This window comes from Drosophila arizonae, chromosome 5, assembly GCF_054131065.1.
Source record: "Drosophila arizonae isolate 15081-1271.41 chromosome 5, UAZ_ARI_1.0, whole genome shotgun sequence".
NCBI lineage: Eukaryota > Metazoa > Arthropoda > Insecta > Diptera > Drosophilidae > Drosophila > Drosophila arizonae.
In genome coordinates, this window is record NC_142925.1 from 11,022,114 (window position 1) to 11,571,709 (window position 549,596).

Genomic DNA, 549,596 nt, shown 5'->3' on the forward strand with positions numbered 1-549,596 from the left:
CGACAGATCTGTGAAGGCTGCTTATTGAAAAGCTATTAAGTGCACGAAAACATTTTTACTATATTGAAATATATGTATGTATGTGTATCATCTGTGATCGGTCGTCAGCTTAATCATTCCAGTGATGTGGACAAAGTTCAAAAAGGCTATCATTTGTTTGGATGATTTTGTTATTCGATGGGTGGCAAATAAGTCAACTAGCCTGTCAGCCATTGCTGACAGTCAAATACCCTGTAAAAGCGAAGGACCCTAAGCTCAACTCTCAAGCAGAGCAACGCTGAAGGTTGTATTGGAAAAAGAGAATGACACAAAGATGGAGAGAGAGAGAGAAGGATAGATAAACAGAAGGTGAGTAACAAAGAAAGTCAAAGAGTAAACCATAAGAAAGTGAGTGAACGAGAGAGGGAGAGAGAGCAAGTTAGAGAGAGGGAGAGAGTGAAAAAAACAGGGAGATATAAGGAAATGTAGAAAGCAAGGCAGATATAAAAATCAACAAAGAAATATGAAGTTAATCACATATATTAAGAAAGAAAGAGCTTCATGTGATAAGTCCAATGTTATCAGTCAAGCTAAACAGGTGTTTGCCCAAGGCCTTCAAGTGTAAAAGCAAAAAACAAAGAAAAAGAGAGAGCTGTGATCCAATAATCAACTGATCAACTATTAACTAAGTTTTCAAATCTTAATTTAATATCTGCTACCAAAACACTTACTGGCGGAAATCAACAAGAGCAAGCGCTTTTATACCTCGTTAACGCATTGTATAGGGTATGATGATTGACAGAGCAAATAGCACGCTTAGCAAGCATCGCTGACTACGCAGGAGGTAAAACTCGGGCTTGGCGGGGTGAAATAAATACATGTATGAAAATACGCGTATTATAGCTGCGAGATTATTGTAAAGTAAACTCTTGACTAAACTGATAAATGCAGAATACACTTGAGTAGAGTTCAATAACTCGACTCGTAGTCGTCGTTTATCAGCTATTTACAGCTATACAATAAGTACATGCGAATTAATCTATACATATATACGCATCTCTTCTGCCTTGGGTAATGTGAACACGCGTGTGGAATACCTAAAAATATATACCTGAAAATATATATACATACACACATAAAAATAATATACCTCCCATTATTCATTTATCTGTGAAAACAAGTATGTGTCTATCATATCATAAGGAAGCTGAAAGACAAAGAGTGCGTGAACGAGAGGTTTTACATTATTTTTGTCAAGTGTACTGCACCTTTTAAGATATACAAAGAGAAATTCTGCCATTTCTCGACACTGAGAAACTGCTAATTGATAGAGAAAACGGCGAGACTTTTGTTGTTACAAAGCACTTATCTAGCTAGTAGGTGGCGGGCTGGGGGTTGGGGGTGAAGCAGCAACTGAGACGCAATTTCACTTTTAATAAGACCTAGCTGTTTTTACTTTAATAGCGCTAATTAGATTAGGTGAATGTCATTGCTATAAATAAATCCGAGTTCAATTATAAGAGTCAACCAGTTGTTAAACCTTAAAACACAATTGCGCAACTCCTAATGCAAGCGTATAAGACGAAATATAAGAGTGAAACAAGTATAATGATATGCAAACATGCAGCATTTAAGACGAAATATAAGAGTGAGCTAACACACAAATAGCTAAAAGTACACATTGATAACAATTATACATACCAACACCATAATGCCGTTCGTACAAAGATCAACTCCCTTCAAATCTGTTTGTCAGCTGCTTGCGAGAGAGAGAGAGAGCATGGCAGCGAGGAGAGGAGAGCGTATGACTCTTTCCAGCTGCAGCAATAATAAGCCTTGAAGCTTTCCAAAGCTTCACGCACAACGCAATTTGTTTCAGTGCACATCTTCGACTTCGACCGCCGCTATGGAAATGGAGCACACGCTAAAAGATAATAACGAAACAATCATTGAACAACAAGCCGAGCGCCGACCACCGAACGCCAAAGACGACGAGTGCCGAACGGCGAAGTGTAGTATCATGTCTAAACAGCAATGCTGGGGATGCTTTGCGCATACCTATAAACAAACATACATACATACATACACATGTACATGCCTATATACAACCAAAGATACTCGCTCGCTGTGTCGATTCTTTGTCTTGCGGTGATTAAGTTTGCACTTTGTGTCCGTCGTATGAATGTGTATGCTAATGTGTGATTGCTACGTCAAAAAATGATCCCGATACGTAAACAAGAACATCTTCTGCAGAGACAGAGGACAGACAGTCAACAATCAGTAATCATAGCTGCCAGCTGCGAACAGCGCGCTGCTCTTCCCGCTGTAAATGTCTTCGCTCGCTTATCAACACTCGCTCACAGTCGAATGCAGCGACGCAACGAAAGCAGCAGCAACGGCGCAGGCAGCGAATAGAGGACAGCAGCAAGCCAGGCCAGGCCAGTGAATGCGTTGCGCGCGTCGTAGTTATAACTTGTTTCGTGGGCAGGGCGCAACTCGCTGTGTGCTCGCAGTGTGTAACGGTACACCCCGAACTCAAAATAAGAAACATAGCAACAGCAGCCGAAGCAGTGGCAGAGGCTCAGGCAGCAGCAACGCAAATAATAATAACAATAACAAGCCAAATCTAATCTTGCGACGCAATTTTTATATTGATAGTGCGTGAAACGGGCCGGGCTAATCCGTCCAATGTGAAACGTGCAACGGAAAGGGTCTGACATTATAATTGTGTTGCCTCAATAATTCGCATTGCCAGGTTGGCAGATGAGTGGCCAATTAATTGCTGCCCACCTGTAGCTAATGGAAAAGTGAGTGCAATGAGAGAAATCTGAAACAAAGGCAATATCTCCAACGACAACAACAAAAGAAACTGCAGCGAATTTGTAACAAGTCATACGGAAAACCAGCTTGCCATATGAAAAAAAAAAAAAAAAAAAAAAAACAGCAATAATAATAATAATAATAATAACAAGAGCACAACAACAACAACAGTAAGCGATCGGTAGTCAGAACGAAATAGCGACAAAACAAAGAATCAAGTGGGTAACAAAGAACGCAAAACACAAGACAACAACACAGCCCGTAAAGACTGGAACGCCAGAAACAAGAACAGCAACAACATTACAACAACAATCAGTAACATTCAATCAGATTTCGACAGCAACAAGAGAGCTAGCGCTGCCTAGGCGTAGTGTGTCGCTGCGGCGAACTGGAATACACAACATTCAGCACAATAGCAACAGTAATAATACGAACAATAACAAGCTTTTAAAATTTTTGGCTTCGTATTTTGTGCGCAGTCAGCGCAAAAAGCGACAAATTATTAATTAAAACGCCAAATGTTTGGCAGGCGTCTTGGAAAGTGCATGTCTAAGCAAGAGCGCATACATACGGAGCACCGTTTGCAGTGAGTGCAAGCGAGAAACAACGCTAGACGAGAGAGTAGCGTTGAGTGAGAACAAGCGCGAGTGCAATTCCTGTGTGAGTTTGAGTGCGCGTGTTTCGTTTCCAAATTGTTGCGATCAGCTGGGCTGCGCGTACGTGTTTCTCTGTGTGCTTCGCTTACATCTCAACATTTTTCAAGTGCACACCAACAACGGTAGCTGCGTATTAGAGCTCTTGCGCGTTGCTCGTCTTTATGCCGGCGCTTGCTCTCCGCACAGGTGGACGCATCTTCCGTGGCCGTGCCATTGTGTTATCAGTCAATGGCACTGAGTGAACGACGCCGCAGCGTCAATTAAATTTCATAGCAGTGAGTTGAATAGCAGAAGCAACAACACAACAATAACAATAACAACAGGGCCAGTGCAACTTTCAAAGCTTTTAAACGCCCGCACAACGTCCAGCCTGCACATGTACGTATATTGTATGTATGTATGCATGTATGTATCTATGTCTGTTTGTGCTTGTGTGTGAATACTTATCAGCGACCGAGTGAGCAGAAATTAAATATATAAAAAAAAGAACATGTTTCGAGCTACTTCCAAATACTTGCCACATGCAGTTGTATTTATAAATACATAAGTGTGCGCGTGTGTGTGTATGTGTGTGTGTGTGTGAACTTGACAACAAATATGTAAATCATTGGAGAGTCCATCAACTTTTGATCCAGCTCAGTTCATTTATTTTGATAACCGCTACTTTTCATAGTTTTTATTATTGGAAATTTTTCATTTCAAATTGGCAATTATGACAAACAGCAGCGCAATTCTTATCAGAATGTTGTTGACCCCTTTTCCAGCTGACATTACCGCAGAGCTAGCAATAATATGAATATATAGACAAACATATATATGTATGTATATAACTTATATATTTAATAGAACTTTTGCTGATTAATTATGTATATACATATATATAATAAATCAGCAGAAAGTTCTATCAAAGATTAGAAATTTCTGTCATATATTATAGTTCATCGTTTCGTTTGCTCAATTTATATTTAAACCAAATCGGTATATTTAAATACTCTGGTACTCTTATAAGTCTTAATCAGTAAATCTCTAAAGCTATTATCGAATACAACTGCGACCACAAAAGCACTTAAAATTGTTGTTTATAAGAACTTTCCTGTACCTACCTAACTTACATTAGGGCATTAGCTTATCTCTCACTCATGTATTTTGAATTGGTTGCAATGTATTTCATTCAATTATATATAGAAACTAGAATAGTTTTTTGTTTTTGTTTTTTAGATAAGAACTAATAGAAATTCGTACTTCTTATAGATTTCGTACGATTGTTATTGTTTTCTTAGAACTATCATTATTATTATTGTTAATATTATTATCCCATTACTATTATTATTCTCATTGCCATCATTATCATTACTATTCATATGAGAATTATCCGAATACAAATGATTGGAAAAGATCCTAATGGAATCTTAACACTCTTATATGCTAATCCCATATACAAACAAGCATTTGTATACATATGTATATACACATAGGCATAAGTATATCTATATATTCATAGTTACCATGCTTAAGCCCCTAATATAAGACGTACCCCAACTAGTTCGCAATTTGGAGCATATTAAGGTACCCATACATACATACATACATACATATATATGTATGCTGATATGCCCATACACATATATTTGTGTCTATAGATTTGCTTTAATACACTCGTTGAATATTCTCTGTATGAATTGTGTTTGTAGCCTTCTCGCATTTACCAAGCAACACTGATAAGCGATGTGCCATTCTATATAGACCGATTAGTATAATATACATATATATATATATAGAATTGTTATTGTACTTTGATTTGAGAGTAGCACGCGTAGCTTGTGAAAAAACCAAAACCGAGATTAGTTAGTACACACGGTGTTCAACGATCGGCTGGTTAAGAGCTGCGACTCAAGCGCTAGATCATTTCGGAATTAAATTATACATATACTATATATATACTACATACATATATACAATCTATATAGAGCCCAGGTATCTGAGTCAGGTTAAGTTATGAATGGGCAAACCATTTCTATACTCGAAACATGCACTTGCAAGTTTTTGTTCGTTGGTTCAATGACCAGAGCGAAATACTAAAGCCCTAATGGCATGGCGAGTGATAAGGCAATGTGGCATATAACACGTGTCGCCATAGATCACTTGGGGTTATACATAACATGCATAACGCTAGACGTGGCTCTATACCAAGCCAACTAATAAACCAAACAATAAACAATGCTAATAGTAATACATAGTTCGTAATCATTATATATTTCACAGCAAATACTCCAGACATCATGTCGCATGCCACGCTGCACCATGATGTGGCACAGCCAACGCTGCCTGCCTCAGAGGATCTCACAGTACAAACAAACAAATCGAAAACGAACACCTTGAACTCCCTACGCAATGGCAATACCTCGAACTACTCCAGTCCCGGGCCCGAGAAGCTGACGGTGCTGGATATGATACTGGAATCGTTGGCCCTGCGCAATCTGACGTCCAAGGATATGGGCACACTGATAAGTAAGTCCATACTACAAGTATTTATACATGTGCGTCATCGCCCTCGGATTAACCCAATTTTATTGCGACCTTTTTACAGTGCTGGGCTCCATGTTTTTGCTGTTTGTGATAAGCGTGACCGGGTTCTTTGTGATGTGGTTTACCGAATACTACAATAATACAATGCTCGAGGTAATTGCCGATACGAATTGTTTATTTTCTCTCCATGTTCTCTTCCTTCTACATTCATTGCATTTCATTCTTCGTTCTTCCATCTTTACTTTTCGCTCTTAATCCCTTCATTCGTTACCTTTTGATTCCCTTATACCAGTTCACATTACAAACATACCCAGTATATATGTATATCCGATCACTCGCTAATTTGTACTTTCGTAACTTTCGCAGAATTTAATACTCGCCGAGCACTCGGATACGGCGAACAGTTGGCTCTCGCCGGATCCCAAGTATGATACGCTGCTAAAGGCGCACATCTTTAACTATACGAATATTGAGGACTACCTGGCTGGGCGGGCGGACAAGATACACGTCGAGGATCTGGGTCCGCTCACCTATCAGGAGCATACGATCAAGGATCAGGTGTCCTTCAATAAGAATCATACGGTTACATTTCGGGTAAGCCTCTCACAAATTTCCATTAATTAAACAAATATATTGATTTTTCCATCTGCTTGCAGGATAAAAAATCGTATAAGTTTCTGCCGGAAAAGTCGACGGTGCGGGAAGATGATATGATCCTGGTGCCCAATGTACCGCTGCTATCGGCGGCGGTGCATGTGAAGCGGATGGCCGCAATCAAGCGCCTCATTGTGACCGGCACCATCAAGCTCTTTGAGGAGCCGCTGTTCAAGCGACTCACTGCCCACGAGTACCTATGGGGCTATCGGGACAAGATCATCAGTCTGGAATCCCTGGGCGGCGGCAAGACGCACTTCGGTCTGCTGAGAACTGTGAGAACTAAAGAAACTTAGATTCAACTTAAGCCACATCAGCTAATCCCTGATCTCTGATCTCCATTTGCAGCGCAACGGAACGAGCGTGGACTCGGTGCAGCTGAACACGGGCGAGGACGACATCTCCAAGTTTAGCATCATCACCCAGTTCAATGGGAAGCCCCAGTTGGATTTCTGGCAGGGCGACGAGTGCAATCGCATCGATGGCAGCGAGCCGTCCATGTTCTCGCCCACCATGCTGCAGACTCGCAGCACGGTGAATGTCTTCCTGCAGGTGCTGTGCCGCAAGGTGCCGCTGCGCTTCGAGAAGGAGGAGACCATCTACAATGACATCGATGTGCTGCGCTATCGTACGCCCTTGGACGTCTTTGCCCATCCTTCCGAGAATCCGGCCAACGAATGTTATTGCCGCAATACTGATCTCTGTCTGCCGAGTGGCGTTATCAATGCGACCAGGTGCTACGATGATTCGCCAATCTTCCCATCGTTTCCGCATTTCTTCACCGGCGATCCGATACTGTACAAAGATTTTGAAGGCATCAATCCAGATGCCGAACTGCATCAGACTTATGCCGATATACATCCGCGCTTTGGCTTCCCCATCAGCGGCGCCTCCCGCATCCAGATCAACATCATGCTGGACAAGACGCCACTGCTGCGCAGTAAGTTAAATGACATTCGCTTATAGAGTCCATTCATCTAAATTCCCGTCTTTCAGATCAAGCCTGGCGCATGCAGAATGCCACCATCTTGCCCCTGATCTGGATTGAAATAACCGCTGGCGACTTTAATGAAGATGTCCTGCACACGCTCTATGTGAGCACCTTTGGCCTGGATGCCATTCAGCTGGCGCTCAAGTACGGCACCCTATTGGTCTCCGTGACCAGCTTCAGCCTAATCGTGGCCAGTGTTTATTATCTGAACAGCAAGCGTGAGGAGCAGCAGCAGCTGGAGAAGAGCAAATCCTCTGCGGAGCTGGAGGCCCTTGCTGGTCCAAGTGCTAGCAATGGTGGTGGCATTGTTGTTGTCCAGGTCCTGCCACATGGCGTCAGTCTGGCGCATTGCGCCAATTCGTAGTGCCATTAGCAATTAGTTAGGGGAGGGATTTGTGGGCGGGGCAGCACAAATGGGTTTTGTGCATGGGTAAGAGAGAGAGCCTTCTTGCGCTGGAGTGCCTTATTAATCAAGAGATTTTCGAATTTGTCACGACTTAGGATACGATGTAGTTAACAAATTGTATATATGTATCATATGTATAAAGAAATGAAACAAATGTTTAATAAATAGTAAGTATAAAAAGCAATAAATGGTATGGATTTGATTATGTATCATTAAATAACAAGTATCCTTCCTCGCCGTTATGAATTCAAGTTCAAAATTCAACTGCCCCAAAGTTTGGCGGTAAAATAACAGTTACTGTTGATTAACAGTGTACTTAACAGCGATTTACCAGAATTATGTTCGCTGACAGTGCACTGTTAGCACCATGTTCATTAACATTTTCAGCCCTGCTGCTGATTTCTGTTCGCCTGGTACTTCAGAAAACCTTCATACGAAAACTCTGCACTAAAACGGCTTTACCGGCAACCCCGTAACGGTATGCAACAATTTTTTACAGTGCAATTTTGTTGGATGACTGTTGATACTTGAATTGATTAGAAGAAAATTACATCAAATAAAAAGAAAAACGATTTTTTTATTTTTATTGAATTTAAAAGGTGCAAACTAAATAAATGAGTATCATAAGAATAATCAGTTCTTTGCTCTTTATTGCTCACAAACTCTATTGAAATTCCCTATGCGACCTTCTAGACTTTGCTCACTGACAAGAGCTAGTTGATATGCATGATTTTCGAGAATTTGTGCCCATGCTTGGCCACACTGCAAGAGTACTGCCAGCACAATTCGCATTCGACCCGCGCAAATTCAAACAGACATTTGAACCATTTATAATTGTTATAGCAAATATTTATTGTTTCTAAACAAAACGAAATTCGTATATTAGTTGCTTGTTCAACATTTGATTGTTTTATAAACCTTTAGTTATTAAATGCATGTGTATTGTATATGTATATTGCATGTTGAAGGGGGTTTAAGTAGGGGAGGAAGAAAGTTAATACGCGTATTGGTTGTAGTTTGTTTTTATGTTGTATAATTATTTTGTTTTGCGTTTGTTGTTGTCTTTAAGTTTTTAATTAAGAATAATAGTTTATATAAAAAATAACAGAGAAATTATATAAAAGAAACATTAAAATATAATCGTTTATTTCCTTTTTGTTGATTTTTTTGTTGTTTTTTTTAATTATTTTTTTATGTATTAATAATTAACGCGTCAATTGCCTGAATCCTCGCCATCTAATGATTCATCCTGCACCGATGAGCTGTCGTCGCCGCCGCCGCCCCCACCGCCGCCTCCGCGCTTGGACGATGGTGTGCCCGTGAGTCGGCTGGAGCTGAGGCCCATGCCGCCGGTGCGTCTACAAAAGGAGAAACAAAATACAAAATATAACAAATTATTTTTAAAAATAATTAAAGACAGAGGCTTATCGTGCAAAATAAAAACAAGAGGTTGTAAGGGTCAACGCAAACATATATATATATATATGTATGTAAAACAATATAACGAGAGTTGTAGGGAAGTGGAGACACGCTATGTACGATAAAATGCACTAAGTTCTAGTCCTGGGAAGGGATTCGTATCGAACATTGAACGCTATTCAAACGCACGATTTAATGTGTATGTGTGTAAGTGTGTGTGTGTGTGTCTAACATGCACTAAAATCTTGACATAGATCTGATTGGAATTGGTTCATTCTCTGTAGTTGGTTGGGTGTAGATGAAGATGTCGCCAGCACTTACAGCCTACCAAGAGGAAGCGAAGCGAAATGGAAACCTAATGCAGACCCTCACAATTCATAATGAGTGCAGCATCCTTTTTCGGCGAATATGCTTTGGCCTTTTCAGTCTCGGCCACCTGTATCGAACTATATATGCACATATAGTAACAACGTCGTCAAGACCAGAGAAAAATATAAATAAATAAACAGTACAAAAAACCAAAAAAAGAAATAATACCAAAAAGAAGCTGAGTTACAATCGGCCTGCCGATGTCAACGTACTCTTGCAGACAGATAGAGATTACAGATTCTATATATTAAATCTATATGACATGATTACAAAGAGATGTTATTCAATATATGTATATAAAGACACAATCAGACCGACTTCTATATAAGTAAAATCCATATTGACATAGTAAACAAACAGCTGAACAGACTGGTCATGGAATAGCTATACCTATCAGAAATCATAAGACTATATACTATACTATATATACTATTTGAAGTGCTCCCCTTTTAGGCTATACACTTTCTGCTTCATCTGCAAGAGTATAAACTTTCATTAGAGCGACAGCAGCTGCAGCCACTGCTGCTGCCTTCAGTTCATCCAGTTAATTCCCCGCTAGTCTCTGCCCTGCGCTTACCGCAATTTCGTTTTCAGTGAGTTAATCTCACGGTTCATGGCCTCCTGGGATTCGATCATGTCCTCGCATTCGCGCTGATATTTGCGCTTTTGCGTCTTCTCCTTCTGCAGCTCCTCCTCGGTCTCGTCCAGATTGCGCTTGAGCAGTTTAATGCGGCTATTCAGCTGTGATTGATACATAAAGAGAATTAGCATTATCCCAAATTCAATTACAAATTCCACTCACTTTATCCATTTGCTCCTTATGCTGGTCGACGTGTCTTCGCTCGTCCTCGATGTTCATGGTGAGCTCCTTGATCTTCTTGTCCATTTTGCGGTTGGCCTTCTGTTGCAGCAGTCGCTCCTTGCCCTCGTTCTCCAGCTGCTCCTCCAGATTGGCTATCTTCGCCTCGAGCGTGGCAATGGTGGCCTTCACCTTGGTGCGTTGCGCCGTCTCGATCTCGGCCAGCTTGGCCTTCAGCTCCTTGTTCTGGCGCTCGAGCAGCGCACGTCCGTTCTCGTTCTTCTGCGAGTTGGACTTCTCGTTGGCCAGCTCTGTGGTCAACTGTTCGATCTGTAGCTGCGCCTTGCGGCTGCGATCGAGCAGTACCTCTGAATTCGATTGCTCCTCCTCGAGCTCCTCCTCCAGGGTGGCAATGCGCGCCTCCAGCCGCCGCTTCTCATCAATCATGAGCGAGCCCTTGCTGGCATTGGTGGCGATCTCTTCGGCCAGTTCGTCGCGCTCAGTTTCTGCCGCTCGCCTGGCACGCTCCGAGCTGGCCAAATCCTCGGTCAGCTGTAATACTTCGGCCTCGAGTGCCTTCACCTTTCGTTCGGCTTCTTTGCTCAGCGCCTGCAGCTCCTCCTTGGCGGCCTTGGCCTCCTCGGCATCGCGCAGCGCATCCTTGACTTGTGCTTGTAATTTCTTGGCATGCTTGAGGGCATCCTCTTTCACCTTGTTATGCATCTCCATGGTGGTCTCAATCTCCTTGAGATCACCCTCCAGCTTCTTCTTGGCCGCCACCGCGGCCGTTCGCTGTTTGCGCTCCTCGTCCAGCTCGGCCTCCAGATCGCGCAGCTGCTTGACCAGGCCACGTCGCTTCTCCTCGGCGCCCTCCTCCTTGGCTAGCAGGTCCCGTTCGAATTGCGAGCGCAGCGCCTGCATGTTGACCTCCAGACGCAGTTTGGCATCCTCGGTCAGCTGCAGATCATCCTCGAGCTCCTCGTTTTGTGCTTTCAGCTCGGCCAGCTGCGATTCGAGCGCACGTTTCGCCTTCTCCAGCTCGTGAACGTTCTTGTCGGCCGTGCCCTGTGTGTTGGCCAGATCGTCGAGCTCGTTCTGCAGCTGCTTGCGTTTCGTTTCCAGATCCTCGATCTTGTCGTACGCCTCGTCCAATTCGCGGGATACTGACAGCACCTTGGTCTCCTTCTCACGGGCCTCACGCTCCGCCGTGTCGCGCTCCTGGGCGATCTGTTCTGATATGGCTTTCTCTTCGGCGAGTATCTTGTCGAAGTTCTTCTGCTTCTTCTCCAATTCGAGCACCTGATGAATGATATAAGGATGAGCAACTGGCTTATTTATTATACGTGTCTTTACTTACCTTCGTGCGTTGCGCCTCCAGCTCAATGGTAGCATCCTCGAGCTCCGACTGGATCTTCTTTTTGCTCTTGTCCAGGCGGTCGTTCTGTGCCATCAGCTCCTTGACCTGTCGCTCCAGCGCCTCGATGTCCTTGTTGAGGCGCTTCTTGCCTTCCTCGAGCTCCTTGGCCAGATCGGCATCCTCCTCGGCCTTCTTCTTGATCTCCTGCATTTGGGCTGTTACCTCGGCCAATTTACGTTCGAAGTTGCGTTTCGCCTCCTCATCCTCCTCGAGCTGCTCCTGCAGTGCCTCCTTCTCCGATTCGATTTGACGCAGCTTGGAACTGAGGGCGAGCTTCTGGCGGGTCTCCTCCTCTAGCAGCTGCTGTGCCTCTGTCAGCTGCGATTCCATATTGCTGGCTGACTTGACGGCTGCCGAGGCCTTCAGTTCGGCCTCCTCCAGCTGGTTGGTAATGTTCTCTGCCTCCTGCTGCAGCTTCGTGCACTTCTCCTGCAGTTCGGAACGCGCACGCTCAATCTCCGCCAGCTTCACCTGCAGCTCAGCGATCTGAGACTCCGCCTGCTTGCGTCGGCGGTCATTCTCCTGTCGCGAGCTGTTCACGCTTCGCAGCTCCGTGGCCAGATCCGCATTCTCCGCCTCGAGGGTGCCCTTGGCCTTTTCCAAGCCAGCCTTGGCCTTGCGCAGATTCTCCAGCTGATCGTTGATGCTGTTCAGCTCCTGGGCATGCTTGTGGCGCATTTCAGCGAGCACGCTCTCATGATTCACGCCCTCCTCCTCCAGAGACTTCTTCAGCATGGCCAGCTCCTGCTCGCGCTTGGAGCGCAGCTCCTGTTGGGCTGTAGCAGAGCAAGAAGAGAATTTGATATAGAAAGTATTACAGGAAAAGCACAAATCTTCGACTTACCGGCTGTGGTATCCAGTGAGTCGAGCAGCTCGTTCTTAAGCGCCTCCAATTCCTCGCTGAGATCGCGACGCAGTTTTTCGGCCTTGCTGCGCGCTGACTTTTCGGCCTCGAGATCCTCCTGGATCTCGGCCAGCTGGGATTCGAGTTCACGTTGCGCCTTCTGGGCGGCGGCCTTTGAGGCGGACTCCTCATCGATGCGCATCAGCGTTTGGGTGAGTTCCTCCTCGCGCTTGGCCAGCTGTGCTTGCATCTCCTCGACCTGGATGCGGCGCTCGTTCAGCTGCTCCTTCAGATCGGCCACCTCGGTTTCGATTTTGCGCTTGGTGCGGTCCGATTCCTGGCGCTGCTGTTGATCCTTGTGCATGCGTTCCTCCAACTCGGCAATGGTCGCCTCGTGCTTGGCTTTCAGTTTGGCCAGATGCTTGGCCTTCTCCTCCTCCTCAGCCAGCGTCTGGGACAGATCGTTGGCACGCTCCTCCAGCACTTTCTTCTCCTTCAGCAGCTTCTGGTTCTGATCTTCGGTGAGCGCCAGCTCCTCTTCATGCTTTTTGATCTTGGCATCCAGCTGCACCTTTTCGAGTTGGAGTTTCTGGCGTGCAGCCTCCTCCTCTTCGAGTTGCTCCTCCAAATCCTGAATATGCAATTCCAGTTTCTTCTTATCGCCGGCCAGCGACAGTACGCGCTCCTCTTCCTCCTCGATGCGCGTCTCCAACTCCTGCATCATATCCTCCAGCTCCTGTTTACGTGCCATCAGGCGTGAGCGCGACTCCTCCGCCTCGGCGCAGAGCTCAATCTCGGCCTGCAGCTGCTCGGCAAGCGTGGTCTTCTCACCCAGCGCCTGCTGGTACTTACGCTCATACTCCTGCGTATTCTTGGCCAGCGATTCGAGCTTCTCGCGCACCTGCTTCAGCTCATCCTCCTTCTGCACGAGCTTCTCCTCCTGTTTGGTCACCTCCAGCAGGGGCTTGACCTTGGTATACAGACGCCACCACTGCCAGTTGCGCAGCTTGAGATAGGCAGCACAATTGCGCTGGATGATGCGTATGGCGTTCAGCTGCTGGAGACGCTTCTGGTAGTTGCGGCGGGCGAGGAAGCCGCGACAGAATGCCTGGAAATTGACAATTAGATCGGAGATCTTGAAGTCGCGCTCCTCCTCCAGATGTGCCAGCACACCGGCGCGGAAGAAGATCTTCGATTGGCCAACACGATACAGATTGGAGTCGAGCTCCAAGGCCTGGATCATCTTCTCGCAGGCCTTCTTGCCGTCCATAAAGCCCTTCGGTATGACATTGGGCGTAAGCAGTTCGTAGCGCTGCCTGAACTCCTGGAAGGGTATGCGATTGGGGAAGCCCTGGCGACAGATGCGTATACCCTCGAGGACACCATTGCAGCGCAATTGGTCCAGCACCAGGGGCGCGTCGATCTTGCCAGCCCGCTTCTCGTGATTCGGTATGATACAGCGCACAAAATTTGGGTTCGTGTTGCGCAGCGTGTCCATCAGTTTGGCCAGCTGCTCCTTATACAAATGCGACACGGTGCGGAACATGCCCTTGCGCGTGCGCGCCCCAAATTGGGTATCAGTTAGCGCTTGCTGTGCCATGCCGACTATTTCCGCATCCTTCCAGATGTTCACGACAAACGGATCCTGCGATGCCTGCAACAGCGACACAATGTTCTCGTTCAACGGGTCCATGTTCTTCATCAACCATTTCGTGGCCGAGTAGTCCACCCGTCCGGCATAATGGACGATGGCAAAGTCGGCAACGCCACGGAAATCGGTCTTCATGAATTTCGGATGCATGGAGTGGGCGGAGACGAGCTTGTCGACAAACGTCTTGTCGGTGGCCTTGGGGAACCAGCACTCCTCATCCAGCAGAGCCATGATGCCACCAGGCTTATCGATCAGATCGATGGTGGGCTGCAGATCGAGTCCGAAATCAATGAACTTCCATTCGATGCCCTCGCGCTGATATTCCTCCTGCTCCAAGATGAACATGGTGTGGTTGAATAGCTGCTGCAGCTTCTCATTGGTATAGTTGATGCACAGCTGCTCGAACGAGTTCAGCTCGAAGATCTCGAAGCCAGCCATATCGAGAATGCCAATGAACGAGGCGCCCTGTCGCTTGGTGCGATCCAGCGATCGATTGATGCGATTCACCAGCCACTTGAACATGCGCTCATAGCACGCCTTGGCGATGGCCTCCACGGCGAATTCGACCTGCTCCTTGGTCTGTGCCTTGGTCACAAAATCGCGACCCACTTTGATGCGGGGCGTGAGAAAGGCGCGCGTCATATCCGTAACGCTCAAGCCAAGCAAATGGGCAATCTTCTGGGCGACCGTATTATCGGGCAGCGTTGCCTGATCGTTGTTGCGCTCCTGCCGGAACTTCATGCTGCCAAAGAGCAGCACGGCGCTAACGATCCGGAATATCGAATTGAAATCCTCCGAGGTCATGCCCATGATGTTCATCGATTTGACTGTCGCTTGGAATTCAGCAAAGTCATCGACCCCGGGCACGGGCAGCGTGCCGTTTGAGAGGAATGGATACGACTTAATGTCATCGAGTATGAATTTCTCGCGCTGCTCCGGCGTTGCGCCCGCCAGCAGCTGATAGAATATATGGAATGTACGTTCGTCCTTCGCTTGACGAATGGCACGCGACTTCTCCAACAGATAGGTCTCGATATTGGCGCCCGAAATGAAACCCGATGCATCAAAGTTAATGCGTATGAATTTACCCTGCACAAAGATTTACATTAATCAAACTGTCTTAATATTTCATTTGCTAATTTTTTGTACTTACGAAACGCGATGAGTTGTCGTTCTTGACCGTCTTGGCATTGCCAAATGCTTCCAGTATGGGATTCGCCTGCAGCAGCTGTTGCTCCAGCTCGCCCTGCGAAAATAGTCGTACATTAATATATATTACACAAGGGTTTCACATAAAGCTTTCTTTGGGTTAAACATTAAATGCATACAACATACGGTACATATATAATGACATAACTACACAGACAAACGCATACAACAAATTTACATGATTATTCAGATTAGTCAACAACGAGCAGAAGAACATGCACAAAAGCCAGAAGAAACAAACATAGTTCCTACACGTGAATGGACAGGTCACAATTTCCTAGGCTAATGCAGTGCGATCGCCTTGAAGATCCTGATCATTGAGAGTAAGACCAGTCAAAGAAAGTTTATATCATATAATGATGTTTAGGATCAGAGCTAGAATCAGTTGGAAAAACTATAGACTGAAAAGCTATTATAGACTGTCAGATTATGAATAAATTATAAGATAACACAAGAATCGATCTTCAAACGATCACTGAGTCTCTTCTGTATTTTAAATATTGTCAATCAACTCTTGATTTCAGCTTTTAAAAGAACTCTTAAATGAAAATATTTTAAGACAGTTGCCCTTAGCTTAACTTCTCATATAAATATGATTTATGCAAGCTGATCGTAAATACTCTTTGAGTAAATTTGTATAGCTTATCTTCTCTTGAGATAAAATTGCTTGAACTCCTGATGAGCGCAGCAAAGAATTTGTGATCTCTTAGGTAATGCGCGTAGCTGAGAAGCTTTTCTCTCTGCTTTCCCTTTCGTTCGATCGCACTGCACTCGACTCTAAAGCCATTCGGCTAGCTACACAATCCGCTCGCGGATTGCTTTTACCTCCACCTCGGGCATGGGCATATCAACTACGAGACAGTCACAATGCGTCGCAGCAGCTAACCGATCCACCACATGGCAGCTACTTAGCTGCATGATCGTCTTCGAACCGACACCGTTGTTGTTTGCTTCGATGATCTTCCTACTGTGCACCTTATTACCAAATATATTATTGACATTACATTTGACCTTAATGTATTTATTCGTGTTCACCGAAAAGTTCTGCAATAATGGGTATGTGGTTAGAGGCAAAGGTATTAAGTTGCTAAATGGGGTTTACGTAGATCAGCAATTGACTCTGTAATACTAGAGCTAGCACAGCATTGAATAGTACAAAAATAATAAATACAGCCAAGGCAAAACGAAATAGGTTTCTACATATAAAATATATAAGATATATGTATATGTATATATATTTATGTATATATTTATATAGTATGTTGATAGATTGAAAAGTTTTGCTTGGTTACTTGGAGCATACTTTACCGCAAATGTTTCTTGATGACTACTCTAAAATATGCGTAGCGTGAGATATATACGATGATGATATATATATGGATAGCATGAAGTGGGAATAGGAGTTAAGCACATGGCACAGTTGCGATTAGAAATCAATTATTGGAACTTGTTTTAATAATCTCTCACTCGAAATTTGAGTTTGTCAATGAATGAGCATGAAGCGATTGTACAGAAAAACAAAAGTTAATGATAATCAAAACAGACTATTCGTCATTGAATGAAAATGAGTTGAGGCAATGGAAAAATAATTGAAGTACGGCAAGCCGTAAATGTCATATTCTTGCAGAACTATTGAAAAGAAAAATATCTTGGGCTTTCATATTAAAAAGAAAAGGACTTTTACAATTTCTCATTTATTAGTTGAAGAATATTTCATTTAAGAAAGAAAATTCTATATATTGTTTATCGATTGTCATATTTTATGCCTATATGACTTGTTTATTTTCAGGTACAGACAAGTTTTTGTTAACTTTTGGGGCTTTAAAGAGTAATTTCAAATTTTTATTTAATTATTTTTCTTTAATATATATATATATTTTTTAATTGTTTATCTATACTTTTTCTTGTACTCTGGTCTTAAAACTTTTCAAAATATGTCTGCAAAAATATAAATAAAAAGACATTTTTAGGAACACAAATTCAAACGCTTCTTAACAGAATTTGTTGGTAAGAAAAATACAGAAAGAAAGACAACGAAAATTATGTTAAATTTGTTTAGAAATTAATTTTTAAAAAATAATAATAATAAAAAATATTTATATATGTATATAGAGTGTACTATTTCTAGACTTTTGCATACTTACAATGAGGACGGCAGGATTCGGCACCTGTTCATATTTTGGAGTTTGGGTTGATTTGTGGTTGTTGGTTGTGGATTTTTGGTTGGTTGTTTTTATTTCGATTTGAGTTGCGTGTGGTTTGGTTTCGTTTTTGTTTTTTATGTACAAATTAAATTAAATATAATAATTATGTTTTATACAAAATGTACAAATCGCATTAAAGAGTAAATAAAAAAGCAACAACCAGTCAATTGTACAACAACAACAGCGGCAAACAATAGTAGTAGTAGTAGTGGGTGTACGTGTACGTGTGTGTGTATACAGTTGTATATGTTGTGTGTATGTGTGTGGTAGAAGGTGTAACGTTTGCACATGAAATAAATAAATAAAATATAATTAATAAGTATAGAGCAGTTGAAAATAAGTCGAAAATAAAGAACGCCTTTAGCTAAGTTTAAACTTAGTTAAGCTTACAATTAAATTCATAATTTGTATAACTCTTAACAAATTTTTATATAAAACTATATTTTTATAAATAGTAAGAACAAGAGTAAATAGTTTGGAAAAATTCTTAAAATAAACAAATGCAAAGCTGTGCAAAGTTTTTTATTTGCCTGCAGAATTTTATTTTTATATTTGTATTTCTATTTAATATTTCTATATTGAAACTCCCTTATCCTCCTGATCTGCTTAGAGTTTAACGAATTTCATATAATAGTATATGTACATTATATATTCTTTATCTCTCTCTAAACGAACCTTCTTTCCTTCCCTGCCTCTCTCTTAGTTTTCTTCATCAAAATTAGGGATAGGGATTTTATATAACAAGTCCTATAAACACAATTAAGCTGACTTATAAGCTAAGGCATGTCCACTCGCCCTATCTCTCTCTCGCTCTCTCTCTCTCTCTCTCTCTCTCTCCCACTGATATTTATTTCCGCTCCACTCTTATCATAGCTGTTACAACTTACTACTATGATGAACTAATTTCTAATCAAGGTATGTGTGAGTGTGTGTGTTACACTTGTAGCACCTTCCCTTGAATTTGAGTTTGTTTTTCCTTCTTTTGTTCGCTCGAACAGTGAATGATTCAGTTGTTGAACATGCACGATATCATCGTCTATTTATGGCAAATATAATCATAATTAATAGCAAACTGGCAAACAGCTGAAATAACAACAACAACTATAACAACAACTGTTTGCACTTCAATTTCAATTTTGGTGTTGACTTTTTATGTTTTATTTGCAGCTTATCACCTGAAAAGCAACAACACGTTCTAGAATCACCCCTCATATAAGGCTGTAAAACAGAGAGCCCCACAACATCTCTCAAGAGCAGCAGCGTCTAAAAGGATTTTCGTTAGCAGCGAAGCTAAAGCCAATTATGGCAGCAACAGCTGCAAATTATGAAACAACAACGACAACAACAACAATGTGACACACATTTTTACGTCTAGATATGAACATCTCAAAAAAAACTTGGAAAAACTCACAAAAATTAACTAACAACAAAAAATTGATATGAAATGGAAAAACTTCAACTCGTTGGCCCTGACGCAATTTCAAGTGATTTCATTCTCAATTCTCTTCAATTTTCAATTGTCACCGCAAGGGAGGGCGTGGCAATTGCCTATTTCCCCCCTCTCACCCACTCCAGCACTCCTTTTTTTATTATTTTCTTTTATTGCTGTCCATTGACAAGCGCAATTAAATTTCATTTTGGGTGTTTGTTTTATGGTTGTAAATAAAATGAAAAACGTGCGCCAGTTGGACTTTGACGAACGGCGTATGCTCTACTTGAGTTGATTAGATCAACTCAATATGAATTTGTTTAATATGTTTAATATGTATAATATGAATTTGTAAACCAAAATTAAAGAAATTAGTTACTTATATTGAAGTACATATTTATTTATTATTATAATTAATCAATCCTATACAATTGTTGTTATATCTCCACATTTGTGCATTGACTTCTGATTCACAAAAACTATTCATATATGGCAAAAAATAAATCAAATTTTCAAATAAATATATCAACGCAGAAAATCTAAAGCCTTCCTTATTTGGCTTTCCAGTTAAAAATGAAATATTAAAAGTAGAAAAAAAGCCCCAAATTGCTTGCTTAATTTATTGTTATTTTCACATTATCTAAACTTTGGTGTTGAGCACACACACACATCACATCATATCTATGTCAGATGATGATAGTGCCCCGCGTTTCGGTGTAGGGCACAACAAATAAAGTCATTTGTCAGCAGCCATCAAATAACTTAGGGTAACTACAGCCACGCACACACGCACATACAGAGAGGGATATATACATATGTGTATTATCTGACTGATTAATGAAGTGTGTGTAGAAAGAGAGAGAGAGAGAGAGAGAGAGAGAGAGAGTATGAGATAGAGGCTTTGTTGTGCGGCTTCTAGTGTTTGGGGTCTGTGCCATATGCGCCACACTCAAATGCTGCATATATGGATAATGCCTGGCCTCATGGGGGCTACGTGATTTAATGTCATTACATCAATGCTAAGTGCAACATTTTGTTGTACATGTGTGTGTGTGTGTGAGTGTGCATTCTGTGTGCATGTGTGTGTGCGCGTGTGTGTGCATTTGCGGATCATAATTCGTAACTAGAGACGCACAAACAGCTGGGAAAACGTTTTAGCTGAATCAACAAAGTAAAAAGTGCTTGATGCATGGAAAAGACCTGCTCAACTAGGTAAATGCCCTGTGAAAAGCTTAGGCATAAAAACTATATATAGTGAATTATTCCACATATACATTTTTAAGATTCTATTTTCTTTACCTTTCAATCTAACTAAAGCTTAATTTTCACTTTAAAATTCTTACAATTTTTATTGAATTTTTATTCCATAATAAATATGCAAACTTGTCAGTCTCCAGCAACTCCTTCACTTGTACAGGGTATCTCATGACACCCACAACCCAGAGCCAGTTTGAGGGCGTATAAAAGCCAATTTGCCGACACATTCACAACGTGAATTGGTCTTTTTAATATCCATATGATTTTTACCATTTATCAACTGGTTAATTATGACCATAATGATAATCATAACAATGCCAATGACAATAATGAATAATTAAAGTAAGTATGTGTCAGAAGTCTTTTCATCTTTCAACTTTGTTAAGGCAATTTGAGCCCACGCACGGCTTTGCATTTGTGTATCGATAAATAGATAGTTTCTGTTTCTCTCAGTGTATTTAGGTGGGAGACACTTACCGCACCAGAGCCCTTGGGCTTAGAGGCAGCCACATAGGCCAGAAATTGTATGACCTTCTTGGTATTCTCCGTTTTGCCAGCACCCGATTCGCCAGTACACAAAATCGATTGGTCTTCACGATCTAGAAAGAGGAAGAAAATATGGAAATTTATAGAAATAGATCCGAAATGGAGAAATATTTATGTAATGATAATAATTATAATAGAGCAATGGTAGGAATAATGGGGATAGTATTGTATAAGGATAGAAAAGGATAATAGGTATAGTTTAGGATATAAAGGATAAAATGGGATCAGAATATATTAGAAACTGCTAATGAATATGCTATAACAAATAATGCCTAAACAATAATTTTAAGCATTAAAATAGTAGATATGGTAACTAATATTATTAATAAAATCACAATAATCATGAATGATTTCAATAATTATGTAGAAATGCCGAAATGGGTTAAGCACAACGACAAACAGATAAAACTTCGCCAACAACAACAACAAAAAATAGCTGACAATGTTTTTATTTCTGTTGTTTTTGCCTTTTTCTCAGTTTCTCTTTATTGTAATGTTTTTTTCCCCCATTTTTCTGTCTTTTTATTGTTTAAGCAAAGCTCAGCTTGAAATTTAAGTTGACCCAAATTCAAGTGCGCCAACAACAACAGAAAATAAAGACAAATAGGAATGAATGTATACCCTGTAAATAAGACGAATGGCATACAAGGTGGACATACAAAAAGGTGTGGGTAGATGGAAAGATGGAAAGATTGTTTTATAGTAACTTATAAAATAAATTTAGAAATCATATTGTTATAAAAGTAAAGTTAAATTAAAAAAAAAAAAATTAAAAAAAAATAAATAAAATTAAAAATATATATTGTATATTGATTTTTATATTTGAGAAAATTCATTAAATATTTTAGGAAAATAAATTATGTAGATGGCCAACTATAATGAATTAATATTTATCTTTTATAAAAAGCTATCATTGGTAAATAAATCATCTATAAAAATTTATTAAAACTAACATTAATTATTAATTAATAAACAAAATTCCCTTTTTCTAACAATTAATTAACTACAGGGTATGTGCGACATAATAGACAAGTAAAACAAACAAAAAATAAAATAAAATAAAATGAGGGTTCGCACACACACATTCAATTGAAAATCATTTAAAATTTGCGCGCATCTCATAAATACAAACAAACATACATCGATACATAGATACATACATGCATATACATGTGTATATAGTAAGTATATATATAGAAATTGGGCGCCACTTGCTGATCTGTTTGGCTAGCTAAATGCAGTTGGCTGATCTAGCTCCGACAGCTGTTGTTAGACGGTTAACTAAGTCGGGCAAGCACAGATTGCAGTTAGCCCAGATATTCGATACTCGATACACATAATCGATACACACACACATATACTGAGCTCTACCTAGCTATAGTTGTAACCACAAAAACACGACGCAACATATCCATTGGCACAGATTTCGGTTTACAAATAAAAAAAAAAGAAAAAAATAAGCAAAAAATAAAATACAAAATAAATAAAAATACAAAAATAAGAAAAAATAGATAACAAATTGGCACATAACGACCCCGTACTTATTACGGCCTGCGAGCTTTATAGCCATAGATGGACACTCTGTAGATCTCAGCTTGAGTTTCATTTAGACATCGTCAAGGCGCCGCCGTCACATTGCATAAGTTGTGCTGCTGCCCGCCTTGCCACCCCCCCCCCCCCCCTCCACCAGCACTGCTAAACCCCCCCTCGCAGCAAATGATCTTTTTCAAGCGTTAACGATAAAAGCAACAACAAAAGCTGAATAGAGCCATAAAAAAAAGCCAACAAACATCTCGATTGTAGCTTAAATATTGGCGCCACATTTGAGCAAGTTTTTTTTTTTTTTTTTTTTTTTTTTTTTTTTTTTTTTTTATTAGTTCTTAAATTGTCTTTTTCATTATTGTTATTATTTACTATTCTTGTATTATGGGCATTACTTTAACTGCTTCTTCTTCTTCTTTTTCATTTCTCGTAGCTCAATTAGAGCCCAGTTCTTGTTGTTCTTTGGAATTTGGAGCAAAAAATCATTGAAGCATTACGATCTCATCGAATTCAAAAATTATTATTATAGATCAGCCAGAATTACTTTGAAGTCTGATGGCTGATGCGTGTAAATATGCCATTTTGTATTAATTAAAAAACTATATTTGGCTTGGTCGCGCCACAGAGCAGAAGAAAATGTGTTTATTATCTATAGATGAAGGAAAGAGATTATTATGGAGCACATTTTGAGAGAGATCTATTGAACATGAGCTATTTAAAACCTAATGTTTCATTAATAAAGCAATCTATCAAATAATGCCTTTTATGGACTCTAATCTATGATCTATTATTGAGAAAAGTCTCTTAAAATAAATTATTTTGAGAATATTATTTTGTAGTATGTCCTTTCATATATGAAATAATATCTAATAATAAGAATTAAAGTTTTTAAAAAAAATCTAGCGTTATAGAAAGCTCGTTTCTTGGAGCTAGTGAACAAATTTGTATAGATATCCCTAATAACATTTATGCTAATATTAGCATATATGTATATAGTAGAATTCTTCATCGTTTATATTTCTAATATCCCCAATCTCTAGCCATATTTATGTTTAGAAATATTTAGATACTATTAGCATATATTTATTATATAATATATAGTACATTATTATCCAATTTCTCTTCCACAGATTTACATCAAATATAAAGTTGCCTTACTTAATCCAACTACTTAAAATTAGTGGTATTCCAGTTAATTTAGCTGGCACTCCTTAAGGCATCTGACATATGACTAAAAACAGACCCAAGAAGCATTTTTGCAGTTACAACAACAACAACAGCAATGAGCGCCTTGAGGGCGTGTCTGTTGGCTGTCATAAACAGCAAAACTTATGACATTGGAAGCATTATGAAGCGCTTGGCAGTCAAAATGGAATTCCAAAAAATAAAATACAGAAATGAAAAGAAAAATTAAAATTAAAATTGCAGTTGGCAGCAGAAACCGCAAAGGTGACCAACGGCCGGACCGAGTGGACGAGCGGACGACGGTCAAGTGGTGCGTGCTTGGGGCCAATGTAGCGAGAGAATGAGATACGGAGCAGAGATGGCTTGGGATGGGCTCAGCTGGGCTGGGCACGGGCACGGGCACGGGCACGGGCATGAGCCAAGAGACAAGAGCTTTGTATATAGATATATGTAGGCAGATTGTGGAGCAGCCACAAATAAATCAAAGCAGGCTGAAAGCCGCACCCGCTGCTGTTCAAGTTTTGTTTTAGTTTTTTTTTCGGTTCAAGTCAAAGTCCAAGTCGTGTTCACATTTTAATGCTCTACCAACCCCCCCCCCCCCCCCCCCCGCCACGCGCATTAAGAAAATTGTGCATAAACAGAAATTGATTAAGCGGCAAATATGGTGACAAAGTGCTTAAAACATTTCTTATTTTATTTTTCACCCTCTCCTTCTTCTTCGTCTTCGTCTTCTTCTTATTCATTTCATATATATTTTAACGATACAAAATTGCCAGACACAGCGTTTCGAGTTCTAGGCCCAAATATGGTAATGACACGTATAAACGCAATATCGAATGGTGACCAAGGGGGCTGGTGGGGTGGGGGAGTTTCGTGTGGGGCAGCAGCAGTTCAGCTAGCCAGAGAAGTTGTGCATATGTTTTGCAAGCTCCACAGCAGATGAGTCATTCGCACTAACAACACAAACAAAATCTACGTTACGCTTGAAATGCAGCCCAACTACTCTATAAAAAGAAAAAACAGGCAGCAAGCGAGAGTGTGCTCGACTAGCAAATACCCCAGACTACTTACTCTCTGTTTAGACTTGTATAGACTGCCTAGACTTCTTTATATGGCATCGTCTGCTCTTTATAGTAGAAACATATTCTGTCATATTTAATATACAATCTAACATAAAATTCCTATTTATGGGCATAAAATCAATATTTAGTTCGATGATACACATTTAGTATATAAATACTGCTCAAATATACTATTCATAAATTTCTCTTTTATCTTCATATATACATATATCTCAAATATATTTCGATATATATCACTTCAATTCCTGCACTAAGAATATACCCTCCTTTTCACCCATCTATCACTTTAGGGTATGCAAAATACCGTAGCCAAAATGAAAAAAAAAAAACTCAGTCGAAAAGGAAACCAGTTTTCTGTTTCAGATTAGGAATATGCAAAACAATCTTTTTATATATGCTTCAGCATATATAGCATATATACATATGTATATATACGTAGATACTATTTAAAACTTGGCTCGGCCATCTATTGTATAGAATGAATCACTATGTTTTACCGCTGCTATTGTAGGGGCGGGACGGTGCTGACGTCAAGGCCTAAAGTCGACCAACTTAAGAGAGTCTCTCATGGATTTCTGCAGTCGCGCTGTTCGCAGAAAGTTTCAACTCTTGGTCGGCTTTGCTGATATCTTATCAAGGTATTTCTGGGTACGTTCGTTTGTTTGCTTTCTTCTTCTTTGCATTTTTAATTTATTTTGTTTATTTGCTGTAGTCGGGAATTTTTATTTCGATAAAGCACAAAAATTGCGATATAAAAAAATCGCAAAACAAAAACAAAAAAACTGGGCAAATGTTTATGAAGCGCAGCAGATTATGCAGTTATAATATATATGTATATATAGCCTCTTATCTTAGTCACTTACCACCCAACATATTTCTATAGGCACTGTCCGTTATTGCAAATACATGCGGAGGCACTTCGTGTCGCTTTATGCCCTTATACCGCTCCATTATCTTTTCGGTATAGATTGGCAATTTCTTGTAGGGATTGACCACAACGCAGAAAAGACCGGAGTATGTCTAAAGAAGAATAAAAATAATAATGTATAAGTATTAATTGGGTTTAGTAAAAATACTAGATTCGGATCTTGAATAGTTGAAATTTTAATAGCGCAGTTATACCTCCCCAAGTATATCCATAATTTAAAAAACCTCATCTCAATATAAAAGCTAAGTCACATTTGTAAATTACATCGATAGAAAAACGTTGAACTATTTTGTTCTCATATGAAAATCGCATAGAAAGGCGATAACTTGATAACATTCTAATAACAGACATCAAAACCAAATTGATATGAAATATAACAAATGACTGAATTTATTTCATTAATCTATCATTTACATATCTGCGACATAATTTAGATATGTGACGACTTCTGTATGCATTAATATTTTAAAATATTTATGCCAGCTTTATAAATTCCTATTCTTAAATTTGAAGCATGCTACAAATTAGGCAACAACAACAACAACAACAACGACAACAGCTCGCTGGATGCTCAGTGGCCTAGTTAATGTTGCCCAAAGAAACACACACACGGCCACAGCGCAACCAACACACACACACACACACACACACACACACACACACACACACACACACACATTCACAGTCTTAAAAGTTGGATACTCCATAAAAAGCAAACGCATATATCTGTATCTAAGGTTATGTATCTGTATCTGTATCCGAAACTGTATCAGTATCTAGCTGGCGGCAAAGCCCACATAGCTATATACAGATATACATATATATACATAAATATATAGCCAATATATGTATGTACATAACTGGACTGCGTGGGCACTAAGTATGCGACTCTTGAATGATTTTTCAGTTATTAAACAAACATTAAACGCAAAAGCTGAATAGCCAAAAGCCCAAATTCGAATTCGAACTCAAATTCAAATTCAAATGCTGCCCACACACAAAACTAATCAAAAGAGAAATTGAAAGTTGTGAATTGTAAGATGTTTGGGTGCCAAAAAAAAAAAAAAAAATTAAATAAAAACTCGGCAAATTTTGATGAAATTGTTTAAAAAGTATCCAAATGACTCAGGGTGATGGGGGGAGAGAGGGAGAGAGGGAGGTAGGTAGGCAACAGCTTGTAACTTCATTTCGGCATATGGCAAGAAAATCACGTCTTGACAATCAACCAAAAGACAACACACAACCTTGCCGGAGACAACCAAAAATGGCAGCTCAAAAACTTTGCGTTGCTCATTTTTGGCAATCGTTTTAGAAGTGACGACCATGACGAGACCCGCTTCGCATCTGCGCAGCTCTGCTGATTCATTTGACAGACACACACACACAAAGAGACACACTTACATTCGAGTCATTGTCCTGGTTCGGCTTAGAGTTAAGCGAGCTGAATGATCTGCTTGACCCAGCTCCCTCTCTTCAATCCAATCAGTTAAGCAGCCGGCCGGCATTTAAACGCTTGCCCAAATATGGTCAAAAACTCGTTCGAGTGTGAAACGTGGCGACAACAAAATATAAATTTGCGCATAATAATAAGTCAATATTATTAAGTGCCATGCCTGATGAAATTTATGCAAATCCTCAAAACAACAACAACAACAAAGACAAATGCAATTAAATTAAAAAACATATATTTAACGACCTTTAAGCTATCCTGTAAAACTGTTATGCTAAGCTGATCTTTTATGATCAATTCAGCTCGCATGTGTTTGAGCATAAAACTTAATCGAATCAATCATTGATGTCTTTAAAACTATCAAACTACATTTGATTGGAATTCCCTGATTTGAATCACCTTCTCGTATTGAGTTGCAAATTCCAACTCAAATTCCAGTTTGAACTGCAATATTTATCCGAACGTGATTGCTAATGCTAATCGGAATATTAATCGTATGTACATTATTTCCAATTCTAATTTATATGTAATACGATATTAGGGCTGAAATTCAATTCCAATTAGTAACATTTTAAAATTGTATTTATACTGCTCCCATTTCTCTCTCTTGTATTTCAGTTTAACTTTAATTCCAATTAGCATTCAAATCAATCGTCAGTCCTAATTCCCATCCGTTCTATATTTCCAATTCAAACCCAAGTTCCAGTTCCAAATTGAATTCCAATAGCATCCCCAATTCAAACATAAGCTCCATGCTATAAAAGTCCTATACCAATTCCAATTCAAGTTCCAGTTCTTATTCCAATTTCCATTCCAACACCCACACATTCCCATTTCAAACAGAACTTGTTGCAAATTGAAGCCCAATTATTTCCACAGACCAACACACCCTTTAGCCACAAATTAACTATAGGGTATATATGTACACAAATCTTAGAACAATCGTAATTGATATGAGCGCCATCGCTGCTCCGCTGAATGAACGTGTCACGCTTTTCAATTAGGCCGCGCTTTTCGAGCTTTAAGCGCGAGCTTTTTATTTGCTGTTCATTGGAATTTGCGTGCGGTGCGGCTGAGAAAATACATATGTATGTAGATAAATCACAGTCAATTGACGTCCAGCGAAAATATTATTTATATTTCAGCTGCAATATGCAACGTGTTGCAAGCAATTACGTTAGCAAATGCTAAAAGCGAAATGTTAAATGCAAAATGTCGGCGCTTTTCATGTTAATTACGTGTTAATGCCCCGCTCCCCTCCCCGCCCACACACGAAGCAAACGGTACATGCAGCAAGCAAAGCTCTCGAGCTGCCAATAATTGTCAAGCAAAATGTTTATTATATATATGCATATAGTTATATATAGTATATGTGAAATAATTTATATGCCGCAACGTGGCCACAATTCGCATGCATCATAAATAAATAAATATGAATATATATATAGATACAGATATAGCCAAAGATCTGTCGGAATTTGTTGCACATGTAAATCTAGCCAAAAGCAAATTAAGTGTCATCAGGGCCACAAGAAGACAAGAGAGAGAGAGAGAAAGAGAGGTGGGGAGGAGAGGAATGCTCAATATGTGAATGGCTTAAATGCTTGCGACGGTCTGTTCGCTATGAAATTTCAATTAGTGCATAACTCAAAGATAGTTAAAGGCAAATACAGTTGTCGTTGTAGCTTAGCTTTTCAGATAGCTAGGAGGAGGGGGGATTGGGAGACACCCATGGGGGTCAATGAGACAACGTCAAGTTTATTTATATTTAGATGGCAACGCATCTGCTGACAGCTATACAAACATGAAATGTTCAATTTTTGTTTGTCGCAATTTGTTTATTCATTAATTCAGCTGGGTAAATTGCATGAAATTTGCTAAATGAAGAGATCAAATCGAAGTACGTCGCAGCCAATTGGATTTGCAAGCGGGCGCGTCCAATTGGACAGCCAGCGAGAGGGTTGAACGGTGCACTGGGCTGTGGACTGTGGGCTGTGGGCGGTGGGCGGCGGGTAGTGGGTTGTGCATTGCGTTACCCGACAACATTTTGACGCCCATTCGCTTGGACATTCATGTCAAACAAATTGCCAGTCGCCATATTTGTTGCTAGGTGTTGACATTACATTTGCATACACGTGAGTGTGAGTGTGTGTGTGTGAACGTGTCTCTTTCTCTCTCTGTGTGTACGCAGTTTTGTGACATTTATTAATTATCAACATGTAGCCAGCCAGGCAGCAGCTGCTACACAAATTAATTTAATTGCAATTTTAAAATCAAATTAAATGTCAACAAATTATAATAATTATGCCGTTAATAAAAATGAATACAAATAAAAGCTCACTCTAAGTAGTGCGCGCGTCAGCAACATATTCTGCTAAGCAACACGCAATTTATGTGAAACAGGTCAAAGTGGGTGAGAGACAGAGAGTGAGAGAGACCTAGAGAGAGAGTGCGGGAACAGTGTAAATAAAATGCGTGGTGCGCTTGTGTGAGTGTATAGCTGACAGCGCAGCAGCAGCAGCAGCAGCAACAATCTAAAACGCGTGCGTCGGCGTCGTGTGCGCTGAAGCGTGGCAGCACGGCAGCGCCAGCAGTAGCACCAGCACCAGCACCAACAGCAGCAGCGACAACAACAACGGCAATGTGTATAAACAAATTCAAAGCAGTGTACGCCCACATCAAAAACCCAACGTCGGCCGCATTTGAAAAGGCCGAAAACGGTTTGCGCATTTAATTAGACTCCACAACAACAACAACAACAGCAATCAAAAATGTAATGCTAAGCAGCAGGCACATAAAATGTTTATGTAAAAACAGCGCCGCATAATTTGTTAGCAGCAGCCAAAGAACAAAGTAAGAGAGTGAGAGAGATGGGAGAGAGCGTGCGCACCCATTATAAGCATAGCTTAAAAGCTCAACAGATGCTGGCAACATGTTGCCAGCTCTCTTAGATTGAAACTCAATTTGCAGTTGTTTATTTTATTGGGTTAATGAGACAGACTGCTGCTGTTTCTGTTTGTGCTGGAGCAGTTGGTTAATAAATTCCCAATTTGTTGCTCATTTCGTTTTCGTTTATTTATGTGTCAGCATCAATTTCTATTAATTGAAATTGTAATTGCAGCTGCAGCGGCAGACGCAACAGCTACCCACTGATTTATATTTAAGCCGAATTTATGGGCTGCAAGCGTGGAATTCGTTATCTTCGTTAAACAACAATTTAGATATGCACAAATGCGTACACATACATGTATATGTATATACATATATTTTTTTGTTTAAATTACTTAACGTTTTTGGCATAACAATTAGCGGCGGATGTGTTGGCTTTTTAAAAGGCATCACAGACATGTCAACTGCTGCTCCTTCTACTCCTTCTTCTTCTTTATCATTGTTTTTAGACATTGACAAATGCAGTGGAAACATCACAAACGGCAATTGATGATTCGATATTTGTTTACTCTTATACACACATATACATATGTATGATGTATGCGTATACTCGATAAGTAAATCTCTTTGCCTCTCTCTCTCTCTCTCTGTGTTTGTATGTGTGTGTGACAAATATTTGCCGCGCTTTTAAACAAATATGCAGAGAATGGAAACTCCACGGCTTGCGCAAAGGGTTTCAACTGTCAACATTTCCACAAAACTCTAAATCACCCGAAGCAGCTAGCGAGGGCGGCTTAAAGCTTACTAGAAGTAGCAGTCGTGCAAACAACTATAACATAACATAACATAGTAAAAGTGCCCTCGCCCACTCTCTTTCTCTCTCTCTGTCTGCTAATATAGATCTGCTGCTACTGTTAACTTATTTACTGCTAAAATTTTGGCATGGCATCAATTGCTGTCTCTCTCTCCCTTTTATTCTCTTTTCTATTTGAGCGTGCCAAAATAAACAATGCAGTCTCTTTATTCCATTTTCACAGTTACCCATTGATTAGTCATTTACTATTCGCGCAACCCACGCATCGAATGGATGAGAAAACAAAACTATTGCTCAATGTTTATCTAAAGTTCGCGTCATCATCCGTCACATTGCCAGCAGCTGTGGCAGCTTTCAAGCAATCCCCTCTCTAATGGCATCTATTTGCTTTGGGCATGGGTCTATACAAATGTCTGTATGTATTGGGTATGTAGCTGGGGCATATAGATACTTACATAGATCAAGCCAGAGTAATATCTGTCTTTGATGTTGTGCAACACGGACGCCTCATTGAGGCACGTCAGCTCGGCCATATCCTCGACTTTGTCGAACTTTGGCGGATTCATCTTCTGTATGTCATCGCGTAGGATCATGACACGCTTGCCGGTCTCGGCCAGTTCCACCTCCACCTCGTCGCCATGTTCGCGCTTAATACTGGCGGCAACGAAGCCCTGCAAAAATAAGAAAAGAAAAGAAACAGAAAAAGAAATCAGAAATTGAATTCAAATTCATTGCGAATTAGTCACTCACTGTGTGAGTGTGTGTGTGTGTGTATGTGAGTCACACGTGTGAGAGTCAATTAACCGTTATTTATTACATATACAATATCGAAAATATATTCCAGGAAATAATACAAATGCAAATTCAGCACAGATTTGTAATGAAAACAAAGCAGCAAATGCACAAGAAGAAGAAGAAGCAACAGCAATTACAGTTAAAGCTCCTGGCTGGGCTGTCTGCATATGTATATAAAAACAATGCACACGCCTTGTAACACTGCTGTTGCTCGTTCTTCTTCTTTCGTTTGCTTCTTATGCTTGTTTTTGTATTCTTTTGACTCTAATTGAGTGAACTTGCATGTGTGTGTGTGTGTGTAAGTGTGACTGTGAGTGCATCTCTTGACAGAGCGCTGCATGAGTCAAGCGCCAAGCGCATCAACAGCAGCAGCAGCAACAACAACAACAGTAGCAGCCACAACAGAAACAAAAAGGAAATGCAGACGATAAAACTGACGCCCGTTCAAGTGCCGTTGCAGACACAACAGCAGCGGCAGCAGCACCAGCAGAGACAAAACAGCCAACGGGGAGGCAGCGACAGCAGCTGCTACCGCTGCCAGCGCCTCAGCAGCAGCAGAAGGCAAACAGAAGCTGCGCCAACGACAGCAACAGCAACAGCAACAGCGACGCCTTTGTCTGCCCTTTTTCTGTTGTCTGTCTGTTGTCTAACTGTTGTCTGCCTATTGGCAAGTTCAAGGCTCTCGCCCTCTCTCTCTCTCTCTCACACACACACATCCTCTACACGAATAACATGAATATGTTATCTAGAGCTAAGTAGATTTTCTAATTTATAGTCTATTTAATTACGCATTTTAATTAGCACTAATTGAGCGTGTTGACAACTTATTCAATTTAGTGCGACTGTGGGCTGAGCGATATTAATCTATAAATGCGTTAACTAGAAAAATAACATTGAAAAATAGATTGATAAATGATCACTTTTATAGATAAGCTATAGAAAATAAAAATTGTATAAGAAAATATTGCATTTTAAATAATTACATATCAAAATTTTTGCATTGTAAATTCGAACGTGATTATTTTTCAAGCGGAAACGGATGTTGTTCATATATGTTATATTTTATAGCATTATATCATATCTGTTTACATTATTTATGAGGCTTATCCAGCGAATTTGCTGCAGTTTATCGCAAGCTATATAACTAACTCAACTGGAACCAAAAAATATATAAAATATATATGTATATATATCATGATATTCTCGCATCTTTAAGTATGAATTAATGTTGCAGAAATTAAGAGTTTTTCTTAGGAATACCATTAATAAAACGCAATGCTATTTTCCCAAATTAGAATTCAATGATGAATCACAAGAATGAAAACCAGAAGTAGAAAATTAAAACGTAAAACAAACAAATTCCACTTTGCGGCCATACGGAATAGCATAATTTATGATTCCTAATTCCAGTTCCAGAGGCTCATTAAAAGGGTGGAAGAAAAAACAGAAGTGCAATGAAATGCATTAACGACCAACAAGTCAAGCAACTGCAACTGCAACTGCAACAACAACAAACAGAGGCAGGTCTCTGATCGTTAAGTTAAATACGTGCAGCACGCCCCAACGATCCGAAATGTTCCACAATTCCACAGTTCTACATTTCCATTCTTGTCTTGCTTAGAGATAAACATGATCTGTGTATGCGTGCGTGCGTGTGTGTGTGGGTGTGTGTGTTTGTATCCATTATCTTTGCGCTTTTCCGGCACAAGCGATAAACAGAAATTGAATGAAAACAACAGAAATCATTGGGTGTTCCTCAAGAGAAATAAGTGCGTAATGTGTTTAAATATATTTTATATTAAATAACTCGTGTATCAAAAGGTAAGCAAAGGTGATTCAGTGTTGTATAATGTCATAAAAGAAATGAGCTATTTAATGAGCTGTGAAGTGCCCTGTTAACTCATGCAGTAAACACGCGCTAAGAACATCTTGGATGAACAATTTTCAGAGATAGACTGAAAATAAATTATAATTTTATTTAATAAACAAAATTAGTAAATTATCGTATTGGGTATGTATAACAATTTCAAATTTCCTGCTCTGGAGTCTTCACTGTACAGCAAACTTAAAAAAAACTATATATGGAAATATTTTTTTATTTTTATTTATTTTTTTTTTTTTTTTTTACTTAAAAACAAAAGAAATGATTTGCTGAAGTATGCGCAGGCCGCCAATGAGATCATCAATCAGCTGTGTCCCCTCTTTCTCTCCCACATACACACACACACACACACACACACACACACACACAAGCATAAACACTCCCTATCTCTCTCTCCCTCTTTGCTAGAAAGTTTGTAGATTGTTATCTACATACACGACACATTCCAAGCAATCAGCGAATCACAACGAAGTGCAAAGAAGACAACAACAAAAACAAATGCAAAGAAAACAAATCAGAGCCAAAGATACAAATTGTAAATGAATAAAAATGTATTTATTTATGTGCGAGAGTTTTGTAATTTAAAATATTGGAACTACAAACGATTTGGCAGCAAACAAAAATTAAATATGAACAAAATATCTGGGAAAAAACCTTGAACTTGAGATATTCTGACATAAGAGCAGAGTAAACAAATAATGAACTCAGTGATGCCCAAATATATGTACAGAAATATTTGCATAACCTATTGAATAATAAGAACTTTATTGTTTACTTCACTTTTTTTTTTTTTTTTTTTTTTTTTTGTGCGAGCTTTGCGAAGTATATATCATCGAATTTATGTTATCTTTGGCATAATAAAGAGTAAATACCCTTACAGAGTTGATAACATACTGATTACCCCAATTAATGAGGTAATATGAACAAATTGTGTGGGAATAACCAATAACCATTAATATACAACATAAATACCTTATTTCTTGCTCTCAAATGAGACTTCTAACAGTTATCGATATATAGATAAATATATACTAAAAGTCTATATATCTATATTTAGATATACTACAACTCTTTCCTAAACATATACAAAGATATGAATATTATTAACCATAAGATTCCAATATTCCCGCCCAAGTCGCTTTGTGTATTCAAAACGTTCCCATGCAGCAGCATTCCAATCATTCAATATAGTCTATGCACCTCTCGCTCGCACCCACAAGACGTTGCGGCTCACTGAACGCTGCTTACGAAGATCGTGGGCTCGAGTTCTCTCTATAGAGAAGCAGAGTTCACGCTGACCGGCCATAATAATTTGTTATTTGCCTCTCTTTCAGTATTTTCGTATTTTAAATTTGTTGTATTTCTTTTCTTTGCGTTTAATCGATCAACGCATATGCATGGCATATATACACACATACATACATACAGATAAACATAATACACACATATGTGTATGTGTGTGTGTGTGGAATTGAGAGAGATATGAGAGCCGCAGGTTCGTTGACCGTAAACCGGACGAGAGCCGAATCTTGAAAGCTTCGGCAACGTTTTGTCATTAGCGGTAAAGAAGAGACATTTGTAACATAAATATAAAGGGAAAAACAAAAACAAAAACCAAACTAAATGAAAATAAAGAAATAAAGAGAAAAACCCGACAACGTTTCTTGTGGCTTTTCAATTTTTTTGTAAACAACTCTTAAATACTTATCAACTAATGTGTGTGTGTGTGTGTGTGTGTGTGTGTGTGTGTGTGTGTGTGTACGTGTGTGGGTGTAATTGTAAATTCATGTGTGTGAGAGAGTGTCATGTTATTGAGCTTCTCTCTCTCTCACTCTGCTCAGCTACATAGCTTGTGTTGCGGTTTGAGATGTTAACAACAATTTGTGGTAGGAGCAACTGAAGCTCATTTCAAAGACCATCAATGCCCAAGTTTTTTTTGTTTAGTTATTAACTACAATAACTTGGTCGAACCTGAAATCGTTTGCTTAGTCTTTTAACTAGCAATAACTGTATATCTAGCGAATATAGTATGCAGAATATCGAATATTGAATACACTTGCAAATTTGATGAGTATAAGTGAATAATGTATGTATAAATATATCTAGCTATTAGATATACATATATATTGAAATAGATACATGTTTCTGCTTCGAGTAGAAATAACGATATATCTAGCGAATATTATATATATATCTGAAATATCGAATATTAAATACATTTCCAAATTATGATTAAATATGTCAACTATATATTTATCCATACCTATATAAAAGTTATTAGTCTCATGTCTTCTTCAGCTCTATGAGGTGTGTGTGACCTCATTAACTTCTTCAACAACTTGTGCACACGCACAATGCGGCCCATTGTTCAATTATTTACATAGAAACGCAAATACAAACACACACACATACACACATATGAGTATAAATATTTTAAAGATATTTAGTATTTTCTTTACATTGCGCAAAGTTTGCACAGTTGTTGGGCAGGCAAAAAACAGAAGAAAAAAAAAAAAGAAAATGAGTGCACAAAATGTGTTGACACAATTCCGAATACCCTTTGCCGTGGAACAAAAAAAAAAACTGTAACTGTATTTAGCAAAGCAGCTGTATTTGTATGTGTTGGGCATTCCAGCAGCGCAACAGTTTGTGCCATATGCAAATTTCTTACATTATCTGTCCAACTGTCTCGCCGTCTGTCTCCATCTCTGTCACTCTGCCTGACAGCTCGTCTGTTGCAAAGTCGTGCCGTTTTCTTCCACACTCCCTCCCGCAGTTCTACTCTTTACTCACTCTCTCTCTCTCTCTCTTACTTATATTTTCTTTTATTTTTGTTGCTGTCTGTTTTATGTCTTGCTTTATCTGTGTGTGCGCTTGAAATTCCTTTGGGCCAAAGCAAATGACTTTTTAAGTAAATGCGTAATTACAAAAAAATGCGACAAGTTGTTGCTTTTGCTATTATAATTATTATAATAATTAAATACCCTATAGCAGAGAGTTATAAAAAAATAACTAATATTTTAATATATCTGCTAATTTGTTCATAATCAAAATAAAATGTAGAGTACAATAATCAAAACATATTACATCAATTGCTAACTTTTACAGGGTATCTTCTAGCATTCTCTTAGCTTTTTTTTTTGGCACTTTCATAAGTGAGTAGCACCTTTGCTACTCAATTCCTCGTAAGTTATTTCAGTGCCCATTGTTAGGAACGACAGTTTTATCTCTAGGCACAAAGTCTGGGCCATTGTATACATCTATATAAACATATGCGAATATATAATATAATATATATTCTGTTAGGCAGCAGGTTGAATGACATCTGAATTTGGTTTAGTTATCTGTGAATGGGCCAACTTTGCTACCGACAATATTTTCCAAACATCAAGAAATGAAACATCGTTGCGTGTCATCGTTATCGTTATCGTTATCACAGACAAAAGTAAATGCTATAAATTATTGCATTCAATACATAATAAATTTTTTTTTTTTGTTATTTTGCTTTCGTTATCACGACTTTCTGCTTCCTCTTCCCATCTTCGCTCGGTCGCTCGCTCTGTCTATAGCTCGAATGACTCACGCAACGCTTGCAAATTGGAAATATTGACAAATTGGAAACTGAGCCACTAGTTGTTATATTAATACGGTCAACAGTCGCCATTTGCAAATTACCTCTCCGGGATGTCTATATCACAGTTTTTGTTGTTGTAGTGATTCAAACTGAGAAATACTCAAAATGAAAAACCCACAATCATATCTTTTGTGTGCGGATGTTTATTCAATTTTACGGACATCAAATTCAAAGAAGTTAACCCACTGCATGATTCATGCGACGATGAGTGTGCAGCCAAAAAGGCGATAACTGCACGAAAAGAGCGAGACGGCAGCATTCAGTTAGTCAGTCAGTGGAGTTGGGAGTTTAACATGATTTCCAGTTCCAGTTTCAGTTACAATTCCTATCGTCAGCTGTGGCCAGACGCATATTGGAATTGGAGTTGTAGATAGGCCTGGCCTGCTCCCCGCCCTTAATCGGCTTAAATATACTTTCAATAAAATATGAAGAAATTAAGAGAGAAAAAACCGACAAACATACCGCAACCGAAATACCCTTACATTAATGCTCAATATTAGCAGCTACACTAATTATAAGACACAACTAGAATGCAAGTATAAGAGTCCAATTTTCTGATTCTTCTTAATCTTCTTCGTTTTCATAAATTCACTTTGGCATTGCCAACTGCTTTGACAAAGTTCACAATAGCCTTTGCAAGTGTATTAAGATAACATTTACAAAGAACAGCAACAGCAACAGCAAGCAACAACAATAACAATAACAGAAAACTGGTCAAACTCGCGCCCAGCAACAAAGCCGAAGCAGCAGCAGAACAGAGCGCGGCCAACGCCTGCGCAACGCAACGAGGCGCTCTACAGGTTTTTCAGGTCGCTTGGCGACGCCAGCGACGACTTCTGCGCGGCCGGGTGAAAGCCCGAGACGGGAGAGTGCAAGGAGCATGACAGCACCCAAGAAATAGTAAAACAATATACAAAAACAACAGAATGCGAGTACGTAAACAAATGAGAAAATCGTGGAATGTGTTTCAGTGTTGGTAAATGAATGAATATAATAATCCTTTAAAAATTCAGAATTTCTGCTGCATTGCTTACCTGATTCTCGTGGGGCACCCAAACAAGACGTTTCTGTGTCCATTCGGCTTGTGTGGCCGGATCGTTGAATTGATTGCGCTCCACCGAGAGATATTTCAGCTCGGGGTCGTTGCGATCAACTTCTTCTGACATGTTTGTTTTCTTTTTTTTATTATACTTTCTGCGTTTTTATATTCGTTATTTATCGTTTTGTCGTTGATTCTATCTGGTTTGGTTTTGTATGCAGTTGCTGATTTTTAAATATTTTTCTGTTGATTTGGTGAAAAAGATTAAATGCACATTAATATTAAAATAACTTTTTAGCACATGTCACACATACAGACACAGACACAAACACACACACACACACAAACAAGCAAACCCACACGCATTGTAAACAAACATACACACTCAGCTAGATTCAAACGGCAAGATACAATTTTTGCGGCACATTTTTATCTGCAAGAAACGTTCGCTGTTTTTCTCTCTTTTTATCTAAGAAATGCGGCAACGAAAGGCAGACGGCGAGAACGGCAACAGCAGCAGCAGCCGCGGAACATAGTTTCAAAAGGGAACCGACAAGAAACAAATATGGCCATACATTTTCTTAAGCCAGCGGTTGCTCTCACTCTCACTCTGGCTCTCTCTCTATCTCTCAATGTTACTCTCAATCGCCGCAGCAGACATATTTAAACATCGTAGATGAGCAGCGCGGACAGCGTTCAGCGGAAAATAGCATTACGTAGCTGTGTGGCAATTAAAGTAACCAGTTTGCATTTTTGAAGCCGCAACATTTGCCTTGATTTTCGGTTATGGTTACTCTAATTGCGGAGCAGGTACGTCAGCAAAATGTGACTGCTACTGCTGCTGATGCCGCGGCCATCGTTCCTTCTTTTTGTGTTGCTTGTTCTGCACACACTCACGCATACTCATGCACTCTCTCATACACGCACACACGAAGCGCAGTTTTCATTTCGTTTTTTATTTTTATTCTCTTATGAATTGGTTAATATTTTTTTGCATATATATTTGTGATTCCGTTTCACTGTGTCAGCACTGCATTTGAACAAAATCAACGCAATTCGCACTCAATGCACATATTTCATTTCATTTGTTTCAACAAGCGGCTGCGACACCGACGACAGCAACGGCAGCAGCAGAGTTTGCGGCGTCAACGGCGTCTGCTGGCCGGCGACTTTTTGGGCGTTGAAATTATTTCACATGCATTATTTTTATAAATTTGCTTGGCTAGTCAGGCTTTACGTGCACTTCGATGTTGCTCGGTTGCAATTTGATTTCTTAATAAGCGCCGATTATACGGTTTTTATTTGTTTTAAGCGACAGCTGCACTTCTTAAATTTTAACACCAACACACACTCTTATACAAATCGTGAACGCACCCAAAACGCGTCTTTCTCGTTCGCTGCTACCAGCACGAATGTACGATGATTGGTAACAGAGACACGGCAGAGCTAAAGCTAAGCATTTCGATGGAATGTTATTAACAGTGTGTATACATTTTGTCCTGCAAATAATCTCTTTACCTGGTGAAATTAATTTGAAAATTTGTAATTACAATTCATTTTATGGAACAAGTTGAATGTTTGTGGAAACACACAATGTATAATAGAAAACTAATCTGAACGTCAGCATCATTGACAGCAAACGGCGACTGCATTTGAATTTAACAGCTGTTAACTGAGCTGAGAAATTGTTTACAGAGCAATTACATATTTAAAGTTACTTTATCGATAAGTGTGTGGGAAACTGTTTTAAGTTCTAATATTACCTGCTTAATTTTTTTTTTTAACCGCAACGAATTTCTTTGTGATTAAAACTAAAAAACTATGCAAAATAAAAACAAATATTCGATAAACATTTTGACTACTTATCGGCTGTCAACAGCCAATTGAACAACTTGGCTACAAATGTTGCTAAGCTAACTGTTATGTTAAACTCAAAAAGCACTGTAATTCCAATCTGAAGCAAACAAAAGCGATGTTAAGTATTCGTTACCGATAGAAATATATTATTTAAAGTTATATAGCTTTAATCTAGATATATATTAAGACAAATATCTACAGAACTATGTGGCATATTAATTTTTTTTAAACAAAGATCGATATCACGTTTTAGGGTGGCCCTAATTTGTAGCGTTGCCGCCACATCGGCAGTTCCCGTCGATTAATATTTACGGTGCAGTGTCATATGTTCATATCGATTGTGTTCATCGCGCGTCTGCAACTTGCTGGTCGCATCTCAGTAGTGCGACTAATTAAATTTAATACAAAGTCAACGAGATAAATTAGTGCCACACATTCCAGTGGGCAACACATATGGAGAGGAAGCCAGCACAATAAAGTAAATGAGCTAAATTTAAATTTATTGGCACCACAAAAACCAATACAAACACACAGTCACGCAGCTTTGCATGAGTGTGCGCGCGTGCGACTGTGTGCGTATGCCAGTGTATATACATGTGTACATAACATACATATGTGAAGTTTATAACGAAGCGTAGTTTAGTGTGGAGGCGCATTTTACGTGCAGGGCATACAAAAAGTTCGTAGGCGTTGGAGCTTCGTCAGCACCGGGAGCACATTAGCAGCAGCAACAGCGACTGCGGCAGCAGCAGCATAAAATCGATTCCCAGTGCATGCATTCAGTGCATGTGTTTGCGTGCGTGTGTGTATGTGTGTGCGTGAGTGCGTGTTGCAAAGCAGAGCCTCACGCGCCTTTCTCCCTTGCTGTAGCTAAACTAACAACAAAAGAAATATAAAAGAAAAAATTCCAACAAAAATCTTGGCAAAAATCTCGCGTACAATCTGTGAACGTGACCAGTTGCTACATCTAAAAGCGAGAGAGAGTGAAAAATACAAATTGACAGATTTCTTACCTTGTGGCATGTTTTGAGCCAACTTGAACCAGGTATGTGTGCAATCAAATATCTAATTTAAGCAGTGTTAATAATATGATGATGTTGCTGTATATAGAAAAAAAAATGCGCGCCCATTATTGCTATATACGTATGTATACACATACATATGCCTGCGTATATACATTTGTATGTACAAGAGAGTGTTGTGCTAAGTGTATGCTTGTGTGTGTGTGTGTGCCAGTAATTTGTACATAACCTCAATAGCTCAATTGATTACGCTCGGCGATAGCGTTTGGTAAAACAGGCGTCTCATAGCTAAATGAAATTCCCTACAAGTGTTATTCATTAATTATTATTTAATTAATTGTGCAAAGCAAAAGCAAAAAGGTGGTTGCCTTCGCCTTTGTACTATTTCCGCAATTCAACTGCATTTGTGTACCGAGTGTGTGTGTGTGTGTGTGTGTGTGTGTGTCTTTGAAAAATGTGAACGTAGACATTTTGCCTATAGAAATATTTGATAAAAATGTGTATATAAATATGTATATATATATATATTTATATATAAAATGCCATACAATAAATATTGCTGTAAATGGAAGGTATCAGGCAGAGCAACAACAATGACGCATATCGCTTATACAAACACACGGTTGCAATCGCACACCGATATATGAAAACGTTTACTTGTGGGCCTGTGTATGTGTGAGTGTTGTTTGAGAGAGCGAGTACTCTCCCGCCCTCTCTCTTTGATTAAATACAAGAACAACAAAATACAATGTTGTCAGCAGCTCAATTGCTCTCTATCTCTCTCAATGCCGCCCTCTCTGGCGCTCTCTGGCCCTATGTCTATTGCAAACTTCAGCTTGGCCAGAACAAAAACTTTGTTTTCAAATGTAAAACGTAGCGAATAAGTAATTTTAAATGTGTTTTATATATTTCAATCTGAAATGTTTGTGGTTTACCGGGAAGTACAAGAGCTTATAGATACATTTATAGCTTTTAGATATATTTTCTATCACAATTTTCACAATTCTGTTTGCATTTCTAGCATATTCCATGCGCTACCTCGCCCGTTCCTTTGCTTCTTTGCATTTTCTTGATAAGACCTAAATTTGTATTTGTATTTTATTTTTTTTACCAAGTCTGGTTTTTAGTTTGGGGTTTGCTGCGAAGCTTTTGGCTTTTTATTGCCTTCTCTTTTACTCTTCTGCTCATTTACCAAAAAGACGTGAAACTTGAAAAACGAGTTATAGTTACAAACGATCGCACTTTGTTCAAAATACTCTAGCATTGAGTTGTTCAGTTGTGGACAAATTTGCCCACAATTGTCAAATTATTTAATAATAATTTAATACAAAAAAGTGCATTAAATAAAGTTAAAGTTTTAAAAGGTCTAGTTTTCATACTTTTACCATTTTCGCATTCAAATATTAAAGTGTATTTAAAGTTAGTCTTTAGTCAAGTGAATCTAGTATTTAGTATTTGTTTTGTGTCACCTTTTATGTAAATAGAGAAGAAGTGTCTTGTTCCTTTGTTTGATTGTTTTTTTTTTATGTATATTTTGCCAAGGGCCAATGAACAAATGCTGAACCCTAATGCAAACATTTAGTGCGAAATTTTTGTATATATACAATTAATTTCAGATTTTAATTGTACAGTGTTTCAGCATGTTAAGCATGTATATAATATCATAAATAATTTCAGATATATGTGCTATTCATTTTAAAACAGAATGTGGTATAATCCCTTAATGGCATACAAAAATAGTATTGTTTTAAAATTATTTCCTTAAATGTCAAATACATTTTAAAGCAGATAGAATTGAATATATAATAATGTTTTCAGTCTTCTTGATTTACAAAAAAAGTATTTCAATATATTTTAGGTTTAGGTTGAGTTTAGCCTTTAGCAGATTTTAGGGTTTTCTTTGTATGCCTAATCTTTGTGGAACTTATACTATGTTCAGTCTTTAGCTATTATACATCTTTCATTTCTTTAACTACTAAAATAGTTTATTACTAATATGTGATTGTTTATATTTGATGAAAAAAAAGAGGCTGCGCCTTAATGTGCATATTAGTAATCATATTTATGACTAAATTTGTAGTAAGTGGAAAGTTTTTAGTTGATTTTAAAACATTTTCATTGAGCTTTGTGGTAGATTAACTTGGCTCTTAACGAATCAGTTTTACGTGCTATTATGCTTCTTGTACTATTCAAACTGCTGAAAGAAGAGTTGATAACTAATTTATTATCGGCAATAAAGAGCGCTGCGCCTTAAGAATATACAAATTTATAAAGATATTCATTAACAATCTTTGCGTCTTTAATGAATGGAAAGTTTTCAGCATTTTCATTGAGTTTAGCAGAAGATGATGTTGATTTTTAATCAATAATATATTAATCTGAAAGTTTTACGTGCTAATCTCAAAGAGCTTCCGCTCAAATTTTGCTTTGTTTTCTTTTATGGCTGCACTTTTTCTTATTGTTTCGATTTATGCAATATGAATTTGGGTTTCGCACATTTTTGCTGATTTTGCACGTAATTGTAAACTCTATTATCTGATACCGTGAATAATTCTTGTTACATTTAAATACAAATTGACAAGAGACGATGGCAAATTTGCAACACGGCATAAAATTACAGTTGCTATTGTTCTTCACGAATCGCAATTTGCATTATGTTGACGATTCTTTTGCTGCTTTTCTGCACATTTGTTGTGTATGCTCGATATATACATATATAAATATATATATTTTTGTAATATGATTGTTGCGCAATAGCAAATAACATCCGAGAGCATCTGAAATTATTTGTATACCAATTAGTTTATAAATTAAACCAGCTGAGAACACATACATACGTAAACAAGCAGCGGAAGTACCTGGAAAAAGGCAAACAAACTTCTGTGCCTGTGTGTGTACACTGGACTGCATATATTAAGAGTGCAGCACGCTCACACACACATGCACACATAGACACAATTCAAATGCACGCACACATGTGTGGTTGTCCCTTTTGCACTTGTCTTTCTTGTAGGTGCACGCTAAGGCTCTGCTACGCGCTGCTCTTGTAGGCGTTTGCAACTGCTTCTACTGCTGCTGCTGCTGCTGCTGCACAAGGCGCCTGCTCGTGAACTTTGAACTTTGGCAGCGCGTCATATGTGTGTCTAAAAATTCGTTCACTCGATTTGCATTGACTAACGCAATTGCAGTTGCAGTTGCATTTGTTGTGCAGCTAGCAGGTGACAGTGGCGCTCACTCTCATTCTGTCGAGTGCTCTCTCCACTTTTAAGTTGCTCTCTCGCCGCCCCCGCTGCGCAATGCAGCAGAAGCGAACGCATGAAAAAGAAATCGATAATTGCAAGGTTTCCATTTCCACCACCACCACCATGACGACGGCGACGACGTCGACGACAACGATGAGCGCACAATTCGCAAGTATACAGATTTTTATTGACGCTTCGCAGCCGCTAAGTTATTGAGTTGCTCTTTTCTCGCGGCCGATCAAATTCCAACATGTGTTTGACCATTGCAGAGAAAAAGAGATGGGAAGAGAGCGGCAGCACCAATGCTCTCCCTGCTGACCATTAAACGTATGTATGTACGATATGCATACACACCATTGTATGGTGAGACGACGGCGTTGGCATCGCCGCAACTTGCATCCACTTTTTTCTCCTTTTTTACCTTGTGCTCGAATTGTCTGGTTGCTTTCTATGCCCGCTGTGGTGTCTCTGTATTTGTGCTTCTTCTCGTTTCCGTTTTGACAGCAGCAAAAACTACAATTTCACCACCACTTGCAAAGAATATACACATACATATGTACATAACTGCATGCATGTGTGTGCGTGCGTGTGTTTGTATGCGTGAGCCAAGTGGATAGTGAGGTGAGGCAAGGTGTATGCCGCGTCGTCATCGTCGCCACCGCCGCAAACTGTAACCGTGGCAGTGTTGTAGCCAGCTACTCGTCTGTTTGGTTTCTGATTTTCAGTTTTGTCGATTTCATTATGTACTGCAATATCATCGCTATTGCTCCGCCGAACTCGTGAGCGAGTGGCCTCTATCTTTGTATGCCGTTTTCTCAGTGTGGGTGTTCTCATCTCTCACCAAAAGTGCGCTCTCACGACAGGGTGTCGCTACACTATATGCGCCTCATGACGAACGATAAAAACACCCTGTTGCCGTTCATTAGAGAGTCATGCTGACTCTGTCACACCGCATGTAACTGTCGTGCCTTTTGCACTTACGTAAGCTTTGCGTATTCAGGTTTATGAGCCATTTTTGCACTTTGCTTGATTTTTCGTAATTGTTTTAGATTACACATCGAAAACGTGAAGCTTCAACGAAAAATGACAATTTAACTCGTGATCTTGCCTAGCTGTCTATATTCTGTTCGAATTATGCTTCCTCTCTACTCCAACGTCGAACCATTCTGGTCAAAGAAGTTTGGAGTGATTTTTCGAATGAATACAGCGTGCTGTGCTCCGCACACATCCATTCGCTCGGTCGCTACCACGAAATGTTTTCTGCCACACAGATTGCCATTTGAACGCACGGCAACAAGACTTGTTACACGCCGTGAATACATTTGTGTGCTGAGCGTAGATTATATGTGCGACATATTATATACATAGCCACCATGTATTTACTTTAATACTCAAAGTAGCATTTTCCCCATTTTACTTTTTTCTTTTTATGCTCGAAGAGGCTCGCGATGTTGCTCTGCTGCGTTGCCTCCCTGTTTGATATGCTGCTAGTAGTCGTAGCCCGTTGCCACTGCAGTAATATAGCAACAACAGCTACTAAAATGAAAATGAAGAATTCCAAAGCAACACTGTGCGCGCGCATTTACTCTCCGTCTCATCCACCCGTTTTTGTTTCTTACGCTCTCTCCGTCTGTTCGCTGCCTGGCTCGCTGACTGGCTGCTTGGTTGGTTGGTTTGCTCTCTCCGCATTTCGCGCTCTTTTGTTTCTTTGCTCACACTGGCCGTCGTTTAATCGAAAATGTTTGCGGCGGCGTTAAGACGTACGAAAACGTTTCCTCGCCAAATTTTTGTGAATATCTGTAGAAATTCACTGGGAGGAAAATTGTTAAAAAGTGAATTTCAATTGAATAGTGTAAAAGTATTAAATCTACATCTGCTTACCGCGTAGCATTGTTTATAGGCTGAGGCAAATAAATAGATTGTGAAAAACTACTCCAATACATACATACAATACAATGCCCATGTACTGAAGAAAAAATAAATTAAAAAGGTGAAAAGTTGTACAGTGTGAAACAAATGCTAGTGCAAAATACTGCGTAAAACGTGAAAGTTTTGAATAACAAGCCAACGGTTTATAGTAAATACACTTCTATATGTATATGTGCATACATACTTACATATTTTTTTAATACATACATATGTACAGCGTTTCTGATGTAAGTTCCCTTTCGTGGGGTGAGGAATATATAAGAAAACAGAACTAATTTGTGCCCAAATGTATCAGAGCCGTTTAGTTATATGATAATTTATACCATCTGCGTACTTGTTCACAGCTAAAACTTGTGAAAAATACAACATTTTTAGGTTAGGTCAATTTCAATTGGTTTATATACGACGACGGCACACAAACACACACATACACACGCAAGCGACATGCACAAAAGACATGCATACACACACATATAAAACGCACAGACAAAAAGTCGTCGACGAGCTGCTCGCACTCAACACACACATTGACTTACTCGCGCACAGTCACAAACACGCGCATATATATATACACACACACAAAGGTTTTTAACATTGCTTTTGGCTTGCTTGTGAACTGACTGTATTTTTTCAACGTAGTGTCGTTTTATTTTCGTTCGTATGTTCGTCCGCCTGTTCTCAGTTCGTGCGCTTATCTCAACTTTTGCTTTGATGCGCCATTCGCATGTACGTCTGTATATATATTTTGTGCATATGTACGCGCATTTTAGAATGTGTGCGTGCGAGTATATGTATATATATTTATATATAAATGTATATATATAAATGGGCTCCCAACACAGAATAACTCACTGGTAGGCAGCTGGCTTGGCCAGCAGCTCCAAGAGCAATCGCCAACGTCTCTCTGCCTCTCTCGCTCTTCGTCACATTTTTTTTTTTTTTTTTTTTTTTTTTTTTTTTTTTATAAATATGTATGAATGTGTTTTAATGAGAGCATCTTCTTCGCTCACAACTATTCGGCTTGAATCTACTAGTCAGTCTACCTTCTAGATTGTTGTTCTTGTTTTGTATTTTTTTACTCAATATATTGTGTCTAAAAAATATATATATAAATATACATACAACTATAGGCAGATAATTCTCTACACATCCATATGTTTTATGTATTTTGCAAAATTTATTAATAGCTTTAAGAGTGTGTTACCTAGTGTATGCAAAAATCGAAATAAGAATGAAAGAGAACTATTAATATACGAATAATTAAAATATACCGTGCAAAATAATAAGAAGTTGCCGTCGAAACTAAATATTTTTGCATACCTGCCTACATTTGCGTTATTCCCTGCTGTGTATACATAACAAAACAGATAAGATAATAGACGTGTGCACGTAATACAGCTATACAGCTCTAGCTATGATGAATAAAAATAAAGAGAAAAAATGGAGGGAAAATTTGCCCACATGTCTCCCCTTCACATACACGCACACTCACACGCACATGAGCATGAACACGACAACTACATCGAACGCCCCAATTTTGCTCGATTGAGCTCCTCAACTGTGCTCACCGCGAGAGCAACAAATATATTCATATATGAGCAGATATGTGTATATGCATGTATACAAGTGTGTGTGTGTGTGCCTGCTAAGGCGGTCGCAGCGCTGCTCCAAAATACAGACAGCAGCAGTACACGCAGAGCAATAACAACAAAAGGCCACACACAGTTATTCAGACAGTGAGAGAGAGAGAGGGGCGAGAGAGAAATTAGGAGAGCTGTGCTGCTTCGTGTCGTGTGCCGCGCGACAAACGCTTTCAACTTGTTTTCGCATTTGGCCATAACACTTGAAGGATTATTTGCTGCGGGAAGCGCCACATACCATGACAAACAAACATACACATGCACACACGCTCTCTTGATAATCAAAAAGTGTGGGGGCCCCGGTACAGTTTTCAAATGCAAATTACTGTAATTTGTTGTTTACAAATGCACATATTTTAAGCGTTCGCATTGGACTCGACAATTATTTTGCTAGGCCGATTCGCAGAGGAGGTGGCCATAGAGTCATCCCATGGTATTTTTATTCCACTACCTCCCGCTAGCATATACATTGATACGCATAGTCACATACATATACATGTATGTATGTGTATACAGCCGCAGACATTCGCTTCTAAATTCAAGTTATATTTACACTTTTAACGACACGAAAACGCACACACTGGGGAGCACACAAATGGCTTGCTTCTCGTTTTTGGCTGTGTTGTAGTTGTAGTTGTAGTCGTTGCCACTACTCGGTAGAGAGCCCGCCAAATACTTGTTTATAGTTGTTGCTGTTGCTGTTGTTGAGCCAACGTTGAGAAAAGTCTTTGAAAATATCCAAACTGCGCCACAAAACAAATATTCAGCCCTCTTTCTCTTCTTCTCCTCTCACTACCTTGTTATATGCGCTTACTCTCTCGCTCTCCTGCATGTTGATGCAGCAGAATTGAAGGAAAGAAGAAAAGCAAAGAGAGTAACAGCCGCCTCAGTCACCACCACTACCAGTACCACTACCACCATACTATGTACTCATTCTTTTCTGTGGCGGCTGCTGAGCTGCCTGCCTCTTGTGAATTGTGTAGATACGGGTAAACATCCTGTACTCCCCCTTTGAGAGACCCCTTCTCTCTTTCTTTCGCTCTCACGTCACACACTCGCTATGTGGATTTTTTTGTATGCATGTTGACGTCGTCATCGTCGTACATGGTTCATAAAAAGCTCTCAGCAGTCTCTTGGCTGCTGCCCTCCCTTGCCAGTTCTTACTGTACCCGTTAAAAACAACAAAGCGCGCGCGCCCAATTCCGGTTGTGCTTGCTAACAGACACACACATATATATATACACGCACACAGGCAAGCAAAAATACAAGAACGTACCCAAGTGATGACTCTCTGATCTGATGTGCGCTCTGTTCTCAGCCCTCAGCTCGCTGCTGCTGCCACTGTTGCTGCTTTTATTGTAGTTGTATTGGCTGCGGGCTGCTCATACGTGAGCATGCATAGTTTAGTGTGTGTGTGTGTGTATAGATATAATGAGGAATTTAATGTAGAATAATTTTTAACTTTTGAGAAATCCAATAGAAGATTTTCTATTTATTAACCCACTCAAAAATGCACTAAAAATACACACAAAAAGTATTGATAATACTAAATACTTATCGTGAGTCGATATATGTTGCTTAAATTATCGATGCTTCGGATTTATCAGCTGATTCTAAACTTGAAATATATATGACTGATTGTTGTTGTTTCTTAGGAGTGTTGTGCTCTTTTTATATACCTTTCAAAAGTATGTCAACGGCGAGTGTTCAGTATATAATATAATAAGTGTTTGTGTGTATGTTTGTGGGTACATTGTACAACTAATTTCATGGTTATTTAATTTCTTGTATTTCCTTTCTGTTTTTGCAGTGATTGCCGTTTGCCGAACGGAACTGCGACTGCGACGTGGCAGCGCTAGAGGAGACAGCGCCGAGATCATAGCGTAAATCAATTCGAAGTGGGCAAAAGTTCCGAGTATTTTTGTGGCCTTCCGCTGAAGCGGACTGGCACGCGTCTATATCCAAATGCATAGACAACAACAACAACATCACCAAACAGAACAACATATGTTGGATACACGATCAGAACAAGCGCTGCACTCCGATTACAGTTATCAGCTTCGACCACGACCGTTTATTGCCTACTACATACGCTCGTAGACAGTCCAATCCGACATCCTACCCACCACCTAGGCGGTGAGAAGAAGCAGCCATCTAGTGCAACTCACAAAAATTTGGGAGGAGCAACAGTACACAAAAGAAACTCTCAGCAGCAGAAGCAGAAGCAGCAGCAGATCCAACAGTACTCAAAATTCCTATCAAGCATGATGAAACGCACGCGCATCGATGAAGTCCAATTTGGCACACGTTCCGGTCCAGGGCCGGGCGGTGGCGGTGGTGCGAACAGTGGCACCACCAGCGTGGGCGTTAATACAGCCGGCGGCGTTACCATTGGCACTGTGGTGCCAAATGCCCACAGCGCCACAATCAGCGGCATTGGCTCCATACACCATCGCATATTGACGCCGCAGCATGGAGGCGCACAGACCATAGCCTATCTGCCGTCCACGACGCCGACGGCAACGAATCTGAAAACAACGAGCAGCATTGTCGATAGCGCCAGCACCCAAACGAACGTGACGGGCGTCGGTGGCCCGGGCAGTGGAGGCGTTGTCGTCTCCACGGGCAGTGCGGGCACCCAAACCTTGCAGTATACCACATGTAAGTGCCGTCGCATACATTGATGTGATTTCACCAACTTATGCAAATTCCTTGTTTTATTCTTACTACAGCTTATAGCGTTGCCTCCATCCAAGCGGGCGGCACTATGAAGGCCAGCACAGGGGACGGCAACGCGGTGCAGATACATGTGACTGGCGGCGGTGCTGCAGTATCCGCAGCAGCTGGCGGAGCAGTTGGTGGTGGCTCTCAGACAGTATCCAGCAGCTGTCAAACGGGCAGCATTCGACAGCGCACAATAAGCGGAACTCAGACAAATTCCACAAGCAGCCTGACAACAACAGCGCAACAAACACAACCATCCGCACAGTTGTCCACACCGCCCAATGGACCGGGTGTGGCAGCTGGCGCAGGAGCGGTCTCTGTGGGTGCGGGAAACAGCACGCCGCCCCAGGGACAGGCAGCGGCAGCTGGTGGCGCCACCAGTGCTGCGCCGCGACTCAAGGTCGAGGATGCGCTGAGCTATCTGGATCAGGTTAAATACCAATATGCCGATCAGCCGCAGATCTACAACAATTTCCTGGACATTATGAAGGAGTTCAAATCGCATTGCATCGATACACCGGGTGTGATTGAGCGTGTCTCGACGCTCTTCAAGGGCCACACTGAGCTGATCTATGGCTTCAATATGTTCTTGCCGCCCGGCTATAAGATTGAAATCCATTCCGATGCACTTGGCTGCTCAGTTCCAGTTGTCTCGATGCCATCGCCACCTGGAGCACCCAGCAGCACGGGCACAGTTCATATGATTGCCGCAGCGGGCAACAGCCCGTTGGCGAGCAGCGTGAATGCGCATACAACACTGAAGCCGATTGCGCAAGCCCAGGGTCCAGGTGGTCCTGGTGCCGTCGGTGGTGCTGGCGCTGGCGGTGGTGGTGCAGCTACAGCAGCCGCTGCGACTGTAGCGCAGATCCAGACGCCTGTCAATTTGATGACGCATGGTGGCGCCTCACTCACCCAGACCACGATACATGCCCTGCAGCCGGCAGCAGCTGCAGCTCAGTCGCCCGGTGGGCATGTCCATGTGACCAGTAGCTCAGCGGTGCCACCGAGCGGCGTTGGTGTCAATGTGGGCGTCGGTGTGTCGCCCTATGTGCCACAAAACTATTCACGGGATCGGGCCGATCAACGTGCAACGATAACGCCCACGGGCCCTGGTCAGGTGCCGGCGGCCGTGTCATCAACGGCTGGCTCCAGCATTGCGGTCGGCCCGCCGACTCCCAATTCATTGAGTGAGCTAAGTCCACACGCCGGACCCGCTGCCCAGCACAATTTGCATCACATCCAGCAGGCGCATCAGTCCATTTTGCTGGGCGAGACGACGGGCCAGCAGAATCAGCCGGTGGAGTTCAATCACGCTATAACATATGTGAATAAGATTAAGGTGAGCTGGAGTTGATCTATATTAGAATGATTCCATGTATTAATTTGAAACTTTTGCTTTACTCAGAATCGATTCCAAAGCCAGCCGGCGAAGTATAAGAAATTCCTGGAAATCCTGCACGCCTATCAGAAGGAGCAGAAGGTGATGAAGGAGGGCAGCAGCGGCAGTGGCTTGAATCAGGGCAAAATGCTAACCGAACAGGAGGTCTACACGCAGGTCGCCAAACTCTTTGGCCAGGATGAGGATCTGTTACGTGAATTTGGCCAATTTCTGCCGGATGCCACAAATCATCAATCGTCCGCTGCCGCTGCCGCCGCTGCACAATACATGTCCAAGTCAGCGCTGCACAACGATCATCACAACAAGCAGCAGCAGCAGCGCACCACAACGACGGCTACATTGAGCGGTGGTGCGCACATCAGCATGTCCTCGGCGTCGCCGTCGGCGGTGCCTAACAGTGGTTCGCCCATGCATTTGAGCAGCGGTGCGACGCTCTCGCAGATCGACAGCAGCAGCGCGCACGCGCATGCCGCAGCCATTGGCAATCTGTCGGCTGTGAATACGAGCGTCAGCATCAAGTCCTGTGCCGTGCCACAGAATCATATAATCAGCGGCAGCATTTTCGAGAAGGACTATCATGGACTAGGACAACAGCAGCTGCAGCAGCCGCAACAGCAGCAACAACAGCAACAACCGCAGCGACATCCGAGCCTGCAGCCACCGCACATACTCTCCAGCACGCCGCCGAGTAGCCTGCGGGGCAGCACTGTGGGCGTGGGCGCCGTGCTGGACCAGCGCAACAATCATCATGCCCAGAAGTATGTGGCCCAGCACTCGAACATGTCGCAGAAGAAGTCGCCCAGCTATGGCGGGATAGCCAACATTCAGCATCTGCCGCATCTCAATGACAATTCGCTCGATCGCAACTCGCCGAACATTGCCAGCTATGTGACGCCCGCTCAGCAGCTGCCTGCACATCCGCATCCCCATCCGCACCACAATGCGCACAACTCGAGCAGCAGCAGCAGCAGCCGGCGGCAGGCGGTGGATGAGCTGGCGGCGGCCTCCGTTTCCAGTGGCTTTGGCACAACCGGAGGCAACGGACCACCGCCGGCGAAGCGGCCAAAGCCCTATTGTCGGGACGTCAGTTTCTCGGAAGCATCGCGTAAGTGTACCATCGCGGATGTGGCCTTCTTTGATAAGGTGCGTAAGGCGCTACGCAGTCCGCAGGTCTACGACAATTTCCTGCGCTGTCTGACGCTCTTTAATCAGGAGATTGTCTCGAAGACGGAACTGCTGGGCCTTGTCTCGCCGTTCCTCATGAAATTTCCGGATCTGTTGCGTTGGTTTACAGACTTTCTCGGCCCGCCGTCGTCCGGCCAGGTGGGCGGTGCAGCTGGCGCTGGCGGACTCATCGACGGTCTGCCTTTAGCGGCCACACAGCGTCAGGGCAGCAATAGCAGCTCCCATGATCGGGCGAGCAGTCATCAGAGCACGGACTATGTCCAGGATGTTGATCTGTCACTGTGCAAACGCCTGGGCGCCTCGTATTGCGCCCTACCCCAATCCACGGTGCCCAAGAAGTGCAGTGGACGCACCGCCCTCTGTCGCGAGGTGCTCAACGACAAGTGGGTCTCGTTTCCGACATGGGCCAGCGAGGACTCGACATTTGTCACCTCGCGGAAGACCCAGTTCGAGGAGACCATCTACAGGTGAGTGGTGTTAGCCAATAAGAATCAGTATATTCGATGCGTATATATAGCATATATATCCATCAATCCATTCTCGTCCACCCCTCCTCGTCTTTTCTTTCCTTCATTTTTCTTTCATTTTCATTTTCTGTTATTTGTCACTGCTCTTCTGTTACTGTTTCTGTTCTTTGGCTTTCGTTTATATTTTTATGAATTAACCAATCAACAAACGCTCTAAACAAAAGGAATATTCACAGAACGGAAGACGAGCGCTTCGAACTGGATCTGGTGATTGAGGTGAACAGCACCACGATTCGTGTCCTGGAGAATGTACAAAAGAAAATGTCTCGCATGTCGCCCGAGGAGTTGGCCAAATTTCATTTGGACGATCATCTCGGTGGCACCTCACAAACCATCCACCAGCGGGCCATACATCGCATTTATGGCGACAAGTCCGGCGAGATAATCCAAGGCTTGAAAAAGAATCCCTCAGTGGCTGTGCCCATTGTCCTCAAGCGACTTAAGGTCAAGGAGGAGGAATGGCGGGATGCACAAAAGGTTTGCCACATCATTAATAAAAAATCAATTTATAATATTGTTTTATATTAATAATAATCTTTGAATTATTGCAGAACTTCAATAAGCAATGGCGCGAACAGAATGAGAAATATTATTTGAAATCTCTGGATCATCAGGCAATCAATTTCAAGCCCAATGATATGAAGGCATTGCGCTCGAAGAGTCTCTTCAATGAGATTGAGACGCTGTACGATGAGCGCCACGACGCGGAAGACGATTCCATGGAAGCGGCGGGGCCGCATCTGGTGCTGCCGTACAAGGACAAGACCATACTGGACGATGCGGCCAATCTGCTGATACATCATGTCAAGCGTCAGACGGGCATCCAGAAGCAGGAGAAGCAGAAAATCAAACAGATCATACGACAATTTGTGCCTGACCTATTCTTTGCGCCACGACAGCCGCTGAGCGACGATGAACGCGATGACGGTAAGCAGAAAAGCCAAAACAAAATCTTATAACACCTTAGACTCAGAGACACAAAGCAAACATTGATTTAATTATGTTTATTAATTATGAATTATTAATTGCTAGTTGTTCAAAGACAATTTTTCGCATTGTATAGAGAAAACTGCATGAGAGAAACGAAGAGTTTGTTTTATAGTTACTTCAGATCAGTTCTTAAATAATTTATTAAAAATTGAACTAAACGGGAATATAGTCAAGTCAAGGTGTAGTTATAATATGATAATGTTTAAAAAAATATTGTCATAATTAAAAAGCTTGAAATTCAAACCAAGACAACAATTTTCAATATCTAATGTAGATATTAACTAACCAAATTTATAGTAAAATAATTAAATTTTTTTTTTATAAATAAAAAAATTGATAACTTTGCCTCAATCCATTAAAAATGGTTGATAAACAATAATTAAAGTATATATTAATATAGTCAAGTCAAGAATTAGCATCTGATAAAATAATTATCAAAACATTCAACTTAAGAAATAGTTAAAGCCATTAGTATATAGTCTAGATATCAACTTAGATATTTTAAGATTAAATTTATTATTCGTATAATCCTAAACATTCCACTGTTCTCATGCAGTGATGTAAGAAGAAAAGCTCATTAGAATTCTACCTTTTATTTGATAACTTAACTTAATTAGTTCAATTTTCATATATTGGCTACTAACAAGTTTTAGTTAATTTAGACCTAACTGTACATCATTTGAAAGCACCTTTAGTTTAAGTATTAATTAACAATGAAATTCCTAAACAAAATTAATCTAAAACCACCCAATCAATTTGTTAATTTAAAGTATTTTTAACTTAGAGAATGTTTTTTTCGTTTTCTTTTTCTTTTTTCTTCTATTTGAACTACGAAATTTGCAAAACATTTTTACAAATTGAATTTTCCAAAAATGATTTGTAATTTAACCAACTGTAATTTGAATTGCATAATTTTGACTAACAAAAACATAAATAATGGGCGAACCACCAATGAAAATATATAAAATAAAAAACCACCAACGAACCACGATCACCACACACAAACACACACACAAAAACATGTCGTTGTTGTTGTTGCACGCGAATATCTATATAGCATTTCCATTTTTGGTAGATGACACTAAAATGGAAGTCGACTCGCCTGTGAGTCGTGTTGCGCCCAAAGGTGGAGGAGCGGGCGGAGGTGGAGGCGGAGGTGGAGGCGGAGGCGGAGAGAGCGCCTCACCAGCTCGCAGTAATGTGAGCAGCAGCAGCAGCGTTCCCGGTGGAGCCAGTGGATCAGCGTCAGCTGCAGCAGGAGCAGCCGTAACAGCTGTGACAGCCATCAAAAAGGAGTCTGAGTCAGAGTCGTCGAGCAAAACGTCAACAGCAACAACAACGGCCGATGATGCAACGCCGTCGACTTCATCAGCTGCGGCGGCGGCAGCAGCAGTTGGCGACATTAAGGAAAAGTCTGAAGTAGATGCGGCGCAAAGAGCTGTCGGAGGAAGAGACGAGGAGACGGCAGCCAAGGCAGCTAATAATAATAGTAATAGCAGTCCCAGGCGAAGCGAAGAGGCAGCAGCGGCGGCGGCAGCGGGCGCCGATGTGAGCGTGAAGCTGGAGCAGAGCGATTGTGCGAATCCCACGATTCTGCCACCGCATGCGCAGGGTCAGCGAGAGGTGAGTGTGAAAATTCAATTGGAGTCCATTTTAACTTATGACTAATCCCCAATCCTTCCTTTGCAGGATGAGTCGTATTCCCTATTCTTTGCCAACAACAACTGGTACCTGTTCCTGCGACTGCACGCCATCCTCTGTGATCGACTGCACGTCATGTACGAGCGTGCGCGCCTGCTGGCCATTGAGGAGGAGCGCAGCCGTGTGAATCGAAGGGAGAGCACGGCGACAGCACTGAGATTGAAACCCAAGCCGGATGTGCAAGTGGAGGACTATTATCCCACGTTTCTGGATATGCTGAAGAATGTGCTCGATGGCAACATGGACTCGAATACCTTCGAAGATACCATGCGTGAAATGTTTGGCATCTATGCCTACATATCCTTTACGCTCGATAAGGTAGGCTTCAATGAAGATGGAATATTGTGTGTGGAATGTGAAAAATAATTCCTTTTCGTATTTTCCCGCCAGGTTGTTTCCAATGCTGTCCGACAGCTGCAATACTGCGTCACGGAGCGCGCCGCCTTGGACTGTGTGGAGCTCTATGCCAGCGAACAGAGGCGCAACAGCACCGGAGGCTACTGTCGCGATGCACACAAGAGCTACGAGCGAGAGATGAGCTACCAGCGCAAGGCGGAGAGCATACTCAACGAGGAGAACTGCTTCAAAGTGTTTATTGTATGTCTGAATAACTAATTCAATTCTTTGTAAATGAATTGTGAAATCTAACGATATTTCCTTTTGGTAATTACAGTACAAGATCGATTGTCGTGTGACCATTGAGCTGCTCGACTCGGAACCGGAGGAGGTGGAAAAGCCGGCTGTATTAAAGGCGCAAAAGTTTAGCAAATATGTGGAGCGTTTAGCAAATCCCGCTTTGGGCGCCGGCAGCGGCAACAACAATAACAACAGCAGCAGCAACAACAACAACAATAACAACAGCAATCAATCTGCAGGCAATGACAATCTGGTGGAAACGTCCGGCATCAAAACGGAGGAAGCAGAGGAGATCGCCGAGGTGAGTGAAGCAAAAAAATGAGAGAAAGATATAAGCAATGATGCGCTGGCATACAGAGCGTAGAGCTAAATCAGCTAGACCAGCAGCATCAGCCGCAGCTTTGTGTGTGTTTGACGAAAGGTTAAAACATGTTGTTTGTGTATTCTCTGTTGTGTTTATTTGTTTGTTTTGTTGTTGTTAAGTTTACGAATTCACCTTAATTACGACTTGAACTTTCAAAATTAATAAATTTTAATAGAACTGAATTAAATATAGACCCTATCAAAAATATTTGTATAACAGTGTGGGATAAATTATAGCAGACAAATCTTTCCTGTTCTACTGTATATATTTATATATATATAAATATATATGACTGTATGTATATATATTTGGGAATGCAATTCTATGTATTTCAAAAGCAGATATCCGCATTAGTATACTTTCAAAAATTAAGAAGCTTTGGGATTTTATAAATAATATTAGGAAATAAATTTCCTTGTTTAGCTTTCCATATGAGACTAACAGACAATTAACTTAAATATAATTGATTTTTGTAGAGTACAAATTGAATGTATTCCAATAAAAACAAACAAGACCTTCGATACTTTGGTCATTCCAGGAGCTTACAAAATTATCGAACTAGTTCCGAACCAGACAGTTATTAAAATTAAATTTTTGTTTTATGCATATGTACATATACATGCATATCGTATTGCTCTATTGTATTGCGTTTGTATATATGTTTATGTTTTCTCTCTTACTTCTCATCCACTTGCCTTAACAGTTCTCATATGCGATGACAGTTATGAACAAAGTTTCTTTTGCTTTGATTTTCTGTGATGAGCCTTTTAGTTTGCAAAAAAAAAAAAATTGCGTTTTCTCTCACATTTTCAACAACTTTCTTTTTATCGTTCTCTTTTCTTTCCGTTTCGTCTCATTTCAACATGCCGCCTACCAATCGCCCACATATCCGTATGCGAACCAAACTTAAAACAAAATGAAATAAAAAATAATATATAAAAAAAAAACTATCAGAAGAAAAAACGAAAAATGTTCACTAATTAATGCTTTTTTCTGCATTTTTTCTCTCATTTTTTCCACTTTATTTTTTGTACCAGGTCAATTCCAAGGCTTGAAATAACAAAATAGTTTTGATAATTTCATTGAATAAGAAGAAGAGAAAGTCGTATTGCAAAATGAAATAGTAATAAATGAATTTGTTTTTTGAGATTAACCAACCAAAAACCGCAATAACAACAACAACACATCGAAAACAGTTTTCATCCAGCCACCCACCAACACCACCACTATCAGCACCACATACATACACACACATTTATATATATACACTCCCACCCATTCGTCCATCCATCCATTCACAATAGAATATTTGAATGTAAAACGTTGAAAATCATTTAAACATAAACATACATACATATGTAAATTTAGTACATAGCCAAAATGAACACAAGAGTTATATGCATACATCTATAAATATGTTAAATAGTAGTTTCCAGCTAATATTCATAGGCACGCATTTATTGCAATTTATTTCTAATTTCGTTAATGTTTTGCGTTACGTTTCTCTTAAAACTCAAGCAAGAATTGCAATATACAAAAATGTCCATTATAAAAAGGACGAGGAACAAAGGGGTGAGGGAGAGAAGAATTATTGTGACGGGTGCAGAGTGTGAGTGCATTCTTGTGTGTTTGTCAGTGTGTGGCAAAAGGTGATCCATTGTCACATCGATATGTTATCGAATACTGTGTTGGTTCCAAGCCAAGATACTAGAGCAATGAAAACGTATAAATAAAAGTCAAAGCAAATGTAAATAATGTTTGTATGTATGTATTAACTATCGTTTAGTTTAAGTGTTCAGCGTAGCAAATTTTTGTAAAGGGACGATAGAGAGTGAGAGAGATTACTTTAAAAATGGCGCCAGCTCCTACAGCAGGCAAGCCGTAGTCGTGTTATATATATATACATCTTTATATATATATGTATCTGTATGTATATATATTTGACAATTTTTATAATTCTACACAATTACAAAGAAACAAAAATATCAATTGTAAAAACCAATTGAAAAATATATCTATATATTATAATTATAACAGCATTTAATGACTTTGAGGCTCTTTTCAAATTGGGGTTTTTGTGGTTATTGAAGATTGTTTTTCGTTTTGTTTGTTTTGTTATTGGGTTATCCTTTTTGGGCTTAGTGCAGCTGGTGTATCGCATACATACATACATTATGTACATACATATAATAGAGTGTGTTGTATACGCTTTTAAGTTTTACGCAAGGTAAGTTTTATGCCTTACAACGCATTATTATGCATAAAATTCATTTAAAATTAATTTAGCTATTTGTATGAAAAATGGTTTTGCCAGACACGCTTTAAATGTGACTTCTTTTTACTTTCTCTGTGTTTTTGGTGTATGTAAATGTTTTCATTTAGTCTGTTTTGTGTGTGTGTGTGAGTATATTATTTGGTATGTGTTTGTGCGAGAGAATGTATTATTTGTATGTGTGTGTGCTTTTGAGAGAGTATATTATTTGTCTGCGTACGTGTATGAGTGAGTGTTTGTGCGTGTGTCCAGTCTTGGCCTGGTACTCTCCACAGTTTGTGTCTCTCTTTTGATTTTCTTCTTACTCTAGCTAAATTTGTAACTCGTCTCGTAATAGTTTACATACTTAGTTACACACATACACATACAAACTCTCTTTTAGACACACACAAATACACAGACACGTATACCTTAGGCTTAAGTACTTTTACGTCTTTCGTCATTTGTTTATGTGAGAAAGCATGTTCGATTGCATTTTACAATTTGTTCAATTTGTCAGTTATAGCGCAAATGTATTTAACGGCATTTTTTCTCTCTTCTCGTCACTTTTGCAGCTGGTGCGCGGTTCACGCAAAGCACGTTTTCTGCTGCGGAACAAGCGACGCTCGCAGCTGCATGAGGAACAGGTGCGTCAACTCTTTGAACAGAAGCGCAGTTGCAGTGGACTCGAATCGAATGCTGTGCCCAGTGAAGCAACACCCAATGCCAACAACAACAACAACAATAACAACAATTGGAGCAAGCAACGGGCACCTGAACGCTTGGGTACGCCACAGGTGGGCCTGGCAGAGCAATATGCATTCAACGATCGCGACGAGATCAGCACAAATACGAGCAACGGCCGCTGCTTTGTGACCAGCAAGAATCTCAATTTACTCAAATACGATGCAGTGCGTCGTGCCAAGAAGGTAAGTCACATGAGAATATTCTTAATTGACCCTATTTAGTCTAACTGTTTGTTCCCATTTTCAGAGTCATTGCCGCGTCACACAAGCCAAGTACTCGCGTTTCCAGAGCTACGTCAATAGATGGCTGCAGCAGCATGTCAGCGAACAACTGCAGCAGCATTGCAATGACTGGCTGCTTGGCAAGACGCCCGAACAGATCAATGCCAGTGGCTGGGGTGCCACCAGCAAAACGAAGTCGCTGCAGCAAAAGGATACGACAAAGACGCCTTATCGCATCTATACGCGCTACAAGGTGTTGCAGCCCAGCAGCGGCGTGACAACAACTGTTGCTGCGGGACTAGCACCAGCGACAGCAATATCAACAGTTGCGGCGACAGCTCAAGCTGCCCCAACACCAGCAACAGTTGCCGCTGCTGTCACAGTTACACCGGCTGTTAACAATGCTAACGCCAGCAGCGGCAGTAGCAGCAGCAACATTTTGACCGTGAGCTTAACAAAAACATCGTCAACAGCAGCTGCAGCAACAACAACAACAGCTACTTCGCAACAACATTGCAACAGCGCCGCAGCAGCAGCAGCAGCCGCTGCCACAGCGGGCAATGCAGAGACAACACTGCAACAAGTTCGGCCAATGGAGAGCTAACCTCCAGTTGCAGTTGCAGTTGCACCTGTTGCCATCGCCAGCTGGCCAAATGCAGCCTACATGTGAAGTCGCTGCAGCTTTTATACCATAGGCTGGCTTCACTGTACGCCAGTGTTTGTTTAAACTAAACTGTGATAGCAGTTGCAGACGATGCTTGGCCGACACTAGAAATCCAACTAAAACCGAAACTGAATTGTATGAAAAAACCCAAAAAAAAAAAAAACAAAAAAACAAAAACAAAAACAAAGAAAATCGGCACACAAAGCTATTTTTCACTTTGTACAAAAAGTCATATAAAGTCTAGGCGTAGTATTGCTCCTAATAATAATCATAATAACAATAATAATTATATTTACTTTAATAAGCATACTACAACATCTTGAGTAGCGTTTAGTCTTAGTTTTACAATAATTATAACGGCAGCGTTTGTAGTTGATAAGCAATCTAAACTCACACAAGCCCGCTCGTCCGTATTATTGCGGCCGTTCTCTGAGAGCATGTTTAAAATTAAACCTTAAAATGCAATTTTTAATTGCTAAACGATTGTGGGGAAAAGTGACGTTTGTTCGTTAATTTTTAATTAAATTGATATCAACGTCTGTTTAGCTTTTAAGCAATTTTATGAAAACAAACAGAACTTTTAATTTTACACAAAAATCTAATGTATTTTTATACAAAACGAACCTTGTACAATTCCTTGTGAATACTATTGATTATACACCTAATTTTTAAGCATAACATAAGTTGTAAAAATCTGATGAGATAATTAAAAACAAAACAAAACAAAAATATACAAGAAGTGAAAAATTACATTAGCGAGTTGATCTGCAATGGGCGGCAATTAGTAAGAATCGATATATTTTTATCGAAAAGAGAGTGGGAGAGAGAGAGATTAGTGGAACTTGCTCTTCATGTGCTAAGCGAACATGCACACACACATATGTGCATATGAAAACTAAACTAACACAATAACATAATCTCGCTTTTACTCACGGTCATACAAGCACGCCTCCCTTAGCATTCGAATTGCACATACACATGTACAAGTAGACGCCCTCAATATTGGCGTGAAACACTTGCACTTGCAACTCACGCACACACACACTTATCAATAATAACACTATGGTTGGTGATAATACGTAATTATTTGAGCTGTGTGTCTTAATATCATTTTAAGACTATTAAATACATATAAAAGTTGATCAGTTACAAACATTTGTATAAAAAGTATCTAATTTTTACATAATTACACTTTTACACTTAACCAAATTCGTTACATATTAAAAAACTTGTGTGATGTACGCTTAAAAACGATAATGACTTATATCCCAGATCATTTATATATGAAATCACGACGCGTAATAATGCCTTCAATACGGTTCTCATTGTTGATCACTAGCAAATGGCGCAGACCCAAGGCCCGAAAGATATTGAATATCCTGGGCACCGAATCATACTGTAAATATAATAATATATTAAATTGAATAACTATATATAAGTTTATAGATCACTGGTACGGACCGTATTGACGCGCACGGGCGATGGATTCATAAACATGGACAGATCAACCGTATAATTAAATTTTCGATCCAAGGGTTTCACACTCTAAAAGATTGAAACACATTCAAAATTACTTTTAATAGGAGATCAATAGATAATATGTAGATAAATCTGCTTACTTGAATGGAAGGATATCGGGGATAAACATCTCGGAATGTTTGTATTGTGGTCTCCTGCTGCCAGAACCGTTGATTCTCCACGTAGAGCGACTTGAGCAAGATGACAATTAGTTGCGACCTCAAGATAATGCCACAGACACGTCCCTCAGAGCGACGATCCTGAAAGGCAGCAAAAATTGGATTTGATCTAAGATCTAACCATTGGGGTTAACAGTAGCTTACGCCCTCAACATCATCTACAACAGGAAATCCATTGTGATTGCATTTATGGAGCACTTCATAGATGTAATGTGCACGATCGCGCAATTTGATGCAGACTACCGGCTTGCTAAGGATCGCTTGGGCAGTTAGTCCCTTGTATTGGGGCAGTGGTTCCCAGGGAAGCATGGGCACATGATTCACCTCGATGACGGTGTCGTAGATGCCATCATTGAAGTAGTCGCCCACCCATTTGGCGCTAATTAGCGCTATGATCAGTGGAAAGAAGAAGGACGTCTCCACGCCTGTAGTTTCCATCAGAATAACGGACAGGCTGATGGTCATGCGTAGAACGCCACCCAAGTTAGCAGCGGCTCCAATGAGGGCGTATTTGCCGGGATGCAGAAATTGCTGCAGAATATTCAGATATAGATTCAGCATTTACATCAGGAAAAATATAACTTACTGCTTCAGGGAACATATAGAAGAGCAGCATGGCCACAAGCCGACCCCAAGCAGCGCCCACTAGAGCCGTGGGAATAAACACACCCAAGGACACATTCAGCCCAAATGTGGAGCACGATAATAAGTAATAGACAATTGTGAAAACAGCCAGTGTAAGGATTTTATGAGAGCCTGAAAGAAAACAAGAAAATTAGTTAAAGCGTTTGAAAGTCAATCGGAACAGCTCACCTGGTGGATCGTGGAAAAGCGCACGTACTGTAGCCTCTGGCGTTTGGAACCAGAGCGCCGCCACGGCATTATATTCGTTATCCTCGCAGAAGAGCTGCACAGGATGTATCGTGGGATCATTGCCCAGAGGGCGACAGTCATTGATGTAGTAAATCATGGCGCAGGCCAAGGTAACGCCCAATATAGCAACCAGCACAGCTTCACACACTTTACCAGCTCGCCAGGGCACAAAGCGGCTGCGAAATTTGTTGATTTGTGTATTCAAAAAGTTCCAGGCAGCTCCCATTAGACCGCCCATCACGCCCAGCAGCATGAACAGCGGCAGCTCGAAATACTCAAAGGTCAGCGGATGATCGAACTTGCCCAAATTGAAGAGACCCGTAAATGTCAAACCGCTTACACCATGATAAGCAGAGAGCACAATGTTTAGTGTGAACGAACTGATGATGGAGGCGATGAGCGTGCGCCAAATGAGATTCTGATTCCAGAAGCTGGCCGCCTCCTCCAACGAGAAGAGCATGCCGCCGATGGGCGCACCGAAAGCAGCCGAGACGCCCGCCGCAGCGCCGCCCAGCACAAAGTCTCGCTTCTCGTGGTCATCGCGAAAGGCCTTAAAGATGTGAAAGTCCTTGACAAATGTGGTGCTCTTGCCCTGGGATATGCCTGCGGCCACAACAGCGCCAGCATGTATCATCGGTCCCTCCTTGCCGCCAGCCAGACCGCCCACCACAGAAGTAATGACACCGATAGACTTCACGGCTAGCGTCTTCACTCGTACGATTCGGGGTATCTTCACACCATTCAAATAGCTCTTGACTTGGGGTATGCCACTGCCGGCGGTAATGGGTTCAATGTAGGTGACCATTCCGGCCCCAATGGCCACTGGCACGGCACTGAGCAGTAGCCACCATAAATAGGGTAGAGCCAGATCGCCTCCGCTTTTATTCACAGTTACATTATCGTCGACAGCTAAACGAGAATAGAGTGAGATGATTCAATATAACCGAGCGCTGTTCACATACATGACTTGAGGAAGTTGTACTTCAATTCCGAGAGCTCCTCGATGACAATATCAATGGTGCACGCAATTACAGCAGTTATAATGCCGATTAGTATAAATATGATCCACCGTATGATATGGGTGCGCAGCGAGAATCGATCCCTTAACCGGCTCAATTGCTCATCTTGAAAGAGCTTATTCTCACACACGTCATAGTCCAGGCTCTTTACGGAAATTTGTATGCAAATTTAGATTAGATTTATACTGATAAAATTAATAATTAATATATATTACCTCATATTGCGTTTGCTCTTGTTGCGAAACTCCAGCTAACGATGCTGCCGTACGCGAGCGTACATGAAAAATGGGCTCGGAATTTTCATTTCTATTTGCAATCCCATTAGCACTGATATGGCCCGCATCATAGTCAATGCTCTCCTTTAGAATATGTATACATTTTATTTATTATTGCATGAGTCACTCCATGGGGGTAACGCTATTTCAATCGCAATAGTTTATGCTTACAAATGTGGGCGGAGCTTCAGACTCATGCTCTGCGTCCATGGTTAATAAGGATGGGACGTCTTCCTTCTGTTGGGAATTCCCCGTTTCCCCAATTGGTTGACAGTAACTTGTAGAAGGCTCTTCTGTACTTTCTGGGCTCGTTGCTGTATCCAAAATCTTAATATTATCATCATCATCGTCGCTTGATAGATCATCATTCAGATCGATTAGTTTCTTTTTATCAGCCATATTAAATACTATTAAATCTAACACAAACACCTATAGCAAACAAAAAAACGAAGTCGTATCTAATGTTCAGAGACAATCTGTTTTATTGCCGCACACACAAATGTTTCGATTACTGCTAACAATCGAATACGTAACTAGTTCAATGTTCTTTGGAACAAAAATATACCAAAAGTATGTTATTTTATTTAGCATATGAATTACATGGAATGGCAAAATGTGCGCCGTTATTATTTTTACGAGGACGATTCGAAATTAAAATTAGGATGGAGAAACTGAAATTTAGCCACGTCGAACAATAAACGTTTACGCTCGATTTCATTTCGTGCCTGCAGCTCATCCTTAATATCGGCCAAAGTGTTGTCAATGCGCATCAAAATATCGCGTGGAGGTCCGTTAACGAATGGAGTTAATTCCTGTCCGCGCGATACGCCAATTTGTACATTCTGCACCTCCTGGGTGAAGCGTCCATGCTCCATGTCATCGCTTTGCATTGATGAACTTCTGCTGAGATCGATCGCCTCCGGCTGATCATATAGAGCCTGTGGCTGCTGCTCCGGCTTAATCGCATTGATAGCAAGCATGCGCGGTATACTGACCATGGCTGGAAAGTCGATAGCATGTCTGATCTGAGGACTCGGCACAAATGTGGGGCTTAACATTGTTGAACTTAAAGTTGATGGCTACAAAATAGCATAGTTGATAGTCAGTGTAGTGTAAATTTTTATAGTTTACTTACGCTTTGCACACCTTGAATATGATTATTATTGTGAATTGAATTATGATTATTATTATTAGGAGTTGAATTATTATTATTAGGCGTTGAATTATTATTATCTTGCGTTGAATTAATATTATTGTTATTATTATTGTCTTGATTTGAGGCCGTAACGGATAATTTTTCAGAACTTTGGCTATTGTCCGTCGACGAGTCGCTGATTGAGATTGACTTAAAAATGAGACAAATAGAGTGTAAAAATGCTATTTAGTATGTACATACACACATAATATATACATATATCCACGCACACATGCATACGGAATTACTACACTATTTCTCATTCAAGTATGTGCTTGTAACAGATACATACATACATATGTTTGTTTGGAGTGTGCGTTACACTCTATCTTTTCATTTACATATGTATTAATATAAATATATGTATAAGTGAATTTCTAACGGTACATGGCTGCACTAACACTGTGATCTCACTCGCTCTTCATATCGTTTACGCAGTTAAACAAAGACAAAACATTTTTTTTGTTAGGTTTTCTTACTGTTCGTATGGCCGCTGCTTCCTCCTGTTCGTGATGCTCTTGCTTATGTCGTTGAAATACCGTTTTAATTTTTAGCTCGTGTGTCTCTGTGCTGTTTGGCACTTCTATTGACGAGCCGTCGGTAATTGCAGCTAAAGCTGAAATAGCGACCGACGATGTGGATTTTTTGCGACATTTAGCAATGCGTCGGTTTTTCATAATGCGATCCCGCCGTTCTACCAATGCTGCAACCTTCATTTCATGCAATTTGCCCAGCAAAGATGCATGCCTCCGCTATTAAATATTTGCAATAAAATTTGTACACTTGTTTACTTAGCTTTGGTCTGCTCTTGTATCTCTCGGCCTACCTTGATATGCATGTGAAAATTTCCCGTAGAACGTACACTGCCCCGATATATTCGATCCGGCGGACAAGAACAACACTTGACGGTCACATTGTCCCCAATCTGACTTTCAATGCGATAAAGCTCACCGTTTAATATATAGGGTACATGCTGACGGCGTTCTGGATCTATTTTCACTTCGCTTAGATTTGAGCCTGGCTTCTCGGCTTCTTCAAGTTCCTCTGTTTTTGGCATTTCATATAAAAAATACCATCAAGCTAAGAAAAAAGCGATCCGCCGCCTACGAGCTACCGAATTAAATTGAACTTTTGCTATCCCAGTTCTGTAGATGTATGTGAGTGATGAAAAGGGAAAGAGAGCTCTCAGAAACTAGATACATACGCACATGCATCTGTGACTAATAAGTGCTGTTAAAGAGGAATTCAAAATAATGTCAGAAGTAGAGCAAAGCGCATACAAATACATAGCTTTGACAGGCAATGTCACTATTCAACTAGTAGTTAATTTAAATAAATTAGTAAGTTTAGTATTTATATGTGTTTTAAATAATTATAGTCATTTAACATCGAATTTGTTAACAACTTTGATTACAATCAGGTGCAAAAGGGTAAAAGCTCAAGTTCATTTTATTTGTAGCTCAAATGCTTACGATTTGCGCGCTGTATATTTATAATTTACTCGGTTTGTTATCGATAAGTTGGTATCGGTATGCTGCAGCCCTGGCTATCTCACGTTTTTAATTTTCTCATTTTTTTGTTGTAGCATAAACAATCAGAAATGACGGAAATAGGCAAGCCTAATATATTAATAACAGGTAATGACTATTGTTTAGCTACATAAAGTAAATAACACAAAGTTATTAATGCGCAGGCACACCCGGAGCCGGTAAATCATATTTGTGCCAACGTCTGGCCGAGCAATTGAAGTTTACTTGGTTGGATTGTTCGAAAATTGCAAAGGAAAAGAATTTCATTGAGGAATATGATGAAGAATACGACTGCCCCATACTTGATGAGGATAAGGTATATGCACATATAAATTAATAATTGTAGCTAATGCAGTTTTACTTCGTTGTAGCTCATGGACTATCTGGAGCCGCTGATGACAAAGGGCGGCAACATTGTCGAATATCATGGCTGTGATTTCTTTCCCGAGCGTTGGTTCCATGCCGTCTTCGTTGTTAGCTGTCCCAATAAAACGTTATACGACAGGCTCAAGGAGCGCAACTACAATGAGAAGAAGCTAACGTCCAATATACAATGTGAAATATTTGGCACAATCTTGGAAGAAGCGCGAGAATCGTACAAATCGGGCATTGTGTACGAGCTCAAGGGAGAAACCAAAGCAGATGGCGAGCGGAGCATAAAAACGGTTAGGAATTGGTATAACACGTGGAAGCGCAAGTAAATACGAGGTGTTAAATACTAAAAATCTATTCATAGTAAAAAAAATTCAAGAATTAATCACAGTTTAAACACATCAGTATGGATAGCAGGGCCTCTTTATTTTGACTCCCAAAAGGTATATATTTTACATATGAAAAAATCTTAAAGTACACAGATATAGAAAGGAGTAATAACAACAACTAGATACGCGTCATTTTGAAGCGCAGCGGACCATCCGGCGCATACATGAAGGTCACCGCATAGTCCAATGGCGCATGATTGTATTCTAGTTTGTAGTTGCGCAGAAGCTTGGCCAGCAATATTTGCATTTCCAAATCAGCGAAGCGACGGCCCAGACACATGCGTGCTCCATAGCCGTAGGGTAATGAGGCAAATGGATGGAGTTTGCCAGGAGTACCACCCTGATGCTCTTTCAGCCAGCGCTCGGGCCGGAACGTGGCTGCATCTGTGACATATTCCTCCATGTTGCCAGTGACAATTGTGGGGAATACGGCCTGGAATTCAAATGCTATATTTTGTAGAATATAAATTATATCGGATTAGACATACCTGTACGCCCTTGGGAACCTGGTAGCCGCATATAACGCTGTCCTCTTGCAGTGTGCGTCCATTCCCTATAACCGTGCTGTACATACGGAAGACCTCCTTGATGAATGCCTTTAGGTGGTGCATTTGGTCTAGCAGTGGAATCGTTAGTGGGGTCTTGGCATCCGGCAGCAGGCGCTTCAGCTCTTCGTGCACTTTCTGCTGCTCCATGGGCCGCGTGGCCAATTGGTATAGAATGGAGCACACGGCCATCGAAATCTGTGAGATGAAATACATTTTAGTTTGGCTGGATAGATAAGGATCTACTCCTCCACTTACTGTGTCAATGCCCACGAGTATCAGATCCAATGCCATAATAGTGGCTATCTTTTCATCCTTCTCCGACATAATGACCTTCTCCAGCAGCGACGGCTCGCCTGCTCGTTGACTGGGATCCTGTGTCTTCAAGCGCTCTGTTGCGCTTTGTATATACTTCATGCAAACGCTGCAGATGGATAAAAAGGATTAGCGTATTTTGAGCTTGCTTGGCCTGGATACTAACCCCACAAAGAAGTTCATGTTCTTCACATAACGCGTCCACAGTGGAGTGGGGAAGTAGCGCCAGTATGGCGCCTTCAGTTCCAGCGTGGCCACGTTCCGTAGAGCATATTTGGCTGCATCGATGATTTGCTGGGGCTCCGAATCTGGCGTCAGGTTATGCTCCAAGCAGCCTAGCCGCGTGTCTAGAGCCACACGACCAATGCCTGTGAAAGGTAGAAGTTGATGTCATCTGGGAGGGATCTTTTTATTCGGAGACACTCACACTCCAAGGACCATTTGTGGATTTCATTGTCAAAGTCAGCTGGCAGCTCCTCGTTACCATCCAACAGCTGTTCGCAACGTACCAAAAAGTCCTCCGTAATCACCTCCAGCGGCTGCAGATAGCGTCTAATGGTCGACAACTGCAGCACAGGCTTCTGCACACGCGATCGGAACTGACGCCATGGCTCGCCGTGACTATTTAAGATCAGGTTGGTATCACTATATATATACTTATATATATATATGTTTATAGGTATTCTTACACGCCCACAACGCCGCCAAGTTCGCCAAAGAAATCCTTGCGCACGACGCTTTTGTATTTGACCAGACTGGGCATCGAGGGCCGGAAAGGCGTGGGTCCTTCACTGCGGTAGCACTGCAATCATTTAATCTTTATTAATATTTACTCAGGCATTGAAGTTGTTGGCGGAAATTTGCTGCCCGTACGTCACAAATTATGCTGTACTTGAAGTCGCGCTGCTTTGTTGCCTCGGTGCCCAGTCGAGCGTGTAAGCAAGCTTAGTTTTGGTAGTGTGTGTCTACCTGTGCATACCTTTTCAATTTCATCAGCATCGTAGATGAAGAGCAGATCGGGCCTGCCTATAAGACCGGAGAAACGTACTATGCGTCCGTATCTGTCGTGCAGCAGCGAGGAGATTTTGGCCACATCCGATATGGTGTACTGGCCAATAATTGGCATAAGGCTGTCAAGGTGAAGAGTAGATAATTGAAATAACATACATATGTGTGTATTGTATACCGAAATTGCGTTTTAAATGTCAAAAGTGAATATACAGGTATCAAACCGGTAGCTTATATAATTTATTGTCGTTAGATTCTCATTTCTTAATTTGCGATATGTATATCTTTTGCATTAATTTGGCAAAAATCCTCAGGTTTAATTTATCTTAGTAAATTTAAATTGATGAGCAACAGGCTGTTAATTTACTCCTTTAAGCTATCGATAATCTGTTCGATAAATTTCAATTGAACACGAAATGGCGATTCCTAGCTCAATTACTCTCTTGACATCACCAAGTGCAGTTTTTTGCACACATTCACAAACACACTCACATTGGGTTTTCGCATAGCTGTATAAACAAATACACAAGTCACTACTGTTTGCTTATTATTTTCAGCTTGCAACGAAAGATTCAAACATTTTGTCGACCTTGAAAATTGCGCTAATTGAACGCTAATCAAGAAGAAGCAGTTAACAGCAGCGCCGTATGTCTGTTGCTGCTGCTAACCAAATGCCCTGTTATAGCACTTATTGAACAGTGATTGGTAAGTGGCTGTAAATTGCTAAAGAGAGAGGAAGAGTGGGAGATCGATGGCAGGGAAGTTGGATAAAAGCAGAAGAATTCGCAAAATGTTGGTGTTAGGTATTTGTGTGTGGCATAATGGCCGTTAGGGTGGGGAGCGAGGAAACCCGTTTGGTCATGGTCAGTGAAATGATGTATGCTTACAAGCAAAAATCAACACTTGAACACGATTATCATCATTGGCTACGCAGACACGCACAAGCATACACATACACACGTATTCACATATTCATTCATGATATTCATGATTCAACAGTAATTGGGTCAAGAGAAACAAGCGAAATACAAAACAAAAGAACTGCAAACTCTCTCTCATTCCATCTCCCCCTCTCTCTTTGGCTATCGCTTTGTATTTGTTGGAAGTGCATTGGTTTGATCGCATTGCAGGCTATTCATTGAAAGTGAAAGCAACTTGGTCGAAACTTTGTTTTTTTCATTTTGTTCATTATTACGAACCGCCAGGTGTTGCCCAGTATGGGTATTGGCTTTGGTCCTGGTATTTCATTGTAGGGCAATGCATTCTGCCACTCGGCTGTGGCATGAATTCGTGCTGCTGGCTCCTGCTCTAGACCCAAATGTGGACAGACTGCTGCAGGTCCAGCTGATGTTGCTGCTTCTGCGGCTGCTGCCGAGTTCTCGCGTTGTTGTTGCTGTCCATCCAGGCGACGCTGTCGTTGCTCTCCTTGCAGCAACGGTGCCTGAACGCCAGCAATTTTTGATGCAGTCCGTCTGAAAGCAGGCGTGGCACAGTTTGTCGCTTTGGCACGCCAAATACATTTGGGCAGTGAATTCATTGTTTGCGCTCACAAAAGCTTTGACGTATTTAAAATTCCAATCAGATTTCACTCGTTTGCCGTTGATTTCAAATTGCTTAATGTTTTCTTTGACGTTGTCACACACACACACACATACACACACGCACAAACGCAGCTATTTAAAGCTGTCCATGGGCAAGGCAAGAATAACAAGAATCGGTTCGCGTTTTGTCACGGTGACAACTTCAACTTCCGTCGGCCGTTGCACACTCGATGGCTGCCAGATATAAACTAGTTAAAAGCTAAGCTCGGCTCTTGGGCATCCGCCTGGACTGGGCTGGCAACATCGCTGCGTCGCGTCAGCTGCTTTCTAATGACTGCTGAAGTTAAAGCGCGTGTTCGCCAGCGCAAGCAGAAGCTTTGGCAGCATTGTATTGACTTGAAATGTTGCAGCAACATATAGGCAGATGCCATCTATAAACGAGAGAACTTGTTAGTCACTGTACTAATACGTGTTGTTTATCTTAAAGTCTAATTGGAACTAAATAATATGGCCTTTATTCCGATCAGTTGCGTATAATACAAATTATATTGCACATTGTATATATTTGGGTTTAATATATATTTTCTTTTCAATGTTAGCACATTAGGTATATAACAAATTACGCCGCTTTACTACAAATGCATATCATTACATGCACTCGCTCATTCGGAACTAAACATATTGTAATTAATTACAAATTCGTAGCATCAATTAAAATGAATTCACACAGAATGTGAAATATTTTCATATAAATTAGAACTATTCGTAGCCATAAGTTCGTTAAAAGCTTTCGTTGTTGTACGATTCCTCATTCGTGTTGCCAACAAGCCTGGCAACATTGTTGCGTGCAACATCTGCTTGAGAAGTGGTAATGTCAACACGCATGCGCAGTTTGTTCAAGGTTTTGCAACATTCTAGTTTTGGACTATGATGCAGAAACATTTTGGTAGTTGCTAATCAATTTGATATGTAAATAAATAATAATACAATATATTTATATGAACTTGGCTTATAGCAATAATAATAACCTTAATGATGTGGCCTTAATCTGGCATTAGCCTATAGAAGTAGTCTATGCTATAAATTAGCAACTTATAAAGAGTTCTCTTCTGTATACATCTATAATATTTCTATATCTTTAGTTTTTAATATATAGATGCTAATGTTAGGGAGGCTGTTTAAAATTACTTAAATTTTTGGAGGGATGCGTGTGCGTTGATCCGTTTTGCAGATAAGTTTAAATACAATATGTTATGTTAAATAAATCGCTATGCATGACTGCAGCATTTTGACTTGTTTTTATATATTATAAATATACAGTTCTGATATATAGATATATTCTGATATAATAAACAATTTTATGAGTCGCAACCGCCCATTCGGAACTAATGAACCGTCAACGGATAATAGATTATGATTTTAACTAAATATAAATTACGGATGGCTTCTGTTTCATTAGTAAACGAGTTATGAAGCCGATAACTGTGCCTTTGTTGTTCGCGGTGGTATTTGTGGTGCTCGCATCGATCGACTGCAAGCCTTGGAAATCCAAGTCTCGATTAACCAACCTCAAGTGCACCACTTATGATGAGAGTTTTGCCAAGTTCGAGAAGTGCAGGCTGAATGTCCTTGGCAGAGGCATTATTGCCGGCGATATATACATTACGTTGCTTAAATTGCCAATCAATAATATTCACGTGAGTTTCCAAATCAAAATAATGTTTGGGATTTGTTGGAGAGCATTTTTGTACAAAGATATGGTTGAAATAATGATAGGTAGGACATCAGATTGTCAATCGCGGATTGTTCTCATTTTGTGCTATTGACATTATGTAGATTTGGTATTTGCATTGCTATTACTAAATCATTGCAGATCAACTGGAGCATATGGCGTCGCTACAATACATACCAGCCCTTTCTGCATAATATCAGCTGCAATCTTTGCGAGCTTATAAGAAATGTAGAAAAAAAGGTTACGTTCGAGGTCTTGGTGCTGAAAGCCATACAGTTACACTCCAACTTGAACCACACGTGTCCATATAATGTGAGTAGAGTGTTGGGATATATGCACATAGAAGATATACAATTATACAATCCAAAAATTATTGATTCTAGCACGATATTATTGTGGACAAGTTGGTGTTCACGGACGAAATGCTGCATTCGTTGCCCCTGCCCCAAGGGGAGTACAAAATACAATTGCGGTTCATGGCTGCCAAAAAGTGGAAACTGATGGTCGAAGCGTTCATACTGCGAGATGAATAACGAATCGCAAAAAATAAATATAGTAACTGCATTATATTGCAAGACATTCACTAATAAAGGGTATAAAATGAATACATACATTTTGGAAATATTCATTGGAAATTATGATGCATATCAGCATGGCAACTACGATAAACTAGTTCATTTGCTTATCTATATTTATATCAGAACTTCTTAATTATAATAATAATACCATTGGCTGGTTATTCCCAAATTCTGATTCTAACTAAACAGTGTGACCTTCACCTAAAATCGTTTCCTTATCTTATTATAATCACACACATTGGCTTAAGAACGTTTTACCAATAGTTCTCATTAAAGAGTGGAAGCGAGAAAGAGTAAGATAGACAGTGAAAGAAAGAAAGGGAGAGCTGCAGTAATTGATTATAAATTTAGTGTATTTTCATAAGCTAGATTTAATGATAATTATTTTATTTTTTTCAACATTCATTCATTTAGTTCTCCAAGATCGACCATCCGGAACTAATTTATATATATTTTTTAGCATCGATCGACTCTAGTAATGTAGCCTCTATGTCATTAGTGATGAAGCTATGAAGCCGGCACCTGTGTCTTTGTCAATCGCGATAGTTCTTCTGATGCTCGCATCGGTAAACAGTCGAAGGTCCAGATTCACGAATCTCAAGTGCAGCAGTTTTGATCCCGAATTCGCGAAGTTTGAGAAGTGCAAACTGAAAGTCATTGGCAGAGGAGTTGTCTCTGCCAATGTATTTATATTAATGCTGAAGCTGCCGATTGATAATATATTCGTAAGTAATCCTTGGATTCTTCTGGCTATATAAGAATCTCTCTGTTTGCTATTAAATGTAATATAAAAATACGTGTACTTACTTTTATTTAGTTTTTATTCGTTATTTTATTGAATTTATTTTCTTTATATAGATCAACTGGAGCGGTTGGCGACGTTATAATAGCTTCCAGCCGTTTCTATACAATTCCACTTGCGATTTCTGTAATCTTTTAGCAGCTCGGAATAAAGTCTCATTCGAGTACATGGTGCTGGCAGCTATTCAATCGAGATCCAATGTTAATCATACTTGCCCCTACAATGTGAGTAGGGTATATAGTATACATCCTATTATATAGGAAGTAGATATCCTTTTTGAATATAGATCTCTGAATATCTCTCACAGCACAATATCATTGTGGATAACTTGGTGTTCGATGATGGGTTCCTGAAGACGCGAGATGAATAATGCCGATGATCGTAATTAATATGGCATTGGACCATTTTATACAATCTGTTCCATATTTATTACAAAAATTTGGTATCAAATAAAATGCAAACACAAATATCTGTGCATTTAAGTCGTGTTAAGATTTGAGATTATTGTGCATAGCAATTTGATGAAAATTTTAGATAAATTTCGTTCAACTGCCTTACAATAAATATGAAGATGCGGCAGACAAGTAGAATACAAACACTTTTAGGCATTGAATTTTGAACACATCAAAATACGATACAAAAGAGTCGGAATCCTTATATAGATATCATTACATATATATATGCGTACTCATATAGTTAGATAAATGCGTAAATGCTTGGCTGGCTTTACTAATGGATTACAGTCTAGAATGTATTATTTTAGCGGGCTTAAGCTAGGAGTTATAACAAATGAAAAGTGAAAGTAGGATAACGGAAAAATAAAATAATAAAATAAATGGCACGTCTCAAAGTTGAAAACTAAATGAATACAGAATGGACATAGGCTACATATACATATAAATCGAATGTCTTATGATTTCTTTTGATTTTAGATTATTTATAGATACTAGAAGAGACTTGGCTTAAACTATGCTTTCATTGTTGATGTCTTCATTAGTTTTTTGTTTTTATAGTTGTAGTTATGAATCAGTATATATGGAGTATATATATGTTTAAAAGTAGTTTCCATCAATAAATATTCCACTGGCTGTGCACAGCATTGGGAGGAGTTCCTTCACATGAATTGCTTTAAAATTAACTAGGCTATCATATACCTATGTATATATATATATATATATATATATATATATATATATATATATATATATATATATATATATATATATATATATATATATATATACCTATGTATATATATATATATATATATATATATATATATATATGTATGTATGTTCTGTATACGTATAATTATATGTGTATATGGCGTCGCTTGTATTTACAGTTCTATTCGTTCATATATCGCACATGCAACTAAAGGCTAAGCTAGAAACTAAAAAGAAACTATTTTAACTTAAAATCTGAAATTAAAAAACTAAAAGTCAACTAAAAACAAAACAATTAACATTCCGAATTGTTACTGCTGTTGTTGTTGTTCTTCTTCTTTTTGTTATCTAGAACCGAGCTAATACTTTTGGCCTTTTGGACTTCAGTGTTAACACTCGAACTCGTTGGCCGTAATGGCGCTCAGATCCTTCATTAGGCCCTCCAGATTGGCCATCTCTTGGTTCAGCTCCTCGGTGGATGTGCTGGGCGCCAGTCTTTGTATCTCATCGGTGGAATGCGCCACAGAGCCGCCGCTCTGCAATCGATTGGGCGTGGCTGCCGAAAATGAGGGCTTCTTGTATGGCGATTGATTCTGTGGACGTATTGTGACAGCAGGAGCTAGAGAGAGAGAGAGAGAGATGATGAATTAAAAGGAGTTAAGCGGGACTGATGCGCTACTTACTGTGCTTGGTAATGGGCGTGGCGCCGCCAGTGGGCGGCGGTCCCGGTACACTGAAACTCTTGAGCGGATGGCCACGCTTGGCGCTCTCGATGGTGGACACGCAGCCATTGCCAGCCGCGCCTGTGCCGCCCTGCGCCCCGCCCGTATAACCAGCATTGCCACTGCAGAGAAAGAAGCCAAATTCAATTAACCAATTTATACATTTGTTCTGTTTATCTGTTTATCTGTTTGTTTTTTTCTTTTTTTTTTTTTTTTATCAAGAGAGAAACATATCGAACGTATTACGCTGGGACATGAAAAACATTGGAACTATGGCTTCATGCGTCGTCGGCAATCTTTGCCCAAAAAGTGGAGGACGCGCGCCTGCTGTATCTGCTCCGCCTTGCGGGCCAGCTGAATGTACGGCATACGATCAGCCGTGGTCATGATGCGCCAGGCATGCGTTGCCACCTCGGTGACCGTTGCCGCGGTGCGCATTGTGTAGACGCCCTTCAGCTGATGGTTAATCAGAATCTCGTCCAGGCGAAACTTGTTCAGGAAATTGAGAAACGGCAAAGGCGATGCCATCAACAGCAGCTGCTGCTCCACATAGCCCGGCAACGTTCGATGGTCCAGCTGGAGCACACGATCAGTGGGGCCATGCACCAGATCGATCTGAACACTGGGATCGATGCGCCCCCAACGTGTTCGATTGCACATTCTTCTCTTCCTCAGCTTTTATTTGTGTATTTTTTTTTATAATTTTTTTCTTTTATTTTTTTTGGTTTATTTGTCTGCTTTTTAATTGCTTTTGGAGTTTTAAAGTCAACAGATCATAATGTGAAAGAATTTTTGGTATATAATTTACTAGAACAGATCGAAATATTAAAAAATCTAATCGTACAGCCTCCTACAGGTCCAAAAGGTTTGATAGAAATGATTAGATGTTTACGTAAATAAGAGAAGGAAAACAAAATGGAAGTTGATAGGAGACTGGAGCCTCCAAGCATAGATGGACTTGGGCTAACGAATACCTCTTTCAAGAAAATACTCTGCTTACAGAATTTCCTTATCGATACCAGAAAAACATATATTATCTTGGGCAGATCCTATTCCAGCACTTACCAGAAGTTGGCATCGTAGCCACCGTACGGATGCTCCGGCGTCTGGGCCAGCGAATTGTTCTGTGGCTGGGTGAGACTCTGCTGGGAGAGACCCGTGTCCATGGTCATGTGCGAGCGATTCTGATGATTGTATTGGGTGCGCGGATATTGAGGTCGCTCCATGGTTGAGTTCATTGAGGTGGCTGCTGGTTGGAAAACGAATGTGGCATGAGTATTGGGATGAAATGGGAGCTCCATTCGATTCGACTCACTCATGTAGCCGGCAACGTAGGATCGCTTGTCCAGGGAGTTGGTCACGTGCGGTGGCACCGGAGTGTCCACCTCGTATTCACTGTGCACCACAGAGCGGGGCAGGGTCAGGGCACCGCTGCTGGAGGCGTTGTCGCTGCAGACGGGCGTGGCAGAGTGCAGTCCCTTGTCAATGTTCTTCAGCTCCATTTGGTCATGATGTATCCATAGGTCTGGGGGCTTGGGCACGCCCACATTGTTCTTCTGATAGCTATTTAAGAAATCAATGGAATTAGTTAAGGCTGAGAGTTAGGTACAAAGCTGTCTTACCTCTTCTTGGTGTGCTCTGGCGAGGATTGCGGCTTGCGCCGGCAGAAGAGCAGTAGACCCAAGAGCAAGAGGACGAGCACCAGAATTGTGCTGCCAATGATGATGTAGAGCAGATTCTGATTATCGATGCCCTTGGCAATGGTGTCCGCCTCCTGCATGATGACCGCGGCGCTGGTGGTGAATGCCGTTAGGGCAGAGAAGGGCGCATTGTTGCCGCCCTTGGTGGTGCGTGCCTGCACCTTGAAGTAGTAGGTGGTGTAGGGCTTCAGGTTGGGCAGCATGAGCATCGTCTCATCGCCGGCGAACGCCTCGATTGCCCAATCCCGGTCCCGCTTCGTCGTGTCTGTCGTATAGTAGACATTGTAGCCAGTTATCTGGCCAACTGTGTGCTTGGGCGGCAGCCATTGTACGATCACATTGTGCGGATTCTGCTCGTCCAGGCGCACGCTGACCTCCCGCGGCGGCGTAACGGGCACATTCTGATAGGTGGTGTTCAGCACCGACATGGACCACGCCGACTCGCGGCGACCCTTCACCACCTTAACGGCGAATTCGTACTGCGTGTTCGGGCGCAGATCGTTGATCATGCAATTCAGATCGGTCGTGTTGTGGTAGCGATAGCGATTGGAGCCCGTGATGCCGTAGCTGACCGTGTAGTGCCGATTGTCGGTCACGTGCTGGTTCTTGTTCAGCATCGTGTCGATCCAGTAGACGACGATCGACGAGCTGGACATGGTAATGGCGCGCAGTCCAACTGGCACCTCCAGCGGCACTGGCACATCGAGCGGCTCCTCGTCGCGGGTCTTGATGTTGTCATAGATGGGCGGGCCGTCGCCCTTTATATTGCGTGCTCGCAACGATACCACATACTCCATGTTCGACTCGAGATTCTTGAGCACATGATAGCGTTCCGTTTCCTTCAGCTCAATGGTATTCTCATCGGGTATGCCACGGCCCCAGCCCAGCACATAGTTGCGTATTTTGATCTCCGGCTGCTGCGGCGGACCCCAGTGCAGTCCAATGTTATCAGCGCCTGGCTGTATATTGATCCAGACGGGCTTGCCCGGCACCTGTGTCTCATCCAGATCGTTCTCCAGCGTAGTCGCGCGATACCACTCTGTGAACGGACCAGACCCATTGACAGTCATGGCGGCAATCTTCACTTGGTACTCGGCATTGCGATCCAGCGAGTTCAGCTCGAAGTAGCGTATATTAGCGGGCGTGCTCTTCGCCTGGGGCGCATCCTTCAGCTTGCGATAGCGTATCTTATAGCCCGTTATTTGGCCATTGCAATCCTCCTCAGCGGGAGGCTCCCAATGCACTGTGATGGACTGTGAATGGCAAAGCGAGAAATTAGCCTTGGCTCTAATGGAGGAGTGCTTCAGTTACTTACGCTCGAGCTGGTCACCTCGAGGGTGACATTATTGGGCGGCTCCGAGGGCGTTGAGGAGAAGGTCTTCACCTTCAGCTCAGCGGAGGAGTCGCCCATGCCATTGCGATTGAAAGGCACCACGCTGATCACATAGTCCGTATACGGACGCAGATCGGTGAGCAGCAGCTCCAGCGACGTGCTGTCATTGTATCGATCTGCACCGCTGTCGTTCTGTGGAGGATGCGAATGGTGAGTAGCTGGTAGACAGATGGTTAAGGACTCTGAGTGCTTACCTCGGAGTAGTAAACACGATATTTGAGTATCTCGCCGTTGGTCACGGTGGGTGGTTGCCAGTGCACGTAGATCTCCTTGTGGCTGCGCGCATAGGCGTCCACGTTGCGTGGCGGTCCGGCGATGTTCACCTCGGGCAGGGTGCTCGCCTCGAGGGGCTGCGAAGATTCGCCGATGCCAAAGTTCGTGTTGGCCACAACTCGGAACTGATAGGTGCGACCTGGCAGCAGGGATTGTATGCTGACCTGCTGATCCTCGTGCGACTGGGTGACGATCTTCTGCTCACTGTGAAGGGAATGAGTCGATGAGGGAGTGATCTCATTTCTAATCCATGCCGACTTACCGTTCGCTGTTGCTCACGCGATAGAAGACCGTGTAGGAGACCACCTCGTTGGCGTTCTGCAGCGGCTCCTGCCAGCTGAGCGTCACGAAGCGGGGCTTCACAATCTGTGCCACCAGGTTGCGTGGCGCACTGGGTAGGCGGGCCACTAGACCGCTGCTCAGGGGCTTCACATCGCTTGGAATTTCCTCGCCTGCGCTTAAATCTGTTGAGGCAAAATTGGATGTGGGGGACATTTGTTGTTGTTGTGTTTGCTGTTGTTGTTGTTGCTGTTGGTTCTTGTTCTTATGCTGCCAGGAGGCCAGTATTTTATCAGCACTCGCATCGTCATACTCATCGTCAAGGTCGTCGTCCGAGTCCTCGTTCTGTCGGCGCAGCGCACTGATCTCGCCCGCCCCGTAGTTGCGATCGTTGAGCGGCTGCTCGATGGGACGCGCAAATTTGCGCAACGGAATCTCGGCGGATTTCTCATCCGCATAACTGTAATCGTCACTGTCCAAGTCTAAATAGCTGTTGCCACCTGCCTTGGTGCGCAGCTCAGCCGAGTTGAAGGGTCGTCGTCGTCTGTTGTTGTTGTTGTTATTGTAGTTGTTGTTGTTGTTGTCGGAACTGTGCAGGGATTTTGTTGTGTGGCCTTGATGTTTACGTTGTTTGATTTTGGCTTTGGATGGGCAGGAGTTTGGATGGGATAATGAGGGATTTGATAAACGGTTGGCGGAAATCATGATGTGGAGTGGAAAAAAAGCAAGTGAATAAACAATAAGTTAATAAATTAATTAATCAAATCATAGGGAAATTAATCAAATTCGCTTTTTGACTGCCCACGCGGGAGTTGGGATACGAAATATCAAATATTACTTAGAGGATGTTTAAAATATTATTCAAGGCATATTAAACAGGAGATATGGAAGAGATAGAATAGATAGCTTCATATATGTACAGAGTACCCAGTATCAAAAAAATATTTAAGATGGGAAGGAAGATATTAGATTCTGATATGAATATACATATATAGGTAGAATTTAAATTCTAATTGAACTGGTTATTTGAAAGAGTATGAAAAATATTGAGTAAAGAAGTTTAAATTTGAAGAAGTTTAAAATTGATACTATATAAAAATCGTTAATAATTATTATCTGAATCTCACATGAGAAAATTTAACTATATCACTTTATGTAGTTAAGATCTATTAAATAAACTTTAAGACTTTAATAAGTGTTGACTTCATTCAATTCTTTTTTATTCTTTACTTAATCTGAACAAGACTTGTATAATAATTCTGAGACAGCTTTTACAGAAAATTGAACTCAGAATGGGTTTACCGAATTATAGTCTCTAATGGTCTTAATATTTCAGAACTTCTTTTAATACCATCTCGTAAAGGATCAAACTATAGACCAACTATATACAAATAATTTTACAAGGTAGCTACAAAGCCTCAATCATCTACTTCCTAATTCTCTCTATAGGTTCTATTTCGGGGCAAAAGCGAATTAGTTGGTTAAATGAAGATAACTTATATTTAGAAACAATACAAAACACATAGATACAAATAGATACGCACACACACACATATATATATTTATATTTTATATTGCTTATATACAAAACATATGAAATTATTTTACAAGAGCTGAGGGAATTCGAGGGGTCGGGGAGCGGCGTTAATTTCGTTAAGTGTGTTTTATGATACAGTTAGAGGGCCGATTGCGTAAGCTGGAGCATAAAATACTGGACACCAAGCAAGTAGAGTCTACCACTACGTATATACAATGGGGCTGGCAAGTCTCTTACCTCCTGGCGGCACAACACGCAGTCGAGCCGACGCCTGAACGGTGCCAGCGGGATTGGTGCCGACGCACTGGAACATGCCCGCGTCGGAGTAGAGCAGTCCGCGAATGCGCAGATTGTGCCCGTTGACAAACTGCAGGTATTCGTTGGGCGTGATGACGTCGCCGTTCTTTAGCCAGCGAATGGTCGGCTTGGGCTTGCCGTGGATGGCGCACTCCAGGTTGAGCACCTCCTTCTCGGAGGCGGTCTTGTCGCGTGGCGCCTGTATAAATTTCGGTGGCACCTGCACTTGAACCGTCGCCTGGGCGTCCAGGGAGTCCACCGTGTTGCTGGCCCGGCATTGATAGTTGCCCGAATCGATGTCCTCGGCGCCGGATATCTGCAGCGAGCCGGTGCCGGTGATGGAGAAGCGTGAATCGAGATGATTGAGATCGAGCTCCTCGCCGTCGCGTAGCCACTTGATCTGCGGCTTGGGCACTCCATTGGCCACACAGTCCAACGTGACGGTTTCGCCCTCGCTGACCGTCTTGGGCGAGGGTCCCACTAGGAACGAAGGTGCTACCGCCTGCTCGGCACCGGCTTCCGCGGGCTTCTTGATGTTTAGGTTCATCTTGCTGCTCAGCTGGTAGGTACTGCCCGAGGTCACGTTGCACTGATAGGCGCCCCGATCGTTGGCATTCACCTCATCGATCTCCAGCGCTCCATTTGGCAGCACCACCATGCGCAGCTTGTCCAGCGGCAGCGGCATGTCGTCCTTGTACCACTGCACCGTATGCTTTACGCCCGGCTGCCAGACATGCTCGCCCACAATGCAACGGAAGTACGCCGTCTGGCCGGGCAGCAGATACGACTCGATGAATTCCTGATTCAGCTCCGGCTGCCGCGCTATGGCCACCAAGGCCGGACGGCTGAGGACGCTGCCAATGCCGTCGGCGCTCAGCAGGCACTGGTAGGCGCCCGTCAAGCCACGATTCTCCTCCACAGAGCTGATGTAGAGCGAGCCGTTCTTCAGCTGAGTGCGAAACGTGTCGCCCACAACGCCCAGATCCTGGCCATCAGGTCCGCGCCAGCGTATCGTCGTTGGCGTGGGCGTGGCCTTGCCCTTGCTAGCCGCCTTGCCGGCGCACTGCAGCAGCACTGAGTGGCCCTCGGGCACGACAGAGTCCTGCGGCTCCAGCGTGAATATGAGTGCTAAAAACAAAGAGAGAAAGAGGAAGAGAGAGAGAGAGAGAGAATAAGTGGATAAGTTGTTGTTTCTGTTCTTGCTGTATGCGAGTAAAAGTCACCACCATGTGACCTGGTTGGAGCACGCGCATCCACTTGACGCGGCGCAGTGGAGGGGGCGACACCAGCAGCTGCAATCTGTCAGCTTGAATAATTAAAGCGACAAAAGCCTTGCCAACCACCGCCCCCATGCCCCGCATGCCACCCACTCTTTGTTTTAGGCTCGCCCTGAGGCTAGACAAATATTTGCATTTCCACTTTGACCTCACTCTCGCTTTACCAGAGCGAGGGAGAGGGGCAGGAGCTGCTGCCAATGAATATCTAACATACTTTAATGGCAACAAGCGCCCGGATCGAATACCAAGCCTAAGCCCCAAGCATAGGTCGACTTGAGGACCGCCGCTAGGCTGTTGCCGCCAGCCCCAGTGGTGGCACTTCGGCTGCGCTACCATTGGGTCCAAGGAGATAAGCCCCAGGCATTGTTTCAAATGTCAAATTATGTGGAGCTTAAAGCCTGCTCAAGGACTGCTAATGAAGGCAGCCAAGGCGGAGTTTGCAGCTGAATTTATGTGAGAGTGTAAATTTAAAAAGAAGAGAATCAATATTCTCTTGAGCTCATTTGAGAAACTTATTTATGCATAGATGTATACAAAAAAGTCTCTTCTATGTTCTCTCCTTTGATTGAAAGAATTTCTGAAGCAATCGCCCCGCTTTTCGAGCTAGTTTCATTTCCCGTTTAGCCTTTTTCAAGCCAATTCGCGTTTGCCAGCTCCAGTTGCGTTGAGCCTTAGCTGTTATATTTAAGTAGCATTAATTAGGCATCAAGCAGTCGGCTGGGCAATGCGGCGTCTTTTATAATTTGCAAAAATTTATCCAGCTGTGCAAACGAGTGCCACAAACGCACATACTTCAGGCGCAGTTTGAAGCAGGAGCTGGAGTAGTTAGAGAGGGAGTGGGAGTAGGAGTACGAGCTGCTGCAGGTGCAACCGGGTGGGTTCATTTATTGCCGCACGCTGTGAGGCAGTGTGGCAGAGCCCTCTGCTGCTGCTGTTGCAAGTATGTTGACCGCACGTGAACTCCAACGGCACTCGCAACCTCTTGGACTTTTTTTTTAGTTTTTTTTTTTTTTTAGAATGTTCGCAATTTGCTCGCTTTGTTTTGCTTCCGCCTCGCTTCAGCTTCGGGTTCTGCGCTCTCGAAAGTTTTAAGCGACGAGTTTACGAGGCGTGTTGGCTCCTTGAGCTCATTGCTGGGGAATACCAAAATATGTATATGCCGCGACATAAACTGCAAAACAACTCAACTGTTTCCCTTCGTGCAGAACCTGAGAAGCTGCTTTTGCCCATTGCCCCCTGTCCATTGATTGTGCAATTTATTTTCCCGTTTCCTTTCAATTTCCAATTGGCATTTCTATTCCATTTGCGTCTGGATCATATGCTACTGCCACAGCTCTCGCTAGGAAGTCAAACATTTAAAGTTCCGACGTGCGGCTTTTATGGTTATTGCCCCGCGCTCTTGGCGACCCTCCCGAGCTCCGAGCACCGAACTCTGAGCTCACATTTTGCGGCTTTACGTGAGCGCCGCGACTCATTGGCTGCCTGTCACATTTCACTCGATCCACGTAATACAATTCGCAGACATACGGCCCCTCCAATGCTCCCTATGCGAAATACCCTTAGCCTGCTTCATGTTGATGTGCGGGGATATATAAACTGAGTGATAGAAGTTTGTATAAGTAGAGCAACTTTCTCTTTTGCTGTGGAGGGTGTTTGAGTTCCTAATGTAGAGATGATATAATATCAATAGAGATGTATGTTTATATCCTCAAAGCAAGAGCTTCTCGGATTTGCATATTTGAGTCCCAACCTCTTGGACCTAAATGGAGTACTTAAAGAGAGAGCCTTATATATTATCGATTATCGATAAATACACATGTAGATAAGCTTGATTATTTGAAGATCGTCTTAAATTTATATGATTACTGATATTATCGATAAATACATATGTAGATAAGCCTGTTTATTTGAAGATCGTCTTAAATTGAAATGATTACTGATATCACATTTAGACTGTGATGAAACACCCAAGGTTCTTTTCATTATTGACATCATCTTACATTATATTATATCATTCATGCATTATATTATATAATTTTTCCACAATTTCCACTTTCATCCATTTACAGGGTATACACACAGTCCGTCACTACTCGTGCCTCGTTGTAAGTAGGCTTTGTAGCAGTCTTTTAGGCGCTGCTGGCTCAAACTAAAGACTTTCAATGCTGCTGCGTTGCACAGAGAGCCAACATAACTGTGGTCTAACCCTTATAAGCCACTTTTGCTCTCGCTCTACAGACACGTCCGTCTCTCTTTCACTCTCCCCCCACCTCTCTCTCTCTCCCTGTTTATTTTGATTCTGTCTGCAGCTGCATTTTGATTGACATTGGCTGTGTGAAGAAGTCTTATGTTTCTGGTATTGGATTTCATATATGAGTTTGTGAGCTCAGTTTTATGTGCTACCTGCACTTTGTGGCACGTCTCAATTGTGCGTCCCAGCGGGCCACGCCCGCATATGCCGAGCGAGCATTTGTGGCATTCAAATTTGGAATTTTCAAAAAAATATGCCAATCTATAAAACATAATGGTGCTCTAAATCAAATAGAGACATTCACAATCAAAATTCGTATAACGGAACGAGCGAGCGCGAGCGCCGCGGGTCGCGCGTTCAATTAAAACCATTTTTATTGCTCGAATTGATTTTTATTGTCTTTCGCTTATGTATGAATGCATTTCACATTTCTCAGATACAGCGACAGACAGAGACAGGCACATTTCGAAAGGCGAATCGAGGTTATCGCGACTGCAGCTACCGAAATTGTGTCAATCGCTTGGGCTGCGTGAAAGGCTCTCTGTTATCAGAGTCGGGAATTTCGGGGGAAACTATAAAGCTCGCTATCGTAAAGGCAGCAGCTGCCACGCAACCACGCCCACTTGCACTGGAAATTAATTATCATGTTTCTCATTTGACAAAGTAAGCAAGAAAAATCAAAAAAACCCATTTAATTAAATGCTAATTGGATATATTTTTAAAACCAATAAACGATGAGAGTATAAGAGAGAGAGAGAAAGGGAGGGAGGGAGAGCCAAATGAAGTTGCAACCAGCTGAAAGTTCCACTCAGACTACGGGCACATCATAATCACATTTCGTAAATTTCGTAAAATTTTGTATCGCAGCCATTAACAGGGCCTTTCACTTAGTTTTCCCTTCAGCCTACCCCCTCTCTCTCTCTGTTTGTCTGTCTGGTCGGGAAACCGCAGTGGCGCCGTGGCATATGGAAACTTTGCCGGTTGTCGTTGGCAATTAAATGTGGCAAAAGCTGCTGCTGCTCTTGGCTAATGCCACACGCCCCATCATCCTGTTGCAACTGTTGAGCCGTCTGTCTGTCTGGCTTCCTGTGCGGCTCTGCGGCCCAAACTAAACTGGAGTTGCGTATAGAACTTCCTTGACAATGCCATTAGCTGTAATGCTTTAAGTTGACAGTTTTTATACGTCGCCTGTTGTTCCGCTTTGCATAAACTCTTGAAAGTCGCAAACTGCAAAGTTTCAGTTAACTTTGGATAGACTATTTGAAATTGTGGAGCATTAGCAAGGAATATTGCAGCAGCTCATTGGTAAGATTATTTAACTTAATGATATTTGCAAAAACTCAAAGTTCAATGCTAATTTCAACTTTAGACTAATTGTTATAAATTTGTTAATCTCTGTTTACTCTTATAATTATTACCTCCTGTCAATTTCTTATTATATTTGTAATTTGTAATTTTTTATATTTAAGAGTTCCTTTCTATATTATTTAATATTTAGTATAATATGTTATATAGAAATTTTAATAAATTTGTATATTTTTGATCTATTTCATATTAAAAACTTCCCTTGATCCTTTAACAAACTCACCCACTTGTGCTTTAAATACCGTTAATAATATTTTAATGCGCCTCAACTTGAAACTCCCTGGCATTTCCGCAGAAATTGCAAGTCGGAACAGACCTATTGAATTTCATGTACAATTTATGCATTTTACCAAACTGTGGTTGGCCTTTGTTTCAGCGGAAACAAAACGAAAACAATAACAGAACAAAACACACAAAAAAGGACGTACGTTGCATTACTTTTATTATGCGGCTACCCCCGCATCTCCATCCATCTCCTACAACGTTCACCCTCGGCAAATTCGCTCTAGCTACCAAGCTCCCTCCTTCATCCACTCTCTCTCTCTCTCCATTACAGACCAGAATTTTTACGCTTGAAAAGATTTTTTGTGCATTTGTCGAAATGGAGGAGTAGGCTGTAAAATATGTAAATGTATAATGCATAATGGACTGCCAGGCTTAACTCTACCCCAACCCCAAAAGGTTCTCCTTTCCTCGCCCTCTCCCTCTCTCTTTCAGTAAATAGAAATGTTCACCATGTAAATCCCCAAGTAACTTTTGTATGTAAAGTCTTTAACGGAAACAACTGCTCCCTAATCCCATGCAGAGCCTAGACCTTGGCAAACTCTCATATGACAAACATATTTCACATTTTACACATTTTTCCCCTTCACATTTGCCGCCGCAATTGGGCTGAAAAAATATTTATTTTAATTAAGGAAATAAAAGTCCAGAAATTATTTGAATGTGAAAAATTATGATAATATTATACAATAATACCCGTTTCTCTGGCTTAATTGAGTTGTCTTCTACAACATCAACAATTGGCCAAACCTCGCTCACTCCCTCTCGCTCTCCCCCCAAACTCCCCGCTCTGCCGACTTGAGTTTGCTTTAATTACGAGCTGTGCAGCCGTCCTCATTGAATCGAATTAAACAATTATAATTTAGACAGATTTGTGCGCTTATTTCCCTAGAAAAAACTTTAAATTGAAGCCAAAAGAAATTGAAAAGCAACGAGCGAAAAAGGGAAAAAATATATATAGAAATGCAAAGTAAAATATTTGATTAAATATGTGTGTGTGTCTTGACTTAATTGACTTTAATTGTTCGAATCGTCGCAGTTCAGGCAACTGCAATAACAACAACAACAACAACAACAACAAACACAAACACACAAAATGTGCGAGTCACGCACCACAGAAATTTACATAAGATTAAATAATTTTTGGATTCAGCGGGTCTCAGCAATGGAAATGCAAATGCAAGCCAAAGGAAAGGAAAGCACACACACACACACACACGCGCACACACGCACACGCGTCAAATGTCTCAGATGCTAGCCAGAGGCGAGGGCAGTTTAGAGACTATGTATTTTATTATAGTATATCATATATAGACCAGAGTATAGGATTTGTTTTTGCTAGAATAAGTCCACAAAGCTCTAAGCAACAAGGATTGCATTTGAGATAGAGAGAGAGAGAGAGACAGATAGCAAATGACAAGTGGCTAGGCTGATGGATAAATAGATAGGTAAAGAAAGAAAGATAGAGAGAGAGAGAGAGACAGAGAGAGAGACAGAGAGAGAGACAGAGAGAGAGACAGAGAGAGAAAGAGAGATGAAAAAGCAAAGACAGAGACGAAGTGGACTGCCGAAAGACAGATGGACCCGAAGTGAGATGAGCCAGGGAGAAAGACACGAAGTGACATGGGACAGTGAGACAGAGACAAAATGAGATGGGATGCCAAAGTGGGGAAAGAAATGAGAGGCATAGCAGCAAAAATGTGGGTGGAGGTGACACCTAGACTCTGCTTAGTGAATTCAACAGACAATAATTCGTTGCCAAATAAATATTTCGGAAGATTTTATAAACAATTTACATAAGTGTAAATAAATTACACATGTATTTTAACAATTGCTTTGAAAAAGAAAAATCGACTCGATTTTAAAGGATTTTAAATAAGCACCAAAGTCTTGATTTTTAAATATGATTTGGATTATCGACAGCTTCACGGGGTTACGTTTCACTAAAGCACAGACAGTTTAACAATCGGCCATCAATGTGTAGTATACACGCACACATCTACACATGCAAATGACCTCTCAGAGTCAGCGCCCCATGGCACTCCAGTCGGGAAAGCTAGCACATCAGCGCCAGTGATAGAGTCGAATAGTCAACTCTTGGCTCTGGTCTGGTTAAGGCCACTCCGTGAGTGCATTGATAGACCGAATAGTGTCCGCTGCATCCTAAACTCCTGTCGCCTCTTCTTCTTCTTCTTTTTGGTCTTCTTTTCTACTGTCGCAGCAGCATGAATATTTATGATTTTCCAATGAATTTGCATATTTTACGATTTTTCATTTGCAAGCGATAAAAATCAACAACAACAGCAGCAACAGCAGCAACAACAACAGCAGCGGCAAGTTGAGCAAATGTTGGACAGCTACAGCTCCATCCCATTGGCCATGTCCACAACCAGATCCACAGCTAACAAACTTCACTTCGGCAAACACAATATGCAAATGTTGATGTCAAGCAGCGACAGCAGTAGCAGCAACAACAACATAAAGTAAACGATAAAAAATTAGCAGTTCGTAAGAAAAACTGCTGTCAACTTTTTGTTGTTTTCTTTTCATATTTGTTTTTCTAGCCAAAAAATTGATGGCCTAAACGAGAAAATGGCCATCATTTCGTTTTTCCTTTTTTTGGCTACTGCAACTGGACGAGTTTGCCGTGCGCTTAAATCAATTGGCTAATTGCCAAGACTGTTAGCTTATTACTTTAGCTGACCAGCCACGCCCAGCACATGAGGGCAACAGCAGTAGCAGGGGGAGCAGAAAAAAATAAAACCAATCAAATTTACATTTGGCCAAAAAGAGAAAATGGTCAAAATACTTTGCATTTTCGCTTCACAAAACACGCAACGAGCAGCTCGCGCAATTAGCCAAAATTGTATGTATGTTGCAGCAGCAGCAACCACAACAACAACAACAATGGCAAATATTTAAAGAAGCAGCTTGACTAAAGCGCCTATCGCCTGGCAAACATCTCCAGCTGAGAGAGAAAAGGCCATTAGAGCGAGCTAATGGTAGCACCTTTTAAGGTTAAATTGGACAGGGAACAGCAGCAGAGGCAAGGTATATAGTTAGTAGGCTATATAGACAAAGTCCAGCTGGTAGGCCAGATCCCGCTTATCGCCAGCCAAATTTATGCGCAGCAGCCGGCACTAAGGGTTCGAAATGTGCCAATAAGCTGAGCAAAGAAAACAAAAGAAAACAAAAGAAATGCGGGCCAAATGCTTAAAGCCAAGTCTTGGCCAGAAAAAGGAAAAGAAATACAAAATCTACATAGTGCCTGGCCTGGCCTGGCCTGGCCCGGACTCAATTGCATTTGCATTTAGCCCGGTCGACGCTGTCTGGGCTCTATCGGGAAATGTGCATCGCACGCTCGCGCCAGAGTGCGACCCAAAGCCTCCGGCCCAAACACGGATATGGCCACAATGGCAGTTGCCACAGTTGCAGTTGTAGTTGCAGCAACAGCTTCGACTGCATCGATTTTCGCTGGGCTTGGGCTGATATTCCGTTTGGTTAGCCAAATGAAATGAGCTAAAGCTGGGCCAAACACCAGCCAAAAAAAAAAAAATAAAAAGACTGGCTGGCGGAAATGTCTGCCGACTGCATACGAAATAATCCACTCGACACCCCACACACCACACCCCACACCTCGACGCCTGCTCCTGCTCCATCCGCCATCCGCCACCCGCCACCCGCCACTTGCAACTTGCAGCTTGCTGCGTGTGAATTCGATTCGTTGACTACAAATGGTCAGCGACGTGTGAAACGCAGCCAAAGGCAGCTGCAATGCAAATTCAAACTCAAATTGTGCACTGCCAAGTGCACAGAGGAAGCCAATTTTGCAGCTCTTCTACTTATTTAATTAATGCGGGGCGAGGGAGAGCGACTAGCGTGTGTGTGTGTGTCTGTGATAGAGGGAGAGGTAATGTGTGTGTGTACGAGTGTGTCTAGCTCTGCGACTTCATTGAACTTCGAGTAATGTGTCTTGGCTAAACTGAACGTTTAATAAAATGGAAATGGAAATGAATTAAAAGTCTCTGCATTGCATTGCGATTATCAAAGACAGCATTTAATTAAAAAGTTTAGCCAAAGAACATTTAAGAATGTAGTGCAAAAATAGAAAATAGAAACTAGAATAAATTAATGTATTAGGGAATGGAATAGAATGGAATGTAAATGTGCAAGATGTGATTAAATGTATGGGATGCATAGAGAGAAAAAAAGTGTTTAGGAGTTGACAGGAATAAGAAAACTTAAGAAGTGAGAGAGAGAAAGATAGAGATAGAGAGACGAGCATATAAGATAACGAAACGGAGATATTTTATAGACAGATAAAATAAGTAAAACTTAGACACCAAGATTTCATCGATGAGTATCTAGAATTTAGTTCAATGAAAGAAATTCTCAAAAGAGGCAGATGATATTAGAAATGAATAAGCATGTTTATAGATTTGCTCAATTAACACACACATTATGTATTTCTATATTCATGGTATTACATACGTCTCATATATATAGACACCCATCATGGCTGTTGGCTGTTTATTTCTGTGCTAATAGCTGTCTGTCACCTTGCGCCGCTTGCTTTGATTAACACTCGGAGCGAACACTTTTGGCTTTAATGTGGCGCCTTGTTGAAGCCACAAAATGGCCAGAAGCAGAGAGTCAGAGTCTGAGTAAAAAATAAAGCCGGCTGAAATGGCTGCTGCCTCAGGCGACTAAAATAGCTAACAAACGACAGACGACAGAGGGGAGACGGGAGACGGGAGAGAGGAGAGGGAACAGAGCAGAGCAGAGCGGGACGCTTGGCTGGCTGGTTGGCTGGGACAAGCTGCGTTTGGAGATTTAAACTGAAAAGGCGACAGGATAAGCGAAGCCGCATGAGGCCACAATACAAGCGGCTAGGCAACATGCCCCACCCTGCACCACCTCAGCAACCCACCAATCCAAGCCACCCACCCATACATCCATCCATCCAGCCGCCTCTTCACTTGCGTCTGTCTGCGTTTGCCCTGGCGACACGAAATGCTGCACAAATATAATTATAAACGTCTGCCTACCATTAGATGGCCCAGACTCGGCTAGCTGCTCCGCACATTTTTTCATGCTCGCCCACTTTGCGCTCGGTGGTGCGCCATGGTCTGGATTGTCGCATCAAGTGAAAACATCAATGGACATGAAACAGGGAACAGAGAACAGAGAACAGGGAACAGGGAACACAGGGAACTGCCAACTGACCAAAGGGCAAATCAGCTTTGTCCGTTTATGCGCCCCTCTCTGCGCTTCTCAGTTGCCATGCCGTTGGCTGCACTTGGCATTTGGCATTTGGCATGTGGCATGTGGCATTTGCCAGCTTTAAAGTCCACTTTCAATTGATTTGATGGCATTTACCCCCTTCGCAACGGTAGCCAGTCCCAGTCCCTGCCCCTCTCCCTCTCCCTTTACCAGCAGCTGGTTTCAATCAGCATCCATTGCTTTTATTACATTTCAATTATGCTAATTACAAGCAGCCAACAAACACCTAATGGCTCTTGGCCAGGATTTATGTGTACAGCCCATGCCGCCAGTGCCCCGCCCACATCGACTTACCTCAGTTATCTCTCTCACTCTCTCTGACTCTGTCTATCTCGCTGCCATTTCATTTTGTCATTGAGCAATTGCGGTTTGCAGCTAATTTATGAGCTCAGTGACTCGTCTACCGAATTCCCCCTTTGCTGCCTTTGACTCGGCTCAACTGCTTCAAAGTGTTCGGTTCAGTGAACGGCGAATACACGGTGTTTGTATCCTGTCTACGCATAAATAAAGTTTTTACATATACAACCTATGAAAATGGCTAAACGTGCCATTGGCCTCAAAGGAAATGAACAACTATCGATTGCAACTTTACAATTTTATAGTAGTTTTCCATGGAAATTACCTTGAATTGTATAAATAGAAGAGACATAAGTTTGAACAGTCCATTGGGGAGTTAATCGTCTTAAGAATTCATGAGAATTGCATAGAAGGGCGTAATTGAATTTAAAGAGAAATTTGTGAACAAAAAAGTGGACTCATATGGATTGTTGAATAATATCTATAGGGTAACTAACTTCATAGCTAATCTATCAATTTGTCTTTTATATATATATATAAGAGAAGCTACCTATACATATAAATGTATAGACTTGCTTAAAAACTCAGCCAACAAACCTGATAAGAACTAAGAAGTATTTGCTGCTTGAGTTACTTCAACTACAACAAATTTCCCCCCGTTGTTTGGCAGTTGCAAAGGATAGCTATGAAGGCTTTTTGTATATATTGAGCTGGTCCTTGAAATTGAGGCAAATGGCGCAAATGAAGTGAGGCTCTGCAGCAGGAGCAGAGCAGTCAGTCGAAAGCCTTTGTCCTCGACTACGGACTACGGGCTGCGGACTCTGGCAATGACAATGCAAAGTAAGCTCAAATTACGCAGCCATAACGAACAAAAGAGATTGAGACGGAGCCTGGCGGGGTCGAGGGAGTAGCCGCATGAGTTGTAGTCGCAGTCGTAGTTGTACCCAGGCTGAAGTTGTTCTACGATAGTCATCTATGTATGGCACATAATTTGAGAGGTAACAAATTTTATTATGCACAGCGACAAGTTTATCGCCAAAAGATATGAGACTGCGGCTAGTGATGGTGTGTGAGAATGGAAACAGCAGTTGGAATAATGCGAGGACGAGGAGGATTGGCATTGGGACATAAACATAAAGACATGCAGATACATGGAACTGAACATAAAGCATGCACATACAATACAAAGACATATATACACATACATACATATTCACGTATATGTATATATATATATATATATGCGTCTACTTATCGTTCTGGGTCTGGGCGTAGCAGAGGTCTCGGGAAGCGCCACTCAGTCGTCTGTCGGCCACATAAATAAAGGTGGTTAAGACCGAGGCTGTTATCATGTGGCAACTGGGCCTGCATACAAATTGAATGGAACGAGCCAGCCATTCTTGCAACTTCCAAGAAATGCGCAAAGATGACACAAAGTGACAGCGAAGAGAGAGACAGAGCAAGAGAGAGAGGGGGAAGTGAAGAAGAAGCTGTTAATGCGGCAACAAAAGCTTTTCAATTGGACTGGCTGCCAGCGGATTGTCGTCTGTATTTGAGCCACTTAAATAGCTGCTGGCTGAGGTAATAAGAAGCGCAGCCAAAAGTGCAAGCAATAAACGCCCGCAACGCAATCAGCCAGCTGGCACTGAGTTGGCCAAGTTAGCAGCGACTTTTTGGCTAATTTAAAACATCAACTTTATATATAGCGAATGCGCAGCATTCACTCAGCGTATAATGATTAAAGTTTTATCAGGCTGCCCAGTAGCCAGGCAACTGCCTCTGCTGCCACGCCCCATTGCTGCATTGTGTCTGCTGCACGTTGCACGTTGCACATTCAAAGGGAGTCCGGCTATGCGGCAGGCAGCTGCAAGGCATTTGCTGCATAGAATGTATTATTCATCATGTTGTTAGCTTTTGTAGCCAAAGTTCTCAGAGAGTGAAAGAGAGAGGCAGTGTGGGCGAGAGAGAGAGGGAATTGCCTGGCATATCCGTTAATCATTGCCGCATTGTCATCATCATTCGCATTTCTCTGCTTCTCCGATTTGTATCAATAGACCCTGCAGCTTATTGGTTTTTCTTGTTGCTCGCTTGCGCCTTTGTTTTGCTTTGGCTCGAAAGAAAAACCCATTCATTGGTGTTAAGCCTTCAGTTTATGACGCGTCTGCTGCTGAGGAAATGCCATGAAAAACGAGAACTTCATACGTGCGTGCTGCCTGCCTTCCACATGATGACGATGATGATGAAGATGATGAAGGAGCTGCTGTTACTGATGCTCTGCGCAGATTGAATGGAAAATCGCCTAAAGAAATATTCCTAGCTCTCCATTATGCAGGAGACAAAAGCAGCTTTGCCGCCTGACAGCACTTTCAGATTACCTAAGCGGTATTTAAATACCCTTAACAGGTAAACTTCATGTATGATGGATAGCTGATGTGGGAACTGCATAGGGACTGTGTACAATCAAACATATTGAAGGGTAAATGTAATATACTTTTAATTGAAGCTGCATGGGATTGTATATAAGTTTGTATGTAAAATGTATTTACAGTTTTTAAAGCATGTGGGGATATATAGAAAAACTTTTTTCATTGAAAACTTCTCATATAAGCAAATCGATGCAGAAGAGATTTTCAATCATAGGATTCGCCAGGATAAGATAAAGTAAGATTATAATACATATAACATCTATACTGATTATATCGAAATTCCTACACTGAGCTGACCATAGATATTCTATATAACGACAGCTACTTCGTATAAAGTAATTCATATACACATAAAGAGCAAACATTCATCGACTTCACACTGATTGAATTTCCATCGATCGTCTCAGTTTTCAATTAAGCAGAGTTGCCAAGTTGACCGATTTACTCATTCATTTTCCGGCTGACTTATCAGCATCACAAGAGCCGCGTCGCTTGCATCTTACCTGCAATTGAGAAAGAGAGAAACGTAAGACAAAAGAGTTTTAGACATTTTGTAAAGTTGTCAGATAATATTTTGTAAAACATATAAGTTACTGCTCCCTCCCCACTCCCGCCTACCCACCATCTGGCTGCCCCAGATAAATCAGTTACATGGAAATCGAGGCAAGTTATCGATTACAAAAATTTGATAAGATATACGACCCATTCCCAATCATGGGCCGCCATGATAGTTAACTATGATAACATTATCGAAATGTGTCGAAAGCTGCTCCAAGGTATAAATCAATTCCATGGTAGACATTATTTTTTATGGATATATACATATGGATAGACTGTCACTGACCAAAGGGTCGGTCATTTGGTCAGGCTTAACGTAATTATGTGCAGATAGGGAAAACCTTGTGTGGAATTTTCAGCCCATGGGCACTTAAGCCGCTTTCGAGCGTTTATTAAATGTGTCTCTGTGTAAATGTGTGCATCTATGTGTGTGTGTGTGTGAGTGTGAGTGTGTGGCTGTGCGTGATGTATTAATTAACAATTAGAAAAGAATATAATATGGACTAGTCGAATGAGGAATACTCTTACGGCTGGTTGAATTTTGATTTGTGAGCTCTATATGGAGCGTAGTTATCTACTATCTACTATTTATCCAAAATATAATGTATAGTCCAACTAGTCTAAGGCTCAACTAATCATTCATGTTTATGTTTTGCTCTAGTGAATCATAAAATTTGGGATTTGAGTCTAAAGATAAGATATGACTAGATATCATAGGGGTTTTTAGATGATATTATTCATATATTCATTATATATTTTCGACACTTAAGATCAAATACTACAACTGAGTTCTGCCTGCAAGGGTAATCTATATTCGATTTAAGTTTTTTCAAACAACTTTCTGTTAATTTCACTGTGTAACAAATGCCATGAGCTGCCCGCTACTGCCCGTTTGGAGCTCCCTTGGGGAGGCTTAGGGTATAATCACGACGTCCATTGGCCGTGGCGGTGGCGGTGGCCAAAGTGCCAGCTGGTCAGTGTCGGCGTCAATGAGGCGCGCCGTGCCGCATATCGGACGATAGCATTAGGGGGAAGGGGTTAAATGGGCACGTGTGCCATGATGAGAGTGTGTGTGAGTGTGTGTGTGTGGCATTTAGTTTCTCGAGCATAAAGCGCTGTCAACGCCTCATGCTGTGCGGCATGCAATGCATTTCAGTGGATGGCAGCCTAGTTAGTTAGGTTAACTAACTAATCGATTAAACCGACTGACAGTCTAATGAGCCACTCGGCTGTGTGCGTGGGCGTGGCAGGCCTTTGAGTGTGATAGAGTGCAGCTCCCTCTCTCTCTCTCTATTCCAATTGGAATTCACTTTAACTTTAATTTGACACAATCCACTATGCACCTGCGGCTGCGACCACGCCCACGCCCACGCTCCTGGTTACTGGCGCCTGACAGAGTTCAATGTTTGCTTAACGTCTTTTTCTTCTATGAATATATACATATTTCTTTTTTTCCCTCTTAACTGTCCGCTGCAAATGACTTTGGCCACATGCTGCTGCTGCTGCTGCAAATGTTTTTCCGCTTTTCTGCTTCTGCCCGCTGTCTGCGCATTGTCCTTTTGGCATCCTGTGACGCCGCTTGTTGCACAGCGCAACTTTTACATTATGAAATTGTAAATGTTGCCATATACACTAAAAACTGGGGGAGCGTCTAGCTGCTACACTAGATAACAAAGCACAGTGTTGGAAAACTCTTAAAGTCCGCAGCAGCAGCTGCTGCTATCTTTATATATATACATATATTGCAAAGACTTTTCTGCACTCAGCTCTTGCTGCACAGTGTCTATTGTCATGCACTTGTCGCCTTGTGCGAGTCTGTAAAAACGGTTTTAGAGAACGCCTCACAGACGCCAACCAGCTAAACTTTTCATCCCCTCTCCCCCTGCATTCCACCCACACGAAAAGCCAGCCCCACATAAGGAAAAGCAATTTAACGCTCGACTTTCGTTTGGTTCGCTGTTTTCGTTTTGTTTTGTTTTCTGATTGCATTTCTCTGAGGGGCATGAGGAATTAATTCTCTTATCAACGCAGTTGACTTTTTCCTCTTCCACTGCTCTATTGCTTATTATTATTATTCAGCTTTGCTCTTCCAAGATTTTAGCAAACGCAGCAAAGCAAAAACTTTTTGTTCCCAACTGAAAGATTCCCATTTATATTAGCTGAAGCTCAAGCTCGAGGGCGTGGCCACAGTTCGATTATCTTGGCGATAATGCTGCGACGCTTTCAACTATCCGCCAATTATTTTGAATTTCCACAGCTTGCCCAATTAATTTTATGCGATTGAATTAAGATGGGATCTTTCAATGTAGCACAAGAGCTTGAAGGCAAAAGCAAAGTCCAAGTCGAACAAAAAGTTTTTCGTTCCATTTCTTTCGCTTGCTCTTGAAACATATCTACAAATATGTATACAATTTATTCTATTCTTTCATCAAAACACATTTCCAATTATTTCATCTTCACCTTTATCCAACTTTCCATATTCCGCAATGTTGCGGCAACAATGCCAAAGTAGATGAGGCAGGTAACTGCACAGTGGGCTGAAAGTAAATGCAATCGACACACGTAATGTTTGGCACATTGAGCCAAACGACATAGGTCAGTTTGAGGGGTGGTTCTACGTTCGGGTTTGGGGTTGTTTTCCTCGAATGTGAGAACCGAAATTGAGTTCTATTTATTTTATTGAGTTTGTGAATGATCTGATGAGATTTGAGCAGTCCAATCGAACAACCCCTCTGCTACCCGGACTCAGGTCAGGTGGTTGGCTACTGGGCCGCGTGTCAGTCCCGTGCATGGCATTAGAAATTTATGAATGGGGTGGTAAAGCATCGTAAGCATCCCCCTTTCTTTGTTTTCCGACTGCCGACTGCCAGAGTGAATTTCCTTCGTATGACACTCGGTAATCCCCGGCTGTAAAAATATAGATTTCCCGCTGCATTTGCTGGCTTTACGATACGCCTTAAAAAATCATATTTCTAGAACTAATGGCCAGTTGTTAAAGTTTCAAATTGATCTATGCATTTCACAGTTGGCTGCGACTGCACTTCGGCTCCTACGTTCCCCTCTCTGCCTCTCTCTCTCACTCTCTCTCACTGTATGCACGATCTATGCATTCGTTTGATGTTCAGTTATAGGTGCTCCCCCCCTCTCCCTCTCTCCATTCAGTCCGTTTGATATGCGGCCTTTGCCTATGTCAAAGAGCGCGCCGGAATATATAAATTTATGATTTATCGAAAGCATATGTGCCTCTTCAGCTTCAGAGTTGCTTCGCCCCATCCCGCTTCCTCTTCTAGCTTCGCTGGGGCCGTGCCCACAGGAAGTTGCCAGAGCTTACCACAGTCTCTAGTTTGGCTGCAATTATTATTGTTGTTGTTGCTGCTGTTGCTTTGCTACTTGTGTCGACTTCAATGTGGCATTCGCTCAATTTTCCATAGAATTGCGTTTCATAGTTTCCATTTTGATTGCCAATTGTGGCTTTATTACAAATAATCGTTTTCGATATGTCTGACTGGCACTTAAAAGAAGTGCAGACTAAGACTAAGTAATAATAAATATGCTTTCGAGACTTTTGACTATTTCAGAAGAAGTTTATGTTTATAGCTCTTCAATTTGTTCTTTGAATTAGAAAAATTAGAACATTTTTTTTGGAATTTTGATATAGAATTAATGTTTAATACTTTAAATCCAAATTTAATTTTATTGTTTTTTTAAGCTTCATAAAAGAAAATATTTATAGGAATTTTTTTAGTTTTCAGGCTGAGAGCATTTTAGGCCTAAAAATAATTTAATTTAAATTCCACACATATTTCAATGATTTATACAGTCTCATAATAAATGAATAAAACCCTATGTCTAAATATATATATTTTTGAAATATTTTTCTACTTCTCAGCCCAACAGTTATATCGAATTTCTATAGATTAACTGAATCGACAGCCTTTCAGAAATGGCTGCTGCTAATCCCACAATATCTACCTGCACGAATTGCTTTTAGGCATTGTCTACTGTAGACTTTGTTCCAAATTGTTTCTATCCGTAATGGCATATGACATTGAATACAAAAGCCGAGGCACACAGCACACAGAACACATAGAGCACATAACACACCCCCGACGAATCGGATCAGCTCGACAGATGTTTCATTCTTATTTTGCCCAGCTGTTTGCCATATTCCCTAATCAGTCCTTGGGGGCAGCTCCTAGGCATCAATTTCTCAAATCAAACCCAGAAGAGAAGAGAAGAGAAGACAAAAACAGACTTTGAATTTATGACCTTAAAGCGCATCAATTTCCGCACAGATGCATATGCAACATTCTGTGGCAAGTTGAAAAGTTGTCTATAACTCGATTAGTAACTATGTCAAACTGGGGCAACAACAACAGACAAAGACCATGCGAAGAAGACGCTCATCATAGTTGTATGCGAAGGCTAGAGAATGGGACAGAATCTACTTGAGAAGCACTCAAAATATTATCACAGCCAGAGCGCCACGGGTGCGTTATATATATGCGTCTGTATGTGTGCGTGTGTGTGTGTGTTTGTATCTATATATGGGAATTATAATTTAACAGCATTAAAACAAATTAAAGCGCCCAAGCGGAAGTTACAACAGCGAAAAGAACAAGAGCAACATTTGTGAAGAAGTCTTGAGTTTTTCTCGTTCTATAAATAGATGCAAAAATTTTTCGAAATGAAAAAAAAAAAAAAAATTGATGGCAACTTTCTCAGCTCGCAGTGAATTATTGTTAAGGTTAAGTGCCGCTGACAGATTTTGACACATGATGCGGCAGCAACTGAGAGAGATGGCAAGCAAGAGAGAGAGAGAGAGAGCGAGAGAGTATGTTGGATAGAGAAAGCAATGACAAGTGAAGCATACTCTAATGCAGGGCATTTGGATGCAATTATTAAATGTGGAGCATTAATGGAACGAAACAGAGAGAGAGAGAGAGAGAGAGAGAACGAAAGAGAAAGAGAGAGAGAGAAGTAGCAGAGAAAGAGAGGGAGTGAAGTTCCTGATAGAGAGAGCAATAGCAACTGTGGCTTATAAATTTAGGAAAATTCCAGTTAGAGAATTGAATATTCGTTGTTCTAGCTGACCCGGCCCATTCCCGTCTTTCAATCAGTTTTAGTTTCTGTGGCATCAATGTTGATTGATGTAATGTGAAATCGTGAAAGCAAAATTACTCTCGAATCAAATGAAGTTTTTAGTAAAGGACTAATGAACATGTCTTGTTGTTGTTGTTGTGATTGTTCTGCCAGTTTTTGTTATTTTAGAACTATTCTCGTTTAGTGCTTGGGCAACAACAGCTGCTGTCCATGCAAAGTTTTTCCCAGCATTGTTGCTGCAACTGGCTCGCTGAGTCTGCCCAACAAATTAATTACGTATTATGTCCATACTCCATTCCGCCCACACACTCTCACACCCTCACACTCTCGCACTCACACACCCAGCATAGAGCATGGCAGTTATCCATAGACAAATGGCTTTACTGTATTCCCTGGCTTTCAGTTCGGGTTACGTGTGGTGCGAGTTCTAAATGCCTCGATTGGAGTTGGGGCTCTAAAGGGGCTATTAAATACCGTATATTACAGTGTCTAACGAATACCGTGACTGTTTCCTTCTTCATTGTAATTCTTTCAATTGAAATTAATGTTTTATGGTTTCATGACGACGACCACACGCACACAAACACACACACACACATACATATAAATACACAGGCGGACAGAGCCGAACTTCTGTCAGCTGTTGAGCATTAACGTGCCGTTACTTTTAATTTAACTTCTATTCGGTATACCCTGTAACTATTCTCAGAGATTTAGGTGGTATGTATATAATTTTATAACGAACTTTGAAATAGTTTTCTTTTATTATAAATTTTTGACTTGGGGGAACAACAAGCCCTTAAGCAGAACTTTAGTTCCTGACACTAAATGCTTCCTCCTAATCAAAAACTTTTTATTACCTTTAATACTTTTGGGTATGTTCCCTTCGAGTCACACTAAAGGCTATCCCATTTTTTTTATGCATGCTGCTCCTTAAGTCATTTCTATTGCCAGTCTGGCCACAATGAAAATGAAAATGAAAACTGGAAAACTGTAAAAGTGTAACTGTAGCTGAATGGCTAGCAGGAAACGCGTTATTCAACTGACCCATCCTGTCTGTCCCTCTTGTCCCTTCCTGTCTATCCCTCTCACTCTTCGCCTCGTCTCGTCTCGTTCTCTGTCTTTGTTGTCGCTCGCAAATTGCGCATTCTTTAGCAAATTTCCTGTTTATGCTCCATAAAATCCATTGAAGCATTTAATATTGGCAACTTGTCGGACGTCTCCATTGGCTACGTGGCCAGCGTGTGAATTGGCGACAAGTGAACGCATCCTCTGTGGGTGGTTGCAGCACCACCTCCTGCCCCCCTCTTTGTGGCCCCTGCTGCTGACTCATGGGGCTCCTAGGCCCCATCGGTAAATCACTTTAATCGTCTCTGCAGACATTATAAATAAATGAGTAGACAAAAGTGCATCAGCATTTGTGAGCTCCGCCCAATCATCAGCTCCGATGTTGGCACAGTCTATCGAGTCTATCGAGTTTAATTGAATTTTCAAGTACGTAAATCAATTTGAATTCGAAGCACAAATGGTAACAGTTAATGATATATACATATATATAGATGATGGCATACATCAATTGAAATTGATAGCAGAATGTGTTAGCTCTTGTCAAAGTTAAGCCAAATAAGAGGTAGCTAACCTCTTGTCAAGGCTAGATTTCTAGCACTTGACAGCTACTGCCAGATCTGACTATTCGAGCAATATTTAGCAGCTGGTTAAGTTGCCTTGAAGCAAGTGTAAACAAGGGAATTGAATCAACATTGAGCTGTTGTCAAAGTGCTTGTCAAACTCCTCATAGAATTTCACTCTCATGTAACTCCTGTACTCATATTAAGAACCTATTGAAACTCAATTTCATATTGCATTTACTTTCTGTCTGCACGTAATTATGCAATTATTTGGAATTTGGCTAGACTTTGCTTTCGTTTTGCCTCCGTTTACCCTTAAGCCATCGACGTCATCATAATTTTTATCAGTTTTGTCGCAGACAGCGGCAAGTGGGCCACACCTCAGCCTCAGGTATCGGCTTAAGCCATAGCTGCGCTGGTGCCTGTCTGTCGGATTACGCAATAGAAGCCGATCTATGCCACACCACTTGGTGGCGCAGTGGCTGCTGCTGCTGCTGCTGTCAGTCGAGCATCCCACGCACCCAGCAGCGGCTCCTAGCTGCTCCTCTGGCTCTGGCTCTGGCGCCTGCCCACGTTGAATGCGATTAATTGAATTTAGCGCACAATAAAAATAAGACAGTAAAAAACAAAAATAAAAGACGGCCATGTCTATATGGACACCAGTTATGAGCGTAATCGGAGCTGCAATTGCTGCTGGCCGCAATGAAAACGAGTTTTCAGTTTTGTTTTTGGACTTTTTATCAAATTCGTGTCAATATTTTTGAGGCGCTTTCGAAAATGTGTTGATTGCACCTGACGTCAAATTTATGCGTGCATTATTAACATATCTGGAACAGCAGCAGCAGCAGCAGCAGCGGCAGCCAATGCCTGCTTATGACCGCATTAGTTAGCCTTAAGACAAAGTTCGACAAGTCACATTTAGATACCCTGTATTAAGAGGCATACTGCGTAAAGTTAAGTTGAAAGTTTTGAATTCGAAGTTGAAAGTAATAATAATATAATTTGTATAATGCGTATATAAGCTTAACAATATACCCTATATATATTTATTTTCTAGGGTACATCAGAGCCACTGTTGGGACAACTTCTTTGACATAGAGTCTTTCGTCTATGAACATCTATCATACAGTTATATATAATAATACCCTCTTTATATCAATTACAGGGTATTCAAAACAACGCAGTTTGGCTTAAATGATGCACTCACAGCGAAAAACAGTTAACAAAAATGATTGATAGTTGGTTATAATGCTTATAATGTCTGGCAGCTGATTTCGACAGGTTGAAAATTTGTTGAACATAAACCAAATATATTACACACATACATATGGCAATGAAAAACATTAACATTTGTGTTGCACACATACATATAAGTAAATAAAAACATTAAAGCAGGTATAGAAAATATAACGAGTGGAAACAATAAATCCAGTTATAAAAGGAAATGCATAATAAAAGAAAATATATTTGGAAAAGTATTACGATTTCAGTCCGCAAATATGGAATAGAAGCAGATTGAGCAGCAGATTTATGTATTATACATATATATATTCGGTAAACACAAATATTGGAAAAATATTCCTTTCTCTTTTCATATTCTTTGACTCTTTTTAAAAATTTGTGTGAGCTTCTTAAATTTTCGCTTATCTCATTGCTAGACACAGATATTTGACTTAACTTTTCATATACATATATTTTCTATTTTATTTCTATTTTCCATTTACTCACGGCACATCTTATCCCGTTACAAAACTTCCGATTAACCCTTTGACTTTTTTGTTGGCTCAATTTGGAATTTGTTATTGCTTTCTCGCTTACCTGCAAAGAAAAAGAAAATTTGTGTTAAAAACTTATTAAAATTTCAAATATTTAATGTGCATACATTTTTACAGCTTATGTGCGCTCATCTATGAAATCTCAAGCACACACACTCTCTCTATATCTCTCCTCTCTCTCTCTCTCTCTCATGCAAACTACAATTTAATTTAATGGCTGCGCGCTCAAATTTTGAACCATGAAAAAATGTTTTATTGATGCCGCCACGCCCACATTGAAGACGAATATTATGGTGATGCTGGGCTGCTAGCTGCTGGCTGCTGTTGGGGCTGCCACAGATAACACGTAAACTTTGTGCACGCCCGAATCGGGCAACAAATTATGGCCGTGCAAAGTGTCATCAAAGCCAAGTAAATCATCTGATTTTGTCGTGCATTATTATTTATGACCCAGGTTCAAAACACTCAAAGCCCATTAAAAACAAAAGGCTTCACTGTTAGGGTACAAACATGCGCCACAGGAGTTGCTGCTGCTGGTGCTACTCCTGCTCCTCCTGCTGCTACTCCTGCTGCTGCTGGTGCTCTTTGCACAGATAATAAAACTTGACAATCGAGCGAAAAGGAATTTTTTGTTATTTCTAAAGGCTATGCGAAACATTTCACTTTTTTTTCGCTTTTCTGAATCATCATCATCAGCAGCTGAAACTGAAAACATTTGCCATGACTTTTCTCGCTGCCAGCCACCCATTATATGTTCTTTTCCCCTGCTCCGCTCTTTATTTAATGGCCTGACCCGAACCCGTAGAGGCATCTGGGCTGTGCGTCAAAACATTTGTCGTGTTGGGGGCAACCGCAGCAACAGCAGCAAACACACACACACACACCCATACTCTCTCTCTCTCTCTATATATATATATATATATACATAATAAAGTGAAGCTGTTGAAAGGCGCTTAGCCGTAGAAGTTGAAGTTGGTGCTCTGCGCATTGTGAACTGCCAAACGTCTGTTGCAAATCGTTAAAATATTGCGAGACGTGGCTGGCTGAGGGCAGGCACAGCCCAAACAGCTGAGTCGCCGAGTCCTGCCCCCAGTTGGGGCAGCTACAAGTAAGGCATCAAAAAAATGGGTGTCTGTGACTAGACGACGATTCAATACTCTGATAGGTCGTGGATCTGGCATGATAAATTATTTAATTTATATTATATATTAGCCTATGTTAAATAGATATATAGATACGAGTATAGTGACAAGGTTGACTTGGAATAGAATTTTTCTTACAATATCTTTTATGTCGAAGAGACTTCTTTTATGAATATGATATAATGTTAAAATCAGACAGATTCTGGAAGAAGTACTAACTGTAATTGAAAGCAATGTATTGGGGCAACAATTAGAGAGTAAACCCTATATGCATCTATATGGTTGTATACAAATAAAGAATAATCTAAACTTAACTTCTTAGTGATTAATTACGTTACAAATTTCATGTCAAATTTCTATTGCCCGCTTCAAGTGTATAAAATTACAAAAAAAATCAATATTGCGTTTGAATGTATGAATTATGTGTCTGCCAAGCACACACACACTCTACACACAGTCTACACACACACACACACTTCACAAACAACACACACACATCATCCTCTTTAGTTTGTTTTAGCTGCGCTCAATGCAATTTGCTCTGAAGGCGACGCTAGCTTCCCGCATTTCCCTCCGTCTCTCTCCATATTTGACTTCCCCTCCCACACTCACCCTCTCACCCAGTCACTCTCTTTACATTCTTTTGGCATGTTTTACGAGCCGGCGTCAATTTTGTATTTAATTTGTGCTGTCGCATTAACAATTTGGCCAGCTCCACTTGGGCTTTTATTATTATTTTTTTATGGACTGCCCACACGCATTTGCCATCCTCACGTTGGCTGTTGCTGCCACACGGAGTCGCCGCACTGACCGCATTAGGTAGACGCAATACCGTTGCAGGCTCTGATGGAAATATGTTTGCGGCCTAGCAAATCACAACAACCGCAGCAACAACAACAACAACATCAACAGCAGTAGCAAGTGCAACATTGCTGCAAGTTGGTTAACCAAAAGCCAAACAATTTTGTTGCCAAATTCATGTAAATGCAAAACCACAAAAGCAAAACAACAACAACAACAACAACAAAAATAACTGTGAAATAAATGGTAAATTCCTATGAAATATGCACTGGAAGAGCCTAAATCTTTAATTGCATTTCAATAGCTGCAATTGTTGCTGCAAAATTTACATTACTGAGTGAATCAAGCTTAAGCAGGAGAAGAGATGAGACATTTTAGCTTGGAAATAACTGGAAACTTATATTCTTAAAGCATTTGTATTGTCATACATATGTACATATACATATACTTATGTATAGGTTTTAATGATTGTATAGGTTAAATTCTTACAGCTCTTGCTTGAAAAGAGAGTCTGGAGAAATCGAAGAGGTCCAATTGGGATTATTTTCTGGAGAGTATATTATGATTTCGATGCCATTTTATACATCTCCTCATACGCTTCATCATTATTCCTATCATTAGGAACTCAAATAGAAGTTAATTCATTATATATCTTTAATGATAAATAAATGCATTTAACACAGTTATTCACAGCTATTATATTATTGGAGATTGTAAATTGAAAGTATATAAAGTTCTTCGCGAAATCTTCTTTAGCTCATACATGCATTTTTCATTTTTCAATATTTATACAATAAATATATTAAAATTCTCTTCAACGGCCATCAGTAATCCGAAACAAAGGCGCATTGATTGCAGCTACCGAAAATGTTTTCAGTCGAAATGAAATTCGAATCAAGCTTGATCTAATAAGCAGTTGAGAGCCGTCGAGTGCTGAACTCTAACCCGACCAATTTACGGGGCAGCAACTTTCATAAATATAGAAAGCGTTGCCTTAATGCGTTGCTATGTGGATGTACCTACATAGTATATTGCCCGGTAGGCAATGCATGCGCACAGTCCACGGTCGCTGGCTCCACTCATAAATTGTAAGTGCATATAAGAGTATACTCAATTTTATTTATTACCCACTCTCTCACTCCACAACATACGCTCCCTCCTCCTCTCCGGGCATTGACGCGGTACGCACACCAAAAAATGAAAACAAATTTTCCTCCGAACCGAAAAAAGAAGGAAAGAAAACTATAAAATTGACCCACGACACAACATACCAAAAAAAAAAAAAAAAAAAAAGAAGCAAGAAGTTATCTTTAGATCGATTGTCGATGGCCAGAGCTGAGAAGTCGAGTCACGTTATCAGCTTTTGTATTTGTATGCTGATATGACTAAAAACATAAACTTTTAGATAAATGGGATTATGCTACGTGTGGATACCCTGTAATGAATGAGCCATAAAATCATAAAATAACTATGAGGGATATAAAGAATCGCTTCCAATATCGTTTACGATATACGATGAAGATCGTATAAGTTGCAGTTGTATCGATGAAGATCGTATATAGTTATCTGGCAGATGTTCGATGACTATAAACTTCTTATCGAGCTATGTATTTGTACATTGATAAGGGCAGAAAATATAAATAAAACATAAATAACAATTAAGAGTGATTAACTATGAGATACCCTAGACATAGTTTTTGAACTATGAATGCAAAAAATTGATCAAACTATTTATATTATAATATATAAAACTTAACTAGTAAAATATTTACCATAAACCATGCAAGAAAAGATTGCTCAACAACCAGATATCCTAGAAAACTCAGCGGAAAGTTCTGATAAAAGTCTTTAGCACACTTTAAAATAAATTACTATATTCTGTAGCATTCATAAATCGTATTTATAGAATACATTTCTCTATTGCTTGCGCACGCTCGACTTTACAAAACAATTTCAAAAGTCTTACAAGAAGCATCGGACCGAAATGCGTTCAGAAAAGCCTCAAGAATTGATAAGGCAATCAATAAAACAAATAGCGCAGTTTATTGAACCAGCAAAGGGTCAAAAACCATTCACCAGGCAATTAAGTGACTTCATTCGGTTTGAGTGAGATCCCAATATTAGAGCGCAACCAAGCCTATGTATATACATATATATATGTTTTCAAATGTCTATTTCTAGACTTAGTCAAAGATTAATGTTGGGTTAGCCAGAAAACAACTAAAACCGAGGGGAAAAACTCCTCCTGAATGGTAGTCCCCGATGCTAGTCGAGCCGCTAGTTAAGCGTATTATAGCCTTTGTTTGGGCTCTGTCACAAGATAATGCCGCAAATATTTACAAGCTAGTTTCGAGCGTTCCAAAGCGACTTTGGCTGTCAAGTAAAATATTTGATCTGCAATAATATTTACACAAGCCAAGAAAACCAAACGCTAGAAATATTTAAGGTGTGCAAGTGAGTGTGTGTGCATGTGTGTGTGTGTGTGTGAGAGAGAGAGGTGTGACACGTGTCTTGGCCCTGAACTTGTTGCCCCCAGGGCAAATGCAGTTTGCAATTTATGGTTTGACAGCAACTGCGGCAGCTACAAATGTTCAAAACATTCCCAATTTGCATATGCACACAGAGATATGATATATAGACGTTGATTTGTTGTTGTTGTTGCTGTTGCTGTTGCTGCTTATTTTTTCCCATTTTGCATAACCGATTTGCCGATCGGCGCAAAAGTTTTAATTAAATGCGAACCAGCTAGCTAGCAGCGGGCTGCTCGAAATGGCTTTTCCATTGGCTTGGCTTAACGACGACGCATCAATCACATTTTGGCAGCTGCTGCCCCGACTGCGTCCTGCGCTCCTGCACTCACTCTCTCAATCTCTCTCCCTCTCTCCCTCTCTCTCACACATCTGCTCTCTTGCTCATGCGACGTGACTTCCGCTTTGGCAATTTAGAGCTGCTGTTTCCCAGTTGGGCTCAGCTCAGCTCAGGTTTGCTCTCTTTTTCAAAAACTTGTCTGCTTCTTCTTATTTTGCTCTGCTGTCATGTCAAACACTTTGCGCCAAAGTTCAAGTGCGGGTGTCGTTTGTAGTTGTTGTTGTTTTGATTATTCTTCCACTTCCTCTGGCCGCCTTTCAAGTGCGAGTAGCGACGCGCAATTTCACGCCTGTCGGAGCAGGACAACAACGGGCATCTCTGAGTCTCTGAATCACTTCACTTGGCCTTCGTTTAACATTCAGCTAACGGCATTGGCTTCTGGCCGCGTGTGAAAGTTATGAGTGTGCCAGAAGATCATGAAAGCTGCTTACAAAACGCGACAGCACCGAGGTTAATCAAATGTTAAATATTTACAGCCAGTTTAAATTTAAGCATTTTCAAACATATATTTTATGTTTTGCGAGTAACGTAAGGTTAGTTTATTTTAATACTCTTAATATTTAAAATATATTAATCATCAGTTTACAGCATTCACATTTACGATTGAATGTAATAGCAATTTTTTTAAATTTAATTAAATTTTTTAAAATCTACATTGTAAATTGTAAACATGCAAAAACTTGTCTATTATTGATTATATATTATTGATTATATATATTATTATATATATTACTAAATATATTTATATATATTTTCGTTGCCATCATTTTTCGATAATTTGTTAATAATATTACTGGTAGTTGATCTGTTTAATCTTTAAATTAATCATCTGCAGCTTGGCAGCAAATATTTATGAATATTCAACTAAAACAATTTTGCATACAAATGATATTTAATGATATTTTTAAATATCGTTTATCTCTGTAAACAGTTTCAACAGCCAAAAATACTTTTAGCAAAGTTTTTCAGAGCCTAGAGTAATACCAAAATTGTCGATGTAAATTTGATCCACCCACGTTCGCCCCACCTTCGTTTTAAGCAGCTGTTTAACCAGTTCTATTGTCCACTAGCAGAGAGTGTCTCCTCGCTGCCTCCTGTGCAACGGCACGTGAAGTACATGCAACGTATTTGGCAGGGGCCAAACAATGCACCGGGTACTTGGACCCATTGTGAGCGATACACAGGGCCAGGCACAAGACAAAAGCAATTTGTGTCATTGCCAGACTGTGAAAGAAGAAGAAGAACAACAACTGCAGTCGAGTTCTGGCATTTTAGCACCTCGTTACAACATTTGCATAACTGCAGCGCGACAACAGCCGCAAAATGTGGCAAGAAGCTAAAATACATACAATAACAGTTAATTGTATTGCGTGGAAGACGATGGAAATCATATCATATTATCATTTGCAAGGGACTGAGAACTGAAAACTGAGACTATCTCATTTCAATCACAGATATTGAAGCTTTGAGGCAAGTTTCAATATGGTTAGAGGTATTCAATCTGGTTTAGATTGAATGGCTTACTGCATAGAAGAGAATGATAGCCAGCAATGCCATGTCAATAGAGATTTCTAATAAATACGATTCTATGTTCAATCGGAATATGGGTATACTATATGCAAAACTTCTGATATTTGCATTAATATTAAGTTTATAGAGTGAATATACTGATTTGAAATATTTGTATACATTTTATATGAGTTTTATTTTATAATTATAATCTATATAGTATTCTAGATATCAACTCCATTAAACCGTAAATCACTTTCAACTTGACAGCAAATATTGAAATGCTAAAACTAAATTAGCAATGGGCAAATGCTCATTTTAAATGGTCTGTGACAAAGCAGGTCATTAAGCAAACTATTTTAAATGTTGATTATTATATATAATTTAATATATATACATATATTATTATAGCTCTGAATAAATTAAATATATGTGAAACTATTCGCATTAGCATAATTTTGCATTTATTTAAATTTTCGATGAAGAGTTATTTAGATTTTTGGATTTTATATTATGTCAAAAAAATGTACAACCTCTATAATTTTTTTACTTCTATATGAACATTCTTAGTATATAAAAATTTTTAACACAATCTCGCATAATCTCATTTCTGCCTTAGTATTTCGTGCTGCAATATTTCGTATTCAGATAACCTCAGACACATTTGCATTTCGATTCTTTGACTAAGATTGTCAGTGGAAATTGAAGCGAATATTTAATATATCAATTTGGCAGTTGGCAGTTATTAACGGCAGTGTAAAAATCGTGCAACTGGTTCAAAAGAAAAAGACGTTAACTGAAAAGTAGCTGCTGCTGCTGCTGCTCTTGCTGCATTCCTCTTTTTGGAACAGAGCTAAGAGTGTCGCATCAAGTGTGGAGTCTAATGGAGTCAACAACAACAACAACAACAACAACAACAACAACAACAACAAACCAATCGAGTCATCAAACTGGTCGCAATTCAAGCATTTTACGCAAATGTCAGCGGCGACACGTAAATTAACAAACTGTGGCAGCCAACCTGAACATGACAGCTCAATTGAAGATGCCACACAGCGCACGTTGCAGTTGCATCGCTTTGGCCAGATAATTGCCATTAATCAGATATCGACGGACGCATCATAAACTGCGCATGTAATCGACATTCGCTTTTAAAGAACACAAACAACAGATACAGATGCACACACACACAGACATTCACACACACACACACATGAGACTGCGAACAGAGCAGACAGCGAGTTCAACAGCTCAACAACGTTTGTTGAGCCTCGAGAGCCTCAGTCTTGGCCAGGTCTATGAGATATGCAGCACTTAGTACCTACTTAAGTTGCGCGAATGCGCCGCAGAGCCCGCATCGGACGGACAGATGGACAGCGTTTGAGATAAGATCACAACAACAAAGAGCTAACAAAGATCACTGACTGTGTGCCCCTGTGTGCTTGCGTATGTGTGTGTTTGGCTTAGGAGCTATGCACGCTTTGTCGTGCTGCCAGACAGATAGTGCACAGTGGCACCTGATTTCGACTTGTTTTCATTTTAATTTATATATAGTAATCAAAAATTACATATAAAATTTAAACATTTCGCATTCTTCTACTCAAGTCTGTTTAAGCTGGACATAAATATAATTTGATATTTGTTGATATCGTTGATATAAATGTTGATATCTGTGGCATTTATATAGAAATTATTTTTTTTAAGCGAAAAGGTAAACAAATTGCTTACAACTATTTACTGAGTCTGATTTATGGCCCCGCGAAATAAGAGTTGATATTTTTCATTATTGTTTATATGGAAGTCACTTTTTGTTTATTTATCAAAATTGTTTAGAAATGATAATGGTAATATTGATTAAGATTATAAATTAATTATTTACCTATTACAGTTGGAGTCGGTTTCATATATAGATTTCTTTCTCTGTCTCTCTTCCCGTTTCTGTTGATGCCAATCGATATATTTACTTATTTTCTTGTGCATATATGCATATCTATTTTACTCTCTCTTCCTCTCTTCATATTAAAATCTGTCTTTATCTCTCTTCATATTAAGATCTCTCTTGCTCTAGCTTGATATGAAAGTCTCTCTCTCTCTCTGCTTCTTCCTTCATATTAAAATCTCTCACTCTCTCTCTTCACATTAGTTTCACTCTATTTCACTCTCTCCACCTTTTTAGTATCCCTCTTTCATTCTGCCCCTTTATTATCTGATTTTTTCCTTTCCAACTTATATAATAATCACTGAATTTCATTTCTTAAACAAAGTTTTACTATTCACCCACTTTTCATAGCCTGTCGTCCACTGTGGCTAGACAGGCTGAGCAACGACAGTGGCATCGACTCGTAAGTGGTATGAAGTACGTGCATTTTGTAGATAATATTGAAATAATAGCAGCCGCTGCGCATTCGCTGCAACACTGAGTCGAAGTCGCAGTCGCAGTCTCAGATCAGTGTCTGCTTCTTTTGTCTTGTGCTGATCGTAACAAATTACTTGCTTGCCAGCAAACCGCTCCATCGACCTCTGCCAGTCCCCATCTCGCTGCCCACTTCCCGGTAGTGCGCCCTAGCTGTCCATAGTTTGTCGTCGCCGTTGTAAGCGTCGCTCGTTTTTCATGTTCTATTTTTTTTTTTTGTATGTGTGGCAATCGCAGCCGCTAGATTAAAGCTGCAGATACACAGATACGAGAGGAGGAGACAGAGCAGGAGGAGGAGGAGCTGAGTGACTTCGACTGAATCGAAGTGGAGAGTGGATCGAATGTAACAATCGATCGATCGATCTACTTTAAGGCCGGCAAGTAACGTTTCGCTGGCTCCGTTTGACCGATAAGCGCTGCCGATAAGTCGCCCAAGTCGAGACGCTTGGCGAGACATGGACATGCCGCCTAAATGACCAACTCAATTTGCTGCCGCATTTTCAATTAATGCTGCCTCAAGGCGGGGCAACAGCAACAACAACAACAACAGCCGCAACAGCCACAACAACAACAATGCAAAAACTTTTTTGTGCCTTCAAAAATAATTATGAAGCAAAGTTGTTAGCAATGCCCTGTAGCTGTAGATATGAGAAAGCGGGCATAATCAACCGTATAGCCAAAGTCAAGGCAGTTGCAGCTTAGGCTATAGGGTATGTGCATACAGACTCAGAAATCAGGTCAACAGAGAAAGGTCTAGAGTCTTAAGTATAGCGTGTCTTACAGTTCGCATATGCCCTGTACATCAGCCAGCGATTGATCGAGCAATCGAACAAGCGAGAATGCAAATTTGGATGTTAGATATTATCAGAACATGCTACTCTGCAAGCCAAACGCATTCTGTAATAGCTCTCAATACCTGGGACCTGGGAGCTGGGCCTTGCCTACCTGCACGATCTGGAATCTCAGATCACTCAAATGCGATACGAACGAGCTCTACAACTGAAAGTTGCTAAGTGCATACAAAACGCTATAAAAGGCCTGAATTACGATCAGCGATATCATAATATATTCGTATATAATAATAATAATAATTTACAAAATGCTCAACCTTTGATTTATGTAGATTATTGGATATATAAATGAAGTACCGAGGACTAGAATATCTATAAATTTGATGTATATTATATATATATATGCATGTGTTATATTAAAAAAATTTGATCATTGAATTTATCAAATAGAAATCGAAATAAAAAAGCCTAATACTTGTTAGGCAGACATTCCTCATATATATTTGTGTACAGGGTATTTCTAAGTCAAGCAGACTCAACTCATAACTACTCATATCTATTATATATATATATTTCTTTTTGTTCTGTCATTAAAGACTGCCGAGTGCTGAGTAAAGTTTTAATTGAGTTCTTTGCCCAGCTGCGGGCACATTTTCTTCAACTCAATGCAAGGCACTGCGTTTTAGGGCGTGGCAGATCTAGGAGCTGGCCATTGGTACCTGTGAGCTGAGAGCTGTTAGCTGATAGCTGCAAGGTAGCCACTGCTTGTAGCATTATGAGCCACGTTTAAAATGAAGTTGAGGCTGAGGTAAAACCTCTTTCTGACTTCCGTTTGCAGCAGGTGATTAAGTGAATTGGCATAGTCTAGTCTAGTCCAAGATAATGTCTGGGGCGTATTATTTTAAGTGTTTATGGAGCTCATTCGGTTGTTGAAGCTCAGGAGCTGCTTAAGCCGGGCGCGTGAATTTTACGACCGAGTTTCTTGCTGCAATTTTGAAGGCCGACAGCCACAAGCTGCATCGAGAGTGAGAGACAGAGAGAGAGAGAGAGCGAGAGAGCTGGCTTCAGGATTTTGCACCTCTTAGTCGGAGACGGCGTGGCGAACGCTTAAAGTGCCGTTAACATAGCACTTGCTTAAACACATATATTATATGCACCAATGCAACAGCCCATGAAATTACCAATAACAACAGCTCGTATGCAAAAGGAAATGCTTAAGCAATATGCAAAGCTAAACGAATCGAGATTACTCTCTCTCTCTCTTGAGAATTGATTTGCAATATAAATTTTAACTAAAATCTGATACAGAAAGTGTAGAAGATATGCTTATAATATGCGGTATATATATATATATATATATAAAATATATGTCTGTACAAAATTTACTTCTCTTTTAGCCCACAATCGAGCTGTGGTTAGAGCTAAAGTCAATTATTCTATTCCATTTTATTATATCTAAATGAGTATTTCTCGAGCTTAGTAAAAATTCCGATAACTGAACTGGACTCACCTTTAAAAGGCATTCAATTTGATCTGACTTAAATATAAATTGAAACATCTAATCTGAATCGAATCTTAGCAAAAGTAAAGTCCATTACCATTTTTATATAGTCAAAGTATATCTACTGTGTAGAGTATATTGAATTTATGGCACAACAATCTCTCTGTAGCCTTTTCGCTTGATAAATCTTAAAGGTTTCCTTTGTTAAAAAAGGGTATATTAATATACTTTAAGTAAATTCTTGTGTAGTCTCAGCTTCAGCTGCTGTTTACAAGATTCGTCTGTAGTTTTTGCCTCTGTTTTCAACGCGCAACTCTCATCTGAGTCTGTCGAATTGCTGTTGCTGTTATTGTTGTTGCCTTCGCTGCTGTTGTTGAGTTAACACCTTATGGCCGCAGACTCTAGAAAAATTTGCATTGTTATGCTCACAATTTACAAGGCAATTCTCAGCTGGCTCTGCTGCTGCTTCAATTCTAGTTTCTGTTCCTTCTCGACTCTTTCGACTGATTGGCTGCCCGCCCACGCGTTCGCACTAAGCGCAATGCAAATTGGCTGCACGACCACGCCCACGCGCTAGCGCCCAAGTATTTTATATGCTCGTTTTCTACTGCTTTGTTGCTTTTTTGTGGAGTGCATTGCCAATGCCATTCGTAATTGCAAATGAAAATAAAGTGAATTTTATAGCATTTCCTGTTGGCATTCATTCGGCCAGCGGCTGGTTTTTGGGCTCCTGCCTTGAGTTCAGGATTATTGGGAGGAGGGCAAGAGAACAGCTCTGACCAGATATGGGTGTTCGTGATTGTGACTGTTGTTGTTGGGCTGCTGGGAATTCGGGTGCGTTGAACTGCAACAGCAACAGCAGCAGCAGCGGGCGCAGCAGCGGCAGCAGCAGCGGGAGCAGCAGCGGGAGCAGCAGCGGGAGCAACAGCGTCTGCATCCACATCAACAACTGCCACAAATTCGGATTTTGCGTTTCGGGATTTCTCCTCCTTTTGTTGTTGTTGTTATTGTTGTGAATTATTCATGTTGTCTTTTGGAATTGGTTAAAGCGAGGAAGAACTCGGCCCAAATTGTAGCTAGCGTGCCAGTGAGTGGGAGTGAGAGAACAAACATTGGTTGTGTTGTTTCTCTTACTCTCTTCCTTTTTTTTTTTTTTTGTTTTTGGATAAAATGTTTGTGGCCAAACCATAAAACAAAACAGAACAGCAACAAAAACAACAGCGACATGACATGTCGAAAATGCATTCATTATTTGTCGTTGTTGTTCTTTTTTTTGTTTTTGTTGTATTGTGAATAATTTATGTGCTGCGCGCAAATTAAAATTCACATTTGCCACAAAATTCATTTAGTTTTTATTATGCACAGCTGGAGGGCAATAATAACGGCATAGCTATAGCTAAACAGAAAGTGTTAATGGCTAAGCGAAACCGTTAAGATTTTCCAATCAAGCATGAAGCCCATTGGTTAGACAAAAAGCACAGCAAAAATAAATTTAAGTTTACGATGATGCAAAATATTAATTATCAATCTGAGCAAATGGCAACTGCAAATGGAGTTTAGATAAAGTGAGATGTGATGTGATTGGAATTGTATTTATATACCATATATTGTATAAATGATGCTATTTTTATGAATGACTAAAATTTTTACGAACTTCTACTATTTTTAACGACTACCTAATTCTACCTTTTAATACTATTTTCATGAACTACTACTACTTTTATGAAAGCAACTGCATACATATTTTATTTATATATTTAATTGAATATAGATCCATTTAAGTATATCTTTCATATATCGACTCTCCATTTAGAGACCTTAAATAATACCATGAAATATGATCTCGCCTAGACAACTCAATTGCCTACATACTAATCATATGCAAAGATATAATAAAGTTATTTCATCATAAAATATAGTCTTGTGGCAGAAAGCATCCTTGCCAGATAGATACTATATCATTATTTTATAATAATTATTATCATAATTAAGTTGAGTTTGAAACTTCAATATATGAATACAAATTGCAATAACTCCATGTGCAAACCAGTTAAATTACTATCTCATGCCGCTGCATGCGAGTTCTTTCATATTGTCGTCTGCTTGTTTGTCGTTTCGACAGGTTTCGCTCATCTATGGGTAAATACGTTTTCAGTCCATGAGGAGCACATTTTGCAAATTGCAACCTTGAACAATGTCAAAGCCACAGTCAGGTTAAACATAAACACACACACACACACGTACACAGAGATATAACTATTCATACACAAACACACAGCGACATCCGCTGGAAAACATGGCACAAACCACGACAAAGACTTCAATTCTTCGTTTGCAACTCCCTTTTTGGTTTTGCCTGCAGGGTAAGTCGCAGCACTCCTTGGCCATGTTATTTGGTTTGCACTGATTGAAAATTGACAGAAAAGGTAAAGGAATTTGGCGACACTGCCAGGTCCTTGCCAGTTGCAACTGCCAGGCAGCACAGCTCCGGCAAATTTCCGGCCCAGGCAAAGGCTATATACAGTGGCTGTAATTAGTTGACAGCCAAAGGAAAGAAATGACCTCATTCTGACTAAATGTGTCTCCACAGTCACTCTCTCTCTCTCTCCCTCTCTCTCTACTTATTTATGTACATTGTGTACACATTGCGACAGAGCCCGAAGGCAGGCAGGAGCTGTGACCATATGGAAATGTTTTATGACGACGCCGAGAACAACAGCAGCAATAGCAACAGCACAGCGCACCCTTCACGAAAATAAAAAGGGGTGTGAAATTAGAATAACATGTCACTCACATACAATACACACACACATATATACATATGTATATTATATATCGTATAACACGTAATGCGGCCAAATATGCTGGTGGCCCGCTCAAGTCTGGCCAGGATTCGCACGGGCTATGGCTGGCTAACCATTGTCACAGTTCACGGGGCCAGGCACTAAACAAAGAATTATGACCATTAAAACTAGAATGCGACGCAAAAAAAATGTATATTACTTGGGACGGGTCTAAAAGGAGCAAAATAAGAGAAACAGGAGCAAAGCACACGTTACGCTTTAGCTGCCAACACCCAGTTCTCCATCATCAATGTTGTTGTTGTTGGTTTTGTTGCTCTGTGTGTTAGTAAGATTTTTTTTAATTACCGCCTGGCCATTAATTAAGCGCGTGGGTGTCTGTGTGTGAGTGTGGCTCAAAGCCAGCCTTGTTTTTCATTAAAGCCAACCTGTGCCCAACAATTACCATTTACTTCCGCTGCCGGCCAAGCTGAATGCGTGTCAGGCTCGTGTTTGGAGAGCGAGCGAGAGTCAAGGAATTTGCTTTGTCCTTTCAATTCTTTATCATACACTGTTACAAATTTGTGAGATTAAAATAGTCATTATATTAACTATATATTCCGTTAATCTAGTTCATATATATTCCCTTCATTTCTTAATTAAGAAATATATGCAATTATTAATCAATGTCTGTCTGCTCCGTTCAGTCTCATTTCTGGTTATATATTACTCGGCTTTCAGTTTTGGACTTGTTTTGATAAAGCCAGCTCTATTGGACTGCTCGCTGACTGACACGCAATTTGCATATGTATTTTAGCTGAAAGTTCTTTGATAAAGCACAAAACCCGACAACGGGCAACGGGCCACAGCTTATCATTTTTTCATTTTGGCCCCGACTTTTCCGAACCGCTTTTCCACATTTTCGGGGATGTTCACTTTTTAAGCTGATGGCAGTGATAAATTCCAGGCACCCCAGCGAGCTTAAGGGCTGGTTTCTCTTCCATTTTTGTTGTTTTTTTTTTTTTTTTTTGCCCCGTCGTATCCGGGCATTTAATTTGTTTGCATTATTTGCGCATTTTGTGTGGATTTGAGCGCTGTTGTTTATACTATATACTCGTATCCAGGCGATTTCAGATAGTAAACTGAAATTGAAATACGACAATATGCGAGACAGCTCGCCTGCCTCTGTAAAATTAATCAGTTAATGCGTTTCAGCCGGCTACACTGAGGATATTTGACCTGATTCCGTCTACCTGAGCCCGCTTCACTCTCCACACACAATAGACACTTGTTGTTGCTCTCTGGATTTTCATTTGGTTTTGTTTATGGGAATTCACTTTTGTTAAGACTCCCAAGTATTTATGCCCTGTAACATTCTTGATGAGGAATATGCAACTTGTTGATTTAGGGTATTTGGAGACTAAAGAAGTATAAGTGGAAATGGAACATGGTGTATCCCTGTATCAACTACTTCTGATTTGTAGTTTCTTCTATATTTCTATTGTATATGAAAGACAAAAAAGGAGTATTATAACTAAAAGTTGAGTTTTTATTGATTTTACACAATCATCGTCAAATAGTAGAGGGTATATGCAAGTCATTAACTCTTTGTGAATAGCTAGTTTTTAAAGTCTAGGGTAAATGCAAGTTGATCATTTAACATATTTAATGTAATTGACACTCCTCAACTTCAAAAATGAGACCCATGTGTTTATACATATTTATACATTTTGCGAATTCTTGGCTGAAAGCCCAAATATGGATCGAACGATCAGACAACTTGAAATGGGGAAGACTCATTATGAAAATGTTTAATGCTGCCAAATAAAGATAAGAAATTGCTGATAAGCAGATAAAATGATTATTGCTCAGTAATTGGTTTGGGCACATTTTGAAAGTTACGTTTTTATAGTGAAGCATTTCTATTAAACAATGCAATCAAATTTGAAATGCATATATGTAGAACATGTATATGATTAAAATTAATATTATTATTTGTATTATTTTATTAACTTTGTCTAAAGCTAAAATTCGAATTCTTTAAACATAGATTTCATATTTAAACACATGCGCCTAACTAATTAATTTAATGATGAGGAATTCATTCTCTTATTCCTCCTTCTACGTTCATTTGCTAACCGAGTCTACTTTTACTACTTCAACATTTTCTCTGCCCTAATTATCGAGTGAGTACTATAATCGTCAACGTCCTTGTCTTATCTATGTAGTGTCACGACACACCACATTAATTATCTCTAACAAAACGAAAATATATGACTACCAATATGTACGGGAAACGTATGATTCGTGATTGCAAAAAAAAAAGTACCCAATTTGCGTCAATTTGGGAAACAAAGTAGAGCCTTGTGAAATATACACTACAAATGTAAGTAATACTCATTGAGTACAAACATATGGTCAAATAGTAAAACTTATCAGCTGTTGACATAGTAAAAGCCAATTTCCTAATAGTATGCGAAAAAAAAAAAAAAACCTGCGCTGTTGCACGTCGACCAGACAAGCTGTCACCTGGTGCTATTGCTATAGCAAATTGTTAATTATGATAGGCTAACTGTACTTAGAAAATACATACATACATACATACATATATCGTAGATCTAATCAGTAATCAATTCGCTTACCTTGACTCGCTTGTGATTCGGTTGCCAGCAGCAGCAGCAGCGGCAGCACCGTCATTCCTATCCAAATCCATTTCTCATATCCAGTTGTCATTTTTCGGGCCATTTGTTTTGAAACCTTTCTTGTTGTTTTTGCTATTTCGTCGTTTTACGTTTTAATTGGAATAGTAACGGTTAAGTTGTCGTTCGCTTTCAGTTCTTGCATTTATTGCGCTGCATTTTGAGGGCCTCGGTTATCGGTTTTGGTTTCGGTTTCGCTTTCTTTCCGTTTTGTCACTTTTGCACTAACATTCTACACATTTTTCCTTTGCATCATATTCTTATTATTTCGTTGTGCTCCTTCCACATTTATTGTGTATTCGTCGAATTTTCGCGTAGTATTGTGTAAATTCATTTCATTTCGTTTTGTTTTGTTTGCTGGGTTTCGTGCGTGTTTTGCCGGCTGCAACAACAACAATTTATATTTCTTCTTTTTTTTGTGCACTTTTCTTGTTCTTTTACCAACAAAACACTCGTACACATTCAGTTACAGCAACAACAACATCAACAAAAAGTGCAGGAGCATAAGCGCCAGGCAACAACAAAAACGACATCAACAAATTGCGCACGCAGTAGCGTTGTCTCGCTCTAACTAAGGTTAGCGTCGTCTGGCCGCAGGCTAGCGTTGCGAATCGTATTTTTCAATTCATGTTTTGCATTCGTTTAATGAATTAAAACTATTGCACTTACTACACCAATACGTTATTATGCTGTAACTTTATATATTAACTTAGCCGCATAGCACTAATATATTTATTTAACAAACCGCGTTTTCTATACACTAATTGTATGCACACTACGCGCGCAACCGACCTGACACGACTAACATTGAACAGAAACTGAAGCTAAAGTGAACATTGAGCATTGAGCGAGATGCAGAATGGCCTGCCATTGGAATTGTATGAGTGGATGAGAGGCTAGAGAGAGCGCACAACATACAGACGTATTTTCATGCGCTCTGTGAGAGAATATCGATAGGCATATCGATACTTTTTGTGAGCGCAAAAAAATTAATTTACGAAATGTTTAACGGACAATATGGATATACATATGCTCAAGAGTGCGTGGTATACTATTGAATAAAAATATGATAATTAAATTTGCATGCAATTATGTTAAATTACTCATGTTTTAGACGTTTCCTATGCCTGTAGCACTCTCACTCTCTTTCTCTCTTATTTACCAACACTGCCAGGCGCCTAATTCGAATTGACGTAACAAATTAAATCGCCTTAAGCTTTAAATTGAATTCATTTAATTGATTTGTTTTGCATTGGCCTATTTGTTTGCCGTACAAATTAATTGAAAAAAAAAAAAAAAAAAAACATTAAACAAGTTGGCAATGTCGCGAGTGATTCAATTAATACCAACTGCCATCTGAATAGCCATTTATTTACATGTGCCTTTTGACTTTTAGTTTCCCATTTTTTATCTTTTTTTCCACTTTGTACATATGCATAAAAAGTGCAAACATATAAAAACATATATGTATTTATGTATGTGTATTTGTTTTTTAATTTTCCGCTGACGCTTGCGGTCGGAACTTGTTTGATTGTCCAGTCCTGCCCCACCCTCTGGGCGAGTGTTAAGGGCCCCATTGTACGGCTTGTGGTCGAGAGCTCTCGTCCACGCAGGAGACTCATAAAGTTAGACAGCTAAGCTAAACCCGCAATTAAGCTTTAAAACTGAACTTAAAGATTTTGCGGCTTACAGCTGGAAGGCTGAATGATAAATGTAAAATTAAATGCACAGACATTTGCACAAATTACCCCAAAAAATGGCAGGAGACGGACGAAGGCTAGGGAAAGTGCGCTTTAAAAATTGAGTATCGCGGCAGGGGAGCAGCAGCAGGAGCAGGAGTAGGCGAGATGGACTCTCTCGAAAGTGGGTCAAGTTATGTGGACTTATCAAATTGCCAGCTATAAGATTTACAAGCTCGTCGCTAATTGCGGCGTTTTGTATGGGTTTGCCAGAAATGAAGGCAGTAGGCACGCCCACTTCTCCACCTTCAGCTGCTCATCAGTTGCCTCCTTCCCCACCTCCTGCTGTCTCTTGAAAGCCCTGCGCAATGCGAAACCACAAATTTTTGTTTTAATTAATGAAGCTGTCGTTGCTGTTTCCATCTCTCTGCCTCTCTACTCTCACTCTCTCTCTCTCTCCACACCTCTCACTCACTCTGCATCTGTCTGTTAGTTTGTGATTTGCAACGACAGCCAGCGACGTAGAAAGTATTTGCAGCCCATTTTTGAACGCCCACAAACTGTGAGAGGCACTCAGTACTCGGATAAGTTTTACACGAATGCACAAACAGCACTTGTCACATATAATTACAGCAGATATATTTTTCTTTTTCTTCTTTTTTATAAATTTGTTATATTAGTCTTATCATCATGCTTTTGATTATGCCTATCTATTGGCATTTCGTGCAGTATGTGAATGTGACAACTCACCTGATCTGTAAAAAATGTTGAATTATATATATATATATACTAATACCGTATCTTCTTCTGTTTGATAATCCTTTAATTATTGATCGTAGCTTTGGAATAACTTTTCTTCATATTTTTATGGTTATATATTAAAATTAAATATTTATTATAGAAAAATATATATTTTTTTTTAAATTTTATAGTCGATTTTTATAATTAAATGACTAGTTTCTAATTAAAATATTACATGCCTTATTTAAATGCGTAAAGATAAAACATGTAGACTCTATATATGTAGATTCTACGTATCTAACTATGATGATTAACCGACGATAAATATTTATGATGATATTTATTATGATATATATGTATGTATGTATATTTATCATTTTATATCAGAGTATCGTCATATTAGATTACCTTATTGTTAGGCTATGACAGGCTATACGTTTGCTTTAATTGCAATTGACGTTGATGCATACCACAAAATGCGTAGGATGAGCCAAATAAAGAGAGAAGGAGAGGGAGAGTGGCAGAGATACAGAGAGAGAGAGAGAGAGAGTGAGAGAGAGAGAGAGAGAGATACTGACATGGTAAGATGGCACAAGTTGTATAAAGAGAAACAGAGTGAGGGGAAACAGATGGGAAGATTCAATGCTATGGCGAGGGGAGGAAGGGCATTGAGTGAAGTCCATAGGAAACGCACAGACAACGAGCGTGAGTTAAATTAAGTTAGCGTCGAGACGACGACGACGACTTGACAGCAGCAACAACTGCTACAACAGCAGCAACAACAGCAAGCAACAACAGCAAAACAACAACAACAACTAAATAAATAAATACACATTTTTATATGCATTACGCGCATAAATCAAAATCAACTTGTAAATTTAATATGTCGCCGTGAATTTTGTGGCGCTTGCCACATGATTTATGCCGATTGTATTTTAGTTGAATTGCCGCGAAAATATTAACATGAATCGATAGAGTGCTATAGCCAAGAAATACCCTGGAAATGGACGTGAATGGGTATAAGTGATGGGCTAAGAAGTGCAGGAAATTATATTGTAGGTAGAGAAAGAAAGTTTTATTATTATTTTATTACAAAATTAAACTAGCCTTTAGTGGATAAAATACTCTAGTATTTATTAGGATTAGAAGGAAATGTTTGCCCATGTTCTAGTTAAACTTTAACTGCCTATTAAGATCAGTAAGTCTGATATTCCTTTATATATCAACTACTCAGCTTCTATTAGCTCTTCTCATATATACTCTATTAGCTTAATACATTTCTTTAACCTTACCACATCTTCTCTAGGGTATCTCTCTAGCCTATCACTAACTTCAACTCTCGTTAATTCTTCATACAAATTTTTGGGCCTGCCTGCCCTGGGTATACCAATCCGTTAAACACGCCCACCTATTGGCCATGCAATTGGTAGTTCAGACATTTAATTAACACTCGACTGGCTCTCATGGCCATAAGGCCGGCCGGGCTAGTTGCGACTGGCTAATGGCTAATTGGTAGGCAGCTCAGGTCGTTCCAATTTCTCATGGATGTATACAAAAGAGTGACAGGCATGCCTCGAAGAAAAACTTAATTTTCACACATTAAAATTAGCTGGAAAAGCAACCGCCCTCCCCTCCTTCCGCCTCCCTCCTCCCTCATCCAATACTCTATGACAGCGATCTATAGTGCGCCTCAACTATTTCGCTTTGACACTGAAAAATGACAATTTCAAGCCCTGGCGACAGTTTGACAGGCTCTGCGGATCCCCCATTTCCCATATGATATACAGATATATGTATATATATATAGGAATATATATATGTAAATACTTGTAGTATCTCTGTTGTAGCTGTGGCTGCAAAACGAAAGCAAAATTGGGACTTGACTTGCTCTTGGACTTGACTAGTGAGCAGAGTGTTAATGTATGTGTGTGTGTGTTACAGTGTATGTCTGTGTGTATATGCCCCACGTCAGGCAGCTTTAAGCGGTGCAAGCAAAATAAATGAGTTTGTCAGCCGGCAGCGACATGATTTGATAATTGGTTTTAAATGCAATTCGAAAGCGAGACGAAAGTGGTCGAAAAAAAGTACAATAAATAAATACAAATTATAACAGGAAACGGATACAGAAGTGAATTGATATGACAATATTTAAAAATAAATCAAAGCAATAGAGAAATTATTACAAAGCTGTGAATGTGTGAATATTATATGAAATGATATAATGAGCGTATAGGTATAAGGATTAGTTTAAGGTATACAATTCATAAAGCCTAAGATGGAAGATTTAAGATATATGTTATATAATATAAGGTTTAAGGTATAAAGATATGGAAATGAAGAGGCATGAAGAGATATAAGACAATATATATAAATATATACGCAAAATTTTGATAAATGTAGTTGCATAATAATATATATATGCTAATATAAAAGAAAAACTATAAATATTACAAGAGATAATGTAACAGATTAGGCTTAAGATATCACCCTACAAATGTGCATAATAATATAAATTAAAATATTTTGCTCTGTTCTACAGCGCCTTGGCCAACGCAAGTTTTGGCCATTGACTCGGGCCATTGGCGGCGATAATCAGCTTAAATTTTGGTGGCAACAGCTTCCAAGTGGCTGCCAAATGACTCATTGGGCGATTTTCAGATACGAATGTGGGCGGGGCAAGGCGTGGTGGGTTTATTGTGACGGTTATGTAAGGTCATTAAGACCCCACCCAGGCGACCCCAAGACTGAGGCAAGTAAAAGCAAACAGCGAGAAGAGAGAAGAGAAGTCAAAAGCAGATCGAAGATTGAATGCACTTAAGTTAATAATGATAATATATAATAAAAATAATATATGTATGTGGTAAATATTACACCACATTAATATTAAAAATTAAATTATTAATTAAATTATTAAATTAAAAAAAAGTCAAATTAACAAGAAAATTCTGAAATTAATAAAGGCAAAAATTATTAATTAAATTAAAAAAATATATCCAAATAAATTAAATGTTATCCTTAGTTTATTTATTTTTATTTATTTGTATTGAATAATTATTATTGATATATAAATAAAATATTCATAAAAAAATTGAAAAAATATTAAGATAATATACAAAATATAAATCAATTTGTTAAAGCATTTTAAATATTTTGTTTTATTTATTATTATGATTATTTATGCTAAAAAATAAAACGAACATTGAAAATATATACATATTTATATTTTAGTTTTTTAATTTAATTTAAAGCAAGTTCAGTTAGAGAAAGAAGTATAAATATCTTAAATTTCATGACACATGGCAAAAGCGTTCTTCCCAATCTTCGATTCATAAGGTATTCAAGGAACAAAAGAACTTGAAGCTCAACATAATTCTGACACTCAAAAAGTTTTTTGGATTCTGTTTTGTTTTTGTTTGTGTTTATGTTTATGAATGCATTCGCTGGATACCGTTAGGAGCGGCCATAAAAACAACTTAGTCAGCAAAGTGAGCGTTAGTCAAACTATTTTAATTAAATGCCACCAGATACCAAAAGGCAAGAGCCGACGAGCGGGCAAGAGTGGCACAAGTGGCATGCGGCATGCAGCATGCGGCATGTGGCCTGGGGCAAGTGGCATGTAGGGCAGTCCCTACTGGGAGAAGAAGAAGCAACGCTTCACTGTGGGCTATAATGAACTCGTTAACGTCAGCCTGCTTACCCACCCATTCTGCATCCTCCCCTCCTTCCCTCCTTCCCTCCTCCACCACACTGCACTTGCAACGGCAGCTGAGCGGCATGCAGCACATAAATTAATGCTGTCTTCCATCTGCAGCTTTGGCTCCCTGCACCAGCACCAGCGACAGCATTTCGACGCATGCCAAAAAAAAATTTACAAGCTACAGCATTTTCCACATGCTTTTCAAGCGTGCATCGTTTTTTTTTTCGCGAATTCGATTTGAGCAGCCAGCGAACAAAAAGAGGAAAAAAGTCAAGTGAACTGTGATTTCAGTCTGGCGCCGCTAGAGCGGATTATAGCGGGGGTGGACATGTACTACATGTGTGGGAGGGGGGGTTGGCGGTATATTGGTCAACTATGTGTCAAGACGTCGAGAAAGGGGCAAAAAACTGCAAAATTGTGAAATGTGACAGCGAAGAAGAAAAGGCGAAGCAGCTGCTGCAGGAAGCTGCAGTCAAGCAAAGGATTTGATGTGGCTTAAACTGAGCTGAATATATATATATATGTATATATTACTTTCATTTATTATAGACGAATATATACGAAATATTTATAAATATATATGTATTTATTACTTTAATTTATTATATGAAATATATCTGAGAAAATAAATATATATATACAGTTACTATTTGTATATCCAAATTTCGTATAACAGAGTTTCTTTTCATAAATATTTTCTAGTAATTTATACAAACTACATATATGTAATACAACTTGATAATTGGGTTCTCACGTCCAGAAGTCCACCTATCCTTAGTTCGATACGAAAATGACATCTAATTTGGTAGTAAATTAGTACAGTAAAATCTAGTTATAACGACTCTGCTATTAGCGTGCATACGGTTATTACGATGAAAATTCAGGTCTCCAAACAATCTTATATGAGCAAACTTATATAGTTATAGCGTCTTCCGGGTATAATTACGGTTCATTTAGCATCGATATAATTGTTATATATGTTTCTTAAAAGTCATTTCAATATATAAAAAAAAAATATGTATAACTAAAAATAACCATTCCAGACATCTAGCTTATATTACTCAATCCCACTACTATTATTCTGCCAGCAATTATATACATACAGATATATGTTATATATCTATTATATACATACAGATATATGTTATATTTCTATAAAAAGTAAATAATTCAAGTCAAGTTCCATAATTAATTAAGTTCTCGTTAGGTGCCCCCGCACTTGGGCCTGGCAATGTTTTGGTGCTGCTGCTTGAGCAACTGACATATCCTTGGTTTCCTCTTAGTCACATCCGCTCCCCACCCACCCACTTCTCCTAAGCGGATTTTCCGGCATTTTCCTCGCGCTGCCTGACAGCTTTTCACTGAAGCTGTGAAATTAATTAAGTTGAGTTTTGCACTTATTTGGGCAATCGTTGCTCGGGCTGCGGCAAAAGCCAATAAATCCTTGTTGCCTGTCACAGGATGTGAAAGCATTGAGTAGGCAGAGCAAGCAGAGCACAGGTAACACAGGTAACACAGGCAGACAAATTAGATATATTTAAATTAGCGAACTGCCTAATTTAATTACGAGCCCAAAATTCCAACAGAGTCCACAATTTTAATTGACTTCTGTCTGTTGGCTGAAATAAATGGTCTATACATTGTCTGTCGAGCTGTGCAGCTGTCCAGGTGTCCAATTGTCCACCTGTTTGCACATCATTAAAACACGATTCACACAGAGCGAAAGAGAGAGAGTGAGAGAGAACATGTAGGGGTGGAAGGGAAAGGCGCACCGAATAATTTGTGAATGCATTTGGGAGTTTTATTTGCATTTTTTTTTTTATTATTTCATTGTTGATTTTTGGCAACTTTTCGTCTATGCGAAACTTTTAGATAATTTTGGAATTGACTTCAGTAAATATTGACAGCTGACTGGCAGACGGACAGACAGACAATCAAACTGACTGATTGAATGCAAAATTTGCTCATTTTTCCAATGAATTTGCACATTTTTCTATTTAATATTTAAAGTTGAGTCAATGAAAAGACAAAAAAAAAAAAAAAGAACTTTGTTAAATCTGAATCAAAACAAACAGCGTCTGACCACAAGACAGAAAAAATCTTGTCTAAATATTTACGCAAGTAAATCAACTCGAGAACTGAAACTGGAGAATACCAAGCGATAGAGAGAGGGAGAGAGAAATAGAGCAAGTCACACACACACATACCCATGCACTTACACACATATATACATATTTGCCATTTCAGCCGTTCAGTTAAGCAAACTTTGGCCAAAGCCCGATGACTTGCCATAAATTCTAAGCCAAATCGTTAGGAATTTCTGGCATATCATAGCTCAATAAGCTAAATAGTTAATATTGGTATAAATAATAGTAATAGGAGTGCGAAAATTGCAGAGCTGACAAGATGTTCGACTAGCTGATGCACTGCATTATAATCACACATTGCATAGAAGAGCATTCACAACTTTATAAAAGATCTCATACTCAGCTCCAAGCTTCTAAACATGTTATTAGCTCTTAAGAGCTATGAGCCTTACTTAAACAGTCAAACACTCACTTACCCCGCCACCCTGCAGCTGAAAGGGTATATAAGTAATAATAATAATACATGTCAAGTGCGCACAGCTGTCATCTGAGACCTGCAATTGACGCTTTAAACAACTTGGACTGTCGACTCCAGTTGAGTCTCTGGTGTTTACTTCATCTTAATTAAGCTAAAAACCATGCCCAAATTATCAACAAATGTTTGAGTGTGTGTGTGTGTGTAAAAGTAACTGGAAGATAAACACAATAGCACACTAATGACCATATACATGTTCTACACGTAAACACACGTGTGTACATGAGTGTGTACCGTGTGTGTGTGTGTGTGTGTGTGTGTGTGTGGCTCATCAATCATCAAGAGAGTCCCTGGACTGTGTGTGTGAAACTTTTAGCGAAAACGTTTAAACGTGACTTCCGACTTTGGAGAATTTGTGAGTTCAACGTGTCGCCGCCTTCCCCTCCAAAGAGATACATATTTATTACAGCGATATGTTGCTAAATAAGGCAAACCACAAGCTGTATATATGTGTGTGTGTTACACTTGCTGCCTGTTACTAAAGTGTGAGTTAGGCAAAGCCATTAAGGCCACAAAAGCGCAGCATAAATCATATTTTACATGCATTTTCGATTAACTTAAGGCTTTACAGTGCCTTGGCATACTAGTTGAACTCGTGGTGTGCTTAATTGACCTATGCATGCATATATATTACTCAAAATTACTTGAATAACTTATAATTTACTGAAACATGCATTTTATCCTTTTCGAAATCGCGCGCTCAGTTACAGTTCAGTGTTGTCTGATATGAAAATTACTCAACACTGACATGTTAAGCACAGCAACAGGGCTGCTATCGATAACTCAACCAAATCTATCGGCGACATATACAAATAGCTCAACTAACAAGCGAGCAACGAATATCAGAAATTGTTTTATTTTAAATATATTTAAGAGTGCAATTTAAATGTGAGGATGTCACGTGACGAGCTGAAGAAGCAACTACGCGGCACGCGGCAGGAGGTGAAGGCAGCTGCCAAGGCAATTTATGGACAATTTGAACAAATAAGAAATGGCGGGACTTCGAGCGTCGCTTTGCAAACGCTCAAATACGAATTAAACATATTGAGACAATTATGCTGTGCTCTACAAGAGAATTATCATCAGCATGCGGACATCTATTGTGAAATTGCGGCCATCATGCTGCCACATGTGGCGCCACAAGAGACGCAGCCTGACTACTGGACCAATCATTTGATCAGCCTGCAATATATACACCATTCGCTCTGCAGAGAGGTAAGGATTTCTATACAGGATTAGTTGAGTTATCTCTATGCATAATTGTATTATTCTTTTTACTTTAGCAAACGCTGCAGCAATGCCAAAGATTCTATGCACTTATCAATGCTCAGGGCTGTCAAATGCAAAGCAAATCGGAATATAAATTCTATATGGGCATTCATGTGAAGCATCTGTATTACTTTGGCCACCAGATGGGCAAGCAAACGGATCGAAAGATTAGAGGTCAACTGTGCGAAGCTCTTCAGGCATTGGGCATGCTAATGCAGCAGATGCTACAGCTACAGCAGACAGAACAACAAGCGGATGACTTCAGCGAAATAATCTTGGAACTGAATCAGCTGCTGGGCAAGCGTAGCTTGGGGTATATCAAAATCCTGGCTAGTCTTCCAGTGGCTGACTTTAACGCCATGTGTGAGCCCCTCTGCCAGGTCATAGCTACCAATGTTTGCAGCTCCAAGCAGCTGAATGCCCAGTTCCCAGAATATTTAAGCGCGCTGCTCGCTCTTCTCTATCTGGACGACAGTGCCTGGCAACAGGATGAGCAGCGACAGGCACAACCTTGGTCACTCCAACTGCTGCGTGGCTGCCGTGAGCTGTACAAAGCTCAAGCAAATCAAAATTATGTGTTCTCCCTGCTCTACTACTACCTCAAGCTCCTGAACACACGCAAATCCTCGCCAGCTGCGGACTTGAAGCAGCCCTACATCGATCTGGCGAAGAAAATCGTCAACTTCTTCGAGCAGAAGGCACTGCCGCATGCCGAGGAGCAATGGTATATCGACTTTCTTCTGGTATTCGTTCGCCTGCAGAGACAGCTGCATCAAATCGATCAGAAGCTGCCCTCGTTCGAATACTTCTGGCAGTGTTTGGACAGCGCGGAGGCGTATGCCGCGCACTTTGACCTGCTGCAGTGTCTCATCAATAGAATCATGAAGCTGGGCAACGGCAATAGCAGCTCCTTGGCGCTCAGCTGCACCAACAACGATGCCAGTTGCCAGGGCCAGCGGAAACATTGCGTCTTCAGTCTGGGCTGCTGTGCCGCCTACGCCTACAGCAATTGGCAGTCCCAGGCAACGCTGCCCAAGGTGAGCCTCATCTAAACGCTATGTCAGCTGCTCTTAGTAATCCTTATGATCTCCGCTTTCAGGTGTCTCAGCAGTGTTTGGCTGGCATCATTCACTATGCCATCAATGTAGTTATAGTGACCAAATGCTTCACGCCCAACAGCACCGAGTTGATCTTCTTTGCCTGGCATCTGGTTAACATAGCGGAGAAGATAGACTCCTCTGAGCAGATGCTTTTGTTGGAGATGCTGCTAAAGCCACTGCAGCAGCTGCGCCCGCTTCTGACTCCGCCGTACGTCAGACAGTTAATACGTCGCATCTACAAAGCCAGCGCCCACTGCTCCCATCCGGAGCTCGCAGCGCGTCTGCACTGCGCCTATGTCACCAGCTTAAGCTGTCCCGCGCGCCAATACCAACAGCTGTGCATCTACTATCGCACGCCCAAGAACGATACAGACCAATGCCTGTTGGAGCTGCATGCGAAGGGCACGCTCTGCAATCCCATAGAGCCAGCTGAGCGGCGACGACTACTCGAGATGGACATCTTGGCGGTGCTGGCTAATAAGAAGACGCCGCAGCTGTTGCAGTCGCTGCTGCAGCACTGCCTAACCGACTACCAAAAGGTGCTTGTGTCACGACATTTACGCACGGACAAGGCGATTGGCCAGCAAATCGAAGAGCTGCGCATTAATTTAAAACGGAACAAACAGTTGACGCGGCTGCAGCAGCTCATCCTAGGCCATGCGACGGTCACCAAACTCTTGGATGCGCTCGAAGCTCAGAAGACCAAAATACCCCTCAAGGAGACATCGGAGAAGACAATCGAGGAGCTGCTCATTAAATACAATCTATTGGAGCTTAACATAAGCAGCGAAATGCCGCTCGTGGAATTGGCGACAATGGCAATCGAGGCTTTTGCCAAATTCTTTGAGCAGGTGAGAGGAAGTGAATTAGAGATGGAATTGTATATATTATAGATTGTGGTAGAAAGTCATTCTAGCCTATTATCTACCGTAGTCTAAAGTATAGCATATGGACATAATTCCTAGGCTTAATTTACCCATATGGCTTCTTCTTTTCAGGCGGATGCCGAGCCTTTGAGCAGTGACGAGGCGCTCATCGACTGGGAGGCGCTGATTGATGACGGCATTGTGGCCGCCATGGCGCTGTCTACGATGGGCTATACGCAGCAGGCGGACAGGGCGTGGCTGCTGCTAATGCGCATCAGCCGTCTGCTGGGTGATAGCTTCAATTATTTGCGTGCGCTTAGCCACTTCTTGCCGCGCTACACGCAACACGCGCTGCTCAAGCTGGATGTGGAGGTTGCCTATGCGGAGCAGCTGCTCGATGAGCTGTGGTCGCAGCTCCAGGCGCCACACCTGCTGAAACGCCATCATACGACGGTGTTGTTGTGCCTCTGCCACTTGGCGCTGTACTATGCACGCCTCAATTGCATTTGCCATGCCCAGCTGCTGCTGCTGCACGCGGAGCGGCTGCGCCAGGAGTTCGAGGAGCGGGCGGGCAAGTGCGACATAGTCCAGCTGACCATTCACACGGTTCGCTTTCGCATGTGCTATCAGCAGCGCCAGTGCCGCCTGCTGGAGCGCTTGCCCACGGCGCTGCAGCAGCTGGACACCTTGACGGAGGGCGTGCGCAGCTTTACCACCATCTCGTCCATGGATAATGGAGCTCTGATCCTGCTGCTCGGTGACATGGTGCGCGACACAACCGAATGCACGGCCAATCGACTGAGTGAACGACCCAATTTCTCGAACAGCCTGCTGCAGGTGCTGCTCCAGGGCGGCCTGGTGCTGCGCGCCGTCGAGGTGCTCATCTGTTGGCTGTGGACCAATTTGCGCATGGAGTGCCTGGACAAAGCGCACACCAAGCTGCGCATTATCGAGCACTTCCTCTGCATACAGCCGCTGCTCGAGTCGATGGCTGCGCTTGAGCAGCGCCAGGAACTGCTGCCCGCTGCTCCGATGGATGCGCAGTCCAAGCACATGAGCGAAATGGTGGGCAAGATGCTGGCCATGCAGCTGGAGCAGGTCAGCGTGGAGCCCATACGCAAGCAGCAACAGTACCCTGTGTCCTCGCCGAAACGAGTAAGTAAAGATGGAGATGAATATCAACCTCTCACTTCATTCCTTCTCCTCCTCCACAGGAACTGCAGCCGCGCAGCACGACCAAAAAACTGCAGCCGTATGTCTCGCTGGACTTGCAACAGTCGCATCCCGTTATGCGCTCCAGCGTGCAGCTGCAGTGCGTCTACTTTGTCGTGGGCTGTTTCTATGCTCGGTTGTACTTTCTGAATCGAGAGCTTGATGAGCTGGATGATTTCTATACACTGACCAATAAGTGGCTGCAGCAGAATGCGGCGCGGGGCAACGAATTGGGGCACATGCTGCTCGTGCTGCACATGTATCAGGCCAACTATCTGCGTGCCAAGCGACGGCAGCAGCAGGCCATCGAGCTGACCGAGGCCGCGCTGAAGCTGGCCGGCAGCGAGCAGCTGCAGTCGCGCGTGGACATCAACTACCGCTACAATCTGCTGCTGCAGCTGAGTGCAGCGCGGCTCGAGCTGCAGCCGGTGCCAAGGCTACAGAATCCCCGGCGTGCTCTCACCTTCAACATATCGCCGGAGGAGAAGCCCAAGTCGTTGAGCAAAACGGAAGTCAAGTCTGGCAAGAAACCGGCCAAATTTACCATCTATACGGAGGAAGTGCATCCGTTTAGTACCAGTGGCAGCAGCAACGGCAGCAGCAGCTCCAGCGACATAGGCAGCAGTCCGGAACGCCAGTCTGGCAAGCGTCTGGATTTGAATGCCTGTCAGCTCATTGAGATTCTGGACCTGAGCGACAATGAGACGGAGCCAGTGGCAAAGCTGAAGCCAACCAGATCTGTGCGCAGCACTCGAACGCGTGCCCAGCTGCAGGTGGAGGCGACCCTCAGACGCACAGCAACCGCCCCCGTCGCAACACGGCGCAATGTTACGCCGGAGGAGAAGACGCCTAGCACGCGTATGCGCACCCGACGCCAGCAGCAAACGACCGAGCAGCAGACACCAGCCGAGTCGCTGAGCAGCCGACGTCGCCAGAGGAACTGATTACGCTTAGATATACATAATCGTATGCTCTCGCCTAGTTAGCACAAATATTATTTATCGCCTTTTATACATATATACATTTTTCACTCAAAGATCATCAGACTTGGCCGGGTGTGATTCGGGTCTTTTCAGTGGCATCAGCGAAGTTTTGCATACGTTATCGCTCCAAAGGCCGTGCTGCTGCACGCTCTGACCTACGCCGCTCTGGTGATGATAGACGCCAATGCCGGACTTGCAACCGTCAGCGAATTCACCCACATAGCGGTTCCCATTGGCTGCGAATAAATGGGGAACAAAATGAGAAACGGCACGTGTGAGCGAGAAGCGTGTAGAGCAGTTATGGGTTTAGCATGTTTCTCTCGCCTTGGCTCTTCCCATTTATCAAGTGGAGCTTTGCCCAAACAATACTTGATAAACCTCTTCTCTTTTCGTTTAACTTATCTGAAAGTTGCTCCATTCGCTTATCTTGAGCTTGCTTCTCTAATTTGCAAATTTTAAAGCGGAAACGAATGTGGTTTATGTGACGTTAACTCTATTTCTAGAAGTAGATTTACGACATGCTCAATCTTTATAGCATAAATATAAATACGATTTGAAATTTTGCTACAAAAGCAAGAAAACTAAACGATTAGTTTCCCAGGTTATATCGTAATAGATTTTTATATATTTCTTAAATTAACTTATAGGAAACTAAGCATTACAAATATATATATTATTTTGGGTGAATCTTTGTCATATACTTGATATATTGACATACATATATAAAAGATTTCTCTCTATTGCTTTACTTGGCTCTCTGCCATGTGTGTTCCATGTTTCTATCTCTCATGTTCCTTTACTGTTTTACTTTCCTTATCCCATGTTCCACTCTCTCTCTCTTCCTCTCTTGATCACATCTTTGATCTTCTCTATTGCTTTACTTCATTTTGTGCAACTTCTCAAAGACAGCAGTCCCTCCCACCAGTTCATCTCTTCTCTATTGCATTACTTCGTTTACCCCATTTTCTTTTCTTCTCTGACTCCCATTCTCCGTCCTGCTTCTCACAGCGCTTCTCGCTTTCAACTCACCCGCATAGAGCACGCCACGGCCGTGCATCACATCCTTTAGCCACTCGCCCACATAGATGCGTCCATCCCCATGCCACAGTATGCCACGCCCACTCCGCTCGTTGCCCAGCCACTGGCCGTAGTAAACGGAGCCGTCGTCGTAATACTGCTTGCCCTCGCCGCAGCGCACATTCGCCGCCCACTGACCCACATAGAGGCGTTGGGCGTGTCCGTTTGGGAAGAGACGTCGCAGCGTGCCATAGCCATGTCGCTGACCGTGCATCCAGTGGCCCTCATAGATGAGGCCACGCCCGCTGGCCTTGACGCCGTAGCCATGATGCTGGCCATCCAACCACATGCCCCGGTAGTAGCCGCCGCCGGTGGTGTAGCGCAGGCATCTGAACACGCTGTGGCTGCCGCTTGCTCGGCTCGACATGTTGCTGGCAACTGTCGAACGGGAGTTGGTTGTTGCTTCGATTTGTCATCTGTGGCGGTGCCAGTCGCCAGCGGGCGATGTCACGATGGGTGGTGCCGGTGCTGCTGGTGCGTTGCCTTGTGTGGTGCGCCCTATTCTAATCAAGCTGCTAACATGTCTTGTACCTTGCCACAATAGATTAGCTGGAATAGAGGCCAATGCCTGACACGCAAACTTAACCAAGCTTGAGCGGCAAAGAGGGCCAAGACGCCAACGGGGCTAATAGAAAATGTTTTTAGTTGGGGTTTTGGGGAATTTTTTTTTTTTTTGTATTTCTCTATTGTCTAGTAAAGTAAGAGCTTTAATTAACTATATGTTATATGTATGTATAAATTACAGCGAACTAACGTTAAGACATGCGCCTGATAATGGAGGCTTATACCATATAGACTACATATATGTATATAGACTGCAAGCACTTCGGTCGTACACATACTCTATGTATATATAACTGTATAGTTATGTGTATATATATATAAAAAAAGATATTGGAGTAACATAATATATTGCTTATGCGTATCACAATTTGCATTAGCTACAAATCCACAATTCTGAATATTTTGCATTTAGTCTAAGGTCCGATTAACGGACTAATATATATGTATGTCTATATGCATCTATGTGTGTGTTTAAGCATGTATGTCTTTTACAAAAGTTTTCCTTATTGTGGTGTGGCTGAAGTCAACTATACAATGTCGCCAGAGGCGCCATAGTTGAAGCCATTGTTGCGCGCATTGTTGTGCACCTCGAGATGCTCCTGCTCCATTTGTTCCTTGAGCAGCTCCAGCTCGCGTATGCCAGAGACGGTCACCTCGTACTTGTGCGTCACCAGCGACCGGTAGAAGTGAACGGCAAAGGCCAGGAAGACAATCATCACGGGTATCAGCACCACCACGGCCGACCAGGCAGCCGTGGTGCTCAGATCATAGAACTTCACCCAGCAGAGTATCGCGATCTCCACGAGAAACAGTATCAGGCCGAGCAGCGTGGAGAATGCCCAGGCCGTCTCGATGTACCAATGGAGGCGCTCGTGCGGCGACTCGTGCACCAATGAGATGCTGTGCAGATTACAAACGGTCTCAATGTTGGGCAGGATGCAGGTGCTGATCATCAGGGCCAGCATGTGGACGGCCACCAGTAGCGTGGTGCAGATGGCGAAGGCCACCAGCATGCCAGGCGGTACACCTGTATCCTTGTCCAGCTGCACCTCCACCATGGCCACCTGCAAAGAGCAAAAGAGAAAGTGAGAGAGAGTGAGAATTAGCCAGAGAGCTGATAGAGAGAGAGAGAGAGAGAGAGAGAGAGAGAGAGAGAGAGAGAGAGCGCTGGTAGACTACCTGCTGGGCTCGCTTTAGTGTGCTTATTATTTATATTATTAGCCAACTCATGTTGTTCACATTTTGGCAACAGAATGTGTTGGCTGTATATTATATATAATATATATATTTATATATTCATGCACATATATTACACAAATTCAATATGCTACGTATGCGGCCAATTTATGCGATTATCCTCGTCTGTCGGCCCTCTATTTGTTTTTGGTATGCAAGCCATTTATTAATTAGTTAAGCAGTATGCGACCACAAAATACCTTATAATAAATATATAATTAGAGTTCTTCATTTATTTACGGTTGCATTTTTTATTATTTACTTCATTATTATTATTATTATTATTTTTTGGCAATTTCATTTATTTTGAATTATTTTTCCTCATCTATTATTTACTATTTAATGTATTATTTTTTTTACATTTAATTAGGTTAGTTTTTTTCTTTTTAAAATTTAATTTATTAAATATTATTCAAAACTTTTAAAATGATTTAATGAGCTTAACGACTTTGTGGATTGTATTGTGTAGATAATATGGAACGTGTTTAATTTTTGTAAACTATGTAATTTAATATAAATATGAATGTATATACGAGATCTGTTCGAAAAGTATAGCGCAATTTTTTTTTTTTTTTTTTTTTTCCAAAAATTATTAACAACTGGCGTATACTTATGTATACACAAATTTATATACATACATTTTCCATTAGTTTATATCTAATGCCTAGAGAGAGCATTATATTACAGTGCATAACTCATAAGAAATAGCGCCAAATGAACTACAAATATATTTTTCTGATAAGTATCAAAAGCCTATGTAAATATTTGCTAATTATTCATATTACATAAAAAAAAAAAACATATTTATTTATATAAATTAGTACAAAATATAATAAAATGTTCATTGATCAGTTTCAAGTCATTCATAGATTTACATGGCAAATTTGTAAATCAATATAATATACATATATATTGTAGGGTACATAAACATATTTAAATATAGATAAGAAATATATATGCAAATTTGATGAGTTTTTTAAACTCTCTGTGACGAAACCCTCATAAATCAGAGGTAAGAAATATATACAAAGTTAAGCTGTTCCGAATATTTAAAATATATTATGTATAATACAACTATGTGTAATACAACTAACAAGTAGCTCAGTTAGTCAACCCTTTATACCCATTTTTCTGCTTCATTCGGCTACAGGGCATACGCTAGGGCAATTGCGCCATTCTTCTAATAATTAATTAAAGAAGCCAACTAATTTTGATATTTATTAAACACGACGGATTAAAATTAGATAATAAAGTACGTTGAAAGCAAATGGAACTAGTTCAATAGAACTAGTGGAGAACATAGAGGTAGAGAGAGAGAGAACTTACCATAGCAAAGCCTGATAATAGCGCGGACGTTTTACTGCTTGCCTTCAGCTTGGCCCGGCTCAACTGCAGTTTGCGCCACGACAGATAGGTGGGTGAGTGCAGATCCTCGCCAGACTGCGACATGCTGCTGCGGGTGATGCGTCGAGGCTGAAATCGAGAGAATTTATGCTCTTGATATGTGCGTAACTGATATGGATATGCACTGGACGAGGACTGTACTATGGAAGCTGCTGGCCCTGCACCTGCCAATGGTAATGGAAACGGCGGCGGCGGCGGCGGCAGCGGCGGCTGGGATGTTAGATGCGCGTTGAAGCGGCGCGAGCTCGCGTGCGGCGAATTCGCTGAATGCAAATTGCTAAAGTTGAGAAAGCGCGCCGAACCAATGTAGCTACTCGGTCCCGAGTGGGCGGTACGACTGAAATTGTTGCTGTTCTGTGTCTGCTGCTGCTGTGCCTGCCGTTGCGGTCGACACGAGTCGCACATGCTGCTGCAGTCGCTGCCATGACAGTGGCTGCCAGTACAATGCGTCGTCGTCGTCGATGCCGACGCAGTCGCTGCTGCTGTATAGGCATCCACACTCGCTGCCAGCCGAGCTGTCGCATGCAATGCACTTGCCAAAGCAAAGCGTTTCGTCTCAATCCGATTCGCCGCACAGGGCAAAAGGCGAGCAGAGGGCAACGGTTGCCTGCCATCCTCTCTGTCCGAGTCCCGGGTTAACGGTGTGTCCAATGTCTCGCTGCTCTCTGTGCGCTCCGTCGAAGTGGGCGCGCTGCCATCGAACGAGCTCTGCTGATGATTAAGCAGCAGGCTGCTGTGGCTGAGATTTGTGCGGGCATAGCGTAGGTTAGAGTACATGCTCTTCGGATTGAGAGGTAACAAATTTTCGCTCTCTGCACGCTGAACCGGATCACGCGTACGCTTTTTGCACTCGCTCTCTTTGTCCTGTTGCGGTTGCTGTTGCTGGTCTTTTTGCTCGAGCAGCGGCAGTTCAAGCTGAAGCTTTTGGCGTCGCGGCGGCTTAAGCGGCACTTCGTCGCAAGTGGAACGCATGTGCACTTAGTTCTCTCCTTCTCTCTCTCTGCATACACGTACACACGCACACACACACACACACACGCGTATATGTGTTTTAAATTAATATTTATGTTGATTTGTAAAATTTTCAAAACTTTAGCTTTTTGCCAAACACTTTAACAACAAAAACACTTCTGAGCAGCATAAGAGTGAGCGAGCGAAGCACTAATAAATGAGAGAGTGCGGGCGAGAGCGTAGACTGGAAGTTATAAAATTCCTTTCGAAAGAAACTTTCGCTCTTCAACGCCTCAACACTTCGAACTGCTCTCAAACAATGTCTGGCAGTTCGTTTCAGTTGGTTGCCGATGCTGACTATTGATGACGATGCTGATAGCGTTTTATTGTTGTTGTTGATTAATTATGGTGTTCAGTGCACATGAGAATTGATCAGTACACACACATACACTCTCACTCACACAATTACACATAAGTGCGCTATTTTTTTTTCTACTTGGTTTAATTGTCAGTTTGTTGGCAAATTTTGTAGTTGCTTTTTGGTTGTTTTTCTTTTTTGTGCTCGTTGCGTTGCGTTCCGCTTGCCGTCTTTCTCTTTTTTAGAGGTTTGCGTGCGTGTGTTTGTGTTATTTAAATATTGACTTTTTATTTATAAACATTTTATAGCATATAAAATTGCAAAATACATGTGTCAATAAAACACAATTTGGCACGTACGTATTTTTATTATTTGCGAGAGCACTCAAAACGTATCAAAATATATTTGATGGCAAAAACCGATAACCGTTTCCGTTCGCCAACGATGCTTTAATGGAGACACGCTTTACCGCTTAACCGTTTTCGACTTCACTCTACAAATGAGCAAGTGTATGAGTATGTGTTTGTCTTTTTGCATGTGCATGTAGTTCTTGTATATCTTTAGCTCGTACAGCATTAATCACGACGACAAGTTCACGGCGAACTGCGGCACGATAATGAATTGAATAGTAATTTGGCTCTACTATTCGACACATTTAATTCATTTCTTTTTGCATTTCGCTGTGTCTTCCTTTTCCCTTCAGCCGCCTTAGCGTCTTTTAGTCTTAATGCGTCTCTCTCTTTTTCAGGCTCTCACTCTCTTGAATGTTTCTTTGGTTGTCATGTGAACCGGTTGGTGAATGAATGAGTGTGGGTGGCTGGGTGGTTGGGTGGTGTGTTGGTTGCTTGATCGGTTGATGTGAACGCGCGAGAACGTCTTGTCTAGTTAACAACTAACTGATACGGCGACGGAGGCGATGCCGTTGATGCGGCGACGTTGGCGTTGGTTGCTGAACTGTCGACGGCGGCGCGCGTGATATTCAAATTCGACAATCAATTCGGCGGCGACAGCGACGGCTACGGTGACGACGACGACGACGGCGGTTGCGGCCTGCGACGACAAAAACAACAACAATATAACAATAGACAATCGAATTACAAATGCCATTTGAATTAAAACCGAACTGAAGGAAACTAAAACGTTGACAGCGGGTGCCTGTATAAGTGTATATGAGTGTGGGTGTGTGTGTAAAGAAAACGGAAAACAAGCAAAACAAATAGATAGCAATGAAAGGTGCAAAAGAGACAGCACGTGATAAAGGTGCTCCCCAATCACTCACTCACTCGCCCTCTCGCTCTCTCCCACTGTTGGCAATCAATCAGCACATTTTTCCTACCTGTAGCGCATCCGTTGATCATCAATGGGGAAATCAAATGATGAGCGTTTGGGCGACGCGACTTGCCCCTGAACTGTGCAGTGATTGGGCAGTTGATTGGCCACTGATTCAATTATAAATTCGACACTGCCCGCTCAGCTGACCCAACAATAAAGCGAGCAGAGGAGCTGCGGCAGCAGCAGATGTTTTAGAGATAGAGAGGCCAAGACCTGTAGCTAGTGGAATTATTTGATTGAAATCACGTAGGACAGGCAAAATGTCATTTGGGGATCAAAATAAGAAGAGCGAGCCAACCGATTCGCTCTTAAGCTTCCAGCTGATGAAGTTTTATGAGTAAATTCGGCGAAAGAGCTGCAATGAGAGGAGAGTAAAATAACCGTTTTTTGCAGTCAATGGAACAACTTAGCTTCCTATTGACGCAGCTGCACAGCTTAAAGAGAATATTTCCCCGTGGATTTCGATGCCGGCAAATGCGCTGTAACATTTTGGAACTTGTATGGAATTTGCATTAACATACTGAAAATACTATAAATATATTGCTCAAAAGCTCTTTTTCGGAAACTCTGTAATTTGAGCTTTCGCTGATCTGTGGATTATTATACAATCAATCAATAATAACACAAGTGTTATTGATCGTTGACAAAGAATTCGTAGTATCAGATGATTGATGTTTTTCTCAATTCGAACGATTAAATGGGAACAACAATTAAGTGACTGTGCTTGTTATCAGTTCATGTAAAATGTGATCGCATGAACAGCGTTTCGAGTTTCCAATCGAAGCAAATATCAATAAATATCAAAAATGTAATCAGCTACAGTAATTCCTTGATCAATGTGAATAAAAATAATTATTCAACAAACATTTTTTAGAAATATCGCCTTGAGTTTATATTTGTATTAGATTTACATAAATTCCTCGTACTTAGTAAAGTTAAAATAAAATATATTTTAAATTCTAAAAAAAAAAAAATTACATCAGAATTTCTAATGGAAGCAAATATATATACTTTTCGTCCTACTTTAACCAACTTGACCCATAAAATCGGCATTTAAGTGAATAATATTCTAAGTCAAATATATTGCCAATCCAATGCAAAATTGAAATTTATGCAATTTTCAAAGGCGTCGCACAATTATTATGCATACAAATTAGAGCAAAAGGTTGAATAAATCCATTGAACAGGCAAAATCAAAACGATTTTATAATACTACTATTACGTTTTTTGCCGTTTTGTGATATTGAAATTCTATTGTATGCATATTTTTTCCGTGCCATGCAAAGCCGGGTAACATGAAGTGGAATATAACAGACCTTATCGCTATATAAAAACAGCCACACCACATTGTTGCCATTCAAAACTAATTAATATAGAAAAAAATAACATGAATATAAAAGATTTTATATGTATATGCTGATTATAAACACACACACACACATTTATGCATATGTATGTGCGTGCGTGTAGGCGTGGGCCCTATAAAGTGCCTAATTTTAATTATTTATCGTATGCAAACAGTTGATAAAACAACAGCAAAGCTAAGACGCAGTGCGAATTGAATTGAAGAAGAGTCAATGGGAAGAGAGTAAACAAGTTACAGAGCGAGCTGTATTAATTGCACAATACACTGAAGAAAATATATCAAAGCTGAACTTAATTTTGAGTTGAATGGAATTAGGAAAGAATTATATCATTAGTATGTACTTATATACATACATAAATATATATTATCAAAACCTCTCCCGTATCTCTTTGCTTGCAGAGCTCACAAATATACCCGCCTAATACCCCTGTCTAATGAGCATCAAGAATAACAAACTAAGCTCTGTGACGTCATAAGCAAGCTCTAAGTGTATGGAAAATTAATAATAAACCGCGTGCAATATTACGGTACGTAAACACAGGCAAATATACATACATACATACATATATATACACACACACACACACGCGCAAACGCACATGCGCTAGCATGTGGGATCTGGTTCGACTTGAAATCGGAGGCCAAGTTTAGAGTTTAGACTGGAGAATTAACCGTGAACCGCTTGTCCAATTGTTCGTTTCCATATTGCTCATTTCGGTGATTTTGCACGATTGGCGTGGAAAAGATATGAGAGAGGGGTGACAAAAGCAGAGAGAGAGTGAGTGAGTGAGAGCGCGCGGGAGAGCTTAGGCGACTGTAGGAGTTTTTTTTCTTGTCATTTTTGTTTTGCATGTAGGAGGAATATAGAATTTGAATTCTTATGGAGACTTACCTTTGTGAAATTTTGACTGGAAGCGGGTAGCTGTGGAGCCGAGTTGCTAATGCTGGAACGTTTGAAGTTGAAGGTGTTGTTGTTGTTGCCGTTATTGCTGCTACTGCCGGAGCTGCTGCCAAATTGATTGTATAAACTGTGATTATGAAAGGGCTGCAACTGCAGCAGCTGCTGTTGATGATGATGATGATGTTGCTGTTGTTGTTGTTGGTGCTGGCCGGTAGCTATGGTTGTGGCTGCTGCAACTGCTGCGGCCACTACGTGCTGGAAATGATGCTGCTGAGCGTTGGCTGACGTGGTAATATCACTGCCAATTAACTGGCCAGCGTTGGTCGGATTTGAGCTGTTGCGTTGAGCGGCACTGAGCTGAGATTTGGCCGTTGGCGGCGTGCGAGTTTGGTTATTGGAAGATTCTAGGCCATTGCTAGCTGAGCTAGTTGTCGTCCACACAGACATCTTGAGCAATCGGGCCTCCAAAGGGCAGCAACGATTTTCCAGAACTGCACGAAATCCATTTTGCACGAGTTCCCATGCACAAAGCAACAGTAAAACAAAAAACAAAAAAAAAAAAAAAAAAAACAACCCAAAAATAGGTAATATAGAGAGAGAGACGCACAAAGGACAGTGGGCACGTAGAGCGCGACAAAAAAGAACAAATAAAGGAACGGTAAGTACGGTGTGCTTAAGTACAAATTAAAATTAAAAACAGTTGCACTTGTTTAAAATTTACATATTTTCTATAGGTTTTGATTTTTTACATATTAGGCGAGTATGTGTGCAAGTGCGGAACAACCAAAACAGACTGACGCTGTGGCCGCTGTTATCGATAATCGTTTGAGCTGTTAGCTCGCATGAGCTATTAACAGAATGTGGCAGCGCTAACAGCACGCTGTTAGCCATTGCAAATTTCGGGCTGGCAGTGCCGTTAAAAAAGCGCGCGCGAATAATTTGATTTTCTTTTCAGTTTTGTTTCATATTTCTTATTTTTTATTTAATTAAATGTGTTTTAATGTCAATGTTAGCCAAAGAGCAATTGGAATGCACATAGTGTGCCAGTAGGCCCATTAATCAAAACGCCCACGCTCATTATATAGAAACAGAAATAGAAATAACAAAATCAACGCAAATATTCACTGGCTGTGACACATTTTTCAATTTGAAATTTACAATTGTTTTTGTTTTTATTTTTATTTTTATTGTTGGGGCTGTTTGCTAATTGTTTTTCACACGTTTTCTCATTTTTTGTTTGCATTTTCGCTCGCTTCCGGCGTGGGCGTTTTATTTTCGTCAACGCAGCCACTGGCTAAGAGCAAAAAGTATCTGCATATGCGCATACAGAAGTATCTTTGTATCTTAAGGCTGTTGTTGTTGTCGGTGTATCTATGCAACACCTTCACGCGCCTTGAACTTGCTCGCTTCTTCTGCTGCTTGCAACACAGCCGCAGCAGGCAGCCAAAAAAACAACAAACAAAAAAACTTTATTTATGCATACATATGCAAAGAGCCTTATGCAGATCTTTGTAGCTTTTATCTCGTTCTCTGCTTTGTGCTTTGTGCATTTCATTTCTTGACTAGATACAGTTATATAGTGACAGATGCAGATACAGATACAGATACAGATACAGATACAGATACAGCTACAGATAAGGATACAGATACAGATACAGATACAGATACAGATACAGATACAGATACAGATACAGATACAGATACAGATACAGATACAGATACAGATACAGATACAGATACAGATACAGATACAGATACAGATACAGATACAGATACAGATACAGACACAGATACAGATTCTAATAGCGAACTCGTGTCTTGTGACGCCTTTACTTCATAACCAATATCTATGCTCAGTTCGGTATACCCTGTTTTATAGTGTTCATATTTGGGGTATATTGTTGTTGTGCCAATGTATGTAACAAGCAGATACTTTGATGTATATAACGATTTGTATGATTATCTGAGTCCATCTATGAGTAAAAGATATATATCTTTCAAAAATGCTCTACCCTGTGATCTGGGTATCTGTTAGTCTTGCATACCCAACGAAAGTGTCGGCTGACTTGTTTCTTCAGTTTACTGCTTAAATAAAACGCAAATTTCAAGGTGTTACGAAATCTATGTGAATAAATACATACATAAATTTATATTCATTTCTATATATGCGTAAATATATTATTCACATTCTTATCTATTTACCAACAGCGGCTCGTTATGACGTTCTGTTTGTGAAAAACAAAAAATTAATTTATTGAGAGTTCAAAGAGTCTAATACCCATTGCATTCGCTTCGATCGTGATAAAGATTGAGCTGGCAATAATAAATGTCATCTGCTTCTTATTTTTACTCATCTGCCTCTTCTTCTTCATGTTCTGTGTATTTTGTACTGCTTTTGTTTCATCTCTGACAACAATTAAAAACAATTGAAATCAATAAATTTAACTCAAGTACAACAAATTGTTAGCCCTCAAATGGAAACGCTTCACAATTTGCTCAGATGGGATTTATCTGATATTTGACTTGAATAAATGTGTATATAAGTATTAATGTGTGTAATATCTATATGTATGTCACGGGCTTATAATAGATGTATTTCGTTTTTAGCTACTCAGAAAATGTACTTTCGATAACACAGCAACAACAACAATAACAACAAAGAAACAACAACCACAATTAGATATGCCGCGCAACAACAGTTGGAGGTCTTTGAATATTTGTTTGCAAAATGTGCATGTTTATTTACATACCCTGTAACAATTACCACAATAGAGTATGATAAGCTTGACCAGTGTAAATTAAAGAAGAGGGAGACAGAGATTTGCTAGCTTATTTCATTGTATATCTCTGTATCTCTCTTTCTATTACACACTATTCTCTCTTTCTTTCTCTCTCTTGCTCTCTTCCTTTCCTTCACTTCCTTTTTCTCTCTCTTTCCCTATCTCTTTCTGCTTTCCATGTACTGAGTATCTTCTAGTCAAGCACCTCCACCCGAGCCCTTCTTTTGTGCTGTTATTTTCCTTTGACTTCTATCGCAATTGAATTTTGTTTGCCGCTTTTATGAGGTCTGTTGACTTTTTGTCTGACTTATGACGTCGGTTTCTAAATATAACATTTACTTCTTATGCAAACCAATCAATAAAAATGAAAAACCTAAGCCTGAGATAATGATATAGATAAATATAGAAATATATATATATATATATATATATATATAGGTGTTTGAAGCGGCAACAGTTGTCAATAGAAGTCTATTTACTTCTCAAGCTATACAACAGTTTCTTGACACGCTGTGGAAAGTTGACGATAAATATTTAAACAGATATATTAGATATTTAAACAGATTTCTCTAGCTAAACGCAAATTAATGTTTATTCTAAAATATAGTTAAAATTCGCTTATTAGCCTGCGAGAAGTGCGTCAAATGTGAGAATTGTGGAAACGTTGAAGAATGCAACTTGGCTCGAAATAGAAATTTGTCACACCCCAGAGAATGAAAAGGGCTGCAGAAAGAGGCAGGAGAGAAAGCCGAATGCACGCTTGTGTGAGAAACGTTTAAGAATGCAACGCTTAAGCAAAAACACGCTAAATTGATTCACATTGAATAGAATTTACGAAAACTTTAACACCTAAAGGTGTCGATACGAAAATATGCTATAGGCACGGCCTGAAAACGTTTAGGAATTTATTTCCCTGAAGGCAGTAAAAAAGTAGATTAAGAGAAAAATGATAAATGTTAATTTATCCACAAGAAAACAAATTAAATATTTCCAGATCAAAATCTAGATATGCCTAAATAGTTTCGGACTCGTCAAACATTTCAGAATTAAACACAAAGTGAATGGCCTCTAGCAGCAGCAAAGAGGAAGCCATAGACAAGACTAAGACGAGGGCTGAGTATTAGTGATTCGCATTCAGAATAAAACACAAAGGAGAAAGCTAAAAAAAATAAGAGTAAGCCGCAAACCTTTAAGAACACAATGCAAAGTGAATGGTAAGAAGCAGTGGCAAAAAGAAAGCCAAAGAGATGACAAATCGAAGACTGAGTAAGTTTGAGAAGAATTCTAAAAATATTGCTTGAAAGTGAAAGCATAAAGATTCTGAAAAATCTTTGAGAATGCAACACAAAGGAAGTTTCAAGAAGAGGAAGACTAAAACCAAGTTTAAGACAAAGAATAAAATATTTGATTGATAATGGTTATATTCCATATTTTGCAAATCTTCCAGAATGCGCCACAAAGAAAAAAGAACCTATGAATGGAAACCTTATTACAAATGATAAGCGAAAGAGAGAGAGAGAAAGAGAGATAATTGACGACTAAATTGTAAAAGTTAACGATTCAATAACAATAACAATAACAATACGCAGTTAAAGTTCAGCTCGAAAATAAAACTCATTCAAATATATCAAAGGCAATTTGTATTATTATTTTAGTTTGATGCTTAAAACTGAGATTATAATAAGTGTAAAGCGAATTGTAAAAATAAACCCGAATCGGTAGGTAAAACAATAGACAAAGCTAAGTACGCGGCACAACTAAAAGCTAATGGACAAGATAAACATCACATGACAATAAAGATAATATATATATATATAATAATAATAATAACGTACAGTAATAATAGAAAAGTTGCCGCGTGTCGGGTAAAACCCCGCTCGCTGGCTGCTATATATAGCTAACGGAGTAACTTAGCCTAGGTTGCTCAATTTCAGATATTCATTGGATATATAGTATGCATATGGATAGTTAGATAGTGTTTGGATTGGATCGGCGTCTCATCTGATCGTGTGCTCAATGTTGCCCATGGACTGTTTGCGCTGATTGTTGACCTCGAAGCGTTCCATAATCTTGGCCACAATCGACGAGGGCGGCTGATCCGAGCTGGAGGTGAGCCCGCGATAGCCCAGGGCACTGGAGTCGGCCAACGAACTGGCCAGCTGCAGACGCTTGACGAACGCCTCCGTGTCGATGCCCGGCACTTTGGAGGGCTTGAGGAAACGCTTGGGTATGCGCGAGAGCATGTCCTCGGTGCCGACGGGCCCGAAGCCCAGATTGATGAGTATTGCCTCCGGATCGGGCTTGCGCGACTCCAGCAGACTGTCCACGCTCGAATAGCGACTCGAGTCCGACTGCATCGAGACGGAGCTGTCGCGCAGCAGCAAACTGCTGAAGCGATGCTGCCGCACAGCCTGCGGACTCATCTCGGGCGCCGTGCTGTTCGAGTCGAAGGATTCCTCGTGCCGCAGCTGTCGTCCGCTGTTGGCCAAGATGTGGCGCTGGGGCAGGCGTGGCATGACCAATGGCTCCGACATCTCCAGATCCCCATCGTCATTCTCCTCCAGATCGGCGGCATAGGCGCACTCACAGCTCAGCAGATCATGATGATCATCGTCATCCGCATCATCCACATTGACGGATTGTTGGCGTTGCAGACGTTTGCGTTTGCGCAACGGTTTGCTGGGCGGAAAACTGGGCAACATGTTGCTGCTGCTGTTGCAGCTGGCAAGTCGGTGGGGCAAGTTGTCACTGCTGCCGGTAAGCGGCTTGTTGACACCACCAACAGAGGCGTGCAACGCCTCCGGCGCGCCTTCGAAATTGCTGCAGCTTTGCGAGCGCTCCATTCTCAACAAATGTTGTTGTTGTTGTTGTTGTTGTTGCTGGTAAGTTACGGCTGCTTGAATTACGTGGTTAGCTATAGCCAGGTTAACAGCATATGCTCATATTTGGTAAGAGCTGCCAAAGCCGTTACGCTTCCCGAGCTGCTGCTGCTTCAGTTTTGAGATCAGGTTCGCTTTGGTAACTTTAACCTCGACTCGTCTCGCTTTGTCTCTGTCTTTCACTCTCTCTCTCTCTCTCCCTCTCTGGTCTGGGCAAGTGCTTCTGTGTATTGCTTTCTCGCTCTGTACTCTGGCCAAGAAGCTGATTTATTTAATTAATTTAGTTTATTTATATTTACTATTCAGTTTGTTATTGTTTTTGTTTTCTTCTGGCAACAATGACAATAATTTCAGTTATTTTGTTTTGTTATTTTTGTTCAGCTAGGAAAACACAAACACGAAACGTGTTTCGCGCCGTTCCACCTTTTTTAGTCTTTATTTTTTTGTTTTGCAGTTTCTTATTGTTTTGTTGTTTTTTGTTTTTGCGCTCGCTTCTATTGAACGTTAATCAGCCGCTTGAGCACTTGTGACCCCGGATTCGATGGAGCGGACAGCACTTGACATTGATATGCGAAGACGGAATTGAAAATTGGGGTTTTTTCTTTATTGTTTTTGGCAAGTTTTGGCAAGAGTTGACTCAGTTTGAATTTGTTGTTTATTTATGCTTTTTAAGTACACAAAATAATTATCGACTTCTACCTATACTAACTGTCGCTCTCGCTCGCTCTCTCTCTCTCTCGCACAAACGCTCTTTGCGTGTGCTCCCAAAATCTGAGCCGAACGCTACGATATGATCTTTAAAACTGAAAACTGAAAACACAAAAAGCGGACAAAAGGCACGCGAAGCCGCTGCCAAAGCTCGTGCCGTCTCTGCCTGTAGAGTGTAGAGTTTTGTAGAGATTGTGTGATTGGCAGAGTGTGCGAGTGCGAGAGTGCGTGTGAGTGTGAGTAGAGGCGCGCGCGCGTGCACTTGCTCTCTACACACTCGCGCTCTAGACTCGCTTGGAAATTATTTTGCGCGAATTTAACAATTTCCTCAAGCGCGACGCCAATCAATAAAAACTTTTGATTAAAAGCACAACGTTTTGCGGTTAACTTCGCGCCTGCTTCGTTGCTTCGTTGTTGTCCGACCTTCCCCACTCTCCCCACAGTAATTTGCCGATCTACGCTGGTAGCGTACAGGCGTGGTCGCTGAGGGGATTTTTTGTTCTTATTGGAAATGTAAATAAGGCCAATTAGTACAGAGAAGGCCTAGATTTTATCAGTTAGTTTTTATTATTATACACATTGTATAATATGCATTTATATTACTTTTTATTTCAGTTACTGACTTTATTTTGTAATTAGTCATATCTAAATTTATAATGTCACATTAAGATAAAGCATTTTTGTGCAATTTACTTTGTGACTTTTTAATTGCCAAGAAATCTGATTTGCCATGTAAATATGGTTAAACAATCCTAAAATAAAACTCATTGCAAAATGTGAACTGACGTTAAGAAACGAAACACGTTCCACGGTGCTCGAGTGCAGCAGAGGAAAGCTCAGCGAAAGCTTTCGACGCGCAGCTGATCGCATGACAAGTAATGGTAAGAGAGGCGAGCTTGAAATTCAAAACAACATCAAATGCAATTCGTCTAAACTCAAGCAATTAACTTCGGCATAACGAAGATAAAATACTCTAACTTGATAATCATTGTAAATTTTGCTAAATTAGCTAGACTTAAATGAATGGAAAATTGCTAAGAGATTTACACAATGGTCTTTGCTTACAAATCGAAAAGAAATAGAACAAAATGGTATAGAAATGAGTTACAAGTCAATTACTTTTGATGCATATAGAGGAAAGAAAAGCAAAGTTTCCTTTCACAAACTCAGATTCTTTTCAAATGGGAAGGCTAAAACAGTTGTTCAAACAATGGCAAATTAACTCTGTTAAGTGCACAGCTTTAAGCCCTAAGTTAAATTTACGATAAACTTGAAACCCCGTAGCCAATTCTATGCACAAATAAGCCAGGTCGTTAGCGTATGAAAAATGTTTTTTTTTCAGATCAAATTGATATGATGATCATTGAACAACAACCATGATGTAAACAACATCATCAGCAACAATACAAAAATATGTTGTTTAAAGGCCTTGTTAACAGTTCATAAAGAGATGTTGCAAGCGACTGTCCGTAACACGGCCGTAATATTGATTACTCGAACCCATTTGGAAATGTGTGCCAAGATAAAAGCAAAAGTCAACAAAACAAAAATTTGATATCGTCTGCCCGAAAAATATTAAACAAAGTGAGAGAGCCATAAATTTGTAGATGATTCATGATCTTCTGCAGCTGCAAAACCAGATCAGGTTTTAATTTTAGATAAAAATTAATTTCAACAATTTTTTGTATTGCATTTTTTTTTTTTTTACTAAACGCACTTTTGGTTCTAAGCGAAGCAAATCATTGGCAAAAAAATAAAAATAAATAAATAAAATAAAAATAAAAATTGTTTTATAGTTAACTTAACAAATTGGCATAACATTTATTTGTTGTATTGCAAATTTGGTTTATTGAGCTAACTGTATATAATTCCGTCAAACTTAAGCCGAACCACGTCCGTGAACATGTTTCTGATTACAGTTAGGGAAATTGTGGCTCGACTAGGGAGTCACAGTTACAAGCGACTGCTCGATGCTCGTTCAAAGTGATTTATAGAGTGCACAGTATAGACTGCCTAACGTGGATGCACACTAATAATAGTTTAGTATGGATGATTTATAGGTGAATATAAAGAATGAGAATATATACATAAATCTTTGTAATACTTATTATATATTTTAATAATTCATATAGTAATTTTCTTGAGCAATAGCTTTAACTATTTACTGTGCATTTAAATTAAAAACATAAATAAATTTTCGTTTAATATGAATTTCATTATTAAACATCAGAATATCAGTATATAAAATTAAAAAATCCTGTTGAACACTTCTTACAACCAATATGCCCATTTGCAACATAGGAATAAGTATTATGTCAATTCAAAGCACTCAAGCCATAGATCACTTATATAGTATATAGGTGCCTTATGGAAAAACCTACATAAGCTCTTCTATGTACATTTTGTAAAGTAAACACCATAAGAAAATCCAATATACCCTTTTCACGCTAGGCAAACAAGTATTAGGAACAGCAAAAAAACAGGCGCCAAAGGTCGCCCGGCTAGGGGAAATTCCATATCGAGTCGAGTTGATTCGATTCGATTCGAGTATGCATCGCTAGCATGTTTTGAACTTTGTTTCCTTGGCATAGCGCAGAGCATACATACATACATATATATTAGAAAATGAGAAAATTGGATACTCGGAACGTAATTATAAATGTTGATAATGGATAAGCAGTTGCTAACTGCGCATGCATCATGCACAGTCATAGCCGAGGCTCAGGAATTAACAATTAATGCGCTAACTAATTGTTAAATAAATAAAGAAGTGAATTACAAGCATTATTTTTTATTCACACGGTTATGAAAGATCTCAAAAAATATATTCATTTATTTATACATGGAGATGTAGATTGTGTCACACACGAGATGGACACTTGCGAAAATAACGGTTATTAGTCGAATGCGAGTAGAATAATAACAAACAAATGAATTAGCATCAGCCATAGGTGGCATCGGGTCTCGCGTGGCTCGCGTGCCTTTCGCATGGCAGCGTCGATCAGGAAATGGGGGGAATGTCAAATTCGATCTCTTTGCAGTCGATCCCAAATGCCTTTCAATTGGATTTAATTGCTTTCGAATGGAAGCTGTAAACATGCGCGCCATGCACCACAGAGTAAATGGAATCTAGTGAAAGGCGTTGCACTTTAAGATATCCTATGAATAGTTGACATTCACGAGGGGAGTGATACATTTAGGGTATATCGACTGTAGACTCAATTTGAGCATAGCAATGGAATAACATTCAAATATCTTTCATAAAAAAATTTATTTAATAATAGATTTCTAAAACTAAAGAATCTAAACTAAACTAAAGAATCTTTTCATTTCCTACGTATTCCCACATATTCCCACATGTCTTGTATAACAAAATTTAATATCTTATATAAAATAATACGAATTGCATGATTAAATAGTGTTTATCTAAGGCATTTATTAATTTTCTCCACATTCCAACTTTTTCCCCTTATAAACCCGCTATCTTTAATCTATATCAAGGTATATGTCTGGCTTTTCTTTTGCTTACTTTTGATAATCTCGCTACTCTACTTCATATTCTTTGATTCAGTTTGTAGAATTGCATTCCTCAGCTCTTATCTTTGCCAAGCAAATTTATTTGGCTTTATCACATGCTCCATTTATCATACGTCTCGTAAATCAACTTGATCTAAAACAGAACTAATTTGATTGTCACACACATAAGCACAACTTTATGTTTACACACGTTACAGGGTATACAAATTTAAAGTAATATTTACCAAAAAATTAGTGAAGAAAAACAAGTGCAACTGTCTTTCATTATTTAAATATTTGTAACAGAGGTAAAATTTCTTACCTGTCGCAGCGGGCTAGAAATGCGGCCAATGCAGTTGCTCTTACGTTGAGCACATGCACATAAACAAAACGAAAATATGTCAATTAGCTGACATTTGCTTATGTGCGCGCGTGTGTGTGTGTAAGAAACCGTTAAGAAATCAATCGATAACTGACTTTTGTGTAACGGCTTCGGCAACAGTTTGTCGCTTTCTAATCCAATCCGAATTCCATAACTCGCAAGTGCAATGCAATTGGTTAGAGGGAGAGGATAATAGCGAGCGACACACAATTAACTGTAAATCACAACCGGCGCGATGCACACGCAGCAACGAACTAAACTGAGTAGTGAACAACAAAAATGGTGAATGGCTTCTCGAGCGCGCACTTGGCATCTATTGTTATGTCTTTCACAGCGAGCCGTTTTATCTGCGGCTGGTAATCAGTTTTGTCATCAGCCGTGCGCTGACATTAGAGATCATCCCAGATCTTATCTTCACATACACACGCTCTCGCTCACGCTCACGCTCACGCACATGCACATTTCAGTCCCATTGTACCTGGCATTTGCCTGTAAGAGCAGATTTTTACGTGATCTGTGCGAGTTGCCAATTGCTGTAAAAGTTTGGAGGGCGAGCGGCGATGCAGCAACACCACAGTCGAAAAGAAAAACTAATACTGAACTGCCGAAAGCGAAGCAGACGACGTAGACGCCGACGCACAGTCCCAATACGAGAAAGAGAAGTGGAGAGAGCGAAAGAATGAGAGATTTAGGCGCACAACTGTTGCAGCTAGTTGCCATAGCAACATGTTTGCTAGAGTCGAAAACGCACTCTCGTCAACCGTTGATTTGCCGGCATTGAGTGGGCGCTCTTTTGCATATCACATGTGGGCGAACGGGCAGAGCGACATGCTTTCTCCGTCCAATGCAATGGACTCACTCATACAGGAACAACCATACAAGCAGCACCAATGCAAAACGGAGAGTTCAAGCAGTGCAAATGCTCGCACACACGCTGTTAACATGCTGTTATGTTAACATAACAGCCTCTGCGCCGCCATAAACCTTGTCCAATTGGAATTTCCGCTTATGTAAAATAGATAAGGTTAGCAAAATATACTGTTTAGAATAAAATGATTTAATAAATTAATGCAAATATTATTCAACTCTCTATGAATAAGCACACAGTTCGTTTACTTTTTGTTCTTTATTTAAATTTTGTGTATTCATTATGATAATATTGTACAATTTGTTCATCTTCTTTTTTTTTTGTTTTTTGTTTTGAAAATTTTTCTCAAGCTCACATACATACATACAAATCGCTCAGTTTCAGTTAAACTTTTACTATTTTTCGCGGAATCGTTTCCAACAGGTAACAAAAAATAAATTATTGGCTTTTCAAATATATATATATGTGTATATATATTTTATATATGTGTGTGTTTGTAGAAAGAGCATAAAACTTATAAATTAAAACTAAACATATAGATTTATAACATGTCGGCAAGATATTCGATTCGATTCTCATCTCAATCATTTGTAGATTTCTTCTTCAGTTAGATTATCATTATTATTATTATTATCGTAATATCGTATATGTATATATTTATATTATCTCTTGAATTATTACGTTTACAGCATTTTTTTTTTTTGTTTAGTGACTACAACTAAAAACAAATTGTGATGTACAACACCGAAAGATGATTAATTGAAATACAAAATTTACTTTGTCTTATATTCGAGAATAAGAAGAAGAGATTATGTGTTTGTGTGTGTATTGTGTGGGATTGTGTTTGTCTGTGTGTGTGTGTATATTGTTAAAAATAATAAACAAAATTATAATATAATATTGAGCAAGTTTTGATGCGGAGTATTCAAATTGTTTAAAAAGCAAAAAAGGGAAAGATTTTTGCTTTTTACTAATTGTTTATAAAATGTTTATGTATATATATAGAAAAACAATTGTTAATTAAATTAAGTAAGCTGTTAATTATGGCAAACAAAGATTGTAAACGCACAATGTCATATATATGCTGTATAAAATTTAAATTATATCTATTACGAAATATGTTATATGCATATATAAAATTGTATATATATATTTTTAAATATTATGTTTTTTTTTTGTTCAGTATTTCTCATGTTTAATTTTTTGTTTTGAATCAACTTTTATTTTTGTTGATTTTGTTTTTTGTAGATTTTTCTTGTTTTACAACAAATGCACACAATTTCTTAGTTCATTTCAATTTTTTTTTTTTAGATTTTTTGTTGTTGTTTTCTTTGCCTTAACTTGGACTTAATTAAGATTTTTATCAACATGTTTTATTGCAGAGCTTCTTACACATATATATTTGAAGTTATATATATGCTTGTTTATATATATACTTTAAGTTAATTACTTTAAACAGTTTTTTTTTTTTTTTTTGACAATTTCATTTTATTTTTTTACGTTTTGTTCTAGGCATTGGAAGCAAAATCTGTTTTTGTTTTTTTTTTTGTGTTTAGCAGAGATCCTAATTATTTTGTTTATGTTTATGTTTATTTGTTATTAATTATATGTATATATTTTTCAACATTTATAGCCACAAATAACAAGGTATGAAGAGACAAAGAACAAACGATTTTAAAAGAATTTCACAACAATTAAAAAAATGCTTAAATAAAGTTTATTTAGAGTAAAATTTCAAATGGTTTTGCATAAATTTCAGAGGGCTTTTTATAGGGAATTTGTTTTTTTTTTTTTTTTGGACCTAAGGCCTAGCAGAACTTAAACGTTTAACTGGACAGACATTTTGCACTCTATTCTTGTTCGACTTAACTTAGTTAAAGATACAGATATATATATGCATGTGTATACATATATTTTGTTATAAATACATAAAGATGATAATTTCACTTAATTCATGTTGTTCTTTTACTTCTTTTATATATAAACATAGCGAGAATTGAAATTTGTTTTTAGAAATTGATGTAATCTCATTGTTACTAAAGTAGCTAAACAAAAACAATTACAACTAAATATATGTATATATATATATATAAAAGGTTTTATATATATATATAATATTTTTCAATATATTTCATAGATTCATAATATGCGTATCGAGCGCTTAGGCCTAACTTAGGGCTTATTTCGAAAAGATGGCTTATTGAAACAACTTTTATATATTTTTGTTTTTGTTTTCATTTAGCAAAATTGTGTCCACATATTTGTGTGTGTTTCCTTTTTCTCCCTCTCTCGCTCTCTCTCTGGGTTTTGAGTTCTTTTACTACTGATTGGGCAGCTCTGTGAGCGTCACATCGTACAGATCATCCTCGATCTGTTGCACTTCCAGCAAGAAGATGTCCTCGTTGCAGTAGAAGGATATCATATCATCATCAATTTTCGCCGTAATCCTGCAAGGCAAAAGAATACATGTAAGACAATTGTTTCATATGACAATGGATTCATATATGTTTATAGAGAGAGACAGTCGCGTCAAGTCGAGTCACGTCAGTTCCTTTAACCAAGTTAAGCGTTAGTTGGTTTTAGACTAAACTACCAAAAGATGAACGTGTTTTGCCTTTTTGTTAGTTTTCCATGATATTCAGGTGCAAGTTCTTGAGTGTGTGTCGTGTGTGTGTGTGTGTGTGTGTGTGTAGTCTGTTGTGTGTGTAGTAGTGTGTGTGTGTTTTTCTGTGTGTGTGTGTAGCACTTGGACACAGCTGCCTTACTTACCCTTTCTTATTTGTGCGATATATGTTATTTATGCTCGTTGTTGAGATTTTGTATTTGTTTTCAATCTGCAATTGAGAAACGAGAGAAATATGATGTTTTGTCTGTTGTGTTTGGCGCGAGAGTAACGAGTAACGAGTAACGAGTAACGAGTAACGAGTAACGAGTAGCCACTAACGAGAGATCAAGTTCAATCAAAGTTCTAGCTAAGCAAACTAAAATATTTCTCTTTTAACTCTTCGTGTGTTTGTAATGTTGTTCATTTGGAAAACTTTAATAACTTTGATAAATATTTTGAGAAACTATTTTTAAAGGATTTTTTAATTTGAAATTTTAAAATAATTCATTTAAAGACATTTTTAAATATATTTATAAATATATTTAATAATGACTTTTATTATTTTATTATTATTATTAATTCATGGATTTTTTGTAAGGTTTGAAAAAACTCAAAAAATTCCCATACAAATATTTAAAAATTTACTTTAATTAAATATTTTTATGGGAATTTTTTGAGTTTTTAAATATCATTTTTAAACAAAGTCTTTGAACACTTTTTTGATAATATATCCTTTTTTTTTTTAATTTTTTTTTTTATTTAAAAAATAATTTTAAAGTATTTATATTTCTATATATGTATTATCTATATTTTTTATTTTCCATATATTTGAAAAGTATTTTTTATATTTTTTACGAATTTAGCAAAATATGTATAAAAAATATATATATGTATATATATATATTATATATATATATTAAGAAAATTAAATACTCTAAAATACTTTTTAAAAATCCTTCAATAATTTTTCAAAAATTAATTTTTTTTAAATATATTTTTACATCTCCCTCTCTATATATGTTTTGTTTTGTTTTCAGCCAATTTTCAACTGTTGCCTGTGCCGTATCGTGTGGGTTAAGTGTAGTTATAAATGGATAGATATACACATAGGTATACATACGCATAGGTATACATACGCACACACCTATACATATGGAGTATATATAGTTGTGGTATATATGGAGAGTAGTTTTTATTTTTGATGAATTTTATGTGACTTGGTTACGACGCTTTCAATTAGTTTCAACTACAATTGATTATATATATAAATATATTTAATATATATAATTAAATTTTTTAATTCATTTGATTTTAATTTAAGATGAATTACGATTGATATATGTGAAGTTTGGGTTTTAACAAAATGCTTTAGTTGAATATAAATGCATTAATTTGGTCAGTTTTGTTTATATTATGTTTAGATAAACGAGGATTCTTCTTCATTTTGGATATGCAATTTCAATTTTATAGTTTCTATATTTGATTTTTCAATATCTTTTGCGTTTTACCAATTCGACCAAAATGAACAAAATTACAGACGTTAGAGTTGTTTTTTTTTTTTTTTTTTTTTTTTTGGGCTTAATTTGTTTTGTTTTGTTTGTTTTTTAGACTGCATTGTGAATTTTCTTGGGGGGAAATATGTATTACGTTTGGATAGGTTCACATGCTGGGTCAACCGGCTGCTTCCTCTTCCTCATCTTCATCCTCCCCCTTCCCTCACACACTTACCGCATTGAGCAGGCCAATCGTCGTGGGCGGCACCACATGCAACGGCGTGTAGACCTCCTCGTTCTCCTGCCGCACGTACAGCATGACGCGCTCCGAGGTGGGCGGCGTCATGCGGCCCCGTTTCATGGGTGGCCCAAAGTCGGACATCGGCGTGCTGGTTAACATACTCTGATCCAATATGTGATCCTTTTTATCACTAGAAATATTAATAGAGAGCGAGAGAGAGAAGAGAGATAGAAGATTAGTTTCATTGATCTTGGGCAGCTGGAGGCGCGTCCTCTGCATAAAGGATGACGATTTTTACTCACGTCTGCATGTCGGGCGGAAAATGATTGTGGAATTTGAGCGTGGGCGTGGCCACCTTTTGGCCGTGCAACAGAAAAGGCGAAGCACCCTTCAATTCCGGCGAGTCAGTCTCATGGCCATAGAAGCTCTGCGGGATTAGCGAAGGTTTCATTATATCTATATCTCTACCTTTTATGTTAATCAACTCTTCACATACCTTTTCCATGTCCTCGGCGGGCGAGAAGAGCACAGGCGGCTTGGCCAGATCCTGCATGCCATAGAACTCGGAGCGATCTGTGACCGGATGGTAGAGCTCGTCCAGCTTCTTGCGTCCAGTTGCTGTCATTTTGCGCTTGGCCGCGCGCCGTTCCTCATCGCGCGTCTTACGTTCGGCGCCCTATTGTGGAGAGAGAGAAAGAGAGAGAGAGAAAGAGATATTAGAATAGCTGTTAGAAAGAGTTCACTGATAGATAATATATCAGATAGATATATGTATATGGGGTATATCAAATATATGAATATATGAAATATTTATAGCTGCCATTGAGTCTAGGGTATTCGCTAGTCGAATACGCCCCGATTAGTGAACTTTTGTGTGTTTTAATTGCGGGCTTAGCTAAGCGCTTGGACACTTGCGCAAGCAGCGCCAGGTGTGTTGCTTACATGTGTGTGTGTGCGTGTCTGTGTGTGTGTGTGTGTAATTAGCAATCAATCAAAATGCATGGGATGCGCACATTTTGTTTATTGCATTCGTTGTTGTTGTTGTTTGTATATTTCTTCGTCTTCCTTCTCGTATTTTCTTTTATAAATTAATTAAAATCGTGTAGCAAGTGCCATAAGCCTTGCCACAGCTTGTGGCAGACAGCAGACGCTTCAAGAGCTGTTGTTGCTGTTGCTGTTGCTGCTGTTGTTGCTGCTCTTGCTGCTGCTGCTGTTGCCTGTACAAACAAGTTTTTGGGTGCCACCAACGCGGCGGCCAATAAGCGCTTTCGGCCAGGCACCGTTAGGGTCAGCAGCAACAGCAAAACCGATTTGTTGTAAAATTATTATAAAATACTTAGCGAGATGCTGCATAAATATGCATACATCATAAATAATTCGGCGGCGGCGGCGCCTGCAGCTTGTTGTTGTTGCAGCCCGTTGCCAATTTGCCCACCTGAGCTGAAGCAGCAACAAGAGCAACAACAACTGCAGCAGCAGCAGCAGCAGCAGCAGCAGCTGGCTTTGCTTGATTGCCACACACACACACACAGACAACTACCCATTTATATATGCACAAAGACATGTCGCTCATAGCTAGCGTCCACTGTGATTGCAGGTTTGCGTGTAAACAGATTCTTCTCGCTCTCGTTCCCCCGCTGCTGCTGCTGCCGCGTCTGCACTTTGCATTTGTAATTAAAAATCAGGCAATTGAGGCGCGCAGGAAGTGATATTTTTCCCCCTTGCATAGAGAGCGTCGCCTGCTGCTGCTCCTTCTCGCTGCTGCTGCAGCTGCCCTCTCTTTCTCTCTCTCTTCAGCTACTGTCCATCTTTTGCAGCTCTGCTCTGTTAGCCAATTTTTTTATAGCCTTTTCTGCTCAGGTTATGCAAGGATGTGGAGATGTGCTTATGACTGCCTGACAAACACACTCATACAATCACCAACACACACACACACACACTCACACACTATAAAATCTCGCCGCGCCTCTCACCTGTTGCGCTTTCTGCTGCGCTTATCACAGCTACACAAATTTTTTTTTCTTTTTGCCTAGAGCATTCGCTGTACATCATTTGTGCATATGTATGTATTCATATACATCCATTTATGTGCCTGTGTGCGCGTGTGTGTGCTTGCCTGCATGTAAATAACTGTATTTTATTACATACTTTTATTTTATCTTGGCAAAAATATCGCCAAAGCCGCTCAGACAGCGGCTCGAATTGCCGCCAATGCGGTCAATGTACGCCTTCTTCTTCTTCTTCTTCTGCTTCTGCCACAGCTCCACTGCCTCCTCCTCCTGCTGCTTCTTCTTAATCGACCAACTGAGCTAGTGGCTGCTGCAGGAGGCGTGTGGGCGGGGCGGAACGGGGAGGGGGCAGTCGTGCTATGGTCATCAGTTGCGCCGCTTATTTGGTTAGCTGCGATAGTCGCAGCGATTACCAAAAGCGCAATTTTTTTTATTTTTATGTGTTTTTCTTTTCTGTGATATGCCATGTCTTTATGTTGCGTTTATCGATAAATTTTACTTGGTTGGAGATCTTAATAAATATTTATATATATATAAATGCGTATTATAAACTTTCTCTGTGTGCCACAAGTGAGACGCAACTGGAGCGAAATTAATCGAAAGTAGCAACTCTTAGCTGTGGCTTAGCCTATGCAAAACGATCCTGATTGAGCGATTCACTGCTTGACTAATTGGTAAAAAAGATTGATTGATTGACGAGCTTGAAGAGCTTAAAGAGATTTAGCTTTAATTATAAAGTCTATCTATAATAAAGAATTGATTATAATCCGCTTCAATTGTTGGCTGATTGATGACACTAACAGAATGATTGATAGACTATATAACAGACTGATTGAAGGACTATTGATTGACTTGAATGATTAACTCAAGGAGAAGAATTATTGACTGACTCCCTGATTAGCTGATGGCTAAACTAATAGAGTGCTTGAATCGATTGAATGATTGATTACTTTTTAAATAAAAAATCTGACTGACTGCCTGAAATATGTACTTCTATTCTAGCTGAATAAAAACGAACATATTTGAAAGCCCAAACTAACCCAAACTCTTCCATTGAAACTTATTTCTTTATCAACTGAGGAGTTGATCCAGATCCAGATTATGCCAGACCCTGCAGCACATAATCCCTTTATTGTGATTTATAATTGATTGCAAATCAGACAAGCATTTAATTTCTTCATGCAATCCTTACAATGCTTTCCATATCAATTTTTTTTATTTTTTTTTATGCCAACTCGAAGATCTTTATCTGTGCAGTGAAATTTGTTTATCGAAATGTGGCGGCAGTTTTTTTTTTTTAACGATTTCGGTGCATTTTTTCTTCTTCTTCATTTTGGTGAAAAGACAGAAAACACGCAAAACCTATATTTCTGCATTGATTGCAATGGGAAAAAGGTGCCAAAAGGCGGCAATTGCAGCCGAATTGCAAATGCAGAGAAATCGCAAAAGCAGCAAAAATAAAAGTCAAGAGAAATGCGTGTATGATACAAGATGCTGCAGAGCATGGATACGTGTGTGTGTGTGTGTGTGTGTGTGAGTGTGTGTATATATATGAAATAAGCTGGTACGCGAAATTTAATTGATACATTTATCGATAAACATACGCCTCGAAGTTCCAGGTTAAACCCCCAATGTAAGTATGAGTGTGTGTGTGTGTAAGGGTTATGGATAGTATGTGGTGGCATGGAGTACAATAAAAGGTAGTCAGGCCTGTTCATGGTTGGACTTGAAGAGGAAGAGGAAGAAGAAGAGGCAGCAGCAGCAGCAGCAGCAGCAGGAGAAGTGTAATGATATGAGAAAATTAAATTGGAAATCCACGAAATGATTTATTAATAAAGCACATCAAGCGCAAAAAAAAGTGAAGGGTTCGCATATAAACCAAAGATAGAGAGAGAGAGAGAGAGAGAGAGACAGACAGCGAGGGAGAACGAGAGAAAGAGAGGTGCATACCAAGGCGAAACGTTGGCTCAAAACAAGGGCACGACAAAAGGCGAAAGGATGAAGCCAGCGAATCAGTGCCAAGGAGAGGCAGTCAGAGGAGGGGGAAGAGATGGAGGGAGGGACCTGTTGCCTGTCCATTTACTTTTGTACGCGTTACGCTTTCCACCTGAGCTCGAAACGGACATTGGTTACGTTGATGAAGGGACAAGCCAAATGCCAGGCCGCATGCAGCATGCAGCATGCAGCATGCAGCATGCAGCATGCAGCAGGCAGTTGCCCCCAATTCGATAAAAGCAGCAAGCGACAAGTGGCAACAACAACAACAACAATCGGCAGGGCTTTGCCTCGAGGCACGTCGCAGCGCTTTTAGTTAGCTTCATTCAACCTGCTGTGTTGCACGTGGCAGCTGCCTCTGCCGCTCGGTCTCTGCATTGCATCTACCTCTACCTCTGCCTTTGTCTGTGTGCGTGTATGTGTGTGTAATTATGTAGCTGGTGAGCTCTCTCGTATGTGGTAGCTTTTGCGAATTGAGAATCACTTACCTTATCGCAGAAGACCTTTATCTGACAGTAGCCGCGATGAAAGACCGTCGCATCGCGTGGATCCTCGAACGTATCGATTTGTACGTGCAGCGGCAGGCCCTGTAACAGAAGGGGGAAATGGAAATTTAGAAAATACCAAAAAAATACCAAAAAAACAAAAAATACCAAATTAATATCAATAAAATATACCAATCAATCAAGACAAGCCCTAGCCTCGCACTCAGGCAGGCAATACTGTGGTCTGCTAATAAAATATCAACTAATGGTACGCGTTACAACATACAACAAGAAAAAAAAAAAACAAATAATACCAAGAAAATACAAAAAATACCGAAAAATACCTAAAAATACCAAAAATACCGAAAAATACCAAAAAATTATATAATTAAAATAGAGCAATCCATCTTGCAATACTACGAGACTAGCGCTTGCTGCGCACTTAGGCAGGCCACACTGTGGCGAAATGAAATATCAGCTAATGGTACGCATTACATACACCAAGAAAATACTAAAAATACCAAGAAAATACTAAAAATACCAAGAAAATACCAAAAATACCAAAAAATACCAAACAATTATATGAATAAAATATAGCAATCATGCAATACTACAAGACAACACCTAGTTGCGCACTTAGGCAGGCCACACTGTGGTTGACGCGACGCAGAAGCATTCGCTTCAGACTCTCAACTCTTCGTGTCTTTCTGTCAATGAAATATCAACTTAATGGAACGCATTACAACATACAAAGGATGTTGCTGATACAACAACAACAACTACTACTGCAATAACAATAACAACAACAACTACAACTACCTACGTCTACATGTTAAGAGGCAGAACTGTAGCAATCGCCTCTTGACGCTGCCTCTTGAGTCAGCCCCTTTGGGCACATGTTGTTGCTTTTATCTTTTATGATGTTGGCCTTGCCTCGGCTGCGCCTTGGCGGGTATTATGACTATGTGATTAAGTGTGTAACACAGGTAACAGGTAACGCAGGCAAACGGGAGCACAGGGATACGCCTTCGGGCTCATCAACCTGTACGATGAACACAAGCACACACACATGCACATGCATATAGACAACTCTGTGTGCCCAGGTGTTTATTAAGCCAAGACAAAGCTGAAGTTGTTCGATTTGCCTACAATGTGTGCTGCCTAAGAGAGCGATAGAACGAGAGAGACTTATAGACCAAAAGTCATATAAATAAATTGCTTTTAAGCTATATTTATAACTTCATTAAATTTATTTTGTATTTTATATGCGAAGAGCTCAATTGAAATTGTTTAAATATAATAACAGTCTGGCAACACTCAATTAGCTTAACTGCCTTATTAAGTTGGCTGCGTTTAAATATGATTTTGATTTTGATTTTTGTTGTTGTTTCTATATGCGTGCCATATATTGTTTCTAGTGTATTGTTAACTATTTTGCTTAGGCCTTCAATCTCTATGCTTTGACAGACATTTTGAGCGATCTGTTAATAATAGTGATAATAATACTAATGAATACTAGGCTACTACAACTAATGAAATTCATAAAAAAATTGTCAATATTAATATTTGATTGTTAAAAAGTATTAATTGGTTCATTAAGTAAATTTAAAGCGCGGGATTTCTGTTAGATGATAATATGTATACATACATACTTTCATTTAAACATATGTACCATACACCCCTTTCGATCTGCATTATTCTATACACAATTGTCTGTTAAACTATTTCCCAGATCAGGCAAGATAAAGATAGCTTTGATATATATATCATTGATCTCTTGATCTGTTAATTTATTTTTCTAGTTGTCCAGATCAGTTTAGAGATTTTTATTATATAACAAGATATTTTCTTATATGCTATTCAAACTGTTTTCAGGATATCTGAGTTTGTGTATACACTCTGATCTCTCAAATAAACCAAATAAACTAGCTCAACTTTAATATATATAAAATATTTAATAATTGCTTAATCTTTTCCCAATTATTATATACAAGTAATTCATATGTCCATATATGTAGGAAAAACTCACCTTAACACCTTTCTGACTGCTAAAGTCCGTGCTGAGGCACTGAACCGCAATGTTGATCTGTGAAAATAAAATGCAATACAATTAAAACAATGCAGGCAATTAATAAAGGAGAAAAAAGCTTGCGAAACAAAAGGAAATAAAAAAGAAATTAAAGCAAGACAACAGAAAAAGACACAAAAAGTGCGTCTGGGGGCAGTGATGATGCCGACGTCGACGTCGACGCCGACGGAGACAGCGACTGCAACTGTTATTAGAAGCAATTGTTTTCTCTCTATTAAGTCGATGTCCTCTTTATGCCCACGACAGTTTAAAAAATTCCAACACACACACATACGCACACACACACACACACACACACACACACATACGCACAACAAAAGGCGTGTATGCTGCATACAGTTGGGTCGGTTATATGGCAATGGCAATGCCAATGGAGACTAAAGCTGGAGACAATAACAAGGCAATACACAGAGGACCAAACCGAGCCGAGCCAAGCCAAGCCAAGTGTGGAGAGTGCAGCGCGGCGTGGTGCTGGAGAGTGAGCAGTGGAGAGTGAGTGAGAGACAGTGTAGAGGGGAGAGACAGCGGCAAGTTGACTTTTGCAACGCATCCAATTCATTTTTTTTTCGACTTCGATTCAGTTGCTCAGCGACAGACTTCAAGTCGCTGTATGTGTGTGTGTGTGTGTTTAAAGGCATTTTAAGCATGTCCAAGCCAGATGCGACGAGCCAAAGACAAACAGTCGGACACAACAACAACAACAACAACAATAACAACAACAGCAGCAAAAAAGAGTAGAAAATCCATCAACGCAAAAATACCAAAGGAAACAATCTTAATGGTAAAAGTGCAACGCGCTGTCGCTGTCGCAGTCGCCGCTAACGTCTCAGTCGCTGCCTGCGTCAACGTCGTTGTCGATGTGGACGACGTGGAGCAGTATTTAATGTGAATAATTAGCGGGCGCGTACCATATAAGCGAAGACACAGACAGACGCTTGGCTGGCAGGCATTGAAGATGCAGTTGCAGATGTGAGAGGCTGGGGCTGAGCGCGAGGGGGAGGCTGTGGCAAGCTGCAGCACCTGCGTGTCGGTGCGTACGAAAGTTTTTTTTCTGCTGTTTTTTTTTTTTTTTTGAGCGGCCGCTGGGAAAGGCAAAAGATACGCGCAAACATACAGCCGCAGATACACAGATACAAACAGCAGCAGATACAGATACAGCGAGGCGTGGGGGGTAGGAGGAGGCTGCTGCCTAACGGCATAAAACGAAATCGACATTATGCGGCCTTTGGCTGCGACGACTCTCTCTCTCCAATGTCTGGCCGTATCCACATATATATATATATATTTTTTTTTTTTTGGGATTAACATCTCAGCGAGTAAACAATTTGTAAATAAAAAGCGCGATATCGAAATGTAACCAAAATGCACTTATGGCCACATGAGCCAAGCCAATTGGCCAGCCAGCGAGACAGACAGGCCGTACAGACAGCTGGACAGACGGACAGGCGGACGGACGGCTAGCGAGCCTGTTAGCCAATTTAATAACTGCTTGCCAATTTGACACAAGTCACTGAACTTGACAACAAGTGGAAAAATCAGTGCAAAAAACACGAAATGTATACGAAAAATTGCTCACAAATATTTTAGGCCGAGCCGGGATTATCTGTCATGTGTCTATAGCCAAGGCCTCCATATAAATATGTATGCTAGAGGAGCTAAACAAAAAAGACTCTGCATATATTAAATTCGTTCAGTTTACTTCACTTGATCCATATCTATATGTATATGAAATTAATTGGACTTGGATAAATATACATATATGACAGAGATAAGATTTGTTTATCTTATGGAGATGTGTTTATAACGGACTTGGAAAGCAAAGTAGAAATATGATGAATCAAACACTAACAAACAGCTTGAAAGGTTGCTTATATGCATATTAGATTTGGACACCCAGGGACCTATCTAATAGATTTCTAAACTACTTTTTAGACTACTTTTAATCGATTCATTTTGTCCTCTTTCTGCTACTACTCCTACTTCATTTACTGCTAATCTGCATATGCTTCAACTTATCTTACTTCCCCTTCATAGGTCATACATAAGCAATAATATATCATATTCCCAAGCAGAAATTACACAGAAATTGCCTAAGAGATCATAGCTTAAGCTTAGAGGGTATCTGTTAGTCTATCATATGCACCATCATTGCTTGATGTTGTTAATTTAACTTTTTGGATGGGTGGAGCTATATACATGCTCGCCACTTGTTGTTTATTATGCATCTGCATTCAGCCAACATTCAGCCGCATTGTGGCTTAGCTGTGGTGCGACGGGGCGTATACGTAATCTGGCGGCGGTTGGCGCTTGATTTGCTCAATAGAATTGCAAATATTCGACGGGGATTAAAATTGCTGATAATTGCTAAATTAAATGCGCTTGGGAGCGCAGATCTAAAAGCCAAAAGCATAGGGAAAGAGATAGCGAGAGTGGAGACGAAGGAGAACGAGAGAGAGAGAGAGAGAGAGAGATAGAGAGAGAAACGTTGAAAATTGTCGTGGCAGGTGATTAAAACTAAGTGTCATAAATAAATAAATGCATAAATTATTCTTTTCAAAAAGAAACAACAAAACAGAGCGCCCCTAAGTGAGAGAGAGAGAGATAGCGCAGCTGTGTGCGAGCGAGCGAGCTGGCAATATATAAATGTATGTGTGTGTGTGTGTGTTGAGGCGACTGTGCGACGCGCGTTGAATAATTTGCGTTGTACGTTGCAATTGAAAATAAATCACAAATTAATTCTTACATACACATATCTATATATCTAGTATGTGTGTGTGTGTGTGTCATTTGCCGTGTCGCTTTTTTGTGTTTTTTTATATTTTTTTTTTAATTGAGGCGGCGCTCAACTACAAACAAAATGGAGACTTTATAGCGCTCCAGCTGGGGCGCTACGGCCTGAAACGGGGGCTCTAAGAACTTACCTTGGCAGAGCTCTCGAGCGGATTCCAGTAGACGGCAATGGCATTGTGCGACACTTCCTCAATGCAGCCAACGAGACCAACCGAGTTCTTTGTATCTGCAGAGAGAAAAAGCAAATATATATATATATATATATATATATATATAAACATATACATATATATAGAAGAGATAAAGAAATAGAGTCAACAACTGTGGCAGAGGAGCTAACATATCGTTTGTATTAACAATTAAGGAAAAATTGTCTGTGACAAGTGCCTAATGAGTTATGTTTGATGGGGCTAAGGCGCGCAACAGGTTGCAACTGCAGCAGCAGCAGCAGCAGAGAGAGAAAGAAAGAGAGAGGGGGGGGGGGGGGGGAGAGCAGGAGTTGGACAGACGTAGGCAGCTCTCAGCCAGAACTAGCCAAGATTATCTGCAATCAAACAAAACCCGAATGCAATGCGCGTTTATCAATGTCATAACTCTGGTTGCACCAACTGTTGCTGCCGCCTGACTGGCCACACCGTGCCCCCTCCCCCTCCCCCTTCCCCCTGCCACATTCAATAAAAACGAAGAATTTACGTTCTGGAAATTCTATACAATATGTGTTCGGCACGCCGTTGGAGCTCGCCAAAAGCTAACGCACCTGCATCCAAGATTCTCTGCTTCACGGAATGCTGGCGACTATGCCAGAATTGCCAGGCCTTTATCTCGTCCTCGGGACTCTTCTCCTCGCGAAACATCAACATGATCACACTCTGCAAAGGCAAATGAAAATACAAATATTAATTAAAATTAATATATATAAAATGAATGCTGATATGATAAAATTAATAAATAATAATAATTAATTTGGAACTAAAATAAATAATCTAAATAAAATAATAGAAATAAATAATAATAAAAATATTTATTAAAATATATGAACATATATATAGAATGAATGAATTAATTAATAATAATAATTAATCATAATATTTATTATGTTTCAACTAAAATAAATAATCTGGTCAGAAAAGAAGAAGATATTCAAAATTCATATTTCTTGTAAAGGAACTATAAACAGGGTATATACAGGGTATCTATGCACAGTTCATTGCTTTTATCCAATCAGGCTTGATATATACGCGTTGTGACATATGTTTTGGCTGTCTACGTCTAGCTCCGTAGGCTCGCACCCTACAAAGTCAAAAGGATTAAAGGAAGCGAGAAGCATAAAAAAAAAGAAAAACAGAAAGGACGAACTCGATTTAGCAGAAAAATATCTAACACATTTGTCTCTTTAAGTAACTTGAGTCTCTTTCTCTCCTCTCGCTTTGTTCCCATAGATATTTGCATTTTGTGTGCATCATTTATGTATTTTCAGATTTTTTTTACATTTTGAATAATTACGTTGACAGCGCCGAAGGAAGCGCACAGATAGATGTTGGCCCCGAGAACGAGTCAAAAATTGCAACCCCTTTGCTATGAGCCGCTATCCTGCACCTACCCCCTGCCTCTACCTCCTACCCCCTACCCCCTATGATCTTTGCTGATTACTGTGCATAAATATTTTTGTGTATTTTGTGCGCCTTTTTCTTGAATCTTTAAGTTTTTCTATCTCTAACTCTCTCCCTCTCGCTCTCTGCATTTATCGTAAATATTCATGGGCTAATCAGCTCGTAAATTATACTCGTTTTTTTTTCTTTTATTTTTGTCAGTTTTTCACCGTTCGACGCTGGGAAATTGATAGGGAAATGGACACGACTATGCAAATGCGTTGCTTTAATTTTTCAACTTTGGGTTACAGTTTTCTTCAGCCTCACTCTATAGTCGGATTTCTTCTGCTGCTACTACTTATATCGATGGCCTCTGCCAGCCCCGAAAAGGGCTAGAGGGTTAAACAAATAAACTCGTAAATTCATTTTGACACTTTTTTCCAAAGTCTAGCGCAAAAATTATTGCACTTTTATGGTAATACGAGACGAGACGAGCTGCGGCACTTCATAAAGCACAATTAGTTGGGTAGTCGAGAAAGAAACAATGAGAAAATATGATATAGGGGCATCGAAGTCTATCGCCAGGTGGGTTCTGAGCCTAGACCTATTTTCTGTTCTACTTTTATTCAGACTTTTATAAATGCAGTCAAGATCTTTGACTTTGAAAAGTAGAAAATCCATTACATGGCTTATCAATTATTCAAATGTGGATTATTTTCCTCTTACTCAATATTTCTAATATTTTTGAAAATAAAAACAAAAATGTTAATACTATTTATAAATTATAAAAAAATATTTTATATATTTTTTTTAATCTGTAAAATATTTCCTGAAAATATTTTGGTAAATTTGTTTTAGATATTATTTTTTACAATTTCGAATTTTTTTTCCCAAAGATCAGTAAAATTTAGGTTGTATAAATTTTTCCTAAGTATCCCTTAATAATGTAAAATCTAGTTAAAATCAGTTGGTAAATTTTCAGTAACTGAAGAAATTGTAAACCCTTTTCCTTGCTTTTATCTAAAGTCTTTGGATTTTCCTGTAACTTTTTGAGAAATTCTGTTTTATTTAAATCCCGATTATTATAGACGTTTTTTTTTAAAGAGTTTCCTGCTTTTTTTCTTACTGTTATTCTTAACACATCACGATCCTTGGACAGTTTTAAGAAACTTTTTTATAATTTGAATTTGGTTGCTTCAATTTGTCGCAGCTTTTTTCATTATATTTACGTATGCAAATGCGAAATGTGAAGAGACAGTTCCAATTTCAGACCCTAGCAGCAGCAAGAAGTAGAAACTCAATCTCAATTGTTGTTTACTTAGCCGAACCGTTGGCACTTCCACATTGAGCATTGAGCATTGAGCATTCCGTATTCCACATTCCGTATTCGAGGGACCCAAAACACACACTTTTCACATTCAACTGTAACTTTGATTGTCTAGAACTCAACGGGTTCAGTTTACAATTTGCATTTCATCCAGTAGCGAGTCAGAAGACGTCATTTAAGCTTATCTGATTGATGATGTTGATGCGTATTGTGAGCAGCTAAAGGCTGAAAAAAATATCCTATGTAGTCCTGAATAAACATGGAATGCGTGTGTGCATGTGTGTGTGTGCTGAAAGGCTCGCAATTTGCATTGAGCGGCGTATTCAAATTCTCATAAGGACAGACGGACGCCTTGGCGTATCATTTATCATTTATCATCGGGATATGCATATAAGGTTGAACAGATCGCAGCGCCTTAAGCAGGATATGCGATGTCCTTGCTGCGCGCTCTCTCTCTCTCTCTCTCTCGCTCTGTCTGCATGTGTTTGCGCAATTGAGCAAAGGGTGGCGATAGCTGCCAAACTTGATTAGCGCTCAGGCAAACTGACATTCCCGAGCTACTCGAGAGCGCACAGCTGACAAATAGCCTGAAAAGGGTTTCAAGTCTTAAGCCTCAAATGATTGTTGACAGCCAGAGCAAGGCTCACGATCAGCTAGCTCCACAATCAATATCAAATATACATAAATACATACATACATATATGTATAGAGAGATAGTCATAGAGTAAGAGTATTACCTTAACTGTTGTATTCTTGATTGGCTTATCCGCATCGTGCACATACTCCAGCGTAATGCCATAGAACTGACCCTTGTTGATGTAGGTGATGCGATCGTCCTCGCGACGCTGCGACGAGCTGATCGGGCTCTCCAGATGGTAGCGAAAGCCCACATTTGTGAAGCTAAGAAAACACATAGACAAAAGAAAAAATATATATTAAATGGAGTGAGTCTATTGGGAGCAAAGTAGAGTATTTCAGGAGGTGTGGCACTGAAAAGCGTTGATTCGCGCAATTCGATGCCATGCAGGTGGGGTTGTAAGGGATTATCTACTATATATTACATATATGAAGTTAGGCTTTATTAATAGCTATAGTTTTACATTTATTTTTGGCTATGAGGGAATGATTTTTGTCTCTTTTTTTAATAATCCCAAATATTTTCATGACTTATTAAATTTGACTACTTTTTCTTTAACAAACCCTGAAGTCCTGAAGGACGAAATCCTAAATTATGGATAAGACATAATTCAAGTTAATAAAGAAAAACAAATCAAGTTAATAACAATCTTAACTAAATGTTGGTATTTTTTTTTACGAAATTTGGTTGTCAAATGTCTCAGCCCTGCTGCTATTTTTATGAACGCAGCTGTACTTCTACATATGCTTATATGTATTTAGATAGGAACAATCGTAGTTTAGATAGAGTCAAAGTAGTTGAGCCTAAGCACGTAGCTAGATTCAAGGGTATTTTTAGGTTATTTTTCTGTCCATCCAGTCTACTCAGTCTGACAACTATTTATATGAGCACACCTGTATATATATGTAGGAATAATCGAACTTCACATAAGTGAATTCAGTGTACAGCATATGTGGCTAGTTTTATAAATAGAGAATATATATTTATGTATATAGGAATAATAATCAATAATAATAATATAGTTATATCTATAATAGTTATATCTATAATCTTATATTTACAGGGTATTTGGTGTTGGTTACTTACATTTTTGGTATTTGTATTTTATCAGCATCATTTTGGCGTCCGAAATCGTGCCAGGGCCTCGAACGTGTCGATCCATTTGTGCTCGTATCCACCAGCGATGTGGTTGGACTATTCTGGCTGCCATGGACCACGGTGCGCTGTTGTATGCTATTCACTGAAACGGGTATGCTGCCATTGGCATCGATGAGGGTGCCCGGTTGACACAGTTCCGTGTAGTCGAAGGACTGTTCGAAAAGAAGTTGCAAATATGTTTCATTAGTTGGGATGATAGTGATAAAAGTTTGTATATATTATATATGTATTATATGAAAAGTTTTTATTAAGTACAAATTTAATGGACACGTCACGCATTTTGAACTACTCATTACTCATTACTCATTACTCTTTATGGGTTATTCATTGCTAATAGAAATTTATGGGTTAGCTGATACTATAAGAGATTTTGGATATGGGTTCTACAAGTGGAATTACGACAGGCACTGGCCGCTACTTGTAACACTCTACTGTTGTATTCTTTGTGTGTGTGTGTATACCTGCTGTATGTGATTTTGATCCCGCGGCGTTATGGCATCCGTGCCAATGCCCGAATCGGGACTGGGCAAGTCCACGGTGAGACCCGCCGCCGTTATAGCCTTGGCATAGAGCGGCGTCCCACCGTTCTTGCCCGACTGTTCCTGTTGCTGCTGCTGTTGTTGCTGCTGCTGCTGTTGCTGCTGCTGCTGTTGCTGTTGCTGCTGTTGACTGTGATGGTGTGCATTGCTGCTGGTTAGCACTGTGGTGGTGGTGGGCGCATTGCTGCTGAAGCGCGCCTCATAGACACCGCCCACCGGCTGCGGCTGGGCGGCCGCCGATACGGAAACATCTTCGCCGTAGAGGCTGCGCGCCGTGCCCGCTGGCACGTAGCCGCCCTGGCCGTCGGGCGCAAAGTATTCACGATAGTAGGGCTCCGTTATGAATGTGGTGGCAGGTGGCGGTCCAGGTGGCAATCGTGTCGTCGTGTACATGCCATAGCTATCCGTTGTGATATATGGCCCCGGACTGGGACTCTGGGCTTGCAATGTGCTCTGCTGTGTGCTGGTTCCATTGCTGTTCTGATGTGAGGTCTGCAGGAGTTCAGGTCAGTCTCTCACTCAATCTCTCAATCTCTTTCACTCTTTTATACACTTGCTCCGTTTGGCTCACTCACCTGTAGATAAATCTGTGTGCCGCCCGTGGTAGCATACATCTCTAGATCTGCTGTCGCTCTGGCGGGACTAGTTGCAGTTGCTGATGTTGCAGTTGTTGCAGTTGTTGCTGTTGCTGTGGCTGATGTAGCTGTTGCCGTTTTATTGGCTATATCGAATGCAGTTGCAGTTGCAGTTGCAGTTGCCCCACTTGCTTCACTTCTAGCTGCATCCACGCGCAATATCTGTGAATTTTCGTTTGGATTTGTGTTGGTTTTTCTTGGCTTTTGTGTTTGTTTCGTTTTTCTTTCAACTGTTTGCAACTTGGCTACTTAAAGATACTTTCTTTCATAAACTACAATCACGGTCATGTTTCGTCTGGGCATTTCCAAAAGTTAGTGCTCGATAATGTCTTAGCTTAGATTGATTATTCATAGAATCTTGACAAACTTATTATATACTTTTATTGATAAGGCAAAGACTTGATTGGCAAATCTTAGGCAGACTTTATCTCTCTTGTAGGCCATAGACCAAGGGATTTAAAAAAAGCTTCACATTTGATCTCACATTTCAAATTTATTACAGCTCTCAAAGAGTTCATAGTTAAATCATTGAAATAAATGGGAATTATAGCATATATAATTGATAGAAAACTAAGGGGAATACAAAGTGGAGTAAATATAATAATTTTCTGTATAGAAAATAATTATGCCAGGATCAATTCGAGCTCAATAATATATTCAGCTTATCTCAAAAATATACATAAACTGATCTTGGCTAAATCGCCGACCTTCAGAAGAATACGGTTTCAGGCAATTCATATACACATATATGTATACACACACACACATATATATTATTATAGACTTCTAAGACCTTCGTTAGATCAAGCTCTAATGAACTTTAATTGCACGCACATGGAAATGATTAAAAGGCTTTTAAAACTGATCTCATGCTCCATATGAGATCAATGAAAGCTCTCAGACTCTGAACCCTCAATGGGGCTTATGGAACCGAACTGAACATGGATCACAGGCCCTAGGTGAGAAGCGTGCAATATATATGAATTCTACGAGCCGGCACAAATAATATTCATAAATACTTGGGGGTATCGAATTGGTTCAGCTAAATGATTTGTTTGCAGGAATTACATTGATTGATCGCACACATGCACAAAAGAGACAAACGGCAACAACGACTACGACAACAACAACAACAACCACATCAGCATGTGGTCAATGTTTATTGTTGATTGATGACTGATTATGAACGCGGAAGGTCAAAATCAAATCAATGGTGACAAAAAGGTAAGAAGAAGAAGAAGAAGAAGGGGAAAAAATAAAATAGCGCAAACTTCGCTGAAAGCCAAGTTCTTTTTAGGCGCTTTATCCTATGGCAGAAGCTGATTCATAAATACAAAAAAGTACAGTTTATGAAAACAAAATAAAAAATATATATTAAAACAACAACAACAGCAACAAAATTAAATGCTATAAAAAATCGACACAGTCGTCGGTTGTCGAGTGGAAAGAAACCAATTAAAATGCGAGAAAAAAAAAGCAGCAGACGGACAGAGTCAAAGTATATAACTTTTGGTATATAATAAAAAAAAATATATATATATAAATCGATATATATTTGTGTGTGTGTATATGCATATATGTTAATTAGCATTGCTTTTTATTTATTTTTATTTTATTGATCGCACCAAAATGTCAAACGTTTTTCGACTCTGCGCGACTCTGCGTTGACGCGCGCTCGCGCTAAATGAGGTAATACACTAAGAAACAGCTACAGCTACAGCTACAGATACAGATGCCAAGATATATATAATATACATTCAATGGCTGGCAGCTGCCACGCCCTGTCTTAGCATCTAAATTAACATTTTAGCTGATGAGTGTTTCACGCTAAGCCAGAAGAAAGTGAAATCAAGAGACGTCATCAAACCAAAAGCTAGCCGATGAGGCCCATCTATAAAAGCTCTAAAACTAACTAAATATAAGTTTTTTTAATGTGCAGCTATTTTTTCTATTTATATGCATTTTTAAGTTGTTTTTGTTTACATTTTGTAATTTTTTTCCTGATTTTAATTAACAAACTATTTTTTTTTTTAACCAAAGCTGCAAAATATAGCTTAGCCAGAATAGCTCCTAGCTAGCTCTAGCTAGATTTAAATAAATTTTGTTTTTAGCTATTTCTTGGTATATAAATTTTATATTCTTATTATATTTATACAACTTTATATATTTAAAAAAAATTTTGTTCCTCGCTTTAATTAACAAAATTAAATATTCCTAAAGCGAAAACTGCCTATTGTAATCTAGCTTTAAAAGCTCCTAATCTAGCTATATTAAAGTTTGTTTGGGCTTCTGTTTTCATTTTTTTATATTTAATATAAATTTGTAAATTGTTCAAAAAAATGTTTTTCTTAATATTTTCCTCATTTATTTATGTTTCCATTTTTTGTTGAGCACTTCGCTTCGTTTTCCCGCTAAATTCTCTAAGCTAACAGCTAAACTGTGTTTGCGTGTCTGCCTTTGTGTGTGCGTGTGCTTATATTGATTGGTTATGCGTGTTTTTCGTTTTGTAAAGCTTACATTTGAAATGTATTCTAATGTGGCTTGCCTTTGTTGTCTGTCTGATTGTTTTTTCTTCGGCTGCTCCAAGTGGGGGCTAGCTCTACTGAGATTCTAGCTGCGAGCTAATTAAATTTGTTCATAAAAATCAATTTGCATTTTCGAAAAATAAGAAACAAATACACACACACGCACATACACAGCGTGCAACGTCAGAAAAGGCCTTGGTGAAGCTGAGCCAAACGAATCGACAAATATTTTTGGGTTTTTGGTTTTTCGTTGTTTTTTTCTTGTGCGTGTCACAAAATTATCGAAACTTTAGGAATCGTTCGTTAGCTTGTGCTATTATAAAACAGCGCGCTTTGCATATGCCACACACACACAGACTCACACACATACACACCTATATATATATATAAACTATATATTATATGTCCATACTAAACTGAGCTATTGGCTGGCTAGAATTATGCTAAGCGCGTCTTCTGGCACATATTTATGTATGAGGAAGAAATAAAAAAACAAAATGAAGTTAAAAAAAAAATCTTAAAAAAAACTAAATTTAAATAAAGCCAATTAACTATTTTAATGCCTTTTGGTTTTGATAAAAAGTGAAACTTTTTTCTTCTTCTGCTTCGGCTGCTTCTTATTCGTTTTTGTCAAGATTCTATTCATCTGGCCGTTTTATGCATATCGTTAATTCTCGGAAATAAACCAAGGCAAAACAATAATACATACAGCATTATTGTCAGTATCATTATTATTATTCTCACTAATATATTATTATATATAGTTTCTTAATAGTTTTGTTTTTGCTTCTTTTTCGCTTTTTTTTTTGGGAACTTTTGTGAATGATCGTTTTTTGAGGGTTTTTTTTTCATGCAGGCCTAGCCTAGGTTAGCTAGTCAAAGAAAATCGAAACTTACGAAATGAGTTAATTGGATAAAATTATGCAAATTAAGTTGATCAAAATGAAATCGATTAATCGATAATTGTTTTTGTTTTTCATCTATTAATTATTCATCCTCTTTTTCCTTTGATTATTCTTCCTCTTTTCTTAAATGACTTTTAAATATCCAGCTAATTTCGGTATATATAGTCTATCAATTATATGCAAATAACATATTATTAACTCTCGATAATGTATCGAAAGATTTGTTATTTGCATAGTTTAATAATTAAACTAACTTTAAGCATATATTGACTATTATCAACAAACTGTAGTCAGATTTTAAAGGAAATGAAATTCGTTTTATCGATTAGCCTGTAAGAACCAAATCCTAATTTTTACTAGATTGATTAGTTTTAGTCGTTTTATTATATAAAAGATAAGGAATCTAAAAAGTCTTACACTAAACTTTAAATGTAATTTTTGATACTTTCGATACTAATATCAATTTCCTCTGATACTTCATGTATAGCTAACTAATACACTTCCGTTTACGTTTCAAAATAAATAATAAGTAAGACTAAGAGCCAAGTTTTCAACAGTTAGAAAGATAGGAAACACAGTAATTAAATATACATATATCGTTATCGATAACACCTGTTGCTTTGCAATCAAGTTGTTGTATGTTTTTAATGTAAAACATTTTTTAATACAGTCTTTTAAGTCCATACATAAAACTCACATCGGAAGCTTATTATGTTATCGATCACACCTTTATGATTTCATGAGTTTTAATAAACTAGGTGTAAAATTCTAATATTTTCAAGACACTAACAAATTTCCATAATTATGCATATCTTATCGATAACGCATTATCGATAATATTTATCGATTGATTGTAGCTAGTCCCATTGTTTTAATTCATTGGTTTCGGCAGTTTTTCCAGAATTTAACTTTGATTTAAGATTTATGATTTAAGTCTCACAACAACAATTATCGATATGTGCAAAAATATCGATTTTTAAAACAAACATTCGCACGTTCTAAGCAGTTTTAATAATTAGTCGAACAGCAGGCGGTTTATTGACACCATTTTTATATTCGTTATTAACTATTGGTTGTTGTTGTTGCAGTTTTTCAGTTGTTGTTGTTGTTGTTGTTTATTGGCTAATGATTACATTTTCCGGTCTAAAGTTTCAAGCATTGCAATAAATTGCAATATCAATTTTTCATTTATCATATATACATTTTGTTGCCATTTTTCTCTTTCCCTCTCATTTCATTATGTCATTTTGTCGCTGTTGTTGTTATTGTGTTCAATTTAAATTCTGTGGCATAAATTAGTTAGGCGATTTGTTATACGCAACAAAAAAATTCTCTAGACTTTATCAACTGGGCGACGCGTGTTATGCAAATGTCGTTGGCCAAGACAAATATTGCGAATAATTAGCGAATATAAAAAAATATTTTTTATTATTTTTTATTAATGTACAATAAATTAGAGTGCAATGCAAATTGCATATTGTAATAGTTAAATGCCAATAACAAGCAGTACAACAACAACGAGCAGAAAACAAGGCAATTAAATTGAGCTAAGAAATGATTTTGCTCAATGAATTTTTTCTTTTCAATAATTCACACACACTCACAGACACGCACTATAAGCCCACTCTCATCTGCAAAAAGCGTTAAAAAGCAACAACAAAGTGTCTGTCGCTGTTGTTGTTGCTTGGGTTCTCGCGCGCCAAACAAAAGACTTAGAGCACAAACTTGTTCGCCGCGCGTGGGTGTTGAAAGGCAACGCGTTTGCGGCTCGGCTCAGCTCAGCTCAGCTGCTGCTGCTGCACGCCCACACGCAACTTGCTGTTGTTGCTCGTTCGTTCGTTTGCTGTTGCTGTTTGTTGTTTGTCTTTTGCGCGTGTTCGCTCAATTTGTGTTGCATTTGTTATTTGATTGTTGTTGTTGTTGTTACAGTTGCTTTTGTTTCGTTTTGATTTTGAACGCGCGCGTGTTTGCATTTTGATTGCAGGTGTTTTTCGTTGTTGTTGTTGTTGTTGTTGTTGTTGTAGCTAGTTGCATTAGCTAACTGGGCAACTGGGCGCCCACATTCCAATCAAGCGGCACTATATACTATATATATATATATATATATCATATATCATAACACAATATGCAAAATAGCAAAAGGCATATCAAATTCGGCCAGACACACTTACACACACACACACATACACGCACACACTTACATTGGTTTAGTTAAAGGGGAGGCTGAGATGATTGGGTTTATTGACACTGATCACTGAATCTGAACAATAAGACACTTTAACACGTTGTTGCAGTTGCTCTTGTTGTATGTCGCAGTTGTTGTTGTAGCTGCTGCGCTCGCATTACAAGATTTTACGCGCAGGAGAAGCATTCGCGGCGCTCAAATATCAGACGAATCGCAGAAACGATCCTACTCCGACAGCGTGATACGACTGACTGACCGATTCCCCACGTATGACAACGTCGGCGACAGAGGCAACGGCGACGGCGACGGCGGCTGCGACGGCGCTACCTGAACGCTGAACGCTACGAGCGAACCAACCAACACGCACACATACACACAGACACATATACAACGGCAAGCGAAGACAGACGGCAGCGTTGCGTCGGCCAGTTGGACCAGCACACACACACACAGCAATCACACTCATACATACACACACTCACACATGCGCGCATATCAGTTCAAAATGGTTGGAATCTCTGCCAGGCTGTCGCGTATTCTGACATGCGCAGCGGCCGGACAGGACGTTACAAGCAGCGCAGCGCAGCGCCGCATTAAAAAATAGTTTTCATTGATTCGCGCGCTCGATCGTACTATGAAGGAAGAACGGCCACAGTGGGCCGGAAGTGTGCACTTAACTTTTGTCGCCTTTGGCTTAGCCTCATGTTGTTGCTCTTGTTGTTGTTTGTGCCAAGTCGCGCAATTTCCCAGCACTTGTTGCGCTTTAATTATGCCAGAGGTTTTTCATTAGCTACCTTATATTTCGTAGTTGTTGTTGCTTTTGCATGCAATTGATAAAAAAAAAAAAAAAAAAAAAAAAAAAGCAGCACAGCACAGCGGGCATCGAACATGCAACATGCAACTCGAACCGGCTAGCTGGCTGCAAGCTAAGCGCAAGCAAGCCAGATTTATACGCAGTTAACGTGCGTGCGAGCGAGCGCAATATACAAATCACACAGGCACACGCACACACACTCACTTACACACTCACACATGCGCGCATACGCAAGCACAAACGAAACGAACTGCTGCTGATCGTGTATAACAAGTTGGGTGTATAACAGTTGCGCGAATGCAAACTGAGCGACGGCTGCTGTTGTTGTTATTGCTAGCCTGCCTGCCTGCCTGCTTGTTGTTGTTGTTGCTGTCGTCTCATTGCTTTTGCGTCAATAGAACCACGACGAACGACGAACGACAGCGGCAACAACAACAACAGCAAACGACGTTGATTCGTATTGGCTGCAGCCCACAAATACTCATTGCTCACACACACACACGCACACAGCGGGCCAGACCAATTGCAGGTCTTAGAGCAGCGACAAAAACAAACAACAACAACCACATAGCGCACTCGCATGTTAATTGAGATAAAGTAGAGCGAGCGCGAGTGCGAGTGCGAGTACTCGCAGGATGTGAGCGTCGCTGGCGCTGTCGTTGGCGTAGCAGCTGCTGCTGCGCCTCAAATATGTTACTAATTTCTAATTGGATTTCGCTGTTACAGTTTGCCTAACTCTTCTTCGTATTAATTTCTTTCTTTTATTTTATTTTTTGCGTTTTGCGTGCGTGTCCATTAAAGCGTTAAATACGTAAAGCTTTTGATTACGATTTCTTGAATAGTTTTTGTTTTTGTGTGTTTTTGTTTGCCTACCTTCTGCGTTATGACTGAACCGTTCGCTGAGGCGCCCAGGCTGCCATTCTTGGCTGGATCCTTGCTCAAGTCTTCGGGCTCACGTTTGATGCTCAGCAGCTGCTGCTGTTGCTGCTGCTGCTGCTGCTGCACAGCAGCGGAGACGATCGAGCCCGCGCTCCCCACTCCTGCCGTCGTTATGGTCACAATGTCGCTGGGATGAGGCGGCTGCTGCTGCTGCTGTTGATGCTGCTGCTGTTGTTGCTGCTGCTGTTGTTGTTGCTGTTGCTGTTGCTGTTGCTGTTGCTGCTGTTGCTGTTGTTGATGCGAGATTGTTGTTGTGGAGACAACGCCGGTTGTGGCGGACGACGATGAGGGGTGTGAACCAAGCAGAAAGCCTTGAATTTCATTTTGCGATAGGCCAGAGACATCGATAGGTGTGGTCTGGCCATTCAGTTTGCCGGCGCTGCTCGCATTGCTGCAAAAAAAGATCATAAGACGAAGGAAATGGCAGAGCAACAGAGATAGCAATTGATAGAAATAAGAGAGAAGACATATAACGATAGAGAGAGAGAGAGAGAGAGAGTGACAAGGAGAGGGAGAGAGGAAGATAGAGAGCATGGCATGAGTAAACAAATTTACATTTCAATTTGCCTAAATTAAATGCTTAATTACTTAATTAATTATAATTAACCTGGCATTATCAACAATTATGCTTAAATACTTAATTACTAATGCCCACCCACACACACACACACACACACACACACACAGAGAGAGACATACACTGTCCACCTAACGGTACTCCAATCAATTGGCAAATCCCAATCAGAAAACTGACAATCAAAAGTGCGCAAAATATGCAGAAATTGCAAATTTTCAATTGCTAATCCGTTGGCTGCGCCTAATTTGCCAGCCAGCCAACAACTACATACACCTGTAGCTGCAGCTGAAGCTGCGACCTGTTACCAACTGGCCAATCGACTCAAATACACACACACACACACACGCACACAGACACACACCCAAGCATACACGCACACACACTGAGCCGAATAGGAGCAACGACAACTGAAAAACCAAACCAGATTCCAGCTGCAGCGCGTCCAGCAAAGGAAAAAAAAAATACAAATGAAAATAAAAATAAAATAAAAACCAGTCGACAAATATATATATAGATATAACTGCACAATAAAAACAAATTGCATTCAATGAAAATAATCAAGAGCTGTTTTTTCGCGGGGTAAAAGGCCTAAATCTCTCGCCCTCTTCTCCTGTCTCCCGTCTCTCCACTCTTTCGCTGCTTCTTTCGATGACAAACAGAATTGAATCATATAATTTTATACTACTTCTTCTTCTTCATCATTATTATTGTCAAGGTCACCGCCGTCGAGAGCTTTACCAAAGTTGGTCAAGAATTTTGAGTCACATTTTAAGCCAAAAAAAATCTTTCGGGAATTTCGGCTCGAATTAAAAGCAAAGAGAACTTGTTCCAATTGACAGCTGAGTGATTTTTTGTCTTTTGTTTTTGTTTTTATTTAAATTTAATTTTTATTATGACGTCAATGGTTTTTGAAAATAAACAAAATGTACATTTAGAATTTTGGTCAGCCTAAATCGTAAATGTTTTCAATTAACTCGATTGTGATGCTAAAAAGTTGTTTTTTTATGAGCCGATACTTTTAATGGCATAGTACTATAAATATATATTTATTTTAGATATATTTATTTATTTGCATACAATATATATTATATATATTTATATTTAAATAGCATTTCTCAGTAACGACAGCTTAAATATGATTCAAAAACTTGTTTCTTAATCTGTTCACATTTGATTAAGTATAAAATTGTTTTGAATTACAGATTTAATTCCGTTGTCAATTTTTGTGAGGCAAAGACAAAAATGAAAATTCAAGCAGCGAAAACGCTGGGATTGGGCTGTAATATGTTTTAGAATCTAGTAAGTCTACTAATTGGGAGTGAATATTTGCATATATACTATCTACAAAATTGGGAGTTGTTTTGTATATATACGGCTATCTAAAAAATTTAATATATCATTTTATTGGAATTTTCTAGAATTTGAATATAATATTTTTTTTTGGCTTTCTAAATTCGACTATTACAAGAAGTATTTAATGGGAATTTAAGTTGATTTTCAAATAGAAGAACTGGGTATATAAAAAAATATACTAAAATTTATTTTATGTAGGTATTTCAATTTGTATATCATTTTGTTTTTATATATTATATATATTATATATTATAGAAATATTTAATTTAGCTGTTTTTTACTTTATTAATTTTTATTTATTTTTTAATATAAAATAAATTAAATATATGGAAATCATTCACTTGTTATGCTCGAACTATATATTTGGGTAAATTTAACAACAGCTTCAACAAAATAAAATTCAATTCTAATCTAAATACCAAGGAATACTCCGAGAGAGACTTGTGGACAAATGACACACGCTATATCTCATACATAGAATATTTATATATAAACAAAATTTCATTTGCAACAAGCTCAAGTTGACTATAAAAAGCTTTATCATAATAATAAGTTTTCAAGAAACGAACCATTAAAATGAAAACCCAAAAAAACGACAAAAATGAGAACAAAATGTCGCAATTTCTTTAGCAGCTGCTGCCGTTTGGTTTTTTTTGTTTTTGTTTTTTTTTTTTTTTTGGCATAGCGCTGCTGTCTCGATTGCGAGATACATTTGTATCTATGATCGTGTGCATTTGGCGGCGACCTCAACTAAACACCGGAGCGCCCGTCGAGTGCCCGATTTCACCCGAATTCCAAAATTCTACGACATGTTCTCCAGCTTAATGTGGGGTTAAGGCCGGACAGCACGGACATCGCCAGCTGAACGCAAAGCTATATGTGTGTATGCATGTGTATATGCATGTGTATGTGTATGTGTACAATATGAAAACATGGCAACAGTTTTTTTTTTTAATGTTCTACAGAACATTTTGCAGAAACAAAAACATTTTCGTAATGCGATATGCTTTTATATCTAGCTGGGCTTATTATCCATATACATACACATATAGATGTATATATAGATGTATATATACAAAGCGTTGGGCCGCCCGTTTTTAGGGTCAGTTTCGTGTAAATCACGTAGCTGTTGTTATTAGACGGCAGCCGCAGCTGTGGACGGGGGCAAAAAGCGCTTAAACTGTCTTTTAATTGTGTTTCTAAGCCAACGGCTACCCGCAACGACCTTTTCCATGCCCCCTTAGCGGTGCCTCAGAGTTCGCCTCCCCGTTACAGTTTCGACAGCCGAACAACCTGAACTTGATATAAAACCAAAATAACAAGCGACCAAGCGACCAAATGACTCGAGAACTTGAGACACAACTTGTTGTGTGTGCGTTGTGTGTGTGCGTTATGTTGTGTTTGTGACCGCAAATTGTATACCCTAACATAAAGTGAACAAGGAGTTTGAGAAGAGCACAAAGGATGGAAGTAAAATGCATTGGGAAAGCGGCAGAGAAATTATAGAGAGAGATAGACATGATGGAGCGAGGCATAATGATGATGATGATGAGATAAAATTAAGAGTGAGATCAAAATAAATATTTAGAGAATGAAAGCAAGAGAGACAACGAGAGAGAGAGAGAGAGAGAGAGAGAGAGAGAGAGAGAGAGAGAGACGGAGTTCGTCAAGGATATAGATATTCCATAAAGACAGGAAGTACAGTATAAGTAAAGAGAAACATATTCTGAAAGAGGATAGTGAGAGAGAGAGAGAGAGAGAGAGAGAGAGAGAGAAGTGAACAGTGAGAGAGATAAATCGGGAATGATATGTGTACATAGAGAGAGGTGAAAAGAGAATGAGATGCAGATCTATCTCCATCTTTTGAGGGGAAGTGCAGAGAGAGAGAGGATGATAAGGAGAGCGAGGTCGAGATAGAAAGAAAGAGAGGGAGAGAGTGCGAGCAAAAGACAGACAGTGAGAGGAATTGAGAGAACTACATACGAGTGCTAGAAAGTCAATAATGTGACCATATAAGACATTTGGTTAATTTATGAAAATAGGTTAGATAGGCACAATGGAGTGGGGCTATTAAGCGAAAGAGTCTATTAAAAAGAGATTTAAGAGGTTCATATCAAACAATATGAAGACAAGCCTGAACTAATGAGCTAGGCGTTAGCCTATGTGGAGATAATTGATATTACTAATAAAATATAAAACATGTATATGTGTATATAAAAATAATGTAACAAAATGCACAATAAATTAAAATTGAAAGACAATGAAAGAGCTTGAATGAATGTTAATAAAGATGGGTATATTGTTTAAACAAATGCATATCATAAAGGAAAGGAAATGCTGTGAGCCTTGAAAACAAAAATCAGGTGGAACGAAACGAAACAAATGAATTATTTTAAATTAATGCAAAATTGATCAAAATAAAGTTATTAATGTTATGAATGCAAATGTTGAAACGATTCCAATCGCAAACAAAACAACAACAACAAAATCAATAAAAGATTATAAAATAAAATTAAAGATCATAATTTCCATAAAGTGTTGCCATAAAAAATCCATAAGGAATGAAGAAGAAGCCAAACTGTGAGCCATAGTCAATGGAGCTGGATTTAGTTAGATCATGGAATGGTCTGTGTCACAGCGCAGCTCTAGATAGCAGAAGAGGAAGCAGCAAAGAAGAGGAAGAAAAGCAGCACAGAAGCCGCACAAACAGAATTTCATAACTTGATTTTTCGGAAGTGCCGCTGGCTACGTGCCGACGCCAATTTCCACGAAGTTCGAGAAGGAACGACGCGAGTGTGGAACACACACACCGAAATGGAGCGCGGGCAACCCAAATTAGAGCTGGCTGAGAGCAGGAGACGGCACAGGTAGGGAGTGGGGGGAGGGGGAGTGGCTTACCTCCACACAAGTTGCTGTTGCTGCTGCTGTGATCTGTTATTGTGCTGCTCAGCATCGACATCTCTGTAGTAGCTGTAGACAGCATACGAAGAGGAGGAGGAGGAGGAGGTAGCGGCGGTAGCATTGGGCACTGCAGCATCGCTGGTTGCGGCAACTGTTGCTGTTGCTGTTGCTGGTGCTGGGGGCGGCGGTGTTGCCTGCTGCTGTTCGCTCAATTGTATCTCATCTGCCACCGATTGCATTAGCCCAGCGGCAGTGAGCGGCAGGTGCTGCAGCTGCTGCTGCTGCTCCTGCTTGGGCGGCTCATAGTAACGCGATGGGGATTGGCTGCCATAATGATGCTGAGGTAGATGTTGGGGCAAATGTTGCTGCAGTTGCTGCTGCTGTTGATGATGGAGTTGCTGCTGCTGCTGCTGCTGCTGCTGTTGCTGCTGATGCTGCGCGTCTAGGCTGTAGCTGCTGCGTCTAACAGGTAGGGTTGGGTTGGGTTAATCAAGAGACGAAACACGAAAAGGGAGAGCAGCTTTGGAGCTGAGCTTTGGCGGCGTTCAGGTGCGTGCAGTTAGCCAGTCGAGCGAGCCCCATTAGCATTTATTTACATAACACATTTGATTATTTTGTCTTTGTTTTGTATTTTTTTTTTGGCCAGGTGTGCGAGTGTGCCTGTGCGTGTGTGTGTGTGTGTGTGTCTGCTGTAACTCTCTTGCGGCAGCTTTTAGCTTTTTTTTTCAAACTTTTTATAGACGAATTGATTTGTTTAGCGCTATTAGCGCGATTAGATGAATGCTGTTAAAAATGCGAGGCAACAACAACAAAAACAACAACAATGACTACAACAATAACAATTGAAAGCGCCGTCAACTCTCTTTCTTCAACACTTGAGCGACGGCAAAAGGAATCGGCAAGGAATCGCCGCAAGTGGTCCGCTAATTACTCAGTTCCCATGGCAAATGGAAGACTTTTAAGTGCAGGTATTGTGTTATATATACATATATGTAATTTTTTATGTATTTCTGCAACAGCCAAACACTTCATTAGCAAGCCCAACGGGGCGGCGGTGGTCGGCAACAAGTAGCAAAAAAAAAAAAGCTAAATAAAAAAAAAAAAAGTTTGAGTTTTTGGCAAACGCATGTTGCAGGACTCGGGGGGCAACCCTAATAGACGGCAACCCTGTGGATTCACATGCAGCGCATTAACACCTGAAAGCTTTAGCATTGCAACAAGGAGAAAAAAAGAAAAGGGGCCGTAACGTAGGCTGGGCGCTGCGGTATCAAAATGCCTGGGAAGTGGCAGCCCAGGGGCAGGCTCAGCCAAACCCAGCCCAGCCAAAGGTAAGACAAGGTGTCCAGCTTAAAATGTCTTGGCGGATAAAAAAGTAGCGTAAAACCGGATTCAGTGCTAGTGCAGCAGCTGCTACTGCTGCTGGACGCATCCGAGACGCGACCGTTAGATCATAATTGATATTTGTGGCAGGGCCCAGAAGGAGACTCGAGCACGTAGACAATAGCCCAAGCAGCTCGGACAGCGTCCCTTTTCTTCCTTACAAAGCGCTAATTTGCATAATGCTTTCAGCTCTGGCCTTTAAGCAAGTCGAGAAAAAAAAAGGATTCATCATTTCGGGCTGGCCGGGATTCACATGGGCCGTCTGCAGCATTTGATACGGTCGAATGACGCTAAGCAGGAGAGAATCGGCTCTGCTACGGCTACAGCTACACAATTATTGTTGTTTTGTCATTGTTTCTCAACGTTGGACATCGCACCTCTTTCTTGCAGGATCGCTCAGCGGCTCAGCGTCTCAGCGTCTCAACGTCTCGGCATGTCCGGCGCTGAGGACACTCGGCTAGAGCAACAACCCCTTCTGGGCAGCGGAGACAACGCATCTGATTTGCATAAATATATCAATCCTGGACCAGGTAAACTTTTCCATTTACTTAAATTTGGTGTTGTTTTTTAATGCATGTTCATTCCGTTTCATTTCAACCCCCCGCCTGGTCCTTGATAAAAACAACAAATCCTTTGGGTTCTATGTCCACCCCGATTGTCCCCTGTTCGCTGCGCATTTCTGTACAGCCAAAAGGATAACCGTGGCGAGCCCCGAAGTCCATTAATTTGTCCACAATGCCCGAGCGCGCATCCTTTGCGCCTGACCATGGCCATGGGTTGACTGTGAGAAATTTATGTTGCGTCTGCGCTGCGTCTGATTGGCTTTGATTCAAAACGATGCCCAGCTGTTCCAATTGGGAAAACTCAACGACGCCGCAGCATTTGCAGCATTTACATGCTCATCTTTTATGCAAATGGAGAGCGAGAGCGCGGCAGACTCTATCTCCTTCTCGCTGTCTCTCTTTCCCTCTCTCTCTATAAAATGTCGATGGGTCGAGCGTGGCTAAAGCGAAGCCGCCAGCGTTTATTTTATTTTTGATTTTTTCTTTCATTTTTGGTTTTTTTGGGCGTGGGGGCTATAAATTTCTCATTCGTATCGCATTAATTACTACAATATTATCAACAGCTACAGCAAAGACATAAAAACCAAAAGACGAAACAACAAAAACAATAACAGCAGCCACAGCCGCCGTCGCCGTCGCCGCCGCTGCTGCTGCTGCGCTGTAGCAGCGAACGCATAACGCAGCGGCCATATTGAAAAGATGCAAAGCATACGAGCGACATAACGAGAGGGAGCGGGAGAGAGCGAGCGCCTGCGCGACATTCGAAATGAATGAACGAACGCATTAAAAGCTTTTTAGCTTAAGAGCTTTTCATATAGCAAATGCTACAGCACATTACAATGTTACACAAATACACAGACACACACACACACGCGTTGACATTATAACAGTGTTGGAGGGGGTGGCTGGTTGGACGCCCGCACTTGAACGCCGTCAGCTGCTGTTGCTGGTGCTGCTGCTGCTGCTGCAACTACCGTGACTCGGCTATCCAGTCTGTATAGGATATGGCATAGCTGCTGCTGGCATCCTGCATCATGTGCAGCCGTTAAACGAATACCGTTAACAATCGCACAAGTGCTCGGAACTGTTCGAAAAAGGCGCGCGCGCGTGCCTGCTTATGCAGCTGTTATACGTAGCTCTGCTGCTGCTGCTGCTGCTTCTGCGGCTGCGTCCACAGCTCATGTCGACCGTTTGGCAATGTAATTGAAACTACAATTGAAGCACATTGTTGTTGTTGTTCTTGTTGTTGGTATTACTGTTCTTGAAGTGAGCTTTTTTCTGCGTTTTTCTCTTCCTTTTTTTTGCTGCGTTTGGTTTCCTTTATCTTTGCGCGCCGCGGTGTTGCCTACGTTGCGAGTTAAGCTCGGGCACTGATACCCATTCGCACAGTTATATTCGGCAAAAAGAATATATATAACACACATGTATGTATATATATAACAACAACAATTTGTATATACTACATATATAAACTTGATGCTGTTGTCGACCTTGTGGCTTTTCGATATCAACTGAAAACCACTTTGAGCGTTCGATAAACTTGTAGCGCCAATTCACAGTGTACATGTGGAGATCTAGAGATGTGGAGAAGTGTAGAGGTGCTAGAAGTGGTAGAGAAGTGGAGTATACCAGCAGCAGCAGCAGCAGAGACAACAACAACAGCACTACACTAACAACAACTGACGACAAACGACAGTCGAAAGCGTACGACGTTGAATTGTGTTAACATGTTTCTTCTTGTCTCGCTCGACATCATTGTTGTTGTTGTTGCTGCTGTTGTTGTATTGCCGCTGCTGCTGCGATTGTTGCGCTGCGACTGCTGCTCTGCTGCAGGTAGACTGCGCAGGTGAACAGGTTTGTTTTTGTATCAAAATGTCCAAACGCTGTTGCACCTTTAATATTAATAATAATAATAATAAAATATCGAGACGAGAAAAAAAAACAAAAGCAAAATCAAAAACAAAAACAAAGACAACAGACACAAACGACAACAAGTGCTACGCACCGAAGCTCTGTTGCCCTTACAGCCCAGCGATCAGCGATTCTGCTTAATGAAAGCTTTAAACTCATTTTATTACAAAGCTCAAAAGCTTCTCAATATTTAGTGATTCAATAATTGCAAATAATTTCCAATATGAGAAAATTATATACGAAACTGTGTGTAAGCCAACGGTTTTTATTTCCACCAACTTCCTTTAATTGTAATATTTAAAGTGTGTTTGATGACATTCAAAGCTTTAAAGCTTTAACCTATAACATAGCTATATAAACACATTCATTCAAACGTTCATCTAAACATAGATCAAGTAAAGATTTATTGCAAGTCTTAAAGACAAAAAGCTCTGGAAATATATGAGCTATAAGCTTTTAGTTTTGAATCAACATTAAATTTAATGTCTGCTTTCACATCACATTTTATGGCAGATAAAGATGTTTTTTTGAAAAGCGTCAGATTTGCGGTGCTTTAGCTTAAGTGAATAAATTTATGAATCCGATTTACAGCTTAATTGTGTATTAGTAAGTAAATTTTACAAATTGTACATAATACCATAACAAGCTTCCAAATAGAGGATATAGACGTTTTATCTATCCAATCTTGATGAAGTCTTTTTAAGAAATGATAACAATGCAGTGAGCTTTTAGGCTCAAAGTCATCGGCAAGCTTTTAATGCACTTGAAAGCTGCATGACAAAGCATTTGACGAAGCTAATATTGCCTACAATGCAGCCAATCAAATATAAATGCTCCATTTACGTTTCCGATGGGTGATCAAGTGTGAGTGTGAGTGTGTGAGTGTGTTAGTATGTAAACAATAAGCCCACTGAAATATTGTCAATCGAGGGTAGTTAGGGGCAAAGTCGAAGCCAATAACAAAACACAATGCAATAATAAATGCGCTTACGGCTCAAATATAATTAAAGACAGTCACTGTTTACACTCGGGCACAATTTGCTGGCCAGCACTGTACACACACACACACACACACACACACTTTTTTTATCGTGACTAAAATGTCGTTTTAAAATAAAATAAAAATAAAAATTGAATAAAAAATGGGGGGAATAAGAAAGAAAAAAAAAATGCTAAAATAAAAACAAAATAAAATACCAGGCAAAAAAAAATATGTTTTGCAGTTCGGAAATTTAATATGAACACTAAAGTGAAAGTAAGTAAATAAATGAGGTGTGCCTGTCGGACACACACTGTCTGTGTGTGTGAGTGTATGACCGCGAACGCCCCACAAGGAAGGCTATCATGAAGGGCATCCTTATATATGTACGAGTATATGGAAATTTCATAAAGTGCAATTCATTTTAACACAATTTTCTGTGGTTTCCGCATGACAAATTAAAATACACTACACAACAAAAGCAGGCACTACATAGTTGAAAAGCTAATGTTGCTTACATATGGGAATAGAGCTCAGCTTAGTATACTCTTTCAAAAGCAGAGCCAAAGTAATAGAAGAAAACTATTCGATTACATTTCTTATTATAGGGAACACATTGAGTGTGAGAACAGAATACTGAGAACAGTTTGGTTTACTACTAAAAAAGCAGAGAAATGGGAACAGATGGGACATGAGAACAGATAAGGTAGAACAGTTTAGTTGGCTCTGCTGAAACTAAAACAAAAGTAATACAAAGAAACTATTCTCTTATTATAGGGAACAGTTTGAATGTGAGAACAAGAGACTGAGAACAGTTTAGTTTACTCTTATGAAAGGAGCACCAAATATACATATGCAGGAAGCTGTTGTCCACTTACTGTTCCCAGTTAAAGAAACCCTAACTGTTGCGCTTTGAGAAGCTTTTGTTTCAAGTGAACTTTATACTCTCTCACGGCACGGCAGGTGATCCGGGCCGCCGAGCACTGAACTTTGAATTAGATCGTTAATTGACTTGTAAAATCGTCTTTGAGATAGACATAAATGATGGATATTATGTTTGATGCCCACCTATGAGACTGACGAACTGACAGACTGTTGGACTGATGGACTGACTGCCTTGTTGCACAAGATGCTTTTAATGAAAATGCAATAGCCGTTAAATCGTGTTGGTTTTTGTTGTTGTTTATATAAATTTTTTATAGCTCCTAAGCAATAAATAAAGCCATTCAATGTTTCTTTATAATCGTGCATTGCTTTGCACTCAACCGAATAATGTGGGTAATAAATGCCGCTGGCGCTGGCGTTGGCGTTGGCGCTGCCGATCGTTGAAGCTTTCATCACAATGCCTTGACATTTCATCAAGCTTGCAAAGCTCCAAGATTAACTCGAACGGAGAGGAAGCGAGAGCTTAACTTTGCTGCACAGTGTAGTCGCTTGTAAGCGGCTTATTTATGCGATCCATGGCAAAAGGGTCCGTAGGACATGAAAAGGTACGACAGGCGAAGGATTTGCAGTTAATGCAGCGAGCGTCAACAGCGACAACAACAACAAAGGTCACACGCAGATGGCTTAATGTCAATTTAAAAGCAAAGCAATCAGCAAACGCGACGTGCAGATACCCTTCAATGCGTGAGCAAACTTCTGTCAAGTAATACAATAACAGAAATAGTGCTTACAGAACTCAGTTATATTTATTAATTATGGATATTAGCGCATATAAATCAATGAGTGACTTATACATACCCTATAAAAACTAGTTAATAGGGTTTCTACTGCATAAAAGTATGGAATGTGTTCAGTAATATGTTTTAAAATTAAATCATATGTGAAAATGAAATGATGAAAATTAATAGCAGATACCCTGTAAACTGTGAACTATTTTTGTTGGTTAAATTTTCCAGGCAATTTCAAATTTCGAACTTGTACTTGTCTTTTCAAGCAAATTCTAAATCTGGAATAAGCTATAAACTGAAATCGACTTTTAGATACCCTATAATATGATATCCTGTAAGAATTTGTTGTTTGAAATTTATATCAGTGCATAAAATACAAAATGTATAAATTACAGGGTATATAAAGCATCAAATTTTTTAAGCTCAGGCATAAATGAGTGAGAGACCAAAATGACACTAGCACTAATATACCCTGTCGGCATACTTTCAGGTATGGAGCATTGAATTTAGGCAACCACAATACGCCAAAACTGTCCCAACTAGAGATGAGAGGCAGGAGACAAAGACAAAGAGAAAGAGAGTGAGAAAGAAAGAAAGAACTGTTGGCAATGCAACCGACCACATATCAGGGATGGCTAAAACCAACTGTACAACATGCGAGGCGAACACCAACACGCAAGCCGATTGAGATGGAGCTGCGATGGAGGCAGCTGTGGCAGAGGTTGTGCCAGCCGCAGTGGTCAATGTGGCGCATTTGTTAGAATGCAACGAGGCAGCGCGGAGGCGCGACGAGGCTGAAGACATCGCCATCAACGTCTTTGGGGCCAGCGCGCGTTGGTCAAACAGCATGCCAAACGTCAGAGGCGTCTGCCGAGTCCAACAAAAGTCCAGGGTGTCCACCTTGTCCCGGCCAGCGTCCATATGCGGAAACGCAATTTTGTCGTTATTTATGGACCTTGGCGTGCATGCAACATGCATGGTGTGCTGGAGCAGCAACAGCAACGGCAACAGCAACGGCAGCAACAGCAGCAACAACGTATCGCAGCCTCCGCTATAACAGGATGACCATCGACGTGGCATTAGAAGCAAGAACAAGAAGATGTAGAAGAAGGAAGAGGAAGAAGGAGGAGGAGCAGCAGAAGCAGCAGGAGGAGAAAACGAAGCTGTGGCAGCGGCATGCAGATGCAGATGACGATGACTTAGTTGGTGTTGCAGGCAACAGGCAACAGGCAGCAGGCAGCAGGCAGCGGGCAGCACCTTGCTCGAGGTGCTTACCACACGGCGCACATTCGAGCCGTAACGGTTCTCTATTAGATTAATTTATATTCAAATTTTTATTACTTGCGCATACCAAAAGCGCGGCGATGATGATGATGGCGGCTGCTGTTGCTGTTGCTGCTGTTGCTGCTGCCGCGGCTGTTGCTCTAAAATGAATTGCCAGGCGCTGTTGCCGAGGTTGAGGCTGTGGCACATCCGCGTGGAGGCTGCGGCTGACTCTTTGGCTATGTATTATTAGCCTCTCGCCTACTTGCAGATTCGATGCACGCCAAATGCCACAGATGTGGCTGCTGTTGCTGTTGTTGCTGTTGTTGCAATAACGTATAGTAGAAACAGTTACAACGGAAGCTGTCATTCGCCTTGGGAATGGGGTCTGAGGATTGCCAGCGAAATGTTTCGGGCCATGGCTAAAATGGGGGGAATTGCGCTGGCGTTGCAGCCAGTTGTTGTTGTTGTTGTTGCTGCTGTTGCCTGTTGCTCTTGTTAGTGTTTGTTGCCTATCGCAATAATTAACAGTAAAACGGACAGCGGTTAATTCAAATGCATGAGAAATGCAAATGATGCAACATTTTGTAAGCCAAAAGGACGTCTCGATGCCACCAACAACTGTTCTCAATGAAGTTGTTGTTGCTGCTGCTGCTGTTGCTGTTGGTGCTGATGGCGCAGCTGTTGCAGCTGTTGCTGGTGTTGCAAGGTCCAACTATGTGCGACAATTAGCCAAGATTTATGATAAGATGTGGGCCTTGGCACATGGAGCAAGCAACAAGCTTAATTAACAAATCAAAAAAAAAAAAAAGGGACAATCGATTAGCAATCGATTACATCGATTAAATCGATATCGATTGGTAGCAATTGTAATTTAATAATCAGATGAATAGTATCAAATGCTTTGAATAATATCTAAACTTTATAGAAGAATCTCTAAGAGTATTCTAAAGCAATTTCTTCTTTCTAATCAACATCTATCTCTATCTCTATTTCGATCTCTATTGTTAAGAAAATCATAATACCCGACACATGTCTATAACCACAGCTAATTGATATTGTATCATTAGTCAGCTTATAATTGATGGATTTTCCAGCACTCTTCCTTTCATTGACTCAATTTGTTAGCGATGACGAAGCGGCGCAATAAAATGATTTAGATAATCATAGAAAATTATAGAAAATTGGCGGAAATTAAAAAATGATAACAAAATCTATTAAAAATGTGAAAAATATATATATATTGTACGATATATGTATGTATGTAAATATATAAAAAAAATTTGAGCTTGAGCTATGGAATGGGTACAAAATATATCTTTTATAATTTTATTATAATCATATTAGATCATATTTTGAGAAACAGCAATTCAGATGTTTCATAGAAAAAACATTCAGAAATATTCGAGAGTTCTATAAGTGTTTCAATAATGCTCATAAGACAACTAGACAGCAGTGAGAGGGTATCGAATCAAGCAACGAAAAGAACCAACGACAATGTTCCTAAGGATAGACAAAAACATTTTACTTAAGAAATTTTAATACCCGAGATCTATATATATTATATATGATTATATGTATATAATCTATTATGTATAATTCTTATGTGTATTCTAGAAACTAACTTACATTCCAAAAGATGAATTTCAGTCTCGAAAATATCTTTCATAGCCCCACTTTACTCAAGAGATCTCTAAGATAAATGTATATCTAAGCTAAACATCTATAGTGATGCCTATAATACTAGATATAGGGCTTTACTCACCCTTGTAAATGTTCCTCGACATCGGCGACTATGTAGACGGGTTGTCCGGTGCCGCTGGTGGTTGTGGCATAGGGCAGACCCGCCTGCACCACCACCTGGCCGTCGGAGACGAGGCTGCCAATATCACCGCCCGAGTAGATCTCGAGGCCCTTCTGATCGCTGGTGGAGTAGATGACAGTCTTGCTGCCGTCGTTGTAGATCAAATCGATGTGCTTGTCCGGCTGATACAGCTCCGGATCCAGTTTCTGTGGCACGCCCGACAAATGTGGCAGCTGCTTCACATTCACATTGACGCCATTCGGATCGGATGTGGTGTAGATGATGGAGCCACCGCCGGCGGCATGCTTCTTGTGATCCTCGTAGATCTCTGCCTCCGTTTTGATCACATTGTCGTTGCCATAGTGCAGCACCGAGGCATCCAGGGGCAGGGGTGAGGTCTGATAGACAGCCTGATGCTCGTTGTTCAGCTTCTGGGCCTGGTTGTACATGGCGGTGGCCACCGCATTGTCGTTGGGCATCAGCTTGGAGGGATCGCTAACGATGCGCGTCAGTATGTGCTCGCCCGCCTCGTTTCTGGAGAGGATGTGATGCTCGCCATTGATGATCTCCCGCGAGATGATCTGCTGCTGCTCGCCATTCGGACCGACAACGCGTATGATTTGATTCTCATCGAACTCGATCTTGGCCAGCGGCTGATGCTCCGTCTGCTGCTGTTGCTGTTGTTGTTGTTGTTGCTGCTGCTGCTGCTGCTGCTGCTGATGCTGTGAGCTCATTTGTGCCGCGATGCGTGCATCTATCACCTGGCCATCGTCATGGCCACCATTCGAGCCGCCACCATTGCCACCGCCCGGACCGCCGTCCGGCGGCATCACCACCTTGGGCGTCTCATAGATGAACACGGCCTCCTTGTCGTACAGCTTGGCCGAATCTGTGTGCAGATCGAGGACATTCACGTTCGTCATGGTCGCCAGCTCCGGCTGCGGACTGTCCGGCGATCGATGCATTGTGGTTAGCAGCGGCACACCGTTCTGGCCCAGGGGCGAACTGTTGCTGCTGGCTACAATGTTGGCGCCCTGCTGGATGGGCGAGAGGGAGGCGTCGCTCAGATGGCCACCCACTACACCGACGCCGCCGATAACGCCGACGCCCACGCCCACGCCCCCAACGACGCCCAGGCGATGTGTGTGTGTGTGCGTGTGTGGATGCAGCGAGTGTGTGTGCGTATGGCCGTGGGCGTGGCCGTGTTGCTGATGGGCGTGTGCGTGGGCGGACAGCGATAGATCGTTGTTGGACGTAATGACGCTCGTTGTCGCCGTGGATGTGGACATCATATATATATATATCGGGGTGTATATATATATATATGTGTGTGTGCGTGTGTGTGTATATCTAGGCGAAACTAATTATTGAACAAATTTGTGGAAGACTTTGAACTTTGAACTTGAGTTGTTGCTGTCGTTGTGGCTGTTGCTTTTGTTGTTGTTGTTGCAGCTGGCAAATGGCGAAGGCATTCGAAGTGTTGCAGGTTGTATGTTGTTTGTTGTTGTTGTTGTTGTTGGTGGTGGCAAGCTTTGTTTGTTACGAGTATATAAACTTTAATAATATCACTATCACGTTATGAATGAAGGCACTTGTTGTTGTTGTTGTTGTTGATGTTGTTGTGGTTGTTGTGGTTGTTGTTGCTGTTGTTGTGGTTACTGTTGTTGCTGTTGATGTTGCTGCTGTTTCAATATTGCTTTTGTTTGTATGGCACTAAGGAACTTGGATAACAACTAGCTCCTCTATCGTTGTAATTAACTGCAATCAAAGAAAGAGAAATAGAAAATATTAAAAAAATAATTAAAAAACAAAAAAAAAAAAAACAAAAATGGTGTAATAAAAACTTTTTAATATTTGAAAATTTTTAATTTAAGAGGAGACTGTAAAAACGAAATCGCAATTTTGCTTGAATTAAGCAGAATTAAATTTAAAATACCCAACTATTTCTTTCAAGCTTGAAGCTTTTAAAGATTTTATATGAATTCCCAAATCTAAAAAATTAAAAAATATCATTTAAAGCAGAAGGCCCTATTCAGCTATAAAATCTTTAAAATGTTTTTCATATATTTCTAGATTTTAGTTTAAGGGTTAAAATTCACATAAGGTAGGCCTATATATCTTTTTATATTTAGAGCAATTACTTATATAAAGTATAGATTCAATTCTTTGGAACTTTAAGCATTGGTGCGTCTATATATCTAAATAAATTGATAAATATACAAAGCATTAGATCCATCATATGCTATCTCTATTCAAAGACCTAAAAATGGTATTCACACACATCCCCAAGCATTTGATCCTTCAAGTCGTCGCCTCTCTGGAACCCCGAGCAGTTCTGTATGTATACATATATGCTGTATGGTAATATATTATTATATGGAATTCAAGAGCGGGAATGTCGCTCACACTGTGACTCACAATAATAATCATTTGAAATGGAAACCAAAAACAATCAGCTTTGTTTCGTATTGGTGATTCAATTCCACGAACGAAGAAGCCGCTAATTGCAAATTAAATATATTGGGCAATTACTAAAATTATTTATTGCAAAATTTTCTCGTATTCAGTCGCTAAATATTGACTGTAATATGAAAGTTTTATTATTTGCAATTTTATTATTATTAATTTTACTATTACTATTTTAAGTTACAAAATGTGAATAATATTATTGTCAATTTTAAAGAATTTTGCTCATATAAAAAAAAAAACTATATTTAATTTTTATAAATTATGATTTCAAAATCTATTGACTCTATTGATAATTTCAACATTGCATATTCTCTATTATTATGCTATATATGTTCTATTTCTCTACATATACTACTTTCTTTATATGCTCTATCAAACCCATCAGCTCTACCTATCTCTCACAGCTCCATCTACCTTTGCTCCGCCTAACTGCTGCCCATTCATAATCCCTATAAGCTCGACCCTAACAGCTCAGTTAAGTATAAAGCTTGTTAGCATTCACTCATTCCATCTCATTTATAATAATAAACAATTATATTCAGGTAAAAGATATTTTATATATAAAAAAAAAACTGGGCCTGTTTGACCGGGTGGATCGTGCCTTCTAAAAAAAAAAAAAAAAAAAAAAAAAAACAATAATAATAAAAATAAATAACAAACTAAACTAAACGTTAACGGAATGTGGAACGGGCTCAAATGTTTGCGGTTTCCCCGATGAGTCGATAATGCGCTGCGTTGTTGTTGTTGTCGTCTCAGTTGTTGTTGTTGTTGTTGAGTTGAACGTTTTGCACAAAGCGAACAAACATGCAAACAAACATAAACACTGAAAACCGAAACAGTAACGAAACAAGTGGGAGGCTAGGCGGGGTTAGCCGGCCGTGCCAAAGGGAGTGCGACAGAGAGAGAGAGAGCAACAGGGCGACAGGGCGAGGGACGGGCAAACAAAAGCGGTGCACACGTGCCCGTCGAACTAGTTTGACTCCTTCGCAAATGTCAAACGTGTAACTGCATAACTCATCACATCAACAACAACAGGTGGAAAGAAGCAGAAGAGGAAGCAGCAGAGGAAGCAACACCAGCAGTGGCAGAGGCAGTGGCAGCGCCGTCAACGCTGGCAGCGCTTAGCTTATTTGTGTTTTGTTTACAGTAAAAACGGCATTCAAGTTAGCAGCAGAGGCAGAGGCAGCAGCAGCAGCAGCAGCAGCAGCAGAGGCAACAACATCAACTGTGAATGGAATAGTCCAGTTTGTTTAACTCTTTAACGGTTTCTGTTGCTGTTTCATTTTCAATTTCGATTTCAGTTTCAATTCCAGAATCTCACAAAACCAAAAATAAAGCAAAACATGTTTGATAACAACAACAGAAATGAAATGAAACGAAACAAACAAACAACAAGAGGCAACACAACTTGTTGCTGTGTTTTGTTTTGTTTTGATTTTTTAGAACAGGTACCGGTAGGTAGGTAGTTCCAAACAACAACAACAACAACAACAACAACAAGAGAAGCAGCAGCAGCAGCTACAAGTCATGTGCCGCCAATCCTTGACCTAATCCAGAAGTTGCTGATGCTGACTTTCTGGTTCAGCCACAACAGGCCAGGCCAGGCACACATTGGCACTGGCCCCGCCCCCACACCCTGCCTGGGAACTGGGAACTGGCAACTGGCAACTGGAACCCGGTTCAGGTGGCACGTCCACTGCCACTGCCAGTTATTGTTTGATAAAAAAAAAATCAGACACCAAAAAAAAAAAAAAAAAAAACGAGAAAAAAAAGTAAGCAAAGTAAAGCTGGCGTCGCAAAGTTCATGAGGCTGCCTTTGAGACGCTGTCTGTTGGGGATGTGGATAAACTTGTTTTCTTTTCTTTTCAGCATTTTTTTTTTTTTTCGTCAGTTCAACCAAGCTGAGCCGGTTGGGGTTCAACTCGCAGATCGTGTGTCTGCTCCTCGTTTGCCCATGCTGCCGCTGCCGCTGCTGCTGCTGCTGCTGCTGTTGCTGGTTCCGTTAGTAGGTGAGGTCAGTGTCATGTGGCGCGCTTTGGTAGACTAGTTTTTGGCACACACACACACACACACACACACAGAGACAGTCATAATGTACACCCAACCCCTTGTCAGCTGCTAAACCGGTCAATATCTTCTATATATAAATACTATATTGATGAGCTGCACGCCCGGCACGTGGCCCCAACCGGGCTTAGCGTTAGCCCGCTCGGGCCCCTGTCCGCCCCTGCCACGCCTCTTGGCTAGAAAGTCGTCAAGCAATTAGAAAACAATTAAAATGAAATCAAGAACAAATTCAAACTTGGCCAATTTGTGCAGCTTTATTGCTTTATATAACGATTGAGGTCAATTTGATGTGCCCTTCGCTCTACCAACTCTCCCTCCTCCTCTGCCTCCCCATCTCTTTCTCACTCCCTCTAAATCCCTCACCAAGTGTTTCTTTTTCGAGTGTTTGCCCCGAGCCATCTAGATATGCTCGAGCGCATTTATTCTATTTATCCACTTAATACTTTCAAGAGCAAAACCCCATAAAAAGAGGAAGAGAAAGAGAGAGAGAGAGAGAATGGGAGAGACATAAAAAAACTGAGCTAAATCTTTGGAACTGATTAAACGCTTTTGTCTAAACTGATCTAGGCAAATTGAAAGATTCAAGCGGGAGTTAATGATGTTCCATATATTTTCGAATTTCGAATAGATGTCAGACGATATGCAATTTAATTAAATCAATTCAATATCTGTGACATTTGATGTGATAGAAGAGAGATCAAACAGTTAGGTTATTTTTGCAAGGCATAATGATTGAGTTAAAGAAGATATAAGAGACAGCAGGAGGCGTGGTAGTTAAGATAAAGTATGTATGTATTATATTGGATATATGCATGTAATTAATAGGGATCTACAGCCAGCTCCACCTCGTCTTAAACGGCTGTCTTTCCCTGTGTTTTTACAAGTGAATGAGAATAGATTAACTATTCCTATATTTATTATAAGATCGAGATATCATTTATGAAATATGTCCATATAATATTTGCAAAGCTTAAAAGGCTAGTCTAGTTTGATTTGTATAATAATAATGAAGAGATTTATAAGTACTTCCAGCAAAAACCCCAAATCGAATTTCAGGCTAGTGTAATTTTGTAATCTTTCTAAGTCAACATTGATTGATATACCTATGTTATATTTATAGATATATTTATACATATTATATAATATCATATTATAATATTCCCAAGAACTCTCGCTGTTGCTTAAGCAGAAGTCAAATGCAACATTGTTGCGAGACGTGATTTGCATTTAAATAGGTTTAGTTGATATCATATCAGAAATCACATTTAATATTATTCCTATAGTAATAAGTACTGTTGATCTAGTTGGCAGTGTACGACTAGAATATACCCAGCACTGAGCACAAGGTGAACCAAGTATTGATGGTTTGAGAGCAGGACATAGAATCTAGATCTCTTTAGTGCCAAAGCTTAACGAGGAGAATACAGACTTCACGTCATGGACCACGCCTCCTTTCGCCTTTTACTTTACAGTTTCAAGCTGAATTTGCATATTCAATGCGTCTAGGGTAAACGAACTCATATTGGACAGTTACGAAATTAGATTCAGCCATATATTTATATACACAATGATCATAATGATCAACTAATTAAATTTTATTTGCTTAATTGACTTGTTTGTTTAAGTTTGATCGAAATTCGCATTTATGTATCTTCGGCAAATCAGTGAAACGGAAGAAAGTATAAAATAAATATTTTATGGGATTAAAAACTGTTCCATAGCAAGATCAATTGAATTGAAAATAATACATAATATTTTCTGATCAAAGAAAAATGTTAATAGAATGGAAAGATGGTAGATTGTAGATTGTAAATATCTCTTATCTTATCGTATAGTTTATAGCGATCTTTTTTTAAGACCTGTATGATGCTTCTAATGCCTCAACAAAATTCAATTAACATCTCATATAACTATCATATATCAGAGAATAGCTAACTAAAATTTTTCACATGAGTATTCCTTTGGGAATCTTTCATATACGATATACCTCAATCAAATTAATTAATATGCATAAAAGTTTCATCATCTTTCTATATTTTTAGAAATAAATGAATATATATGTACGTAATCTTAGCTATCGACTATATATCCAAAAATATATACATTAAGTGAAACCCCGTCTCTAATTTATTCACATTAGAAATTTAATCTGTGCATTGTTTTTATTATTGAATCTTAAAGTCGTTTGTATTTGTATTCTCGCATTTGCCCTAACTAACTGCTTGGCTTTCAGAATGGAGGAATATAATCGTTTCGAAGGCAATACCATTTGGAATCCCATCAAGATTTGACATAATTTAGACCCCGACAGTCATTTGATATAAAAGTATGCAGAGATATGTACCCAACTATAGGTGTGTGTGTGTGTTTGTGTGTGTGTGCACCCAAAGACAAGAAATGTACGAACCTAACCCTAAGCCATCGGTCAAAGCCGGGCATCAATAACTACACGAACTCAACGAAAAAACAAAAAAAAAGAACAACAACAACAAGCAAAGACCAAGTAAAGACGCAGACATTGAGAGCCCAGAGAGAAGGTAAGAAAAACGCAGAAAAAGAAAAGAAAAACAATAAACGTTAACACGAACACGAAAATAAAATAACTCTCTCACGAAGTTAACCCCCGCGCCACTCCCCTATGCCGTTCATTCCTCTCCCCCTTCTCCTCCTCCTCCTCCCACTCCGTAGCGAGCCACCTCGCTGGCTTTTGTGTGGGTTAAGTGTGCCCCGAGTCTTTGTAGTTGTGCCTGTGTGTGTGTGTGAGAGCTGACGTGCACATGTGAGTGTCATTGTACATTCATATGTGTGTGTGTGTGTGTGTGTGTGTGTCTCTGAGTCTGCTGCGTAGTGGCTAACGCAAGACAACGACAGCGACAGCGCTAGCGACGGCAGCGTCAACGGCGACGCTGTTCATTTTACTGTACCATAATCGCAGCCCCAAATTGATCGCCATCATCAATGTGCGGACCACTAACAAAAAGTATAAAGAATAATACATAATACAAAAAAAAAATAAAAGAGCAGCAACAACAACAACAACAGCAGCCATAAAGCCAAAGTCAACGAAGTCGCTGCCCAAATGCTACAAGAAGCCACGAGAAAACGTAATCAAAAACACAACAACAACAACAACAGCAGCAGCAGCAACAGTAACTTCGATTTTCGAACAAGTCGACTGAGACGCTGGCCGCAGCAGCAACAGCACCAGCAGCCGCAGCAGCAGCACCAGCAGCGTCGCACACACAGACAACACCTTTTGATCCCTTTTCGCCCGCTTTGCGCTGCTCCGTTGTCTGACCGAACGAGCGACTGAACGAACAAACGAAGCGAATGAGCGAACCAAACGAACACACGCGCTTGCGCTCTCCTTCTCTCCTTCTCTCGCTCTCTCTCTATCTCACTCTCTCTCAGGCTCTGGCTGCCTCATACGCTCTTGCGCACTCTCCAACACTATTGCCTATTACCATCGCGGCTGCGACGTTGACAGCGCACCTTACAGGGTGCTTTATATTTGGCTTTTATTGATGTCGCTGTTGCGCGTTTCTTTAAGCCTGGCTCAGAGCGCAGTGTTGCATTTTATGCATTTATAATTACTTCTCTGTATACACATACATTTATATATACAGTAGATTGCGAGAATGAAAGAGCAATACTTACAAATATGTATATTTTGTATGCGTTGCAGCTGTCCACAGCGCCGAGTACCAGGTAAAAACGTTGTATATGTATATATTGGAATTTTGGCACTACAATTCGTAAGGATCACTATGGCACACTATCACTGGAAGGCTGGAAGGCTTGGTAGGCGGCGACGGCATGTTCGAAATAATTTCGAGAAAAAAACACCGTAAATGTTTAACGAACTAACGAACGTAGTTATATATGTATATATGTGTGTGTGTGTGTTTTGCATGTATTTGTGGTGCCCGCTTAATTCGTGGCTGACTGCTGGAATTGTTGATTGTTGTTGTTGCTGCTGCTGCTGTGGCTGTTGCTGTTGCCGCTGCTGGTGGGTGCACCTTTCGCCACTTTAGCGCTGCTGCTGTTGGTATGCGTCTTTGGCTCAAAGCCTGACTGCTAGCTGTGAGCTTCTAATGTGCGACTCCTTGGTCTCGTTGCTGTTGTTGATTGTTGTTGACTGTTGTTGCTGCTGTTGCTGCTCTTGTTGTTGCTGTAGTGGCTGTGTGCATTTTGGACGCACGCACACACATACACATACACATACACACACATGTACAATGCACAGCTCACAGCATTAACATTTGATTTGCGTATTTTGCATAAAACTTTTTTAATTGCCACGACGTACACGAAACACGGCTGCGGAGGCGGTGCTGGCGGTGGCAGCGGATGCGCGCAGCATTTGCGTCTCTCTTTTGTTGTTGCGGTTGTTGTTGTTGTGGTTGCTTTTGCACTTTTGTTAACAGTTTATACATTTTTCATTGTGGAGCCCGCCTTAATGCTTTAGTTTAGTATTTTAGTATTTTTCAGTTGTTGTTGTGGCTGCTGTTGCTCTGGTTGGTATATACACAGACACAGGCACACACATACACCTACATGTGTGTGTGTGTGTGCTTTGGGTTTACGCGCTTTTTTAAATTTCTGCGCGTTCGCCTTTTGTTGTTCTTTGCTTTTGTTTTTGCTGTTTTGCTTTTGCTTTTTTCGTTTTGTTATTAATCACAATTTGTATTTTGAATTTTTATTTCTGTTGCCGTTGCTCAGCTTTGATGGCGTCTCGTTTTGGCTCACACAAACGCACGCACGCACACAGCGACGGCAGGCACGACTCGCACACACACACACACATGAGCACACCACAGCGAGTACATGCACACAGAGACAGACTGAGACACACACACACACAAGCAAGCGCGCGCACTGTTGCTGGCACACGCGAACCGAACGCGAACGTATTTCACTCTATATGTATGTGTGTGTGCGTGTGTGTATGTGTGTGTGTTTTTTGTACTTTTCTTCGTTTCTATTTTTTAGTGCTTCTTCTTCTACTTCTGCTGCTGCTGCTGCTGGTTGCTTTACTTCACTTTATTAATTTAAATAATTCGCAGAGTTTACTCAAATAATCTGGCAACTCTGTGCATTTGCAATTTCAATTAATAATTATTTGTTTTCAGTATTTAATTTGTTGTTTATTGAGGAGCCAAAGCGAAAATGTGTAACTCGCCTGCACGAAAGGTACGAAAAACTTGTCGCGGATGAACGTTGAGCTCGGCTATAATGCCCAAAGAGTCAATTGGAGATTGTTCAACTGTTGAATGTGTTGTTGCTGCTGCTGCTGCTGCTGCTGCTACTGCTGCTCAGAGCGCGTCGCTGCGGCAGCGGCTGCTGCTGTTCGGCTGCGCAGTCGCTGCTCACCTTCTCTCTCTCTCTCTCTCTCGCGCGCGCTCTCTCGACCTGTGTCTGTGCAGGCGCACACAGGTGAATGTCTGTGTGCGAGAGCGTGCATGTTGCTCGATTATTATTGCTTTTTATGGTTTCATCTCTTTCGTAACTGATATTGAGCGAGCTGCGTCGGCATCGGCGTCGGCGTCGACTGCAGCAGCAGCAGTCGACCAAACGAGCGAGCAAAACTGAAATTCACCGATTCGATGATGATGTTGTCTCTACACTGGCAACACAGACACGCACACAGGTAGCAGACCATACATATTTGTCCCTGCGCCTGCGCCTGCGCCTGTTGCGCTGCCAGTGTGTATGTGTGTGTGTGTTTGTATGTTTGTGTGTGCACCTGCATAGCTCTAGAGCCGCGTTTCCCAGGTACGCATTTAATAGCTTGTGCAATAACAAATGACTCAGGCAACGAACTTGCTCGCATTTACTGGTTTGAAACTTGGCTAAACATTATTTACAGGTGCGCATTCAGAGTATTTTGCCAGCTGACGCCACCAAATACAGTTGAGTTGAACGCGCAGCGCCTGTCTGCTGATCCGGCCCTGTGTTTTTTTGCGCTTTGTAGCTTTCAGATTCATTTTGTGGCTTGCATTCATTTTCGAACTTTCAAACATTCGAACATGCTGTGCCTTGTTTTTTGTTTTGCTTGTTGCCTTTGCTGCGGCTGCGCTGCTATTGCTGCTGTTGCTGCAGCGCCAGCGTACATTGTGAAAGTGGTAGTGCAGTTGGGCACCAGGTAGAGGCCAACGCAGATAGTTACCAACAGTGACAGAGAGAGAGGAGGAATGAGAGAGAGGGAGACATAGAAGGAGAGAGACACATACACACACACACAAACACTCACACTCACTCACTCACACATGCGCACTTAAAATAGTTATGCATGTAGCACAAATGAATGCCATGTAGCCGACGGCACAGACTCCGACGCCGCCTTACGACAACAGCAACAACAGCAACAACAGCAGCAAGAGGCAGCAGAGGTGACGGCTGCGTCGATAGCGGCGGCAGCAGAAAAATCAACGCTTTGTCGTGTGGACGGTACCGACTGTTTGCTCAGTGTGCTTTTTGCCGTGTTTTCTGCTAGTCAGCATACAGGGTGCTCCGTTTGAGGCCGTTCACTGTTGCATACACTTTGACATTCTTTAGACATTCTGCTTGAATATAATATAATTAATAATATAATTAATATAATAATAATATAATAATTATAATAATATATAATATAATAAAAGTATATCTTAAAAATAAAAAGTTTAATATTTTATATTTTTTTTTGGGACGTAGTTTTTATATATTATTTAATAAATATTTAATATAATTTTTAATATTTAAAAATAAATCAAATTTAGCTAACTAAGTTTTATCTTTTTGATTAAATACAACAAAATATTTTGAAAATAAAAAATAAGTAAAAAAACAAAAATATTCCAAACGATTGTTTTTGCATTTTCATTAAATTTCAGTTTTTATTTTCATGTTGTTTATTGTTGCAATATATTAAATTTGTTGTTGTTGTTGTTTTTTTTTTTTTTTAAATCTAAATGTATGCTTAGTTTAAACATGGTTTTATATTCAATTCTTTTTTTTTTTCATTTGTGTATGCCTTTTTTAATAATAAATTTAATTTTTTTTGTTTTTGTTTTTAACTGGTCGAAACTTTTTACTAATACTTTGTTTTTGTTTTTGTTTTTTTTGCGATTACATTTACATTTATGTATTTCATATACAATTATATAGTATATATTTATATATATGTAAGTATATGTATGGGTGTATATGTGTGTGCGTGTGTGTGAGTGTTTGCGCGTTTGTATATTTGAGAAATTAAAAGCAAATCTATTATTATTTAAACTATTTTCACTCGTAGAAAAAATTTAAAATTTAATTTATAGAATTTGGTATTTGTTAACAAAGCATAGAAAATGAGATATTTATTTAGGAAATCGATAACATTTCGATGTTTATCGATAGACCTATGCTAATGCAAATAGGTTGTCGAATTTTCAATTCCATGTCGCAGCCTGAGTGATGTAAATTCAATGAGCTTTTGGGTTTACATAGGTCTACAGTTAGTTGGTATTTTCTATGGTATTTTCTTGGTATTTTCGTATTATCGTCTAGTGTGCGAATTGAATTGCAACTAAGAGGACTAAAGGCAACTGGATTTAGGTAAGGTATACAAAGGGAAAATACCGCTGTGTGTATGTGTGTGTGTGTGTCTTAATGTGTATTTGGCTATTTAATACATATTTAAAACTAGACACACCAACTAGCTAATAGCTACTTAAAACATTCTCTGTATTTCAACTGAGGTAACACATTATTAACTTTAAATACGAAACTTTTCTCATATTTTGTTTTATTTTGTTTTGTGCTTTAAAATGCTGTGCCCCGAACTACGTTCACGTAATTCGTCGTTTCAGTTGTTAAAACTCATGTTAACTTTTGCTTATGATTTTTTGTATTTTTTTTCCCCATTTTTAATTTTAAATTGTTTATTTTTTTTCTAATTAATTCGACAACGTTTGCTAAAAATTTAAATATAATATATAATAATAATTTTTAGTTTTTTATTTGTTTTCAGTTTTAACGCCTTGAACACCTTGCAGAGTTGTTTAAGTAAAATTTAATAGCACTCTAAGAATTTTAGGAGAAGAATAAGCATATTTGAAGCTTAACAATTTTTTTTAGTTTAAATTCAGCAAATTGTAAATAATTTGTAAACATTTTGAAATAAATTTCAACGCTAGAAAATTTGAGGATTATATGTTTTAAAAATATATATTTGGACAATAAAGTCTTTTGTTTTTTATTTCTGGTAAGGCTTCTAGACATAAAATAAAAAATTATAAAATTGATCTAATTTATTGGTTCATTATATGCATATAAATTATAAAGCTAAGGAAGTTTGTTTAAAGTAAAATTTAGTTTAGGTATGTAATTATTTAAAAGCTAAAGAAAAATATAAATTAAATAATAATAAATAGTAATTATTTTTATCAAAATATTAAGTAAATAATTTTTAAATAAAAAGTTTTTGTTTAATATTTCGAATTGTTTTTGCATATTTGCAACACTATTAATAGTGTTGATGGTTGCTCATAGTTCATTACAAAAATAAAATTTAAAAATGTCCTTATTAATTTTAAAAGTTGTATTTGTATTTATTTATTAAAATTTTTATTTTTTTTTTTTAAATTTTGATTGAATTTGCTGCATTAAATTAATATTTTGAAATATGTGAAGCATTGCTAAATCTTATGTAAACAAACTCTGCAAAATATATGTAAGCTTCGGCTATGCCAAAAATTCATTTTTTACACGTTTTTGAAGTGAAAAAGGGTATATTGATTTCTATGCAAGGTCCCCTTATTGAAGGTGGCTCGAATGTATTTAGGAGGCACGCAACGCAAAGGTCTTGAAAAACATATAGACTCTTGTATATTCTGATATAAGCCTCAGATGTTCAGTATGTTCTTGCGAGATCGGAACAGCCCATAATAGTATTCAAGCTGGATGAAAATTAAAGTCTTGAAATCCCTAAACTTCCAAAATGTAACAAAGATATTATTGTTCAACTTCTCTATAAGAGATATATCTCACAGATTCAATCGAAATTATAGCTGGCAAATCGAAAAGTGAAACTATATCTACCAGAGTTTTAAGAACCAAAGTCTCTAACATTTTAGTATACAACCATCAGTTCGAGGCAGATCGGAATACATGGAGATCATATCCAGACCGTGAACAAGTATTGTGCAGTCGATAACATGCAATCGGCTGTGTTCTCTCCTCTCATGCTAATACTGAAGTATGTTGAATGCAAGAAAAACTAACGCGCTTCAGCGTGTGAATTTTTGGGGTTTGTTCGTTTAACGTGGGGCAGAGTTGATGCGATGCAAGGCATGAAGGTTGGGCAGGGGGGGAGGGTTGTTGTATTGTAGTATCATCTTGATAAGCCCAGTTCGCAGTTGCCTGTGTGCATGTATATGTGTGTGCGTGTCTGTGTGTGCGGATAGTTAACGCAACTGCTTTGTATGTGATACATATACATATATATATATATACATATATAATATATATATATGATATATCTCTTGCGGAGTTGGCAGTGATATTGCGAAACGTTTTTACTTTTTTCTTTTTACTTTTTTGTTGTTATTTCTCTTAAATATTTGTTGGTTTTTGTTTTAGTTTTTTTTTTTTCGATTTGAAATCAATGCAAATAAAATACTTAGTAAACGCGCAGAGAGTTTAGTTGCGTGCGCTTCGAGTCCGATTAGGAGACAATTTTTTAAGAACTTTCTGACATTTTCTTCTTCTTTTTTTTTTTCATTTAAAATAAATGTACAATAAATATGTAATATATATGCTGTTATAAACATGAGACACAATTCAAATTGTCTTGATTCCGAGTTCGTATTACTATTTTAAATAATATATATATTTGTTACATTATTTCCTTGTGAAAACTAACGAACTGCAATGCCATGTCACAACGTAATCGCAACTAAATTGCTATTAATTTAATTAATAATATTATTTAATTGTTTTTTTTTTAGTTTTTGTAGTAATTTTTTTTATTTACAGAATGCTTCGATGTTGCTAGTCATATATATATATAAATATATATATATATTTGTGATTTGTTTTTATATGATCTAAAATGTTTTTCAAGACTAATTAAGTTACAAGTATAAATGTTAAGTATAATACGTTTTTTAAAAATGTTTGCTTATTTTCTTTTTTTCTTTGGTTTTCGCATTTTTGTTTTGTTTTTGGAAAAGTATTTGCGTTAAAGTTGTTTGTTTTGGTTTCAATTTGATTAATACGTCTTAGTATAAACAATTATTACAATATAATGCTAATTGTTTCGCAATCTGTTTAGACTGGATACCAGACTGGGCCAGACAATACAAACTAATATACATTATACAAATATTTGTAACTTATATCTGCTTCTTAAAGTTTCTCCCTAGAAATGCCTGCTGTATATACTATATAGTATATATATAGTTGGTATTATCTAACCCGTTGCCCGTTTTAAAGTTTAACAACTAAGTTTTCTTTTCATTTCTTTTCTTTTATATAAATTGCCTAGTTTGGTTTTTTTTTTCTTATGGTTTTGTTAACGACTAGAACATTGTAAAGAAGGAATCGGTTTCACATAATGCATCATATATCGTCTAAGTTGGTTGTTGCGTTGCCCTATATATATGGTATCTATCCCGCTTAGAGTCAATCGTAACTGTTGCCACTGCTTCCATCGATCGCCAGCTAACATGTATATATATCTCTATATATACTTTGCTCTTGGAATTAGTTGTATTTATTAAGTTTTTATGACATATTGCTTCTCTATATTTTCTTTTCTTTTTTTTTTTTTTTTTTTTTTTAAATAAAAGCTGAGCGAACGACGGCAGGACAGCGGCTACAGTTGTCGCCTCGACTCTAAGGATCATCCCAAACAAATAATAAAGAATACTAAAGTTAAAAGAAAGTCCGAAATCAGTTAAATAACATTCTAAGTGGGACTATCCGCCTTGGAGCCGGCATTCGAATTGTCTTGCAGTTGAGCGAGTGTCTTGTACTTTTGCGAGTTTAGGAATCTGGGAAAATCAATATATTTATATAGTTCTCTTAGTTCGATTTATATAGAATATAAGTATTCTTTACCTGGGATATGAGTCTCTGTGCATCAGCGTATATATTTGTATTTGAGCTTCGTCAAAGGTGCGAGTCGTCGGCTCAATCATATTCCGATTGACAATCTCCCGCACTCGCGAATCGAGCGACACCTCACGCGGCGATAGTATCGATATATAGTCTTCATATATCAGGCGCGCCTTCTCCTCCACCACCTCGGGGCTGTTCTCCTTCTTCAGATCCTCGCAGGCTAACCAGAACAGTATGTTCTCCTCACTAAATTCGCTCCGTAGAAAATCACGAAAGACTTTGCGACCATCTGGAAAATATTTCAATACATTATCCAGATATACTTATATGCCTATATTTGTGACTTACTTGAATTCGTCATTAGTTTATCAAAGCTTTTACCCCAACTACGTATTTCTTCTAATGTGGGTCTGCAAGATAGTTGATAGATAGTGGACATCACAAGTTAGATCTATAAATTTGATACTTATAGAGATATGACTTACTGATCGCCATCTAGGAATTCGGCGCTAACGAGATCACGTTTGGTGGGCGCATTTTCATCCGCATTCTTGATGGCAAGACTGTAAATAAAAGGAAAATTAACCATTTATTAAACTTATGATAATAATGATATGAATTGCGAATGACAATTAGAGAAGTGGACTTTACATATTCACTCTATTGATATCTCCAATAGGAGCTATACTTTCTATAAAAATCTACTTAAATAGTAGCTCCATTTTCTCATTTAAAGCTTCTTTTTATCTGATATGATATGGTAAGTGACTAAAAAATATGATTTGTATATCTATTCCAAGCAGAACGTCATATTACCTTATCAAACCGTTTCTCTAGAAACCAAAAACCTATTGACTAAAGTCCTTTATCACCTTCATACATATGTACGTATACATACATTCATTATACAAAATTCATCTATATACTTATTTTGATTTTTGAATATTCAATACCTATAGATTATCTATAATTATTCAGCATGAGTTTTTTAATGGTATTTTTTAAGTACATTCGATGTATTCCATACGTACAGCAAACGCTTAGTTAAGCCAATCATTGTATGTTTTTCTTTTTGCTGCATTTAAAGCTTTTTCGTGTACAACTTTGAATCAGCTTAGAGCTTTTACTTAGTGTAACAGCGTTAAGGATCACCGATATGTGCAAGCTTTTGGCTACTTGAGAAACAGCTGTTGCGAGTATCTTTAACGGCTTGGCTTTTTCTGACTTTCGTTGACTCTTCTATAATTTGTTGTTGCCAGCACAGTGGTTAACTGTAAACTGGCCACACGTTATCTACGATTAGATTTGGCTGCCTCATATCAGGTAAGCATTACAAGCACCCTCTTTACGTAGGAACTCATCAAAGTTCGTTATCTGTTTACCGCTCTTGGACAGCTTGCCAATATAACATAGATACGTACGGCCATATGTATTACTGTATGTGTGAAAATGTGTGTGTGCGTATGCTTGTGTGCTCTTGTTCGTATGCGTGTAAGTACTTGGTATGATTAAATGCGTATAGATGGACAATAGCTAAGCACATAAAAGCGCGGGAGATGTGCCCACCCAACCAGGGAACGGAACAGCTTTCATTTTCATTCACGAAAACTTGCAACATTTTTGCAAAAACAACAATAGCAACATCATTAGAAACAGCTTGTCGTCATTTGTGTATGACTGTGATTTTTGAAAAATACTCTGCTCAGAGCTTTTGGCGCTCCCGCGAATTGTGAATGAAACATTTGTGTCATTTGGCTAGTGTGGAAGTGAGAGTGAAAGAGCATCAGCTGAAGAGAGAGCTTTTACTATTCGCCTGGCAAACAGAGCATTGCCAGCTGCGAATAATGATGAGAGCAGGCAAGCAATGCCCCTGACTGCGTGGGATTCACTGTGTGCGTGTTTTTTTCAGTAGGTGTATGTTTATTTGTATGTGTGTGTGTGTGTATATGTGTGTAGGTAGGAACTTACCATTTAGCCCTGTTGTTGTGGTTGGACGACCCGTGGAGCAGCGACAATGAAATAGATTCCGTTGAAATATACATACATACATATATATTGAGTGTGTGTGTGTGTGTGTACGTTACCTACATATTGTAGGAAACGGTTAAAGTGTGGATTATACTCACCAGGAGCAGGAACAACAACAGCACCAACAAAAGCAACACGGCTTCTGTGTTTGTGGCCGTTGCAGCGGCGCATTTGACTCCTGCAGCACATTCGATGTGGCGCTCACGCTGCCCTGCAGCGTTGTGCTGGTGCCCGTTGTGCCGCCGTTACCGCCCGCTGCGGTACTGCCAGCTCCAACACCGACGCTCTCCTTGCTGCCGTTCCCATTGCCATTGTTGGCCGCCGCCGCGGCCGCAGCTGCAGCTGCGCTCTGTGAGGATGCATTCATGCCGCGCAAGCGACAGCCGCTGGGCATTTCGGAAACGGTGCAGGACATGCTGGACAGAATATACAAATTGGAGTTGATATATTTCAATCATCCACACACACGAGCACATGCCACACTTACCTGCCCTTTGCAATTTACAGTTGATGTTGGCGTTTGGCGTTTGGCGTTGGCGTTGGCGTAGCTGCCACAGCTGCCGCTGCCGCTGGCGCTGGCGCTGCTGCTAGGCTGCCGCCCACTGCCACTGACCTACCTACAGTCCGTCTCGTTCTGCCTCTCCCACACACACATACACATACACGCTCGCAGAACAGTTGGGCTGCGCGTTGGCGTTGGGCGCCCTTTTCACAGTGACAGTCAGAGAGTGCGGAAGAGAATGAGAGAGGGAGCGAGAGTCCAGAGAGCAAGTTACGTATTTATGTTTTTGCTAATAACTTTTTATCGAGTGCTTTTGCTTGTGCTTTGGCTCTCGCGCCTTGCACGCTCTTGATTTTATTGCTGCTGCTCAGGCTGTTGTTTTTGTTTTTGTAGCTGTTGTTCTTCTTGTTGTTGTTCCTCTCCGAATTATTCTGTTTTTTTTTTTTTTTTAGTTTTTACATGAATATGCTGAGAAATATTTGGTTCTGCCTTTCGGGCGCTGCTTCTGTTCCTTTGATTTTTTATCTGACCAGGCAAGTTGGCAAAGGGAGGATGAAAGAGAAGCACAGAAAACAGTTAGAATATCTATGTATTATTATTAATAATATTAGGATTTAGTGTGCTGTGCTGCTCTTGACATGTCCGTTGTTGCGCGCTCTGACTCTCGTGCGTGGGCAGGTGCTACAGATGGCACGGGAATAGCTGCGTAGAAGGGGGAGGGACTAAAGGGGGCACTGTTGGTGGGTGCACTAATTTATTGTTCTTGTAGTTCTTGTTGTTGCTACTGTTGGTATTTACAGCGAAATTAGTTTGTAATTAGGAGCAATTGAAACGGGAATTTTATATCATGTGTTATGAAATTCTTTTTATTTTTATTTGATTTCTCTTTTAGCATTTTCTTAGTTCCAGCGAGCAGCTGGAGATTTATTTGGAATTTTTTTTGTTATATTTATTTCTTGTGCTAGTCATTACACACACTCACACACACAGACACATGGCACACGATGGCGGCAGCGAGGTCGCCTGACCGTTATTTTCTTCAATATTTATGTATGCGTGCGTACATATGTACATATCCATGTATGTATATGTAAGTACATATATATTTTTTTGATTTTCGTTATGGCTTGCGTTGGTTGGGGCTGATGGGGCGTATGCGTGATTAGCTAGCCTGGCTGCTGCTGATGTTGCCTGTTATTATTTTTGTTGTTGTTTGTTGTGCGTTGTAGCAGCTGCAGAGGGCAGAGCTGTTAATTGCACTTGATGCTGCTGCTTGTTTCTTAGCATTTAGCACACATACACACGCACGTTCACAGGGCAGCCGTTACATTTGCTAAAATATATATTGAACAATTTTCAATCGTGTGCGCTTCCGCTCACATTTATACAAACACATTCACACACACTCTCACACACTCACACTGACATACATTTTGATTTGATTTTGTTTTAGTTTGTGTGTCTGCTCAATGTATTTAGGAGCAACGAAATATATACAATTTCTTTTCTATTTTATTTTATTTTTTGCCACACTAAAAATATGTGTAGGTATTTTTCTTCATTCTTTCTTTTTGCTCTGAATGATTTTGCTTTGATTCAACTTCTACACAGAGAAAGAGAGCCAAGCAGAGAGAACGCGAGCTATATTCAAGGGAGTGGAAGGGGAACGGGCGAGGGCGCGAGGCTTCAGGAGTAAGCGAGAGAGTATGAGCAAGTAGTGCAATTTAGCTAGACACTCGTTATATTTGATGATTACATTCGTTAAATTGTTGGATTCTCATATTCCAATACTTTTCACATTTTTGGCATTTTTTTTATAGCTCCACAGTTGCCATATTTTATTTTTATTTATTTTTCATTTTCATTTTATTTTATTTTTTGAGAGGGGAGGGAGGGCTTTGGCTTTACCACATTATTGCCATTTCATTTTCACTGCTGCGCTTTTTTCTATACGTGTGTGAATTTCTTTGCTATTTTTTTTTTTTTTTTTTTTTTTTTTTTTTTTTGATTCTTTTATTTCGTATTTGTGTATGTGTGTGCGCGCTCTGATAGCCAAAACCCAAAATCCTCGACGACAACGACCGACGACGACGGCACGAGCACAAGTGCAAACGTTTCTCTTCACATGGGCAAAGGCTAGCGACTGACTGCTGATTGAAGGAAAAGCTTTCAAATAGCTATACAGTTGCTGTTGTCGGGTGGTGGAGCCGAAAGCGAGGCGATTAGATTCCTGGTACACATCGCGACATGTGCGCGCGAACGCTTTCAACCAAAAGAGAATAGGCGAAAAGCTTTCGCTCTCACTCACGCTCTCTCTCACGGGCTCCCACTCACTTCACACTGTACTGGAATTCGGTTGGGATTTGTGCTTTCGAGCATTGATGTTGCCGTTGCTGCTTGAATTGAGCATACCAAAAAAAAATAAAACAAAAAAGAACTGTAAATGTATTGATGAGCAGCAGTCAGTTGTTGTTGCCTTTTGGTGTTAGTTCGTAATTTTACGCTCTTTTACGTTCCGCTCTTTCTCTCTGGTTAAACGACCCCCGGGGAGCAGGCGCCGAACAGTGATTGTTCGGCGTTGAGTGGCTAAACTGACCCAGGGTTGTATTCAAGCTTTACCAAGCAGGACCGACACACACTAAGACACACACGCACCGAATGTGATTCAATTGGATATATTGTTTACTACCGTTCAACATTCATATTACAAATTGAGCGCTTAAAAAACTAAAGATGCAACACACTGCATACTTTATGTGTAGAGTCGGATTGTGCAATCGGCGCCTGTGGAGAACACCCAAGGCTGGACCGGATGCCAAGTTACATCTAGGACGCCAAACTCGTCGCGTTTCTCGTGCGTCTGCAGCTTCTTTAGCGGCACTATCAATGGATTTTGAAGCAGATCGCTAAAAGAGAATAAGAGAGCGTAAACATGGCATACTTAAAGGAGCAGCGACCTAACACTCACTTATAAACCATGCCATGGGACACAATGACCGCCTGGTCATCGCTGCCGGATGCAAACAGAGGATAGCGCAAGTGGAAGGCCACGCTGCGCACGGCATTGCGATGCAGACGCATTGTCTGATACGGTTTGGTTGATAGATCCAGATCGAACCAGAGCATCTTCTTGTCATAGGTGGACACTAGCAGATTGTCACCTTTGGGATGTATGGACATGCCCGATATCCACTTGGAGTTGGTTAACAGCTTCTTAATCAGCTCCTGCTTTACCAGATCATAGATGCGAATGTTATGCTGAGTCTGTAAAGGAAAGGAATGAGATGTAGTGGGATGGAACGATGTGGAGGAGGAAATACACTTACTGCCACGAAGAAGCAAGGCTTAACTGGATGGAAGAGAACGCATTGTATCAGGCCCTTGCTCTTGGAGAAAGGTATTTGTGAGCGTCGCTTCGAGAGCTGATGTATGAGAGCTGAGCGATTGGCACCCTCGGGCATTACGGTGGCCAGGTAATCACCGCGACCATGCCAGGTCACCTGACGTATGGGCTTGAAGTGTGTTATGACCACACGCACACCCTTCTCTTGCTCGTCGGGCTCCGCATTGGACCATTGCACAGCTGTCTTGATGCGCTCACTCTCAATGACATCCAAATTGGGCGATTCGGCCAGCAGATCGTCTGTTTTTTTAATCAACAGCTTGTCGCCCACCTTAGGATTGATGAGGAGCAAGCGACTGCCGGTGGCCACAGCAATAATGGATAACTTGGCATTGGGACACCAGGCAACGCAGCGGACCACATCGTTAGTCTCGATGGTGCGAATGCAACGTCCAGTGGCGATTTCCCAAACTGAAATAAAATAAATATATATTAATATATAGAGCAGGATTTAGCAGAAATTACAGATGATTTACTTACTCTTGACTGTCTTATCATCGGAACCGGAAACCAAATACTCTCCCTTCGGCTCCACGCTCACAGAACGCACCAGATCCGTGTGGCCGCGATAGACCAGACTCTCCACTGTGGGGAATGGCTGCAGATCGCGTGGCGAAGGCAATTTGGGTATCAGATACTCCGCATCAATATTCAATTTGACACGCTTGGCACGCGGACACAAATACAGATCCAAGCAGCGTAGGAAGCGTTCGCGCAGATAGCGGGAATACGCTGGAACGGCACGAAGGGATTTGTATTTCTGTGGCATGAAATGCAGCTTGCGCTTGTGTGGCTCATCCTTAAGCTTGAGCCACTCCTTTGTCTCCTTTTCGTCGAAGAGGTACTCGGGCGGAGGATTATACGATTCAGCATGACCAGGCAGATCACGTTTGGGTGCCGACACAGGATCATGTATGCGACGCATATGCTCCCGTCCCGTATCTGTTTCCCACAGCATATAGAATTTGGGACCACGTTTTTGTTGCTTCTCGCGCTCCACTTCCTCGGTGGTCTTCATCCAACCCATTTTAAGGGCATGCACCATGCGGGAAACTTTCTTCTTTTCCGATACCGACGGCAGGAACGAACGCTTGTGGTCCGGTACATTCTTAATGGGCATTTTCTCCACCTCCGAGGTGAACCATTCGATCCATGGAGCGTATTCATCATGTTCTGGATTTGGTATGCGCGACGAGTTGACGCGCTTGATCAGCGCTATATCCTCGTCAGTTAGCAACACTTCCTGGCCTGTCATCGGGTCCTTCACAGTGCGCCAGAAGTTCGGATCCTCGATCTTGCGCAAGAAATCGTCAATTTGATCGCCTTTTGGCGGTTTTATAATTTTCTTTGCATCCCAGTCGTAGCCAATGTGCTTGTATTCATCATACCAGTGCATGGGTATGTTGCCCACTGTATTTCGTATATCCTCCTCATCAGAAGTGTCCGACTCCTCGTACTCAGGCTTTGAAGGATCACGCGGAATTATCTGAATGATGGGCTCCTTTGTCTGGGCAGCAGCTGCTTTACTGCTGCTTGACTGATCGTCTTTAGGCGTTGGTGAGGCATCATCAGCATCGCTCTCCTCGCTATCATCATCAGAGTCATCATCCTCATCCTCACCCTCATCCTCGTCTTCATCATCATCTTCGTCTTGATCGTCTTCACCTTCTTCTGCCTCGTTGCTGACTTTTCTGCCCAAATAGTTACCTTCTTCGTCGCTTTCAAACTCTAGATCTTCACTGCTGTCCGACTGATATTCTTGATCTATGCCTTCATCATCTGTCGTGTCCTCGCCAGGATCTTTTACAGCTTGTAGCAGATCCTTGACGAAAAAACAAAAATTGAAATCTCACTTTCATATGTATTCATTTTCTTGGCTTACCTCATCTTCCTCATTGTCTGACTGTTCAGAAACCGAAGGTTGTTCCTTTGTGGGCTCAGGTTCTTTAACTTTACGTTTTACTGTCCGTTTTTTAGTCATTTTTAATAGAAAACAAAACGAAACAATTTGGCGCACGTGTTGCGGCACAAACTTCGATTGCAACTGGTAAATCGATAAAAAAAAATATGCCTACGTTTTGTGTGAATGCCAAATTCGCTCAATTATGCGTTTCAGGCATTTTTCTATATGCCTAAAAATACTTTATTCTTAGAATTATTATACAAAATAATTACAAATTAAAATGAATGGTTAATGATTACAATTTGTATAGACTCAAAATGTATTAATTTGAGCATGTATAAACAGGTGCATATCTGTAAAGTGAAAACATGAGTTTAACAGCTGTTGCTGTTAGTATGAGAAATACCATGTGTTAAAGCAGGAAAACTATAGTGTTATATTACATAGAGCTGCCACATCGTTAATAACGCCTCTTGGCAATTTAATATCAAATAACTACCTAAATAACGGCAGGAACGTACTAATACTACAAAACTCTGAGGAGAATACAAATTAAATAGAGCTTGCCACAAAAAATGTAAAATAGAGTGCTTAACTAGCACACAGTTCCCCTATATACATCGCAAATAAACGGCAAGAAACTATTGCATCATAGCCAAACGGAAAACAATCAACTGCAAGTGCCATCGATTTGCAACAATTATAAAGTAGAAAAATGACTGCCCCGCGACGTCTGCGCAAGGAACTCGTAGATTTGCAGGAAAGTAGCTTAAAATCGTTTCGTGACATCAAGGCCGACGATGATAATCTGCTGCGCTGGACGGGTCTGATTGTGCCCGACAATCCGCCCTACAACAAGGGCGCTTTTCGCATCGAAATCAATTTCCCGGCCGAATATCCCTTCAAGCCACCAAAGATTAGTTTCAAAACAAAAATCTACCATCCGAACATCGATGAAAAGGGTCAGGTGTGTTTGCCCATCATCAGCACGGAGAACTGGAAGCCAGCCACGCGCACCGACCAGGTGGTGCAGGCACTAATAGCGCTCATCAACGATCCCGAACCCGAACATCCGCTGCGCGCCGAACTGGCCGAAGAATTTCTCAAGGACAAAAAAAAATTTGTGAAAAATGCCGAGGATTACACCAGGAAACACAGCGAAAAGCGTCCGGCTGACTAGAACAATTAAGGCGATAGGTGAGGCGTGTCGAGGAGAGGCGCCGGCGCCGCTTCATGAAAAACAACCAAACTGTAAACCAGGATGAGAAATGATAAAATGTACCGAAAACACACACACACATACACCTACACAAAACTTATACACACTAACACATGCATACACTAACATCCACACACAAACACACACGTAAAATTACACTAATTTTTGCTTAGAAAAAAAAAAAAAAGATGGGAGAATATATATAATAATATATATATAGAAATGCATAAACTGCAAAAATTCAGTTTATGTACGCTCTTGTCAAATTTGTATAAACTCGACAAATATTTGTAGTAGAAATTATTCTGCATTGTTTTTAAATACAAGAAACGAGAAAAACAGAAGAGAAAAAGTTTAAGAAATATGTAAAACTCAGCAAATCCAACGATCAATGATCATATTTTTATGTTATAAACAAAAAATACATGATTAACACACGATCGTCGCAGTCTCATTTATAGCTGGCGTTGCCGCCTCCTGCTCCTGCTCCAGACTGAAGCGAGTGGGAAACGCTTCCTCGCCGAGCATACGCCGATAGCAACTGACCAGAACGGTGTTGTTGTAGAGGATTAGGGCACTGGCAAATGGATTCTTGTGCAGCTGCTGCAACGGCAACAGGCTGTGCAGAGTATCCAGCCCGTCAGTCACATCCTCTCTGAGTAGACGTTGTAGCTGCTGCAGCTGCTCCAGTGCTTTAGGTTCCGTGGACAGGCCACTTAACGTAATGATCTGATTTTCAAATAGAGTTTCCTCGTAGATTTGCTCCGCCATTAGCAATAGCACAGATGCCGCATAGTGGCTGAGGAATAGAAATGCCTGGAATACGATTTTCGCTGGGCGTTGCTCCAGCAGTGAGTCAACCAAAGCAACAAAGAAACGTCGCTGAACTTTATAAAATGTTGACTCATCGGCCGGGCTGTCAGGTGCGTAATCAAATGCGCGCATTATGTGATTATTGCCATCGCAAAGCGAGCACTTTGCCGCCGTTTGCCACAGCGGATCCAGGTCAAAGGTCTGCAGAATACGCAAACGGAGCAGCAGCACCGGCTCGGAGGCAAATAGACTACTCAGCAGCTGTCCAATTGGAGCACCTCGACATGGTTGCAGTTGCAGCTGCTTTGCATGAAGCTTCACATGGCTGTAGCTGCGCAGACCAGTGGGACACTTCTCCAGTTGATTGAACTCCCGCCGCAGGCAGTAGATTTGCTTCAGCACATCGCCTTGACGCAGATGCTCCCGTTCCGTATAGGAGCCGCCATAAACTGGCACCGAGAAGCCCAGTGCCTTATTGATGTCTGCCTGCTGCACGATGCACAGCTCCTCGGGGAGCGGGCGCACCTTGTAGCGATTGTAGTACATGGAGGAGACGACGCCACGCAGCTGATGCAGATGACGCAAATAGTAGCGATCCTTGGACTCGTACGCATAGATGCTGCTCTCTATGGCCTCCTCCTGCAGCTTGAGGAACAGCCGACAGACGATGTTGTGCTGCATCAGAAAATCGTTGGGTATCTGTGACTTGGCAAACAGAGGCATGACCATGGTATCGTTTGGCTGTGCGAGTCTCGACCGCATCGCCTCCAACAGGTGCGACAGTCCAGGCATATCCTTCTGATAGTTCAGGCATATCACATAGACTTCCGAATTGCCACGCTTCGATGTGGCCGGCTTAAAGATGTGCACCCGCTCGAATATACAGTTGAGCATGAACATGATGGATACGCTGCACGCCTCGAAGAGCGTGAACATTTTGATAACCAAGTTTCCACTTGGACTTAGAATGTGAAGTGCGCTTAATATCTCTGCGAACAGCAGACGCGCCACAATCTCCTCCTGGCAATCGGGCTGGGCCGAGCAATCGATGGAGCCATCGGCTGTTATCAATTGCACACCAGCTGGCAAATCCTTGGCACAGACGTCTCTCATATGCTCAATGTTCTCCACGTTGAGTAGATTCCCAGTGAAGTCCCGGTGGAAGAGCCAATTGTTGAGTGTGTGAAAAATAAAGCGATCGTCGGTTATCATTTCATTCAACGCATTGCCCTCATAGTAGGGATTGAGCGTAGTGGAGCGCCAATGCCAATTAATCTGCGGAAGAAATTAATTGAGTTAGTTACTTATGAAATATTCCATCTCTCTGTACCTCCTCCTTTGTGTAAGTCGAGTGCAGGTAGTGATTGAGGGCGGCTATAAATGCGCCTGGAGCCTCGCACAGATGCAGCGTATTCAATTCCGGTTGCTTGATCAATGGATAACGATGCAAACACTCGAAGAACTTGCACCAAGCTACCTGTCAAGCAAAGAGTTGGTAAAAACGAAATCACTCAATTAGGCCGTAATTTCCACTCACAGTCACAAACTCCGCTTTGGTTTCGTTTTTGAGTCGCCAGGAAATTTCACCCGATGGATCACGACGATTCGTATGTGTGCTCCACTCTTGTACACCATAATTATTTAATTTGCTTTTGACATTGTTGAGTTGTTGCTTTAGCTCTTGTAGAGATTCGTATTGGTAGAATTCGCTGAAGAGCGGCTTATGTGCCGGCAGCAGCCAAGCCTCGTTTCTCGGCTTCTGGTATTGAAATTTCTTTTCAAACAGCTGCTCCACCTCCTCTCTTATGTTTAGTTTGGGACGCATATTTTGGCAGCTCTTAATTAATTAAGAGTAATGATGAAACTAAATTTGTTTAGTTTTTCTTAAGAAATAAATAATCCAAATAGCAGACTTAACAGCGCGAATTGTTAACATTATCAAGAACTGTTATTAACAGTTTGTAGTAATAACGAAGTTGAAATAGTTAATAAGTAAAGATATTTTGTCTTGTTATTTTATTTCATCAGTTTAACATGTATTATCAATTTCAATTATTTATTTTATGTTTATTTATATATTTACATTGATTTGGTTAATTAATGTTATTACCAATTTGAAATTAACAGATAGCTACCAGCTGTAAAGCTATCGATGACTATCGATGTACTGTTAACTACAGTTGCTTGCCTAAAAGCAACAGTTGGCAGCGCGAGATTTTTGGCGCCCCAATTCAAATTAAAGTCTATGTTTCTCTTCAGTCAACAATTGCTATTTTAATTATGATGAGTCAAATACTTTTAAAATGGGGAAACTCATTTATATAAAGAGTGTTTTGTTTTTCTATTCGCAGTAAAATTTAAATGCATACAATTAAAAATAGATTAATTACTTAGTATCCAATTTGTTTACATCACATTGACTTTATTATTATGTGTGCATTACCGAAGCATTAAAATTCGATTGCTACTGTTGGGTAAGATGTATAGATATTAAAACTATTCCTATATAAAATTTAAATTTAAAATTTAATTTTTTTTTGCATCTATGCAGCAATGTTAATTGAATACATTTTATGTAGTTCTTTATTTTATGTCATAAATGCATTTGTGGCTTTCATGGAATTTATTTTTTATGATCTATTCGATTAATAGTAATATTTTACAAATATTTTAAATATGAATATAACACAATTTAGTCTTTATTTTAAATTTCTCTTTTAAATTCATAACTCTTATCCCATCAGCTTTTCCGGCTAGTTTCCGCTTAACTTGATGGGAATCTTTCAATTTTTTCCATTGAAAATTAGTTTCCTTTCCTTTCATAAAAATATTTCTACATATATGTGCCTAAAATATGAAATTGATAATTAAGAGAAATTTCTACTGTTCAGTTAGTGCTGGCATATTAGGGTGAACTATAAAAAAAGAAATAGAGAATACGAAAATGAATAAAGAGGGAGATATTATGAAACAGTCAGACGGAAAAGTATTTATGGATAAATCGAGGGTTCGCCCGATGCATATAAAGCTGCGAATTAATAGAAAACAAATTGACTCACAAGCGGAAATAGAAAATATGGGTAAGAAAAAAGAAAGAAGCAGAATAGACAACGGTACTTTGTTAAAGCTAAACCCATATGCCATATGTGAAGAAAGGGTTTTAAAGTTGATTTTTGGAAATCAAAACCAAAATCGAAATAACTCTTTGAATCATTGCGATGATGTCCCAAACTTTGGAATTCAAATTGTTTCTCTTTTTTTTTTTTTTTTTTTTTTTTTTTTGGTCACTAAATTGGCGCGTGAGCTGCCGACTTTATAGCACTTTATAACGAAACGAATCAGGCGACGACGTGTTCATATGAATAATAATATTCAAATTATTAAACAAATGCTTACGAATCCAAATGCATTGCAATAGCAGAACAAAACCCACTACATTTCTCAATGGTATACACACTTTTTATATAACAACTATATACATATACATATGTATAAGAGATATATGTATGTATGTGTGTAAGTGTAAGTCGGCAGAGTTATATAGTAGAAGGCAGCTCTTGGCTTGGCACGTGACTGTTTTATCTAATTGGCCATAAATACATGTATGTAATGTGCAGAGAGCTCCACTTGGCTACAGTTTACTGCGAAGGTCTGGTCGGTCTGTCCGATCCGTCCGATCCGTCTGCGGGTCTTCTTTTCCAGCTAGCTCTCTACTGAAGTCCCTGTCTTCGGTTACGACTATGCATAGCGGAAGTAACGCCCTGGCTAGTGGCCAGTGGGGCTTGCATTCAATTGACTTTTTGGCTTTGGCTGCAACAACAGCAACAACCAAAGTAACAGCAACAACAACAACACATACCAATACGGCGGCAGTTTGTCGGACCCGAACGTGGACACGGCGGTTTTTATATTTCTCTCGATTTATTTTCTTTTTTCTTTTTTTTTTTTTTTTGTTGGCAACAAAATTTTATTTTAATTTCATATTTCTCTTGCTCAAAAGGGAGTTCATTAATATGCCGAGCAGGCGCCATTGCGCTAAAAACTCAGCGCTGAGCACTAAGCCAGCGTCAGCGTCAGCTACCTGCCACTGTACAGGCAGTCTGTACAGTATATACACAGGTGTGCGTGTGCGTGTGTGTGCACCCCCACTTTGCATAGGAGGTATTTAAAGCGTGTGTATCGTCTGCTGGCAACGGGTATCAATCCCCGTTTTAGACAACATTTTTATTGTATTGCTTCTTCTTAAACTTTTGTTGAGCTGCACATCACACACACACACACACACACACCCTCGCATACGCACACATATGCACATAAATTGAAACTTCTTCAATTGTCGCTTTTGGACTTCTAACCGTGCCGTCGTCGTCGTCGTCGTCGTCGTCGTTGTCGTCATTGTCGTCGTAGTCGTTGCTCAGAGCCGAGGTGTGGTGCTAAGCTCGACTCATGGCTTTCAAATCAGTTGCCAATTAGTCTTCATCGTTGACGGATTACAATTGTCTCTGCCTCTTGTTCTTCTACTCCACTCTATACAAACACTCATAGCAGAAATAACACAGAATAACAAAAAAACTTGTTAAGTGCCTATCAAGAAAAAAAAAAAAAACTCAAAAAGGAGAAACAAAAAATAAGAAGACATAAACAAGCATTTCATTGATAAAAAAAAATAATAATACGCTTCGTTCATGCGAAATTACAACAACGAATTGTTTGAAGTTCTTTAATTTGTGTTTCAAATATATATATATCATCTATATTTATAAATATTTCGGTTTATCGCATCTATTGTTGAATTGGCAAGATGTCGGCATAGCTGACGTTTCAAAGCGCATTGCATAGCGCTATGCTGCATCTAGTCAGTTATTCAATGGAACAGTCAACAGTCATTATAATAAAATCATTCAATGTTTATAAAAACTTTTTTTTATTGGCACTCGAAGGAATACAGTAAATCAGCAACAAGTCGTTCCATTCACAATTGCTTCTATACACAAAACGAAAATTAATATTCCATTTATATTTAAACTTTCTTTTCAGCATAGAAAAATACTCAGAAGGATAACCTTAAAAGTCCTTTAAAACACTAATCGAATTTCTCATTAAATAAACTTCAGGACGTGCATTGCAGTGCAGGATTTTATGGAATGAAAATATCCTTACTCCTAGTTCTATTGCAACATTATAATTTTTAAACAGAGTTTCCATTGGCAATTAAAAACTATTTTTGGAATTTAAATTAACTTGTTAAACTTATTTTTTTATCAATATATTCCAATAATTATTTAAATTATATATAATAAATGTAAACATAATCTCTAAATATAAACCCAAATTGAGTTTCTTTTCTAGACGCAACTGTTTGTCATACACAAACATTTCCTCACAATAACAAGTTTAATTTTGACATTTATAGCACAATAGCAATTGGGCAATTTGCTGTGACCACTTTATAAGCAAAATAATAAAAATAAATAAAAAAAAACATTCGACAAACGTAAACATTTGAAAAGTAAACAGACTAAAAGCCCGCAATTCAATAAGCTCATGAGCACTTACAAAGTTCAAAAGTTGGCAGCGCCATTTTTTGAACTGCGGCCGTTGGGCGATATCATTTAGCATCACTGCTTATTATCGATATTAAGCTGGCTATCGCAACAGAGCTGTTTTTCGATTAGCTCTGTCACTGTAAAAAACGTAAACAATTGTAGAAGAAGATTAAGTAAAGCTGGATAATCTACGTAAAAACATTTACTTTAAGTGATGGATAGTCAAGTAAGTTTAATTTATGGCTCTATCGATACTTACAGCAACTGCAACTAGAACTGTCATGGTATTGTTGTCTATAATTAATACTTCACACAAACGTGTTGCGCTATTTCGTTATCTGAGAGTGGCTTTGTGATAAATCTACCTAATATTCACACATACAAAGTATAGACATAACAATAGGTATTAGGGGCACAGCCGGCCGTCAATGACGTAATTAACATGGCTGAGTAAATATTAGGCGCAGTTATCAGCTTATCGTAGTTACTGTTTCATTTTCGTAAAGTCTAAGAGTGGGCGTTGCTATTTTTTCACAGGCACCGATTGATGATCTATTATTGGACATTGTGGACAATGCTTGGCGCATGGAAGCACTGCCATACGATCAGATACTAGTACCGATTGAGAAATTGCCCGATCCAGAAGCCGATGGTGGTGATTCACATCTAACTTTGAGCGAGCAGGTGAGCAATAACCAATAAGTGATTTGCCACATGTTCCGGTGTCATAAAAATCGTTTATTAACAGGAACAAAAGTGGACAGATTTGGCGCTTGGCTCGCTGGCACCGGATGCCGCTTTAATCGATCAACTCAACATAACAGCTATCTAACCAAGGACGAGCAGCCTCTGTGGTGGCACGTCCCCAACTGTAGTAATACCACAAGTCTAATTTATAACACCCCAACATGAGTAGCAGTAGCAACAATAGTCACAGCAACAGCAGCAATAGTAATAGCAGCAGCAATAACAATTCAATACATCAACATCTACATTCGCCCAGTAAACTAACCGAATTCGCGCGTAATTTCGAAGATAAACCAGATTCGCTATTTGGTCGAGTGGTTAATAAAATTCAAAATGTTTATAATCAAAGCTATAACACAGTCAACGATATATCCAGCGGCACGAGCAGCAGCGTCCAAGTGGGCAAGTCCAGGTTCTACGATGAGCGCAAATCATCGACCATCGACAGGAGCACTTCACACTTGGACAGCGACAACACACAGACCAGCTCATCAAGTAGTTTGAATGCAGTTCGCCCGCAGCCACCAACAACGCTGAAGTTGCGTAAAAGCAGCGAAACCCAGAGCAGTAGCACGACAACAACAATGGAGGAGACAGCCGAAGCCAACGAGCGTGTCGACCAGCTGCCCGGTGAAGCGAATCAGGTTCGCACCGTTTCCAACGTAGTTAAACACATTAGCAGTATTGTTGCTTCGAAGAATAATAATGTGAGTGCAGCTCTGAAAATGAATGTAGTGCAGATTATTTATTTAACTTCTCTTTAATAGGATTTGTGCAACTATAAAAAAACAGAGCTGCAGAAGCTGTGGATGCCCGACTCCAAGGCCAAGGAGTGCTATGATTGTGCACAAAAATTCACCACATTTCGTCGCAAACACCACTGTCGGCTTTGCGGGCAGATCTTCTGCTCCAAGTGCTGCAATCAGGTGGTACCAGGCAGTATTATACGCTGCGAGGGCGACTTGAAGGTGTGCAATTACTGTTCCAAGATTGTGCTCACCTCACTGAAGTCCTCCAGCACGAACATGGATGAGAATATGCAGGCATTGCAGCAGCATTTGAGCAACAAGCTCGAGGTGCAGGATAATGCGCCCAGCACTCTATCTGCCCAGAAGCAGCGCGTGCAGCTGTCCAGAAAGACTTCGCTGGGCTACCAGGAGGAGCGTTTCAGTTCGCAAGCGAACTATACCATGTTGTCCATGGATGATCGGAAGTACATACTGCAGCAATCCAATTCACTGATCACCCTGCACGAGGAGATGCGACGCGAGCTGCCTATCCAAAACTGTGGCCAGCTGCTCATAGAGTTTCTCAATACGAACAACAAGTCGGCCAACGAGGTGCAGGCTGTGGCCATACTGAATGCCATGCTGGCGGCTGGCTTTCTCGAGCCAATTGTGCCCGATGCCGAGCAGACGGAGTTCGATCCAACATTGCACTACAGATTTGCGGAGCTGTCGCGTCCGGGCGCGAACGTGGCTGCTGTCTTAGACACAGGCAACGAAGGCCCCAATCCCATAAGTCCGCAATTTGATAGCAGCGTGGAACCGCAGCCGCCCAAGTCCATGGATGTCTCCTTGAGCTTTCAATCAGCCCACGATCTGGAACTGGAAAATGATATGTGCGCGACGGCGGTGTCGACAAAACTGCTGGAATCCTACTGCAACCATGAGGAGCAGCTATTGGACCAGCTGTTGCGCGCCCATCAACTGGATGCCGAGTGGGGAAAAGTGCTGCAAACGCTCTGCTCGACGGCTGCGAATCATTTCAAGCCCGAGTACTGCACCAACGATCTCATGGACATACGTAACTATGTCAACTTTAAGAAGGTGCCGGGTGGGAGGCGCAAGGACTCAGAGATTGTGCATGGCGTGGCATTCTCTAAGAATGTCGCCCACAAGGATATGGCCACGCGTGTCGAGTTTCCCCGCATTCTGCTGCTCCAGTGCCCCATTGTCTACGAGCGCATCGAGGGCAAATTCGTGACCATTGAGACGGTACTGCTGCAAGAGAAGGAATACCTACATAATGTCTGCAAGCGCATCATGAAGTTCGAGCCGAACGTGGTGCTGGTCCACAAGAATGTGGCTGGCATCGCGCAAGACTTTCTGCGCAACCAAGGTGTCACGTTGGTGCTAGACGTGAAGCTCTCCGTGATGGAGCGTCTAGCGCGCACGCTGCAGTGCGACATCGTCAGCTCCATTGAGTCGAACATTACCATGCCCAAGCTGGGCTATTGCAATAGCTTCCACATCCGCAACTATGCCTGCGGCAAGACCCTAATGTTCTTCGAGAATCTGAACAGTCCGCGAGGCTACACCTGCCTGCTGCGCGGTGGCAACAATGCGGAGCTGACGCGCGTCAAGAAGGTGGCCTCGGCGCTGCTCTTTGCGCGCTACAATTGGCGACTCGAGATGTCGTTTCTGCTGGACGAGTTCGCGCAGCCGCTCGCGCCGAAGCCATCGATATTCGACTCCAAGGAGTCCAGTCCCAACACCGAGAATGCTGCCGAGGAGCAGCTGGAGGCGGAACCGCAGTTGCGCTCTGTCGTCAAGCGGCCATTGACTGAACGCAAATCGGACGAGAAATTCACGGCCGCCGTCAGTGAGAACGTGGCTGACTTCACGGATCCACTGCGCTCCTCGCAGATCGAGTCGGTGTCCAGCTCTGAGTCCAACATCAATGTGCAAGCCTTGGAGGTGGAGATGCGCTACGACAATCGCTTCCGCAATGCACTCAGCTCCACTGTGCTGTCCGTCAGTCCGTTTTTGACGTTCCCTCTTCCGTATCTGGAGACAGAGCAAGGTCGCAAATGTAAGCTACGCAAACTGTTCCCGGCCGAGCTGTATTTCTCCAAGCAATGGTCCAAATCAACTAGCGCAGTTGAACGTCCCGACAGCCTCGAAACGGATCCATTGAAATCCAATGCCGAACCGGGCAACAAGGAGAACGAACAGCAGCTGCTGCCGGCTCACGATTTTGTCAAAATGAAGATCACAACGCCGGTGACAAGTCGGGAAATACAGACGCTTCTAGCGGAGTTTCGCTCCTTTGGCGGTCGCTTTCCTAAAGGCAAGGCCTCGAGTAAGTAGTCAAAGAATGCGCGATTTTCCATTTGCTTCTCTAATTCTCTATTCCTTTTGCAGTGCTCAAGAAGAAGAAGAAGATGGGCGAGGCTATACAGCGTCCGCAAAAGGTCACCGATGAGCAGCTGTACAAGGACGCACTTGATCCACAGAATCATCAGCGTTTGCCGGTGCTCTTCTGCAGCTTTCACAATAATCCGAAGGGTGTTTCGTCCTTCTGCAAGCTGCCCATGCTGCTGGATATGAAATTCTATGGCCAGCATGACATCATGCTGGAGCAGTTCCTGCAACGATACTGTTGCCTCTTCAACTCAATGTGCCCGTCGTGCAATCTGCCCATGCTTGGTCATGTACGTCGCTACGTTCATTCGCTGGGCTGTGTTCATGTCTATCTCACCGATGACTTGACTCGCTCCGATCCCAAGCGCATCTACTTCACCTCCTGGTGCAGCAAATGTAATGCAACGACGCCTGCTGTGCCGCTTTCGGATGCAGCCAAGCGGCTCTCCCTGGCGAAGTATCTGGAGCTGCGCTTCCACGGCCACGCCTACGTACGGCGGCCGCTCACAGAGCCTGGCAGTGGAGCCACTGAGCAGAGCAGTCCATGCGAGCATTCGCTGCACCGGGACTATGTGCATCACTTCAGCTTCCGTGGCGTTGGCGCCAAGTTTCAGTACACCCCTGTTGAGGTTTGGGAGACGGAGCTGCCCTCGCTGACGCTGCAATTGGAGTTGCCCAAGCCATTCATTGGCGTCCAAGTGCAGGAGGAGATCAAGAGCTTCTCGATACGTGGCCACGAGGTATATACGCGCATACACGAGCGTATTGCCGACCTGGCCTCCGAGGAGGAGAACTCACCATTGGTATCCACGCTGAAGGCCACACTCACCAAGGATCAGTTCATATTCAAGCAAAAGGTGGAGATCGTGCATACGCTCTTGACGGAGCAGACGGTCAACTCGTATGACATAGCCGACGCCCTCATCATGGCCAAGCGTGTGCTGGCCGAGAACATTGAGCTGTGGGGTCCGCGCCTGCACGAGATCGAACAACTAGCCCAGAAGCATGCCAAGCAACCGCATCACGTGGATGCTGGCACCATATGCACCGAGGAGCTGCGGCCGGAGCAGCCGGACACCGTTGCCAGCCAGGAGCTGGCCAAGAGCAAAGCTAACAGCCAGCAATCGGACGGCACTGCAGCAGTCGAGTATTCCGGCGAAGATAATCCAGATACGGACAAGAAGCTGACCGTTGACCAGATGCTGGCCTCAACAGTGAACATGAAGAAGTCCATCAAGTCGCGATTACTCACCCTGCGTCAGACTACGAATAGCCAGTCGAATCTTCTCCAGAGCCCGTTCTCAGCGCAGGAGTATCTCACTCTGCCCATGGGCTCCATACCCGTGGTGGTGCATGAAAACGATCTTAGCTCGGTGATTGCTTACAGCCTCACCTCGCCGGAGTATCAGCGCTCTTTAGCTGGTCTCAATGCTGCCGACGTAGCCAGCGGCGATGCCCAGTCGAGTCCGCAGCCGAAGCACAAGCAACTGGACAGCGATGCGGACGAGCCAGTTTCTAGTGTGGACTCCGAGGAGCGCATCAAGGCGAAAGGTCAATCACAGCCACAACCACAGCCCCAGCCTCCCAGTGCACATGTCACGCTCACCTTCGGACCCAGCAGTCAATTCCAGTGTAAGATCTACTTTGCGCGCGAGTTTGATGCGATGCGCGCCAAATGCCTGAGTCCGCCCAAGTTGGATAGGACGCTCTATCGCCGGCTGGAGAAGAGTAAGATGCGCGAAGAGCTAAGAATCTCACAGAATCGCAACGGTTCCGACATCGAAATCGTGCGCAAGCCCAGTGATGTGTCCGGCCTGCCGCTGAAAGAGCAGTTGGACGCCGAGGAGGAGTCACGCATTGCGCTGGCGCGAAGCCTCTCCAGCAGCGTGCAATGGGAGGCACGTGGCGGCAAATCTGGCTCACGATTCTGCAAAACATTGGGTGAGCATATATCGTACATCCCCTGTCTATTCGAAATTCTCTAATGTTGGCTAACTTCCAGATGATCGATTCGTACTTAAGGAGATGGGCAAGAGGGAGATGGCACTCTTCGAAAACTTTGCGCCGGAGTACTTTGAGTACATAGCCAAGTGTCAGCAGCAGCAGCAGCAGCCCACGCTGCTGGCCAAGATCTTTGGCGTCTTCAAAGTCAGCATTAAAAAGAAGGAGTAAGTGAAACCAACTGTTTACCATGTAAATACTCATTCTCACCTGCTCTTGCAGTTCCTTTGTGGAGAAGTCGTTGCTGGTGATGGAGAATCTATTCTATGGCTGCGATATATCCGATAAGTTTGACTTGAAAGGCTCTGAGCGCAATCGCCTCGTCGATCCCACCAATATGAATGGCGAGATTGTGCTGCTCGACGAGAATCTAGTACAGAGTAAGTGCAGCAAGGGTCAGTGCGATGATAGCTGCTAGCTAATAAATCAATTGCCTTGCAGTGTCCTGGTCAAAGCCGTTGTACGTGCTGTCGCACAGCAAAACCGTGCTGCGGGATGCCTTGCAAAGGGATGCCTCGTTCTTGGAGCGCAACGAGATCATGGACTACTCCCTGCTGGTGGGATTGGATGACAAACGTAATATGCTCGTACTGGGCATAATAGGTGCGTCTGAATCAACACACAGCTCTAAAGTTTCTTAAGTATTTCTTGTCGATTCTCTCTTAGATTATATACGCACGTTTACGCTGGACAAGAAACTGGAGTCAATGCTGAAGCAGACCGGCCTGCTGGGCGGCGGCATGGGCAAGCCGACCATTGTGGCGCCACAGCCCTATAAGCAGCGCTTTATTGATGCCATGGATCGTTATTTCAATATCGTGCCGGATCGCTGGGAGGGGCTCTCTAAGATCTGACAACTGAAATCTGCTGTTGATGTATCATTAATTAAACCAAGTAGCAATTCGTTAAGCTGCTCAAGAACGCATAGTTAACATTGATTTGATAAAACGAAGTAACACGATGGTTAAAATCAAATTTACCCTTAAATAGACGACATTTCCGTCCGACAATTGCTTTGCACTTGACCTACATGGGCGACCGGAAATGGCGCCCAGTTCATGACAATTGAAAGGCGGCAGTCGAGGAGCTGTTGCTTTTGTTGTTGTTGCGTGTGGGCTGTGCGGAAATAATTTATCCAGATTGAAAATTGCGTTGCGAATCGTTAGCGGGGGGCCATCGGGCTATCGAGCAGTCGAGCAGTCGGCGGATTAGGACAGCAGTGCGACTTCATTACGGATGCATGCAGGACACACGCGAAACGCTGACAGCCAGCAGCTGGGACCCAATCAACTGCATTATGCCATGAAATGGCATGTGCTTTGCCTCCTGACTGACTGACACCTACTACTACAGCGTGATTCGCGCGCACCCAGGGACACACAGCACGCACACTCACACACATGCAAACACAGCTGGCAGGAAAGTTTTTGGCGTGTGAAGTTGTACATTGGCTCAGTTGGGATTTACGATCCGTGTGGTCAAGTCGTGCTGTTGGCGCTCGAACAGCGCGAGGCATTTAGTTAGTCGCGCGGGGCGACGTCTTCCTCTGCCGCGGGGCTACTGCTACCACCTGGACATGGACAGTGGCCATCGAGCTTTAAGCCCCAACATGTTTACACCCAGACATTTTCCATTTCTGGTTCAAGTGCTGCCGTGTGCCAAGTACTAAAAGTGAAAAGTGAAAACTGAAAAGTGAAACAGCAAAAATGGACTGGAAAGCCAGCGATGGGTAGAGTATAAACAAGACGCTATTCGAATATGTTTATTGAAGGGCACTGCATGTCTGTCCATGGCCTTGGGCGATGCATTCACGTTAACATAATGCCGCATTCATGTCTCCTGCATTACGTATACGCCCTGTGGCGTGACATGCAAATGTTTGCAAAATGCCGCCCATAAATCTATATAATTATGTGTAGAGAATTGCGTGTACTTCTTGTTATTGTTGTTATTCCTTCTCAGTGCCGTAATTGCCAATTGATTAGCATATTTAAATGGGTTTGCGTTACGCCTGTGGCGACAGAGTTAAAAATAGCAAAAGCCTTCAAAGGTCATTTGGCATTGTCAAGATTAGAGCACTACTGGACGGACTAGTTACGAAAAACTAAATTGAAAAGAAAACTAAACAAAAAGGAAACGTAGAACAGGTCGACATTCAAATGCCCTTGCTGCAACTGAACTGGCTAATAAGTTGAAGGAATATGAGCTAGACATAAAAGAAGACTTCTCCTTTGTAAGACCACAGGAGGACTAGATTTGATCATCTGTGTCTCTTAAATCTGGAATATATTCGATTCTCTGGAATATATTTAAGTATCTCGAATATATTCGACGCTCTGGAATCTATTTAATATTCTAGAGCTTGATTCCTGGATTTGTATATTTTGCAAATATTAAGTCTAAAACTACTTGAATTGAAAATCATCAATCAACTTTCATTTAGAATGGCTATGATTTATAAAACAAACTTTCACTTTCCCAAGATATAACCGAGTCTCTCAATATTTGCAGGGCATTTGCATTTCGTTGCTTTGGCACTTTTCGCTTATTTTTCGCCTTTCATTTATTACCTTGAGGTGGGCGGCGAATTGGGTCAGCCTTTTGGCACTCTGTTGCTATTAAAAGTTTTGGGCTCGACATGATTTGGGCGCCTTTCACACTCGCAGCTGGCCGCGCTGCAGTTGCTTGCGTTTGGGCTTGTGTCTGTTTCCGTTTCCGCTCCGCTCCGAGCCAGCGCAAGTCACGCACGCAATTACAGCTGCACTTGACAGCAGACCCTTTCCCTCTATTTTATTTCATTTTTGGCCACTAACAAAAAACTGATACCGAGCCGACGCTGACGCTGAGCACCTGACGGCACGATTTTGATTAGAAATCATAATGCGCTAAGTTGAACATGCGAATTTATTTTTAAGTGAATTTAGTATGCATAACTAAGTTTGGATTGGGCATGGCGTGGTGGAAAGTATTTCAGACGGTGGCAGGTGCCTGTTAGGCAGGTGCATGATTCTGATATTGGCTGGGTAAAAGTTTGCACTATATTCTATATATGAATAGTCAGTGGACTCATTATCATCAATATCAAAATCAATCATTATTATTAGCATGTAAATTTATTATTTTCAATGTCATACAGTATCATGGATATGATATTCATCATAATTATTATGATTAAGTTATATAGTTATACTTTTTCCCTTACAGCTTCTACCACTTAGCGTATACAGCTTTGCCCTAGCTCTCCGAGAATCCTATCATTTATCTTTGTCTAAAAAGTTAGATAAAAGTCTCTTTTATTCTTTCTCTCCCTCTCTCTCTCTCTCTCTCTCTCTTAATCCTCGACTCCCACTGTCTTTTACTTTTCTCTCTCAGGCAAACCCCGTCTCCCCTTGCCGATGTTTGTTTTCTCTCTGTCCCTCAGTGTTTATCTGTTAAGCTCTTTCTGCCTCTGCCCCTCCCTTTATCTATCTCTCTCTCTCTCTCTCTCTCTCTTCGTCTCCTTCTCCCTCTGCCCCTCTGTGTCACTATCTATATCTCTCACAATCTGCTACTCTAGCTCCTCTTAATCTACTGCCCATATATTTATATCAATTAAATGCCATGATATCATCCTAAACTCATTCGCTTCGTTTGCTAAGTCCTCCCCTTCCCTCCCCGCCAGCCAGCTGCCTGACACTCTTGGCATTTGCGCACAGCGTTCCAAGTTAAGATTGATGGTTTTACACATCGGAAGTGCAAGAAATAGCTGCAAATGCATATATGCAAATGCTGCGACCATTAAATATGCAAATGTGCCAGCCATAAATGAGAGCAAGAACAACAGCAGCAGCAGCAGCAGCAGCAACTGGAGCAGCCCCATTGCAACAGGTGGGCATATTTCCATATGCATGCGAGGCAACGGTCAACAGCACGGTGGAGTGGGATGGTGTGGGGTCTACACAGGTGTATGCATTAACAAACTGCACTGCCTCACTGTAATTATCCACTTTTAATGGCCAATTCTAATGAGTCCTTGGCAATTGCAAAAGCAAAACCAATTTCCGCTTTAAGGCATTGCTCATGTGGCAGGTGGGCTAGCTGCACTGTTTATGGCTGCACTCTACGTAATTGACATCTATTGATTTTGAATAGCAAAAGCAGCAGCAGCGGTAACGAATCCTTTTCCTTCTGATTCTCGTTAATATTCAAACAAAAACATTTTCCAATTTGTTGCAATTTGCTTTATTGTCTGTTTGTCTATTAGATGTGTGTGTGTGTATGTGCCTAGCAACACATGCCAGCAGGTGTGCCAAGTTGCTTATGTATGTATGTGTGTTTGTTGTGTGCGTGCTGGCACGCTATGAAAACATTCCTTCAGAGGAGTTCCTAGCTAGAAACTTAGAAGGCGCATTGGTAGTATTATTCATAAGGCGCCATTTGGGCTAAGGCATACTATCACAGCAAATATGTGTTCGTCTCTGCTATAATGGAGTTGGAAGAGTATATTGCTCCATAGTATGTCACCCTCAATCACCTCAATTGGCGCTCCATATGCGTCTCTCACATCCGAATCCTTGACGTAAGCAGCTCTCACCCGTCTGACTTAACTGTTCACAGCAGATTTTTGACTTGCCATCAATAACTCCACATAGGGTATCTCCTAGTTGGGCACGCCGTTTCCTAGGAATTTACCCATAGCATATTTGTGCTTTTGTTGGCATTCTGTGCGACTTAATTTCGATTCCCTGTTATTTGGTTCCAATGGCAACGCCAACGCCAACGCCAAACGTAGCCAAGACTCCCCCTCCCTGGCTGCCCCCACCCAATCCAGAATCGTGATTTTGCCAGGCCAATTTCTGGCTAACAATACATTCCTTCCGCAGTGTCGAGGCGGATTTCAATTGGAACCGTTCGTTCTCGGAGCCAGACCTCGCAGCCAGCCAGAGGCACAGCGATCGCTTCACAATCAAACATCTGCACGAGCATCTCGCCGTCGATGACCTCAAGTTCTTCCGTCGCCGTCAGCCGTTTCCGCAGCACACACACAGCAACGTCTGTCTGTATGATAGCGAGGCGCCAGTGTTGTCCTTTGGCTCCTTGAAGTCCGAGTACCGTAAGCACTATTGTTGCCAGGGCCACGCCTACGCCCACGCCCACCCCCGAACACTGCTCAGGCGTGCCACATCGCTGCGGCTGGAGGGCTTGATGCAGCTGCTGTCGGAGCATCAGGATAAATATCACTGGTATACGCCCGAGGATCTGAAGTAGTAAGCAATCGTCTCTCTCTCTATATATGATCGTAAATACATAATATATGTTGATGTTGTCTCCTTCAGTTCGCGCACATTTCCCGTGCGCAACCCGGAGAACCTGCAGCTGGGTGGCGCGAATGAGCCGGTGGTAATGAAGAGCTCATCGTATCTCACCTACCCCATGGTGGACAGCGGAGCTGAGATACTGCCCCGGCAAATGTTTCGCGACGACAAAGAGCAGCCATCGAATCGCTTGGCCAGCGACAAGTTTAAGCGTGACATAGCCGCCCAGGAGCAGCAGCGCTGTCATCTGCAGATGCGGGCACAGGGCACACAGTACGAGCCAACGCCGTCCGAGTATAAGCGGCAGTTCGTAGAGCAGTTTCCCATCGAGAAGGCGCACTCGATACCGCAGATCAGCAGCATCAAGATGCAGGGCGAGTTCCATGCGGTGCCCGAGTACCAGGACAGCTTCAAGATGTATGCCAACTACTCGAAGAGTGCGCCCATCAAGAAGCACGACAATCTGCGCGTCTCTGGCTCCGAGCAGGAGCAGCGGCCGCCCGTGGAGAGCGGCAGCGACTTGCCCGAGTATCGCGATAAGTTCAATGTCCCACCCAAGCACATGGCCAAAGAGAAGCCCCTCAAGACGGACGATCATTTGCGGCCGCGCGGCGAATTCACCAAGGAGGTGCCCGAGTATTATGAGAGCTTCCGTGATCCGCACATCACCGAGATGCCGGAGCGTGGCAAGGTGCGTGAGCCGTACCTGCGTCTGCGTGGCAAGATCGAATTCAATCCAGAGTATCGCAACAACTACCTGGACTTTCCACGATCGCGGCCCGTGGTGCGCAAGCCCGTCTCCTCATTTCGATTGCCCACCAGCAACAGCAACCAGAACACTACCAACAACAACAACAGCAACACCCCCAGCACCACCACCGCCACCGCCAACAGCACAAGTCCACGCATGGATCGAGAGCCCGCTGCCAGCTGCTTGACAGCCGATGAGCTAACTGCCACACCCGAGTATCGACGCGCCCAATACAATTACCAGCTGCGGGAACGGGACCGAGAGCGTTCACGTGAGCTGATTGCTCCGCCTGGTAATCTGCGCAAGAGCTCGGACTCTTCGCTGGATGCTGCGCAGGTGCAGACGAAGCGACGGCCCGCGCGACAGCGCCAGCTGAAGGAGGCGCCCCCGCCAGCCCAGCCCGTGGTGCCCAGCTTCGAGGATGTGGCCACTGGTGGCGCCAAGAAGCCAGCTCGATATGGACGACGCGGCTCCGTGCTGCAGAATGCGGCCAAGTGCCGTGACAAATCCTCCATCATTGAGGGCAATCCCAAGTATGCCGTGGGCTGTCGCCGTTCCAAGCAGAGCACAGAGAGTCAACAGGATTCGTTCGTGGTGCTGGATGAGCCATGCAAGCCTTCCAATTGGATGAAAAAGACGTGGTATGATTCTTAGGCAAGTTCAACAAGCAATCGCAATTAAATAAAGAATTTACTTATATACAATTATGAAGTATGATATTCCTATAAAGTATTTTGGGTGGGTTAATATATATTCTTCTTCTTTACTAAACGGGGGTAGCGGATATTTATTTTTTCCAGATATATCATTCCATCGGAATGCTTCTCCCATAGATTTAGGGGCTTAGATCTGCATATATAGATGCTCTTCAGATAATAATTTCTCTAACTACTCACTTTCGTATGCATAATGCATAGAGCTCCAGTCAACTAAAAAACCATCAACGATACAAATTAATAGAGGCATACTTAACCTGCATTAACCACTCTCAACGCTTCTCTCCCGCTCCTCTCCCTGCACATTCTCAACAATTGCGCTTGCAAACATAAACAAACCTTGGCGTTCTCCACACGAGACTCATTCAAGCGGTTTTATCTAATCTGCGCCCTAAGCACACATACGCATACGCCCAATTGATAAGCGTGCCCAGAGAGCGTTGCTTACTCATAGGAGCCGTAGTATCATCCGAAATTTCGCATTTGAAACATGTAAAACGCAGTTGAACGAAAACTCGAACGGAAATCACCCAGGATATAGATTGATTTGGTTTCTTTGGATAATATGACCACGGAGCTGGGCCATGCAGCCAGTCCGCCAGGTCACATCCTGGGCTACACGATACGAAGTCGCACTCGCATCTATGTGTCCTACATAATACCCACATGCCTGGGGCTCCTGGTGTACATGCTGCAAACCTCCACCGACCTGGCCCTGAGCTATCAGCACTTTCGTAGGCATGAGCCGGGCTATGGTGCTGGCACCCTGGTGCTGGTGCTGCTGCCACCACTGCTCACCTATGTGCTGGTGCTCAGCTCCAGGGAGCAGCGCAGCAGCGCGAGCGCCAGTCGGAGTAAGTGTATGGGCTGCAGCTTGGGTTTGCTGCAGCTGCTGTTCTTCCCATTCGCCGTAGTCTACAGGTGAGTCATAGATTGACTAATGAAACATTTGAGGAGTCTCTGATTTGCATAATACGCAAACCAGGTTCACCATGCGCTTGTTTTGGTCCGTGGAGGCGTTGTACCATGCGGATGATGACGTGGAGCGTATGAAGTGCTTAGGGAAGGTAACGCAAACCTCCAACATTGAGCTATATCTGCTCATCCAGGCATATGCACAGGCGGCGCCACAGATCATCTTGCAGATGTACCACATGCTCACCCAGGACATCTTTCGCAACTATGAGACAAGTGAGTTAAGAGATTTGCCCTCAATCGGCACATGGTTGGGCTAACTGTCTTCCTTTGTAGCCACCTTGCAGAGTATGTGTCTGGTATTTGCAGCCATTGATCTGGCTGGAATTACTACCACCTATCATCGCATCGAGAGTCAGCGGCGCGTGGGTCGCAACTACCCCTGGGCAACGCCGCAGCAGGTGGAAGCCCAACGCTGCCGGCTGGAGCAGAATGAGCGGCTATGCGGAGAGGCGGAGCGCAGAAAACGGGAGTCGGAGCGTTCAGTGGCCACAAGTTTTCCGCAATCGGAGAAGATCATGGCGAACTTCCATGCCCGTCAGGAATCGGGCAATCAGATTGAGACGTCAGCAGTTGGCAGCCATGAGTTGCACGTAGCTGGACACGATGAAGTGGATAACGACGCTGTGGAGAAGCTGGAGATAATAGCTATGCTACATCCGCCCTCAAGCACTGCTGCTGGCAATGTCACAGACGATGATAAGATGCACCAAGCTCGACCCAAATTGCACTTACACCGCGACGAGCTAAAGCACTTGGATAGCATTGAGGTGCTGGACACAGTGCCAGAGACGCCAGCTCCGCCGCCGCCACCAGCTACAGCGCCAGCAGCGCTGCCCATGCTGCGGCTGCCTACAGAGAATGATCCGCCTGCAGCGCCAGATCTGCGACGCACTGAATCGGATACGGGATACAGAAGAAGCAAACGCATTTCACGTCCCCTCTCACAGTTGGAGACGTTCAAGGATATGCTGCTTGTGAATGCTCAGCTATACATTAAGGACCACGTGCCACGGCCACCCAAAGTGCTCATTGGACGTGTGGATGAGGAGCCCAACTCCGATGAGCGTACGCCCTTGGTGGTGGCACAGACTCCAAAGGGCACGCCCTTGACGCCCAAGGACGTGGTCGACTTCTACTTTCCACGGCCCACAAAGATTGTGAACGGCATCCAGCAGGATGACTTCGCTGGCCGCACCGTTGCCTTCTTCGGCTGGATAGCCTTCATCATAATGCGCATGCTGTCGCTGGCCACCTTCTGCGTCTTCTACCCGCGCGCCTTCTTTATTGTGGTGGGCGTGCACTACGCCTTGATGCTGGCCGCCTTGGCGCTGGAGACGCGCTGCCGTGTTAGCTGGAGTCGCTGTCTGTTCTACTTGCTGCTTGGCTACATTTACATTTTTGTGCTGATCGAGCTGCGAGTATGCTTCAAGAGTATACGACGTTGGTATATCTCGTATCTGGTGCTCGTGCTGGCGGAGAACATAACAATGACAGCCATTTGGTATGGCAACGAACAATTCGAATCCTGGTGGTTTGGTTTCATTTGGGAGTGGATTGTCTACAGCGGCATTCTGTTCCTCGCCACCATTGTCGTCTACTACTGCATACTTCGTCCCAAAGACGTGACGCTCATCGTCGAGGAAGACGAGGCGCCGCCTCAACAGTCAGAGCAGTCGGTTGCCTAGCTGCCTCGTTGTCAAGCTACAAATGTGTTTGCCCTGCCGAAGCATTCAGTCAAACACTTTTCGTTGCTCGCATCACAAACCTATTTACTAAATAAATAAATTATTTTCGTTAGCCTTAAAAAACGCCTAAAATGGATCAGGACGAAAGCTTTCGCATCAAGGGCAAAGGACCCTGCATTGCAGAGCGCACCGAAACGCAGGAGAGTTTTGGAGTACCTTACAGAAATAAGATACTTAGTAACTAACTGCCTAAAATATCAATAAAAGTTCGGTTTAAGTAAGTTGCGACTATATTATTACAGCTACGCGGGCGAATCTCATGAAGAAATTTCTGTGGAAGGAACTTCTAGATGAATACAATCGACAGAATATAGTTGTACCTGATTTGGGACCCAATCACACTGAATATTTTGAGAACTTCTGCAAAGATAAGCCGCCAGAGGACGAGGAGCGTTTGGAATTGCGTATTAACAAATATCCTCTGTATTGTACCACGCCCATAACTCTTTGGAATCATGAGGGCGATCCTACGAAAACTTTTAGAGTTAAATATTCCATAACCAGGCCATTGCAGGAATGTACTGAGAAGTTTGGACAGTAAATAGAAATTCACGTTATTATTTAGTTCAGTTTGAATGTTTTGTGTGAAATTTTGCATTACTATAGCAACGAGCTTATGCGTAAATTAAATACAGTTTAGTTTAAGTTAATTAATAGAATCGAATCAGCAATAACCAATTTTATTTAATGCACATTTAGATATAAAAAATAAATAAAAATTAAATCTAAATTAACGCATAAAATTGTAAATTTAAATTAACGCATAACATTGCCATCACATTAATCGATAAAACGACTAGTTTACATTGCGTGCAAGTGTGTACACACTTTTTGTGTGTGTTTTGTAATGCCATCTCTAATGTTCACAGCTAATAGACAACACTGTCGCTGACGTGTCTGTAAAAAATATCGAAGCTGAAACAGGCGGAGCAGGGCTATTTACTCGTTTTTTATTTATTATCCTATAGCATATAAGGTGCGTTTCACAACGCTACACATATAGGACAATGCTTAAAATAGGTAAGTCATAATTTACCATTATAAATTGATGTCAGAGTGAAGGGGTCCTTGTGTGTGTGCAGCAGAAACGCCGGCATAGGCGCTGTCGCGCTGTCTCGTTCTCTGTCTCACTTGCCGGCGTCGACGTTGACTGTGCGTTTTTGAAACTTGTCCAACACATTTTTCCACAGTATTATACTGATTTTTCTTTCTGCTACAATAGCCTTTACGCTTCTATGTGTACTCTGCGTCACTGCAACGACTTGGAGTGCGCGCACCGTCGATAGCCATTTGGGGCCAAAGGATCTCACCCGCCTGCAAAAAGTCTTTGTTGATGGCCTTAGTTCCAACGATCTACAAGCGATTTTCTTTGCCAGCCTAAACATTGAGACAACTGATGCTGCGACAAAGGAAACGCTCTGCAAAAAGATTGTTACGTTACATACAGAATCCAAACTAAATGTAGGTATAGAAATAGATGAGTTTTTCATTTATTTTAACCTTTGCCCCGCTTGCAGAACTTTGAGAAGGACTACTACCTGATTGGTGCCAACAGAAATTTGCGTTGCTCCACAAAGATCCCTGAAGCACTGTTGTCGAAGGTCTACAGCTCGTTGGATTCGGAATTGGCCACCACACAGGAAATTTACTATCGTTTAGCGACGCACAAAGCACTCGGCGTCCAGGTTAGCGAGGCAGCGCAGGCGAAAATTGTGAAACGCTTGCAGGAGGTGCTGAAAAAGGATGACACGCTCAGCGGTCTGGGCTATGCATTTAATGTGGCTGTCCAGCTCGGCCCTAGTGCCAGTTTCATTGCCGACCGCACCGAGGACGCTATTGTTCAAGCTGACGAAGTTGATGGCCGACTGCTGCAATTCGAGGGTGGACTAAGCATCACCGCCTTGATACTTAACGGCGTTTTTGGTGTGTCGAAGGCTTTTAACAAGCCAGCACCTGTTACAGCTGACCAAGCTGTTAAATTTGCTAACTATTTGCTGAGTCGCCGCTCGGTGCAAACTGCCAAGGGAGCTCATGTGCTAATTGAGGCGCTAAAAACAATCAGCAGCGCGGACAAAGTATCACCCATCTGCATACAGCTCATTGGAAATGGACAACTGGAGGCCCAGTCGCCAACTCTGAATGTAGCAATTGTTGATTTGCTCGGCAAACCCCTGTCGCCAGCCGTGACGAGCCTCAGTGCAAAGATTAGTGTGAAGAAGGATGGCTCTGTGTTGGCAGAAAAGATTCAGTTGGTATCAAAGTCTTCAGACAAAACCACCTATGCGGCGGATTTGAGCAGCCTGAAGCCAGGTCGCGGCATATACCAGGCGGAGTTGAACGGTGATGGCGTTTATAAACAAAAACTGCAATTTAAGGTTTTGGGACGTGTCAAGGTACAGACTCTAGAAGTGGGCATTGCCGAATCCGATGCCAGTGCAGCCACACGTAAGCAAAGCGTCAGCTACCCAAACAAGCTGAAGGATACCCTCACGGCGGACAGCACACAGAAGCTGCTACTTAAAGCGCTGCTAGTCGATGAGAGCACCAGCAAACCCATTGCAGTGCATCAGGCCTTTGTGCGTCTGCATAACCAGGAAACAGACAAAGAGATCATATTCGTAGCTGAACAGGATAGCAGCAAGGCATACAAGTTTGACATGGACGTGGGCAATCAGGGCAAGAATTTCAATTTCCAAAATGGCTTGTATAACATTTATCTGACTGTCGGCGATGCTTCGTTGTCCAACTCCTTCGAGTGGCTATTGGCTGATGTGCAGCTGAAATTTAATCAGCCGGACAGAGGTAAGTGTAGTTGTTGTTCATAATTATTTTATTCGAATTAAATTCAATACTTTCCACAGATGTCAAACCCAGCCATGTGAATGGACCTCTGCCAGAGATCGAGCATCAATTCCGCGTGCCCGATAAGCGCCCGCCCCGCATTGTTTCGGATATCTTCACTGGCCTGTGCATAACGCCCCTCGTCCTGCTCTTTGTCTTCTGGGCTAAATTGGGCATAAATGTGTCGAACTTTACGTGGTCACCCAGCACGATTGGCTTCCATTTAGGCTTTGGTGGCATCTTGGCGCTCTTCTTTGTTTTTTGGCTGCGACTGAACATGTTCCAGACACTGCGCCTGCTCATACCAATCGCAGTATTCACATTCCTCTGTGGCAATCGACTGTTGCGACGACTCTATGCACAACGTAACGCCAAGAATCCAGCTGGTGCTTCATAAGCGACATTACTGAGGGCTTTAAGGCTGTGCTCTATTCAGCATTCGATAATTAGATCAAAATTAGCCAGCGTCAAGAACTGCTAATTGAGGATATGTGTTGCAGTCACACTCTCTATCTAACAAACTATAATTAAAACCAATCTTTAATAAAGCGTTTAGTGTAAGCTCTATTAAAACACACAACCAAGACTTCACATAATACATGTACTTTGGACTATACAATATTGGGGAGAGAATGCACAATAAGGAGTCAAGTAGCACAGTATAAAATATACAAATAAGGTTTAATAATATGTACAAATACGACGACATAACAATCATATGAGAGTTTCGAAATACTCCCGAAGGAAGAAAACAAATAACATTATATTACAAATGGGCCTTCATGAAAGGCTTCAGGTATTTGTGAAACGATTCGTTCACCGGCTCCTTGTTGAGTGGATTCTTCTTAATGGACTCAAATATGTGATCATACACTTTGCCATCATATGCACCCAGTGCTGAGTCCAAAACACGATCGTGCAAATCAAAGCTATCGACCAAAGCGACGGAATTGGGGCGTAATCGCTTCAGACAGCTTTCTAATCGCATTTCCAATTTGGTGACATCCGCATCAGTAAACTCAATGAACTACAATTTGTGCCGGTTAGTAATAGCACTTTCTCGTATATCTTAACTAGATAAGATAGTGTCTTACTCACCCGTAAAAAGTCACCAATGCGGTTAAGACACGCATCGACGAGGTAGAGCTCCAGCACCACCTTTAGCACGTCAGCCAGAGCCGGCGAAACCTGTTTCGAAATAGCCGTGAGCTCTGTGTACGCGGTTTGGGCCAAGAATGCGCGTCCGTGTAGCTAAAAGTCGACTTAGATTTAGTATATGAATGAGCCATATAATAATTATTATTCCTGCTTACATCTGCGGCGCCTGTCAAGAAGATGCCACTGAGGTTGGCGGCCACCTCCGTACTGTGGCCCTGTCGGCGACGCATTTCGATCTGTTCATAGGCGACCCGTGTTTTGCTATAAACATAATATTTAGATTGAATTACATATAATATTTTTATGTTTATGGAAATGCACTTACTTCGCTGCCACAAATTGGAATGCCTTCACGATTGACTCCAGCGTGCAATCGAAATTAACAAATTTTTTTAGCTTGATAGCTTCGTTGATGTAGGCCACGGTTGGTACCAATTTCTCCCCGGCCAGCGCCTGGCCATAGACCTTGACCAGATAACGCGCCGTTTGAAGCAGCATTACCGTGTTCTCGCCCTCGTACGTACAGACAGCTGTTGTCATGCCATAGATAGCGGGGAAATTTGAGCAGTCCATGAAGCCATGACCGCCGCACGAGAGACGGCATATTTCCACGCCGGCTGATGCATCAGCGCTGCAAATGGCTTTTAGACAACAAGCTAGCGCATGCATCTCGGGCAGGCGCTCCAGGTTGCCTTGCTCCAATTCGCCGGAGAGTACATTGTACATGTTCCATATAGTATCGCCCGCTATCTTAAACACAATTGCCTTGGATATCTGCGGGAATACCTTCAGCTGTTGTGTCGTATGGTCCATGATCTGAGGCTCTGGCTCCTTGGGATCAATGGGACTCTGTCGCCGAACTGCGGAATAACGTGTCGCAATGGTCGATGCCTTGGCCAGGCTGTGAGCAGTGTCCCTGATGAGCACACAACGCACAAACATCATGGTGCCATAGGTGAGAACACTATTCTTGGGCGCCACATAGGTGCCATCGGGCAGCACCTGTTGGTTCTTCATTAGCATGTGGTTCAGCGGCACACGCACATTCTTCAGGCCCAGATAGCCATTGTTGACACCCTTCATGCTCAGCTTGGTGCCAATGTCGCCAATGTCAATGCCTGGCATAGGCTGATGCGTTTCCATGTCTCTGAGCTGCACAATAAACGGAGCTAAACCACGGAACTCGCCCTTGGTGTACAGCTGTGCCACCACAACAGCATAGTTAGCCGTGTGACCCACTGCAAATATTCAAGTTGAAGTCACTCGATATAATCTATCTAGTTGGGAGGCTACTTACAGCCGCCAGGCCACCATTTGTATGCAGTCATCGTCGGAGTATTGATCACAAATTCTTGCGTGCTGGCATCGTAATCAGCGCGCGTTTCCAAGCCACGCAGGAAGGTGCCATGTCCCAGCTCGGTTTGGGCATAGGTTCCAATTATTTCACAATCCCAAGCCTTGGGCAGCCACTCGACCTGCTGTTCCATAGTGCCCTAAAAAGATCAATTCCACATTAAACCAAGTCTTAATTGAGGCGAAGCTAACTCTAACCTGACCCATAATTGTGGGAACAAACATGACGTAGTGAAGCGACATGGGATTGCCCTCCTTCAGCAAAGCAGCGCCCAATGAGCCGCCAAGCAGAGCACTGTTGAAAGAGCATATCAAATATATCAATCATATGAATAATAATATAAATATTAAAATACTTACGCATATGTATCCACGCCATCCTCGCCATCAGCACGCAGCTTTCGTATCTTCTCGCCAATGACACAGGCTTTGCGTAAACTGTCCTCATAGAGCTCCTTGTGGGACATGTATGATGTGGGCAGTTTATCCATCAACGCAGGATCCTCGAGAAACAATTTCTCTGTAATTGGTAGTTAAGTACATAAGTACGTAAGTAGTTTATCTAGCTTTCAATTAATCGTATACTCGAGCTACTGGTATTTTCTATTATTGGCTACAAGCGATTAGTCCAAATTGAATGGACGTATGTAGATAAGGCTTATCAAAAGAACGCACGATTTATAACATTCTTAACTACTCTTGAGTAATATGAACTATGTGACTTGAAAAGTAAACTCAAAGTCTACCAATTATCGCTAATGAAAATGTACGAAATCGATTTAGTTTGGGATGCTGTCACTTGAACAAAGTTCAATAGCCTTGTTTACATTATCAGTCTCACAGTTCCACTTGTTGCATTTATGATGCGATACCGATTATTAAGTGTAAAATTTGCATAAATCGTTGAGGTTAAATACCGTCGCTGATTAATTATGAATGAGTAAAAGAGAGAAGATACCGATCACAACAAAGACGCCAAGAGGGCCGGTCAAGGGTTGCCCGAAAAGTTGCCAAAACAGGCACATAGCGAAAATATATAACCTGTCTGTTTAATTAACAAGGTTCAAAAGTTAACTTGACAACAACTTGTTTATTGCGCCATGTTTGTATGTACATATCGCTGTTAGCTCCCATTGTATTTGCTTTGTCATGCTACTGCAACAGCAGCTTAACTGCGACTTACCACTGAGCAAGCTAGAGACTCGCTCTTTAAGTCTAGCTTATAGAAAAAACCAGTTAATCGCACTGAGTAAATTTTAAAGTACGCTTAAGCGCGAGTCGACTTACCCAAGGCTTTCTTCTCTTTGTATTTCTCAACGCCACCAGCCCAAAAAATTGAAAACTCTTGCGGATCAAAGGTCGCCGTATTACGCTCCTTTTGCAAATCTGGATTAACTTCCAATGCAGGCATTTTGTTTAATATATATCAGCAACAACAAACAGAAACGGGTTCAAATCAAGTTTTATTTCTTAACAATTCTCTCTGGCATTTAAACACAAAGAAAACTTTCACGTGTGTCTTCTACGACGAGCGAGTACTAACTAAATATATTGTGGAGCCGACCTCAATGTGTATTGGCTTTTGAAAGCACAGTTTATGCATACGGATGTTCGCTCGAATCTTATCTGCTCGCCTCAGTGAACTTTAACCGCGTGCACTTTGAGAAATATAGATGTATGTACTCATTTTTTTCGTCAACTTCTGCGAAAGATTATTGCCGATAGTTGTAGTTAATCAAGTTTTTGTTGTTGCGCCATCTGAGCGGATACTCATAATCTATTGTTGATAAATCCGTTATTGTTATTGTGTTGAGCCTCTTTGTTTGTGTACAATCAGCTGTTTGTCTACAGGGCTGGAGCGTGAAATACTGCGCATACAGCGCTGCCAGACTGTTAAGAAATTCAAATGTATCAACAGTTCGATTTTCCGTTACTTTTATTTACTTGAGTTTATTGACTAATTTTTTACAGCTTAAAACACTATTCTAATCTTTGGCTTAGTAAATTACATAACATACATACATACAGCAAATAGAATAAAATCACGATTTTAATACGATTTTCGGCTAGAGAACATAGCAATATAAATGTCTAAAGGCTATTCGCCTGACTGCTGGATATTGTAATGCCCCGCTGATGTTGTGCCAAACCAGAAGATTCATAAGCACAGCAGCCATTAATGGAGCGTGACTGGTCCAATTGCAAACCCCCCATTTCAGTGGGATACCAATGCGCTTCGTGTAGCTGGCCATAGTTAGATTCGACTGCCATCTGCGGCTCATTGCGTGCAGTCTTGGGATACGCTTGAATCTGTGAATTCTGCCAATCTATGCGCGTAGAGCTGAATGTCAGGTTGGAATTGCTGTGCCGATTGTGACCTTGTTGTAAGTGCTGATGGAACTCAAATGGCCAGCTCTGTAAAATTGATAAATAATTTCCAAGTGAGAACTTTAATACTGGATTCAAACTACAGTCTCAAGTATGATATATAATGAGTTGTTAAGGGGTAACCGCACACAGCTATAAATGGAACAATATGACGACAGCGACAGCGCCATTGTTTGTTTATACAATTTTGATTGTTTTTAGTGGCTCTTTGAATGAAATGTTTTCATAGTTGAACAATAACATCGTCATTAACGTATCTATAAAAACATAAACAGTCCAAAGACAGAAGACACTCATCGGCAGCCTGGGTTAACCAATGGGTAATGCCTTGCAATGGTCTCTCTCTCTCCCTCTTATGTTATCTTTTCCTTTACTTCTCACTCACTCTCGCTCTCCCTCGCTCTCTTTTCTGAAACTCCCAGCCCTCAGCCAAAAGGCGGCGCGTGCGACTGAGCTAAATTAGGGTGCCGTAGCTGCTTAGGAAGCTACGCTACGATCCTGTCAAATGCAAACAAAACACTGCCACCATATGGGCACAAGACGCCGCCCGAATATAATATTTGCTCAACAATTTTCACGCATTCAACTTCAGTGAATGAATAAACAATTGCCTGTATTCGAATTGGTAGAATTTTTATAAAATTTTGTGGGTTATTCCATAATAGAAGCAAATAAAGCATAAGGGAATATGCAACTATACATAATCATACTTTGAATATAAGAAAAGTTATACCTCTCTTTAATGAAAGTCTATCTGTTTTATAGCCTATATAAAACCAATCGCCCAGATAGGTGGAGACTCTATACGATAGCATATTTTAGAATTTAAAAATACAACTAGATACCACAAATATTATATTTATAATACATATACATATTTTCAACCTCCCTATTCCTTTGCTTGTTCACCGATTGCTGTTGTTCCCTATCTCTTTATAGGATATTTACGAATTGAGCAGTCTCTAACTATAAAATGCTGATTTGCCTTAATTACATACTACGGACTATTTAGCTAAGACTCGACAGAGACGACAGTTTTCCCCTGCATGTCATTCATTCACTCTTTGGCTTGGCTTCAAAGTCGTGCATCTTTAAAAATAACAAGAAATACTGGCGAAGAAATAACCAATGTTCCTCTCCTATGCCGCACATCTCGAGTCGCTCGCCACGACTAGGCGACGGCGACGACGATGGCGATGTCGATGCCTCCGTGCGAGTCTGTCACTCATATTTAGTATTTTTGAAATTCACAAAAGTATCTGATTACAGGAAAGCCAGACACAAACTGAAATCACAAAATGTGATTTGTTGTACTTAAAATTGGTAAGGAGGTTGGAAAGGGGGACTCTACACCTACGCAAGGTATAGAAGTACTTGAACAGATGTTGCCCAACAGAAAATGAATATATAAATATATGATTTTAGATTATGTTTGTACAAAAATGCTCAAGCAGAGGAGGAAAGGAAATATTTTCAAATTATATTATAAAGGCAAACAATTGACCTATGAATTTACCTACTTGAAACTGTAAGAGTAATATTGAAATATTGCAATTAAAAATTTGGGGCTTTTATAATACTACCATATCAGATCACCTCAGATCATAGCCAGATAATTACCAATGTAAATGGATTGCCGTTACAGCTCCTAATAATAAATAATATTCGATTCATTGATATTTTAATTGGGTTAATTGCGATCTGTCGCATGTCTGACAAGAAACCGAATGAATTTTGAGCCTATCAACGCCGTCTTTCATAACTGAGCGCTGACACCTGTCACAAAAAGACGCGGTCCAGCTGCAAGTACCAGCAGCTAAGATGCGTGTATAGAAATATGTATATATTGTAGACATATATGTACATATGTATAGGTGTACATCGCATTGCCAATGCAACGCTAAGTGGTGCCACTGACATCACTTATACGCTCCATAGCCGCAGGCACTGGCACAGGTCGAGAAAGTTAACAGAGTTTGCCGAGTGAGACTTACCATGCCGAGTTGTCCAGCATTATGGAAATTGAAATTTGTCGCTGTGCCGCCGGCTGAACTGGCACAATCTGCTGCCAGATTTCGCGTATCCAGCGCATCGGCTATGGAAGCAGCGGCAGCACTTGGATTGGCATTCGGACTACCGCTGCCTGTCTCGACGGCGTTAATTAGCTGCTTAATGTAGAGCGTGGCCAAACGTAATGTGTCCAATTTTGAGAGCTTCGTGTCCGGCGGAATGTTGGGCAATTTGGTCTTCAAACGTCCATACGCACTTGACAGCACTCGCATGCGCATACGCTCCCTGGCATTGGCTGCATTCCGTTGCACCGGCGGCTGGGAACCTTTGGGAGTTTTTTAGTTGAAGATTATTTAACATAGATAACTCCCAATTGTGCTTACTATGCGAGCTGGCATCCTCATCGAAATCATCGTCGTACAATTCCAGTGGGCTGGAGGCGCGCTTTTTGCGTGGCATTAGATAATCTCTATTGCTTTCAATTATAAATTTTCCGATAACTCCACACACAATCTTTCACAATCTTTAAGAATTATTTACTTATTTGAGAGTCTAATTTCTCTAGCGCGTCTTGCTTAAGATCGTCTAGTTTGAACCGTCTCGCAGCACTTATAAAACACATCTGAATATATCGCTCGGAACATCTTCCTTTTTACACACTCACTCATTCCTCTCGATCTCACTCTCTCCGATCTCTTGCTCTCGTCATATTGCCTATTTTTGGCACTTGTGGGCGTGCCCCTGTTCCGTAATAGTTCTCAGCGGCAGCTACAATTGGTGGAAGCCGTAAACACATGGTGCGATCTCTGCTATCTCCGTGGCCGAGGGCGGCACGAGATTGGTCCAGCTGGTAGCTGCTGCCGTTTCCTTGTTTACGCTAGCCAAATTGAATCAATTTGTGTTTATCGGGTACGTCTTATATTCTGTGGCTCCTTACGAATATGTTAAGGATGCCCAAAGTGAGCCCAAAGCGTGCTATATGCAGCAGCTGGAACCACCTGGTACTAAATTTGATAGCGTTGCCTAATCCACTCTGGAGTTTGATCTGGATACGAATGACCCTGACAGCCCACGCGCCACTGACATAACGTGAAATGAATATCAAGTTGATCCACTTCAAAATATCTCTGAATTGATGCAACATTTTATTTAAATTATTAAATTGTTTATTTCGTTTTTAATACATCTTTGAATAGATTTAAAGAATCAATAATTCAAATTGCTGATTTGTATAATAATTTAAGAAATCTTATAATCGTCAAAAAAGAGAAGTTTTTCTCTACAGATCTTTCCATATCTTTTGAGTCAGAAGATATCATACATATATAAATATGAATGTTTTCTCTTACATATCGACTTTCACAAGTCCAACCACCGCATGGCACTCCGAAGACATTTTTACTATGGTAGTCCAAGAAAGCAGACATCATGCGACAGGATCCATAGCGGAAGTGTAGATTAGGTATTGGGCGGATGTCAGGCTGTGGAGCATCACATGGAGTGTGAGCAGATGGCAGACGAAATGTGGTTAACCTTCTAAGGTGACCTCCAGTCCAGATGAATGCTGGCTCCAATCGAAGAAGAACTCAACAAATTTATTAGGAATCTAAGGATCCACTACATATAAAGCATACCACTAAATTACAGTCAATATATATACTACTATGCATTTGATACCCCCATAGGCCGCAATTAAAACCCAACTAAACTCTTCCTAGAAACTATCTGCCCAGCTGGTGAAAGGTTGAAGCCTCTTCTCTCTCTCTCTCTCTCTCTCTCTCACTCCACCCCTCTCTCTCTCTCTCTCTCTCTCTCTCTCACTCACTCTCTTTCGCTCTATGTCAGACGCGTAGACAGACCCATTCAAGTGCCGAGGGAAAGCAATAAATTATATTGCACTCGGCTCAATTGTTCGGAGAAAGGAGATCGGAGTACCCATAGACTGTCTGCCCGAATGTCTGCGGTTAACAGTTCAATTAATTTTGTTATGCAACTATTATGACATAATGGGTGAGGTTCCTCGAAGCATTTTCCCAACGTCTCGTAATACAATATGAGACGAGAATGCAGCAGACACGCTGTCGCCGTACCTTTAGGCTGGTTCTAGAATCCTTAGGATGGACATTTGAATTATGGGTCAGAGCGTAAGCAGTTGTATTTAATTATCGTACTCCAAGATTAGCATCCATCTATGCCCATTCCCTAAGAAGTAATTTTTGATTTACAAGTAGTATAGTTCTTTACTCAAAGGCTTTTTATAGCTTATCTAAGTACACGTTTCTCGAATAATATATGTACATATATATATAAAATACTGTGATACTGAATGGAATGACCAAGGTCTCTTCTAAGCCGCATTAACTTGGCCCTGGGCAGGTTCAATGGTGACAGTCGACGCTGTATTCGATGTGTCGAAGTGGGAGGCGATCAGCTCTTCCAGCTCGTAGTTAAACTTAAATATGGAACGCATTTCAGTCTTGAGACGACATACGACGCCAGCAGAGCCAATATTCCAGTTCCAGCAGATCATTTCACAATCAAGTGCCTTAAGATCGCCGTACAGTGATATTATATTCTGCATAAGCAATTATAATGATATTATTTAAAATTTAATTTAGTTAATATAAAATACTATTTAATGTACTAAACTTACCATAGCCACTGTGTAATCAATTGAATTAATTTCCTGACCCTTGATCACCGCCAAATGAACTTTACAATTCTGCTGGTTAAGATAAGCCACAACTTTCTCCTTCAGGTACTCGGCAGAGGCATAGTCCAGTTTCTGCTTGACATCGACCAGGGCAACTTCGTGGCCATTGATCTATAAAGGGGAAGGTTAACATATTTAATAAAGATAATATGATATAGGATATCTGCTTACCTTCTCAAGCGTTATGAGCACTTGTGGTCGAGCGCTGCTATAGAGTATATAGACGAGATTGGCTATGATGCCACAGACGATGCCATACTCCAGGCTCCAAAAGAGACATGTAACGATTGTCACCACAAAGGGAAAGAGATCGCGTTCTACAGAAAAGATTCATACATATCAAATGTGTTGGAAATAGGTGTGGTCCTCCACTCACTTTTAGATCTCCACATATCTGAAATCCTCTCCAGTTCCACTAAGGATATCATCGCTGCTATAATGAGCGCTGCCAGCGTCGTTTTGGGTATATAGTAAAAGGTTTGTGTGAGAAAGGCGAGCGCCAATAGCACAAGGGTACCCGTTACAGCACCTCCTAGGGGAGTTCTCACCCCGCTGGCATTGTTGACGGCTGTGCGGGTAAAGGAGCCGGTCACCGGCATGGAAAGCACAAAGCTGCCCATGATATTGCACATGCCCAGGGCAATCATCTCCTGCGAGGCATCCACGATTTTGCCCTTGGCTAGATAATTATAGCAAAATTATAATCAGGCAGAGTGGAACACTTTGGTATGTACATACAAAACGCCTTGGATATAGCCACAATCTCGAGTATGGCTATCATTGGAATGGATGCCAAAGATGCGCCCACAGTGCTTATCATGTCTGCGAAGGAGACGTACTCTCCATCGACAGTTGTGCTAAACGGAGGCAATCGGAATGGTGGAACTCCCGCTGTTATATTGCCTGTCACCCGGAATGGCTGATTGCCATCTCGACTGAGTATGTAGGCCAGGAATGTGCCAAAGATGACAGCCAATGCATTGCGCGACAGGGAGAGATACTTCCAGACCAGCCTGTTGCCCCACTTGATCTTGGTCAATTGCTATTGCAATTGCAAAAGAGCAAGATAGATTATATGAAAGCAAGACAGATTATTATACATAGATTAAAGATTAGTGATTACAATTACCTTCATGAGCAACAGAAAGATCAGAGTCACAACGCCCAATAGGGCATCCCAGACTCTGATCGAGGGCAGATGCGTGAAGAAATGTTTCCACGAGGGCAACAAATCATTCGAAGGGCCTGTCAAAGAAGAGATTCAAGACTTTCGATATCATTCCTATATTCGTTATACCAAATAGAAATGCTAGAGTTTCTATGCTGACTAACTAAACTAGTGTTAAATATTATATAAATTGTTTATAATTCCGTAAGTTCCGTCTGCTCTTCACTGGGAATATAGCTATAACGCACAATGCAATTGACTCGATTGCACCTTTGAATGAATTGTTGATATTTGAATTTGAGAAGATAAGTTCAGGCTGTAAAAGTACCCGACGTACTTCCTGGTCTCCGTTTCTTATCTCTATCTTCGGCTGCAACTCAGCGAATTGATATTGCAATTATCATATGCATATTCTACATGAAAGAGTCTTAAGGACTACACAATTCCCTACAGTTGAATTCGGCACTTGATATTTTCACAGATATACGAGCTGCCATAATCATCATAATAATCACCAATTCGGAAAGTTCTCAGCTGATTAGACGATAAGAAATTGGGAAATTTAAAGCTTACCCTTGAGGCCAACGAGATTGTTGATCTGAGCGCTGCCAATGGTTGTGGCTGCGGCCATCGTAAATCCAGTTATAACCGGAATCGATATGAAGCGCACGAGCACGCCCATATTTAGCAGTCCCAACACAAGAATAATCGAGCCCGCCAAGAAGCAAATGAGCACCGCATAATCCGGACTAATCGTGGCATACTGATTGACCATCAGAGCCATAATAGCAGTTGTGGCTATCAAAGTGTGTTAGTTAGCGGAGATTACAATCTGATTATGGATATCTATTGACGACTTACCAATGGTCACATCCTTGCAGGAACCAAACACAATATACGTAAAGCAGCCCATAAAGGCCGAGTAGAGGCCGTATTGGGGCTCCAGGCCCGCCACTACGCCATAGGCAATGGCTTGAGGTATTGTCGTAAGTCCGACCGTAAAGCCGGCTATGAAATCCTGCACCAGATATGCCGACCGATAACGAGGCAGCCAGCTGATTATTGGAAATTTTCTGGCAATTGTCGAGGGTCGGCATAACTTGCGTCCACTCTCTTCGATAAGCGTGCCCACATTCGGCAACTGCTCATGGTATAGATTCTCTGCAAGTCACAAATCCATTAAAGTCTATAACATGTTTACGATCCGGACCCCTCTATTAAGTCATAAATTCAAATGATTCGAAAATCTGACCTGGTAGCAACTGATTTGGACAACATTTACTGGAGGCCGCGACTAAAACAGAGATAAGCTTGTTTTTATTTTTTAAATAAATGCGGTTGCTTTTTTTTTTTTTTTTTTTTTTTTTTTTTTTTTTGCGAATAAGTCACGTATATACTTATCTCTCAGTGAATAAACAGAAATCTTTCAAGCTCGAATTAGAAAGTGTTTGAACAGCTATTTATAGTACAATTTTTACTATTATATATATATTGTTATATGACTTTTGGGGAATTTCATGTACATAGACTTCGAGATAAAGCTCAATTGAACTTGAATTGCAGCTGGTATAATGCACTATAAACACATGTTATTATTATACATATTTAGCAAACACTTCGATTGCATTTAAGAAGTGATCTATATTAACTTAAGAACAAAAATATTTGTATTAGATTTCCTATTGATTTTTTTAAGATGAAGGAAAGCTGAATTTTATAACTCAAACTTAAGATCTTGATATTTAAATTGAAATTTCACACAATATTGTCGCATCGATCCATTGAGAGATCTGTCTTTTGTTATTCAATTTAGCTGAATGATATTCAATTGATTGCCGCACGCTTTCTAACCAGCCGTGAAATAGCCATAAACAACAATAACATGAATCGGGGAATTTTTAATTTTCCCCGCTCACCTGTTGCCCGCATTTCAAAGGCAATAAAATTACCTTCATTATCGTCGGCTCTCATAACTTCGTTGCAAGCTCAACGATTTTACAAGATTATTCACGTCTACTTATATATATTGATATTTTATTTCTCTGCTTCAGTATCAGGTTCGGTGCTTATTTCCGCGTTAAGTTACAATAGTGAAGCGAACGTTCGCTCAGTGCGACGCTCCGGACTTGAATGACGCGCTAATCGCTTCCTCGCGGGCTCGACTGGGCCCAGACTGTGTGCAAACACATACACACATATGCATAGTCGCACACTCACACACACATATGCACACTCATAAGTATTATATGATTTGCGATTTCGATTATCATCTTATCGCTTCATAGCGAATTACAATATTATGAGCCGGCTGATAACAAGAATTTCAATACAAAGTTAGCTTAAAGACAAATGGTAATTAAGTTCTAATTAAATACAAATTACTTTATTTATTTAATTCGATTACAGTCTCGCTGCTCTGCCAGATCTTGAGATTGTCCGAGTTTTGTAGAGCGCCCGTTGCTATCAGATTCAATTTGGGATGACAGTCGGTGCTAATGACCTCATTTGTGTGCGCGGGCAGCTTCTGGGCAAGCTCCTTGTTCTGCAGACTCCAGATATACAGTGAAGCATCTTCGCTGCCCGATACGATCCACATGCCAGCCGTAACGGAAAAGTTTACGGAGATGCAGTACTTGAGATTCATGTGACCCTTGTAGACGCGCAAGCATTTCGGCTTCTGAAAGTTCCACAGCTTTATCTGACTGTTCAGATAGGCGGCGAGTATATATCTGCCATTCGGGGCAAACTTCACATAGCCCACCGGGGAATTGTCTTCGTCGATGAGCGTCTTCAGCACTTGGCAACTGATGGTGTCCCAAATGCGAACAAGCCCATCGAAGCTGCCGGTCACAAAGAGAGACCCGTCACGATTAAAGTCTACAGACGAAATGGGATCCATGTGGGCGAGGATCATATTCAGTGCCTTGCCGTTGCGCACGTCCCACAGCCGTACGGAGCAGTCGAAGCTGGTTGAGGCTATCAGATTCGACTGCGGATGGACGCTGCATGAGAACACATATCTATTATGGCCTATGAATGACTTTTGGCACTGGCCAGTGAGGGGATCCCACATCTTGATGGTCTTGTCGTCGCTGCAGCTGACTATGAACTTGCCATCCGGCGACCAGGCCACATCGTTAATGCCCAGTGAATGACCTGTCATCGTATTGTGCAGCTTAGCCGTATCCACGTCCCATATATTGAGTACGCCATTAGTCGATGCACTGCTTAACCACTCGCCACCGGGAGAGAAGCGAACCGCTGTAGTCTGACGCGTATGTCCCTCGAGCGTGTACTTCAGATCATACCCCGGCGACACAACCTCGATTTTATTGTTGATTACAGTCTTCTCCTCGGTGCTGGGCTCCTTAAATGGCAGCGGCATCTTGAAGAGCTGCTCCACACTGCTGTCCGCTGGGTCAACACCGGCAAACAAAGTGCTTGGCAATTCTGAAGGATCTGCATAAACCATTTCAGCTTTCAAAATATCATCTGGAATCGACATTGCGCTTTTGCTAATTATATCTTCAATGAAACGAATTTGCAAAATGTCAAAACTCGACAGTTGACGTTTAATAAAAGCTCTGCTGGTAGGCTTCTGCCTAACTGAATTTCAAATTGTGACAGGACAACACATTACAAGCTGATTACTTAGACACATGAATTACCCATAATATTTCATATGTATATATTCAGAATAACTTTTGATACAAGAGGCTGTCTATAATCAATGATAAATTTATGAAAACAATAGAAGTGGCCCACTATTATGATACGGCTCGCAGTTATGAAAACGCTTTTGAAGTTTTTATCAAGCAGGGCTACACTAGAGCCTTTTCAGTGAATTTTATATAAGGATGTGGCAACGCTTAACGGGCAGAGCAACTTGGGATGTGTCTTTTCACAGGCGGATGCTCTTCTTTTGGAATGCAGGGCTGCATTTTTAGCGCCTATTAATCGAATTTCACGTTAAAAAAAAGTCGTCAAAGTTCATGCTCCTTGAAGAGTCTAGCAAAAAGTTTACAAAAGGAACGTTTTAATATTGAATATTCTGCATCCAATTTAAAGGTGTCAGATTTCCAGTTACTTTCTCGCAGAGGCCCCGTCTGATAAAAAACTCATAAATGATATTCAGAGCTATGCAAACAATCGTAATTAATTTGTGGCGGGTGACAGCTTGGCCGACTTGTTTATCCAATTTGTTGGTAGTGCCGCGCCAGACATGTTAACAATACATTAAACAATCCAATTGACAAGATATATGACAAAACTGTAGACAGAAGTCAGTGAACTTCAAAAATGCCGCTTGCTTACATAAATTAAAATTGATGGAGTATATTGAACAATCGCATTGAAGTAACATTATTCTTAATTGAAGTACTTAAAACTATTTGACTTTGAAGAAGGATGCAATGCTTTTGCTGCCCTTGGCGCTCTTGGCCAGAACCTTTTCCATAGCCGTCATGGTGCGCTCCTTAAGCGGTGCAAGTGTGCTTGGCGGCGAAGTGATGCTCTCCTTGTTATCATCGCTGTCCAGCAGACTGCTATTCCTTAATTGAGTTGCAGCATCTTCGCCATTGGCGAGCTTTATTTTCTTACTATTCGCACTGGCTTGGCTTTGCTGAGATTTTCGCTTCTTTGCCGTGGCGTTTTCCTCGACCAGAGCCTGAATCTCGCTTGGTATGTCCAGATAACGCGTTAGTTCAGCATGCAAGTTCGCATCCAAATAGCGACCCACATAGTCGCAAGCCATGCGTAAGTAGTCCACTTCCTTGACATCATTGTCATCCACAATCTTTTCGCTGCGCACAAAGTTCTGCGACTTGGCACCCAAGCCGCAATGGACTTGCTTTGCCTTGAGCACAGATACAACTTGTCGTGTCTTCACAGCAAGCCACGCTAACGTTCGATCTTTGTTATATTTATAGAAGACAAGCTCCCCAGATGTCTTCACATCGGCCACGCACTTCAAACTGTCAGCGTTTATGAATTTGGTTAACAGACGGTTTGTGCTGGTGTCCGCCTCGTCTACGCTAATGCTATCCAGAGACATTGCACGCTGGGCGCAGTGCTTGCGGAGATGATGCAGTGCAAGAAACGTTGGGTCTATTGGCGTCGTCATATACATGCGTCCATTGGAGCAGACTTCACTATTTAGTAGCCAACTGCGTCGTGGCTCTGCGTACTCTAGAACCTCCATTATTTGCCGTTCTTGCAATGTTATAAACAAAGCCGGTTGCCCCTTGCCTGGATGATAGAATCGCTCCAAACACATTCGCTGATCGTCATCGGTGTTAAGTAACTTTTTGGATATGTAGAAGACTTTCTTGATAGCACACGCTTTTTGCTGCTGTGGCGCCGCATCTGGGTCAACCTTAGGTTTTGCGGAACGTGTTGTCTTTTTACTCATTTCAAAGTCTACTTATTTATATAAACAAGAGATCCCGCCTTTATAATGTTTATGTTTTGGACACTCGTGTTATTAGAGCTGCCACCTTTGTGAACTCACTCGATATATTGGCGGTGTTCGTAAATCACTCGATTTATTGATAGTATTGCTTTCGACCGATAGAAAAATTACTCGATACTTTCTGCTCGCCAGCTCTAGCTTCGAAATAGTTGGCAAAGTGAGCATAAGGTTTAAATCAGTTGGCAACTCGTGAACAAGCGTCTTTAAGTCAAACCGCCAAAAGTGACGAACACATTAAATTAAAAACATTAAAGGATACCGGTGCGCAAACCAATGGAGAGAGAAGAGGTTAGCAAGCGCGAAATGCGCTCCTTTTTAATGCCCCGTGATCCCAGCATCGATCGCCGTTTTCGTCCTCGCCCCAACAAACAACTGCGACTCTTCGACGAGGTGCTCCTTGAAACCAGCGACAGCTCCTCCGACTGCTCAGACACGGAGTCGGAGTACACGAAAACCGGAGATGAGGGTGGCAGCTCAATAGATAGCGAAATGGAGACAGGGCCACAGGTATTTCTACGCCTGCGACCTGTGGAATCTCCATCCAAATTGTATATTATATCCGAGTGTGGCAATGTGTTGATCACTAGCGCCGCCACCAACGAGAACAGCAGCAATAATGTGAACCGCATGGAGAAGCACTACAGCTTCACCAACATATTCGATAGCCAAGTTGGACAGCGGGATATATACGACAAATGCGTGGGTCCACGCATTATAGACGAGGAGTGCGTTACTATCATGGCTTATGGTACATCTGGATCGGGTAAAACCTATACGTTGCTTGGTATGTAATTAGAAGCCCTCTTATCAGTAAGAATCCGCATTCACGTTTAGTTTGATTGGCTACACCAGGTGACAGTGTTAGGGCCGGCATTATACCACGCGCTCTGGAACACATATTTACCCTGTACAATAAGCAGGTGTATACGGCAGCCAAGCTGAAGCTTGTTAATGCGCGCATGGTAATCCTGGAAGACGATGTTACTATGAAGGAAATGCAAATACGTCGACAGTTGTTGGCGCTGTGCCCGGATATGCAGGCTCAACACCAGCGCCTAAAGCAAGTAATCCATGGCGATCATGAATTCGAAGAGAAGCCAGCCGAAGAAGTGTCCGTCATGATTTGGGTGTCATTTGTCGAAATATACAATGAGCTCGTCTACGATCTGTTGACCTTACCCCCACGTCAGCAAAATATGGAGGCTCGGCGGAAAAATCTAAAGATCGTTTGCAATAAGGGCCAGGTCTTCATCAAGGGTTTGACTAGTATATTTGTGAGAAGCAGCGAGGAAGCTCTGAAGCTGCTACGGTTGGGACAGCAACGTCTGACGTACGCCTCTACGGCAGTTAATGCCAACTCGAGTCGTTCGCATTGCGTCTTCACGGTGGATGTACTGAAATACCATCGGAATGGCATGACCACACAAAACTCATACAAATTCTGCGATCTTGCCGGCTCAGAGCGTGTGGACAAAACGGGCACGATCGGATCCCGTTTAAAAGAGGCACAAAGCATCAACACGTCGCTTATGGTGTTGGGTCGTTGCCTGGACGCGGCCAGCTCAACAAAGAAGAAGGCCAATGCGGATGTCATTCCATATCGGGATTCGAAATTGACGATGCTGCTGCAGGCCGCTCTGCTGGGTAAGGAGCGCTTGGCCATGATTGTCACAGTAACGCCGCTCGATAAATATTACGAAGAGAATCTCAATGTCCTCAGCTTTGCCTCAATTGCCAAGAATATATTATTTAAGCAACAGTTGGTGAAGCAGCACAATACGCGCTACTCGCTTTTCGCCGAGTACAGCTCGACTGGAGACTCGCGCGACAGGGAATATATCGAAGAACTGGAAGCTCAGAACATTAGGTAAAGTAGATGGATGTTAACTGATATTATTACTAATAATATTAATATATTACTTGACAGTCTGCGTGCTGAGGTCGAACGGCTGAACTATGACATTGTACTAAAGCTTCAGCTGCAGGAGGAGAAGTTGCGCAAGGAGCTGACCGACACATTCGAGGCGAGTATACAAACGAATCTGAAACAGTGCGAGGAGCGGCAGGAGAGGAAGATCGCTATGCTTAATCGGGAATTCGAGGCGAAGGTTTGTCCCACCGTTTATGCTGCTCATATTGATTCTTATTGATTGTATATTTAAATCACATAGATTGCTTCCATCAAGCGCAAATATGAGGAGCAAATCGAGGACTTGCAGGACGAAATCGAAGAATTGAAATCCCCCAATAGCGATATAGAGATAATTGATGACGAATAATTGATATATCCAACGATCTTAATTCATGTTGTGCGTGTGCTTGTGTGTGTTCTTTGTCGTCTTGCGGCGTTTCTTTTTAAATTTATGTTAACTGTTTAAGTATTTGCTATTTGTTATTAATTTAAATTGAATACAACAAATTTGCTCAATTTTAAACACTTTTTGCAAAAGCATTTTTATTCAAATTTCTCATATTTTTACTGCAATTTACTTGTTTTCTTAGACGATTCTGCATCATCATGAATTTTTATATATCGTCTTGGGTTTTAATAAGTAGGTATTTTTCCTTTTCTTTTCTATATGTTTATAATTAGGAGTTTTTCTTTTTTAATGGAATTACATTCATATATATATATATATATATATATATATATATATATATACATATAAATATATATATATATGCCTGCTTTATATATATATGTGTGTATAAGGTGTGTGTGTGTGTGTAGCTTGGGTCTAAAAAAAATTATATATAATTAAAAAAAAAATAGTACATAATTTTTATTTATGTAATTTCTCATTTAGCAAAAATGTGCAAAATCGAGTATTTATTATAAATTTTGAATTCAGTTTCATTTGTTTAAAGGGTTTTTTCTTTTGTTTTTCTTTTTGTTCGAGTTTTGCCTTGTAAACTTGCATTTTGTTTTCTATTCTTTTCTTTTTGTTTTTAATTCGTACTGGCTAAAAATTTAGTACTATAAAAGGTTATATATTTCAAGGTTTTCATTTTGTTTTTGTTTTTTTTTTTTCCTATTCATCATTGATTTTCTTTTGGGGACTTTTGTTCTCATCATCTTATTCTTGATTTTCTTTTCATCTTTGTAAGTTAAATTCTGCAAAAGCAATTAAGTTTTGGTTTTATTACAATTAATGATAAAAATACACATATGTCGCATTTGCTTTGCAAACGAAAAGTTTCATATTCATTTTTGTTTTTGTTTTTTGTACATTTTGCATTAATATTTTTTTTTGTTTTTTGCTTTTGTTTTTGTTTACTGTTCTCTAAATTCATATTGCATGTGTATGTGTGTGTGTATACTAATACTATCAATTTCCTGTAAATTATAAATTTTCTTTTTATATTTTTATTTTTTAGCTCTACTTAGCTGACAAAAATTGTTAGCAACGCTTTACTCATTTTCATTTTTCCTTTCTCTCTTTTAAACTCGAAACGGAAATTTAAAATTAATTGTTACATAATAAATTATTGTAAATGTGAGTGTGTATTTATGCAATTCTTAAGGTTTCGCATTTCATTTAATTACTATATATTTCAATTGTTTTTGTTTTGTTTTGTTTTTGCTGTTGCCTGTTCATATTTCCATTCTTTTTTAACTATACAAATTGTTTGTGTGTTTATTTATTTTATGGGGGATTTTTGCTTTTGTTTTTGACTTTCCTTCTTTTTGAAACATGTTTAAAAATTAAGCTCAATAATCTTAAAATATATGTTTATGTATTATTTGCCATTGCCATTTTGCTCTTTTCCCGGTTAATTTGAAAATGTGCCGAGCTTGTTTACACGCTTTTTATTTTCTTTTCCATTACTTCAATAAGTTTCGTTTTTTTTTTAATATGTGAGTGAATATGTTTTTTTTTTTTTCTAAAAAGTTGTAAGCATTTGCGTGTTTGTGTGTGTGTCACACGTACAATTATTTATTTCGATTTTTTAAATTATATCGTTTACAGTTTTTGTTGCTGTCTGGTGTTCAATATGTTGTTAGCTACTTTGAAACAATTTACAATAAATTACAAAAATGTTCTGTAATTGTTACAAATTTAATTTAATACTCTTTTTCCATTGTAAATTGCAATTGCACACAAGAGTTTCCCTCGTGCTCCCATATTTTTTCTTTAAGGTATCCTCAAATCTCTTCTTTTTTTTATTTTATTTTATTTTTTTTTTAATTAGCATTAGTTAGGATGTGTGTGTGGGTGTGTGTATGTGTGAGTATTATAAACGCTTTTAAACTACAGCGTGAAATATATATTCCTTTTTTTTTTTTTTTTTTTTTTTTTTTTTTTTTTAGTTTTTTTCCATTATATACGTAAAGTGGGTGCTTTAATTGTTTATAGAATTTTACAGCAATCGTGTAGTTAGTTTTAATATATATAGTATGTGTGTAAATATTCAATATTTGTCCATGACTCTTCGCGACATGGTAGCTATATATTTGTTCGACGCTTGCCTAGAATTCACTTGCTAATTGCGTGTGTTTATGTTTTTTTTTTTTTTTGTATTATTATTTAGTAAGAAATTTTAATATATTTAGACATTTGCGTACGCATTCTGTTCGTGAAGCTAGAAGCTGCTTATCTTTGTTTAATTTTATGTTTTATGTATTTTTAGGGGCTTCTGCTCTTTAAATTCAACAAGAGACAAACATCTAATCAAAAAAAGTTAAAGAAAATCTAGCGAATTATTTGTTTTTCTTTCTCATTTTTTTCATTTTGTTGCAGTAGATTTCATATTAGATTCTAATATTTGAAAATCTATGTATGTGAATTCCTTATTTTTCCATTTGCATTTAGATTTGGATGATTCTGCATTAGCATCACTCTCAAGAGTGTGTGTGTGTGTGTGTGTGGCCTACACCTAAATATGTGTGTGTGTGTTGTCTCTTCTGTGCTTGCTGTGTATTGCATTTTGTTTTTAAATTTTTGCTTAATGCAGAATCCAATCATAAATATCTATAATATATATGTATATATGTCTTTATACCTATACATATATATTAGATATTGGTATGTTGTGTGTATATTGTTTGTTTCGTGTGAGGGGTTGGAGGGGGATTCTATTTAATCTTCTTCTTATTCTCGCATCGGACGCAACAGCGTTTAGATCCGTCCATTCCGTTACCAATTTTTAGTAATAAAATATCTGTCCGGCCTTCTGACGTTTGCGCTCCTCTAGCTTGCGGTTGATCTCCTGCTGTCGCTCAGCTTTGCTGAGTGCTCGTGCCACATATAAGAATTTGTTGTCGCCCAGCTGCTTGCCATGCAGCCCAATGACGGCGGCCAGCGCCGATTGTGGACTCTCGAATGCCACGAATCCAAAACGGCGCGAACGTCCCTCCTCATCCAGCATCAACTGTAAATGAATTTCGAATTAATAATAGCAATTACAATAACCACAAAAATCGCTTGCTGCGGCTGCTACTGCTGCCCCGTTGCAGCGAACCTTTGTAGCGGGACGACGACAATCAGTTAGTTAATTCTTTAGGGCGGGCATGCGCACCAGTTGGCCGGAGCGCGGGCTAAGAGCGAGAGTGAGAGTATGAGTATGAGAGAGAGTGCTGTGAGTGGCATTTCTTAAGAGATGACAAAGTGTGCCACATGGTTTATCTGCAGCTCCAGCTCTCACTCATACTCATCTATTCTCCCGCCACCGCCCCGGCATTGGCCTGCCTGCCTGCCCTAAAATATATTCACAAAAAACAAGAGAAGTGAACAAACATTAGAATAGACGCACCTTGTGACTGGTAATGCGGCCATAGGGCTCGAACATTTCTCGCAAATGCTGCTCGGTGAACTCCTCGCTGAGATTCTTCACGTACAGATTCTTGAAATGGGTTGCCTTCTCCTGCTCGCGGTCTCGTCGTGGTATAAACTTCACCACATGCACCTTCTGATTATTGCATAGCATTCCATTGACCTTCTCGATGGCCGCCCGGGCGGCTTCCTCCGAATCGAAGTGCACAAAGCCATATCCGCGCGAGTTGCCATCCTCATCCTTCGCCACATTACAATTCAAAATGTTGCCAAAAGCCGAAAACGTATCGTACACCGCCTTGTTGTCAATCGAACGCTCCAGATTCTTGATGTAAATTTTTCCGCTATCCGGCGAACTATTGCTGCTGCCGCTGCTGCCACTAGCCAGTGCACCACTCGAGTGCGACGAACTGGACGTGTGCCCGGCATTCAGGGAATTATGTCCATGCCGTCCCAGCACAGCAGCAGCAGCCAAATGATTGCTAGCCGCATGGCCACCGCCAACGCCATGGCTCAGGTGCCCAGTTGCAGCAGCATGATGGTGCAGCTGCTGCTGATGATGGGCAGCGGCGGCAGCCAGCGTATGATGGTTGAGCGCCGGCTGCTGCTGGTGATAGTTAGCCGGATTTCCACGGAACGTCATCGAATTGACGAACATTATGGCTGGTTGTTTGTGGTGGAGCGTGGTGGCAGCTAATAGGGTGCAGGTGCTGTAAGGTGGTGTGTGCTGGCTGTGGCTGAGAATTTTGACGGTCTTCGGCAGCGCGCTGACTTTTCTCGTTATTTTCTATGGTTATTATTATTGTTGCCGTTGTTGTTGTGGCTGATGTTTTTTGTTTCTTTTTTATAGTATTATTTTTGCTTGCTTTGTTTTGTTATAGCTTGGCGCCGTTGCGTTTACGTTGCGTTTCGGTTTTGCTTCTGCTTTCAAATTATTTTCGGCTTCAATTGAAAATGCAAATACAACAACATACAAAAATACCAATTGCAAACAGGCAGGCAGGCAGGCAGAAAATGTACTCACCAGGTTCTGCTCAATTCACACACACGTTTCCCCGTCCACAGCAAATACGAAAAATCCGCGTTGTTCTCTGAAAAAATCGTTTTTCTCTCACCCAGACTCTGGCTCTTTTTCACCGTTCTCGCTCACTCTCTCTCGTGCTATATATCTTTATCTCTTTCTTTCACACTCTGTCCCACTATCTCTCTTTTTGTACTTTTTCTGGGACTTTCACTTTTGGCTTGCTCGGGCTTACCCTACACACGTACACGTTGCAAACAAAGAGATTCGTCTTATTCTACGTTACAGCAATAAAAAACGTAACTACTTCGGCGTCTTTTTATAGTTTAATTTAGTGAATGTTTAATAAAAAAAATCTATATGTTTCTGCCGAGACCTATAGGGATGTGTACAGTGTGACCGCGAGCGGCCAACGTGAAAAATACACTGAATACAATTGAAAAATACCAAAACTGTAGTCGAAATTGTATTTCGATTTATCAATGCAAAATACCCGAAATACGATAACGATAAATGCTTATCAATATAGATTTTCTTTATTTTGCAAAGTTATTCCTGACAGTATTTACCCCGGACTATTTAAATAATTATAAAAATATATTGTTTATAAAAATATACATGTATGCACTATAATTTTTTACACTCTACGTATGTTAATTGCCATTGATGCTCTTCCTTAGAAAGGATTTGCCCTTGTCCGGCAGGGAAAGAGGCAATGCGCATTGCGCATATGCCTTCGGCTTGTGCTCGGGCGTTGGCCATTTTGGACGAAAAGATGTGTCCCCACATCTGTTACTTTGAAATAGCGGCCTAAGGACTTTTATAAGATAAAGCTGCTAAAGCGGCTACTGTCAACCCGAAGCGTTTTCGCAAAATAGTCTGATGAAAATTTGTTATTTTGACTGGGTTTTCATTGAAATCGCAGATATAGGACAATAAGCCACTGTGCGGTTTACTCCCATTAAAAATAAAAGTATTTATGTATGCATATATATATATATATATATATATATATGCATGCATATGTATACACATTTAACGGCAAGACGATATCGTTTAGATAACTGGAATTTATATGCACATATATAAGTATGCAAACAATAAGTTTTTCTTATCATAACAGTAAAACATGTGAATTTATTTTAGATTACATCGCTTGTAAAACAATTTTCTTAGTACTCCATATCGTTATACGTCAAGTTCTTCTATATTATAGTAATTAATATAATGTGCAAATCATTCACTTGTAGTAGCCTTTCTCAGCAGCAGCCTCCACTATGGTGCGAATCGCTGTAAGTGCTTCACTGGCTGTTGGCTGTATTTCCACAGCGGGCAGAATGAATAGATCCTGGCTATCGGGTGGGCCACGTAGCTCGAATGTGTAGGCGATTGGTATACCAGCTTCGGCATGAGCCCAATCCATACTACCACCGCTTGATGGATAAATGGTCTCATACAGATTGCCACTTACGTAGTCTCGTCCACTCTCCGCCTTGATGGCGGCCGATGCCTTTTTCCCAAATTCCTGCAGATCGTCGTAGTTGGACACATGCTCTTTGGTGTAGCCATATGGGAACATGAGCATCTGTGAGTAAGAGTGTAGGGAAATGTACGTCTTGATCTGTTCCTTTTCAACATTATTGCGTATAAACTCAATCAGACGCTGCGTCTCCACTTCGCTTGCTGCGCTGGGTCCAGCGAAATCATATCGAGTGGGATCACTGCTGGAGCCCGTAGAGTTCCAATGATCGGGATAGTTGCGGTTCAGGTCAACACCCCGACACGTGCCGAATAATTGGCGATTTTTACGCCACATGCGATCATGCTCAAATGTATATTTGTAGCCATCGGGATTGACACATGGAAAGACGAACCAATTGTAGTTCTTGGCCAAGTTCTGAATGCGCTCATCTGTCGAGCTCAACAGCTCATTGATAATGTAGGTGGCTGCGGCAGGGGCGATCCACTCGCGTGCATGGATGCCGCTCTCAATAAAAATTGCCTTATTCGCCGGATTGTTTCCCACTTTAACGCCCTTTATGTCATTTCCCTGGGTGCTGGTGCCCATATTTAGTACATTCAACTGACCCGGATACTTTGCAGCCATCCGATCCAACCAACTGTAGATGGTTTTCAAGTGGAAAAAGTGCTGCCAGTCCAATTTGGAGGCATCGACATCCTCTGGCACAACTTCCCCCATATTACGATCAATTTTCTCCTGGAAATTGTATGTCTGCAAAGTAAACAATACATTACTATATGAAAATATTTCTTTGAATATGTTGTAACACATACCAGAACTCGATGTTGTAGCTTGTAGGTCTCCAGCAAGTCGGCAAAGTCTGCAACGCGATGTGCTGCAACCAATATTGAAAGCTTTTGCCCGATTTCACGTGCGTGGCCAATGAAGGTGAGGCTATCGCTCTGCTCTTCAAGTTTCTGGAACAATTTGATTTGTTCCTCGTTATCAAACTGGACATTATATATCCGGTAGTGATCATAGCGCGCCTGATCTTTTGCTCCGCTGCCAGCGCAACAACTATTCTCCGAGACACGTTCCTTTGTTCCTTTCGCAGCCATTGTTAAACATTAAATGACCAAGAAACATGAGCGCAGTTGCATTTAAGCGACTACAAAACTCTATATATTTCCATTTGAGAGAGACATGTATTTTGTTATCGTCAACTACTGAGTATATATTTACGAGTGCGCGAGCAAGAGCTATAAAAAGCGAGCGGATTAGCCTACTCACACTCCCATAGATATCTGCATACAGGCATGTACACATGCAAGCATGCATTTACTTACATATGTACAATCTGTGTTTGTCCAGGAAAACAGCTGTTAAGCATCGGAATTCGCAGGTAGTGCACTCAACTACCGCCATAAATATGCGGAGAGGAATTATTTTTATACCTGCACAGCTGGCACTCAGAAAATAACGACATACATATGTACACACATACGTATGCATGTTATATGCAAATTCCTCGACCTATTTTAACTTTCTTTCTCTTTCTCTTTAGCTGTTAACTGCTGTCAATTTTAGACACTCGCGGTTACAAAATTAAAGTCACTTAATCCGTTTGGACTAAGCCTTATCCAGAAACGGCAACATATGGTCTTGTCATGGTTATTACAATGATTTTTTGAGAGCCCCGCCGGCTTTTCTTCTTTCGCTTTTGTTTTGCTACGAATTGCATTGCTTAATCGAATTTTAATTCACAATAGCCAAGTGAGTAGTATCACTATGGTTAGTGATAGTATCGTCATATGATCACAAACAAAGCTACAAGCAGAACTATACAACATTTTATATTAAGACTTGTAATTTGTAACTTGATATCTAAGATTTATATATTAAGTAAAAATGTAAGTTAAAAAAACTATTTTTAAATTAATTTTGCCATGGTATCGATAATTCGCCGAAACATAGACAGTATCGATATTTTTGCTGCATCATCTTGTCGCCACACTTTTTCGACGAATACATAAATTGCGAGCCGCGGAGTGTGTGAATTCTTAATGTCACTGCATAAAAGAAATAATTAAGAAAAAAGGTGTAGTACATCAGAAATCGTACATAAAGTTGGTGGTAAGTAATGTAACAGTACGCTGTGTTATAGTTATGTAAACGCGTTAAATTTTTCGTGGATTTTATTTTTCGTTTTACCTGTACCAATACTCGACGCTAAAGTCGCGCCGCCATTTTTTTTTTCATCTTGCATTTTTTTCACCGTATATATGTGTGTGTACGTATTATAAAAATGTGTAATTGCAAACGATTGTATGTGATGAACTGCACAAGCTTTGTAACTTAAATATATTTATATATTTTCCACAGACTTCGTCACAAGAAAAAGGCTAAGGTATAATAAAAAGCTTCCGCTCCTGCTCATGAGTATTCATAGAGAAGGAGCTGAACTTGATCGAATAACTGTCAAAATTCACAATATGAAACGTAGCGCATCTCGCTCACCAGGCAGAGGAAACCTTGTAAGAAATTCGCGCAGCATGGGCCGTGGCTACGATAATGGAGGAGGTGTGCCGGGTGATTCGCCGGAACGGATGTCGCCGGAACGTATGCGTCGTCGCTTAGACCGTTCGCCAAGCCCGCGCGGTCGTTATGGGTCTCCACATCGAGAGCCTTATATGCGTGGTCCGCCTGCTGCAGAGCGTCCCGCTGGCTACAAAGTTTTGTGTGTGAGTGCTCTGCCTCCAAAGGCACCTGACGAGTTCATCGAAGAGACACTCTACCGCGAATACAAGAAATTTGGGGATTTCAGTGTGCGACTTGCGCACGATCTGGACGAACGTGTTGCCTACGTGTGTTTTCGCACGCCGGAAGATGCACGTGAAGCCAAGCATCACAAGCCTCGGCTGATCATTTACGATAAAATGGCAATTGTTGAGCCAGTTTATAAGTCGACGACACGGCCGGAGTACAGGTATGTGAACTGTTGACTATTACTATAAGGTTATGGCTTGTATTTACGTTGGGATATTATATTTATAGACCCCGGCACTCGATGTCGCCCCCGGACTATGAACGGTACCATTACTCGCGTTCGCCCATGGGACCCGGTGTGCCATTGGATCATCGTCGCCCTCCAATTGATCCCTATGACCGTTATGGTCCACCCATTCATCCGCATTCTGTGCACCCACGTGAATATCGACCCATGCACCATGAGTACCCACATCCACCACGGGGGCCACCAATACATCGTGGTCATCCTCACGCCCATCCCCATCATATGCACGGCCATCCACCGCCTCATCAATATGCACCGATGCGTCCTATGGCCCCGCGGCCACATGTGCCGTATGAGAAGCCGGAAAGCAAAAAGGATAAGTTTCCCAACTATTTGCATCATGTGCAGCCAGAAGATGATCCACTGTCTACACGCACACTGTTCGCTGGCAATCTGGAAGTGACCATTGCTGATGACGAGCTTCGTCGTATTTTTGGTAAATATGGCGTAGTGGATGACATTGATATAAAGAGACCGCCGCCTGGCACTGGCAACGCGTTCGCCTTTGTGCGCTATCAGAATCTTGACATGGCTCATCGTGCCAAAATCGAACTATCTGGCCAGTATATAGGCAAGTTCCAATGCAAGATTGGTTATGGCAAAGTAACGCCGGCCACACGAATCTGGATCGGCGGTCTCGGCGCCTGGACATCGGTGACACAGCTGGAGCGTGAGTTTGATCGCTTTGGTGCCATCAAGAAGATTGAATACCAGAAGGGTGAGCCCTATGCCTACATACAATACGAGACAGTGGAGGCTGCCACGGCGGCAGTCAAGGAGATGCGTGGCTTCCCCCTTGGCGGCCCCGAGCGAAGGCTGCGCACTGACTTTGCGGAGCTGCCTGGTACTACGCCAACAGCTCCCTTCAAGACCTCGAAGCCGGCATACGATGAGGCTGCCATCGAGTATAGGAGACCCGAGTACGATCCCTATTATGAGGAGGCGGCTGTGTATGCTCCACGCGGTGGCTATTCGCCATATCCACCTCGTGGCGGCTATCGTGGACGCGGTAGTGGCTATCGCGGACGTGGACGCGGCTTGTATCACTATCACAATGATGTGCACAGACCACCTCATCCGAATGTCATGGGTGGTGTGTCGTCGGTGCCGCCACCAGGCGGTGCTGATGATGAATGGCGTCGTCCGCCTGGAGAATCGTATGAACGGGCCCGTTCCGGTTCACGTGAGCCCGGAGTGGAACGATCGCGCTCGCGATCACCATTGAAACGCTCACCCGGCTCTGATTCAGACACCTCGACGCGGCGCAACGATGCCCTTAGCTCGGCGGCCACAGTACTCGACGTTTCGCGCAAGTGCAGCACAATTTGGACAGGCGCACTCATACTGAAGAGTTCCTTATTCCCGGCCAAGTTTCATCTGACAGATGGCGACACAGACATTGTGGAATCGTTGATGCGTGATGAGGAGGGCAAGCACAATTTGCGCATAACACAAAGGTTGCGACTGGATCCGCCTAAGCTGGAGGATGTACAGAAACGCATTGCATCCTCGTCATCGCATGCCATATTCTTGGGTCTGGCTGGTTCCACTGTGGACACAGATTGCGACGATGCCAGCGTGCAGACTCGTCCGTTGCGTAATCTCGTCTCCTACTTAAAGCAAAAGGAAGCGGCTGGAGTTATATCGCTGTTGAACAAAGAGACCGAGGCCACGGGCGTGCTCTATGCATTCCCACCGTGTGACTTCTCCACGGACCTCTTGAAGCGTACATGCCACAGTCTCACCGAGGAGGGTCTCAAGGAGGATCATCTGGTTATTGTGGTTGTACGTGGCGGCACCGCCTAAACAATGGACAAACTGCGGGCAAACTAAGCAACCCATCGACCGGGTGGCTATCGCTCGCAGTGCTGGGCAGGCACATAATCCCAAAGAGATTTGTTGCCACGTAACATAGATGTCGTAGACTTACACAAAAAGTATATATGCACATACACATACATGCAAGTGTATGCTCGTGTGTGTATTGGTAGAAGCATAATTCAATCAATAGACAATTGGAGTTACCTCTAACAGAAGCCAGTGACAACAGCAGCAGCAGGAGAAGGAAAAGAAGCAGACATGCACACACAATTATAATATATAGTCCTATATATATTTACCTTGCATGTATATGAATACGCATTAATCCAAATATTATTATTATTCTTTTTACAGACCCACTCAAGCAATCACAGAAATAATATTATTTATGGTTGTTATGCCTTACACATGATTCTGATTCCTTGTGTAGTGAGAGTGTAAAAGTTTTTTAACCGTTCAATCAAACAACAAAACGAAAGTTCAACCTAAATTTATTTTTTTTTAATTACAATTGTGCAAAAAGTTTTGAATTGTTGATAACTATCCATTGTATATTTGATTTCAATTATTTTCGCAGTGTAAAGATTTCTCATTCTATACAAAAAAAAAAAAAAAAAAAAAAAAAATACAATTGCTCTGTATCCAATTTATTTTTAAATGTGCAATTAGTGCAAAAATCAACAAGAAAATGTTTAAATGAAAAATCCAAAATCAAAATCAAATCCAAAAGAAAGAAAACAAATATGTTGATCAGTTTTTGTGTTAACTCTTTTGTGTTAAATAGTTCGAATCAGTTTTAAGCAATTATGATTTGGTTAATGAGAGTTGTTTATGATGCGAAGTTTTGGTTTTTGTGAACAAAAATAGTGCTAAAGACAAAGTGCTTGCCCCCATCTGAATTTCTGGTAATATTCATGATATATATATATGAATATGGGCTTGCTATATATAAAGTGATTTGATTGGAGTTCTGTCCTTTGGTTGATGCCCCAAGAAATTGAGGTTCCTTCCATATTCTTTTATATATATAATTATATATAACTATGGATCGAGTGTTTATAAAGTGTCTGAACTGTGCCCTGTTTCGGCCTCCCAATATCATATCATTGTGCAGTGAGCTGTTTCAAGTTTGGATATTTTTTGGAATATCTCTGTTCCAATCGTTCGTTCGTTTGATCAGTTCCATCCGGAGAGAGAACGTCGTGTAGCATTTGTTTCAAAATGTTTGAATTGTTGAAATGGGTTTGGCAAATGTTACATTGGTTCTCTTATGGGTTGCTCTCCAACAAGTTCTGTGTCTATATACGTATGTATATATCTGTATATATGCATATATACTATTTGAAATCTAAGCAAATTTCTTATGTGAGTTGAAGTGTCGTACAGATAAATGATATCTCTCAATATATAGATGCGTGTGTGCATGTGTGTGTGTGTGTCTGTGCATGTGTGTGGCCAATATATAATATCCAGATGTCCACAAATATATATATGTTGTCAAAAAATATTATATGAATACTTTAATTAATTCAAATATTGAAACATTAATCCATTGGAATTACCAAAATAAAAAAATAAAAAAACAAACTTTAGAAAAAGTTTAATAAATCTAGTTTGGTTTTTGTGTCGAGATGAAATTATTTATGCTTCACCATATTATATATCTATTATATATAACTCTTTAACTGATATTCAAATAAAAATGAACAAACGGAAAACCTAATTCAAAATGTGTTGTGATTTATTTAACGAGTGTTTGTTTGTTCTTCAAGTGGTTTCAAAAATCAAATCAAATCAAATTGTGCGATAAAGTGAATTAGTGGCAATTCGTAATGCACTACTGTATATACATATATTCATGATTCCTTCACAGATTAAGCTGTTGGCATCAAATCGAAGCTGTAAGACTTTTACTATTCTTTCTTTATTCTTTACTTTGTTCTTTTTCCCCATTTATTTGTTTCCTTCCTGTTTCACTCCTTTCTCCCATTAAATTAATTTTCGATGATCTCTCTTTTATTATTTTCATGAATTTTGATTTTAGGCACGCACTCAGTCGTAATACAAATAGAATACGGTGCAGACGGCTATGAATTTGGGTGTCTTGATGGAGTAGGTGACAAAGCCGTCCTTCTCGGCATCCCACAGAAAGTTGACCATGGAGCAGAGGCCCTGCATGAGCAGCTCTCCAACGGTAACCAGCACTATGTAACGGTATCTAAGCAGGCAATGGAATTAGGCAAGGTATGATACTAAAGGGAATGGAATACCTATCGAAATTCATGAGCTTGATGCTGTTCTTGATCTCTTCGCTGACTTGAGCTGCCAGATGGTAGGACTGCCTGGGATGGAATAGATAATCTTCGTTGTAGTTCCTATTCATGATTGTGCGCATCGTGAGCTCCAACCGTTCCTTGTTCAGTGGATTCCTGGGCTCCATGCGATAGCTGGGCAAATATTGTATAATCGGCTACACCAGTAAGGGTAACAATGACAATAATCAAAGTGGACACACGGACAGATGAACCGCTTACCTTTGATGGAACACCCAAGGCGCCGACCCCATTGGACTTGGTCAGGGATGTGCGCTGGCTGCTCACCTGCCGCTGCATGGTGACAAAACGAAAGTGTCGAAACAGAATGTATTACATTAGATGTTCCATACTCGCTGTGGATTCACACCCACTCCCACTTAACCACCTAACACCCACCCACCCAGCCAGCCGTCTATCGTAGCCCATATGCGTGACTTTCACAAATTTTGGATACTTGATTCGATTCGGAGCATGTTGGAAACATTACCGCTTATTAAATAAACATAAAGTATCCGTATTTTATGAGCCCCTGCAATAATCACACAAAATCAATCGGAGTACCTTCTCGCGCTCCTGGCCCAGGCACAGCGTAACCAGGCCCGACCAGTTCTTCGCCGCGCTGGCCATTTCCCGTGACGTGCCGCCTTCTATTTTCGTAGTTCTGACTCTTGACTCTTGAATGCGTCGCGAGTTGTCATAAAACCGCAAATGATTATTGTAGCATTTATTATAGCATTTGCGGCATAATAGAAGTGTCCTGTCGCCGTGGCAATATGAGTTTTGGTCGGAAAGTTGGATCAATAATTGGCACACATTGTCCTACAACACGACTCGCTTAACTGACCTTGCCCACCTGCCAAATTCTAGCCGCAGTTCGTTTTCGTTTTTACTAGATTATTCCCCTCGACTGGCTGATGCCCTGGACCTGACAGCATGTCCACATTACAGATTCAGAGGTAAATAATGAATGATACAGTCTGGTATATTGTGACTAATTTGATTGTTTTACCTACAGATTGCCTGGGTAAGCAGACAGACAGGGAGATGGACATTATATCCTTTAGAGTTCGCTTGTCTTATAAGCCTAGTCATGCTAAGAAATATCTATTTACAAAATAAACAATAACATGTCTAATTTGATGACAACAATAAATATACGAAAATGTTTCAAAATTTCGCTGATTTCCTTTAACATTAACTCCCAGGACTATTTCTGTATAACTAAGGAAAAGTACGTCAACTAGAAGAATAACCCATTCATCAACATACTACTACTTACTAGTTAACAGTTTAAACAAAGATCAATGTCAATTAATTGGCAATTATCGATGATGAAAACAGACTTCAAGTACCATCCATATATAGATTGGCGTTGAGTTACAACGATAAATACTTTACACTTTATTCGGTTTCCATATGTATTGATAATATAGTAGTATGTTGATCATATATACTTTTCGTTACACGTTGAATTCGCATTAGTTTTGGTATGCATACACACATATATGAACATATACACAGTCAGTTACATAAAAAACACATAGACATGAATACAAAGATACACATCAATATCAAATTACAATTGTTTCTTGAGTTTGTTCAATATGGTTGGAGTATACATATATATAAATATAGCTTTTGCATTTATGCATTCGCCTGTTACATGTTTCTTTTATTTCTTTTAATCATTAAACACATATGTATCAATTGATTTACAGAGATTTTCATTACACACATAATCAATAATAATAGTAGTTTGTCTACAACAAAACCGTTGGAATAAACACCAATAAAAATATAAACATAACAGTAAAACTTTTGGCATGATAATAATACATTTCAAATGAAATGATGTTCTCAATCCTTGGCCGTTATGGCAAAAACAAAAGGTATAGCGCACAACATGGAGGAACTGAGTACATGGCATAAATATACACATATATATGAATGATAGTTATCAGTAGGTTATTAGTAGTAGAACGCCTTCGTGCGGATTTTGGTGCAGACTTATAGTTAACATAATTCATTTGGAAATTTCTCAATAGTTTTTGTTTCCTCTTCTTTGAAATCGTGTTTCGCATTCAAGATTCTCGTACCAAAGATATTTTCAGTCGTGTAGTGGTCGTGTATATGTATATGTAAAGCTTTAGTTGCGTACGCTTGACCATTCGCCATCCTCGTATCGCAGACGTGTGTGATTTGTAAATTACATACACAGATATATAATATATAGACGTACATATCAATTGAGTTCATAAAACAGATTTCATACGTTATGCATATATAGATTTGTTGTGGACACAGATTCAGTGGGTTTCGTTAGTAAATATATATGTTATTACTTATACGTATATATATATATATATATGTAGTCACTTATAGCTATTTTGTGGATTGTTGTCTTTCTTTTTTGTTATTCTTTAAGTAGCCCAATAAATAGTTTACGAATATGTCTTGTTATATGTATCTAAAAATGTATCTATCTTTTTGTTTTTGGTTATTTTCAATTGATTTGTTCTTTCTTCTTCTCCTTCATTGTTGCATTTAATATTATGGAACCGTTATTTCATAACGCCACATTTGGTCCAAAATGTAAATATGTAAAATTCTTTGCGTTCTGCCTAGTCATTCGAGCGCACTTTACGCAGGGAGCCACGATTGAACTTGCAAATTGACTCGAGCAACGCTGAGCGCGTCGGCTCATCTTCGCCAGCATCCACATCCTCTGATGCAATATTTGGAGTCGAAGTCTGCCTCTCCACGACGAGATTGCTGCTCGCTGGTATCTCCTGGCGTGGCGACTGCGATGCGGGCGTGAGTGCTGTGAGCATTAAAGGAAAATAATTTTAATCAACTTAAGACATTCGTGTGTTCAATTTGCGATAATTTATCTACATTTGATGCCAGCCAGAGCGGGTTCTTCGGGAGTGCTGTCAGAGCGGTTGAATGAATCTGCTGTGCTTAGCCCACCGCCGGAAGCAACTGCGCTGGTCGATGCAGCTGTTACTGCCGCCAGCGACAAGCGTCCATTGCTTGTTTGGAGCGAACCCTGTTGCTTAAGCTTCGATTGTTTGTGCTCTAATTTCTAATAATTGTTACCAAAACAGAAAAGAAAACAACAAAAGAAATACGTGTTGATAAGCGGTTGCTCGACGGCTACAGCTACTTAAAATTTAGATCAGAGTTAATTGCTACTAACTGCTTTTTGCTTTGATTTGCGCTTCTCCTCCTCGGAACTCATTAGCTCCTGCACGCGTACAATACGCTTCTGGTTCTTTACCGACTTTTGCTCATCACGCAAACGAGTCTCGCTTTTAACAGCAGCCTGCCGGAGTAGCTCCTTTGCGTTCTGTAAATGTGAGGAAGTAAAAATATGGTAGAAACTGTATTATCGTAAATTCCTATTCAGTATTACCAAAGACAGCTTAAAATGTGGCTTCTCGGATGTGACTGCACTCTCTGTTGCGTACTGCGTAAAAAATCGATGACCTATCAATTGATCCAGTGTTGGCAGGCCGGCCTTGCATGCTTCCTTCGATAGTATGCTCTCCAACAAAGATTCTGTCAGTTAAGAAATGCCATTAGCTCCATTCAGATATTTATTGCTTATTGATGCATTCATACTTAACGCTTCTGGGCATTCCGTTATTTGACGCACAACAGACTCTTGGAGCGGATAACCCATAGCCATCTCGAATAGAACATGGCCAAAGCAGTAGACGTCAATTGTCTCAATTGTATGAATCTTGCTGTGTTGTACGAAGAATGGGCGATAAAATGCAGGCACACCAAGTAAGTGGTTCTCGATGTCCAACAGCTTAACACAGTCATCCACAATGACAATATTTCCCGAATGTAGGTGACCTATAATAGAAATAATATAAATATGTTCCCTTTTGATATAATTTAAATGAAGCTTACCGCAAGCATAGCCCTTTGAGTGCAGGAATATAAGACCTTCTAAGATTTGTTTGCCATAGGTAGCAACTTGCTTCATGGAGAGTGCTGTCCGTCCCTTGGGATTGCCGTACTTGCTTAAAAACGGATTCTTTGGCGTGGCCATGCAAAGCACATCCTTGAGGGTGCCATGCTTATGGAATCTGTTGAGCAGTAGTCTTCGCATGAAATATATCTATGGACAACTTTAAAAAGTGCTTACTTTCTGATGACCAAGCAACCGTTCTCTGTATGCGCAGCAAACACAACGGGCTCAATGTGCGGATGCTGAAGACCCATTAGACTCTTCAGCACGCCATGCATTTCTTTCTCGTCGACGTACTTGTCTGGTCCGTATTCCAGCCACTCAGCTACCATTTCTGCATTGGGATCTACTGAACCTGCATCTATCGAGACCGAGTGGGCGCCGCCATTGCTGCCAGCAGCAAAATGTTTGCTTTGCTGATTCTGTGAACCACTCTTAACCAACTTGTTGCTACCCTTCTCTGGCGGCTTGGTGGTCACCTTAAAGTAATGCTTGCGCAGCCGCCACCCTATGGCACCCATGGTGGGCCCCAGGGCCCACACCGTATCGTTGCGTAGGCAGAGCATTGCATTTTGCACTGCATGGTCTGGAATTAAGTTTAGAATTAGTTGATTTCACTTACAGTTCCAATAGTCCGCTTACCATGGAATGATTGCGAGTAGCTTTCGGGATCAACGAAACGCTTGGCTGGCAGCGATGATGCCAAAATGGGATTCATTAGTATTGTGTTTATGTAAACTTGTAATGCTTCTTTCCGTTCAGCTATGAAGTCCGGTCGCATATTACCAAAGATGCGTTTGCCAGGCAACGGCAGTTCAATGCCAGAGATACGAAGACATTTGTGCAGATTGTTAAATTCATTGTAGCGGCGAAGAACATTCCAGGACTTATCACCTCTCTGCACGCGCAGCAGGTATTCCTGCAACAACAAAAATCACACCTCATTTGTATATTTGAAAAATATATATACATATATATACCTATACACACAGAGGAGAGTCAGACACCGTCATTAACAAATCCGCAGCGACAGCGGCAGCTGCGACGCTCATTATTGATTTTTCTGTTGGGGGATATAAATTTTCAGAAGTCATACACTCACCGTATGACCGTCGACCTGCTCGACTGTTGTGATTTCGCAGCTTATTGCCTCGGTGTCATCAATTGGCAGTTTTCTTTCATATCTGCTTGCAAATATTGCCATTTGTTGGTTCCAGATGCATTTTCACTTTGCTTTCGCTGACGGCACTGCCAATATGTGTGGATGTATCTGTGTATAACTGTTTCCACCCTTTGGGGAGTTGAAAATAAATGGCACATGTAGTCTTTAATACATCACTTCCAAGTTCATTTTTGCAATTTGTAGCACCTTACGTTCTCTTGTTTTCTTTTTGATTATATTTATGGCCAATTAGGCCCGACCGTCGTGTTTTCTTTTATTATTATTGGTAGACAACTTACTAGTGTTGAAAACGAAACATCGAAAGCTCTATCTGATGATCGAAAATACTGAAATGATTTAATACTTTTATTTTGAGCTATCGATTACTGATTCGAACTTGAATATAATCGATAATTGTACGCAGCCCTGTTTGTTTACCTGTTTGCGCATAAAAATAAGAATACATACTTTTAAAACAATTTCGTTCGCGCCTAATTAAAAATCAGCTGTTAGGCACCGTTGTTATAGCTAACCAATATGATTAATATTAAGAAAAAACTTTCTGCCTGTTTAGATGTTGTTAAGAAATACGAATGGTTACTGGACGCTTATGTGTTGGTAGGTAGGTTATCCCAACTCAACCAAAATCGAGATAACTTGAATCTCGCAATACTTCAGGACTTCTATGTGGATGACCACTGGAGCAAACTGCCACAAAGCTGGCGGAAACAATTGGAGGACTTACCCGTAGAACACCTGAGCGAGCTACTGCAGCACAGTGATGGTGTTGCACGTGTTTTATGGCCCTTGGAACTGCTGGCACTGCGGCAAGTGCTGCGGTCGCTATGCATCCGAAGAAGTCAAACGAAGCAGATCGATGTTGGTAAGCTAGTCAATTATGATTCGATATATTCTCAGATAACCACATTGTAGGTTACACTGCCATCATGCCCGCTTCTGGAGCACCGTAAACTGAAGCACATGTTCATGAAGTGTGTGAAGCCGAAAAAATCGCACGAAATTAAAAGAATGGCTGCAATCTGTGCGAGGAGCTGCCAAGAGACCTCAATTTCGTTTGTCGTTGACTTTGGAGCTGGCGTAGGACACTTGGCGCGCGTACTGGGCTACGGCTATGGCATCAATGTGTGTTGTCTTGAAATGCAGGCAGCTCTCAATGGACAAGCACTGGAAATCGATGCCAAGCTGGAGAGCATGGCTGCAAAACACTTGGAGGACAGCGAAACAATCCACTTTAAACGACCTGCGCATCTCACTCAACGTCTAAGCAGCGACACAACGCCAGAACAGTTCATCGAGAGTATACGACAAGCATTCCAATTGTCCGACTCTAATTTCAGTTTTGGGATCATTGGGCTGCATCCATGTGGTGATCTGAGCGGCACGCTAATGCGCATGTTTTTGAGCTGTGAGCAAGCTAAATTTTTAAATTTCGTGGGCTGCTGCTATCAAAAGATGAGCACACGAGCAACGCACCCGCAAATGAAGCTGCATGGCTATCCGCTTAGCTCACAACTGCAGAGCGCTGACAACTCTCAGCTTAGCTATGAGGCACGCGAAATTGCTTGCCATGCCATGGAATTGTACAGCAGCCGCCTTCAATCTGGAGACTATGAATATCTGAAGATTCATTCTTTACGCGCAGCAGCCGAACGCATTATTGTTCAGCATTTGCCCGAGTTAAGACATTCGGCGTTGCGCAATGTGAAACACGTGCCTGGCATGAGCTTCAACGAGTAAGATGAAACGCAATTTAGATTTATAAAATATGTCCTATTCTAAAAAAAATATATATATATTAATCCATAAATTAAAATCATTTTCAGCTATTTTCAAAAGGCTATCGAGGGCACGCAGTTTGCCTTACTGCAGGCAACGAATCCTGACCAAATCGAAGCAGATCTTTTGCATTGGCGTCGTATCGTCTGTTTTTATACCCTACGCCTTATGCTAGCACCCTTAGGTTTGGCTACTCAGATTTTAAATTCCGTTTAAATAAATATTTATGATTTTTATTTTTGTTTATTTCCTGCAGTCGAAAGCATTATTCTGTATGATCGCGCTTTGTTTCTTCTAGAGAATGGTATGATATTTGGGATATTGCGTTTTGTTTGTGAATATTTGGGTAAACAAATATTTATTTTGTTTTTTTCCAGGCTGTCAAGTAACCATCGAATCAATTTTCAATCCTCGCATTTCACCAAGAAATCATATAACGAGCGCCATAAAGAACTGACGTAAATAAAAGACACAATCTGACGGCAAGGTTCAGCATGTACATTTGTAAATAAATGTACATACATACATTGTACACACATACATATATTGTACATATATACATACATATATCGCAATAAAAGAATTATTTGTGTTTATTTCTAATCATATATCAAATCGATTGCTTATTTCAACAACGTTGAGGGGAATATTTCTGCTATTATTATTGATATGCTTATCTAGACGTCGCTCTATGAGCACATACATAAGTACATACATGTGTATGTCTGTATGAAGAAGTATGTATGTATGTTCATACATTCATACATATGTATGTATGTATGCACGTAAGAACAGTTCTTGCTTAGATTTGACAGCAGTAATCAAAGTTTAAGGAGAACTAAGAATAATATATTAGACAAATAATATCTACAGAGAAATTATTTAAATGCATATGTACATACATATGTATGTATGTATGCAAATGAATATGAATAATAATAATGAATATAATAATAATATGAATAAATGCACATCTATAATTATTTTTATGGTACTTGCAAACATAACAGGGAATCCCGAAAATATATTATTCACCGTGCAGCCGGAGACACTTTTACACATACATATGTATCTTACACATTAGCCTGTACCAGCATTTCACACACACATGCACATATACAGAGAGCCGAGCTGACGGATTTCATAGTCGGAAACAGAGAGATTGCACTCAAGAATATTTAGCTAGAGCTGTCTATCCGTTGCATTCATGAAAAGAAAACATTTTATATATACATATTTATACAAAATATTGTTATTTATATCTAATTATTGTAATGGAATAACGAAAATAAATAGATTTCTTTTTAAATAAATAATGTTACCAATCACATTTTTAAGCATGTGACGTCACTGCTTCAGCAGCTTAAGTTGCACACAGAGAGTGCGAACCTTCAATAGCAATGCCTACCATTGAGAGCATTTCACTGTGATAGTTCGTTACTCAGTTCAGTTTTATTCTTTGCCACGTTAAGATCAGCAAAATAAGAAGTAGTCAATCATGCCATTTCTGGAATCCCGTTTGAATGACGCGCACGGAAAGCACATAAATATTGATCGTGATCGCCCAGGGTTTACAAGACATTACAACGTTCTGCGAGATACTATCTACAAAGGACTGAAGGCGGTGGCGCCATTCGACAAGTGGCTAAATGGCCACAAACTGGGCGGTAGGTGTTATCATAATCAAGGAAAGAAGGCAAGGAATTGCTTCTTCGTCTTTTATGCAGTTGTGTATTCGTAAAACGGCATTCAAACTTATAATCTTATAAATTTATTGCGGATGTGCATAGATGCATACATACAAATGTACATGTATATAAGTACATATGTATGTATGATCATGTTGACATGTATGACGCTCTTGTGCTGTTACGTTTGCATGCGTGTAACCACACATGTGTATGTGTGAACTTTTATTACCGGGACTTCCCCCGATAACACATTTAACATAAGAATCGTTGCGCTAATGAACTATGCGCATAGTTTTGCTATCAATTTGGTTGGCAGTGTACATATGTACATATGTATGTATTATTAAATATAGATTGTGAGTAATCCTCGATGATAACGATTTGTGTACATTTAATTGTCAATCATTCTTCTGCTTTCTAAAACAGGAAGTTATGGCGATAATTTGAAGATTACAATGCCTGATGAATTCGATTTGGTAATTCACTTGAAGTTTCCCGAAAACGAAAGGATTACTGTGAAAAAGGATCCCTGTAGACCTGGCAATGTTATTTTAAACATGACAGAAGTGTTAAAAATCCTAAAGAACCAGGATCACAATAGAGTCACATATACACATTTGATCAAATTGGTTTCATCGAAAAATGAGCTTATGGAGCATAAGCTTCAGGCTTTGATCACGAGTGCCATGACAAAGGTGCTTAATGGCATGGAATATAAGATTAATGTGGATGGTAATATCACGGAGGTGACGTATAGGAGATGTGGGCCGGCGCACACGATGTTCATTGACACAAAGGATATCAAATATTCGGTGGACTTTGTGCCAGCCATTAAGCTAAATGCAAGCCAAAACATTTTGGGTGAAGAGGAACTTAAGTACTTTGTTAAAAATGGGTTTTGGGAGGCGATTCCGAAACCTTTAAAGCCCATCGATCCGAACAATGTTTCATTCCGTGCCTCCTACTATGACTCTGAGCTACTTATGCTCAAGGATAAACACAAGCTGAAGGAAGTCATAAGATTTATGAAGAAATTTCGTGACAATAAGCAAAATATGAGCAACTTGAAAAGCTATTTCATAAAGACTGTTTTGCTTTGGCAAGTTAAGGAAAAGCCCTCGGATTATTGGAGAACCTCTCAGCTTAAGGATGTGCTGATACAAGTAAGTGTCCAAAAAAATCAATTCCTCATTTCAGAATATCATTCAATTAAAATTAAAAATAACAAGAAAGCTCTAGTCAAGACTGCTCGCCTAGGAGATACCCTAGAAATACGTTTTTTTACAAATTGGTGACGAAGGGGGCTGTAAATTACAAAATCTTCTTATTCATCAAATGTATATATGTACACAGTAAATCTGAAGTCTCCAGGTCTAAAATTTTTCAAATTAGGCTGAAAAAAAAAAACAAAATACATTTTTCGAATATTCTCGATTATCGGATGAGTTATCGAAAATATTTGATAAACCTGTACTGCGTACGGTATACGCGAGTCTACATCTAGGCGTTCATACGGACGGACATACGGACAGGGCTCGACTCAGCTCGTCGTATGATCAAGAATATATACATATACTTTATGGGGTCTGCCATGCCTCCTTCTGCCTGTTACATACTTTTCGCAAAACCGTTATACCCTGATTTCCCATTTTCAATGGGTTCAGGGTATAAAAACCTAGAATTATTGGAATAACAGCTCTGGTCAGAGGACGGTACCTGCTGGTCGGGTGCCCCTGAGTAGAACGTCCTTTCTTGTATCTTCGGTTTCAAATAATTGAATGAAAATGTGTTTTATTTTTTGCGAATGCACATTATTTAGATGCTCAGAAAGCTAAATACGTCTTTGGCCACGTCTGGCCGCTATGGAAAATTACCTTTCTTCTGGGATCCCAAACTGGACTTGTTTGCCACATTGACAGACACCCAGCGCTACGGTATGTTTAACTGCATTACGGGGGTGATTTATACGCTGGAGCGTGCAGATGGCAACTTGACGAATGACATCGATAACTGTATTAAATTGATATTCAGTAAGACAGACGACTGCAATTGACACAAGGCATAAGACTGATTAGCTAACTTTCTTTCAAAACGTAGACACGCCAGCGGAGAAGCCAATACTATTCGTGAGGCCAAGTTCATCTGTAGAACAGGAGCAGCGGCAGCAGGAGCAGGAGCAGCGGCAACAGCAGCAGCGGCAGCAGCAGCAGCAGCAGCAGCGGCAGCAGCAGCAGCAGCAGCAGCAGCAGCGGCAGCAGCAGCAGCAGCAGCAGCAGCAGCGGCAGCAGCAGCAGCAGCAGCAGCAGCAGCAGCAGCAGCGGCAACAGCAGGAGCAGGAGAACGAGGGAGCAAGTCTTGCCCAAATTGGGATAGCCGCTGTGGCCGTTGGTGCCCTTGCCATCGGCGCCTTTTCCTATTTTAGGAGCACAAGGTCAAGGACCGATTGAGATTTCTCACTGAGGTGAGTTTCAAGACTTTATTAACAGCAAAATGTAAAGAAGTTCAGTTTATATAGTTTGTATATAATTCGTTGCGGCTTATTCCTAGTTTAGATGTGCTTGTAGATGTACGCGTGATGTCCTTGTCTATTAAGTCGTTTACAATCCGCCGCCGGAGCGATCGACGCTGATCTTCTGCTTCAGATTGGCCGCCTCGTGCTTCTGTTCCTCTAGCTCAGCCATGCGAGCGAAACGGGAATAGGCCACGTCGCCAGTTTTAATCGCTGACATCATCTGTGCAATTTAATAGTATATACGTTAACATTAATCATACTCTGTTCCACTATGTTTACAGTGATTCGTGATAAGTAATGTCCCCTTGTCTCTTCACATGAGGCTTGCAATTTAACGGCTTTTATATATGCATTTATATCTATGACAATTTTAACACTTTGTAAGAGTCAAGACTTCCGAGTGATTCCAATTATTAACGCAATATTATATACTTATATAACTTCCATTTGTGCATTATGAGAAATAAACTTGTAATTCGGATTGAAAGGGCACTCACCTGTAGATATTCATCCAGCTCCACTTGGCCATTCATGTTGGTGTCGATCTCCTTGAGTATGTCGTGCAATTGCTCGCCGGAGACATCGCCATCGCCGAAACTCTTGAGCGCACGACGGATATCGTTAATGGACACGTAGCCCTTCTTGTCCTTGTCGATAAGTTGGAAGCGCTTCACATATGTCTGAATCTCCTCCTTGGATAGCTTAATGGGTATCCTCTCCTTGGACGTGCGATTGATGGTGTGTCCCATTTCGTTGGCCAAGAATTCAGTGGCATGCTTGATTTGGCGCTCCTTCTCCTCTTTGGACCATTTCAGCTCCTCGCCCATAATTTCGACCACAGCGGGCAGCGCTTCCTGGGCGGCTTGCACATTGAGGAAGGCCAGACGTAAACGGCGTGCAATCATGTCCACAGCAGTGCAGGCATATTCACGCACGCCATAACGAATCTCTGCATCGATGTAGGGGAACTCGGGATGGATGCGATTGCCAATGATCGGCCAGCGTTTGCCGGTTAGCGATGCCATCTTAGACACGGCAAAGGCGCGATCGCCGTACGATTTTGCCAGATGCTGGGCCACCTCGCACTCCAGGCCGAAATCCTGCACCAAACGGATGTACATGGTGGGTGTCCAGCCCTGGCCGCCCTCAATCTTCAGATACGATGTGACAGCCTCGGCGCGCTCCGGCTTCAGGTTGCAAGCTGAACGAATTATTGGGAAATCAGTTTAATTCGATCATAATCTGAGATTTGATAGACAAGCTAGTTACCCTTGATGGCCGCATCCAGAGTGTGCTCAGCCATGGCTCTGTATGTTGTCCATTTGCCGCCGGCAATGGTGATCAGATTCGAGGGGCTGACATGGACGATATGGTTGCGGGCCAGGGATTGTGTGTCATCCTTGTTGGGGTCAGAGACGAGCGGGCGAATGCCGCTCCAGGCGGACAACACATCGCCGCGACGCACCTCAACGTCAGCGTTAAGATAGTTTTTGATTTCGCTCAAAATGAACTGGATCTCGTCCTCAGTTGGTGCCGGATTGTGCGTTATTTCGCAGGGCAGATCTGTGGTGCCGGCAATCGTTTGCCGTTGCCAGGGTAGGAAGAAGATGACGCGTCCATCCGACGTTGAGGGATCGAGCAGACCCATCTGATCGGGGCTATAATAGCCGGGCAGCACAATGTGCACGCCCGAACTGGGACAGCAGATGCTCTTCACCGTCGGATCGTCCATTTTGCGTATGGTGTCGGTGAAGGGGCCCGTGGCATTGATGATGCACTTGGCCTTAACCGTAAATTCCTTGCCAGAGATATGATCCTTGACCTTGGCGCCGCACAACACCTGTTTGCCGCTGCCGTTGTCCTTCTTGAGCAACTCCTTAACCTCAACATGATTGCACACCACGGCGCCATGTCGAGCCGCTGTCAGAGCCACCGCCAGACACATGCGTGCATCGTCCTGCTGGCCATCATAGTAGACAATGGCACCACACAGCTTGTCCTTCTTCAACATGGGAAATAGCTCCAGAGCATCCTTCTTCGATAGCAAATAGGAGCTCTTCACATTACGATCGCCGGCCACCAGATCGTACGCCTTGATGCCCACCCAGTAGTAGGGAACCTGCCACCACCTGGAAGCGAACATATGCACATATATATATATATATATATATAGTTGATCATACAATTAGAAATCGTTGCTAATTACGTGTATACGGGCAGCATGATTGGTAGCGGATGCGTCAAGTGTGGCGCAGACTCAAGCATATTGGCGCGCTCTGCCAACGCCTCCTTAACCATTCTATATTGCTCAAGATCTAGCTGTAGCGATAATGAGAGATATTCATAAAAAGCATTACTACTAGCTTTACGAAAAAAGACTACGGTCTTAGGTCTAATGAGAGTGAAACTGGAACATTTATGTGAGATGAGCCTGATCATTTTTGGATTTACCAATAGTATTATAATTAATTTCAACTCAATTCAAATTACAAAAATAAAAACTATTTCTCATTATCTACTTTTAACTTATGTTTGAAGTTTTTATCTTTATTGAGGCTATACTTACGCCCAGAATAGCCTTCTGCAAATAGCGTACGCCACCGTGTATAAGCTTGGTGGAGCGCGAGGAGGTGCCGCTGGCAAAGTCATCCAGCTCCACGAGCGCCGTCTTTAGACCTATCCAACAGAAAGGAAAATACCGTTTGTGTGTCGAGATGAGTAAAGATAAGGAACAAGGAAAGTGATGCGTGTCTACCTCTCGTAACAGAGTCGAGGGCACAGCCAGCGCCGGTGGCGCCGCCGCCGATAATTAGTACATCGTATTCTTCGCCGCTCATCAGGGATTTGATTTGCTCGCTGCGCATGGGCAGAGTACGCTTACGCTTGGGTGGACGTTGCACGGCATTGTTAACCTGTAAACGACAGTTAGATAGTTGATTAATGTTCCTCTAATAAATTAGGCCATTCAATGCAGTTACCACATGTGGAGAATTCCACCGATCGATGCTCCATGCAGCAATCACAGAGCCTGCACAGGCACTTGCGGCGGTAACGCCGAATTTAAACATACGCGACGACATCCTCTCTCTTAAGGCAGCTGGTCGCTCTCTTTAATGATGTTTGGCTAATTAAAAATCATAATACTATAATTAGTCGGCATATCAAGCAGTTGTTTTCCTATTAGTAAGCTCTCTCTCTTTCTCTCACTCGCTCTCACTGCTAGCCGCTCTCTTTAGCTGCTCCGACACCGTTAAAACGATGAGAGAGCGCGCAAAGCTTTTTTTGTATTGCGAACTATTTTTTGCGCGCAACAACTGTGGGAGTGTATGTGTATGTGTGCGTGTGTTTCATTCCAATATTCCAACGCACACACACGTATAGGCAGCAAAAAGAAAAAAAAATCCGCTAAGTATATTAAATCGATATGGGCACGCTCCATTCCACGACATGCCGCAGCAGTGCGTAAGCAGAGACTCAAAACATCGCTTTGTCCAGTGTTGAGCAAACGCAAAAATAATGTAATGCATTCAAAGTCTGTGTTGGGTCGTTTATGCGCTTCCAGACACGAATGGGGAATGTTTACCTTGAGGTCGCTTCCAGCCAAACTGTTCGCAGCACGCAATAAAAGCTGAATAATACCGTATACTTTGCCCAGTGGCCACAAAACCGTCGATTCTTAAAAAGTTTCTGTGCGATTCGATATATTTTTCATTTGGCGAGCGTAACAGCGAATGATTACATCAGAGTTTTATTCACACTCGGCTCGGTTGGCTGCTACCCTCTGTATGATGTTGGTGGTGCTGTCGCTGCTGCTGCTTCGACTGTTGCTGCCGCACGTTCCGCGCGTCTGTTATAAGCAAGTTCAAACTGTGTATTAAGCTTACCGCTGTTTGTTATTCTGATGCTGGAAGTTCGTAGTCGTCGCTGCTGGAATTTTATGAACTGCTCTGCCTGCTGCTCGTCGCTCTGCTACCCCGTCCGTGTGCTCTGCCTGATAGTCGTCGTCGCTCTAAACACTGACCGTTCACGTATAACCCCATACAGCTGGCTAGCTGACTATTTGGTTGGCTGCTTGGCTGCTTTTCGCTGGGGATGCAGTCGCAGCAGCAGCAGCAGCAGCAGCAGCAGCTGTTGCAATTACATGTGCAGCTTTTTGTGGCCAATTCGCCGTGCTCCCCCGCTGCTCGCACACCCTCAAAAACAGCTGTGCTCGCAACCACCCGCTCTCTAATTGGCTAACAAAATTGAAATTCACAAACTTTTCACACACACTCACTCGTCTTGTCTTCGTGAATGTTGAGTTCACCTTGTGTATGAACTGCACGGCACACGGCGAAAATTTATATTTATTTTGCCCACAATTTTATTTTTATTTTTATTTTTTCTGTAAGTAGCCGAACGCGATTCTTTATTCATATATTTTTCGACACGTATATTTTAACAATGATATACCCTGTATTGGCATACGCAATGGGTATGCCAGGCTATCGCATGAGTCATTTTAGTGAATCAAGTACAGACATACTATACTATACAAGGCTTCGTCAACAATTTGCATAGCAAAAATATATTACATTATTTGTGAGTCGCCCTTTGACATATTCATCCTATAGTTTTTGCCCCATGACAGTGATTATTTAATTTGTTTGAGCACTGCCCGCTCTGTATGTAATATGAGGTAGTATTACTCCCTTTACCGGCCGTTCTATGAAATTTCTAGGCGAAACTCTACAAAATTTGACATGAAATTATACTAAATGTATTCGTATATTCATTCATTTTCTGTATTTTATTTATAGCTAAACACTTTATCATAGTTCTCCGGTTATACCTTGAACTAACCCCATTGATAAGCGAAATTTTGTCGAGTGCTTTACGCTACACGCTTTCCGCTTTCCGCCGTTAAATGATTCATTAGCGACAGTTCATAAATGAAATAGGCAAAGCTATGACAGCACGAATCCAGTGCTAATTCATTAGACATCGAGCCGGGGGGAGGGAGGCAAAGATACTTTTTCTAGACAGAGACCAGACGCTAGACGTGCATGATGACGTCCATCAGCAACAGCAACATCATCATCATCATCAGCAGCAGCAGCAGCAGAAGCAACAGTAGCTGATTGAGATAGGTCAGTAACACTTGTGTAGCCAAGACGAAGAGTAAGAATTTGAAATGCTATTTATATAACCAGACCCAGACCCAGACCCACAAAGTGCAGACCTACAAATGACCTTCCCCCAAACTAATTGTCAGGCGATTCTTTAGCTTGTTGATAACTTTTCGCTATTTGATATAAAATGGTGTTTAGGCCGGTTTACAGCTTTTCGCCATATTCTGCCGGCCACGATTCACGCATCTGTTGCGTGTCGTACGCCCAATCCTCCACCCACTAACACGAAAAGCTTGAAAGCTTTAAAGCTTCTTAACCAACAGACGCTGTCGGCAGACAATGCCGACTGATAAACCTCGCGTTGCTACGCTTCCTCAGCACGTGAACAATATCAATGGAATTATACTCAGTAAATAAATGAGTATTTGGTACTTTAAATACGTTTACCTATACTAACAAGCTGTTGCTCGCTGCCCATACAAATTCGCTTGCCAATCTAATCTGTACGTAGACTAAGTAGCCGAGTCGCCCACTGAAGGTTAGTGGGTCAGAATGGCAACATACTTAAGAGTTTTTGCTATAATTGTTATAGCAATGTGCGTCTCTCGATAAGTGAAGAAGGATTAAAGAACTGTAGATAATGAAATGGCATTATTAATGAATCAGCGAAGATAATCAGAGGGAGGGGAGAAAGAGAGAGAGATACTGTCACTTATAGAGATAGAGATGGACGAGAGAAAAAGGAGAGATCCAGATTACATCAGCAATGCACATCAATAAATTTCAGTTGTAAATATATTTATATAAAAATGTTTCACACTGCTTTTGTACATGGTAACAAATAGGAGATCTCTACAAATTCTATTATATATGTTTATATATAATCTTCAACATTTCTGATTTAAACTTTTATGAAAATATATAAATTTGATTTGCTGTATGTTTGGTAAAATATATGCAGATAATTTAGATCAAAATCAGGTATTTTAAAACTATGAATCGATGTGATTTTACACAGATTTGTTGTTTAACAATTTTGTAACAATTTAAATTCAGTGCGATTTACAATAATAGCCATAAGGATATTCAGAGAGAGTTCAGTTGTTTATCTGAAAATATATTAGAATACAAACTAGAATTTGTAATAAATTTAACCATAACTTAAATAATCAATTGATTAAATGATTCACTGAACGATACGCGAATATTGTGAATTTTGGATAAGCAATCTATAAATGCCACATAGAAAAGTATTTCTATCTAATCGATGCTAATGATAAAAGCATTTGGCATAAACAGCGGTAAAAAACTACAAAAATTATATGTAACTGAGGCGACTGCATTGATCAGGTTGAATGAGCAATTCGTTGATAATGGCCGCTAAATAGTTGTATAAAAAATACTTGGTATTATAGATTAGAGGACGAGTCGGCCGCCGTTTCGGCCACGTTGTCATCGATGCCGGCGCTGCCTGAGTTGCAGCTGCCACGATTGCTGCGCATCTGCATCAGCTGGCCAATGAGATCGAGCAGCTGGTCGTCGGTGAAGCTGCTTTGCTGCAGTAGCTGCTGTATCAGAGCGGTACGCTCCGCTTCCTGGCGTACCATCGTGGGCACCTGAGCCAACAGATTGCTGCGGCAGCTGTTGTTGATCTTCGACTTGGCGCATATGTACTCCAGCACAGAGTTGGGATTGAGGCGATCGCACACGACCGAGGACAGATTCTCGCGCACCGCATGGTCCAGGAAGTCTTTAGAATGATTCTCGGAGAGCGTTTCCAGCACACTGGTCTTCAGTTTATCATTGCCCTTCATCTGATTCGATAGAAATTTGGCCAAGGTAAGTGCGCTCTTCAGGGGAGAGTTATTCGACTTGGCCATGAAACGCTCTAGCACTTCGTCTAGCGAGCATTGCTCCACAGCCAGGTCCAAGGCGGACTCTACGTCCATTATGGCCAGATCTTGTGGAGCTGTCGCTGCTGCGGTATCTGAAAGATCCTTTTGCACTTCCTTCTCTGCTGCCGTTGTGTCATTCCATTTGAGCGAATCGAAAGGCTCATCCTCCGTGGCATCGGAGGATGACTTGTCCATTGACTTGTCCAACGCTGCACTCCGGGCTGTCTGCTCATTAGCAAACCTCTCGATCTCGATGATGCTGTCCAGCCTTCCACGTCGCTTCAATGCGTGCCGCAACTCTGGGTTCTGGGCCACCTTGTCGAGCACAAGGACGCGCTTTGGCTTGCTGCTGCGAGACTCCTCCACATCACGCAGATACTCCTTCGTTATAGAGACGGGTGGATCGTGGAAGCTCACACGCTTACGCTTCTGCGCCGGCGATTCAAAATCGTCGATGCTCTCGCAGCGCAGCTTCCGTTTTAGTATTGAGGCCGAGGGACTGGCCGAAGGCGAGGGCAGACGCTTGGAAAATATTAGCAAATCCTTCGCCACTTGCTCTATGGGTGTGGACGTGTGTTCCGCGGCAGCTAGTTCGTTCAGCTCGCAGGTGGGTGTCGACACCTGCTCGGAGCGCTCAATATGACGAACGGGCGTCGCATGGCTGCGTGTTGTCGATGAACCGCCTAATGGATAGGCTGCGCCAGCATCCAGTTTCTTATTCCGTATCATGTTGATCAGCTGCGCCCCGCGCCCCGTTAAATGAGCCGACGGCTTGGGGCGCAGCGTGGGACTTGTCGAGTTGTTGGTCTGCTTGCGATCCGGCGGCGAGTTCTGCAAGGAATTAATGGATTCAGTTAGTATAATGTCGAGTTGATTTCTATTAAAGCTGAACTCACCAAATTGCAGATTCGCGCATTTGGCTTCTTCGGCGAGGTCTCTGCATTCGTTTCCATCTGCTCCGATGGCAACTGTGTGCTGGCTATCGATTCCACAGCATGTTCGGATGAAGAAGCACTAATCTGCGTTTCCGGCACACTTGAGGGTTTTTTGGTCAACTCCGGCAGCACCTGTGCAGGCAGTGTAGGGGTTACAAAATCGGCAAACAGATCCTCGCTCTGCATTGGGGTGAGTCTGGCCTTCTTGCTGACAGCTGTACGAAGAGAAGGAGAAACAGAGGGAGAGAGAAAATTGAAAACATGAGCTAAACAAATTATTTGCTGATGGTTTTTAGATATTACCTGCTACAGCTGCAGCTGCTGCTGCTATTGTTGTTGTTGTTGTAGTATCCGTAGTTACTTGAGGGTTCGATGATTGCTTCCTGGGCGAACGGAGTCGTTCAGTAGGCGTGGTCGGCTGTTCGCCATTGTTATCCTTTAGCGCGGACCGCTTGCGCATCAGACGCCCAGGTGTATTGTCGCTAGAAGCAGTTGGAGAAACTGTTTTGGGCTCCTCTTCGACTTGGCCGCGTGGTTTGCGGAAATTGTATTTCTCCGTATTGGCATTGCCGGACTCGCTGTTGGCTGATTCGCCCAACTGACGCCGGCGGGCAGGCGTAGTTACAACTGGAGTGGACAGGTCTTCGGATGGTGAGTCGTCAATGGTAACAATCTCATCACTGTTCGGCTGCTCTGCATTGCGATCGCCGATAATGGAGATCTCGGATTGTTTGCCCTTGGCAATGACTACCTTCTTGGGTGTCCAGGGCTTGATGGAGGAGTCCTGCGACTGGCTCATATCATTGTACAGAGCTGGTATGTCCGATTTCTCGGCAAAGCGCTCCTTTTGGCGATCTGTGAGCTTGTCCGGATTCAGGCTCCACACGGAGGGTATGATAACGAACAGATCATCGCCCTTGAACAGCTCCTTTAGCTGATGGGCCATGGTCTTCATGGGCAGCTTCCGGAACCTCTCCTGTATGGCACGCTTCCACTCGTTGAGAAAGCTGCCTTCGAACTTATTCTTGCTCCAGCATTGAAGTGCTGCTGTTAAAACGGGCTTGAGTGCATCAAACACGACCATCAGCTCGTTCTGGCGCAGTTCCAGGATGACATTTCGTAGCGTATTCAGGCAGCCCTCGAGCAGTGACTGCGTCAGCGCCGAACGCTCGAAAACAGCTTGGATTAGGGCAAAGACATCCTTATAGAGCGGTGGGTCCTTGCAGATGCCCAGCTTCAGCACTGCACCGACATAGATATCAAACATCTCTGCGAAATGCGGCTCCTCTTTGCTGCCATTCTTAAGTAGCTCAAGCAGTGCACCCTTCAGTTCCACCACAAAATTCTTTCGTCCACTTCCATTCTGGCCAGCGTTGATAAGCTGTCGCCACTGTTCGCAGAAGACTCCATCGAAATAGCTGCTGGCGCGTCTGCAAGCAAAGCTGGCGCTCGTCTGCAGAGGCCACAGAATCCATCTGTCCACGAGCGCCGCATTGTGGGCCACGCGGTATTCCAGTGCATTGTCGCGCAGGTAGTTGAGAAGTGCTCCAGATACCTGGCGCCACATCTGCAGCTTGATGCCAAAAGCCTCGTAGTCCTCGTCATCATTGTTTTGCATGAGCACCACCGCAAAGCCGGACAGCTGGCGAAATTCGATGCTGTTGCGCGCCTCTAGCTGCTCCGGGGCGTAGATCAACGAGATGCAGCGCTGCATTATGGCAGCTGGCACCTCGGCGCGTGCCTTGAGACAGAGTTTCATGAAGGCCTCCAGCACCTCTTGGGAGTCGGCACGCTGCTGTGGCATCGCTATGCTAGCGCAGGCATTGAAAACGGAGCGGAGAATGCTGCCATCCTCTGACAGCGTCTTCTCTAGCTCCGCGCAGCAGGCAACTGTGAAGGGAGCCACACGTAACTGGAACATGGCTATCGTCAGATTGCGCAGCAGCAAGTGCAGCAGCTCTTGCTCCGTCTCTGAGCAGCTCTCCTTGCTTTCGCTCATCATTTTCATGCCGGCCACTGCGGCTGCTAGCATGGGTTGCCAGTGCTGTTGCATCAGTTCAGCGTTCATTAGAGGCGATGGCTGGCTAATCTCCTCGAGGCGCATGTTGCGCAAACAACACTTAAGCATCTCCGAACCGGTTTCCATATTCCACAAAGCGACCAGGCAAGGCAGCGCCAGCTCTCTCGCAGTCTGATAGGTGTGCGCCAAGCCCGTCGTACTGCCACGCGAACCGCCGCCAAAAAGGAAGCTCAGAAAATACTCAACTGCATTCTCAAAGGTTTTGGGCAGCTCGGCGTCCAGGCAACTGAGCAAATACCACCACACACGCACTTTTATGCTGCTCACATGAGGCGAACGGGACTGAGAGGTTCGCAGTGGTATCAGGAGCAAGCGTAAACGCTTGCCCGCTCCCAGCTCATTGTAGGCGGCGAAGACCTTGATGAGCACGCGCCAGCAGAGAAAAGCCTCAGAGCGAATTCCATTGTCTGGGTTGCGAAAGCCCAGCTCGACTATAGCCAGGAATTTGTTGATGTAAGTGCAGCCACGCAGCAGATCGTTATCCATGATCTGCACCAACAGCGTCCAGATCTTGTGCCAATTGTTATTCTTCGCATCGCGCATCTCGCCAATTAGCGTCGTATAGTTGTTCACGAATTCGCTGCGTATCTGGGGCCAGCATTTTGCCTCGTGTATGACAGACACGTCCAGGGCAACGAGTGCCTCGGCCATTGCAGCCACCGCACAGTTCTGTATACTGCGATCTGGGTCAAACATCAGGGGTAATATGTCTCCAAGCCAGAACTGTACCAGTTCCTCGTTGGTAAACGAGGTGTTAAGCAGGCCACAGGCTTTGCAGCTGCTGGCCAGCAGGTCTATCATCTACATTGTTTAAACAATTACCGTTGTCAGCAGAGTAGAGATATAACAATTCATTAAAGTTGACTTACATTGCAATAATGTTGACGTCGGCTGGTTTTAAGCATTTCTTTCGTCGACAACTGCACCGTATGATACGCCTGACCTACATCTGTGTCGATGTCCATTGTGTTGTTTGTTATTGAAGCAATAAATATTATTGAAAATTTAATACACTACTACAGTTCTATCAAAATGATTTAACTACGCGACTAATGTGTTTGATGGCATTCATTTTTCACTAAAAGCGCGCGAACCTACGAGTTTAGGGATGAAACTGGAAGCAATACACATAGTTATCGATAGTTGAGGCGCGCACTATCGACATGTGTATTACAGAGTTTTGCAGCACTGAAATGCAGCTTTGGAATTTTGAATGTTATCCATTTAAAATATAACGTACTTCAGTTTCTAAAAATCGAAATCAGAAAAATAAAATAATAAGAACTCGATTTTTTATGGTATTTTACATGCCTAACTTTATTAATATGTACTTAATTAATGTATTATAAAATTAAACATTTTGTACGAGTATTATTATATCGTATAATGCGGTCCAACATATTTAAAAGTTATATATTAACATACATATATATATATATATATATATATATATATATATATATATATATATATATTTAATTTGATTAAATACAGTGACTATATTTCTTTGCACATGAAATAGAAAACATTGCAAAAGTCCTGAATCAATACTTGTTCAGACATTTATATTCTATGCAAAATATTTACAATTTACTAAATTGTGGATATTTTTTTCTTTTGAAACATTTCCTGACCATCTAAATTAACTTTGTGCGTTTAGATAAAGCTGGCGCACCATGAAACAAAAAATAAAATGAAAACAAAGGGAGGTCCCCCATGTAAAAACGCATGCAGTGAAACTGCTTTATGGCAATCGAAACGAGAAGCAGCAGTGGGTCGGATAGAAGGACGGAATATATAGTTTGAAGAAAGGACTTAAAACAAGATTTTTAAATAAGCTTTTTTTTTTTTTGTGTATGCACTCATCATTTTGTATGCCCCAAGGGACGGGTTGCTTGTTATGTTGTTGTTGTTGCTTAGTGCTTTGGATCCTTGTTATAGTCCACATAAACACGCACCACTTCGCCGGAGTACTTGCGTTGCGACGGCATGAAATAAAAGTCTGGTGTGTCAGAGCCACCATTCAAACGAGGATCCTCACGCGATCGATCATAGCTGGAGTCGCGCTCATGTCGCGCACGTCGCTCATCGCCCCGTTCACGCTCCCGCTCCCGCTCCTGGCGCGCCGCACGTCGATCGTGCGTGTAGTAGCCGGAGGGCTGCATATTAGCCGAGCTCTGCTGATAATGATGATTCTGGCGGGGCAGCGAATAGGCGCGCTCCGCATAGCTGCCACGTGAATAGGGTCCGGGTGCTGTGCTTGCAGTGCCGCCCACGCTGCTCTCCTGTATCATGGGGCGACCGTTCGAGGACCGGTTGCCATTGCCGTTGCTGCTATGCTTGCCATTTCCATTTCCATTGCTATTGCTGTTGCCATTGCCATTGCTCTCATAATACATTTGGGATTTGCTGGTGGGTGAGTGGGACATGGGCAGGGTGGTCTGCTGGCTGCTGGCGGTGGAGCGATTGCGTGCCTTCTCCTTGGCCGTTGTGCTGCTGGTCATGTGCTTCTCCTCAGTTTCGCCATACGGATCGAAGGCGTAGTTCGTGTTAGACGCAAACTCCTTCCACGGGGAGTTCTGTAAGAGTTTCTCCTGCAAACAAGCAGAGCAGACATAAGACACAGAATTAGTTTTTACATAGATCAAACTCATAGCGCTTAACCAGTCAGCATTTGGTATGGTCTCAATTCGAATAGTCTAAACTTTTGGAACTTTCAAGTTTACTGTGCGCTAGACATCGCTGAAGGACTACTATGTACTATAGTTTTGCAACTAGAATGTGCCTTGTGCTTGCGTTTATATCAAATTTAGCTAAATTCAAAGTATGAGAAGCAGAGATAGTCCACAGATATGACACCCATGTGTGATTTGATTGTTAGGGAGCATTGTGAAAGAATAAGAATGGACTACTCAAGAATACATAGGTTTATAGTATGCAGAAATATAGTTTAGGAGCAGTTGGCCAATATATGTACATATGTATACATACACAGTATAATATTTGGTTTAGTATGAAATAGCATAGATCAAATGCTAACTGGTTTGGCTACAAACACACAAAAGATATAGGAAAACAAACTAGATACATAGAGTGATTAGGAACGACAGAAACAGAGAAAATGTGAGTTAGAAGTAAAGCTCCAAAATAAGTAAAGTGTGAGTGAAGAATACGGGGAAATAAAAGTATTATTATTATTATTTTTGTAGGGTGTTAGCAAAGTAATCACAAATATAAATTTAATTGAGGGTTAATAAGTACAACAACAAAACAAAAAAGGAATTTAAATTACCAATGAATTCTTTATGTTCTAGAATTTTGATTTTGATAAGCACGACTCAACACACAGGCGAATATATATAAACATATATATCAATATTTGTATATGTATATGTATGTATATATAGAGTACATATATAAGGATGTCCGCGTATTTGACTAACTGTATAAGATTGATTTTATATCGCTTTTTTCGATTTTACTGGACAGTTTGTAGCTCTTATTGCATTTGTTCAGGCAGTGAGAGAGAGAGAGACGAGTATATATTTCTTTTCTTTTTAGTATATAGTATATATATAATTGTGGTGGGTAATTTGTGTTGATAATTGTTTTTTTTTTTTTTTTTAATTTGATTTTTTTTTTTATTGAGTTTTATAGATCGCTAGAAGGCTGATAGTAGCGTTGGTGTTGCCGCTGTTGGTATATGCGCCATTCGTCGGGTATTACGTAAACCAGCTTTAAATAACATTATACAATTGAACAGAACATTATTAATCGTGTATGAATTGAACTTTTTAACAAAGAATCATGTGCGCGTTAAGTAAAAAAAAAATTAATAAAATAAATAAAACAAGATATAAACTGAACAAATGGATTTTCAAGTTAATGCTAAAAGAACTCGTTTAACTAAAGTCAATGGTAAATTGATCTAAATGAATTTACCTTAGTGCTCTTGCTCTTGCGCGAGGTCTTCAGTATGGTGCAGAATGCTTGGATCAGGGCAATAAGTACCAGGGCTGCAATCAGACCTAGGACAATATACAAACGTGTCTCGGACAGATCGAAGAACGACAGCAGAGTATCCTTAGCACTCATATCGTCGGCACTCTTGACTGTGGATGCAAAAGGCAAATTAGGGCAAGGTCTAGATTCCTCTTTTCAGATGGACTCACATTCCAGCGCCTCGAAGTCCAGAAACTGGGGATCTACGGTCAGGGAGCCCACCTTGCCGGTGTTGATTTGATCCAGCAGCGCTGCCTTAATGGCATCCGCATTCTTCTGCACAGCCGCCTCGCTGCCCTTCTCTATGTTGTTGGTGTCCAGCGCATGCTGTTTCTCTACATCGGCCTTGTCGAACATGGCCTGAACCTTGGCCACCATGGAGTTGCCTTGCCTGTAGAAAAACAAAATGGCAGTTTATATTTATATTGTTTCATTTGTGGCGATCTGGCAGCACTGAAAGTTAGCCTTATTAAGTTGGCTGCGCCTCAGCGAAGCTCAAATTGAATTCATTTAATGGGCTAGCAAATGATCTCTAGGAATACTCACTTTTCAAAGCCAATAATTTCAGTTTTATAATAGCCAGGTATGGGGGAAAGTATGCCATTGAAGGAGTCCGAAATGGTAGCTGCCAGATTGTTGAAGTCCACGGTGCCTGGCTGCGGTGCCTCAAAGGACTCGGCCAGATTCATAAGCTTCACGCCCACGGCATAGACCAGACGCGTGGGTGCTGGAGTGCTGGTTCCCACGAATACAGCTTCCAGCTCTGCAAAGGCAAAAGCAAAGATTTCAATTGAGTATTCAATATTTGACTGCAGTTCAACTTACCCTTGCCGCAGGACTTGATGCAGACACGTTGCGCCGAGATGGGTGGCACCTGCTCGTGCTTGCGTGTCTTCTTGTTGACCACGTTGAAGGCACCGCCCAGCACGGGGAAGAACAAATACAGACAATTGTCGTCCGTGAAGGACAGGTCCTGTTCGTCATTGCTGACCCGCTTGCGCGTAAACTCCAAGATGGTTACGCCCTTCTCGATGCGGCCAGAGGCATTGTAAATGTCCTGGCGATCGTCCAGCTTGGGCGGCGCATAGCCCAGCACCCAGGTGTCCATCAGGAATGGACGACCGGTGCGTCCGTCCACCCAGCCGATGATGGCATCCGTCTGTGACATGCGTTGATCTGCGCTGAAGCCGATGCCTGTCCAGGTTTGTGTGTTTGAAGTTTCAATGTGCCAACGCATCTCGTCGCCGCGTCCCACCGTTTCCCAGGTGGCGTAGTACTCGCAGCTGTGCTCCTGGGGCGAGCAGCTCGAAGGGTACTTCCAGTGGCCATAGCAATCGTTGTCCAGCACATTTGAGCTCAGATCGTTGCGATCGCTGCTCGAGCTGGATTTTTCTTTCTCTGCAGAGTGTTCAACAGATTAGATGGCATTCATTAGAGACTTTTCCTGGGCTTACCAAAGAAGTTGATTTGGGTAACACCACGTTGTGCGTTGTGTCCATGGTATTTGATCTCGTCCTGTTGATAAAAGTCCTTGGGCATTGGTGATTCATTTCCCGAGCTAGCGGCTGGCACATGCACAAAGCTGCCCGGCTCCTGACCCTTGGCCCAGATCACGTGGGTGAGCGCATCGTCCAAAGTGTGATCTGTGGGCTCGGTGGCCACCAACTTCTTGCGGAAGATAATCGTGGTCATGCCGTTCTCCTCGAAACCGGTGCCCAGCTCCAAGTTCGACTTGCCACCGAAGACCTCATCGACTCGCGGCGTGGAACGATCCCGACTGTAATAGTCACCCACACGGCTGGCCATGCCACGTGCTGCACCAATGACAACATCCGTGCAGTCCATGGGATTGAAGTCGTGGCGTGGAGTGTACGGATTAAGCTTGTACTTCGGCTCTGCGGAAACATAAAAGTGGGTCAGTGAACTCCTCGACTGAGTCAGGGCAATGCGATTCGTGTGAATTTTGTGTTTTATTTGGTTAGTAAAGAATGAAGATCGGGATTTAACAATGCGGAGCCTTTACCAATTCGCATGCGTTTACCTGCTGACTGAAGATTGGCGGATTTTTTGGGCGCTGGTTCGCTCTTGGGCGCTGGCTCGCTCTTAGGCTCCGGCTCACTCTTAGGTTCTGGTTCGCTCTTGGGCTCCGGTTCGCTCTTAGGCTCTGGCTCGCTCTTAGGCTCTGGTTCACTCTTGGGTTCCGGTTCACTCTTGGGCTCTGGTTCGCTCTTCGGTTCTGGTTCGCTCTTAGGCTCCGGTTCACTCTTGGGCTCCGGTTCACTCTTGGGCTCAGGTTCGCTTTTGGGCTCTGGTTCACTTTTAGGTTCCGGCTCGCTCTTGGGTTCTGGCTCGCTCTTAGGCTCCGGTTCACTTTTTGGTTCTGGTTCACTCTTTGGCTCTGGCTCGCTCTTCGGTTCCGGCTCGCTCTTTGGCTCCGGAGTCGTACTCTCCGGCTCACTTTTTGGAACTGGCTCACTCGTTGTCGTTGGCTCCGGCTCACTCTTTGGCTCCGCTGTGCTATTAGGCTCTGTTGTTTTAGCATTTTGTTGTTGTTTTTTGTTGAATAGAATAGATTTGTGTGCTTCGTGTTAGGTGCGGGTTTGAAAGAGGTCAATAGTAGTAGAAGCGCAACAAGGATAGCAATAACAAAATGCAGTAAGATTCTAGTACGCATCTCTAGAGGATCTGCAGGGTAACGTGTTCTTGCCACTACTCGTATTAGCTCTTCAGTCTCTAATTCTAACTATGTTGCAGGTGCACAAATGTTGATATATTTCAGACTCTTACCTGTAGCTTGGCGGCGACTGCGTCCGGATTTGGTGCTAACGCGATAAGAGACGCTGGTGGCCACTGAGGTGACACCGTCTATGTTGGCCAGCTCATCATCGTGCTTGGCTACACGCTTGGCCTTGCTGCTCGGCTCGGCACTGGGCTCGGCGGTTGGCTCGCTCTTGGGCTCTGGTTCGCTTTTGGGTTCCGGTTCACTCTTGGGCTCAGGCTCACTCTTGGGCTCTGGTTCGCTCTTGGGCTCAGGCTCACTCTTGGGCTCAGGCTCACTCTTGGGCTCCGGTTCGCTCTTGGGCTCCGGTTCGCTCTTGGGCTCTGGTTCGCTCTTCGGCTCTGGTTCGCTCTTGGGTTCCGGTTCACTCTTGGGCTCTGGTTCACTCTTGGGCTCTGGCTCGCTCTTTGGCTCTGGTTCGCTCTTTGGCTCCGGTGCACTTGCTTCGCTCTCTAGCGTTGTCGTCAAGTCTCCAATGTCTCTCAAAAGGGGGAAATTCTTGCACTCAGGGGTCATGCCACGCGGACGCCAGCCGAAGCCCACCCAGGAGGTGCTGTTCACCTTGAGCACGACCTCGATCTCTTTCTGCTCTTCCAGAAGACGCCAGTACATGTGATAGTCGGGCGAGAGCTCCTTCTTGCTGTAGCCCGACAGATCGAGGTTGGTGGACTTGTAGGGCGAGCGCTTGTTGCAGCCAATGCCGTGCCAGCCGAAGTTGCAGAAGCATTGGCGACGCGGCAGTGAGGTGGCATCCAGATCGATGCACTTGCCCTGGGCACCGCAATCCGCATTGGTGGTACACTCGTCGTGGTACTGGCACTGCGGCCCGTAGTAGTTCTTCTCGCACTTGCAGCGCGAGGGGAAGTATTTGCCTTTGCCGGAGCAGGTCTCCTTGAAGTCCTTGCGCTGCTTGATGTCCACATCCGCGCAGGACCAGAACCGGTAGCTGCCCGACCACTCATCCGCCTGACGCAGCAGACGCAGCGTGCAATTGTAGCATTCAAAATCCTTGGGTATGCTCACCTGATACGACTGAGCGCTGTGGATGAGATGAGGGAAGAGACGAGGGGCTTAGTCGGCAGTATATAGAACTGGGTCTAGTTCATAACTTACGTGACAGATGGGGTCACGAATTCCGAGTTGTTGACATGCGGTGTCAGATCCAGGACGGGTCTGTCGAGCGCATCCAAAAGTTGCAGACGAAAGCCGCCCTAGAAACAGCCATGGAACGAACTATTTAATAAAGCTCCAATTGCGCATTTTGAGGGGGAAGCTCGTTGAATTTCGCAAACAATGACTGAGAACTTCACTGTCTGTCTGTCTGTCCGCCTGTCTGTCCGTCTATCTGCCTGTCTGTCAGCCAGCTAATTCCCATTGGTTTTTCAATTATGGGAACTTCTAACGCAATACGCTTGACTTTGAGTCGCTGGGCCGCCAGATACTATCTATCTATCCAAGTATCTAGATGCTCGTGCTCTCTGGTGGTGCATGTGAGGCAATCATTACGACATTTACGCTGTTACCCACTATGATGCACATGTCGGGCTAATTATGTTTGACAGAGAGATAAGAACACGGTTTTGCATTGTGGCTTGATTGCCCCAACTTAATGGCCCCAAAAGATTTTGCAACCAGACTACAGACAACGGGCAACAGACTGAAGACTGCAGATCCACTTACCCTGTGCGCAAAAGCCAAATGCCAGGTGACATTAAACACGGAGCCCGACAGCAACGAGGTGCGTATGGAGCCTGTAAATGAAAACAAGTTGAGAATGAGTGTATTTGGAATTGTAAAACTTGATATATGTAGCATTTGCTACGATTTACCATAATGCAAGAGTTATCTAAGACTTAAAAGTTAGGCATGGGGTTTAAGATCTAAATCGATTTTATAATATAATAAATAAGATATTTCATATTGGTTGATCACAGGTAAGTTAAGTTGGATTCTAACAAGCTGATAGATGATTTTTTCTATCATAATATAATAATAATTATATAATAATCACTTCACAATTGATTTGACTTGAGCTAGTTTTCAATTCTCAGAATTTTCTTTCCAATTTCCCCCACGATCCCGTATAGGCCAGGTATCAATGGCTAATGAGAAGCTATTGAAATGTGGTTCGTTAAGTGCAGAGTGCTAGACATGCAGAAACGGAATTGCAATGCCAATGATGATTATTGCTCAGCGCATTATGACGATGCTGTTTATCAGGCCATGCAGTTGGGCTGATCAGGCAGCACAGTGAGAGAGAGGGAGAGGAGCAGAGAGGCAACTCGAGGCAATTGGCCTAACTGAAAATATGTAACGCATAATTAAATGTTTTGCCAGCACTCAAGCTGAACTGGTTTTGTGGTTCTGCATTGCGTAGCGCAACGAGCAAAGTGGCCAGCGGTGTCTATAGACTGCGACTGCGACTTTGAGAGGCAATCATGAAGTGATCCATGGCGCTGATGTGGCGCACCTGCGTACCAGATTCCAGCAATTGCAATAGGCGCTACGTTGGCCAGTTGGCAGCTCTCGGCCCAGACCCAAGCCCAAGCACAAGTCCAAGCCCAAGCCCAGGCAGAGAGACACACAGATCACAGGAAGCCACACACAAGTGCCACACACATCTTCGCTTTTCAAGTTTTTCTGCTGGCTGCAGACAAATTTCATATGCTTACAACTATTGCATAAGCTCAATGCGGTAACCTCCTCAACCAGCTGCAGCTGGGCTAGAGCCAGTCGGCCAGCGAGCGGCGGGTGGCAGGCACACTGTACGGTGGACACTGGCAAAAGTGGGCAATCGAATGGCCAAGCGCAGATCGCACATGGCACATCGCACATCGTTGTCAGCCAATACATGCAAGATGCGAGCCGCGAGTCGCTAATTGAAGCCATTAAATGGCCATAACGATACCCCAGCGAGCGAAAAGCGAAAGCCCCTACTCTCTAGAGTAGAGAGACTGAGAGTGAGAGAGAGAGAGAGAGTGAGGGAGGGAGAAGGCTGTTTACAGGTCTCACTTTCCAGTCAGCGTTACGACAAGACAAATAAGGAAGCTGCAAAATTATGATTACTATTGCCGACTGTTGTTGCCAGCTCTTGGCCATCTCCAATAGCTGTATGTGGCCTAAAGACCTGGCCAAATATTGAGTACTAAGCACTAGCCACGTGAAGCCATCCAATTGCCGCAGTCTTAACTCAGTTTGACCAATATGGTCAGACAACAACAACAACAACAACAACAACAGCAACAAGTACAACATTTAACATAGAAATAAACTCTTCGTCTTTGTCTCCAACTGCCACTTGGCTGTTTTTTTGTCTCTCTGCTGTCAATGATGTCGCTGATTACAAGCAACAGCAAAAAAGAGAAGCAAGCAACGAGGCTGCATGCGACTACAATATACCCTGTAATAGGCAGTCAAACGCCCTTAGCAGTCTGTATAATCTAAGTTTAAATACTTCGTGAATTGTCTAAGTAAAGATTTCTTAGAGTTCAATATAGTTTGTCGAAAAATATAGGAAAATTATAAATTATAATATATACAAAGTATAAAAAAAAACATTTTAATAATGAATAAAAAATAATAAAAAAAATCGAAAAAATTTAAACGAGAAAATGTTAATTAAGTAATCGAACTACGAAGAAGTATTTGACATCTCTTGCTCTCTGATCAATATGTAGTCTTGTTCCTACCATATCCCAACTATAAAGGTTATAGAAGTTTCCAACTCTCAGCAAAAGTCCCACAACTCTATCATACCCACTCACTTACACCTTTAGAGGGTATGTATAAAATGAATTAAAAAAGGCAACAAACTTTAAACAGCTGCGTGTCAATGGACATTACGGCGACTTTTGTAGGTCAGCAATTGAATGCGACTTTTGATTTCAATGGCGCAATTTTTCTCGACTTCGATAATTCTGAACACACACACACACACACACAGAAACTGCAAATGGCAATTTCCGCACCTGCAAGCCAAGTGGACCAAACATTTTCACATGGCCAACATGAGCAAGAAAAATTAAAAACAAAAAACCTAAATATGATTTTAAAGACTGAGAAAATGGGTTAAGTTGAGGTGGAAACAGCGAAAAAAAAAAACTAAAATATGAAAAGACTTGAACAATAAATCAATGGAGCACATTAATAAGTTGAGAAAACAACAAGCGCAGCAGTAAATACATATACATTGCACACATACATATATATATATATATATATAATATATGATTTTTTGGGCGTAACCAGTTGCCTAAAAGCTGGAAGCTGGGAATACGCAGCCCAGAAATTGGCAGGTGCTGCTGCTGCTTTTGATTTTTCTCATGTAGAGCCGACACATCTCCGTTGCTCTCCCTCTCTGTGCCACTCTCTGCTCTGGTCATTTTCATATTTTGCTTCGGTTTACAGTCTGTCATATTTCTCACGAGCGCGAAAGTTGTTCACCTTTGATTATTTTGTTTTGGAGGCTGCGTTGCATGAATATCGAATGTTGAGCTTGAACTCGCCGCTCGTCTCGCTCGCTTTTCGAAAGTTTCCAAGAAAACAACAAATAATAATAATAACAACAACATTGATAATGATAATGATAATGATAATGATTCTCAACAAGTGTTTTGCTTAGTCTATACAGTCAAATTATAATAAAATATGAAAATGGAATTTTAAAGATGAAAGGAAAACAACAACAAATTATTTAAATTGCAATTAATTGTGAAAAAAGTTAATTTTTTGTTGTTATCGTTTTTTTTTTCCTTAATGATGTCTTGATTGATTTTGCTTCAAATATATCGCTTTAATGATCAGCATCATTGATGAGCTACCGAAAATTAAGGGAAATGAAAAGTTATCGAGGCTTTGTTTGGGCTGGTTTTTTTTTTTTTTTTTTGCTGTTTACAGTCAAAACTAAAAATTTATGCGTATAAAAACATGTTTAAGATAATCATTTTCAGCTATAATTCATAATTATTATTGGTAAAGTCCAATGAGAAACATTCGCATTGCCGCATTCCATGATGATGACTGTTTAATCGATTGCCATTCGCCTCTCGATTAATAATACTTATTCAACTTAGAAGTATGTATAGTATATTACATATTTACAGGGTATTAGCAGTAGAATTAGCAGAATATTTTGATTTTTTGTTGTGTTTCAAGTATGTAGAGTTCTTCTAAGGATATATCGATTCAAAAAGCCCCGCTTAGAGCTTTGGGTATATGCTAGTCGTGCACACCCGACTGGCCTACGCTTGCGTATATCACTTTATATAATTCTACTTTCGACAGTTATATAACAAATTCGAACATTAGTAAACTCTATATCGAGTTATTCAAGATGATCTATAAAAATCGCATAAGCTTATCTAGCTCTCAACTCTGCCTTCCCATATATTTGACATTTGGCATGCCAGCCTGAGCGTAAATTTCAACCTAGTTTTACAAGCAGCTGTATATTTTATTAAGAAATCACAACGTAAACTTCATTCCTGTTTGACATCCATTCTGAATGAAATATTCGCATTTTGAATGAAGCAAAGTAAATAAATTATTCGTTTATCGAGATTGAAATCTTAAAGTGTATAATGCGGAATGACTTTAATGCTAAATGAGAGTGCTATTAGCATAAATATCTTTCAGCTGCTGAGCCATGGACAAACTCTGGCTAACTAACGGTAACAATTTAATAAACTTATCAATTATATAATGCTAATCATAGCTATTAAGTTAATTGCAGTTCTCTCGCTTTCGAGAATTGAAAATTGTGTAAAAGATAATTCGCAAAGTGTTCTCGCTGTTCTCGCAGACTTTCCGAGGAGTTTCGGCCACTCACTGGGTATATACATATGTCGATATATGTATGTATGTATTGGAATTGTCTTGGCTTTTGCATCATTTTCATAATGGTATGCTCGGCAGCAGGCAGTCGAACCTTGAGGCCACTGGGCTTAGTGCAGTGGAAAGGCAGGATGGAATGTGTGCCTGTGTGCATTCTAATTGCAGTGCCGCTTGCATGACCACCAAGCGCCCAGCCAGTGGGCGTTGGAGGCGTGGCAGTGGCAACTGCCAACATGGCTGCCAAATATGGCGTGTCGCTGCAAAGCCAAACACTTCCGCAAACAAATGCATACATATAAACATACACATACACATACATATACACACACACATATGCCTATGCCAACACACGCTCACTCTCCTCCTGCTGCTGCTGTTGACAAGCCAAACTCGAGCCAGACCATTTATTTTTGCCGCCACTGTTGTCTGCATGGACGTCGGCGAGTGTAACATGCCATAAAATGCAATTTTCTTTGGCAACCCTAAAAAGAAGAAACAAAATAACAACAGCATAATATTGCCACCGTTTCATTTGCCGCAACGTGGCAAGTAGATGTTGCACTTACATCTCGCATTTGCATTTGCTTTGGCAACTGGTAGCCGGTGTTAGCTGGTTAGCTAGTTACCTGGCTGGCTCTTTACCTGGCTGGCTCTTTAGCTGCTATCTTTTGGCCCGCTTGTGGTCAAGGAGTTTTTCGCTTTAGTTAATTGCTCGTGACGTTGTCTTAGCCAACACCGCAGGCGTAGCAGCGCCTGCTGCGGTTGGTATTTATGGCATGCCACACGATATGTATCGCATATATGTGGCATATACACGGCAAAATATTGCGCCTAACTTGTCAAATGGAAACACTTTAAATTCTTTAACAAATTGAAGCGGTACTAAATTTAGCTTGAGTTAATTTTAGAGGGCTTATGAATAGCCTTAAATGGATAATTCTATATTTTACTATCGTTACTCTATATAGGCGAAAAATCATAGATCAAATTGATGAGTGTAATTTAATATATTGATTATAATAATAATAATAATTTTTAATATTTATAAATATGTAGCTTTACCTTTTTTTTTGCTTTTCTTTAAATTTAGCATCCTATAAAAACTCGGGAAAAATAAACCAAAATCAAAGCTCTTCATTGATTCATTTCATATATGGCAAAAAGCTCTCAAGTGCTTTAGACTAATGGATGCAATAAAGCTCGCGTAAGCTTAAAGTTCAGCAACATGATAAAACATTTATCGCCAGCAATCCGCTAAAGCTGTCAACAGCTATTATCATTTGGCTGCTATAAATTTCGCTCAGTGTAGCCTTCTAGTGCACATGCTCGTCACACGTTTGCCATTTCAAATGCCATTTGTAGAGCGCGCTCTCATTGATATTCTGTGGCATTTTTTTTATGGGTCTAGTGCAAGTGAATGCTGCCGCTGTCGCTGCTGCTGTCGCTGCCGCCGTTGCTGCTGCTGCTGCTGTTGAGATTTGTATGATAATTTCAATGCGACATTTCAGTTAACAAATGAATGGCCATTGGAAATTGAAATATGAGCGTGGCACGATCAAAAACAAAACATGAAGAAATACAAAATAGGAATAAAACCGAAACGAATCGAAACGAAACGAAAACAATTCAAGTCGCTGCAGATGCTGATAAATGGCTCTTGAGAAATGTTTAAAAAAAATGAAAAAAGGAAGATATATAAATTGAGATGATAAACAGTTTTGTATAGCTGAAGCTCAGCTTGGGCTATAATATATTTTTTAATGCACGTTTATGAGGCTGCACTTCATTTTTTTTTTTTTTTTTTTTTTGGCTAATTATAGAGCGTAATTACGGTCAGATCTTTGAAGAGCCTAAGCGCAATATAAAGTGTGACACAAGGCAGTTGGACAGAGACAGGTAGATAGAGAGAATGGGAGAGGGAGGCCACAACTTGACCTCCATTTGAGACAATTACAAAAAGAAGAAGAAGAGCTAAATCAAACGAAGACATTTGGCCCTTAACAAGCGCAACGAGTGTTAACAAATTGAGTTACAAGCCAACAAAAGAAGAAGATGAAGAATAAGTAGAAGAAGACAAACAAGAGGTCAACAGCGTCAGTTCAATGAGGCTGCCACAGATTGTGGCTGGTGGCACTTGCAACAGCCGCTAGACAGCGAGGCGCAGAGAAACGCTGCCACAACAAATGCGGTCACTGTTTGTTTTGATACAGTTGTTAACTTGCATCATCTTGCAGCATCTCTGAGGCTGTCTCCCCTGCCGCCACAGCTGCCCCCTCTGCTACTGCGGCTGTCTGTGTGTGGCGCAATGCCGATATATATATAGATATGTATATATTTGTATTCACAACATAAGTGAAAGTTTTTCACTTGCATGCAGCTTGTCAATGTTGTTATTGGCAGCATATATCATCATCATCATCATCATCATCGGCATCGGCATCGTCATCAGCGGCAGCAGTCAGCCGCGGTTGCAACTAGCCAATTCGCATTGGCCAGCCAAGCGACGCCTTGCGCAAAAAAAAAAAAAATAAAATAAAATAAACCGTTGAGGAAAAGCAGAAAAAAAGCCGCAAACGAAGGCAAAAGTTGTCATGGCCCGAAATGGGTTAAACGTGCAACCAGTAGGCAGACAGACGGACAGACAGGCAGACAGACAGGCAGCCAGCCAACAGCAGGTCGTACTTGCAGCGCCACAAGCGGCGCACGTTGCGTATACGCAATGCGCGCACTTGTATATATAATTAAAAACGTAAGCGCAGAAAAAAAGATTTGGAAAAAATATATACAAAAATGTCGTTGAGCAAGTGTGCAGTGCACAAGTCTCTCCCTCTCTCTCCCTCACTCTCCCTATATATATATACATATGATTATATGGTATAATATGCGTACTTATAAGCAACCATAAAATTGATTTGGCATTTTGATGCGACACACGTGTGGCTGCTATGTGTATGTGTGAGTGTGAATGTGAGTGAGTGTGTGTGTGCGCGCACCCAAGGCAATCGAATTTCAACTGCTTTTAGTTTAATTAAAATATTTATATATGCTGCCAAATATACACATATGTATGTATATGTATATATACGTATTTATATATATTCATGTGTGCATATGTTTATCTGTATATATTAATCTGTATTGTGTGCTCAGATGAAGCCACATCAAATGTCAAAAAACTTCAAAGAAATCAAGTGGGCAACATTTTTGAAAGTGTTTGAGGCTAACAGATATGCAGGCAATAAAAAATACAAATAAGAACACAGCGAGATGAACAAAAAGCTGAACGAACAGATACCCTGTAATGGGCTAGTGTTGAAGTATTTGTAATGAATCATATATATATAGATAGATATTGGTATTCTATTATCGTCGCTTAAGTTTACTCATATTTTCAAAGAGTCTAATTTATAATCGAAGCCTTGCTTAGAAATCTCGGCTTTAAGGAGAATCATGATCAGTTCACAGCTTTTAGTATATCAAGTAGGCACTCAGCTCTTTTACAGGGTATTTATTTAATATATCCAAATAAACGAATGATGGCCCAATTTCAAATATGCGCCTGAAGTGAATGGCGTCTGCTGCCTCTCTAACATATGCAAATTAATTGGTAACACTTTGCTGCAACAACAACAACAACCGCAACAATAACTACAACAACAATAACAACTACAACTGCACAACAATAATAATCAGAGTTAAGTAAGACGCAACAATACAAAACTTCAAAACTGAACTGAAACTATGAATTGTTATGCAATGCATCAGTGTGTGTGTGTGAGTGTGCGAGTGTGAATCATAAAATGCATGAATACCACTCATGAATGATCGCTGTATGCACATGCGCACACATCTCCACACAAATATATGTTTCATAAATGAAACTGTAAATTGAGCGTGCACAGCCAATTTAAATGCTACCCCAATCTCAGCCTCTGGGCCAATACTACTCCAATGATGATCAATGGGTATTATGCGAAGTCTTAACACCAAAACTCGAAGCGTGCCTCGAAACGTAAACATTTCGAGCTTATTATTTGATGACTAAACTAAAGCAAAGCTAAATAAATAATATTATTGTATTATGGCTGTTTGTGTATATGTGGAGCATACGAACTGCTACGTGCCTTAAAGACTGAAATTGTTTATGGCCGAGACTTCAACCGGTGCCAGACATTTGCAAGACAAAAGAATGCAAACAAAGAAATTCACGGCGAATAAAAAAATATATATTATTTAAATATATATTTTAGAACATTTTGCTTTGCCAAAACTGCAAAAAAATTGCGTAGTTCTTAGAGTGTTGCATTTGAGTGTTTTTTTCCTTGGGAATAAAATATTATAGGAATATATATCGAATTGTCTTTGGAGAAAATATCAGACTGAGGCTCAGTTTGATTTCCCGGCACAAAATGTAAATTTATTATCATTATATATAAATAACTTATTAGATATATTGTTAATATTTATATTATTACACTCCAAAAGTATTTGTAAATATTCCAAACTTATCAACCTTATCAATCCAATAAAAAGAAATGAAAATAATATAAAATATTTATATACATTTAAATATATATGTATATGCGCATTATATACACATATGTATTAATCCCGTAGAAAGTTCTCTATGCCAAATGGTTGTGTTAATTATAGATTAAGAACAGCTTAAAATAGCTCCTCAGCTAAGATTGAGCATTTGTCAGCTTAAGCAAAAGCTGAGGATGACGGAAAGATTTGCTTTTAAGATTAAGGCTAAGTAAGAAGCTTAAGACTCTTATGGGAGTCCAGTCAAAAGCTCTTGGCCACATTTGGTTAGCCAAGACGATAAAGTGGCACGAAAGGCGCCAAGCAGCTGCAAGTGTTGGCCCATACAAAAAGCAAGAAATAAAATATAAAAAAATCAACAACAAAAAGGAAAACCGGCCATAATTCCCACGAGTTGCTGGCCAAAGAGTAAGCAAATAAATAAAAAACGGCCAAAAACAAGTCAAATATTATTTATATGGTAAAAAAATGAAGTTGGCAAAAAACAATTTGTAGGCAAATGCTGAGGCTGAAGGCTAGACATAACTCTACAGCAGCTGCCCGCTGGCAGCGAATGCAGGTCAGATTGCCAGGAGTTTTCTCAGACCCACTTTTACCCCGAACGAACGAGCACCCGAATGAAAATGGAAAATGGAACTACAAATCGAAATACAAGTAAAATAAATCTTACCTTTGGGCATGCCGCAAGGCGCCTTTGTGCGCGCATTGTCCAAGAAATCCAGGTCCAGGCGGCGAGCAGGTGGGTACGTGAGGGCCACGTGTGCCTCGGCGCCCAAAGCCAGCCAGATCAGAGCCACGGCGAAGGCGGCGCACAGACGGCCAGCGGCCCCGCCCACTTCAACACTTTTATTAATTGACATTATTGTCGGCTGCTGTTGATTGTTTGTTATTGTTGTTTGCTGCTGTTGTTGTTGCTGTAATTTATTTGCGAATGTTGCGTTGTGTTGTTGTGTTGTCGAGTCTCTTTCGCATTAGCTTTTCGAATTGTATTGTAAATCAGAAATCACAAATGATATAACAAACAACCATAGAGATCACACCTTCAGTTACACAGGTGTGTGGCTCGAGCAGCTGGCCAAAGACATGAATTATTGACGCATTTTTGAACGTTTGTTTCTTTAACAATATCTGCAAACGAAAAGAAATAAATAACAAATTAGTAAAGGGTGAATATAAAAGGTGTAAAAGATGTGTACAGATACAGATAGAGATAGAGATAGAGATAGAGATAGAGATAGAGATAGAGATAGAGATACAGATACAGATACAGATACAGATACAGATACAGATACAGATACAGATACAGATACAGATACAGATACAGATACAGATACAGATACAGATACAGATACAGATACAGATACAGATACAGATACAGATACAGATACAGATACAGATACAGATACAGATACAGATACAGATACAGATACAGATATGCATATTTGTAGATATGCAGATATATCTAAGTTTTCATCAACGTATCTACCTCGTTTGAGAAGAGTTGAAGGTTCGAATATATTTATTACTTATGCGTTATTAAATGAGTTATTTTTATGGCATGCCAAAAGTCAAATTGCATAATTTGCGCAGCTCTAAAAAATTACTTATTGCCTGTTAACGCACTGCTCAAAGTACGCTTATGTATTGAAGTGCGAGTGCGATAGCAAGAGTGAGGGCGAGCAGTTGGAGTGGGCTTATGCAAAAAGCGAAAAAATGCAAACTGGCAAAAACAATGCAAGGAAATTTTCTCAGCCCACAAATAGATTTTCATCATAACAGAAAGGGGCAAAAAAAAAAAAAAACTATCTAAGATAAATGTGTTGAAAGACATTTTTTGGGGCGCCTGTTGACAGACTTTTACATGGCGTGTAATAAAGCCATTAACCTAAACTCAAACTCAAACTCAAAGCCAAATTCAAATCCAAACTGAAGCCGACTCTCGATATTGGCTGCGAATTGAAAAACGTCAACAGATTTGGCCATTGGACAGCGCTGAGCTGCGTGTGAAACTCAGGTTCAATGTACAGTGAGCACTCTATGCGAGTGACGCCTTCACTTCAGTTGAGTTTGGGGGAAGTGAAATCGAAGGTTGATGTTTTTTGGCCGTTCAACAAACTAATCAAAGCCAATGACAGCTGCCAAAGTAAATGACATGCCTAACACGGGCCACAAATCGGCGCGAGTTACCGCAGCTCAGAATTCTGCAGAGCGTGAGTGCTGCACAATTGAGATACCCTGGAAAGTACTTAGTTGAGCAACAGTAAGGATGAGAATTGCAGCAGAGGGAATTGGTATGAGTATTGCTTGGAATGAGCTGTAAGGCAATCAATATTAGCTAAAGAGCAAGCCGATTTTAACTCCTCAATTCATAGGGTCTTGGTAAAGAGATATTTGCCTGAAATGAGTCATACTTTCATTTACTATAAACAGTTATGCCTTAATGATGTTATTAGACCTGTATAGAACACCTAACAGCCGTATCACATCTGATTTCACGTTCTAGTTGCAACTTTACTAACAGCAAACCAAAACTCTTAGCTAAAATAGAATCGATTGGTGGATCAACAAATTCCATTAGTCATTAACAAATTTAAGACATTAGAGAAAATCGAAATTTTAAACTAAAACTATTTGAATGTAAAACCGTAAAATATGTAAATATTTTAACTGATTAACAAATTCTTTCCAGCCAGATTCAGTGCGAGTTTCCAAAAATTTAAATATGAAAACAAGTTTCAACTAATATCTAGGGTATCAAAACCTGTGGGTTTAGTTGGTTTATTTCTGTTTTTTTTTTTTTCGAATAAATCCATAAATAAGTTGAACCTAAACTGTGGCAGCTACCTGCAAAACATAGCTGAAAGCTGTCAGGTGGGCGTGGAAAATCTCAACAAATCTCAGCAGATCTCAGCGGATCTCAGCGGATCTGGCCAACAAATGGTGTCTTAAATGGGCGTCTCAAATTTGTGCTGTTGTGGCACAAGCGTTTCTATTTTTGTTGGTTTATTTAGTTTTTTTTTTTGTTTTTTCCGTTTTGCCGTTTGTCGTGTCTCGAATTGTTTTGATATGGAAAATTGTGGCTCGGTTTTTGACGGGCAAATTGCATGTGGCAAGATAAATGAACGCCAATTGGTGTTAGTTGGTCGTGGCAGCAGCTAACCAAACAAATGATTGGCAAAAATGACTACAATTTAAAATAGAATTGGAACGACGCAAAAAAAGAAAAAAAAAGAAAAAATATATGTAGAAGAAGCAGCAGCACCAGTTGGAGCCACAGCCAACTACAGCTAGAGATGACGATGAAGATGTGGACTCTTGACCATTTGCACGTTCCACTTTGCAGTTGGCGACGTCTCGCAATTAAAGTCTGTGCCTGGACACCCAAAGCAATAATCTAACCAGTCATTGTAAAATGCCAAACCCAAAAGCAACAACAAATCACATATATGCTATATATGTGTATATATATGTGTGTGTGTATATAAGCCGTAACGGTAGCTCGACTTCCGAACAGCTGTTTTTTTGTCGAATCTATTCGGTCTGCCTGGCTTGTTCATCATGTTTTTTCTTCCTCTTTATTTACTTATATATTGTATGTTGTAGTAGTTTTTTTTTATTATTTTTATTTCGTCGAGGCCTGCCTCGTTTGGCTACTCTAGAAATTGTCTGGCATTGAGAGCAGCAGCGACGGTGACGGCGACGACGACGACGACGACGACGACAACTGTGACTGACGACTGACCACAAAATGCTTGACATTGAACTACATACATATCAAGTTGGCTAAAGCAGAGACAACACCAACAGCAGCAGCAATGGCAACAAATAATTGGCTAAGTGCACATGTAAACAAGTAATGAGTGTAATTGCTGACAAAGAGATACCCTGTATTAAGCCAACAGCGGAAGAGAGAGCGAGAGACAGATTAAGAAGAAATCGCTGGAGAGAGAAAGAGAAAAAGCAGAAGAAATAGATGAACTGAGAATAAAAAGACAGACAGAAACAGATATATCAAGAGAGAGGGAAGAAATAGATAGATAGAATCTAAATGAAGTCAAAGAGAGGGAGAGAGAGAGAGAGGCTGAAAGATAATGGGAGAAGGAGAGAGAGAACGAGAGACTAAGATTTGCACTATATAAAAAAATTATAAGAATGTCGTAGAAGTAAATATATGATTAAAAAATATTTATATGGTTAATCATTAATATTTATATTATCTATATATATAGAGTTTACCAAAAGTGGACTATTTTAGAATAGATCTTTACAAGATAATTTTACTATATTTGAATTTCTTCAGCAATTTCTAAGCTACCAATTAGCCGCATATACCCATTGCAATACATCCCCCTACAGGGTATGGAGTAAGCTAATAAAAATAAACTAATTAAGATAAGGTAAACACAAAATGAGAAACTGCTGTCGCAGCATTGGGAAAAAAATTAATTGAAAAAATATTTAGAGCATAGATTAAAGCGGATCCACAAGTGGGTTAGAACCAATTGGCAATGCCTAGAGGCTCGAGCGGGATGGGCAGGTGGAGAGGCCGCCGGGCAGGGTGTTGCCTAGAGGGAAATACCATGAAATTGTAGCTGACCCGCATCGAATTTTGTGCCCGATGTTTGTTCAGCGGTTTTCGCTTTTACTTATTTTTTAGTTATTCATTTAGTTTTTGTTGTAACGCAATGTGCCCACATTTTTGAATTTCCACGTGGTTTCTTATCCACCACTGGGCCAATTTAGCTGCACAGCTGGAAGCAGCAGGCAGCCAAAGATACAGATACACACACAGACATAGAGACACAGACATACAGATGCAGATACAGCTATAGCATCCACTACAAAAGATAGTTTTCCTTTGTTTTTCCCTTGGCTTTTCTCGTGTGTAAGCACGCAATGAGTTGGTTAAATTTCTATCGTTACATAACTGCTTGGAGTGCATGCTGCGCTGGGTAATTATGTAAAGCTAATTAATTAGAATCTGGGCCTAATTAGCATTAATTGTTGCAGCTGCAAGTCACATGCAATTAAGCCAACAATTCAACATGAGATGCATAAAAAAAGAAGTTCTCTTGAAATGCAAACACTTGACTTTGTTGTGATTGCCGTCGGCGTTGTTGTGGCTGGCCGACTGGCTGGCTGGCTATCGATTATAGCCAAGACATAAACATTTTGGCCACGCTACAAGCTAACAGCAACAACAACAACAACAGCCAGCCAGAAAAAATGCAGTCCAACTGGTTACGAAATATTCGAAAAGCTCATTCATGTTCAGCTTGAGATACAATTTTCAAAAAAAAAAAAAAAACAAAAAAAAAAACACAACACAACAGCTCAAATAAAACGTATACAAATTTGTACCGCCAACATCGACTGTGTGTGTGCGTGTGCGTGTATGTGTGTGTGTGCCCAGCAACCGGTTGCTGGGCCATAACAAAATAGTCAACTATTAATGGTTTTACGATAGATACTCACACCAGCAAGCGGCCAAACAAGTGCGGCCAAGTGTGCAAGTATCTGTATCTGTATCTGTATCTGTATCTCTGACTCGAGCTGAAGCTGCCGCTGTAACTGTAACTGTATCGAATGTGGCAGCTTCCTAGGGAAACAACGCGCAATTTGTGAGCGCGCGCTCCAATTTTTAACAAGAAATTACCAAAATTAGAAAAGAGTTTGCAAAAAGCAAAACGAAATTAAGTAAAAGACTTGAAATTGATTTTCAATTGAGCCTTTGAAATTGTGTAATGGCTCTCAAGTATATAGAGCACTCGAAATGTATCTATTTATATTAAATATGAGGCGAGCAACAGGTAGAAGCGAACAAAGTTTCTGTTCAACAATTTTTAATGGCTAACTTATTGGCTTATACTATAATATATAGACATAAAGGTAAAGATCTTAGATCTCGACTGCCTAGAAAAATTATAAATAAATGTAATAAATATATATACACTTTTATAGTGTAGTATAAACTCTTTAAATATTTAGTTTGTGTTCGCTGTGTTTTAAATAGAAATATAAATATAAAGAAGATACTCTGCCACATTTCTAGCTATTGCAATTTATATTTATTATTATATTTGTAATTAAAGTTCCATCAATATTTTGCTTAAGAATATTATAGCTTTTAATATTATATAACTATTTTTTTCAGCAATTTAAATATTTATTGTTTTATGATCTATAAATATTCTCCAAGAAATGGTTTTGTTTTCCCTTTAAACCAATTTATATTCATAGCATTTCATTTGCAGCACGTTGTTGCAATATTAATTGTTGATTTGATTGGGCTTCACTCCTGTTGTTGCTGTTGCTGTGATACGTGCTGCGTAGGCCTTTGAATGCCTTTTCCATTTGACAGTCGAACATATTGTTATTATTAGCTAATAAAAAAAAATCACAAAAAAATGAAAACTTTCTAATCACAATTTATTGATGAACTGCACACGTTGACTCTGTGAGCTGTGATAAGTTCGAAAGAGTCAACACACACACACATACACACATGGCGTATGCGTGATGTGAGTGTGTGTGTGTGTGTTTTGGCCGGCGGCTATTAGCGGCTTGCTACTTGAAATTTATTTCTTTTGCTGCGAAAGTCAGTTTCATTATGACGATGATAGCTGCTCATTATGACGCGTATGATTATGATGCGAGAGCGCATTTTGATTTCTATTTGTAATGCCAAAAAGTATTTTTTTTTTTTTATTTATTTATTTTTTTTTTTGAGCCACAATTGAACTCAAAGCTGATTGACAAACACTTGGCTGCCAATTGGGCCCACAATAATTGCAATCTGGCTATTTTGTACTGACTGTCCGTCAGTACGGCTCTGGCTTAGTTTGCTTTTGATTCGTGACATAAATAGCGCCACTTAGCCAACAACTCGTGTTCGCGGATCTGTTCGCTATTTGCCTCGTTGTTTAACAGCCGCATGTTGGCCAAATGTTGCGACGTCCTCGCTTGACTTTGATCCGAGTGCCCAAAATGCCGAAGCTTGTTAATCAATTTAATTAATAAAATAAACACATCACACTCCAAACTGGACAGACACTGAACAGCCACGCAGTGAAAGTGCGTTCGATTTTCATAAATCAGTTTTCTATTTCAGTTGGAATGCAGCTAAAAACAAATATACACTAAATTAATTATAGTAAAAGTAATTTTATGTTTTTTTCTGTTTCGCTTAAGCAGAGTGTCAACTGCTTAGCCTGAAATAATGATTCATATATTTATGATTCGAATTAACATAAATTAGCTGGCAAATGTGTGTAATCTAGTCGAACTGGTGCAGCCAGTTCGTGTCTTACGTCTTTCGATTTATGTTTAGCATAAATATGCGAGCACGTTTTCTATGTGGACGAGAGGGGGAAGGGATGCTCATACACTTGCATTTGGGGCCATTTTAAATAAGTTGCCCAATATGTCACACGCGCTGAAGGCGAGGCCAATTTACCTGAATGTGTCAAATATTATGCATGTCGCATTTTTTAATAACCATTTACTAAAAAAAACTTAGATTACTTAATTTTTTATATATTTTACATATATAAAATTTTTAAATTTTTTACTAATGTTAACATTTATTAAAAAATTACTTAATTGTCTCCAATCTGCTTGTTTTTGAGTTTATGCTTAGCCATAAGAAATATATACGTTATATATACATATATTTAATTATATTATATGCTTAAGCTCGCTTACATATGTATATAACTTACAGCCATTGTCTGCAAAAAAAAAAAAAAAAGCTCTGCAACGAAAATTATTTAATTAATTTGTAACAAATTTAGAGATTTAAGATCTATAAATATTCTCCAAGAAATTATTTCGTTTTAATTTTACATCAATTTATATATATGTTTTTATTAGTAGTCACAGCAAATATTAGAGCATTTTATATATCGCTTACACCCAAAGTTTTGCCTTTCATTCTCGTTAGCGTGAAATAAATTTTTGGGTATTTTTGAAACACATTTATGGAAAGTTGAAATACCCATTGAGAGTTAGAGAGGGACAGAAACAGAGGCAGATAAAACTTGGATAGATCAGCAATCAACTTTCACAAGAATCAAGCCTAACGAGCTACACAAGTTTTTTTTTTATGGCTTAAAAAAAAAATTTTATGAAAAAAAAAAATTATAGTCAAAGTCGAGGTCAGGGTTCAGGCAGCCGCAGCGTAAAGCGTTTATTTGTAAGACGCTTGTCGTGTTTATTGTCTATTAAACTTGATACCAAATGCACACACACACACACAGACATAGACAAACATTGCCTATAAGATCATATTTCATCAAGATGGCAAAACAATTGTAAAACTGATGGCCGTCTTGCCTGAGCGGCTGCTATTTGTATTTGTATTAGAAGGCAGTCCAGACGAGACTGGGCAGCGCACTTGAGACTTCATCTTCTTCATCTTTATCTGTATTGTTGTTGTTGTATGTATTTGCTGTATTTGAACTCAAGTTCAGTTTGCACTGGGCGTGCGTACAAATTGTATTTGTAAACATCAAAAGCCCAATTAGATAAGCTCGCTATGCGTGTTTCACCTGTTTTCACAAATGATTTGACATCTTCACACTTTAGCATTGGCGATTTAAATAAAAAATTAATTAATTAACGGACCAAAAGAGATTTGCATTTGCATTTGCTAAAAACTTTCGCAGCGAGAAGAAATTTTGCTGGTCCCTTTGTCATTTCCAGCGAAATTTTACGTGACTTTTACAAAAGTTTTTTGGTTGTCGTTGTTGTTGTTTTGGTTGATTGTTTCGGCAAAAAGCATGCTTTGATTTATAAGTTGGCTTAGAAAACGGTTTACGGTTAAGGTCGCTCAACACCAGCTGCTGCCGCTGCTGCTGCTGCGACTGCCGCTGCCCAAGTGATCGATTGTTGCGTCAGTTTTGATGACTGCGATTACCATTATGGCAATTTACACGAGTCGCTTACAAATTGTGCGCACAGCTGCTGCTGCTGCTGCTGGCTGGCATTGAAAGCAATTGTTAATGCGCGCCAAAAACCTAAATGCCAAAAACCCAAAGTAGAAAAAAATTGCCAATCAGAGAATGAGCTAATCAAGCGGCGGCGGCTGCTGCTATTAAATGCCCTCTGCACATGCCGTACAAAATACTTAAACGTATCAAATCAAGGCTGTGTCTAACTAATTAGGAGGGCAGCGCTGCGCACAAGCGTGTTGTCTCTATATGTGTATGTGTATGTATATTTATAGAAACGTATTTATTTATCAATAAATTGTCGTGGTTTATACAAAAATTTAACACCAAGTTGTTAAATAAGTGTTATTTTGATAAGCTGTAGAGCTCAGCTTTCGCAATGAGACAAAGGGGGATGGTCAAGAGGCTTACTGAGGGACAAACATACATATATACATACATATATATAGCTCTATATTAAAAATTGTCATTCAGCAGTTAAGTATCCACTGATTAGACAACCTCAACTGGCGTACTTCAAATTAACAAAAGACAAAAATCAAAATGTAATACATATATGCACATATATACATTTATAGCGGAAGTATACCTTTATAAGGTCATCTCAGCCTAGTGCTACACTCTTACGCTCACACACACACTCACATGTGTGCTCAGCTTTTGATTGAGAGCTTTCGACACATGCGCATGCTCGACAGTGCATGACCCCTAGGCGCATATCAAAAGACTTAGGCAACGAACTTTAAGCATAATCAATAATAAAAAATAATGATGCACTAACTTTAACATCAATTTAAAGTTTAAATTTAACTCTGTGCTATGCTAACTACTTAGTCAATATTTATTTTTAGATATTTGCATAGAATAGCAGCTGCGCATTGATTACAAAGCAATGATATATGACTATTTTCATGGAATATTACAGAGCTTAGCAGATATCTCTGGTCGTTATTGTTGTTGTTGTAGATGTTGTTCTTGTTGTTGTTCAATCAAGATGCGCTCCAAGGTTTTTTAACTCTGATTGAGCCAACGTCTGCCAGCTCGCTCACTCCAATTGCTTAACTAGCTCTTGTTCTCGCTCTCTCTGCGTTTTTCGCCCCCTCCCTCTCCAGCTCTCTCTCTCTCTCTCCCTTGCTCACAGTACACTTTGTATTTCTAACCAGTTTCGGCGCCCGCACATTAGACAAATCTGTCGACTGGTTTCGCTTGCCTTATTCTCACTTTTTTGTTGATTTTTTATACACTTTTATTCTCGCTGGACTTGAAAGAAAAAAATGAATATTTTATTGGCATTTCGTTTATTGAAATTCTTTGTAGCAGCTTGTTAATAAAATTTTATAACTCTCTAAGCTTCCAGACATCTCTTGACCACACAGACATAGACATAGACATAGACATAGACAAATACTTCTAGTGCTCACTGTGCGGGGGTTCGGTTGTTAGATGCAAATGCAGATGCCATCCGGTTTTGCTTTTGTTTTTGAATTTGTTTTTCTTTCATTTTTGCAGCTGGCTTAGCCAGCAAGCGCATTGGCAATGCGGTTCAGCTGCATTCCAGGCATGACTAACAAACGCCAAAGAGTTATTACCCTCAAGGTCACTTGTGTTGTTGTTGTTGCTGGCGTGTTGTGTATGACTTGCGATATCGGCGAATCGAACTGCGTTAGCTTTTCGCTTGAGTTGAATTTCAATTTGAGTTTGAATTTGAAGTTTCAGTCATTCGATTCTAAGAGCCTGTCAAATGGGCCAGATAAAAATCAAAATCGTAGCTCTCGGCGGCTTATCAAAGACCCACAAAGTGCGATGAGTTCGGTTGAACAAAACCCACAATTAATTACGCGCAGATTCTTTAAAACAACAGCTAAAGAGAGAGAGAGAGAGAGAGAGAGAGACAGAGAGGAAGAACGAGATAGAGACAACAGACATTTGTCTCATTTGTATTTAATGAAAGTATTTAAAAATATCGTCTCTGACTCAGAGTGCAAAACATTTGGACTTGGCGAACTCCGCTTCGCTCAGCATTTCCTTTGTGATTAATGATTTACAAGCAACGGGCAAGAATTTTGTAATCTTTATCTCTATCTCTCTCTCTCTCTCTCTCTCTCACTCACGCATTCCCTTCCTATCTCTGTCTTCCTTTTGGCCATTCTTTTGTGCCGTGGAATTGCTGCTGCCGCTGTATTTGATTGTTTTTGCTCTTTGATTTTAGAAATGATCTCATCTGCGACAGCATCCACAGCCCACATTGGATGAGCATTCGTTACGCAATTGTGAAGGCTGAATAATTACTAAAACCAGCTGTCAACCAATATATCCAATAAACAATTGGCAGAAGCAAAAACAAAAAAAAAGCACACATAATTGAAATATTGCTCAGATATGAAGCTAAGGTGTGTCCCCTAATCTCTTCTGCAAATCACAGCTCATCAAATTTAACATCGAGCAGTCGCTAGAGATATTTAAGAAGATATTTGCTGTAAGTTTTCATAAGAACTTTCATAAGAATTTTCTAATTATGGGATTTAAATTAAAGTTCATATTATTAAGAGCAAGAAATAACTATAGATGAATTATTTCATATTTACATAAATAAAATCAAAACTATATTTTTTAAATACTAGAAATTTTGTCATCAACATTTTTAAATATTCTTATTTTATGAATTTTTTTTTTCAATAAAAACCGAATACTAAATAATCTCTTATTTAATTTATCACGTAAATATTAAATGCTATATATTTTTAAAATTTACTTTCTAACATTTAATAGTATTAATAAATTTAATATTTTATATACACTTTAAGGCCAGCACACGCATATTTAAAACAAACAAAATATACTTAATTGTTCAAGCCTAAAGTTTTGCTTGAGCGAAACAGGAAATCACCTGTACACTGTACACTGACTGACCAAATCCCTTCACTTATTCAGTTTATTGTTTAATAGTTCCATTGCAAAATTCGTTGGGTATTTCAGAGAAAAGAAATATAAATAAATTTATGCCCATGCGCTCCTGCCAGGCCGTGCCAAGCCACGCCAGGCCGAGTAAACAAAACAAAAGAACAATAAATGGCAAATGCGAATTCCTTTTGATGCTCACCTTCGAAACGGCAACAGCTGCAGCAAATTATGTGATGTAGGCGGCGATAAGTTACGAAAATAACAACTACAAAAAAGGTAGCAGTAGCAGTAGCAGCAACAATGTGAAGCGCAATGTTCCAAAGGGTGAGCTGCAGCTCCTGGTCGGCGCGGCGTCGCTGGCTGAAGACGAGACGCGTCGGATAAAAAAAGCTAATCAAAAGTTACGACACGCACGCGCTTGCAGCGAGAGATGGGGGAAAGAGATGGAGGGAGGTCTTAGCACACGATCAAAGTCAAAACAATGCAGTCGCGCGGCACTTTGAACGTAGTGTTACGATCTAGGCAACGGTACTCCGCGCACACCCCTAACACACACTAACTATCGTCGATCGCAGCACCCACACGAACACACATAGAGACGAGCTAAAACACACACACATACACTCGGTCGTTGGCTGATGTTGTTGTTGTTTCTGCGATGTGTTAATCAATAAATATCGAATGCGCATCGAATGTACATTTCGCTTTGGTGCATTTTGTTGATAATTAAATACTTTTCGCTTGATTTATTGCAATGGCGCGTTCTATGCGCGCGGTAAGCTACAGTACGTGCCTTGCACAATTGGGCGGGCAAGCACAGACACTACAACACAAACACTACAACTCTGGAGCAGCACACACGTCCGTTCTGCAGCAGATCGAAATTCAAACTGGCGACCGCAGCTTAAGCCGAACTTGTATGCACCTGCACACAGAGTCAGAAATAGAGAGAGCTGGACCTATCAACAGTGTTGCCAGGTTTTGAGACATAAAAATAGCAAAATCGTCTCTAAAAAATAGCTGAAAATAGCTAAACTAATTTTAAAATAGCTTACAAAATAGCTGAGAAACCTTTATGCATTATGCATTTACTTTAAATTTTATTTTTAAATGTTATTTAATAATGTTACAATTTGGTCCACATCCAAATCATCATCAGAATTATATTTTTGATTAACTGGAATCATGTTTAAATGAAATCATGGAAAATGTTTAAATTTTTTGCCCAAAGACGCCAATCGCAGTTTTATGTTTTTTTTTTTTTTTTTTGTCGCGGCATGCATTTTAATATCGTGCAATTTGGCAAAAACACTGCATTTGCAGTATATACAATACGCCCGCCTGTTGTCCGACTCATCCTCCTTAATCCAATTCTTAAATTCGGTGATTGTTTTCCAGGAATCACGAAATTTCTGCTTATATTTTTTATCCATCACATACAATTAATGCCAAGAAGCGCGCCAAGAAGAATTAGCGATGGTGTAAATTCACAACTGATGTTATAAGTACGATAAAGTCGTGGTGGTAGTATCGCGCAGATCATTACGTACAATTTGGGACTTAATCGAAAAATGTTTTTTTTTTTTTTGCTTTAAATTCTAAAATCAAATTCAAAATATTCGTTTGTAAAATAGCTAAATTTATAGCTAATAGCATTTTCAAAATTTTCATAGCATTTAGGGTTCAAAAATAGCTAAAAATGCTATTAAATAGCTAATCTGGCAACACTGCCTATCAAGAGCGAGCAGAGCTTTAGAGCTCTCCAATTGAGACTGCTTGCTATATTACTGACGATCTTTTTTTGACGGTCTGGCAGCACCAAACCTTACACAAATTAGCTGAGCGGTCAAGCTCTCAGAGAGAATATACGGAAGAGCTTTTGTGCGTTAATCTCTGCATTCCAATTAGAATTCTAGTTGGAGACAAATACAAACATTTTTTTAATACTTACATTTAAAACCCATGTTTATTCACGTTATTTTATATATTGTCGATCGGGGTAGATCCATTGGGATATATTTATAATAATATAATATTTATTTACTCGATCTGTATAAAAATGCATTGCCATAAAGACAAGTTCAGCTCTCAATAGGGGATTTACAAATACTTTTTTCTTAAATCAATTAATTAATTATACATATATATATTGACACTTAAGTTGCGAATTTCTTAATAGTTAAAAGTTATAAAATCGAGCAGATTTGTTATAATTTTTCTAAGACAATTTATCAATTACTTTACTTAACGTAATATGATTTCCTCTGCATTTTATACTTAAAATGAATTGGCAGAGCTAATTTACTCACCCCACACAATACTCTCAATCCAATCTGTATAGAGGTAGACCTTGGTGTACACTGATGGACGACCTCTGGTGCCGCAGATGCCGCCATAGGAAGTGATGCCAATTAGAAGCTTGAGACAACTGTATCGCGGATGCTGCACGAAAATGGGTCCACCCGAATCGCCGTTGCAGGTGTCGCCGATGCCGTTGATGGAGCCAGCACAGAATTGGGTGCGCGATTCGATTTCCACTTCGAGACGCTCTTCGCATAGATCATCATCGAAACGTTCGAGGGATACCTTGAGCAGGTGCGAAGACTTATGGCCAGCATCTGCCGTGAGTCCCCAGCCGGCAGCTGTCAGCTGTTGCTGATCGTTGCCCGTGCTGGGCGGCAGGCAAGCGGGTGCAACGTACTCATTTAGAGTCGCATTCCTGTCCAGCTCGATTATAGCAATGTCGTTCTCCACTTTGTTGTCGTCATCGTCATTATAGGCGGGATGCACCACGTAGTTGACAACCTTAAAGTCTTGCGGCTGGGCATCATCTGCTGTGCTGTTGTAGTCCAGTTCGCCCAGACGAACCACAAATTTCGGCGAATCGAAATTGGGATCCAAGCGCTGCTCCTTGGTCTCAGGAGTTTCCAGGCAGTGCCCAGCTGTGACCACAAATCTCGGATGCACCAAGGTGCCACCACAATCCCAATTTATTTCGCTTTTGCCACGCTTCGCGATCCCAATCAGAGCCATGAAAGGAAATTCCCGGCCAGCCGCCTTGGTGCCGCCCACGATAAAGGGCGACTGGTGACAAGCTGCTCTGATATCATTAAAGTGTTTGCATTCTGTGAAATATTTAGATGAAGATCAGATCACAATATATATATAGAACTGTTACTGGTAATGCTTACGCTTCTCATAGGGACGATTCTCCTCCACAGGCTCCACAGCTTTCTTTTGATTATTCCGAGGCAGCGGACAGCACACGATTTCGTCTATCTCGTTGCAGTACTTGATTTCGTTGGCTATCAAATGCTGTATAAAGAATATAACTGGACAATCCGTAGCAGTCAACTCTTTGCACACGCCAGTGCCTCGATCGCACATTTCACAGCGCACAGAACATAGAAACAGCGTTAAGAGTAATCCAATCCAAGCGCGCATTGCGAGCAACAGTGCGACTGCAACTGAATCGCCGACAGAGTTAGCCACCGGGCAAACCTGCTCCCTAAGCTCAGCTGAGACAAGTTCTGGCCAACAGTTGAGAGTGTGTGAGAGCGATCATTAAGAGTTCTAGACAGCAGTTAAAACTATGAATTACAGAGAATTAAACTAAGGCTAATTATTGTTGTAGTTGTTGTTGTCTTCATCTAGTTGTGACGCATTCCCATATTTTGCATATGCTGTTGTTGAAGCTGCATGTGCTGTAAGTACATTTGCTGCTGAGTATTGCCACCGCTGCCCAGCGGCAAGCTGGTGGTTGCTGCACTCACTGGTGGTGCTTGTGGTTGTTGTTGTTGTTGCTGCTGTGGTTGCTGCTGTTGTTGCTGCTGTTGTTGCTGCTGTTGTTGTTGCTGCTGCTGTGCAGTATGCAAAGGCGACTGAGTTGAATTTGCATTGGCATTTGCATTGGCCTCAGCGCTAGAAAATTATAATAAATAACCAATAAACAAGTAACTTGCATGTAAAACTTACATTTTCTCTGTATGTATATCTTCCAGATTTAAATGAGTTATGAAACGCAAACGCATTTGCAACTGCGGTCGCAACTTCTTGATAATTGCCTCTGATTCGTTTTTGATAATATTGCCAACGTGAATGTACTTAATGTGATATCTAAACAGAAATAACAACTATTACCATATATACTCTCTATCATCTGATCAATTGCTTACAGGAAATCACAGATCTGATCCATATACTCCAGGGGTTTGGGTCCATGATGTTTGTCCACATTTTCCAGCATTTCATAGAGGAATATAGCAATGCCAGCCACTGCATTCGGTTTCTCCTGTTCGATACGCTGCAGGAATGGCCCGAAGACGTGACATAGATAAAGCAACTGATGTTCGGTGCGTACACAAGGCTTCAGCTTCTCCTTGATGTATCGGGTCATGGCTGCCAGCTTAAAGGCGCCCATATGATGGAAAACTGCGTGCGCCACGGCCAAGACCACAGCATAGCTCTTCTCCAGCATGGCCTCACGCACAGTCTTAAAGTTGAACAACTCAAAGGCATTGAATCGATATGTCCAGTTGAGCATATTGGGCGTGTTTAGCATATCCTGCAGCCGATCGTAAATGCCACTCCAGTATGGCTCCGGCAGAGCAGCCAACACAATGCCGACTGCATTGATATAGCTGTGTATCTCTTTTTGCGGTATCACCGCATAGCCATTGACAATCACATCGATTATGTTGCCCGCAACCACAGAAGGCGCCAGAGGCAGGCCAAGCAACTCCACACAGGTCACATAGAGCGCATGAGTGGGTGCATTGGGAAACTCATTGAAACGCCAATCGGTGGTGTAGAAGACGTTTTTGCCACTGATAGCTGAGTGGGATACATGTAGACAGATTAATTAGCAGTTGAGTGTGGTTCGAGTACTTTCAGAGCTCTACTCACTGTCTGCCAGTCGTCTGATGAGATTCATATAGTAGCTCAGGTCAGGCGTCCATAGTGGATCTTGACTTTGCAAATATACCTTATATGGCTCGCTCACACACCAATTGGCTGGACGTATCTCGCTAAACGCGCTTGTAATAGCGCTAACCTGATGTGGCAAAATGTATTGAATTGGAAATTTCGACAGGGCTGTAAAAGGCGGCTTACCAGCTTCTTCTTGAGAGGCAGACGATCGCGCAGAATACGTTCATAATAGTGCAATGTATTATACAAATAAGTAATGGGACGATCTACAAGCAAGAGATATAGGTTAACAAATTCAGAAAGAGGAAGTGAAACTTGGAGACTTACCATGAAATTTATAGAGTATACTCAAGTGATCCAATATAATGCCTAGGATTTGATGCACATTCGGTATAGTTAGCTCAATAAAGCGATGTACCACCACATCGAGCACTGGCAGAAAACGTAGACACACATTGCTGAAGTAAACGGGCAGTGGAATTTGCGATGCACTCTCATCCGGTGCGAATTTTTCCGGATAGTTTTGATGAAATTGCAGATGCTTCTCATGCCTGCCAGCAGAAAGTAGAATGAAATTCAGGTTGAATTTAAATTTGGTTACAGATCAATTTAGTTAGAGATCAGTTTACCAATTGCTTTGCTTCCAATGATCAGGATTATTGTCCTTGCAAAACTCTTGAACCCGATTGCGCAGCTCAGACGCTTTTAACAGCAGAAGTTGAATTGTGATTAAACAGACCTGCGCCTCGTTGCCCTCGTGTGTGCGCAGAGCCAGGCAGAGCACAAGCCGATCTATGGTCACCACATTAAATTTCCAGATCATATTATTAATGGTATCCACACATTTGTGTATAAAGTCGCGACCATCCGAGGAGCTGGCCACTTCGGCAACCAAATAATCGCAGAACTTGCGCAGATGAGTGGACAAGGCCCGAGCGCTGATGCCCTCCAGAATTCTTATAATATAAAGAGTAAAGCATTAAAAAAATGTTGAGAGGGAACTAAATTAATAGCGGATTACTTGTATGCCACGGGACTGATGCTCTCCGTTTCCCAGATGATCTTAAAAAGCAGACACAAAAACAATGGATTTGTATTGGGCCTGATGAAGTGAGCAATAATGTCGTTCTCATTGGACATGGATGTCCAATTACGATACTCCTCCTCCACAGACTTTTTCAGCTGTTGCTTATTCTCAACCGGATGATTGTTTTGTAGGAAATACTCGTTCAGTGCGTGCGGGAAGCATGCTAGCGATTGCACGGGCCATGAATGAGGCGTGTGCTGCATTATGTTGGATAGAAAATCCTTGCACCAGCCGGCCAATTCATCACCGCCGCCATGAACGTGCATGGAGCGTGCCAGCGTCAAGATGAGGACACGATTAAGTTCCTCGCTTTCATTAGATGCCACGCTTCCAGGTGACTTGTCATTCAAATACCGAGAGAACTGCGACTGAAACTCGGCGGAACCAATGCTGGTAATCAAACGCAATGCGGTCGATTCAAAGCTACGCAAAATAAAATTAGTATAACAGAAAGATAATTTGATATTTGCAGACTTACCATAGATTCAATTGCATCTTATTGGTCTGTGGCACGGAGGAGAGCGAATAGAGCAATGAGAGCAATTGCACGCGATAATGTGTGGGCACATGATGCAGTCGATAAGAGAACATTTCCATTAACGTGTGTAGCATGGCCCAGGCATGATTCTTGAATACAGTTGGCAGCAATTGAGCTATGGGAATAGAAAAATATAAAATATATATTATAGTAATCCTTAAATAATTATAGCTCCTAACCAACTTACTTAGAAATCCCTTAATGCCCAGCGACTCAATCTCAGTGTAAACCAGCAATCTAGCATAAGTTTCAATGAGTGCAGGCGCTGGCACCAGTGTCTTGCTCTGGGCCTGTTTCAGCATTTGCGTGACAAAGCTGTGAATTAGTGACATTTTGCTGTGCACCGTCAGACTGTCGAGCACCGAGACGGAATAAGTGACTGCTGGTATTGGAGTGCCATTTGCTGACTTTGCATTGCCATTCATGGCGTCCAGCAGAACATTCATGTGTCGCGCAAAGTAATCCTGATTCGTTGAGTATGCATTGCAGATGAGTATAATACGAAAATCATTGCCTAATGTGACATTCATCATATTATTTGGCGCAACCAGATGCTGAAGGAAGCTACAAAAGGATTTTATTTAAACAAAAATAGCTAAATAGAGAGACACACAAACTCACTCATGATGATTCTTAAGCGCAATCGGCAAAGGCCGTGTGATGTTCATATTCTCCACTCGCGCCTTTTTCATTAAATGTATCCAGATGCAAATGGGCGCCATGTGGCGCACCAGTGAAGACTTGTTGTAGTCAGGCAGTTTAAGAGGCTCCTGCTCCGGATAAAGTAGATCAAAAAGTCTAAAGACAGGTAAAAAGTTTGTGATCTGTAAGAAAGAAATTTATAAATAAGGAAATAATATTGAAAGCATATTTTAGCTACTCACGGGATTCTTTTGTATACTGCCTGAGATGAACTGCAACAGTATCCACATCAGCTGATCGCGACCCTTGCGCAGCTCCAGCTTGGATAGCTAAATAAAGTAAAAGAATATATAAATTTTGAATTACTGCTCAAGATCGCATCTCTTACCTTTTCGTGCAGAGCCAGCACAATGTGCATAAAGCTGACAAACTGAAAGAGCACAAAGTAAATCAGCTGCGAGGAGAGATGTAGCCACACCCATTCGTTATGCGAGATCTGTTCGTCAGTTGCATTGAAGCCACTGCCTGCAGTGGCATCATTCGTTTCCGTCATTTCCATGGCATGTATTATTAGATTGACCAATTGTTCCTCGAGCGCATTGTAACGCTGCTTCTGATGCTTCTGCAAATTCAACATGACTGAAACCATTTCGCGCGAATAGGGCTGCTCTAGAACGTAGCGCAATAGAGGCGTTTGATCCTCCAGCAGTTCAGGCTCATACGGCAAACTGCCCTTAAAGTTGAACTTTAAAGAGTTGTGATCCAGTCGCCACGAGTTCATCAAGTGGTCTGCATAACCAAAATGTTCGACAATGGGCAGCATATTTGCATGTCCAATGATCGATACCATTTGAGCTGTCGCACGAAACTCTTCAACAAAATCAGTCATCAGTTTGTTTAGTTTCCAGTGGTAGGGAAATGGACGCATTATTTCATTAGCTATGAAGTAAGCGGGCAGCAAGCAATTGTTACGATCGAATATGAACCGAATTATCTCCTCGACAGCAAGCAATTGAGGTAGATAGGTGACGTTGACATTCAGTGGGAACCATTGGGCCTTCTCTCTGCAGGCCTTCATGATCTCTCGAACGCCTTTGTAGTCGACATGTGAAATAACTTTCTTGATTAGCCGAAAACTCTCTATCCAAAAGGTCTTCCGCTCATAATCAAGTTTCTCACAGGACAGTACCTTGTCGCAGAGCATTCTACGAAGGCAGTTTATTTAATATTGTTTTAAAAACTGACTTAAGCTAACCCACCTTGCTGTAATGTGATGTGCATCCACCAATTTGGGCAGAGCCGCCATCAGCACCTGCATGTGGTAGCTTGGTGCTTCCGCCGCGCGAAGCAAATACGCGCGCAGCACCTGTTCTCGGTTCTCAACATTGCCGAATGCGGTAACTGTAATAAATACACATTCGATACAGGCTTCAACATCTTAAAATCCTACTTACTCAAATTATTTGTAAAATTGGTAGCTTTATCATCCTCCGACTTGAACACAATGACGCTCACAAACGCCTCATCTAAGGAGTCCACTTTCTGTGGGAATTAGTAAGCATATTAGTTAAAGATGAATAGCATTTAATTTGTTCTTACCAGAAAGTCATTTACGGCATCTAAAATTTGCGTATCCATGTTTTTTATTATTTACTGTGCATTTTTCGCGCATAAACAATTATTTGTGCCGGCTGCAGATCTTATAAAAAGTAAATTGTTATCGATAACATTATCAGCTGCGGACCAGTGTTACACAAAACTAAAAATAAAATCCTTTATAGACAATAATATTCGTTTTTTATTTAGTAATAAATTAACAACATATAATAATTAATATGCATATGAAGAATTTAAATTAATGTTAATTTTTTAATCTTTTAACACCACAGCAAGTCCTGCGGTGCCGAGACAGGCTGGTTGGACAGGAGAACGCGGCCCCACATTTTTCACATTTCTTATCCTTAATATTCAAATGTCCTTTCATGTGGTTTTTCAACTGGACTCTCTTACGATACGTATTTTTACATATATCGCATTCAAATGGACGCAGATTCAAATGAAAACCGTTAATATGATAGTCGAGCAACAGTTTCAGTCTAAAGGATTTACCGCACAGCTCGCACACAAATGGCTTTTCCCCCGTATGGACACGAGTGTGGACTGTAAGATCAGTTTTCATTGAAAACGTGCTATCACAATATTCGCACTTGAGCAACTTTTCACAGTGCTGCCGCAGCTTGTGTCGCTCCATATCATGCGCTTTGTCGAAGCGACGCGGACACTGCGAGCATAAAAAGGGCAGCTCACCCACGTCGTGCACCTTGACCATATGGGCACGTAGACTGTAATCAAGGAAGAACCGCTTATTGCACAATTCACAGGTAATGACGAAGCTTTCCGATTTGGGTGGAAGAAAGCTGCACAATTGCAGATAATGCAGTTCCGATTTTGTACAAGCGCGCCGCAATTCCTTTGACTTCACCCGCCGCAAAGTCATATTTGTCCATTTACGCAGACGCATTATGGCCATATAAACTTCAGTTTCATTCACGTGTATCTCTGGCGCCAACATTTGAGCTATCTCAATGTATGCCTGAGTTCGTGCATCCAGTGACTTAAAGGTTGGCACGGAACTGTCATATAGCACTGGAAAACTGGCATAAGTCTCGATAAAGGTCGTTGTCATATGATTAATCTCCTTGAAGTTTAGCTAAAATATATTACACAGTAGATTAGATAATTATAAGAGAGTTTCCATTTCACACTCACTTGTATTACGTCTGATTTGGATTCGTCGTCGACATCACTTTCCCCAGAATAATCTTTGATTGAGAGAAATTTACATTTGCGTAGGTAACGGGCAGCAACTTCGGTCAGTTGGCCTTCGGACGCCTTTTGCGTTGCCATTGTATATTCCTTAAACAATTGCTTTAGCGATTTCTTTAATTCAGATTCAGTGAATAGCACATTCACTTTCTTATCCATTCCTGCAATTATCTCAGTATAAGCTTCATTTTCAGCCATTTTAGTCTTGAAAAATTTATCATTCGGGTTCCACAAGCATGGATGTTTCTTGAGTTCATCGATGAAATGCAGCACGCGCAGGTTTTGCCGCGTAAATGATATTTTCAACTGCAATGCGTGATATCTAATTACAATTATCTGCATATTTATATTCTATTGTATTTGTATATACCTTGCGTTTTAGAGCCATGGGATTGGTTCTCCTGCTTTTGGGCTTCTCTGCGTCTGGTTCATCATCAGAGTCCGTGTAATCGTCTTCGATATCTTCATCGTCAATATAGTTGTCGCTATAATCTGATGTGTCCTCCTCGACTTTCTATGTTATACTTTAGATTAGGTTGTTGCTGCATTATAAGTTATCTTGAATTTATTTACTTGCATATAATCCATTTCTTGACTTTCATATTCCTTCTCATCGATGTATCTGCTCTCTTCATTGGATTCTACACCATTAGCATGAGTAGGAGACATATGAGAATCATTTTCTATAAGTGACTGTGGGTCCACCTCTTGCTTCAAGGCGTCGTCAGTAAACTGTGCAAGAGATAAATTGTAATACGTATAAATCAGAAAATATTAGTACGTGTACATTGCTTACATAAAATTCTTCATCATCCTGATGCCATGTGTGATTTTCCTCTTTTATATCCATACTGACTTCGTAAGGCTCGTCGGGCTCTACCTTAGGGCATTCGACTTCATTTTCACATTGGTCGCTCAGTGAACCATCGGCATCATCGAAAGGATGAGCTTGGCGTGTATGCCGAACAAACTGAGGCCAATCTTGCAGGTTGCTTTCGATTGGGCAATACATGCACTTTAACTGGAATATTGTGTAGTTGCTATTTGTTAATATGCTACCGCATATTTCCATTTTAACGGTTGTAGAAAGTCAAACACAGAAATATGTATTTAAGTCAAGTTGAATATGATTAACACAGCTGCTTTTGGACTAGTGTTGTGCAATGCTAAGATTTTATGCGACTCCCAAGAATATCGATAATAACGGCGCATTTTTTGATTTCATCATTGAAAATGGGAAATCAGGGTATAAATTTATTGTTAAATGTACATATGTATATAACAAGCAAAAATATTTCTTCTAAATATTTCCTCCAAGTTTTTAGGCTTAGCTGAACGAACACACACTTCACTTCACTTTACTGCACTGCACGACTGACAAGGCCTAGGCGACTGAAGAAATGCTGCAGCTGCTGCCCTTTATATAGGGCAACATTCACTCAAAACCTCAGTCGCTCTCAAATGTTGAGCCCGGCGCCAGATAGGGATCGTTGAACTCGAGTTTTAAGTGACCAATAGGAACACTCTCTGCTGCTTTAACAATGACCATTTGGAACACTCTCTGCTGCTGCAAGCAGTCTAGCTTCCTTTTACTGACAGATAAATAGTAAATGCATACATTTAGACAATTTAAATGATCTTTTCTATTTCTTCTTCATCCCTCTCTGGCAGACAGACAGAGAGACAGACAGTGTACCTGTATTTATGCATGTGCTGTTTCTTATGTGAGCAAGGGTTTGAAGGGTTCGGGAGACCGAGATCGAGCAGTCTCGACTACAGCATTCTGAGTCGATTTAAATCAAATAATGTCATCTTACATATTTTACATGTATGTATTAAAGTTTATTTTAAAAACAAGATAGTAAATTAACTAGTTGTTTCAGGGGGTAAAGTCTCTGCTAATTTTTGGGCTTTACATCGAACAATATTATGCGTACGTTTCATGTGCGAGTTGAGACCGACGAATTGTGAAAATCTAGCTTCACAAAGTTTACAGACAAACTTTTTAATCTCCGAGTGTATTTGTCGATGTCGAATTAGTGAATGGCAGCTGGTAAATCCTTTACCACATGTTGTGCAAATCTTATCCCGGATATTTAAGTGGCTCTTGATGTGGTCCGATAGGTCGACCTTTTTAAGAAAATCCTTCGGGCACATAGTGCACTTAAATGCTCGAATTTTTGTATGAATAGCAGTGACATGCAGCTTCAGTTGAGATCTCAATCTAAATGCCTTGCCGCATAGCTCACAGAGTATATTGTTTCCAGTGTGTGTACGTATGTGCAGGCGTAGATCTGAGTTAACAGCGAAAGTTCTCTCGCAATAGTTGCACTTGTATGTTTTTCCAATATGGAAGCGTTGCACGTGCGTCGATAGTTCCGCGCGTCCTACGAAACTTCGATCACACGATGTACATTTAAAGGGTAGCTCACCGATATTATGAACCTTCCACAAATGCGCTTGAAGCACATGATCCGAAGAAGTTTCCTGCTGGCAGTATTCACAAATTAGCTTTTGCTTGAACATCTTAGGTGGCAAAAAGGCACAGGCTTTCAAATAAGAGAGTTCCGACTCGTTAGTCGTTTTAATTGCATGTTTCGTACTCTTGTAGTACCACTGACGAAGGCACTGTATGGCGAGGTAGACATCATCGCAGTTAATGCCACCATGTGGCACTATAATCTTAGCTGCTATTGCTTCATAGGCCTGCTTACGAGAACTTATGCTTGAGAAATCCTTATGCTTGCAGTCGTAAAGCTGGGGAAAGTTGGCATACAGCTGTATAAAATCTGTGGTGAGCTTGTTGCGCTTACAAAAGTTCAACTGAAAGCAAAAGAGTTTTAATAAGCCATTCAAAGCATAAAGTAAAGCAAGCTTGAGAATACCACCTGAATTACTGAACTTTTTAAGGCATGCATTTGATCTTGGCTTGCTTTCAGAAAGCTACAGCTTGTATAATGATTAAAGGCCACGGAATTTGGTTTTTGGTTGCCGTTCATAACACGCTTTTCAACCATATTATACTGTATATGCAACTTCTTTATCGCTGCCTTCAAAGAATGCTCTGTGAAGACAACAGATATCTGAGCGTCTAGCTCCATTATTAGCTGCTGGTATGCGGCTTTACATGCAATGTGATCCTTGTATTTACTACAGCCAGGATTCCAAAGGCAAGGCTGACTCTTATAAGCCTCAATAAACTTCAGTGTGCGTGGATCTCGTCGAAAAAATGATGGTTTGAACTGAAACAAAAGTCATATCAGTAAATATTTAATAGCCATAAGTATATTTACCTTGTCCGTGGATGGATTTGAGCTAGACATATCCACATCTTCATCCTCCGTAGATGCTGTGGATTCACTTTTTGTTGAACTATTTTCACTGAAACTAGCATCGGATAATGTTGAACAGGGTCTGGATACATTCGTCTCTTCAACAGGCTGCTCTTCAGTAGATATGCTCACTAGCTTTTCCTCAGCGCTATCTTCATTTACAGCTAGATTTTCGATATGCAAATATTCTGAGTTATCCGTCGATTTCGTGCCGTGTGTATTCCGAAAGTGGAGAACAAATTCCTGCCATTTTTCAATCTCAATGTCTATCGTGCAATATGAGCAGCGCATAAGAAAATTCTCAAATTCTCCGACTCTGCTTATAATAACACCGCATGTTTCCATTTTAATTTGAAATACAAAATATGAAAAATCCAACAAATGCAAATGCCAGCTGTCTTTCAGAGCTGCCAGATTGTTTTATCAGTTCAGTCAAATCAGCTGTTTTAAAACTACTTTTTATGAAATGTTACTAAAACAATTTGTATAAATATGCACACAGTTCTTTATTGTTAATATTAATGTAGATATCGGTTATATATAAAATATAAATCACTAGTCAAGTTTCTTAAGACTCATTTGCCGAGTGGAACTAATTGTTATTGGTTCATAAAAGCTGCCAACGAAGCAGAACATCTGGCAGCTCTACTGTGTTCATCAGTATTTGTTTACATGTCAGGCTACAGTACAGGAGCTGGCTCTTGGGAATGGTTAAGCAACACAAATTGCAATGGAGGAACACAGAAGTCGCCTTGCATACACATTCTACATGCTAACACTGTTTCTGGGCGGCGCTGTGCTCTTTTTGATAGGCTTCTTTCCGGCTTCGTACTCCGTGGCAGAAAAGGAACCGTTCATATCCATTCACCGGCCGACAACACTGTATGATGAAAAGTGAGTTGATTATCAGTTGATATGTTATATCAGTACATGCTTTTTTACTGCCACATGTGCTCACTTCAATAATAAATTTCAGACTGAATCCACCGCCGGCTAGCTACGAATCCTTCATACTATTCTTAATAGATGCTCTCCGCGATGATTTCCCCACTGAGCACACTATGCCAACGGTTAATGAGAGGGCGTGTCTTAAGCTCTCTCTGCACGTTGACATACCGACTGTGACCATGCCTCGGCTAAAGAGCATCACTACCGGCACATTGTCCAATTTCATAGACATTGCGCTTAATGTAGGTCACACAGAGCAGTTGGACGATTCGCTGCTGCATCGACTAAAGCAACGCCAAGCTGTTGTCTCCTTTATCGGCGATCACACTTGGGTGCAACTGTTTCCAAGTGAATTCACACGACAGGTTGCCAACAATGATTCGTTTTACGTGAACGATTTCTATGAGGGCGACCGAACTGTGACAAGTGCACTGGCGGAGGAACTTGAGAAAACTGATTGGAAGCTATTGATCTTGCACTATCTGGGCCTAGATCACATTGGTCATGTTGAGGGCAATGACAGTCCAAGGATTGAAACTAAACTCAGGGAAATGGATGATGCGGTGAAAAAGATATTGGATCATAAGGCAAGTTTTAATATAGGCAGACTATGCTGAAGTCCTAGTCCTTCCGAGAACTATAGAACAGAAGAAATTGCTGTCAAATAATTATAAATATTAATTTACATAAGCTATTTAGCTTATTAATATTAATATATGAGCAGCGTAATGAGGTAGTCCGATTTAACTATGCGTGTATTCCAATTGCCTATATATCTGTTTGAATGTCTGTCTGTATATGTGTCTCTCTGTCTGTCTCCTTGTCTACCTCTGCCTAAGAAAATCAAGAGATGAAGAAGAACTACAGAAGATCACTTAAGTTGTCTATATGTATGCATTTACTATTTATATGTAAGTAAAAGGAAGCTAGACTGCTTGAAGCAGCAGAGAGTGTTCCCATTGGTCATTGTTGAAGCAGCAGAGAGTGCTCCTATTGGTCACTTAAAACTCGACTGCAACGATCTGGCACCGGGCTCAACATTTGAGAGCGACTGAGGTTTTGAGTGAATGATGCCCTATATAAAGAGCAGCAGCTACAGCATTTCTACAGTCGCCCAGGCTTCAGGGTCAGTCGTGCAGTGCCGTAAGATTCAGTAAAGTGTGTACTCGTTCAGCTAAGCATAAAAGACTTGGAGTAAACTCTTAGAAGAAATTCATGGAGAAAATTCTGAGAGAAAAAACTGCTTAGAAGAATAAGAAGAGATTTAACAAACTCGATGTGCGTTGAGCATATAGATAGCATAAGCACGTATTTGGCTACAAATTAAATTATTTGAAATATTTGCACGGTCTATTTATAGAATATGGATAACTATTTGCTGATGCTGACCGGTGATCATGGCATGGCTGATGGCGGTGGCCATGGCGGAAATACGCCCGCTGAAACCACAGTCCCACTCTATTTGTATAGCAAGAACTGCAGCAAATATTCGTAAATAAGCAAACATCTTATTGGAGAGTATGATATTCTAATTATATATATATCTTAGTTCTAGCACCAAGCGCTATAATCAAATCGATTTGACGCCAACGTTGGCAGTGCTATTATCTGTGGAAATACCAAGCATGTCTATTGGCTGTTTGATACCAGAGATGCTGCAGTCATTAACGCTGGAGGACCAAATGTACGCCTATTTCTACAATGCCCATCATCTGCTGAATAAGGCACGCGTTAAATTTGGCTATGAGAGTGTCCGGCGCAGTGGTAGGGTTAGTAATGAACGATTGTCAACCAGCAGCTAATTATACTGATTTGTAGACTACTATCATTGGTATCAAAATGCCACGTTGCTCCATAAACAGCTGCTGAAGCCGCTCCGGGCCGGAGACGGCAGCGGAGCTAGCAATGTGCACTATCAAAATGCGAAGCTTAACTATTTGCGCGTGGCCCGTGAGATTTCCGCCCAGCTGTCAGAGTCGTTAGTGAAATTTGATTACGGATTTATAGCCGTGGGACTGACACTGACAACAGCCGTATGTATTGACGAATAATCCTATTCAAACTGCATATTTTATTTAACTGTTTCCCCTCCTCTTTAGAGCACCTTGCACCTTTTACTGAGTGTTTTGTTTCTGGACATTGCCTCGGAGAAATTGCGTTTGCAGAACTTTAAAGCGGCTCAGCTGCTGCTCTCTCTGGTAATTGGAGCTCTTCTGAATGTAGCCTGCCATCTGCTGGATATAGTATTGACCAGCTCCATGCTAAATAGCTTACTCTTGCTTGTGCCAATTGTCGCCTCCATTTATCTGAGCATTGATGTAATCCAGGCTCTAACCAAAATTGCCTTGCCGCCGCTTTATGCTCGTCGCTTGAAACTATCGATTCCTTTGCCGATCCCTTTGCTATTATGCTTCGCTATACGCATGGGTACACTAGGCTCGTCCTCGTTCATTGAATATGAGTACAAGACCTGGTATTATCTGGGAAACACGCTGCTTCTGCTGACTGCATTCAAGACGCTGCGTCGCCGCATTACCAAAGCGAATGTGGAGCTGGATGGACGACATTTGTACAAAATTGCCTCAGCATGTCTTTGGCAGCAGCGCAAGATCTTTGTGGTGCTCCTGCTGCTCGTGCTGATGCGCTATCTACACAGATTATCGGCCATCAAGAGCACACTGATGTTGTTCTCGCTATTAATGTTTTGGGCACGCCTGCGCAAGTTCACGAATACGCCTCAGACGGTATTCAACGGCGTCGCCTTCGTGCTAGTCTACTGTTTCCGTGGCCTGAATGGTCAGGTGAAGTTCGTGGAGCTGCCTTCCTATATGGTGTAAGTTATGGATATAATGCAATTGATAGCATATTAATCTTCACTCTACTGCAGAGGCCGCATTCTTCTGCCCGTGCTGGTGCTCTTCTGGTGCTGCGTGGCTCTCGTCTTTGTGCTTGGCTATCGTACGGTCTTACCGCAACAGAGCACGGGAAAAAACTTGCTGGATGAGCGGCCCAAAAGCAATCTGCTGAAGCTGCTCCAAACAAATATGACGTGCTCACTGATCCTAGTCGCATTGCTGTATAAGGTGCAAAATGTTGTGTTGCTGCCCACGATGCTCATCACACTGGACGAGACATACAAGCTATGCGACGCTTACGGCTCCACGGCGCGGAAGTTCTCCGTGCGCGTAGTGCATGTGTACAAAATAATCTTGACCCTTGTGATAGCCAGAATGTTCTACTTCTATCAGGGCAACTCGAACAGCCTGTCGACCATTGATCTGAATCCCGGCTACATGGGCCAGACCAGCTATAACCCTGGCATTGTCGCCTTCTTTGTCACGCTGAACACCTACAGCGCCGAAATACATTCCTTCCTCTACCTGATAGTACATACCCTGCGCACGGATCTCCGTAGCGTTGGTATCATTCAACTCCAGCCGCCGTATTCGAGGGCAATCGATACGCTGGTGATGCCAATGTATGCGGCGCTCGTATTGTTACCAGTTGCTTTTTACCTCTGCCTGATGCTAGTTTTCCGCTATCATCTATTTATCTATTCCGTCTTTTCACCCAAAGTGCTGTACGACTGTTATACTGTATTGGTATTCTATTTGGTATTCCTATCAACGAGTTTGTACTTTAAATTTTTTAAACATGACGCTTAATTAAAATAATAATTTAGAAGCTTTAAAATCTAGTCCTAATTGCTCTCCACACGCAACGCGTAGTGTATATCGTCGGCGCTGACGTTCAGCAAAATCTTTTGGTATAAATCGTGACGCGAGTGCTCTGAGATTATTAAGCGCTCGGCGCCTAGCTTTGAGCATAGATGCAGTGCACGTCCTGGCGCTGGCAGTGCCACGCCCATAAACGCTGCTATCGTCTCGATCTGTGTGTAAACGCCCATAAATGTTGTCTCCTCAACGCCGGTGCGTGTGACCTCAGCTGCAACGGCCTGCAGAAAGATTTGCTCCAGACGCGAACAGTTTTTGATGGCCTGCACCTTGGCACTGGCTATCATCTCGGCCAGCGCCTGCTGCACATGCAGCATCGTCACACACTTCATTCCACCCGGCTGTGCGTCAGCTGTGTCAGCGATTTCCGTTGCACGCCGGCAAATGTCCAGGGCCCGCCGTGCGTCTCCAGAGACGGCGGCTACCTTGCGGGCCACCAGCTGCACTGCCTCGCCCTTGAAAGCCTCAGAGCCGGCCAGACGCGCTGTCACAATCTCCTGCAGCTGTTTGTGCGTATATGGCTGGAAGGTGAGACGTGTGAGACCCAGACGCGACGTAACCTTGCCTAAAGTATTATACAGAGATTAGTTACTGCTTAGAGGGATATGAAAAGTTTGTGTCTGCTTACCCATTAGCAAACGCTCGGGCAGATCCATTGTATTGGCGATGGTGACCACGACCAGTCGCGCCGCCGATTTGGTTGGCCAGTCAAGTAGATTGTAGACGACATCCTGCCGCCGATTACACAGTATGTCTAGCTCATCCACCAGCAGCACAGTGGTCACGCGACGCGGCGCAGGCGTAGTGAATCGCTTCTCTAGCAACGTGTGTGCATGCTCCCATGAAACGGTTTTTCCCGTCAACTGCTTGTAGATCTGCACGTACGCCTGCCGTGGCTCAGTCAGGCGCATGCCATTGATCTCCAAAAAGTCAAAGGCGGGCAGCTCATCCTTCTCAACCAGCCGCTGCAGTGTTCGAATGACACCAGTGACAGTAGCCGTCTTGCCTGTGCCTGGCACACCAGAGACGTACATACAGCCACCACACTGATCCTGAATCTTGCCTTCAAGAAAGCTGTAGATGTTGTCGAACTCTTTCTCACGGCATGGCAAACTCTTGGGCACCACCGACACGTGGAGCTGCTCGCGTGCCAGCTGCAACTGCGACTTGCGACGCTCATCCACGGGCTGTTCCCGCTGCTCCATGCTGGGGCTCAACTCGCCTGAGCGTATCTTTTTTAACTTCTGCGAAGGAGTCAAGGGAGCTTGCTCTTTCAGCTTTGTGGCCGAGGGCTGTTTGGTGGTGCTCGATCTTCGAGGACGCGTGGGCGTTTTTTGGCTAGACTTTTTTGGTGTGTAATCTGCATCGACAACTTCGTCTGCGAGCTTTGACCGACTGCGTTTGGGCGTAGAAATAATCTCGTTGTCATTGAATATGCGCTGCTCCACAATGTTGGACAGCTGAATGCTGCGCCTAGGCGTGCCCTCGGCTGCAAAGAAGAGATAACGTTAGTATAAGTATTACGTTAGGTGGATAGCTACTTACCCAAGCGTGTCGTTGCGGATTTCAGAATACTTTTACGACGCGTGGAGGGCGTTACGTCCGTGCCTACAGGCTCCAGCAGCTCCTTGGACTTCTTAGTGGGCGTATGATAAATATCTCCGTTGGTGACACCCAGTCGCTTCCTTCGCTGCTTGCTGTTCGGCGTATCTTGGGCGACATCTAGAGGATCACAACCATCATCCAGCGATTCGAGACGCACTGATTTTCTACGCTCGGAGACGCGCAGCTTGATCTTCATATCATTTGAAGGAGTCTTGGGATCTGGCGTTTGCTGTACAATCGAATAGTTCAAGCAGTCCGAATCAGCTGTGGTGTCTGCTCCTTTGTCCAGGCTCAAGTTCAAGTTGCGACGTGCTGCCGAGGCTCGTGATTTGGGTGTCATAACTTTTTGATTTTTTTCAGTCAATGGAGAGGCCATTAAATAGTTGGCATTGATTTCCGACTCTGCTGCCTCCGTTGCTTTGTTCTTCTTCTTTTCCGACAGACGCACCACACTGCGGCCGCCCACAATTTTAATGGGCGACACTTTGTTCTCACAATTGTAATAGTTGACATCGACGAACTCGACAGGTGTTTGGCTCTCGGCAGCTGTGGAGACACGTCTTCGTGAAACGGATTTGCGTGCTGAAGCGGAGGTGGGTTCTCGGACCGAGCGCCTGCTGCGCGCCGACTCCGTTCCATCGAGCTGAATTTCAAGCGGTATAAGGCGATAAGTGTTCTTTACCTTTAGAAACTTATAGCGAGACACAAACATGGGACAGTTGCGTGGGATCTTATATTTACTAATAATCTGCTGAGCAGACTGATCGGAGGTTCCTTCCAGTACGAGACACTTGCGCAGTATGCAGCCCAAAGCCACGTCGTTGTCGTAATAGCGATGCTCCTCAATAATCTCAACTCCAAAGTCTATGTCCAAATTGTCCACATCGAAGAACCTATGCGGTATGCACTGCGGGCGGGAGTACCACTGTACTATAGCTCGACAGGATTCTTTGTCTGTCATTTCCCGCAGCTCGTACAGATGTAAGATCTTAGCGATGTCGCAGCCGTCTACTGTGTCGGGCTCGGCTGAATCTGCATTGGCCACCAGTATATAGTCACCCACTGATAATGTTAATGGACCGTAGACGCACTTTTTGTAAAAATATACATTCTTGTGCTCCAGACTTTTTATAAATGTGTTCTGTTCGTGGCTGCCGATCCAAATGACCTGCTGAGCAGCGATGTTTGCATTTTCGTTATTAACCATCACGATTTGTGTATGTAGTCAAGCAATTATTCGTTGTCAGCTATTCAAAAAATGGGTTGCGCTCTACTTTTGTCTTTTTTCTACAACAATAAAATCAGCAGTTTGCCGCGCAGCACATTCGTTTTGGCGCAAAAACAAATTCTGCTTGAACGATCGATACTTTGAGCACGATGTATCGATGAACTTGTTGTAAAGTATGCAGCCCTGGTAACTAACTCCCTCAACACTGAATAATTAATGAATCATCCTGAAGGAGCTAAGGAGGAGGTGACAATGGAGGATTTGTGGACTTGTGGTTTCTTTTTATCAAAAGAGCCCTACAAGGAATTAGCCATAAAATGCTTTATGTGCGACAGCTTATTTTACACCACAACCAATTTTCAAAAACATTTGGCGCGCATACATTCGTTTGAAGAAGAAGAACTTCTTAAGCCAGCCTTAAGACAAAATTTTAACGTACAAAAAGATTTGTCTTTGCAACTTTACAACACTGAGGTAATAAACGAAAAGAAATATACATAGTTTTTAAATGATTGCAATGATTATTCTTACAATTAAAGACGGAATTTAAATTGGAGGAAGATGAGATATTACAAGAGTATTATTTTGGATTAAGTCTGGAAAGTACCATAGGTGACTCGATTCTAAACCCTATCGAAGCACAAAAAGAGCAAAAGTCTGGCAAGCGGAAAGCTAAAAAAGAGGGTTCAATGTGTCATATATGTGGAAAAATATACAAAGAGCACTTTCAGCTTCAGAGTCATTTACGCGCGTCACACGATAAATTACGACCATACCTATGTAGCAAGTGCCCCAAGAACTATGCTCGATTAACCCACTTAAACGACCATATGCGTTCCCACTCAGAGCAGCGAGACTTTGTCTGTAACATATGCTATATGACGTTCCGGCGCTCTCAAGAACTGACCCGCCACAAGCTACGTCATCAGCAAGGGAGAAACTACAAATGCTCACAGTGTGATGCTAAATTTAATCAGCACTCTGGACTGTATCAACATTTAAAGATTAAGCATGGCAAGAAGAATACGTCTTGTTAATTGAGAGTAGCGGAAGAGAGGCTTGTAGATTGGTATATTGGTATGCGTACGCTTTTATTTATGGTTAATGGTAGTTGAATATAATGTCAATTTTTTCTTGGGTACGTAATGAGTACAAATATTAAGCAAATCGAATCAAACATTTTTGCATTGCATGCATAACAATTTTCACTTTTTTTTGTATTTTTTTTTTTTTTTTATATTTTATATAACATTTATTCTGAACTCTTTTTGTTACTTCGCTTCTATTTAAATGGCATGTGATTTGTAAAGTCCAATTAAATAAAACATTGAAGCATAAAACGACGTCAACTACAAAATTTGAATGCAAATCAAGTCGTTAATTGTTGTTGCTTAAATTAAAATCAATCACAATCCATATATACATACAAAATATAATACTAAACAATGCTTAATAAATAAAAATGTATAAAAAAATTAATGAAAAATCACTGGTTGTTTTCGAAACAATTGAAAACTGATCCAAATAACTATTACAAAAACTGAATACTTGCTACGAATATTAAGCACATATTGTAAAGGTGTGTTTTGCTGCGCTAATTTACGGCAAATGTTTTGTGTCTGTGTGTGAGTGGGCGAGTGGTTGTGTGTGTTTGTGAGTAAAACTAACAGAGATATTCATTTAAGTTAAGATGAGTTAATGCTTTGATAGACTTTAAGGATCTATTCAATATCGTGGAAGCGTAGAATGGCGCGTCCGGGTATTTCGGAATTGATCAGTTTCTGTATAACCTCGGCGGCCTGCTCGCATGGGAATACGGAATATGGTGGCGGCTCGATCTTTCTGCTAGCCACAAGCTCCACCAGCTCAGCAAGCTGCTCTACGGTGCCATTCGATATTGGTATTATCTCCTGCTGATACTCATTCGATAATCTAGAGAACTTTGGTAACAGCTTTTCAGCCACCTCCTCGCTGATGAGCACAACACCGCCCTTGGACAGGCAGTGCATGGAGCGATGCAGACTTCTGGAAGTTGTGCCAAAATCAATGACCACGTCCACAGGACCGCCGCACACATCCTTGGTGCGCTCAATCAGCTGTGGCTCGTACAGACACTCGTTCCATTGCACCACGCTGACACTGCAGATAAGAAAATGATTTAATTAGTTTAGATTCTTGACTGGAATTGTTTATATATACTCACTTCTTGATCTCTGTAGCTAGACGGAAACCCTCGTCCCTCAGACTGGCTACTGTGATGTCCACGTTGTGTGCACCAGTTGATGCGAAATGATAGGTTGCAATGCGTACTGCCCACAGGGCCAAGCCACCAGTGCCAACAATCAAGATCTTGCACTTCTTATTGGGATCCGTTTCGGCACGTTGATTCAGGATTTCCGTGACAACGGCTTGTGCTTTGAATACAGCGTGCATGGCCAGCAATGCACCTGTCGGCAGCATCGCTGCCTCCTCCATGGGCAAACTATCCGGTATCGGGACAATGTACTTCAGATCGGGCACCACCAGGAGTTCTGCATAGCCGGCAGGAGTCTCATCGAATGGGTAGACAATAACACGCTGTCCAATGCGCAGGCCACAGTTATTGGCCTCTGTGATCTCGGAGCCCAGCGACTCAATCACTCCCGCCACCTCAAAGCCCGGAAAGAATGAGCCCTCACGTATGCCCTGATGAGCCGGCGATGACATCGACGTCACCGACGGACAGTAATCGCTCAGCTCCGACGAGACAGACGATACGCTGGTTATCGAGTTGGCACGATCGCGGCGACGATAGCAGGCGCCGGCGCAGACGATCTTGATGCGGGCGCCATGTGCTGGCGTATCCTCGATGGGCACAAAGAAATTAAAAACACAATTCTTAACACCCGGTCCGGGTGATTCAATTGACACTTGACGACACAATTTGTTCATGTTGTGATGTGGATGATCGGGATCTGTCGGCGGTAGAGCAGACGTCAAGGAGAGTGCGTTAAGCGACAAAGAGGTATCTGTTGTTCCGCTGCAAAAGAAAAAAAAATGGATTCATTTAAAATATATATTGATATATACAATATACGTTTAATTATTCTCATTAAGAGCAACAGCTCATGACAAGTTTTATATATTTTTCTATGCAAGTGTATAGAGGTCGTAGCAAGATCAGAAATATATATATCAATAAGTATATGCATTTCCATTAGAAAATTTAATTTGTATATTTGGAATATACATATGTGTACCTATATAATTATATATATAAATATATACATATTAATATATATATATATTTTAATATGTATAATATAAGTTTTGTTTATCACAGCTAAGATAAAATTGTAATAGAATTAAAAAAAAAAAAATAGAACTTACAATTAAATTTTCATTTCGGGCAATAATAAAATAAATTTTAAAGAGTTTTACAATATTGTATTTATTAGTAAACAATATAAATCAAAATTATATACAATTTTTATTGTTTATTAAAAGAGTACAAATTTTATATTTTAAAGTAAAAATTTCTATAAAAATAAAGCGATCAAGTTAGCATTTGCATACTCTATGTACTATTACAAGTTTTTTTTATCAATAATTTTATTTTTTATTTAAACGCGAACGCTTTATCGTTTAGTCCCCATTTGGGAACAAGGCCATTTCGCATTGGCTTTCATTACACAACACAATGTAAACACTTTAGAAGATTGTTTGGAGAGCGACATGAGATAATAATTAATCCTTGTAATTTTAAATGCGCAGATCATAATTTTTAATTTGTTAGAAAAACCACTTTTCTTTGATTTCCTACATAGAATAATCTTGATTTCAATGCCAACTACAATAAGTTGATTTAATGTAAGAAAACAACAGTTTTTGTTATTCAATTGCTAAGTGGACACGTTTGTCAGGTATGTACGAAAAAGGTCAGGTGTGCCAGTATTTATAAAAATATATAAATATGCAATAGAGAACTTTTCTATTTATTATTGCAATTTCGATATGTTTTATTTATTGACCATTTGGCCCGACCACATTTATTGTTTATATTGATTCGTTTGACAGCATGGTTTGCACCTTAACCCGTTAGGTTAAATCAAAAATATTTATTATAGATTTGTAATATTTAAGATTGAGTGTAATTGGCATTCACCTCATCAAAATTAATTGTTGTTCACTCTGATTAAGGAAATCGTTTAAAACTTTACTTTTATGGGATCAATTGAAAAGTCTATAAAGTAATTTGATAGGGGTTTTACCTTAGGGAGCTTATCATATTTGTATGCTGCTGCTGACTGCAAATGTCGACCGGCATATTTATTATTATATTAACTTAGCCTTAGTAATGTTTATATTTATTTTTAATAAACCGTAAACTTTGTTAAATTTGTTTGCTTGAATTATTTTTAAAACACTTTTGACACTGTTTACTCAACAAACGCCGAGATTTTTCTTTTGTTTTTTAACTGCGACTACTCTTTCCAGCACTGGACTTATCGAGCGCACTTCCAAAGAACAACTGAAATTTTCCCCAGACGATGCGCGCTCTAAAAAGCAAATGAAGCCGGCAGCAGCGACGTCAACGGCAACGGCAACGACGACGGCGACGGCAGCAGCGATGGTGTCAACAATTGTGGAATGAGTTGAAAAATCCAAAAGCTAAACACACACACTCTCACAGTAACACTCATACGCTCACGTACACTGAACTTACACACACGTATACAACTTCTGCACATGCATGGCATGCATGCACTGAGCGTGCACACTGAGATACATTTAACATATTTATTGGCTATATATATATATATATATATTGGCTATAGATGCTTGGCTAACAAAAGTTCTAATGTATTTTTGAATATGCATACACAGAAAGTAAAACTAAAGTATACAAAAGTAAACAAAATACGAAATATATTTAACTCAATATCTGCAGTGAAGGCTTTTAACATTATCATTTTTGTCAGTGTAGAGCATCCAGTATTTTATTGTTTATCTTTTGTTTTCATTCGTTTCTGTATATATGTATGTATGTATGTATGTGTACTTACATACATATGTATGCCTGCAAATCGAATTAAAAATTCTCAACAAAACAAGCCGACGTAATCCGTAAACAAAATCAAAGTAAAAAATAAAACAATGATTGTATACTGCATTCCCTTTACTACAAATATATGAATACATAAATATACATACATACATATGTATTTATGTTTATCGGGGCAAATTGATAATCAAAACAAATATTGTATAAACAGAAATGCGTCGCGTGGACCAGTTGTCAAGGGGATCCTCAACTTTAGTATTTTTAAATGATCTAATATATTTAGAAACATATGTATACAAACTATGACATAAAATCAAACGCTGAATTAGTCACGTTCCCATCCGTTGCGTGGGGCATTACGTAGTAAGAGAGCTATTGAGATAGAACCCAACCCATTGATAATTTATATTTACATTAAAGAAGATTTTATTTATTATTTGTTTGCAATCAAAAACAAATAAACAACTTTGTACATACACAATTACATCGATTATGCACACACTCAAAGAGCCATATTGCCACTCATATACATAAAAGCACGAAGCACACACACACAACTATTCGAATTATGTATATGTATATGTTGTATGTTCGCTTTTTTGTTTGTTAAAGCGAGTAAGAGCGATGTTTGAATGGAAATGAGGGTCAACACCAGCACGGCCAAAACAACAACAACAGCAAGAGCAGCTACAACAGACAGCAAACATGTGAGCGTTGCGTGATTATCACGCACTCAGCGCGTGCAAAGCACACCAGCCGGCAAACTGCTCACTCTCACACAAATTGTCGCGCTCTCTCTCTCACTCTGTCAGTCATTCGCTCTGTCGCTTTACCTGGCTCTCTGTCGATTCTTGTTTTGGTTCTCAGTCTCACCCTCAAACTACGCTTAGCTGGGATAAAAGCGCATTCGGGCATTGGACGACCGCTACTTCGCAAGCTATAGAAATGTTCCTCGCAAAACAGAATGCGGAGATAGAAAGCGCAATATGCATACATACATGTACATTCGTATACACATATATACATACAAACATCTTTTGTGCGTAAAACTGTCTTTGTTCTTTGTTGCCACACTTGCAATACATACATATATACATATGTACATATATGCATACATAAATTCAAGTATTAATATCTTTACATCCTGATAATAAAAATCTCAGCAATCATTTGTAAATTTCATTGAATTGCGATGAGGTCAGTTTTTAGCAGTAAGAATTTACGCAACACTTAAAATGTAAACATAATGAATTGTATAGCAGCCACATTTTGAGAATGAATCTCCTTGTATATGCATATGTGTGTACATTGCATGTACATATGTATGTATATAGTTATTTTTAAATACATGCAAGTAAATGTAAGTAGTAAGTAATGTACACGCGTATATGCAGATCAGGCCGAAAAAGAGCGAAAGTTCCATAAAATGCGACATTGCGAAATGAATTTATGGCTACTTCACAGTTACGCACACATTTATCCATTAATTAAGCTCAATTTATGTTTTCAATTTAACTTTCATCTTTAATAAAAGAAATAATGCCAATGGCAGAGTAGATACATATGTCAATTGCTTGCGAGATCAGCGCATGGAAGTTTTTGTTCAAATGCTAATTTATTTATTTATTTGTTGTTGAGCCACACTTTAATTGAAAATGGAATTCTCCATTCAATTTTCATAATACCATGAAAACAATGATCGACTATGAATTCTGTGTGCTGGCGCCATCGGTCTTCGAAAATGTAGTCCACTTGCTTTTAACGACTTAGTCACCCCATTTGATTTAGCCTGGGCACTTGATTTACATATTACAAATTATGCAGCAATGGAACATTAAATTTGATTATAATCGTTTACATTTAACCGGAATGAACTCTACAACAAGACGATGCTATTTTTAGACCCTTTGTTGACGATCAGTACAAATAAAATAAAAATAAAAATACTAAAGCCCAGCGTCCACGCTTTGTGATTATAATTATTGATATGAAAATAATTTATAACCATCGAAAACACATACATATGTATGTATGCATATGTATGTACATTTGTAGAAATTAAATGTGGTTTTCTTTTGTTTTCATTTCGTGATTGGAACACTTTCATTGTTGAGTGGAATATCCAGGGGCTGATAGGATGCCATGAGTAGATTATTTATTTACTATGCACTCGATGGTCATTGGAAGAGTTGTTTATGCACGAGATGGCTTGATTACTAGATTAGAATTCAATAATGTTTTATTATGGCGTGAACAAAGTCAGGTATGTACTATGTTGCTATACATGTACTAATGTTTGTATGAATGTATGTATGTACATATGCTTGCTCACGCAGACGCCCAGTTTTGTTACGAATTACGCAGTTAATATGCTACAGTAACGGCATATGCCAATAACATGCAAAGGTAACAGCCAAATTAGAGATGTCTTTATGTACATTAGTTGTGTGTTTGTATATAATTAAGGATACAGCTATACAATTACTGTCTTGTCCATATGTCGTTAAGGAATTGCGTAATGTTACTTAATTCTGATTAACTTACCTTATAAAAATTGTAATTGTAAATCGACACAAGTCGTAGTTACTTGTAGGATTTCCAGTTGTAAAATCTTTGTTTTATTTTGTGTAAAAATATGGAATATTATTAATGTTAACTTTGCACACGCCTTTAAGAGCGGTTAAGAAAATGCAACTACTTTTTGCGCTACTTGTTTTGCTTGCAAATCCTTTTACACTGTTATACACCACCGTTGCCGCACGGCGTACAGCTCAAGGATATATTTGACTTTGAAATCTCCTTTGCTAGATACAAACCAAACAGCAATGTAAGTGTAAATATAAGAAACGAGTCTGCGCACTTCAATTGTTGAATGTTTGATTTTCAAATTTAACAGTCAGTGTTCAAAAGGCTTTTACAGCACTGGTAGCGCAGCCCACTGGCAACGCCAAATAAAATGCTTGACTCAGTTAGGTGACTGCTATAAACAACGTGACAAATAGCTGAATGCTCTAAAAGTATGTTCAGTTTATTTAGAGCGCGTCTATTTGGTTTCTTTTTTCACAATATCAATAAAATATGTCAAGGAAGAGTGATTAAGATATTCTAATGACCATGCGCAAAGCGTCGCGATTGATTTTTGCCTGCTTTAAAATGTGACCTTCCACAAATATGTCCGATTCGTATTGCAAATAATTAACACACTTCTCCACATACAGCAAAGATTCCTCCAACATTTCCTTGGGAGAAAGATTCGATTGGAGAGCTACGCGTCGCGTGTGTTCAGCAATTGCTGAATGCAGCTCAAAGCATAGGGTGCCCAGCATACGCACTTCACCTAAACAATAAATATATTTAGTATACGCTACGTATACATTATATTAGATATTCCGATTTTCACTTACAAGGCGCTAAGATCTCATAGAGCTCAATCAATTCCTTAGCATACTTTAGTTTCAGTTGCAGCTGCTCATCGGGCAACACCATTAGCTCCTTTTGATCCTTGGCAATGAGCTGCACCTGCAGAATTTTCACCTCGCTGAGATGATAGTGCTGTGGGGGCAGCCATTTCTCATAGTGTTTCAAGTATCTGAAGAGATATTACAGATCTATATTATATAATATTGTAATTTAGTTAATAAGAAACCTACTTGAAACCATTTTCTGCGGTTTTTTCCATACTTTGAATATCCTTGATGGCGCGTTCCAATATCCCATCCACATATTTGCGCTGAACTTGCTTCTGGCATTCGCGGCAGCTGAAAGGGAATAAGTTAAATATTAAACGAGGGTAGTTTGACGAATTGGCAAGAATCTGTAGACATACCGCCAGCAGCCATTCCAGTCATCCGCCTTGATGGGTAGCAGCAGACCCGTACACTTGCGATCCTCGCACTTGAGCGCGCTATAGTAGGTGCCCAGCTCGGTGACATCCACGCAACGTTCGCAGGTGCACTTGAAGAGCTTCGTCTGCATCAGGTGACGCTGACGATCGGCTGTGCCCCACACCGCATCCGAGTAGCAAATGCTAAGATTTGCGCCCTTTTTTATGGCCTTTGGGGCCCAGAGGATGCAGTGGCCGTTCTTGGTGAAACTCTTGGCGAGATTGGGCACACAGGAGTTTTCCGTGAAGGAGGCCGTATAGAAGACGGCCACGTGCGGCGGATCCGATGTGGGTACCTCGTGGCCATTGATCTGCAAGGCGCCCACAGCGCGCATGATCTCCTCCTCGCTGAATTTCTGAGTGCGAAAGAATCTACGAAAGGAAGAGTTAAAAATATAAATTATCTATAAAAATAATTTTATATCTATATTTACTTGGGTATGAACTGTCCGATGCTGGCCAGATCCGCCTTCCATTGATTAGAGCCACGCCGTGTCTGCTCCAACGACTCCAATTGTTGGAATTTCTCAGCATTCGCCGGATTCGTCTCGCTGAGAAGCAAACACCTGACCGTGCTAACACAGGTGTACAATGGATGCGGTCCATTAAACTCCTGCACATTGACTTTCTGGCCACGTGCCTCTGTCAGCTGGCACTCGGCCTTGTGCTCGTCCAGCGCCTGGCATTCCGGACCGCACAATGGCCAGCCACACTTGTCGCAGGTGATGTGATCATTGGGCTCGATGGAGTTCAGGCAGCCCATGCAAACGGGCACCGAAATTTGCGCCGGTCCACGCATCAGCGGCGCCTCCTTCAAGACGATTTCATAGGGCTTGATGTTACGTGTGGCCACCAAATGACGACCCAGCAGTTCGTTGTGCGCTACCTGAAAATTGTGCCGATTATTTTTTGAGGTTAGAACTGGTATATAGCTGGCAATGGACAGAGAGTCGGGGATGATTTAGTTACCCTAAATGGATGACAGTTGGATTTGTGCGATTTCCAGTCCTGCTTCTGATGCTGCACCGAACAGTAGGCGACCTGATTGCAATTGGAGCATTTGTTCTTGGTCTCCGCCTGGCAAACATTGCAAGAATTCATTTTTCCGGTTGATGTCAAAGCAAAGACAAAGGCAAAGACAAAGTCGCAAACACTTCAATTATAGATTTATAGATTTTCTATTAGAAATTACGATTCTGAGCACAATGCAATGTGCACGTTTCCGACTGAATGGCTGACTGACTGACAGAGATGTGGGCCAAGAGAGCTGGGCAGATGCCATAGAGAGCAGAGCACAGGGCTCTATAAATAGAATGCATACAACCAAAGTGGCAGACCCAAGCATTGAACATTTTTTCTACTCTAGCAGCCAGCAGTTCGTTTTCCAAACAAAATGAAGAGAAATCAAATGAAAACTGCATAGACCATATGAAAACAGTTGAAAAAGGTCAAACAAAAGTGTTCGAACCCGACATGGATTGGCCGTACTTTTCAAAAAATAACTTTTCTTTGCAGTTTATATAATTAACAAAATTTAAGGCAACATCATTACTCTTCAAAAACAACTTCGATTTACAGTTTATATAATTATTAATTAATTAATAACAATTAAGGCATGAATGTCAGTTTTTGAATTTAAACTTTAATTGAATTTGAACATAGTTTTTTTTCGCAAACTTTTTTTTGTTGGATTTTGTTTATTTTCTCTTTTTTTTGGTGTTGTGTTTGTATCTTAAGGTATTTGATTGCTGCTACAGTATGTACAATTTGTTTTTCAGTAAATTTAAGAGAGTTTGTTACGAAAAAAGTGGAAGGGAGGGAGGGAGGGCATTAAAGATATAGAACAAAGAGCCGTACACTTGCTTATTGTATAACTACCAATAAATCCATTTATCATTTACTTTTTTGTTTGTATGCAACGCGTCCCGTACCAGGACTACCGTTGTGTATGTTTCGAAATCCATGTGTTTCCATTTATAAATACAATTTTTACATAGCTCATACATACATGTATATGTATATATATACATGTAAGTATTTGTATATATATATATATATATATATATATATATATATATATATATGAGTAAATATATATATAGCCTCCACCCCATGTGTTACAGTGAGGTATTTAACTACTTTGTATGCCTAAACTTTGCTTTTGGCTTAAACGTCGGCAGCGATTGACTCTCATAGAAAATGCTTGTTGACCTCTTACATTTGCACTGGCTGTCGATCATATATCAGTCTCCTCATTGGCTCCGCCATTCGTATCGCGCAGCATCACGAATTTCTGCAGCTTAATGTTCTCCTTGTTGTTGTTGCTCTTGTTGCGCAACTTGTTAAGCTCGCGCTTCTTATCGCGCGATCCATTGACCTGGAAATTATCGCTCTGGAATGGTATCGTGTACTCGGTTTGAAATGCATTGCCTATCACTGTCACCCGCGCATCCTTCTCGCGATTCTCGTTGGTGTTATCAGCCTCCACTTCAGCCTCAGCACCGGCATTCGAATGTACATTGTATTGACCTAGGGCAATAATAGCATTATCATTTAATTGTTAATAGACGTCATCCCGGCTCTATAATTACCTTTGGCACCAAACATATCGGTGTGCTGCTTGATGGCATTAAAGTTTCGACCACGTTTACGCATATTCATGCGCAATGCGGCAACTTTGATGGTTTTGGCACTCGCACGGCTGCGCCTTGAACTGTTTTTATTATTATTATTATTATTATTGGCATTGTTGATCACTCCGTTGGGCAACAGTTCTGGGTTGGCTGGTTCGGCTTTAGTGGGCGGCACCTGCTCATCATCGACGGGTCGCAGTTCCGGCTCTGGCGATGTTGAGGGCGTAACACTATGACTGTCAGACTGGGCCCTGCCCAGATTACTTTCAGTGTCAGAGTGATTGTATTGATAAATGTCAGCTGTAATGTCCTCATCATCCTCGTCATCGTCCTGATCGATTATCTCGATCTCATCGGCCTCGGACAAGGCGCTTCTCAGCAATATCTCCGGCCCACCGCCATAAATGCCGTGCAGAAATCGCCACAGTGGTGCATTCAACTGTGCATAATCCGATCCTGCACGCACACAGCTGATGGTGGAGCCATTCTGATAGCTGGTGTCGGCAATACCATCATTGTTTATAGGTCCCGGCTCCTTGTTCGTTATGCCGCGCAGGAATTGCTGCCACGCGCGCAACCATGGCATGGCAATCGCATAGATGGCCGTGGCATCCAGTTCACTCTGCTGCACATTGTATTTGGTAAAGACGGCCAGCTCGTATTGCTGGCGACGACAAAGGGCGTCGGCGGCTCGCTTACATATCTCGCACTCGAATATAATATTGACGGCCGGACCACCGCCAAAACGATTGTACAGAAAATCCCACAGGGGCTGCGGAATGGGCACCGCTATCTGACTGATTAGCGCCGCCTTGGAATGTAGAATGCCGCCGTGTGGGCACAGCATCTCTTGATTGTTGATCGGACCCGGCTCCGCGAACGTGGCCAATCGTGACAACCACTCGCGCGTCACATAGAACTGAATGTCACCCTCGTACAAGGGATTCGATGTGGACAAGTTGATCGCCTCCTCGCGTACCAGCTTCATTTGGGGATTGTGTTTTTGGTAGAATAGCACATAGGCCTGACAGTTTTGCACCACGTCGGGCGTCACTTCCATGACGAGCTGATCGTCATATTCGTACCAGCGCCCATTTAAAGCATTGCGCGCATAGCACGTATAATGGCCCCCTCCCACGGTGCCGTGATGGCAAATGACGGAGCACAGATTGTAGGTGGGCACCGTCGAGGTGCAGTCCTTGTGTAAATAGGGACGCATATCAAAGCCCTCGAGCGGAAAGTACACGTGCGACGAGATCTTTGAGCTGTACGACAGATCGTGCCTAAAGCGCTTTAGATGGATGCACAACACCTCCGGCAGGTTGAGCACACGGGAATACTTAATGCCAGTGCGCAGCTTGTTGCAGCGCTCGCAGCTGTAATCAAGCAAAGGAAATGAGTACAATCCATATTTGATAAGGTATATCTATATACCATACCTGTACATGTTATCGCCTTTGAGCTCATCTGCACTAAAGAAACTGGCCATGCAATCGTACAGTGTTACCGACGGACCAAATATCCATGAACGCACCATGTTCCACATCCAGGCAATCCAGCCCTCGTTACTGCGCGTCGATGCCAAGTCGGCTGCATTAAGGCTCTGCACGCTCAGGCTGTGGGTCTGATGGAGCACGTTCAGAAAGTCACGTGTCGGTATGGGCAGGGAAAGGTCCTGGAATGTTTCCTCGCGTGTCGAGACGCGATCACATGTCAGGCACTGCACAGACGAAAGCAGTTTGCCGTCGAACACATCGCTTATAATTGAATGAGCTGCCTCAACGGGCTTCGATTCTGGAACTGACTTCGGGCTTTGTTGCTGCTGCTGCTGTTGTTGTTGTTGTTGTTGCGTGGTGGATACATCGGATATTGGATTGCTGCTGCTATTCCGATGCGGGGCTATATAGTACTCGGTCTTCATTAGAACCTCCGAGGATCGGTCCGAGATGCTACTCTCGCAGGTATCGTACTCGCTCTCCGATGCTGTCGGCGTGTGACATGTCTTTGGAACATCATCATAGTTCTCGTCATCCGTTTCGCTTGCCTGCTGTTGACTTTGTGTCAGCTGTTGCTGCAGAGGCAGTGCTGGCTCGGGCTCGGTTAGCTCCTCATGCAGCTGATCCATAAAACAGCGTAGAAACTCTTGGGTATCATGCTGCTGATAGCCACGAAACATGGGATGCACCGATCGAATGCCGTACAATATTCCACGCGGCGCAAGATAATCTACAATTTAAGAACAAATTTAATTTGTCTTGACGATTAGCTGCAAAGGCCATTTACCCTTTGGTTCGTCGACATCCAGCCATATTTCCTGCATCAGGCGCTGGTAGCTTTTGGCCAAGCCCGCTGGCTTGGCACGTGGGGTGCTTGCAATATGCTCCACTATATCACTGCAGTTTATAAAGTAATGTGTAACAGGCGAAAGATTGCTCAGCGCCTGCAGAGCCGAATTCATGTAACACGTATTCGCAATGTTCTGCAGGCCAACGAGACCTGTACCCGAGCCAGTGGCCTCATCGTCGATGTCGTCTCGCTTGGCCAGCGAGTTCAGTGAATAACTAAATAGTTTATCCTTATCTTGGTATCGCATATTGCGCACGGACAGACTGTTGTTGATTGCCTATGTGAATAAGAGTTCAAGGTGTTGAAAAAATGAATAGTCATGTAAGAGAGATCGATGCAGGGCTGGCTCACCTTTTGACCCAAGTCCAATTCGGTGCAGTGCTTACTTTCTATGTACGAGCATTTTTGTGAATTGTTGAAACTCAAACTCATTATATGGTTCGCTTTCGAATGATTTATAATACAACTTTAATTGAGAATTTTGATAATAGTTTTTTTATGTGGTGTTTTGAACTCTACGCTAACCAATGGACTACTGCATGGACAGGCTCTGCACTGGAAGACCGAAGCTTCCAGGACATGCGAAAAGACCGTTTGCTGTATCCACGAATTTAAAAGTACCACAAATTACCACTTGCTAAAAGGAAAATACAAAAATTGTTTTTATGCCCTCAGACAGTTCACTCGAATATAGAGATGGGCGATACTTACGCACTTATTTCAGTGGCACGAATAAATATAGATGAGTAGCTCGTTAGGTGAAGACCAAATCAGCCATATCGTTATTGTATCCTCCAATATATGAAAACTGTATGATTTTTCTATATAAATAACCCTAAGAATGGTATTTACTATAGTAATGTATAAAATATGGAAATTAGGAAGTATGTGTGTTATTGTCTGATTGGTTGAGGATCTAGCACGGAATTAAGTGGTGGCCTGTCGATCAGTTGAAAGTTCCGATAAGATAGTCGATATTTTACAGGCTCTGTGTTCTAATGCTACCGGTGTAAAGTAAATAGAAGCGGTACTTATCCTTCATATAATTTTAAAGGAATTTTGAGCGATTTATAATAACAATAACTTTTTCTTTTATATGTAATATTATAACGGGGCTTACTTTCTTAATTAAAATTAATGCTCCAAAACTGGGTCAATTTATAAATTATACACCCATGCACTGCTTGATGAAACACGGATAAGCTCTTGAATAAACAGAGCGCGCTGGTAACAACAGTTCAGTAAAATGTTAAATTAATTTTAGCCCAGGGCTGCAATAAATTAATAAGAACTAGAGCCAACTGGGCTACTATCTAGTCGTTCAGTTCAGTGAGTCGTTCGATCGAACTTATTCCGAACGATTCGATACAACTCTAGTATACACAAAAGGTTTAAAATAAGTGTTTTTCCTGTGTGATAAACCGCAAAGTGTATAAAGGACGCGTTAAAACGGCAACATAAACGCAGAGTACGCAATAGCAAGCTGAAAAATGGAGCCCATATTATAGTTTCTCGTGAATCGGCTACTGGAAAACGGTAACAACAGCCCTGCCCCATTGCTTCCCCCCTTGTATAACAGCCCTGTTTGTCAAGTGCACTGCTGCTCCTGCATGGACACAGGACACAAAAGTGAAAACTTTTTAGCTAATTGGAAATGGATTTAATAAATCGACCACATAAAGAATGACGTATAATAGACGAAGTCTTAAAATAGTAATTGACTACGCAATGAGTGGCACAATATGATTATTAGATTCCAAACATTTCAATTACAAGCTGTGTGCAGGGGCTGCGGTTTTTGAAGTACTGTACCAAAAAAAAAAAAAAAAAAACATCATACTACTTATCAAAAATGATTTTCTAGTGGTTTTTCAGTTACACACATAGAATTGCATAGTCGGAAAGTCGAATTAGAGGCAGAGATAAGCAGGATCATGACCTTGGAAACACAACCGGTTGGAGGTGGCCTGTGCGATGGCAAGATTGCCGGACTATACGATCTAGAGGAGACTCTCGGCTCGGGACACTTTGCCGTAGTGAAACTTGCTCGGCATGTGTTCACAGGTGCCAAAGTGGCAGTGAAAGTGGTCGACAAGACAAAACTTGACGAGGTGTCTAAAGCGCATTTGTTTCAGGAAGTTCGGTAAGCTATATATTACTCAAAGGTCTTAGACATTCATTCTGATCGGAAAACTTTCTCTCTCTCTCTATCTCTCTCTCTCTCTCTCTCTCTCTCTCTGCAGTTGCATGAAGCTGGTACAGCATCCAAATGTGGTGCGGCTCTATGAGGTGATTGACACACAGACGAAGCTATATCTCGTGCTGGAGCTTGGCGATGGCGGCGATCTTTATGATTATATAATGAAGCACGATACTGGGCTGACCGAGGAGCTGGCACGCAAATATTTCCGTCAAATATTACGCGCCATCACGTATTGTCATCAGCTGCACGTAGTGCACAGGTAAGCATAGATAATACATAAAACGAAAATAGTATACACACGCTTTACGTAACGCTTTCCATGAAACACAGAGACTTGAAGCCAGAAAATGTTGTATTTTTCGAGAAATTGGGTCTGGTCAAGCTGACGGACTTTGGGTTTAGCAACAAATTCTCACCGGGCCAAAAACTGGAAACATTTTGTGGCAGTCTCGCATATTCGGCACCAGAAATTCTATTGGGTGACTCGTACGATGCGCCCGCCGTAGGTAAGTGTGTTTGTAGCCGTGTGTGATAGTGTGCGTGTGTGGGCGTGGGTGTGCGTGTGTCTGTATCACATGATAAGCTCTTTTTAATTATTGACATTATCTGTTAGATATTTGGTCACTGGGCGTTATACTGTATATGCTGGTATGTGGGCAGGCACCCTTTGAGAAGGCCAACGACTCGGAGACGCTGACTATGATTATGGATTGCAAGTACACGGTGCCGTCGCACGTGACGCAGGAATGTCGTACTTTGATTGCCACAATGCTCGTGCGTGATCCAAAGAATCGCGCTACTGTTGAGGAAATCGCTTCGTCTGCTTGGCTAAAGCAAATCAATGAGCCGGAATCAGTGGAGCATTCACTGCCACTTGTCAGCCGGGAGCAGCTAAGCGAAGAGGATCATGCCTTCATTATACAGAAAATGATAAACGGAAACATTGCGTCCAAGGAAGAGATATTGCAGTCAGTAAACAGCATAGTTAACATTTGTTAACTTCACTAATTTTTTCAAATTTTCAAAACAGAGCTCTGGATAAAAATAAGTACAATCATATAACGGCCACATATTTTTTGTTGGCTGAGCTTCGTTTGCGTAGGCGGCGAGAGGAAGCTAACAAGCTAAAACTGCAAGAGTCGGGCCTAAAGTGAGTCAAAATACGTGCAATTGTATTATAAATATATATATAATCTATATTTCTTATCTTTTAGACTGGGCGATGTAAATCGCAGGCTGACAGCAGATAAGCCGAGTCCAACGGAAAGTCCCAAAGTAGTTGTGCCTATTAGCATAAATGTGACACCGGCAGCGCAATTTGCCAACGATAATGCCAAGCCTGTAAGATAAAGGGAAAAGCTTATATTGAAAATGTATTAATGAAATGAATGTCCTTAGGACAAACGAACTCGCAAATGCAGCATTGTGCGTGAGGAGGACGAAGAGGAGTCAGCCAATGAAGGGTGTGTCATTGGCAATGAGCTACAAGTCGCCACGACGCGTCGCGAATCTATTTCAGATGGACGTCTCAATCGCTCGGTGCAGGAACGAAGCTGCTCGTCAGCTCCAGCGCCAAAAGCTGAAGTGCCAACAAACACACGCACAAAGATTGTTGTGTCCGTTGATACCACGCTTGCTCAGAAGTTGAAGCAAATGGATAAATGTGCCAAGGTGGATGAGGACACATTGAGCGGCCTAAAGGAACTGGAAATTGGCAAGCTGAAACCATTGCCCAGCAGCAGCAAGAATCCTGTGCTGACGCATCGACGTACCAAGTTAAATAAGATCCGAACACCATCGTGCAGCAGCTCGGAGGCATCCGATGACGACACAAAGACGCGAAATAAGAAGAAGATCAATAAATTTGTTGGCGATACACCTATCAGATTTCGCATGCATCGGCGTGACTCGCATGACGACTCCAGCGACTCGCAGGATCAATTATATCCACCACCAGGTTCGAATAACAGCGGTGCCAATTTCATTTCAAATAGTGGATCTGGCGTAAGTGGCAAGAAGGAGGATCAGGGACAGTGCAAAGAGGTAGGAAAACTCCATATTATTATGGGATTTTATTAGCTATTCTAATTGGTCCATCTAATCTAGCCAAATAAATCGGAAGAAACACGAAAATCTCATACACAGAAAAATAGGAAACAGCATAAGGAACATGTTGACAGACATTCCCAAGTGGAAAAACAGCAATTGGTGTCATTCGATAATGCGAACACATCAGCGCGAAGGCGGCGCATACGCGAAAGCCAATCCCTGGATCGGATCACAGAGGCTCAGGAATATGAGCTGCGCTTTCGTAGCTATATACATGACAGTGGTGCAGCAACTGCAGCAGCTCTAGCATGCCAACAACATATCGAGCAAAGAAATTCACTGAACAATTTAAACACATTCTCCGTTGCCGAAACTAAAGAGGAATATGACGAGGAGTTCGACATCAGGGCGGACAACGATACTACGGACCAAATTATGAACACATTGAATGCAGCCAAAGCAACGCTTCAGCAAAAGCAATATTTTAATGACACCAGTTATAGTAAGAGCTATAATAGTTATACTAACAACAACAATAATAACAGCAGTAGTAGCAACAATAACAACAACAGCAACACCAACACCAACAAAAAGAAATCCAACGAAACACCAAAAGATATTTATAATCTAAATTCAATCGAGGAAATCGATTTGATTTTGGAAGATAAAAGCCTTACCAAAGCAATACATGTTACCGGCTCTAAATGCTTTGTCACTATGAAGAAAATTCGAAGGCTCGGAAAGTACTTTCCAGTAGTGAACTTTTCTTAATAGTTATCGTTAAAAATATAGCTGCAAAGTGCATTCTAAATCTTAAAAACGTAGAAAATATATAGAAAATATGCATGTACGTGTATGTATAAAAAAAAAGCGAAAATGTTAAAAAAAAAAAATACATATGCGACGATTTAATATTAGTTGTAGAGTAATTTAATTTATTATGCAATCTTTAACTAGCAATAAAACAAAGGCACATTTTTTGACATTATGCTAAACTCATTTAATGATGAGAACCGTTGCCTAATCTCGAAACACCATTCGCACAAATAGATTTCGTGCATTCCCAAGTAAATGTTTGTATTCTATGGCGATAAGTATGTGCGTACAATGTACAAACCAACTCAAATAAAGTCAATAAAATATAAACCCTACAAAAATTTAGCAGACTTTTTTATATAAATTGGTATTTGAACTTAGCGCTTTTTAGATTAATCGGCGTGGATTGATAGCATTTTCATCGATTGTAACTCAAATCGATATTGGGCTCCATCAGCTAGAGATGCAAAATATTCTGATTTTCGCAACATCAAATCGTTACCTTTACGATGGTTGTGTTAAGTAACAAGTATGCGGATGGCGCTCATCACTATTATGAAATTTTTGTGGAGAAAAAATTGAAAATAATATTATAAATAAAATAGGCATAGTAAACTGTGTGAAAACTGTAGCCTCAACAAGCAATAATGTTGCGCATCTATCAGAACACATACCGGTAAGCACTGCACGTGGCAATCTCAAGCCGGTGGCAATTTTCATACGCCGATTTCGTCATCGCCTCTCCCATGTTGAATTCGCATTTGCATTTGCAGGCGAACAGCAAGAAAGGCCGTTGTTTACTCCACCAAAGTGGTATGCTGCAATCATTCCACGCTATGCAACATCACTATGCAATCGCGCCGCAAAGGTGCCGGCGGTCAATGGGAGCAGCATCATAGTCGTAACCACGAGCACTATCTGTTAGCGGGCAACCAAGCGAGAGGCTGGACAATACCGCCGCATTCGCGAGGTTATGGCATGTTTGTGGTGAGGATACTCAAAGGTGCACTCAAGCTGCGTTATCTAGTTCTGGGCGGTGCTATTGGCGGTGGCGTTTCATTGAGCAAAGTGAGTACAAAGAAATCGCTAGTCTCCCATTACTGTTATATAATGTGCGAAATGCAATTGTGCACGTGCAGAAATACGAGGATTGGAAGGAGGGTCTGCCTGATATGAAATGGCTAGAGGATGCACTGCCTCAGAGTGAGAGATGGAGTCAGTTCTCAAGGAATCTCATTGAAGTAGGCAGCGTGGTGAAGAATGCCATTGACATCGGTGAGTCTATCCATAAGACCGGATTAATTGTCTACGTCCACTCTCTCACTTTAAAATGCCATAGCAGTTAGCTGATTAAATTGGGGGTCACGGATGAACTAAGTTTCTAACTATGCACCTTAATTCGCATATCTTGTTTTCTTTTAACCATTTATTTTCACTCGCCTGCTTGTTAGCCGTTTGATTTTACATTTGTATACACAAAATACTCTTCGCTAAAATTGGGGTTTGATTGTAGATCCGAGGCTCAAGCAGCTTGGCGAAGATAAATTGTCGGAATGGCGCTCATGGTTCGATAATCGCCTGGACGACGCCCTCGAAGCGGCCGACTATCAAGGAAATCAAATTGTCGAAAGTAGGTTACACATTTTAAATCAATTTGGTACGAACATTATGCATTTAAAGTGAGAGAATTTATGTTCGCCCAATCTTCTTACAATTCATATAACAACTAATTTTCTATCGAAACTCTATTTCAGCCAAGGAGGATATTAAGTCAAAGGCGACGGTCGCGGCGCTCGGAATTCCTGTGGATGAAAGTCGTAAGAAATATGGTTAGCTAAAAAGACTTATTGAATTGAATAATTTGTATTTATTTGGTCATTTGTTTATATTACAGAAAAACTGCAAAGTCAAGTGGAAACGCTGCAAACTGAAATCATGAATGTACAGATCAAATATCAGAAAGAGCTGGAGAAGATGGAGAAGGAGAATCGTGAGCTCCGTCAGCAATATCTTATACTGAAAACGAACAAAAAAACGACGGCGAAGCGAATTAAGAAATCCCTAATTGACATGTACTCCGAAGTTCTGGACGAACTGTCCGGCTATGATACGGGCTACACCATGGCCGATCATTTGCCGCGCGTTGTTGTTGTCGGTGATCAGAGCAGTGGCAAAACATCCGTGCTGGAGTCTATAGCAAAGGCGCGAATCTTTCCTCGTGGCAGCGGAGAAATGATGACTCGTGCCCCTGTCAAAGTAACACTGGCTGAGGGACCCTATCATGTAGCCCAGTTTCGTGACACGGATCGTGAATACGATCTGACGAAAGAGTCGGACCTGGCTGATTTGCGACGCGAAGTGGAGTTCCGAATGCGTGCTTCTGTGCGAGGCGGCAAGACGGTGAGCAATGAGGTGATCGCCATGACTGTCAAGGGTCCAGGACTTCAGCGCATGGTACTGGTCGATTTACCGGGCATCATTTCGGTAAGTAATTTATAGTACTTATGAAAATTCAAATTTAAGCTTGCTTGTTTTGCAGACCATGACAGTTGATATGGCGTCGGATACCAAGGACTCCATTCACCAGATGACCAAGCATTACATGAGCAATCCGAATGCGATTATACTTTGCATACAGGATGGCTCTGTAGATGCGGAACGCAGCAACGTCACTGATCTTGTCATGCAATGCGATCCCCTGGGTCGTCGCACAATCTTTGTACTTACCAAGGTGGATTTGGCTGAGGAATTGGCCGATCCTGAAAGGATAAGAAAAATACTGTCGGGAAAATTGTTTCCCATGAAGGCGCTTGGCTACTATGCGGTTGTTACCGGTCGAGGCCGAAAGGACGACAGCATAGAAGCCATAAGGCAATACGAAGAGGACTTCTTCAAGAATTCCAAGCTGTTTCAGTAAGTAGAGCACGCATTTCCAGTACACAACTATTCGTTACTATATCTGTACGATCTATGTAGTCGACGCGGGGTTATCATGCCACACCAAGTGACGAGTCGAAATCTGAGCTTAGCTGTTTCGGATCGTTTCTGGAAGATGGTTCGCGAGACTATAGAGCAGCAGGCCGATGCATTTAAGGCAACCAGATTTAATCTGGAAACCGAATGGAAAAACAACTTCCCCAGGTATATATTAACTAATCATTCAACGTTTTGTAAACTTAATATATTTTTTAATTGTTGATTATAGACTGCGAGAATCTGGACGTGATGAGCTATTCGATAAGGCCAAGGGCGAAATACTAGATGAAGTTGTCACACTGTCACAGATCTCAGCCAAGAAGTGGGATGACGCCCTCACAACCAAACTGTGGGAGAAACTTTCGAATTATGTGTTCGAAAATATTTACCTACCCGCTGCACAGTCAGGTTCTCAAAGTAATATTCTGTAGTTAATAAGTATTTAGAGTTGTAAGCCACGCCCACTGCTTCGATTCGAGTGGCCGAAGTCCATCTACCATATATGTGTGTTTGTGTCTTTGTGTGTTAAGCAGCCAACAGTACTGGAAGGAAATTCAAAGTGTTCCGTCAGCTTAAGTATTACGGATCACCCATAATGAAATGGGACTCACACGCGAGCGGAAACCTGTTTCGACGGTGCCGCATTCCCTTTACGCTGAATCATTTCTTAAATATGTAATGCTTGTGATCTCCCCAATGCTCGACTTTCATTAGCGCCATTTAATTCGGAAGAATCCCAAAAACAAATCTGATTCAGCATGTTTTATATTTATACTTTTCGAATTGATGTGCGAATGAGGCGTGTACTTGTCTTGCCGGAAAGTGTGATTTACAGATTTACGAAATTCGTGCCAAAGAACATGTTTAACCCGATATTTCAATTAAAACAACGTTAATTTGATCAATGAACACACTAAAAACAAACTTCCTAATTAGACGAATTTAAATTAAAATGCTAAATTTTCAAGTGCATTGGCCGAGTTTCAATTAAATGTGATTTGTCGTCGTATTGTTGATCATATTTAGCATCAATTCTGTGTTCGAACCAAATATTGCAAGAGACTCATTTTTTGTAATTCTGCTCTTTTAGATTCCTTCAACACGATGGTGGACATCAAGCTGAGGCAATGGGCGGAGCAGGCGTTGCCTGCGAAATCTGTGGAGGCAGGCTGGGAGGCGCTCCAACAGGAGTTCATATCGTTGATGGAGCGGGCAAAGAAGGCGCACGATCACGATGATGTCTTCGATCAGCTGAAGGCGGCGGTTGTGGATGAAGCCATACGCCGGCATAGCTGGGAGGACAAAGCCATTGATATGCTCCGGGTGATACAGTTGAACACATTAGAGGATCGGTTCGTGCATGACAAAACGGAATGGGATCAGGCGGTTAAATTCCTAGAGAATTCGGTCAATGCTAAACTTGCGCAAACTGAGGAAACCTTAGCTCAAATGTTTGGACCTGGACCGTGGACGCGTTTTGCGCAATGGAAGTCCCTGACGCCGGACCAGCAGAAGCGACGCAGTGTCAAGGGTGAACTGGACAAGATATTAAAGAATGATTCGGTGCGTATGGCCAAGTAAGTTGAAACTTTATGCAATTTGAAATTCGTGTATTATAGAAACACCTACCCAGCCTAAGCTACGACGAACTGACGACAGTCCGCAAGAATCTGCAGCGCGATAATGTGGAAGTGGACACGGACTACATCCGACAGACATGGTTCCCAGTCTACAGAAAGTGCGTAGCATACCTTTCTTAATTTTGTTGTCAACTAACGTAAATCCATTGTAGACACTTCCTGCAGCAGGCACTGCAGCGGGCGAAGGACTGCCGTAAAGCTTACTATTTATACACGCAACAAGGCTCCGAGTGCGAGGTATGCATGCCACGAAGTTCTTCTCGATAGATAATTATTTGAGCTTTTGCTTTCAGGTGAGCTGCAGCGACGTAGTTCTCTTCTGGCGCATACAACAGGTTATCAAGGTGACGGGTAATGCGCTCAGGCAGCAGGTTATCAATCGGGAGGCGCGACGCCTGGATAAAGAGATCAAGGCAGTGCTGGATGAGTTCAGTGAAGATGAGGAGCGGAAAGCGCAGCTGCTCACAGGCAAGCGTGTCCAGCTAGCCGAGGAGCTAAGTAAGTAAATGCTCTCAGAGTTTTTGAGTCAACAACTAATCCCAATTCTATTCCAGTTAAAGTACGACAGATTCAGGAGAAGTTGGAGGAGTTCATTAATTCATTGAATCAGGAAAAATAGGATATTAGTGTGTGCCATGACCAAAGACACAACTGCGTTATCTATTTAATGTATTAATTTAAGCTCAAAAACAAAACAATATACTACGAAACGTTTATAATCACAGTCGCTAATTGTTCATAACGATTTTTCCTTACTGTTAAGTTAATACGCTTACTTTGTGCAGCCGAAAGTAATAAAAGAAAATAAAGATTGTTAGTTTGTATTTGAGATGGATTTTCATTGTTATGGAAAAATATTTCTCTATATAAAGAGAGACATGAGAATTATTTACGAATGCTTTTTTGTTGGGTATGTTAGATAATATTTAATATATGAACAGTAAAAATTAGAGATAGTGTAATGGTCTTGGTCTACTCTGGTTACGCGATTGCCAAGAAATGCTAGTCCAAATAGTCCCAGTTGTCTGATTTTTGACTACTTAGATTTAAAGAAGAATGTATAAGAGCATATTCCATGTCCAGAAAACTAGACATATATGTCTAGTCATATTTTCATGATATCGTCCATATACCTTAACATTTTCCAACAATCTAAAACTGTTTTAGTTCAAGGAAATTTTTAGCAGCTCTGAAATCAATTATTTAAAACGCTTTAAAATAATTTTGATCAAATGTTGTATATTTAATAATAGAATAATAAAAACACAATATTTTCATTTTGTAAATTAATTAAATGTTTCATTTTGTTGTTGTAAAATGTTTATAACTTTTAAATAAACTAAATAGTGTACATAGCTCTACTATACGCGTTGGTATGCTGTGTTGTTTGTCTGCTTGCTGTTCATTGTTCTTTATAGATATGATGTTATTTAAGGTTTCTACACAGTATCAGTTGATAAACATGAGTATGTATATAACTATTTGTCTATATCTATGTGTATGTGTGTGTGTCTGTGAAGGGCCAACGTTTTGTTTGCTTTTATAATCAGCTAAGGCGAAGCGTTGACAACGGATCGTGGAGTACGGCTTGGATAGTTGGGTGCAATGACCCAACTGCAACAACAACAATAATCAAGAGCAGTAAGTTGTGTTTCTGTGTGTGTGTGTGTGTTTGTGTTTGCTTGTCTTATAACTAGAAACTTACATATGTACAAACTATGTAACAAGTCTGGGGCGGGGCGGGGGAGCAATAGCTACCGAATAGAGTTAGTTGAACTTCTTAAACTAAACAAATGCAACGTCGTCCTCTCATCTCTCTTAACTTGGCAGTCGATTTGTGGCCCAGCCATAAGCTCAGCTGCTAAATATGATATAGGTACCAACATCATCATCATCTTCTTCATCAACATCATTATTATCTTGATCGTCTTCTACCTCGTTCGGATCACACTCAACAGAGCGTCTCACACTTATGATTGAAATATATATATGTATATCTATAAATTTTTAGTTACAAATTGATCAATCAATACTAAAGCTTAATGTATGTGTATATATGTATGTGTATGTGTGTGTATGTGTATGTTTAAATTGAGGCGAGGCACTCGATAAAGCAAAAGGCACAAACATTACACTTAGAGTAAGGCTACTTAATCTAGATCTACACAAATACGACGACATATCAAGTACATGCTTCGAGCAGGCATTGAGCAGCTATAGCAATTCGGACGACTTGCTGCTGCTGCTGCTGCTGCTCTGTACTGCTTTTTTCAGTTACTAATTCAGTTGCTTTTTCAGTTACTGTTGCTGTCGCTGCTTTCAATATCTTCAACAACATCGAGTGATTGGCAATTAGTGTTAAACTAACCACTTAATGGTACAAATGGGGCGCTATCAATAGACAATTAATGTTTGGGCATTCCATTGTCTCTGTCTCTCTAGGCTGCTGGAGATAGTGACTCGTTCTTGGCATTGCGCTTCTGCTCCCAGCTGGATATCCAGGACAGCGGATAGCAGAGGAAGGCAGATAGCAGGATTAGTCCACCAGCAAAGTAGAAGGCCACATTGTAGCTCTCTGTAGCTGCATACAAGGCACCTGTTAGAGCAGAGAAAGAAACGAAATCAAATCAAGTCCAATCCCTTGCAGACTCCTCCTCTCTTACCTGCTATGGGACTGCCTATGGTGGCAGCCAAACCCTGGAACAGCATCAGGAATCCAAAGGCATTCGTTAGTTTCTCCAGGCCAATCAGCTCGACGGCGATCAGCGATCGCAGCGCCGAGAAGCAGGCGATGCAGATACCGAAGAGCACGGCGAAGGCCCATTGTGTGGTAGCATTGATGACCACTCCGCTGAAGATGGTGGCCAAGCCGCCGGCAGTGAGAGCCACATTGTTGAGCCAGAGCGGCTTGACGCTGGGGAAGGAGCTCATCGAGCCGCAAACGATCCTAGCGAAGGTGTTGATCATGCCGATGCCGGAGATAACGGAAACGGCCGACTCCTTGGCCATGCCAGCGTCAACGGCGCGATCCGTCAGGAAGGAGAAGGGCACAAAGAAGCCCATCATAGTCAGGAAACCGCTGAAGGCCAGGCACATGAATGCGGGCGACTTGAGCAGGCTGGTGTCCAACATCGTGGAGAGTGTGCGACGCACTGCCTCCGGGCAGATGCGGCAGCCCTTCTGTCTGTCCTCCAGCATGTCCTGCTTGGTGGGCAGACGCGTGACGGACATGTGGTAGGCCAACGAGGTCTGCGACTGATACTGCGGGATGCGGGTCAGCGAGCCGGTGAAGAAGATATCATCTCTGTACATGGGACGGGACGAGGACTGCGACTGGCCATGATGATGGCCGTTCTGATCGTGATGGCCGCCAGCGGCGCGTTTGGCCAAATCCTGTGGACGACGCCCGGAAACGGTGTGTCTGCGTGCCTGAATGCTGACGGGCTTGGCCTCGGTCTCCAACAGATTGTCGTTCTCAGCCTCCTCCTCGTTCTCGCCGACTGTGGTGAGTTCCTTGTGCAGATTGAAAGTCAGCTGCTGTGGATCGCCGTTGGGCGTGGTTGGCTGCGACTTGCGCAACTGCTTCAGCTCCGTGCCCTTGCTGCCCTGGCCGGACGGACGACGTTCCAGATTCATGCCCTTGAAGATCTCTGCAGCCGTTGGATAATGATGACGCTGCGAGGCACCCATGTAGGTATTATGTGCCGAGTTGGGCATGGAGTAGGCGAAGCGACCCTCGGGCAGCGGCTTGGTAAACGCCGCTTGATGCAGCTGCGGGGTGGGAGCCACCGTGCTGCCATGGCCATTCAGCTTGGTCTTCTCCTCATCGACGACGGTGCCGTCCTCGGTGACGCCCAGTGTTATGGGCTGAATGGGACGGAAGGCGAGGCCGAAGATTGCGCAAGACAAGATCATGACGCCTTGGATAGCCAGCGTCATGCGCCAGCCGGTCTTCTCCAGCAACAGATCCGTGAGGGGAGCAAAGACGAAGGTGCCCACACCGGAGCCGCAGAGCGCCACACCTGTGGCCAGGGCGCGCCACTTCTCAAAGTAAAAGCCAATGATGACCACGGCCGGTATGTAGACCATGCAGAAGCCAATGCCACCCAAGATGCCGTAGACCACAAACAGGAACTCCACGCTGGTGGCGAAGTACGAGAGGCCGAAGCAGATCGCGCCGAAGATGGCGCCGGCAATGGTCACCGGACGGAAGCCAAAGCGATTGGCCAAGGCACTGACAAAGGGTCCGGCCATCAGGTAGCAGCCGCTGAGCAGCGACGAGACGAAGGTCACATAAAACTTGCTGACATGGAACTCCTTCATCAGCTCCTCCTGGATGATGGCCGAGCAGAAGACGATGCCGTCGATCACTGTGCAGCAGAGGAACGAGGCAACCATGACCACCCACGCCCAGCCGCTGTCCGGTGGCACAACGACCGCCGCCGTATCTATCTCCTCCTCCTCCTCTTCATTATCCTTATCCGTGTCCGGATTTTTGGACACGAGAGCATTGACAGTCGATAGTTCATCCTGGGATCTGGTATGCGGTGTGGGCATCTTGCAGCTGCAAGGAAAAAGTCATTTCAATTTTTTAACACTAAGACAATGCAGATATATAAATAGATAAATATTATATAAATTTAGTTATTAATAGAGAGATATATATGTGCTCATATAATTGTTATGCAAATGGTATTTATTTTGTTGTATTTTTATCAGCCGAAGAGCACCCACACAAATATTCTCGCATAGCCTTCACACAGATTGCGTATACGCCCCCTTGAACGGAAATACACTTTCCCTTTTCAATGTACACAGCATGGCGCTATAAATTATATATACATATATGTATGTATGTGTGTATAAAATCATATTATGTTTATAATTAGTCACGTGTATTTATAACGCATTTGTTGTTTTATGCCTATCTCTATCTCTATCGCTATCTCTATCTCTATTTGTATCTGCAGCTGTTCAATGTATGCGTATCTGTATCTTTGACAGTATCTGTATCTGTATCTTTATCTATGCTTGGCTTTTGTTTATTTCAACGACGTCAATTGTGGTGTTATATATGCGTTTTGCTGGGGGTGGGTGTCAAACGTCAACGTCCTCCTCCACCTCGATGCCAAAGCCAGTGCCAATGTCAAGCGAACAATAACGACAACGACAACGACAACAACTGCGTCAAAAGCTGCTTAAAGCGATCGCAATAAAAAATAAAAACAAATGTAACGTTTTCTTTATTTTCCAAAAATATAATATGTGCTTAAGCTGTTCGTCAATTTTCCAAGCAGCCCGACATGACAATCTTTGACAAATTTCCTCAATTTTTCGCAAATGTTTTCCGTTTTTTATTTAATCTTCTTTTCCTCTGTATATAGATACATAAACATATGTAAGAAATCTTTTAAGTATTTTGAAATTTTTATATATATTTAAATATATTTATATATACTGTTTTTTATGTACTTTTAACTAATTTTTTTTTTTTTTTGGTTCATTTTCTTTGCACCCGCGCGGCAAAGCTTACGACCTTGATTCTTTATTTTTGGCCTTATCTAATCTGATCTGGATGCGAATACGAATGCATAGGCATTTGGGCTTATGACCGCTATAAACGCAAAGTACTGCAACACTTTGTTGCGACACATTTATTTGGCTTACAAAATGTTTGCGCTGCCTGAAAAATACATTGTGAAATGTGGATTTATCGGACAGTAGCCCAGTACATATATAATATATAATAAACCCACAATTAAGATATTAACGACATTTGTAAGGCATACAAAATGCTTTTAATTGTTTAATGAAGAAGATGAGTTATGATGCTTAAGGCTTAGAGACATCATATATAATGGCTTGCTATAAAGATTTTCTCGACTGGGCTTAGACTTAATAATTTATCATAAGCAAGTTCTTATTCAAGAGTTTATTTCTCATAATAAGAATGGGAAAAGAAGAATTCAAGGAAAGTCATTCTGTTTTTACATATTTATTATTAAGAATTCATTTCATTTTATAATAAAAAAAAAACTAACACTGTATATCTCAGTCGAATCTCTAAGCAGCATATCTTTGATGATTTATATTTTTTATATAGTTATAATTTAATAACTATAATTATACACTGAAAATATATATTCAATATACGATTTACATATATGCATAAATATGAATATTAATTATTATATATGTATATGTCATATATCATATACCATATATTTCAATAAATGCCTGTCAGCCGGTACACTTCAAATCATAAGGCTAAATCCCAGCCCTCATTCAAATCCTCCAATCCAGCCATATATTTTGGCTAATCATATGGCTAGCCTAGATAAAGGCAACACACAAACTGGCTAAGATTTACGATGTCAGCAATTTGTCATAGATATTCGTATAATGCTAATGAATGGCCGCTTTACACAGATTATTTAACATATTCGTGGCACTTGACAACCCTGCTGTTTACCGCATGTACAGTTATTTATTTGCGGTTTTGAATTGCTCATTTTATTGCCTGGCAACCCCGGGCGTAAATGTTTTCTAAAAAACAAATAAAACCCAGGCGATTAGCTGCTGATTAGAGCATTGTAAATAGTTTATTGTCTGCTAACTAGCAACACCAGCCATTCGTAAACTATAGAATAAATACTTTATAAATACCCTTAAATGCAGGGCATAAATCAATTGATTCAGCCAGATTTGCGTTTGACCAAGATACGGGTTTGTTGCACCATCATGGCCCAAACACCCAGATAAGTGTGTCCACTAAGGCCACTTGGTAACCCAAAATCGGGCGGCATGTGACTTGCTTCGGCCAATCTATTTGATTTTCTAGATTAACCCAATTTATGGTGCACCATATAAGTCCATATATATACATCTGTATATACATATATACCATGTTGATATGTGCTTGTGGTGGTTTAAGATAGGCGTCGTCGAAACCCTTTAACACTTTTGTTTATTATGCAATATTATTATTATTGTTATTATTGCTGGCGCGAGTCTCGTATTTCATGATTGCTTCTTTGTTTTTGTTTTTTATTTGCCCAACGGTCAGGCCAAAGTGTTTGCCGGGCGGTAGGAAACGGCTCAGCACGTTGCCCGAGTGAAGCCAGACAAGTACTACTATTGCTGCTGCTTCTTCTTCTTCTTCCTGTTGTTGTTCTCTGTGTCTACTCCTAACTGGCTTGCAGCTAACCCCAACTATAAATAGACCGTTCGTTGTCAACTTGTTGAACGAAATCGAACCATTTGGTTTTTGTGCAAAGTACAAAACGACGACTGCGGGACAGGAGAACGCGCCCAGTTGCACAACTCAGACAGACTGAATCCATGCCAAACGCAAACCCAACACCAGGAATACCCTCTGAGTAAATATGAGATGTGCGTGGAAAGCGGGTGTCTATGGAAATTACACCGTAATACTTGGATTTATGCGCCAAGTTGATTGGTTTATTAAGATAAGGGATTGGTTACGTATATACAAGTATTTTGGTTTTTCTCTTAGAGAGCATTGTTAGGTCTCTGGCTACTCTCTATCTCTCTTTACAATCCATTTATTCGATATCTACTGTCCCTCGACTCTCTGCCTCTCTCTCTCTCTCTCGATGCCCAATGAAAATTCATTCTTTCTCTCCCTCTACTAGTCTTTTACTCGTTATCTACGTTCTTCCTTTCTATATTTTTCGTTATTATCCTTATCTCCAGCTCTGTCTCTATCCGTGTCTGTTTTAATCCCTTAGATTTATATAACCTTTTAGAGAGTATCTGCTAGTCGTGCACTGCCTGTTCTGTAAACAGGCTTTTTTTTTATTTGCACTGCCGTGGCGCTGGGTTCGGCGGCGTTTTATGTCATTTATGCCACACAGACACTGCGTACAGATGCTATGTGGCATGGAGCGGAGTTGTTGTCCTTAGCCTGGTTGTAAGCTAATCCCGCTGTGAGCAAACACTAGCGTCCATCCATCAGCTAAAGTAGCCCGCTTGCCACTGCAGACCATGTCCGTCGCCATCCCTGTCCCCTGCTCCATCTCCTTCCTCGTCCCACCTTCGATGCCTGGTTACAGCTGTTCAATGCGATTGCTGACAGCTCTTAAACTGATGCCCGTCGATTGAATTAATAAATATTATAGGTGACAACATGTGGTTACAAAGAGATGAGTGAGAAGGGGAGAGAAAGAGAGGCAGCACTACTCAGGCAGACCGACAACAAGTAGCATTATTGCTTTTCCCATTGCTGGGTTTTCCTTTTAGCATAACTGTGCGTACATATGTAAACGTATCTATGTAGATACATAGATATGTAGCTGTTAGCATTTCTGTATCTGTCTTATGCGCCTTCTTTGTTTGTGTATTTTATTTATATCCGGCTGTCTCTTTTCCTCAAAACATGTGGCATGTGCGCGTGTGTGTGTGTGTGCGTGTGTTCCATAATTTGTAGCTACATTAAATGATTTTCTGCTCAAAATATTAATTAGCCAATGTTTCTGTTTGAATTTCTTTTTGGAATGCCAACCTGTTGTCAGCGCCCGTATAAGGCCACGAGCTACAATAGCTGTTTCTTGTTTTTGGGCGTGCGCCACTCCAAAAGTTGGCCCAAATTATTTGTGAAACATTTTAAAGCAACTGACGGCGCTTGGGCTTGCCAAGTTCATTGAACGGCCTTTCACCCAGCCACAGCCACAGACACCAAGACAGCGTCAGACCACGAGTCAGACTCTTAATCAGAGTCAGAGTCAGAGTCAGAGTCACAGTCATAGTGGATGCCAAACATTCATTCACCTGACTCACAGTTTAAAGTCCAAAAGTTGCGCATGCGCAGAAGGTGACGGAGATTTATAGACGATTTTAAATGAATTTATTATCAGACATGAGACATCTTTAGCTAAACTTGCGGTATTCATTTCAATTTTCAGCAAGTGATAATACAGCAAATACTGAATATATCTGGACATATAAATATCTTATCTTTAAATATAGTTTTAATTTTTTAAGAACTAATTGTTACGAATGGCACACTTAAGGCTTAAAAAAAAAATTAGAAAAACTTCCTGACAATATATGATATGATAAGATATAATATAATGATTGAAAGTTGGCTAAAGGAATATCAATGTCATGTCTGGCCGACTCAAATCAATTCTTCATAATTCGTGCACATAAATGAGACATCAAAACGGAAATGGAAATAGGCATGGAATAATCAAGGATTGATTTCAGTTTGATATTTGATTTAGATTGTGCAAACTCAAACTCCAATCTCTTGAATATTTATCAGTAATTAACACAAATGTGGGACTCTCTCACTGATGAGAAGAAGAAGAGCGCATAATAAGCTAAATGTTATCCCATTAGAGATCTTAAATTTGTCGAAAGTATTCAATATTATCCAGATATGCTTAACAAGATCATTTAATTACTTAGACTTTCAACACAAATCAGTTAAGGAAGTTGAATTGAATTTTTTAATTAATGAAATGATTGAAGAAACGTTCAATGAATTTATATTCTGTATAATTAAAATATCGATATAGATAGAGATATCTATATATGCATATACACATATACACATTTTTATGCTAATATATAAATTATCTTAAGACTAAAGTTCAACTGTCTGCAAATGAATTCGAGGTCTGGCATACTTAAGATAGTTATTTCCTTTCGTTAACAGCTGTGCGGCATAGATTATATGCACGTTGCTTATAAAGTTTATAAAGCTTATATATGTAGATGTATAGTATAGCGCAGATGCGGGACGCACTTTATCAGCTCCAGTTACTGTTGTTGTTACTGTTGCTGTTGCTGTCGCCACTATCGGCACGAACAAAGGCATGTCAGCTCTTTGGTGGCACTACCAGTGTCAATGAACAATTAGTGGAGCGATCAATGGTCGCCTGGGTCTCGTACAACCCAAAAAAGAAATACATATACAAAACAAATGTGTGTGTGTGTGTGTGTGTGTTTCAGTGCCCGAGCACTCTTTGTCGGAAGTGGAGCATGCGATTCAAAATCAATTAACATGTTTAAGTTATGGAAAATTCAACTAAGTTTGGCAATTATTTGATCAGATGCATTCGAGAGGCGCACAAAGAGAGAGAGAGAGAGAGAGAGAGAGAGAGAGAGAGAGAGAGTGTGGAAGAGGAAGAGAGAGACACTTGTCACAGATTTATCAATGTAAATTGATTTTTGATGGGGTTATCAGCACGTGACTTGAAGCACAGCAGAACTCACGCACAATCAAAGAGATACAGATTTATTGAGAGCTATAGATACTTTTACAGCCACAGATACAATTGGAGCTGAAGGTGCAGATACAAGCTGTGCCCCCGTCGCTCTGACATTGGCACCAAAAAGCTTTCGAATTTACAGCAAATCTGATAAGATCTTAATACAAATATTGTATTTATATATATTTACAAACCAGCAGCAATTGCATTGCATACACATATGAGTGGCAAAGAGAGAGCAAGAGAGAGAGAGAGGGATAGACACATGGAGACTTGACGCTGATTTCTAAATGGAAATGTATTGTAAATTGATTTCTGACGAGGTTATCTGCACGTGTCTTTAATCAGGCGCTTGCTCAAGCTTCAATCACAGACAGTAAAAGATACAGATACATTTACAGACACAAATACCGATACACGCGCTGTGCTCTCCGTTGTTTTGACATTGGCGCCAAAACGCTTTCGAATTTACAGCAAATCTGATAAGACAGAAATGTATAAATATTATACACTTATATTTAATCGCAAACAAGCTGTAAACCTGCATTTGTGAATTGTCATCCAGCTGCTCGGAGCACAAGCTTATCAACGCTATCAATCAACAGCTCAGCTCAGCTCAGCTCAGCCCTAATCAACTGCAAATATGTAAATATTTTCTGAACTGATTAACGTAAAAGTTTCGTTGTGGGGCAATAATATTTTTATTTTTTCATAAGATGTGGAAAGATTTATTTTGTTATTTTGTGTGCACTCAATTTATATAAATGTATGTATGTATATATAGAAATCTATATGTATTTCTTTAAGGTTCCACACGCAAGCGCGCTGAGGCATATCCAACGAAAAAAAAGAGTCTCGGAAAAAACCGCAAGAATTTTGAAAAAAAAAAAAAAACTTGAAGCTTGAAATCTCAGTTATTTGGCAATGAATGATTGACTGACTGACTGAATGTCTCTATCTCTCTCTTTCTGTCTCTATGTTGCATTGTAAATGCGCAAAACTTGTTTACTGCAACACAAATAACTCAAATATATATAAATAAATAAATATATATATGAACAATCTATACTTAATAAATACCTATTCCATGCCATTTGCTACTTAGCCTAGTTTGCTTTTGCTTATTAATTAATTTAATTGAAATATTTGCCAGACACATGCCACAATTAGTATGTAATTGGGTGTCTTGGTATATTGGGAACGTTAACGTATGAATCAGATTCAGAATTGCTATCTATATCTGTATCTGTAACAGTTTTAGTGGCAGCTTCAACGTCATTGGCAGTTCTAATGCTTCTTGAGATCCTACTGACGTCATATTCCTTTGAATTAACAATCTGTGTTTTGGTGAGAGCTAACTAAGGATTCATATTATATATTTAGTAGAATAACAGTTTTGTTTATCGAGCTGTCAGTTTAGCTTTCATGTATTTAATTTGTAATTATTTTCATATGCATACATACATACTATACTATCCGCATGACATAGTTAAAAGACATGAAATTTTCTAATATATATTCATATTCAATATATTCAAGAATTCATTTCTCTGTTTTCCGTTAGAAGAAACACATTTCCTTGATAAAGTTATCTTTATCTTTCAGTCGACTACAACTAAATTTCACATAATCTTACATATATTTGTTCTTTATCTTCAAGTAGTATATTATATTATATTATAACTTTTATTACATCCGCACATCTGGATGAGTACTTGCTTTTCTATTAAATTTATAAAAAATTTTATAATCTTTTGTTTAGTTATCTCTTGAGCACCGTTTGCTTTCTCTCTGTTATATGTATATTCATTCACGAATTTTAGTCCCCCGCGCCTGCCTCGTGTCGATGACACGTTTCCCACTAAATACCTTTTGCTTTAATTTGTGAAGGTGATATGCATTTTCTTCTTCTTCTTTAAACTGATTATGTAAATGATATAATCGCGAGATGTCAATAACGTATCAACTAAAAGTTGACTTGATTTTTTTTTTCATTCTACCAAGCAACCGGTTTGAAAGGAAAGTCAAGAAGTCGCTCCCAAAGATCAAAGACAGAGCAAAAGGCCTTGAACAAATGCCAACATATGTATATATTATTTTATTTTCTTGACTTTTTTGTTTGTTTCCTATGCTATTTTAGTGGGTTTTCTATGGGTGAGTCAGCGCACAGTCATGTCTGGATAAGCATAGCACTCGCAAAATAGGTAGAAAGGGTGTGTCGCTCTTTTTTTGATACCCTTAAAATACTGACAGGCAGAGAACGAATTATATGCATTTTGACAAAAATTATGTAACGGGCAAAAGTAAGAAGAAGAATGTATAACTCTACACCACATATTTCAAATTCTCTTAATAAACTCTTCTATAGCTTACGCAAATCAACCTATCAGGAATTTATTCCATTTCCAGGAAATTGATTAAAGCCGATATAAAATTTTAGTCGTTGGCCTTATCACGCACTTTGTGGGCACTAGAACTGCCCAATTTGATATATTGATATTGTTAATTGAGCACTACATTTATTGGACAGCTTGCACAATCTATGCAAAATCGAAAATGGAAAAAAACTACAGGGCATCTACCAGTCGAGCGCTCCCAACTGGCACACTCTTATTTACTTTATTTTTATGCCTATTTATTTTTGCCTAAAAATCGACTATAAAACAATTTTTGAGTTTTTTTTCAGTTTCAGAGTAATTTGTATGATAATTGTGTTTGGCATTAAGATAAACGTGAATTACTTGTAAGAAGGGGTTCAGGCCAATTAGTTCTTGGTAACGCATTTGCATAACTATCTCACGTCTTTCAAGTTGTAGCTGTTGCTGTTGCTGCAGCTGTAGCTGTAAAAATATCGATCTAGACTTAAGCTGATTTTCTTCTCGCTTGTTTTTCAAGTTCAGGAAAGCAAAAACTGAAAAGCAACATCGGAACGAAACAACGTCAGCGAAAAACGCCCATAAAAGGCACACGAAAGCCGTTTACGTGTTAACGTGTTTCTGGTTCCTGATTCCTGGTATTGGCATGATGACTCTTCACGCCAAAGCCAAAGAAGACGGCGACGACATTAAACGTACCTATGTACATATATGTACATATATATCTACATACATATATTAAAGTCGCGTCGCGTCGCGTCGCTCTGCATCTTTTCTTGGACTTAAAGTTAGAACATTAACAATTTGTGACTAAGTTCCCGGCCGGTGTGCGCGGAGTCTCAATTGAAGTTGCTGCCAGACGGCGCGACGTGTGTGTTGTTGTTGGTTGCTGCTCTTAGTCAAACAAAAAAAAAAACAAACTCGTTTCTGGCCCTGGCAGGGGCTGTGAGGCGGGGCGCGGTCATGTGACACAGGCATAAGGCCAAGTCTTTTTAGCCATTCATCTGTATCTTGGCTGTATACTTGGCTGACTGCGCGCGCGCGCATTTCTGTGTGTGTGTGTGTGTTAGCCCTCTTGCGCTTACCTTTTGATGTTGTTGTTGTTGTTGTCGTTGCTGTTGTGTTATGTTTGGCTGTTGTGGCGTCTGTTGCAGCTTTCAATTTGTTGAGTATTTCAGTTTTTTTTTTTCGTTCAAATTAGAACCCGGTCGCGCCTCTAGTTCTTGTAGTCGTATTTGCTTTTTGGTTTTCTATTTTTTGATCTATTTCTGGCCGCCTAGTCGTGGGCAGTGCAAAGAATTTCTTATGCGAGAAAGCGAAAGCAAACGTGAACCGCAGCACAGCACAAAAAAAAGCGAAAGTTAACTGTAAAAAACGCCTCAATTTAGAAACCGAGCCGAACGCAAGACGAGGAGAGCGAACGCGCTTATAAATACTTCTAGTATATGTATCTGTATCTGATTATCTGTAGCAGTTTAGCAGCTGTTCGTACGATCCCCGTGTACCGTTCTCTGCAAGTTCATGTGTGTGTGTATGCTTCTATAGGTATATTACTCTTTGTACATATGTGTAGCATATGAAATGTGCGACCTGCCTCCGCATGCGAACGGCACGCGTTTCAAATAAATTCGTTGGGATTCGTTTTAATAGATGTTCTATTTTGTTTTATTTTACTTATTCTGTGTTGTTGTTTTTATTATATTTTGTTTTTTATTTTTTATTTCGTGTTTTAAGCTGTTGTTTTGGTATTCTATTCTCAGCGGCGCTTTGGCGCTTTGCAATGCGTAATTGATCGCGCGCTTACCGACCAATCCGAGCGACTGACTAAAGATAACTAAAGGGAAATGGAAATGTGTTGGCAGTATAAACCACAAAGCAGAAAGCAACAACAGCAATAGCAGCAGCAGCAGCAATAGCAGCAGCAGCAGCAATAGCAGCAGCAGCAACAGCAACAGCAACAGCAGCAGCAGCACCAATACAAACACAAGCAACGCAAAAACAGTACTCAGCAGGCTGCTTCACGATACGAAGGCACCTTCCCACGAGAACTGAGCAGCACACGCTCGGACTCACACATACGTGCACACGCACACACGAAGCATGTGTTTTTATTTGATGTTTGCATGTGCTTGTGTTTGTGTTTGCTTTCGGCATTTTGTTGTTGTGCTTCGCGCGTTCTTTCAAACGCACATTATCAGAGAACGAAACTTTGTCGCCTCTCCTCCCTCCGCCTTAAACCGACCATCTAGCCCAACTCTTTCATTACGCTCTACGTTATCGTGCATACGGCGTCGTTAATGAAAATGACACAACAACAACAACAACAGTAACAGCAGCAGCAGCGTCAATAATAGCGTCAACGTTAGCCAACATAAAATTGTTACAACAACAACAACCGGCGAAACTAAAAACATGGCGCGCTGCCCAAGCAGAACACTGCGCATGTGTGAGTGTAACTGCAACTGTGTGGGTATATGATGGCTGTGCGTAGGGTACTTGATGAGACGAATTTTGCTGAGAGTGTAAGCGCACGCTCTCACTTTATGTCTCTCTCTCAGTCTAGCTCTCTAACATGTGGACACTCTTGTCATCGCCCTTGCTTTCGTCTTAGCGCTTGTGAGACAAAATGGCCTGCCAAAAAAACTGAACAACAACAGCAGCAAACACACACACACAAACGCATACATTGTACGTATACGCAATGTGATTTCGATTCCGATACCGATACCAATACAATCAAGTGTGTTGATTGTTGTTTCTTTTGCTGCTGTTGCTTCTTCTCAGAATTCTCTCAATTTCGATGATATTTTTCTTTGACTCATTTGTATCTTTTTTTTAAGTTTTGTATCTCAGAAGAAGGGAAGTTTTTTCTTTCTGTTTTGTATGGATATCAGGCATGTTTGTCCGCTTGTGTTTATATTTGTATTAGTAATTATGGTATATTGAGTGTGTGTGCTGTGGCTTTTTCCACTAACAAGTTATTTTGAATGAGATCCATTCACGTTTTTTTCAGTTTTATTTCGACAGTTAACAGGTTACCGGCATAGCACACACATACACACACAATTTTGGCTAAATGGCTTGAAATAATTGCCATAAATTATGAAATAGTTCAAGATATGAACTATCATGATTGGACAGAAAAGACAAAACATCTAAAAAAAAGTGCAAATCATGGGAATCGGAATTGGAATTCATTAAACGTTCTATGAACTTCACATGATTCAATGCGCGCACATGCGACCGACTGTTAAATGTGAAACCCAAAATAAACTCTAAAATAAGAGCTCTTATTTTGAATTATGCTTATCGCATAGCACAGTTTTTTTTTTTCATACCCTGTTTTTAATTTGACTTTTGGTCACTTCTCGAACTTTCCGTGATATAATTTTGCATATAAGGCTTAACTTATCATACTCTATAGTGGGTATATTATAAAATATTGGGATTGGCACGTGATAGTGCTAAATACGAAGGCCTATCAGATTGAATTTTGCCTTGAGTTTTAATTGATAAGCTACAGGTGATAAAAACGGCAAAACCCTTTCAGATCGAACTGCAAATTGGTCGAGTTGATTATTCCAATTTTATATTAGATAAGATATTAATTTATTTCCCACTATTCTATTGAAGAATAGGAAATAACTTGGGAAATACCAACTTATTATCCAGCCCAAAAATATTCTTTAACGTGTACTTCAAATTCAATTTTCTAAAGTACTTTTCCATTGCATTATCTATAAATATAAAAAAAGGTTATAATAACAGAAATATTTTTTATTAGTTTGTTTTCTTAACATTTTTCATATCATTCGTTAATTTGTTAAAAGCGGCAGGAAATACTTTTTGATGAGAATTACCAACAAGTCTGTATAATATAATTCTAACGGATGGAGTCGAAAATGGATACGTAACTTTCGATAGGATAATTTTATCGATAATCAAATTCAACTAGAGCAGCTTACACGATAAGCTCCAACATCCCGATCTCTTCTTTCTCTTTTTCACTTGCAGAGAGGCTCTCGTCGCTGTTTCAAAAACTTCCCGCACGCCCTCCTGCATTTTGGCTGAGCATTCAAGATATGCAAAAGCATTTACGATTTCAGCCATAGTAAAACCTTGTTCCGTTTGAACGGGTTGTTGCTTTTGTAATGATAGTTCCTAATCAAAATAAAAAAAATTTGATTTAGTAAATATTTAAGATTTGGAGTTGATAACACGTACCCTAATGGTATCCGGGTCATGGCGCAAATCTCGTTTGTTTCCCACTAAAATAATGGGAACATTTGGACAAAAGTGCTTCACCTCGGGTATCCATTTATCTTGAATATTCTCCAGCGAATCAGGTAAATCAATGGAGAAGCACATGACAATAACATCTGTATCCGGATAGCTTAAAAGACGCAAGCGATCATAATCCTCCTGACCAGCAGTATCCCACAGAGCCAATTCCACCTTGAGAGAAGAAAAAACATATAAATACATGAAAACATGTATTTTAGCCAAATATATATGTATATGTATAAATTTCGTATTGAAAGAGCACTTGAAACGCAAATTTGAATTGCTGCTCAGAAAAGCAGCAGAGAATTGCGATAACCTCGACGTGAATCATACATTGAATAGGGGCCCAGCATATTGCGAAAACTAAAATAAGATCTGTACTAAATAACACTCTCTTTATATTTATATATGTATAGAGACACACATGAAGCATCAGTACAATATAAATAAAAGAGTGCGTATACCTGTAGCATTGCCCATTCTAGATAACAATGGCGTAGTTGTTTAGTGAATCAACTAATTAAACAAACCTGTGATCCTTCAACTTCCACATCTGCGACATATGTTTCGAAAACGGTTGGCACATAATCCAAGGGGAAACTATCTTTGCAAAAGACAGTCAAGAGGCACGTCTTGCCACATGCTCCATCGCCAACAATGACCAATTTTTTGCGAATTGAACTCATTTTGGGTGCACTCGAAAAACAATTGTATTTTATCCGTAGCGTATAACAAGAGAAATTGATGTTTGTCTAGGAACTGTCCGTTTGTTTAGCGAGTGTGGCTATATGAAATACCTTTTTGTTTATGAATTTTTGCTGCGCTACACAACAGATGCTAAGGAGTATGCATCAGTCAATAATATGCTCTACTTTATTCTCTAAGAAATTGCAGAAATCTTTTTTCTCGATTTTACTCCATATTTGAATAGAAAATAAATTTAGCTATCAAAGCAAGTATATGATATATTTATAGGGTAAACAATGTTCGAATAACAGTTAAGTTGTTGCATATTATTATGGGCAGCACTTTGCAACAGAGCTGTTCACGGCAGGTGGCAGCGCCGAAAACTATCGGACTTCTTGTGTTCCATTTTCAAAATATCGATATATTCGAATCAGCTCTACAAACATTGCCGCGAAGAAGAGGAATTGAGCTCTTCCTCTTTCTTTTATTTCCGCCATTGCCTGAGATAGTTGGAAAAATATGGGTGAGTGGTTAAAAAAGAGTGATTTTTGTGATAAATACGCATATTGCGTTGTTAAACAGAGTGCAAAACGAATTTTAATAGCTGTGCAGCAGCAAATGTAAGTGAATACAAAAGAGCCGGCGTCTAAACTTGTTCAAAACTTCTCGAGCTACAATTTGCAATTTGGGATACAATTTTATGTCTGTAAAAAATCCGTTAATATTAAAAGAATCGTCTAACATATCAAGTTAATAAATTGTGTAACAGTCAAATTGCTTTGCAATAGAATTATTACAATTGTTATTTGTACAAGATTTCATATTTAGTGCAACTCACAACGTCGTATTCAAACTAACCTCAAATAGCCGCCGCTCCATTTGCCATTTGTTTACATTGTGTTTGTTGTTCTTAAAACCAATTAGATGCATATACATTTGAGTGTATAAGTAAATAAACGAACAAATATGTGATTGTTATTTACAGGCAAGCCTAGAGGTCTGCGCACTGCCAGAAAGCATGTGAACCACCGTCGCGACCAGCGTTGGGCCGACAAGGACTACAAGAAGGCTCACTTGGGCACCAGATGGAAGGCCAATCCCTTCGGTGGTGCATCCCACGCCAAGGGCATTGTACTTGAGAAGGTGTAAGTAACATATTTATTCTGAATTGGTTAAGATTTTTATTTGAATTATTTGAACACATTCGATGTCTCGCAGTATATTTTTGTGTTTTGTTTATTATGAAAATCAAATCACAGGATTATACTGTGAGTTATCGGCTGAAACAACAACAAATTAAATTAAAATCATCTGCTAGCTATCATATTATTTTACTAACTAATTAAAACCTATTTTCATTCTCTCTGCTTGCAGTGGTGTTGAAGCCAAACAGCCCAACTCTGCCATCCGCAAGTGCGTGAGGGTTCAGCTGATCAAGAACGGCAAGAAGATTACCGCATTCGTGCCCCGTGACGGTAGCTTGAACTACATTGAGGAGAACGACGAGGTTTTGGTTGCCGGTTTCGGTCGTAAGGGCCACGCTGTCGGTGATATTCCCGGTGTCCGTTTCAAGGTCGTCAAAGTCGCCAACGTTTCCCTGTTGGCACTTTACAAGGAAAAGAAGGAGCGCCCAAGATCTTAGATGATGATACATCTATCAGTTTCCAGAGTTAGGGTTTAACAAATCTAAATAAACAAAACAAAAAACAACAAAAGTGAAATCTTTGAATTCAACTCCTTTGCAGATTGATTAATGAAATATCTGCTTTCAGTGGATGGAAATGAAGATTAACTTCTGGGAACTTGGAATCTATCCCGGATATTTTAGCTGCAAAGAATAGCTTAGCCAGAAGGCGGGCTCTGACGGCGCTACACTTTGGGACATAATTCAATTCATAGTTTAATACAATGTTGAGCATTTAATATTTGTATTTTGTATTTTCAGTTGGTCTTATATGTGTATATGTATGTATTTAAATGCCTAGTCTTATGAACTACCAGTATGGATTAAAGTCAGCCTGTGCCAGACTCTTCGCTCTCTTCTCAAGGGTATCCGCCGGGGCCGCCGCCGGCATTGAAGTTGTTTGGTCCGGGACGACGCATGGGCCGACGGCCTCGGGAACGATTGGCGAACATACGATTTGTGTTGGGTGATCCGCTGGGCATGTTGGGGTCTTGGTTACCTGGATGACCTCCGCGCATGTTGCCAGGCTGTGAATCACGCTGCCAGACAATGCGCGCCGGCCTGTTGGCATTGTTGTTGTTGTTGTTATTGTTTGAATTGCCACCACGCATCAAAGAGCGACCGCCGCGTCGTGTGGGCACTGTGCTGCGCAGCGTGCGGAAGCGTGTGTTCTCCGACGGAGATGTTGCCTCAGCTTCGCGACCTTCCTCCTGGTAAAATAAATACATTTGTAGATATTGATACTTTTCTTCGTGTACAATAAGCCATTTAAAATATTACCTCAACTTCAACAGCCTGTTTTTCGCCCTCTGATGAGACCCCATCGGCGCCCTCGTTTTCTTCCGAGGGTCCTTCGGCCTGGTTATCCGGGTTATCTGTCTCTACGGACTGACTGGTTCCCACATTTGGATCTGTGTGTGATTTATAGCTCAGTTAGTTATCGTTCTTTGCACAACAATCCCAACTCTACTTACTCTCATTGCTTTGTTGCTGGGAGTCCTCTGCCTGACCTGGAGCTGTCTCTTCGGCAAAGGCTTCATCTGCTTCGCTCACGTTCTCTGCACCTGCTGTCTCACTTTCATCTGACTTGTCTTTGGCCTCGGCAGCCTGACTGCTGGTGCTCTGTTCGGCGGCCTCGTTTGGCTTCTGCGGCGAGCTGGCGAGGGCGGCGGTGCAATCAACGCTCGTGCCGGCGCTTTCGTCTGCTGCTGCTGCGGCTTCTGCGACAGCTGTGCCATCGACCTCCGCCTCTACGCATGTGGGCTGTTCGCTAAAGTTGGATACTTGTGGGGAGCTGACGATTTCAACGGAGCTAAAATCGGGAAAGGGGAAAGTTATAGTCACAATCTTCTCTAGAGTTATATTGAGATACTCACCTCTCAGTGCGACGTGCAGCTGCTGAGGATGTGGAAGGCGCCTGCTGTTTCCAATTGGCCTCCGGTTGCGGCATTTGGAGGGTATTCGATTCGCCGCTGCCGCTGGTTATGGCCTGGCTTTGATTATTCTCTTGTGTAGAGACGGTGGCAGGCGAATCCTCGAGCAACTGTCCCTCGGCCTGAGCCTGCATCTGCACCTGTTCAATGTCGACTTCGTTGTGCTGATCGGGTGCATCAGCATTGTCTTCCATTTCGTTGTCTTGTTCGTAGGAGTCCTCGTAGCCCTCTTCCTGCTCAGCATCCCCGCCATCAATGGGCCCCAACACATCTTCCTCCTCATCATCAGAGTCTTCGACCTGAATATCATCCTCTTGGTCACGCTGCGACGATGTGGGCATCTGATCCACATCCATGCCGGAATCTCCAATATGCCCGGCAGACAGCTCGCCGCCGTGCATAGGCGCCCGCAGACGCTTTGCCAGCTTTACGATCTTTTCGGGCACACCCTCTTCAGCATTGGTGGAGGAGTCGCCCTCCACATCACGCGGTCGCTTGGAGCATCCTGCTTGACTGGTGGTTACATTGCTGCTGGAGGGAGTGTGGCGACTGTGGCTGCTCACCACAGTGGATGAGCTGCTGCTGCTACCCGAGGTACTGGGCTGTTGTTGAATGCTCGCCTCCTGGACGCTAGGAACAGTTGGATTCTGTGTGGAAGTCGATGTTGTTGTGCTGCTAGAAGATGACGACGAGGAGCCCTCCACACGCGGTGAGACGAGTGCCACCACCTGTTGCTGTGTACCCCCCGCAAAGAGTTGTCCATCATTCTGTTGCGGATGCTGCACGCTTTCCGCCTCTTGGGAGCTCTCCGCCGCAGCTGTCGCGCCCATGGGCGGAATGGCCGCCACGGCCACAGCCGCCGAACTGGTTGAGGGCATGTAATCTGTGTGCGATGATGTGGGCGACGAAGAGGCCATCGACTCCAAGGTGGCACTGCCTGTGGTATGCACCTGCTGCTGTGGCGGCACTAAAGCCGTGTTGCCCACAGCGGAGGAGGAGCTGCTGCTGCTGCTGCTGCTACCCGAAGCAGCGGCAGCCGATGAAGTGGACGTCGATGTCGAAGTAGAGGTAGAGGCGCCTGGCTGCTGGCTGGTGGGCAGTATGGCAGCCGTGCGACTGTTCTGCACCGAAATTGGACGAATGCTAGCCAGGGGCGTCTCTCCGCCACGCCATGGAGTGACCGTGGCCGATTGCTGAACGGTAGCCGAGCCGGACATGGGCTTCACATTGGCCGTGCGTGGCGAGGATTCGGAGATGTTGCCCTTCTCGACCATGCCCACAGAACTGGTGGATGGCTTGGTGGACTGCTGAGATCCCAGCTGGCGCTGCAGCTGATTGATTCTCATGTGAAGGGATTCATTTTCGCGCGTTAGACGAGCATTGATGTCCTTGTTGCTGGCAATGTGCTCCTGCAGCTCCTTCTCCAGACGTTGCACAGTCTCGTCGTAGCTGGTCTTGGTGCCTGCAAACGTTGTCTCCTGGTTGGCTAGCTCGGTCTTGGTTACGGTCAGCTCCTGCAGCAGGTGCTCGATCTTCTGCTTGGCCTCGCCGCCGTCCTGATCCATGTTGGAGCGCGACTTGAGATCATCGTACTCCTTCTGCAGCTGTTCATGCTGCTCCTTGGTGCTACGCATGGTATTGTTCAGTTCGTCCAACTCGGAACGCACCTTCTCCAGCTCGGCAACAGTATCGTTGCCGCCAGTCTGTGCCTGCAGGCCCGTATAGTAGTCCTTGTAGCGCTTTGCCAGCTTGCGCAGCATTAACTCCTTGCTTTCCTTGTCCTGTATGGTCTTATCCTTGGACTCGAGCTCTTCTTGCGCCTTTAACAGCTCCTCCTCCTTCTGGAGCAGGCGATTCTTCAGCTCCATGATGTCCTGAGCGTGTCGCGTGTTCGCCTGCTTGAGCGCATTGGCCTCCTCCATCTGCTTCTTACGCGATTCATCTTGCAGCTGCAAAAGCTTGTTCAGCGCTGGCAGCTCGTTGTCCAAGCGTGCCTTGAGGGCAGCCAGTTCATCCGACTGTTTCTTGCTTGCTTCCTTTTCGGCAGTCAGCAGCTTGGCCAGATGCTCACGTTCTCCTTGCAAGCGCTTGAATTCCTCCGGGTTCCTGTTGCTCTTCTCGACCAGAGCATTGGCACGTTGACGCCACTTGATGGCCTCGGTGCGCAGCGAGGTGTTCTCCACATTCAGTTCCTCAATCTTGGACGTTAGCTCCTTGTTGCTACACTGCAGCGGGAACAGCTCTTTCTCCAAGCTGCTAATGCGCTCCGTCAGTTCGCTCACCCGCTTGGTCAGCGTATTGCGCTCCTCGCGCAAAATGCGATTGCTATCGGTGATGGCATTGAGGGTTTCTATCTTGCGTAGCACCGCCTCATGCTTGGCAGCTGAGACAACATCGGTTTCGCTCTTGGAGCGCTCCTGCTTGAGGTAACCATTCAACTCGTCCACCTTCTTCTGCAGAATCGTGTGCTCCGAGACGAGCCGTGCATTCTCTGCTTTTAGAATATCTAGTTTAGCCGCGTACAGATCCTTCTCCTTGCGTAAGAATTTGATAATCTTCAGGAGCTGCTCGCTGTTCTTCACATCATCCAGAGCCGACGAGCTATTTAAATCCAAAGTGGAAGAGCTGTCGAGCAGCGAATCGTTGAGAGCATTTTGATTGGACGCCGACTTGGCGAGCGCGGCTAGCTTCGTGGTCAGTGCCTCAATCTGATCGTGCAGACTGGAGTTGAGCGCATTCAAGTCAGCGACACGTTTCTCTGACTCTTCTTTCTCTTTTTGCAGCAGACCCTGAGCCTCGGAGTTCGCTTTTTTTAGTTCATCATGGGCTGCTTGCAGGGCTTCACGTCCGCACTTCAATTGATTGAGTTCGTCTTGCATCTAGAAGCAAATATTATTTATTATTCAGTAGAGTCAATATCAGATCCTTGACTTTTAACATACCTTCAAGAAGTCCGCCTTGAATTTGGTCAGCTCCTGAATATCAGCGGAGTGTAGCATCATCTCATTTGCATACTTGACCTCGACGGAATTGAGGGATTCGGCCAGCGTTGAGTTCTCAGTGCGCAGGTTGCGAATGGTGCGACCCGATTCGGTCAGCTTCTCCAGCACAGTCTTGAGCTCCTCCTGGGTGGTCTTCAGCTGATCCGACTGATTGGTGGACTTGCTCTGTTCAGTTACATTGGCGAGCAGTAGTTCAGCCTCCAGATCAGTGACTCGTGTCTGCAGCTCAGCCTCAGAGCTCTTCAATTTCTTGATTTCCGCATCGGACTTGGCCACGGTCTCGGCGTGCATTTCATGCAATCGTTTGATTTCGCTCTCTGCGGACTGGGACATCTTGTAGAACTGATCGCCATGCTCGCGAGCCTTGGCTAGCTCTTTGGAGAGCGATTCAATTTCGATTCTGGCCTGTTCGTAACGCAGCTCGAATTCACGTGCCTTTTTGTTAGCCGCTGTGATGGGATTCTCATCCTTGGATGGGGTGAGGCTCTCCTGCAACTTCTTGCTCAGCTCATTCACTTGGTTGACCTTCACAGCGAGCTCCTCGCGAACTCCTAGGAGCTCTTGGTGCCACTTCTCAGCCTGCAGACGCTCTTCCTCCTTCAGTTTGTTGGCTGTTTCCGCTTGCCGCTTGAATTCATTCACCGTTTCGCGGAACTTCTCCTCCTCCTCTTGGAAGTGACGACGCTGAGCGGACAGTTCACGCACTGTATCATCGAGACGCTGCTCGAGACGCAAGCGTCCCTCGGTCTCAGAGCGCTCCAGATTTGCTTTGATGAATTCCAAGTTGTTAAGTAGCAGCGCTTGGCTCTGGTGCTCACGATTGTAACCTTCCTTCTCGGCCTGCAGACGAGCCGTTGTCTCTTTGAGTATGCGATTCTCGTGGCGCAAGCTGTGTGCCTCAGTCTCGGATGCGACCTGTTTGCGGTGGGCAGACATCACCTCGTCCTTGAGCATATGTACGGTCTGCTCATGCTTAATGATCGTCTTCTCGTAGTTCTTGGTGCGATCCTCCAGAGCGGCTATTTGTTGTTTGTATGTGGCTATACCCTTGTGCAGCAGTTCCATTTGTTCCTTTTGGAACTCGGAGGCGTTCATCAGTTTGCAGTTGATGGAGGTGAGCTCTCGGACCTCCTTGCGCATCGAATCAAATTGATCCTGAACAAGTGCATCATTCTTACGCTTCTCGCTGGTATAGTAGTCGTAGTTCTCCTTAAGAGCTGCATACTTCTTCGCCTCATCGTCCAGTTGCTGCTCCAAGCTGCGTATACGTCGCTCCAACTTGGCTTCTGCCTCCAGCTGTTGCGTTTTCTCCACTGTCTTTGCTTGCTCCGATTGGGACTCGTCGATGAGCACGGTGGAGTCGTCCAAATCGATGATCTGGCTGCCTAACTTCTTTTGGGCATCGAAATAGAACTTCTTGTATCGCTCACACTTGGCAATCAAGGTAGAAATTGTGTTGTTCTTCTGGTTAAGAGACTCCTCCATTTCGACGAGGCGCTTGGTGGCCTTCTCGAATTTCTCCTCGTATGCCTTCAGCTGCAATTCATCGTTCTTTTGCTCATTGGCCTCCAGTTCGGATGTCAATTCACGGATTAGCGCCAGCAACTTCACATTCTGCTCCTGCAGCTCGACAATGGACTCGAATGTGACCAGATCTCGGCTGATAGCATCACTGGAGTTGTGTACCGCGCCGTGTGGTGTCTGGCTGCGGGATCGATTCACTCCAGCACGCAGACAATTAAGCTCATCCAGCAGCAAGCAAACTTGGCGGCTCAAATCGACTTGCGACTGCTTCAGCTTTTTGTTCTCTTTGACGTGGCGCGTGACATCGAATTGTGCTTGCTCCAGCTCCTGTTCGAGTGCCAGCTTCTTGTCCACCAGCTCGTCCCGTTGTTGAAGCAGCAGCTGATGCTCCTCGGTCAGTTTGCTGTAGTCTTCGTCCTGCTTCTTGAAGACCGGCGCACGCTCATTGATTTCATCCACAATTGATTTGATCTGCAACTTAAGCTGAGCATTCTCCCGATTCTTTGCTTCCAGCTCCTCGGAGTTCTTGGCGTACAACGAGTACAGCTCGGTGAGCGACATGTCAGAACGCATCAGACGACTGGCAACGGCAGCCGTCGGCGCCAATTTGCAAATGGCGCTCTCCAAGCTCTGCTCTTGTGCCTCTTTCAGCAGATCATTCGCATGCGCAATCTCAGTCCTCAGAGACTCAATAGTTGCATTCTTTTCATTCAGCTCTTCGGCATGAGTCTGCTTCGCGAGCTGGAACTCTGCTTCTAGCTCACCATACTGATCCGTGGTATCGGTCAACATGCGCTTGAGATCCGAGATGCCCTTGAGCAGTTCGTTGCGCTCAGCGACATTCTCACTTTCTGTACTCTTATAGATCTCCACCAGCTTCTCTTTCGAGTCCAGTTCCTTTTTCAGCTTGTCTACAAACTTTTCGGTTGCCATATTGTGCTGGAACATGGTCTCATTGAGATCCTCAATTTTCTTATTCAAGTCTTCAATGGTCTTCGAGTACTGTGCATTCTGGTTCTGGACTATTTGCAGCTCATCGCACTTCTCCTTGAGCCGCACCTCCAAGTGCATGGTGTTCATAGCATGGTCACGTCGCAGATTCTGTAACTCGGCATTGTTGCGATTTAGATCGCTGCTGAGCACTTGAATCTCATTCTGCAACATGGCACGCTCGCTCTCCAAGCGCCGCTCTTTGATATCCAGCGATACCTCCTTGCTCTGCACCTCATCCAAACGGGCGATAGCCTCACACTTGGCTGTGATGGCAGCCCTTAGCTGCTGCTGATAAGTCTGCAGATCCTGCTTCAAGCGTTCCAACTCGCCATTCTGCCGCTCGATCACCTTCAGCAGTGAGTCACGCTCATCGACAAAAGACACCTTCTCCTTGCGCAATGTGGTCAAATTTTGATCGTAATTCTTAACAGATTCCAGCAGCTGATCACGCTCGGCAGACACTTGATCCAGCTGGTTGCGCAACTCGGCTACATTTTGCTCAAAGTTAGTAAACTTCACCTGGTTATCGAGTAGTTGGCTTTGCAGCTCCTCATTCTTTTGTTCTGTTTCAGCTGTTGACAGGAAGAGGAAGAAGAAATTTAGGGCACATTTTAGATATTTGGGTTACAGTGGAAACGTAACATTAAATATATATGCACATTTATAATAGCTTAATAATTTCTTATTAAGACCACGTTACTCACTGAGACGATGCGCAGCGGCTCGCTCTTTACAATATTCATCAAAAAATCCGTCTATATACGATTTAAGTTTTTGCTGCACGCCGGTTGGCAGCTGCTCCAGCTCATCCGGCGCAAGAATTTGTTCCAGCGATTGCGGACCACTGAGATCCATAATTGGAATGATCTTAATTTTTCAATGCAATATTTAATTCGTTTATTTTCTCAATTTTATACACAAAAAACAATTTTGCACAACTTTTGACGCGACGTACAAGCGAAAATTGCAATATATCTGGCAAGTGTGTACATATTAACTAAAGTCCCGTCATTTAAATGAACGAGTCATCAAATAAACAAACTGACTAGTTCCAAGTTCATTAATGAAACGGAATACTAGCAGTTTTTTTTTTTTTTAAATGAAGTATAGTATTGCCCAAAAATTGATACAATTTCATTGTTTCTAATAATAAATAAATAAAAAAAAACAAATTTGTAACTGGAAACATTTATCAGTGAGAGCCAAGTAAGTATATGAATTGCGAGTATAATTCAAAATGAACCATAGTTCTCTCCTCTAATGTCAGTGTGTCCCTATTAGCTGTCATTTTTATTTTTCTACTTAGCGCTTTTCTGACTTTTATATGTGCCGGCTTTTCTTAGCGTAAGTAAAAATAAAAGAGCAATTGTTAAGCTCATAAAAATGTTACTCTTACTTACCTAGGCGATTTGCTGCAGCTCGCTCCTTACAATATTCATCGGAAAATTTTTCAATGAATGCCGTCAGTTTTACTTGAACATTGTCTGGCACTAGTTGCAACTCCTCCGGCTGTAAAATATTGCTCAACGACTGTGTGCCATCGAAGTCCATATTGTTATTTGTTGTAATGAAAATCTTCAGAACGGTTTAATTAATATTTTACTCAGGTTAAACTTTATTATTTTGTCGGGGAAAAATCAGCGCGCGTCTTCACGTTCTTCACCATACCGACTTACCGACGTACTGAACACAAATATTGATGCATAGACGTATCGATAGCTGAATAGAAGAGGCAATGCAAAGAATCGATATATCGATATTTTAGTGCTGGAAAGTGAACAGTGTACAGATTGCAGCACTATTACGCGCGTAATTTAATTAATGTAAAATATAATTTCAAATATGACAATTATGAGCGTTTTCGTATTTAATATATTTTAATTTAGTAAGTGAATTCTAAATTGACATTTTCTTATTGATTGTTGTTTGGCTACTAATTTTGCTTTATTCAAGATTCTGCATACCTGTTTCATACCTACCGCAGCGGCTGTTTTGCAAGGCAGATATTGCACACAACGACCTCATCATATTGGCTTACATAACCCGAAACGTTGAGCCAAAGCTAACAGACAGCAATCAGCATCAATGTGTGTGCTTCAGCTCTTCATTCAACAGAGACAGGACCAGAGGCACAGGCAGCAGAGGCAGCGTCTGGACCAACGTGTGCCGCGCTTCATCTCTGATAAGGGGCAACTGCACCTACAGCGATACTTCTTTGCGATCAGCGTACACTGAGCGAAATCGTATGGCCTGCAATCAACTGTCTGACTGTGTGGCCATCACAATTTCTTGCAGTGCAACGAACGGGCGATCTGCTTATCAATAATTTGTTTTCCTTTTTTTTTTTTTTTTTTGCTGCAGCATTTAGGCAGAGATTCGCTAGCGATAGCAGCTCAAGTGTCACACGCCCACATTTTTGGAGCAGCGGGCCAGAGGTTGCCGGTGCCGTTGCCGTTGCCTGGACCCGACTGCAGTGGCCTGCCCATGCAGCCATTTGCACATGCGCCACGCCAATAAACTTGTACCCACCACCGAGGCACGCTTTGATCCTCATCCACAGTCGTCTCCGTTGCCGACTTGAACTCCCAACTCAAAGGCGATCGGCACACGTTAGTTCTGTTGTTTATATTTTTTTCTTTCTTTCTCCTCTTTGCTCTGCCCAGTCTGTCCTCTTCCTGGACTGTCTTGGCCTGGGCTTTGGCTTTGGCTCTGGCTTGGGCTCGGGCTCGGGCTGGGGCTCGAGCTTGGGCCAGCGAGCGCCGGCGGCAATTATCGCGATATGATAAACAAATATTTTTGCATCTAACCCACGTCGCCGACTGAGGCAGCACAATTTCTGGCATTCTGGCGCTTAATTATGAACTCTGTGCCGAGTTTTTTTTTTTTCATCTCTTTTTTTTTTATTTTTTATTTTTTTCTGAATATGTGTGTTTAAATGTTTATGCGTGAATGCACTTTTACCAGGTTGGTAAGCAACTGGCTCTCGTTGTTGTTGCTGTTGCCGTTTGGCCAGGGCTTGGCCCAAGTTGCTGCAATATGCAATTTAGAAGCTTATCGCACTTTGGATACCAATCAGTCGGCATTTTGACTGCATGCAAAGTGGGTGGAGAAATGAAATAAAAATTAAATATGGCTCTATTTAAATATTAATAATTTGTATGTACATTGAATGAAGGTATTTTGAATTTGATATAAATTATGTGACGCTTAAATTACATTTAAAAAGTCTGAGTAATATCTATAACACAATTATAATATAGAAAATCCCTTGAGATACCAAAATTAAATTTAATAATATGAAGCGAATCAAATAAGAAATCTTAAAGTACCAACATTTTAAAATAAATATTTCTCATTTTAAATTTTATATATTATAAATTTTAAATTATCATAGATTCTATGAAAACTATTTTATATGGATATTACAAATAAAATTCTAGTCAATAAAATTATTCTGAGTACAGAAAGATTTTTATATATATGAAAAAATATATGTATAGATCTCTATAGAATTGATTAATAATAGAATATATATTTAATGTATTTATACTGAAAGAGTATTTCATATTCAGCAAATGGAAATTTAGCGATATTTTTACTGTCATTATGAGATATGATTGAAAGATATTATACCTGAAATTCACTTATTTTGCATAAGATGTTGAAGTATATAGGAAGAAAGATATAATTGTAATATAAACATTAAATTAGGTTTTGAGTTTATTAACTTGTTTAATTTAATATATTATAAAAAAAAAAACTATTTTATTTATTTACTGTTTATTTTTGACTGTTTTATGTTTATAACTTATTAAATTATATTAAATTAATATTGTATGCAAATTTAGGTAAAATACAAAAGAATAATATATATAAATAATATGTCTAGAATATTATCTATTTAAGTGAGTATTCTATATATTGCGCAATATAAAAATTTAAAATAAAATTAAATTGTGTATATATTTTGTTATGTTTTTAATGATATTTAAAATATTAAAAACTAAATTCAGTAAGTAACATTTTTTTATTTATAAAAATATATTTGTTTTTAAACATATATTTTTAAAATAAAACAATATTAGATAAATTATATTAAATTAATTTATTAAATATAATATATAAATATTATAAAATATATATAATTACAACTAATTTATATTATTCAAATACTAAAATTTTTATTATTAAATTTCTTGTTATTTAATTATAAAACAAAATTCTCAACACTTTTATCAAATGTTTTAAAATTCTCAGATTCGCTGATAACTTCATATAAATTTAAATTGGCTACAAAGCAGCCGCATTTTACAATATTTGCATACGCTGATCTATGAGTGTCTGTGTGTGTGTCTTTACGAGCATGTGTAAGTATGGGGCTGGTATACACACCAATGCACACACACATGCGCACGTTTGGGGGCCTCCACCAATTGAAACAAACCAAATGCAAAGTCGTCTCTCCCACAACACATTAAATGCCGAGAACAGGTTTTCGTGCTTTCGTTGTATGCGACAAACTGCCCAGAGCTCTGACAAACGATCGTAGCTGAAAAGGGAGAGGGCGGGAGAGAGAGAGAGGGCGAGGCTGAGCGGGAGAGGAAGCTCTCTGCTCGGAGACGTTTTAAAATACTCGCAAAGCGACGAGCAGGAATATTAAATAAGTCTGTTTCATTTGATTCAAAAGAACTTGCCGCACGCCTGTTGCTCGGCCTGAGTTCGAGCTCGAGCTCGAGCTCGGTCTCGGGCTGCGGCTGCGGCTGCGTCTGCGTCTGTGACTGTGGCTGAAGCTGAGGCACACTTGCCCCAGAATGAGACTGCGTCGTTCGCTTCGTTCCGCTTAGCTGGGCAGCTGACAGTGCCACTGCCAGTGCCGCAGTCGCTGCCTGCTGCTGCTGCTGCCGCTGCTGTTGCTCTCTGGGGTCGAAGCTGCTCAGCTTCGAGCTGGGCCAAGACTGCGCAAAAGGTTTTGCTCGTGCGCTTTTTGGCCTTATGCATTCGACTGCGACTCGGCTCGAGATCTCAGTTCCGTTCACAGAGAGTCTCTCAGTGTGAGTGTGTGTGTGCGTGTGTGTATGTCTGTGAGAGAGAGAGAGAGTGAGTAAGCGGGGTTCAAGCCAAAGTTTCGCCAGCTTGTTGCCTGGTTGCCAGTTGGAACTTGGCAGTTGGCAGTTGGCTAGCGGTTCGTCATCGGCGTGGTTCATGTATCTCTGACTCTGACTTTTGGGCTCGCAACGTAGGCTCCGGCAGCAGCTGCGTTGCGCTTATAATATATGTATGTATATCTACATAGAGCGGCGTGCATCTGTATCTGTATATATCAGCTATAATAGTATATATAGGCCCGGTTATATGCCAAATGCGTTTGTGCTGTGCATTTTTCCCAAGTGTATTGTAAACTTGTGCGCCAACAACAACAACAACAACAACAGCAGCAACAACAACAACAACAACAACTTGCTCTCAGTTTCGTATTTGTTTTTTTGTGAAATGTTGAAGCCCTTGATTTTAAGCACCAGATACGTTCATTAGTCGTCGCAAGACATTTCGTGATCGTAAACGCGTTTATAAGCCAACCTCTTGATCTTGGCTTAGACGGTTAATACAAGCCAGCGGTAAAAACAGTTCACAAAATACACAAAAAGATATACAAGAAATCCAAATAGAATTTCAGTGTAATCTGTAAGAATAAAAATATATGCAAAGTGCTAAAGAGTGGCCAAAAAAAGTGTACGATCTGGCTATAAAAGTGCTAGATTAAAAGCCAAGAAGCAACAAAAGTAAAATCTGATTGCAAAATTCTCAAGTGTGTGGAGTGCTTAATGTGGGTTAGGGCCTAAACTAGCACAAATTAAAGCAATACACATAACACATACACACACATACATATATATAACACATACACCCGCACAACAAATAGACACAAATTCACACATGCCAACAACAGCAACAACAACAACAACGAATGCGCAAATTTATGGTTGGTTGTTGGGTTACCACGGCCAGCAGTCGCTTAGGGAAAGAAAAAAACTAACGGAATAATGCAACATTAAGCAAAATGCTGCTGGCCCTGCTAAAGCTAAAGCAAAGCCCAAACCACCAACAACTACAACAATCAGAACAACAACAACAACAACGACAACAACAACCTGCAACCATCGTCGTCGTCGCCGTCGTCGTCGTCATCGCAGTCACCGTTACCACGAAACGTAGCCGTTGCTGTTGCCGTCTAAAATGGAACCCTCATATGATCACGAACATCCACATCATCTGCTAACAAATTACAAGTAATATTTACATTTTTCCCATGCTATAAAAACAACAACCACTACAGCAGCTACAGCTACACACACACATATATATACATGCATTTTTTTCTCGCTGTTTAATTATATCCAACCGTAGCGAAGATACATATCTTTCAAGATAATAACCATAATGAAAAATGGAAAAACTGCGCTGGTAGTTGTGAAGAAATTCTCTAGATATGTCTACTCTAAGTCCGCTGTGGCTCTCCCAAATATATATACTATATACAGAGAGAGAGGGGGAGTTCAAATCTTAGTCACAAGCACGACAACTGGCGCAGGAGAGCGAGAGATAGAGAGATAGAGGGGATATATAGGAGCTATGTATACCTTATATAGTTGTATACAACAAAACTTTGCTTAGATTTGATTTTAGTTTGTTTTTTTCTTACCTATTTTTTTTAGTTTTTTTAAGAGTTTAAAGACAGCCCCCGAGACAGTCACTTGCACTTGTATGCGTATGTCCGCTGCTCCGTTTCACTGTGTGCGTTCTGTGTGAATATGTAAATAGTTAGTTAGTTAGTTAGTTAGAATAGAACCCCGCCGCCTCGGAGTTGGTCAAGTGGAAAGTAAACCAAGAGAGCAACAGCAGCGCCTCACAGCTAGCTGGTCAGCAAGAAAGTATGAGAAAAAACCTTAAAGAAATATATATGATAGAAATATAAAAATGAGAAAAAAACTACTTTTTTTTTGTAGTTTTGAAGTCTCGTGGAGAGGTCAACATGCCGTTTCGCTCATTAAAATGATTTAGTTTTGATCTAAGCTCTCTGATAGCTATGCATGATATTAACATAGCATTAGGCTTCAAACATTTAACTAACCTTACCAAGCATCCGGTTCAGATTTCGTTATATATATATTATGCTTTATATATTAGAAAAAAAAAAACCTCTTGAAGTCTTCTTTGGAAATCGCAAATATTTTGCGCTGCTCTGTCACATATTTTGTCACATTTTTGTTGTTGCTGTTTTCTTAGGGGCTTTTTGATGGGTTTGCGTTCGTCTTTGATGTGTGCTCTATAAATCAATCTACCTTTTGGGTAGACACATCAATTTCAACAACTTTTTCAATTCAATTGATTTGCATTTTCGGAAAGAAAGAAAACAACAAACAAAAAACTATTCAATTCCATTTTATTACCTCTAACTAATTTTAACTATCTATAAAGCAGTTCCGTTTCGTTTCGTTTCGGATAAATAATTTTATTATCCCTGCCCAAGATTAGTTGTTGAACAAATTGGGTGCTAAAAGATTTATTTTTCCTTTCAAACTTGACTACCCAGAGTAGGAGAAAAAATCATAATAATAATTCTTCGTTAATAGGCATATAAATCAAGCGTCGACAAGTTAATTGTTTCAGCTAACCAGCCAACTAGTTAATTAATTAGTTTATGCACACTTCCCCCATATAATTATTTCTGTATCAATTGTAGCTCAACTAGATATAATAAATTCTGTGTTAAAAGCATTTTCTTTATATTTCACTTTCACAAATAAATAATTAATTATAATTAGAAACAATCGGAAGATTGAAAGGAAAATGTGAATGAGACATTATAAATTAAAAATTTATTTATGAAAAAAACTTTATATATAAATAAATGCATAAAATAATAAGAAATTACTAAAAACGGATTGTAAATAAAAAAATATATAAAAAAGTTCATTACCTAATTTATAAATAATATTATAGACAAATTTAATCGGTCTTAGGCCTAATAGTGCAGTCCTTTTATCATTTTCTCGTTAAACCATTTATTAAATATGCAAAAAATATGTTTGACATATTACTAATAAAAAATTACAAGTATTGACTGATATTATTATATCGCATTAAAATGTATTATTTATATACCTTTGTTTGTTTAAAGAAGGGATGATTGAGATATATGTATTAGGGTGGTATTTCTTGTTAGGGTGTTACTTATTATTTCGTATTAGTAGTATTATTATTCATCTTCTTAGACAAAACACAAGATTCAGATCATCTGTAAATGCTTCAATATTAATTTTATTTAAATATTATTACTTATTTATTTAGTTTATTTAGTATTTTTTGATCTATGTAAAAGTATTTATTTATTTTATTTATGTATTACTATTTTAATTTATAATTATTATTTTAATTTGCAATATTATTATTTTTATTTAATTTAATTACTAATTCTTATTATTATTTTTTTTTATTTTCCAATACAATTGATCTCAAATTTTCCAAGTACCATATTTAAAAATGCTCTACATATCGACACTTATATGTATATATACCTATTCATATAGCTAATTCTCAACCAGCCAAGCGCTGCGAGGGAGTTTGTTATGTGCGTGATAAAATCCATTACATTTCAGTACATTTTTCATGGGTCTCACTTTATATATATGTATATAGTATTTTTTTTTTTTTTTTTCATTCTCTTTAAATGGCTTTTGTGTGTGAGAACTGGGTCTCGCGTTATTTCTTTGGCGACGGCTGTAAACCTCATTAGCCGAACTGATTCGCAGGCGTGTTTCGGCTTCGGCTTGGATGCTCTCGGGCCCAGCAGAGAGCAGCCACAGCACCAACACCAGCAACAGCAGCCGCACCACCAATGACGCCTTGCTTCATTAGTTTAATTATGTTCGAGAGCAGGAATCTTTATATGCATACCACAAAGACTCTCATATGTGAGTCTTAGCATATGAGTCTGAGCTGAGCAGCAAGTCTTAGGGCCTCGGCCGGATCTGGCACTCGCAGCTCTCGCATCTCTCTGGTGGCCTCTCATTCGTTCGCAATGAGACAAGTCGAGTCGAGCGGTTGCCACAGGTAGCTGCGTTTACCTTTACCAGTTGTTGTTGTTGTTGCTCTTGATGTTGTTGTTGTTGGTTCATTAAAGCAGCGGGCTAAACGCGCTAAGATGGCGGTTGCCCAAGCCGGATGCTGTGGCTGTTTATGCTTATTGGTCAACAACAAGCATCTACATACACACGCGCACGCACGCACACACGCACGCACATGCTCATGCATATGTATGCGTAGCGACTGCGTCGTTAAGTTATTCCAGTACATCACACCTGGGCCGCAGTCGCCTTGGCACCACCACAGTCAAGCCAACAACAACCAGAGCAACAACAACAACAGCAGCCACTGAGGGCCAGCTCTTCGCTCTCGCCTCTTCTTCTTCTGCCTTGGCATCTTGGCCCGGTCTGGACTGGTTTTTGCTGTTGCTGCTGTGTTCAGGCAAAATGAGTTGGAAAACAAATGTATGCGACTTTTGAGGCGCCTCGCACCACCAGCCAATAGACTGCAAATGGAGCAGAGCAGATGCTGCATCTGCCACAGGCCACACCCACCGTGGCCCGCAGAGAAACCAAAATGGCTTTTATTACCACAAACTTTACAAAACTGCGTGCCAGTTGCATATGGCCGGCAACATTCATAAAATGGCTCTTAATTAATGTAGTCGAGAATGTGACAAGTGATGAGAAAGTCAACGGGGAATGGTAATGGGAAGAGAGGCGAAGATGCATAGAGACGTTCGATAGATAGATAAATGCATTTTGAATTTTGATATTTTATTATCATTATCATTATTATTATTATAATGAGATGGTGTAATGGTTCCCTTTTTGGAGATTTCTACTTGGTAATTCACGAGAGACAGAATGTTTCCCTGATTACCCGTACTGCATTATTATTAATATTGTCGATATCTCAGTATTACTTTTATCAGTATCATAATAATAATTGTATTACTATAATCCTCACTACTATTATTATTAGTTTTAAAAGCAAGTTATAGATTTCGAGCCAGATTCTCAGTTTTAATTAATTATTCACAGATTGGTGACGAGCTTTATTCAAAATGCTTAAACTATAACACAGAGCTGATAAAGAAAATCATTAGTACATATACTTAACATATTTATTATTTTATACTTTTTATTGCAAATCATATATGATTTCCAAATAGCTTGACTTTCGTGTTACAACAAAAAATCCCTAAAAGTCTTAACTTACTATTTATTTTCATTATTCATAGCTGCGATAAATTGATAAATAAAATAAGTCAAGACTATATCAACAATATATCATATGTAAGGATATACTCTTTTTGGACTTCGCTATACTTCACTTCACAGAGGTTTTTCTTGTGCCTTTAAAAGTTATAATAAATTAAAGAAAATAATAATTTTATTTGGTGTAGAGGAAAAATTACTATGAATATTTAACTCTGCAAAATGTTTATGGGTTAAATTTTTATACGAAATATTTTATAATAAAAAAACTTTATTTTTTATCAAATATTTAAAATATTAAAATTAAAAATTTATAATATATATTTTAAATTTTTATTTTTTTATTTTTTTTTTTATTATTACTTATAGAAATAATTAAACTGCAGCTTTCAGCAATGATAACAGATACTATAACAAATACGATAATAATTATCACACACAGACTCGTACCCGGATATTTTTGCTGTAGTTAAATTAATTTCTAATGGGAAACCCATTTTTGAACTGCTTTAATTAAGAAAATAATGACTCAAGCCACAATACGGATGCTTAATATTTAAATTTACAATGCAATTCTGGTTAAAGCTAAAGTTTTTATTATTAAATTTAAAAACAAAGCATAAAATTAAAATTTGTATAACTAAGTTTAAAATTTAGGTTATTTTAAAAGAAAAACAACTACATTTTAATATGATTTTATTTTTTACATATACTATGTATAAGCAGTTATAGTATTTTACTATGTAAATAAGGGAAAATGTACTTTCTATGCAGTCGTTAGGCTAATATGTATGCTTAAGCATATGTTATGGAGCCTAGGCCCACAAGTTCCCACGTGCCAGATATCCGGCAAAATACATATGCTTAATTCGAAGAGTATGCCATTAAAAATATTTAGAATTTTCACCTGCCACATATTAGACTAGAAAGCAAATGCTTCGTAGCTATTTGGAACGTGTGAATAGACGATCAACATGCGAGAGAGTAAATTGAGTATGGAGCCAATGCTTATAGAGAGGGTCTCACTTTTGCTGAGTGTTTGCTAAGACTGTAAATTATAATATATAGTTGATGTATATATAGAAAACTGATAAATAGACTATAGATATTATATATGTTTGAGGTGGTTCATTAGACATTTCAGTTAGAATTATATATATATTATATACATATATACCACATATAGTTATCCGACTCATAATTAACATAGTATACTAAAATGTCGCATATGCCAAACGCCGTCGCCTTTTCGATTGTCTGCTGCGTGCCTCGAAAGGGGAGGCTGGGGCAGCCAAGTTAAAAGGCTGTCTTTGCGACACGGCGACACATGAATCACAATATGCTAAAGGGCTGACACTCTCTCCCGATCAATGCGGCTTCTGAATGAAGTTTTTTGTTTCTTCTTTATTTCGTTTCTGTGGGCTTGTTAAGGCCAGAGCCAAAGTTGCCTACTTTGCGGCAGCCGCCAAGTTGCCAAGTTGTCCGAGTTGTCCGAGTTGTTCAAGCTGTTCGAGTTGTCCGAGCTGCTGCTGCTGCTGCTGCTGCTGCAACCGGCGCAGTTGAAGCCACCAGCAGAGTCCCCCGTTGCGGTTGTCGTAAACAAAACGTTGCACGCTCCGCGCTCCACGGTCTGCAGTCAGTGCGGACGTTCAGTACTTGGACAGCACAGACAACAGACAGCAGACAGTGGACAGTGGACAGTGGTCGGAGAGACAGAGGGACAGTGGACTGGGCGACATACGATGGTCAGAGAGAAAGAGAGCGAGAGCGAGAGAGAGGGAGAGAGAGGGAGACAGCAGCTTTGGACAGAGGACCGCAATGTGGAATATGTGGCATTTTGCAAAGATGTTGACATTTTGCGCGCATAAAAATGCCAACTTACCGGCCACTGTATGTGTCCTATTTTAAAATCAGGGCCATGGCTAAGACGCTGCCCGGCTGAGCACAGAGCACAGAGCACAGAGCACAGGGGCTAAGCCAAAGCCAAAGCCAAAGCTAAAGCCGCATCGTCGTGGATCGTGAGCGCGCGCTTAGGCCAAAAGCAGACCAAAAGCAAAAGCCAAAGACCAGTTGGACAGGCGTACAGACCAGGACGGTATAATTTTGTGTAGCTGGCTAAAGTATTTAGCAGCAGCAGCAGCAGCAGCAGCTTGCGGCAGCAACAGCAACAGCGGCAGCCGCAACCGAATATCAAAAACGTAACGATGTCACCAGGAACCCTCAATAAATTATCCAGCTGAAGCTGAAGCTGAAGCTAAACCAGGGGCTCAGCCTGGGCTGGGGCCTTAGCTCTTGAGGTTTTGTGTCGGCATGGCCTTTTGGGCCGAAAGAGAGCTGAAACTAGAGCGCCTAGTTGGGGCCAAGGTAGCCTGGACTCCTGGCCTGGGCCTGGGCCTGGGCCTGAGCCTGGCCTGGCCTGGCCTATGGAGCCTAACAATTAGGCCGAGCTCTTGTTGGTAGGCAAAAGAGCAGACGGCAGACAGCCAGACGGCCGCCGAGAGACAATAGACCAAAAGTGTAGTGGGCAGCAATAAATTCAAACGGTAACAAATCGAGCCGAGGGGCCAAGACAACACGCACACACAGAGCCCAAGTCACAGTCGAGAGGCCGTAGATCAGGCGGGTCGGGCTCTCCCTAAGGGAGCGAACCTGGAGCAAAGCTTTGGCAATATTTAAACTTGTCTCGTTTGGCTGCTGCTGCTGCTGCTGCTGCTGCTTTTGCTTTGGTTCTGCTTGAATTCCTGGAAGCCGAATTACTTTGAAATGTGTCGATATGTCGCAACTTTTAAAAGTTATGCATAAAGGTCTGGGGCCCCCGAGCCGTAGCATACAGCTCCTGCTCCAGCTACAGCTACAGCTTCTTTGCTTACTCCACTGTCTGGCGACGGTGGCTCGGTGGCTCAGTGGCTTCGGCGGTGCGGCCTCCTTTGATAATACAATAGCTGCACGCGCCCAATTTACATTTATGTCCACTGACATTAAGGAGCGCAAAACGTTGCAGGCCAGCCATCCAGCCGGGAGCCTGGTCCAGTTTTCAGCCCAGCCCTCCCTGCCGCCCCCTACCCTTGAGCCCCTCCCGCAATCTGCATTCGCCATTCTTCGATTCTCGTTGGTGTCTGATATAAACGCAAAGTTTATACCTTTGTTTCCCTCTGCTTCGTCTCGTTTTATTTTATTTTATTTTATTTTTTTATTTTTTTATTATATTTTTTTCCCTTTGCGTACCGTGAAAATTGTCAACGTATTTAGCAGCGATTTTAAATATCATTATAAGGCGGACTCTGGCGACATTTTTGCAACTGTCGTACGTAATTTTCAACAGTAGCTCATAAACACAAAGAGAAACATGCTTAAGCGATTCCATCTCTAATTAGGCACTCTGATACCTGTGCAGGTAGCACCTTTCAGAAGAGATGCCGAATGTACGTACGTACATACATGTATATAAGTATATGTATATGTTAAGCAGCAATATCTGCTCGGCTCAGATACTTACATATATGTGGCAGCTCTTATTATTTTAGTGAACATTTTCAGTTGTGTATAAAATACTTACTTATGCTATTATTTAATGATAATATTGTATGTATGTACTACTTATTATTGTTGTTTAATTAATGATAAACTATCTTATATATGGTCTAGGTTTATAAATGTTTAGTTTAAAGTCATAGAGTTGCATTGAAGAGATTGTTGTAGGAGCAAGTTAATTTATTTAATTCATATTCTTCTGCTCTATTTCCTTGTTCTCTTCTGCAAGGCTTCCAATACATTCTCCTACTTACTACTCTTGTTACTCCTCTTTCACTGCTATTTCATCCTTCCTAAGCCGAAAATTCAGCAGTTATATAGGTATGTATAGTAATCTATTCTTCTACCTTTAGTTAATTTCCGATAGTTCTTCTTCTTCTGCTCACTCTTGGAATACTCGGACTGCCTTCTTGTCCTCTCATATTTATTATTAGTTCATGAGTGGCAAACAAATGAAATTCCAAAGTGAAATGCTTGAATTGTGTTGGGTGACATTCGAGAAGTGAAGAACTTCTGGGGGCGCTCGGTGTATGTCTCCGAAGCAGAACCCTCAACCGAATTGATGCCGAATGGATTCCTTTTGAGCTATATATTTTATATGATAAGTAAAGTCAGGCAGATTCTAATATACATTCATATATATACATACATTTATACATATATACATGAGGCGCAATATTAAATTATAATACTTAAAAATCAAACACAATATAAGTTATGAACAGTTTGTTAGTTATCATTCCTGATTTTGAGAAATTTAATTTTAAGAAAATAAAAATATATACATATATATGTATTATAAATATAAATAATCAAAGAATATTTTCCATCTAGGTTTACTAATATTTATTTTCCACATAAATACCATATATTTTAATATTTTGAATAAATTATAATCTCTTCATCATCTCTTCTAATTGCAGTGCTAAAAAGTATCCTCACGTGTCCCGGACGCCGGAGTATAGCCACTCGACCGTGGGCAGCGATTATCCGGAGCACGGTGTCTACTTGTCCGACGGCCGGCTGCTGCACGAGAGTCCCAGCGAGAGCATCTACCATGTGAGGCAGGGCAGCGAGCACTCCTCGCCCAGCTTACACTCTCCAGCCATACAGAGCGCCGGCTACGACAACGAGCACTCGATGAACGAGGCGGCGCTCTCGGTGCACAGTCACAGCCACTCGCCAATGGTGTCCAGTGCGTATAGTGTGGGCGGCGGTGGTGGCGGCGCAGCCACATCCTCACTGATCAACAGCAATATACCGCTGCTGGGTGGCGGTGGGAGCTCGGTGCTGAACAAGTTCTTGTCGCATCCGCATGCCGGAATGGACGAATGCGGCGCAGCGCCGCTGGAGCCGGCGTCCATGTGGAGCTATGACTACAAGGGCGACATATGTGCCTCCAATTGTGGCTACCTGGATCGGCACAAGGCCTTGGCCAGCGATCTGAAGTACAGGCCAGGCGGCAATCAGTCAAAAAGTGCCAAAGAGTCGCGCATTCGCCGGCCGATGAACGCGTTCATGGTCTGGGCCAAGATCGAGCGCAAGAAGCTGGCCGACGAGAATCCCGATCTGCACAATGCCGATCTCAGCAAGATGTTGGGTAAGTGGGCTCGCACATCTTCCAGCTCCAGGGTCTAATATCTGGTTTTCGGCAGGCAAAAAGTGGCGCTCCCTGACGCCGCAGGATCGTCGACCGTATGTGGAGGAGGCGGAACGTTTGCGCGTCATTCACATGACCGAGCACCCGAACTACAAATATCGGCCCAGGCGGCGGAAGCAATCGAAGCTGCGCACCCTGCAGCCGGGCAAGGAGCAGCAGGCAGACGCTGCCGCACAGACGGCGGCCGGCGGAGCCAAGAGCACGCCCAAGCTATCGTCGCCACCGTTGGCGACAGCCACCAGCGGCAGCTACAACACGCCCACCGACGACAGCCGCAACTCCACGCCCCAAAATGTGGGCGGGCTGTACGAGCAGCCACTGAAGCCGAGCTACTCGCCCAGCTCGGTGGACTGCTACAGCAATGCGGATAGCACGGAGCAAATCGAGTCTCTGAATGCCAGCTGCAATGAATCCTCCCCAGTCGGCAATGTCACCAACGTCTCCAGCTATGACAGCTCGCTGCTGCTCAAGAAGCTGACGAAGCCGTCGCCGGCGTCGTCCAGTCGAGCGGCCAAGCAACGCAGTGAGAAGCAAGCGAAGCTGGACGACAAGTCCAAGCAGCAGCAGCAACAACAGCAGCAGCAGCAGACCAGCCTGTACGCCTCCTATCCGCTGAGCAGCTCCGTGGCCGTGGTGGCGGCGCGTGGCATGTACGTGACGTGCAACAATCGCGGCCTGCTGGACCATGGGCACTCGGTGAAGGGCACCTTTTATCCGCCCGTGTCCAGTGCTGACGACGATGCCGGCAGCAGCATCACCACCATGCGCCAGCCGCACTGCAGCACCAGCTCCAGCCTGTGCACTACCATATCCAGCGCCAGTGCCAATGAGCTGAACAGCTACACGGTGGCCATGGCCGAGAGCAACTGCAGCAGTGGCGGCGGCGGCGGCGGTGGCGCCAGCGTCGGCAGCCTGCGACTCAGCATGAACGATCTGGGCGCCGTGTCCAATGATTACCTGTCCAGTGTGAATGCCAATGCGTACGGCATGCAGTACGAGGACTTTCTGCGCTACCAGACCAACGACCTGGACTACGATCAGCTGAAGGAGACGACGGCAGCGACAACGCCGACGACGTCCGACAACGGGGCACAGAAGTGCGCCAAGTATCCGGACACCAATCACAACTATGACGACTACGAGGCGGAGGCCTATAACAATGCCATGCTGCTAACGGCGCCGGGGCCACCGCACAGTGGAGCCACTACCGCCAGCTACTACACACAGCTGCCCTATTCGCTGGCCAGCGGCGCATGCACCGCCTTTCCCCTGCAGCTGGCGGTGCCCTTCCAGCAGACATCGGCCGCTGGCGGCGCAGCTGCCTATGGACAGCCGATGCAGAGCAGCTACCTGCACTACGGCAACTACTATGAGGCCGCCAATGGAGCGGGTGCTCAACTGCTGCCGCAGCAGGCGCCAGCTGTAACGCCGCCAGGCACGGCTATGCAGCAGCAGCAGCAGCAGCATCATCATCATCATCCCCATGCCCATCATCATCATCCTCATCATCACTTTGCGGCCAATGGCGGCAGCTCATCTCCTGGCATGGTGGGCGATATGCTCTTTGAGCATCAACAGCAGCAGCAGCAACAGCAACAACAGCAGCAACAGCAGCAGCAGCAGCAACATCAACAACAGCAACAGCAGCAGCAACAACTTCAACAACAGCAGCAACAGCTGCATCCGCGCAAGGACGATGAGATTAGCAATATCCTGGCGGGTGTGCGCAAGACCTGCTACAGTAATTAATTAACGGCGGCAGCTCACAGGATCCGCCTGCTCTGAAATTTGTTATATTTGAATGTAGAGTTTAGCGCTTGGTTAACGGTACGCATAAGTATTGCTCCCCCTACCTACCCCTGCCTACGTCCCAATTTCCTTCTTTACAAAATGTACTATATTTAGAGTTTTTCTATTATTAATCTATCATATGAGATATGTTAAACTTAAGTTAGTTTGCATTGAAATAAAATCAAATTCGCTATGAAAATATATCACGTTTTTATGTATGTATGTGTATGTTTATGCATGTATGGCTCTTGTACCAGAAAAGATAAGGACTTTTGTGTTCATAAAAGTACAGCATATAGAATTATATGCGTATTATATTTCATTTAAGAACCTTATAAAAATATCTAAGCTGAAACAATATTTTGTGCAAATATTTGTTGGTTTGGTAATTAAATATATTATTTGCGCATTAAATGACAATTTAGTACCAAACAACAGGCAATTGAATTTTGTACCATTTCGTAGCAGCAATGTGTACCTTTTGTTATCGAATTAATTGTGGCACCAATGTGTACCTAAACTTTTAACATAAGCTCCACTTACGTTGGTACTGGTTCCCTTATGAACTGTTTGGTACACTTTTTGCTTGCTAGGGTTTGTGTCTTTGATAAATTACGATGATTCGCATTGATTGCAAATAAAAAGCGAGTCTAACGAATATATAAATTAAATGTAAATCTAATCACAAACTAAATTTATTTAAAAAATCAAACGATCAATAATAAGGCACATTGGCCATTATTAAAAACATTTAATCAAAATTAAAACGTTGTTAAATATATTCAAAATTCAAAAGAAAACAAAAAAGGTACATTTGCATTGCACGAAATATTTGCTACGCATCGAATGTTATCCAATTGGGACCACCTGACTCTTGTGACACCAATATACACAGCATCTGCCAGTGAGGCTGGCGACTGCGCAGTGCGTCCTGTGAGCAGTTTGCTGGGGGGGGCCAAAGAGGCAAAGAATTTTTCTTTTCTTGCTGTGCGCTGCTGAAGGGCTAAAGGATTGCCGTTTAAACGTTACATAAAATTTCCATAATAATTTCTGATTTGTTTTTTCAAATAATTCCACATAATTCGGGTCGAGCTATTGAGGCGATGCACTGCACCAATTCGAGTTCGAGTTAAGCTAAGTGAGCCAAAGATGTGTAAAACTCAGATAAGAGCATTCGCATAGGGCGCCATTTGTGCGCTGCATAAGAAAATTGTTAGTGTAAAGAGAAAAATTCCATCAACAAAATTTGCTAATTGAAAATTCTGCTTCGCTTTTATTCACACTCACACACACACACACATATATGTATTAATGTATATAGAAATATTTGTTTAAATGTGTCTTAAGTTAAGTGCATAATCAGTAGCCCAACGGCAGCAATTCGACAACATTTGAGAATTCAGCAAAATCGATAAGCTTCAGCATCAGCATCAGCATCCGCACTATTTGATAGCCACAGCAGGGGGGCCGCCGTCACCCAGCCAGAAGGCAACTAACCAACCACCCACCACCAGCAGCACCACCACCAACAACATTCGCATAAGCCACCCCACCTGATATAGTAGTATTTGTCGCAATCATGTCATTCATAACAAAATTGAAGGCGACTCCATTGCCGCCATTGAAGAATATACTCAATGTGGCCATCCAAACGGCCAGACAGCAAATTCCAGAGCGCAAGGATTACCAGCAGCCACCCGGCGCGAGCGGCAGCCATCCACATCTGCAACAGCAGCACCAGCAGCAGGGTCAAGGTCACGGCATGTTTGCGCCAGGTGATGCCAATGGCGATGGCAGCGATCAGCCCACAGAGATGAGCTCGAATCCCTTTCGCAATGCCGGCAGCTGGTCAAATGAGGATGGGGAAGGGGACTACAAAAACGAATACCAGAGCACATCCTTTGTGGGCAACGATTACGATGGCAGGTATCAGCAGACAGATGGATTCAGGTGCGTAGCAGACATTAATGTCACTATGATGCAGTTCCTCAGCTTCAAATCACTTTTGCAGGCAGGGCAGCATCGCCTCGGAGGGCAGCTCGTTTGTGTGCGAGGGTGAGGGTGGCGGCGGCTCCAAGATCGACGAGTTCCAAGCGGCCTGGAATGTGACAAACGCCATCCAGGGCATGTTCATCGTATCGCTGCCATTCGCAGTGCTCCACGGCGGCTATTGGGCCATCATCGCTATGGTGGGCATTGCGCACATCTGTTGCTACACGGGCAAGGTGCTCGTGCAGTGCCTCTACGAGCCGGATCCCAGCACGGGTCAGCTGGTGCGCGTACGGGATAGCTATGTGGCCATTGCCAAGGTATGCTTCGGTCCCAAGCTGGGCGCACGAGCCGTCAGCATTGCCCAGCTAATCGAGCTGCTGATGACCTGCATCTTGTATGTGGTCGTCTGTGGGGATCTGCTGGCTGGCACGTATCCTCAGGGCTCGTTCGATTCGCGCTCCTGGATGCTCTTCGTGGGCATTTTCCTGCTGCCCATGGGCTTCCTCAAGTCCCTCAAAATGGTGTCGACGCTCTCCTTCTGGTGCACCATGTCACATATTGTGATAAACGCCGTCATCCTGGGCTATTGCCTGCTGCAGATTGGCGATTGGGGCTGGTCAAAGGTGCGCTGGAGCATTGACATGGAGAACTTTCCCATTTCACTGGGCGTCATTGTCTTCTCGTACACCTCGCAGATATTCTTGCCCACGCTCGAGGGCAACATGATAGATCGCTCCAAGTTCAACTGGATGCTGGACTGGTCCCACATAGCCGCTGCGATATTCAAGGCTGGCTTCGGCTACATCTGCTTTCTCACCTTCCAGAATGACACGCAGCAGGTGATAACCAATAATCTGCACTCGCAGGGCTTCAAGGGCATGGTCAACTTCTTTCTGGTCATCAAGGCCATCCTCAGCTATCCATTGCCATATTATGCTGCCTGCGAGCTGCTCGAGCGCAACTTCTTCCGTGGCCCGCCAAAGACCAAGTTTCCGACCATCTGGAATCTGGATGGTGAGCTGAAAGTGTGGGGCCTGGGCTTCCGAGTGGGCGTCATTGTGTCCACCATACTTATGGCCATATTCATACCACACTTTTCGATACTGATGGGCTTCATTGGCAGCTTCACGGGCACCATGCTGAGTTTTATTTGGCCCTGTTACTTCCACATCAAGATCAAGGGCCATTTGCTAGACCAAAAGGAGATAGCGAAGGACTACGTCATCATTGCGCTGGGCGTGCTCTTTGGTGTTATAGGCATCTATGATTCGGGCAATGCTCTAATCAATGCATTCGAAATTGGTCTTCCATTTTAAAACAATTGTTACAAAACGAAACGTAAGCGAAAACAAATTTATAGTTTAGTTAACGAAAGCTCTAATCAAACTACCAATAACAAAGTATATATATGTATTTCTGTATATATACAGTTATACATTTGTTGGATTCGTTTGGGCTGCATTCATGGCATGTCTTCCAAACTAACTAAATTTGTCAAATGCAGTCCATGACGGATATCAAGAAACTTAGTCTATAAGAAATGAAACGCAAGTCTTCCAAAACAAATGCGAACAAAATGTCTTCCAAACATGATATATATACAAACAAAAATATATATATAAATATATATTTAAAAAAAAATCCTAAGCTAATTTAAGTAACGAATATTGTATTATTGTATGAACGCGTATATAGAGGAAAATGAAATAATATAACTTCCAAAACGAACACAATAAACCATTATACAAAATTGAAATGTATGTAAATCTATTGTTCCAAAATAGATAGAACTCATTGATTATTTATACCAGCATATAGTATATATATATACATATAGTTGAAACGCGTTTTTTTAAACGATATTAATTATACAGTTACTGTACTTATACATACGATAATAGCCTTTAAAAACGACACTAGCATCTTTTAAAAATTCTCAATAAAAAACCATCATCTCACGTTGAACAAATATCCCGATCCCAAGCGAATGTTTAATGTAATGAAAAATGCCTTTTGAATATTTTTCAAAAATGATATGCTTTATTTGTTGTTAATCTTATAATTCAGTATGTTTTTAGTTTTCTTCAGGTAAGTAGATATATTGTATAAAAAAATATTGTCATGGAATCTTAGGCACTATGTGATATGATATGAAGACAAGACTTGACAAGACAAGAAACGTACGAGCATAAATTTGTGTGTTAATTATCAGTTAGTTGGAGGTTTTGTAAAATTTATGATCGTGCGTACTTCTGGTAGGCTGGAATGCACCTTGTTTAATCTTATGAACAGCACAGGCTGTTGCTGGGGCAGTTATATATTCGCTCTTATAGAGACTCGAGCCAGTGAACTTGTCGCTGCCTAGACTAATCGATGACTGATTACTGCGTCTTGTGGTCACAATACGTTCGCTCTGGCCATGGACATTGTAGGCTGAAGAGGAGGAGGAGGAGGCGAAGTCGATGCCACTGGACAAATGTTGGTTAGCACCGTTGCGATGACGCGTAACATGAGTCTGCGACTGCGATTGCGATGGAAAATCAACTCCGCTCGATGCATTTGTTCGTGTGAGTGTCGATCTCTCCAGGTTCGATCGATTTGTATCGCCGCCAGATATAATACGTGACATGGACGAGGAAGACGTAGATGTTTTCACATGATGCTCCTTGTTTTCCTTGTGCACGCTGCAACTGCGACGATCCGTGGAGTAGCTAGTACTCAAATCCGATTCCCTGTTCTGGCGGTGGATGCTACTGTAGCTCTGGCGATCAGGTGAATGGGCGCTGCAGCTCGGCGATTGCTCGTGTAGATTCAGAATACTCTTGCGCTGCATTTTGCCATTGGAGGTCAGACTGCTGCTGAGTGGATTTGACTCGGTTGACACGTTCTTTCGATGGAAGATTGAGTTGGAAACATCCGCTTCCGAAGAGAACTCACTCTTCCTGTGATGGAAGTGCTTCGACGAACTGCCACTCACATTGTTAGTCACCGAACTGTTGTCAACCATACGAGATGTAGATCCTCCATTGATATTATTTGAGGCTGGACTTCCCGAGATTGTGCGAGAATTGGAACCTACTGATTCGTTGACCTTCGTTGTGACTAGTTTGCCGCCTATTATACGGGTTGTTGTGCCTCCAGTCTCAGTTACATTACGAGTGCTGCGCGTTTCAGCAACATTCGTTGTCACTAATTTACCAGAGACAATGCGAGTGGTTGAACCTCTAGTCTCGTTTACATTCTTACTAGTTGTGCTGCTCGAGACGATGTGGGAGCTTCCAGCATCTCCCACGTTCCTGGTCACTTCTTTACCGGAGACTATACGAGTTGTCGAGCCTTCTGTGTCAGCCACATTGTTAATAGTTGTACGGCCAGTAGCTGCGGTAGATGTGGTATCTCCAGTTACAACTTTGCCGGAAACTATACGGGTTGTGGAGCCTCCCGTCTCTGTCACATTGTTGGTCACTGTCCTGCCTGTGACTATACGAGATGTTGAGCCTCCAGTTTCGGTGACATTGTTAGTAACTGTCCTATCTGAGACTGTTTTGGACGTTAAGCCTCCCGTTTGAGTCACATCTCGGTCATCCTGGTTAGTTCGCCTTGTCGTTGTTGATGTTTGAAGAGCTCTTGTATCATCCGTTGTTCCACGTATTTGCTCAGTTTTTACAGCTGTTTTTTCTAATACATTGAGATTTCGTTGCATCGATGTTGTTTCCTTGTGTACGTTCTGTGTGTTCTCAATATTTGTAGTAGTCGTGTTTTTGGACACATTCTCAATAACATTTATCTTAGCTGGCCGCTTCACATACTCAGTTTCCGGCTCCTTTTTCCCACGGCCCCCGATAACCGTTGTGACCTTCTTCGTAGAAACAATAATTAGACCATCGACTGGCTTTTGACTGTTGACATCCACTTGCTTCACTGCATCCTTGCCGGACACATAGTTCATCTGGTTGGTTGTCTTCAGAATGGAAGTATCATTACCTAAGGTGATGGTCGAGCTATTGTGCCTGTATTTCTGTGTACGCTGCACTCGGTCAACATTTGTTTTATTGGTTGTGGTTTTAAAATCATCTTTTCTAGTCACAGTCATAGGTCCTTCTAGCTTCAGATTATCCACCGGTCGCTTGGCAGGTTCTCTTTTAACACTCTCTAGCACCGTTGTGCTGTCAGTTTCAGTTCTATCTGTTCGCTTATAGAATTCACCTTCTGTTTTTAAGTTATCCTTGGGTTTCTTTTGGACTGGTCGTTCTGCTGGCTTGAATGTTGATTTTTCCGGGGTATAGAATTCTCCTTCCGGTTTTAAGTTATCCGTTGGTTTCACCTGTTCGGGTCTTCTGACGTGATGATACTCCTCTTTTTTAGTAAATATCATAGAACCCTCGGTTTTTAGGTTGTCTTTTCTTATAATTGTCTTCACTTTTTCAGCTGGCTTAAATGTGTCTTTTTCTGGAATATACATTTGACCTTCAGGCTTTAAGTTATCAACATATTTCTTAGGCTCAGGTCGATCAGCAGGCTGATATTTAATTTTTTCTGGTGTATACATAATACCATCAAGAGGCTTCAGATTATCCTGTGGTTTCTTCTGTTTAGGTCTCTCAACGGGCATAAACTTCGATTTTTCTGGAGTATAGAAATCACCTTCTGGTTTTAAGTTATCCTCTGGTCGAACTTGAGATGGCCGCTCTGCTGGGCGATACTTGGGCTTTTCAGGGCTATAGAAATCTCCTTCAGGCTTGAGATTATCCGTTGGCTTCACCTGTTCAGGACGAACAACATATTTATATTCCTCTCTTTCCACAAATGTCATCTCTCCTTCGGAATGCAAATTATCCTTTCTTACGACTCTTTCGGTCTTCTCTGCTGGCCGATAAATTTGTTTCTCAGGTGCGACGAATTCGCCTTCGGGCTTCAGATTATCCACTGGTTTCTTTTGGACTGGACGCTCTGCTGGTCTATATCCAGGCTTATCTGGAGTGTAGAAATCACCCTCTGGCTTCAAGTTGTCCTCTGGTCTGACTTGAGATGGTCGCTCACCAGGACGGTACTTCGGCTTCTCTGGGCTGTAGAACTCGCCTTCTGGCTTAAGATTATCTGTTGGCTTTACTTGTTCTGGACGTTCAGCAGGTCTATATCCAGGTTTTTCTGGAGTATAGAAATCACCCTCTGGCTTTAAGTTATCCTCTGGGCGAACTTGAGATGGACGCTCTGCTGGGCGATACTTCGGTTTTTCAGGACTATAGAACTCGCCTTCGGGCTTAAGATTATCCGTTGGTTTCACCTGCTCAGGACGAACAACATATTGATATTCCTCTCTTTCCACAAATGTCATTTCGCCTTCAGTACGCAAATTATCCTCTCTGATGATTCTTTCGGTCTTTTCAGCAGGTCGGAAAACTTGTTTCTCAGGTGCTACGAATTCGCCTTCTGGCTTCAGATTATCCACTGGTTTCTTTTGGACTGGACGCTCTGCTGGTCTATATCCAGGCTTTTCTGGAGTGTAGAAATCACCCTCTGGCTTCAAGTTGTCCTCTGGCCTGACTTGAGATGGACGCTCACCAGGACGGTACTTCGGCTTCTCTGGGCTGTAGAACTCGCCTTCTGGTTTAAGATTATCTGTTGGCTTTACTTGTTCTGGACGTTCAGCAGGTCTGTATCCGGGTTTATCTGGAGTATAGAAATCACCCTCTGGCTTCAAGTTGTCCTCTGGTCTGACTTGAGATGGACGCTCACCAGGACGGTACTTCGGCTTCTCTGGGCTGTAGAACTCGCCTTCTGGTTTAAGATTATCTGTTGGCTTTACTTGTTCTGGACGTTCAGCAGGTCTGTATCCGGGTTTATCTGGAGTATAGAAATCACCCTCTGGCTTCAAGTTGTCCTCTGGTCTGACTTGAGATGGACGCTCACCAGGACGGTACTTCGGCTTTTCAGGACTATAGAACTCGCCTTCAGGCTTTAGATTATCCGTTGGCTTTACTTGTTCTGGACGCTCAGCCGGTCTGTATCCAGGTTTATCTGGAGTATAGAATTCACCCTCTGGTCTTAAGTTATCCTCTGGTCTGACTTGGGAAGGACGCTCACCAGGACGGTACTTCGGCTTCTCTGGGCTGTAGAACTCGCCTTCTGGTTTAAGATTATCTGTTGGCTTTACTTGTTCTGGACGTTCAGCAGGTCTGTATCCGGGTTTATCTGGAGTATAGAAATCACCCTCTGGCTTTAAGTTATCCTCTGGTCGAACTTGAGATGGACGCTCTGCTGGACGATACTTCGGTTTTTCAGGACTATAGAACTCGCCTTCGGGCTTAAGATTATCCGTTGGTTTCACCTGCTCAGGACGAACAACATATTGATATTCCTCTCTTTCCACAAATGTCATTTCCCCTTCTGTACGCAAATTATCCTCTCTGATGATTCTTTCCGTCTTTTCAGCAGGTCGGAAAACTTGTTTCTCAGGTGCTACGAATTCGCCTTCGGGCTTCAGATTATCCACTGGTTTCTTTTGGACTGGACGCTCTGCTGGTCTATACTCAGGCTTATCTGGAGTATAGAATTCACCCTCTGGTCTTAAGTTATCTTCTGGTCTGACTTGGGAAGGACGCTCACCAGGACGATACTTCGGTTTTTCAGGACTATAAAATTCGCCTTCAGGCTTTAGATTATCCGTTGGCTTTACTTGCTCTGGACGCTCAGCCGGTCTATATCCAGGTTTATCTGGAGTATAGAATTCACCCTCTGGCTTCAAGTTGTCCTCTGGTCTGACTTGAGATGGACGCTCACCAGGACGGTACTTCGGCTTCTCTGGGCTGTAGAACTCGCCTTCTGGCTTAAGATTATCTGTTGGCTTTACTTGTTCTGGACGTTCAGCAGGTCTGTATCCAGGTTTATCTGGAGTATAGAAATCACCCTCTGGCTTTAAGTTATCCTCTGGTCGAACTTGAGATGGACGCTCTGCTGGGCGATACTTCGGTTTTTCAGGACTATAGAACTCGCCTTCAGGCTTAAGATTATCTGTTGGTTTTACTTGTTCTGGACGTTCAGCAGGTCTATATCCAGGTTTTTCTGGAGTATAGAAATCACCCTCTGGCTTTAAGTTATCCTCTGGGCGAACTTGAGATGGACGCTCTGCTGGGCGATACTTCGGTTTTTCAGGACTATAGAACTCGCCTTCGGGCTTAAGATTATCCGTTGGTTTCACCTGCTCAGGACGAACAACATATTGATATTCCTCTCTTTCCACAAATGTCATTTCGCCTTCAGTACGCAAATTATCCTCTCTGATGATTCTTTCGGTCTTTTCAGCAGGTCGGAAAACTTGTTTCTCAGGTGCTACGAATTCGCCTTCTGGCTTCAGATTATCCACTGGTTTCTTTTGGACTGGACGCTCTGCTGGTCTATATCCAGGCTTTTCTGGAGTGTAGAAATCACCCTCTGGCTTCAAGTTGTCCTCTGGCCTGACTTGAGATGGACGCTCACCAGGACGGTACTTCGGCTTTTCAGGACTATAGAACTCGCCTTCAGGCTTAAGATTATCTGTTGGTTTTACTTGTTCTGGACGCTCAGCCGGTCTGTATCCGGGTTTATCTGGAGTATAGAAATCCCCCTCTGGCTTTAAATTATCTCCTGGTCGTACTTGAGAAGGCCGTTCACCTGGCTGATATTTTGGCCTTTCAGGAGTGTAAAAATCACCTTCTGGCCGCAAATTGTCTTGTGGAATCTTTTGTACCGGACGATCGGCAGGTCTATATCCTGGTTTATCTGGAGTGTAGAACTGGCCCTCAGGTTTCAAGTTATCCTCCGGTCGCACTTGAGATGGACGTTCACCTGGACGATACTTTGGCTTTTCAGGACTATAAAATTCGCCTTCGGGCTTTAGATTATCCGTTGGCTTCACCTGCTCAGGGCGGACCACATATTGATATTGCTTCTTTTCCACAAAAGTCATTTCACCTTCAGTTCGCAGATTATCGTGCCTGATGATTCGTTCTGTTTTATCTGCTGGTCGGTACGCTGGTTTTTCGGGTGCGACAAATTCACCTTCGGGCTTGAGATTGTCAACAGGTTTCTTTTGAGTAGGACGCTCCGCGGGCTTGTAACCAGGCTTATCTGGAGTATAAAATTCGCCTTCAGGTCTCAAGTTATCTTCCGGCCTGACTTGCGATGGACGCTCAGCTGGGCGAAATTCAATTTTTTCTGGGGCATAAAAGTCGCCTTCCGGCTTTAAATTATCTGCGTGTCGTACTTGAGTTGGGCGATCGCCAGGCTGATATTTAGGTTTCTGAGGACTGAAGAATTCTCCTTCAGGCTTCAGATTATCTGCAGGCTTAACGTATCCAGGGCGAACGACATATTGATATTCCTCTTTTTCGACAAATGTCATTTCTCCGTCCATACGCAGATTATCAGTATGTATAATTTTTTCACGTCTTTCGCCTGGCTTGTAAGGCTCTTTTTCTGGAACTATAAACTCTCCCTCGGTCTTAAGATTGTCTTCGGGTTTCTTTATCACAATATAATCTACAAATATGTCTTCAGGTTTCTTAGGAATGTTATCATCTTTCTTGGACCAAGTGTTAGTACGTATCCTTGTATAAGTTTCGTCAACATTATCTATAAAAAGGAAAAAAGGAATATTCGTCAAACTTGTTCTACATCCAATTTTAAAGAACTTACCATCTATTTCAACAATTTCTGTGGACTTTGTGGTGCTGGTAGAGCAATGATGACGGCTGAAAGTGCAGTGCAATATGAGTATAATTTTCTAGACAGATAATAAAGCTATCTTACCCGCAAGTGCATATTTCACAGATACATTTCTCACTGTGTGTTGTTGTTCTGTCCTTGTCGACTCCACGCTAAATTTAATATTTTATTAATTATTAGGGTTGGGAATTAGAGTTAAATGTACTCACAGTTCTTGAATCGTTTAGGCGTTTCTTGTCGGTGCGCACATAATCGATTTCATCATAAATATTCTCCGTAATATTTTTGTGTTTCGATGTCTCGTTCAGATTCAATGTGATATTTTCATTGTTCTCCGATATGGATGTATTCTTCTCAATTTCCACAAACTCATCCACATAGATTGTTTTCTTGGGAGCCTCCACAATTTTCTCGATGACATCCGTGTGCACCTTCTCATCGAGGACGCGCCAGTCGTTAATGCTAGCATCGAATATCTGAAATATAATGAAGCATAATTAATAGAACGAATAGAAAACACCACTAGAAAAATCCAAAAGAAACACCCCAAGTCACTCTAGCTAGAAAATACACACTAGATATGTATGTACATATATATATATATATACACATATATGTATGTGGTGGCGCTTACCTTTGTCACCTCTGTTGTTGTCGTTATGTTTGCAACATCGGTGTTATCTTTTTCGATTTCACGAGCTATGTCATTCGGCACAAAAGCTTTCGAGTCCGTATACGATTTCTCGTCCACGACTGTCCACTTGCCCAGCTTGGTGTCGTACACCTTGGTGGTGTATGTTGTGGTCGTTGTATTGATGACATCATCAACTATTTCTGGGTAGCCGACATCATTGCTGCTATCCACTGTGCGCTCGTCCACCACGCGCCACCGATTGTTGCGCCTGTCGTATATCTTCTTCTTATATGTGATTTTGGTGGTGCCATCGGTGTCTTTGCTCACGTATCGCTCAAACGTGGGCACCTTCTTGTTGCTGCCATGTGGTGGGCTGCCCTCGCTGTACTCTGTCCAGGTCTTTGTCTTCACATCGTACACTTCTTTCTTGGACGAGGCCGTTGATTGTTTTGTGCTGCTCTGATTTGTTGTGCTTTCACGTCTATTGACCTCCTTACTGCTGCTCAGTTTGGTCTGCGATGACGTTGCCTTCTCCACATCAAAGTTAACAGCTGTTGTTGATATTGAGGAGGTGTTGTTGTTGCTGTTCTTGGTGCTACTGCTGCTGCTAGCCAGCTCATTCAACGTCGATGACGTCGCAATGTTTGTTGTGGTCGGAACCGGTTTACGTTGCGACGTCATCGATTTCGCCGTTGTTGTTGTTGTTGTTGTTGATGACGAATCAGCAGAGACACCCACAGCAGCTGTTCCAAGCACCGACTTTGGCACGCTCTGAGATTCGCTAGTGTTGGTGTTGATGTTCGTAGTGGTGCTGGTGCTGGTGCTGGTGTTAGTGTTGGTGTTGGCGTTGGCGTTGGTGTTGATGTTGATGTTTGTATTGGTGATCGTGTTCGTGTTGCTGCTATCGCTGACAACCTGTTCGGCCACATCAACGAATTTGCTGTTCGACAATGTGGATGATGTCATACCGGTAGCCGCTCTCTCGCTTGCAATGAGCGTTTCACTAGCATCGATCCGTTGCTGCTGCTGCTGCTGCTGCTGCTGCTGGCTGGAACTGGTTGTGGAAGACTCAAAGTAACTGGAGCTGCTCGCCTGCTGTCGGCTACTGGACACCTTTGATGTGGACGCATACATTTTGGATATGCTGCCACTGCTGGCAGAGCTAATGAGGCCAGCAGGAGCTGTGATTTCCACCACCTCAATAGGTACCGAGAATACCGGTTCCTTCTTTTCGCTCTCCAGCAGATCAATTGACGCAATGATCTTTTCGTCCGAGAAGTCCTTAAAGATTTTGGAACTGCTGCTGCTGCTAAACAGCTCCGATTGCTGTGTCTGTGACTGAGATTGCAATTGAGTTTTCTTCGCTGTGTACGAGCTGGAACTGTAGCTGGAGCCACCAGCTGCCAGCAGACTTTCACCTTCCTTCAGCAAGGTGTTGCTGCCGGAGCTGCGGCCGGTGGCGTCAGGCGGCGTCGCCCCATACGAGACAGATTCATGCTCCATTGACGACGAGCTGGTGTTGGTCGTTAGCGTTGCCGTCGCATTCGGTCCCAGTTTTTTGGTTAATTTGGTCGCCGAAGCCGAGGCCGATGTGGTTGTGCTTGATGTGGCTGGCGGCTGCGACGTCGACTGCGACGACGACTGCGACACTTGTTTCTTTTTATTACTTTTTGATACCATTCTGTTGGCTTGATTTACACACAGATGAGGTAATCACTGACTATGTGGAATGAATATTGTGTTGCACCTTGCACTCTTGCTCTTGCCTTACTTATTTAGTGGCTTAACTTAGTATATTAGATTGCTGTTCGTTTGTATTTCGTTGTTTTTATTGATCACAATTATCGCTTCGTTTGGCACTACTAGAAGTATAAGTGGTATGTACCTAATTAGTGTTAATGTGTATGTGTGTTGTCACTTAATTTCCACCGGGAATGTCGAAATACTTATTTTTAAATAATGTATTATTATTCACGACAAACGCACACACACACACACACACACAGACAGAGGTATGTATGTATGCGAGAGCCACAGTTCAAGTTGAAAATGACAAACGGTGGCACTGGCGCACGCACACACACACATACACACACACGCACACAAGCACAAAGATACAAAGAGAGGGCGCAACGTAACGGGCGACAGTTGAAAGTGTGAACGCAAGCGGCGTAGCGGGAGCGTAAAAGCTTAACACGCACACACACACACACACAGAGAGAGAGAGACACAATCAAACAGAAACACTTAGAAATTGTAGAGATAGAGACGTTTTATTCGCTTGATGCTCAATTGGGCAGATTCGTGTGCATATTTCGTATTCGTGGGAGCACTTGAGATAGATCAACAACCGTCGCGAAGCACAACTCAAAACGTACTGATCGCCGCTGCGGTTGCCTGGAACCGCTTTCGGCCGTATCTGCTGTGCTCTGCCCGGCCAAAAAAGCGGCAGCGCAGCAGCAGCGGCTTGTGGGCTTTGCTCCATCGCGTTGGAAGCTTCGCACGCCTGCGTGCGAGCGAGCGAGAGGCAAACGGCGCTACGCTTCGCCTTCGCAAAAAGCCAGGCCAGATCGGAGCGTAGGTTGGCCATTCCAGCTATGCATGTATGCGAACAGACAGACAGATGCGTGAGTGTGTGTGTCTGTGTGTGAGTGTGTCTCTGCGGTTAGAGAGTAAAAATGCGTAGGCTATCCAAAGCTGAGACGGCACCTTCTTTATTTACTGCCACGCAATGAGTTCAATAAGCCAATAAAAACAATACGAAATCAACAGAATTTGCTCAATTCGAAAGTGGCCGCAAAGTGAACCAACACAAACAGCTGCTTGATGCTTGATGAGCGCTAGCGGCGTTTCTCACTTGATATTTTTACTCATTTTAGTTTTTTATTACAGCTAACACGTCTATGGGTGGTTATGGCCATCTCGTTCGCACGCCGGCTCGGGCTGGGCATCTCTATGAGGGCTTCAACTGTTTTCCAGAACGGGCCAAAACAAAATTAGCGCACAGACCAAAATTGGCCGGGTTAACAGTTGTCGTGTTTGTCAGACGGATGCACAATTAAAAAATATGTATATAACTAAATATGTATAGGTATATGTTTATACATATATTGGATATACATATGTATTGAGCTGCTGATTAGTCAGCTTTGCATTTACTTTAAATGTCTGGCTTTGTAGATACGTGGGCGCATCCGTGCCTATAAATTGAGATTGAGCTCAATAACAGCACAGCAGACTGACAATATTTCTACGTATAATATGCATTCGCTAGAATTGATGCTGAATTTTATTGCTCAATTGATTTATAACGGCCTTAGGTGGGTGTAACTCATAATTATGCTACAAGTTGTTGTGCCCATAAAAAGATCTTCTAGACTAATAATACCTATACATACAGATGTACAGATGTATATATACCATATTTCTATATTACTCTAGCAGAGAGAGAGAGAGAGAGAGAGAGTCCAGGTTGAAGTTTAACTAATTCGACCTCCAAAATGCAGCGTAGACAAAAGTCAAATCTTAACGAGAAAACTTAAATTCAATTGTTACTTAATTTTGCAGCGACTGTTAGCTCATGACGTCACCTGCCAAGACTCATGTTCATGCAAAGCTTGCGGAGCAATCAAAACTTGTTTGCCGAGACACACACACACACACATACTCACACAAAAAGCACACACACTGAAACCAAAATAGATATTAAAAAGAGCAAATATAAAAACAACAATTAAGTGGCAAACAAAAGTCGCACTGTGGGTACAAAAAACAAAAAAATAACCAAAACAAAAAATAAAATCATTTGAAATTCAAAGCACGCTGAATTCGCTGCGACCCGAATTCGCCAAAATTGACTGACTGTATGTGGTACATGGCATGCAGCAATTGGAACTGTAACTGGAATGTTATGCACTATGCCAATTCAGAATATTCCAATTGGATTTAAGCTACAGGCGCCATCGCCAAGATGATGACATCTTTGCATGTCATGGATTTTTCCTTGGAATTGAAATTGAAATGGAAAGAAAACACATTGAAGGCGAGCAAGAAACGAAAATTTATACGCCACTTGTTCAAGCACAATTAATTTTAATTTAATGCCTAAGAGAATAAACAAGTGAAACAAGTGAAAAAATAAAAATAAAAATAAAAATAAAAAGCCTATATTAAGGTACAGATGTGTCCATGTCGAACCCTTATATGGGCGCATGCCAAAATTGTTTTGGGCTTTAACTTCTTGTCAGACAATGCACTTGCATGCATAATACATATGTATGTATGTATGTATGTACATATATATGTATATACATATATGGAGTCAAGACGTATAAAGGTTGCTGATTCACTGATGTAATCACGCTCCGTTTTTATATTATAGCACTAAATCATTTCAAGCAAAATGAAACTATTTAAATTATGAACAAGCTGTGACGACTTCTGTCGGATATTGAGCGCCATGAATGCTAAATGTTAAATGTTTGCTACGTGCCTTAATTGTACAGATAGTGACCATATGGCCAAAACCTTTTCTTTTCGGCCAGTAGCTTCGTGACTTCATGTAAAAACAACGCTAATTATTTTTCATATTAAGTCAAAGTGATTACTCAGTTAGCTTGAAGGCACGAATTCGTTGTGAAAATACCCTGTAAAAGACAAAATAAACATACTAACTTTGAAAATTGTGATAGAAATAGAATAAGAACGCTAAATCATTGTTCCATATGAGCATAGAAAGCAAATCGTCTGTTTTTCCTTCTCATTAAAAATAGGTAGTATCAATATCCAAAAATTTTGGGTGTGTTAGAACCAAAACACATGATTATCTTATCATTTAGATATCAATTTTAAGTGGATATCAGAAGTATCCATATACATAAGAAACAATTTTATAATCATTTTTAATAATTGTTATATATACCGCTGTTGTATACCCCGTTCAGACCCATTTACTGGGTGTGCATAATAAACATTTTAGTTTACAAGTAGAAGACACTAAACTACTTCATTTATATATATAAACCTGCATGTATCTTATCTAACTAGAAGTGTATTAGTCAAAAATTCCTGAGAATGTTATACATATACATTTATACATGTATACATATTATACACGACAAGAGTACGAGAAACCTGTTTGGTTATTAGTTTACCTAGGAATTAATATATTTGATATAGCTTCCCCTTTTGGGACTTTAAGTAGCATATAGTACACTGATCAAGTGCTATGCGTTGACTGATACACAACACAGTCCCATTGAGTCACAAGTATTCAGTTCGCTTGTTTGTGTCTGTTTAATCAGCGGATCTATAAATAAATTATGAAAACATTTGCAGGCAACAGACTTTTGCCAACATTTTTGGCAATAATTTATATGGTAGAAAGTGCGACCCTGAATTCAGTTATTTGTTATCGGATGGCACTTATCTGTCTAATCGCATTTTGTTCTTTGCAATTATGTCCGATACGAAAATGGACAAACACCGGCAATATCTATAGCGGAAGAAGAGAAGATAATTATGCAGTTGGTTTATAGCAAGAGAATCCAGTTATTGCCGAAACATGAAATGGCTAAACATACCACAGAAATACAAGGTTTGAGTCAAATCAGTGAACAGCAATCAGTTTAGCTTCTGATAAGAATTCAAGTTGAAGTCTCAATGATAACTAAATTTATGCGGGGATTAGAAAAATATTTATGATTATAGGTTGATAGTTTATAGGTGACTTGTGAGACGAAATTAGCAATCTGTAATGAGGTCTAAAGGAAACATATTTATATATCTCTTAAAGCCCCTACACTGCTACCGGATTTTCCCCTAACATTTTTATCCAAGGGTTTTTTTTCTTGGAAATATAAATCTAACAGTACTGTATAAAATTTGAATTGCAATGCGCAAAGTGGAGCACATATTACCAATCTCAAGTGAGGGTCCATGCAATCTATAACGTATCACACGTTAAACATTACACTGAATCAAATTATATCCATGAAAGCGAACCAACATAAAAATGCCTTAGGTTATATAATTAAATCTTCGCCTTCTTGAAATTTAATTTTTATATTGATTAGCCCGTTCAACAAGCCTTATCTGTCTGTAGCCATAATATTTAATGTACTTAAAAACCTTAATTGGCGCCTTAATTTCACACTCTTTAAGGCTCTCAAAATACCTAAAGCATTCCAAATACATGTCTGAGTTTCATAGGCTTGCACCTGTCCTTTCATCAGTTTGTATTTTGAGTAAACAAAAACCATTTTAGTTAACAATTACAGTTACACATTCTTTTTTGTTTTTTATTATTCATAGTCGTATTTTCTTTAAGGCTTACATATTAAAATATATGCTTAAGATTAGGTTCATCTATTTATTGGATTATGTTATCGATTTACTTGTTGCATTCTCATTCAACGCATTCCTAGTTTTTATTTTTTTTACTTTTTTTATTTTGTAAGTTATATGTTTGTTTGCTGTGTTTCTGATTTTATTATTTTCGTTTTTTTGTTTTTGTATATATTTTTACAGTTTGATAATAAATTTGTTTGTTTGATTTTGTCACAAAAAGCGTGCATTGATTGATGGAATCTGCAACAGCGAAGGTGAGTTTGTGTGGGTGTGTGTCTATGTACTAATTATTATTAAATTTTTTTTTTTTTTTCATTTTGCGTTAATTGTGTGTGTGTCTATAAATTTGTTATACAACTAATATTTTACTTATAGCTATATTTATGTACTCATGTATTCCTTCTTGTTAATATTATTTCTTTCTGTTATGTTTCTTTTTATTTGTAATCTACTTTTATGTTGCTCTGTTGTATTTATATCAGTTATATAGTATTATTTAGTTACTGTGCCAGGCACCATTGCCAACACTTTCGATAATTTCATCATACTTTTTATTTAATTCTGCTTTAGACCTGTTTTGCATTTACTTAAGTTCTAGTTGCATGTTATTATTATTCCATTCCATTCCATTTTCTGTATTTCTCTCTTTTATTTACAAGCTTTGCAAATTGTTTTTGTGTTGGACAAACGCCCACGACCACGCCCACAACAAACATGATCGAGACGCCAGAGTGCTGTTAGCTAATTTACGTATTACATTTAAATTAAAATTATTATTAAAATAATTGTTTTTGTTTGAATTTTTCGCGTTTAAATCTAAATTTAGTTGTAGTTTTTGTTTTGTTTGTTTGTTTGCTTAGTATTTATTTTCTGTTTGTTTTCTTATTCTTTCTTTTTATTATGTATACACAGTTTACATTTAGGCGATATATCTTAATGCATATGTTATACACCCATACATGTATATATATTTCTATATACATATGTGTGCATACATAAGTGTGTGTGGGTGTGTTGTGTGTTGGTGTTTGATTTTAAAGGGTTTCAATTAAAATGTAATTAGGTAAAAACTTTTGCAACTTAGACGAGGTTCTTGTTTTAGATGCGACCAATGCATCACAAAGAAATTATAACAGTATAGTTACTAATTATAGTTACAATTGTATGTGTGTGTCTGTGTAAATATATATTTGTATATATATATATATAGCTAGTTGTCTATTTAATGAATAGCTAATTGATAACTAAATTAGTACAACTAAGGGAATCGCTTAACTCTTATATACGCACAAGGATCTCCTCTCTTATATTCACTTTTAGCTGTTGCGTGTGTGTGTGTGTGAGGCTTGCAAAGCTGCCCTGTTCATATATTATAAGTTCTATATATATATATATATTTATATATATGTATATATGCTTGCTGGTGTGCGTGGGTGGGTGTACATATGCATATGTGTATGTGTGTGAGTGTGTTTCTCTTGAGGGCGGGAGCAAGTCTTCGTCTTCGTCCTCGTCTGCCTCGCAATTGTAATTGCACAAATTGCCTTTGTATATTTACAAATAGTTACAACAGAAATGCTTATCATAATGTTATCAACTCTCGCTCTCTCGCTTCCACTCGCTTGCTGTCCCGCCCCTTACATTCGCTCGCCCTCTCTCTATCTGTCTCTTAGTTTACTCTGTGTGCATGGAGTTTTGCTGTTGCTGCTGCTGCTGCTGTTGTTGCTGCTCCTCCTGCAGCACGTTGCGACAGATCTCGTATTTGATGACCTTGCCGTGGCCATGGCCACTGGATACGATCTGCACCTCCACCTGAGCAGGCTGTTGACCCGCAGCGGCGGCGGCTGCAGCTGCAGCTTGCGCTTGTTGCTGCTGCTGTTGCTGTTGCACCTCGGCCTCCTGCAAAAAGTTGCAAAGCTTTAGCAAATCATTCGCAAAATGAAAAACAAAGAATTCGCTCACTAAATACCAAAGTAAATAATTATATATAAATAAAAACTAAACTAGAATTAAGCTCAAGCAAATCATCAAAAGGGGCTATTGAAAAACATAACTAAAATTTAAAAATATATTATTTTATTTATTTATTTTCATTGCTTTTTGACATGAAATTTTGTTTGTCTTGTTTAACAAATAGAATAGCAAAACTAGGGAGAAATCTAAGAAAATGCACAGTAAAAAGGATTTAAATAATAGTAATTAAAACACATACACAAAGCGACAAAACAGGCAAATAATTAAGGAATTATACACATGACAATAATACAATAAGTTATATATAGTTGTTGTTTATGGGACAATATTATCTTGATAATTTGGAATATATTGTTGTTTGTTTGTATACACACCTAAAACGCGCACAGTGAAGCCTTTTTTGCATACACGTATTACATAAGATTGTAACGATTGTATTTACTGTAGTATTTGATCTATGTATTATTTTGGTTTTATTTGTTTATCATCAATTTCTTTTTTTTTGTTCTTCAGAGAGAGTTCGCAACACACGCACACGCACACACAAATACAGGACAAACACACACACACACTTGCGCACAGACAAAACTTTATACAAATAGAATTTGCTTTGGTATTTACGAAACAATCAGATTTGTATGTGTGTGTGTGTGTGTGTGTGTGCATGCGTGCCTGTAGATGTGTGTGTGAGGGTGAGTGAATGTAGTTTTCTTTAGCATTTTATTATTGTTCAGTTGATCTATTGATCTATTTCTTTATTGATTATTTAGTAAGAAGTAGTTGGTACAACAAGCTGCAAGTATTCGAAGTTAAAAAAAAAGATAATGCATTTATCATATCGTGAAATCATTTAAATTGTTCTTTTGTTTTTGTGTGATTTTTATAAAGGGAAGAGATAAGAAAAACAAAACAGTGCAAAACAAGAGAATCGAAATATACATAATATGCATTCCTCGTCTGTAGACATCTAGCTTTAAGCTGTAAGAATATTGTACATATTGAAAAATATTCCTTGAATTTTTAATATATTTGAAAAAAAAAAAAAAAAATCAAGCAAATAAAATTGAAAACGGAAAGAATTGTATTTTTATTTTATTTTTTTAAATAGAATTATTAAACTAACTGAAAACATTTAAGTATCCGGATTAGGATTAGGCTATACTGTAGTATTTAAAACCATGTTTTTTTGCAGTTTTCTTGATTTACTTTAGTTAAAGAAGATAGACCCTGAAATGATTGAAATTTCTCTTACAGACCGACACAGAAGCCTTCGCCGAGAAGAAGTTCCCCCGACTTTAAGAAGCATATGTTTTAGACGCTTTATTGTTGGTACTCGATAACAATGGCTTAGATAGTTCTTAATTATATTAAATTGCATAGCTTAGAGGCTAAACTAACTGCTCCCACGATATATAATATTTATATAAAACTAAATTAATTATAAACTATGCCAATTTATATATTTTCTTTTTTCATTCTTTTCGTATAAATCAAAGCAAATTAAAAAACAATTGAAATAATTGACCAATATCTGTTGTAGTTATCTATGGGGTCGGGCTGTGGGTGGGGGGAGTTTTGGGGGCTGGGCACTTAGCATACCTGTTGCTGCGATATGGCTGGCTTTGTTTCCAAATGCTGGCGCTGATGCAGCATCAGATGATTCTTTTGGAAGAACGCCTTTCCACATTCACAAACATGGGTGCGCACCGTGCAGCCGCCGTTTGGATGTCGACGATTGTGCTGCATTAGGCCGTGCTTGGCAGCGAATCCCTTGCCGCAGCTGGCACAGAAATGCGATTTAGGCTTGTTGGCCGGCGACACGGTGACCACATGCTGCTGCTGCTGTTGCTGGACGTGCTGCAGATGCTGTTGCCCGTGGACGGGCATTGTGGGCACGGCTGTGACAACTGCTTGCGGATGGGTCGAATTGGCGGCCTGCACCAGCGTGGTCTGTGACATCACCTGACCGGTTGATGATATGATTTGCACCGGCACCGGACTCTGTCCCACCAGGTTCGGATTGGCCGTGACCACAGTGCCAGGATTAAGGCTGGCCGTGCTCAAGAAGTGACCAGGCAGCGCTGCTGTCAAGGCGCACAGATCGGTCATCAAGCTCTTGTCGCCTGTATGCAGTCGCAAGTGCAAGGCGAGCGCCTCACGGCTATTAAACGCGCTGCCACATTCACTGCAAATAGAAAAGTTGTCATTAGCTAATCTTCATGCTCTGTTGAAGGCAGCAAACACTTACCGGCAAACGAACTGTGGACGCGTGACACCATTCGCATCGGTTGTGGAGACGGTGAGCAGCGTTGAATTAGCTGGATTGCTGACAACGGTGATCGTCTGTGGATGTCCGGGATGATGATGCGGCTGTTGGAGCTGCTTAAATTTTGAATCAATTACAAATGTACCGTAAATTTACTAGAGTCTTGTATATTGAAATCTTCATGCAAACCTGTTGATTGGCTATTATGGTAGCACTGCTCGTGTTGGGATTAACGCCATTGTGCGCTGCACGCACATGCTGATGCAGCTCCGCTTTGGTGAGGAAACCTTCGCCGCAGCTAACGCAGGGGTGCGCCTGCTCGCCGGTATGTACGCGCCTGAAAAGCATTAAATAATTGCGATTAGCTGATATTTAATTTGAATACTAGTTAAATTGACTCACCTCATGTGGGAAACTAGTGTGCGCTTCTGTAAAAATTCTTTGCCACAAACTGTGCAGGAGTGTGGTATCTTGCCGTGGATGCGACCGTGATTAACCAATTGAAACTTTCGTGGAAACGAGGCTCCGCAATCAGCGCAAACAAATGGATTCAATGAACCATGAAAGCTGCAAGGCAAAACAAATAATATGACTTTAGTTTTGAGCATAAAATGAGATTGTGGAGCTGCTTACCGCGAGTGCATAATCAGGTGATTCTCCTGTGCGAAACTTTCACCGCATTCTTCGCAGACGTAGGGACGTTCGCCGGCGTGAAATTTACTGTGCGTCACCAGATGACGTTTAAGGGGAAATGCACGTCCGCACTCCTGGCAAACAAATGGCCGTTCCCGGCTGTGGACGCGCGAATGCGTCAATAGATGATGCTTAAGCGTAAAGCTCTTCTTGCACTCCTGACACTGATATGGCCGATCAGTTGAGTGAAGCAGCAGATGCGTGTTTAGACAATGTTTGTGCGCAAAACTTTTTCCGCAATGAGTGCAAATATGTGGTCGTTCGCCTAAAGAGTGGAAATGCAGCAAAAAAACAGAAAGAGAAAGGGGGCAGATCGAGAATTTGGGGTTAGACCTGCTCATAATTTCATAGGTATGTGCTAGGAACAAGAACAACCACCTGTGTGCACGCGTGCGTGTGTTGTCAAATGATGTTTGAGCAGAAAGGATTTACCGCACTCGTCACAACTGTACGGGCGCTCCTTTTTGATGGTGGCGTCGGTCTAAAAGAGAATAAAAAGAGACCACGAAGAAGAGAGAAAAAGACGTTGATTACTATGCGAATCTGGGGGATTTCTATAAATAGTTCATATACATTTCTATATTTTCATTTTTTTTTTTTTTTTGTTTTAGTTTTGCGTGTTTAAGTGTGTATGTGAGTGTGGGTGTGTAAGTGAGTGTAACATAAATGTTGGGCTTACTTCGCTGAAATGCATTGATTCCTGTAGTTCGGTCTTTGGGGACAATTCTAATGTGCCTGGCTCCAACTTTAAGTTGGGTGCGTCGCCCTGCGAGTCCTCGTTCTCTTCGAGTCCTTGTATTACTTTCTGTACTTGAACTGAAATACCAGGAAGTATGTCACCTAAGAGTGTTGTTGCACCGCCAACGGAACAATAACCAAATGGAATTCAAAGGAAGATATATCAAAAATAAAAGAGAAGAAAACAAAGAAAGAAAATCAAAAGTGCGAACCAAACACAAACTCAACAGAACAAAACAAAGAGAAAAAAAAGAAAAGAAAAACAAAATATAATAGAACTCAAGAAATTTAAATAAATATAATTTTTATATATTTTTAGAAAAATTAAAAACATAAAAACGAAATCTAATAACAAATATTCGAATTTTCAACCGCTAACAATTACGGTAAGCAGCAATGCAATGTAATGCGACGCAACGCAACGTAACGCAGCGTAAAGCAACATGACGTCGCATTGCGTAACGCAACGACGTAACGACGCAACAGGTAGTAAGCAACGAGAATACCGAATACCAGTACCAGTGCCAGAGAGAGTCAGACAGAGACAGAGAGTGTTGTAGCAGTAGGAGCGTATTGGAGGAGAAGGAGGAGATAGTCGAACACAACACAGATTTGAGATGCTTACTTGGTGTCGCGCCCGGCGCCGTCGAATGATGATGGTGGTGGGCTCCGTCGCCAGCGGTGAGTGTGTGCGTCTGGTGGTGGCCGTGGCCGGCTGCAATGGCGCGCTTGATTAGGATCTCATTGCACTCCTCTTGGGTGAGATGCAATGCTCCAATTGAGCCAAAATGCGACTTGGCCGCAGCGGCGGCACTCGATGTGGTTAATACCGTTTGTCCAGTTTTTGTGTCAACAATGCTGCCATTTGTCAATGCATGATGGTGTGCAGCATTCGCCGGATCACCTCCACCTGCTGCCGCAGCCGCAGCTGCTGCCGCTGTTGCCTGATCGACCAAAAGATCTAATACGCCACAGCCCGCCGCCCGCCGCCGCCGCCGTGTGTATTTTTATGATGAGTGAGAGTAAGTGAATGACAGTGTATGTGGGAAGAGTGAGTGGGGTGGGGAGCATGAGTGGGTGGATTAGGTATTGGTGTTGGTGTTGGTAATGCGTGACAGCAATACGAGAGCAAACACAGCGACAACAGAAAGAGAAAGAGAGAGAGACAGACAGAGATCGAGAAAGTGGATAATACATTCGGTGGAAGTTGGTTACAGCGAGCGAGCGGAAAGTAGCAAAGAGAAGTATACAAATAGAGAGAGAGAACAGTCGATTAGCGAAACCCCTAACAATCATCGATATATACAAATCGATTACAACACATCAACAACGCGTGCAACACTAATTTATTTGATTTCTCAAACAGATTCTTATACTGATTTTTAACGACAGCCACTTACAGTTCTTATCGAGCGAATTTATGCTCAACACCTGTTGACCAGAGTCCTGTTTTTTGACCACCGTCGATGCGGCGCCTGTGGTAATTACTCTGTGGATGGATAGAGATAGAAATAGAGAGAGAGAGAGTGTGTGTGGGAAGAGAGAAAGAGCGCATCGAAGCAGCCGAGAAAAAACGAGGCTTAGTAAAGGCTTTTTATCTTGTTCTAGAGATAATTTGTATCTTTTAAATTTTTGTTTGTTTTTTTTTTTATGATTTGTTTTATATCATATTTATTGTTTTGTTTGTCTTTGAAAACGCACCTTTGTGTTCCGGGCGCAAACGAGGAATCGTTCACCACGAACATGCGACGAACGACATTGCCCTTATTGCTGGTGAGTGCACCTTTAACATCCTTTTGTACGGCCAATGATCCATCCGTGGATAACAGATAGGGCATCTAAAATGGGTGTGTACACATTGTTTTTGTCAGTATAACTGGCGACAGCTGGCTAATTGTGGATTTGTGGATTTATGGATGCACCAACAACTCTCCACATAACGGATGATGGATGATGTTATTTTGTTTGTTTCTATAGCATTTAAGTTGATTCGATTTGATTGTTTTGATTTTGGTATTTTGATTGTTTGTTGTTGTTCATGTCTGTTGTTAGTTTGTTTGTTTGCTTTGATTGATTGATTGATTTGTCCCCAAAAACCGAACAGATTACAGGAAATGCAAGTGCAAGTGCTTTCAGCGTTGCTCAACACTGGTCGCTTGGTCGTTGCATAACACATTCATTAATCCAATATACATAGATTTTGGGTTAGGTTAATTAATCTAATTCTATGCTAATGATTAGTACAAGGTACAGTTGCCACTGCAATTGATTCATGGTAGTATTTTGTATTTATTGTTGCGCTTTGTTGTTTTGTTGTTCATTTTGTCTTAATAACACGCTACACCTGCGCAGCGCTGCGCTACGGCACGGCGCAGCAACAGTTGATAAAAAAAAATAACACAATACCAAATGAAAGGAAAGCAAGCAGCGGTGGCGGCGGCGACAGCGGCGTCGGCGAAGGCAGCAGCGGCAGCAGAAGAACAAGAAGAGGAGCAGACAAACAGCGACAGCAAAGCGCGCGCTTTTTCCACTGCGCTCGAGCTATATGTATGTATATGTTGGTGTGTGTGTGCGAGTGTATGTGCAATTGGACTTTTGACAGTTTGTTGAGCGCCAAAACGTAAGCAAGTGGAATCAAAACACACGCACGCACCGCACGCACACTCATGTGCCGAACTGGGTGTGTATGCGTACATGAGAGAGCGTCGTTTTTGGTATGCGTGCGCTGACTATGTGTTAGTGTTGAATATTCAACGAACGGCGATTTGACGACTGCCGCACACATGCACACAAAATGGTCGCCAGCACAGCACAACGCGGCGAATTCAAACACAACGAAACACTATCTGCGAGTGTGTGTGTGTATTCACAAACGTGCGCAAAAGAGGCAGGCAGAAACGCAGCGAAATAGGGTTGCACTCTCATGCCAAAGAAAAAAAGGTACTGCCAATTGTATAAGAAAATTGTTGTACAAAACAAAATGAACGCACAAAATGAACAGAAACGCAACAAATAAAATTTATGATTAAAAACCAATATGCAGTAAAATTTATTTAAAATTAGATGAATAGAAAATTGTATTTATATATGTATAAATATCGATTATATTCGATTGCTTTTGCGAACGCCATACTATAAGTTTCGCCCACCACACGTTAAATAATTAAGCCACATGTTTAATTAAATTCCTAATATCATGGGAGAGTGGGAGATGTATTGCAATCAGCTGCCACCGCGTGTGCAGCGCAACGTGCGTATTATTGTTTGTTTGCATACACACAAAATCTACATGCATACGTATGCTATGTATGTATGTACATACTTACGCATACTTTTTACAAATACCAAATTATGAATGTTTACGAATGAAATGGAAACGAAAAAATTTCGTATAAATGTATGGTAAAAGAATTCTAACACACTCGCTCGCATTCGCATGACCAACGCAGTTACATAAAAGTATATGTGCTGGTTTTTTTCTTGTATTTGAGCCTCCACGTATGTATGTATATCGTACGTGTATACATACACGCGCACAACCCTGCATACGCATATACACGTATATATGGCTGATGCACTTATACATACAGAGTCCAAAACCAACGAGTGAGCGAGCGAGCGGACGACGTAGCTGTATCTGTATTAGGGATGTGAGCGTGATATTTAAACTTATCAGACAAATACCGATTAGGCTGTATTACTTGAAAACTATTTAAATTAATTGATTAAATTAAACAGATTTATATATATATATATATAAAATTGTATCCTATAAGCATACTTTAGAATGTAATTTATATTTCAGCTGGTTTCAGTTTAATTATACTACAGGTATGTGAAAACTCAATTCGTGTTATTCGTGTTGGAAGACTAAATCTTAAGGCCATCTCTAGCCAATATGCTTGTGTGTATGTGGCGCTGTTGTTGGGGCAACAGGAACGTACAAAGGGGGGTAAGGAGAGAAGACACAACACGATTCGCTGTGGGAAAGCAACAGAAACATTTATTACGTGGGTGGCGGGGGGTAGTTGGCTAGCTAGCTCGTTGGGTCGATTGGTTATTCTGCATTTGCAAAAGCACTCGCATTCGATATTAAAAAAAAAAAAAAAAAAAAAAACAATGAAAAAATTATAGAAACATATTTGATAATATGCAACGAAGGGAATTTGAAGTATACATACAAATTGAGACTTCACTTACCGATTCCCCACTGACAGTGTAGTTAATATTGGGCGATATCTCCAAAACTGATTCTGCGGCACGGTTGCCGTTGTCTGCAAAACCCCAAGTATAGCCGAAGGGCGGCGGATTGCTCTGTGCAGCGCACATTATAAATGAAGCAAAGCAGAAAAAGGGGGAGGCGAAAGAGAAAAAAGCGCAAAATTTCCAAACGCAAATGTAATTGCACTTTTCTGTTGCTTGTATTTGTATTATATGTATATGTATGTAGTTATACAAAATCACGTACAAAATACTAGCCTCCTGCTGTACGTCAACGTCGCGTTTTGAATGCAATTTGCAATATTTCTCTCTTTTTTTTCACTATTTTTGATCGCGACAAATATGCGACGAAAACGAACAACGAGTACGGCGACGAACTACACACACCGAAAAGAAAGTCAACTTGCTTCTGTGGCTGAGGCGGGCGCCATTTTTTTCCGTTCCCTCAAAAAATTCACTTCGTTGGCGTTGGCGTGCTTCTTGCTGCTGCTGCTGCCTCAAATTAAATTCATTGATAAGCGCACTTTTGAATTCGTATGTGTAGGTGTGTGTGTACGCGCTGTGTATTTATGTGCCGTATTTGCAATTAAATTTATAAACAAAATAAACGCACACAGTTTTTTTACCCCCAATATTAATTCACAGACACAGACACCACTGAAAAATTCCTTAGTGTTCGTGTTCGTGTTCGACTGCTGACGCCATTTTGTGTGAGCGGCCAGTGTGTACACAAATTGGTTGGCACACAGAGTTGCATGAGTAAAATGTGTCTAAAATTGAACGGTGTCGTTTTTTAGCACTTCTTTTTGGTCCTTCGGATATAGTCCTGTCATAAATTATACTGGTCACAATCGACTATTGAATTTAGAGCGATCTATTCGATTTTGTCCATACTAATAGATATTCCGATAACCGATAAATCGAAATCGACGTGCCATAATTGTATACTGTTTTCATAACACATTTTCTTGTTAAGTGAAGTTTGAATAAGCCTTAAAATGTCCTTATCGCCTGCCAGTGGCATTGGTCGCTTTTACAAGCATTCGGCCAAGATAATACGGTTTGTGCGCCATGGCTGTGCGAATCGCCCATTCTATCATATAGTTGTCATGGAGGTCTGAGCTCAAATTTAAGCAATATATAATTTTAAATCTGATGAAAGCGTTTTTACAGCGTCGTAAGAATCAACACCAGCCTGTCATTGAGCAAGTGGGCTCCTATGATCCGCTGCCAAATGCGACAAATGAACGACTGGTGGCCCTAAATACAGAACGCATACGGTACTGGCTAGGCAAAGGTGCTCACATGTCCGACCCGGCGGCCGAGCTGCTGGGAATCGCCGGTCTACTCCCCGTCCACCCCCGCACCTATATGAACGCCTGGCGCAATCGTAAAGCAGCAGCAGAGGCGGCTGCAGCCGAAGCCGCCAAGCCTGCCGAGACGGCATAGTTGTGCATTATTTAGTCATACATTAAACTTCATAATAAATAGTTGTTTGTCTTCTTTTTGAAATTTATGTTTAACAAGCCGAGATTTCACTACAAACACATCTAATGCGAATCATCAAATGAGGGGTTTTTAAAACCAAGTGGCATGCGCCCAAAACAACAATCAAGTACAAATTGAAATGTGCAGACAATCATCGCGGTCTAATATGATGTAAACTGGCGTGACGGGCCATTCCTGAAGGCGGACGCTACGAAAATGCTTAAGGAAGTAAACAAAAAAACGTAATAGCGTCTCTATTCTTTCTTCAGCACATTGCCGGCCTTCCTGATGCCATCATCGATGATTTTGTCAACCGCTGAAAAAGGGAATTCTCGCATTAATATTTCACCTCTAAGAGATCAGGTGGCGTGTATAACTTACAAGCATGATGCTTCAGGAAATATGGGCGCACCAACTTATTGTAAATGATAACAGAGCCATTGTTTTCCACGGGCAGCATGCACCAGATGAGGAAGCCACACTGGAAAATAGATAAGAGAGATTCAAGTAGATAATCACACTTCAGTTCAAGGACTTGCGACTCACCTTCAATAGCCAATAGAGCGGAATAATGTTAGTTACGATGTGGGAGAAAAACTCAATGACCGTGAAGATGCCAAAGGTGACCCAGTAGATGAGCCACTTGGTATCGTCCTGTTTGGTGCTCGACTCGATGGCATGAATGGACACATAGGCCGGATATAGTACGCCAATGATGTTGCACACGAGCTGGGCCCAGCAGCCGAATATCAAATAAATAGCACACAATGCGACAGCACCTGAAAATGCAATTCAAAGGGTTAATCTCCGTTCAATATATGTATATCAAATGTAACGCTTTGCTCGTCTACCAATCCGCAAAACAGGATTTTCCTTGAAAATCTCAATTAGTTTCGATTCCAATGCCTCGAAAGCCATGATTTATGGCCGATCTCTATCTCCTGCCTGTGCTCTGGGTTGGATGTAAAAAACACAATTGCCCTTTGCTCGCTCGTGATTCGCTGCAGCGTCTCGCATCTGTGTGGCTATTATTAACCTTTCAGCTCTTGTCATATTCGCACTTGATGTCTAGTCACACGCGCATTGCGCGCCTATAAATTTGAAATGCTTTGTGCCGCTGCAGATGAATTGAACCCAGCATTCAGTGTTGCATTTAGTGCCCGCTCGGGCGGATGCACTTGAATTTTGCTACTGGCGTGCACAGCTAACCTCTATTATTTTTTTTTTTTATATCGAACATATCGTTACTGACGTCACAGCCTCAACTCATGAAATTCGCGACTGTTATACTGCGCTACTCATAAATATAAAATATGTGTAGACAGACGAAGCACAGGCGGCGCACATAAACACAGTCGCTTACTCACGCACACACTCATATACGGACAGGCACAGTCTAGCTACGCATGGGGCGGCGACTCACCTGAACCAATGTAGACCAGAGGCACGCGAACATTTCGTCGCACTGCTTGGCGATGTTTTATTTCCATAATATAATCCCAAAGCCACATTTAGGGCTTTTACAGAATTGGCGTTAGCACCTCTATATTCCACATATGTATATATTTACAAAAAAACACACCCATACAATCATACACAAATATGTATGCCTGCATGGGTCTACACCTAGTCGTTATACACGTGTGCAAAAGCGCCACGACAGCACAAAACACGGTCAAAGTCGAAGCTGAGCTTGACCTCTGTTTAGATTTTAATTAAAAAATAATCGTTTCTCAATTATGGCAAAAATGCGATTATTGAATGTGCGCCACAATAGATAGAAATTACGTTACTGCAGACAGCTGTGTGTGAAGTAAACAAAAGAAAGACACAGTTTATGGAAAAATATATACACAAGCACACACTCCTACACGTATGCAGCTTTCACATATGAGAGATAGAGAGAGAAAAAGAGAGGAGTGTGTGTTGTGTTGTGTTTGTGTGGAGCTGTAAAAAGTATGCAATTCCCTAAGTAATCCCAGCCTGCTTTGCTAGTATAACAATTTTGCCTATTTTGGCGCCTCATGTGATGCCTGCCTGACTGCTTGAGTGCATTATAACAGGTTGCGGTTTCTATTTATATATTTCAAAAAAAAATAAAATAAAAAAAATTCCACTTAGTCACGTTGCGTAGCCACGTATTTGGTGCAGCATGGCTGGGGGGGACAAAGTCCTGTTGTTCCACTGTAAAGTTTAGCTGGAGACAGGACTCACCGGAAAATAGATTCACTCTATCGACGGAAGTGCGCTCCTCCAAAATATCAAACGCTTTGGTCCACGGCTTGTTAGGGTCACGTAGCGATTTTCGCACCGTCTCCTTGTAATTCTCAAACATTTGGGGTATCTGGGTAAGTTGTGAGCTCATTTTGTAACTGTTAATTTCAGCAACTAATTGATTTAATGTGCGTCGCCAACTAGTTTCATCACCGATGTTTCAGCTTCTCGATTCACCCAGTCTTTGGAGTTGCAGCAATCGACTGGCCGCCACATAGAGCCGCAGCCAACATAAGGTGACGCAAATTTGAGCAAATTTTAAAATTGTTCTAATTGGAAAATATAACAGACATAACATTTTTCAAATAAAATTCATAAAATGTAAACAAAATAACGATCTTTATTTAATAAAAGTATTGCACAGTTACAGTTACGGCTACTTACTAAGAGGATACTATTAGCTTACTAAGCGTGAGGATAACGGTTTAAAAAAATATAAACTGATCTCATTTTTCAGTTTTAAAAATTAAGTCAAGCAATAAGGCACAATTGCGGCAATATTGATAGATAGCCTTAGTTAGCAGGAGTTTGGAACTGGGAATGGAGGACTTGATCTTTGGCGATTCACTTTCACTTTGTCTTCAACAAACTACTAGCAAAACAATTATACACATTTGTACTTAACGTTACACAAAGATAAGGACTAGCACAATCAGGAAGAAGCATCTCCAAGTTTGTACTTTTCACGTACGGCAATCAGCTCATCGAAGAACAACAGCACTAACGTGGAGTGTGGAGCGATACGTAGATAATTGGCCCAAAAGCCCTTATACATACCATAGATGCCCTCGGTGCGCAAGATCTTCACAAAGCAATCCAGCCAGCCCTTATAGTAGAGGCCACGCCCCTGCGCATCAAGGCCCTGGTTATAGAGTCGCGTACTAATCACATCGGGCGGCGTTATAGCCACGGACATTAGTGAGCCGGCAATTAAGCCTGAGCAAAAGGAATTCAACGTTGGCTGGTGAACCAAATCGTATTCCATCAACAATGATTTGGTCTTGCCAAATGTTGCGATCTGTGCACCAGAGCCGACGGCAGCTCTGGGCAGGGCAGACAAGGATCCACGCCACAGTCCAACTATGCCTCCTTTGCTGTAGATCTCTTTGAGGGCGCCGCTCATGGACTTGTGTGCATGCTGGTGGCCAACGGCGATCTCCTTGGCTGCCTGCGATTGTAATTGCGTCTTGATCTACATTGTAAAAAGTAAAGAAAGATTAGGTATCAGTCTTATCTGTGCGGAGTTCGCCATTCTATTTGTCCAGACATTCAAATTAGTACAGCAATCAACGAAAACATAGATAAGTTTCGTCTATATGTCTGTCTATATATGGTCATGCCTTTATGTAATAGCCAGCCACGCGCTCTCACCATGAAAAATGGACTAGAAAAGTAGGAGCCAACAATGCCGCCAATGGCGCCCCACATCAGCCCCAAGCTAAAGGAAACCTCGCCATTTTTCTTATGCATCCAATGATTTTCCATGGCGTTTGTGTAAATGCTTAACCTAGTGATGAAATAGCAAATTGATGGAGTAAATTATCTCACAAGTCAATGTCAATTTACTCACCGGAAAGAGTTGATTATGAATTGAAAGTAGAGGGCGGGCGCAAGACCCTTCTGCAGACCCATCATTCCATCATTTTTGGCCACTGTGATAAAGGCCTGAACGATTCCTTTGTAGGGCTCCACGTAGGAGCCGCGTGCTGCCAGCTCGCCCTGCAGTTGGATGCGCGTCTTGACCACCTCGATCGGGTTCGTGAAAAAGGTGGCGCCCACGGAGGCCAGGCCGCCTAGTACAAAGTCCGATGTGGCCATTGAATTTGCGTTCGCCTTTGCCGTGGCGTTGAGGTTGTTGGACTAGAAATAGCTCAGCAGGATTTTTCGCGAGACGTTAACATGCCAGACGATCAGGCATATTACAAGGTAATGACAACAAAGGTGCACAGCACGAGCATCCTTAGTGATTCTCTGTTATGATGCTGCGTAGATGTTTACGTCTTCAACAGTTGCCGGCGTCTAAATAGTTAGAATAAATATATATAAATAAGTTTTCCACACTCGTGTTGTGTGTGGTTAGTAATATAATGTTAAAATGTGTGGCCATCCTAAAAATTTAACATGTTCTGTAAAGGTCTCCCTTGATTTTTGAATTTTATTATAAGTATAATAATAATAACATAAGCATACGATAAATCTACCAAAATAGAAGAATAACTTTTTAACTTTAACCAATATAACCATAACTTAATCTAACTAGAACCAATTGCACTCAAAACTAAATTGTTTGCACGTTTGTAGAACAGCTGTTGCTTCTTGCTATTATCGATATTCTCTGCTCTCTGTTAATGCATTCTGTGAAGAATAATTGTCACTATATAAATGCACCGATAAATCTATGAATGCAATAATAGAGTGCAGCCCTCGGTAGCCTTGGTAGATATTCAGCCCTGGCACGGATGCAAAACAATAAAAGTTTGGGGAATATTTCAGTAAAACTTTATAAAACAAACGAACGTGCATGTTTACATTCATAGTAATTAACATATAGCACACACGCAGGACGTGTCGCACAAGCACTTACATAGCACCGACGCTCTCGTGCTGGTCGTGATTTTAACAAAATGATTAAATGCTCAATATGGTCGCTATTCAAATTGACGCTTGCAATTGCGTTCTATGCACCAGATGCAATCAATTGCTATAAAATAGTTCGACTGCAGGATAATTTATGCTCGGACAAGCTCATCTATACGTTATCCAAGGCCTTTCGCGGCGATCCAATGCTACGGCTAACCGATGAACACGATTCCGCTGCAATTATAACTCAAACCTGGAATGTAACTCTGCCCAGTGGAGGGCATTCGGTTAATAAAATCAAGTATGATTGTCAGTTCCGCGTTCAGACCAATGAGCGTCCACCGCGTGGCATTTTCACGATCATCACACGGCTAAAGCTGCGCAGCGATCCGGTGACCAAGAAATGTATCGACTATATACAGTTTAGCAGCGGCAATCGTTCGCCCAGCGAACGGATTTGCAGCGACATTTCCATCAATGGTCCCGCTGGCCGTTTAATGTTCGATCAGCGTGATCGTGACGCACATGTTCACATATTTATCAATCGGGATCGGCATATATTGGCGGAGCCACTTGAGCTACACATGGTCCTGACGGCACACTCCGAATGCCAGTTTGCTGGCGATATTCTGTGCAATCCAAAGGATAAATACTCCTGCATATCGCGTCATTTTGTTCAAGACAATATAACAAACTGTATGTATCCATGCCGGGATGAGGGTACCTGCTTTCACGATGCTATACCGCCTGAAGAAATGGACACAACAAATGTGGCCCTTTCGGCAATTACATCGCTCATCTTTACCATGGTGGGCGTAGGATTTTGTGTGTGGATCTGTTGGAAATACTGGAACTGCATTACAGTGCAGCAGCACGCCCACGAAGCATCTGCAGCACGCTTCAATCAACGACGTAACCGGGTAAGTACAAATCGGATATTTGCAAAAGATCACAGATACTCATATAAAATAATACCATAATACCTGCAGTCCGATGTGCCCACCATAGAGCTGCCCACGGCAACTTCGTACGATGGTGTGCTGACCCACGATATGTCGCCAGTGTCGCAGGGCCGTTATCAACAGCAGCAACAGCCGGCCACACCCAAAGATCTGCCGCCCAGCTACGAATCACTGTTCCCCGATAGATAAGAGCTGCCTAAAATGCATTAAGCTGATTGCTCCCGTTTTTGTGCCAGGCAGATAGGAATCAGTAGTTGTTGGCGCCAAACTCCGAACTCGAACTCACATTTATTGCAGAACAATTGTTGTAACAGTTCCATTCCTAATTAGGTATTTGTTCAATTACAAGGAAGTAATTGTAAGTAATTACACATCATAGGCAATTAGCAGAGAGATAACTGCAATGTATATATGCACATTTGTTCTAGTGTTAGGGCTGATTTGATCTTTTCTGAATTAGAATTAGCCATAATTAAGATATTCGGTAAATGTGTTCAAGCAAGCTATACTAATCAAGTACAACCAACTACGGCAACTCAATTTGAAAATATGAGATTCATCTGATTTTAGTATTATTATTTTAATATTTTATATGTATATATATAAATATTTGTTTTTATTTTAATTAATAGTTTTATATTCATATTCATGATTTGTTTGTTTTAAATTTGTTTAATACCAAATTCTGTATTTCATTTCACAAATGCAACCAATGTCGTATGTAACCCGAGCACTAATGAAATCTCAATCAATTAGTAATGCAATTGTATTAACTGTAAGCTAAACTACAAATTAAACTAGTTAGCGCAAATTTGAAGATTCCATTGAACTAATTGTAACATAAGTATTACGCAATGATATTCAATCTATATGATATAAATCTATATCTATATATGTATGTATGTTATAGCTGCAAATGTTAAACACAAGAAATTAGCGGCATTCCATCTAGTTGTACCTGTATTATATACACATAAATGTTTACCTATATATACACGCTTGTACGAAAATGTAAGGAGAAAGACATCAATTATGTTATTGCAGGCCTTGGTCGTCAATTGTTTAAGCAAATCTATAAGCGATATTGTATTATTTAAGATACAGTATTTACTCAAAATATGTAACCGCTAACGGTCAATTTAAAGCATACAAACAAACACACTTACATATACGTATTAACTATAAATAAACCAACTAAATGTTTAAAACTGAACGGTTCATTGTTGTAGGGGAAGCAACTGATGTACATATATATATATACATATGTATGCATATGTATGTACTGTATCACTTATTCAACAACTGGTTGCTGCTGGTTTCATCACCTGGTGACACAGACCGACACACCGGATGACTCAACTACGTGCTGACCAAAAGAAAAAACAACTATGCCCAAAACCAGTTGTAATCAGCCAAGAGTGGCTTACAAATTGTTTTTAATGCATTTCTGATTTCGGTTAATTGCGCATGCCGAAAGTTTTTATTTTATCATTATTAAATTTATGCTGACAATTGGTCTTAGTCAATTCTAATTTTGATTCTAATACACCTTTTTATATTATATATATAATCTATAATTGTATTTATATTTATACTTATAGTTTTGTCTTCTGCTCGTTAAGCGTTGCTTGCCTTGTTTCCACTGTGGCCTGTTCCACACTCTGCTGGCAATTTAAAAAACATTAAAAATATTGCCTTAAGAGCTTTCGAACAACACTTGAACTCTATTAACTACTGTAGCGCTTCGCAACTATCCAATGGTTAATTGGCACAAGCCATTTATAATAATACTCTCAGATCTATTCAATGCCAATGACAAACAAATGTTAATGTCGAAAAGCTGGACATTGGCATTGACAGAGTTCAACGTCAGGTAGCAGTTGAAGTGAATCAATTATGAAAAGCCCCAAGCGAATCAATCAACTATGATTTATTTAAAGAGATGTATGTATGTATGTTTTCAATTTGTAATGTCTCAACTGGAGTCAATGCACGATTCTTTGACGGAACGGCCAAGTTGAGGTCTAGCGAGGAACTACCTCAACTCGCGCTATGGCAATCGGTATCTACTTTAACTAATTATCGCTTGTTTAAATCAAGTAAGTAATCAGATCATTATTGTAAATTGTGTTTTGCTTTATCTGGAAGAATTCTGTGCCGAGATAACGTATCGTAACATATATGGCAGTACAATTCTGTCCCACCTAGAACGCAATTACCGGCCGACACCAATTAGGCTATGTCCACATTGAGAATCAAATCGTTTGCGGCAGAGCAATGTGAAGTACAAGCAGAAACCTGTTTCCAAGCCATAAATATGATATATCTATCTAATGACAGACGGCAGAACGCTTGATTGTTTCCAAGTGACGACAAAGGCGTGAAAACTTACAAAATTTATCATATATTCTTAACGAAGGCAAAGGGTATATCAAATATATAATAGATTCTGTAAGATGAGCAATTAAGGAATTGGGGTTTAAGGTGTTGGCTATATGAATATTATTACATTATATTATTCGAAATTTTTGTATATCTGAGGTATACATGTTTATCCTTGTGTTTATTATTTTGATGATCCTTGGAGGGTTTGGATAGTTACCCGCCTTGTTAATATAAAGCTATGTATAATTATATGTATTATACTTTGCTTGATCTTTGAACTTAGTTTTGATTTATATGTTTAATAAATTTTTAATTAGTATATATAATATAAAAGATACGTATGAATAATTTGAAATTTATTACTTTGTTTTATTTATTACTTATTATATTATATTCCAAATTTATTTCTATTTTTTGTAGGGCATTCACAGTGCGCTGCTTCCATTTCAAATATTTCTGTTAGTTTTACAATATACCAATTAGCATGTCTGGCGTTCCAATAAAAATGCGAATATGTTTTAGGGCCACGCCTACAAACCTGCCAAAATGCTACTAAATTTGCAGCGCAATGCAATTTTATTTTTAAACAAAATGCAAGAAATTGTGCGAAAACAACGACAAATGCGACAAGAAAAATGTAAATGCGGGCATGCGGAGGTATATATGTATATATATACGATGTATGGGCTATATGTATAGCTAGGGATATATAATTATAAATTACATGAATGAGCATGTGTTTGTGTGTGTTAAGTGTAGAGGCGATCGCTGTGCATTCGACAATTGCTTTGCAGTTGCCTTTTGCCTTTGCCGGCTGAGACAGTTACTGCAGCAGTTGCTGTTTGTGTTGTTGTTGATGTTGTGGGTCTTAGCCACTTGTTTTTTGGGTGGATCAGTGACTGCAATTAGCCAAGTTACGCTAAGTAAAAGCAACAATAACAGAAATATATATACGCAAATTGTTGAAATTACTTTTTTTGCATAGGAAAAATAGAAATAAGTTGAAGCCCCGCGATCGAGCGGCAACCGGTTGATTTTGTGTTGGTGTGATTCATGCCCAGCGCAGAGGGGCGTATGTGTGCGCGGGGAGAGGGGCGTATCCATACTAGCTGGAGCCAGTCGACTGTCAGCGCCAGCGAGCTGCGCTCAGTCGACAACAGAAACCAGAACCAGAAAGATCAACTCGCGGGGTCTCTGCGAGCGCGTCGAGTGCCACTGAACTTGGATGATTGTTGGGAAATCGAAACTCTTGCTGGATGCTAATACCTGCATACATACATACGTAAATTGTGCGCGTGTTGCAATTCAAATTCGATTTCGATTTCAATTTCAATTTCAAATTCAAATTTAAACTCAAAGTAAACGATTTATTTTACATCGATATAAACAATTGTTATTATTGATTGCGCAGTCAATTGCCGAGAGATATTTATTTATTTTTATTTGCAAAAGCGAACGCGGAAACGTTAGTTTACGTTAAATAACGACGAAGAATATCGCAAAAGTCAAATACTACAATATTTGCGTAAAACATAAATAAACATTTGTGAACGAACGTTGCTAAATACACTTGAGCTCATATAAAACTACAACTAAAATGACGACGACGAGGGGGCACACAATGCTGCTATTAATCACATGTAAGCTCCAATATTAATAATAATAAAATAATGCTATTTATCAGAGGTGTATTATATATAAGTCAAAGTTTGTTTACTCACTTTTTAGCGACACACGTTAAGAATAACCTAAGATAGCGTTAGTTGAGATTTTCATTGCAATCAAAGATAAAATTTTTGCTTATATTAAAAAATTTAAAATTTCATGAACAATAATATATTTATAAAAATTTTAACATAATATAATTTTTATTAAAATATGTTAGTTTTATAGCTACATATATTAGAAAATGCAATGTTTTTTTAATTTGTAATATAATTTGTAATATATTATATTTAATAATACTATATAATATATTGCAAGCTACATAGAAGTTCTGTGTATAACTGTTGAAGCGCCATTAAATTGTTTAACGCTTAACTCAAAGATATATCTATACAATAGCTTGAATTTTTATATAAGCCACGAATATTTAATAGATGAAGCATTTGCCGTCCGTGCAAATTATTTCGCATTTTTATATTTTATATTGTTATTGTTTTTGTTATTGTTATAATTTTAGATAATCACTATTTAAATTTAATGCTAATAATGAATGATATTGTTAACGCAGTTCGTACTTGATTTAAATTATTCATATAGAGAATATGCATGGGAAATTTCCGTGGGCGTTCGCTGCAGTAGCAAAGGTTTCAGAGGCTACTTTAACAACAGCAACAACAGCAGCCATAAAAAGCGTTTATATAGACCGTTTTGATGGCTGTCAAAATAATATATCAATGTTAGTTGCTAAAATACATAAAGAACTTGTTAACTTTTTGTGGCAGGCGCCTATCGTTAAATGATATTTGAGGGCTTAACACCGATATGACGAAATTTCCGAATGGACTGATAAGAAATTGTTGCCCAGTGAAGAGAGTTTGGTTTATATGAGGGGTGTCATTAGGGCCTAACTGTTTTATAGCCACTAAAGAGTAGAACGCGCGTCTGTTTCATTGGCTTTAGCATCTTATATACATATTCAGTATTGTCACATCTTATCGGAGCCATAAACTACGCTAATGATGCTTATATGCGTTAGATAAAGCTCCAGACTCGCGAGCATGTGATCTGCACATTTGCCACACGACATCAACTATAATTTAATTAAAATCAGCTCCTCAGTTTCAGTCCAACAAGTTCAATTCAATTATCTGATCAAGCGCGTCATTGGAGCAACTCTCGATGGATTTCTCTCTCTTTTAGGATACATATGTATATACATATATATAGATCAGTTGGAACGGTTAACCGTTTGGCGCTGGCGCTGTGGCTGCTAATGGCTCAGTATTTTATGCTAATTTTCGCACAGCTCTGTTTAGATTGTCAACAAGGCAACGGACTCGACGTGCAATCAGCGCAAATGCCGTAGAAATTACTTTCTCAATTGAACCCATTTACGCGCTCCTCACCTCGTATACGTATTATAGCATATCAAGTATACGGCACGTGACCGTCTTTATATATGCATTGCACTTACAATATTCAAGTTTGTAAAGATTCGTTAAATTGCAATTTGCGTCCACTGACCCAAGAGAGCGAGAGGCCCCCGCCATGTGTGTGTAGACTCAGGAAATTCCTTCAGCCGCATGTGGCAGCAATTTGCACAGCTGATCTGGCGAGTGTCTGTATATTTGCGCATATTTCCGAATCGACAAAATTGCCGACAAGCAAATAGTAATTCTCATTTGACAACAGCCAATTGCTGGCTCAGCTTTTAAATTAGGTATTCCTTTATTTCGTATAGCCAGACACTGCGAATACGCGCATTTGATGGCACTTGGCTTCGCCTTGTCGCCCTTGTCTTATCAGCTCTGGCATTTTGCATTCTATTATTAGACCTTGGCGCAGTTTAATGAGTTTATGATATGGCTGACTGTTTTGCTTTTCTTTTTTGTTTGCTGCAGCAAAACAAAATGCTTAACGTTCATCGATCTTCATAGGCGGGTTGAGCGCAGTTAATTATTAGTTTTATTTTTTTATAATCGTTGTTATCAGTTGTTGCACATAATATATATATATTATAATAATACCCTTAATATGTTTTTAAATAATTGATTATCATATTTATTAAAGAATTGATTAGCATAATCATTTTCATGATTATCAATATTTTTTTTTATTCATGATAATTTTCATTATCAGTCATTATATCATTACAATTACTCACTGGAATTATGCAGTATATAGTCTTTCTTCTTAATTTCTTTCTTCATTCTTGATTCTTCCTCATTAGAATTATTTATTAACGACTATTCAAATATCAAATTCTTTTTAAATTTCGCTCTTTGGTCATATTCCTCACTTAAATGTAAATTTATCTGCTCTCAATACTCTTAGTCACAACTTCTTCCATAATGTCATTTACTTAATTTGCTCTGGGTAGTGTTTCTTCGAAAGTCACATGCTTAGACACACCCCCTTAAGAGTATGGGATGTGCATATATTCATGTTGTTTCCCCACAATTTTCTGATAAACTCATGTGTCATCGTTGCCAAGATATTGTGTAAGAAACACATGTAGATTTTGCTTAACTTGACAACGAGACGTATGAGTAATTTGACAAACTGGTTTCTGGTTTCTATCGAACTTAAGGTGATGTTGCTGAATTGTGAGCCTAGGACAATAATTTCCGTGTATGCCACATTGGCAGCAAGCGGCCATTGTGAAATTGATAAAAAGGGCAATATGCGAAAATCAAGTGTCATGGCAATTGAAGTTGTGCCGTGTGCTGTGTGCTTCAGATAACTGGATGACGTAGTACCTTTAATATAGTCAAGACACGCCACTGACACAGGTCGATTGATAGATGGTGAAATTGACAATCGAATGTTCCGGCAGCATAATTGTAAAGATAACAATAAATAACAATAAAAAAACAATGCCATAAAGCGTAAAAATAATCAACAATAATTATTTTTATTTTTGTTGAATGTAAGTTTATGATATTTTTAAACCTGAAGTCGAGTGCTATTTATACGACAGGTGTTAAAACGTAGTGCCTAGCAGACTAATCGACGCCGACTGCGGGTCTTATCAGTAATCCACTAGAGGCTCTACGCCCTCGTCTATTGCAGTTAAGTGATTGCGGCTCATTATGCGTTAATTTTAGTTCATAAACACAAAATTTGCCCAATTATAGCATATGAATGGAAAGCATGACCATTTTTTTTATCGGTTGTCAAGTGTTTGGGCTTTATAGGGATATACAATATATTTATATATTAAACAAGCCATGCCCATTGATAGCTTATCTGGACGATCGGGCGTAGTAAAAATAATTTTTCATATCACCAATTGCCATTTTGTAGTATAACATTTATTCTTGTTACCATTTCAGTATTCAGTGTCTATGCGAGCGGTACAGACGGTCAGTCCTATCTGCTCACCTTGGAGAACGTACTTACACGACAACTGCCATACAATCTAACCAGTGTGAACGGCACCAGCGGAACGGATCTGTTAGCCGAACAAGTGGATAATAACACAAGGATATTTGTCTATAAAAATAGTAAGTAAAGTGATCTCAAAAGATAGGCTCAGAGTGATGTGAAGTGATAAGCTTAGAGTGATGTGAAAATATGCGTGTATATAGATGATATAGATCTAAAGTAAACACGAATAGTTGATTTATATTGATCTAAATATTAAATGAAATTTACTTGAAAATATATGTTTATAAAGCTTCGACTTTCACAGATCCCGTTTCCAGTTCAAAAAGCTTACAAAATTATTAATTCTATGCTCAAACAATATGTGATTTATTTCACATGTTTTCCTATGAATTATAACCAAATATTGTAGATATATTAAATAATATACATGAATGTTTTCCCGTTATTACCAATTCACAGTCATAAGTTACAACTTAATAACGAGTCGATAAACAGGTTATGATAATATTTATATAAAAAAAAGAACCATTCAGTTCTCAGTCCAGTTGAACTCACGACTAGCGCTCATATCAAATGATTGTTTCAATGCATTAACTGTTTTTTGCGTCATTTGGTCTGTGACACACAGTCCAGTTTTTGATAGACGTCAGCATGATAAAGGCCGATGGGTATCTATTTGCTCCATGGAACACGAAGTAAAATTACTTATAATAATTATTATATAACTAACAGTCAGTTAACTGCGGGCATTTTTGTGATTTCCGAATGCCCATATTTTATAGAGAATTAGTCAACAATTTAATAGCTAATAATGCGATACATATGTATATACGCATTTACTGACCTAGGCTTGGCCACGCCTTCTTCTGCATTTTGGTTATACATATATTGAAAATTTATCTTTAGTATTCCATATTCTGTATTATTTTATATTATATATTATTATATGAACAATTATTTATACTGCACTTGCATATTTTCGCATATAATTGCGAATTTTCGCTAGCAGTCAAATATAACAAAATTGTTGTAATCTAATATTTAAAAAACATTTAAGGCTTGCAATACCTTTAGCATAAACGTGCAAATTACTTTTGTATATATTTGGAAATAAATACGAATTTCAGTAACAGAGAGACTCGAATTGTAAAACACACTACAGCTTTTGTTGCAATTTTGGGCATAAATTATATATAATTTGGCTTATCAAACAGATTTAGAGTCTATTCAATATTAATTTGTGGGCTAAAAAAATCGTAGCTGTCCATTTGTAGCACACTTAACTTGCCAGCTTTATCTACTTATATGTTTATGCATCTAATTAATTATTATTATTTTTTCTTCTCTTTTCAGTTGTGGACTCTAGCAACGAACTGTCTCAGACGGCAATGGATGTGATTACCATTGTTTGGTATGTGGCTACATTTCTGGCTCTGGGTGCTTTCTTTATGCTGATGGCCTGTTCGGATCGCAGATGCCGCGATACGCGTAGTCCACAATCGAATGCCACGTCCAACGAAGCACAGCGTGCACCACCCACGCCGTCGCCGTCGTACAGTGAATTTGCACCGCCCAGCTATGATACGGTTATCAAAATGCAGCATGCGGCCAAGCCGAGCATCTTTGTTATACCGTTCAACAGTGAGAATAAAGCCAATGATGAGTCGAATGTGACGCCCGTAGTGCCACCACCCGCCAGCATCTATACAATCGATGAACGGCCCAAGGCACAGCATTGACGGGGCCATTGCCTTTAAGCCACATTCGGTCCACATTGGGGCTGTGCAATTAACGTCTCTGTGATATTTACCTGGTGCTCATTCAAAATGCCCTCGTTTTGGGTGAACGATCAAAAACGATGCGGCCAATTTTGTAGTGCAGTGTAAAACATGTATTATAATAACTTTATTGTATTGTAGCAATAGCAAAACTTTAGCCTTTAATAATGTATATTAGTAACTGTTTAAGAAGACTGAATGACAGAATATTCTTATATATTTTGCAGTAGTCCATTTATTATAATGTTTTTACGTAGGTTATCCAATAAAAAAAACATATATTATTATTTAAAATCATGATACATTTTTAATCAAATTTGATTTGGGACAGGCATGTATTGCACACAGATTTCGCAAGAAAGTGATTCACATTAAAGATTTGAAAAAAAAAATAAAATTAAATTAAACGAATTAATTGGATACCAAGCAGTGCAAAGACAAGCTGGTAAAAAGCAGTGCGCAACAGCCCAAGCAGTACAGCATAGCAAGCAGGTGTTTAGCCAAGACACACACCAGCACATTTAATTTTTAAGGTCTTCGCACTAAAAATAAATTCTTATAACTTAAATATAATTTTTTTTTATTGATATTGTATATTGTACTTATTTAAATTTCAATAAAAATGTATATTGATTTAGAGCTTTTTCTGTAGGTCTGCTTTAAAACATTTGTATCCATTTATAGCCTTGACACAAATTAAATTGCTTATGAGCAGCTCAAGTAGATCATTTCGAGCTTCACAGCTGTTCAAGTTGAATTAGGCAATCGTATTTCCCCCTTATTATATGTATTATTATTTTCTCGATAATAATGTCAGTAAATATCAATAAGCTGTTCTCTATTTGTTTTGCAAGCACAACGAAACACGCAGAGCATTAAAAGTTAAATATTATCAGTTGCGACGATGCCTATAGTCGGGGATTTTCAATGAATGTTCTAGATAACATACAAATTTCATGGTCCATCTGATTAGGATTATGTTGAGCACTGCTGTAGAGCACATCGTCAGCTTGTCAGTATTTCAGCTTGTCAAGTTTATAGTTTTATGTGTGCCAGGGTATTCATGCTGCGTTTTTAATTGCCAAGAGCTTCATTCATTCATTAACAGTTGTTCCAGAGAGATCAAGCTCTTGGGCATCATCACGTGATGTGCACATGATCTAATTTATGGAAGCCGTTTCTTCAATTTAACTTATTTTCAATATTTAATTTTTGCACATTTTGCTAAAATTAAATTTTTGTTGATTCCTAAAATGAGCGAAACTTTGGCCAGACAACACAGGCACGCTCACGAAATCCACGAGAGCTGATAACAATTACAGATTGTTTCTACATCAGTATACAAACACACACACACACGCATACATACACGTGCACACACACGGAGATCGTAACCAGATCATTTGCTTTTAAATGCAGTTAAATCACGTTACGCCTCGATAAATGCGGTTAATCATAAAGAAGTTGTACTTCTTGATTACTCTGTGGATACTCCATGGCGCCGTCTGCCTGGCTGCTCGAATACCCTGTAAACAAAGATAATATTGTGTATATTATATAACCTAGAGAGAGGATTAAGAGTGGGTTTTACACTGATAATTTTACACTTTAACTTGTTAATGCATCTAGAATTAAATATAGAACAATATTTTATATGTATAATTTAATTACCTTTATCAACTTGAGACTTTTGAAACATGAACGATTTGAACCTGAGTTCAAGGGTATCTTCTAGTCGAGCATACTGGCTGTTGTCGCTGCTGTTCAATAAACATTCAGAACTCATAAATACTACTTGAGTCTAAATATTTGATGGTCCATTCATTACGTTATTGGCGTGCTTTTCAGAGCGCGTGAGTTCCTCAAATGAATTATGTTTTCATTTGCATCGGGTTTGTTTTTGTTTTTGGATTCGGGTTTGGTGCTTGCCTCAATTGGTGTTGTTGGTGTTGGCATTGCCTGCTGAGTGCCAACTAGTGCCGGCTGATCTTTCATGCGCCGCCCGTCGTTGGGTTTTCCTGCTGTTCGTTGTTGTTTTGCAAACGCGCCAATATTATTAATGGCTCTCACGCTCTTCAATTGAACTGAGAGCCCGCATACAGCACTATCTGGTGTGCCCTCTGCCAGCCCCTTGGGCTGCTGCTCTCTCTCTGCTCTCCAGTAGGTTGATGGCTCGCTTGTTTGGTTGTCTGTTGTGTGATCGACGGGCTGATTCTCTGACTGCCCCAGCGTCAGCCTCAGCCTCAGCCTCTGCCGCTGCCTCATTTGTCGTTCGTTCGTCGTGTTGTGCAAAACAACGTTTCGTGGTTTCTATTCGACAACATTTTTTGTTGAAAAGCATCTGGAACGAATTTCGACTCGCTCAGTGCTACGCAAACCGTGCCAACGTGTGGATTACTTACGCAGTGACAATACAATATTATATATAAATATAAAACCGATAAGACTAAATATGTCATACAGCATACATATTTTGGGCCTGTGCCTGGTGTTAGCTTTGATGCTGCAATTTGTTTGTGCGGATATCGAGACGAACGAAGTGAATGACAATAGCACACCCGAATATAGTAAGTGTGAATGCTTGACGTAGCCTTAAAACCATCCAATATTCACTGTACATCCCCAACTTGTAGTGATTCAGGGTGTGCGTGTTTACCCCAACGATCGTCACTGTGTTTTGGTCGGAGGTCTCTGTGTGCACACCAGCGACTGCAATCTGCCCACCACTAACAAGGGTCTCTGCCCCACCAGCGCCCACCTGGGCGTTGAATGTTGCTATGAGTGTAAGTAGTCTCCGGACGAATTTGTCAAAATGCATATAGAGCTTTGCTTCTAACGCCTTAACATCTCTCAGTTATTTACCCAAATGCGTATAGCAATTCCTAACCAAATTCCCATTTACAAATTATTTCCAAATAATAATAATTATTGAGTTTAATTGGTATTACTTTATGTACTCATCTATTGTGATTTTTTTGATTTTTTTTTGTCTTTCCTTCAACAACAATAAAATACTAACAATCGACGTCTATGTCTGCTGTGTGCTACCTCCTCCCTCTACTGTCTCTCACCTGTAATTGTCATTGTTATGCATTGTATGTGCCCCGCCCCGTTCCATGTTCCCCCTACCATTGCAGTGCCGGTGAGGCCAGCGCCCTGCGCGCAGCACCTGGGCGCCTGTATGAGGTCCTGCAATCCATCAATTCAAAGACCCGCAACCGACTGCGAAAACGGAGAAGTTTGCTGTGTTTTGATGAACAAATAAATGCATTACAAAATTATTTGTCAACTGTAGACTATAGTTAACAATACTCTTACTTATATATTGTACGAATTATTCTTATATAAAATATATTTCTACTGTTGTAATAAAACACACTGTAAATATTTAAAAACAATTCATTTTGCAACTTTTATTTACTTTTATAGAAATTAGATGCTTTGAAAAGCCTTTAAGATAGTCAACTGCTAGCAGAACGGAAGATTTATATGTTATATATTTATTATTATTTGAATTCCATACAAAAATTATATTATGAAAACTTTTGTAATTCAATTTGTGATGACTAAGCCTTTTGGTTTAATTAAAAAAAAAATCTTATTAGCTGCTTGAATAATTTTACACAATTTTTTGAAAAGCTTCAAAATTTGGTTTACTATTCAGCTATTCCAAAGGTGTGGATTTATGGTCTATTAGATTTACATTTGATGCACGTGTTCTGCAAAACATTCTTTCTCCGTTTTCCATGGATATATGTCAGTGATACGTTAATCATTACTGTAATAATCCAATGAATTTACTGATCTCACACTAAGGACTTAACATGTCGAAGAGCATAAATATTTTGGGATTCTGCTTGGTGGCTATATTGTTGCTGCAATTTGTTTGTGCAGATCTGAAGACAAGCTTTGTAAATGACAATGGTAAAAGCGAATTTGTTGAGTATGAATGCTTGAAATCGAGTTAAACTCATCCGATATACTTGCCCAATTATAGAGCTAGCACCCTGCGACCAAGAGATGGTCATCTGTATGAAGTGGTGCGGTTCATCAATTCGAAGACCCGGATTCTGCGAAAACGGAGGATTTTGCTGTGATTTGGTGCGAAAATAAATTCATTACAAACTGTGGACAATTGCTATATATGTATATTATACTTATACACTGTACATTAAATAAAAATCTATCCATTTTGTAACGTCCTTTGAAATTTTAAGACAATCAGACAGCAAATAAAAGGCATTGAAAAGTCTTTAGGTCAGTCAACTACTAGAATAACGGAAATATTTTAGTAATATTTATCGAATTCTAAAAATTAAATGTTGTTTCGAGTTTCGAGTTAATATTATTTATTTACATATATACACATATGTATATGTCTATACGCTTATTTCGTAAAGCGTATTATTATTTCCTGAATCCAATGAATATGGGAAGTAAGGGTATATTATACTTATGGAAGTGTATGAATGTTCTTCATATTTAAATTAAACAAATCGATCAAAAAACCTCTAAGGATAATATAAATATTGCTCAAGGAAATATAATGTTAAACTAACATCTATGTATAATATTCGATAATATGTTATAAATACAAAATTATAATAGTATCTATGTAAGAATGTTTAATTATTTTATATGTATTAATATCTATATTTTAGAGACAGATATGGCTTGCTGCAATAATTTTAATAAATTTCAAGTTAATAATTTAAAGTTCGGTCTACAATTCCTAAAGTGTGTACTTATGGTCTATTAAGAGGTGTAGATAAATAGATTTACATTTGATGCGCGTGTTTCTCAAAACATTCTTTCTCCGTTTTCCATGGATATAAGTCAGTGATACTTTAATCATTACTGTAACAATCCAATGAATTTACTGATCTCACACTAAGGACTTAACATGTCGAAGAGCATAAATATTTTGGGATTCTGCTTGGTGGCTATATTGATGCTGCAATATGTTTGTGCGGTTATCGAGAGTAAGTGTGAAATTTTAAAGTTATCCATGACTTCCAAATAATAATAAGAATGATTAATCTACTCTCGTCCGTAATTTTCGCTCACCATCCTGTTCCACGTTGCCTTTACCGTTGCAGTGCCGGAAGAGCTAGTGCCCTGCACAAAATACGGGGGCGAATGCGTCAGAAGTTGCGGTGAAGCAGCACGACTAGAGAAAGCAAACGAATGCGACGCCAACGGAGAAATTTGCTGTTACTTTGTTTAGTAACAAGAATATATTATATATATAAAAGGCAGCAAATATGGAAAAACTATGTTGATAGCCTGAAATAAATGTGATGATTTTTTTTTTATTCTCAATTCATTTGATTTAATTTAGTATATTACGGTCAACCATATCTAAAGCAGATTGAAACCACTTAGAGGTGTAGATAAATAAATTCGTAACGTTATGCTATAGGTCTTTCTATAATCACCTATGTCTAAAGCAATTATGGTCTATTAAGAGGTGTATATAAACAGAGCTGCATTCTTGCTTCGGTTAGTATTCGAATTTTCGACTTGATCAGTGTTGCGTTTATCGTTACTGCAAAACCCCAACCAATATACAGATCTCAAACTAAGGCTTGAATATGTCGAAAAAAATAAATATTTGGGGCTTCTGCTTGTTGGCTGTATTGATGCTGCAATTTGTCGTGGGTAAGTGCGACTTCCAAATAAGAATAATAATGATTGACTTTAATTAGAATTACTTTATACATTCATCTATATCTTTACCTCTCGTTCAACAATCAAATACTAATAATCGACATCTACGTTGCTGCCTGTTACTTCTGCTCTACTGTCTCTCTCAATTGTAATTGTCGTTCCCCACCCCGTTTCAGGTTGCCTCACCATGGCAGCAATACTGTCTTGCAAAGAATCCCATGGCGATTGCATCCCACCCGACCGCTGCGGGAACGCACCACATTTATCGGAACCAAACGATTGCTCTATCGGAGGAAATACTTGCTGTTTCTATGAATGAATAGATTCGAAATGTTATGCTGCTTAGTAACAAGAATAAAAAATAAATTGAAATCAATAAATAAATAAATAAATAAATAAATAAATAAATAAATAAATAAATAAATATATATATACAATACCAAGTTTGACTTGTCATGCAAAACAGTCTTGCTTCGGCTTCTTCTGTGACAATCCAATATACATAAAATTGAAAGTTATTAATTTTAAAGTTGTCCATGACTTCCAAATAATAATAAGAATGATTAATCTACTCTCGTCCGTAATTTTCGTTCCCCATCCTGTTACATGTTGCTTTTACCGTTGAAGTACCGGAAGAGCTAGTGCCCTGCGCGAAATACGAAATACGGGGGCTAATGCGTTAGAAATTGCGGTGAAGCATCACGACTGTTATTTTGCTTCGTAACCAGAATATATGTATATAAAAGGCAGCAAATATGGAAAAACTATGTTGATACCCTGAAATAAATATGATGATATTTATTTGATTCTCAATTCATTAGATTTAATCTTATATTATGGTCAACCATATATAAAGCAGATTGGGACCGAATGCGTCCCAGATTGCGGCCATGCAACATATTTACCGGAACCAAACGACAAATTTGCTGTTTGTTTGAACGAATAAATTCGAAATGCTAAGCTGCTAATACATTGAAATAAATATAATGATATGTGTTTGACTCTAAATTATTTGGATTTACGGTTATGGATGCTTTGAAGGTGTAGATAAATAAATTCGTAACGTTATGCTGTAGGTGTTTATATAATCAATCACCTATGTTGAATGTTTGAATGTTGAACGTTTGAATGTTGAATGTTTGACGTAGCCTTAAACTCATCGATGATTTTGGGTTTAATTGGTATTACTTCTTGGCCTCACTTACCATCAAAACAACAAAATACCAACCATCAACGTCTGCTGTCTGTCATTGTGTGTGTCCCACCTCCCACCTCGTTCCTTCTTCCGTTGCAGTATCAAAAGCACAACAACTCTGCAGGGGCTTCTGCTCTGGTGGCATTTGCTTCCATAAGAAATGCGTTTGTGAAGAATTTGCTACAGTTGGAAACCCGTGCGAGGAGGATGGAACGTTTTGCTGTAATTATGAATATTGAATAGATTCACAACGATATGCTACTTAGTAAAAACCTATAGAAACGCTATCAGCTAAATATATGACTTTCAATTATTTGGATTATCTTTTATTAAAATAATAATAAAATATAATAGAAAGTTATTACGGTCATCCATATCTAAAGCAGAATTTCAAGGTATACTAAGTAGCATGGCTATGTTACTTGGTAACAAGAAAACAAAAATTGATATTTGGAAATATTATAGCTTTTAAATTTCCCAGTCTGCCGATATACCGTAATTCAGCTTGTGATCTGTCAATCTCAATTACAAGAATCAATAATACCATCAAACCTATCTATTTGTAAACTACTTCCAAAGTTGAAAAAGTGTAAATACACATAATATATCTATATATGTAAATTATAATACCAGCTATGCATGTCATAGCCATACGACTAATTTTTATAGTGAACAACACACATGGTTGAGTTGCAATTAAATATTTTCTCTAAATATTTAACATACATATATATTTTCTATTGATATATATTTTCTATTGATATATATAAATATATGGTGTCTCTCTCTCTTTTTCTTTGTGTCTCTCTTTTTCTCTTTTGCTCTCTCTTCCTCTCTCTCTCTAGTATCTCTCACATGACTAATAAGTAAACTTGCCGCTGGTTATGTAAGGGCTCATATTGCTGCAAGCGCTGAATCATAGCCTATCAAAGAGATGCAGAAGGTTGAGTACCAGGTCAGTCAGGGCCTTGTTATCAGTTCAGCATTCTCCGGGATAAAGGTAGCCGCCTCTCCAATAGCAATCATGATCAGCATGTTGATGATTATGATAATGATGTTGATGATGATGATGTCGCTGATATTTGTGTTTCGCTTCGACAATGTCACGTGTCAGTATATCAACGGCTGTACAGTTGGTACAGCTGGAGCTCTGGTTCCGATCAGCCAAATTGTTATCTCTGTCTATATATGCTAGTAAATATAGAAATATATTTATTTTATTATTTTATATATAACTTTATTTCATATACTTCAGAGCGTATCTCACCGTTTTGGGTTTCAATGTCAAGTTCAACGCTGATTCAAGCTGACATCAGTTTCGATTCTCGTATATTCCAATGCCCCAAACGTTTTCCAAGTGATATTTGAAATCTGTTGAAATATGTATATGTATGATTTCTTAAACTTAAAAATAAACGTCCTTGCTAAGCATTCATGCTCGTAAGATTTATCAGACAACAGAGGCACGCACTCGTGTCTAGATAATATTTTAGTTGTGCGCACGTACTCGTTTCTAAATAATATTTTAGTTTCGTGTTTATTTCGTGTCGTTATTTTTAGTTGAGTATTATTTGAGTGGGCGAATTTTATATTGAAATCGTGCTGCTACATATTTAGTTTTTACTTTTGAGAGTTGAATGAATTGAGCCAAGGCAACACGATGAGTGAATGTGGCTTTAATCATCCCGTTGTTTAGCCATTTACTAGATTGAATCTCTTTCACTCATTTGCTACATTTATGGCGATAGAAAATTAAGAAATATGGACAATAGCTTGCAATCAGATGTGATACAATTTTGTAGCACTAAAATTTATATATATAATTTGATTGGTAGAAGAGATGGAGGAGCGCAAGAGCGAGAGCAAGGCATAAAAAGATATACATGAGATATATATAGAGAGAGAGAGGGAGTAATGAAGCGAAACAAAGAGAGAGCAATAGAGAGAAAGAGAGATGGTTTATATAGAAGGCATAAGCTTTAATCATCATTTTAATTCATATTAGCCCTTATATATCATTTCAATCAAATCATTATCGAGAAATAATAAAAAAAAGGCTCGGTTTGCTATAATTGCAGATTTGTAGGGGAAAGTGTCTGTCTAGAGATGCCTGTTGAAAGTCTAGAAAGATGTGTTCACTAACTGAATTATAGAACAAATCACTTGCATATTATGCACATGGTCGTTTGTAGTACTGTCACTATCTATAACCCCGCGCTGGCTCGTCGTTTACAGTGCAATTCCTCAATTTGTGCAACCTTCTACGATGCCAGTGAAAACGACAAATGGCTTTGAACATGAAACGGCGGCCTTGTCTGGTGGACATTGAAGCCTCTCTCTGTGTATACTCAGCATAGTGTTTATATTATTTGTATATTACTTGCTATATAGTATAGATTATCATGGAATCTCTACAACATAGGCTTATTTCAATTGAGTCAAAGCGTTTAACTGCGTCTTAGATTACGTAACTTTGACTCGTCGCTCTTGGGGACGGACTGAGAGGGGCAACTGCGAACTTTTTAATTGCGATTTGAACTTTTGCAAATTGGCGTTTTTTTTTTCTTCTTTTTTTCGCATGCATTGTGGATGAAGAAAAATACCACGTAATAGTATTATATACAATACTCTTTTTAATATGTTGTATATTCCCTGTTTTGTATAGCCGTTCTTATCAGACTGTTCGCTTATGTCATACAGTTCGTTAATAATCTGTTTCTGTTTTTGTTTACGTTTTCGGTTTCGATTCGAATTTCGATTGAAGCTATGAGCTAATCTTCGTCTATAATTTGCAATTCCCTACAAACCATGGTTAGCTTGGAGTGAAATACCCTGGAAAGGTGTTCGATATTATTTTTACTGTTAAATTGACTCTCAGGTTTCTCTTTCTAATAAATATTGAAGCTTATTAGACTGAGCTCACTTGTCACTTATTTTTATAGTTAAAAATTGTGTCTGGTTGGAGTATTGTAAAATATGAAGAATGTGTAATTAGTAAGTAATTATTAGCGGTATCGCGTTTCTTGATAGAGTATCTGTTAGTCGAGTTAACAACGACTAGTGTTGTGACATTTTCTATATTCATTGATGATGGGTCTTTAACAAATGACTGCATCAGTGCTGTTCAAATTATTAGCTTCAAGTTCTTCAGCTTAATTTTGTCTAGAGGCTATCTGCTAGCTATGTATGTGCTTTCAGATGTTAAGCAGTTCCGTTAAGTTTTTGTCATATTTTATTTGGATGTTTGTAGGAATTTTCAAAGCGTTCTAATAGATGTGTGCACCAGGGCTGGAGAGCGGAGGGATGAGCTCATATTTCATGTCATAGTTCGCACTCATTTTTCACTTGACATAAACTGCGTCTCATCGCCGCGGGCGCTGCAACGCAATTTGCATGTACGAAGCAACTCGTGTAGTTTGCCTTTATTTTCTCATGGCGTCTTTTTTTTTTTTTTATTTATATTTTTGCCTTTTTCATATTTCAGTTTTAATTTTTATTTTGCATGTGGCTGCGAGTATAAAAGAAAATGATTTTGTGGCATAAATTAACGCCAAGAGGCACACGAAACACTATTAAAAAATACTCCACACATGCGCGCGACTCGCACATCCTTCAGCCGTGTCTGTGCCTCTGCCAATCTGTGTGTGTGTAAGTGTGTTTGTGCTCTGTGTGTGCAAGCAAAAGGATGCGGATGTGGACGCAGATGTGTGCAAGTCAATGGCTTATAGAAAAGCCAGGATATTCACTGCTCAGTGCTTCATGCGGCGCGTTGCCAGCGCCATTGCCATTGCGATATCCTGATGATGTCATGCCTTCAGCTTCGCTTACTTTGTCTCGCTCTCTCTTTCACCCTGACTCTCTGTCTCTCTCTCTCTCTCTCTCTCTCTCTCGCTCTGTCGCTGTTCATGCAATTAATCCTTTTTTCTCACTCTCGCTGCAGCTCAGCTCGAGAACACCTTCGCGCTGGCTCTTTAGGACGCTGTCTGCCAGCAAAATGACTTTTTAAGTTAATTTCTTATATGTGTCGAGCATGTTGTCCCACAACATGGCCAGAACATACTCGCATACACACACACATACATGCTGCTCTTACTTTGTATGGCTGATTGGCTCAGCAATCACAATTCTGTTAAGCTTTAACTTTTCAATTTTACCGGTGCTTAACGTTATAATTCATGAATTCCAATAAAGGCTAATATCAAAATATATATGATTTCATTATTTTAATAATATCTAAAATATATATACATTTATTTAAATCATAAATCATAACTTCAAATTTCAATTCAGTTTAAGCAGCAAACCCGCCCATTTAACAATAGCAAGCAGTACAAATGAAAGCAGTACATTGATCTTGTTTCTGTAAGAATTGCCTGAGGCACTACTGTTAACGTACAACAGCGAGCTGTTAATTTACATTAGTCCGCTGTAGCATATGCTCTAAGCATAATGAGGCTTTATTGGATGCAATCAAATATATTCTAAAAAGCAAAAAGAAATCAACAAATGCAGCTTAGGTACTTTTTTATTTTTGCTTATAATTTTCCCTGCCTACGTCAATCTTATTTGTTACGCCTTTTTGCTTGGAACTCTTTTACAATGTGCGTATGTGTTGAAAATGATTTTCCTGCATACAACAGGCTATAATTTTTATGCAAATTGATGTTCAAATGGCATAAAATGCAATTACTTAAATTTCTTTGACAAATATGCAGAAGAGTAGAAGCGTGTGCACCTAGCATCATACTCCCCATAGCAAGCTATTCCAAGCCATGGTAATAAATCCCATTAACAACATGCAAATGAAAGCAAATTCATTCACGTGCCCACCTTTCGGTAAAGAAGGTGTTAACATTTTGGATCTTTTGAAGTGACACACAAATATTCATATTAAATTTTGGGTTAGAGTGAGAGAGACAGAGCGAGAGGGTCTGTGAGAGATTTTGAGCTGAGCTTTAACAATTAGCAAAAAATGTTGTATACTACACACAGTTGGAGCGACAAAATACAGAAATTACAGCAGCCTTTGGCACTTTCTCCAACTTCTTTGAGATGTTGAAACATTCTCTCATTTTTTTTCCATTCCATGCGCTGCTAACGGGATTAACCGCAATTTCTTTAATTAAAATTTCACCCCCAAACAGACCACATCTGAGAGCTAGTAGAGGGCGGAGAGACTAGGCTGGCGTGGGACGGGGGGCAAAGGATTGTAAATTACGCTGTCAGTCAGTCGTCTGTCAACAACAATTAAAACGGGAAGCAGCATCACAAATTAAAAATTCATCTTCCGCTGCGGACCTACACACAGATAACTCATGTTTTATGAACACCAACAATTTTCTTGCTTTCCTTTTGTAAGTATATTTCTTTCTTTTTCGTATGCTTGTTGTTGTTGCTGTTGCTGGTGCTGCAGCTGCTGTTGTTGTTGTTGTTGTTCTTATCTATGCTAAGCATGTCTACTTGATGTGCTACTGGTCCCTTTTTAATTTGATTGGCGTGGCTCTTCATCCACATCTACTTCAACTTTTTGCGTCTTCTTTTTCTTTTTCATTTTCCGGCATTTCCGGTTTTTTCTTCTTCTTCTCGCTCACCTTTCCAGCTTGATTAGGTAAGTGGCAATGGAAAGAAGCAACAGCCCAAAAATGAAAAAAAGAAACCGGGTTAATTATTTTGTGTGTTGGCATATTTGTTCTTGGCACAGAACTGATCAGGCCTTCAGTTTCGTCTACGGGCATGAGATGCATAGCAGTGGCAGCACTTTGAGGGGAGATTAAAAGAGTGAATATTAGAAATATGCTATATTACGGGCATTAATATTTAGGCATTGAAAAACATTCGAGCACCTGGTTAAATAATTGTAAAAAAAAGTGTGACCTAAGCAAGTAAAGAAAAATAAAAATAAATAAAGAAAAATCAATATTGTTTAAATACAGTTTAATTTTATATACAATATATATAATATGTATATTTATTTATATATTTTTTTTATATATTTGTATTATTAGACGAATTATATTCATTCATCCCATTCACCATTCATAGTATTTCATTTTATTGTTTATTTCTGTCAATTAGTACCCCTTTTTAAAGAAAATTTGTTTGGGGCCCAGCCAGTGTTGTAAGCTGCAAATGTAATACAAATTTTGAAGTTAGATTTCAATTATAGTCAATTTTTTTCGTTGCCTTGATGAGCAAACCCTTTTTTTTTTTTTTGGGTCGGAAGTGCCTGAGGTAATTGTATAGCTTGTTAACGAGCTCAGTACTTAATTAAATATCAAATTGGTATTAATTGCAATGTAGTTGAGCTGATAGACAAAATGCCTCAACGATCCATTCATATCGCATAGATGAATCAGTTCTTAAATTTCATCTAAGAGACTTCATTTATTTGTGCGTGTGTGTGTGGTTTGGCAACTTTTTGTGACTTTTGTTGTGTGCAAATAATTTGCAGCTCGTTTGTTGCAACATTAACAATGTTATCCAGTGCGAGAGAGAGAAGCAGGAGGCGATGGGTGTGTGGGTGGAAGGAAGTCAAAACTTTTATCTAATTAATGGAAACTTCAGCACAATGACGAGCTGTGTGGCATGAGCAGAAGAGATCTTATGCTTTTGAAGCTGTTGAACGCGCCACGCGCATTGTTGACAGTGAAGCGACGAACTCGGCGTACATGGCGTATGATTGCTTTTGTGTAAACAACGACGGGGACAGACGGATGCATGGCGACTGGCAGTGGGAGGATAACGAGGGGCAATGGGGGGTAATGTGGGCAAGGGACCATGTCTTTGGCAGTTTTTTGCTTTTTTTTTTTTTCAGCTGCGTAAAAGTTTTTTAATTAGCAACAAAAGTAAAGGGGTTAATAACGCGAGACGACTTCAGCGCGAGTCAAGCTCGCTGAGTTGAGAGTTGAATTTTTGTTGGCTGTTGCCAAAAGTTTGGCAAGCTAACAATTAAGTTTCGGCAATGCGGCTGACGTGCGAGGGGCGTGGCCGCAGATAATGGGTATTAAGCAACACTTACTGACAATTAAGTTGAGCAGCCTCATCATCCAAACAGAGAAAGCCAGAGAGAAAAAAGGGGAGAGCGAGGGGTGCCTGACTGATGTATCCTTTGCCTCATTGTTGACTTTTTTCAGGCTGTAATTACGCTTAATCGCGAATTTCCAACGCTCATGCACATGCCGCATGGCGCTTGGCACATGGCGTGGCAAGGATGCGTTGCCGAAGCTGCTTAAGTTGTGGCAATAGCCCGCAGCAAGTGCCGCGATTCGCTGCTTGACCAGATGCCAGCAAATTCGCATTCAGCAAATCTGCACAATTCCAAACAGTCGCCGACTCCGTCAGATAAGCGCATAATATTCATGAGCTTAGTTTTATGAAGTGCTAACAATGCGTAAAGCTACAACAACCACAATTTGCGATGGCAGCACGGAGCAGGAGGCGGCTTCGTTTAACATCAGCTGAACACCTTTTGCAGGTAGCTATGCGCTTTGCCATATTCAGCTGTCTGTCTGTCTGTCTGTCTGCCTGCCAGAAGTTTTTCCATTTTCCTCGCTGACCACATTCATGGCCTCTCTATTTCTTTTGCCTTTTGTTATGTTTTGCCTTGCTTTCCCTTGCTTTCTTTACTTGGTCTCTCTCTGGGCTGGGGTAATTTTTCACTTTCGCAAGATGGCAGCGCATTTTAATGAGCCTCACCAACAGCAGAATATGCGGTCAGCCAAGGACTAGCAGCAGGAGCAGCAGGAGCAGCAGCAACAGCAGCAGGACACTGGACACTCGCCTGGATAATTTGTGTTGCATTTGCATTTTCATTGGTGCGATATGTTAATGACTTTGCTTACTTTATCCCCAACTGCTGTTCATCTTGATAAACTTGTTGTTCCCTGCTCCGCTAGTTGTCTCGCCATCTATTGGGTTTCTTTCTGTGTTCTTTTCGCTTCTCTCTTTTGCTTTGGTGTTTGTTGTCTGATTAGCATAGGCAAACGACTAGACGATATGCCAAAGTTTTGTGCCATAATTAGCTGCATCATTTATCATTCAATTGTGGCAAATGCGCCGCCAGACGTCTTCAAATAGTTCAGAAACTCAACTTTTTTGTAGAAATATATATTAGCAATAAGCGAGAAACTAAAGATTGTACGTGGAGTAGTGAAGCAACACAAGAGAGAGAGTGAAAAGAGTAGGAGAGACAGAGAGAGAGAGAGAGAGAGAGAGAGTGAGAGAGAGAGAGAGAGAGAGAGAGAGAGAGGGAAAGACAGATAGAAAGAGTGGGCGATAAGGAAAGAGTAAAAGATGGACAAACCCCACAAGAGGGTTCAGGGTATATCCTAGTCGATAAGTCTCTTTTCTTGCTGGCTTTTATTTACAATTATTCATCATCAACTGAAAGAAAAACAAATAAATAATAGCAAACATTATTATTAAAAATTAAACAAATAAATCATAAAACTTTTCAGTGTTCTATGATAAGCAAATAAAAAATAAAATGGAGAAAAAAGGCAAATATCAATTAACATGTTGAGCACTCAAATAAATGTCTAATCGTAATGATTTATTGTCAATTGAGCTGCATATGCAAATGCTTTAAATCAAATTTATATTGCCTATGATAATAATTTATATATGAGTTTTATTAAGCGCTTCAAATACGACAAAAATGTGGAAAATTTCTGGTCTGTCAATTATTGTAAAAATTGTGTGTGAAATTATTGTGAATATCATGTAGTATTTGCTGATATCAACATATCAATGGAACAAAAACATTCGCACATTGTTTGCCCAACTGTCTATTTATTTACATTTGCATTCACATTTTATTAAATAGAATTTTGTTTGTGTTTCCTGTTTTCCCTGCTTTGCCCTCGATAATATAGACAAATGTGAAATGAAGAGAAAAATTTCCATTTAAAAGTCAAAAATGCAAAAGTCGTTTAAAACATACAAAACTCAATTTGAGTGTGTATGCGTGTGTGTGTGTGAAAAACATTAAAATAATTGTTTTAAAATCCTTTTGTCAGAAAGTAAAGTAAATTATAAACACACAGACAGACTGACTGACAGAGAGACAGACAGATAGATGGATAGATGGATAGACAGCCGAGCGAGTCTGTGGAGCGCCTGGCAGGATAACGATAACACGTCACAAGTCACAGGATTTCACTGAGCCATTAAAAACGTTGCCACACACACTCCGACACACACACATAGACATATGTATGTATATTGCATCTGTGTCTGTTCAACTGCAAAAACATTTGCGAAAAATTAATTTTATACAAAACGTTATGCAAATTTGATATGCAGAAAAATATATAAGAAAATCTATTAGAGCGCACCAAAATAGATGTGAATAGAAAGTTGAATAATGCTCGACTAGGCTATACTTTCCTCTGGATAGAATCACTTTGTTTAGTTTCTAGTTTAGTGGCTGTTGAGAGCTCGGCATTTGAATCGGATTTTAAGGTTTAATTGTGGTCGAGCACCAGAAGAAACTGAAGAATTTTTGCAAATGAATTTGGGTTTGACTAGACAAACAGGGAGTTTTGTTACATGAAATGGTTGGTCACAAGAGATTTACTAGAAATAATTATATATTAGACACAATATACAATAAAAAATAAATTAATATTGATTTGACAAAAATTGCTTTTTGCTATCCCATTGTCATTTATCGACAAAACAAGAGTTGAGACCCGCTTTCGGCTGAAGTTTCATCACAGGGTATGTCAAAGTAGAGAGGCAATTGCTGGAAATATTTTGATAGTTTGCAAATTTCAATATAAGAACGATACGGATATTGTTTGTACATTTGCATACTACATGCAACACATGCAACATGCATTTTCCATAAAGCTTGCCTCATCAGGATATGCTACAAATGTTTCAATTTTATTCATTGTACAGCAATTTTTCAAGCAATTTCGTTTGCTGTTTCTCAATTTTACTTTTCTTTTTATTTTCTCGCTCTTGCTCTCTCGTTTCTGTTTTTTGGGCATATTTACCCTGGACGGGTGGCGGATGTGGGTGGGTGAGTGGCTGGGTGGCTGGGTGGTTGTGTGGCAGGTGAAGTCGAATGCTTTTGTAAGATGATTCTGGGCCCGGCCCGGCTTGGCCGCCAAAGTAAAGGGCACATTTTGGTGCAGCAGTTGCTGACGCGTTGGTTGGGTAGTTGGGAGCTCATTTGGATGGCTTTACCTTTGGCTCTGGCACACTCACTCAATACAATTGTACAATATTTATTTAATGTAAATGAGAAACGAGAAACGAGCCACTCACGTAGTCCATAGTCAGGCCATAGTCAGGCTCATGTGGTGGGACCTCTGCCCCGCCTCGATATGCGAAATGATATTGAACATTGTGTCGAATTGCGTTTCTTCTGTATGTGCCAATGCATTCAAGCAAATTAAAATTGGAAATTAAATGTTTACGAAGTACGAAAATTTTAAACGAAAAAGTAATTGCTTTTCCTCCTTTTCCTTGTGAGACTGCAGCGCCATCCAGGACAACGATGCAGGAGTCGAGGCGAAGCGCCCAACTGGGCCAACGGCACGGCACATGGCATATGTGTAACTTGTGCAACAGCAAGACCTTTATTTAGTTCGTTCTCTGAGATTTAAGCATTAGCTTTTGATAAATCTGTTCTTAAACTATGACTTGCTCGAGATGCCTGCAGCTGCACTGAAGGAGCGAAGCCAAGTTTAGCTATGTGAATATTTAAAGAAGTTTATCAAATATATTAGCTTGCGAAAATTTACAGATTTAGTTTAATGCAGACAATTCAGTATTTAACATTAAAGTACAAAATATACTTAATTAACATTAGAGGCGCTAAGTTCAATTCTCGTGAAGATAACAGACTTTGATTCAATAAAATAATGTACTTTACATAATTTAGTTACAATAGCTCTAAATACTCTTTATAATTTGAACTGAGTCATATCGGTTCGACTGGTTGGCTTCTTCTCTAATCTCCTTAGATAGACGTCCATCATCCTCATCTAGAAATCAAATCAGGGTACATTCGTCGCTTCCAGCATCAAAATTTCAGGAGTCATCAGCCCACTTACAAATTGATGCCGCATCAAAAATCAAAATCAGAAAAAAAAAAAAAACAAAATCCGAGCTAGGTATATATCCAAAAAACTAAATCATAAATTGAAAATTACTATTTGGGCTTTGAAGGCTTTATAAAAATTTATTGTGCTTGTGCTTTTCCTGAAGATTCCTACGCCCCAAATAGCAGAATATATCTTAAAAATACTGAAAAATTGAATACTTGAAAAATGCGTTATCCCTAAAAGTTCTTTAATTTCGGAGCTGTCTTTACAATGTCATTTAGAATTTTCTTAGTAGGCTTGATACCAGTGTCAGTTTTCGGTCATGCTCTCATTTACTATAAATAAAAATGCCGCGTCCTAGAAGATCTAATCTTTCCTAGCGGACCCGTAATGCAATTAGGCAACGGAATATCGCGAGTCAATTATCTGACGAAGAACAAACTACTGGACAACCGACATGTAACATTTCGAAATACTCCGCCAAAGTTTTAGTAGTATCAAAATATATATTTAATATATATATATATATATATATATTTTTTTTTTTTTTTAAATGTTTGTTATACATTTATTTTATTAATTTAAAAAATTTGTCGAACAAAATATGAATTTAGTGAGAAAAAAAAATGTAGACTTGCAGCAAATTTTTTTGTATTTAAGTTCCTTGTTTTAAAAAACCTTTAATTAAAAAACCCGGATTTTCAACGAAACTTTTGCCGAAATTTAGAATACTTTTTGTCAAAATTTAGAGCATTGTTTTATTTTTAAATATTTTTTTGAAGTACATTATTTATTAAAATTTTTTCGTTTAATTTTAAAAATTTGGTTAACGAAATTCGAATTTAGCAATAAAAAAAAAAAAAAAACGGACATTGTTGCGAATCTTTTTTTTGTCAAAATTTAGAACACTTTTTTTTGTCAAAATTTAAAACATTATTTTTGAGTAAATCTTTATTTTAAAATATTTTTTAAAGTAATTTGATTATTTAATTAATTTTTTTTTTGTACAATATTAAAAATTTGTTAAACGAAACTCGTATATAGTGATACAAAAAAACCGGACATTGTTGCAAATCATTTGTCGAAATTTATAATTTTTTTGTCAAAATATTAAGCACAGTTTAAAAAAAATTTTTTGTTTTACTTATTTTGTATGTATTTTTTTTATTTTGTTTTTATTTTTAGCTTATAACGTAATTTTAAATATTTGTTGGACGAAATTTGAATTTAGTGAGCGAAAGTAAACCGGAGACTTGCAACTAAACTTTTGTCGAAATTTAAAACAGTTCTTTTTATTTTGTTATTTTTTCGTAAAAAAATTATTTTTGTCAAAATTAAAAATTTTTTTTGATGTAAGTTCCGTATTTAATTTTATTTAAATTTTTTTTTTTTTTTTTTTTTAATTTTACACGAGCAGATCTTACTTCACTTATATTTCAACAAAGACTGAATAGAAACAGTATCCAGATGCAAAACCTTTAGAATTTATAGAAAAAATTCAAAGCCAGCTGAGTTGCCTGAGCCTTCTATTCTGATATATGTATATGTAGATATTGGAAGTGATGTTTATTGTGTGTGTAGTCTGGTGAATTCTCTAGCTGATTCATTCTGAATATAGTTAACCAGAATAGATAAGAAATGTACACCAACCTCTTCAGAAAATGCACATAACTATAGTAGCTGAACGAAGAGATATATTAAGTTCATTAGCTGGCATTTTAATCTAGTTTTAGCTTTCAATTTGTCAGCTCGGATGGAATCGATAGCAACAAGTGAGGCAACTGCCTTCCTTTTTTAAAGCACCCGCAGGTAGATAACGGACAGCTGCCTGATTGAGGGCTCGCGAAGGATGGGGCTGGACTTTTGTTTGCGGTTGAGCTGAGGCAGGTTGAACGAACAGCCGTTCGACACATGCGACATTTGCGATTGGACTCTGTGAGCTGTGCGGAGGACAAAAGGATGTTGCGGCTGTTATCGTTGCCGTTGCCGTTGTCGTTGTCATCGTTGCAGTCGTCGTCGGCAGCGCTTTTGCGATTTGCAGAGGGCATCATTATAGCAGTATTCAAGTCCTTGGCTAAGGCTCAACAGACGAACCAACCGACCAACCAACCATCGGCACCCAATGGCTGAATCAGCCATAGCGCAAGTTGAGCCACTGAGTCAATGTGAGCTGGCGCTGATGTAGACAGCCAGGAGAGTAATGCAGAAATGATATCCTGTTTTCATATGCGTCTGCAGCTAAATGTGGATGTGTACGAGCATGTGTGTGTGTGTGTATGCAACAACTGCAAGTTTTGTTTGAGTTGTAGCCGCAGGTTTCATTGTAATGTGCTGGTATCTTGTTGCCATTCAGTCAGTCACACAGTCACTAGTCCGTCAGTCAGTCAGTCAGTCAGTCAGTTAGTCAGTCAAGTCGAGTGGGGCTGGTTACGGTTATGGTTACGGCGGAAATGGCTATGGTTTAGAGGTACCTCTGCTGTTTTCTTTTTCCACTTTTTAATTTCCGTTTTCATTGCCTTCGGGTGGACAGAGTGTCCGTCTCCACGATGTCGACGAGGATGAGGACGACGAGAACGACGACGACGACGACGGCGGCGGCTTTCTGTTGATGTTGTTCTTGTTGCTGCTGCACGGCTGGCTCTAAAGTTGGCAGCAACAGTGGCAGCAGTGGCACCACAGTGGCCACAGGTAAAGCATAGACTGTGTCTTGCAGTTCAAGTTGGCTTGCCCACATCATGCCTCATCCTTGGCCACACGCTCACGTTCACATCGTTGCCAAGAACAACATGAGCCGAACGAATTTTCGTAGGAAACGCCAATGGCTAATTTGGACTAGGTTGTTGGTGGTGCTGCTGCTGTTGCTGCTACTCGGCTGCAAGAATGTCGGAACCAGCTCAGCAGTAAACCAAACAAGAAAAGGTCGAGTCAAGTCGAGCACGGGATAGCGAAAATTGAAAGGCGAGCGTTAAGTTCCCCATTGGCCAAATACACGCAGCCCACTTGCTATGTGTGACAGTCACTTCCGCCGGGCATTACAAAATTCTTGCCACGCACCCATGCCCCCACCACGTCCCCAAGCCGCCCCACCTGATAAGCTGCCCCTGGCTGTGGCTTGTCGTGGCTCGTGTTTCAGTTTACCCCACTTGGAGTCACAAATCATTTAAATTCATGTAGTTCAAATTATCAACATGCAATGTTTACTTTGTTGTCGCTGCAGTCAAAATTAATTAATATTAAAATATCACAAAAATAATTTATCATAAAAAAATACAAAAAAAAAAAAAATAAAATAAAAAAATTAAATATACCAATCCGGCCTAAATGCAATATTGCGACATTTTTATTGGTTGCTGACCCCGCGGCCAACTATTAATTAACATGTTAATTACAACTTTACAAACCATTTTTTTTATTCACTTGCCTTTATTGTTGCTGTTGTTGTTGTTATTATTATTATTACTTTCTCTGCTGACATAAATGAAATGCAATTTTGTAAAATGTCGCCATTTTAATTTTATGCATGATACACACACACCACACACACACACACCCCACACATACCCCACACACACCTGCTGATTGGTTTGGGTGGCAACTCATTCTAATCGAAAAACTCACTCAGGTGCTCGACGGCGCTTGGCTAACATGGGAATATATTGCGCAATGGCTGGAAAAAACCATTAATATTCTTATTTGCTTAGCCGTTGATGGCAAATTGGTAGGTGCTGCGCATCCCCGCTATAAAATATCCCCGCCATCTACGCCCACATGAAAATTTTCCATACTCTAACAATAGGGTATTTATCGTACATTATGTTGGATATATATAAATATATAGCAATAATATGATAAAGCAAGTCTAAAACTTTTTGATGTGAGGGCCAGAAGAAATGAGCAACTAGATTTTGATATTATTTAAAAATTATACTTTAATTTATTTTTAATAACATAAAAAATACACTTAAATAATACAATACATTTAAATAATTAATAAATTTAGTAAGAAGTTAAGCCTTTAATGACTAATTAAAACTCTAAATACTAAAAAATATCTTATCAAAATTTGTAATAATTTGTCTATCAAATGAAATTGATTTTACAAAGAACTATAACTTCCAAATGAACAATCTACTATTAAAAAAAAAAAAAAAAAATACTTCTCTGTTTTTAATAGCATTAAAACGATTCTTAATTCTTCAATACATTAGAGTTAATTATCAATTTAAGAAATTTAATTCTGAAATTCATAATATTGCTTAAAATTTATGTACATTTTATGATAGTCAAAGTCTAAAATATCGTTGAGTCAAGAACTATCTCAAATTCTATTTTAAACATAAGTCTAGGATATTGCCAAAACTTTTAATTCAATGCTTAATTTCAGATTTTCATTACAAAAGATTCGAAGCCCTTAGGTTAGGGTATCTCAAGAGCTGATAACTCCCTAACTCTCGCTCTCACTCTCACTCTCGCTCTCACTCTCCCTCACTCTCTCTTTCTCTCTCTTTCTACATATTTCCACTATTTTTGATTGGCAATTTAGAATGCACTGAAGCTTAGTTTCGAGCTGCCGAGAGCTGTGCCTGCGACTGCGACTGCGACTGCAGCAGCAGCCCTCGCACTGAAGCTTTATATAAATAATCGAACTGCATTTTATTGGACGGCGGACAAGTTTCACTTTGTAGTCGGGTCGAGCCTGGACTCTGTGCTCTGAGCCCCAAAAGCAGCGCGGAGGGGAGGACGAGGCAATCGCACTGATTGTCAAAGGATGGCGGCAACGAAAATAATTAAAAACTTCATTTAAATGCAGATTAGCTGCCTGGCACAGTTTGTGCCGGCTATAAAATTATATGGCCGCACTTTAATATAATCAAAATCAACAAACGAAGAGGTGAAGCTGCGACCTGCGAGTGCCTAAAAATATGCAAATCGCAGCAGCGGCGGCAGCGGCGCCACCATTAGAAATGCATGCAGCGAGCTGTGAAAAGCGTTCCCTCTCCCTCTTACTCCCACTTCCCCCTCTCACTCTCCCACTTGCTATTTGTGTGCTGCATATTGGCGCGTTACATATTATTTATTGATAGATATAGTTTTTTTTTTTTTTTTTAATAAAATCAAAAATAAAATTTGTATACAACTAATCAAAAATGTATGCGCATGTGTCATGGTTACAAATTTACAGCGCAATAGTTGCAAATTCTAAGTTTTGTTTACAATTGGGGGAGCGTCAGGGGCGTGGATGTGTAAAATATTGAGTATCAAGTTATGAATACATAAATGACTTTTGTCAAAGGTAAGCTTTAAAATCGACAGTTTGCTTAACTGGCGCTAATCGGAGCTAAAGCTTAAATTTGTTGCTGTTTTAGTTAACAATTTATAAGAAAATATACATTATCTATTGTTTCATTGAACCCCATTTTAATTTAATATAACATTTAAATATTAAAAAAAGTATATATAACTGCTTTACCCAAATGAATTTAGATGCTTTCAAAGTTGTTCACATTCATAAGGCGTAATAAATATAATTATTATTCTTAGAGCAATATCTTCCTAAGTTTTATAATAATATGATCCATTTATAGCCACACAAACTTGAGCAAAAAAATATAAATAAATATTAACTAAAATAATGCTTGTTCCAAAAGGCTCATGAAAGAAATATTCAAAAATAAAAATAATAATTTAAAAAAAAATAAATAAAAATAATAATAATAATAATAATAAGAAAATAGAATCCTAAACATTTTTTGAACACACCTCGCATATTAATTTAATGCTTGCTGAACATATTCATATACTCAACATTTTTCCGATTTTTCCATTATGTTGATTACTTATTATTTATAATGCCAACTTATTCATTAGCCAGGGCCATGCACAATGCCTTCCTTCCACGCATTTTCCATTGCAATGAATAAATTATTTTAGCCATATATCAAATATATATGCATGTATATTGTATATATAATTCCATTTCAGTATTGCTCCGCTTTGCTTTTTGTTAAAGTTTTTATTAAATTCAGTGGACTTCTTGGTTTATTTGTAATCGTTACATTACTCATACGACATGTGCGCCCGTTACATCTCCCACATTTTGCACACTGATAGGGCCCGCTGTCAATCAGTGCAACGGCATTTAAATATATGTGCGCTGCCCGCAATTGGACGCAATTTCATGGATTTTTATAAATATTGTGTCGGGTCAACGGAAAAAATAAAAAATAAAAACAAATAAAATAAAACGAAAGAACCAAAAATAAAACATCGAATCGCACCATTGGGACAAGGCACACGGCCAACGCATCAGACATCGTGGCAAGTCATCAGTTTTTATGCTCCTGCAGTGACATTTTGCAGTCACGGCCAGCCACCGAATCTGCATGGATATTGCGAATTGTGAATGCTCGAGCTGCATTCGATTGCAGTTAATAATAATGCAGCTGCATTCACAATTTGTTCGCCCCCTACAAAACAGAAAAAAATTCTTGTATAAAAATTGACAACTATTCAATCACCCATAGGAATTACTGCGCTTGGCTTTTGTGGTGGCAATTAAAATACTACGGGCTACGTATGAATATATACAAATAAATATTGTATATAAGGGGAAAAAATGTTTTTAAAATGTATTTTATTATATATTTTTAAAGAATTTAAAAGTGTTTAAAATATTTTTTTATATTTAAGTAAAGAATTTAATCAGAAGCATACGTAGGGGCTAATGAATTGGTGGAATTACTATATACAAATAAATTTATATATGTATATATATGACAGATCTTTAAAATGTCGTTCTTTTTTTAAAGAATTTAATAGGAATAATTTGGCTGGTGCTTATTAATTGGTGGACTTGTTTAATTTTATTTTAGAAAAAGATTGTTTATACAATTATAATTCTTATAAGACATATTTGGTAGTAAAGTCCATCTGAAACATAGTAATAATGATTATATAATAACAACGTTTCTTCTTTGCACCAGCAGCTGCAATTGATATGCCTTTCTCATGCCTGGTAGATAGATAAACAGATAAAAAGAAGATTTGCCTTAATCCTATTCAATATAACACGTTAAAATCAGCGATAGTAATAATTATTATGCTTATCATTAGAGTTACATATTTATTCAGTTGTATTCAATTTTTAGCTGTTCTATTATTTAGTAAAGAGCAGATCTATATATGCCTAGGCCCATAAACTCCCTTCAAAAAGGACTATTCACTTTAAGGTTATGTTAAGAAATACAAATTTAATATTATTACTATCAAAAATAATGGGCCAACTAATCAATATACGATGTCTGCTCAAAGTCTTCTACTAAAGGAAAAATATGCATTAAAATCTCGTATTAAATTTGCTTAAATTGCAGCTACTGCCTTGCCATATGCAAAATATTTGAGGCTTATCTGCACTTGTTACGCTTAATGGTATTCTTCGTGTGGATTCGTATCCTTGAGCTCCCCTAGCAGGACACTAAATCAACATTTAAAATATTGCCATCAAATGGCAATTTGCAGTTTATGGGCTTTGCAGATGAACGATTTCGCCTTCGGTTTCGTAGCCCAATTTTTAATGTCATCCGGCAGCAAGATATATAAACATATATATGTATGTATGTATGTATGTAATATATATCTCTGCATGAATATATTTTATTGTCGCAAAAATGTGTCCTGTCCAGTAATATGCACAAAAGCTTTGATGAAATCAAAATACGGCCGAAGTGTTTTCACAACCAGACACACACACACACACACACACACAGAGACACATGCATGGACACGGCACTCACTCACACATACATTCGCAACACACCCGCAAAACTTTACAGCTCGTTTGTGAGGTACGCAGCGTGTGTCCTGCGGCATCCTTTGCTTCCACCATTGAAACAAAATTTTTTTTTATTTCTTCTCTTCAGTTGTTTTTTTTTTTTTTTTTTTTTTTATAAAATTTTTTGTTGTATAAATTTCATTTTTGGTATGTTTAGAGGTTTCCCGAATGGCCAGCGGCATATTTTATGTACAACTTCAACACTGTAAGTATTCATATGTGTGAGTGTGTGCTCTGTTATCGCACTGCATTTATGTATGTGTGTGTGTGCGTGTGTGTGTGTCTGCGTGTGTGTCTGCGTGTGTGTCTGCGTGTGTGTCTGCGTGTGTGAGTGTGTGCCGCGTGGTTACTTAATATACAAAGGCCTTTAATTTCGACTAAAGCTAAATAAACTTTGTACCCTTTGGTATCTCTCTTGCTCACTCACACAACTGCCGACTGCCTCGCCGCCCACACAGCTCACCTTTACATACACCTGCGGTCATGCCGCCACCAGAGGACAACGAATGTGTATGTGTGACTCTCCCTCTCTCTTTCGCTGTGTGTTTGTGTGTGTGTGTGTGTGTGTTTGATGTTCAGCCTGCGTTCTTCGGTGCGTTGTGTTTTTACGCTGTGTCTGTTGTTGCTATTGTTGTCGTCGTTTTTGTTGCTGTTGTTGTTGTTGCTGTTGTTGTTGTTGCTGTTGCAATGTCCTTGGGCGCATATTTGCATGTTTTATTGTATCTGCTCGCAGTTTAGGAGCTCAGCTCCCCCTCGAGCCCCTCAGCTGCGCGTGTACCTATGTTTTTAATTCTTTGCATCGATATTTGGCCGTTGGCATGCCAAAAACGCGAGCCGCTGCCAAAGGTTGATTGCGGTTCGAAGGTGAGACGGCTGTGTTTCGGGGGGGCCTTGGGGGCGGCATTCATTCCCAGTTTCATTTCAAGGATCTGACAGTGGGACGGAAGGCGCACGGGGGGCTGCTGGGCAGCGTTAGCGGCAATTCTACTCTCGAAATATGCATGATATGTGCTACACCTTTTGTTATGCATTTGTTTTGATGTTGAAATGTTGCCCGCTGGCGGCCATTTCGTTGCCTCAACGGGTATGAGTTGCTTCAAGTGCTGGGCGGCGTGCGCCAGTCCGAGTCCCAAACACAACATATTGAATACCCAGCGAGTGAAGGAATTATGAATCAAGTTGCATGACTTCACATAAGATTTCGTTTAGTTATTATGTTTGCTATATTTCTAAATATTTTTCATTAATTTTTTCGATTTTACTTTATTAATAATATTGCATATTAATCATAGTATTAGCTGAATTGTTATTGCTTATTGTCAATTTTAGCTAAAAATAAATAGTTTACTAGCTTGGCTTAAGAGGCTGTTCAGGGTATCTTATAGTCAATACAGGGTATTTTATAGTCAATTTCGATTTAATTATAATGGATAGTCTCTTTTACTTAGCGCTCAGGGGGATATGTGTAGCTTATATTTATAAATTTGTATATTTCATTTTAAATTATTTGCAGGGTATAAAATAATCAGCATAAATCTAAAGGGACGTTAAGAGACAGCTGCAAAAATATATACATATATAATTTATAATGTTATAAGTAAATATTTATGCTATTAAGACCAAGCCCTCAAGCATATGGTATATCCGTTAGTCTGTTAAACTTTTACTAATATATCTAAGCAGTTAAAAGTCCAATAACCCATTGAAACATTTAATTAAAAGGGTGAGTTGTAGTCGAGTTAGCCTGACTGGACTGTAAATAAATATAATATATAATATATATACCTGTATTTATGCGACGATATTTCTGCTGATTAGCTGCTAGTCATACAGGGTATCTGGTAGTCAGGTCAACTTACTCTAATAAATCAATTAATTTAAAGACTTCGTTCGCCTAATTAAAGCCAGAATATGACTCTGGCTAATTAGCATTGGCTTCTGCTAGCTTAAAGATGTGTTGCATACTTTTAGCAGCACACACACACACACACATGCTAGCTGTTATTTATACACTCACATATTTACACGTTAGTTTTCCATTACTTGACATTTTCTTTGCCTCGAACGCGGCTATGGCAGTTGGATTTTTTAATTTGCGTTATACGAGGAGTTTCCTTTTGAGTAGCTTGCGGCGCCACCCACACACACACACACATGTGGCATGTAGACGAAAGGATACATATAAAGGGCAAGCAGCGGCCCAGCGTAGCGTGACAACCGCCAGCGTCGAGCAAATGTCACGCTTGACTCATTTCCGTCCCATGACGTTGCCGGTGCCTCAGTTGCAGCTCCTGAATGGTTAGTGGCAGCAACAACAGCAGCAGCAACAACAGCAGCAACAGCAGCAGGAGTCGCGGTGGCACAGTGCAAAGAAAACCACATGACAATATTGGTTGCTTGGCGGCCAAAGCTTGTGGCAGGGAATGGGCTTGTCGGCTACCTTCCACCCTTTCTCCCTCTATCCCTCTCTCTCTGCCGCTCTCTTTCTCTTCCTCTTTCGCTTACTGGATAGGCAACCTCTCAGCCGGAAGCACTTGAGAACTTGCAATGGCCGCCGGCCATTTTGCGGTCTCATGCGTCACATCGCATCGCATCGCATCGTAGCAGCAGCAGCAGCAGCAGCTGAAAATTCCCTTCGTTTTCATTATGTTGCGGCTATGTCCTTGCCGCATGCTCCACCTCAGCCGCGACAGCAGTCGGCAGGCAGTGGCAGTGGCAGTCGTAGTCGCAGTCGCAGTCGCCGCCTCATCGTTATGTTTCTTTTCAGTGTGGAGCCACGTCATCATTATTATGAACACCGTTATGGCCAGCAGCTATATATTCCAATTTGTTGTTGTTGCCTGCTGCCCGCTTGTTGTCTGAGCGGGGAAGTGGGGCCGGACGCACGAGCTGCCGCTGCTGCTGCTGCTTCTCTTCTTCTCCTTCTGCGCCTTCTTCTTCTTCTTTTCTACATGGCTCCTCTTTTCTGGCCCCCTATTTCGCCCATTTTCGCCAGCGGTTGTTGCTTTGCTTTTGTCTGGTTCTTTGGGGGCCAGCTCTTGGGTGTTCTTATATGACCGCCGCCAAGTTATTGTAGCTAGCGCTTGTTATGCTAAATACCCTGTAAACAGTTGACTGCAGAGTGGGGCATGCTGTGTGCCAGAGGCAACAAGAAAAGCTTAAATGAGATTCGTTGGTGGAGTGAGCTGTTTGCTTCAGAGTTTTATAAATCATCTCAGATGTCATTTTAAGAATATCGCTGTAAATTTATTATATATTATTTAAAAATAAAAATAAAATAAAATATAAAATATTACATATTATTTATTCTTTTATATACCCAATTAGTTAAAAGCAAAATCTAGTTTCCTTCATTATTTCTTACAATTTTTACAGGGTATCCTCACGCTCTATACCATTTCTTGATTGTTGTTTATTTCAGAGGTGCGTTGACAAAAAAGTCTCCGCTGCTATTTATAAGCCCAAACAATTGGCAATGGTATGTGGGCTGCTCGTCTCTAATGTTTGCAGCTTGGCTCACCTGAGGCGAGCGCTGCAGTTCCTAATACTCTGCCATTCCGCTTTGCACATGCAAATAATGCAGCAGCCGCAGCCGTTGCAGCAGCCTCAGCAGCCTCAGCAGCGGCTGCAACAATAATAACAATAATCGTGCCACATTTAGATAGCGCACACAGAAAATCCCCCAAAAAAAAGACGATGAAAAAAAAAAAAATGAAAAACAGGCAAAAATGAAAGAAAAATATGAAAACGCTTTTAGCCAATTGAAGAGTTTAAACATTGGCCAAGTATAAAATTTGTTTGCATACCAAAAATGTTAAGTTGCCGCAGTCGCTGCCAGCATCGCAGTCGGCGTCGCCGTCGCCGTTGCCGTCGCAGTTTCAACCTCAGTCGCTGGCTGGGCCGCTTATCTGGCGCTGCTTGCAACATTTGCTGCGGGCCTTTTTACTTTTGGTTTTTCGATACGAGAGCCGACTGGATAAGGTGCGGAGTATGGGGCAGCAGCAGCAGCAGCAGCAGCAGCAGCAGCAGCGGGCGTGCTGCATTCAGTGTGTGTGTGTGTGTGTGTGTGTTAAGTTGGTCGCAAATACTTTTGGCCTCGCTTGGTGTCGGTGCCTTACCGTTGCTTCAAGCCTTATAGTCGTTGTTGTTGTTGTTGCTGCTGCTATTGTTGCTGTTGTTGTTGCTGGTTTTTGGCATCTGCTCCTTGGCCCTAAGCTGATTGTTACTTTATGAAATATTTGCAAGCAACTTTATTTACAATTTTTCGGTTATTTATTGTTTGCAATTTATGCTTGAATATACGTATTCGTATATATGAGTGAATATGCATTGTTGTTGCTGTTTCTGCTGTTGTTGTTGTTGTTGTTGTGTATTTGGTCAAGTTTGAGTAACTGATTTATCGCAGCGCATTTGTGTGAGCTTCACTGTGTGTGAGTGTGGGTGTGTGTGTGTGTGGGTGTTGCCATATTGAAATGAGCTTACAAAAAAAAAAAAAAAAAAAAAGAAACATATATCGAGCCACACACGAACTTTCACACAAAGGATGCGAACACAAAAGTATCATGGAATAATATTTAAGGTATTTTCCCAATTTATATGAAATTGTTGTAAGAACAATAAATTGTATAGGATATTAATTGCCATATATTTAAGGTAGGTTATCTTTTACTTTAAAATCGAAATGAGAGAAATATAAAATTTTTAGGTATATGCATTTAATGGAATAATAAAGGATTTAGATAAATAAACAAAATGAATTTGAGTTTTTAGTGTAAGGTATTTAATTTAAAATGAAAATAAACAATAATGTCAGTAATAATGATAATCATAATAATACTATAACAGATACTTAATGCCAACACTAATGCAAATATTAATACTTTTAGCTAACTAACTAAAAAAAAACTTTTAATAATTTTTAATTTCAAGTGAAGGTATTATTAAGTGCTTTACTACACTGTTAAGAGCATGCTTCCATTGAAATTTGACCAAACTAATTTATCAGTTCACAGAATGATTTTTGTATTGCAAGCAAAGAAATTCTAGAATATTTTTCGACTATGCCAAAAATGAAGTTGAGTGTTCTCATTTTTCACAAAACTGCATGAAAAATATTCCTAGAAAATTTTGGTTTTTTTTTTTTTTTTTTTGTTGCTGTCTAACATTTTGTGTTCTAATTGCTATTGTCTAAAAATATTGTGAGGCACAGCTTGTTACTATTTTGCTTATTGTTTTTATACCCTGTTCATATTAAGTTTCCTAATGGATGTGATAGGCAGAAGAGCTCACAGAAGACATAAGAAATTTCTATGTCCATATTTTTTGATCAGTATAAAAATAGAATAGGAATGGGAATAGAAATTACACCAGATTTATATAAAATTAAAAAGTATATATATATATATATATATATATATATATATATATATATATATATATATTTATATAAAATAATATATTAAATATCGAAAAGGGTTATAATATTCAAGTAGCTTTTTATGTTTAACTTTAATAGAAAATAAACTCTAAATGTTGTATATGGATCACTCTGTAGTGAGAATCTTTTCTGCATAACTCTCACAAATTTTTCATAGGAAATTTTTCCGTTAACCATGCCCATTTCCAGTTTATTTTCACTGCTGCTGTTGATGGACAAGAAGCATTTAAAAGGGCGAGAAAGAGAGAGAGAGAGATAGAAAAATGAAAGATTATGAATTCTGTTGGTCAAAATTGAACACGACATTTATGCTGGACACTGACTGAGATTTACTAATGAAGCAGAGCATCATATTGTATTTCTTTTGTTGTGCTTTGCTTCGGGTTTCGATTGCATTTCCATTGCAATTCATGTGCAACTCGTAATAAAGTCGTAGCTGCCTGTCATTGGCCGAAAATGCCCTTTAATTGGAAATAAATGCAACTCAGGAAAATGCAGAGAGTTTTCCATTTTGACGAACTGGCTGCAGGCCTTCCGAAATGCATGTTAAAAGCGAACAATCAACGATTTCGCTTTGAACATGGCCAAGAAATGTAATTAATCCTTTAACTGACAGTTCAGTTCTTCTCAAATCTTGAGACTGTTGATTGTCAGTTTTATCAGTTTATTTGTTTGCCCATTGCCCATTGCCCATATTCATAATTTATTACTCGGCTCGACTAAAATGTGATAATTCAAGGAAAAATACATATTTCGCCTCGGGGCCTCAACATTTGCTGTGAATGAAGAGTGACAGAGAGAGGGAGTAAGAGCAAGAGGGGGAGAGTAAACATTTATTTCTTATGTTTATTTATTTAATGCCAATTGCTATTTAATAAAATCTTTAGAAAAATATTGTTTTAAGCGAGCTTTTGCATAAATTCTCACCTAATTCTCTGCGCTCCATACGAAATCGAACCACCCACAGTTATGGATTGCAATTAAAATGCAATAATCCATCGCAACGCTGATTGCATTTGGCTTCAACCGCTGTCAGTCAAACGAATGGGGGGCGGGCGGCCGGGGCGTGGCTGGGGCTACTATCGATATTTTTGCATATGGCTGAAAATGGAATCGAGATTCTCTCGCTCTCGTCTATGTTGCCAGTGGTCAAAAGGCAACTGCAATCAAAATTGCAAATACAATAATATGAAAAGCACAATGAAATAAATTGAAATACCTCAAGCTATGTAAATGGGCAACCCAGCTATCCAGCTATCCAGCCAGCCAGCCGGGTAGCCAGCCACGCCACATGGACACGCACAGGCCGACCCCAAATGCCCACACTCGCACACACACAGTCTCGCACACTCTCTCACACACACGTTTGCACCTATGTGTAGAGATTGGCAGAGCAAATACGAAAGAGACAACGACAACAGCGACAACAACAACAACAACAACAACAACAAAGGCAGCTGGCGGGCATCACAACAACAACAAAAAAGTTTTGCTCAAATTCCATACAACTCCTACACCTATCCTAGGCGCCCATGGGGCATTATATCAGCGCGTTCTGCTTTGTAATCGAGACAGCTGGCGATGTCAACGACTACGCTGCTTATGCCATAATCCAAAACTAACTAATCGAAATCGCGGACTGCCTGATATTGTCTATAATAATTGTACAAATCCTATGCTATAAGGCATTAGCTGATAATTAGTTAAATGTGAATATAGTTATGATATATGCATTGGCATCCTTATCAGCATTATTATTATAGCATGAACAAGCTCATAATCAGCATTAATAATCTTATATTTGTTATTATGGTAATCATTATCATCATTTACAAAATTATCATCAGCCTCGTCATAATCATAATGATACAAATTCTTACAAAAGTAATTATTAATTTTATTTATTTATAACTATATACAAAATGTTAATATTAAATAGTATCCTTAATAATAATAATAATAATTAAAGAAGAATTGATAAAATATAAGACAACCGAAGGACACTTCACACAGCGCTGCATCTGCCCTGTAGCTAGACTGGAATTCAACTGATCGAGCACTTCTACTGACTTCCCTTTATATAGCTGTCACAATGTCACTCCAAACGAAGCGATGAGTATTTGTTCGAAGCTCGATTTTATAAGAGTTATACGAAGACACCGAGAGAGCCAGCCGAGCACTGAGTGAGTGATGTGATGTGATGCTCAGCATGTATGTTGCATGGACTACTACTACTAGTCTGATATAAATATACATAGACATACAAATACTCGTACATACATATGTATATGAGTACTTACAGACATATACACACAGATAGTCGTGAAAATGCATATGCAAGCATATATACAAAAATATATATAATATTTAAATACATACACGTATATGCGGGAATAATCATAACATGTATTACCGTATATATAGATATATACATACATGTTTAGAGACATATGTATGTATACTTCTCTTCACTTCACTTTTATGTAAACTATTATATATTGTATAATATGGATAATAATATTTATATCTTTTTTATTTACAATTCTTAACAGCCTTTAGGAAAGGGTATAGCACATTCGTATAGTTTATCATTTGCTTGGACGGAAATGGAGAAGGGAGCGTCTACGTAATCAGCATTTGTGGCGCTCGAGGTCATCCGCAAAGTCCTGCGGCGACATCGTGTTGCATGCGGCACAGCTACGTTCTACAGCAACAACAACAACAACAGCAACAACAACAATGAGATCTACAACAAGAGTTTCATGTGGCTGCGTCCCAGCGTCGACGACGACGACGACGACGATGACGCCGCTTCATCTTCCTGCCTCCACTGATGGTGGTGGTGGTGGTGCGGCTGCCGCTGCTGCCGGCCTGGGGCAACATTTTGGGTTGGCTGGAATATTATAATTACAAGCGAAACAGGCCCCAGAGGTGCCCAAAGCAGCGCCCAACGTGGGTTGCCCATGACAACGATGCCAACGCTGCCAACGCTGCTGACTCTGATACCCAAATGAAGCTGTGGCTGGAGACGGATGCGGAGACGGCAACGGAGAAGGAGACGGCGACGGCGACGACGACGACGACGGCGACGGCGACCAAGGCAGGACTGAGACGAGGTAACTGTGACAGTTCCGCTCTTAACCCAACATAGTGCATGTGTGTCTGAGTCTACGTTTGTGTGGGTGTGTGTGTGTGTGTGAGTGTTGATGGGTTGTGCGTGTGTAAGCCAGTTGCAACATGTGACTTCCACTGCCGGCTACCGAGCTGGAAAACTGCAAAGCTAGTTGAGTTCTCTGACTGATGGCTCATTTTTCCGATTGCCTCTTCGCAAATTAAGACTTAAAAGACTCACAGACACACACACACATTCATACAGACAAATAAATGACTTAAAGAGAGAGAAGTAGAAAACGAGATGTCGAAAAACAACTTCATTCAACTGATTTTCGTGTGAAAATTATTGAAATACATTTCCTAAAGCTAAACCAAATGAGCGGAGCTACATCTCTGACTGCACTCCATATATACGTATATATGTATAACTATACATACATATATATACATATATACATACTCCCATAACATCTCGTATTGGGCCTAACTATTTTCGTCGTCTCCATTGCCGTCGACGTCGTCGTCGTCGTCGTCGTCGTCTACCTCTAAGCGGACATTGGCGATTATCTTGTCCACGACTGTGAAATAAATGAGCGTCGTAGTCCGTACTAAGGATAGCCGCGGGGCCATTGTTGGCGCATTGTTGCTTCAAAGAAAAACAAAATACCAAAGATAGGTTTCAATTTATCAGTGTGTGTGTGTGTGTATGTTTGTTGTGTGCGATGCGGTTTGTCTTGAAGGCAAACTGATTAAGAGCCAAAAAGTTCCCACATTTCATATGTGTGTGTATTTAGCAGCTTGTGGGTGTATTAGTATACATCTCTCCCTGTCTCTCTGTATGCGTGTGTGTGTGTGTGTGTTTGTATGGGAATGCCCTGAAGTTCAATTGAGCCCTTCGAGCACATAAAACGCTCTGCGTCTGCGTATAGAGAGGCAACCTTTTGTACAGTTGACCTGCCCCGTTTTACTTAGAATATTTGGAATTAAGTTAAGAACTTGAATGATCTTTAACATATTGATTAAACACATTATTAATATAGCTGTTAATCGAACCCATTAAAGTAATTGCAGTTAAAGCTAAATAGTTTTGTTGTTTCCATTTCAAGCGCAATCATAATCTTATCTATGGCAAAAATTTTAATCTTATAGATTACTAAACTTCGACATATATATAGAACAGATCTTTGGTCTCTTTCCATTTAGTTACTTCGCAAACTTTGACAAACAAAGTTGATCAAAATGTCGTTGATGGAAACGTTCTACAATGAAGAGCAAAAAATTTGGAGCGGACCTGAAAACACCTTATTCACAGATCCACAAATATCTATAGGCAAAGTCATATATGAAGTGCTTAAAGAGAAGCCAAACAATAAATTCCAGGTAGCGTCATATGAAAAATCAATGAAATCCCAAGTCAGTTTTATGATATTTCTTTTATAGATCGTCCATGATGATGGCAAAATACTCACCAATGCGGATGCTTTGACAGCGACTGTGAGCATAGCGCGGTATTTGAAATCGGAAGGACTAACGCATCGGGATGTAGTTGGACTTATAGCTAGGAATACCACACATGTTGCTCACGTTCTATTTGCATGCCTATTCAATGCCACGCCCTTTCATGCTGTCAATCCCATGCTGGAAAGGGAAGCTATAGCGTCGTTATATGCGATAACAAAGCCAAAGATTATATTTTGTGATGGCAGAGATTACGAATTTTTGAAATTGATCACCAAGGACTGGACGGCTCAGTTGATAACACTGAGCGAGCATATAGAGAATGCGACTGGGATAGAAGAGATATTGGCCACGGCAATCAATGAAAATAATTATGAGTGAGTTGCAAAATGAAATAGAGCTATAATAATAATATAATAGAAAAGTATTCCTATTTATTTCGTAGACCCACAAAGTTGGTGCATGGCGCCGACCAAACCATGGCTATTGTCTGTTCCTCGGGCACCTCCGGGCTGCCCAAGGCTGTGACCATAACCAACTCCCAACTACTGTTAATATCGCCGTGAGTATATGCTACTATATCTACTATACCTATATACCTATGTAGGCTACTTCTCTTCCAGAGTGAGTGGCTTAAATGATGTTGTATACACGACAGCTAGTTACGATTGGCTCTCCGCTATAAAGAGTCTTTTGAGCAGTACAGTAAACGAAGCGGATCGGGTGATTTGTAGCCAGCCCTTCAGCGTGGAGTTGCTTGTGGAGATCGTAAAGAAATGGCAGGTGACCTACCTGTATGTCTCCCACTGGCAGTTCAATGCGCTCTTCAGCAGTCCCCTGGCCACTGCAGAGAATCTCTCCAGTCTGCAGTTCGTCCAGTACAGCGGGGGTTGGGTGTCAGCTGGTGTGGTGCAGGCCGCTCGGCGCATCATCGAATCAACCATTTTTGTGTATGCGTATGGGACAACGGAAACGGACGGAATATCGGCTTGCCTAAATCCAGAAACGGAGAACTTGGTAGGGAGTCTGCTGCCAGGCGTTCATGCTCAGATCGTTAACGACGCGGGAGTTCCACTGGCACATGATGAAGTGGGCGAAATATTGATCAAGACGAATCAAAAGTGGAATGGATACTATGGCAATCCTGTGCAAACAGCTCAGACACTCGATTCCCAGGGTTGGTTCCACATGGGCGACATGGGCTATTTCGATAAGGAAAATCGCCTCTATATGGTGGATCGCAAAAAGGATTTGCTTAAATACCAATCAATGCATTACACGCCCAACGAGATCGAAAAGATCATCATCGAGTTGCCAGACGTGCAGGAGGTATGTGTGGTTGGTATGAAGGATCCTTTATATGGCGATGCTGCTGGAGCCCTGATTGTTCGAAAGCCACAGAGTCTTCTAAGTGAAAAACAGGTCATAGACTATGTCGCTAAGCGAATTTCAGTGCAATATAAACAGCTGCATGCAGGCGTTTGTTTCGTGGATAAACTTCCAATTAACTTCAATGGAAAAATGCTCCGAAATGAAGCTCGAGAATTATTTAACAGCACGAAAATGAGGAAGGCAAAACTTTGAATTTTCAAAAAAGCACTCTAATAAAATTGTGACAACAATTAATTTTGTTTTGCCAATTTATTTGCTTAATGTGCTTCTATGGGAGAAAGTGTGAGAGAGAAAGAGAGAGAACAGTAAGTTGGGATGAAGCTTTTAATACAGATGTATTATGTATGTATATTAGAACTGCAGGCAGTCGCTTCTAGTATGTGTTAGAGGGCATGGGTATTTAAATACTCACTCAATGGCAGCAATGCTTTTGATCCCGTTAACATTCCAGATAGTGAGCGAATATTTTAAATGGCGGACAAAAGTAGGAGGGATATTATGAGAGCATTTAGTGTGAGCGCGTCTGCCCTAATGATCTCTCTTATACAATGCGTGTGTATGCAGAAATCTGTTCTCGGAAGGCACACATATAAGCATACATGTATTAAGTGTATATTCTCTTAAATTTATGCACTCGAAATAATAGTGTGGATTAATGAAGGCAAAAATCCTGCTCTTGTAATAAAAAAATACCTGACCACAAAAAAAAAACCCTTTTTAGTTATATTTAAATATATGCATTTCAGCTAAATGCATCATAAAAAGTTGTAGCTGAGGAAATTAGAAACAAAGACTTTTCATTTGAGTCAACTTTTGTAACGTTTCAATTGCTCTGGGTAAGATTCTCTCATATCCTCTCTTTTTCTCGTATATGTATGTATGTATATATTTTTTTATATATAGTCTTCATCTAGCCATCGGCTGCATTTCATGTGAAATATGTATTACGAAGAGGAACAGAGCAATGGGAAATTCCCTGGCGGCGATTTATTAGTAAAAAATGTTTCGTGTTTGGCGTCTGCGCGTCGCATTGTTCGTCGTGTTGTGTTTACGTTGTAAGCTGTTGCTGCTGTAACTGTAGCTGTAGCTGTAGCTGCGTTTGCCTTTTGGCCATGATAATTTAGATGCTGTTGTTGTGATAACAATACATACACACACACTTAGACACGCACGCCCTAGTCACAGTCAAAGCTGGAGCTGTGGCTGAAACTGAAGCTAAAGTTAAGGCCAAAGCCAAAAACTGCACGAACAAGTTCGATGTTGGCCGCCGTTTGGCGCGTCTCGAGGGGCTCGAGCGGGTTTGGTTTTGGGGCTCTTCGGCTCTTGCCTATCGCTGGCCTGCCCGTATTTATGGCCAATGTGAAAGTAACCTTGATTTATGGCACCCCATCAGGCCATCACCTCAAATAGGTTCAAATTATATAAATTGTGCCATACATACACACACACACACACGCACACACATACACAGTGGTATAAACTGTGCAAGGCTCGAGGCTAAAGGATTAGCTTGCTGCTAGCTATGATACATCTATTTGTCGCTAAGCTCCTGTCCCAACGAGTGGAGGATAAAAGCGGGCGGCGGGGCGTGTATTTTGCATAATTTGTATGCCTCCCTGGTACATCAAAGAATGATGTTAATTAACTGAAAGCCAAAAACTTAATTCATACAAATAAATCAAATTTTAATACCAAATCCCGATGGGCGCAGAATCAAATTTAATTATTTGAAAGGATTTTTTTGATGAGTCGAGGGGTCTTAAATAATAAAATAAGCACAAGAATTGTCAGGTAAGTGATAAGTCTATATAGTTAAATATTTAAAGAGAGGAAACTTTATACAAATCTTTAGCTTGGTCCCATTCTTCGAATATATCTAACCGTATTCAGTAATATAAGCATATGTCAGACTTTTATAAAGAGAAATTTTAAATAACAATTGACAAAATATTTTTAATTTATGGAATAGGAAAACTAAGTGCATTTGGTCTGCAACCAGAATTTTCGATATGTATAAATTCATTTTCTATATGCATATTTATAATGAGGGCCTTTGACAAAGTTCTGATGCTGTGTGCATATATAGAAGTGGATATTTGGAATTTTGTTTGCCCTTTGACAACTGTTTGCATTGGCATTCGAATTTCAATTTGGTGGTCAAAATTGCGATAGCCACAATATTTTTCTAACACTCGTGCGGTTTAAATTTATGCATGGCCCGGCTCTCTAATACCATTTAGAATAACAGAAATAATTTATTATTTTTAACACTTTACAATTTCGCTTTATTTTCGGTTTAGTTTTTATTATCGTTGTTTTTGTTATCGTTAGTGTTGGCCGTGTTGTTCCTAGTGCAGGTTTTTCGTGTTATTTGGAATAACAACAAAAGCGAATTGTTTGTTTTTCATTTGGTCAAGCGGTGGTCCAGCGATTGGGCGGTTCGGGCCCAATATTGGGCCCATATTGGACTGGGACCGCGTGTGAGCGCGTTCGAGTGCATTTTGATTTGCACACTTATGCTAAAAACATGCAATATGCGCACTTATCCATTTATAAATATTTTACAATGAATATAGCCGTAAAGTTTAACTAAAATTTTATTGGTCTGTTGAACCGAAAAGAACTAAATTTGAAATTAGATCAGAGCCTTGGATCATTCGTGTTTGTGCAGCCAACGGATGAAAAAGTTAAGAATTTTCATTAACTTACTGGAAGTGCTCATCTTTTTCGCATACAATCGTTCACTGCTGCCATAATTCATAAGATCAATATGCACCTTATATATGAGATAGGCTATGGTGCACAGACACATGATCACTATATAAACTGGCCAGTTATCTGTAATATCGAGAGAGGGATACTGATCTAAGTTCAAATTGATATATTTGTGAAATGATTCTTACCCTTAAAGTTCATTATATGAATAACTTTATGGCACATTTTTATGGCACGGGCGTACCGTCCTTCGTCTTTCAATCGCTTTGGACGGGCTACAGACTGTTTGGCTACCATTTTCACCTGTGTTTGCTTATTTCGTTTCTGAAAGTTAAAAACAAAAATGAATACGATCCTCGTAGAGTCAATTAGAAGCGATGTGTCGATTATGAACAGTTGAACTGTTTACGTGATTAACATACTGTAAACTCTTTACAGTGCCCATAAGAGCGGTGCTCACCTCTACTATAGGGCGATTGACCGGTTCGATTCTGCGTCGATTTTCGAGAACCTCAAAACCGGAAGAATCCGATTCATCAGTATTCATATCAGTATTCATAAATTCTCTGCTCTTCTGGGATTTTTTCTGTAGAATCGATGATATGTCAGAGGACAATTTAAAAGGCTTCACTGACACCGTTTCCATACGTGGTTTATCAACTGGCTCGTTAGCCCTGAAATACTTTTTAGGTACCTGTACCTGTACGGTTCTATTCCATGGATTTACATTTTGCCCTCTTGCCATGTTGCCCTCCATGTGGTTCGAGTCCTCCACTTGTCTTCCCTGATAGTATTCATTGTCGGCCAATATTTTTGATAACTTGAACAACTGGTTGTTGTTTGAGCCTTCGCATCGTTCCTGCAGATCAGGCAGCCGAAGCTCAGCTCTTATGACACGGCCCCTTGGGATGCCAATGTCTTTTACCGTTAGTTCGCCAGCTGACGTTACTGTCACAGACCGAGCCGCACGTACCGTGTCCAAGCTGTGTACTTACATTAGATTATATCCAAGTAATACAATGTGCATTAATGCTTACGAAGTATCCTCAAAGCCTTTGTTTCTGTAAATCTCGATGATCTCCGGTGAAGCGGGAGCGAGTTTGTTATGTATTCTATGAACGAATTTATAAATGGTCTATTTTACTGCCTCTGTAGGCGATACTCACTGTGCCTTAGACCACATAATAATTTGTCAAGATTTAAAAACAAAATAAAAAATAAAAATATTAAAAAAAATAAGTATTGACTGATAGTAAGCAATGTTGCTTGAATGTTTTGGGGAATGAATGAATTGGTAATATGCTTTGAAGGGCTATAAAGCAATTCAACTAAAAACCTAGTGTACTAGATCAACTTTTTTCTTTCTTTTCAGAGTTTTTTTTTTTTAGAGTTTCGGCTGTTTAATAATGCTGTAGTAGTCTGTGTTGCATTTGTTGTCAGAAATTATATAAAAATATAAAAAATACGTATATTTCCAAGGCCGTGAAATACTTTTAGGTCTATTAAGTTTAACATCGTAGAGCTCTCAGTCCTGTTGATAGTGTTTCACTAATATTAGTATAACAATTATTAAAAAAAAATATATATATTATTTAATATATATATATATATATATATATATATATATATATATATACAAATTGTATAATTTCTACAGTTTGGCAAACCTAATATATATATATAGAATATAATGCATTTATATATATATATATTAGGTTTGCCAAACTGTAGAAATTATACAATTTGTCCCTTTTGGGGATTTAGTTGGCAAATAACTGAGCGGAGATTGAAATGTTGCCACATGGCCGTTGGCTTTTTATAACGTTGCTGTTGCTGCTGTTGTTGTGGTTGTTGTTGTTACCTTTCGAGCTGCGCAGGCGCAAAACCGCAGGCCATTTGCAGTACCCACTAACCGCTCACACACACACATATACATATATACACCTACACACACACACACTCATACGCACACCCCTCGAGAGATGCCCTTCTATGGACATTGCCTTATGCGATCTCGTCTCCTGCCACATTGTCCTTGCCGCTCCGCCGTCCCGCCGTCCCGCCGCCGCTTGTCCTCTGTCCTCGCTCATCAAAGCGGTAAGGTCCTGAGGCAACATTAGCAAACCGAAGCGTACGGCATCGCTGCTCCGTTTGTGCCCCTCCGGCGAGCCGAGTCGAGTCGAGTTTTTCACGCAGCGACGCTTTTTCGCCGTACAGTCAACGCCCGTTGCCAGCATCCGCAACTCCTTCAAGCCTGCAAGGGCGAACGAGTGGGCTGGCGGGAGTCTATACATAAGCCTTTGTATATAGCCAGCTTTTGTGTGTGTGAGTGTGTGTGTGTGCGACTATTCTCTTTGTAGCTGGCGGCCATTTCGTGCGGCGCAACTAAATGCACTTGTTGTTGTTGTTCTTGTTGTTGTTGCTGTTGCTGCTTCCTTTTTTAGTTGCTGCTGCTGCTGCTGCTTAGCCATTGCTTTGCCATTGCTGGCAGCTATTTGAGGCTGAAATGTGCGTGCCGCAGGCAACACGGCTACAACAGCAACAACAGCAACAACAGCAACAACAGCAACAACAGCAACAACAAGAGCTGCAGCTGACTGACTTCTACTTTGACTTTGAGTCGCTTGCTTTCTTTTCTCGCTTGGCTTTAATTGACTTTAAAATTGCCAAAATAATGCTAAATACAAACAAATACAACTATATTCTATACAGTTATTTATAGAGAGCAAATATCTCTATAGTCAATCAGAGTGAGGCAATTATTTAACACACACAGACACAGAGAGAGAGAGAGAGAGAGAGGGAGAGATAACAAACAATTTGATTTTGTTGTGCAACTGACAGTTGCATAATTTCTGCATGAATGCCACTTTCAAATTCAATGCACACACATACACAGATAGAGAGAGAGAGAGAGTGAGCGTTTGTTTTTGCGTATGTGTGTGTGTGTCTGACTGTTAATTAAATTGTGTCTAAACGTGCGCCCGTCATTTGCTTTTGCGCTCGCCTCTGCGCTTGTTCAATGAAGCGCATAATTGCATGGAATATAGAAAAGTTGATAATGCATTTCATATTTCGCATACCTCTATATATCAACTGGCAACCGCAACAAAACTCCCTGGAATGGCGTAAACGGATTCAACTTAAGTTCAACTCTGCGAAAGTTAAGCACATTGAGTTCGGAATGAGCATGAAACAGTTTTGCATATGGGGTATATCAGTGTTGGAAATGGATTTTGTATATGGGAAGAAATGGTTTAAATTTACTCAAAATAGAAATTTTCCATAACTATTTGGAACTTATCAAACATTTTCTTAATGAGTTTTCCCTGTACATTAAAGAAATGTGGAGGGAAATTTAATATAGACTAAAGTGAAATAGTATTGTATAACGTTAGTTAAACTACTACAAAATTTCAGCTTCGCTTCACTTTTATTTATTTGAGAACTCAGTGCAATTCCCTATCAAAACCTACGTCTAGTCTGGACAACTAATTTTAGCAGCTATAAATAAGATACTCATTTTAAGAACTTTCTAACACTGTTTTCTAAGCAGGCTCCCTTGTTATACTCATTTACAAAGCAAGTCTCTTCTAAATATTTATCACTCGATAAATATGCAATATATCATACAGCTCGCTCTGATTTTCTGTCTCACAATACAGGGTAGCGCGTCGTCCATCAGCTTTAGAGTTGCCTCACAGCTTAGGACGCAGCATCTTGGCAAAGAATGGTGCACGGAAACGCCGGCATAGCTTCCGCTTATCCGTTTGCTTTAGATTCGTGGTTAGGCGGTCGGCAGAGGGGCGCTTTGTGGGCGGGCGGGGCGTGGCAGGAAAAGCATTTCAATGCGGCGTTAGGCTGAACAAAAGCAACAACGCGCTGTGCTACAGCAATGTGGCAAACGGGAAATTAAACGTTGCGGTTGTCGCTGGAGTTGTTGCTGCTGCTCTAGCTGCAATTGTTGCTGTTATTTGCGTTGTTGTTGTTGTTGCCAATGCGGCGTATGTGGAATATTATTGGCACACAGCGCACAATGCGACAATGGCAGATGTTGTTGCAGCTATTGTTGGCTGCTTTTCATACAGCTATGCAATTATGTATGAGCAGCGACTACTGATAACAGCAACACCAGCAACAGCAGCAACAACAGCAGTGGCAACAGCAACACCAACACGATGTTGGCAACAAATAACAACGCATAACAATTGCCATTTGGTCATTAAGTGTCGTTTTAATGGCCATTTCCCTGAGTTGGTATTAAGTGCAGTGCGAGTTATCTTCAAGCCACTAAATTGCCGTCAGATAAACGCGTTGCGAGCCAAAAGTTGGCCAAAACCAACGGCTTAAAAGCACAAAACCAAATGTGCGAAACTAGATATGCGCCACGATGTTTTGCCCAAAAGAAAATTTTAATTAAATGTCGCCGCTAACGATACGGTAATTCGAGCTGCTACGAAATCTACAGACACATTCATTCAAGCAGCAGCAGCAAGAGCAGCAGCCGCAGCAGCAGCAGCAGTTGCTGTTGCAGCCGTTGTGGCATCAGCAATATTTTTGGCTATACGAAAATGATTTTGGCTGCCGGCGAGAGGCTCAATTTATCATAAGCTATTGCAGCATTGCCGAACGTCCCCTCCTCCCCTTCCCCTAGTGTGCGGTGCGGCCAGCTCGTTGTGTCAGGTAGCACATGTCAAGCGCTCGGATTGCACCTAATACCATTCGGAATTGCATTTGCAAAGTGTCAGCAACATTTTTGGGCGGCCGCCTTCGAGCGCCGTTTCTGATGGCTAATTTATTGGCCATAAATAACAAGTTGGGCTTATTGTGCGGCATATTTAATTTGGGCCGCATTTCTATGTAAACAGCCAAAGAATGGAGAAAGAAGCCCAGGTACAGGTAGCGCTTGAGGACAACAGCAGCAGCAGCAGGAGCAGCAGCAGCGTAAGTCTCTGTTCTGGCTTTGGCGTTTATGTGGCAGGCATTACTGTACGGAGAGTAACCCACACGCCAAGTTCAAAAATTCATCATTGTTGGCTGCATTGTTGCGCCGTTCCGTTTCGCAGAGTTCTGCCCTCCATCTCCTGCTGCCTGCCGCCTGCCGCCTGCTGCCTCCTGCGCCGCTGTCGGTCTCTGCTCCTCAGCCTGCAACAAGCCGCAAACGAAACTGACGCTGATGCCCGGCAGCTACTTTTGGGATGAAATATTATAATTACAAGCGAATAGCCCGCGGCCAAGGAGCAGCAGCAGGAGTAACAAGGGGCAAGCAGAGATGCCAGGCAGCAGGCAGCAGCAGGCGGCAGCAGGCGGCAGCAGGAGACCCAAATCAGACCAGACCAGACCAGGCCAAACCAAACCGAGCTGAGCGCTCGAGCTGCAGCCAGTTTGAATATAGCCGCAGGCTCGCTTGCTCGCAACATGTTCGTGCACAGCAGGCAGGCTGGTCGTCAGAGAGTGAGAGAGAGCGACAGAGAGAGAGGCATGGCATGGAGACAACTTCGTTGTGTTTACATATGTGTGAGCTCTATTCGCTCTGCTCTGCTCTGGCTCAGCTGCGCTGCTGCTGCTGCTTCTGCTGCTGCTGCCGGCATTCGTGATAATTTAGATGCGTTTGCAGTGATAAGACTTGAAACTGGTTTGATGTGCGGAGCAGCATGTTTGATGCCAACTGATGGACTGCAGTTTGAGTAAGCGAATACGTGCGAGCGAGAGGGAGAGAGGGAGAGCCAAACATGGCGCACAACAGTTGTGCGTGGGTTGGCTGGCTGGCTCGAGACAAAGGACAAACAGCGAGCGAGATAGATAGGGAGAGCGACAGAGAGAGCAACAGTGTGGGAGAGAGAGAGTTAGAGAGTGGGAGCTAGCATAAGCCGTTATTAATTGCAACTTAATTGCTTCTAGCTATTTATTAAGTTTTTGTTTAATTTATAAGGCGGACATCTATAGACACATAAGTACATAATATTATTTGTTCATTTGCTTCTGTACGTGTGTGTGTGTGTGTGTGTGTGTGCATGTTTGTTTTTGTATTTTACTCGTTTTCATTTCAATTTACTGCATGTCAAGCACAAAAGAACACACATACCCTGCCACAACACACACACACACACACATATGTCTGAGTCTCTCTCTGTGTGTGTGAGCTTTCCTCATTTTACATAGCTGTCAGTTTTATTGAAAATTAGCCTCCAGTTAATTTTGTATACCATTAAATTTATACATGTTTGGCCCCGCTACCTTTCTCTCCCCCTCTCCCTCTCACTAGCTGTCTCCCTGGGTCTGATGTGCCTGTGTGTGTGAGTGTGTGTGTGTGTGTATCGGTCGCCTGGCGATCCAAAAAGTAATGCATGCAGATTATAACTTAAATATGAAATGTCACGCATTGACAGGCAGTTTTGAAAAGTGTGCAACAACAATAACAACAGCTACAGCAACAGCAACAGCAACAACAACAAGCATACATTAATACACCAACAAGTTTTACACCTTCGGGGCAGTTGCGCCGCTGCCACTCCGTTTATGAGGCATTGCCACAGCCAAAGTCACAGCCACAGTCCCAGTTCGAGTCCGAGTCCAAGTCCGAGTCCGAGTCCGAGTGGATGCTGAGCCACAACAGCACCACCAGCATCATCTGAGCAGCCAACCACAAAAGGCGGCCTCCAAACACAAAGTGAAATGTATGCGACTGCAACATACCCATTATTAGGAATAACATCTGAAGCATATTAGTGCAAGACTTGGGCTACCCCGATCTTAAATGGAATATTTTCTCTAGGATAATATTATTCGCCAAGCTTGAATTATATAATTTGTTTATTCAAATTGAGCTCTATGACATAAGTGTGAGCATATACAGGGTATTCCTTAGTCGAACTCTTGGCGTGCCAGGCAGCTTGTAGTATTTGCTTTGGGGCGAAAGTGTGCGCTTTGGGATGTGGTTATTCAGGGCAAGATATGATAAGGGTCATGTAACTCTGACCAGCCTACCGAGGTGTGCATCAACTGTTGTTGTTGGGCTGAACCCGAGCCCCCGTGCCCGACAGCTTGTTTGTAATCAGGGCATGTAGTTTCTTTTAACTGGTTTCCCCGCCGGCTGGCGTACACAAATTTGTCAAACTCTTTAAGAAGCCAAAGTCTTGCTCGATTGGCTAAGTGGATCCACTTGGTTGCGTGAATCTCTTATCTCTTGATACAGATCCTCTTGAATATCGGATCAAATACAGGATAGGTATACGGGCACTGATATGACTTGTCCATTATGCGCAAATAAATCTCTGAATTTATACTAATGAAAGGATAGTAGTAGCAAATTAGACTGCGACCATCTCGGAACCTGTCGAGTATATTTCAGTTAAGATTCGAATATGAAAACTCTACCGCACCTCACTCACTTGGCGATGGAGCAGCCCATTGTTTGGATAATCGGATTGACCATATTGTAGAAGCTATTCGACTGGCCAACCAGTGCATAGTACGTTCGATTGTTTACCTCAGTGCGCTTGGGGAACTTCAGCTTAATGTGCTCCGCATACCAGTTGCTCAGGGCGAACGGTATAAAGGCCGTCGAATAAGTGTTGGAATAAAAGAAACTATTTCGTGACATATTAACCACGTGCGAATTATGCCTCTTGTCACGTGAACGCGAATGCTGTAGATTTATATTCGAGTCGAGCTCGGAGTCACACAATATACTTTTATGGCAGAACGAATGATGGCGGCTGGCATAGAGAGCCAGTTTATTATTCCACTTGATTTCCAGCATGTCGCAGAGATTGAGCTTCGCGGCCAAACGATTGCGCAGCCCATTGTGGCCGAAGAGCAGCAACTCTCGAAATTCTTTATTCGCATCATTGTCATCGGTGGCTAAATTGTAGTGTTTGATTATTGAATCACATTTCGGGGTGTATCCTCTACACTTGATAACGCCATCACAATTGTATATACAACTCTTATTCTCGGGTAATCTCAAATATCTCATTTCTGGGTCTACGACTCGATCCGCCAAACAGATTAAAACCACCGATAGGAGCCACAATACTAACATATTTGTAGTCTAATAAATGTATGTATTTATTATCGTTTTTTTGAATGTATTTGTGTGTGTGTTTGTGTAATGTTTGAGAAAAATTTAATGTCAAGAAATGTTTTTTTTTTTTTTTAAGATCAAAGTTGTCCTTGATTCGTGCTTCATAAATTAATTTGTAGTCGCTTTTCTCTTCATATATTTGTTGCCAAAAAATATATATTCCCTTTATATTCTTAATATATTTAAGAAAAATCCACTTTTCATTTAGCTTAATTATCCTTCAAAAATATTTCATTTGTTGTTATCAAAGTAAATATTTCATTGTTCTTCTCAGCGAACTCCATTTGTTATTTATTTTCTTATCTTATCTTATATTTATCTACATTTATCCATTTTTAAGATATTTTTCAGTTTTATCATATAAACTTTTTCTTCATTATATTAATTTTTTAAGAAAGCGTCCAATCATATCAGAGTTTAGTTATGGCTTAATATAATTATAATTATTTACATTTAACTCTGCCAAGTTTCTCTAGTGGTTTTTGCCTCTAGTTTGTGGCGGCTTTTAGCAGAGCTGCCTGCCACTCGTCTTGCCACACTAAACATTTTAGTTGGCTTCGGCTACTGTTTAATTGTAAAGCTCGCAACGTTTTTCACACGGTTTTCTTTTCTGCGTTTTTCATTTGCTTTTTCCCAGTTTTTTTTTTCCTTTTTTGCTGTTGGCCGTTGACAGGTGCCTAAAATGCATTTGCAACATTTTTCAGCGCGTGAATTTTGCACTTCACACGCTGTGTGGGTGAGTGTGAGTGTGTTTGTGTGTGTGTGTGTATAGCACATGTCTGCAAATTGCTTTACTAACTGACTGACTGACTCCGACTGCTAACTGAATCGACAGTTTTGGCTACTGTTGCTGTTGTTGTTGTTGGTGCTGCTGTTGGCAGCTCTTGGCTGCTGTTTGGTTTGTGTCTGCCAAAGTGTTGAGTGTGTGCTGCTGTGCATGTGTGAGTGTGCGGGTGTGAGTGCGAGTGCGAGTGTGAATATAACTGCATTAATGTGAGCTTATGCTTCGCCGAGTTCGCTGCCAGTTCACAATAGGGCATGCTGCTGTTGCTGCTGCGGCTGCTGCGGCTGTTGCTGCTGCTGCTGCTGTTGTTGTTGTTGGCATAATATTACAGGTAGACAACTACCTGGCCATATCATACATGTGTCTATAGGCTCTGCCGCTGTTCTCCCGTTACAGTTTCGCCCGTTAAACGCTACAATTAAACAAACAGCCGCGTGCAACATAAACACACACACAAACACGCACACACACATACACAGGCACTCACACCTGCTCAGGCGAAAATACTTTATTGCCATATGGTCGGCGCACAGCATGTGCTGGCTATGATGGATGGGTGAAGAGACAGGGGCAGGCGTCGGGGCAGTGTCGGTGCGTATCCTGGGCGGCCTATTAAGTGATTTTAACACTTTGCGCATGAAAATTGCAAAAAGGCAACGCCGTTGATAATTATCCCTTAATTGTTTAATGAGCAGCACTTGAGCAGTGCACGCAGCAGCAACAACAACCACACAACCACCACCACCAACACCACCAACAACAACAAGGCGAAGCTGCAGGATGTGTCAGCTTAATTAATGTCAATTTAATTTCAACGATGCACACGCATAAAACTCGGCGTCGCATAAGGATGCAAATATATGTATATATGTGTGAGTGTGTATAAAAACTTATACTTATATAGATATATGTATATGTGTGCGCGTGTGTTGGATTATGCTGGACTTAAGCCGAGACACAACTGAAACTTCAACTCAAACTGTAAAAATCTTGAAATTTATGATATATATACATTTTTTTACATTTCTTATTTATTTAATTTTTTTTTGTACATGATTTTTTATATTTATTTTAAATGTATATAGCCAATACAAATTACTACTTTCATTGAAATCTTAAAAAAAAAAATTCCTTACAAAGCATAATTTTCCCTGAAATATTTCTTAGTTTTAATGCAGCTGAAAATTATTGCTTAAATTTCAGATAGAGAGAACCATTTTCTACATACTATAATGAACAACTTAATCTACCATTGACCTTACTAAATAAATTTGGCTCATCCACATTTTTGCAAGATGTTGAATTTAATTTGTACAAAATATAATATTAAGCCAAAAAAACCTAAAGTAGGTTAATGGAGGTACGAAAAATTATGCCATGTTTCCGTGCAAAGCTAACAAATAGGTTTTCTTGTGTCTGGCAGCCCCAATTCCCACACACAAGCCAGCCAAGCTGTAAAGCTATTAAAACTATAAATAAAAGTAAAAGTAATAATGATACAAAAAAAAAAAAAAAAAAAAAAAAAAAAAAAAATATGTTAATAAATTTCCATTTACAACTTGAGCTCGTCTTAATCTTGGCTAAAAGAAGACATCATCAGTCAGTCAGTCGTTTGGTCATTTAGTCAATTTATTCATTCGAGTCTGCATCAATTCGACGCACTCACAACTGGCCACGTCGCGACGTCTCTATTAGCCAGGTCGGCGCAAGTAATTTGGTTGTTTGACTGATTAATGTTCGTCGAGTCAAGCGCTGGGAAGCTGAAAATATACATACATACACATCAAGATGGAAAGCTGGGAACTATGGCTAGTCGAGGGTCTTTAGCAGTTGGAGCAGTTGGAGCTGAGGCCCCCATCAGAATGAGCACAGCTTGTTTGCTTGTCAGTGGCAGCCTCTTTTACCCATTTCTCTCGCTAATGGCCAGCGGGCAATATGTTTATTTTAATACCTCACAGACAAACTAATGAATATACATACATACATATATATTATCTTTTTCTTTTTGGCATAAAGAATATTTTATTTTTATTTTATTTACAGATAAGAGTAAATTATATAGAGATTACAATATTAATTTAATAATAATAGCAATAAATTATTTATGCTGTGGATATTTATATATGCATAAACTAAATTAAAATTTGTTTTCCATATCTATAGATCTATCTGAAGTGCATATTGTACATATTCATACTCCAATTATGACTACCATAATAAATCTTAGGGTATATACAGTTCGCCGTGTGAAGAGTAGCTTTTATGGCTTGTGGTTTTTGTTGGCGCTGTTCACGTTGCTGTACGATTCGTACTACGATATAATCTCGTTATTGGCATTTGACGCTGAAGAACCAATCTAGACTCAATTCAATTATTTTATCCAGAACGACACGTTAAATTGCTCTATATATCCATCTATATATGTATATACATATATATTTAGAAGCACATCTCTGAGGCAGAGACAATAACTTGTATATAAAAGACAAGAGAGACACACAATATACATATATATCTATATATATTTATATATAAATGTATATATGTATTTTTTGTATATATGTATGTATGGATACCTATGTGGCATATAAAATAGTGAATGTAATTTTATTCACATGTATGGCCGGCGGCCAATCCGTTTTGCCCCGCGGCCACAAATTGCACAGCGGCGGCAGCAGCAACAGCAGCAGCAGCAGCAGCTAGCAACCCCGGAACCCCAGAGAAGGCGCACCTCGATGCCACAGCCCAGGCCAAAACCAGCTGAATGTATGTGTGTGTGTGTGTGTGTGTGTGTAGTATGGTACATTATATGGCAAAGGCAGCAGAGAGCGGGGCAGAGAGTTGAAATCCATCATTGGCGCATGGCCGGCGGCAACATTTGGGTTGAAATATTATAATTACAAGCGAACGCCCCAGGGCCAAGGAGAGGTGAGGCTCTGGCAGCCAGCAACGTTTGCGAGCGTTGCCATCGCGTGTCTGTCCGTCCGCTCGTCCGCTCGTCCCCCTCGTCCCCCTCGGTCCCTCTGTCCGTCTTGTCGTCTCTCTGTCTATCTGTATCTCTATCTACTCAACAAAGCTGCGGATATGGATACTTAGTTGGCCGCTATAGCAGCTATTGCTGTTGCTGTTGCTGTTGCTTAGTAGTTGGTGTTGCTGTTGTTGTTGCTGTTGCTGTTATTGTTGTTGTTGTTGGTTGTTCGCTTGTTGTGTTTACGTTGCGGCTGATAATATGGCGCGTAGTCGCAGCAGTTTGTTGCCTCCGGCCTGGCCGCATTGCAGCATGTTCGAGCTGCAACATGTTGCATGCAACCGCAGCATGCAAACCACTATGTGGTTTCAGCTCCTTTGGACTGTCATTGTCCTTGCGCGTTGCCTGTTTGTTGTACATTGGTGTGCGTGTGTGCGTGTGTGTGCGTGTGTGTGCTGGTGTGTGTTTAGTTGCTGTTGGTTGTGTTTTGTTTTGTTTGCTCAGGTGACAGCGTCAAACGGGGGAGCAGCTGAACAACATGCAGCAGCAATTTTTTTCACATGTGCGCTTCATGCTATGATATGACTAGACTATTCAATATACCCTGGAAATGTAGTGGAAATGAGGAGTAAATAAGAGTGAAGAATCGTAGACTAACTGAGGCTAAGTTTTAATATCATCGATGATCAAAATCTCTGGTTAAATTTATGATATTCTAAAGCATTCTAATGTCTTAAATGGTTTATAAGAAATATTTACTGATAGTACTGTTATCAAGGTATCATTCCATTCCACTATTATCTAACAGTGTATTCAATATATTTACTTTTTATTTTTACTATTTATCTTCTGCCTCTCTCTATCTATCTATCTCTCTCTCAATTACGTGGTATCCTAGTGACACAAACTAGATTCGAGCTTTCTCTTTTGTTTGCCCTCGTACTTGTTGCACTTGTGCTGGTGTGGGCGTGGCAAGAATAAAACAAAATGAAACACAAGCAATAACAAGCATCGCCCACATTGTTATTTGAACGTGTGTTAAAGGCGGCAAATTGGCCAAAATGAGACACAAATGCATAGCTAGGCGGCAACAGCAACAGCAACAGCAACAAAGACATCGTTGACAAAAACTTGCAACACACACATGTTGCATAGCAGCAGCAGCAGCAGCAGCAGCTGTCTCTCAAATTACAGTGCATATCTATATACACACACACACACATACATGAATATATGTATATGTACATAATGCATAATTTAAAAATAACAAAAAACTGGACATCCTTCGAGTTGGCCTATAATTATGTTTGGATATACGAGAGCCAAGTGCCACAATCACAGCTCATAATTGTCCCCGAAATGTTGCTGCTGTCGTCCAGTGACTGTGGCAATAGCAGCAACAGCAGCAACAGCAGCAACAGCAACGGCAGCAGCTGCCAGGTGACAAGTCCTCAACGGACTTGATGCTGCCTGCATACCCTCATTATATGCAAAATGCCAAAATGCGGCCTCCAGCTACTTAAGTTTAACTTATTTTTAACTTCTACATATAATTTTTGTTGTTGTTGTTGTTGTTGCTGTTGTTGCTGCTGTCGTTGCCTGCCCTGGGGCAGTCTTAGTTGCATGTTCGACGCAATCCTTTTCCGCTCAGCATTCAGAGTTCTGTGGCAAATAAAGAAACTGGTCCCATTCATAACTGGCGGCAATTTAGCATTTTGCATTATATTTCGCTCAGTTCTCATTCCGATTCTTCATCTCAATCTCTCGCTCTCTTCCTCTGCAGCTCTTCCAGAATATCAACTGTCAGTTTTCGAGCTCAGTGCTCAGTGCCAGCGGGCTAGTTTGTAAATCATTAAAAATTATGCACACACACACATGCATACACACACACACACACACACACAGACACACACGAGCTCAATCGAAGACTTTTGCCAGAAGTTTTTAGTCACCATTGACAATGAAAACTGGTTGGGAATTATATGGCTTAATGGCAAATGTCACGCACGACTCAAATAGTTTATGATGAGTCGATTCTGGGCATCTGACTGGAATTGCTCTCTCCACTGCACTGGCTACCTGTGCCTGGCGTGTGCTAGTGCAATCATATGATGTCAGTCGCAGTGCTATAGATTAGACAGATGTCAAAAATATGTGTGGAGCTAAGACTAAGAGTTGAACCTGGCAAAAGGTAGGCATGAAAACTGAAATATTTAACAAATTTCTCTGGCTTGGTGTGTGAACAGGCTAAAATGAAAGATTTGAGCGTACCTCTTAGCATGGCTTTACTGTAGACACATAGCCTCATTCTAGTCTTTAGCGAAAGTCTTTGACAAGCTGTGTAAAGTGTGGATAGAGCTTGTCAGGCTGGTGATTCCAAGGTCTTTAAATAGCAACAACAACAACGGCCTTTTATTAAGATCAATCTTTCATTAATTCGAATCGTTCTTCATTTTGACCTTTAGTGAATGACAAATAGAGAAACTGTTCAAGGTAAAAATTTCTGCTGACAATGGAGTTGCCAGTTTAAGCTGTTGAATAGAACAGATTCTGTTATAATATTAATAAATAACTGTTTAATTGCGAATGAATAAGATATCTTAAAGCCAAAGGCGCCAATATCCAGAGCTCAACTTTTTCTTAGTTTTAAGTTTATATAAACTCTAATATCTAATAAATAAATAGATTTCTTATTAAATGATTTATTTTTATAAGAAATTTACAACAATGAAATGAAATTGTTAAAAAACAAATGAATTATTTAAAATTTAAAAAAAAAATTCTAGATGATCCACAAAATCTTTTTGATGAACTCTAAATAAATTTTAAGATTTTTGTACATAAAGTATTTATGAATTTCATTAAGCAAACCAACATCTAGAGATCCTATAGAAAACATGTACCAATTATATAAAAAATCCTTGGAATCCAGTTCTGTAGAACTTTCTTATACATATAGAGTTTCCATTTAATGAGCACTCTCCATGGACTACAAATATTTGCAAATAGTGTTTAAATGTTATATGAAATGTGTGAAATATGAGTTTTTGCCATTTGCTGTTTCGACGTTAATATTATTTTTGTACATATACACATTATATCCTTATATATGTTTTTTATATTTGTTGTTGCAGTCAGTCGTGCGTTAAAAATTAAACGCGAATTTTTCAGGCCGCGTTGGCAGCGCAAAAATGGCATCATTAAGTAAAAGACCTGAGGGCAGGCATTGTAAATTTTATGAGCCTTTTTTTGTGTCGTTAATAATACAAAAAATATACATATACACATACAAATGCAAACACCGCTGTGTGTGTGAGTGTGCTATATATAAATAATAATAATAATAATGATGCGTAAAAAAGTACGGAAATTCTGAGCAACATATGTTTGAAGGCTTTCAGGCGAACCATTTCATATGCTCGCTCTCTCGCTCTCTCTCCCTCTCTGCTCTCCCAATCTGTCTCTTTCTCTCGCGCTGTTCCGTTTGCTGTTTGTTATTATTTATTGATTAACACGCAAAATGCACGAGCCATGGTGAAAATAAAATAACTACATACTTGAATAAATATGCATTTCTGCGCCCAGCTGCCCTGCTGGGGTCAGTGGGCGTGGCTGCGTGGTTTGTGGCTACTTTAAAAACCCATCAACAATTATTACTGCAGCATGTGAGAGAAATACATCTGGCTGTCGACGCTGATTTTGTAGACTTGCCTGTGTGACTGTGTCGGTGTGTGTGTGCGTGTGCGTGTGCGTATGTGTGTGGCCACGCCCACGACTGCCCCCACCCACTGGCCCGAAGCGTTGCAAACAATAAAGCATAAAGCGCGCCGCGCACATTTTGTCGAATTATTTTGTTGCCAGTTGCTGGCGGCTAACTGCAGCAAATTGGCTTGAAATATTGGTATTGCCATATGTATGAGCACTGCTCTCTCCCTCGCTCTCTCCCTCTCTCTCACTCACTGCTGTCCCTCTCACTTGCTCTTTGTGTGGCAATGTGTGCGTGAGCTTGTGATTAAAAAAATATTTAAAATTGCAAAACCCAAAGCGACGTCATCGCAGCCCAAAAAAGCAAAAGCGAAAAAAAGAACAGAAAATCGAAAAAGAAGAGTAGCAATATGAAAGCCCCGTTTCGCTCTCATGTGTGTGCGTGTGTGTGGGTGTGTGTAAAGCGTTGCTCCAAAACAGCAACTGTTGCCATAAGAAGTAATAAATGGCAAGCTAAGTGGCCTGCGCGACGCTGAGATACCCTAGAGAAGAACAACAACAAATTTCTCAGTAAGCCAAAATTTAGCTTAACTTTGAAGCTGTGTCTCTTCTAAGTGATTAATAGTATTTTGTAGCTGATCTCAGCATACCCTTTGGCCGTGTTGCTCCACTATAGGGTAGCACAATAATGAACTAGTCCTTTGCCCAGTTTCCTGCCTTCACTCCGCCAACTCGGCTCCATTTCACAATGAGTGAAATGAGCGATAAAATTGCAACAATTTCCACTGGCAACGTTATTTTGCTCGTCGCCTCCTACACTTGCTGCTGCTGCTGCTGCTGCTGCTGCTGCTCCTGCTCCGTTGCCGTCTCCTGCTCGTTGCTGGTGCGTCAACGTTGGCGTTAGGCGCTGCCTTGTGCACCCGTTGCTCTGATAAAATATGAAAAATTGAAATGTCACTGGGCAGTGAACAATCATTGGAATCGCTCACATGAACACACACACACACACACACACACACAGACGTGCACACACATGTGTTGTTGTTGCAAGTTGCAACTTGCAACAATGGCCACTTGTATGCAAATAGCGCAATAATATGAAGTATGTACAAAATTAATTTCGCCCGCGGCTCAGTTGCGGCTCGGTTAACAATTGCCAATGAAAAATGATGTGACATAAATGCGTGTTGGCTTAAAGGGTTGAGACAGGCGGCGGGGGGAAGGGGTGCTGTGGAGGCTGTGGGTGGGTGTGAGACTGTGGATTGTGAGTGGGTTTATCTGGGGGTGGAGGAGTGGGTTAAGAGCTGGCACTCATTTTAATTACAGCTGCCTAACTGCATGCCCTACTGTACTTCCACTTCGTCGCGCTCTCTCGCTCTCTCTCTCTCTCTCTCTCTCTCTCTGTGCCTCTCTCTCTCCCTGTTTTGAAATTCCGCCTACGGCGTATTTATCACAAGTTTTTCTTTGCACAGCCTTAAGGCAACTACGAAATATTTCAGCTGCCCGATGTCGACGTCGTCGTCGTCGTCGTCGTCGCCGTCGTCATCGTCTGGAACTGGAACTGGTTCGCCTGCGGCATTGTTGCCAGCGACGTTTCTGCTGCTGCCGTCGCTGCTGCTGCTGCTGCTGCGGCTGTTGTTGCTGTTGCTGCTGCTGCTTCTTTTGCCAACGCGTCAAAGTCTCAGCGACGCTGGCGCTGCTGCTGCTGCTGCTGCCGCTGCCGCCGCTGTTGGTTGCCTATGCGCACAAAGTTTCATTTCGTTTTGAGCCTTCCGGCGACTACAGCAGCGTTCTATGCTTTGTCATTAACACAAACACACATACACACACATAGACACTTACGCAGTGCGAGCGCAGAGAATGAGAAGGAGAAAGAGCTAGAGAGAGAACGAGAGAAGACGCGAAACAAACGCACTTGCATAGCGTTAAAAACGGAAGCTGCTGTTGAAGTCTGATGCTGACTTTGACACTTGCAGCGCAGTGTGTGTGTGCGTCTGTGTGTGCGCGTGTGTGTGCACACATATGCATGCTCATTAGTAATTATGTGCATAAGTATGCTATATATAAATGATCATGACAGTTAGAGAAGCGAGACAAAAATAACTGTGATAAATTTAATGTCTATTAATAAATATACTCGAATTTTGATAAATCAAATCATTAGCAACACACCTAAAAATTAGTTTTAATGAAAAAAAGAACTAACCATCTAACAATCGCAAATCGAGCCAATTCTTCAAACAAGATCTGAGTTCATTCAAACGAAAAACCAGTTATATGAAGTAAACCCTCAGGCGCAGAGCTGGCTTCAAGTTTCCAGGGCTTACGGCATGCTACCCTGTATGAGAATTAAATATTTGCAGTCAATATACGAATATTCTGCAATCTCTATATATATCAATTTAAAAATTCTTTTATATTGTCTCAAAATTCGAATTAAGCTTTGTTTTCATGTTTGCAAAATAAATAACTGGATATAAGCCAAAATAATTATCTTGAGCAGTTGCTAATTTGCAATGATTTATGGCTTGTCCAAGTACATATCCAGATATTTGCACATACATATTTGCATTTGTATGCGTGTGTGTGTGTGTGTGTGTGTGTGTGTGTATTGCTCTTGCATTGATTACCCATCAGAACAATCAGAACTGTCGCCATTTCACACGCCACACGCAAGTCCAGTTACAAAGTTAATTGCAGCAGCTTAGTTGCAAACAACAACAACAACAACAATGGCAACAGCAACATCAATGGCAACAGCAATAGCACATAAACCGGAAATAGACTATTAAACGTTCACACGCAAACAAACACACACACACACAAACATGCTCCAACGTACATACACACACACACACATACACATACACTCAAACACTTGCAACTGGCAGTCATATGGTGGGAAAAGTCAGCAGGCAACAACAGAAACGACAACAACAACTAAACAATCATTTGTTGTAGCCACTTGTGTTCGCGCTCTCTCGCTCCCTCTCACTCTCAGTCTCTTGCCGCTGTCGCTGCCTCTGCTGCTGCTGTTGCTGCTGCTGCAGCTGCTCTCTCCAAGGTCGCCATTTGCTAAAGACGTCAAACGTCAAACATCCGACACAACCTGCAACTCGAGCGCAGCTCGAAGCCAACAACGACTTGCAACGCGCACGTCAAGCCACGGCAACATTCTAATAAGCTAATGTAAACAACTTTCAAATTAGTTGAATTCAATTAGTTTTTAATTGGCTAGCCCCTTGCTTGAAACTAATTTAAATTCAATTTAATTTCAATAAAATTGGATTAAACAAAAAGAATTTACAACATTTAAAATTCAAATATTTCTAATGAGAAATCATCGATTGATGATTCTAATTAGAATACGAATATATATATACTAATTGGAGTATATGAATTGGAGAGTTCAATACTTCATTCGTCAATTCTTATAATCTGCTTTAATCACACATTTCCCGTTCAACTCCATGCACATAATCCACTTATCATATCATAGTCGAGTCCTCGTCTACCCCAAGACCCAATACAATCCCATTTGCTGCTTGCATAGCCTGCGGGGCAAGCGCGTTGGCCAGCATCGAACATGTTTGAGATGGAGTAAAAGCCAGTTGGAGCTCGAACAGGGATTCAGTTCACAGCGAACGCTCGGCGCGAATGCAAGTCAGGTAAAAAGCAATTGAGAGGCGCTTCAGCGATTAGTAGGCAACAAACGGCGGGCGCGACAACAACCGGAAACCGGAAGTAAACATTTTAAGTGAATTTGAACACTCTGTTTAGTGTGCTGTTTGCTGTTTGGTCTGTGTGTGTGTGTGTGTGTTTCTATAAAGCCATTTCAATTGGCAATGCGCTTAAATTAACATTAGAAACGGAAATTAAATGCTAGCCAAATAAAATATATACACAAAGTCAACAACAAAGCTAAACTAAACTTGAAATCCAAACAGCATCGATCTATATTTGTTGTCTACGCGCGCTGTTGCATATAAAATAGTTAAAGTGCATTTCCTAAATATACCGACTTTTTTGTGAGTTCCATTTGCATTGTATGTGTGTGTGTGTCTGTGTGTGTGTGTGGGAGAGTGAGTGGTGTGTGTGTGTGTGTGGTTTATATATGTCTATGTGTGTGTTTTGCCTCTGTTTTGATCTCTATGCTCTAGTGTGTGCGTCCTTAAGATGCAACAGTTTATTTTGATTTTCTCAATGAAATTTGTTATTAAATTCAAAGATTTTTTGTTGTTGTTATGGAAAGTTGTTGAGTTGTAGCTCTCAAGAAAATGTTTTAGTTTCTACAATATATCTTTTAATACATATATTTATCATGCTGGCGCCCAAAGGGCTTCAATCTTTGCTAGCCTGAAGGCCTTTTAGCTGATGATCTTGACAAGAGTTTAGGCAAACATTTATTTATATTCACGTAAGATCTATCTGCCTCTCTCTATTTTTCACTGTATGCTCAGGCTCAGATCTTGATGGTCTTTTATAATACTTGGCTTTACTATCGGCATTATCTTATAATATTCATATATTCATGTTTCGTTTCTAGAACTCCATTTGTTGCATTGGATCAACGATCACCATTGACGGTGGAGTCCTCGTGTCCCAAGCGGTAAGTAAATTCCAACGCTTCTCTAACAGCAAACCAAAACCTCTCAATCAATCTCTCTCCTACTATCGCTCTGTATATCTCTCTGCCTGCCTGCCTGTCTGTCTATCTAAGCCAATAAATTAGTTCGAAAAAGATTCTGTAATAAACGAATTTTGAGCACACATAAAGGCCGTTCTCTGCGTTGCATGCCACAGAGAAATCTCTTTCAGCATTTTTTGTTTTTTGTTTTTGGTTTTACCCCCTTTTATTGTTGTTGGCGCCGCAGGCTTAACTGATTTTTCGTCTCTCCCACAACTGCGGCATGCACATGCCACATGCCGCATGCCCCATGCCCCATGCCGCATCCACAGCCACAGCCAAGTCCAAGTCCGAGTCCGAGTTTGAGTCCGAAAATTGTGTGCCATAAACGCAGACGTTTTAAAAATTTGATGCGCCTCAAGTGCTGCTCGGCCCGCACCAAAGGAGAAATAAACAAAAGCACGAAGAGCAAAACAAAGTAAAAAAAAAAAAAAAACGAAGCAAAATGAATATAACAAAATACAACAAAAAAACAACAAAAATTGTACCAAGCCGCGGGCATTTTTCGACAAACTTGGCCCGCAGCTGAGTTATGTGTGTGCGAGTGTGTGTGTGTGTGGGTATTAGTGTGCATTGGCTAAAGATGACGGCAAAATGAGAGCTGCGGTGCGGTGCGGAAAGGTCACATTATTTTTTTTCCATACCTTTAAGGCTATAAAATACGTTGGCTGATGAGGCAACCGATTGGAGAAGGGGCAAGGGGCGAGTTGGGGAGAGGCAGGCTGCTGCGATTGACCGGCTGTTGTTGTTGTTGTTGTAGCGGCTCGCTTGCCAGCCAGCCAAAAACTAAGCGGTGGGCATGGCCAAAATGCCCGCCAGCCACAAAGAGTCCACATGCAACAAAACAACAACAATCGCAACAGCAGCAACAGCAGCAACAGCAGCAGGAGAAGAATTACAAAAACAACAGCAAATTTGTTTGTTGCCTTCTTTTTTTGTTTTGGCCAAAGTTCCAAAGTTCAAAGCGTGGCCAAAACCAAAATCGCATTCAAATGAGGCCAACAGCACAAAAGCAGCAGCAGCAGGCGAGGCTTGCAAAGGGGGGGGGGGGGGGGGGGGGGGGAGGGGGGGCCAAGGAGGCGGGCAATGTTTTGTGCGACCTTCGCCAGTTGCGACAACGGCGACAACTGCTACCAGCTATTGTTCTCTCTCGCTCTCTCTCTCACACTCTCTGCATCTATCTCTTTTCTCTATCCATCTCTCTCTCTACATGCAACTGGTTTAAGCGGGAGCGAAGGCGGCGGCATTGGCCAACGCCAAGTAAAGTCAAAGTCGTTTGTGTTGTGGCACAATAACAAAACGCAGCTGTATTTGTGGCTGCCTGCCACACGTGCCGCCGCTGCGTCTGTGGCAGCCACCAAAAATGTTGCTCTCTCAATTGGCAATTTGTATGCGTTGTATTTAAAATACATTTTCAGTTTGCCTCCGCTCGCCTCTGATTTCGATTACAGGCAAGAGTCAAAGGATCAGGTCAACTGACGGCGGTAATGAAAGGGGCGTGGCGGTGGCTGGATAGGAGGGAGGGGGGGGGGGGAGACTCTGCATTTGAATGCCCATTCAAATTACTGTTGCCGACGCCGCTGCTGCTGCTGCTGCAGTTGCTGTTGCTGTTGCTGTGGCACACAAAGCGCTTAACGCGCTGTGTGTTAATTAAGCTGCAATTGGGCATCATTACCAGCAACAACATTTGCCAACATTGGCAACATGGCAATTGCCCGTCGACGGACGCAGGCTAACGGCCAGCTGAAGCAGCTAGTGTGGCTATAGAACGACTAGGAGATGCCCTAACTTTACAATCAAAATGAAATGTTGTTGGTGATGCGAGCTTAAGCAATACAAGACTTGATATTCTTGGTTCCTGATGCTGAGAGTGAGAGAAAGAGAGAGAGAGAAAGGGAGTGAGAGTGAGAGAGACGGAGATGGAAAGAGAGATAAAGAAAGATAGAGAGTAATATGCATTTATCATTATAATTTTAAATTCAAATTAAATAAAATTTAAAAAAATACGTTTTATATATTTTGAATTAAATAATATATACATGTATATATATTCAGGCTTATCTCTTTTTAAATTTAAAAAAAAAATGGATGAAAATATTCACATTTTTAAGCAAATTTTAACAAATTTTAAATAATTTGAAATATTTTTCAAATAAGAATAATATAATCTATAAAGGAGCCAGCCGATTTTTTGTTGATTTTCTCACCAAACATACAATCATTTAAATGGGTTCGTTTAAATATAAAACAGCCTCAGTGGCATAGTTCAACTATCTTTCAAACTAACCTTGCGCTCATCCAATAATATATGATAGAACGTCAAATTGAATGGAGATTCAATTCGCTCCACATTTTCGATACAATGCACACAAGAATACATCAAAATTCGAACAGGAAAAGCTCTGTCAGTCAGTCAGACAATCTTTACAAATCACACCATAAGCGCTATATACCCTTTGAAAAACGTAGCTTGAAGGGTATGTGGTGGAAAGGCAATTGGAGCTGGTGCTGCTTTTACTGCTGTTGCTGCGGGTCGCTGCACCTGCGTTTGCATTTGTTCCACTTGCTGTCGATTTGCTTTGTGTTGCCTCTGCTGTGAGTTGTTGCTGTTGTTGTTGTTGCTGTTGTTGTTGTAAATGCTGTTATTGCAATATGCACACGCAAATTGCGCCAATTAGGAAATGCGCATTGCCTGCTGCCAGTTGCCAGTTGCCAGTTGCAAGCGTTGCAAGTAGCATTTGCCACTTGAATGGCTGCAACTGCAACTGCAACTGATGCTGTTTGAGCTGCACTCAACCGAATGCATTCTTGTTAATTTCCATGCACACTTGATTAGCCCCCAACGAATAAATGAATAAGCGACGCCGCAGCCAACATGAATAAATGAACTCAGGCGCTTTGCGATCGATTCGAGAGAAAAAGAAACGAATTCGATTGCAATTGACAGCCCAACTGAGTTGAGCTGGTTGAGTTCTATGTTTGAGTTATAGCTAGCAAAAAATAAAGCAAAATACAATTAATTTCTATATACAGTTACTCTATAATATTTGTGCTCTATATTTCAATTACTTTGAATATCCATTGCTTTCTAAGTCGATTAACTTTTAATTGTATTACTCTCTAAGTCTTGTAATCTATATTAAAAATTTGATAATGAATCTGAAGTCAGCATAAAAATTACCATCGGGCTGAAAGTTCAATACATAGATAATATAATTAACTAACATAAAGTGAATAGATTATTTGAAGAGATAATTCAAGAAGCAAAGGTATATTTTGCATCAACAAATAAATAAGAATGCCATTATATGTTTCTTTTTTTTTTTTTTTTTTTTTTTTTTTTACTATTTTAAAATTGCTTCTCAAATTATTCATTTATAACTATCAAAAATTTTTAGGAGATCTAGTCTAAAATTTTTGTAAGTTTTTAGTAGTTTAACGTTTGACGCCGTAATAGAATCAATTTAAATATAATAAATGAGAAACTTTTGCTTTACTTTTTCTTTATTTCTTTAAGGTTAGCAATTTTAAAAATGCATATTTCGCAATTTTATATATACTTAAAATATTTTATACAATTTTCCCCTTTCGCAAAATTTAAGCTAAATTCAATAATAATTTTTTTTTTTTTTTTTAATTTCAAGCATTAAAAATTGTCAAATATTTCTCATAAAAATCAGCTTACAGTTAGTTTAGCTGCATATGGTGAACATTGAATTGGTTTTATTTGATTTTTGCTGCATATAATTGACTTACCTCGGCACAATGGGGCGTATGCGCAATTTTTATTTGTTGACTTTATCTTGCTGCTTTATCGTCTTCTGCTGCTTTAGCTGCTTGACTTGCAATTCAATTTTTGAAGATTTAGCTATGAAAACACTGGTGTATGTGTGTGTGCGTGTATGTTGTCTGTGAGTTTTTGTGTAATGTTTGCTCTGCAACGCAGCCCAAGCAATCGCATGTTGCCAGCTTTCCAGTTAAACCCATATATAAAATATCTATGTATATACATCATACATCCATATATATATATAATGTGGCATGTGTGGCATGTGCCACATGTGGCATACACCCAGCCACATGCTCATTCATTCCGTTCAGCTTTTGGCATATGCAGCGCAATCGTCGTTTTTATTTAATATTTTCTAATAAATTTTTCAAAGTTTATTTTTGAAAGCCTTGCAGCGTTTTAATATCTGCTACACTCGACTCGACTCGACTCGACTCCAACTCAACTTTTGCCATACACATACACACAGACATACAGCGCATATATTTGTACAATTTGGCACACACACACACACACACACACATACACTCACAGACATTCTGCAACTTTTGCTAGCAAATTTTCATAGGACTTGCGACTGATTTCCCATATGCGCCGGCGACTCTCTGCAACGGCTTCAGTTTTTCGTGGCCTTTTGTAACATGCTGCTGGCTAAGTAGAGGAAGAAGCAGCACAAGTTTTCTCATGTGCCGGCTGTGCTATGTGTGCAACAAACTGCGTCCTGCTGCCAGCTGCCTGCTGCCTGCTGCCTTCTGCCTTCTGCTTGGCTCTGGCTTTTTGCTTTTGGCTTTTTGTGCGCCTCCCGCGTCCAAACGAAAATACAGAGAGAGAATAAAAAAAAAAAAAAAACTTTTTCATTTGCCTACTCATCAGCGTTTTGATTTTGGCCGCCAACTTCAGTTGCCTTAGCTCCCCAGTTGCCCCAGCTCGGCTCCCCATTTGCCCGTTCGCAGTTTCCACTCGACACTTGAGGCATTGGATTCTTCTTAAAGTGTCCTGCGGCCATTTGCGTGATTTGTGTGTGTGTATGTATGTGTGTGTGTGTGTGTGTGTGTGGGTGTTTGCAGTGAAGCATATACGAGCACTTTGTGTTTGTCTTGCCAACATACACAAAACCTGGCAGCCCTGGCCCCGCCCCGCCCCCTAGCTGGGCGTAGACCTGACTCTGCCAGCCCTTAACTACATTTTACTTCAACCCCAAAACTCCACGTGAACTCCCTGCCTATTACAGTTAGTTGGTTTTTGGCTATTGCAACTAATTGAAGCGCATTTTGGCGGCAACGTGTTGCAACTAGTTGTTGCAGCAGCAGCAGCAGGAGCAGCAATGCGCACCTTCGAATGCTCCTGCTAGTTGCATGCAAAGTTTCTGGTGGCATTCCAAAGAGTTGCTGCCCCCTGAGCCCACCCCCACTCATATGAGTGCAACAGCAGCGAGGGGGCGTGGCTATGGCGGGGGCGCGCATAAAGAAGAGGAGCGAAGCTGCCTGGGCCGGCGGCATTTTAAAATTGAGATAAGGTTTTGCCTCGCCAAACTTTCGTTCGTTTCTGCTGGCGCTGGGAACTGGCTCAGGATTTGGTTTTGAGTTTGGGGTTTTTTTTTGGGGCTTTGGGGGTTTGATTTCGTCTTCTTCTTCTGCTGCTTATTCTCTGTTGTTTTTGTTGCTATCGTTGTTGTTGTTGTTGTTGTTGCTCTGTTTTATGCGTTGTTTTATGCTGCCGCAGGGAGCCGCAACTTAGGTATGATATCTTTAAATGCAGACACACACACACACATGCAGCTCATATATGAGTGTTGTGTGTGGGTGTAAGCCAAAACGGACATCCAACTTACCTCTAACCAAAACCCAAAGTTTTCTCTCTCTCTCTCTCTCTCTCTCTGTGTGTGTGTGTATTGTTTTGGGGCAATATACCCAGACCAGAAAGCAGAGAACAGAGCTAAAGCTAGAGTCGCCGTCGACGTTGGAGTCGGAGTCAGAGTTGGCGCTGGAGTCGGAGGCTGAAGTCGCCTTGTCGTGGTTACAGCCAATGCTTCATGCTCTTTTGTTGTTGTTGTTGTTGCTGTTGCCGTTAGCGCTGCAAGGATAAATGAATGAGGAGACGAGCATACACACACACACTCGCACACACCCACACACACACACATGCAACAGCAACAACCGCCGTAGGAGCCAAGCAGTCGAAACCCAATCTCCGAGCACCTTTGCCTCTATATGAGCGCTGCTCCTGCTGCTTGGCTCGACTCACTCTGCCTTAGCTCCTGCTTGTGCTCGTGCCTGGGCTTGGGCTTGGGCTTTGGCTTGGGCTTGGTGTTGCTGTTGGTTTTGGTTTGGTTTGGTTTGGTTTCGTTTCGTATCCATCCATGATTTCCGCACTAATTCCAAACGATCGCCGCTGGCGAAGACGAGCGTTTTGCCCTTTTTCGCCCAGCGAAGCCGGCATGCACGCAAGGGCGGCGGGGCATGGGGGAGGGGGAGGGGCTGGGTGCGGTTGCAGGTCGAGCAGCGCAGGACACACTGTCTGGCTGGCCTTTGTGTGCGGAAGGTTGCCTGGCCGCAGGACATTTTGTAGGGGTTACATAGTCAGCGTCAACGTCAACGTCAACGTCAACGTCGTCGTCGTCAACCTCTGACGCTGCCGCTGCTGCTGCTCTGCTGAGGTGTGTATCACTAGCTCTATGTTGATCTATGTGTGTGTATGTGAATGTGTGTGTGTGTGTGTGTGTGTGCACTTTAGCTCATTTCTTGGCTTTTGTTATCGCTTTTGTGTGGGTTTTCGTTAAAGGTTGCCAGCAGAATGGGGGCACTGGCAAGGACCACAGGACTACAGCCAATTGCTGGGGCGGCCATGTCGCATTGAGATTGAACAGCTTGCGGCTTGAGGGGCAACCGAGCAGTCGACCAGCCGAGCAGCCCAGCATCGGAGCAGGCTGTGTCGAGTGAGCCGGTGCCAGTACCGTCCACCTCTTTAGCCAGCGGCCAGTTTTGTCTATGCTACGAACTCTGCAAAATTATTTGGGCCGCAAGCAATGCAGCAGCAGCTGCAACTCGATAGTTTTGGCCAAAATCTGAACAATGCCAACTAATAAGCTGTCTTTTTGCCTCTCTCTCTCACTCTGTCTCACTCTGTCTCTCTCTCTCTCTATCTCTGTTAATCTCTGTGTGCCTGGCATGTGTAAAACGAAACCCAATAATGGACAAAATGCTAAGCAATATGCAAGTGGAGCAGAGGCCCGAGTTAATGGCAATGCCATTAAAAGGCAAGCCAAAGATGTCAGTCATGAAGATGATGGCCGATGGGCGGCGGGAGAGGGAGGCGGGGCGAGCGCAACGCAAAGGGGGCGTATTATGGTAGCCACAACAACGCCCACTCGAAATGCAAATGTAGCAGCCACAGCAGCAGCAGCAGCAGCGGCAGCTTGACAGGCATAGACTGGAAGCATAGGCTAAGGCAGAGGCACAGGCACAGGCTGAGGCACAGGCTCAGCTCTTTTTAGCCAACAACAACAGCAGCAGCAACAACAACAACAACAACAACAACATTTGGCAACAGCAACGCTTCAAAATTTCATGCTAAGCTGAAGTGTAACCAAAGGCGCTGCAAACAGCCTCTGCCTGCTCGCACCCACACACACACAGACACAGCAGAGATATCTATGTCTCTCTCTCTCTCTCGCTCTCTCTTATTCTCGCTCTGTCTGGCTGTTGTGTTGCCGCATAGAAAAGATAACGCCTCAGGCGCTATTGGACTAGAATAGGTTGCAAAACTGCAAAGCTGCTGCAGCGTGTGTGTGTGTGTGCGCGCTTATATACAATACCGTTAACAGTGGGTGTCTATGTGAGTGTGTGTGTGTGTGCGCCTGCTGCACCTGTGCCAAGCTGCCTCAAGTGGACCGCAAAGCAATTGAAATTGAATTGTTGTGTGGCACAGACCTCGAGCTGCAAGCTGCATATGTTGCGATTGTTGTTGTTGCTGCTGCTGCTGCTGCTGTTGTTGTTGTTGTTGTTGTTGTCTATGGCATTTAAGCCACATTCATTGGCCATGTTTTATTGAGCGCACTGCTTACGCTTTCATAATTGTTGTAAATTAATAAAAATGCAAAAAGCCACCAACGCGATGCAGCTCCACACACACATACATAAACACACACACTATCACAAATGTATATAGACAGAGTATGAGAACTGCCCCGCAGACATTTTCTTTAGCAAATCTTTTTTTAACCCTAGCGTTTTTTCCAACGTCGCTTTGGTATTTTTTTCGTCTCGAATAGGAATACGAATGCGAATGTGAATACGAATACGAATACGAATGCGAATGTGAATGTGAATGCGAATGCTCATGTAGTTAAAGTTAATCAAATCGTAATTACCCGAGCCATATAGCCCAAGGGCTTAAAACATTTTAAAAAGTAAACTTGTTTAGTAAATACGCTGAGTTTAGTGGTAAAGGGAGACATAGAAAGAGACAGGGAGACACAGAGTGAGAGAGAGAGAGAGATTGAGTAAAGGAAAGAGTTGGCTGGAAGGGGCTGCAGAGTCAATTGCATGCATTAACTGGGCAACAGCCAACTGGCAATTGCTCTGTGGCCTAATGCGCAGACAGCAAAAAAAAAAAACTGGTAAAACGGAATCATTCAAACGACTAATAAATGCCCTGTAATTCGATTTTAATTATCGTAGAAATGCGCTGAAAACTTTGTGTGGGGTCAACAAGATTATTATTTCTATATAAATATAAGAACATACTCATCAAAATATAAAATATATAAAATAAGATAAGATAAAATAAAATTAATATATTTTTAAATAATATATAAAATATATGTTTCATTTATTTAATAAAAATATTTTTTTATTTTAATGTTTTATATAAATAACAAAAAAATATTTTTGTCTCAATGTTTTATATAAAACATGTAAACAAAAATATTTTTATTAAATAAATGAAACATATATTTTATATGTTATTAAAAATAATATTTATTTTATTTTATTTTATATGGGATAATTTATATCCAGAAGTGTTGTGTTTTACATTTTTCATTTAAGAGTACAGGACACATTTGATACATATATTTATATGCATATTCCCAGAAGTAACAACAAAAACCTTCTACAAAAATCAATCGCTTCCATCATGCCCGTCACTCTAACTGTCTACAGGGTATACGCAAAAAAAGCATTTGTTAGCGGCGCTGTAATATTCATGAAAATGGCAAATGCAAAGGGGAGAGGGAAATGGTTAATTGGGCAACAAAGCCCCCCCTAAACTCCCTCTCAGTCATTATTTACGCCCGCCTCGCACAGGTTGATTGAGTTTTATTAATTTGTTGTCCATGACGACTGCTAATGATACGACAGCTAAAAGAGCTCAGGCTGATGATGATGAACAGCCAGAGATGGGCAGAGACAGGAACGGGAGGGAAGTAGGAGAGAAGAAAGTGAGAAAAAGAGAGAGAGAGAGAGAGAGAGAGGGAGAGACTTGATGCGATTATTACGCAAAGCGCGTTGCGCGCTTAGTCGTGGATTGCGGCTTGGTTTACATTGCGTATACGTCATTTCGGACACAGCTTGACATGTCATAATTAGCGTGCGTGTTGCCGCTGCGGCTTGTTGCATGCAGTTTGTGTGTTGCACGCGCTCGTTGACTGCGACTCTGCCGCGACTCAGTTTGTTGCCATTACGATGCTCAAATCGACGTGAATTTCGTGTGAAAATCGAGGCGCATGCCCAGCGGTCAATTTGACTGTGCTGTCAGAGCCACGGCTGCTCCCCTCTCCCTCTCTCTCGCTCTCGCTCGCTCGCTCGCTCACTCTCTATCTATCTCTCTATCTCATTTTTTAGCTTCGTCGTGGCTGCAACAGCAGCTGCAGGCATCCTATGTCTGTTTGTGTGTGTGTGTGTGTTGTGTGTGTGGGCTCCGGCTAGGGTCCACCTCCACATAAGTGAGTTAAACGCAATGAAAAGCCAAATATTCCCACAGAATCATATGAAATACTTTGCCTTACATACAAAATTTTTGCTCTTAACCAGGCGATGGCTTACAGCATTTTACCTGGGCATTTGCTGTGTCACGTTTCCAACTCATCGCCCCTCTTACTCTCCCTCTCCCTATCCCACTCTCTGTGTCGTCTGTCTGCCTGACCTGCCCCGCTGGGGCTGCATGTAATCCAAGCTGCAGTCAATTTTTGTTTGGCCAAATTGGTTCTCATGCTGCGACCAGCTTACATAAGCTCATCATGTCTGCCTCCTGCTCCGTCTCCGTCTCCGTCTCCGTCTGCGTCTCCACCTCCATCTCGTTTCGATTGTTAACTAATTTGTCTTGTTTAACCTTTTTATTGTAGCAAAAAATGCGATATGGATCGAGAGCGCGAAAGAGATGCAAAGGGCCTCGAGCCGCGCGACTTATCCTCCACGGGCCGCATCTATGCTCGCAGCGATATTAAAATCAGGTAAGAGCTGGCTAGCACCTATCCCACCTGGACTCCAGCAATTTACACATTGGTTTTCTTTTTTGTGTTTTCTTGTTTGTGGCACATTTGCAGCGCTTCCCCCACCGTTTCGCCAACGATCTCAAATTCCTCATCGCCCACACCGACGCCGCCCGCCAGCTCCTCTGTGACGCCGCTGGGCTTGCCTGGGGCGGCGGCGGCTGCAGCTGTGGCCGCTGCGGCAGCGGCTGCTGCGGGCGCCGGACCCGGTGGCGCCTCGGCCGGGGCCAGTTCCTATTTGCATAACCACAAGCCCATCTCGGGCATACCCTGTGTGGCGGCCGCATCGCGGTACACAGCGCCGGTTCACATCGATGTGGGCGGTACGATCTACACGAGCTCCTTGGAGACGCTTACCAAATATCCCGAGTCGAAGCTGGCCAAGCTCTTCAATGGCCAGATACCCATTGTGCTGGACTCGCTGAAGCAGCACTACTTCATCGATCGGGATGGTGGCATGTTTCGCCATATACTTAACTTTATGAGAAACTCAAGACTATTGATTGCCGACGATTTTCCCGACCTGGAGCTGCTGCTCGAGGAGGCGCGCTACTACGAAGTGGAGCGTAAGTATAGACAAACTTCTTTCCCCCCCTCCGCTTTTCCAACTATTCCTCTAACCGCATTTGACCTGTTGCTAATTTGGCTATCTCTCTCTCTCTCTCGCTCTCTCTCTCTCTCCCTATCATTTTGTGGCCGTCGGCAGCTATGATTAAGCAGCTGGAGAGTATGCGCAAGGAACGCGTACGCAATGGCAACTATTTGGTGGCGCCACCCACACCGCCAGCACGTCACATTAAGACCAGCCCAAGGACGAGCAATGCGCCCGAGTGCAATTATGAGGTGGTCGCATTGCACATCTCACCGGATCTGGGGGAGCGCATTATGCTGTCGGCGGAACGGGCCCTGCTCGACGAGCTCTTCCCGGAGGCGAACCAGGCAACGCAGTCGAGTCGCAGCGGCGTCTCCTGGAACCAGGGCGACTGGCGCCAAATCATCCGCTTCCCACTGAACGGCTATTGCAAGCTGAATTCGGTGCAGGTGCTCACACGGCTGCTGAACGCCGGCTTCACCATCGAGGCCAGCACCGGGGGCGGTGTCGAGGGGCAGCAGTTCTCCGAGTATTTGCTCGTCCGTCGCGTTCCAATGTGATAGGCTTCATGTCCAGGTCAACGTCTGCCTCAGCGTTCTGGGCACTGTGTAATCGTAATCTTTGTGCGCGTTGCGCACTAATTGCTTCCCCTTAGGGTGGTTTTTGGGGGGTTTCGACAAGGGGGTTTCGGCGGGCAGGGCAGGGCGTGCCGCGGGTGTGGGCGGTACGTGGGGGAGGGTGTTTGTTTTATTTTTTTGCAAATTTCTAAAATCCAAATGTTATTTAATGTTTATATCAATTAGGTTTTTTGCCGGAAGTCAACCCGCGCAGGCACACGAATACACCCACATACACGCACATAGACACACAACAACAATATTCGTGTATTTCTTTAGCATTTAAGATGAAGCCCAGGGCCCCCAGCACTGATTTGTTTATGGCCTACGTTGAGTAGTTCCGCATAGTTCGGCATATTTAAACTAGTTTCTGTTGTTTTTAAGTAATTCCCATGATTAAAAATACTTTCTATTATTTAATTCCATAACAAAAAAGAAAACTAGCCTGATAGACACCTCCCGGGAAGTGTCTTGAAGCATATCTTATAATACGTACACATATGTAGCTATCAAAAAGAAAGAAAGCAAAAGTAAAAGAAAATAAAAAATCAAAATGAAATGAATAAAAACAAAAGCAAACTAAGCAACTATATTGATTAAACTCACAGCAATAGTTTTGTAGTAAATAATTGATGTAATTGAACTTTTATGAATGTAAACTATGGATTAACTTTTCAATATACATACATATACAAATACATATACATATAAATACCGACAAGCTCTACAATATGTGCAAAGTATAAATACTCAAATGAAAAAAAAAACAATTGAATAAATAAATAACAAAAAAAAAAAATTTAAAACAGTTTGCGCCCACTTTTAGCAAATTCCATTAAATTGTCTAATTGCGTATCTCAAAATAAATAAAAAAAAAAAAAAATTAAATCAATTGAAAATCGAATCGTTTTATTTAAATTGTCAACGGTTGAGATTCATATAGGCGCCATCTAGTGTTCAGTACATCTAACACTGGCGCCATCTTCTTAGCACAAAGTAGTTGCATCAGCAATACAATAGATGGCGCCAACGCATGGCAGTTAAGCTATTAATTTGAAGCACCATTTAAACTTAACTGCTAAACTTGCTCTCTCACTTATGCTCTGGATTTTGAAAAAGTAAATGTTTTGTCAACCAGCTGAAATTTCTGTTCGCCTGGTGCTTTAGCTGAATCTGAGTCCGAGTCGCGTGAGCTGAGCTCAGTGACGTAATTGGCGGCCCTGACGGGTATGCAACAAAATTTTTTAATTGCTAATTTTTAACTTTTTTTTTTTTTTTTTTTTTTGGTTTATTAAGTGTAGAAACGGTACAATCAGATATAGTACTTTAAGAACACATAAATATACATAAAGTTAGAGCCAAACCTCACTCAATTTGTGAGGACAGAAAAAAAATGAAAAATAATAATAATAATATTTATTGTATACCCATTGTTTTGGCAAAGCCCTGCCGTTTAAGTCGTCTTAGAGGTCTGGCAGATGTTAGATCTCTTGCGAGTAGGCTTTGATGTCGTACAAGTCTGTCTGAGTATCTGCTTGTGTGTTTATTTATTTGTTCTTCGACAGAATTTTTAACTATCCGCTTTAACTTAGCTCAGCTATTTATCTTGCACACGAGGAAGGAATTTGATTTGATTGACTCCCACACAAATATTCAAGAATCCAATACTGTTTTAATGAAGATCGATAGGGTTCGTACATACGTTGCTATCCAATATTATCCGCAGATATTACACATATAAAACTAATACAAAAAATTTCGTTTTTATTTAAAAATCGTTTTATTTATTTCTATATATGAATATACATATATTTTTTTTTTAGGTACGTGTAAACTACTTGCAATTAAATTAAATTAAATTAAGATTTATATGTCCAATTGCATACGCAGCGTACTGAATCAGTGTGAAGCAGACACGCATTCAGATTAGTTGTTAGACGTATTACAATCGCATTTGTATCGTTTAAATTATGTACATGTTTATCTTTGTTCAATATAAAGTAGACTAAGGCTTAGGATTAATTACATTTCAGTTGTAATGTGCCAACAAATATTCGAAATCTTTAGGAGAATTGCATACTCGATGATGCATGGCACGCTCGGGATTTATTTGTTTTTTGTTTTTGTGTTTATCGAAATTAAATTGTTTTTGTTTTTTTTTTTTATTTTATATGAATTTTTTGAGGCCAAAAATACAAATGTATCAGATTCGCGTCTATAATCAGATCAGTGGCCCGCAATATCGAACGAAGTTTTAAAAATTCTTAAACAGCTATACTATTTCCTAGGAACTATATCACAGTTGGAGACTACAAACTAGAAGCCTATAACTCTTAAAAGATACCTATGTCTATATATATATATATATGTATATAGATAAGATATTGATTTGATACAACTGCGAACTAGAAATAACTTTAGCTTAGTGGGTCGTTCCTTGCACTACCAAAAACCTGAAGCCCAATCAAATAGATCCTGAGATCCGATTCGATTGTGATTCAAGTGCAAGTGCTGGTCGCGCAGGACGTCTAAGAAATGCACTATCGGTGTTTTGATCTCGTAATTACATTGAATCTACAAGCGCTACGTAAAATATACAACTAGTTCTCTACGTATCTAAAGTTGTTTGATATAGAGTGGGACATATAGATACATATGTATATATGGAAAGGTCTTGCTAAGTACGCTACAGTGTAATAACGAGACTTTACATTCAAATAGGGGGAGTTTGGTTTATACAACTACAGACGAATGGGGTTTTATCTATGATAACAGCATTCAGAAGGCACGCATCGGCAGCAACTGCATCCGCAACTGGCGATGGCTTCACAAGGCACTTGGGTACTACGTGGCAAGATTGATATCCAAAAACGGTTTGTTACATTCTGGCAGTATGTATGTATATATGTGTGGGTGTGTGTGTGTGTGTGTGTGTGTGTGTGCGTGAGGGTGTGTGGCTACACTCGCGTCTCGGTGCTGCGACTGCGCAGCAATTGCAGCGGCTGCAGCTCACGTTGCGTATCGTTGTAGTACTCATGATCGGAGCTGGTGGACTCGCTGCCCGGCATCTTCACCTCCATGCTGCCGGGCACACCTGCCACAGGTATGCCAATGGTTTGGGTGGGAATGGGCGCCTCGCCAGCGCTGAGTGCATTCAGCAGATACTCTGGATTATCCACGCTCACGGGCACCTGTTTCGGAGCAAGATAAACTTCAATTAGTATTCAATTCACACTTTAAGCTTACTCAATTCTCTACTTACGCCTATCACATCGATGTAGCCCGTGGCTGCTGCCGCCATGTTGTTGTTGGGATTGTTGCTGTTGTTGTTGTTGTTGCTGCTGCCATTACTCTGGCCAGTGGGCATCAGATAGTCATCCTCATCGACTGGCAGATCAAGTCGCAGATTGCCCACGCCCACTTCGCGGGCATTGGAGTCGGTTTCGTCATCCCCAACGCCTCCGCCACTGTTCGAATTCTTGTTGCTGGGATCCTTGCAGTAGCGATTGAGCTTGGGTATCTCGTCGGTGCCATCAGTGCGATGGCTGGGACCGGGCGCCGCCTTGGGCTGCAGATAGTCATCGGCCTCGACCAGGGGCTCCGACCCATCGGTGGTTGGCGCCAGCTTGCGTATGAGATCCTTTTCATCCTGGCTGGTGTAGGCGGGCAGCCTGGTGAACTTATCGCCGGGTATGACCAGGAAACGGCCCGGATCACGAGCGAACTCGGCAAACACGTTGGTCAGCTGCTTGAACGTCGGACGCAGATCGGCGTCCAGCTGCCAGCAGGAGAGCAAGGTGCAGTAAATGTCCAGGGAACAGATCTCGGGCTGCTCCAGCTTCAGGCCCATCTCGATGAGATCGGGTATATCCTTGGCCAGTATATTCTCATGTGGCCGCTGGCCAAAGGTCAGCAGCTCCCAAATCGTCACGCCAAATGCCCACACATCCGACTTACTGGAGAAGATGCGATGCCGGATGCACTCGAGCGCCAGCCACTTGATGGGCATCTTGCCACCGGCCGCCTTGTATTCATTGGACTCCAAGCTGAGCAGCTTGGCCAGGCCAAAGTCCGTAATCTTCACCAGCGATGGCGTCTGCACCAGGACATTACGTGCGGCCAGATCGCGATGCACCAGCCGCCGCTCCTCCAGATAGGACATGCCCTTGGCTATCTGGGTGGACCAGTTGAGCAGCGCCTTGGATCCGATCTTGTCCCGATTGTTGCGCACATAGTCGAGCAGGCAGCCCAGCGGCATGAGCTGTGTGATCAGCATCATCTGCGAGGACATGCAGACGGCCAGCAGCTTGAGCAGATTGCCGTGCTCCACAGTTGCCATGGCGTAGGCCTCGTTGAGGAATTCCTGACTGGACTCGGCGCCAGACGTCTTGAGCAGCTCCTTGATGGCAACAGGTATCTTGACATTCTCGCCCTCCGGCACCCAGACACCCTTGTAGACACGTCCAAACGCGCCCATGCCCAAGACGCCGCCTTTACGCAATTCCGCATCCTTGACGATTCGCAGCTTGCTGAGATTGGCGCCCATGTTGGAGGGACGCAGCGGCTCCGCGTCATCGCAGCCGAAGAATACTTTGGCCAAATCGTCGGTCTCCTTCTTCTCCTGCTGCTTCTGCCGGCAGATGTAGATGATGACGCAGAGCACACAGAGCACAGGTATGAAGACGGCCACAAAGATGATGATGATCATGTTCACATTGAGGTTGGCGGTCACCTTGGAGCCGCGTGGCGGACTGGACACGCAGTGCGGTCCAATGAAGTGCGATTGGTAGTTGACATGCGGCTGCTCCGCCGGGCACTTGGAGGTGCAGTTGAACATGGTCGAATTGTCGTAGACCTCGCCCTCGGCAAACACCTTGAAGTTGACACAGGCCAAGCAGTCCTCCGCGCCGGGACCCGTGCAGCCCTTGCACTCCGGATGGCAAACGAAACACTCGCGCCTCTCCTCATCCGCATAGTGATCGCTCGGGCACTCGTCCTCGCACTGCTCCAGTCGCTTGTAGCGCGCGCACTTGGAGCAGACCTGCAGATGGAAGCCATAGTTGGTGCACAGCTCGCAGCGCGGATGGCACTTGCGACAGATGGCCTTGCCGGCCAACGGCTTGAGCGAGCCCTGCTCCTGCGGATGCACATACTCCCAGTAGTAGCCGTCGGGGCACTTGTCGTCCTTGCGCAAGCAGCGCTCCACCGTCGCGTCCGCATTGATGATGGCCAGATTGCACGTATTGCAGGCGCCGTGTCCAATCGTGTTCTTGGGTCCGGTGCAGCCCTCGCACGTCTCGTGGCACTTGCGGCAGATGCCAAAGTCCGCGTACTTGTCATCCGGACAGACGGTCACGCAGTGCTGCTCGTCGCGCACATGAACGCACTCGTCGCAGTGCTCGGCGCCGGGGCCGGAGCAGGTGCGGCACTCCGGATGGCATTTCTTGCAGGTCTTCGAATCGAACTGGTAGGTGCTGCAGAGTGAGAGAGAGAGACAGAGAGAGGGGGAGAGATGTTAGTAAAGCGTTAAGGCAGCCAGGGTGATTTGCTACTCACTTGGAGACATTGCGACAGTCGGCTATGCAGGTGCCATTGTAGTTGAAGCTCTTGCAGTTCAAGCACTGCTCCGGTCCAGCGCCCCAGCAGCCATCGCTGTTGCATTGATCCGAACAGATTTGACCCGTTTTGCCTGCAAATATATAGAGAGAGAGAGAGAGAGATAAGTTAAGCATACTGAATAGCTTCAACTGGAGAAATGAATATACGTACGACACTCGGACGTATTTAGATTCTCATTGATGAACAGCTTCTGATCGTTGGTCTTCTGAATCGCGGCCCAGTGTATGCTGCTCACATAGCAGAGCTGCGTGTTGTGCTGTATGACGATGCTGCCGGAGTTGATGCGCTTCAGACTGCGCAGCTCCAGGCTGGATAGCGAGGACTTGACAATGGCCAGGGCGGCAAAGTAGCTCTCCATGAGCTGGCGACCGTGAATGACCTCCAGATTGCGAAAGTAGGAGAGATTCTTGAACTGCGGATGCACTCCCTCGATATTCAGATAGCCGGTGATCTCTTTGACCGTCGAGAAGACTTCGAGGCGATCGGGATGCATGGGTATGTAGCGTGCGCCCATCGTGTAGTTCGCATAGATGTCCTGATAGCCCGAGAAGGTCTGGTCCAGCACTCGGATGTTGCCCTCGATCACGGTGCAGTTCTTGAACGAGTCAATGTTCCCGGAGTGAAGAACCGCAATGCCGGGACAGGTCTTGGGGCAGGGTCCGTTGCAGGCGACGCATTCGCCGTCCTTGGCCATTTTGTCCGAGGGGCAGCTGCGCACGCAGGCGCCATTGTCCTTCAGCAAGTGTCCCGGACACTCACGCACACAGGTCGCGCCATAGGCGTACTTGCCCTCGGGATTGGCCTCCAGCTCATAGTTGGTCGGGTTGTATTTGCGCATGGGCGGGCACTCCTCCTTGCAGACGCCGTCATCGAAGAAGTTCTTGCACGCGATGCAATCCTTTTGCGTGGGTCCCGTGCAGCCGCCAGCGCAGAACAGGTGACAGCAGTCCCTCGGGCCAGAGCCGAAGCAACGGCCCTGCGCACACTGCGGCGCACAGGTGATCTTGCTGAACTTCTGGCAATTGTGCGCTCCCTCGCCCCAGCAAGCGCCGCGCTCGCACGACGGATGGCACGCCGGGCACGTGCGCTCCGCGGCCGTAAAGGTGTACGTGTAGTTGTAGTCGTCGTTGGCGCCCGACAGAATCTCGCGCCACACAATGGAGCGCGTGTGGCACAGATTGTAGTTGTTGAAGAAGCCAACCCAGCCAGCGAGTATATCGCGCAGCTCGGGCATCTCCAGGGTGTTCATCTTCGAGTATGTGGCAAACAGGGCGTATTTCTCCTCCTCAACAGTCAGGCTGAACAGCGTGCGGCCGCGAATGATTTGCAGTCTGCAGCAGAGAGAAAGACACAAATGGGGATTTAGATCGGCTGTAGCTAAAGAGCTCTCAGTAATGCGCTACTTACTTGGGAAATATCACATTCGTCACATCCACATGACTGATCAGTATATAGCCCGTTACCTCACGTATGTTGGCCAGGAAGCTCAGGTCCAGGTTGGGATCCTGCAGCCAGGTTAGCTCCAAATTGCCATCGACATAGGTGCAGTTCGTGTAACGATCGCGCAGATTGCGATAATGATGCTCTCGATTCGAGGGCACAGACAGACGACTCTTTGTGCCAATGCAAACTGTAAGCAGAGGGAGAGAGAGAGAGAGAGAGAGACGAAAAGATGAATTAGTATTTGAGTTGAAATTAATGAAACCATTTTCTATTGCATCATTATTAATAAGATTTGAGAATATATATTAATTATAATTAATAATACTCTAGAAACAGATTTCTTTCATGGGAAAATAAAAGCTATGTTTAGATAAATAAGAGAAATTTATGAATGTATAGGCAAAGACTTGGCTTAACTTAGGCAAAGAGCAAAAGTGAAATAAAATTAAGAGGAATACTTGGTATTATGGTATTTATAGTTTATATAAGATTTTAAAAAAACTTTTTTTTTAGATATTTCAATATAAATTCAGCAGTTTATTGAATTATTATTATTTATTTATTTATTATATGATATTATTATTATGATCATTTATCCATATTTTTTCAAGTTTTTCAACTCTAATTTCAGCAATTATCTGTTATTATATCTGAAACGCACATACCCCATCTGAAGAGTACTCAAGTTAACTTTCTGAAATTATTAAATTAAAGACAATTCAGGGCGTCAGGTGAGTTAGCACAGGGAAAGTAAATACATTTCACGCTTGATTTCAACGGAACATGGGATTGTGTGTGTGCGTGCGTGTGGGCTGAGCTTAATTGCTAGACGTTGTCTAATTAGACGAAGGTAGGTGTTGAATTATGTGCTACAGGTGAATGCAAATGCTAAGAAATTATAAATTAAAATCAAAGACCAAAGACCAAATTTCATTTGAATGATAAACGGAAATAGCTAGAGCTAGGGAGAGCGCAAGTTTGTTGCCTAAGTCTTTAGTATTTAATGCTCGGAAGCAATGAAAACAACTTAAACAAAAACTTATAAAACAACAACAACAACAACAACAACAACAACGACAGCTAGCAGCAAGTGGGCGCTGCTGAGTCGCAGTTCAGTTGGCGTTTTCAATAATTAGCAGCCCACGCAGACTCCGAGTCAGACTGAGACACAGGGATGGAGACCGAGACGGAGATGGAGATGGAGACGGAGCCGACTCCAATGACTGCTGTTATCATTAGTCAGCGACCTGTTTTAGCTGCCAGCAGAGTCAGCAGAGACGTTCGTACATCTTCCAGCTGCCATTGCCATTGATTTGCATGGCCTACTACTAGATGATTATGTGTATGAGCGCAGAGATTCTATGAAAAGGGCTACGTGGGTCGCCGCGCTCATCGTGTGGGCCGCAAAAGTGTGCCATGTCGCAGTTGGGGCTGGAGCTCGAAAGACATAGACACCCACTTGCAGCCAGCCAGCCAGCCCACCACTTGGGCACGCCCACCTCTGCTACTCAGCTAATTATCAAACGGAAAAAAAAAGGAATGAAAGAGACAAAATAAAAAATAAATTAAAAAAAAAAAAAAATTATCGATAGCCATAAATATTGCGCATTTTATTGATTTCAGTTCGTGGAAAGGCACGAAAAAAAGAAAAGAGTTTTAAAAATAATTATGAAGAAAGATATTGGATGCGAAAATATTGGCAGAAATATTTTGTTTGTCGCCAGAAATGCGAAATTCTTGAGTTGCTTGGGAAACGTAAAAAGAAAGACAAAAAAAAAAAACCAAAGAGAAGAAGTTAAATGCCTGCAGTTATGCGGCGCGATGCATGCCACACTGGACACATTGCGGCTTAAAGGCAACAGCGACAACAACATCAACAATCGTAAGCAGCAGAATAAAAGGTGAGGCTGCAGTTGACATTGGGACGCGGCGCACATTGATCAAAAGCGGCTGCTGGCAAATCGAAGCGCAAAAATTTTCGTACAAATTCTTTGGCTTTGTTTTTGTCCTGCTGCTGCTGCTTCTGTCTCTGTTGCTGATGATGATGATGCTGGCACGACGCAGAGTTAAGCGAGAGAGAGCCAAGCGAGCCGCTGGCCAGTTAAGGCAAGGCTGGCCACAGCCTCTTCGCCTTTAACTCCACTTCAGCCATTTCTCATACCGAACGCCGCATGCAACCCTTTTCAAGCCGCTTTATCGCGCACAATTTATCAGCAGCGTTTTTCATGTTGTGCTCCTTGCCTGAAACCTAAGACACGAACAGTGAACAGCGAGCAGCATCGGCAGCAGCGGGGAGCGGCTGGCGTTGGGGCAGGGTTTCTTGTGAAATGCTTCAGATGTTGCATATGCGATTTTTCTTTTGCGCCGCGGACACGCCCGCATTAACTCTGTCTGTCTGCCCGTGTGTGTGTCAATCCCTCTCTCTCAGTGTGTGTGTGTGTGTGTGGCAAAAAGGCTAATTTGTAATCCTTAGGCTAAGTGTCTCGACGCTAATGAGCGACTGTCTGCCTCTCGCGCTCTTTGCATATCTATCCACGTCCGTCAACAAATCAAAGTCATAATTCAAGCGAGATGTGCTCATTAAAACAAAAGACTTAGGCAACGAACTTGAATGTACTACTAGCCAAGAGAGGCTGGGCATTGCCGGGCGAGAGGGGCGGCCTGGCTGTGGGGTCAGCCTAGCAACGCTCATTGTATTTGTTTATCGATTGTATTTGTTCAGCCATCAACAACACGACGATGATGATGATGATGATGACGACGACGACGACGACTCGATTTCAACTTCGCCCTCTGCCTGGCCCTAGCTACGCCTGCTGCCCCCCGTTTCCCCAGCCATGCCGTGTGCTGTGCTGACGCGCTGATTAATAGACCCAACCGCATTCCAAGCTTTGCCTCGCCGTGCTGACTTTCTAAATATTGTGTTTATTTTTTTTTTTCGAATTTTTCTTCAACCTCAGCTTCGATTTTTTTGCTGCTGGTGAAAAGGCCACAAACCGAGAAACTCAGCAAGAGAATGAGTGGCAGAGGGGGAGATTGAGGGGCGGGACAGCATTTCGTGTGGCAAGTCAAACGGCTGCATAATCGATTTGAATGCTGCAACTGCGGCGACTAGAACTTCAACTTCTAGACACGAGCGTCGTCTCTATGCGCGCCTCAGACTCCGAGCCAAAAGCAACAGGCGGGACTTTAGACTCGAAGCGAGGCACAGCTAACATAGCTCGCTGTTCGAATCTCAGTTTCAGACTCGCTTAGCCGGTTCTGACTGCGTGCTGTTCTTGCTGTTGTTGTTGCTGTTGTTGTTGTTGTTGTAGTCGCTCACGTTTATGTGGCTTGCCCCTCAGCTCTACCTCTACACCATCATCATGGTCCTCATCTTCGTCTGCTGCTTCTTCTGTTCTTTTTCCCTCTAGCTGTCTGTCAGCTTGTCTCTCTGTTCGCTCGTCCGTCCGTCCGTCCGCCTGCCCGTCTGTTGTATTCTGTCTGTTTGTGTGTATTTTCATTTCGTGGAAAAGATTTTTAACTCTGTTGGCCGTACGAACCATCTGGATTGCCGAGCGTTCAGCTCTTTGCTTCTACAACCTTTCCCTCAGGCAGACAACAACAGCAACAGCAACAATAAAGGCCATAGATTTTTGTTGTAAAATAACAAAAGATTTAAAAGGGCATTAAGCATGCTTTGTTTTTTACCTACACCGAATCTATGTTTGCTCAGCATGTCCCCTGCCCCGGCTCGGCCCGGCCCTGCCTTGCCCTGCCCTAGCCCCAAGACGTCCCATCGAACTACGCAGATTCTGATCAAATACCCAAAAGAAATTACAAGACGTCAGCCGTTATTGCCTCAAGCTGTTGCCCACAATCTCAACTGAGGCAAGTACATTGATCTCCAAGCAAAATACAATAAAGACTACGGTGAAAGTTCGTCATAAATCGAGCCAGAGCTCTATATACTCTATATATATACATACATCTATATGTATGCAGATGCAGCGCCTGTGATTAGGTGTCATAGACTGTGCGCCTGTTTGTTGTTTGTTTTTGTTTTTTTTTTTTTTTTTTTTTTTTTTCTGTGGCAACAGCAATTTTTCTGTTAGCCATTGCCGCGCGCAGTTGCCACATAAATAATTCATAACTGTTTTGCGACAATTCAGTCGCGGCACGCGTTCAATTTACAATGAAATTGTGTAAACGCGCTTAATAAATTCATTTGCGACTGGCCATTAAATGCACGCAGCTCATTACAGCCGCTGCTCCGGCTAAGCTCGCCTATCTATCTCTCTCTCTCTCTGTCGCTCAGTCACTCTGTGTCTTAGCCACAAGCCGAGCTGATCTGGCGCTTGGTTACGTGCGCGGATTTTGCAAAATAATTCTGCAATGCGGCAACTTTCTTTCATAAGTTGTTGTTGTTGTTGTAGTGATTGTTGTTGCGGCTGCCGCTGCTGCTCTTGCTGTTGTTGTTGTTGTTGTTGTTGTTGTTGTTGTTGTTGTTGTATGTATATTCTATGTCGTGGCATCACGAAGACAAAGGCAAATAAGCGCAACGAGCGAAGCGGCCAAGCGATCGAGCTGCAAATCTTTCGCAGAAAACGCTGCAAGCGCATCTTCAGCAAATTTTGTTGCGAGGCGGCAACGCGGCAGATCATGCAACAACAAAGCACCGACAAGGCCTGTTATTGGCCAAAAAGAAGAAAACGGCTAAAAAACTAAAGACCTCAAGCCACAAAATGCTGGCCCTGGCTACAACTGCGCTGAGCTGCGCTGCGTTGCTTTGTTGCCCATTTCGTGTTCGATGCGCGTTCATTTAGTTTTGAGCACAACAATTGGGCGCAGGTCGTGCCTCACGACAACAACAACAACTATAGTAATAGCAACAGCTTCAATGAGAGTTGCAGGCAGATGCAGCAGCAGCAGCAGCAGCAACAGCTAAAGAAAAGCTAAGCAAACAATGCAGCCCATTAGATAAGCCTGCCGATTGCGCTTTGTGCAAAGTCCAAGCTGACAGCCAAACAGAGAGAGAGAGAGCGAGAGAGAGATGGAGAGAGGCAAGCAGAATCGGCAGCAAAGGCTGGCTTAATGAGCACGCCTTGGCGCTATTTTTGGTGCGAGTTCAATATCTTGGCTCAAAAGCATTTTCAGCTATTTTTAGGCATAGAATCAAGCCAACAACGACAACAACAACAACAACAACAACAATAGCAACAATATTTTTATACGTGGGCTGCTGCGAGTCCGCGGAAGCTGTTGCTGCTGAGGCTTCGACTCAGACTATGACTCTGACTGCTGCAAGTTTCGAAATCGAAACGCCCACACAAAAAGAGAATACACAAACTCACGTACACACATACACAGACACATACATATAGCTATAAACTAGCTTTTAGGGTGGACCACAGAGGCAAGACGCAAAATGTTTGTGACCAAAGTGCAGCAGCAATTGAAAATTAAAGAAAAAGTGTCGTAAAATGTGTAAGTACAAATAGATGTGTGCGTGTGTGTGTGTGTAAGCAGAGAGAGAGAGAGAGAGTGGGAGAACAAACAAAAGAGAACATTTAAAGCAGAGAGAGCGCAGGCTCTGCTAAGAGAACAGCGCAGTCGCAGCAGCCAGCGCTTAGCTGCAATTGCTTGCAGCTGAAACACATCTGTGTCTGTGTGTGTGTAGATTTAGAAAACCAGTATTTCTATAAAGACTAGGTACTGCGCACTCTACACCATAGTTGACTAACAGCAACAACAAAACTGGCATTAAGGTTCAACATATATAAGAAATACAACAACAACAACAACAAGAATTCGCAACTGGCGATTTTTCTTATATGATGTCTTAATCAGGAATTATAGAAAATGCTATGCAAAGTAAGCAATGCGCACACAGCTGCAGCTGCACACAGACTCAAGCTAGACTCTCACACATACACATACACACACAATCACTACTCACTCACACACACACACAGACGAACACACTCACACTGTAAGAGTGAGCGCGTGCCTGACGCTGTAATTAGCCAGAGCTTACACCATTTTATGGGGCTAGCTCTCAGTGGATGCTGATGTTGTTGTTGCTATGTCTCCACAGGTACACTATGGAATGTGGTTTTTCAAGCAACAAAACACATAAACTCACACACATACACATGCATACACACAGTTAGAGCCAGGCAGGCAAAAGCCAGCTTGGGAGACCTTTCTGTTCAGCTAGAATAGGCGCATTCACTCTCGAAATCTTTTGGACCAAGCTTTGTTTGGCCTGGCCAAAAGGCATTCAAGTGCAGCCCGCAAGCAAACAACAACAAAAAAGAAATAAAAGGTAGACAAAAGCAGGAAAAACAAGAAAAGCAATAAAAAGTTAACATCAACTTTAACGTTTTAAATACTTAGGGAAATTATGACAAAGTTGTACCAAACATGTTTTTTATACAAACATATTATTTTTTTCTTTTTTTGCAAATGTAATTTGATTTTTAAACAGATTATTTAACAATTAAAAAAGTTGCTTTATTCGATTAAGTCCATAAAGGGAACAAAGAATAGTTCAAATAGAAAAGACAGATATGGACAACAAAGCATGCTCTATATATGGAAAGCATTTTTCTCAAGCCTATTGAAGACAATCCTAGGCAAACAGGCATTTCTATTTTTGCCTTTTCATTTCTAAAAAATTTTAAATACTATACGATTTATAGTTGTATACATATATTTTATATACATTTTGTTAAGTTAATTCTGTTTAATATATGAGAAATTTAAATCTAAAGAAATATAATGGCATAAATTTAGCATCATAATTTAACCAGTATTAATTTAATATCCCAAGGAATTTTAACATTCATTTACTGTTAAGCTACATTCGCTGTAATGTAATGCTCTTTTCAGCTCTGTTAACAATAACAGAGCTTTGCAAATGCGCCTCCGGCATGTTAAATTTTTGCTTTGGATATTTTATTTGCACTTTTTCCCACTTAAAAATTTCCCTATTGTGACATCTGCTGGCCATTCAAGCGCAATCTTAGGCAAATGACTGTTAAATAAACTTCCTTAACAACACTTTTATTTAACAATACCGCCAATTGTCCTCGAACAGCAATGTCTCCCCCTCTTTGTTAGTTTTTGTGCTACAAATTGCCTTGATTCGGTACATAGTTTTGTATGTTTATCCAACTTGAGTTGCACGTGCGGCTCAGCTCGGCTCGGCTTGACATTTATTTGCATATTTGTTGCAGCTGTGCTTATTTACAACCACAACGAATCGTCATAAAAAAGAACTGAAAGCGAGTTTGTAGTGGTGCAAAATATAACAATATCTCATATAGTGGGCAACTAGAAGTTCAACAGAAATGGTAAATTGGACCCAAAGTCAATTCAAACAATTGGCCATAGTGTCTGGCGTATGTGAATTCCCCAAGGGTAGGCCCATTAAATAAGTGAGGCTTATCGGGTCAATATTATTGCTCGATTTCTTATCTAACCATATCCGGCGAAGAGCGAATTAAATCATTATAATATTGTGCGCCACACATCCATACACACACACATACACACTCGTATGTGGCTAAAGCCATTAGCATAAGGGCAACTCGCGATAGCCGCAACGCGGCTAAACAAATATTTGTTCAATTGCAAAGATGGGGACTACATTTATTAATTTGCAGATACAAGATCAGTGAATATCGACAACGACCACATGGGACACGAGTGCAGTGAGAGGAGTAGGCGGAGTGAGGACTGTGCAGCTTGGCAGCAGAAAATTGTTAACTTATTTGCCCGCCAAATGCAAATATTTGCGCCAAAGTATTGAACAAACAAATGTTTTGCTCAACAATACAAACAAAACAAAAATATAAATGAGAAAAAAAAACACACGCGCAATATGCTTCTTTTTTTTTTGTCTATTAATTTCGGGGTATAGAGGGGCATATTAAATAGATTCTAGGAAAAAAATTATAGCTAGATAAAGCGAGAGAAGGAAAAGAAAGATTAACATTGTGATTTATAGAAAATAAATAAAAATTAAAAATAAACTGAAGATTTTAGATATTTATGAATATATTTGAAACAATTTTTTATTCAATAATTAAAATACAAATATATATATATATAAATTCAGAATAAAAGCTCACGTAAAATCATTGAAAATACACAAACAGAAGCTCTATAAATTTATCATAAAACATTTTAAATATCAGCTATATATTGCATAATTTTTGTTTTGCATAATAACTTGATCTAAGCAATAAAATAGCTTAAAATATCATAAAACATGAGAAACACTATAAAGAATAGTCTCTGATAAAGACTCAGCGAATGTTTATGGCTGCGCATGAGTAGCGTATGAAAACAGCTTCAGATACGAGTTTAGAGACAGCTAATAAACATATTACAAAAGTGACAAAAATGGTTATAAATATGTTTACAGATATTTGACTAAATGAACTGAAAAGACTTGAAGTCATTTTGGGCTCTGGCAATAAACATTTGTTATGTACGTTAACATATTGAGCTGCCCTCGACTGTTGACTGTTATGGGTTCTCATTAATTTTCAAGCTGGGCGAAAAGCAAATGCGATACTCGCGAATCGCGAATCGCGTATTGTGAATTGTGAGTTGAGAATTGTGAATTGCGATACTTGCGATGTCAACAAATTGAGTCGCCATCTTAGCTGGAAATTGTGTCGCTCACTCGATCGTCGTTGTTGCTGTTGTTGTTGTTGCTGTTGTTGCTGACAAAGAGAAATGGCTAATATACTTGAAAATGCAACAACAATAAGAACAACAACAAAGTTGTCAATGAGTCTTATGCACAAAAAACAGAGCTAAATACAAAGAAAGAAAAAAACGATTTCTGTTTGTTTGTAATTTTCGAGTTGGTTACGAAATGCGCCCCAAAACAGTAGAAATTCTTAAGAGGGTTTTGTGTTTGTAGAACGGATTGATAATAAAACAACAATAATAAGCTAGTGGCTGGGGGTGGGGCAGCGGCGGCTGGGTCGAGCGCCCAAGTCAAGAGAGCAGCGGCCTCAACTGGGCACAGGTAAATGCTAAAGGTACGAAATGCCAACAAAAGCAGCCCAAAAAGTGGAACCCAAACTGTAACCGAAATCAAACATTGGTTGCAATGCAGCACGTACGATAAGATAAGCATAGCTGCATATAAACCATATAAACACACACACACACACACTCACACCTTCAGATACTGATACAGATACAGATACAACTGTGGCTATAGCTACAGCTACAGCTACGTACTTAGCTGCAAGTAAATACAAGTATTTTTTGGGTATTTGTCGCTGTTATTGTTGTTGTTGTTGTTGTGTTTTTGAAGTGGATTTATTCGGGCCAAATGCCTTGATATGATTATGATATATGGGCACGCAAATCTACATAAACACCAGACAATCAAACAATCATGATGGATGCACATGTGTGCATACATGACTGATGATCTGTGAGCGAGAGTGAGAGACAAAGCTGAAGACGACGATTGTCATAAAACAGGTTCAACTTGTCGCTTTGTCTTCTTATTGTTGCTATTGTTGTTATTGTAGTTCTACGAAAAGCCAAGAACGCATTCAATTAAAAGTGAGAAAAAAAAATCAATTTGAAATATCCATAGCCGACCTTGGAATAAGTTGTCTCTTTTCTAACAACAATGATAGACTACGACAAAAGTTTCCGCGTTGAAATGCCTAGAAATGCCGGGTAAACTATTTTCTTAACCATGTCTAGGCAAGACTTTAACTAATACTTGGATTCATACAGTGAAATGTTAAGAAAAATATATCAAAAAGCAAAGTGGGCCCCTAAACGTTTGTTTGTCTACTTTAAGTCTTGATGTGAAATTTCAATTTTCACGTTATTTCTGTTCCGAGAAATATCACGTATGGTTTACAAGTAAATGTATTAGCTACAGCTCTACCTTATTTACTTGATTTTTATATATGTATACATATATATTATTTATATTCGCCATATTGTATTTTGCACAATTCCACTTAATTGATATGATAAAGTTATAATGGATAAAGCAACAGTTATGCGAAATAAGTATCAATAAGCATGTATAAATATATTTGTAAGTAATTCCGGGCTTTTGCCCACAGGCTTTTAGGCAACAGTCATCAAATATTTGTCTAACTATAAATAGCATAGCAGTGCTCAAATCCTCAATTGGTTTGCTATATATTCCTAGAGGATCAACCATAACAGCAATGCAATTAACAGCGTAATGTTAACGTGGCTTTAGCATGCCTTCATAGACATGCTATAATTCTGTTCTCGTATCATTATTTGACACTTACTTTTGCCCTTGGGGAATGTGTCCTTGTTGTTGTCGCCGATGGAGCTGCCGCTAGCGATGAGCGCAGCGCTGCTCGCTG

At 40.9% G+C, this 549,596-nt stretch overlaps 74 protein-coding genes and 7 long non-coding RNA genes across 185 annotated transcripts in view; 34 read left to right on the forward strand and 47 right to left on the reverse strand.

The window, feature by feature from the left end:
• The first annotated feature begins 1,924 nt into the window (after positions 1-1,924).
• Positions 1,925-8,220, forward strand: LOC108615241 (lysosome membrane protein 2). Of its 4 annotated transcripts, none has more exons than XM_089470415.1 (7): positions 1,925-3,833; positions 5,693-5,963; positions 6,043-6,134; positions 6,348-6,575; positions 6,638-6,910; positions 6,984-7,575; positions 7,632-8,220. In XM_089470415.1, exons 2-7 carry the CDS (start codon positions 5,735-5,737, stop codon positions 7,988-7,990), a joined length of 1,773 nt encoding a protein of 590 aa, XP_089326541.1. In that variant the 5' UTR covers positions 1,925-3,833; positions 5,693-5,734; the 3' UTR covers positions 7,991-8,220. The 4 variants fall into 4 exon arrangements, with proteins under 4 accessions (XP_089326541.1, XP_089326543.1, XP_017865085.1 ...); XM_089470417.1 differs by having other exon boundaries at positions 1,925-3,730; positions 5,718-5,963; XM_018009596.2 differs by having other exon boundaries at positions 1,933-3,833; positions 5,718-5,963.
• A 925-nt stretch (positions 8,221-9,145) lies between these two features.
• On the reverse strand, positions 9,146-39,868 carry zip (myosin heavy chain 10). Of its 5 annotated transcripts, XM_089470411.1 has the most exons (14): positions 39,791-39,868; positions 38,412-38,659; positions 31,522-31,737; positions 25,849-26,005; positions 21,108-21,229; positions 17,885-17,908; positions 17,049-17,072; positions 15,685-15,777; positions 12,881-15,620; positions 11,977-12,812; positions 10,623-11,918; positions 10,398-10,561; positions 9,773-9,897; positions 9,146-9,390 (listed from the first exon to the last, which is right to left on the reverse strand). In XM_089470411.1, the coding sequence occupies exons 2-13, from the start codon at positions 38,541-38,543 to the stop codon at positions 9,807-9,809; spliced, it is 5,895 nt and encodes a 1,964-aa protein (XP_089326537.1). In that variant the 5' UTR covers positions 38,544-38,659; positions 39,791-39,868; the 3' UTR covers positions 9,146-9,390; positions 9,773-9,806. The 5 variants fall into 5 exon arrangements, with proteins under 5 accessions (XP_089326537.1, XP_089326535.1, XP_017865074.1 ...); XM_089470409.1 differs by lacking the exons at positions 9,773-9,897; positions 17,049-17,072 and adding an exon at positions 16,566-16,784; XM_018009585.2 differs by lacking the exon at positions 9,773-9,897.
• A 719-nt stretch (positions 39,869-40,587) lies between these two features.
• On the forward strand, positions 40,588-62,265 carry Sin3A (SIN3 transcription regulator family member A). Of its 10 annotated transcripts, none has more exons than XM_089471286.1 (13): positions 40,589-41,318; positions 49,917-50,767; positions 50,839-52,169; positions 52,236-53,334; positions 53,524-53,881; positions 54,106-54,418; positions 54,493-54,868; positions 55,989-56,554; positions 56,621-56,950; positions 57,023-57,229; positions 57,306-57,569; positions 60,459-60,812; positions 60,877-62,265. In XM_089471286.1, exons 2-13 carry the CDS (start codon positions 50,371-50,373, stop codon positions 61,453-61,455), a joined length of 6,174 nt encoding a protein of 2,057 aa, XP_089327412.1. In that variant the 5' UTR covers positions 40,589-41,318; positions 49,917-50,370; the 3' UTR covers positions 61,456-62,265. The 10 variants fall into 10 exon arrangements, 9 of the variants coding, with proteins under 9 accessions (XP_089327413.1, XP_089327412.1, XP_017865068.1 ...); XM_089471284.1 differs by having other exon boundaries at positions 40,591-40,751; positions 41,144-41,318; positions 52,236-53,881; XR_016270497.1 differs by lacking the exon at positions 60,877-62,265 and adding an exon at positions 58,670-58,755 and having other exon boundaries at positions 40,588-41,318; positions 52,236-53,881; positions 60,459-60,598.
• On the reverse strand, positions 42,181-49,616 carry LOC108615257 (uncharacterized). 4 transcript variants are annotated; one of them, XR_016270500.1, is made up of 4 exons: positions 49,383-49,615; positions 47,003-49,321; positions 44,133-46,816; positions 42,181-44,072 (listed from the first exon to the last, which is right to left on the reverse strand). It is a non-coding gene; the product is annotated as an uncharacterized LOC108615257 (long non-coding RNA). The 4 variants fall into 4 exon arrangements; XR_016270498.1 differs by having other exon boundaries at positions 44,133-49,321; positions 49,383-49,616; XR_001915938.2 differs by lacking the exon at positions 47,003-49,321 and having other exon boundaries at positions 44,133-46,810; positions 49,383-49,590.
• Positions 62,266-62,581: 316 nt separating the features above from the next.
• ClC-b (chloride channel protein 7) lies at positions 62,582-65,778 on the reverse strand. The gene is made up of 9 exons (XM_018009595.2): positions 65,551-65,778; positions 65,320-65,463; positions 65,048-65,249; positions 64,026-64,994; positions 63,799-63,968; positions 63,357-63,743; positions 63,135-63,293; positions 62,977-63,060; positions 62,582-62,911 (listed from the first exon to the last, which is right to left on the reverse strand). Exons 1-9 carry the CDS (start codon positions 65,776-65,778, stop codon positions 62,789-62,791), a joined length of 2,466 nt encoding a protein of 821 aa, XP_017865084.1. The 3' UTR covers positions 62,582-62,788.
• A 145-nt stretch (positions 65,779-65,923) lies between these two features.
• stil (chromatin-associated protein stand still) lies at positions 65,924-67,808 on the reverse strand. Its single transcript, XM_089471289.1, has 4 exons — positions 67,401-67,808; positions 67,054-67,326; positions 66,515-66,724; positions 65,924-66,458 (listed from the first exon to the last, which is right to left on the reverse strand). The coding sequence occupies exons 1-4, from the start codon at positions 67,629-67,631 to the stop codon at positions 66,012-66,014; spliced, it is 1,161 nt and encodes a 386-aa protein (XP_089327415.1). The 5' UTR covers positions 67,632-67,808; the 3' UTR covers positions 65,924-66,011.
• Positions 67,809-68,063: 255 nt separating this feature from the next.
• Ak6 (adenylate kinase isoenzyme 6) lies at positions 68,064-68,860 on the forward strand. Its single transcript, XM_018009610.2, has 3 exons — positions 68,064-68,211; positions 68,268-68,419; positions 68,475-68,860. The coding sequence occupies exons 1-3, from the start codon at positions 68,175-68,177 to the stop codon at positions 68,802-68,804; spliced, it is 519 nt and encodes a 172-aa protein (XP_017865099.1). The 5' UTR covers positions 68,064-68,174; the 3' UTR covers positions 68,805-68,860.
• A 16-nt stretch (positions 68,861-68,876) lies between these two features.
• On the reverse strand, positions 68,877-72,269 carry Cyp301a1 (Probable cytochrome P450 301a1, mitochondrial). 2 transcript variants are annotated; one of them, XM_018009598.2, is made up of 8 exons: positions 71,932-72,269; positions 70,704-70,854; positions 70,414-70,526; positions 70,152-70,345; positions 69,891-70,092; positions 69,668-69,833; positions 69,353-69,607; positions 68,877-69,297 (listed from the first exon to the last, which is right to left on the reverse strand). In XM_018009598.2, exons 1-8 carry the CDS (start codon positions 72,267-72,269, stop codon positions 68,983-68,985), a joined length of 1,734 nt encoding a protein of 577 aa, XP_017865087.1. In that variant the 3' UTR covers positions 68,877-68,982. The 2 variants fall into 2 exon arrangements, with proteins under 2 accessions (XP_017865087.1, XP_089327414.1); XM_089471288.1 differs by lacking the exon at positions 71,932-72,269 and adding an exon at positions 70,911-71,050.
• A 1,466-nt stretch (positions 72,270-73,735) lies between these two features.
• Positions 73,736-74,538, forward strand: LOC108614910 (uncharacterized). Its single transcript, XM_018009128.2, has 3 exons — positions 73,736-73,970; positions 74,147-74,317; positions 74,389-74,538. Exons 1-3 carry the CDS (start codon positions 73,743-73,745, stop codon positions 74,536-74,538), a joined length of 549 nt encoding a protein of 182 aa, XP_017864617.1. The 5' UTR covers positions 73,736-73,742.
• Positions 74,539-75,092: 554 nt separating this feature from the next.
• LOC108614911 (uncharacterized) lies at positions 75,093-75,862 on the forward strand. Its single transcript, XM_018009129.2, has 3 exons — positions 75,093-75,308; positions 75,442-75,609; positions 75,693-75,862. Exons 1-3 carry the CDS (start codon positions 75,093-75,095, stop codon positions 75,753-75,755), a joined length of 447 nt encoding a protein of 148 aa, XP_017864618.1. The 3' UTR covers positions 75,756-75,862.
• Positions 75,863-76,076: 214 nt separating this feature from the next.
• On the reverse strand, positions 76,077-122,332 carry fra (neogenin protein frazzled). 5 transcript variants are annotated; one of them, XM_018009591.2, is made up of 10 exons: positions 121,445-122,332; positions 82,693-83,880; positions 80,902-81,103; positions 80,561-80,843; positions 80,289-80,498; positions 78,896-80,226; positions 78,589-78,836; positions 78,339-78,522; positions 77,235-77,395; positions 76,077-77,170 (listed from the first exon to the last, which is right to left on the reverse strand). In XM_018009591.2, exons 1-10 carry the CDS (start codon positions 121,545-121,547, stop codon positions 76,941-76,943), a joined length of 4,140 nt encoding a protein of 1,379 aa, XP_017865080.1. In that variant the 5' UTR covers positions 121,548-122,332; the 3' UTR covers positions 76,077-76,940. The 5 variants fall into 5 exon arrangements, with proteins under 5 accessions (XP_017865080.1, XP_017865081.1, XP_017865079.1 ...); XM_018009592.2 differs by having other exon boundaries at positions 78,339-78,519; positions 80,902-81,532; XM_018009590.2 differs by having other exon boundaries at positions 80,902-81,532.
• LOC108615255 (uncharacterized) lies at positions 77,421-78,329 on the reverse strand. Its single transcript, XM_018009614.2, has one exon. It carries the CDS (start codon positions 77,931-77,933, stop codon positions 77,544-77,546), a length of 390 nt encoding a protein of 129 aa, XP_017865103.1. The 5' UTR covers positions 77,934-78,329; the 3' UTR covers positions 77,421-77,543.
• An 8,676-nt stretch (positions 122,333-131,008) lies between the features above and the next one.
• Positions 131,009-135,723, forward strand: thr (three rows). The gene is made up of 5 exons (XM_018011677.2): positions 131,009-131,455; positions 131,524-132,546; positions 132,609-133,460; positions 133,608-134,630; positions 134,690-135,723. Exons 1-5 carry the CDS (start codon positions 131,135-131,137, stop codon positions 135,629-135,631), a joined length of 4,161 nt encoding a protein of 1,386 aa, XP_017867166.1. The 5' UTR covers positions 131,009-131,134; the 3' UTR covers positions 135,632-135,723.
• On the reverse strand, positions 133,476-137,240 carry LOC108616478 (uncharacterized). The gene is made up of 2 exons (XM_018011690.2): positions 136,700-137,240; positions 133,476-135,906 (listed from the first exon to the last, which is right to left on the reverse strand). The coding sequence occupies exons 1-2, from the start codon at positions 137,112-137,114 to the stop codon at positions 135,719-135,721; spliced, it is 603 nt and encodes a 200-aa protein (XP_017867179.1). The 5' UTR covers positions 137,115-137,240; the 3' UTR covers positions 133,476-135,718.
• Positions 137,241-137,641: 401 nt separating this feature from the next.
• LOC108616475 (calcium release-activated calcium channel protein orai) lies at positions 137,642-141,218 on the reverse strand. 2 transcript variants are annotated; one of them, XM_018011681.2, is made up of 3 exons: positions 140,093-141,218; positions 139,874-140,020; positions 137,642-138,375 (listed from the first exon to the last, which is right to left on the reverse strand). In XM_018011681.2, exons 1-3 carry the CDS (start codon positions 140,921-140,923, stop codon positions 137,839-137,841), a joined length of 1,515 nt encoding a protein of 504 aa, XP_017867170.2. In that variant the 5' UTR covers positions 140,924-141,218; the 3' UTR covers positions 137,642-137,838. The 2 variants fall into 2 exon arrangements, with proteins under 2 accessions (XP_017867170.2, XP_089327212.1); XM_089471086.1 differs by having other exon boundaries at positions 139,874-141,218.
• An 802-nt stretch (positions 141,219-142,020) lies between these two features.
• LOC149268480 (uncharacterized) lies at positions 142,021-146,496 on the reverse strand. 4 transcript variants are annotated; one of them, XR_016270455.1, is made up of 3 exons: positions 144,851-146,462; positions 142,597-143,071; positions 142,185-142,310 (listed from the first exon to the last, which is right to left on the reverse strand). XR_016270455.1 is itself a non-coding variant. In XM_089471089.1 (2 exons), exons 1-2 carry the CDS (start codon positions 145,304-145,306, stop codon positions 142,146-142,148), a joined length of 726 nt encoding a protein of 241 aa, XP_089327215.1. In that variant the 5' UTR covers positions 145,307-146,496; the 3' UTR covers positions 142,021-142,145. The 4 variants fall into 4 exon arrangements, 3 of the variants coding, with proteins under 3 accessions (XP_089327215.1, XP_017867173.1, XP_089327216.1); XM_089471089.1 differs by lacking the exon at positions 142,597-143,071 and having other exon boundaries at positions 142,021-142,415; positions 144,851-146,496; XM_018011684.2 differs by lacking the exon at positions 142,597-143,071 and having other exon boundaries at positions 142,021-142,310; positions 144,851-146,413.
• A 2,766-nt stretch (positions 146,497-149,262) lies between these two features.
• olf186-M (Ki-ras-induced actin-interacting protein-IP3R-interacting domain olf186-M) lies at positions 149,263-151,836 on the reverse strand. The gene has a single exon (XM_018011685.2). The coding sequence runs from the start codon at positions 150,480-150,482 to the stop codon at positions 149,637-149,639; it is 846 nt and encodes a 281-aa protein (XP_017867174.1). The 5' UTR covers positions 150,483-151,836; the 3' UTR covers positions 149,263-149,636.
• A 5,687-nt stretch (positions 151,837-157,523) lies between these two features.
• On the reverse strand, positions 157,524-207,130 carry grh (grainy head). 13 transcript variants are annotated; one of them, XM_089471084.1, is made up of 16 exons: positions 205,550-207,128; positions 197,318-199,114; positions 182,887-183,331; positions 175,525-175,746; positions 174,872-175,441; positions 174,339-174,562; positions 173,353-173,515; positions 170,457-170,568; positions 169,831-169,925; positions 166,850-166,906; positions 164,824-164,922; positions 160,828-161,007; positions 160,634-160,758; positions 160,326-160,521; positions 158,762-158,826; positions 157,524-158,439 (listed from the first exon to the last, which is right to left on the reverse strand). In XM_089471084.1, the coding sequence occupies exons 2-16, from the start codon at positions 198,646-198,648 to the stop codon at positions 158,313-158,315; spliced, it is 4,011 nt and encodes a 1,336-aa protein (XP_089327210.1). In that variant the 5' UTR covers positions 198,649-199,114; positions 205,550-207,128; the 3' UTR covers positions 157,524-158,312. The 13 variants fall into 13 exon arrangements, with proteins under 13 accessions (XP_089327210.1, XP_089327201.1, XP_089327200.1 ...); XM_089471075.1 differs by having other exon boundaries at positions 182,887-183,343; XM_089471074.1 differs by having other exon boundaries at positions 160,634-161,007; positions 205,550-207,130.
• Positions 207,131-212,667: 5,537 nt separating this feature from the next.
• Dhit (regulator of G protein signaling double hit) lies at positions 212,668-217,406 on the reverse strand. Of its 2 annotated transcripts, none has more exons than XM_089471087.1 (7): positions 217,267-217,406; positions 215,496-216,035; positions 215,107-215,424; positions 213,466-213,543; positions 213,329-213,390; positions 212,981-213,269; positions 212,668-212,913 (listed from the first exon to the last, which is right to left on the reverse strand). In XM_089471087.1, exons 3-7 carry the CDS (start codon positions 215,421-215,423, stop codon positions 212,829-212,831), a joined length of 831 nt encoding a protein of 276 aa, XP_089327213.1. In that variant the 5' UTR covers position 215,424; positions 215,496-216,035; positions 217,267-217,406; the 3' UTR covers positions 212,668-212,828. The 2 variants fall into 2 exon arrangements, with proteins under 2 accessions (XP_089327213.1, XP_089327214.1); XM_089471088.1 differs by lacking the exon at positions 217,267-217,406 and adding an exon at positions 216,941-217,260.
• A 66-nt stretch (positions 217,407-217,472) lies between these two features.
• Positions 217,473-220,978, reverse strand: LOC108616473 (ribosome biogenesis protein BOP1 homolog). Its single transcript, XM_018011678.2, has 5 exons — positions 220,796-220,978; positions 219,394-220,735; positions 218,837-219,324; positions 218,479-218,774; positions 217,473-218,416 (listed from the first exon to the last, which is right to left on the reverse strand). Exons 1-5 carry the CDS (start codon positions 220,892-220,894, stop codon positions 218,263-218,265), a joined length of 2,379 nt encoding a protein of 792 aa, XP_017867167.1. The 5' UTR covers positions 220,895-220,978; the 3' UTR covers positions 217,473-218,262.
• Positions 220,979-221,302: 324 nt separating this feature from the next.
• Ubc10 (ubiquitin conjugating enzyme 10) lies at positions 221,303-222,475 on the forward strand. The gene has a single exon (XM_018011691.2). The coding sequence runs from the start codon at positions 221,532-221,534 to the stop codon at positions 221,994-221,996; it is 465 nt and encodes a 154-aa protein (XP_017867180.1). The 5' UTR covers positions 221,303-221,531; the 3' UTR covers positions 221,997-222,475.
• On the reverse strand, positions 222,416-224,802 carry aft (cap methyltransferase 2). The gene is made up of 3 exons (XM_018011680.2): positions 224,386-224,802; positions 224,179-224,325; positions 222,416-224,123 (listed from the first exon to the last, which is right to left on the reverse strand). Exons 1-3 carry the CDS (start codon positions 224,671-224,673, stop codon positions 222,465-222,467), a joined length of 2,094 nt encoding a protein of 697 aa, XP_017867169.1. The 5' UTR covers positions 224,674-224,802; the 3' UTR covers positions 222,416-222,464.
• A 3,658-nt stretch (positions 224,803-228,460) lies between these two features.
• Positions 228,461-229,281, forward strand: LOC108617170 (anaphase-promoting complex subunit 13). Its single transcript, XM_018012879.2, has 3 exons — positions 228,461-228,620; positions 228,932-229,078; positions 229,143-229,281. The coding sequence occupies exons 1-3, from the start codon at positions 228,609-228,611 to the stop codon at positions 229,224-229,226; spliced, it is 243 nt and encodes an 80-aa protein (XP_017868368.1). The 5' UTR covers positions 228,461-228,608; the 3' UTR covers positions 229,227-229,281.
• A 21-nt stretch (positions 229,282-229,302) lies between these two features.
• fab1 (1-phosphatidylinositol 3-phosphate 5-kinase fab1) lies at positions 229,303-235,215 on the forward strand. The gene is made up of 7 exons (XM_018012877.2): positions 229,303-229,848; positions 229,909-232,225; positions 232,288-234,228; positions 234,290-234,455; positions 234,511-234,668; positions 234,730-234,891; positions 234,955-235,215. Exons 1-7 carry the CDS (start codon positions 229,303-229,305, stop codon positions 235,140-235,142), a joined length of 5,478 nt encoding a protein of 1,825 aa, XP_017868366.1. The 3' UTR covers positions 235,143-235,215.
• Positions 235,216-235,369: 154 nt separating this feature from the next.
• Positions 235,370-241,319, forward strand: LOC108617169 (uncharacterized). The gene is made up of 3 exons (XM_018012878.2): positions 235,370-236,017; positions 239,151-239,534; positions 239,604-241,319. The coding sequence occupies exons 1-3, from the start codon at positions 235,995-235,997 to the stop codon at positions 240,985-240,987; spliced, it is 1,791 nt and encodes a 596-aa protein (XP_017868367.2). The 5' UTR covers positions 235,370-235,994; the 3' UTR covers positions 240,988-241,319.
• Positions 241,320-241,474: 155 nt separating this feature from the next.
• On the forward strand, positions 241,475-243,835 carry LOC108617520 (uncharacterized). The gene is made up of 3 exons (XM_018013335.2): positions 241,475-241,970; positions 242,035-242,240; positions 242,301-243,835. Exons 1-3 carry the CDS (start codon positions 241,615-241,617, stop codon positions 243,710-243,712), a joined length of 1,974 nt encoding a protein of 657 aa, XP_017868824.1. The 5' UTR covers positions 241,475-241,614; the 3' UTR covers positions 243,713-243,835.
• Positions 243,705-244,431, forward strand: LOC108617522 (uncharacterized). The gene is made up of 2 exons (XM_018013336.2): positions 243,705-243,949; positions 244,015-244,431. The coding sequence occupies exons 1-2, from the start codon at positions 243,844-243,846 to the stop codon at positions 244,311-244,313; spliced, it is 405 nt and encodes a 134-aa protein (XP_017868825.1). The 5' UTR covers positions 243,705-243,843; the 3' UTR covers positions 244,314-244,431.
• Positions 244,432-244,619: 188 nt separating this feature from the next.
• Positions 244,620-247,193, forward strand: OstDelta (oligosaccharide transferase delta subunit). The gene is made up of 4 exons (XM_018012840.2): positions 244,620-244,792; positions 244,995-245,233; positions 245,290-246,574; positions 246,634-247,193. The coding sequence occupies exons 1-4, from the start codon at positions 244,780-244,782 to the stop codon at positions 247,008-247,010; spliced, it is 1,914 nt and encodes a 637-aa protein (XP_017868329.1). The 5' UTR covers positions 244,620-244,779; the 3' UTR covers positions 247,011-247,193.
• Positions 247,194-247,275: 82 nt separating this feature from the next.
• Positions 247,276-250,954, reverse strand: ACOX1 (acyl-CoA oxidase 1). The gene is made up of 8 exons (XM_018012839.2): positions 250,412-250,954; positions 249,485-249,644; positions 249,323-249,419; positions 249,069-249,264; positions 248,097-249,009; positions 247,927-248,032; positions 247,712-247,864; positions 247,276-247,640 (listed from the first exon to the last, which is right to left on the reverse strand). Exons 1-8 carry the CDS (start codon positions 250,533-250,535, stop codon positions 247,380-247,382), a joined length of 2,010 nt encoding a protein of 669 aa, XP_017868328.1. The 5' UTR covers positions 250,536-250,954; the 3' UTR covers positions 247,276-247,379.
• Positions 250,955-251,156: 202 nt separating this feature from the next.
• Positions 251,157-255,614, reverse strand: HLH54F (basic helix-loop-helix domain-containing transcription factor HLH54F). The gene is made up of 3 exons (XM_018012841.2): positions 253,906-255,614; positions 253,507-253,847; positions 251,157-251,539 (listed from the first exon to the last, which is right to left on the reverse strand). Exons 1-3 carry the CDS (start codon positions 253,979-253,981, stop codon positions 251,216-251,218), a joined length of 741 nt encoding a protein of 246 aa, XP_017868330.1. The 5' UTR covers positions 253,982-255,614; the 3' UTR covers positions 251,157-251,215.
• A 121-nt stretch (positions 255,615-255,735) lies between these two features.
• LOC108617506 (sodium-independent sulfate anion transporter) lies at positions 255,736-259,570 on the reverse strand. Of its 2 annotated transcripts, XM_089471154.1 has the most exons (10): positions 259,353-259,570; positions 258,656-258,697; positions 258,265-258,564; positions 257,977-258,201; positions 257,365-257,480; positions 256,974-257,277; positions 256,612-256,914; positions 256,407-256,552; positions 256,176-256,346; positions 255,736-256,097 (listed from the first exon to the last, which is right to left on the reverse strand). In XM_089471154.1, exons 1-10 carry the CDS (start codon positions 259,372-259,374, stop codon positions 255,870-255,872), a joined length of 1,857 nt encoding a protein of 618 aa, XP_089327280.1. In that variant the 5' UTR covers positions 259,375-259,570; the 3' UTR covers positions 255,736-255,869. The 2 variants fall into 2 exon arrangements, with proteins under 2 accessions (XP_089327280.1, XP_017868808.1); XM_018013319.2 differs by lacking the exon at positions 258,656-258,697 and having other exon boundaries at positions 259,353-259,567.
• A 189-nt stretch (positions 259,571-259,759) lies between these two features.
• Positions 259,760-261,562, reverse strand: LOC108617507 (WD repeat-containing protein 5). Its single transcript, XM_018013320.2, has one exon. The coding sequence runs from the start codon at positions 260,906-260,908 to the stop codon at positions 259,787-259,789; it is 1,122 nt and encodes a 373-aa protein (XP_017868809.1). The 5' UTR covers positions 260,909-261,562; the 3' UTR covers positions 259,760-259,786.
• A 151-nt stretch (positions 261,563-261,713) lies between these two features.
• On the reverse strand, positions 261,714-262,959 carry LOC108617502 (ribonuclease H2 subunit B). The gene has a single exon (XM_018013314.2). It carries the CDS (start codon positions 262,811-262,813, stop codon positions 261,791-261,793), a length of 1,023 nt encoding a protein of 340 aa, XP_017868803.1. The 5' UTR covers positions 262,814-262,959; the 3' UTR covers positions 261,714-261,790.
• A 46-nt stretch (positions 262,960-263,005) lies between these two features.
• On the forward strand, positions 263,006-265,308 carry sub (kinesin family member subito). The gene is made up of 4 exons (XM_018013313.2): positions 263,006-263,657; positions 263,726-264,740; positions 264,801-264,981; positions 265,045-265,308. The coding sequence occupies exons 1-4, from the start codon at positions 263,147-263,149 to the stop codon at positions 265,150-265,152; spliced, it is 1,815 nt and encodes a 604-aa protein (XP_017868802.1). The 5' UTR covers positions 263,006-263,146; the 3' UTR covers positions 265,153-265,308.
• Positions 265,309-266,082: 774 nt separating this feature from the next.
• On the reverse strand, positions 266,083-269,308 carry LOC108617448 (polyadenylate-binding protein). Its single transcript, XM_018013254.2, has 2 exons — positions 268,628-269,308; positions 266,083-268,246 (listed from the first exon to the last, which is right to left on the reverse strand). Exons 1-2 carry the CDS (start codon positions 269,303-269,305, stop codon positions 268,022-268,024), a joined length of 903 nt encoding a protein of 300 aa, XP_017868743.1. The 5' UTR covers positions 269,306-269,308; the 3' UTR covers positions 266,083-268,021.
• Positions 269,309-270,172: 864 nt separating this feature from the next.
• Positions 270,173-270,579, forward strand: LOC149268481 (uncharacterized). The gene is made up of 2 exons (XR_016270466.1): positions 270,173-270,288; positions 270,349-270,579. It is a non-coding gene; the product is annotated as an uncharacterized LOC149268481 (long non-coding RNA).
• Positions 270,580-270,773: 194 nt separating this feature from the next.
• LOC108615987 (zinc carboxypeptidase) lies at positions 270,774-272,248 on the reverse strand. Its single transcript, XM_018010891.2, has 2 exons — positions 271,964-272,248; positions 270,774-271,901 (listed from the first exon to the last, which is right to left on the reverse strand). The coding sequence occupies exons 1-2, from the start codon at positions 272,246-272,248 to the stop codon at positions 270,909-270,911; spliced, it is 1,278 nt and encodes a 425-aa protein (XP_017866380.1). The 3' UTR covers positions 270,774-270,908.
• Positions 272,249-273,103: 855 nt separating this feature from the next.
• On the forward strand, positions 273,104-276,777 carry nito (RNA-binding protein spenito). 4 transcript variants are annotated; one of them, XM_089471148.1, is made up of 5 exons: positions 273,120-273,263; positions 273,366-273,420; positions 273,513-273,537; positions 273,651-274,116; positions 274,185-276,777. In XM_089471148.1, exons 4-5 carry the CDS (start codon positions 273,683-273,685, stop codon positions 276,007-276,009), a joined length of 2,259 nt encoding a protein of 752 aa, XP_089327274.1. In that variant the 5' UTR covers positions 273,120-273,263; positions 273,366-273,420; positions 273,513-273,537; positions 273,651-273,682; the 3' UTR covers positions 276,010-276,777. The 4 variants fall into 4 exon arrangements, with proteins under 4 accessions (XP_089327273.1, XP_017866371.1, XP_089327274.1 ...); XM_089471147.1 differs by lacking the exon at positions 273,366-273,420 and having other exon boundaries at positions 273,104-273,263; XM_089471146.1 differs by having other exon boundaries at positions 273,513-274,116.
• Positions 273,161-278,857, reverse strand: LOC108614913 (dynein light chain Tctex-type 5-B). The gene is made up of 3 exons (XM_018009131.2): positions 278,559-278,857; positions 278,295-278,494; positions 273,161-278,242 (listed from the first exon to the last, which is right to left on the reverse strand). Exons 1-3 carry the CDS (start codon positions 278,634-278,636, stop codon positions 278,077-278,079), a joined length of 444 nt encoding a protein of 147 aa, XP_017864620.2. The 5' UTR covers positions 278,637-278,857; the 3' UTR covers positions 273,161-278,076.
• Positions 278,858-279,716: 859 nt separating this feature from the next.
• On the reverse strand, positions 279,717-283,831 carry LOC108615984 (PX domain-containing protein kinase-like protein). Of its 5 annotated transcripts, none has more exons than XM_018010886.2 (10): positions 283,696-283,831; positions 283,424-283,612; positions 282,964-283,240; positions 282,499-282,907; positions 282,261-282,439; positions 281,964-282,203; positions 281,755-281,900; positions 281,539-281,688; positions 281,235-281,424; positions 279,717-281,160 (listed from the first exon to the last, which is right to left on the reverse strand). In XM_018010886.2, the coding sequence occupies exons 2-10, from the start codon at positions 283,523-283,525 to the stop codon at positions 280,961-280,963; spliced, it is 1,893 nt and encodes a 630-aa protein (XP_017866375.1). In that variant the 5' UTR covers positions 283,526-283,612; positions 283,696-283,831; the 3' UTR covers positions 279,717-280,960. The 5 variants fall into 5 exon arrangements, with proteins under 5 accessions (XP_017866375.1, XP_089327276.1, XP_089327277.1 ...); XM_089471150.1 differs by having other exon boundaries at positions 283,691-283,829; XM_089471151.1 differs by having other exon boundaries at positions 283,783-283,801.
• Positions 283,832-283,870: 39 nt separating this feature from the next.
• Positions 283,871-285,888, forward strand: LOC108615986 (methyltransferase-like protein 25B). Of its 2 annotated transcripts, none has more exons than XM_018010889.2 (6): positions 283,871-284,101; positions 284,162-284,362; positions 284,417-285,237; positions 285,328-285,464; positions 285,537-285,584; positions 285,658-285,888. In XM_018010889.2, exons 1-6 carry the CDS (start codon positions 284,021-284,023, stop codon positions 285,735-285,737), a joined length of 1,368 nt encoding a protein of 455 aa, XP_017866378.1. In that variant the 5' UTR covers positions 283,871-284,020; the 3' UTR covers positions 285,738-285,888. The 2 variants fall into 2 exon arrangements, with proteins under 2 accessions (XP_017866378.1, XP_017866379.1); XM_018010890.2 differs by having other exon boundaries at positions 283,876-284,105; positions 284,162-284,366.
• A 795-nt stretch (positions 285,889-286,683) lies between these two features.
• LOC108615985 (cGAS-like receptor 1) lies at positions 286,684-289,975 on the forward strand. 2 transcript variants are annotated; one of them, XM_089471155.1, is made up of 5 exons: positions 286,684-286,947; positions 287,398-288,134; positions 288,791-289,001; positions 289,069-289,432; positions 289,524-289,975. In XM_089471155.1, exons 1-4 carry the CDS (start codon positions 286,779-286,781, stop codon positions 289,416-289,418), a joined length of 1,467 nt encoding a protein of 488 aa, XP_089327281.1. In that variant the 5' UTR covers positions 286,684-286,778; the 3' UTR covers positions 289,419-289,432; positions 289,524-289,975. The 2 variants fall into 2 exon arrangements, with proteins under 2 accessions (XP_089327281.1, XP_089327282.1); XM_089471156.1 differs by lacking the exon at positions 286,684-286,947 and adding an exon at positions 286,991-287,327.
• Gpo1 (glycerophosphate oxidase 1) lies at positions 289,415-293,563 on the reverse strand. 3 transcript variants are annotated; one of them, XM_018010883.2, is made up of 8 exons: positions 293,368-293,563; positions 292,462-292,607; positions 292,239-292,395; positions 292,050-292,159; positions 291,690-291,802; positions 290,753-291,612; positions 289,981-290,684; positions 289,415-289,703 (listed from the first exon to the last, which is right to left on the reverse strand). In XM_018010883.2, the coding sequence occupies exons 2-8, from the start codon at positions 292,561-292,563 to the stop codon at positions 289,569-289,571; spliced, it is 2,181 nt and encodes a 726-aa protein (XP_017866372.1). In that variant the 5' UTR covers positions 292,564-292,607; positions 293,368-293,563; the 3' UTR covers positions 289,415-289,568. The 3 variants fall into 3 exon arrangements, with proteins under 3 accessions (XP_017866372.1, XP_017866373.1, XP_089327275.1); XM_018010884.2 differs by lacking the exon at positions 293,368-293,563 and adding an exon at positions 293,067-293,360; XM_089471149.1 differs by lacking the exons at positions 291,690-291,802; positions 292,462-292,607; positions 293,368-293,563 and having other exon boundaries at positions 292,239-292,378.
• Positions 293,564-295,371: 1,808 nt separating this feature from the next.
• Positions 295,372-300,627, reverse strand: Rif1 (Rap1 interacting factor 1). Its single transcript, XM_018010876.2, has 4 exons — positions 300,374-300,627; positions 297,728-300,305; positions 297,386-297,639; positions 295,372-297,320 (listed from the first exon to the last, which is right to left on the reverse strand). The coding sequence occupies exons 1-4, from the start codon at positions 300,467-300,469 to the stop codon at positions 296,004-296,006; spliced, it is 4,245 nt and encodes a 1,414-aa protein (XP_017866365.1). The 5' UTR covers positions 300,470-300,627; the 3' UTR covers positions 295,372-296,003.
• Positions 300,628-301,052: 425 nt separating this feature from the next.
• On the reverse strand, positions 301,053-329,422 carry nahoda (DOMON-like domain-containing protein nahoda). Of its 4 annotated transcripts, none has more exons than XM_018010877.2 (12): positions 328,714-329,421; positions 317,333-317,790; positions 307,966-308,036; positions 307,399-307,496; positions 306,294-307,324; positions 305,548-306,033; positions 304,961-305,401; positions 304,332-304,904; positions 304,053-304,269; positions 303,677-303,897; positions 303,447-303,616; positions 301,053-302,098 (listed from the first exon to the last, which is right to left on the reverse strand). In XM_018010877.2, exons 2-12 carry the CDS (start codon positions 317,520-317,522, stop codon positions 301,421-301,423), a joined length of 4,176 nt encoding a protein of 1,391 aa, XP_017866366.1. In that variant the 5' UTR covers positions 317,523-317,790; positions 328,714-329,421; the 3' UTR covers positions 301,053-301,420. The 4 variants fall into 4 exon arrangements, with proteins under 4 accessions (XP_017866366.1, XP_017866367.1, XP_017866368.1 ...); XM_018010879.2 differs by lacking the exon at positions 301,053-302,098 and adding an exon at positions 303,073-303,239; XM_018010878.2 differs by lacking the exon at positions 305,548-306,033 and having other exon boundaries at positions 328,714-329,422.
• LOC149268482 (uncharacterized) lies at positions 311,454-313,882 on the forward strand. Of its 2 annotated transcripts, none has more exons than XR_016270467.1 (2): positions 311,454-311,954; positions 312,007-313,882. It is a non-coding gene; the product is annotated as an uncharacterized LOC149268482 (long non-coding RNA). The 2 variants fall into 2 exon arrangements; XR_016270468.1 differs by having other exon boundaries at positions 312,017-313,882.
• On the forward strand, positions 318,060-321,992 carry LOC149268483 (uncharacterized). The gene is made up of 2 exons (XR_016270470.1): positions 318,060-321,614; positions 321,673-321,992. It is a non-coding gene; the product is annotated as an uncharacterized LOC149268483 (long non-coding RNA).
• Positions 329,423-330,528: 1,106 nt separating the features above from the next.
• Positions 330,529-332,151, reverse strand: LOC108615988 (trypsin-3). The gene is made up of 2 exons (XM_018010892.2): positions 331,706-332,151; positions 330,529-331,639 (listed from the first exon to the last, which is right to left on the reverse strand). The coding sequence occupies exons 1-2, from the start codon at positions 331,956-331,958 to the stop codon at positions 330,816-330,818; spliced, it is 1,077 nt and encodes a 358-aa protein (XP_017866381.1). The 5' UTR covers positions 331,959-332,151; the 3' UTR covers positions 330,529-330,815.
• MED23 (mediator complex subunit 23) lies at positions 332,078-337,462 on the reverse strand. Its single transcript, XM_018010875.2, has 16 exons — positions 337,310-337,462; positions 337,165-337,252; positions 336,970-337,111; positions 336,099-336,915; positions 335,953-336,039; positions 335,690-335,892; positions 335,256-335,632; positions 335,009-335,183; positions 334,465-334,953; positions 334,073-334,399; positions 333,771-333,994; positions 333,627-333,709; positions 333,420-333,567; positions 332,690-333,347; positions 332,490-332,630; positions 332,078-332,435 (listed from the first exon to the last, which is right to left on the reverse strand). Exons 1-16 carry the CDS (start codon positions 337,346-337,348, stop codon positions 332,165-332,167), a joined length of 4,269 nt encoding a protein of 1,422 aa, XP_017866364.1. The 5' UTR covers positions 337,349-337,462; the 3' UTR covers positions 332,078-332,164.
• A 14-nt stretch (positions 337,463-337,476) lies between these two features.
• On the reverse strand, positions 337,477-339,870 carry LOC108614914 (madf and zinc finger protein 1). Its single transcript, XM_018009132.2, has 5 exons — positions 339,333-339,870; positions 339,110-339,268; positions 338,907-339,050; positions 338,480-338,842; positions 337,477-338,420 (listed from the first exon to the last, which is right to left on the reverse strand). Exons 1-5 carry the CDS (start codon positions 339,606-339,608, stop codon positions 337,572-337,574), a joined length of 1,791 nt encoding a protein of 596 aa, XP_017864621.1. The 5' UTR covers positions 339,609-339,870; the 3' UTR covers positions 337,477-337,571.
• A 479-nt stretch (positions 339,871-340,349) lies between these two features.
• Positions 340,350-342,357, reverse strand: LOC108614916 (madf and zinc finger protein 1). The gene is made up of 3 exons (XM_018009133.2): positions 341,830-342,357; positions 341,425-341,778; positions 340,350-341,359 (listed from the first exon to the last, which is right to left on the reverse strand). Exons 1-3 carry the CDS (start codon positions 342,211-342,213, stop codon positions 340,403-340,405), a joined length of 1,695 nt encoding a protein of 564 aa, XP_017864622.1. The 5' UTR covers positions 342,214-342,357; the 3' UTR covers positions 340,350-340,402.
• A 183-nt stretch (positions 342,358-342,540) lies between these two features.
• PIG-G (phosphatidylinositol glycan anchor biosynthesis class G) lies at positions 342,541-346,509 on the forward strand. The gene is made up of 7 exons (XM_018012299.2): positions 342,541-342,762; positions 342,845-343,403; positions 344,177-344,307; positions 344,366-344,580; positions 344,635-344,849; positions 344,916-345,649; positions 345,704-346,509. Exons 1-7 carry the CDS (start codon positions 342,599-342,601, stop codon positions 346,479-346,481), a joined length of 2,796 nt encoding a protein of 931 aa, XP_017867788.1. The 5' UTR covers positions 342,541-342,598; the 3' UTR covers positions 346,482-346,509.
• Positions 346,406-349,362, reverse strand: Orc1 (origin recognition complex subunit 1). The gene is made up of 3 exons (XM_018012300.2): positions 348,096-349,362; positions 347,179-348,039; positions 346,406-347,115 (listed from the first exon to the last, which is right to left on the reverse strand). Exons 1-3 carry the CDS (start codon positions 349,360-349,362, stop codon positions 346,517-346,519), a joined length of 2,727 nt encoding a protein of 908 aa, XP_017867789.1. The 3' UTR covers positions 346,406-346,516.
• Positions 349,363-349,554: 192 nt separating this feature from the next.
• On the forward strand, positions 349,555-350,846 carry LOC108616854 (uncharacterized). The gene is made up of 2 exons (XM_018012303.2): positions 349,555-349,857; positions 349,923-350,846. Exons 1-2 carry the CDS (start codon positions 349,600-349,602, stop codon positions 350,418-350,420), a joined length of 756 nt encoding a protein of 251 aa, XP_017867792.1. The 5' UTR covers positions 349,555-349,599; the 3' UTR covers positions 350,421-350,846.
• On the reverse strand, positions 350,443-357,222 carry Drat (Death resistor Adh domain containing target). 2 transcript variants are annotated; one of them, XM_089471157.1, is made up of 3 exons: positions 356,972-357,222; positions 351,587-352,402; positions 350,443-351,522 (listed from the first exon to the last, which is right to left on the reverse strand). In XM_089471157.1, exons 2-3 carry the CDS (start codon positions 352,312-352,314, stop codon positions 351,105-351,107), a joined length of 1,146 nt encoding a protein of 381 aa, XP_089327283.1. In that variant the 5' UTR covers positions 352,315-352,402; positions 356,972-357,222; the 3' UTR covers positions 350,443-351,104. The 2 variants fall into 2 exon arrangements, with proteins under 2 accessions (XP_089327283.1, XP_017867791.1); XM_018012302.2 differs by lacking the exon at positions 356,972-357,222 and adding an exon at positions 353,634-353,913.
• LOC149268484 (uncharacterized) lies at positions 352,845-357,165 on the forward strand. The gene is made up of 2 exons (XR_016270469.1): positions 352,845-353,118; positions 353,190-357,165. It is a non-coding gene; the product is annotated as an uncharacterized LOC149268484 (long non-coding RNA).
• A 232-nt stretch (positions 357,223-357,454) lies between the features above and the next one.
• SmydA-1 (SET and MYND domain containing, arthropod-specific, member 1) lies at positions 357,455-359,579 on the reverse strand. Its single transcript, XM_018012301.2, has 6 exons — positions 359,280-359,579; positions 358,745-359,196; positions 358,254-358,682; positions 358,078-358,185; positions 357,832-358,016; positions 357,455-357,764 (listed from the first exon to the last, which is right to left on the reverse strand). Exons 1-6 carry the CDS (start codon positions 359,409-359,411, stop codon positions 357,523-357,525), a joined length of 1,548 nt encoding a protein of 515 aa, XP_017867790.1. The 5' UTR covers positions 359,412-359,579; the 3' UTR covers positions 357,455-357,522.
• A 408-nt stretch (positions 359,580-359,987) lies between these two features.
• Usp20-33 (Ubiquitin specific protease 20/33) lies at positions 359,988-364,549 on the reverse strand. 2 transcript variants are annotated; one of them, XM_089471141.1, is made up of 7 exons: positions 364,410-364,549; positions 364,001-364,124; positions 363,641-363,926; positions 363,227-363,566; positions 362,383-363,169; positions 360,902-362,319; positions 359,988-360,839 (listed from the first exon to the last, which is right to left on the reverse strand). In XM_089471141.1, the coding sequence occupies exons 3-7, from the start codon at positions 363,719-363,721 to the stop codon at positions 360,547-360,549; spliced, it is 2,919 nt and encodes a 972-aa protein (XP_089327267.1). In that variant the 5' UTR covers positions 363,722-363,926; positions 364,001-364,124; positions 364,410-364,549; the 3' UTR covers positions 359,988-360,546. The 2 variants fall into 2 exon arrangements, with proteins under 2 accessions (XP_089327267.1, XP_017867785.1); XM_018012296.2 differs by lacking the exon at positions 364,410-364,549 and having other exon boundaries at positions 364,001-364,245.
• A 72-nt stretch (positions 364,550-364,621) lies between these two features.
• On the forward strand, positions 364,622-368,698 carry Snrk (SNF related kinase). Of its 2 annotated transcripts, none has more exons than XM_018013123.2 (9): positions 364,622-364,825; positions 365,154-365,432; positions 365,533-365,751; positions 365,823-365,998; positions 366,106-366,460; positions 366,523-366,642; positions 366,707-366,833; positions 366,891-367,535; positions 367,599-368,698. In XM_018013123.2, the coding sequence occupies exons 2-9, from the start codon at positions 365,224-365,226 to the stop codon at positions 368,310-368,312; spliced, it is 2,565 nt and encodes an 854-aa protein (XP_017868612.1). In that variant the 5' UTR covers positions 364,622-364,825; positions 365,154-365,223; the 3' UTR covers positions 368,313-368,698. The 2 variants fall into 2 exon arrangements, with proteins under 2 accessions (XP_017868612.1, XP_089327270.1); XM_089471144.1 differs by lacking the exon at positions 364,622-364,825 and adding an exon at positions 364,849-365,092.
• A 167-nt stretch (positions 368,699-368,865) lies between these two features.
• On the forward strand, positions 368,866-373,797 carry Opa1 (Opa1 mitochondrial dynamin like GTPase). Of its 7 annotated transcripts, none has more exons than XM_018013081.2 (14): positions 368,866-369,033; positions 369,131-369,425; positions 369,497-369,632; positions 369,871-369,987; positions 370,112-370,186; positions 370,252-370,841; positions 370,897-371,270; positions 371,334-371,498; positions 371,563-371,750; positions 372,424-372,910; positions 372,967-373,071; positions 373,126-373,210; positions 373,267-373,471; positions 373,528-373,797. In XM_018013081.2, the coding sequence occupies exons 1-14, from the start codon at positions 369,005-369,007 to the stop codon at positions 373,590-373,592; spliced, it is 2,916 nt and encodes a 971-aa protein (XP_017868570.1). In that variant the 5' UTR covers positions 368,866-369,004; the 3' UTR covers positions 373,593-373,797. The 7 variants fall into 7 exon arrangements, with proteins under 7 accessions (XP_017868570.1, XP_017868569.1, XP_017868571.1 ...); XM_018013080.2 differs by having other exon boundaries at positions 368,867-369,033; positions 372,424-372,896; positions 372,953-373,071; XM_018013082.2 differs by having other exon boundaries at positions 368,867-369,033; positions 371,563-371,741; positions 372,424-372,896; positions 372,953-373,071.
• A 395-nt stretch (positions 373,798-374,192) lies between these two features.
• LOC108616675 (monocarboxylate transporter 9) lies at positions 374,193-387,440 on the reverse strand. The gene is made up of 3 exons (XM_018012062.2): positions 386,672-387,440; positions 375,637-377,537; positions 374,193-375,569 (listed from the first exon to the last, which is right to left on the reverse strand). The coding sequence occupies exons 2-3, from the start codon at positions 377,528-377,530 to the stop codon at positions 375,412-375,414; spliced, it is 2,052 nt and encodes a 683-aa protein (XP_017867551.1). The 5' UTR covers positions 377,531-377,537; positions 386,672-387,440; the 3' UTR covers positions 374,193-375,411.
• Positions 387,441-389,342: 1,902 nt separating this feature from the next.
• LOC108616676 (ras-like GTP-binding protein Rho1) lies at positions 389,343-390,827 on the reverse strand. Its single transcript, XM_018012063.2, has 3 exons — positions 390,401-390,827; positions 389,811-390,041; positions 389,343-389,747 (listed from the first exon to the last, which is right to left on the reverse strand). Exons 1-3 carry the CDS (start codon positions 390,554-390,556, stop codon positions 389,538-389,540), a joined length of 597 nt encoding a protein of 198 aa, XP_017867552.1. The 5' UTR covers positions 390,557-390,827; the 3' UTR covers positions 389,343-389,537.
• A 110-nt stretch (positions 390,828-390,937) lies between these two features.
• On the forward strand, positions 390,938-392,272 carry RpS23 (ribosomal protein S23). The gene is made up of 3 exons (XM_018012064.2): positions 390,938-391,080; positions 391,543-391,702; positions 391,932-392,272. Exons 1-3 carry the CDS (start codon positions 391,077-391,079, stop codon positions 392,197-392,199), a joined length of 432 nt encoding a protein of 143 aa, XP_017867553.1. The 5' UTR covers positions 390,938-391,076; the 3' UTR covers positions 392,200-392,272.
• A 184-nt stretch (positions 392,273-392,456) lies between these two features.
• Positions 392,457-400,894, reverse strand: Mgtor (nuclear basket protein megator). 2 transcript variants are annotated; one of them, XM_018012060.2, is made up of 6 exons: positions 400,594-400,894; positions 396,617-399,765; positions 393,618-396,553; positions 393,216-393,553; positions 393,022-393,152; positions 392,457-392,951 (listed from the first exon to the last, which is right to left on the reverse strand). In XM_018012060.2, exons 1-6 carry the CDS (start codon positions 400,742-400,744, stop codon positions 392,601-392,603), a joined length of 7,056 nt encoding a protein of 2,351 aa, XP_017867549.1. In that variant the 5' UTR covers positions 400,745-400,894; the 3' UTR covers positions 392,457-392,600. The 2 variants fall into 2 exon arrangements, with proteins under 2 accessions (XP_017867549.1, XP_017867548.1); XM_018012059.2 differs by lacking the exon at positions 400,594-400,894 and adding an exon at positions 399,898-400,325.
• A 3,456-nt stretch (positions 400,895-404,350) lies between these two features.
• On the forward strand, positions 404,351-416,680 carry Sox15 (Sox box 15 transcription factor). 3 transcript variants are annotated; one of them, XM_018012061.2, is made up of 3 exons: positions 404,351-405,480; positions 413,952-414,628; positions 414,684-416,680. In XM_018012061.2, exons 1-3 carry the CDS (start codon positions 405,428-405,430, stop codon positions 416,435-416,437), a joined length of 2,484 nt encoding a protein of 827 aa, XP_017867550.1. In that variant the 5' UTR covers positions 404,351-405,427; the 3' UTR covers positions 416,438-416,680. The 3 variants fall into 3 exon arrangements, with proteins under 3 accessions (XP_017867550.1, XP_089326633.1, XP_089326634.1); XM_089470507.1 differs by having other exon boundaries at positions 404,353-404,468; XM_089470508.1 differs by lacking the exon at positions 404,351-405,480 and adding an exon at positions 411,687-413,862.
• Positions 416,681-417,419: 739 nt separating this feature from the next.
• Positions 417,420-420,448, forward strand: VGAT (vesicular GABA transporter). 3 transcript variants are annotated; one of them, XM_018011209.2, is made up of 3 exons: positions 417,420-417,691; positions 417,801-418,429; positions 418,491-420,448. In XM_018011209.2, exons 2-3 carry the CDS (start codon positions 418,059-418,061, stop codon positions 419,785-419,787), a joined length of 1,668 nt encoding a protein of 555 aa, XP_017866698.1. In that variant the 5' UTR covers positions 417,420-417,691; positions 417,801-418,058; the 3' UTR covers positions 419,788-420,448. The 3 variants fall into 3 exon arrangements, with proteins under 3 accessions (XP_017866698.1, XP_089327392.1, XP_017866699.1); XM_089471266.1 differs by having other exon boundaries at positions 418,139-418,429; XM_018011210.2 differs by having other exon boundaries at positions 417,420-417,617; positions 418,139-418,429.
• A 41-nt stretch (positions 420,449-420,489) lies between these two features.
• Sdb (SAXO downstream of blistered) lies at positions 420,490-430,235 on the reverse strand. Of its 2 annotated transcripts, none has more exons than XM_089471256.1 (6): positions 430,079-430,235; positions 427,809-429,670; positions 427,384-427,650; positions 427,259-427,326; positions 427,145-427,200; positions 420,490-427,081 (listed from the first exon to the last, which is right to left on the reverse strand). In XM_089471256.1, exons 2-6 carry the CDS (start codon positions 429,486-429,488, stop codon positions 420,684-420,686), a joined length of 8,469 nt encoding a protein of 2,822 aa, XP_089327382.1. In that variant the 5' UTR covers positions 429,489-429,670; positions 430,079-430,235; the 3' UTR covers positions 420,490-420,683. The 2 variants fall into 2 exon arrangements, with proteins under 2 accessions (XP_089327382.1, XP_089327383.1); XM_089471257.1 differs by having other exon boundaries at positions 427,809-429,667; positions 430,079-430,233.
• Positions 430,236-434,437: 4,202 nt separating this feature from the next.
• On the reverse strand, positions 434,438-444,163 carry cg (zinc finger transcription protein combgap). Of its 18 annotated transcripts, none has more exons than XM_018011193.2 (12): positions 444,028-444,163; positions 441,529-441,665; positions 441,228-441,316; positions 440,453-440,788; positions 439,769-439,905; positions 439,465-439,570; positions 439,030-439,354; positions 438,799-438,963; positions 438,586-438,733; positions 438,379-438,512; positions 437,730-438,315; positions 434,438-436,055 (listed from the first exon to the last, which is right to left on the reverse strand). In XM_018011193.2, the coding sequence occupies exons 1-12, from the start codon at positions 444,154-444,156 to the stop codon at positions 435,831-435,833; spliced, it is 2,517 nt and encodes an 838-aa protein (XP_017866682.1). In that variant the 5' UTR covers positions 444,157-444,163; the 3' UTR covers positions 434,438-435,830. The 18 variants fall into 18 exon arrangements, with proteins under 18 accessions (XP_017866682.1, XP_017866681.1, XP_017866680.1 ...); XM_018011192.2 differs by having other exon boundaries at positions 438,379-438,509; positions 439,468-439,570; positions 439,769-439,929; XM_018011191.2 differs by having other exon boundaries at positions 439,769-439,929.
• Positions 444,164-445,021: 858 nt separating this feature from the next.
• mRpS16 (mitochondrial ribosomal protein S16) lies at positions 445,022-445,564 on the forward strand. Its single transcript, XM_018011214.2, has 2 exons — positions 445,022-445,163; positions 445,222-445,564. Exons 1-2 carry the CDS (start codon positions 445,047-445,049, stop codon positions 445,495-445,497), a joined length of 393 nt encoding a protein of 130 aa, XP_017866703.1. The 5' UTR covers positions 445,022-445,046; the 3' UTR covers positions 445,498-445,564.
• ReepB (Receptor expression enhancing protein B) lies at positions 445,537-447,901 on the reverse strand. 3 transcript variants are annotated; one of them, XM_018011217.2, is made up of 4 exons: positions 447,751-447,901; positions 446,083-446,315; positions 445,918-446,017; positions 445,537-445,852 (listed from the first exon to the last, which is right to left on the reverse strand). In XM_018011217.2, the coding sequence occupies exons 1-4, from the start codon at positions 447,899-447,901 to the stop codon at positions 445,791-445,793; spliced, it is 546 nt and encodes a 181-aa protein (XP_017866706.1). In that variant the 3' UTR covers positions 445,537-445,790. The 3 variants fall into 3 exon arrangements, with proteins under 3 accessions (XP_017866706.1, XP_017866707.1, XP_089327395.1); XM_018011218.2 differs by lacking the exon at positions 447,751-447,901 and adding an exon at positions 446,960-447,469; XM_089471269.1 differs by lacking the exon at positions 447,751-447,901 and adding an exon at positions 446,388-446,721.
• A 37-nt stretch (positions 447,902-447,938) lies between these two features.
• On the reverse strand, positions 447,939-450,124 carry LOC108616181 (solute carrier family 25 member 35-like). 3 transcript variants are annotated; one of them, XM_089471268.1, is made up of 4 exons: positions 449,381-449,965; positions 449,182-449,317; positions 448,588-449,002; positions 447,939-448,079 (listed from the first exon to the last, which is right to left on the reverse strand). In XM_089471268.1, the coding sequence occupies exons 1-4, from the start codon at positions 449,626-449,628 to the stop codon at positions 448,069-448,071; spliced, it is 810 nt and encodes a 269-aa protein (XP_089327394.1). In that variant the 5' UTR covers positions 449,629-449,965; the 3' UTR covers positions 447,939-448,068. The 3 variants fall into 3 exon arrangements, with proteins under 3 accessions (XP_089327394.1, XP_089327393.1, XP_017866701.1); XM_089471267.1 differs by lacking the exon at positions 447,939-448,079 and adding an exon at positions 450,012-450,124 and having other exon boundaries at positions 448,131-449,002; positions 449,381-449,829; XM_018011212.2 differs by lacking the exon at positions 447,939-448,079 and adding an exon at positions 450,001-450,121 and having other exon boundaries at positions 448,131-449,002; positions 449,381-449,829.
• Positions 450,125-450,209: 85 nt separating this feature from the next.
• On the forward strand, positions 450,210-452,560 carry LOC108616180 (uncharacterized). Its single transcript, XM_018011211.2, has 2 exons — positions 450,210-451,310; positions 451,380-452,560. Exons 1-2 carry the CDS (start codon positions 450,435-450,437, stop codon positions 451,539-451,541), a joined length of 1,038 nt encoding a protein of 345 aa, XP_017866700.1. The 5' UTR covers positions 450,210-450,434; the 3' UTR covers positions 451,542-452,560.
• Positions 452,561-454,524: 1,964 nt separating this feature from the next.
• Positions 454,525-460,864, forward strand: LOC108616184 (uncharacterized). The gene is made up of 4 exons (XM_018011215.2): positions 454,525-454,660; positions 454,723-455,377; positions 458,738-458,908; positions 460,146-460,864. Exons 2-4 carry the CDS (start codon positions 455,335-455,337, stop codon positions 460,529-460,531), a joined length of 600 nt encoding a protein of 199 aa, XP_017866704.1. The 5' UTR covers positions 454,525-454,660; positions 454,723-455,334; the 3' UTR covers positions 460,532-460,864.
• Positions 460,865-462,858: 1,994 nt separating this feature from the next.
• Positions 462,859-465,892, forward strand: LOC108616186 (uncharacterized). Of its 2 annotated transcripts, none has more exons than XM_018011220.2 (5): positions 462,859-463,137; positions 463,204-463,353; positions 463,425-464,494; positions 464,568-465,552; positions 465,670-465,892. In XM_018011220.2, the coding sequence occupies exons 1-3, from the start codon at positions 463,023-463,025 to the stop codon at positions 463,454-463,456; spliced, it is 297 nt and encodes a 98-aa protein (XP_017866709.1). In that variant the 5' UTR covers positions 462,859-463,022; the 3' UTR covers positions 463,457-464,494; positions 464,568-465,552; positions 465,670-465,892. The 2 variants fall into 2 exon arrangements, with proteins under 2 accessions (XP_017866709.1, XP_017866708.1); XM_018011219.2 differs by having other exon boundaries at positions 463,708-464,494.
• Positions 464,050-470,008, reverse strand: LOC149268485 (uncharacterized). 8 transcript variants are annotated; one of them, XR_016270493.1, is made up of 4 exons: positions 469,579-470,008; positions 468,703-468,806; positions 465,638-468,626; positions 464,050-464,836 (listed from the first exon to the last, which is right to left on the reverse strand). It is a non-coding gene; the product is annotated as an uncharacterized LOC149268485 (long non-coding RNA). The 8 variants fall into 8 exon arrangements; XR_016270494.1 differs by lacking the exon at positions 469,579-470,008 and adding an exon at positions 468,943-469,565; XR_016270490.1 differs by lacking the exon at positions 469,579-470,008 and having other exon boundaries at positions 465,638-467,655; positions 468,312-468,626; positions 468,703-469,565.
• Positions 470,009-478,170: 8,162 nt separating this feature from the next.
• LOC149268486 (uncharacterized) lies at positions 478,171-480,438 on the reverse strand. Its single transcript, XR_016270445.1, has 2 exons — positions 478,762-480,438; positions 478,171-478,694 (listed from the first exon to the last, which is right to left on the reverse strand). It is a non-coding gene; the product is annotated as an uncharacterized LOC149268486 (long non-coding RNA).
• Positions 480,439-496,088: 15,650 nt separating this feature from the next.
• Positions 496,089-498,396, forward strand: LOC108614917 (uncharacterized). Its single transcript, XM_018009134.2, has 4 exons — positions 496,089-496,254; positions 496,315-496,709; positions 496,778-496,894; positions 496,956-498,396. The coding sequence occupies exons 1-4, from the start codon at positions 496,114-496,116 to the stop codon at positions 497,914-497,916; spliced, it is 1,614 nt and encodes a 537-aa protein (XP_017864623.1). The 5' UTR covers positions 496,089-496,113; the 3' UTR covers positions 497,917-498,396.
• A 1,907-nt stretch (positions 498,397-500,303) lies between these two features.
• Positions 500,304-501,918, reverse strand: LOC108617585 (uncharacterized). The gene is made up of 5 exons (XM_018013409.2): positions 501,606-501,918; positions 501,477-501,551; positions 500,900-501,422; positions 500,628-500,763; positions 500,304-500,562 (listed from the first exon to the last, which is right to left on the reverse strand). Exons 1-5 carry the CDS (start codon positions 501,620-501,622, stop codon positions 500,378-500,380), a joined length of 936 nt encoding a protein of 311 aa, XP_017868898.1. The 5' UTR covers positions 501,623-501,918; the 3' UTR covers positions 500,304-500,377.
• A 5,316-nt stretch (positions 501,919-507,234) lies between these two features.
• Positions 507,235-509,481, reverse strand: LOC108615138 (uncharacterized). The gene is made up of 2 exons (XM_018009383.2): positions 507,831-509,481; positions 507,235-507,772 (listed from the first exon to the last, which is right to left on the reverse strand). Exons 1-2 carry the CDS (start codon positions 508,481-508,483, stop codon positions 507,619-507,621), a joined length of 807 nt encoding a protein of 268 aa, XP_017864872.1. The 5' UTR covers positions 508,484-509,481; the 3' UTR covers positions 507,235-507,618.
• Positions 509,482-519,604: 10,123 nt separating this feature from the next.
• On the forward strand, positions 519,605-532,928 carry twz (BTB/POZ domain-containing protein twz). 3 transcript variants are annotated; one of them, XM_018010075.2, is made up of 5 exons: positions 519,605-519,650; positions 520,529-520,591; positions 530,803-530,910; positions 531,004-531,515; positions 531,656-532,928. In XM_018010075.2, the coding sequence occupies exons 1-5, from the start codon at positions 519,640-519,642 to the stop codon at positions 532,099-532,101; spliced, it is 1,140 nt and encodes a 379-aa protein (XP_017865564.1). In that variant the 5' UTR covers positions 519,605-519,639; the 3' UTR covers positions 532,102-532,928. The 3 variants fall into 3 exon arrangements, with proteins under 3 accessions (XP_017865564.1, XP_017865565.1, XP_017865566.1); XM_018010076.2 differs by having other exon boundaries at positions 519,618-520,010; XM_018010077.2 differs by having other exon boundaries at positions 519,618-519,726.
• Positions 532,929-533,902: 974 nt separating this feature from the next.
• Positions 533,903-549,596, reverse strand: part of Egfr (epidermal growth factor receptor) — a 44,573-nt gene continuing 28,879 nt past the window's right edge. Inside the window, exons 1-6 of one of the 2 annotated variants that reach the window (XM_018010051.2) lie at positions 549,519-549,596; positions 539,185-539,407; positions 537,928-539,108; positions 537,715-537,847; positions 535,421-537,632; positions 533,903-535,349 (exon numbers count right to left, since the gene is read on the reverse strand). The exon at positions 549,519-549,596 is cut by the window's right edge and continues 1,558 nt beyond it. In XM_018010051.2, the coding sequence (XP_017865540.1) occupies positions 535,116-535,349; positions 535,421-537,632; positions 537,715-537,847; positions 537,928-539,108; positions 539,185-539,407; positions 549,519-549,596 (4,061 nt within the window). In that variant the 3' untranslated portion in view covers positions 533,903-535,115. The remainder of the gene's footprint in view (positions 535,350-535,420; positions 537,633-537,714; positions 537,848-537,927; positions 539,109-539,184; positions 539,408-549,518) is intronic. The other variant, XM_018010052.2, reaches the window with a different exon arrangement.

What these genes read in the sequence shown, in the direction of transcription:
- LOC108615241 (XM_089470415.1), top strand. Translation starts at nt 5,735, where the DNA reads ATGTCGCATGCCACGCTGCACCATGATGTGGCACAGCCAACGCTGCCT. An exon ending in ACTTCGGTCTGCTGAGAACT is followed by an intron (nt 6,911 to 6,983) that starts GTGAGAACTAAA and finishes CTCCATTTGCAG; the next exon opens with CGCAACGGAACGAGCGTGGA. An exon ending in CAAGACGCCACTGCTGCGCA is followed by an intron (nt 7,576 to 7,631) that starts GTAAGTTAAATG and finishes CCCGTCTTTCAG; the next exon opens with ATCAAGCCTGGCGCATGCAG.
- zip (XM_089470409.1), bottom strand. Translation starts at nt 38,543, where the DNA reads ATGTCAGAAGAAGTTGATCGCAACGACCCCGAGCTGAAATATCTCTCG. An exon ending in CTATAGAAATATGTTGGGTG is followed by an intron (nt 21,230 to 25,848) that starts GTAAGTGACTAA and finishes TCCTCTTTCTAG; the next exon opens with ATCGTGAAGACCAATCGATT. An exon ending in ATAAGGAGCAAATGGATAAA is followed by an intron (nt 10,562 to 10,622) that starts GTGAGTGGAATT and finishes TATCAATCACAG; the next exon opens with CTGAATAGCCGCATTAAACT.
- Sin3A (XM_018009579.2), top strand. Translation starts at nt 50,371, where the DNA reads ATGATGAAACGCACGCGCATCGATGAAGTCCAATTTGGCACACGTTCC. An exon ending in CGACGATGAACGCGATGACG is followed by an intron (nt 54,869 to 55,988) that starts GTAAGCAGAAAA and finishes ATATCTATATAG; the next exon opens with CATTTCCATTTTTGGTAGAT. An exon ending in AAGCAGAGGAGATCGCCGAG is followed by an intron (nt 57,570 to 60,458) that starts GTGAGTGAAGCA and finishes TCACTTTTGCAG; the next exon opens with CTGGTGCGCGGTTCACGCAA.
- ClC-b (XM_018009595.2), bottom strand. Translation starts at nt 65,778, where the DNA reads ATGGCTGATAAAAAGAAACTAATCGATCTGAATGATGATCTATCAAGC. An exon ending in CTGAAGCTCCGCCCACATTT is followed by an intron (nt 65,464 to 65,550) that starts GTAAGCATAAAC and finishes CATATTCTAAAG; the next exon opens with GAGAGCATTGACTATGATGC. An exon ending in TCTATATGTTCCCTGAAGCA is followed by an intron (nt 63,744 to 63,798) that starts GTAAGTTATATT and finishes AATATTCTGCAG; the next exon opens with CAATTTCTGCATCCCGGCAA.
- stil (XM_089471289.1), bottom strand. Translation starts at nt 67,631, where the DNA reads ATGCCAAAAACAGAGGAACTTGAAGAAGCCGAGAAGCCAGGCTCAAAT. An exon ending in ATTTTCACATGCATATCAAG is followed by an intron (nt 67,327 to 67,400) that starts GTAGGCCGAGAG and finishes AATATTTAATAG; the next exon opens with CGGAGGCATGCATCTTTGCT. An exon ending in ATATTCAAGGTGTGCAAAGC is followed by an intron (nt 66,459 to 66,514) that starts GTAAGTAAACTA and finishes GCTATTTTGTAG; the next exon opens with CCATCAACTTTAAGTTCAAC.
- Ak6 (XM_018009610.2), top strand. Translation starts at nt 68,175, where the DNA reads ATGACGGAAATAGGCAAGCCTAATATATTAATAACAG. An exon ending in GCCTAATATATTAATAACAG is followed by an intron (nt 68,212 to 68,267) that starts GTAATGACTATT and finishes ATTAATGCGCAG; the next exon opens with GCACACCCGGAGCCGGTAAA. An exon ending in CCATACTTGATGAGGATAAG is followed by an intron (nt 68,420 to 68,474) that starts GTATATGCACAT and finishes ACTTCGTTGTAG; the next exon opens with CTCATGGACTATCTGGAGCC.
- Cyp301a1 (XM_018009598.2), bottom strand. Translation starts at nt 72,269, where the DNA reads ATGAATTCACTGCCCAAATGTATTTGGCGTGCCAAAGCGACAAACTGT. An exon ending in ATGCTGATGAAATTGAAAAG is followed by an intron (nt 70,527 to 70,703) that starts GTATGCACAGGT and finishes AAATGATTGCAG; the next exon opens with TGCTACCGCAGTGAAGGACC. An exon ending in AGGTTCCCAAGGGCGTACAG is followed by an intron (nt 69,298 to 69,352) that starts GTATGTCTAATC and finishes TTTGAATTCCAG; the next exon opens with GCCGTATTCCCCACAATTGT.
- LOC108614910 (XM_018009128.2), top strand. Translation starts at nt 73,743, where the DNA reads ATGAAGCCGATAACTGTGCCTTTGTTGTTCGCGGTGGTATTTGTGGTG. An exon ending in TGCCAATCAATAATATTCAC is followed by an intron (nt 73,971 to 74,146) that starts GTGAGTTTCCAA and finishes AAATCATTGCAG; the next exon opens with ATCAACTGGAGCATATGGCG. An exon ending in ACCACACGTGTCCATATAAT is followed by an intron (nt 74,318 to 74,388) that starts GTGAGTAGAGTG and finishes TATTGATTCTAG; the next exon opens with CACGATATTATTGTGGACAA.
- LOC108614911 (XM_018009129.2), top strand. Translation starts at nt 75,093, where the DNA reads ATGAAGCCGGCACCTGTGTCTTTGTCAATCGCGATAGTTCTTCTGATG. An exon ending in TGCCGATTGATAATATATTC is followed by an intron (nt 75,309 to 75,441) that starts GTAAGTAATCCT and finishes TTCTTTATATAG; the next exon opens with ATCAACTGGAGCGGTTGGCG. An exon ending in ATCATACTTGCCCCTACAAT is followed by an intron (nt 75,610 to 75,692) that starts GTGAGTAGGGTA and finishes TATCTCTCACAG; the next exon opens with CACAATATCATTGTGGATAA.
- LOC108615255 (XM_018009614.2), bottom strand. Translation starts at nt 77,933, where the DNA reads ATGTGCAATCGAACACGTTGGGGGCGCATCGATCCCAGTGTTCAGATC.
- fra (XM_018009588.2), bottom strand. Translation starts at nt 121,547, where the DNA reads ATGGCCCGAAAAATGACAACTGGATATGAGAAATGGATTTGGATAGGA. An exon ending in CCAGAGCACACCAAGAAGAG is followed by an intron (nt 78,837 to 78,895) that starts GTAAGACAGCTT and finishes TTTCTTAAATAG; the next exon opens with CTATCAGAAGAACAATGTGG. An exon ending in CTACGTTGCCGGCTACATGA is followed by an intron (nt 78,523 to 78,588) that starts GTGAGTCGAATC and finishes TTTTCCAACCAG; the next exon opens with CAGCCACCTCAATGAACTCA.
- thr (XM_018011677.2), top strand. Translation starts at nt 131,135, where the DNA reads ATGTCACGTGACGAGCTGAAGAAGCAACTACGCGGCACGCGGCAGGAG. An exon ending in CCCAGGCAACGCTGCCCAAG is followed by an intron (nt 132,547 to 132,608) that starts GTGAGCCTCATC and finishes CTCCGCTTTCAG; the next exon opens with GTGTCTCAGCAGTGTTTGGC. An exon ending in TTGCCAAATTCTTTGAGCAG is followed by an intron (nt 133,461 to 133,607) that starts GTGAGAGGAAGT and finishes TCTTCTTTTCAG; the next exon opens with GCGGATGCCGAGCCTTTGAG.
- LOC108616478 (XM_018011690.2), bottom strand. Translation starts at nt 137,114, where the DNA reads ATGTCGAGCCGAGCAAGCGGCAGCCACAGCGTGTTCAGATGCCTGCGC. An exon ending in CCGTGGCGTGCTCTATGCGG is followed by an intron (nt 135,907 to 136,699) that starts GTGAGTTGAAAG and finishes ATTTATTCGCAG; the next exon opens with CCAATGGGAACCGCTATGTG.
- LOC108616475 (XM_089471086.1), bottom strand. Translation starts at nt 140,923, where the DNA reads ATGCGTTCCACTTGCGACGAAGTGCCGCTTAAGCCGCCGCGACGCCAA. An exon ending in TATTATCAGGCTTTGCTATG is followed by an intron (nt 138,376 to 139,873) that starts GTAAGTTCTCTC and finishes TGCTCTTTGCAG; the next exon opens with GTGGCCATGGTGGAGGTGCA.
- LOC149268480 (XM_089471089.1), bottom strand. Translation starts at nt 145,306, where the DNA reads ATGTCTGTGTGGACGACAACTAGCTCAGCTAGCAATGGCCTAGAATCT. An exon ending in CCAGTCAAAATTTCACAAAG is followed by an intron (nt 142,416 to 144,850) that starts GTAAGTCTCCAT and finishes ACACTTATACAG; the next exon opens with GCACCCGCTGTCAACGTTTT.
- olf186-M (XM_018011685.2), bottom strand. Translation starts at nt 150,482, where the DNA reads ATGGAGCGCTCGCAAAGCTGCAGCAATTTCGAAGGCGCGCCGGAGGCG.
- grh (XM_089471073.1), bottom strand. Translation starts at nt 198,648, where the DNA reads ATGATGTCCACATCCACGGCGACAACGAGCGTCATTACGTCCAACAAC. An exon ending in GTCGAGGAACATTTACAAGG is followed by an intron (nt 183,344 to 197,317) that starts GTGAGTAAAGCC and finishes CTTTTTTTGCAG; the next exon opens with CAATGCGAGCAGCGCCGGCA. An exon ending in AAAATACAAATACCAAAAAT is followed by an intron (nt 173,516 to 174,338) that starts GTAAGTAACCAA and finishes GTGTTTTCTTAG; the next exon opens with CTTCACAAATGTGGGCTTTC.
- Dhit (XM_089471087.1), bottom strand. Translation starts at nt 215,423, where the DNA reads ATGTCCTGCACCGTTTCCGAAATGCCCAGCGGCTGTCGCTTGCGCGGC. An exon ending in GAATTCCTAGATGGCGATCA is followed by an intron (nt 213,391 to 213,465) that starts GTAAGTCATATC and finishes ACTATCTTGCAG; the next exon opens with ACCCACATTAGAAGAAATAC. An exon ending in TAAACTAATGACGAATTCAA is followed by an intron (nt 213,270 to 213,328) that starts GTAAGTCACAAA and finishes AATATTTTCCAG; the next exon opens with ATGGTCGCAAAGTCTTTCGT.
- LOC108616473 (XM_018011678.2), bottom strand. Translation starts at nt 220,894, where the DNA reads ATGACTAAAAAACGGACAGTAAAACGTAAAGTTAAAGAACCTGAGCCC. An exon ending in CAGACAATGAGGAAGATGAG is followed by an intron (nt 220,736 to 220,795) that starts GTAAGCCAAGAA and finishes TTTTTCGTCAAG; the next exon opens with GATCTGCTACAAGCTGTAAA. An exon ending in CGATGATAAGACAGTCAAGA is followed by an intron (nt 219,325 to 219,393) that starts GTAAGTAAATCA and finishes ATTTTATTTCAG; the next exon opens with TTTGGGAAATCGCCACTGGA.
- Ubc10 (XM_018011691.2), top strand. Translation starts at nt 221,532, where the DNA reads ATGACTGCCCCGCGACGTCTGCGCAAGGAACTCGTAGATTTGCAGGAA.
- aft (XM_018011680.2), bottom strand. Translation starts at nt 224,673, where the DNA reads ATGCGTCCCAAACTAAACATAAGAGAGGAGGTGGAGCAGCTGTTTGAA. An exon ending in CCAAAGCGGAGTTTGTGACT is followed by an intron (nt 224,326 to 224,385) that starts GTGAGTGGAAAT and finishes TTTGCTTGACAG; the next exon opens with GTAGCTTGGTGCAAGTTCTT. An exon ending in CGACTTACACAAAGGAGGAG is followed by an intron (nt 224,124 to 224,178) that starts GTACAGAGAGAT and finishes TTTCTTCCGCAG; the next exon opens with ATTAATTGGCATTGGCGCTC.
- LOC108617170 (XM_018012879.2), top strand. An exon ending in ATCTAACTTTGAGCGAGCAG is followed by an intron (nt 229,079 to 229,142) that starts GTGAGCAATAAC and finishes GTTTATTAACAG; the next exon opens with GAACAAAAGTGGACAGATTT.
- fab1 (XM_018012877.2), top strand. Translation starts at nt 229,303, where the DNA reads ATGAGTAGCAGTAGCAACAATAGTCACAGCAACAGCAGCAATAGTAAT. An exon ending in TCCTAAAGGCAAGGCCTCGA is followed by an intron (nt 232,226 to 232,287) that starts GTAAGTAGTCAA and finishes TTCCTTTTGCAG; the next exon opens with TGCTCAAGAAGAAGAAGAAG. An exon ending in GTCAGCATTAAAAAGAAGGA is followed by an intron (nt 234,456 to 234,510) that starts GTAAGTGAAACC and finishes CTGCTCTTGCAG; the next exon opens with TTCCTTTGTGGAGAAGTCGT.
- LOC108617169 (XM_018012878.2), top strand. Translation starts at nt 235,995, where the DNA reads ATGGACTGGAAAGCCAGCGATGG. An exon ending in GACTGGAAAGCCAGCGATGG is followed by an intron (nt 236,018 to 239,150) that starts GTAGAGTATAAA and finishes TTCCTTCCGCAG; the next exon opens with TGTCGAGGCGGATTTCAATT. An exon ending in ACGCCCGAGGATCTGAAGTA is followed by an intron (nt 239,535 to 239,603) that starts GTAAGCAATCGT and finishes TGTCTCCTTCAG; the next exon opens with TTCGCGCACATTTCCCGTGC.
- LOC108617520 (XM_018013335.2), top strand. Translation starts at nt 241,615, where the DNA reads ATGACCACGGAGCTGGGCCATGCAGCCAGTCCGCCAGGTCACATCCTG. An exon ending in CCATTCGCCGTAGTCTACAG is followed by an intron (nt 241,971 to 242,034) that starts GTGAGTCATAGA and finishes TACGCAAACCAG; the next exon opens with GTTCACCATGCGCTTGTTTT. An exon ending in CTTTCGCAACTATGAGACAA is followed by an intron (nt 242,241 to 242,300) that starts GTGAGTTAAGAG and finishes CTTCCTTTGTAG; the next exon opens with CCACCTTGCAGAGTATGTGT.
- LOC108617522 (XM_018013336.2), top strand. Translation starts at nt 243,844, where the DNA reads ATGGATCAGGACGAAAGCTTTCGCATCAAGGGCAAAGGACCCTGCATT. An exon ending in TTACAGAAATAAGATACTTA is followed by an intron (nt 243,950 to 244,014) that starts GTAACTAACTGC and finishes ATATTATTACAG; the next exon opens with CTACGCGGGCGAATCTCATG.
- OstDelta (XM_018012840.2), top strand. An exon ending in ATACAGAATCCAAACTAAAT is followed by an intron (nt 245,234 to 245,289) that starts GTAGGTATAGAA and finishes CCCCGCTTGCAG; the next exon opens with AACTTTGAGAAGGACTACTA. An exon ending in ATTTAATCAGCCGGACAGAG is followed by an intron (nt 246,575 to 246,633) that starts GTAAGTGTAGTT and finishes TACTTTCCACAG; the next exon opens with ATGTCAAACCCAGCCATGTG.
- ACOX1 (XM_018012839.2), bottom strand. Translation starts at nt 250,535, where the DNA reads ATGCCTGCATTGGAAGTTAATCCAGATTTGCAAAAGGAGCGTAATACG. An exon ending in TTCCCACAATTATGGGTCAG is followed by an intron (nt 249,265 to 249,322) that starts GTTAGAGTTAGC and finishes TGATCTTTTTAG; the next exon opens with GGCACTATGGAACAGCAGGT. An exon ending in GCATTGGTGACTTTTTACGG is followed by an intron (nt 247,641 to 247,711) that starts GTGAGTAAGACA and finishes CACAAATTGTAG; the next exon opens with TTCATTGAGTTTACTGATGC.
- HLH54F (XM_018012841.2), bottom strand. Translation starts at nt 253,981, where the DNA reads ATGCCACGCAAAAAGCGCGCCTCCAGCCCACTGGAATTGTACGACGAT. An exon ending in TGAGGATGCCAGCTCGCATA is followed by an intron (nt 253,848 to 253,905) that starts GTAAGCACAATT and finishes AAACTCCCAAAG; the next exon opens with GTTCCCAGCCGCCGGTGCAA. An exon ending in ATGCTGGACAACTCGGCATG is followed by an intron (nt 251,540 to 253,506) that starts GTAAGTCTCACT and finishes TCAATTTTACAG; the next exon opens with AGCTGGCCATTTGAGTTCCA.
- LOC108617506 (XM_089471154.1), bottom strand. Translation starts at nt 259,374, where the DNA reads ATGAGAGCCGACGATAATGAAG. An exon ending in CTGCAAGGATGTGACCATTG is followed by an intron (nt 258,202 to 258,264) that starts GTAAGTCGTCAA and finishes ACACTTTGATAG; the next exon opens with CCACAACTGCTATTATGGCT. An exon ending in GGCTATATCCAAGGCGTTTT is followed by an intron (nt 256,915 to 256,973) that starts GTATGTACATAC and finishes ATAATTATCTAG; the next exon opens with CCAAGGGCAAAATCGTGGAT.
- LOC108617507 (XM_018013320.2), bottom strand. Translation starts at nt 260,908, where the DNA reads ATGTCGATTCCAGATGATATTTTGAAAGCTGAAATGGTTTATGCAGAT.
- LOC108617502 (XM_018013314.2), bottom strand. Translation starts at nt 262,813, where the DNA reads ATGAGTAAAAAGACAACACGTTCCGCAAAACCTAAGGTTGACCCAGAT.
- sub (XM_018013313.2), top strand. Translation starts at nt 263,147, where the DNA reads ATGGAGAGAGAAGAGGTTAGCAAGCGCGAAATGCGCTCCTTTTTAATG. An exon ending in CTGGAAGCTCAGAACATTAG is followed by an intron (nt 264,741 to 264,800) that starts GTAAAGTAGATG and finishes ATTACTTGACAG; the next exon opens with TCTGCGTGCTGAGGTCGAAC. An exon ending in ATCGGGAATTCGAGGCGAAG is followed by an intron (nt 264,982 to 265,044) that starts GTTTGTCCCACC and finishes TAAATCACATAG; the next exon opens with ATTGCTTCCATCAAGCGCAA.
- LOC108617448 (XM_018013254.2), bottom strand. Translation starts at nt 269,305, where the DNA reads ATGTTCGTCAATTCGATGACGTTCCGTGGAAATCCGGCTAACTATCAC. An exon ending in GCCGCATTACCAGTCACAAG is followed by an intron (nt 268,247 to 268,627) that starts GTGCGTCTATTC and finishes ATTCATTTACAG; the next exon opens with TTGATGCTGGATGAGGAGGG.
- LOC108615987 (XM_018010891.2), bottom strand. Translation starts at nt 272,248, where the DNA reads ATGGCTGCGAAAGGAACAAAGGAACGTGTCTCGGAGAATAGTTGTTGC. An exon ending in AGCTACAACATCGAGTTCTG is followed by an intron (nt 271,902 to 271,963) that starts GTATGTGTTACA and finishes TTTACTTTGCAG; the next exon opens with ACATACAATTTCCAGGAGAA.
- nito (XM_018010882.2), top strand. Translation starts at nt 273,566, where the DNA reads ATGAGTATTCATAGAGAAGGAGCTGAACTTGATCGAATAACTGTCAAA. An exon ending in ACGACACGGCCGGAGTACAG is followed by an intron (nt 274,117 to 274,184) that starts GTATGTGAACTG and finishes TTATATTTATAG; the next exon opens with ACCCCGGCACTCGATGTCGC.
- LOC108614913 (XM_018009131.2), bottom strand. Translation starts at nt 278,636, where the DNA reads ATGCAGCGGCAGGTGAGCAGCCAGCGCACATCCCTGACCAAGTCCAAT. An exon ending in CCTTGGGTGTTCCATCAAAG is followed by an intron (nt 278,495 to 278,558) that starts GTAAGCGGTTCA and finishes TTACTGGTGTAG; the next exon opens with CCGATTATACAATATTTGCC. An exon ending in AAGCTCATGAATTTCGATAG is followed by an intron (nt 278,243 to 278,294) that starts GTATTCCATTCC and finishes TTGCCTGCTTAG; the next exon opens with ATACCGTTACATAGTGCTGG.
- LOC108615984 (XM_018010886.2), bottom strand. Translation starts at nt 283,525, where the DNA reads ATGGCAATATTTGCAAGCAGATATGAAAGAAAACTGCCAATTGATGAC. An exon ending in CTACTCGCAATCATTCCATG is followed by an intron (nt 282,908 to 282,963) that starts GTAAGCGGACTA and finishes ACTTAATTCCAG; the next exon opens with ACCATGCAGTGCAAAATGCA. An exon ending in GGTTGCTTGGTCATCAGAAA is followed by an intron (nt 282,440 to 282,498) that starts GTAAGCACTTTT and finishes ACTGCTCAACAG; the next exon opens with ATTCCATAAGCATGGCACCC.
- LOC108615986 (XM_018010889.2), top strand. Translation starts at nt 284,021, where the DNA reads ATGATTAATATTAAGAAAAAACTTTCTGCCTGTTTAGATGTTGTTAAG. An exon ending in TACTGGACGCTTATGTGTTG is followed by an intron (nt 284,102 to 284,161) that starts GTAGGTAGGTTA and finishes GCAATACTTCAG; the next exon opens with GACTTCTATGTGGATGACCA. An exon ending in TTTGTTTCTTCTAGAGAATG is followed by an intron (nt 285,585 to 285,657) that starts GTATGATATTTG and finishes GTTTTTTTCCAG; the next exon opens with GCTGTCAAGTAACCATCGAA.
- LOC108615985 (XM_089471155.1), top strand. Translation starts at nt 286,779, where the DNA reads ATGCCATTTCTGGAATCCCGTTTGAATGACGCGCACGGAAAGCACATA. An exon ending in AAATGGCCACAAACTGGGCG is followed by an intron (nt 286,948 to 287,397) that starts GTAGGTGTTATC and finishes TTTCTAAAACAG; the next exon opens with GAAGTTATGGCGATAATTTG. An exon ending in TTAAGGATGTGCTGATACAA is followed by an intron (nt 288,135 to 288,790) that starts GTAAGTGTCCAA and finishes CACATTATTTAG; the next exon opens with ATGCTCAGAAAGCTAAATAC.
- Gpo1 (XM_018010883.2), bottom strand. Translation starts at nt 292,563, where the DNA reads ATGTCGTCGCGTATGTTTAAATTCGGCGTTACCGCCGCAAGTGCCTGT. An exon ending in TGCAGAAGGCTATTCTGGGC is followed by an intron (nt 291,803 to 292,049) that starts GTAAGTATAGCC and finishes TTATCGCTACAG; the next exon opens with CTAGATCTTGAGCAATATAG. An exon ending in AGCTGGATGAATATCTACAG is followed by an intron (nt 289,704 to 289,980) that starts GTGAGTGCCCTT and finishes TAAATTGCACAG; the next exon opens with ATGATGTCAGCGATTAAAAC.
- Rif1 (XM_018010876.2), bottom strand. Translation starts at nt 300,469, where the DNA reads ATGGACATCGACACAGATGTAGGTCAGGCGTATCATACGGTGCAGTTG. An exon ending in GACGTCAACATTATTGCAAT is followed by an intron (nt 300,306 to 300,373) that starts GTAAGTCAACTT and finishes TAAACAATGTAG; the next exon opens with ATGATAGACCTGCTGGCCAG. An exon ending in AGCAGCTGCAGCTGTAGCAG is followed by an intron (nt 297,640 to 297,727) that starts GTAATATCTAAA and finishes CTCTTCGTACAG; the next exon opens with CTGTCAGCAAGAAGGCCAGA.
- nahoda (XM_018010877.2), bottom strand. Translation starts at nt 317,522, where the DNA reads ATGTCAATTAATAAAAGTGTTGAAGTGGGCGGGGCCGCTGGCCGTCTG. An exon ending in ATTTGGCTTTTGCGCACAGG is followed by an intron (nt 307,497 to 307,965) that starts GTAAGTGGATCT and finishes GGCTGTTTCTAG; the next exon opens with GGCGGCTTTCGTCTGCAACT. An exon ending in GAAATTATTGGCTTTGAAAA is followed by an intron (nt 303,898 to 304,052) that starts GTGAGTATTCCT and finishes GTTTTTCTACAG; the next exon opens with GCAAGGCAACTCCATGGTGG.
- LOC108615988 (XM_018010892.2), bottom strand. Translation starts at nt 331,958, where the DNA reads ATGCGCGCTTGGATTGGATTACTCTTAACGCTGTTTCTATGTTCTGTG. An exon ending in GAATCGTCCCTATGAGAAGC is followed by an intron (nt 331,640 to 331,705) that starts GTAAGCATTACC and finishes AATATTTCACAG; the next exon opens with AATGCAAACACTTTAATGAT.
- MED23 (XM_018010875.2), bottom strand. Translation starts at nt 337,348, where the DNA reads ATGGATACGCAAATTTTAGATGCCGTAAATGACTTTCTG. An exon ending in CAATTTTACAAATAATTTGA is followed by an intron (nt 337,112 to 337,164) that starts GTAAGTAGGATT and finishes TATTTATTACAG; the next exon opens with TTACCGCATTCGGCAATGTT. An exon ending in TGCCTCTCAAGAAGAAGCTG is followed by an intron (nt 333,568 to 333,626) that starts GTAAGCCGCCTT and finishes TTGCCACATCAG; the next exon opens with GTTAGCGCTATTACAAGCGC.
- LOC108614914 (XM_018009132.2), bottom strand. Translation starts at nt 339,608, where the DNA reads ATGGAAATATGCGGTAGCATATTAACAAATAGCAACTACACAATATTC. An exon ending in CCATGGCTCTAAAACGCAAG is followed by an intron (nt 338,843 to 338,906) that starts GTATATACAAAT and finishes CACGCATTGCAG; the next exon opens with TTGAAAATATCATTTACGCG. An exon ending in CCAAATCAGACGTAATACAA is followed by an intron (nt 338,421 to 338,479) that starts GTGAGTGTGAAA and finishes AATATATTTTAG; the next exon opens with CTAAACTTCAAGGAGATTAA.
- LOC108614916 (XM_018009133.2), bottom strand. Translation starts at nt 342,213, where the DNA reads ATGGAAACATGCGGTGTTATTATAAGCAGAGTCGGAGAATTTGAGAAT. An exon ending in CAAATCCATCCACGGACAAG is followed by an intron (nt 341,779 to 341,829) that starts GTAAATATACTT and finishes CTTTTGTTTCAG; the next exon opens with TTCAAACCATCATTTTTTCG. An exon ending in TAAAAAGTTCAGTAATTCAG is followed by an intron (nt 341,360 to 341,424) that starts GTGGTATTCTCA and finishes TTTTGCTTTCAG; the next exon opens with TTGAACTTTTGTAAGCGCAA.
- PIG-G (XM_018012299.2), top strand. Translation starts at nt 342,599, where the DNA reads ATGGAGGAACACAGAAGTCGCCTTGCATACACATTCTACATGCTAACA. An exon ending in AAAAGATATTGGATCATAAG is followed by an intron (nt 343,404 to 344,176) that starts GCAAGTTTTAAT and finishes GTCTATTTATAG; the next exon opens with AATATGGATAACTATTTGCT. An exon ending in TGAGAGTGTCCGGCGCAGTG is followed by an intron (nt 344,581 to 344,634) that starts GTAGGGTTAGTA and finishes ACTGATTTGTAG; the next exon opens with ACTACTATCATTGGTATCAA.
- Orc1 (XM_018012300.2), bottom strand. Translation starts at nt 349,362, where the DNA reads ATGGTTAATAACGAAAATGCAAACATCGCTGCTCAGCAGGTCATTTGG. An exon ending in ATCCGCAACGACACGCTTGG is followed by an intron (nt 348,040 to 348,095) that starts GTAAGTAGCTAT and finishes TCTTCTTTGCAG; the next exon opens with CCGAGGGCACGCCTAGGCGC. An exon ending in GCCCGAGCGTTTGCTAATGG is followed by an intron (nt 347,116 to 347,178) that starts GTAAGCAGACAC and finishes ATAATACTTTAG; the next exon opens with GCAAGGTTACGTCGCGTCTG.
- LOC108616854 (XM_018012303.2), top strand. Translation starts at nt 349,600, where the DNA reads ATGAATCATCCTGAAGGAGCTAAGGAGGAGGTGACAATGGAGGATTTG. An exon ending in TGCAACTTTACAACACTGAG is followed by an intron (nt 349,858 to 349,922) that starts GTAATAAACGAA and finishes TTACAATTAAAG; the next exon opens with ACGGAATTTAAATTGGAGGA.
- Drat (XM_018012302.2), bottom strand. Translation starts at nt 353,689, where the DNA reads ATGCCGGTCGACATTTGCAGTCAGCAGCAGCATACAAATATGATAAGC. An exon ending in AATATGATAAGCTCCCTAAG is followed by an intron (nt 352,403 to 353,633) that starts GTAAAACCCCTA and finishes TTTCTTTTGCAG; the next exon opens with CGGAACAACAGATACCTCTT. An exon ending in CTAGCTACAGAGATCAAGAA is followed by an intron (nt 351,523 to 351,586) that starts GTGAGTATATAT and finishes TCTTATCTGCAG; the next exon opens with TGTCAGCGTGGTGCAATGGA.
- SmydA-1 (XM_018012301.2), bottom strand. Translation starts at nt 359,411, where the DNA reads ATGAATTCTTGCAATGTTTGCCAGGCGGAGACCAAGAACAAATGCTCC. An exon ending in CCAACTGTCATCCATTTAGG is followed by an intron (nt 359,197 to 359,279) that starts GTAACTAAATCA and finishes CACAATTTTCAG; the next exon opens with GTAGCGCACAACGAACTGCT. An exon ending in CTATGAGATCTTAGCGCCTT is followed by an intron (nt 357,765 to 357,831) that starts GTAAGTGAAAAT and finishes TTTATTGTTTAG; the next exon opens with GTGAAGTGCGTATGCTGGGC.
- Usp20-33 (XM_089471141.1), bottom strand. Translation starts at nt 363,721, where the DNA reads ATGAGTTTGAGTTTCAACAATTCACAAAAATGCTCGTACATAGAAAGT. An exon ending in GGATGTCGACGAACCAAAGG is followed by an intron (nt 363,170 to 363,226) that starts GTAAATGGCCTT and finishes CTTAAATTGTAG; the next exon opens with ATTATCTTGCGCCGCGTGGA. An exon ending in AAAGGCGATAACATGTACAG is followed by an intron (nt 362,320 to 362,382) that starts GTATGGTATATA and finishes GCTTGATTACAG; the next exon opens with CTGCGAGCGCTGCAACAAGC.
- Snrk (XM_018013123.2), top strand. Translation starts at nt 365,224, where the DNA reads ATGACCTTGGAAACACAACCGGTTGGAGGTGGCCTGTGCGATGGCAAG. An exon ending in TCCAAGGAAGAGATATTGCA is followed by an intron (nt 366,461 to 366,522) that starts GTCAGTAAACAG and finishes TTTTCAAAACAG; the next exon opens with AGCTCTGGATAAAAATAAGT. An exon ending in ATCAGGGACAGTGCAAAGAG is followed by an intron (nt 367,536 to 367,598) that starts GTAGGAAAACTC and finishes CATCTAATCTAG; the next exon opens with CCAAATAAATCGGAAGAAAC.
- Opa1 (XM_018013081.2), top strand. Translation starts at nt 369,005, where the DNA reads ATGTTGCGCATCTATCAGAACACATACCG. An exon ending in AGGAAATCAAATTGTCGAAA is followed by an intron (nt 369,988 to 370,111) that starts GTAGGTTACACA and finishes ACTCTATTTCAG; the next exon opens with CCAAGGAGGATATTAAGTCA. An exon ending in CCAGCTAGCCGAGGAGCTAA is followed by an intron (nt 373,472 to 373,527) that starts GTAAGTAAATGC and finishes ATTCTATTCCAG; the next exon opens with TTAAAGTACGACAGATTCAG.
- LOC108616675 (XM_018012062.2), bottom strand. Translation starts at nt 377,530, where the DNA reads ATGCCCACACCGCATACCAGATCCCAGGATGAACTATCGACTGTCAAT. An exon ending in CATAGGCAGTCCCATAGCAG is followed by an intron (nt 375,570 to 375,636) that starts GTAAGAGAGGAG and finishes CTGCTCTAACAG; the next exon opens with GTGCCTTGTATGCAGCTACA.
- LOC108616676 (XM_018012063.2), bottom strand. Translation starts at nt 390,556, where the DNA reads ATGAGTTCAATTCGCAAAAAATTGGTCATTGTTGGCGATGGAGCATGT. An exon ending in TGGAAGTTGAAGGATCACAG is followed by an intron (nt 390,042 to 390,400) that starts GTTTGTTTAATT and finishes TCTTCTCTCAAG; the next exon opens with GTGGAATTGGCTCTGTGGGA. An exon ending in ATGACCCGGATACCATTAGG is followed by an intron (nt 389,748 to 389,810) that starts GTACGTGTTATC and finishes TATTTTGATTAG; the next exon opens with GAACTATCATTACAAAAGCA.
- RpS23 (XM_018012064.2), top strand. An exon ending in GGCATTGTACTTGAGAAGGT is followed by an intron (nt 391,703 to 391,931) that starts GTAAGTAACATA and finishes CTCTGCTTGCAG; the next exon opens with TGGTGTTGAAGCCAAACAGC.
- Mgtor (XM_018012060.2), bottom strand. Translation starts at nt 400,744, where the DNA reads ATGGACTTCGATGGCACACAGTCGTTGAGCAATATTTTACAGCCGGAG. An exon ending in AGCTGCAGCAAATCGCCTAG is followed by an intron (nt 399,766 to 400,593) that starts GTAAGTAAGAGT and finishes TCCTGTCAACAG; the next exon opens with CTGAAACAGAACAAAAGAAT. An exon ending in GCTGCACGTCGCACTGAGAG is followed by an intron (nt 393,554 to 393,617) that starts GTGAGTATCTCA and finishes TCCCGATTTTAG; the next exon opens with CTCCGTTGAAATCGTCAGCT.
- Sox15 (XM_018012061.2), top strand. Translation starts at nt 405,428, where the DNA reads ATGGAACCCTCATATGATCACGAACATCCACATCATCTGCTAACAAAT. An exon ending in CATCTGCTAACAAATTACAA is followed by an intron (nt 405,481 to 413,951) that starts GTAATATTTACA and finishes TTCTAATTGCAG; the next exon opens with TGCTAAAAAGTATCCTCACG. An exon ending in CGATCTCAGCAAGATGTTGG is followed by an intron (nt 414,629 to 414,683) that starts GTAAGTGGGCTC and finishes GGTTTTCGGCAG; the next exon opens with GCAAAAAGTGGCGCTCCCTG.
- VGAT (XM_018011209.2), top strand. Translation starts at nt 418,059, where the DNA reads ATGTCATTCATAACAAAATTGAAGGCGACTCCATTGCCGCCATTGAAG. An exon ending in CAGCAGACAGATGGATTCAG is followed by an intron (nt 418,430 to 418,490) that starts GTGCGTAGCAGA and finishes TCACTTTTGCAG; the next exon opens with GCAGGGCAGCATCGCCTCGG.
- Sdb (XM_089471256.1), bottom strand. Translation starts at nt 429,488, where the DNA reads ATGGTATCAAAAAGTAATAAAAAGAAACAAGTGTCGCAGTCGTCGTCG. An exon ending in CAACAACAGAGGTGACAAAG is followed by an intron (nt 427,651 to 427,808) that starts GTAAGCGCCACC and finishes ATTATATTTCAG; the next exon opens with ATATTCGATGCTAGCATTAA. An exon ending in GCCTAAACGATTCAAGAACT is followed by an intron (nt 427,327 to 427,383) that starts GTGAGTACATTT and finishes TATTAAATTTAG; the next exon opens with CGTGGAGTCGACAAGGACAG.
- cg (XM_089471258.1), bottom strand. Translation starts at nt 444,156, where the DNA reads ATGTGCGCTGCACAGAGCAATCCGCCGCCCTTCGGCTATACTTGGGGT. An exon ending in ACACTGTCAGTGGGGAATCG is followed by an intron (nt 441,666 to 444,027) that starts GTAAGTGAAGTC and finishes CACCCATTTTAG; the next exon opens with ATGCCCTATCTGTTATCCAC. An exon ending in ACACTAGTTTCCCACATGAG is followed by an intron (nt 438,734 to 438,798) that starts GTGAGTCAATTT and finishes AATGCTTTTCAG; the next exon opens with GCGCGTACATACCGGCGAGC.
- mRpS16 (XM_018011214.2), top strand. Translation starts at nt 445,047, where the DNA reads ATGTCCTTATCGCCTGCCAGTGGCATTGGTCGCTTTTACAAGCATTCG. An exon ending in ATCATATAGTTGTCATGGAG is followed by an intron (nt 445,164 to 445,221) that starts GTCTGAGCTCAA and finishes GCGTTTTTACAG; the next exon opens with CGTCGTAAGAATCAACACCA.
- ReepB (XM_018011217.2), bottom strand. Translation starts at nt 447,901, where the DNA reads ATGAGCTCACAACTTACCCAGATACCCCAAATGTTTGAGAATTACAAG. An exon ending in TAGAGTGAATCTATTTTCCG is followed by an intron (nt 446,316 to 447,750) that starts GTGAGTCCTGTC and finishes TTGCATTTTCAG; the next exon opens with GTGCTGTCGCATTGTGTGCT. An exon ending in CGCTCTATTGGCTATTGAAG is followed by an intron (nt 446,018 to 446,082) that starts GTGAGTCGCAAG and finishes TCTATTTTCCAG; the next exon opens with TGTGGCTTCCTCATCTGGTG.
- LOC108616181 (XM_089471267.1), bottom strand. Translation starts at nt 449,628, where the DNA reads ATGGCCACATCGGACTTTGTACTAGGCGGCCTGGCCTCCGTGGGCGCC. An exon ending in TTCATAATCAACTCTTTCCG is followed by an intron (nt 449,318 to 449,380) that starts GTGAGTAAATTG and finishes TTTCATCACTAG; the next exon opens with GTTAAGCATTTACACAAACG. An exon ending in TTTCTAGTCCATTTTTCATG is followed by an intron (nt 449,003 to 449,181) that starts GTGAGAGCGCGT and finishes TTTACAATGTAG; the next exon opens with ATCAAGACGCAATTACAATC.
- LOC108616180 (XM_018011211.2), top strand. Translation starts at nt 450,435, where the DNA reads ATGATTAAATGCTCAATATGGTCGCTATTCAAATTGACGCTTGCAATT. An exon ending in TCAATCAACGACGTAACCGG is followed by an intron (nt 451,311 to 451,379) that starts GTAAGTACAAAT and finishes TAATACCTGCAG; the next exon opens with TCCGATGTGCCCACCATAGA.
- LOC108616184 (XM_018011215.2), top strand. Translation starts at nt 455,335, where the DNA reads ATGACGACGACGAGGGGGCACACAATGCTGCTATTAATCACAT. An exon ending in AATGCTGCTATTAATCACAT is followed by an intron (nt 455,378 to 458,737) that starts GTAAGCTCCAAT and finishes TTACCATTTCAG; the next exon opens with TATTCAGTGTCTATGCGAGC. An exon ending in GATATTTGTCTATAAAAATA is followed by an intron (nt 458,909 to 460,145) that starts GTAAGTAAAGTG and finishes TTCTCTTTTCAG; the next exon opens with TTGTGGACTCTAGCAACGAA.
- LOC108616186 (XM_018011219.2), top strand. Translation starts at nt 463,023, where the DNA reads ATGTCATACAGCATACATATTTTGGGCCTGTGCCTGGTGTTAGCTTTG. An exon ending in CAATAGCACACCCGAATATA is followed by an intron (nt 463,138 to 463,203) that starts GTAAGTGTGAAT and finishes CCCAACTTGTAG; the next exon opens with TGATTCAGGGTGTGCGTGTT. An exon ending in CGTTGAATGTTGCTATGAGT is followed by an intron (nt 463,354 to 463,707) that starts GTAAGTAGTCTC and finishes CTACCATTGCAG; the next exon opens with TGCCGGTGAGGCCAGCGCCC.
- LOC108614917 (XM_018009134.2), top strand. Translation starts at nt 496,114, where the DNA reads ATGTCGTTGATGGAAACGTTCTACAATGAAGAGCAAAAAATTTGGAGC. An exon ending in AGCCAAACAATAAATTCCAG is followed by an intron (nt 496,255 to 496,314) that starts GTAGCGTCATAT and finishes TTTCTTTTATAG; the next exon opens with ATCGTCCATGATGATGGCAA. An exon ending in CAACTACTGTTAATATCGCC is followed by an intron (nt 496,895 to 496,955) that starts GTGAGTATATGC and finishes CTTCTCTTCCAG; the next exon opens with AGTGAGTGGCTTAAATGATG.
- LOC108617585 (XM_018013409.2), bottom strand. An exon ending in AAAGGCTTTGAGGATACTTC is followed by an intron (nt 501,423 to 501,476) that starts GTAAGCATTAAT and finishes GTAAGTACACAG; the next exon opens with CTTGGACACGGTACGTGCGG. An exon ending in TCATATAATGAACTTTAAGG is followed by an intron (nt 500,563 to 500,627) that starts GTAAGAATCATT and finishes TCGATATTACAG; the next exon opens with ATAACTGGCCAGTTTATATA.
- LOC108615138 (XM_018009383.2), bottom strand. Translation starts at nt 508,483, where the DNA reads ATGTTAGTATTGTGGCTCCTATCGGTGGTTTTAATCTGTTTGGCGGAT. An exon ending in ATGGGCTGCTCCATCGCCAA is followed by an intron (nt 507,773 to 507,830) that starts GTGAGTGAGGTG and finishes TATACTCGACAG; the next exon opens with GTTCCGAGATGGTCGCAGTC.
- twz (XM_018010075.2), top strand. An exon ending in GAGTCCTCGTGTCCCAAGCG is followed by an intron (nt 520,592 to 530,802) that starts GTAAGTAAATTC and finishes TTTTTATTGTAG; the next exon opens with CAAAAAATGCGATATGGATC. An exon ending in CGCAGCGATATTAAAATCAG is followed by an intron (nt 530,911 to 531,003) that starts GTAAGAGCTGGC and finishes GCACATTTGCAG; the next exon opens with CGCTTCCCCCACCGTTTCGC.